Below are 487,609 nucleotides of genomic sequence, written 5' to 3'. Positions count from 1 at the left end.
TTTTCTTTAATTATTCTCTCGCAACTGCGATGACCAATAATTGAGTCAAACATTTCACAGATTTGTTATTTTACGCACTTATAATTGGGATACACCCAGTGAGAATAATGGCCTTTGACAATTACTATATTTGTCCAGTGTCTTTAGCTAGGTACAAGTTAACCGACTCACCCTGCACATCACAGATGTGCATAAAACTTACACGGTCTAATGATGACGATAGTAGAAAACATCCCTTGAAATATTATTATTTCTGTATGAAATTTCATATTTGATGAGAAATAAATAATCTAATTTCGCGTTCGCTCAGTGAGCGTTTTATTAAATTTTTTTTGGCATTGATGCAATGCAAAATTTGTAATCGGTTTATCACTATTCTCTCGTGACCCAGATGGCCGATCGATCTCGAACTTGTACACGTTTGTCAGTTTATGTGTATGGTGGATTACATAAACTGCCAGCAACCTTTCTGCTAGCAAAACCAATTCTGTAATATTTAAAAGACAAATCTTATCAAAGTCTTCTCAAAACCCCAGGTTGTGACGAATTCTCATTATAACACAATCCATAAAATGCATGATCCCAACAAAAGTACCTGTCAAAAGTAACTATGGGAAGGTACACCTTTGGTAATTACTCAAAACAACTAGGCCTATTATTAACTTAAAAACTGACTTTGATAACGAGCAGTGGAGAGCTGCTGATAGTAAACAACATTGTGGGAAACGACTCCCTCTGAAGTAACGTAGTTTTTGAGAAAGAGGTAATGTCCTACTAAAGTAATAAAAGACTTGTATAATCTATAGCAAGAAGTTTTTTATTTCTATCTGAAAGCACACACATTCGTCCAACAAGTGTTTTTTTTTCATCGTTTTCTCTAAACTTCGATGACCAATTGAGCCCAACTTTTCACAGGCTTGTTATTTTATGGTTATGATGGGATACATTAAGTGAGAACACTGGTCTTTGACAATTACCAAACGTGTACAGTGCCTTTAAATAAACGATGATGAAACGCAATGACAGACTCAAGTGCAATCATACTTCTTACAATCAACGTTATTCTAATTCTGAATAGCTGTTTTATTTGTCACCTTTCTTCTCTCTATAGAAGAAAGCAGAATCTACTTAAACAAGCCACACTACAGTGTTTTACGTTTGTTAAAAATCCAGCAGCACCACTTAAATACCTTAAAAAGAAAAAATAATAGTTACAATCCAAAATTAACAACTCTACTTTGATAAATAAGTATACGTGATATGCATTATTTGCTTTAGTTTTTGTTTTGTTTTACAATTATAAGATGCACAAGTTATTCTAGTTATTTTTTTTACAATAATTAACACTACGAATTCAAAAAAAATCAAGAACTTTGAAGCTGAAACACTTTGGGCAAATCGTGTTTTGTGAATACATTTTTTTCTGCTAAAAATGAGATATAAACCAGATGGAATCTAACTGGTATATTTTGGAAGAAAATTACGCCATTAAGCATGGTGAGGTTCCATTTTGTTCCTTCATGTTCTTTAAACAAATCTACAAAAATCTATACTCTAAAAACAATGTTTAGAATTTCAACACATTTCTTAGCATAAGTTTTGTATCCACTTTTTTACATGTATAACCTTTATGCTTAGATTCTTGTGTGTGTTTGAAAGCTACAAATTATTTGAGGCGTCAAAATGACGAGCATGTTAATCATTTAAACATGTTTAAAAACTGGGTACAATTTACTGTGTTTGAACGCCAGCATTTTTTTGTTTGTTTTTTGTTTTACATGTGATTCTAAAATGATTGATATAAATATTTAAACATTAAATATTCAAAATGGTTTATCTTAACCCAGTTTCATATAATTATAAACAAAATAATCAGAGACTTACTGTCATTTCAGTATAATTAAATTAAAATGGAGTTTACATTTGTTTTATAAACTACTGAAAAATAAAATCCACAATATTTCTAAAACGTTGGGTAAAAAACATGGAAGAAGTTAGCTTTGTTATAATACAACATTTTTAAAATCACAAAGAGGAAGGGAGAAACACAAACGATGGTACGACTTGAATGAAAAGAAAAAAGAAACATTCAAGTGTTAATTTGCTTTGGTTAAACTGAAATTCTAAATGAAATTTTGCTAATTGAAAGAAGAAAGACACTCTTGCAGTTAACATTAATTATTTTCAAAATAAATTAAAATGAAACAATTGATTTTTTTCCTTTTACCTTTTTTTTTTACAAGAAAAACTTTTAGGGTTGACAAATCATGGTTAGTGATATGTAAAATAAATACACAAAAAGGTTGGAAAGTCTCAACGGTTCAAATATAGAAACAGAAAGAGACAATGAAATTCTATTTTAAAAAGGCCTCCTCTGACAGTCAAAGTTATTATTATGAAAGTGAAGTTCCTGAGGCTGTGAAAAAAAAATCAATTTCGTACTCTAATATAGTTTGATTGATGTGTGAGTATAGAGAAACTTGATCCCTCTGGACAAAATAATATTTTTTTGTTTTCTGTCTTCAGGCATGGAGCAAACAAAAGTGTTTTACAAGCCTCTTGCGTATGGCTTTCTTGAATTTGCCACAATCAGAAAACATAACAGAAGACAAAGGGGAAACATGAAAACAGAATATTCATCGAATATTCCCAAAGAAGTGCCGAGAAATTTCAACCTGTTTTCAGGTTATAAAACAGGAAAAACTCAATCAAACCGATTTAGTTTGATTAAAAACCATAAAATTAATCATGTTGATTAAGGCACATGATTTAAATGTATTGCTCATTTATTTGTTTTTTATTCTACATAAAAATACATATTTTTGGTAAAATTTGTTCAGTGGTTATCAAAATTACTTGTCACTTTACCAAGCATACAAAATGTGACCCTATGATAGCTTGACCCTACAGCAAAACAAAAACATATTAATGTTTGGGAGGGAAAACTAGTTCCACCAGAGCATCGAGTCTGACAAAACATCAATCCCAACAATAGAGGGGGCTATACACATTTGTGTTATTTATGTTGAGTTCTGATGATAAGTCTGTATTAAAATTGGCATCAATGGCTATGGCTGTTGCCAATTACGTCATATACTACAGTGCATGATGACCTGGAGGTCAAGCCGTAGCCAATTCAGATATTAAGCTGTCTAAAATTGGTGGCTGCATCTGTAGCTAAGGCTGTTGCTAAGGGCAACCTATGCAACATGTTGAAGACTTTGACATGTGATCAAGCAGTAGCCATAGTTGTTTATACACAAACTTCACTTTACCTTCAACAAAAATGTATCAAGCGCAATCAGTTTGGATGCTTTTTAAAAATGACTCACAAATTTGAACCCCTTTATCGCTCTAGTGGTACATTTTCAATAAATCTACAAATTTAGTTTAATAATTACACTACTAAGCTACTTTTAAACTGCATATCAGAGCGCCGACTAAATCAAAGGCTTCCCTGGGCCAAATTTCATAAAGCCTCAAGGCACACAAATTTGCAAAGCATGACATTTCTTCCTTGATAAAAACAGGATTATCAACCAAATTTCCATGGTTGCACATTGCTTGTTCCTGGTATTCAGCTGTTGCTTGCTTATCCTGAAAATCACATGGAAATTTGGTTGGTAATCCTGTTTTTATCAAGGAAGAAATTTCATGCAAAGCACATTTTTGTGCTTACAGGCTTTATTAAATTGGGCCCTGGTGATAAACATGGCAGATAATGGAATACAAATCACTGGAGATAAAGGGGGAAACATAAATAAATACAAATTCAGAAGTCTAGGTACAAGACGATCTGTTGCAGTAAAGTACAGACATCATGAAAACAGATTTAAATTCTTTCCGCAAATTGTTTCAAGAGGAAGGTACAGCATTAATCTTAAACCAACGATCAACTTATGAAAATGTGTGTTAGTTAATACAGCTATGTCTAAAAACTGGTGAAGATCAGGATTTTTAATGGCGATGGGTACAGAAAAAACTGTTTTTTTTGTAGATAAAAATTTGTTTTTGATTTGTAGTAAAAGTTTGGATTTGACCATTCTGTTGACCATACAATTTACAAACTTCATTCTTTCACCTGAACATTGTCGCTCTACTACAACAACACAAAATCTTCTTTGTATAACTCACTCACTCTAACAATCCCAAAACTTCTGTGAAAAATATAGCTATATAATGTTGTTAGTGTTGCATTTTGTTTATACAATTATAGAAAAACCCTAAAAGTTAAATTTTTAAAAAATGTATCTTTTTATAACTCGAAACACACACTGCAGATCATGTCTTGAAATGGAAAGCACAGTCAAGAGTGACTCGTCATCTGTTGCTTGTACCAAAAATCACAGAAGGAAAGAGGGTTTCAGCAAAATTTATCTTTCTTGGAAGGTTCTCAAAGACTCATATTCATAATGTTGTCTGTTTTTACTGGACATTCATTTAAGGTTTGCAGACAACATTGGAAGACCAGTATCTGCACCTAGTGTGACTCCACACATACAGTGCATGAAATAACAAACCTGCGAGTCAAAAAGTGAAGAGAAAAAAACCTGGTATGTTTTATCTTTAATGTATTCAAACATCGACCCGTTGTTTTGGGGGTCTTTAATAGGCCATTTCTCAATTTAGACAGAAATATATTTCTCTGGAGGATTGGTACTGATGTGCAAGGAGATTCTGTCCCCCAATTCGAAGAACTGTGTACAAACTTTTTGTGATAGCGCCCTCTTTTGAATTATTCTCCTAAAGCATTTCCCATGGGGGACAGGATCTCTGGAACAGATTTCCCTAAGACACCTTCTAGAACTTTTTAATCAGTTTTCTTTCAGATTTGTTTTTTAAAGGGAAGGTACACGATTGGTAATTACTCAAAACAAATGTTAACTTGACTAGGTAACAAGCATTGGAGAGCTGTTGAAAGTATAAAACGTTGTGAGAAACGGCTCCCTCTAAGGTAGTGTAGATTTTGAGAAAGAGGTAATTTCTCATTAAAATATTAAAAGACTTCTATATCTTATCTCCACCATGCAAAGTTTCAAATCCTACTTAAAAGACTTCTAGCCAGAAGTCTTTTATTCCTATCTGAAAGCACACAAGTTCATCCAACAAGGGTGTTTTTTCTTTCATCATTTTCTCGCAAATTCGACGACCAATTGAGCTCAAATTTTCACAGGCTTGTTATTTTAATGCTTATGTTGGGATACACCAAGTGAGAAGACTGGTCTTTGACAATTACCAAACGTGTACAGTGCCTTTAACCATTCCTGTAATTTGTCTTTCAAATAAAACATGGTATTTAAATGTCCAGTTTAAACTTTTGTATGTTTTTATCAATAAGTCAAGTTGTTTCATTCAGTATTTAAACAGAAAACAAATCTGAAGAATTGGTTTTAGAATTCAGTCACTGCATCCGCTGGTCTTTGGTAGAAGCAACAAATTTGAGGATTTCTATATATTTATGTTTTTTTTTAATGAATAAAAGTGATATAAGTTAACTCTAAGATTTAATAAGTATTAAACATCAAATGTGCACCTAAGTTATCCAACGAAATGCAAACCCATAACTGTTTTAAGTGTCTTGCTTCGTCATCTTAAAGGGACCCTTTTGGATGAAGACACAAGACGGCACATCACTCTCATAGCCCGCCAAATCCGAACTACACCTTAAAATTGGCATACCATAATTAGTGACTACATGTGCGTTATGTATGCAACCTAGAGTGGACAAAAAATCTCCTCTTTAATTTTTGTGCTGTGAAAATTCACAGGGGTGGGTGTCGGAGGGAGGATAAAATTCAAAATGAGTGATGTCGTGTTTGTTTCAGAGAACCATAAAGTCACAATGACTGAGACAGGGTTCGGACCTGTCGCTCTTCCAAACAAGCTTTCTCGTTTAATGAGTGAGACTTTACCAAACACTTTACCACAAAATGTTCATCTAGTGAATGAGATTTCAAACAAAACTCAAATCCTCCAGCCATTTTATAGTTCTCAAGCTAGTGATAGATATTTCAGATATTTTTGGTGTTTGTTCGTGTTTTTGGGGGTTTTTTTTTGTGAAGCTCAAAAAAGTTCTACAAAAATAAAAACCATGCAGATGCACAGAAGGATTTTTTTGTAAACAATTGGAAGTGGTTAAGGCTTTATGGGATGTATCAATCAGTACGTTAAGTAACCAATGGCAAACAAAGTTGCTTCCAAAAACGGGAACAAGTTTCTTGTAAAACCTGGTGGTTTTTATGTAATATAAGGGGGTCACAATCATGGGAGAACAGCGACTATGATCCAGAACAATAATTTAGGTGTACCTGTGTGGCAGGAGATTCTGTCCAATCGAAGGTACTATCCCCATACGGAAAACTGTGTACAAACGCCTTCTGATAGCGCCCTCTTTTGAATCTTCCTCCTTCAGCCCATCTCCGGGTGACAGATTTCCCTTTGACACTGGGACTAGTGCATTCTATTGTGACACCTTACCACTTGGAGACTTTCCAACACTAGGTGGCAGCAGACTTACCGGGTAAATTTCCATTGTTTACGTCGTTCTGAGCATGCGCATAATTCTGAGAACAATGGCTTTACCCGGTAAGTCTGCTGCCACCTATCGTCCCAGAAAGTCTCCTATAGGAAACGGTACCTTACACTCTGTTTGCTCTGAAGGAAACTTTGAGATTCTTGGAGAGGAGGACCCAGCAGTAGGAAGTGACTGAATCTACTAGAGACGAACTGCTGCTGTCTTGACCACTGTTAAAGCTTGATCTATTTACATCAATTTGTTTGTTCCTGAAAAAAAAGGGAAAAAGAAGAAGAAAACAGTCAATAATGAGGTGTGTTTATCAGCATAAATAATCAAAATTAAGAGGGTGGTCTAAGCCTATGATAGAAAGTTGTTAACTTTTTAGTGTTTTAACCTCTGCCACTTTTAAATTCAGTGTTTATTGTTCATAAGCTGTTATAGATTTTTAAATTTCTATTAATTTATATGTACATTTTTATGAATGTGTGTGTGTCCACTGGAATTGAAGGCCTTCGGACCACAGTTTTTAAGTAAACTTTATAAATTTTGGGCAATAAATGATGTACATGTAGGTTTTCCCAGCCAATTTCAGCAAAAATTTCACACGTTTGCATTAACCCGCATCGATATTCACGCAATTTCACCTAATCCACTCAAACTAGGCTTTCGTTTTAGCTATGAATGCATTCGATTTCGTTTTTGTGCAGACATGATTTTGTTCTTCTCATTCAGATTCAGATTTCTTCTCATTCACATTCAGATTTCAGTCTTTATGTAGCATTTATAAGCATTCAAGACTACACTTTGACTATACTACATGTAAGTTGAATTTCCACAACCTATTTACACTTTATGAAATTAAATGGTTGCTGCTATTTTTTGCGAAATTGAATGAGTCTTATGGCCAAATGAAATTGAAAGATCTCATTTTACCAGTGAATGCTCAACTGGTGAAAATGATTAACTCGCAGGGTGTTAAAATGAAAGGGATTTTTTGTTGAAATTGACCGAGACAACCTTTAATAAAACAATACAAATGGTTGATTGCAAGCTGCAAGTTTCATATAACCAGATAATAACAGACGTTTATTAAAATAAAGTGATCGTTCTGTCACAAAGAGCCGTTTCATCAACGCTACCGGAAACAAACGACATCAGACGTGAATAACGATAGTGATTAGTCTGGTATCCTTCAGGACTAATAAACGTGACATTATCTATGAGGACTCAAACCAGACTCTAGAATGACTCCTGCATACTTCTGCTCCCGACGTCACTCACTTATTAATCTCCTTAGTCTTAGGGTTGAGATGGTCAATTTATCCAACTGTTCAGTCCCAGACGAAGCTCATAAAACAAAAATGCTGATTATCTCATCCATGATGGGGTAAGTAAATGGGGGAAAATGGCGAGTTGCCAGGAAGGGTCACAATATCAAATTTATAATTGGTATTGAATGTTCACCTAACCTCTAGAAAATATCCTCATTATTCTGTGCTGCACATTTCAACATGGCATAATTTTATAGAGCTGCTTAAGCAAAAAACGTAGCTGAGCACAACACAATTATGCTTACTAGAATAAGATAACCAAGCAAAACATCCATGTACAAACTGTGACTGTATCCTGTTTTAGTGTTGCTTAGCGGCAAATGTTTAAGCAATATTTTCTGCTTAAGCAGCTTTATTGAGTTAGGCCATGTTGCACTGTAAATCACTGTCAAATAAGGATGGGTTCTGAAAGTAAGGTAAACATGAATACAAATTATAATTTTGATATTGTGACCCTTCCACAAAAATGTTCACAGGTTTATTTCATGTTTATGGTTGATCACACAAAATATGAACACTGTCTGCGACTATTTCATCAGCTCTACAAATTCTGTCCAATATCTACATAGGATCTTTTAACATCTTTAAAATTGCGGTACCCACTGGTAAGGATTCAAACTGCCTCTATCCATCAGGCTAGCTTGATGGTCTAGTGGTAATACATCTGCTCTAGCAATGCAAAGGTTGTGGGTTCGAATCCCACCCAAGTGATTTACCTGTGGTTTTTTTCACAGACCTCAGGAAAGTACTGAGTATAAAGTGCACAGTACACATTGGTGTAAGGGTGAAACCAGACCTCATTCTTTATCTCCAATACAAAAATTAACATCAATTAGGTAGAATTTGAAATTTTGAATGGTGCGAGTATAATAAGGTGTGGTTTGTGGTAGCACCATTTGTAAATCTCTTTTAAACAGTATAAGTTCGGATACCAACAGTTCTTTTCAGAACCAACACTATACTCAAAAAGAGATTTACACATGTTGCTACCACAAAACCTCACCTAACATCTATCAAACACAATCTGACCTGCGTGCCTTCTAGTCATTGCCTTGGTGCCCTTAAAATGCTCCCGTAGAAATTTAAAATTCCCTCATAGGGTGCCCTTTACCAAGGAGAAAATGCCTTGGTGCCCTTGCCCTTTCAAAAATTAAGCATACAGGCCTGCACACTTCTGTGTTTTTTTTGTGTTCACTATACAAAAAAACACAGAGACAATTTGACACAGAATCTGCAGGAGTACAAACCTATTAAGTGCTGAAGTTTTCTAGAGGATGAATTAACTTCGTAGGTTAGACATTGCCTTGTTTAATGCACGGTTATCTTCCCTTGATCTGTCCAGCTCTTCATCTACCGTCTTCAGATCCTAAAAAAAGAAAAAGCAAATTAAAAATGTTCAGTAACTTTACCAAACGACAGCTGTTGAGCAAATGTTTCCATGACAAGAAAGATCCATCAATAAAAGATCGGGGGGGGGGGGGGGGGGGGTGCCTCCAAAACCTTTCAGAGAAAGACATATTCTTTAAAGGGAGGGTAATGACCACAAAAACTTACTTTATAAAAAGCACTGCAGCTGTTGATAATGTATAACATTTTGAGATAGGATTCCCTTTAAAGGAATGTGGTTTTAGTGAAAGGGATTCAAACAAATTTCAATCTGAGAAACGGTTCTCACAAAAACTTTTCTCGGATTGTGTACTTGGATCATTCTTCCTGCGTGGACATAACTGCTCCAGATTTTCAGCAATATCTCAAAAACGCTACCACCTTTTGAAATGAAGTTTTCACAGCTTAGCTTTTATTTATTTATATTTCTACATTTGTATAAGGATAAAACAATCAAGCATTTCAAAAAACCAAAGGATAGGTCTACTTGCCTTTAACATTTGACAGTAATTTTACTAGTTAAGAGATGAATGGGGAACATTAAATTGATCGGACGACAACGAAAAGAGAAAAAAAACCTTCAAGAACTAAATTAGATACGATTGTGGTAAATGTATGACGTCTTGCACAACATTCAATTAACTGCACATACACGATAGCCTCTCATTTGATCTTTGAACTATGACCCAAAACATGTTGGAATGTAGTGAGTGCCGTCTTATCCACGCGTTTGGGCAAAGGTTCAGACTTCTAATCTAAACATGATCAAACCGAACCCTTAAAGGCATGGTATACTTTTGGAAATAACTTGGCATTAAACTCGAAGAGCGTAAATGATCATGAGATGGAGATCCATTTGAAATGCCACACCGTTTAAGAAATTTTAGAATGAATCAACCTATTCCCATTTCTTGCCAGAAAAAAAACAAAATAAACAAGGTGACTGAGTGTGACAATTTAATGACAATTTGATACAAATTTCAGAATCTTTTTCAATCAACTACAATTTCAAAGTTGAACTTTTAAGATGTCTTTTTTTTTCACACTAGACATTTTTTAGTTCACGAACGGACTCTTTAACAGCAGTTCTTCTCTTCAGCTCAGAAAAAAACTCATCCCTACTGTCCTTTTAACGACACAAACAAATGTAGTCCATACAAACTACCGGCATCGGTCCGTGAACATTCTTAACAGCTGGTAATGCTATAGAGTAATAAATGCTGATGTCAAAGCAAAGGTTTGTGACGCTGGAAGGTAAACCGAACTTTGTCCGAGTGGAAAGTGGAATCATGCCATGTAGCATTAGACAGAGGTATACAAGCAATGTGTTGCGTGGGCTCATTAACCATAACCTTATTTGATTCACCGAGAGGGTAGAAACGACTGGCACTAATTGATGTCAACTCACCATCATTGACACTTGGTGTTGACACCAAATGCCTCCAATACTTTGTTATTCTAATCGAATTGAATGAACCCGCATAAATGGTCATGTACCAAACTGTAGTGGGAACTGAACCGTTATCACACAGGGAATCAAAAGCAGTTCAGCCCGCGAAACGCTTCCGAAAAAATTCTCATCACGGATCATTCTTCCTGCCTGGACCATACACTACCAGTTTTTTGGGCGATATCTCAAAAAGTAATATCATACCTTCTGAAACAAAATTTTTGGCAGGTTAGTTTTATTAGAATTAAAAACATCTAACAATTCCAAAAACCAATGGTAGTCTTTGCCTTTAAACCTGTAACTGTGATCCACTCATTTCATCATTAAATGTGCAAATATCCATTTTGAAAACACGACTTTCTGACCTTTGACATCAAAACATTGACTTCTTGTTAAACAAATACTGGTTATAGGAAACAAATATTCAAAGTTGGAATGCATGTTTGTTTAAAGTATATGTTTTTGTTGAGACACAGTGCACTCGCATTCAACAATACATGCCGTTAACTCAAAACGACAAACTAACATTTTCAAACTTTTTAGGGTGACTTGAATTAAGACTAGGGTTTATACTCAAGCAAGTTAGTACTATGTACTTCAGTCAATATCTGGATTTCATCCTCCAATCGAGCTGCTTTCTCCTCGGCCTCGTGTAGTCTCCTCGTCAGCCGCCGATTCTCCCTGTGTTCCCGGTCATACATCTATTTAGAAAAAAAGCACACACCACAAGTGGAGCACACCATGCAATGCATGCACAGAATGGGAATAAAACAAGAACACACAAAAAAGAGTTAGCAGACTGTTAACGGGAACACTGCGGGTAGCTTTGATGATATAAAACAACGTCTTATGGGGTATGTTCCACCACATGAAAGTATGTGAAGACAGAGTGGGAGACATTTTAGGAGACTTTTCAGGAGGATTAACTCTACATTTCTAACATCAGTGTGGGATCATTGAGGATGCTAACTGCTTGTCTCTTTGGGTTATATCACACGGAGTGTGACTGAAGAAACAGAGAAGGAAACATAGCTTCTCAAACCGACCAATTCATCATACACTTTTTTGTATAACCTGAATAGTATTCTGAGTTGTATCATCAATCAAAGGTATTTGCACGAATCTGGACAAATCAAGGGTGTAAATTTGTGGGAAAAATTCAAAATTTTTGTATCTAAATTGTTCACAACATGTCAATGCTCCAGGATGGCCAAAAGGCACATAGACACCCATCCAAAACTGGCTGAAATCAAAATGTATTGAAGGTTGAAACTTTGCTGATTTTGTAACATTAATATTTTCTATTTTGTCATTACTCAAAACACAAACTCAAGCATTCATACCGATCTAAATTTTCAAGAAGGTTACAAAGCTATTTTGCCCTGTCTCAGGCTCTCATTAAATGTTTTCCATGAATGAATTTGACCTTGGAGCCAGCCCCTCTTTAACAATATTTGTTGGTGTTTATCGTACCCTCTTCCATTCCTCTGCCGTCCTCCCTTCGACCTCTCTTCGTAGTATTGACCTAGGTGAAGACGGACTGCCTGTATTCAAGGGTGTATCCAGGCTCTCTCTACCTTGCCTCCTGTTAGAAAGAGAAACAAACAACGAGGATGTCAGATGAAGCTGGGCCTACTATCTAGCCCTAATCCAAAAGACCATCGTTTTGTTGAATCTTGCAGCTATCCATCAAAACACACACATGTCTTTTGCATTATCCAAATTCAGGTTTCCTCCAACATTAAAGCACATGCTCACCAGTACTAATACTATTTGAACCTAGAGAGAAGTAGAACAGTCTCATTGAGGACAGGTAATGACCTGCAGTACATGGGTCAGGCTTTGAAAGAGTTTTTAGGTTAATTAATAACAAATCTTTCTAACCCTAACCCTAACCCTTGCAGCTCCAAAAAAAAAAAATGGCCTAACCCTAACCCCCACGGATTGTGGCTTACGGCTATCAGCTCTAAATAAAGTTAATTTATTTTTCACAGGTAATACGAAAGCTAGAAATAGAAATAGGAGGTAAAGAGAAGAAAAAGAAAGAAAAAAAGAAAAAAAAGAGAGAGAAATCGGATAACAAAATGTGGAAGACTATCACAACTGATATATACATTTACACTGTATAGGGAGTATGTTTACATTAAAGGAACACGTTGCCTTGGATCGGACGAATGGGCCTATAAAAAGCGTTTGTAACCGTTTGTTATAAAATGCATATGGTTGGAAAGATGTTTTAAAAGTAGAATATAATTATCCACACAAGTTTGCCTCAAAATTGCGTGGTTTTCATTTTACTGTGCGAACTAACACGGCCGGCAATTTAAGGGAGTCAAAATTTTGACTCCCATAAATGGTCGACCGTGTTAGTCGACGAGGTAAAAGGAAAAACCATGCAATTTCGAGGCATGTTTATGTGGATCATTGTATTCTACTTTTACAACATCTTTCTACCCATATGCATTTTATAACAAACGGTTACAAACGCTTTTCAAAGACCAACTCGACCGATCCAAGGCAACGTGTTCCTTTAATGGTTCTGGAAAATAACGGGAAAGTGTAATTAACTTAGGTATTAAGTGCCAAGTATTAACTTTATGCAAGCCATGGTTGTGCCCAAGGGCAGGTTGTGCCCAAGGGCAGGTTGAGCCTTTTGGCTATTAAACTGTTCCCCTTCAGCCTCACCACATCTTGTCTGTATCCTTGCACAATCCTTGAGTTAACCAAGGGCACCCATAGTGATTGCTGTGATGCCCTGTGCTTTTGCTGTGGTGCCCTTTGCAAGGTTCCAACACAAACTTAGTTTAAATTTTTGGTACATAATTATGCCTCTGAAGAAGGTCCTGTTTGGATCGAAAGCTAAGGCCATCTACCCTACTCATTATAATGATAGTGTTTATACCTTTAAATAAGCTTGACATCACCCGTTTAACTTGTATTTCTTGTGTAAATTAAATTAAAAAATCATAAATTTTTCCATTAGTATACATATAAACGCAAAACAAGATTCACAATGACGTCTATTCAATAGTATTTTGCCGAGATTAAAAAAAAAATCACCACAAAACACAAGCCCACAGTACATGACCCCCACGCAAATTTCTGGATCTTTAGCAAATATCCAAAGTCCATGGCTTGCAGTTGTGTGTTTAGCCAAATCGGCAGCCATTTATCGGCCAGATAAAAACCACTGTTGAGGGCTTCTTTATTCTACTGGATCAAAAGCTTTCATTTTGTTTCTGAATTGGGATGCGTCTATTGTGGGTGCTCTGATAATATTGGAGTCAGTGTGATATGGAACCAACTGATCATGTCTGCAGATTGAACACACACAAAAACGATGTGTTTTTTATATTTAGTAAAATCAAAGTTTGGATTTTGACGAATGTACAAAACGTGTTGCCCTTTTTGTTCTTCTTCTACACAGCATGTAAAAAAAAAAATTAAAAAGATCTGGGTTTCCTTAAATTATGCGACACAACTTTGGTTTGTGTTGTATTATCCTATAAAGGAAAAGTTTTACACTTAAAGACACTGGACACTATTGGTAACTGTCAACGAGCAGTCTTCTCACTTGGTGTATCTCAACATATGAATAAAATAATAAACCTGTGAAAATTTGAGTTCAATCGGTCGTCCCAGTAGCGAGATAATAATAAAAGAAAAAACACCCTTGTCACACGAAGTTGTGTGCTTTCAGATGCTTGATTTCGAGACCTCAAATTCTAAAATCTGCGGTCTCAAAATCAAATTCGCGGAAAATTACTTTCTCGTAAACTACATCACTTCAGAGGGAGCCGTTTCTCACAATGTTTTATACTATCAACCTCTCCCAAGCACTCGTAAACAAGTAAGGTTTTATGCGAATAAGTATTTTGAGTAATTACCAATAGTGTCCACTGCCTTTAAATCTTGTTAAATAGCAGAAATAGGCTGCCAGCAACAACAGTCTGCCATGTAAATGGTTTATGTCTGCTTAGCACATAAACGTCATGTTGTGATTTGTACAAAATTGCTTTATTGCTGTGAATACACACATTATCACACACACTTTATTCTATCATGGCCTACATAATAATAATGTGCTAGTGTATGTTTCTAAATTGTTAAAACAAATCAGGGCTTGCCTGTAGCTTTTTTAAGTGACTTGCCAGGGGGACCAGTTAGTTGTTATTTTAACTAGTCCACCAGCTTTCTCACTGGTCCAAAGTTGATATAGCGATGCTTTTCTTCACTGAACTACAGCCAGCTGCACCACCTAGGAACAGTTTTGAGAATGCTGCAAATGATGTACAACTTATTTGTGCAATAAGTAGGCCTACAAATATTAGTTGCCCTGGTCTCGGCATTGGTGACCTGGGCTTAGCCTCTTACGGTTGCCCTCTGGTCTTATACTTAGATCTTAACCTAATCTGAGCACCCTATAGGAATCCACCATTATTTTCTTAGCCCTGGTGCCCCTTTACCTTCAAAAATTATCTCTAAACTTAGATTTTACAATAGAAGTGCCATTTAGCTAATGAGAATGGCCTTGCCCTCTAAAAGATTAAATTCCAGGCTTAACTACATAATGCAACTCTACTTGGTATATGAATGCACATCACATGAGTTCTAAAACGACAAAAACAAGAATGTTTTCCAAGTTGACATCAACTTGATGGAAACGCATTCCCCATCTGTTGTGTGCCGATCACATGAAAAGAAAAGTTTAACCTGCAAACTTCTTGATTCGGACAAACCTAAATGATCTTCTTATTATTAACGGTATTTGCTATATAATTTATATGTGGCGGCAAAGGGCTTTCATCATCTTGCAAGCTAGGGTCATGTCACACAAGGCAATTTACTGGCAACTGGTTCCAGACAAGAGAGTGAAAAAAAACACCTTTCTTTTAGTCACACAAGGCAATTTACTGGCAACTGGTTCCAGACAAGAGAGTGAAAAAAAACACCTTTCTTTTACCGTGTAACGTGTGCATTGCGTGCCGATATATGTAAATTTTTGCCAATACCCTACACTAAATTTAGCGGTATCTCCTGTGTATCTTTTCATGTCGGCAAAGGGTTTTCCTCATTTTGCAAGTTAGGGTCATTTCACGGGAGGCAATTTACTTGCAACTGGTTCCAGACAAGAATGGAAAAAAAAAGGTTCCTATTTTAAGGTTCTCCTGATGCACAAGCTAGCGTGTGAAATATTGCGTGCTGATAAATGCAAATTTTTTCCAATACCCTACACTTAAGTTAGCAGTATGTGCTGTGAACCTTTTGCATATCGTCAAAGGGTTTTCCTCATCTTGCAAGTTAGGGTCACAGGGCAATTTTCTGGCAACTGGCTCCAGACAAGAAACAACAAAAAAATCATACTTCAGGGTTCTCCCGATGTACAAGCTAGTGTGGGATAGGTGCGTGAATATGCATAATTGTGGCCAACACCCTACACTAAAACAAACATGTAAAACCCGGTTCATACTTCCCGCGAATGCGACCGCAATACGAATTTTGAAGTCACAAATTCGCAACAAATAATTCTTAACTGTTGAGCTGTGTTCAACTTCTGCGAAACATTTGCTGCGAAAACAGCCATGTGACGTCAAAATTTGATTCGCATTCGCAGGAAGTATGAACCTGGCAAGAGTGTTGTGACCTAAATTAGTCAAATTGTTTCCATTAAGTACACGATCATGGAAATGGAGTCCCAAGTGTGTCTACTTGAGAACCATTAGCGATCATTTACAATCATGCAAACTGAACAACTTACAGTGTATGCTAACGACAACATGACATCAGCATTTATGAAATGACAAGTTAAGGAAGTCATTTACCGCACAGGTATGATATTTCTAAGCAACATTTCATACTGATATATACTTTTCTAGACTAAAGCTCGGATTAAGACGTCACAGGGCTGTTTTTGCAGTGAATGTTCACAGGAGTTCAGCACAGGGCAACTGATGTGAATTATTCATTGTGAATTTGTGACGTCAAAATTCCTATCGCATGAAGTATGAACCCGGCTTAACTCTTATAAAATGGCTGATGCAAAATAAGTTGTTGTTTGACTGTTGTGTTCTTGCTTTTGATGGGGGTGGCGGTGGTGGGAAGTTTTTGGTTGTTTTGCTTGATTGTTTCTGGTTAGGCCAAACAAATCATCTTGGCACTATTCTTTCGACAATGATTAAATTGACCCATATTTTAGACTTCTAAGTTCCACAAAGCTAGCAAATTTTTACCAGCATACAATTTTCAAATCTAACAAGCAGGGTTGTAGCTAGACCAATTTTAGTGGTGGGCAATATGTCCAATTATGTTGGAAGTCTACAAAGGGCAAGGGGATTAACAAAATTATTCATGTTTAATTATGGGGCCATTATTGCCGTAGTGGGGCCATGTTCTCAAGCTGTTCGCGTTATGGGGCCATGCAATAAGTTGAATGGCCTTTTGATCGTGTTCTTTCTCTGTGACATTTGATTCTCCTCATCATTAGCTGTGTCTCAGATCAATGCAAAGTGGACAATATTTGAAATCTGTGCTGGGCAGCATAATGTATTTTTGTCAGAGTGCTGGGCAAAAATTGTGAGTCCTGGGCAGGCCCTCCCACCACCGCCCACCGTGGCTACAACACCGCTAACAAGCAAATGGCTTATTGGGAGACCTGTGGTAAACATAATTTAGACAAATTCTGAGTTACGCAATCACCTCCTTGCACGTATTCTTGAGCTGTCTCCGCTGCCATTGGCTGATTCATCATCTCTGATGGGCGTGGCTTGTCTTCTTTGAGTAGGGGTCTATAAGGAAGAACAAAAGAAAGACAAAATTCATGAGATTTTGTGCAGCGAGTTGTGTTCTTGTTGCTTTTCATAGACTTGAAGTTTTGATCAACCATCATGTAGGCTTAACACTTTTGTTTTATGAGCGAAGCCACACCTTTAACCTGTGGACTAGTATGCCAATATATTCACACGAACGGAATGCATGTAAAACTGCTCTCAAACTTTTCTAACATGGTATACATAAACTCTGAAAGGTTCAAAAGCCACAGAACCAAAACAAATGCTGTGTGTATATGGGTTAGCACACTCAGTTCCTACAAAAAGAAAAATACCCCAAAACTTGGGGCTAAGATCTAAGAACATGGGGTGTATTGGTCAATGATTTCTATTTCTATGGGGCTTTGAAGTTAATGGTGACTATATAGGTCGAAAGCTCACCCCAAGCTAAATCTGCTGGTTATAAGGTTTTTTTTACCATACTGTTAATGAGTAGACACAATTTGTTTGCCATGGTACAGTTGCTGACTGTGCAATAGCTCAATGTTGGGCCATGTCAAATTTACAGAAAACCAGCTAGTAGAAGCTTACACAGAGGTAGAAAAAACAAAACCAATTGAATTGATGCCTCGTAAGTGAACTTAATCATTGTAGCTCGCAAGCCTGAGGAAACCTGTAAGAAATGTTCAGTCTCCTGACGATGACTAGAGCAAGCTAGTCGAAACGTTGAGACCAATTTAATAACTGACACTGCGGTAGTACAGTTAATCACGGTCCTATAAGCTAAAGTAATAGTCCCAGCCTATTTTCTATACCATTCACCCGGGTAATAGTTTAAAAAGCAGGATAGTTCTTTTCAGAACTGAGAAGTCTCCCAAACCCCCGAACATCTACTGCGCGGTAATAGAATAAAGCAAGAAAGTTCTCTAAGAACAAACTCTACCTGGCACGTAGATATACACATGGTGTTACCGCAAACCAAATATACAACAATGTGCTTGCTAACCAGAAACAAGGGGGTTAACCCACAGTATTCCATAATAAGTGTTCTGGGTTCTTTTACATGCATTACAAATGCTAGTGTACAGGACCTATGCCTTAATGTCACATCCACAGGATAATGCAATTATGGTAAACGACACAAGTGCCACAATCGTGACTTGAACCAAAACACTTCTGATCAGAAACACCAGAGCTTGAGTTTGGCGCTCTTAACCACTCGACCACGACATGCCAAGGGAGAATGATGGTGCCCTCTACTAAGGCAAAACTGCCTAGCCTTGACAGGAGTATCAGGACAGCACAAGAGTAAAACAAATCCTGGGTTCAATTGTACCGGTTGCCGCGTGTCGTGGCCGAGCGGAGAAGAACATCAGACTCAAGCTCTAGTGTATCTGTTTAGTACAGTGTGGGTTCGAATCCCAGGCATGACACTTGTGTCCTTGAGCAAGTCACTTAAAGGGAAGGTACATGTTTGATAATTACTCAAAACAAATATTAACTTAAAAACTGACTTGGTAACAAGCATTGGAGAGCTGTTGATAGTATAAAACATTGAGAGATTTTGAAATAGAGGTAATTTCTCACTAAAATATTAAAAGACTTCTAGCTAGAAGTCTTTTATTCCTACTGAAAGCACACAAATTCGTCCAACAGGGGTGTTTTTTCTTTCATCATTTTCTCCCAACTCCGATGACCAATTGAGCTCAAATTTTCACAGGTTTGTTATTTTATGCATATGTTGAGATACACCAAGTGAGAACACTGGCCTTTGACAATTACCAATAGTGTACCTTCCCTTTAACCATTAGCGTCCTTCAGATGGGATGTAAATCTGTTGGTCATGTGTATTATATAATGCATGTAAAAGAACCCAGTGCATGTAAAAGAACCCAGTGTTCCTGGTTTGATTGCTGGATATTATGTCACAGTACCTTGCTATGTAAAGGAAGTTGTCTCATACTTCCAAAAAACGTCCAGCCACAATACCTTGCAGAATACTGAATGTTGAAGTGCCTTGAACGTTACTGAGTGACGGATATGAGCGGATATGAGCGCTCTATAAGAAGCCGTTAGTATTGTTATTAAATCATTTCCAGATTTGTTTTCCCGCAGTGACTCAATCTACACACAATCTTTGACAGCTGAGTTTCAGGTCATTCAGGAAGTACTTATTAGACACAGGAGCCGCAGAACAGGAACATAAAAGGAATTTCCTGCAAACCAGTTCACTACCATTTCCAGGGTCTATTCATTTTATATTCAACGATTTCCAACAGTAACTCAAGTCAGTCTTTTAATAGGCTGGTTTGGCAAAGAATTCCCCCGCTTTTGCTTTTGGAATAGACCTTATGCATTGACGTCATCCAGCCGCCTTAGAGGAAAAACGGTGACGAAACAATCGAAACGCATAGATTTGTACGCGCGGCACACAGTATTGGCCAATCAACAACCTCCTTTTGACCTCTAGGTGAGGGCGCCCTACTGAAATGACGTCATGTGCATAAGGTCTATACTCTAAAGTTGATCCAATTCCTAGTTTAGATGGATCAGGAATGGATAATTTTCTACCACCTTATCCCCCTGCAACTAAAATTCAGTTTCCCCTGAATATATCAAAATAAGTCAGTGGATTTTCAAAGCGTCTCCCTTTGAAAAGATAGTAGTTTTTGGTAAAAACATTTAAGTTCTCACAAATTTCCCAAACGGTTAAGGAGGGTCGGTAGGTAGGAATAAACTTTTATTTCAGGAAAAAAGTGCATATGAAAAATAAATTGTTGACATTTTTTACTTGCAAATTAAGGGAATTTCTTCATTGTAATTCAATTGAACATTTACCCTAATAAATGTGACTGCTACATAGTACATTTTATTTGCTATCATAGTGTACACAAACAATATCTTTTCTTTTCTTTTTAGGAAAAAATTATCACAATACACACAGTCTCAACTTCTATCTAACCACAGAGATAGAATTACATTTTCATTCTGTCTCGGGAACTGAGACAAGAAATTCCTGACATCTTGTGGTCGGGTAATTTGTGATGGCAAAATACTCAGACAGGTCATTTCATTTGTAGACTGCTTTAAAGATAAACTACATTTATTTTAACGTTTTTTTTTCATTTAGTGGTAATAAAATATTAATTGATTGATCATCCTGGACTTCCTACAGGCATGATTTGCACACAGCTAAATGGAAGAAAACATTGGATCTTATATTTTATAGCAAAAATATCGTCTGTATTTTATCAACTTGAATTTATGTGGAAATTATGACACAAAATGTACAATGTCCAATGAATCCAGTGTACACTCGCCTGCCAGAAAGGTGCTGGAATGTACATGGTCTATAGTTTTCAATGCACGACACCACCAAACCAACCTGTGAACATTTCACCGATTTAGATGTTCCTGTTTCAGTCAGCAACGACAACAAAAACAACCTCCAGTTTTGCGAAGTATTTCATGCATGTATTGTATACCCGTTGAATACCACAATCAAAATAACTAAGGCCGAGTAAAAAAAGAAACATGTTTAGCGTCCAGGTTTCTTAAAAAAGGAAGGAGGAGGGGCTTTTTATTTTTTATTTCAAGATGGCCGCCATTTTTTTAAAATGTCAAATATCCATTGTTTTTTCTACTGCTCAAACACACAATACATAAATGAAACATTTTGGTCAAGACATTCAGACAAGACAATCAGATTGTTTTAGCTGAGATCGTTTAAAATATCCCTTTTTTCATATAAAAAAACACAAAAAAACAAAAACAAATGTGCATAAAAAAATTAAATAAAAAATAAAATAAAAAAGGAGGCGGTCTGTAAAGCGGGCCAGGGACGCTAAAGATGATTCTTTTTTTACTTGCTTAATACTGTAATTTTCTTCAATGGTATTTTCTTATTATTGACAGCATATATTAAGAGGCTTGGAAGTTAACCTGTGAGAGGGCAATGCAATTTCCAATCCATTTTACAAATTGAAAATCGTTCAGTCTATTGGAAATATTTAAAAGGGCACCAAGGCCAAGATCAGGGCAACCAGAGGCCATGGCCTACATGTAATTCCAGGGATGTTATAGCTGAAAATATTTCTTTGCAGTATTGGTACTGACTACTGAAATGAATGACTTTGTCCCCTGACACTGCACTTTGCAAAACACACTCACAAAATTCTTGTACCTTTTACCGAATGAAAATTTGCACCAAATTGCATCAATTTGAAGCATATGACCTCAGGGCATAACGGGATTAGTCAAAAAGTCAAAAATTTCTAAAGAACTGACCACAAACAAACCCAAAGAAAATGTCTAAGGCTAAGGTGAGGAGTAATTGCCGGATTTTGGAATCCAAAGTCATTCACACATGACACTGCCGCTGGTCATTTCATTGTTTGTCATTTATCACGCCAGGAGCCGTTAAAACCAATTAAATTTTTGTTATACAAACAAACTTTAGCCCCTGGGGAATTTAAGATCTGTTGTAGATTACTACCTGGAAAAATAGTACATCAGAAGATTTATCCGTATTGTAAATATTCCCCACCCTCCATGGAAGATATGGAGCTCATGATAAATTCGGTGGATGTCTTTTTTTTTCTTTTTTTTTTCGAAAAAGGTCAACAGCCCCGTGGTCATTCAACTTATGGGAACTTCAACTTGGGTAAACCCGGCCTCTGTTTACAGCAAATTGTGTACAATAATACATTCATGTAAGAGTTGTTTAAATGCTGAAAGGCAAATGTGTCAAGATCCGTGTAACTTGAAGGCATGTATGTAACGATAGATGTATAACTGAATAGTTGAGAGCTATGTGTACATTGTGTGGTATACAGAATGCTTTAGTCAGAGAAATTTCATTGGTAGTTTTGTAAACATTGGCTTTTGGATGTGAGGTTGGCAGCTAGACAACCTGCAGCCGATTTCATGAAACGCTAGGATTAATCCTATCTCGAGTTAGGACGAGTAACCCGTCCTAACTTAGGATGGGTTAAATGAGACCTAACGTCTTTGGATACGGAATTTAACTCATACTAAGATTAATCCTAAGTTAAGTAGAATTTGAAACTTTGCATGGTGGAAATAAGATATAGGAGAGTTTGCGGTAACACCATGTAATAACAATCTCTAAATGAGTTGAGGTTAATCCTAAGTTTTGTGAAATTGACGGCTGGCCCTAATGAAGGGGACACTAACAATATAAAACCATGGATCTAACCCAGTCATTTGAATCCTTTAATTACAAATGCAAAGTAAGTAAGAGACAATGCATGCATGTCGTGGCTGAGCGGTTAAGCGCCGGACTGAAGTTCTGGGTTTTCTGATCAGAAAAGTAGATGCACCATAAAATCATCATCATTTAGCGGTCGCAACTGAGATTTCATTCACAATGTCACGCCAGAGGTGTTTATCTATCATCATGTTTGGAAGGTCCACAATGTAAAATACAAATCTCTATAAAAAAAAAGGTGTCTACATGTACTTTATTGAACTATTACCGTCATACAGCATAGCAACAATTAGTTCAAAACAAATTAATACCTATTTAATAACCAACAGAAACAAATAATGAATGTTCAAAAAATTATAGAGAAAATTAATATGAATAAATCAGAATTTGTTTTTAAAGTTTGATCTGATTCACTTTCTGATTCACTTTTTTTCTGTAGATTATGTTCAGAATTTACTCGAATAAAAAATATATTTAAGTACATTGCATCTTTAGGCTGGCTATTATAATGTTATGGTGTGATTGAACAATGATTGTTGAACTAAGTTGACCTTTGCCCTTCTCCCATGCATAGCTTGAAAGCTAAGATGCAATCTATATCGCTTTACATGGTATAGCTTGGTTTGGGTTTCTATAGTCTGGTCTTTAGTGGAGTGGGACTGTACCATGAAGGCCACGTATTAAAGGATTAATATTACATCATTGGTTAGTCCAATGAATCAAGTTAGCCTCTAATTGTTCCCACAAACACGCCATGTAATCATGCTCTGGAAAGTCACCGAAATAGGTCATCATAACAACAACATATTAGTTTTGTCTTGGAATTGGATAATGTGCTTGTTTATATTGGGCCAACGAACAATGTATTTTGATGGTGGGAGTTGAAATAAGCAACATTACTTGTGGGTCTTCAACACCAACTCAATTTTTTTCTCTGTCAGAGGATTGCTATTGGTATGAATTTAATAATCGGTGAACTTTCGGACTGAAACTAATTAATTTGGTTTTGAATAACTATCAGAGCTGGAAAATTCTCTGTGAACGTTGTTTTGAGTCACCTTTTTTTAATTCAAAATACTTGAGCGAAGACTGAAAATATTTCAGACAGAAAAATTTCTCCTGGGGATTGGTATTGGTATGAACTTTATAATCAGTGAGCTTTCATCAGATTTAAACTAATTAACTTTGTTTTCAATAGCTACCAAAGCTGTAGTTCGTCTTGTCTGCAAACATTGGTTTGAGCACATTTTTTTCATTCAAAATACCATCATACCTAAAACTTAAACAGGTACTTGAGTGAATTCTGTTAATGGGAATGCTAATTTAACTGTTTATAATGTGTTTGCATATTATTTAAATAAAATGTTGATGTTTGTACACTTTTTATTTTGCACTAATCGATCCAAAAGAATTAGGACTAAACAACAGAGTTTTGAAGAACTGCTTAAAACACTTCTACCATTGAGATCTGCATGTGTCACTTTGATTTAATTTGTGGGATGTTGCAACAAAGTCGCTACACAAAATGGAGCTCCCACATGTGAAGTAAAGTGACTGATGACATAACAGGGCTTTTGGTGAATCTTTCTGAAAAGCACTGGAGAAGGGTATTCAAAATGATTGATATCATTTTAATTTCAGCAAAGATCACTTGTTGTCGTTTTCGTGCAAGTAGCTGTTGAATAGAGGCGACAGAGGCAAATGTCCCCATCATAAGATTGTAAAGGTTGGCTTTTCTCTTGACATTGCCTTGGTACCCCTTGAAATATTCCATGTCTACTTTAAATTTCCCTAAAATATAAATGCCCTAATCAATAAAAAAACTGCCTTGCCCTAAAAAAAATCTCAGGTTAAAGGGTCTATGTAACTTTTGTAGGACAAGAAACACAATGCCCACAGATTTACACTAAACTTACACAGTTTGAAGATAATGATAGTAGAAAGCTTCCCTGAAAATATTATGTGCTGAGATGCTGTAGTTTTTGGAAAATGAGTAAAACAATGTCATGAAAATAATTTTCGTCTCATGAGACGAAAATTATTTTAATCATTTACAAACATATTAATGACATTGTTTTACTCATTTCTCAAAAACTACAGCACCTCAGTAAGTAATATTTGAAGGGAAGCTTTCCACTATCATTATCTTCTAACCCTGTAAGTTTAATGTTAATCTATGGACATTTTGAAAAAGTACCCAAATCCTTTAAGGAAAATATTCTTTATTTATTCTAGATTCCCATCTTTAAAATCTTTCTGAGTGTTAAGAGTGAGACTGGCTATCTTGCTAGTCTGATAACGTCTTTTTTCATGTTTTCTATATTTACATGTCATCGATATCTCCACAAAGTACAGTGTTCTTAAATACACAACCAAGTTCAACCAGGCAGATTGTCTTGTAGACATAATATCATCTTAACAGAAGTATCTCCTGGGACTGGTCCTAACTCTTTGTGGAATTGACCCCTGATATAATTGTTAATTTATTTTTCTGTAACTTGAACTAATGTTTTTATAGTGCATTTGCAAAACTTTTTAAATTTCGTCGTGTGTGGTTTTCATTAATGGCTGGTCCATTTTTGTAGCTTGAATTTCTAGAAATCTTTTATGCTCTTTGGTTAGTTCTGCCTCTTTTTGAGGTATTTTAATGTGTACAGCGCCTTGGGGTCCCAGTCATGGATGTAAGGCGCATTACAAGTTTTCGCTATTATTATTATTACGATTATTACTACTGTAAGTGCAGAGAACATATAAATATTTTCACCCTATTAAAAGTAATAATCCTTTTTCAATATTCAGCGGAAAATATTATAGGAGCCGCAAAAAGTCCAACTGGTCATTCACAAATATACCACATACATAGACTATCTACATTTAAATGGCACACACCAAACTTCTGCTTATCCCATTCTATTCTAGCAAAACACAGACAAGGGCCCAATTTCATTGCTGCTAAGCAAATATGCGCCGGATACCAATCACAGATTGTACATGTGACATGGTAGTTTAGGTGGTAACCATGTTCTGGTAAGCATAATTTTGTTGTGCTTAGCTACTTCTTCCAAGTAGCTCTATGAAACTGGGCCAAAATCTTCCTCTGCACTTTTTTTCTCAAACATTTTCAAGAAACTACTGAGCACATACCTGAGCATTATTTTTTAGAGGGGAATTAAGACATCAGAAGAAGAAACAATGTCACGTCCAATTTTCAAGATTACTTGCCACACAGCTTCAGACTATGGCCAATGATTTATGGCTATGACAACCTTGTTTGTTATGTCAATGCATAGACAATATTTCACCGTCTAGTGCCAGGGCAAATTATTTATAATCGGCCCAAACCTGCTGAATGTATAGGAGTGTGTTTAAAACGAAATGGCACCAGCAACAGCCATCTTCCAAGTTTAATGGAGACGTTATTTGTTGATTTAACCAGCCCCAGCTGCATCTAAAATCTGGCTGGAGGCATCAACTGCAGACAAGTAGCTATCACTTACCAGTGAAATTACAACACCATTTATCTACTCTTTACCATTAAACGACCCTTACAACTGTCTCCTGGATTGACCCAAAGCCGACCCTGGATGACCCCTGCTGACGCACTCCGCATCAGGGGGGTCGCGACCTGGCCTAAGACGCTCCTGAAGGGATCCCTTTGATTTAAGGATAAATTGATTCAGTGACAAGCCCTTATAAGGGAAGCAAGGACCTAACCATCTGAGAGCACAGTGCTGTAGTTGGATAGCGTGGATACATAGTGTACACATGCGCCTGTAGCTAGCTGGGGATGACAGAATATCTACTAGAACCTGGTACAGTAATGCATGGTATGCCTGGTCAGTAAGAGATTATGTTGATAGAGTCTTGGAGATATTAAAGGTGCTCCGAGCCGCTTGTTGAACCGTAGAGAAATGACAAGACAGAAAATAACTGGCTTTACACATCCTGGGGAAGAAATTTTAGTCCAAACTGAAGCTGACAAAACTGAGCTCTTAGACAAAAACTATTATTTGAAATATTAACTGGTTCCAGTAGTACAACAGAAAAGTGCACCTCATGAGCTGCCTAAATAAGCCCCTCCACGAAACAACTGCTCCGTCACTAGCTCACATGGCTTATATAGGCTCCATCCGCATGTTTGAACGGAAAGTGTTAATTTTCAAAATTACTGATGGAGCCCAAGCCTGATCCCAAGCTGGAGCATTACCTAAGTCATGTTTTGAAAAGGGCCAACAACCTTAGAAAGTCTGGAACATTTTCAAACTTTTTTTAAAGAGAAGGTATACGATTGGTAATACAAATATTTGGGTTACCACAGACATTACTGTGCTCTGTGTAAGAAAAAAATTATAATGTTCGGATCATGCAGAATGTGTTTCCGCCAAATCTATCAATTTCAGTGCTCACAACCTCCTTCAATGGCTTGCCAAATCTTCTAAAACGGTCTTTGCAACTGTGCAACTACAGACTTTGACCTCCTACTGTATGTTTCTAAATTATTCCTCCATGGTTTGATGGTCAATCCTGTTTGATGGTCAAACCTGTCATCGGCCACCTGACTGTCATAACTGACCATCGTCATGATTGAGAACTCAAAGCCACAGTAATCTTCTCAATCAAGTTTTTTATTTCCCCTTAGGCGATGGTTCTGACTGCTCTCATCATGACTAGGAAAGTAAGATGTTAATACTGGCAAGTACTTGCCATGATAAAATGCCATGATATAAAAAACAGAAATTGGGTAGAATAATTAATTTATTTTCCGCATTGAAACTGATTTTCGTTTGTTCTTTAACTCTATTACAAATGTATCTTTTAGAGCCAATAACAGGGTGAAGAAAGTTCCAGTTAGTGAAAATTCCAGTGGATCACAATGTCTACTTATTGAGACAAAAGCACAAAACTGTCATATTTTTACCTCAAAACACTGAATATGAATATTTGTGACAGTGACTATACCAACCGCATCTCTGGCCGTATTGAGGGCAGCCTTTAAACGAACACCACAGAAATGAAAAAAGTCACAGGCAATCTTTGGAGATTCAAATTTTTAGACATACTTTCCTTGAGTTCTAATTAACAGGGGTATTTTAGTCAAAACAATTTTGCAGGATGCTTAGACCATTACCCTCTTTATTACAAATAAACTTTCGTTAATTATACGACTTCTTTTTGTGGTCACTACCAACGTATTACCCTACATGAACTTTTAATTAAAGGTTTGAAAATAGGGTAATGTCTTAATGGACTTCTGTGGCATGATCATTTTAAACAGCTCTTTGCATTAAGATTGGCATCTTTATGATCATACGATTCTCTGGCAGACATTATTCCAGAATGCGTGTGTGTGTGTGTGGGGGGGGGGGGGGTGTGGTGGTTTATTCAAAACATGTGAGTGAGTACACATGGTGTACTGCAGGATACCTATTTAAAACGTCTAATTGCAAGTTTGAAATTAGACTAAAGTATACTTAGAGAAATTGGGTCTTCAATGTAAATTGTTAAGGAATTACTTGTAAAACTGATTGTCTATGTTGAGGAAGCAGCCATGATATCTGGTTCTTGGCGTTTATAATGTCTGCATATTATTTTAGGATGATATTGGATGAGCAAGAGTTTATGGGTGAAAGGAAGCAGAAAGTCTGATTTCATGCTCAAACTTTGATGAAATACAAAGACGCTTGATGACGTCATTGACAATTGAACCTGCGGTTTTCATGAGCAGCATTTAGCCTTAACACAGTGGTCCACTGGCCAAATGCAAGTTAAACACATAAAGACCAGTCAAAAGTGGTCCAGCTGGCTAGTTCAGTCTTAAAAAGCATCCCTATTTCTTGAAAGGTGGACTAGTGAAAAATGTGATGGACAAGTGAAATGACAAGCCAACTGGTCCTTCTGGACAGTCACTTAAAGATTTAAGGACAAACCCATGGTATTAAGGACTTAATCTATTGTGCAAAGAGTGCATCACAAAACCAAGTTTAACCTTGGAGCCCCTGTTAAAGAGGATGGGAAAAGTACAGTTACGTGTAGATCTGACCAGCATGCTCTTTTGAACTGGCGTCAGAGGGGGCATTCTCTACTGCTACCATCCTCACGGACGCATCCAACCTCTGCATCCAACCCGCATCTAAGAAGCTTTGATACGCAGATCTTGGTTGGAGATTTTTGGAGGCAGGTGACATCACCATGGTTACGGAGACAGCTGTTTGACTCCATTACCACCGATCAGTCTCAGATGAAGTAATGGGTTAAACATTTACTGGATCGGTGAGAAGGTGGGGAAGGGGGGGGGGGGTTCAAGCCATGGTGGATCCCATTGCATGAATGATTATAATTAAGGCAGTTGGCTGGAGTTATTTCTTGTGACAGTCTTGTGGTTAATCTGATAATCATTAATGCATCTGTAGGTGTTACAAGAGGTGCTAATTTTATACCAACTGTGCACAACATGAAGTTCAGCAATGTGAAGGGCACTAAAGCCCCTTTCACACGAGAGCAATATTTAGCAAGGGTCCCTCGCTAAATTGTAGTATGGTTGTATCATTTTACAAAGTGTACCTTGTGTGCTTTCCAAGGTCTCTGGTGTAAAATTGTCAAACAATATTGCTACATTTTACAACCATGCTACATTGTAAATTGCTGAAGTGTGAATAGCACTTTTGATTAAAATTTAGGTAACCTTTAAAAAATATACAGGCCTGATACTGACACTTTTCATGACGGCAGTGTTGTACCAGGGCCCAATCTCATAGAGCGGCCAAGGGGGAAAAAATTGCTTAGCATTTAATTTCTTCCTTGATAAAAACAAGATTACCAACCAAATTTGCAAGTGATTTTCAGAATAAGCATACAATAGCTGAATACAAGTAACAAGCGATATGCAACAAATGGAAATTTGGTTGGTAATCCTGTTTTTATCAAGGAAGAAATTTCATGCTTAGCAAACTTGTGTGCTTAGCAGCTCTATGAAATTGGGCACTGGTCATTGCCTTTATGACCCTTGAATGTTCCAATAGAAATTTATAATTTCCCTACTGGAGGTGCCCTTTGTCACAGAGAAAAACGCATTGGTGATAACTATAAGTAAGTTATGGGAACTGACTTTGCAAAATGCAAAATAAAACTGGGAATATCTCTGACTTTTGAAAGAGGTTAATACTGTACTAACGACAAAAACATAATTGACGTCAATGTCACATGAGGCAAATTACAGGCAAACAGTTCCAGACAATCTCAAATATTCAAACACATTTCAATTATCAATCATTTTTCTGGGATGGTGAGTGACAGCTATTAATAAATTGTGTTCTTTGTGTGACATGCAGTGCAGTTGGTTGCCTCAAAGTTGACTTAAAAATTGCCCTGTGTGACACGGCATTAAGAGGCAACCAACTGGAGTGCATGCTACAGGACAACTTTGGTAGCACATGAGTATTTTTCAAACATCGCTTACAATTCCCAAGCATAGTGTGAACATTCAATTGTGAATGGATTATATCTTTTTTGCCTGGAACTGGTTGCTTGTAAATTGCCTCTTTTGACATGACCCTTAATCCAAATTCCTGTATCCAATCATCCAATGGCCAAATGAAAGGATTCAAAATGAGTTGGGCAAGTAGGTCCATGGGCTCATCTTACGTTCACATGTAAAGGCACACCGTGAAGGAAAGAAGCAAGTAACCCAGTTATCATGAGACCTTCACGGCTTAATTTACCGACTTGAAACATTGCAATCTGAACTCTAACACTCAAGCCAATGGCCTGAGGCCCTTCATGACACAGGACCTTCTTGACTTGGAAGATTCACTTTACAACAGATGTGCGATTTAACAACTACTATGACATCATCTTCGTCTTCTATATCATGTTGGGATCACCCGATACATTTGGGCCGTGGTATTAAGGAATATCCAGGGCATGGCTTGATGCCTGGTTGCTGCAGTGCTTTCAGACCACGGTTAATAGACGACATATTGTGCGCGGTATATTAGGATCAGCGGCAGTTGGAGATAACATCTAGCCTACATGTACATGTAGCATGACATTACAACACAACAGGTCACCATAACGTGTGTATAAACCGTAGAATTATATGGCCTACCGTTAAGTCAATGCAAAAACGTTGCATCTCCTAAAGTAGCAATTACGTTACGAGTTTGAAAGTTTTAAAACGTACTGTGGTCTCTTGTTAAAAATAACACAGGTGTACAATATGTACACAAACATACTGATCTATACAACATTTTTACAAGGAGCATTTTCAATGCGAGACGCCAATGTTCCACAATAAAATACAACTTCTTTGCAAAGACTCAAAGAATTAAGAACTAGAGGGCATTCAAAACCGTGCAACAACATGGTCCGTTAAGAAGCATTTTGCTCATGGAGATAAAGATGCTGCCCCATCGTACTACACTGGTACCTCATCAGTCCACACAGCAACCATTTCCCAAGCGGACAGTCACAGAAAATTTACCAATTTGTGCCAATGGCAGATTAGCGAAGTTAAAGTGTGCTCCCCTCTTTCTGTTTTCATGACTTTAAGGTGTAACCGTAAAAATAGTGTTTTCCCAATACTGAAGAACTCATATTACCTATAATTTCAATCAAGTCAAACACCCAACTGGGTTCCAATAAAATGAGCACAAATTTAGAGTGAACATTTGTGACACACAGTGGTGTAACAAAGTATCTTTAGTAGAGAAGGAGGGCATGGCAGGAGCAAATACATAATTTTCGGGGAGGACAGATATTTTTGTATGACCCTTTCATTTGTGCCATTTTTGGTATTTGGGGGCAACAGGAGGGGTAAGGGTTCAGAGCAGGAGGACTCAGGCTCCCAACCTCCCCTCCCACCTTTGGTTTGCCACTGGTGACGCAACCATCAACTACACGTTGTACCTTACCTCATATGAATTTGTTGTTCCGTTACCGTGGTGGTCAGCTTCAGCGTCAGCTTTCTTAGTGATTTCTTCATTGTAATCAGTGGTGGCCTTGACACTCGCTGTGGCATTGGCTGTATCATCATCCTGAACAAAATAATTGTAAAAATATATTATTTTACAGAAATAAAATTGGCACCGTTTTGGCCTAAAATATTACATGGTATTTACTATCACTATGTCTAGTTCCCCGCACCAATTGAGTTCCTGTTGTCTTGTCGTCAACATGTTCAGTTTACCAACCTTTGCCGAGTTACCAATGTAAACAAAAATACGAATTTGATGCTGGCATAGGTAGCAGCTTTTCTGTGCTTGTAATAATGTATATATGAAAAATTTAAAATGATGGCATTCCCTGGCCAAGCGGTCAAGCGCACTGGCTTCAAGCTCTGATGTTTCTGATCAGCAGAGTGTAGGTTCGAGTCCTGGTCTTGACACTTTTGTTCTAAAGCAAGACACTTGGATTGGACGGAAAGCCGAAGGTCCCATTGTGTTGTGTAATGCATAAAGTACCCAGTGCATTTATGAGAAGGGGCTTGCCCTGTGTTTCTGGCATGGTCTGGCAGCAATTTGTGGCACCTTACCTTGTAATCCCCATTCAAGGTGTTTAATATGGTTGCTTATTCTTATAAAACATATACAATTCTTTATAAGCTCCGCCTGATTTGATAACTTGGCCAGGAGTGTCATATATGACAGAAATTATAATTGTACACTATTGTTTCAAGGATATATCTCCAGTTGATAACATTCACAGGACAATTATAATGCAAGATGATCAAATTTCCCATGCCCAAGATAGTTGTTATTTCACATTTTGCTTGGCAGATAAGACGCTCAGGTCTCACTTTGTGGACTGTCTAATATAATAGATGTTATATTTGCTTTGGGATAAAAAAAACAAGCAATGTATACTCAGTACTTTCCAGAGTTCTGTGAACAAAACCCATGCAGGCAAATCACTTGGGTGGGATTCAAACCCACGACCTTTGCATTGCTACTAGAGCACCTGTCTTACCACTAGGGCCTGCTAGCTAGCCCGGTGGCTAGAGGCAGTTTGAGTCCTATGTGTTAACAGTGGGTACCCAATGATAATAGATGTTATATTTGCATTGGGATCAAGATATATCCTCCATGCGCATCTTAAGGTGATTCTTTGGACTTTGTAGAAAAAAGGTTGACGACCCTTCAATATCATCATTTAGAAGAAAGTGGGTTAAATCCAATCCGAGTTTACGAGACACTTTGAGAGATGAAGACCACCGTGTCCTCAAAGACTCCTCAGCCCACAGCCTCCCCCCCCCATGGGTCAATAAACATTTTAGATAATGTTATCCCAAGCTATCTTCCAATAATAAGAATCCTGTACTCAGAGGTGACTGACCCTAATGTCTCCAGAATGTTTATTCTCGCATGGAGGAAGGGTTCATGCCCGACCCTCAGGGTGTCTGGTTATTAAGCTAGGGATGCAAACCAGTAGAGGTTTGCACTTGACAAGAAGGTTGCATCAAATACCTTTGGTTTTAGGAACTGTTTGGTTGTTTTTGTCCTAATTATGTACAATAAAACCAACCTGTGAAAATTTAATTTCAAATAATGTTATGTTTTTTAGATCTCAGAAAATCGGAAGTGTTATGTCCAAGCTGGAAGAATAACCCTTACACAATCTGTGAAACTTATCTGGTAGTTAAATCGTTTCTCAGATTCAAATTGTAATGGACAAAAAAATTGTATCTTTTTACCAAAACACGTGTCATTCTTTCAAAGTGAAATATTTCTCAAATTGCTTTATAGTGTTGAGAGCTTGTAGGCCTACCTCTAAACAAGTAAGGTTTTATGCCGGTTATTTTAAGAGTGATTACCAAACATTAATGCGTTCCCTTTAAAGGCAGTGGACACTATTGGTAATTACTCAAAATAATTATTATCATAAAACCTTTTTTGGTGACGAGTAATGGGGAGAGGTTGATGGTATAAAACATTGTGAGAAACGGCTCCCTCTGAAGTGCCATAGTTTTTGAGAAATAAGTAATTTTCCAAGAATTTGATTTCGAGACCTCATATTTAGAACTTGAGGTCTCGAAATCAACCATCTCAACGTACACAACTTCGTGTGACAAGGGTGTTTTTTCTTTCATTATTATCTCGCAACTTCGATGGCTGATTGAGCTCAAATTTTCACCAATCGAACGGTGTAAACCTTATTAGTTTACAAAAAACACACCATACAATAAACCTGTTTTATTGACACAAGGAATGGTTGGCTTCTTGGCAAGAAATTTTGCATATAATCTGTGTTCATTACTTATTTTGATATTTTGATAGCAGCAATCAAAATATGAGATAAAGTGGTTTATCTGGACTTCAAAAGTATTTTCAAAATAAACAATTGATTATTTTATCTCGAAGAGTGTTTCAGCTGGAAATATTTTTCTGTTGGGCTCGTACTGAGTACTATGAAATGGTTGGCCTTTAGCCTAATCTGTGAGCTTTCAAATTGTCATTTTTATTATCAATTACTTAAAATTCTGTAACTCTGAAACAAGTGCACCCCAGTTGATGTCCTTGTGCCCTGAGCCCCCTCCCCCCCCCCCCCAACTTTGGAATCTGGACATTCAGATTAAAAAAATACCAGAATAAAATGCAACAATAATATTATCAGCTAATTAAAAAAGCAGTAATTTCAATGTTTTTTAAAAATGATTTTTCTATTATACAATGCAGACAGTGTATAGGTTTTAACCCCACAAAGGATTATCTCACATATAAAGCAGTAAATGGCTTTTTTTTTTTAAAAGGGTGTCGAAATGGGCTAGTTCAATTGGCCATAAGTACCCCTAGAAGAAATGGTGCCCTTCTTTGTACCCCCGTAAATGTTACCCTAGTTTTCCCACTGGCTTCAAAGCTTTGCATAATAAGACATCTTCATATGGAGGTTACCAGGTACCATACCAGAGGAATAAGGGTGACTGAAAACTGGTGGAGTGTACAGTAAGTGAATTAAAAAATTGCATCAACTGAAGTTTCTATAGCACCATTACAAAAACACCACTTGAGCATGCTCTAAAATCTAGGGCCATGCAAATGAGAGCAAGCAATGAAATGAACAAAACAGGAGAAGGGTGGCCTCTGCACTGGAGTATTAATCCTAAAACTTTTCAAGCTGGTATGAACTGCGTCCATTGTTACAGAGGGGGGGGAGGGGTTACAATGTATCCGTAACAGTATGCCCATTTCAAGGCCTTTATCTTTTGTGAGGGCATTGAGGTTCTGTTTATTCAAAGCAGTCCATAGGCTGCTGTGGCGATGAACTGGCATTCCCTGTGTAAGAACTTAATAAACAGAAAAACTAAAGGAAAAAATTTGTCTGCACTTTGTAACAATACACTCTTGGCATGCTGGTATACAGTCAGCACAGAAAAGAGGCGTTGGAAAACAAAGTGTGTATTAGGCTGGTCATCTTAAATTCTGATGATAGATTGTGGTCATGTTTTCAAATGACAACAACAATTTTATGCATACATTGGGCGTACACTATACAATTATTTGGGTTGTGCAATATTTTCAGTGTTTATTGGTCAATGAACCCATTTGAAAATGTTTTAATATTTATAAAGATTGTCACCAAATTAATCATTCAAAAATGCAACTGTATGACATTAAGTTTACACATATGTTTATGTTCTTCATTTATTTTGTGGCACTAGCCTACTGCAGGCCTGTCAATTTTGTCTTGAGTGTGGAATTGTGGTAAACAACAAAATGTAATGAACAGCAGAATTCTGTCACATTGGACATCCCCATATTCAAGAGTCGCAAGTGAAATAAAGCTTAGATAGAGCTGCTAAGCACGACAATTTGCTTAGCATGAAATTTATATATATTGCTTGTTACTGGTATTCAGCTGTTGTTTGCTTCATCCCGAAAATCACATAGAAATTTGGTCGGGTAATCCTGTTTTTATCAAGGCAAAATTTCATGCTAAGCAAATTTTTGTGCTAAGCAGCTCTATGAAATTAGGCAAGAGTATGACAGACAAGTCAAAGCCTTTTTTAATTTGAAAAAGACTCGGTCGAAGCATCAGGCCATTAAATATACTTTGCATTTATACAGTAGGTCCTTTTGGTTGGTAAGCAGTTTGCCAAGTCAAAAATTAGCAAGCTATATGAGGTCGTTCATAAACAGCACTAAAGTAGGTTTTAAGGCAGTTTTAAAACTCATTCAGGTTTATGTGTCTGAACGCTCTGAAAACCTAACCAAACCGGGTTGGACACGAATGAGTCTATAATAACTGCTGTCTGGAAATGACCATCATAGTGAAACTAAGTTGAGTTTACATGAAAATATAACATTATCAAGAGATTGGAAGAGCTACTCCAAATATTTGTAGGGAAGTCAAATGTTCGGCCTACTGTCCCTAGGTCTGCAGATCAGGTCACTCCAATACTTACTAAGAGACAAATTACACCATGTTCAGTGTTACACTGCACTACACACATAAAGCCATGTACTGTAAAATACTTGATGAATGACGGAATGCAAGGTATGGCCTCGTCAACCTTTTATGATGACTCCAGCTTCCTATCAACATGGCCAAGTCACTTCATGTAGTCTTTACAAATGTTTTGTCCGTCGCTTAACAATGGGGTTGGAAACACACTGGCGATGGGGAACACACTGTAGTATTACCAGGTGCAACTTTAACGGGCTGGAGACATATTTGTTAGGTCTCCTGTCTGTAATTGCAACCAACCAATACTGATTCAAATAATGAAATGAGTGCCAGACTATACATCTCTTTAAAGTCTCAGTTTGGAAACATAATTGATCATTTGTTGGAGTGCAGTAACTATTCTGATCAGCAAAACTGCAAATTGTCGGAAGCTGTCAAAATTATTATTGTCTGGGATTATACTAAAAAAAACTACAATGTCTCTTGAATATTGAATGAGCTTTTTAAAAAGTCTGTGCTGTGTGGTCTTAAAAAAAACATGTTTATTTTCTTTGAGCTGTTGCAAACTACTTACCAACTGAAAGAGTATATATAGGGCTAATTATAAATGCAAAACAATTTGCTCATGGCCTGACATTTTGACCCTTGCAGAGTTTTCCTCAACCTCAAGGCTAACATTCTCTGTTAAATCCAATAATATTTCATACTTCAAAAAGGATCACACTTCATATGTTGCCTTCAATTATTGTATTTGAATGAAAGAAAAAAACAAATAGCGAACAAATGGTGATAAAGATGGAATCTGACAAGTTTGAGTCAGCATGGTGTTAGCCAGAGGGGGTGTCTGCACTGTCTGGACATCCCAGCAATTCCCAGCAAACTTGGACACCCTAGTAATACCAAACTCTGGCCTAAACCTTGAGGCGCATGGAACTTTGTTGAGGTGGTTGCAGGGCCTATATGCTTCGTTTTTAAAAGGGCTTGGGAACCAGAGCATTTTCTCCTTGGTAAAGGGCACCCTATGAGGGAAATTGTAAATTTCTAATGTTCAACATTTGAAGGGCACCAAGGCAGTGGCTAGGGGCATGGAGGCAATCACCATCGTTGCCTTCGTGAAGTATCAGGCCTGTCAGGTTGGAACTGTTGAACCCAAAGTGGTCACCCCCTACTTCTAGAAACTATAAGGCTCCCCCGTGAGCTCACGGGGAGCCTTATAGTTTCTAGAAGTGGTCACCCCCTGCCGTCAGTGAATGTACCATTGGATGTCACCCTCAGTCAGTAAACCTTGCACTGATGACTCACAATCAGGAAGTAGAAAAACAACTTCCAAAACATTCTTCCTCTAAACCGCTTAAAGAGAGGAAGACCAGGATCAATGTGACCTTCCTTTAATGCCAACATCACAAGGGAGTCAAATATCTTGCAATGTTACCTCTCCAGACATCCCCCAGCGCCCCCACCCCTCCCCCCCCCCCCACAACTAGCGCCCCCCTTGCATGTGGGAGCTTTGCTGAGTTCCCTTGACAGGAAGATCATCTAAATGGCACCGTAACAGCACCAAGACCCGAAATAAATGCAAGTTAGACAGATGGGTTACTGTGTGTCACTTGACACACTGTTTTGATTCTTGAATTAAAATAACCTGCTTCAATTGGGGGGGGGGGGGGGAGGGGGGCTTGGAAATCATGACACCATGTTTCAGAGCAGATTTGGACATGCTCATGTTTGTTCCTGGTTTTAAAATGAGACTAAAACATCCCGCTGTCATCACTAAAAATTAATTAACAAAATTGTAATGTCATCAAATATCAAGTAACAATTAAACCTCAAGCAGAGTTGATGGGGTGGGTGGGGGGGGGGGGGCTACAGGAATCATTTAAACACAGGTGATTAATAGAGTATACAAAATTATAGTTTTCTAGAGATTGAACAAAAGTTGTTCAATCGTACCATGATTGATTGATAGCATTATCCTATAGGCTATTTAAACCCTTAGTGGCAGCTTACTTTTGTCCTACTAAGGGAAAGCATTTATAAAACAATTCAACAAGCTGTATGCATGGTAAGTAAGTAAAATACTGAATTCTACTCCAAATTAGGATTACCAAGTTTTGTAATTGATGTAAGAATATTATTTTATCACATTTAATTTGATATCTATTTCATAGTTAAATTTTATCATATTTTCCGGGTGTAATTATACTAATACTATTATTATTTAATTAATTAGTAATTTTATTCACTTGTTATTTATTTATTATTTGTACTTATTTACTCTACTTCACTAATTAATTGTTTTTAGACCTACCTCAAGAACAACAACTCCAGTTCCTCGTCTCTTTTCCCTCATTTTTCTGTGAGCAAACCTTCCCCCTTTCGCCGAGTCCGTGCCTTTTTTGTCTTTAGCTTTACGGCTGCTGGACCCACCGGAGGCTCCGCGGCTTTCGTCCCCATCGCCAGCCGAGTCTGAAGCGGCGGCTGCCCGCTCCCTCTCCCTCCGTCTTGCCGCAACACGACTCTCCCCTGGAATATCCAGCTTGGAAGGTGTTCCAGAAGAGTCTAAACTATCTGCCTCTCCGTTGTTGTCGCCAGGACTGAGTCTACCTCTGTCCCGATGATCACGCCTTCTTGCCTTGTAATCCGCCATTTTGTCCTAAAGTTTGTGGCAGCAAACCGCACAGAGTTCTAAAGTTGCAGCGTTACTACTGCGTACAACGTACACGTACTACGTACACAATGTATACACACACAGCAAGACCAATGACTGTACCGCCACCCACAGTATACATTCGGTAGTCAAGTTTCCACGGGGCGCTAAGTCCTCGCCCACCCGATATCACCCATCGATTTTACCCCAAAAATGAAAAATTAAAAATCACTATTTTCTTTAAAAGATTTAAGGTGATTTATCATCAGCGAATGTCCGGGGTACAAACTTGGAGATTACTCAGTGTTCATAACAGGAAATTACGGTAGTCTTGTGGGGGAAAAGTGTCCTCGCCTGGAACATTTTCAGACACACATTATCTACCAAGTTTATTGTATTATTTGCATGCCGTGTGACTGCGCATAGTGCATGCTGTTCGGTCTTAGTTTTTCCACTTCGGTGCGCCCATGTAAAACCGTATGTTAATCCCTGGGAAGTTACCTGAAAATCTTCTGAAAATAAGTGTCATTATTTGTATTTTTTCCACAGTTGCCATGCCAAAGAACGATATCAGCATGATGTTTTGATTACCTTTTGAAAATTCCATTTTATAAAAAAAAATATTCAATTTTGCAGCGCGGGTCTAATTGCATACCAAATTTGAATGGAATGTGGACTCTTTTGTTGCAATGTTTACTTTTTCGGCACAATACTCGCACATTCCTAGATGACGGTTCAACAAGAATGCAGAATTCAATGATGCAATTTGTTCATTCACTGACATTCATTTCGTCAAAATTCTCCCATAATATAATACATCCGGCTAGGCGTTGTCCTTGTTGTAAACAAGGGTTTTTTTAATGACTTTTGTTGTACTTTTGCCTTTCCTTGGACGGCCTCTGCTTGTTATAATTATTGTATTGTTCAAATAATTAAAATAACAAATAAAAATTGGGATCTTACTAAGGATGGCAAGGCCTACTTGTTTGTAATGCAATTTTTTACTAGATTTTTGCTTCTTTTTTTTTTTTACTGTTGTGCGCTTTTAAACCATTGCTATTTTTCTGCTCATGTTTTTATCCTGCGTTATTTCGTTACCAAACAATGCATTAGCAATTTTGTCCCCTCAAAGTTTTACTGCGGTTTGGAAATTAGGTAATCTTTTGCTTTCGTTTTTGTCAAACAAACATAAGTGTTTAATACTTATTGACTCCGTGTTTGAAAACCCACATGTCACATCATTTTTTGTAGCCTTATCTGTCAAACAATAAATAATAGGCCTGAATGCCCTAGGTCTTAAAAGGTAATATAGTCAAAAAATACTTTGTGGTTGTTTTTCAAGTCTTAAAATAGAACCAATGTCACATAAATAGCTTGCCTTTAATCACAGTGGGGTGTCAATCAACACTTTATTGCATGGCACAACACTGACATCATCAACATTGGTCTTAAAATAAAAACCCTGGTTCACTTTGACGTCACATTGCACATGAGTTTGACACCCCCCCCCCACCACCAATTTAACCTGATGTGAAGATGGTAATATCAGGTCAACAAACTGTCCCTTCTTTTCTGTAACTCCAGATGTCTAATAATAAATAATCAATGTGTGAATTCTATTTTGTAGTTTATTTCGTCAATCGACAAAAAGGGGAGTAAGATGTTTGCTTTGTTTTCATACTTTTATGTTTTCGTCTTATTTGAAGAAAGATGGGCAGTTTATTAAAACAGCACTGCATTTTACTGATAAATCAAAAGTTGGAAAGTAATTTATTCAAACGTTATCATTATTGATCTATCACTAGGGATAGGTTTTCGGTGTTGTTTTCCCCCTTCGCTTTGTTAATAACCATCTGTCCCATCCCATACAAATTAATTGTCTGTCTTGCACTTGACACTATTTGGTAATTAATAAGTGTTATCATAAAAACTTACTTGATGACAGCAATGGAGTGCTCTTGATTGTATAAAACAATGAGAAACGGCTCCATCTAAGCTAACGTAGTTTTTGAGACAGGGGTATAGTTTCTCACTAAAATATTAAAAGACTTCATGCCTGCAGCCTTTTATTGGGCATTGTGAAAGCACACAAGTTTGTGCAACACATTGGTGTTTATTCTTGGTGTAACTTCGATGACCAGTTCAGTTTATCACATACTTCTTTATTGTACGCATCAAAAATATTTGAGATACACCAAGTGAGAATACTGGTCTTTGACAATGTTACCAAAGGTGTTCAATGCCTTTAATGCACAGTAATATTCTTTCCGATACAACTGAATGACGTGTGTTCTGACGATGCAATAATTCATTATCCAGTCAGTCATTTTCTCTGCTCAGCCTCCCCTCTCGTGCACCCCTCATTCATCTCGCTGCCCCAAGTTCAAGGAGAAATCTAAGACGTTTCTTGTCGACGATGCGGAATGTGGTAGATGACCTTCCAACGTGTATAGAGATGAGGACACAGTGTGGGTTTATCAGCGAAGAAAACATCAGGTTTATCTTAATGTCAATTAAAGGCAGTGGACACTATTGGTAATTACTCAAAATAATTATTAGCATTAAACCTTTCTTGGTGACGAGTAATGGGGAGAGGTTGATGGTATAAAACGGCTCCCTCTGAAGTGCCATAGTTTTCGAGAAAGAAGTAATTTTACACGAATTTGATTTCGAGACCTCAAGTTTAGAACTTGAGGTCTCGAAATCAACCATCTAAACGCCCACAACTTCATGTGACAAGGGTGTTTTTTTCTTTCATTATTATCTCGCAACTTCGACGACCGATTGAGCTCAAATTTTCACATGTTTGTTGTTTTATGCATATGTTGAGATACACCAACTGTGAAGGCTAGTCTTTGACAATTACCAATAGTGTCCACTGCCTTTAATGTCAATTAACATTGGTGATAAAGAAACAAATAAGTGTCTGGCTGTCGCAGTGGAAGAATGTAACTATTTAGAGATGTTGATGCAGTGTCCAGTATGGAGGAACCCATTTGAGCATTCATTTGCAGAATGAGCACACTCTTCAAGCACAATATAACTGGTTTCTTTTAGTTATGTTGCGTCTTTCGTGAAAGCATTCATAAGGCTTTTTATCATTGAATGTAGAGGTTTTTGATGCTGCGGCTTTCGTCAGCGAGCAGCTTGCAGCAACAACATCGGTGGGCAGACATTTTTAATACTGCCAGCGGATTCAGACAGTATACACACACTTGACACTAGTTTCAAAATTCAGAGTGTGTTATTCTGGGAACAATGTGAACCAGGATTGTGAACAAAGGGGAGTTTTGAAAAAATAAACAAAGTCCAATAATTATGTCCCTTTTTTTTCAAGCGGATAAAGACGGAGCAACGAAAAGCCCGATGGGACTGGGTTCGGACCCCAATCGTGTTTGTACCATTATAGCTGGCTTCGAACTCCCCATTTCAGTGAAATATATCGGTCATGATGTTCACAAAATAACAATGTTTGAAAAATTTGAAACATTAACTAGAATCAGCGAGACCGTCGAGTTTCAGCCGCACTTTCAGCTTTGTAAGTGAGCAAAGTCTCGACAAAGTCAACGAAACTCCTTAACACGTGGTGTTCAATATATTTATCACTTAGTGTGCATGTGTCGACTCTAGACCTAAACTTGTTGAGAATTATTGAAAAAGGTTCATTCATGTAAAACCACGAGTCATTCTGAACAGAACAAAAAATTAAAAGTTCACAGATTTACACAAATAACTTACAGAAGGTAATGGTGAAAGACTTCCCTTGAAATATTATTCCATGACATGCTTTACTTTTTGAGAAAACATTAAAGCAATTATCAATTCTCGATATCGAGAATAACGGATTTATTTAAAACACAATGTCATGACACGGCGAAACGTGCGAAAACAAGGGTGGGTTTTCCCGTTATTTTCTCCCGACTCCGATGACCGATTGAGCCTAAATTTTCACAGGTTTGGTATTTTATATATAAGTTGTGATACAAGAAGTGTGGGCCTTTGGACAATACTGTTTAACGATGTTGTGCGATTGCTTTAAATTTTAGTTAAATGACCCAATAAATGTTGCTTTAGAGTTATATGATTCTAATATCGAGACTATAATGTAACAACAAAGAATTTACTCTAAATTTTACAACGCAAATTGAATGCATTAAACTGATCCACCACACTTGGTATAAATGTAACGCACCCTGATAGATTAAAACGGCATTTTTGCGCTTTTCAGCTTTTAATATCCCTTTTGCCCGCACTCTTCACGTTCTGAAATATTGTCTTCTTGCCCGGTAAAAACTTTAAAAAGTTTATTTTCAAAACAGAGGGCGCTATAGCAAGTTACCGGTGCGTGTGGTCTCGAGGGTGTTTTCGAAACGGTTATTACTCCCCGGCTTTGAATGGAATCATCGAGTCTCATTCGAACAACCCCTGCCCTACAAACTAATTAGGCTTCACATGCCATCGGGAAGGCAATTAACACCAACGATTGTCAAGAGTCAGCTAAAAACATTGACTTATAGCGTTTTAAACCAAAGAGAAATTTACACGCAAGTCTGTAATCAACTTGCATGCACACTTCTTAATTTACTTTTAAGTGCCCTTTTTCTTGATCTGCCTACAATTACGCTGTACTTATGGTATTTGACATATTTTGACATCTGTATGACCATGTAACTTCCACTTCGTGAGGCATTACCTCCACTGACATAAATCAACATCTTGTCAATAATATGACTTCCAATGGCCTGTCATGTGTACTTAGTTGACGAATTTATAGACAACATCACTTTGTTTACAGAGAATGACCTTGTGCATTCTAGAGTACCAGGTAAATAATTGTTATCACAATACTCAGCTTACGTAAAGTATTGTCAACAAAAACATAATAGCTGAACCAAATTAGTTTAGTGCCTCTCTCTTCAACAAAACAAACAAGAAAAGGTTGACTACAAAACAAAACATTAAAAACGTAAGCTGCAAACCATAAAATAAAAGACTTTGCTTTCTTTTCCACTAAACTGTGTACAAACCGTACCCGCAGGCAGAAAGCCCAGGCTCTGTGACTTCTTTTGTCAACATGATGTCATTTGACAAGTGATGTACAGCTGGTTAAGCAGAAAATATTGCTTAACAAATTTCTGCTAAGCAACAAATTTAGCAGGATACCAGTTGCAAACTGTGCATGTGGCATGTAAATTTTATTCTGGTTAGCATTGTTATGCTTAGCTGTTTTGTGCTTAAAGCACCTCTATGAAATTAGGTCTCATTATGTAGGACAAGTTATGTTGTTAATTTCCTACGACATCCCTATGTCAAGAAACAAGTTCTGGATGCAAGTACATAATACTAACCTCTGAGACCTGGTAATTAATTTTTTTTTATCCATCACCATGTTAAGAAACAGGTCCTGGAGGTTAGTACATAAGTATACTAACCTCTGAGACCACGGGTGGATTTCACAAAGAGTTAAAGGAACACGCCGCTTGGATCGGACGAGTTGGTCTATTAAAAGCGTTTGAAACCGTTTGTTATGAAATGCGTATGGTTAGAAAGATGTTTTAAAAGTAGAATATAGTGATCCACACAAGTATCACTCGAAACTGCACGGTTTTCCTTTTACGTCGCGAACTATCACGGTCGGCCATTTATGGGAGTCAAAATGTTGACTCCCATAAATGGCCGACCGTGTTAGTCGACAGGGTAAAAAGAAAACCACGCAATTTCGAGGCATATTTGTGTAGATCATTGTATTCTACTTTTACAATATCTTTCTAACCATATACATTTTACAACAAACGGTTACAGAACGATTATCAAAGACAACTCGACCGATCCAAGGCAACGTGTTCCTTTAAGACTAGTCTTATCTCGAGTTATTATGAGTTACTCTTCCTAACTTAGGACTTGCCATACGTTTTTAATATCTCTTAGGACCAGTCCTAACGGTCCTAACTCTTTGTGAAATCGACCCCGGGTAAATAAAATTAAAAAAATCATGCCTAATACAAGTTCTGTTTTCAAATTCCTAAATCCATCTCCGTGTCAAGAAACTTGTCTCAGAGGTTAGTACATTAATGACCTCTAAGCTGGTAATTTGTCTTTCACATTATTTAGATGCAAGTGAATACAAGTATCTTTCCTCTACCACGACACTACAGAGACTGGAGTTTGAAGTCAATGAAATATCCCTGCAGAATTGAGGGCTCACTAGTATAGTCTTGAATGCGCATTTCTGAGCGATCCAGTGTTTCTAAGAAAAGTCAAAAGTAGTCAAGCACAACATTTTGCTTAGCAGAACATGGGTACCAGCCAAAGTGCCATGTCGCATATGCCATCTGTGACTGGTTTCCTGCTCATTTTTGATTATTCGAAAATTGCTAAGCAGCATTTTCTGCTTAAAGAGAAATAATATATATTTGTGACAGGTCCTCCAGTTAACCTGAAAACAACAGAAATGCGGACAAATTGTGAACACAGAAAAGACTAAAAATAACTCTATTTTTTTTTCTCGTATTACAAACATTTTATTTTTAAGCTGCAAATTTCCTTATCTCATCTACCTATAATGTTATTAATATTTTTCCTCTATAAGGAAACAACATACATGATTGATAAACGTTTCATACAATTTATTTTATGTAAGAAACAAACATTTTTTTTGTTTAGTAACAACAGTCAGAGGATCAGTGTATGTGCTGGTACAGTATTTTATCCCCGCACAAAGTTTTTAAAACGCCACTTGTCAAAAATGAAAAAATCCCAGGAGAACAACAAGCAGACTCTCTAGGGGGGTTAAAGGTTAAAGGTTATGCAAGAATACTATGTGCACTGGATCAGCCACGAATGCTTTCTGCATTAGCTAATTAGAATATTCAGAATTAATTCACCGCTCTAGTCCAATCACAGTAGTCAGTGCTCCCTCAAACAGCTAATTAATATTAATTAGGCAAGATTGAAGTGTTGGTTAAAACAGTCCAGGGGCTGACCACAGCCAGGTCGGAACAATGAAAACCGCTATTTTTAAATAAATTAATACACATCAGTAAAATGTTTAATGTTTAGATTGAATACTTGTAGCCCAATTTACAGAATTACCTTTTCTTTTCCCCAGCAGTTAAAAAAAAAATCAATAATGCCTGTTAGGAAATACCATGAGTGTTGGCATGAAAAACTTTGAGTGTGAAAAACAATTTTTGGTTGTCTCTGATCAAAACAGTTCCAAGATTGTTTGTTTCCATCTTGTTAGACCCAACTCTATCCCATGCATTCCACTTTGTAATTCACAGAAATCAAGCAAATCAGAACCGTGGTATTCCTTAAGAACCCAAGTACAGCCCACAATCAGCCTAGCACACCAGAACTGTGGCATAGATAAGCCAGGTATAGTTCTCAATCAATCTAGCACATATTTATAGGAACTGTGGCATAGTTGAGAATTGAAGTATAGTTTGTAATCAAACTAGCACATAACAGCTATGGCATAGTTCAGAAACGAAGTATAGTTCCTAATCAAACTAGCACATTAGAACTGTGGTATAGTTAAGAACCCAAGTAAAGATCCCAATCACACTAGCACATAAGAACTGTGGCATAGTTAAGAACCCAAATATAGTTCCTAACTAAGGCTGTCTTGGCCAACTTTCTGCAAAGTTTCTTTTCAATTCCTTTCTAAAGACATCAGAGTGCAGTGGTAGCAAACTCTTCAGCACCTTAATAAAATATTTCCATAGTTAATTATAATTTAACAAACAAAAGTTCCAAGTATTTTATCGTTCACTGTCTGGTTCTAGGCGGTATATTATTCAACAAGGGCAATTAAAATGCAGTAAACCTCAGCAGATACCAGTCCCGAACAAGAGTTTGAATCACAAATGAAAGCAATTTATAGAAATATTCCTTTATGTTGTAATGTACTACGCAATGGTTGATAACGTAATACTGGTTTTTCGCAAAGATTTGACACATTTTTACGAAAAGCGTTCAAGATTCAAGGGATGCAAACTGCAATCAATAATTGGTATTTCATGTTGGAGGTATAAATAAAAGATATCCAAGAAAACACAGCTCAGGGAATTGTTCACACCCAACCTTCCCAAATGGGAGACATTCCAAATGGCAACCTTTTTGAAACTGGAACCTGTTTCATACAGCTTTTACATAATTTCTACCCAGGTTTTTACCAAGTTCCATACGGCTTTACCATAGGTAGAGGCTTGTCCATCGAAAAATAGATCTGCATATGAGTGTGGTGTTTTGTCAGGTCACTTAGCATGGAACAGATGTAGTTTGCAAGGTTTTGTGCTTATAGTTGCTGAATGAAATAGGGCCCAAATAGAAACAGTTCCCAATTGAGAATCCTTCGGGTGACTGAGCCGACTACCATAGTATGGTTTGTATAACCACATGTTACCGTTAACCTGCCATGCACTAGTTGGATAATATAGGCCTAACAACACAAATCATTGAGCAATAACATAATATACTTTTATCATGCCGCCACCATCTTGGTCATGTTCCCTGTATCCAATTACAGTAATGTACGGAAAAAGTCATTGTAAAAAAAAAAAAAGGAACCAGACTATTTTTCCTTCCAGCCTCAATCTGGTTACATTGATTTGAATGAAAGAAAACCAAGATGGTCGCACTATGATAAAGGTCTTTACATATAACCCTTGTCCCCAGAGTGACCTAAACCCAATAACAGTAATAAGTTAACTCATTGGGTTGATGCCAAAAACCAATAGGGTAAAATGTCTATGAACTTCAGTCCAGTTTTATTGACATTATTCCTTTCTTCAATTCCTTAGTTGCGATTTGTTAAGGATTTGTGGACAAGTGATCATGTTGCAGCCATCTTGGTCAAGTTCCTGCAGGCAAACAGACTCCCCACCTTTGATTTGATAGGTGGCACCAGACTATTTGTTGCTCTCTCCTGCCCAAGTTTAGTTATAGGAGTTTGCATTGAAAAGCAACACAAGAAATTATAATAAGATGGCTGCCACATGGTACTGGCCTGTTGAAGGAAATTCCAGGGGTGTGTTTTTGCGGCTGTAACCAATAACTGTTTTGGTCTTTGACCAATGATTAACCAATGGCCAATTCAACTGAAACAGTTGGTTACGACCGCGAAAACACAGCCCAACTTCATCAATTAAAATAAGGCACAATAATAATTTCCCAACAAACCAAGCCAGAAGTCACCACCATCAGAATCCGGTATAATTTCTCAAAAACAAAAAAACACATGTGGTCAGGCTTTTAAATTTAAGTAAAGAACACAGTTGAGTATGCTGGTTGTAAAAACCTGTGAAACGAAGTTGTACGATCAACTGATCCAAGAAAAAATACTGGAATGGCTAATTTTAACCGATTCAGTTATTTAAGTAAATGCTCAAACAGTGGAAGCTACTTTTTTTGTTTACGTGTCAACACACTAACCTCTGTATTTAACACCAATCGTTATATTATTAGCTCACATCACAGCAGGAATATTGTTGTAAGTTTATTTAAAGCACTACTACCCAGTAAGGTCACACATCAAACAGCCGTCTGCGTCACCAAAAGTCAAATAGTGAGAAGATACAGTTGGCTGTTCAGAGTGCCCTTACTTTTTATATGAAGAAAAAAAAAATTCATCCCAAAGTTTTTCAGAATCATCTAACGATAATTAACACTCTGATTTGACAATCCAAAGTTCATCAAAGGAAGAAAAGTTCATCTCCAAAATGCCTATATAGTATTAACAATGATACAGAAGATCCTTTCATAAATAAGCACACGAAAGGACTAAAATCAGTCTAACTTAACTTGTAATGTATAAATGGTAGAGTTGTTTTCAGTCGATCATTATTTATCTGAAGTTGTAAGTTTGTTATTCCGGTCTACAATAAATAAATACGGTAAAAATACAGAAACTTAATTTACATGGTAAAGTTATTTTTTTTTTAGATTATTTTTTTTTCTTTTTTTAAATTCACTTATTTAACAAGATTTTGTTTGTTTGCATGCAAGTCAACGTTTTCAGAGATTTGAATTTTGGGTTGGAAGACAACATGAGAGTGACTGTAAAAACTAAGTCAAAAAATTCTCGCTTTTCATAAAAGAAACAAAAATGGCGGTGCCTACTATTTTACTGTGCGTCATTCACTTCTTTGCTTTTTTATGAAAGGTTGCATTTTGTAAGTTCCTCAGTGCAAGTTGCTATCTTCTAAAGCTTGGGGTGGGTGCTTCTGAAGTTCCTACACAGCCACTACACAGCCGTTGCGTTTAGATTGGCCTTATGAAAGACGTGATATCTCTAGTTGGCCGTAATGAAAACAAAACAAGCAGGGGTCGATTTCACAAAGATAGTCCTAGGACTATTTAGGACTAGTTCTAGGAGTTATCAAAAAGGCTAGAGAGATAAGACTAGTCTTAACTTGAGTTTAAGACTAGTCTTAACTCTCAGTGAAACCCACCCCAGAGTATAAAGAGTATAAAGCTGAAACTTAACCCTTGTAAATAAAACACTAAGTTTCAATAGTTAACTTGAGTCAATTAATGCTCACTCAGCAAAACTAAGAAAACCTTGCATTTCTTAACACCCCCCTTCTTCCTCCCATTACTTGATTGAATACTTTTATCAACAACAAAAACCACCCCATAATATTTGCTACAACTTTACAAATTAGTGACTCAAATTCTTCAAGACCGCTAGGGATAGGAACTGTAACTCGTACATATTCAGTTAACAACTACCCTTTGGAATTATCAAATTTGAAGTCAAGGGTTAAGAAATGAGTTTAATAACGTCTAAATATCAAACAGAAACAGACGCTTCAAGTACTAGAACTCGAGGAAACGGTAAAACGGATCAAGAAACTTTCGTTTTAACATTCCCTTTTTTTTTCTTTTTTTTTAAGTTGGTGACATTGGCTCAAGCACTCGACCAATACTACAATATTACCCAACCCAAAAGATACCCCCTACATGAACTGGGCATAGAGTTAACACACTGACAGTGTTTTGTTTTCTTCTCGCCCTTAATCTGAAAACCTCTTCATTTTATGCAAACCCCTTCAAAATCAACGCAAAGAGGGAAAAACTATGAATAACACAAGCTATAAGGCAACCATACAAGCATAAAAGTAAAAAAAAAAAGAAGAAAAAGATATAATGATAGTTTAAGAGGGCGACTGAAATTTGTTACTTCTATTAAAATACAATCTATATAGTTTGTATACAAATATACAAAAATACAAAAAAAGGCAAGGACCAGGGGGGTCAGTACATACAGGTGGAGTCTCAAATGAAATACATGTATGCAAGATTGGCCGATCTAGTTTTCACTCCCCCCTCAAAACATTTCAAAAGGAGATTCCCCCATTTAGAGAAAGAACAGGCCAATTTAGTTGCTGTTACATTCTGACACCAAAAGAGAAAAACAACCGTCATAACAACTGGGCAAATTCCATATAGATACTAATTACATGTACACCTAAAGTTGCAGGCAATGATATTTTTTGTTTAGCAAATAGTACGCGACTGTGTCTCCAGAATTTTGCTCTTTTGGGGGGGAAAGAAAATTAAAGTGTTTTTGTTTACTGAGAGTCTATGAAAGTGGGCTCAGCGGAAAACTCTAAGTTACAACAGAATAACTGGTTCAGATGCTACATCAGACTCCTCATAAGATTCATCCTTTCTTCCCCAGGATGAATTAATAAGTGGATCTTCGACCGCTTGCTTGCATCTACTTGTCGCAAGACCTCAATTCTGGCCTGAGAAATGGTCGGTGTTTTACACACAGAGGACGTTGCTTCAGGAAATGACAGCTCGCTGAAATGTTTTTTTTTCGTTAATCACCGAGAAGTTTTGGTGTTTTATCATCGAGCTTCCACAGCATTACTATTTGCAACATGAGAGTTGGATACCAGTTAAATAAGAGAACCAGCTACAAGAAATCAAACAGCGCACAGCAACCATTGAAGTCAAGTTCCTGAAAGGCATTATAACCACCACTACAAGGAACATGTCCACATCACAGGCACCAGTCTAATGGTGGGATTCATAGACTTGTGCGTGCCATCTCTAAGAAAGGCTCCTGATGGGTGTTCAAGACCTACTTCACTAAAGAGGTTAATTCATCAAGATCCTACCTACGTTTTTCTACAAAAAAATATGAAAACTTACTGTATCATGGTGACATATGGATAACAACTACAATAAATAGATCTATGTTTTGTTAACAAAGTGTTCCAGATGCCATATATTGCACACATGCTAAATACGGTATGTCCCTTACAAAAAAAACGATCGCCCACTGCAATAATGCAAACTCAATGACGAGAAAATTTGTACAAAGTGCGAGACTTTCTTGGCGAGGGGGGAAAGGAAGAGTAAATTCAGGGCAGAATCTGGTGATAATAATAGTATTTTCAATTGTTCTTCAAACAAGCTCATATTTCCAGATTTTGTATACCTGCAGTCTGGGCAACACATCAAAGCATTTAGGGGGCTTTCCTGCATAATGTGTGTATCCCACTTCTGCAACCAATTTCATCCGTCCACGATATTCCTCAAGCTCTGCACCATGGAAGACATAGAACCAAAGAACCAAAGATGTCTGGTCACTATCAAGGTTATATTTCTTAAAAACCCCGAATAGAGATTTGAATATCGTGGGTGGGACTCCAAACTTGATCTGCATTTCCCCCCGAACAAGAAAGCTGCCACTTGCGTTTCTTCTCCCTCATAATAGTACAATACAACGCCTAACAGTATTAGTCTACTTGCAATAATGGTGTCACCTGAGGTCTTCACATGTTACTCTCCCCTGCCTACAAAAAATGCTAAACATATTTTTTTCTGTACACTTTACAAATAAACAGTTGAAAGTTCTTCTGTCAAAGTTTCCTTTTAACAATTGTTTTTTTCTTCCTTTTTATAATTTTTTTTTTGCTCATGTTTTTCATTGGTTTTTGGTTTTTCACTCGGACATGATTTTTCACTTGCTATGTACACATTATGTCGCTACCGAAAAAAAGAAAACATCTTCTATCATAAAATGAAACTTTCACACCACAGTCAGGTTGATTAATAGATCAGAGGGAAAGAAATGGAAGGGGAAGGGGGGCTGGACTGGTGGACAGTTACTTTGAACTACTAATGAAAATGGCCTCTTCTGTAACACACTGTCTCACATGCCAAAAAACGGCTGATAACTATTCAATATTCAAGTTCCTCATCATAATTTGGTAGAAATGCTCAGAAATATTTGTGGATGTTACTCTTGACAAGTGGATGTCATCAGGTGACTTTCAGAGTAGAGTGATACCTGCTGGCAAAACAACAGCCACATACAGGGACCAAAGCAATTCCCGGGAATGCACCAACTAACCAGCTGGAAAAATAAGAGCCTAGAATACAAAGTCATTTAGTTGAAACATAATTATTTTGTTCCTATTGTCTCACTGCCACCAGGGGGATCAGATACTAGGTACTAACTTCAGTTCATAATGCTTATATTTTAAAATGGAAAACAAACGGACATTTAACCAACTTAAAGGATATAGCGGATAGGGGCAAATGCTGAGAGGTAGGAGGTATTCAACGGCCGCCATTTTTAGGTGATCTGTTGTGAACGCTTCATGTTCCTTGCCAACGTCAATGGTCCAAACCATCACGGACATTAATTGCCCATAGCTACTTTCCAAAAGCAGCTTCTGCAAACGATAACGACAATTTAGCACTCCTTAAAACGCCAGCCTTCGCTAGCATACTTCAAACAGGTCAAATACAAAGTTTCTAAAAAAAAATGTAAAAAAACTTTCTTGGACGCACACAGCGACGAACTGATTGCGTATTTTAAAGTCACGAGTTGTTGCGAACCCACATTGAACCCTAGCACCAAGGAATTGCCAACCCTCCGTGACCTCCATTAATCAAAGTTCATTCCATTATAACATGTCATCCGATCAATACATTGTTTTTCTTTTTTTTGCAGATTTTCAAATGCACAGCAAGAACTTGGACGGTTTTAAAACGAAAAAAACTCCTTTTTTGTATCCAACGTTAATGCGTCAATATTCGGCTCAAACCAAGCCAATCCCAACTACCTAGGTCCGAACACACAAGCACGGCATCAACTCAATTAGCCCTTTATTAAATATAGTCCCGTTTTGGAAGCAATGACGTCAAACATTGAACACACTAGAAGACACTACTGCATGGGCGTCATCATTTGGATAGTTTGCTTATGACACGTACTAAGGCACCATTCTCATCTTTGAGTCGCTGGTTGTCGGCTTTTAATTGCTCCATTGCCTACGAAAGAGAAAGAACACCATTAAAGAAAAGTATAGAAGCCTACAACAGCTTCCGATAGTGTAAAGCATTTTGAGAAACATAATCGAAGTAACTCGTTGATTTTGGTAATTTTCTCGATAATATTCTTACAAATTGATCAGGAAGCAGGAGCGAGGTAGCCTTAACGTTTAGATGAGAAATAGAATCTTTAAAGGTGGAAATACAGAATTGTACGTTTTAAGTTGTTGAGTTGTCAGACCCCCTTTTTTCGTACATCTTGTTCACTCAGTTGCCATATTGTAACAAAACAAGTTCTCTTTCCCTTTTATTCATTCATTCATTAATTTCTTATATTTTTACCACACACCAAGAAAAGTGATATAATTTACATTATATTACAATGACTAACGAAAACATAAGTACAATAGGATTTTGTGTGAGGATGGAGGTCTCCAAGAAGCATCAGCTTGTTGAGTAGAGACCCCACTCATACAATAACAAAACAAAGAACAATACAAAAATATGAACACACTATTACAACTAAAATGGAATTCTGATTAAAATCAACAATGAAATAAACAAAGGTTAAATCATTTTGGCCAAGAACAAGAAGAGTGGTTCTTTTTCGTCCACTGTCCTGAAATGTCGTCATAGTCAAAGCAGTCATTTCTACTTCGCACATTTTTTATTTTGAGGAAGTTTTTAACCGACTCAGAAAAACACATAAAACAACAACACATGAAGCAATGTTTTTGTAAATTGTTGTAAAGTAAGGCTATGTTAGAAATAAGCTTAAGTAACCAGAAAAGGTTGAGCCTTCAAGAAAGACTCTGCTAGGGTCGAAACTTCAGGCCATTAAATATTGTTTACATTTATGAAATAAGCAGTTTGCAAAAAGTAGTTTTATTTTCTCTGAAAAGGTTCCCTCAAAGAAATCCTTTTGGAAAAGGACATAATATAATTTATTCTTACCTTCAGTTCTTCTTCAAGTTCTGATAGCCTTCTTTCTAATGCCCTTTTTTCCTGAAAAATAAACAAACAACGGTTGCTTTCAGAGTGGTTTATAAACTGCCTATTTACTTTTTCCTGATAATCTACAAGATTTGAAAAACTAAAAATGCAGAAACTCTTAAGCTCGGTTAATACTTCCTGCGAAGCAAATATTGATGTCACAGCTCTGTTTTTGCAGCGAATATTTCGCAGAAGTTGAGCAAATTTCAACTGATGCGAACTATTCTTTGCAAAGTATGAACCAGGCTTTAATCCAATGTGCAAGGAGCTCGTTCTTACCCTCTTTTCATTGTCGACTGACTTTGTGTCAAATCGATCAGACTTCTGCTGAGACTTCTCCACCTGCATCTTCAGCTCGGCGACCTCAAGGTCACGCTCTTTGACCTGGTCCTGAAGCTTGGTGACCTGCGCCACCTTTTCATCATAAATCTACGTAAAGAAACACCCCAAAAATTGTTATAAAAGTTGGCTCAAAAACAAGTGCAAATCCACCCATGTAATATGCCTGTGATTTTTTCACAGCGCTCGGGAAAGTACTAAGTATGCAGTGATAACACAAGTCAGTGTATATGGGTAAAACCAAAATTAATATTCTTTATCCCTGATGCAAATTTCCATTTGTTAAATTGTTGCGGTATCCGCTGCTAAAATATAGGATTTGAACTGCCTCTAGCTACCGGGCAATCTATGTGGTCTAGTTCGTGAGACACTGCTTTAGAATCGGGGGGATCGAATTTTAAAAGCTTAAGTCGTAGTCCTAGCCGATGTTCTACCTTTTGTTAAAAAGCAAGAGAACTGAGAAGTCTACTGAATTCCAAAATCTACTATGCGGAAGTAGAATACATAGCAAGACAGTTTTCAAAAGAACAAACTCAACCTGTCAAACCAAATATAGATTTGATAAACATTGCTTTGTACCTTTTTGCAACTTGTACAGGGTGTCCCGGTCGCCTTGTCGGTGTCACGATCTCGATCCCTATCTCTGTCCCGGTAAGTAGAACCTGATCCTGAGCGACTTGCATAGCGATCCGAAGGTGAGGACGTTGTAGAAGTATCACCGTATCGGCTATAATAGAGAAAATGGAAATCAGTTTGCCTTCATCCTAGTGATCCCTTGCATGAACGTCACCTGCGGCGACTGATGCCACACTCACCATTTTGGTGGGCAATAGGTTTACGTGTAAACGCCGTGTCACCTAAAATGCGCGCTTCACTGCATAACGCACAGTGACATTGCCCACCAAATGGCGCATCCAAGATTACTCTGATGAAGACGTCAGGTGAATTGGGTCAATTTAAAATTATAATTATTAAACATACAAGGCCCAGTTTCATAGAGCTGCTCAAAGCATAAAATGTAGCTAAGTACAACCAAATTATGCTTACCAGAAATGTCACGAGTACAATTTGTCAATGGTATCCTGCTCATTTCTGCTTAGAAGGCAATTGTTGAGCAATATTTTCTGCTTAAGCAGCTCTATGAAATAAAGCTGTTTAAAAGCAGAACATTCTGCTTGAAAAATGTCAAATGTCAATTGCTATGTTTTACTTAGCAAAAATTTAAAGGGATCACCTTAAGGGGACGCCATTTCCAGGAAGTTCCGCTTTAGAGGGAAACAGACTCCCTAATTAATTTCAAATAGAAATCTAAAGGTTTGCTAAATAACAATGGTCCAGTCTTTCATTACTGTGATGGCAATTGCGCCTCTTTCATAAAAATCTGACGGCACAGGATATAAAAGAAACATCCGTAAATCGTGACATAACACAAGCCTGAAGGAGAGGCAGAGGTGGGTGCAGGAACAAGTCACTATGAGGTACAATAGAAGAAAGCATTCTTACCTTGATATAGAACTAGTTGAGAGAGGTCTACTGTAACGATCTGAAGGCTACAAGAAACAAAGGAAAAATAAACAGATATATTTAATGACAATAAATGAGGGAAAAATATAAAACCAACTGATTGTTTTTAAAACCCCCAGTAATTTCAGTTACTGGCTGTCCACAAACTTGTTCTGCATATCCAATTATGACAACAAAAATGAGTCATATTAATTGTGTTTTACCCACACACCAAAGGCATCCACTCTAGAAATGGCGAAGGTTGTGGGTTCAAATTCCACATGAGTAAAATGCCTATGTTTTTTTTCGTAGGATTTGAGAAACTACTGAACATTCAGTGCTTAACACAAACTAGTGTATGGGTAAATCACAATATTCATTAAATCCCGATATAAATTAAAAAATCCATTAAAAACTAAGAGGCAACAATTTGACGGACTGGAATGAACCCAAATAACCAATTCCTAACAGAGTACCAGTTCACATCTGCCACACTCATCACACTGCCACCAGTCACAAACGAAGAAATATGTCAAAATGAGCGTCAACAACGTCTCAATGATCTTATCATCACAGATTGACGGGATTTCATTACAAGATTGGTTTCAAATTAATTAAATTACACCTGCTAAGTGAATTGTCTGTAAAGGTTACCTCTCAGGAACAACGAAAAATAACTTTTTAGTAAAACAAGGAATAAATTTTCATCGATGGACACAGAACTGTTTTTTTCAAAAGTGAAGAAAAACAGGATGAGAACAAACCTATACAAATTTGGGTTAATACATTGTGCGAAAAATCGATTAAATTTTCAGAAAGAAAACACAGGAAACGCCAAAAGTCTAAATTTTTAATTGACTACACTATGTCGGTGCACCAGATCAGACGTTCAGCTTACTATTTTCATTTACTGTTTATAATCTTTTTCTGCCTGTTTTCAAAATTCACAAAAAAGATCTGGATATGTTATAAGATATTCTACATGTAGGTCATCTTCAATGAGGGACCAATCTGCCAAAAATGGTTTTAAATTTATAGTTGCAAATATGACTAAGCTAGTTTATCTGCTTATAGATTTGAAATGAAGCAATCGTTCAGTGCATTGAGTGGAAATCCAATTTAACTGTGCTGCATTAATTATTGCCTACTATGAATTTGTCTATTTTGTTACTTTGGGATCTTGAAATTGCATGCGATTTTTTTTAGAGCTCAAACTTCTAAGCGCAGAATGAAATTGTTCATACAGAATGAGTTACCAGCTCAAAAAAAGATGCAACGTACATTGTTCGTTACCTAGTCCCAGCTTTATTGAAATCAGGCCTGGGTCTTTAGGTATGTGGCCTGCTTGAAATCCACGCATCCATGGTATGCCAAGGATTACGCTCCCAATCTTACTCAACACGTCCGAGAAAGCCATCTCCAAAATTCACAATAAAACCTGACGAACCTTTCATCCTGGGTCTCGTTATACTCCCACGTTTAGTTTTGTGTCCCTGTTTAATTCATTGACAACAACTGGCTGTCATTTCTTGACAGGTTTTAATGTATAGAGTAACCTCATGTAATATTTGATATCTCACACCACACCACTGCACTCCATATTACCTTCTCACCATTATACAATTATAATTACAAGCATGCAAGAAACCCAGTAAACCATTATCCAGTATCAGTACCCCCCCCCCCAATCCTCAAAACTGCTCCATCTTGCAACCATCTTACATAAAAATGGCGACACGACTATTATATGCTTAAATCGTACATTTCATCATCTACGAACACGTACATTAACACACTGTAGGAACACAGCACACTACACTCTTTCTATTTACCCGTCCGTACATGATTGCGGCAGCCAACTTTTCCTATTCGCACTGTCTCAAAAAAATGACTCATAAAAAGCACCCTGGTGTAACCGCCGGTGCACCCCTATACAGACTATCCAGGGTTCTCTGTTTACAGTTGGTACAGGATCGCAACGACCAAAAAATGCAGAGCGTGAGGTTTTTTTGGTGTGCATAAATTTACTCTTCTTCGACCGACAGAAGGAACAGAATAATAAAATGTCACGGTCAGAGCATTCCTTAGATGCTTCGGGGATCGAATTCTTCAATGGTCTGGCTTCCGGCCTACTATATTTCTTGTAGGGTTTACATTCGTGTAGACTGGTGGCTGAGCGGCGATGCTCTACGGGGGTCATTGTTAATGCACTCTCAAAGACTATCCTCCAATGTTGATTTATGCTTGTGTAATATCTGATGAATATTATCAGTTACAAGTATCTTATCTTCTTGAAAATAATTTAATATCAAGATGGGTTTTGAAATCAGTGAATAAGTTCACCATAAAAAAACTAAATGCTAAGACTATTATATTTATCTTATTACTAATGATTATTATCAGTTATGGAAAGCATATTAGCTTCTTGAAAATGAATTATTATCAAGATGGGTTTTGAATAAGTTCTCTATAATAATCCAAAGGCTAAGACTATTATATTATTTACAAAACCTTTCAAAGCTTGTTTAAGGCAAAGTATACCTTTGGTTTTTAAAACCATTCGATTGCTTTAATTCTATAATAGAATGTTGATGTATACAATAAAACTAACATGTGAAAATTTCATTTTAAATGGTGGTTGCATATAGTCCATATTCTAAACATTCATCGCAAAAGAATGCAGCTTGTCAATAACTAGGAAAAATGTTTGGCCGTCTGAAAAAAACACCCCAGAACAACAAATTTAATCGAGTTCAAGAACTGACCTACATGTGGTTTCTACACCTACCTTTATAGACCATTTCAGGCTATTGATAACAAAAAATTTCATTTTGTTTTAGGGCAACCTCTCCTCTCTTGTGATTTTCATTGTTCAGTACATGCTTCATTCTTTTTTTAACACCTCAAATAACTGAATTGAATACTTGCCTAAGGCCTTAAATTTGGAAAGTTAAATTTGAGACTTTTTAATAGTTTTCAGGATCCTCAGAAACCCTGTCAAGGTAGGGAGAAAATAATCTTTTAAATTCTTCAATTTTCTGAACTCTGAATTATTACCTGAATAATTACAATCTGAAGGAAAAAAAAGTAAAAATAATAACACTTCTTTACCTAAATTAAAAAAGAGAAACGTAATTTTTTCTCTTTAAGATACAGGGTTGTTATGGCAGCAAAGATGATGATAGTAGAGTGACTGCCTTGTATGGTATGTGGAATGTTCATCAATCACACACTGCATCTTAAGATTGTCCTCTCTATGTATACAAGACGAACACAAGGAGAGCACAAGGACCCTGATGGCTTTCTTGGTTTATCCTTGGATATCTTAAGAGGATGTGCTTGCGCTGTTTTTCTCACACTGCTGTCGTAATTTTGTCGTTTTTATGACAGGAAACAAAATAAAGTATACCACTCTGCATTAGTCACATAAGCCTGTTTTAAAATTTGATTGGTAGGCTTTTGAGTCACAACGGTTACGTTCACTTTTATTAATCCTGGGGTCGATTTCACATATTAAAAACTTAAAGCTAGTCCTAAGTTAGGGCGAGAAACTCATCCTAACTCTAAGACTAGTCTTAATTATTTGTGAAATCCACCACTGGCCTTCTTACAATGGATAATTTGTCCTGTCTGATTTCTTAGGTTGTTTTTTTTGTTTAAATTACCGACCACAACAATTTCTTTTGCTTAGCACAGAATACATTTCTATCAAATCAATTGGGAACCAGCCACAAGATGAGCAATTTACATTACATTGTGTTCTGCCTGGTATCCTGTAAGCATGATTTGAAGTCAACATTACAATTTGAAAGTTTAATGTAGTATGCAAACTCTAACCCCCTCTTTAAAATCATAAACTCAAATTTGAAAATCCATACAAGGACATCTTGAACGGAACAACTCCAGGGTTCTAAATTTAGATAAAAATGTCTACGTTGCATCCCGAGCTACCTGCAGCTGTACAAATTGAACGCACGTGTTTACAATCGCAATTTGCCAATTTGTGCAACTTATGCTGTTATGCTTCAATTGGATTAACTGTGACACCTAAAATGCACCAGGACACAATGGCGCTTGACACCGCGCACCCCTACTGGTGACACCGTGCACCCCTACTGGGTCTAATTTCATAGAGCTGCTTTGAAATAGAAAATATGGCTTAACATTTTTCTGCTAAGGGATTATAAGCAGGATACCAGTCACAAATTGTTAATGTGACATGGTATTTTGGCAGGTAACCTTAGTCTGGTAAGCATAATTTTGTTGTCCTGAGCAGCTCTATGAAATTGGGCCCTCATGACACCATGAATAGGGTTAAAGTTTGTGGTGGAAAAAAACTCAATAAAACTCAGACAGTTTTTGTGAAACGTATAAAAAAAAACTGGCCCCCTACCTCTATAAGAACCTTGGCTCTATTATTCATTTGTGTTAATCTGAGATCAGGTCGACTCTAAACCCAGTGGCCATATTAATCACACTTCCAAAGCTTTTAACAACAACTCTCTGGTTTTTATAGTGTTGGATTGAGATTTAATCGGACATGTTTAAGTATTTTTTTGGGTCGGGTACGATATGGGTGACTGCAAGCAGGATTTTTGTTCTGAGTAGCAGCCTAATTAGTTTTGAGTTAGAGACAGGTAAAAAATAAAGGTCAAACTTATATTATATCCAAACGGAATTTTGAACTGTTTATCTTATACATAAAGTCAACTAAATTGCTTTTTAGGGTTTTAGGTATTACTTTTAAAACTACCATTGCATTAAAATTTGAAACAATATAAAGAAAAAAATCTCTCACTGATCAACTTAAAGCCAAGGAAGAAGATTTCTAAGGACAAATTAAGAATTGTTTCTCAAAATTTGCCCCTTTAAAAAAAATGCAATATGGTCTCAGTAACATAATCCCCAAATCGTTGATCAAAGGGAAGTGGACTATAATACAGAACAGAATATAGAACAGGGCAGAGCAGAGTCCGCATGTGGTCATTACATATAATATGCAACTGATTTCATGGAACCCATGGTCAAAACAACTTTAAGGTGTAATGGCTGCCCGAAAATTCATTTAAGGTTCTCCATAACCAAATAAGGACATAAATATGAATATATTATAAGTGTGAATAGTCAGTATCTTAAAGGTTGGGTCATACTGTATTGTTGATGTACTTAGGATGAATTCATGATGTAATTTTGTACCTTTTGAAAAAAAATTCTGCTACTGTCGTCTGCCTAAACAGGACAGTTCTTTTCAGAGCTAAGTTGTCTCCTGAATTCTAAAATCTACTCCGACGCAGTAGAATAAACAGCGAGACGAGTTCTCAAAGAACAAAATTTACACAGCAAAGTAAATTTACAAATGGTGTTATCGCAAACCAACAAAAATTTAATAAAGAAAAAAATACAAATAAAAAAATAGGAAAGATCAAGTCAACATCATTATCTAGGCTTTTGAGGCTCTGCATCAGACAGGCAACACTCCAAAACAGAGACAAGAAACGAAAGATTAAACAAGGTCCAAGCATTAAGTGAAAAAACCACAACGACAACAACAACAAAATACATGGGTTCCTAAACAAACACGATTGTCCTGCTTTTATCTCCGACGTTTGCGTTGGCTGATGATTAGATTACAGAATCAATGTCAATCAATCGTATCTCGAGATGACTATCTGAATATGGAGTAGCCTCACCGCGAAACAGAACAAAAGTTGCTACGCAGAAACTCAAGAACTGCCTGGCAAGGGCAGAGCGCCGGGCAACTGCGGGGGTCACATAACATTGGTGCCTGACACACAATGGGTACCAACACTACCTGTCTCACACACTCAACACAAAAGATCACATGACAATGACTTTGACCTCCGTGACCTGCACCTACCGAACTAAACTGAAGATTGCATTGTATGCTTATTGGCGGCCGAGTGTCAATCATTTATTATTCTCCATGAAATTTTTGCTTTTTGTTTTTTTAAAACCGTTAATGAAACTTGGAGAAGTTGCTGAAGCGTAACCACAGCCACGGCCACAACTATTATTTGTTTACCCGAGTCATTTTTTGGAAGTGGGGAAAACATTGTTTTAATTCTTCCACTGATGTGTGATTTGTTGAAGCTGAAATATATCCACAACTACTATTTTCTTGACAAATTTTTAGGGGGGGGGGGGGGGGGGACTTAAATGTTATTGATGAATCTTTTATTTGTGCAATACCTATACAACAAAATATCAAGGGGGGAATGGTATTGTTCCACAGTACTGAACTTAAAAATCTGTATATATCAATCGGGCTAAAAAGCAAAAAAAAAAAAAAAATACAAAATACAATTCCTCCAATTATCAGTTTTAAATTGCGACCTTACATTTGGTTGAAATGTCGGTTAAATACAGGATGAATTTAGCCAAATCCACTTGAAATCTGTGAACAGTTTATAGAAATTTGCAATAACGCTTTACTATGAGGTATACTTTCGTAACTTGGACGTCTGATCAATATGCAAATTAGGTTTCAAATGTTTACCGAGTGCGCTGGATAGGACTTATTCCTAGTTGGGTGGGGGGGGGGGGGTAGGGGAACACGATGGGTGTCAAGTTCATGGCTAAAGGTAAGATACCTCTTTGCATTTCCATACTCCTAAAGTTACACAATAGACCTTGAGCATGGTGCAGCCATCTTGAATTTTTCCCATTGACATCAATGTAACCAAACCGAGGCTGGAAAAACAAAGTAGTCTGGTTCCTATTTGCAAAATGATTATTAGCATTCATTATTGCTATTCGATACGCGATACATGACCAAGATGGAGACAGCATGATAAAGGATACAAGTTTACTATTATTCTCTTTAGGTATTCAGGGACGAGAATCATTGCCGACAAAAAAGGTCGGAAACAAGGATAACAATTTTGGTGAAATTTTCACCTTAGAGTTATAGATTTCAAGAAGGTTACCATCCAAAATACCCATGTTGGCAGACTTTCACATATAGAAGAGGGGCCAGACTATTATTGGCGAGCAGATTCATTTTTTTGTCATGTGTGATCTATTAATGAAGAAATGGTTTACTTTTTTAACTGTACCTCCATGGTTTCACACAACATACATTTACAGTCATTCGGGTGTTCTCAAAAGTATAACCACTGAAAATCCATCAACTAGCAGAGTTCTCCCTTAACGAGGTCCCCTGGTCAAAACAGGACCAGTCACAATACACTCCAAGTGGTTGGGGCTGGATAGTTCAGTGTTGACAAGCTTCCCTATTTAATTTGAATTATGGATGAACAAAAAAACTGACTGACCAGTGACATGAGAAGCTCTCTGGTCCTGCTGCCCAGTCACTAAAACAGTAGAGGGCAAACCCATCCGAGTCATTACTTCAAGTCAACTTTCAATAAAATGACATATGAAAATACAATTGTACAAAACATGCCCCCCAAAAAAGGTCAAACTGACCATCTTTATGAGGATTAAAAACAAGCAGGGCCCCTTCTTACACTATAACTTCCTGATCCAAGTCCGGAACTTCCGGTAGATCCTAACCGACCTCCAGCGCCTCCATACCTGGAACTTGAGTAAGGACTGGATGCAGAGTAGCTCGGCGTACTCCCATATCGTCCGTAAGATCCGTAAGACATTTTTGGTCCACTTATAAGTTTTTTTTATCCTTCACAGAAGAAACAAAATCCTCGCTCTTTGGTTGAAATGTGCCGGTGGCGCAGAGCCTCGGCTTAATAATCCGGTTGTGTTAATCCTCGTTAACGTTGGAGTAAGCTAATCCAGGTCAAAGGTCATTCCAGCTGCCGATACTAATTTGCGCGTTTGCAGAGCTAATGAGAAGTCAGAAGGCCTCAACGTTCATCCCTTGTTTGCCCTGTCAATATCTGCCGCCTTGTGATGTCCGACCTACTCATACAGACATTCCTCAAATATTTCTCGGCATATTTTGTTCGCAGCATTCAGGGGTTTGCAATCACATCTGCCTCACTTCATACACAGGAGGAGAGAAAAAATCAGACTGATAAAGAGAGACGACGTATAAAAAAAAATCTTGACAGATGCTTCCACTCCGTTTATCCAAAGTCAAGGAAAGTTTAATCTTGTGATTTCAGTGACCAGTCCAAATTCCCATAGTGCTTAGTGTCACCAGTATGAGCAATGGCTTGTTGTTGAACTTTCAACAAAAGACAGATGAAGAATGGATGGATGCACTGGTCATGGACAAATTCTCTTTTATCAACAAAGCAAGAATCACAAACGTTTATCTTGTCGACAATAACAAACTAGCACAAGTCCACTGGTCATTCCACAGTCGTAGAGCTAAAAATCGAAATACTGCTCACGGTCTCCACAAACAAAAACACTGGCAGCACTTAAAACAATAGATGCCTGTTGAGTATAATTACAGCCTTCGTCAAGAGATGTACAACCGGGTACGCCGTTAGAAGAACCTCTGGGCCCCACACAGCGCATGGACAAGAATTCCTTTACAGTAACAATCGGCCGTGGAAATGCTCGACTCTCAACATATGTCATCTACAGCTTGCCAAATAGTGTTGTCATAGTAAAAGCCCTACACAGCGTTGTTGTTCACGGAGGGAGCATGCACAGTGCTATATTTAGCACTTGATGTAATGTTAATGGGTGCCCATATAGGTCCTTGGATGCTGCAACACAATACAGTCTGGCTGAGAAAGCTGTGCGTTTGATTAGCATATGAATCCAAAAGTTGGTTTCAAGTTGGAGGCCGGCCTTATATTTATCTGGGTTTCTCCCCCCTTTTATTGTCTGGGCTCCTGCGACTGAAAGAGATCCATGTATGGGCAGGTGTTGCGTTGGATCAATGCGAAAAGCCCAGACAGAGGTAAATTGGCCAAGCAGAAATAAAATCATGTTTCTAAGTTTGCAATATACCGATTCTAAGTGCTCATGTCAAAATATGAATAATCATGAAAAAAAGGAGTTTTGTAAATTTGATATTTGTTTTTGTTTGCCTTATCCTTTCTTATCTTGGTATATTTGTTTGTTTTATATTTTAAATAAATTTGTGAGAATAATTAACTGTAGGTGTTTCCTTGGACTACGTTTACAATAGATCATGCGACCTGTGACATCACATGTTTACAGAGAGCCACATAGCCTGGACTTCCTACAGGCAAGATTTGTACACAGCTCAATAAAAAGTTATATTTTATTGAGATTGTCAGAAAGGGGGCTTATTCTATTATTTTGGGAGCCAGTGAAGGGCAGCGTCCATTCCATATCAATTTGGCTGGTGACCTACATCTGCCAAGCAGATTCAACTGACCTCAGTATTAAGTTAATTTGATTAGCAGCTTTTAGAGTTTTTAACGGGATTCAGAAGGTCAAGTTGTTAAACTAGGGTGAAACAATGTATTAGTCATTGAATACAGTCATATGCATGAGTAAATTCCTGGTGCATAAGCAGCATTTTCTTTCTAAGTCATCAAAGAATATTTCAAGAGAAATATGTTATTATAATTATTTTGCAATATTTCTGCTAATGAAACCTAGTATGCCTCACAAGTGAACTTAATCACTGTAGCTTGCAAGCCTGAGGAAACCTATAAACAAGGGTGCTTGCTATGTGAACCAGAAACACTGGGGTTAACCCCTACTCTTTCACTGTAGCTTGCAAGCCTGAGGAAACCTGTAAACAAGGGTGCTTGCTATGTGAACCAGAAACACTGGGGTTAACCCCTACCCTTACACTGTATCTAGCAAGCCTGAGGAAACCTATAAACAAGGCTGCTTGCTACGTGAACCAGAAACACCGAGGTTAACCCCTACTCTTCCATGATAAGTATTCTTTTCTGTGCGCTACTAATCCTAGTACACAGGGATGGTTTAAAGGAACACGTTGCCTTAGATCGGGCGAGTTGGTCTTTGAAAAGCGTTTGCAACCGTTTGTTATAAAATGCATAATTAGAAAGATATTTTAAAAGTAGAATATAATGATCCACACAAGTATCACTCAAAATTGCGTGGTTTTCCTTTTATCTCTACGACTAACACGGTCGGCCATTTATGGGAGTCAAATTTTTGACTCCCATAAATGGCCGACCGTGTTAGTTCGCAAAGTAACAGGAAAACCACGCAATGTCAAGGCAAATTTGTGTGGATCATTATTCTACTTTTAAAACATCTTTCTGGTCATATGCATTCTATAACAAATGGTTACAAACGCTTTTCAAAGACCAACTCGACCGATCTAAGGCAACAAGTTCCTTTAATGTCTACCTCTACTAGGACCCTGGTTCAAATCCCGCCAGGGGCAATAGATGGATCGGGTTTTCAGTCCCTACCTGATTGCACAAGTTTTCTCACTAATAATTCTCTGTGGTTTTTCTCCCACATCTCAAATCGAAACTTCCTTTCTTGTCTTTAAGTTCGCATTTCTGAGAATTCTTGGCTTCACAACCATAATTTCAAAACAAAATCAATGAAAATCATTTACACCGATCACAGGTATCACAAATTTATGCACTTTGGGACTTGACTCATTGAAATGTGTTCACATAATCACTACCAAAACATCACCATCTTTCAGTAAACAAGATTTTGAAATTGTGGTCAACATGTGAGTACCCCTCAAAATTACACCCTTGAGGAATAAGTAGTCAGTGCTGTGTTTGCGCAACAAACTCAGGTTTCATGTGTCTCTAAACAGTGCCCCGAGGGTGCTCCATGGAAATGCGAACATTCTGCCCCATGAAGAAAATATTGTGATAAGGAAATGTGAGAAAGCTCTGGAGTTATTTATTGAGTGAGTCAAGAGAGAAAATAAGGATTTGACGCCACAAGGTAATTCCATCACAACACTGGCTTCCCATCATAAATCGTAACAACTTGATAATTGTGCCTAGGAACTGAAACAACACATGCTAATTTATTAAACCCTGTCAAAACAGAGAGAACGTTTAGTAAAACATGGCCCATGGAACCAGAGATGAACAGAAAATGTTAGCTACTGCGATCTGAGGCAGAATTCTAAAGTGAGGTGTACGAAGATAACAGGCAGGATAAGATGGCTCCAAGGCAACCTGATGTCCTCTCTGGTTTCTGGGTCTTTTTGATGTTGGAAACACTGTACGAAGTGGCAACTGCTCCAAAATACTGTGTCCAAATAAAAGCAGGAGCCCAAAAAGAAGCAGGAGCCCAAGTAGAGGCAGGAGCCCAAGTAGAAGCAGGAGACCAAGTAGAGGCAGGAGCCCAAGTAGAAGCTGGAGCCCATTGAGAAGCAGGAGCCCAAGTAAAAGCAAAGCCCCAGTAGAAGCAGGAGCCCAAGTAGCAGCCCAAGAAGCAGGAGCCCAGAGCCCAAGCACAAGCCCAATGAGAAGCATGAGCCCCAGTACAAGCAGGAGTCCAAATACAAGTGTGAGCCCAAGTAAAACCTGGAGCCCAAGTATGAGCCCAAGTAAAAGCTGGAGCCCAAGTAGAAGCTGGAGCTATCACATACAGAGCCCAAGCTGCAGCTGGAGCCTAAGAAGGAGACCAAGTAGAAGTCAGAGACCAAGGTTTTGAAAAAAAAATTTAGTATCAGTAGCATCTCTTCGTAGCCAAGTTTGAAAGTGGAAGTAAAACTAACAGAGAAGGTGACAAAATAAAAAAAATCCTTGAAAACAAAATCAATTTCAAATCATTTGTTTGCTGAATCCAAGAAAATTTCAAAGTGTTAGGTATACAATGTGCTTATTGAAACTACACAGGTCGAAAAACTATATACCTTTCCAAGAACCAATGAAGTGGAACCAAATGTGATTTCATTTTGTAATTACTTGTAAGAAAGACCTTTACCCTCACATCACTCCCTAATAAAAGTACACAAATGAAAACAGATTATCTCAAGGTTGTGGGACTTCTAAAAGAAATTGCCCGTAACTTCAATTGCGTTCGTGTTTGTCATTGAAACCAACCAGGGGTTAAGGTTCATTGCTGACAAAAAAGGTCTGAAACTACGATCCAAATAAAAGAACATTTGTTGAAATTATGACATTTCTAAAATTTTGTGACCCCTGAAGTTTCCAAACAATTTAAAGGGCTTTTGTGAACCGGATCCTCAGCGCTAGAGAAGCAGATCAATAAGCAAGATTTCTGTCAATTTAGAGACAATAATAAAAGTTCTGCGCTCCATTTCACAATGAGTTAAGATTGTTCTTTGTGTTGAATCAATCTTAATTGTTAAGCAAAGTGTTAAGCCATAACACAAATGACTATGGTAATACTGACAACTCATCTTAAAATGAATCTTATTTGTGAAATCCACTCCTGAACTCAGATGCAAGTCTTTAATTCCTCCCACTTGCTAAAATTTCACCCCAAGTCCAAATTCTCAGAAGAATGAGTAAGAGGGAAATCAAACTACGAAACACCGTCTGTGACACTGCACAGCATCGGGATGCCCGGCCGACAACACATCACAAGATAGTCGGCATACCATCCAGCTGACATCACTCGTTGCTATAGCAACACTAAGCCAGGTGTTCTCAGATGCTCATGGTTAGTATAATGAAACCTTCCTTTACACTTTTCTTACTATTCATAAACACAAACTGACATAATTGACACTTGACTGCCAAAGCTATAAAACCCAAGCTCTCTTTTTTCCACTCCTCTCTTTCACTTAAAGGCACTGGACACTATTGGTAATTACTCAAAATAATTGTTCGCATAAAAACTTACTTGGCAACGAGCGATGGAGAGCTGTTGTAAAACATTGTGAGAAACGGCTCCCTCTGAAGTAACGTAGTTTTTGAGAAAAAGTTACTTTCTCAATCAAAATGATAAAATACTTCAGGCCTGAAACCTTTTATTAAGCACTTGAAAGCACACAAATTTGTGCAACAAGGGTGTTTTTTTTCCTTCCATTATTCTCTTGCAACTTTGATGACCAATTGAGTCAAAATTTTCACTGATTTTTAATTTTATGCATTTGTTGGGATACATCAAGTGAGAGTACTGTTCTTTGACAACTACCAAACTTGTCCAGCGTCTATAACACTTGACGGTCAAAGCTATAAAACCAAAGCTCTAGTTTTGTCTTTCTTCTCTCTTTCACTAAATAAATTATAGGTGCCAGACTAAACAAAAATCATTTTGACCGGTCTTGAATTAAATTTGCCATCCTTGACAGATTTCCGCCATGTTGCTTTGCTCGTCAATCCTTATTCAATGCACATATTTGGATACATTTGAGGTAAACAGGATTTACAACTTTCAATGTAAGAAATTAGATTGGGGGGGGGGGGGCTGTGGTAACATCACAAATATAAAGCTGTGACGACTCTGAAAATAGTTGTGTAACAACTCAATGTTTCGACTAGTATGCTCTGATTGGCAGTGTCAGATAAACCAGCTTTTTGAAGAAGAAAAGAAAATACATAAATAAATCACCCGGGTCCGATTTTATAGAGCTGCTTAAACAGACAATGTTGTTGAACAATTCTCTGCTTAGCACACGACATGGTAATTTGGCACGGGGACTGCTCTTTTCGATAAAGTGATTTAGTTAGCTTTGGGCGATTCATAGGCTGCTGTTTGTTTTGCATTTCTACATATTCCTCCTTTTTTCGTAATTCTTGGTCTGATTGTTTTTCTAAGTCTTCTGTACATTATACTGTAATGTTTTTTTTAAACCTGAATGAATAAATAAATAAATAAGATCTGGCATCTTTGAAACTTAAAAACTTACTAATTAATCTAAAAAATGTAGTGTTAACAAAATAGTGTTTTCACCACCACAGCACATAACAAGGTTGCTTACAATAAAACAAAATATCTGCAAATCTCTTACAACTGAAAATATTACTGCATACAATATTAATGCATACATTACAAAATTTTCTTAAACTGTTGTAAACTTTGCAGCACAATTACATTACATGAACATTATTCCTTACTGAACCTGTACATGTATTTATCAACAGAGGGCAGCACAGCACTTTAATGGTGAACTCTAAGTGACACAGTCATTCAGTGATGCATGTAAATAAGAGACAGTTCCTGATGTAACAATTATTGCATGACAAACTGTATACAACGATTGTTCTTACACGAGTAGTTCATCTTTCAGTCGGCTTTCGTGATGAAATATACAACTGTTATACAATATACAAATTTGTTTGACAAGTACTATAAAACATATAGACCAATCCGACGAAACAAAATTGGTAGCGCCCTCTATTGAAAATAACCAACTGCGGTGTCTTTTTGTTCAATCTAGGCATTGAAGACAACGCAGCAAATGGAGCGCAGTGCTCAACACTTGCACGCCCGGTGCGCGTCGGATTGGTCTATATGCCAAACCAAAATTTTTCCCCTCACTTATGGAACTTGTTAACAAAATCAGCCCTAAAAAAAAAAGTATAAAAAAAACCCACTTCATTAAGTAAATCTCACAGTAGCCCAAAATACATGAGTTACTGAAAGTAGTACTCAATGACAACCCACTCACAGCACTTAACGAGTAACAGCACCCAATGAGTAACAACCCTCTCACAGGACTCCTTGAGTAATAGACCTCTTCCGCCAATCAGTGAGTAACTCCATGTGTAATGCACTCAAAGGACGGTTTATTAACAGCCCTCAATGACTAAACAGCCCAGCCCTCTTGCAGTACTCAGTGAGTGATAGCCCTTTCACAGGACTAGACGAGTAACAGCCCTCTTCCAGCACTCGGTGAGTAACAACGAATGAGTGAACAGCCCTCTCAATGCACTCAGTGAGTGACAGCCCTCTCAGACTACTCTATCTTCTCTCTCTCAATAGTACTCAACTAGGAACAGCACTCTCACATCACACAGTAAGGAACAGTACTCAATGAGTAACATCCCTCTAGATGCACTCAATGAGTAACAGTCCTTTTCTAGCACTCAGTGAGTAACAGCACATTGGCACTCTCACATCCCAAATATCAAATTCTCACCTCATACACTGACTGTTCATTCTCCAAAAAAAACTTAAGAAGGATGCGTCTACCACTTCCATCATTTTGGGAGTCAATTGCTTTGTGCACATTTTGACGAGTCCCAAAGGTGCAAGTAGGTGTAGTGTGGGTTGTTCAAGGGGGTCTATCAAAAACTTTTAAAGCGACGCCAAGCCAAGACCAGAGGCAATGGAGTGACCTCCGGCTGCCCTGTAATTCAAAGCCTGGTAAAAATTCCCGCGACAAAATGTAAATTCTTACCTTTTCTTCAGGTTTGGATTTCTCTTTATCTTCTAATGGAGAATCTTCAGATCCATCTTCATTCTGGACAGGAACAAAAGACGACGAGAAATATTAAAACCAATTCAAAACCAACAACAAACAAACAAAACAAAAACGTACAGGCTTGATTATGGCAAGAAAGCAGAACGGTGTTGCTAGCAAAACAATCAGAAAATGAAATGACAAGCGAGTGAAAATGACTTGAAGCCATTTCACACAAGAGCAATTTAGTAAGGCTACCTTGCAAATAGATTGCATAGTTGTAAAATTTTACAAAATGTTCCTCAGGTGAAAGGACAATAATTTCTGTACTGTCCAAGATCCCTTGTAAAATCTTCTCAAACATTGGTACACTTAAGCAAAGGACCCATACTACATTGCTCTCGTGTGAAAGGGGGCTAAAGATGATCTTGAGACAATGACTTCAGTGTTTTACTCATGATTTTTATTTTTATATATACAGCATAGTTGAATTTGTATATCAAAGTCAATAAACAAAGAAATACAGTACACAGCTAAAGGTTTGGCATTGATTTTTTTATTCACAGAAATAACAAAAAATTACTCTAAAATAATTTCATATTTACAATAGTTTTTCCTACACTGACAATCACTGGGTGCTTAAAGAAACCCACTTTGTGCTACAAGACAAAATCTCCTCCAATTGACCATATCCAAAACCACCCATCATTTACATATAAAGACATCCATTGCTTTATTTTCCTTAAAAAGTAGCTCATCAACATTCAACAAAATTCTTCAGTTTTACTTTCGCATTTTTAAACCCATTTACAACAGTCGTTTCTTTTGGAATGTTAGTATAAACCAGAAGCTGTAATGTAAGCCAAGGCTGTATATCTGTGACTTGCACAAAATACTTGTTTTTATCCAAAATGTTTCTGACAGACCAATCTATATACACAGTCGCATTGGTTAATACAGGTATGATATTTGGCCCTTGGAAACAAGTTAGAAAATGTTGCATTAAGTATAATTTGTTGTTCATTTTACTTTGTACAGCGCACTGATACCCACCTTTGTGTGATATAGAAGTTCTTATTAATAACAGTATTAGTAGGATAGGACCAAGTGTACTCTTCCCTAAACGAACGCAGTTCAATCCCTCCGTTATGGGTGGTCTTATATTCTTCTTTTAGCCTTCGAGAAAGGCTTTACGAGGGTCGAAACGTCAGGCTATTAACTATTTCTTGCGTTTAATAATGAACAAATAATATTTAACATTTTTAGTGCGCCAAGTCTGTCAATGATGACACTCCTGATTGAAAAACAAGAACTTTGCTATAATGTATTCATGAAGACAAAGACAATATGTTCCATAGGTCCTTTTGGTTGGTAAGCAGTTTACAACGGCTAATTATATTTTCTCAAACATTTAAGTCCTCCAATATTTGCTTATAGAAGTCAAACTACCTGAACGAAGAAAACCTTTCCATTCAGTGAGCAACATACCTCTTCATCAACATAAATTACCCCAGTAGCTCGTCTCCTTTCTCTAGGTCGACGACGGGAGATGGTCGAGAGCTTCTTAGCCGCTTGCTTCTCATCGTCTTCCTTTTCCTTCTCTTTCTCACGCTCTCGTTCTTTCTGCCGTTCTTTCTGCCGATCCTTCTCACGATCTTGCTCCCGCTCCTTCCTCAGATTATCCCGTCGCTCCTTGGCTTTGGCTTCATCTGTATCTGATAAAAAAAGATGGAGAGGACGAGGTTAATTACAACAAATGTTTGGTCAGAAATTTTGAAAAGGGAAATCAAATTTATTGTTTCTTTGATTTGGAGAAAACAACTAATAGACTTGAAAACAATTTTAAAAACTTCATAAATACCATTGCAAATAGTGCTTTTAATGGTTTTGTTCTTCTTAGTCGTCATGTTTCAAAATTTCAATTTACTTTTTAAAGGAATATTTCTCAAGACTCTACACTTACAAAGTGTTAAAACTCATTCTAAGAATGATTTCCTTCAAGAAAGATTTTGTTTTAGTTACCTTGGGACGGGAGTCTGGCTGAGCGTATAGAGCTTGGTGTATCAGCAGGAGTAGAACCACCACGCCCTGGTCTGGCGGTAAAGGTGGCCGTTGAGCTAGCTTTATTATCATCATTCAAACGAGCGGATCTCTGCGATGGTGGAGGCTCAGATTCCTTCAAAAAAAAAAGAATAACGAAAAAAAGAAAAACAATTAACAAATTTGCTGAGTACACAATTCAAACATTTTTTACGAGACAAGAGTAAGCTATGTTAAGTGTGAAGCTCACGGCAATAACAATATATAAATGTTAGTAATGATTTGGATTAATTAGCGATATATGGGATTAACGAATAAATGAATTAAAAAGGTTAGTCATGCATAAAGTATTCCTCACCCTCTATACAAAATTTCATTTTGTGCAACGTTAAAGAAAAGCATAATGTTAACTATGAATTAAACGGCTGTGCTTCCCAAATAGGCATTCATGAAAAAGTTGAATAGATCCTGCTTAAAACAATGTCACCCCTTCCAAAATTAACAACCCCACCCCCCAAGAAAATATGACAAAATAATCAATTATTTTCAGCTTGTTTAGTATCCCAAAATCTAACATTAATAAAAAATGTTGTGATAAAAAAACAAAAAAACAAGAGTGATTTGATGGTGTACTGACCTAGAGTTAAAGCAGGCATCTCTTCCGTCAGTGTTAGCGGACAGTGTAAAAGCCGGCCGGCCTGTTAGTTGTCTGTGATTCCACGCCTGAAGCTCTTTACTTCAACGGAAAAAAAAATTGCAAGCATCCCCCAACTCTCCGATTCGGCAAACATTTTTTACGTCTTAAAAAAAGGAACAAGGTTGAAGCCTAAACTCAGTGTAGCAAGTCATTTAAACCTTGTCTGCTTGAAAACGTAGAATCCAAATTAAGACAACTTCAGCAACACTTAGAAGCAGGAAATGTTTAACCAACATGTTGCAACACCCAATTTGTTTTTGAGTAACTTGCGGACACTTGCTTGAGCTATTGGAGGGTTTGAGCTCCCAAAGGAGAATTTATATTTTACGGAATTTATATTTTCTCTGGGTCAAATTTTTCATCATGACCATCGTTATTAAACTTCATGAAATCTGGGATTTAATGTACTTTTCCACACACCTCATTTGATTCATGCATTTTGCAAACCATCGCCAAAATATAGGAGAATGACAGTCAAATCATGCATATGTACTGTTTTCAAAAAAGAAAAGAAAATGTTGAGATATAATATAGCACAACTTAAACAGTCACTCCATTCCACATATCCTGCAGAATTTCTATTCCTAGACTTCAGCTTTTTTAATTTTCGTCAATTTTTTCAAAATATTCAAAGCTAGTCGATCAAACATTTATTGTTCACCAAGTTTAAATGACTGTTGTTAATTGAGATCTGTCAGTTTAATACAGTTGTTTAACACACAAAAGTCTGGGTGAAGGTTTAGCTTTTTAACAAGACTAACATTGTCACCTCGGTAAACAGGGATGGATTTGGCAATCTTGTGAAAATACTGCGACAGTTTTTTGCTGTTTTCTCAGCACGCAGACTACTTTTTCAGCTGAAACTCTCACATGTGGTTATTGTTTGTTTCATTGTAATTTTACCTATCAATCAGAAATTTTGTTGACAAAACCCAATCTTTGACCCTTCCTAGGCTGAAACAAGGCTAACGTGTATGTTTCATTTCATGTAAAAAGTAAAATCAAAAGGTTGTGATTGTACAAAAATAAACAATTCTGAAAGTAGGATAAGGTCTTTTCTTCAAGTCAAAACCGCTTGACCTTTCAAGTTGTCACATTTTAGAGAACATAATAAAAATAATAACCAGTTTTTATATAGCGTTTTTCACGCCCGAGGGGTTTCTCAAAGCGCTTCCGACATTATTACCCCTTGTCACTGGGCCTTAATTCATTCCTTAAATCATCTCAGCTCCCTGGGGAGTATACAGCCTGTGCGACAATTATATGCGCTACTCGGCTAAACCAATCACAAGAACCATCTCTGCCCTCACAGTTACCAATTTACCCCTGGGTGGAGAGAAGCAATTATAGTTAAGTATCTTGCTCAGGGACACAAGTGTCACAACCGGGATTCGAACCCACACTCTGCTGAACAGAAGCATCAGAACTTGAGTTCGGTGCTCTTATCCACTCGGCCACGACACCCCAAGAATCACATCAACAGCAATGGGAAAACTTTAGGTTTGAGCAAGATACTTTATAGGTCTTTGCCTCTCCTCCCTTTCAGGCATGAAATTTGGTCCTAGGAAAATAAATAGGAACGCTTTATGAAGTACAAGGGCTCGCCTACATGTACACCGAATTCAAACTCAAATTCAAAGGTGTTTCTGATCAGCAGAGTGTGGGTTCGAACCCCCAGCCGTGACACCTGTGTCCTTAAGCACGACACTTAACCATTGGTTCGTCCTGCGGATGGGACGTAAAGCCATTGGTCCCATGTGTTGTGTAACGCATGTAAAAGAACCCAGTGCACTTATCGAAAAAAGAAGGGGTTCGCCCCGGTGTTCCTGGCTGTGGCTGCTGTATGCACCGTAGCACTTTGTAAACCCTTATAAAGTGCTAAATAATTGGGTCTCCTAATTCATTACTGCAATTAACCTATCTTTCTGAGAGTTTGTATAAACTCAGCGCCTTGAGTACCTTGTTTGGTAGATATGTGTGCTATATAAGACTTCGATATTATTATTATTATTATGATGCTGGCTCGAGAAGACTTTTCAGGCTATTTCATCACATTTTAATCACAATCACAAGGGGAAAAAAAATTTAAAATCAGATTTAAGTAGGAAGAACATCATGCCTGCTCATGGTTTTAAGGCAAACAGAAAGCCATTCAAATATTTTTAATTCAGAAATAAATTCCGACAAACTCCAGGACTGCACAGCTGCTTTGACACTTAATTCTTTACCAAGTTAAGAACACCCTCGCAGGTTCAACTGCACCTTTAAAGCACTCAGTTTCAACAACAAGACAAATATGCTGGGGGTTTCAACTCCAAATTTCCACCAGGAGTAACGACATTTTGCATTTTGATTTGATGACCAGACCAGATCCGTGTCAACGATTTCCACAATAAATGGCCTAATTTGACAAACTGACCCAGATACGAGAAAACCTATGAACCAGACGAGATTTGTTCGGGGTGATAACATCGTCTAACTCGTCCCCTCCGGCAGCCTTAAACTCTTTCTCAGCAACCTATTCTATTATTCTCAAGAACTTGACACTGCTAATGTCTGTCAGACCAGCCAGAACTTCTTATTTGTTAGGTCTAAGGGGGGGGGGGTTGGCTTGTGAGACTTTATAGACTGGTCTTTCATTTGACGGAATGATTGGAATCTCACATGCTGAGGGCTAACTAGACAAGCGGCGGTTTTAAGTACTCTAAGATAGCGACCGTGAGGAGGTGTAAGATGACGAGAAAGATGAAGTCGAGACTTGAGATAGCTTCAAGATGATGATGACGATGATGATGATAAGGATGACGATGATGATTGAGACATAGTAGGGGAGATGGGGGGGTACTTAGAGGTGGTCCAGGAGATGAAAAAGGAGGGGAAGGAAGAGGATTTAAGAGGGAAGGGGGTGCAGAGCAGAAACATAAGATGATTTATATCTCTGAAGATACTTTTAAGATGATTTTAATTGTTAGAAGGGTCAGACCTTGAATTCGCTCCTGAAGGGGCCAAGCAATTGCCCTCTGATAAGGGGCACTATGAGAAAAAATTTCATTTGGATTGTAATTTTGCAATAGGCACCACAGCAAAAGCGCAGGGCACCATCGCAATCGCTGTTGGTGCAGTTGGTTAATTTGAGGCCTCGAGGGTGTTGATTGTTAAATGGACGGTGTTGAAAGGTAGGAAGTGACGCAGCAGCAGGTGGGAGGGAGGAGGGTAGTGGGCAGATGAAGGAAAGACAAGGCTTTTGAGACTGAGTGAGATGAAAAAAACAAGATATTCAGACTCTTTGAAGAGACACTTGCCTCTCATTTCTAACTTGCCTAGATTTACTCAAACTTAAATAACTTTTGTTCGATTTCTTGGAATGTGACCAGAAATGTTTTTGTTGCTGTCTAAGTTGCACTCTGTTGTCATCGCAAATCACCTGGCCTATGACAAAGCTCGCCGTTTAAGGTGTAGGCAAGCACAGCAACCCACAGGAAAGTGGATACTGGCAACTGACATCAACACCTTAACGGCATAACAACGTGGTTTATCATTGAACATCACTTGCAAAAAAACACCCCCCCCCCCCAAAAAAAAAAAAAAAAAGAGTTGCGAACAATGTCTGCGATAATTCATTGGAGATGTCTCTGTTGAAAATGAGTACTTAAACAAAAGGGATCTGAGGTGTTTTGAGGACGACATCGCTTCGCTTTCCTGTGCAAAACCAAAAGGGACATTGCTAAAAGAAAATAATAAAGTCCAAACAATGGGAGAACAAAGAGAAGACCTTGATTGATGAAGTGAACAAAGATGCATGTTCATGTTTGCCTTTTCATGCGACTTAAATTTAAGTAGAAATTTTACTCAAAACTTTAATGTGTATCAAATTCTTCATTTTTTTTGTTAAAAATAAAATAAAAAATCAAGTTTTTAAATTTTTGGCTTTCATCTTAAATAAAATTAATTGCCAGCTTTGAAACGCTTCAGCTATCCCTAAAAAGTGCAACACATTGCAGCGGACATGAGCCTCATTTACATAATGATCATTAATATTCAACCAATCAGAGCTGTCGGAGGCACCGTGGGAAAATGTCCTGAGAGGCATCCGGGGTATGTGCGGTATGCGAGGCAGCCTGCGCGTCATGCGGAGAGAAGAAGGGAAAGATGTTCCTTGTCTAATTAAACATCAACTGTCGACAAGACAAGTAGACAACACCTTAAAGGGGCAAGCTGTCTTAAAAGGGGCAACCCTGGTCTGTCAAGCCGTTCTGTTTGAGTATTTCAAAATGTCACAATTTTGTAACGCAATGACATTCACAACATTAAGCAAAAATTAAAAATACTTCAAAAAAAATTCTGCCTTTTCAATAAATTTTAAACACTCGAGGGCCATTTCACAACATTAAACTTTTTTTTTTAAATACTTCAATAAATTTACTCTTTTTAAATTTAACTTTAAACACTTGTGACCAGTAAGAGGAATATAGATAAAGATTTTGCTTGCAACTACTTAAGGAAAGACAATGTGAAACGGCGGTCTTTCGTTTCTTATTAAAAATTCAAAATTTACATCAATGTCCTTAGGGTGTAGTGCATCATTCCAGGGCGCTCACATTACCATTAATGCAGAGACTAAAACGACTGTTTTGTTTCCACGAGTGGCACAATAAACAAGTCACATTTTTCGGAATCCATCCCAATCGTGCACAAGGACATTTGTGTCTGGTTAAGACACATGACAGGGGTAGGTTGTGAATTAGTTCATATGTTAACACCATCTGTGGTGCATCAGGGAATAAATGGCACCCTGGTACACAGATGGGATTGGAGTTATGAATGACCCTCTCTCTACACTAAGCCATAAATTGCTGCTGTGTGTTTGTGGTGGCTTGTACTGATCAATTTCTAACAGGGTAATAAAAGCATTGTCAGCGACCCTGGATGTAATAACTAGTCTTAAAGAGTTCTTTAATTGTTTACAGTGTGACAACGCAGATTTGTTTATGCAGGAAAACAAACAATAAATAAAAATCCGTCCCTCAATCTGTTGTTTTCTTTCTTTGTTTTAACAGACACTGCAAAAACATTTTCAGGAATTCGACAATGAGTTAAAATTTGCAGATACTCATAAATATTCATGATGCAAGATGGGATTTTGAGTTAGCAAAGTAAGCTCTAAGTTAGCAAAGTGAGGTATTGAGGTGGCAAAATCCAGTTAGCAAAGATATTGAGAAGGCGGAATCTAGTTCGCCAAGACAGATATTAAAAAGGCAAAATTTAGTATCAGCAAAAGAGAGATATTGTGAAAGCAAATTCTAGTAAGCAAAGACAGTTATTGTCAAAGCAAATTCTAGTAAGCAAAGACAGTTATTGAGAAAACAAAATCTAGTTAGCAAGGGAGAAATATCGAGAAGGCAAAAACAAGTTGCAAAACAGCTATTGAGATGTCAAAATCTAGTTAGCAAAGACAGCTATGAGAAACCAAAACCTAGTTAGCAAAGACAGATTAAAAGAGGATCCACGTTATGTTGAGTTTAAAAAGAGACACAGTAGTAATTACAGCAATGAGATTTGACAAATGTGAAATTCCTGAAAAGTAGCTCATGAACCTTGGTTCTTTCTCATAGACCCAGAACCTCTCAGATGTTACAAATCAAGATGTTTACAAATTCTGTGCGTCATCAGAAATGCAAAACTACAGATTTTGACACATTGTGGACTATTTGTCTCCTTCTGGTGGTTGGTTTACTTCTTTCAAGAAGACTTAAGATTAGGGAGAGTCCTAAAATCAGGAAAAACCCTGAGACACCAACTGCCTACATGAATATCTAGTCAATCTAACGAGAGATGATTAAGCAAGAAAGTGATACTTATAGTACACAACTCAAGAACAAGGTTGAGGAAATAATGTCATTTCAATATCAAGAATTAAATAAAGCCAATTGAATGTAGTGTAACAGTGTAATGTTACATCAATGTACAAATTTCTTTTTCACCATTGGTGATGAGAGTAAGTGTTTTTATTTTGTGCTAAGCGCCTTGAGACCTGGCATAAGGCGCTATATAAATCCTCTTTTATTATTATTACTATTATTATTAACTGAAAAAAGAAAAGAACGAAAAAAACAAACATTCGGAGTTCTTGGTCCGGTTTTGTCATTAAAACGAATCCATGATTCAGACACTTGTCAGGCTTCTACCGGCCGACCAAAACGGCAAGCGCAAATGAGACGAGCGGAGTACCAGATTTACCCTCGGACCTGTCGTAACGACGACATCGCGCGTCACAACTTTGTAAACAATCAAATACACATATACAAACTCTGCATCTCTTACAGGGTACTTAACAAAGCTTCCATCTATATCAGTTCACAGATATTTGTACAAACTAAACTTGAAATGATTTGTTTCCATCTAGACATTTTGAGGTCAACATGAAACAGGCAAAATCCACACATTTATTTGTTTGAAAGTTACACATCCTTCATGCCATTTTGTTTTTGCGTCTAGCATGCAAGTTTACATGAGCCTTTCTCCTTACTCCAGAGGAAACACACATTCTGTAAAAAGTACCTTACAGATTTGTCGTTTATTTTGGGAATTTTTTTTTAAAGATTTGATGATTTGGTGATTTGATGATAAAGCGGATGTAAAAGAAAGAAAACAAATCATCATAGAGCTGCTTACGCTGGACATTTTGCTTCTTTATTTATGTGATGGATTTTAAACTGTGCAACTTTTGGCGAGTAAAGGAGTTTAACCCTCTGGTGCACAAGGCAGTCGCTAGCAACACGTCAAATTGGACTTTGATAAACAGTCATAACTTAAAAACCACAACACCCATAAATAGCGCCCTCATTTGGTTCTTTAGAGCGATTGTTAAGCTTTCGTGTTTGTTTTTTTTAAATTAATCTGTGCACCAAAGGGTTAAGTATTCACAGTTACGGTGGTGATCTGGCGAAGAAAATGAGCAAGGATGTCACTGAAAGTAGTGAGAAGGGATTCTCTAGGGTTTCACTTCCCCAGGGAATAGATCTGTAGTGTGAACAAGAGAATGCACAATTTACTTCACAAACATGCAGACTATCAATACGACACACAGCAGGTGGGTTACAGGCCAATTTTACACGTACACAACAAAGTGACTAAATCAAGCAACAATTTCAGCTGGACGCCAACACATCGACATGCCACGTTTGGAAAGGAAGCACAAGAAGCGCAACACAATCGGGCCTACGCTTAATTTCTTTTTTCACAACCCAAGTAAAATAGGATCACAACTGGGGGTTGGTTTCACAAAGATAGTCTTAACTTAGGACTAGTCCAAGGACTCTTTAGGAGTTATTAAAAACTTAAGGCTTGTCCTAAGTTAGGATGAGTAACTTGCCCTAACTCGAGATAAGACTAGTCTTAGTGAAATCCATCCCTGGTCACATTCTACCAAATGACAAAGTCACTTTTTGATTCAGCCTCAAATACAAAGCGTATCTGAGTAGACAAAATATTTGCATATGAAAGTCGCGTATGTGTAAAACTGGTCTTAAGATAGGGTGCAAATCTTCCAAAGTTTGCCAAAGGCTGCCGTGCAGAGTTACGGTTGTAAATTATTTTCTTAAAAGCGATAAAAATCCTGCGAGTGGATTATGATGGTAAGGTTTGGTTTGCCCTCCACCATTTCAGTTATATGCAAACGCTTTTGAAGGATAGTTGGAATATCTCTGCAGATGCCTTAGGTTGGATTCGAACCAACACTCTGCAAAAGTCTCAAGCAGCTTACAAGAATAACTATACAAATCATTACTCGCAACTGAGAAGCTGAACTTCCAAGGATGTGCCTGCAACGTGGTTAAGCAGCAGCCATGCAAGGGTGCCTTTGGCCACAGATCACAAAGCCAGAGTTTGACACATTTGATTTTTCGGGAGGAAAAACCAGAGAGCCTCAAGGAAAGCCGCTTTGGCATAGGAGAGAACCAACGCACAACTCTACTTACACATGGCCCTAGCTGGGATTCAAACCAGGGCCACAGTGGTGAGAGGCGAGTGCTTTACCCACACCCAAGCCACAAAATGTCTCAACCAAAAAAGCTTGTACAAGATGTTAAATTTGTATCGGGGATAAAGAATATTAATTTGGTTTTTACCCATACACCGATGTGTGTTAGCACTGTATACTCAGTACTTCCCCCGAGTCCAGTGAAAAAACATCACAGGCATATTACTCGGGTGGGATTCGCACCCAAGACCCTTGCAATTCTAGAGCAGTGTCTTACCAACTAGACTACCGAGATTGCCCGGTAGCTAGAGGCCGTTCGAATCCTATGTTTGGCAGCGGGTACCGCAACGATATAATAGATGTTTAAAAAAGCTTGCTTTAACACATTCAGCTTGTCACCTACAACCATGGCTGGAATTACAAGGAGGCAAGGGGCTCTGTTGCCCTGGTCTTGGCCTTTAAGATTTTGCAATGGAAGTGTCCTTTGCAAAACGAAAATGGCCTTGCCCTCTCAAAAATGAAATGCCAGCCCAGCACAACATACTTGTTTAATTTGGTTGAATGTGAGCATCCTGTTGTTTCATAATCGATTTCAAGCAATCAAATTGGTAGCAGAAGAAAATGCTACATGAACAAAAAAGCAGCAAATTTATGTTTTCCTTAGCGAAGAGCATAGCGCACATCGTAGCAAAGCTTTCTAAAGCACAGCAAAGCTTGCATACAACTATGACAAATGAGGGTACAAATGGAGGTGGTACAGGGGAGACTACGAAGGGAGGGGGAGAGGAATGATTGTGAGGGGGAAGGGGAGTAAATGAAGACCCAGGACAAACATACCTCCTCATTCCTAAATGAAACACGTCCCACTCGCCGTAGAGGTCTTGTTGGTTCTTCTTCTTTCTTATTGTCCTACGAAGTCATAAATGTGTGTATCGTAAGGCTTCCCAGCATCAAATACCACCCCAAACTTTTGAAATGTGAATGAATTCTCAATCATTGAATGGTTTGCTCACCCTCCCCCCCCCCAAATGCAGAAAACACCAAGTGTTTTCATGATACACCGATGCATGTACCACATCCCACAGGTTTTCTTTCTTATTGTCCCACAAAGTCATAAACGTGTGTTTCATAAGGCTTCCCAGCATCAAATACAACCCCAACTTTTAAAATGTGGATGAATTCTCAAGCATTGAATGGCCCTCCCCCCCCACCCCCCAAAAAAGAAGAAAATCTGAAAATTTCATATCCCATCAGGAAACAAATGTTTTGACGAGCACACCAATACATGAACCACACCCCATAGAACCAAAACATTCCACATTTCACCAATGATAAAACATGTGCTACAGCACAAGTAACAACATATAATACAAACAATTATTGCAGGTTGTAAAAGCGTTTTTTTTTTCTTTACCATCTTCTAGGCGTGTAAGCGGCTCCCTTTAGGCAAGCGCCCTCATTGACAGCTTTTTAAAAATTTTTAAATCAGCAACCTCCTGGTTAGGCTTCCCCCGCAACATCAGTTACCCTAGCAACCGTAGGAAAAGCTGAAAGATGTCCAGCTTACCTTTTGGAGTTCATTCTTAGTCTCCTTGTCTTCTTTGTCGACCTTCTTTTCCCGGATGGCCGTCTTAGCACCTTCTAAATCTTCTGCCGTCACTCCCTGTCATCCAAAAAAAACCAAACACAAACAACAGAAAGATAGAGATTAAATAATTTAAAAAATAATACTGGGTTATTATAGAGTGATTTATCACTCCGCATATCAAAGTTCTCATTATTTTATCCTGCAAGGTATGCGAAGCGAAGGTACATTTTTTGAAGAATGAGTTCTATTCTTTCATAGTTTTACAAGGTGCCGAGGCGCAATTTGCTGCCAGTCAAACTGCGAACACCGGTTTGCACAGATAAGTGCTCTGGCTTCAGAACTCAAGAAACCCATGGATTTACGTCACATCCAAAGGATGCAGCAATAATGGTTAAGCGTGTAGCTCAAGTCCTGACCGGGACTCGAACCCACACTCTGCTTATCAGATTAAATTGTGCTTCTTCTTCTACCCAAATACAAGGCTTCAACTCCAGGTGCAAGCAGGTGGTTGGAAGGCACTGCTGAGTATACTATCAAAAATCCAAAATACCGCTGCCCGCATTGTGACACCGTCTAGGAAATCCTGTTCTATCACCCCCCATTCTGAAACAACTACACTCGCTCCCTATCTCTCAACGAATCATCTTCAAGCTGATGCTCATTGTCCACAAAGCTCTTAATGGCAAGGCTCCCCACTATATTTCTGAACTTCTTCAAGTTTACACTCCATCAAGAAATCTTCGATCAAGTTCCATGCTTCTCCTCGTTGAACCCAAGTCTCAACACTCATGGGGTGACAGGTTTTTTCTTCAGCTGCGCCACGCATCTGGAACTCTCTACCACTTAATCTTAGATCTTGTCTTTGTACCACAACATTCAAATCTCTCCTCAAAACTTATCTTATGTCACAGGTTTTCAAGAACTTATTTTGTTTGTTTTCTTTGTTTTGTTTGTTTTTGGTTTTTACTGCGCCTTGAACACCCAGCAGGGTGGATACGTGCGCATTACAAGTCTTATTTGTATTATTTTATTTATTTATTATCCCAGATACTTCTGTTTTTAATCTTGCATGCATGATATTCGGTTCTTGAAAAAAAAGCAGGATTATTTTCAGGAATTATCAGGAAACCCCCATGGCTTGTGTACTTTGGACTTTTGTGGCAGGGGCTAGTTTGGAAGGAGAGTTTACCAAAAGTAGTAGGGCTATTGTATCCTCTCATTCCCAAAGTCTTCTCAGATAACGTCACCATCTTATCCATTCATTCCTAGTTTTGCATGATTACACCGTCTTTCCTATTGCCACCTACAAAGGGTCAAGGGTCAATGCTACAAGGGTCATCGGTTCAAGCCCTATGGGGTTCTTGATGGCCCTCCGCTGAATTTTGAATTTTCTTCAATGCCATTGCTTTATGACTTATTGTTTACTTGAGTGGAAATTAATAAACAAACAAGCGATTTGTAACTTTGTTTTAACCTACCTGAGTTGACCTTCTAGATGACCTTTCCCGCTTGGCTCTGGCCCTGCGTTGCGTTTCCGACTCATCATCCTTTGCAGGTGTCATATATGACCTATAATCGTACACAATCAATTAACTCTCGGTTCAAATTGGAACGAAAATGACATCAGTTACGATAACAACTGTTAACGGAATACCCGCTGTTACTCAGGAGGTGTTATTATTATTAATTATCGTAAAAACGTCACGATGGAGGGATGTGGGAAAGATTTTGTGGATGAAACCATTTTTTCCAGAAATCACACCACGCATGATCATGAACCAGTTATAAAGGAAATTAACCACTTCAAAAAATGATATCACATTGGAGACTTGTTAATAATAACTTGTTCAAAAATTCATTTCAAGAGACAAAAAAAGGGAAACGTCAACAAGTTTGTTAAATTTGGTTTAGAATGGTGAAAGGGTTTTGCACACAGAAAGGAAATATCAGTCAGTTTGTTGGTCACGATTTGGTAAGGATCAGTTTAGATATTAAATTTATTACTTTATAACTTTTGTCATTGATATTTGTTTGATCATAGTCAAGGACACTGCTGGTTACTTTTGTGTGATGACTATTTTGGAAAACTAATTCTCCAAAAGAGCCTCTCTGATAAATTGTACTTAATTTTTGTTAACCCATGCTTCATTTATTTTGCAGTTCGGGGATAAACAAACTGAAAAAAATTGCACAACTCCCAGCACAAAAATCTAAATCGTGAATTTTTTCATGGAATGAATTTGAGACAAGCCAGTGCATCCCTGACAACTTAAGTCAAGTGTAACCAGGCTTCTGAACAAACTTTGTGCGGTCAATATCTTTCCTTTGGTGATGTTAAAAACCAAACAATTGGATAATTAAACAAGTATTTAGAATAGATGCAGATAAGGAGTGGAAGTGACGTGACAAATTCCAAAAATAAGGAAACACATTTAAAGAAGCAAGCACAGAAACACAGAGTGATTGACCTACAAATCTGCATATGCACAGAGAGGACCCGGCCCTTAAAAAGAGATCAAATTTTGAGAACTGCCGGGCTTGTAGCCCAAAAATTGTTTCACCATTCCACAATCCGCTCATTATATTTCCTGCCTATCTCTTGAAAAAAAAAAAATTCTGCACTTATCTTTTTTTCTTTTCTCAATTAGAAATGCTGTTTCGGGCCTGATACTTTACGGAAGCAATTGCCTTCATTGCCTTGGTGCCCTTCAAATGGTCCAGTAGAAATTTACAATTTCCTCCTTTTTACCAAGGAGAAAATGCCTTGGTGCCCTTGCCTTTTCAAAAACGAAGCATACATGCCTGGATGCTTTCAACTTTGCAAATTCAGGTCGGAACAGTCGAAGAGATATATACATTCAGGTCTTGAGCTTTGCTCTTGAAGGAGCACAGCAATTTTCCTCTATAAGGGCACCACAACCACTGCTGTTGGTGCTGTGGGTTATTTCAAGGCCTGTACATGTCAAGTTATGATGGACAGGGGGAAGGAAACTTGACAGTTACAAGGTACTGTACGATAAACAGACAGCTAGATAATGAGATAAACAAACAGATGTGTTGATAGTCTTAGTGAGATAAAGAGTAAGAAAGAGAGACATTGTAAGAGGAAGAGAGATAGGTTGAGAAAAAGTGCGATGGATTTAATTTAAATTATTATTTTGTTTTTGAAAGAGGAGAGCAGTAGCTTCTTTGAAGCTTACGCCCTGGTTCGCCCGCCCTCTCGCCCCACCCACGGATTACCTTCTCCCGGTGGTGGTAGTGGGCACGGTCGTTGTTGCCGTGGTTACCGGAGGGGTGGTGGAGGTCGTTATGGTGGCCGTAATGGTCGTGTTGCGATCGGCGTCTCTGCCTTTGTCCTGATCGGTTGTTACATCGGCAATGATGCGGCGCCTCGTGAACGACCCACCTCGCGAGGAAAGTCCAGCCTCCCTGCGAGGGGTGTTAAAATGAGTGAGGAAGGGGGTAGGGGAGGGGACAAAAATGGAGGGAAGGGATGGGGGTAACACACAGAGATAAACACTTGGTATTGTGTGACCCACCATTACCCAAGACACTTTGGTACACTCTTGATAACGAAACTGCCAAGTCAAGTCAGAGTTTGAAAAAAAGCGCAAGCTCTGAATCACCAGCAGAACCTCATCCTACAGGAACAGTCATCAGCATTCACCAACCAAAACATTTTACCTCAATTTGTTCTTAAACTTTGGTAAGAAAGTAAACATGTACCAAAGCTTACAGTGTCTTGGCTAACAGTAGGTCATGGCAGAAGTCACATGCAAAACTTTTAATTCACAGTTTTGGGGGAGCAATGGGGGGAGGGGCATGCACTTAAAAGAGGTGTTGGAAGCAAGTTTAATAATGTGGGATCAGAAGTCAGAGAAACAAAATCATGCATTTGTCAACGGGGATAAGAAGCGACAATAACGCTTATCCTTGGAGAGTATCAAGGATTCTGGATTAATGACCGGCTGAAGTGTTTACATTGAAACTGCTCTTTGCAAATGTTTACACACAATAAGAATTGCTATTTTTCAAAACAAAGAAAATATTGATTGCGTGTTTTCTGTTCTTTTACCATTCTTCTTTCATGTTCTCAATTTGCTTTTCATACATAAACTCAAAAAATCTCAATGTTAGCAGTACAAACATCTCAAAAGGTAAGGGCCCAATTTAATAGACCTTTATCACGCTGTCACCATCTTGGTCATGTTCCCTGTTTCCAATAACAGAAATGAATGCCAACATTCATTGCGCATGGCACCAGACTATTATTTCGTCCAGCCTCAGTTTGGTACAACGAGTTGGAATGGAGTAAAATCAAGATGGCCAAACCGTGATAAAGGTCTATAGAGCTGTTTAAGCACAAAAAGGAGCTGAGCACAACAATATTATGCTTACCAGAACAGGGTTACCAGCCAAACAACCATGTCACACATACAATTTGTGACTGGTATCCTGCTCATTTTTGCTAAGCAGAAAATTGTTAGGCAAGCAGCTCTATGAAATTGAGGCCCAGGTCTCTAGGACACTTTTCAAAAAATGTTTCCTTCAGGTCATGATCCAGCTCGGAACGAAAGCGTTTTTGTCCCTTTTCATAAAAGATTAGCAGAACAAACTACAAGAAAACTACAAAACAGATCGACAATAAATTCATCATGATGAAGATCAGAGAAAAATATTACAAGAGAGGTGGGTATTAAAGTCACCTGCATAATTCTGTTGAATACATTATTAGCCTTAGAAAAATATTGTGGCCAAAATTTGTACAGCCATTTTTATATGTTTATATTTTTTAGTAAAGAAAAATTCTTGTGACCAAGTCAAATTTCAGCCAATCCAATTTTAAAAGATTTTCTGAACAGACATCGCACATGCCCACTTTTGCATCCCTTGGGAGACTTTGATTCTTCTGTCCTTTGTCCCTGTACTTTACATTATCCTTTAGACTTTGTACACACAATTATTTGTGGGACATCCCTCTCTTTAGAACTCCACTGTGGAGACTTTTCGTTTGAATTTATCTTCGGTTTCTTAGGTAGCAAATTTTGGGGATCACTGTGCGTAGCAAAAACTGACTACAAGCCAAAATGTCGCTTGTGACTGGTAACTTGTCAAATTTACCTTCACAAACAAAAATGCTTCAGCAGTACATTCCGCTCTTTTCACAAAATGTGTAGCCAATAGAAATAGCCAAAAAACACCACCTGATATTCACAGGGCCAATCAGCAACGAGTGCGTCAGGCCTGGAATTTTTATCTTTGAAAGGGCAAGGCCATTTTCATTTTGCAAATTGTAAAATCTTAGTCAATGGAATTTTTTTTGTAGGGGCACCAAGGCCAAGACCAGGGGCAACAGAGGCAATGGCCGCCGTGGCCTGTGTGTAATTCTAGGCCCGGTGCGTGATGTAAACTTACCTGCCGGTTTTATCCTCTGGTTTTGGTTCCGGTGTCTTAGCCGTCACTCTGGAGTCCACCGTTCTTCCTTCCGTTAGCCGCCCTAGCCGGTCCTGCCGTTCGCTAGCTGATTGCTGTATGGAAAATGTACGAGTAGTCACTTGATGAATTTGGGCCAAAATACTTCTTAGTAATACATTGATATTCTACAGGTCTAAGGCTTGCAGAGAATGCATAGTAAAATTGATAAGTCAACAACGTTCACAGGTATACACATCATAGAACATGTATTAATTTTGGTTTTAACCCGTACACCGATGTGTTAGCACTGATACTCAGTAATTTCCCCCGAGTCCTGTGAAAACATATCACAGGCATGTTACTCGGGTGGGATTCGGGTGGGATTCGAACCCACGACCCTTGCAATTCTAGAGTAGTGTCTTACCAACAGGACTACCGAGGTTGCCCGGTAGCTAGAGGCAGTACGAATTCTATGTTTTTGGCAGCAGGTACCGCAGCAGTACAGTACATGTAGCTGAAAAACCCATGCTGCCAGTTCCCACATTGTATCACTAATTTCAGTATTGCCAAACAAACAAAAAGCTCAACAAAATAAGGTTACGCTCCCAAATACCATTTCACATGTACCAATCGGTGACTAGTATCCTGCTCATAATTTCTGCTTACTAAGCAGCTCTTTAAGATTGGACCAGGCCCTAATTGTACAGAGCAGCTTAAGCACACAAAGCAGCTAAGCAGAACAAACATCTGCTTACCAGAAAAAAAGGTTACCAGCTAAAATACCATTTCATATAAACAATCTGTGACTGGTTCCCTGCTCATTTTTGCTAAGCAGAAAATTGCTAGTGCTGGCGCAGCTCTATGGAACTAGGCCCAGCTGTTGGATGAGGAATTACCTTGGCTCGCTCTTCGGTTGTTGTCAGTTTGGGACTGGACGCAGACCTTGGTATTTTCTCAGGCTCCTTCTCTGGTTTGAGTTTGGCTTCTGGGACTGTGCTGGCACTGCCAGACTTGCGTAGACCCTGTCGCCATGCTGGGGTGTCTTCTTTGGAGTCTTGCCTCTGGGGCTGGAGGGGCTTCGGAGAAAAACTGGGAACCTATGGCACCAGAGAAGCAGAGTGTGGTTAATGAATAGCATCCTGGTTTTCCAAGTTGTTGAATTCAAACTGGATCTCTGGCCTATAGACCGTGCAAGTCTTGCGTGTATTCAAACATTGGGACCTGTCAAAGTGCCTGAGTTTGTTTGCTTCACAACATGTGAAAGCAATGTCTGTGGGTCAAAAGTGGTTCCAAAAATGTTTGAATATGCGCGGGACTTGCATGGTCTATTTTTAAAAAAAAAAATCTCTCAAAAGGGATTCGCATGATAGAAACCCAAACAAGTTTGGAAAATAACCGTGAAAAACCTGTAATAAATGACTATTGTTTGAAGTAAGTTTTGGAAATTTGAATGGTGAAAGTATATCTGAGAAAGGTTTGCGGCAACACCCTGTGAGCATCTCTTTTGAATAGTGTTGGTTCTAAAAAGAACCGGTGGTTAACGACTAAACTTTCAGAGCCTTTTTAGAACAAACACAACTCAAAAGAGATTTTCACATGGCTTTACCGCAAACTTCTTTTCGTGATTTTTATTTTGTATGTACATGCTAAGCAGGCGCTAAAGTTACAAGGTAGGACCTGCTGAAGAAGCTTCAGACCTACCTCTTTCTTTGATGGTGTAGATGGAGTGACAGGCTGTTGGGGTAGGTTCATGGATCTATTAGCTTGCCTGGTGTTAACCTCAGCTGGCTTGTTATGGTTCATGTTGCCGCGGTTCTTGGTTGGCCGGTTCTTGCTGTCATCCTCGGAACTCTCGCTGTCACTCTCGCTCGAGCTGGACGACTGCATCGTCTTCTTTTCCTGTTGCCGAGGGAGGGATGAGGAGACGGGGATAGAAGATGGAGTGAAGAAAGAGGATGAAGTATTAGTGTGAGAAAGGAATCACTTGACGAGGGGGAAGCCATCATTTCAATGAGCTGCTTAAAGTTACTTAAATAAAATTGTAAAATATATGCAGAGAAAATGCCCGCTTTCATCCTGACCATTTTTAGGCTATGGTTACTAAATATACTGGCATTGAGCAAGTTCGGATGAGTGACTAGACTTGACCAGAAACTGTGACCTAGCTCTCAAATTCTATATAGTCAATCTCCCTGTGCTCTATGGTTTCTGGTTAGTCTAGTCGGTCTTTTCAAGTCTGGTCACCATCCAAACTTGCTTATAGCCGTATGCTTTCTAGCAACTGGCTTCAGCCGTATGCTCTCTAGCCACAGCCATTTGAAAAGCCATATCCGACATTGCCGCAGCGTTTTCTGTCAGTTGTCAGGTGTTAGCTGGTTACCAAGGAAATTTGCTTTGCAGGTTTTATCGCAGCTCATGAAAATGGGTACCGGTGCAGACTTGCCTTTAAACCAACATGTGCAACAGTGGGTTTATTGCATGCAGGTCAGGTACCAGACTACATTATAACTTTGGGGTTTGAATACAGAAGCTAAGTGATGGGGTACCAACAGATTTTACTGGGGATATTGTTGGTTCGCTGGACAGGGTTCTTTACTTTCATGCTTCGTTGGGCGGGTCTAGTACAACACTGATACAAAGGACTCCAAGTGGGCGAGACAATTTCTCTACCCAATGTTAATTAATCTTCACCTATCTTTGGATTACATTTTCTCTGCCTATCAACACCAAATTCCCAATAATCGTATTAGTGCACAAAACTGTCTGAAATTGTCCTTGGTACCAGCAGGTTTCTGTCGAGTTCTCTTAACTGGTACCATACTTACTTACTTAATTGCTTAGCAGTTTTAATTTTTTTTAACAAAACACTATTCCCATATCTAAGCAGCTCTACCCACTGATCTTCATAGTTGTGTTGTACCGTTTTAGGGAACAATCAAATTTACTATAAAGAATACGGTAGCACCTAATGAAAGATCTATAGACCCTTTGCACAACGTGGAACGCACCTCCTAAAGCAACTTTCCGTTCGCCATGACAGGGGCCAAAGTAACACTTGTGGGGGTGCTACACACACGTATTTTGCATGACTGTGTAAACAACGAGTGACCTTTGGTGAAACTTTCTGATCAATTGGAGGCGCTCGTCATAGGTGCATCGTCATAAGTGTCATATGTGAAAACTTGTTCAGAAAAGTGCAGTGCTGTGGTATTTTCAAAAGCATCATGTTGAGAATGTTTACAATCATAATTGACGCCCAAAACATCATTTGCATATAGCGTAAGACATCTGGTGGTTTGACAACAACTTCATTTGCATAATTTAAACAGTTAGAGCAATTTAAAATGCGACATTTATGATATTGAAATTGACTGAAAATTGACAGCAGGGAAAGTTGTGTAAAAGGCCGGAAAAATATTGTAATCGTCTTTACACTATCCACCCCAACTGATTAGAAATATTGCTGGTTGCTTCATTTTCGAGTACCTCACCATGTTGAAAGCCAAACTAGCCATGTTTTACAATGAGACAAGGACTTGAAACTTACAAAATCTAAAAGTATTTGGGTTTATGATTCCCACAAACCAAAGATGGGATTAGTTTTTCAATTATCGACCTCAACATTTCGTTATAATAAAACAAAAAACCTTATTTAGTTTTGGCCTCCTTTGAAATGACTGCAAAAATCCTGCCCCTTGTCAAATATCATTAAAGAACCCCACCCCTTTAACATACCATCATTGTCACATCTGTTGATCTAAAAACTTGCATATTTGAATTAACTTGCACAAACCGTTATTTGACAAAAACATACAATGCGCCACACATAGAAACAAAGCAGGAGAACGCTGAGCTACGTATCTTGTGCGAATAGCGTAACAATGTCCTAGGGCTTTTCCAAACCTCAGAAAAAAACATACAAAATATTCGCTGTTCCCAAATTGATGTTGGAGCCCAAGCCAGAGCCCACTCTGAGGTTTGGAAAATGCCCCAGATTAATTTGGATGCGCATTTTTGGGCTACCTTATTATGGGTCGATTGACGAGACATTTGCATTACTATCAAATCAACCGACCAATGAGGATGCATATAGTATGCAGGTAAGGTCTTTTGATCATTCCACAAAAGTCCTATTCCACAAAGGTTCACCATCAAGCTATACAAGAGTTGCCAACTTTTGTAATCAGGGAGATTTTGTACAACAATACGAGGGACAAGTTTCCAGGGAAAATTTTCAATTTCATTCATCAGAACAAGGACAGCTTTTTTATTCAGGGACATTTCTGCGGAATCAGGGAAGGTTGGCAGCTCTTGGTTATGGGGGCACTCAGCGATCTCCTGGGTATGGTTCTACACGGCCTAGCAACCTCCACCATACTGTACAATAAGCCACTTGCGCTTATGTATTTTCAGCGTCTGTCCTCACAAGATTCTTTTTTTGTTTTGAGCTGATTCTTTATGCTTCACACATGATTCATGAATGAAAATTTTGTACAAGAAGATGAATTTTGAGGGAATGCAGTATCACACATGTGCATGTAAAATGGAAATACTTAAAAAGTTAAATGGTCCTACAATGGTTCGATCGAATGTCAAAACTCCTCTTCCCAAGGTCAGAACTTTGATCACCGTTTATACCCAACCTCGCTTTTCCATATGTTTTTGTTATTACATTCATGCGCTTATATAGAAACTATTGGTCAGAAAACTCTGCAGAGTGTGCAATTTGCATGTTTCATGAAAACAGTCTATTGCATTTCAAAATGGCCGCATACAACCATGGGTATCATAGACTGTTTGTGTTCTGGTGTATTTTCAGAAGCAAAAGCACATACATATTGCTCTTTATAATTAGTATTTTGGTAAACATGCAATGACAGGCTGCCAGGAAAGCAGCTTTGCAATAGATTCTGCTGACTGGAATTGGTTCTGTGTTTCCCAAGTTCGAGTGAAATGTCTCTACATTACGGCTTGGAAAGGGAAGAATAGGTGTTGCAGAGAATATTGACCTATCAAAGTGGGACTTAGACTGCACCTGGTAAATATCTTCATCTAAGCCTAAGACTTGAAGTCTGAACAGGCAATCAACTAAAAACATCCAAACAGTGATTTTACAAACATTCGTGTGGGTGTGTGTCTAGAGGAAGGGGAACTGTGCTCAACATCATCAAGCTGTTAAGCACACAAAAATGCTTAGCTCAGAAAAATACCGCTTAGCAGAAATAGGTTACCAGCCTGTTAATTTTTACTGACAAATTCGCTTAGCACTATCTGCTCAGTATCACTGACTGCTAAGTAGACAGTAGCGCTTACACAAATTTATCTGCTAAGCAAAAATATTTGCAGGAGACTAGCCAGAGACAATACACAATACATGCGTTTTGGCTGGTAACATGTTTAATGCTTAGTGTTTTTCATGCTTAGCAGTCTTGTGTGCTTAGTGGCTCCACTGAAAAAGCTCATCTGCAACAGTGACGATAATAGTATCATAGAAGTGTGCACATCATCAACACCAAACAGCTACATGTACTTTACAATACATGTATGCCTACCTACAAAGTCAATATACTGTTTTTACCAAACTATAGAATTCACGCATTGCAATACTTTGCCACTGTGTTTAATTTTGCCTTTCATTGATTGGATTTTAAAACCACATCCGCAGGTATGAACAGCTCAGGTGGGATTGGAACCTACTGTTTCTTAATGAATTTATACTGCACATAAAAACATCTACTTTTTATGTTTTCGTTCTACTTTTTGAGCTACCAATATTGACAAGTCTTGAGAAATAAACTAAAGTGAAAAATAAAAAGCCCCTAAAACCTCTAGACTATATTTGATGTTTGCTTGTGATGCTTATGAGAATGCAACTCTACATGAACGATTGATTGGACTCGGTGAAATTGCTGATGTACATGTCCCTAATGCAAGTCATTGCTAAAACATACCCCTTTAAAATGATACAACATTTTTATGCTTTTCTGACTGATGCTTCATGATTTTTTGGAATTTTTGTTAAACAATGGCACGAGCAAGCTTCTCAATGAATCGTACCTTAGTTTGTCTGCCCCCCCCCCTCCAGATTTTTTCATCTATGGTTTTACGTACATGTAGTCCTTAACTAAATCTTTTTAATAACAGTGCCATTTCAAACAGTGGAATTCAGGAATGTGGAATATGTGCATCGAGTGCAAAAGTTGAAATCTGAAAAAAATGATCAAACTCAAGAACTTGCAGCCAATGTAATGAAACGTTCACAGGTCATTTTCTTCATCGACACATGTTGATATTCTTTTGGATTAATCACTGAACGATATCTTAAGGACAGTGCAAGAAGGTAAACAACTGGACTGTAATTATTCCACCCCCCCCCCTACAAAAACACATTAAGAATGCGAAACCAATGACTTGCTCAGCAAACTATCGCAACATGAGTTCATCTCTATGATTACTACATGATACTGACTCATGATATTTGGAAAGGCTTGAGAAAACAAAAACGCTAACTCTTACTTAATCACACACAAAGTTAAATTCCAGACACCAAGTTTTGCTTCTTCTTTTTTTTTGCTTGCACACGCAGCCCCTGAAAGCTTCAGCTTGAGCTGAGATCTCTACCTACCGAGGAGGTTCCCTGAAAGTCAGGGAATATAGGCCGCTGAGCGACCCATGGGGTTATCTTCCGCTTGGCAATGCCTGCTTGCTGTAAATAGCAATCAATTATAATGGACAAACAAAAAAACAAGTTTTTAAAAAGTGAAAAAAACAAACTTCACCTTTATCGTCGAGGAAACTGAACGACTTTAACAGTCGTAACATTTACCTGGTTCGAGGTTAACATGTTTTCTTGTAATTCCGTTTTAATTATATTGCGTCTTCTCTTCGATTTGAACTTTGGGACAGGAATTTGAACGAGGGATGCGGAAATGATGAATACATCAAAGGGAACTGAAGAGTTCAGGGATGGTTTGATAGACCAAGCAAGCAGCTGGACCTCTATCATTCAATCGCCATCATGGCCCTTTTCCTTATAGTCAATGCTCATCTCAGAGTGACTAGGGGTACGTTTTGGCGGTCATACCGAATAGATGGATTGCACATAGCGACATCAACCGCCATATTTGATGATAATCAATGGAAAAGTGCGTAAGCACTGCGCACAACTCTCAGCCAATGATAGCCTTTCACGCCTGCACTTTTCATCAAAGATTCTGGTCAATGAAGTCATGTGCAATCCATCTATAACTGTGTCGGTTGAATTGGCCGTCGGTTTATCAATGGCCGATGTCCAAAAAAGTTATTGGTTACGACCCCCGAAACCCACTCCAGAATAAGGCTGGCAGGACAAAATTTAGTCTGGGCCTCTTTTTTGTTGGTAGTAAAACAGTGAGCTTGACAAAGACAGACTGCAATATATGATAGAGGTCTGGAGCAAGGATTAAGAATGCAATCAACAGAGGGCGCTTTCCAGAGAAGAAAGATGGAAGCTTCTTGTATTTGGTCTTGATAACATTAAAAGGCAATCAAGTAGATATAATGCAAGTGAGTGGTTAACCATTATTTGAACGCAAGGAAATGTAACTGTAAGGTCACCCCTCCCCCCCAATATTTAACTAAATTTACTAAACAAACAAAAAAATCATTCACAATAAAAGATAACAATTCTTTGTTTACAACACAAAAAGTATGTGTAACTGGTCCACACTGTGCATATTAAATTAAAGAAAACAAAAAAGTGTTCAAAATTAGAATGGCTTGCATTAAAAGCTTGTCCATACTTGATGTCAAATGGTAGCGTCAAATATTTTAATTGCTCGATGAAAATAATAATAATAATAAATAAATTTTCTTTACCACTAACAACGAGTATGAACAAGCCTTTGGCCAAAAACCTTCATTGGATTTTTAACGCTAGAATACAATCTACCAAACAAAAAATGTACATGAAACAACCCTCAAAAACCACAAAAAAGGTCATCTTTGGAAATGAATTTTCTTTAAACAAAGCCAATTACTGAGGTGTTTATAGGAAATTCGTTTACAAAGTTGATAATTTACCAGCCTGATGAACTTTTTTTCATGATATTCTTCAAAATGATACCATCAAAAACAAAAATACTTTGGATAGAACAACCTCCCCCCTCCCCCCAACAAAAAAGAAAGAAAGAAGAAAATGTCAAAGATCACCACCAGGCAGGTATAGTTAGGGGATATTCAGGAATAGAAATAAAGGTAAGCTCTTTGTTTCAAGTGGAAAGGATGCTTTCTTGCGAAGCAACTTCAAAGCCACTCTGTTTTGTTGTATTTACTTTTCTTTTTAAAGCAAAGTTTTAGTGCCCATTTTTATTGACCCAAAGTGTGCATTAACAAACATAATGTACTATCCAAGAACACACAGAAAGACACTCAGTTCTAAATATTACAATACATCTGAAAAATAAAGGGAAACAGTGCGTGATGTGACCAACTTGGAAATATATTTTTAAAAACGAAACCTACCGATGGTCCCCGATTTGGACCAGAAGGGGTCTTCTGTTTGCTTACACCCGCAGACTGTAAGAGGTTAGTCAAGTCAAAAGAGGTTTCAAGTCAAAAGAGGTTAAGGTGGAGGGAAGTTGGGGGAAGGGAGCGAGGAGATGAGAGAAGAAAACAGATCCATCAAACGAAACGAAAACCACTTGAGGCGGTGGATTAATGGGGGAAAATGGGTATGGTGGTGGTGTCAGGAGGAGTAGAGGCGGGGGGGGGGGGGGGGGGGGGGTCATGGGTTGGAGCTTAGAAATGCAGATCAGTGAGACTGCTTTGGGGTGAGATATGTATCGAGGGGAAATTTAGGGTTCTCCTCAGAAGTCACCCATTTTCAGCCCCAACCACTACATTGTGAGATTGAATTTTCCAAATATTTTTAGGGGATTAAAAACACATGCAACATTACCCGAATGCAAAACTATCTCAACTTGCTTCGACATACATTATTGGTTGGTTGCAATGAGGTTTTAATTCTCCCATGTGAAGACGTCTTACAAGGGATGTTGAAGGACAAGGCCAGATATGTTTGCCTCAATGATGTGTGGAAAGAGTTTCATTGATGAAAAGGGGGTGGGAGGTACTGGAAGAGGGTTTGGTTTTTAAGAAGGATGAGGTTATAAAGGAGGACAGAAGGGAGATGACACCTCAAAGGAACAGGATTGACTCATAATAATTAAACAAAATTAAAAAATTCAAAATCTTCTTTAAAAAGAAATTATAATCACACAAGGAAAATCCCTTCCTCCTACTCTTTCTTCTTACCTTGTCCTTTTCACTCTCCTTGCCGTGGATCTTGAGTTCCAGCTCCCTCCTCTCCTTGCACATGTCTTGGTGGAGCAGCATGTTGCGATCAGGAACACTAATGCGTGTAACGGAAGACCTGCCAGTCAGCGCCAAAAGGGGGGAGATACAGGGGTACGTGGGACAGGTTCGGGGGACAGATAACGCAAGATACGGGACGCACACACAAGAAAAAGATGGAGTTGGGGGAATAAAAGAAGCAAAAAACATTTATGCAAAAAAGAGCCAGAAAGGTCAGCCATGTGTCCATCTCCCTTTGTGTTTTTTCACCTTTTCTTTTTAATTCTAAAACTCTCCGTTTGGTTGTGAAGTAATCTCATGCTTTTGTTTGGTCAGTTCATTACATGCGGGGTTTTTTTTCTCGTTTTTTTTTTCTATCTCATCCGCACAACATGGAAGATTTCTTTATGTCAAGTTTCAGTTCATTATTGCATTCAATGTGTTAATATCTATTTAATGAAGTGACGGTATTAATAAACTAAAGCATGGGATGGGGAGTGTTCTTTGCAAAACAAATTGAGTGTAAGTTTGAAATATTTCCATTTTGTAACTGTTATGTAACTTTTCTTTTGTACCTTACGCAAACAACTTCTTATGTTACAAAAAACAGTTTGTTTATCCCTCATTATTTCTACACTGTCATCAACATTTGAAATCGATTGGAAACATTTTCTGTCTTGTTCATGAAAACCTTACCAAGTAAACATATTCCTTACGAAAGTAATGTGTCGCAAAATAATATTAAAAGAATTCACACACAACTGAAATGTTTTTTTTTTTTTTCAGACAAGTTTCAATCAAAAGAAAAAAGTAGTACTCAAAGTATAGTCTTAAATGCAGGAGAGAGAAAAAAAACTTGAGGAAATAGATTAGGTGATGAATGGAACAGAACTGATTTGCCATGCAAAGGATGTTCAATATGGATTAGTCTGTCATGAGGAAGGTTAATCTGAAACCGTAATGTGAACTTTCCGCAAATTGAATCTTGCCAGATGAGTAGCCAGAAACACAGCAGAGGAAAATCTCTAACCCTTCGCAAAATAAATAAACTAAAAAAAAAAATCAAATCAACAACCAGCAACGTATCTTGGGGACTGAAAGCATGTTTTTAATTATCTGACTGTTTAATTAGAAGAAGAAAAAAATACTTAAAGAATTCTCCATGTTGTGAAGGTATTGGAGAGCAAAGATTTCAGAGGATATCCTTGAAATTAGAAGAGAAAATCCAAGAACAATTTTGGGGTGTTTTTTTTTCTTAAAAGGAATTGTTTCATTCAGGGTGTTGTGCATACCCAGTTACTTATTGGTGTACCCAGTTACTTATTGGTGTAAGTTATCATGGCTAACCCAAGTGGCTAAGCGTGTGGTGAGCATTTGCAAAACTATGGTTTCTAACATTTTGAGTGGTCTCTAATAACAAAAATTAAAAATAATGAGCCATGAAAAAAAAGCAGCCTGATGAACTTGAATACATCAGGTGGGGGAAGAAAAAACAAAGTAAAAAAAAAATGCTTGCAAAAACTTAATGCATGTTTGACACGGGGCTCTATTTGCGAGTTTCGACTCAAAAAGATTTGTGCTGCTCTACGATTGGTGGTTAATGGAGTAACTACATGTACATGACATTCAATTAAGCTGATCCCCAGCTACAGGTTAATGTACAGTACATGTCGTTTTGATTCGTTGCATGGGTTCTATTGCTAAGAAGGTGGCATGTTCATTCAATGCAAAACTACAAGCAGAAAGAATGCACAAGGATTTCTCACCAAAGAAGGGAGAAAGAGGAAGAGCGTCTTGACAAAGTGTGTTGAGACAATGAGGGCAGTGTATATTGTCGGGACAGACATACGTCGACATTCCGTTTTTGGGGTATATATGATCAAACACCATTGATATTAAAGGCAGTGGACACTATTGGTAATTGCTCAAAATAATTATTAGCATAAAAAATGACTTTTGGTAACAAGCAATGGAGAGCTGTTGATAGTATAAAACATTAAAAAAACGGCTTCCACTGAAGCAACGTAGTTTTCGAGAAAGAAGTAATTTTCCAGAAACTTGATTTTGAGACCCCATACATCTTGAGGTCTCGAAATCACGCATCTGAAAGGGTGTTTCTTCTTTTATTATTATCTTGAAACTTTGACAACCAATTGAGCTCAAATTTTGACAGGTTCGTTATTTTATGCATATGTTGAGAAACACCAAGTGAGAAGACTGGTCTTTGACAATTACCAATAGTGTCCAGTGTCTTTAAACAGTAACGACCAATCAAATGGCCATCTGATTCCCTCCTCTAACACAATGGTACTATTCAATTTTACCTCATGGTCATTCCCTCATACAAAAAAACACAAGCAGACAGGAGTATAGGGTCGGCCTAAACAAGCCTGTATGCTTCATTTTTGAAAGGGCGATGGCACCATGGCATTTTCTTGTTGAGGAAATTGTAAAATTGTACTTCAGCATTTCAAGGGCACCAATGCAAGTATCAGGCCTGGGCCTACATTGCAGTGTTTCTTACCACCCCAGTAGAAGCAGAGACCATGGTCGTTAAGATTAATCAGCACAAAATGTTAGCAGCCCCTTTTGCTCAGCGCCCAACATGTTGATACATCCAGTGGCATGGGAACAGACAAGGAGGGATGGGCTGGATAAACTTTTTACATCATAGACCTTATCGCAAATACTTGGTACGCGCGCGTTAGGCGTTGAATGAGGTGCATGCTGGTCTAGCCTAGACCAGCATGCACCTCATTGAACGGTTGGCGTTTGCGCAATGGGTATTTGCGAAAAAGGTCTATGATGTATTAAAATATTTAAATGTCCTCCAATCACATTGGATTTACGAGTACACCGGATTTGTTCCACATGAGTAATTTCTCCCAAGCATTGAACGTGGATTGGGTAGAGTTAAACCCTACCCTACTTGACCAGCAATCAGAACATCATGAAATATGCATTAGACACTTAAATTGGAGTAGGTTCAAAAAGCCTGGTTCATACTTCCTGCAATTGCAAATGCAAATACATATTTTGACATTACAAATTTGCAACACACAGTTCGCAACAGTTGAACTGTGTACAACTCCTGCGAAACATTGGCTGCGAAAACACATGTGACGTCAAAATTTGTACGGTATTTGCATTCGCAGGAAGTATGAACTGGGCTTTAGTGTCTAGATTTTGAGTTAAAGATGCAAGAATATATACTCAATCATCTTAAGGTGGGTGTGGGATGGGGTGGAGTGCAGGGTGGGGTCAAGAGATTGGGAGGGTCAAGGGGCGACTTGGATTCATATGCAATTCAGAACAGCAAATCAGGGCATACAGTATCAATAAAACACTGAAAGGGATGGGGATCAAATTGTAATTTTCCAACAGTCTAGTTTTCAACAGCTTTGATTACTACCACAAGGTGTACAGATTTTAAGCGATCAAAAGGATTTTTTTGAAGTGTAAAAAACGGAACATGCTTTCAGGAGTGAAAAAAAGGGCCTCGGTACATTAAAAGAACTTATACGTTGTACAACGGCACTGGGTACAATACCTCTACTAGGTGGGGTGGGGTGAGACTATCATGGGGGAGGGGGGGGGGAGGGGGGGGGGAGGGGGGGAGGGGGGGGAGGGGGGGAGGGGCACTAGGTGTCACTGGATGTATCTACAGATCTACATGTAAGACACTGGTATGAATGTGCCATACCAGCTAAGCACTCGTTTCTAAAGTAGCTTGGCCACAATTAGCTAGTTTTGTCAGTAAGCCGTTGTCACTTGCCCCAGCATGGAGACTGATTACATTGTCAAGGTAATAGACTGTGCAAGTCTTGCGCATATATTAAAACTTCTGGGACTAAGGCAGTCCCAACTACATTGAGTTTGACGTGTGCGCGATTCTGTTTCTTCAAATATTTTAGTTTGAATTTATTTTTACTTTTTTATGGCTCTGAAAAATATATCATTTCGTTCGAAAATAAAAATATATGAGAGTAAATTAAATAAACAAATCAAAAAAGAAAACGTGTGAGTAAGACTTGAACCCCTGGTTGCGGTTACTAGAGAATGGTCACACAAACTCGGGTGTAATTGGCAAATGTGGTTTCCATAATATAAGCATCCTCTCCCCAAGTTTTAATTGTGTTTCAAATTTGTTTTAACAAACAATTTGTTTTAAACAAAAATCAAGTAATAAACCACAAGCAAAACCGACGGGGTGAATTTCTAATAATTTAGGTTTGTTCAAACCAAAATTATTGTATAAATGGTGAAATTGCATTTTTAATGAATTGCTATACATTTTTATGTTAGATATATTTTGTAAAAGAATTTTGTATAAATAAAAATTCAATTTCAAAGAATACTATCACTGTCATTCAAGTTAGTTTTTTCCTATTTTCGATATACGCGCAAGACTTTGCACAGTCAATACAAGAACTTCAGGTTGTCATTTTCTTGCAAGATCATAACTCTATAAGGCTCTGTACAGCTGCATGTGCAGAGAACACACATATCCCTTTAGCAGTAGGAATGTCTTGTTATCTCACAGGCACAGCAGATAAACAGAGAGTAGCAATCATGAGAAAACCGCTGCAGCGAACCTCGTCGGCACTTAGGCCTGCTATGACGTAATTACGTCACAGACCAGACGCTACCAGACACATGTCATCAGCCAGGCTCCAAATGCAGTCAGCTGTTTCTCTTCCAACCATGAGACATTTCAAAACCCCTTAGTCCCCTGTGGGTGTTTTAACCAGCGTGTAGGTTTCTTGAAGAAGTCATTTTCTTTGACGGCCTTTGCTGGTGTGGGGGGGGGGTGGTGGTTCAAAGCTGGGTTGACTTAGTCATCTCTTGGAAAAGATGGGAACCCCTTGCGAGTGTAGGTAAGATTCAAGTTCAAACTGACTTGGTATTTCAAACCTCACATACTGAAATATCATCATGTGAAACCCCTATAGAGCAATCACAATCTGTGATGATCCCCTTAAACAGACCCCGGGATTTAAAAAAGCCTGGGCAGACAAAAACTTGCTAAGCACAGACAAATCTTGCTTAGCAGAAACAGGTTACCAGCAAACATTCCATAAGGTTTCTAATGGTGCAACTGGTATCCTATTTGATTTTTGATTAGGAAAAAAAATTGCTAAGCAGTATTTTCTGCTAAGCAGCTTTATGACATTTGGGGTCAGTTCCTGTATTGTATTTTAAAATGTACAAAAAGCTGGAGTTAAAACTTGCAAGAATGATGGTCTAGCATTACAGCCAACACAGAAGGCATTCCCAACCTTAAGTTGTTGACTTTATAGTAAAAGGCAACGCTTTGGCATTTTAAAGACATATTGGTCAATCCCTTTGGATTTCCTACAACACACACAACTGACACGTGTCTGTGGCCACACTACTTTTCATCTACAAGCGCCGTCTTACTGACATATAAGCTACCGCAAACTAAAAAAGCTTAGCCCACCCGCATCCTACGGATGACATCGACCCATTTAAAAGCAAGCAGAAAAAAAGGAAACCAAAGAAATCCCAGCCGCCTTTGGCAGGGTGGTTTCACTTGAAAGAATGAAGGAATTTTAAAATATAATATATACCAGTTTGGCTCGGGACGATTTTTGAGACTACTTGGCAATCTAAACCAACCGCGGTTTAGAAGCAAAGACAGTGAAGATGGCAGTAGCAGATAAATAAAATAAAAAAGTGGAAGGAAAGGAAAGATATTACTCTACGTAAACACTAGAATAAAATGTGGAATTCCTACAATGGAAAGTGTAACAGTTAACTGTGTATAAAGAAGTTGTGCAATTTTTTTAGTAATTGACTCATTTAAAAGTTGACTGCTGTTTTGGGGAGTATTCTTTTTTGTAAGTGAACTGTGGCTGAAATGTTAACTCGGAGCGAATGTATTAAGCTGATTAAATTCGAACAATTAACAAAATTTCCAACATGCAGTTTTATTTCTTGCTTGTTATAAGTTACAGCCAACTACATGAACAGAGTTATTGGTTTCCTGTAGTGGGGACGTTTTAGCACTACGTTATTTAACAAACACGCAAGAACAAAGAAATCTTGCAGGAAACTTTCACGATGTCTCAGTGAATGCTTAATAATTCGTTGTGAAGATCAGCAAAACATGAAAGGCGTGCACAATGTCATCGAGTTACATGTACAGCAAAGAGACAATCCAAAGCATTGAAATGCAATGACAGGGTGATGGCAACATCTATAATGTATGAACACAGAGTTACGTATAGAAAAGCAACATAAGATTCACAGAATAAATCTCTCCATTTCTCTGACGTGTTATGAGGCACGGGTTTGTACACCAAAGTCTGCCATGTTAAAACAATACCTGAAGGGTGCCATTCAACATTCTGGGGGCCAACCATTTTTTAAGTATGCACCACAGTTGACTGCAATCCAGTTCAAAAGTGGCCCATAAAGTGGTCCACAAAGTGGCCAGCAAAGTGGTCCACAAAGTGGCCAGCAAAGTGGTCCACAAAGTGGCCAGCAAAGTGGTCCACAAAGTGGCCAGCAAAGTGGCCCCCAAAGTGGCCAGCAAAGTGGCCCCCAAAATGGAGTGTTGGCGTGCAGTGCATCTTGCTGGTGCAAGGTGTTTAAATGATGCTGCTTGCTTGATAAGTGAGGGGAGTGCAAACAAATTTTATGCTTCGGGTTTGAAGGACAATGTGGCAGGCTTTGATGTACAAAACTGCACAATTTAAATCAGCACAACCTTTTCAGCTTTCAGATCAAAAAGGCTTGCATTTAGAAAGTGATTTCGGCAAACGATTTTGTGTTTCTCAAAAGTTTTGGTTCGATAAGAATTGCACAGAAATGGAGAGATTAAGTCCACTTAAAATAATAATCACGCGTCCGTTAAAACTTATTAAAAGCTTTTCAAAGAAATGGGAAAAGATCTTTTTAAAAACTCAAGCAAAATGTAAAGAGATGTGAACCCCAAAACAAAAGGCTACGCCATCATGAAACAAATTCAAATGATGATTTTGAATAGAAATGAAAAGAACAGCAAAGTATAACTGTACACAATTTTTTTTTATGACAGTTGATTTTTAAGGTAAAAATATTTTTTGAAATATAAGGTTCTTCCAGACTTTGTTTAGTGACAACAATTTCTGCAGTCAGGTGATATGAAAACTAGACAAAATTATATTTCAAATTTGTCATAAATTTGTCACAGTGCAGTAGTTTTTTTTTGTATCGATGCAAATAATTGTTCGGCAGTGGCTATGGCCAAATCGTTACTGCCGAAGTAGCCAATAGCCATAGACATAGCCGCTTGATTGGCATGTGGCCCTTGTGCCAGTGTTGGGAGCCACAGCAACAAACAGCTTGGCTCCTTTTCATATTCTATGCTGGAAACTGTTACTAGATTGAGGGAATCGGACCAGGATGGCCAGAGCATGGTCAAGTGTGTGACTACAGAAAGAGATGTGGTATGAGTTGATTTTATTCAGGGAGAAAACAGTGGCGTACCTTCTCTTGAATGGAGGGGGGTTCTTGGCCTCGATTCTTGGTGTGTGTTTCTCTTCCTTCTTCATCTGCAGTCAAGTTACATGTAGGGGGAGAGAAACAAGGGAAAAGAGGTGAGAAACGGGAGGGGGGGGGGGTGGGGGGGACAAGTGGAGGAAGATGACAGAGCAGAAAGAAAAAGGAGAATTGTAAAGGGTGTGGATAAAGCTACCATTCAATAATGACTTTCTGGAACAAGACACAAAAAGATATTTAAGACTATTTTTTTATATTGTAATTAACCACACGGGAAACTGACTTTGTAAATTTTAAATAATTTAGTTCGAACAAGGAAAGATTGACTGGAGCGGGACTCGAACCATTGACCTCCGGATTACTGTATCAACGCACTACCAACTGAGCTTTCCAGCCCTATGTTGCTTGTGTCCCCATTAGTCAATATCTTTGTACGGGGGTGCCAGTCAAAAGCTATACAACCTGTGACTGCCATAGATCACACCCTAGTTTAGGATACAACCTGGGAAGCAGCAGCCAGTGGATCACCACATAATAACACTTTATAAATGATAAGATTGAATCTCTGGTAAAATTAAGGGAGGGTGAGGGAGATGCTAAAAACCTACATTGCTCATCTTAGACATATAAGAGGAAAGTGTGGTTTACTTACAGAGGCTTGCTTCTTCTTGAGTTCTTCTAACCATCTTAACATTTCATCATCGGCGAGGTCGAATGCTGTTTGACCCTGCAAGACAATAATAACAAAACAACACTTGATAAGTTCAGTTCTGTCGGCAGAAAATGAAAATTTCACAAAAACTCTTCCTAACTTAGGATAAATCTTATGACTTAGGACGAGTCCCAACCCTGCACTGTAGCATGCAGACCTTAAGATTAATCCTAAGTTAAGACCAGTTACTTTTCCTAACTCAAGATAAGACGAGTCTTAACTCTTTGTGAAATCGACAGTTGATGCTTGGTCTTTCAAAGTGCAAGGGCACCAATGTGTTTTCTCTTTGGTAAAGGACACCTCTAAAAGGAATTGTAAATTTCAATTGGGACATTTCAAGGCGGCACCTGAGTGTGTGGCTGTGGGCTTCTATGCATGATATTTCGAACATGGCTTATCAAAAGAAAGTCGTTCCAAGAGGCAGGTTGGCGATGAAAATGAAATGAGATGTGTATTGCTGTCAACTGGTTCCCTGCTAGTCTATGCTTACAACAATTGAGCGTCTAGCACCTCAACAAAACCTGATGCAAGGGCAATTTTTATAAAAAGCTGCTAAGCTCATTTGCTAAGACAATAGTAAGCCAAGCTACAATAGATAGTTCGCACTTGATGTCACACAGCGTAAAGTCAGCAATCTATACAGGCAATGAAAGACATTTTCTGAACCCACAACTTTGCATTATGTGTAAATACCAAGTGCGGCATGAAGAAGTTTGATCAAACTCCTTTTATGATTAGTTGGTCAACCACTGTGCTGCCTAGAATAATTTGAGAACAGGACGCGACACAAAACCAAAACCCAAGTTGCCTATAAAGACAGTATTCATCAGGACCAATCCATACAAGACAAGAGTGTCAAGTACCGACTATTACTTCACCTACCAATTTGTTTTTATGGCTCATCTCGCACATGTTCTCGACTAGAATTTCTACGGCTTCTTTCTGGCCCCAGTGAGATGCAGCATGGAGTGACGTCCAGCCGTCATTGTCTACGGAGTCGACGTTTGCACCAGCTTGTATAAGAATACTGTAGGAAGGAAAACAGTTATACTTTTTACAATTATATAAGAAACAACAACAACAACAGCGTGTCATGGCCGAGTGGCCTAGTTCACCGAACCCAAGCTCCGGTGTTGTCAGAGTTTTGGTTCAAATCCACAGATTGAAATGTCTTTGAATCCCTGTCTCTAAAACCACATTCCTTTCAAGGAGTTGTTTCTCAAAAAAAATATCAATAGTTAATAATAGTTGATAGTTAACTTACCAAGTTACTTTTTATGGTCATAAAGTATTGGATTGGTTACCAAAGGTATACCCACCTTTTAAGTCCTTAAATTTTGATAGTTCAATTTAAGACTTTTTAAGGATACGCAGAAACCCCGAACAAGTTATCTTGAGCATTAGACTGATTCAAAATTTTGAATTTTGAAACATTTTGTGCCACAACTCATAATCATATCATTCATTCATTCATTCATTCATAGCTTTATATTGGAACTCTGAAAAACGAGATGCACTCGATGGACGGTTAGAAAGCACACCCACTAGTCAAATAAAACTATTGTTCAATCAGAAGAAATTGAGTATTGAACCTTATCCAATCATCTCACCTCATAACTTTAATATAACCTTTGGCAGCGGCAACATGGAGGGACGTGGCGCCAGACTTCGGGTGCTTCCTTTCTTTGATGTTTTTCGTGTTGAGCCACTGGTTGGCATCCGTCAGCATTCTTTGCTCTTCCTCGTTTCTTGCATTTTCAACATCCAATCCTGACCACAAAAATAAAAATCAAACAAAATGTTATGCTTGTTCCCCGAGTGTACAAACGTCGTTAGTATCGATTCTTGTTCCACCAAAATGCAGTTATTTGATTTGAATCCTTGATAACAAAATGATGGATGCACTTTTGACACAACCCTCTTACTCCTAACCACAATGAATGTACAGGAACGCCCAGGTGTACCCACAGCAAACATGCCATACAAACCGACTTAAAGACACTGGACACTATTGGTAATTGTCAAAGACCAGTCTTCTCACTTGATGTATCTCAACATATGCATAAAATAACAAACCTGTGAAAATTTGAGCTCAATCGGTCATCAAGTTGCGAGATATTAATGAAAGAAAAAAACACCCGTGTCGCACCATGGTCACGCGAAGTTGTGTGCTTTCACATGCTTGATTTTGAGACCTCAAATTCTAAATCTTAGGCATCGAAATCAAATTTGTGGAAACTACTTCTTCTCGAAAAGTACATGTACGTCACTTTAGAGGGAGCTGTTTCTCACAATGTTTTATACCATCAACCTCTCCCCATTACTCGTAATCAAGAAAGGTTTTATGATAATAATTATTTTGAGTAATTACCAATAGTGTCCACTGCCTTTAACCCAGTGGCACCCAGAGTTGATCCTTACCCTTCTTTTCAATGACTTCCTGCAGGAATTCTTCCATGTCCTCCTCTTCAGCCAGGTCCAGAGGGATCTCTCCCTCGTTATTGACAGCAGCAACATTACCCCTATTGTCGATCAGGAACCTGTAAAAAAGATATAAAAAAGACAATCAATTTTTGAAAACATTTCATCAATATTTAGTATTCATTTTAAGGATTAAAACCTAGAAGAACAACAAATACAGCTGTAACAGCAAAGAAAATGTTACTAGAAACTTTGATCAAGTATGCAACAAAGAAACCATTGGTCCTTTCAAGCATTTGCGAAAAGATTAGAGTGTTCACGAAATTAGGGTTTGAGGGAGAACATTGAATGGGTGTGATTTGCTAGTTGTGATGTGTCGTGGGCAATCAGTGAATCATTGGACTGTGGGTTCGAATCCCAGTTATACATTTATGTCTTTGAGCATAATTTCTTTTCTTAACACAGGTGTATAAATGAGACCCTGAGAGGGCATTGGTTGGAATAACCCCCATTGGAGCAGCTTGTAGTTGTATGGTCCCCAGGGAGTTGAGAAAGTTAGAAGAATAGTCTAAAAATGTGCCCGATGAACAGGGAAACTAATGTTGTAAAGTGCCTTGACCTACAGAACTAGGTATTACTATGTTATGTTGGAAAATATATCAAGTTTCAAGATTTAACAGTAACCCAATATGACACAGCCAAACTACATACATAACATTTGTCATTCTGGATACTTAACTACACTTGACAAATTACGTGTTATAAGCCCCTATGCCTAAATGTGTATAGCTTCAGGCATCTGGAGACTTCCCCTCCATTTTAAATATAATTTATTTAAGACCATAATGGGTTGTGTTTAAAGTCATTCTGAACTGGCGCTGCCAACCTCAAGCCTAGCCCAGTCTCCCTGGAGTATCGTGCATATTTCACGTCCAATCAACTCTCGACTGGTTTGTAAGTGAATGAAAACACCCAGGGGCCAAAAAATGTATTTAAAAATCAAAACAGGGTTCTGGGCTGTATAGGAAGTAAAAAATATGTTCCCATTGTCATGATGTTGTAAACTAAAATGCAGCAGGTCTGTACTTCGTGCCCTTGCCCTCTCAAAAAGAAGCATACAGTGTATGCTTCGTTTTTGATAGGGCAAGGGCACCAAGGCATTTTCTCCTTGGTATAGGGGATCCTTTGAGGAAATTGTAAATTTCTACTAGAGCATTTGAAGGGCACCAAGGGGCATGTGAGGCAATCGTCTTTGTTGCCTCCGTGAAGTATCAGGCCTAGAAAAAAAAAAATGGATTTAGCACCCAATGTTTGGGGGTAAATCCACCAGACCGCTGGGCTTATAAAGCTTTAAAATATTTACTAGACCCGACATTTATTTTACAAAATAATGCAGATTCAAAATGAGAAATGTTTTCATATGAACAAGAACCAAGCAGCTTAGACATGTACAGTAAGAGAAGATTTATCTAGTTTGTCTTAGCAAGCTTAAACGCCGAGTTATGGTCGGTCGCGCGATGGTCGGGCGATGGAAATCTTGACGAGCGATCATAAAAGTACACGGTTTTTAGGCCACAATCTCAGGATTGCGCGCGGATTTCCATTGCGCGACCACCGCATGACCGACTATAAACCGGCCTTAATGATTATACAACATCCTAACAACTGTGAAGGTAATAACTTTTTTTCAGCCCCAGGAGTAGGTGGTAATATGCCCCTGGTGATAGTTGGGTAGACAGCCCAAATCAGTTAAAGAAGTGGCCGTCCGGCAGTATGATGTAAGCAATTTCTCATTAAAATAATATTCTAAAAAACTGGTAAAATTAAACTCAACTCAAATTCTCCACTGATGACATTTCAGTTGGCTTTAAAATAAATTGTCAACCCATGTGGTAATCTGTTTATAAAATTTTAATCTCAGGACAAAGTTCAGCATCGTAAATAAAAATAGCACAAATAAAAAACTTTTTTTTTTAAAAGGCCACCACTGAGTCTGAATGGACCCGTCCTTATCCATAAAGCCAAAGAAACATATTCACACGCTCAGTAATAACAATAAAGCTAATTTTCACACTGTTTACCCATGATTATTCACACAAAGCATGGAATAGCACAGGTAGGACAAGGTACAGATCATTCTACTTTAAAAGAAGAAAACAAAAACGAACTCGAAGTTGGCGCTGGGTAGCAGGTCAATGCTATATGTTCTCTGTGCATAGGAAAGCTAGCTGTCAAGATTATTTCTTGGGCAGTAGTTGCAGTATTAAAAGCTAAAGAGGATCCCTAGTAAAACTTTTTTTACATTGACCAAAATATTGGTTTCTTGGGTTTTTTGGAAAGCTTAAAGTTGTGAGACATTACCTTGGATCAAATTTGTGGGGAAAATTCACAAGACTGCAGGAGCTGAAAACGTTAACTGGGCCCAAATTTGTTTTAAATGTTCAAGCCGAGAAGTAAAATGAGAAAACAAACTTCTACACAGTTTAACAAAGGCTTATCTCCTTTGTCTTCATTAAAATTACACACAACCCAACATATGATCATTATTTGTCTTTGATTGGAAGTCGACCCACACTCATCCCAGGTAACATCAAACACCTTGCTGAAACCAAGTGTAAAACATCCCAACAGTTTTTACAGTATATTGCATGCATCGTTTCATTATCCCCCCACCCCCCCCCCCCCCACCAAACCGAAAAATACATTGATCACAAATCTTCATTTTAAATTAAACAAACACCCAGTAAAAATAACAAACATGCAGCCTGAAACACCTTTCAAAGTTTGTGCACCTATACCTTCTTTGTCACAGATCTTTCCTACCATGGATTTGTGTTTCTTGAAAACTTTCCAAAAATGGATGATGCAATAACCATTCTCAGCAGTTCAAGGTGAAAATAAACAAACTTCAGTAAACATTAATTGTATGATAATGTTTCAGATAAATGCACCTTTAGAACTCCATTCTAATTCCTATGACCTATCTAAGTCAACCAGCTCTATAGTAATCCAACACACATCACTGGGGTCTATCAATTAAGCGATATTGAGCTGCAGCATAAACCAGACAGCTTATGTGTTTAGGGCTCCATGCTCTCAGCAGACACTTCAAGCCAGTCAGAATTCCAGCCAAGACTTCTAACATTGGTTGCGTTCGTTTAGCTAAGCTTCCCTGGGTCGACCCCGGTGTGCTCATCCAAGTGGCATATTTCATTTTTTCCAGGACGAACGTGGGCTTTGATAATTACCTCACCTTCGTCCTGGAAAAGTCGCCTATTTTTTCTTCAGGACGAACGTGTGCAGATATTTACCCACGTTCCACCTTGAAAAAAAATACGCATCATATCGTGACCTTTCTTGTGGTGACGTCAAAGCACCTCTGACCAGCCCCAAGTGACCCGCTTTTGGATAGGGTAACTTGGGGCTGGTCGACCCAGGGAAGCTAAACGAACGTAACTATAATCCCTTCCAGTGTCAGTTCCAGAGAGATTTTGGTAGACATCCATTTTGTTTTTTGGATTCCCTGCATGACCTCAGGCCTGGGAGGACATGACCTCTCTGCTCTGTTGTCACTGTTGCCCCTGATCTTGGCCTTGGAGCTCCTTCCAAATTTTTCTCAGAGACTTAAAGATTTTCAAATTGAATTGCCCATAGCAACAAGAAAATGGCCAAACCCTCTCAAAGATGAAGTTCCAGACCTGTGACCTACTATTTATAAAAGAGCATAACTTCAAAATAACTTATTTTCAGGACACACTGTTCTTGTATTATCCACAAAATAAAAAAAAATTCTCCCATCATGTTTGTACAGCAAAAAATACATGTCAAGAAAGTGGGGTGTACATGTACACAGGGAAATCATTACTATAGATCTGTGTATCTCTTTCTAATACCTTGGTCTTGTCTGTGATACATAAGGCCAAGTAAAAAATAATACCAGTTAATCGTCCTCTCCTACATCCTTTTTGGAGGCCGCATCCTTTTTTTTATTTTATTTTTTTATTTTCAATCTTTTAAAAAAAGACAAATTGTCTGTGTATTTCTCATTTAACTTACTTATCTTTAAAGAACTTGTAATACCATTAAGTAAGTGGTGACTTTAAACTGAAGAATGGTGGCCAATTTGAATTAAAATGCTTGGCACCCACCTTGAAAATAAATAAAAAATAAAAAATAAATAGGCCCTCATCCTCCTCTTTTTTGAAACACCCGGACGATAAACTGGTATTTTTTTACTTGGCCTAACAGTGGATCTTAACTCCCAAATCGTGCCCATGCTGATAATAACAGATACCAGTATTTGTACAACTATGCTTAATCTATACATGCACACACCTCTACTATGTAGTGAATGCCAGGGCCAACTCTCATAGCTCTGCTTGCCGCAAGGCTTGCGCACAAATTTATGCTTAATGATATCAGAAAAATCTACGCTTTATATAAGCATATTTCACAAATGTATAGCAAAGAATTTGTGTATATATTTGGTTTGCAGTAACACCATGTGTGTGCTTTGTGACATTATTACATTTGTAATACTCTAAGCATTTTTTTGCATAACACAAGCACAGAATTTGTGGGCTAACTCAGCAAGCAGAAAATGGTGACAAACTCCAGAGAAAATGGAGCCTCGAAATTGGTCCTAACTTCTGTGTCCCTTTTTAATTTTTTAAAGGGAATTGTATGATTGCTTTTTTTGTGTACATGTACCAGTTCATGTGTATTCAGTTTTAATCTAAGCAGATACAATAAATCATCTAACAGCCCAATCCATTAAATCGTGTCATTAAAACTATAGACTGGTCACAGAAGCAATTAAAAGTCTGAAAATAGCTGACATGCTAAAATCCCATTACAAAATGTTGACAAGCTTGCCGACATTTGGATAGCTGCATTGCGCGTCTTGGGTGTCGCCAAATGCACTTGCTCAATGAGCAAGGGGCGGGGGGACAATTAAAGACAGATTTAAGGGTGTTCGTGCAGTGCTTCTAAAGCGTGTTAATGGGGGGTTTTCTCTTTCTTTTTACACATTGCCAAAGATACTGTATATTGAACAAATGTTTTTTGTCACACAAAAGACCTTCTGTTTTTCAGCATAGAGAACTAAATATAAAGTTTGTAAATCAACTTTAAAGGCAGTGGAAACTATTGGTAATTACTGAAAATAATTATTAGCATAAAACCTTACTTGGTAACGAGTAATGGGGAGAGGTTGATAGTATAAAACATTGTGACAAACGGCTCGGCTCTGAAGTAATGTAGTTTTCAAGAAAGAAGTAATTTTCCACGAATTTGATTTTGAGACCTCAGAATTAGATTTGAGGTCTTGAAGTCAAGCATCTGAAAGCACACAACTTTGTGTGACAGGGGTGTTTTTTTCTTTCCATTAGCCTATTATCTCGCAACTTTGACGAACAATTGAGCTCAAATTTTCACAGGTTTGTTATTTTATGCATTTGTTGAGATACACCAAGTGAGAAGACTGGTCTTTGACAATTACCAATAGTGTCCAGTGTCTTGAAACAGGTCCATGTTTTTTTTTTGTGCTGACCCTTCTTGTGACACTTACAACACTTCCACATTTCACAAAAATAATCAGATTTGTCGTTCAATAGTTGTGGTCAGTGCGGTTTACCCAAAACCATGTGCAAATCACAACATTGATGTTGCATGCCAGACCCGCTACCAGTGTAATAATACAGGAGGGAAGGGTGCCCCCTTGTGGCCAGTATGTGTCAGGCATTAGGTAACTGGCATCTAAGGCATGTCAAGCATTCCATCCAGCCCAACCAATGAGTCATGGCTCACAATGTATACAGCTCTTAGCACTAGGATGTCATCCAAAGAGTCAACCTACATGGATGTAGATGGTGCCTGATGTACATAATGTCATAAGTTCATCATGAAAAATGTGAATGCGATAATATATAACTGACCTAGTCCATGAGAACTCTATGGTAAAGACATCCATGCTAGAGTCGCGCATTCATATGATCAGCTTGTATGGTAACATGTGTAACGCAGTTACCATGCAAAGCTGAACAAATAATGATGGGTACAGGCTATGGGAATAATTAACCAGCTTGTACACAAGTACCACAACTGTAAATACTACACTATTCTGTTTGTGTGTTTTCACTCTTGGAAAATTTCGCTGTTTCTTTGTATGTTTGAAGATCACTATCGTCATTTTCACCTCAGTGTTTTCAAAGTAGTTGACCTCTAGAAAGGTTAGGGTCAAAGTTTAGTTCAGCTAGCCTGGGCTCTCAGTCATATAATCAGAGTTTCGGATGGCTCAGAAAACATGAATTGATTGAAGTGCAGAACAGGCTTTGCCCTTCACTTCAGGTTTCTTTTTAACACTGAACTGGCCAGCCAGATCACTTGGAGATAGTTTTGGCTGGTCCTCGGGTAAAATTAGCTGGGGAAAACTACCTTTTGTAGAAATCCAAATGCATTTTTAGATCAAGCGGCTCTGGCTACGGCTATGCCCCATTAGCAACAGTGATAGCATTATAGAATAGGCCTTCTCAGTGATTCAGTCAGAGCCGCTATCGAATCCATCAAGTCAGACCCTAGAGCAGTTCCTTGCTCTATGGTCTGAGACAGCGGAGAACTAGAACAGTCAGAGCCCTTCATCTAGCCACGCTTAGTTTGTTATTAATGCATACAGGGAACCTTACAAATGGTATTGTATTGTACTTAAAAGATAAAATACCATCCAGGGCTAGGCTCCTCTCCCCCCAGCACAGATAAAAACTACAAGTTCAAAAACAGTTTAGGGGTATTACTTGAATATAAAAACAGCACTTCAATTACAGTACATTCACCTGTTTGTGGTTGAACTTCCATACAGCTAAATACATACAAGATACTCAAAGTTTGTATTTTCTTCAGTTTTTGTTTTTGTTTAAGACATTTTCACTTTTATTGAACAGGCCTGGAATTTTACGGAAGCCACAGCCTTTTTTGCCCTGGTCTTGGCCTTGGTGCCCCTTCAAAAGTTCCCCACATAGACTTTAAGATTTTCCAACGAAAGTGCCCTTTTCAAAATTGCCCTATCATAGATGAAATTCCAGGCCTAATGGAGATTATAGGAGTTTTTAAAACTTCCCTTGATGTACATGTTTCTGATCCTTACTTGTTGTGACACAATATAATTTACATTTGCAAAGGCTATTAGTTAAGATTTGATAACATTGCATGGCAGACATACAATGTAAGAACTGGAAACTGTACCATAGTTGCATACATGTAGTACACTGTAACTTTTTTTAGAACCGTACAAATACTTTTCAGAACTGAACGTTTATCACAAATGTATGTATGTCATAGGACAAGAAGTTCCATGATCCATACCATCGCAACTGAACACCAAAGTAGCTGCCTGCATGAGTGCATTTATGTCATGTACATCCATGGTACGTACGTATAGAAGCTTCAGATTGTGTTTTCGGTCAGACAGTTTAGGAATTTGAGATGGATGAAGGGTTACTGCACTACAAGGGAACGGCACACTGTCTAAATGATAGATTGAAAGGCTTGATTTCAAATGCAGGTTAACTGCAGTCAATTAATAGGGAAGCAAGCTCTTAAGGGAAGATCCAGCCAGGGTTTGGTTTTGAGGGGAACCCCCTACTGGGTCTGGAATCTCATCCTTGATGAGGTTTCCTACTGAGATGGTTTTTAAGACACTTAAGAGATTGTCAAAAGGGCAAGACAATATAAAATGTACAGACTGACCTCAGATATCCAAACATACACTGTTGGTTTTAAAATGATCGACTTACTACCAGAAAGATGTTTGATATGTTTGAGGGGCGGTTAGGTTGGCATGGCGATATCTTTCCTCGCCTTCCACCTACGATGGGACCCCAGTTCGAATCCCACTGGGTGGTTTACCTTACCGGTTGTTACTACATGTAAGTGGATTGGGTTTTCAGTCCCTACCTGATTGCTTGGTTTTTCACAGGAATAATTCTCTGTGGATTTTCCTCCCACATCTAAAACATAAACGTCTGTCCTCATCTTCTCCCCATTGGATTCTGGGCTACGGATTAGTTTGTAAGTTTGCTTTTCTGAGAGTCCTTTAGTTTTTACTTCTTAATCAGAATTAGAAATACACGTACAGTGATTGCTCAAGTACTACTTTTTTTTTTTGGGGGGGGGGTGGGTGTCCTCAAAAGTAGTACACCGTGTACGACCTGGAATTTCTTTTTGAAACTTTGGATGGTCTTTTAGTAGTGGTGCACTAGTTTTATAATGGTCTATGTACACGTAACCCAGTCATATCCTCTTCGTTTGTCCATGTACATGTAGTTCTTTTTGTGTATACTTTGAACTTGGTTAGTTATCCATAAACACTACCGCAGACCACAGCATTCTAGGATCCAAAAGTCAATTGGTAATCCAACTGGGCAGACTTCTATTGATAACAAACACCAACCAACACTAACCAGACTTGAATTCCAAGTTGCTGCACTATTAGTCAGCTTTCATGGAACTAGGGAACCATTGGCGCTGTTTATGTCATCTGCTTTGGAAGGCAGAGAGAAAGGGTCATTGTGCGGGTGACGTAGCCGAGCGATTAAGAGCACCGGATTCAAGCTCTGATGTTTGATCTTCAGAGTGTGGGTTCGAATCCCGGTCATGACACTTGTGTCCTTGAGCAAGACACTTAACCATATAAGCTTCTCTCCACCATGGGGTAAATGGGTACCTGTGAGGGCAGAGATGGTTCTTATGATTGATTTAGCCGAGTAGCGCGGTTGTTGCACAAGGCTGTATACTCCCCAGGGAGCTGAGATGGTTTAAGGAATGATTTAAGGCCCAGTGACCAGGGGTAACAATGTAAAGTGCTTTGAGACGCCCTTCAGGCGTGAAAAGCGCTATATATAAAAACCAACTTTGTCTTGTAATAATTCCATGAACAACAATCCCTTTCTGTATTGGACCATTGCGGCACTTGCATTGATAGTTTCTTTCTTAAACAGATTTAAAGATTTTTTTACCATGAACTTGGGTGTGATCCTTGGTTATACAATGTACATGTATGACAGTTACAGGTTGACAAAGATAGGGAGACGGCCAACATCCATGTAAACATGGCTGTGATTAAACGAGTGATTTGACTTTGACCATGGCTAGGTCACCGAGTCAAACTTTCCTACACTACTAGAAGTCATGAGCTATTTGAACTCACACAGATCATTGTCTGTAATATCCATCTTGTTAATTTCTCCTAGTGTACATGACTTTTCAACCCCAAGTGTTATGTACACCAAGCTTTTCTCGCAACTGACCTGGGAACAATTTCATAGAACTGCTTAAAAGCAGAAAATATTGCTAAAACAATTTCTGCTTAGCAGAAATAAGGCGGATACCAGCCACAGATAATTCCTGTTTTAGCTGGAAACCTTATTCTGATAAGCATATTTATTGTGCTTAGCTACTTCTTGTACTGACCATAGTGTGAACATTATCAAATAAACCGCATTCCGCCTCAAAATGGCCGCCTCTTATAAGAGGCTCATACTTTATGACTAGGGGCTTGTGGAAGACACATCTTTTGATGACAGTTTTTAAACTGTTGTACTTCCCTGGACTACTCCTGGTCAAGATGTTTTCTTGTCCGAGGATTTAAAATCAATAAATACTTACTGTGCAATATCCATGAATCCACAAGAAGCAGCAGCGTGGAGAGCAGTCCAGCCTTCATTGTCTTGTGCCTCAATGTCGGCCCCGTTTTCAACCAGGAATTCCACCATTTCCAACTTCTCATCGATGACAGCCTGGGTAAATGACAAATCAAATTGACAAAATTATTAGTTACTGTACATCAGTGAGGTGGTTTCTTCAAACCCAAGAGAAATTGCCTCAAAACACTTCCCAGGCTTTGCCCGAGTTTGATGGATTCAGTACTGTCTTTCACCTCTGTCGAACCGCAGTTCAAATCCCATCTTGGATGGAGCCATGTGAAAAGGGTTTTCAGAAACCAAATTTATAAATAATGCTGCTTGAAAGCAGACAATATTGTATAAACATAATATATAAAACAAAAGGACTAATAAAAAAGTCCATTATACAGTAAGGACTGGTGAAAAAGCTAATAGATTAGTGGAATGACAAGCTATGTGTATTCTGGTCACATGCTGGAAAGTCACTGAAAAAGTTATGGGCAAACCCTGTGACTTTACAAGATTGCAGTACAGTTTCAGAGTTTTGTTTAATTATTGCGCCATTAAAAAACAAATACATTATTTTTTAAAGTACTGCAGTCTCATTGGCTGCTACGCCAAGGCAATTCTCCCAATAACGTTCAGCAACCAATGTGGATCCACCTATGTTCACCCAGAGTCATTATTTAAATCACGGTCACTCAGAGTTCAATGTGTAAAGGGGTCATTAAACATAAAAACAAACCCCACACAGACATGAAATATGACAGCAGACAATAGTATTTAATGAATACCATGGACAAAATTCTCCCTGAACATCAATAACAGTGCATAGTGTCTACATCCAGGTTTGAAGTTCAGGGTGCACAAAGTGGACTATTGCCAGAGTCCAAGTTTGTTCAGTGCGTTTCAACTGACGGCCATTACTTTCTTCTCTCCTTGATTTACAGATGACACAAACTATACTATCAAGTCTTTTTTTTTTTTACTTAAAAAGTTACATTGTAAGTAACTGCAATTTAGCTAACATAATGTAGCTTAGTGGTTTCTACTTGACTTTCACCAATGTGGTTCACAAATGCTGTTTCAGATGGTACTTTTTGTTGCACGCATTTTTTAATATCAATATAAACCACAAGGGAAACTGACTGGGTAAATTTTAAAAAGATTTTGAGGGTTGAACAAAGAATTGACTAGAGTGGGATTCAAACCAACGACCTCTGGTTCTCTTTGCAGAACGGCCACAACTTATAGAAAGATATTTCATGTTCATGGTGTTTTTATACTCACCGTACTGCAAATCCTCAAATTATTTTACTGACTGTAATTTTGGACTACAAGTATAAGCACCGGCACACTAATCCGGAGGTCGTTGGTTCGAATCCCACTCTAGTAAATTCTTTGTTCAACCCCGAAAAATACTTTTTTTAAGGGATAAATCTTGATTTTTCAATCCACATTTCAGTGTTTTCACTGACATTGTTATTATGTAATTCTACTCTAAATAAACTGTGTGCAATTTACATACATGTAGTACATGTACCAACATTTTCAGAATTATATATGCAAGCAGCCTAGTGGAATATAGGTCATGAAGAACTTTGACTGCCTGACTGTCATCATAAACCATAGCTTATACATGTAGTCCAAAATTACAGTAAGTAACATAATTTGAGAATTTGCAGCGCGGTGGGTATAAAAACACCATGAACATGAAATATCTTTCTATAAGTTGTGGCCATTCTGCAAAGAGAACCGAGGTGTAACAATTCATCAAGACGCATTTCATGTACAAGGTGTTACCGCAAACCTAACCCCAATGTTAACTGTATATCGTAACCCAATGCAATGTACATCATGTGTACAACATGGGCCATCATGTACTACAAGCACAACAATTGAATACTTCAGACACAGAGCTGCAATCTACAATGATATTCAATCACTATTCTTCACTTTCAATCCATGGTATGCGCTGCTATTGTTGGAACCTTGAGCAGGGGATAAAGTAGAATTTACATGTAAGTTCTGAATGAACACCACCGAACCAACACACACACACAGATTGCCATATCACCAACCCCTGTCATGCCTGTATGGTATTATAATAGATTAGCATCGGAGAGTCCCTACTGAAGTGGTGCTGGTGTCTGTAGTATACATCATCAGTACACAGAACATGTTCACTGTATTAAGTTAGAGTGTGGTCTGCAATTTAGTAGCGAATGTTTCAGTTGCCATTTTCAAAAGGACCTGTTATTCTTACCACAAACAAAATAAACTGTACTGAAGTGGTGCCTGCACTGGACATCATCAGTACACTGAACATGTCCCTGCTGTATCTTATAGAGTGTGGTCTGTAACTTACATGTGTAGGCCCTACTATCAAATAATTTAGTTGCTTGCACACCATTTTCAGAAGGACCTGTTATTCTTACCCCAAAAAAGTAAACAAAAACTGCCAACTATTTTGTGAATGCGCCATGGTGTACATGTTACAGACATTATGAGTTGTAAGAGTTTGGTGGTTCCCTATTATCGTACCCATATAGTGAATAGTTTATACACAATCTAAACTGTCAGGGTTTTTTTTGCAGTGCATTGATGATCGTTTGTCTGTTTGTTTTATTTCCATTTGTACAACAACAAAAGCACAGGAATATTGGTCATATCGCACTCATGTAGTTGAAAGGTTCTAACCAGGATTTGGTAAGAGGGTGTCGAAATTTGCTGGAAATTTACAAAAACTTAGTGTCCAAATTGTTCACTTACAATTCACTTACAATTTCACTTACAATTTACTGGTATAGGCCTAAATGACAGATAAAGCATTGTGTCCAAATTTTAAAAATGGTGTCTAAAGAACACTATGTGTGGTTAGATAGAGTTATTTATTACAATCTGAACTGTTTTTATTTTAACCACATACCCTGTGCATCATTTTATTGAAATTGGTTCACCACTACCTCTGCGCCTAATGCAGTACGCTCATACACAGTCTACCATGACATCGGTAATGCACATGTTTTGGTCCTGAATACAATGTAGTCTCTACTTGTTAAATCACTGTTATGATCCCCTCACCTTGAGCAAAATGACATGAATATTTTATGAGCTTCTGTGTAACCTTGGGTTTTTATTTGTCTGTTTGTGGGGAGTGCATGAATGCAGTACATTATGGCTGGAGGCTGGCATATCTTTGGGATTCCTTGGTGTATGTTTTACCAGTATCCTTAGGCCACGCCAGAGAGTGATACACATACTTCATTCTTATAGGCAAGACAGTTTTTCATTAGTAAAATACACCTCTTTTGAGAAGATTAAATGTTCATATTTTCCCCACAAAATTAACAGTGTTTCCCATTTTTGTATTATACAACAAAAAGCATCCCATCCCAACTGGTATTTTATTCAAAGAATTGACTAACTAGTAACAGGTCTGGCATTTCACTGATGCCATGGAGTCCTCCGTTGCCCGTGGTCTTGGCATTGGTGCCCCCTTCAAAAGTTTCTCGCAGACTTTAAGATTTTCCAAAGGTTTATCGCGATTCAGAACCGCAATGCATTGTGGGTAGGCAGATGGGGCAGTTTGCTATGCGGTGTATGTTGTCATGCACTGCTCGCGCAAGCATCGCCTATATCTTTGTGTGGGTTCAACAGCGCCCTCTCTTGATATTTTGCTATTCGCGATAAACCTCATGGAAGCGGCCTTTGCAGATTGAGAATGAAAATGGCCTCGCACTCTCAAAGATGAAATTCCAGGCCTGCCTGCAGTAAAATGACAAGCTAACTGATCCTGCTGGAAAGTCACTACAAAAGTTGAGCACAAACCCTGATCCAAACTGAAATGAACATTGATTGGTTCAACTTCCCAAGGAATTTCCTGGGGTTAGATTTACCGAGTAGGTCTGAAAAGGATTTAAGTTACACGTAAGCAGGACTCCTGCTAATGGTGCTGTGTTGTGTTGTTTTCCAGTTCAAGGAAAAACCAAATAAAGCCTCCAAACCACTTAACAAAAATTCCTTTTGAAGAATATTTCCACAATAAATATTTAGGTGTATTCATCCTCGTAAACCGTTTTATTCAGAACGCTGAATAGGATCGCAGGAAGCCACATTATACTCAGGGTGAATAGACGCACAAAACGAAGGGTGTTAGCCGATTGTTAAAATAGAATCCTGCAGCAGCTTACCATAGAGCACTGAGCTATGCACGCCTCTCACTCTCACTGTATTTTGGTGTGCACTCAAAGGGGGGACTAAAATTTTAAGAGAAAATTATGCCTAGCTGTTCCAAACTGCTATCAAACCAACATGTATAAATGGCATGCAAAAGATAGTTAATGGCCTGACGTTTGTACTCTAGCAGAGTTTTCTTCTAGAAAGACTCTGCAAGGATTGAGACGTCACACCATTAACTTTGTTTTTTAATTTATTTTTTTCTTCTTCAAAGAGATGGAAGAGTTACACCAGGGTTCAACATTATGTCTGCCACTTCATTCTTGAAAGGGCAATGAGTTTTGCCCTCTTGGTAAGGGGCAGTTCTCTGAAGGGAAATGTCAATTTGTACTTCCAGAACATTTCAAAGGGCACCAAGCACCACGGCACTGATCAGGGGCATGGGGGGAAATCAGAAATGTGAAGTAATCACGCCTCCCAATTGAGTATTGGGTTGGGTTGGAGTTAAACTACATGTGCAATGGAACATGTTGACACCATTTGTTTCTGGGAATAGATTGCCGTGTGCCCAGAAGAAGGGCGTAAGGCTCTACATCCTTCTTCTAGGCACACAAAGTGCTTCTGTCCCAGCATGGAGGAAACTCCATGATCCCAGTAACATAAATTCGCGGGCCATAAAATGATATTCATAAAAGAACATGACATAAATGTTTTCACATTCCCATGCCGAATTTAACCTTCCGATAATGACCTACATATATACATGTACAAGTATGTACGTGTATGAATGGCAGAAAATTGATCAAACTTTCACACTGATTTTTCTTGGAACACAATTTTGCACATAGCTTATAACACCGTTGAAACACGTACATGTCTGCCCTTCTTTCAGTAACACAACAAACTCACTCGTCTATTGCATCACCGTGTTTTCAAGTAAGCAACAGTACAATGTGCATGCATCTGTACATTTGTAAAGCATCCACACAAATTCTCAATAATTATCCAAAACTGTCACTGGTGTGGAAGGTGTTTTAATTTAGACACACGACTTTATCGCCCACAAGACTACAGAATGAAAAACGACTATAGAACAAAACATGACTCCAGAATATTCTCACATTTACATGTATTACAGATTGGTTGTATGAAAAACATATTGTAGAGCAGAAGATAAGAATGATCCACACACGGATGCCAATCTTCCATACCAGGGAACAGCCCCAAAGTTTCTCAATACCATACCGATCATCATTTAAAACACAGTCTCCGATCCAGCAGTCGATCGTTCATATCTAATTACCAATTACAATGCTAGTCATCCCTGTTTCAATTTGGCCATACTCTACACTTGACAATACACAGGTCAATGAACCCTCCCGACCTGACCCCCAGATGGTAGCACCTTACTGTCATTAAGTCCCATTGTTGTCATATGGCTGTGTAATGCGGAAAGGACTCAAGATGGGATTTAAGAAGCATCTAATTATTTTATTAATGTGTCAGAAATAAGAAATAAATTAAGAACATCTTGTCTAGGAGAAATATTGCTTAAAAGTTCAATGTATTGTACAGTTGTTTGGCAAGGATAAACACATGTTCATTGTTTAATCGCATAATTGTATTCTGAAAATTATGAGTAATTTCTTTTCTATTTCATCCCAAACGAGCTGCAACTAGTAACACTAAAAAATTCTACATAAAGAGTCATCTTTCTAAAGATTTAGGCCTACTTCTTTTTACTTTAAAATCCAAAGATTCAACAAAATATTTATGAAAACAAATTTCTAAAACTATAACACATTCAACAACTTGTGAAATGGTTTCTGAGATCACCCAATTGAAATGTTATCAGCTTACTTACAAATCTAACCCAAACAATCCAAAACCCTCCCACAAAATAAAGGAACCTGCGACACACAGGAAGAAAAATAGCACTTGGGCCCCGCCCCCCCCCCCCTCCCCCATCTGTTAGTAGTCAGTGAGACTTTTAGTTCAGCAAGAACCTTGATTTATTTGAAAGTTATAAATGTTTATATAACATCCTGCAATGTTTGTCAGTCAAGAAATCTGACTTGTCTATCTTGCAGAGATCTTCCGTGAGTGACAAAATGCTGTCCCTGTACGTTATTCATAGTTGACATACCAGACAGGTCAGGCGGTTTCGTGCACATAACATAAGAGGGAGGGTTCATCTTCATACATAACTATCCAGGGTCCATCTTCAAAATAGTCAAGTTCCCGTTTGTATGACTACTGGTTCTAAATAATTTTTAAAAGGGGTACCAGACTAGTTTCCAATAAAGCCTCGCTTTGGTAACACTGTTTTGTATGGGAGCAAAACAAAATGGTCGTACAGTACCATAAATATGTGTGACAGAAATTGAATCAGTGAAACATGATATTGACCCAACTAACACAAATCCCCATACTTTTGTTCTCGCATTTCAGTCATGCAATCTGGGCCAAGTTATTGAGATTACGGATTTCCCTCATTTAAACATTTTAAACTAAACACTCAGTCGTCTACAAACAGACACATATTTCATTACAATTTGATTCCACTAGCACTTTTTACTATTTATTGTTTTAAAAAAACGGATGCGACTGAAAATATAGAAATCACACCCCACAATGGAGTTAACAGAAGGGGGCATCATTTAAAAGGGTGGCTAGATACATCGTACAGTGTATGAAAAGTGAAATATTGCCGCCGCCTTGAAATTATCTTCTGTGCCCCATCTTATTTTACTGGTCTTGCTGGCACGTCACTATAAAAGTTTAGGGCAACGCTGAAATAGAAAAGGAAAATGCCAGACAAAATGTAGCATCACCATTTGAGGGCTCAAATTGCCCAAGGCCAGTGATATTAGCATTGGGCAAGTAAACTTACGACCAAACAATTGTACAAGTCCAGCAGTCTTGTATTTTGGAATAATAACACCTCACTGCATTTTTATTTTAAACTGATAAATACAAATATCTTTCAATTTCGTGGAGTACTGAAGTACTACCCATAAGAAAAATTTAATAAATTGATTGCTTGACCAAAAGCCACACTTCGAAAAACAAATGTTGAAGCATCTAAAATCTAATGAGGATCTGGAAAGGTTTGCGGTAACACCATGTAATGACTATCTCTAATGAGTTGGGGTGGTTCTGAAAAGAACCGTTGGTTTCAACTCGACGTTTCAAATCCTACTAATTAGGATCGTACTGGCATCTTCAAATGTTAGCCTAAGTCATTCCATACAGTAAAACTGAATCAGCTTTACACATGTAAATAAATAACCCAAAGTAACACAGTACCCAAGCTCATAAGCGTCAAGTAATCTTCTTGATTCCCCCAGTATAACTGACCAGCTGGTCCCTTTACATTTTAACGCATCTGTCCAGGCTTTCGTTTCAGTTGAGGGTGTGAAGAATCCTTGATACTTAGAGTTTAGTCAAGAGCTCAGTGGCCAAATTCCAGCACAGCAAAATGCTACACAAAATGCATCCGTTACTACTCAAATACACCAACAATTATTTACTTAGCATGTGTATTCAGTTCGCACAAAACATGGTGCACTCTAAATATTCTGCACAAATTTGCTGGATGAAAGCATTTCTTGGTCATGCAGCTCTGCATTTTGTTTAAAAAAGACAGAAAACCCCCAAAACAACAACAACAACGAGAAAAGTTCTTCGCACAGCACAGCACAAGAGACTTTACTTTACAATTTCCAAAGGTACAGCTGAGAAAAACAAAGAAAAATCAGTAATCTGCCGAGTTCTGATCAACTACAACGACTAGAGTCAGACATGCAAATGCCCCCAAAAAGAGAAAACTTTCTGGCGGCAAGAACACAAAACTTTGTACAGTGTTTTGTTCAGTGCTATACGAGGGAAATAATTCTTTGTCACACCTACATGTACATCTACCTGTGTCTCCAAGCCTTCATTATTTTCTAAAAGAACAAATTTGTTGAAGAATATGAGAACAATTTCTTTCTTTCTCAGAAGGATTAGTAAGGGCATCAGTGTAAACTCTGCACCTTAGACACATGGTCTGCCATTTTTTGGAATTCAAGTTTGATTTTGTGATGAAGTCAGGCGAATTGGGTCATTAGCCAATGGGAGTTTCTGAAAACTGAAATTTAAACTACAGAAAATCTTGAAATAACTCTTTTTAGTGTACCATGTTGCAACAATCTCAACCTCGTTCCCATGGATGATCGATCTTACTGTTGCCATTTTTGCTAAGTGCTTGCTCACCCATAACGCTAAATTTAAAAGTGCAAATATAGGGTCTATGGCACAATTCAATTATCGAATCACTCGAAGCGCTTGCTCAAGCGTGCTAGCTCACATTTACATGTAACAGATATCAAGTCATAGAGTAACGAGGCCCCTCTCATTTTTTTTGATTCTGTAACATGATTGACAACGATGCAGGTTAGGATGACCGTTTAAATCATAGTTTATTCAAATGGGATTGCGCCAAAATACTTGCATTTTCACACGCACAAAGTCGTACTTAGAACCAATAATTGTCCCAAAAGCACTTGAGAGGTGTTAGTCTCAAAGTAGTCACCTTTTTGGAGGCTAACAGCATTGTTTGTCAGTGCTTTCTTGTCATGGGTTAATGACGAGGATAAATACAGCGCAGCCCATGGTAGCGAGGCTGGTTACCCTAGCTTGCTTTTATGAGTATAAGGCCTTAGAGGGGCACAGCAATTTCCCTCTGGTAAAGGGGCACCTCTATGACTGAGGAAAATGTAAGTTTGTATCGTAGAGTTATATATAAGAACTAGAGGGCGCACTGGCCTATATACGCACCCCAGCATGCGCACAGGCAGCCATTTTCTAAGTTGACAAAACAGCCATCTCACAGTGTGTGTTTGTGCGGCCATTTTGTAAGTTGAACAAACAGCATCACGTGAGCGTTAAATAAATAAAATCTCAAACGTGTATTTCATATTAAACGTGCGTACAGAATGGCGCGCTTGTCATCTTGCGGTCCCGTCGCGTTTGTGCAAGCAGCATCACCAGTGCACCCTCTAGTTCTTATATATAACTCTATGGTTTGTATTGGAACTTTGCAAAGGGCACCACAGCAAAGGCACAGGGCACCACGGCAATTGCTGTGGGTGCCATGGGTTATTTCGAGGACTGGAGTACATAACATGTATTATACACAAATCATCACTGCTGATTGTTATACACATTTGAAGTAAAAGGGACCAAACTAATTCCACTTCCTGAGTTGTATTTCTTGACCTTGATGGATTAAAAGCAAGATGGTGGTTTGAAAGGCTAACCTATGAACTCCGACCCTGGACAACAATGAATTAACCCTGTCAGACACCAACAATTAACACCCTCCCCCCAAAAAAATTAAAAAGTATGGCAAACCAACCGCCACCTCGTTTATAAAAAGATGAGGATATTGCCAACACTGGGTAAATTTGACAAAACGCTATAAAAAATATGGCAGATCGTATAGCGACATCTTTGAGATTTGCATGAGTTGCTTATTGAATAACGTATTAAAATGCAGCAATTTTTTTTTACCAGTACTGCGTAGCCCAGAAGAATTGCTCCCACTTATCAACCAAAACACACAAAATAAATCGTAGGTTATTGCGAACCAGCGTTACATGTAGCACACCAGTTTGGTTTCTCCAACATGCAACTTTGGTAACCAATGGTCGGTATGCTGCATGCAATGCCGGTCTACAATAACCAGCCATGTTTTCAAAAAGCAATTTGTTGAGGATTCTGAATGACGGTAACAATTTGTTGTTCTTTACAATTTTTGGTTGCAGAGTTCACTGAGAATACACAGAACACATCAAGCTTTCTTTTGGCAAGGTCATGTATCAAAACAAAAGCTCTAGGTCATTTAAGTGCATAAATAAAACATGACATTACTGACAGGCAAAAAGTTTTGAATACAACTTACAAGTATAAGACTTTATACATGACCTATCTATATGACTGAGCATAGTCTCCATAGAGAAAGGACAGAAGTTCCTGGAAATGATAGCGGGACAAACCACCACATATCGTATTTATTCAAACCAATTTAATGTTGAGGAAAACCACGGAGGTAGAAAGGTTATTAACTAAAATTTAAAAAAACTAAAACTAAATAAAAAATAAAAGCCCAACCCCTCAAGAAATAAACAATCAATCAAATTCAATCAATCATCCAAAAATCAAAACAGACTTCACTTTATTTTAAGTTTTGATTTCAATTAATTAAAAAAAAACATGCAAGGAATACAGCTCACTAGATTTACAAAACCCTTCATGTCCAAACACTACCCCTTGCCCTTCAATAGTGTACCAACCAGGACCAGATTTTCAAAATACACCAACTATGCACAAACAAATGTACACGAACTGACAGGCGGCCATTTTGAATATTCAAATGAGACAGAGGTCAAGCAATATCTACTTTCCATAACTGTCATACGGAGCAATCATGGACCCTATCACTGCAAATTCCGATCAGACCGCTAATGCATACCTGGGGGAGACCCTTCAGGTAGTCTACCAAGGTCTCACATAGTATTACGCTAAGTTAAGTGCATTTACTTACTTGGTGGAGAGCGGTCAACCCGTCGACATTTGCATAATTTATGTCAGCTCCCTTTGCTAACATTTTCTTCACATCGCTCGTGTCGCCGCTGGCACAAGCCGCTAGAAACACACATCCTTGAGCAAATTTCACTTTTATTCTCTTAGGATCAATGTAATTTTTTTCCTTATCGAGTTCTGAGCCTTTCCAGCGTTGCAATTGTTCATGTCGCCTCATTAACGCCGATTTCGGCCGAGAACCGACGGCAGTATCATCTTCGGTGTCCGCCATCTTTGCTACTCTTCACCTACCCATGATGCAACGCGACACTTCGTCCCAATCACTCAAAAATTTCCTCGGCACGTGGGGTTCTAGTTGCCTGGACAACGGATGACGTAGGCCTTTTATTTTGAGCGTTTCCAGTGACGGCCGTTCCTCCCCGAAGGCTGGCAAAGATTATGAAATTGTATCCACAAACTAGACGTCCAAGTCTCACGGTGTCTACTCGGTAAAAGAGCTAGCAACAACAGATCACGATCAGATCTGCCTGGCCACTGATAGAAAGTCAACCACGACTGTGCGTTTCTCGCCGTCTGCTGTGTACGGATTGGGGTTTGGCATGCCCCCTTACGTCAACAAAAGTTTATGCGCAAAGAACAATAATACACACGAGTATGTGCACTGGGAGACTGCATACCCTCTCGGATTGCATATCTCTGCTGATTAAGTATACGCAATCGATTAAAGTAAATAAAGACAAATAAGAGAAACATAGTTGATTTAGTGACTTATTTATCGAATAGCGATCGATAAATTCATAGTCAGTCAATCGGTTGATTGATTTATTTATTTATTGATTTTAATCATTGATTAAGTAAATAAAGAAAAATAAGAGAAACAGTTAGTTGATTTAGTGACTTATTTATCAAATTGCGATCGATAAATTCATAGTCAGTCAATCGGTTGATTGATTTATTGATTGATTTTAATTATTGATAAGTTGACTTTTTAAATAGATGTAATAAAACAAATTATTGATTGGTTTGTTGATCTGGTGATTGGATGGACGATATTGATTAGTTGGTCGATTATTCGATCAATATTGATCGATTGATCGATTGATTTAATCCATTATTAATGTTTCCTCCATAAGAATTTGAAAAGTATGAAAAATAAATTAAAATATACGCTGCAGCCGTTATTGTTCCCGCCAGAAATTATTAAACTCGATGCAGATGCAAAATAAATGACGTCACTGCAGCAGTAACCAAAAACAGCATCAAACCTCAACATCAAAAGAGACGACTGATTGAATCAAGGCGGCTCGGACTGAGGACCTATTTTTGATGCCGACCGGGCCCCGGCTCTTGGTGTGGTCCGGTTTTTCAAGAGAGGTATTCTGGGCCAGCTCGCGTTCGATTGCTTGCCCTATAAGTAGAACTATCCCCATGAGAGGGTATTCCCTCAGATGACGACGGGCCTGGGGTTATATTTAGATTTCTGTAATAAGTGGTAAGTTCAGGTGTGATGTTTTTACCAGATGTTGCGAGTGAATCCCTCATACACCTTGACACCTGTGATAAAAACCAAGAGAATTTGATATTTTCAGCTGTCTGTGATTAAGCCACGACTGACAGGGTGTAGCCTAGTGGCTACATACTTGTGTTACCTGTGTCTGGGACCAGTGTAAGGCCGACAGTAACCATTTTTAGTTGCATACTTTTTGATATATTATGAATGTATTTATGATAATCTATTTTATTGAGAAAAAAAAGTTTGTGGAAGATTTAATATTGACTGCAGGCTCCTAGGAACGGTTTCCGTAAAATGATGCCGGGGTTGATCACGAGCGAGCTGGAGGCAGCTTAGGACGCTCATTGGAGAACTGGGGGAGGAAGTCCAAGACATAGAAAAGCCTCTCATCCTCATTACCATCGGCCATATTTGGACAGCCCAGTTGGAGAGATACACAGCTGTTCCAGCTACTGTATCAGACACTGATCAGAGCGACGGGGCCTGCCTCCCAATTCCATTCCCATATATAGTGAAGATATTCCGCAGCCTGACGTCATGTCGTAGAGTGTGCGGCCCAACGCAGAGGGCGGGATACCGCAGAGTGGAAGGGCATTTTGCTATAGAGGGCGCTATATCAGTTCGCCGCTCTGCCTGAATCGAGCGACTTCCCGGCTCACGGCCGCCTGTGGCTTATTCAGCAGGCGCAGCGATGAGCAGCAGGGGCTTTTAACTACCCTGCCAGAGCTAAAGCTTGTTTGTAGCTGGATGGATCATCACATGTGATGTGCTGCACTTAATAACACCCTAAGCGATAGCCACAGCCGTGAGCCACAGCCGCCAAATTGGATGTCCTTAATTCAAGGGGGCTCCCGTCTTCAAGCAATCAATTATTTACTGTAATTAATTTAATCGTCACTTTTCCTTCTCAGACCAATGTTATCGTAATTTCTTCCTGCTGATCTCTGTATCTTAATTGGCATTTTTTTTATTTCACCGGCCGTCAAATAATTTGCTCACATTACTTTGATTACCTGTCTTCACAAACCAATGGAGAAAGGAAATTAAAAAATACTGTATATAATCCAAAGAACCTGACATCATCCAATTATTGTGTTTGTGATTCTTGCCGACCCCGTTGTTAATATTAATTAAGAAAAAAGGGCAAGCGCAACTATCCTTACTGATCGGGGCCCAATATCATGGCTCTGCTTACCGTAAGCACAGAATCGGCGCTTACGGAAGCATGGAATTATGTGCTTACGGCAAGCGTATTTCACGGGTTAGCGGCGAATTTGGGCTTCTGCGCGTGCGTACTCCCCGTTACTAGGCATTCTAGGCTTACAAGGCTAGCACAGAAATTCGGCGCTTGCACGTAAGCGGGGAATCGTGATTGTAAGCGCAGAATTCGGCGGGTAAGCAGAGCCATGAAATTGGTCCCTGGTGGTACTTCCATTGTTGTGTAGTCCCGTTTTCTGAAGAAAAAAAACCTGAGGGGTAGTAGGCCTATACCACAGGAGCAAGGAAGACCTTGTGGGGGTCAGCTGTTCTCTGTTGTTATCGTGCGCGGCCCCGTAAGTTTGTGAACACTGGGGCACCATCGCAAGACTGGGTGTGTGCTCATATTATTATTTTTATCCATAAAGACAGTGGACACTATTGGTAATTTTCAAAGACCAGTCTTCTCACCTGCTCTCAACATATGCATAAATTAACAAACCTGTGAAAATTTTAGCTCAATTGGTCGTCGGAGTTGCAAGATAATTATGAAAGAAAAAAAACACCCATGTCACACGATGTTGTGTGCTTTCAGATGCTTGATTTTGAGACCTCAAATTCTAAACTTGAGGTCTCGAAATCAAATTCGTGGAAAAATTACTTCTTTCTCGAAAACTCTGTCACTTCAGAGGGAGCCGTTTCTCACAATGTTTTATACTATCAACAGCTCCCCATTACTCATTACCAAAATGAGGTTTTAGGCTGGTAATTATTTTGAGTAATTACTAATAGCGTCCACTGCCTTTAACTTGCAAATTTAAAGGCGAAGCCGACATGGATCGTATACAAAAAAAAATCGGTCTTCGAAATCAATGATGCTAAATTAAGAAGTGACGATAAAGAAGAATGGATTTTTAAGTCAGTCAAAAACTTGAAGACATTACAATAATAATGGTTTAGTTCACAGTTAATAATTGTTTTCATTTGTGTCCTTGTGTGTGAACGGGAGACGTGGGGGACTTTACGGTTTAGTTATATATTAAAGGAACACGTTGCCTTGGATCGGTCGAGTTGGTTCTTTGAAAAGCGTTTGTATTCATTTGTTATAAAATGCATATGATTAGAAAGATATTTTAAAAGTAGAATATAATGATCCACACATGCATCACTCGAAATTGCACGGTTTTCTTTTTACCTCGTCGACTAACACGATCGGCCATTTACGGGAGTCAGATTTTTGACTCCCATAAATGGCCGACCGTGTTAGTTCGCAAGGTAAAAGGAAAACCACGCAATTTCGAGGCAAATGTGTGTGGATCATTGTATTCTACTTTTAAAACATCTTTCTAACCATATGCATTTTATAACAAACAGTTACAAGCGCTTTTCGAAGACCAACTCGACCGATCCAAGGCAACGTGTTCCTTTAATTGACATCGATCTCCATGACTTCACACGCCTAATAATACTGATGGGAATAACGCCGCGTCCCATCAGGGAATTCTGTCCATCGGAGATTCGGTCCCCCAGTGGTATGAGGAGGATGATTCAAAAGAGGGCGCTTTCAGAAGAAGTTTGTACACAGTTTGCCATATGGAGGGATTCGCTCGTTCCCAGCGCCTGGCTGGAAAGACTGAATCTCCGGGGGGGGGGGGGGGGGGGGCAGAATCTCACGCCACACCTGAAGAACAACTACAAAAAACGAGGGCGCTGTTCTGATTATTGTGAAACGATTTATTGGCAACATTTTTAAGCTGGGTGTAAATAATTTTGTCCACTCTAACTTTCGAGTCAGACGCTTGTCCCGCCGTCGGATCTGAGGGTCAGGATATTTCGGGATCTGTGTCAGCATGACGCAGCATCCAAGTAAAAATTCAATTTTTTTTTAAAACCACTTCCCTCGGGTCAGCTCGACCCAGTGGAATGAAGCAGACCCCCAATTCGATTACTAACATTCATTATTGTTATTCGATACAAGGAACATACCATGATAAAGGTTTATGTGGGCATGGCACCATTTAAAATCCATGTCCTCAATTTATTGCGCTAATAAACAGAAGAGTGCATGCACCACACTTTCGTGACAATGTTTGAAAGCCATGGCTTTGTTTTAGTGACTTGTGAAAACTTGTACTCTAGAGGTTATTGGCGTTCAACCTGGGGCCTCGGGCAGGCACTGAAAAAAGTCCCCCTTTCTAGTTTCTCGTAGACTGGACTCAAGTCCCAATCCCGTGCCATCGCCAGAAAACTATTGGTTTTTTTTTATGCTCTGCATCGAGCGCGCACTGCTTCACGGATTGTTTGCTAGTTGGCGCGATATGCTTAGGGGACCTCTCCCACGAGAACGGGCCTTGAATCAAGTCTAAACCTCTCGTGCCTTTCATATCCAAGATCTGGTTTACTCACTCAGGTATTTTCATAACCGAACTGAGAAAAGAAGTTTAGATGTCAGCATAGTATTTTGAATTTTTGATTTTATTTTAAAGAAAGTGTGAGGCTTTTAAATATTTGTTTGAGAACATTGTGATTAAGCCCATGAATTCACCCCTGCATGCACCAGCCGCACGACCATGGGAAGTGGACGGTTGTTGTTGCGTCCCGGGCAGTACATAGTACGACGATTGACAGTGTCCGCGATAATGCAACCTGAAACTTGCCCGCTAAATAGAAACAGCGCCCTCTGTTGACACACCCAGCCTATTACATTATTAACACGGGGTCTATGATTCACTGGTTCCCGACTTTTCGGCACACAATTTACCCACGATCAACTCCTGTTTACCAGGTTAGTTTAAGGTCATGTTTATAAACTGAACAATGTCTGGCTAGTTTGGTGTGACCAAGGTTGGTTGCGGAAGGGAACAATAAAGTAACAAAATTCAACACAATCAGCTGAGAACAGACTGTCGTCATCAACATGCTTATAGTTTTGGGTCCAGGAGTACAGGCTGTTTCTTTGTTATCCTGGGCCGGTTCGGATATGGATGGGAAATTGTCCATATTTTTGTTGTTGTGGTAAGCCTTGAATTATTTTGTAACACTTTTTGTCAACTAACTACAGTATTGTTGTTTTTAATGTATTAACTATTATTGTTTTGCAGGCCATTTTCACCGTTTCTATTATGATTATGAAGCAGGTGGTATTATAAAAACATATCTTGCTTTATAAATTTGTCTGCACACGACTCCACTGTTTTGGTTGTATTTTATATTTGCATCGTGTTTACATTCAGACAATACAAGTGGTTCTTGATTCTTTTTGATTAAAATTGTTGTAGTTTTCTATTAATTTATCAGTATCACACTTCAATTCAAGGTTATCACGAATAGCAAAATATCGAGAGGGCGTTGTTAAACCCACACAGAGATATTGCCATGCGTGCGTGCGTCGTGAATGCCCCCTCTACTTACCCATAACGCATTGCGGTTCTGAATCGCGATAAACCTCCATCCATGTGTTTCACAGGCTGCGATAATCGTGACGTAACTATTGGTTGGTCCCTGTCTACCTCAATGTTATTGTTAGACCTTGTAATAAGACCAAGAGTTAGAAATATGACGAACCATCAATTAACAGGCTGGATGGATCATGTGTTAAAATTTAACAGCTATTTTTGGCAAAAGTTGCAGTCAGATTATGGAAATGTTTCCCAGGTTAGGGAAAATGTATTTTTCTTGGTAAAGATGTGTTTTGGAGTCTAAAACCACTTGTTTTTAGTTCCTTGTGTCCTTTTAAGGAAGTCGCTTAGCTATTGCTTCGTCTTTCAGATGGGACGTGTTTTGTTATAATAACTATCAATGCACGTAAAAGACTCAGTACACACTTGTCACCAAAAGAAGGGGTTCGTCCCAGTGTGTCTGGCATTGCATTTATCATCAACATAATCTGAAGTCACCTAAAAGAAAGAAGAAGCGACAATTGGAAATTATACAGCCAATGTGAATGCTTTTCCTTTTTAAAAACATTGTCAACACATTCAAGATCAGCCCCATTAGAAATTTAAGATTGTTTGGCCTGCTAAAAATAATTTAAAGATTCACTGTTGTGGTCAGTTACTCCCCCCCCCCTCCCTGTCTTCCATTTTCCATGCAGGGGTAAACTTTTACATTGGACCACGTGCCCCAAGGCCATAAATTCTGTAATCTCAAACAAGTACCTCACTGTGTAGTGTCTTCAACAGAAACATAATTCTATTTCGTGATAAATACCTCAACAGACGCATTAAGATAAACTTTCTTCACAGATGTCTTAGTGCATACCTGTCTCCTTGTGCAATGCATTTGTTAGGACTTGTAATTTTCTTTCATTTTTACATTCTACCAGACAATTCTGGTCGAGTGAACATTTTGAGCTACAAGCCAGGCTATAGTCCTATAGATTTTTCTCCCAAAGTGCCTAGTATCCTTTGGCAGTTGGCAATGTTACTATCTTAAAGGATAGTTTTTTCCATCTCTTTAAACATAACAAGAGTTAAAGGGCAGTACATAATGTAATGTTGCCAGAACATTCACTTTGTTACGGGGGAAGGTCTATATATTTTTGTTTTAATAATAAATTACACATTGATCAATGTGTAAATTATGTAATACTATTGCCAGTGCTTTAGTCATAACAGTTTCAAGATCATAAATGCCAGAGCATGCTGTGTACATGTACACGTTTATGTAGAGGTTTATGCATTTTTACACAGCCAAGCTTGACCGAGAGTGCATGTACATCACCAGGGCAACAGAATTTATTCAACAATGAAAACCAGCAGCACCTTAATTAGGCTTGATTAAGAAGAATTGTACAAACAATTTCACACATCATTTCAAGCTAAAAGTAATGATATTTCATCGAGTAGTAAAGGAACAAACCACCTATTCCCCGTACAATGTAAATTGTTTTGGATAAAAAAAAATTTAAAAAATGGGGGGGGGGGGTTACTATATTGATGGTCTTTGTGTTATATTCTAGGACAGTATGAAAAGGTCAACTCGTCAACATGTGGTACATTGCTATAATAACAATAACAACAAATTCTTTTATAGCCATTTCACAATAATCGTATCAATGCGCTTTACATTAGTGCCCTTGTCATAGGGCCAATAACATCCCTTTGATGTTTCTCAGCTCCCTTTTCATACACAATATCAACCTATACCCCTGGGTGAAGAGAAGCAATTATAGTAAAGTATCTTGCTGAATATAATTCATTTAATTTTCCAGAAAATCGTTTTGTAGATTTGAGGAGAATTGTTATTGAAATAAAATAAGGAAACAAAATTATATGTGATTTTCAGGACAAGCAAACAACAGCTGAATGCCAGTAACAAGCAGTATGCAACAAATTAAAATTTGGTTGGTAATCTTGTTTTTATCAAGGAAGAAATTTCATGCTAAGCAAATTTTTGTGCTTAAAGGCTTTCTGAAATTGGGCCCAGGTCATTGCCTTGGTGCCCTTGAAATGCTATAGTAGAAATTTCCTCAAAGGGTGCCCTTTACCAAGGAGAAAATGCCTTGGTGCCCTTGCCCTTGCAACAGTGAAGCATACAGGCCTTTAAGTACATGTGTGTATAATAAATGATTTAAATTGTTGGTACACCTTTAAATTGTCAGGTAATTACATCACATTAAACTGCTGGTAGTTACAGACATTTTTAATGGTACAATAATAATTGCACTTCACAAACTCAACCCTTGGCATTGACAATAATAATGACTGCCAATCAAAGCAGAGGAACTATTAGCCATTGGGACGTACTCAAGGTAAATACGGCTTGGACAATTTCATTTGCAAATTGCCTCCTCGATTATTTATAATCATCCGGTTTGGAATTAGCAATAAGCCACGCATGTCAGTCTTGACTAGTCTCTGTAGGTTTGTGAATTGATTAAATAAGGTGGGTTTAAAGTAAGACTTTGTGGTTTTTAAGTTAATCTTACTGACATGTAGGTGCTGAAGGTTTAAGTAACAAAACCCTTGGCTTACATGTCATTTGGTTAGTCAGAGTCTAATAGCCTGATTCTTCACAGAGGCAATGGATGCTCCTGGTTTTGCTTAGACTTGTGGACAAGTCTTTAATGTTGGTTGCGAAGAAAGTGTTCTGACTCTCCTCGCTATTCTTGTGACACTGGTGATGTTCTAGCGAGACTACAAGCCCCTGCGAGACTACTGGTCTCGTGCGAGACTACTGGTCTCGCGACTATAGTCTCATTTAACGGAGAGTAGCAGTCCGGGAGCCAGACGCCTGACGCAAGAGCAGTAATCTCGCGAGAGAGAGAGCAGTCTTCAATCACGGAGAGCCTACATTGTATGAGTGTATTACGCTATCACAACATTTAACGACTTGTCCACAAGTCTGTTGTAGGTTTTGCCTTGGTGCCTCTTAAAACGTTCCAATAGAAATTTACAATACAATTTCTTCATAGAAGTGTTCTTCAGGAGAAAACGCCATGGGTCCTTGCCCTTTCAACTTAAAGAATTAAGCATCAGGCATGCATAGGACAGGTGTAATAAACTTGTCCATGAATCAAGCGACTTTGGCTATTCTACTTGGCAGGCATTTCAGCTAGAAATTCATGTTTAAAGGCAGGCATGGCTTCTGGATTACAAATTTTAAATTCAGCATGCTTGGGCCAGACCTCCAAACATTTGTGTCCAGAATGACCCACAGTTTTAAAACAATCCTGGGGTGAGTCCTGGACATTTTGAGCTGAATTGAAGGGGGTGTTTCTTTCATTCAGCCAAATACATCAAAGATGTACTGCACAATGATTAAGTATTTTATCATAGTGAATTAGCATATTACTCAGTACTTTCTATGCAAATTGACATTAAACAGAACATGTGACATACACAAATCAGGATTCAGTGAGACTAGTGCTAAACATACTTGCTGTAATTGCATAAATCCTGGTCCGTTTGATCAGCCCGCTGATATTCTAAATGAGGTTGCGCAACATTGAAATTTGGCAAAAAGGGTAGCCTATTGTCTAGTATTCAAAAAGACATCATAAGACATTCAACATTCCTCAGCAGGCCTGGAATTACACGGAGGCCATGGCCCTGTCTCTGTTGACCCCCCCCCCCCCCCGGTCCTTGCCTCGGTGCCCTTCAAAACTTTCCCATAAATTTAAAGATAGTTCAGTGGTTGCAAAATGAAAATGGCCTTGCCCTCGCAAAATTTCACGCCTGTATTTTTGTGTTTTTAATACTTGATACTTCAGGCATTATGTACATTATTGAAACCTAAAAAAAGCAATATTAAGCGTTAAGCAGCTCTATGAAATTAGGAATAAGTAGGATTTGAAACTTTGCATTGTGGAAGTATTTAATTAAGAGAGGTTTGCGTTAACACCATGTGAATATCTCTTTTGAGTGGTGTTGGTTCTGAAAAGAACCAGGGGTTTAACTACGCTAAAGAGATATTCACAGGGTGTTCTTAGAAATTAGGAATATAAACAATGGAATGGTTTTTCGAAAAGAAAACTGAAGCATCCCTTTAAAATGGAAAATCTGTTGGTTGTTTTGCCAAGGTACAGGGCACTCACGACTCAGAGCCCTCTAGTACAGACAAGTGCTAATCGAGTGCGAATCCATGCTTTAAAAGTCAAACGGTTTGAGGCGCAGAATAACTCCAAAGGTGTGTGCGTTAGAAGAAGAAAAAAACATTATTTATGTAAAGCCGACCACTGGCCGCCGACCTTCAAAGTGCTATTTTTGTTGTGTCTGTTTTTCTTTGTTTTGTTTTTGTTTTTTGTTTTGTTTTGCTTGTTGTTGGTTTTACTGTGCCTTGAACACCCAGTAGGGTGGATACGTGCGCATTACAAGTCTTATTATTATTATTATTATTATTATTATTATATTATTGTTATTATTAAAAAACTGCTTGCCTTGTTATGTTGGTGTATTTTGTGGTCCTCTGTTCTCTGCTCATTTTGTATAGCCTTGTGTTAAATGTATTTTTAATGAATCATGGAATAAGGAAAATCAAACAGCAGGGTGAAGGAATTATCGAGAATGTTAAATGCATTTTGTATCTCTCTCATCCTTTCTTCGCGTTTTAATTTATAGATGTCATGTGAATATTAGATTTCATATTTTGGTTGAACGCTGTCTTTGAAAAGTGTATGTGTGTGTTTGTCACACTATTCAAACATTAAACAAGGTGTTTTTACAGAGCTTGCATGTATATGGCACTTTTCGAAGTGTAAAAGTACCTTCAGGCTTCAGACTTTTGTATTTTGATTTTAAAATATTTTTAAAGGTATATTTGTGATGTCAGTCCACATCAATGTGGGCGGGTTGGATGAATGATCAAATTGAAGAGATTCAGTGTGGGGCCAGGGCTTGAATTTTTGACACAGGCCCAAGGTCACTGATTTTGGCAAAAGTCCTGGTAAACTCATGACCAGACTCAAGTCCAGTGGTCATGTGCTTGTCCTCAAATGTTGACTTTCTGGTCTGATGAATAATAGTTCCATTAATTATTGAAGAATACTCCATAATACATGTATGAGATAAATCGTCTCTTGGAGCTTTTTTTTCAAACAGTTCATTTTTAAAAACCGTGTCAGGCCTTTTTGTTGTCATTTAAGTTCTGGTACTGCTGTAGACAAAATTTGGGTTCGGTAAATATATGCATTCTTGTGTACCTTCCCCCTAAAGGTCGGTTTATAGTCGGTCGCGCGATGGAAATCTTGACGCGCGACACAGTTTATAGTCATTGCTGATGCCTAAAAACTTTGTCTTTTTATGATCGCGCGTCAAGACTTCCATCGCTCGACCATCACGCGACTGACTATAGACTGGCCTTTTTCAAGCTATGGGGGGCATGGTGTAAGCGGGATTGGGTGTGAGCTTGAAGACCCGAAACTTCATGTTGCTTCTATGGCCATGATCATTTCATCAGTGTTCCTTGTAGCTGCAAGTTCCAATACAAATTGTCAGATTCCTCATACAAAGTAGAGCGTCTTTAAATGCCGTTTATTGTGATTATTGTTATTAAAGGTGCCTTTTCTTAAAGACAGCCCGTGCCCCTCACAAGACTGAAGTACCAGGTTACCTTAAATTATTGGAGAACCATCTCCAAGATAGTAACCTGAAGATCGTTGTTGCTCATAGCCGAGTTGCCAGGTCGGCATTCTTGAAAAGGACAAGGTCTTCTTTACTGACAGTTCTATCAATAGAAAATCAGAACGTCTGGCTTGCATTAGCCATATTTTAAAAGAAGCTGCCAGGCTTGATTTTTCGTTTTTTGAAAATGGCAAGGGCACCTAGGCGTTTTCTCCCTGGTAAAGGGCACCTCTTTGGGGAAATTGTAAATTTTTATTTGGAACATTTCAAGGGGCACCAAGGCAATGACCAGGGGGCAAAGGAGGCACTTGCCACTGTTGCCTTCGTGAAGTACAATATATGGCCAATAACAGTTCAACTAGAGTCATGAATTTTTTTTAATAGTTTCTGATTGATCGTTGTCCAAGAGTTGATTCCCCCCCACAAAAAAAAAAAACAAATAAAGAAAATCTATTTTTAAAGTTAATTTCTAACTAATTTGTCATGATTGTCCCAGTTTCTTGTTGAACGGAACACACGGTTTTAATGATTTGCCATATTTTTCATTCTACATAGTACGAGATAATCAGATGAAACTAACATGTATGGTTGTCATGGATACCAATATTATGATCACTACAAATTACACACTGCATGTGGCTTATAAATTGCCTTCCGAAGCATTTTCTTTTTTTTTAAAACAAACATTCTGCGATGAGATTCTTCATAATGTGGTTTCTTGGTGGCTTTTAACACAATTGGATTCAACGGCTGACATTGAAATTGTGACTTAATGCCCAAGGGCAAGGGGGAGCTTTAGTTCCCAGGTTTTATCGTAAACTTGGGTGTGATCCCTAGCAACATCGTTGTTATGGTTTCTCATTGGCGCCCCGAACAGCGATATTGACAAAATAGGGAGACTGCCAACATAGGGCTAGATACATGTACAAAGAAAAAAATGTTAGTTCGGAGGTCTTTGGCTCAAATCCCGCTCCAGTAAATTTGTCTTTTTCAACCCGAAATCTCAGTTAACTTTATTGTGTTTCCTGTCAAATGCTAGTTTCTCAACTTTGAGACAGTTTCAGACAGACAAATTCTTCTGGAGGACTCTAGATTGGAATGTAATTTTTGTTGATGTACATGTATTACAATTCCTATTTTTGTTGTACTTTAGAGCGGTCCAATTCCATTATGATTATTTGTGTTTATCTTTTGATGACAATCTCAATGATCACAGTGATTAAAATTCCCCAAACCTTATACCTGCCTTTATCATTGACTCATAGTTACATACCTCATTATGTTGGGATTTTCTACTCAACTTATTCCTGGAAATCAGGGTCAGGTTTCCACTTCCGTGTAGGCCTTCAAGTACAAAAATGAGTAGGCCTACTAAACATTGTACGTATGTATCCATCGTCTGGTTTTGTAATAGTTTCTGATATATGGTATTGTTCTTTTGTGTCTTTTGTTTGTTTTTCTTCTGTGGTTGTCTTTTCAGTTCACTTTACATGTACTTGGTTGGAGGCATCTGTCTCCTGAAAAGATCAAAACGTTACCGATGCCAGCAGGGATAGACCAATGTGATAAGTAACTGTTTATAGTTCCTGGAAGTGGCGTGAGAGTCGGCCATTATGCTCCCGAGGTCGGAATCGTGTTGAGATTTGCCCATTCTTGTCTATCCCTCATTGAAGTACCCTGATGCCCCTAGCAACTAAATCTGTATAAAAATAGCTAAACTTCTGTCTTCCCATTTACCTCCTTCCATGTTTCGGTGACCAGTGATAAGCTGAGAGACAGGTTCTTTGATGTTTCTGTATATAATAAGTGCCCTGCTAGTCTTAGATGATGCTGTATTTTAGTCGATAGTTTGGGTTCATTGCCATACACTTCTGTATTTGTCACATGTTCCTTGACTCCAGTGTACATTGAATAATAATAATAATAATAATAATAGTAAAAATTTATATAGCGCCATATCCATCGAAAACAATGCTCCATGGCGCTAATACAGAGAAACATTAAAATCTTTAGATAATCAGCAAAAACAACAAGAAGCATTGAAGCATTTCCGCAGAAGTTTTGTGCAGCCCCCCATCCAGTATACATGTAAATGCTATCACTGCGACAAACATTTAACACCGACTTGTCCACATGTCTAGAGGAATTATAGTTTCAGTATTATTTGAAATATGAAATTTTGTAATTCTCTAACTATCTTATTATCGTGCAAGTCTAGTCGTAATTCTAAATTATGAAATATACCATACAGTACATGTACAATGTATGTAAAAGATTATGTATTCCCATCAATGTTATTTTAAGGAGTTTTTTTCCTCCCTTTAATTTAATGCATTTCCCTACTGACTACATTTGTGTACTCAGACAAAAGAAATATCTGGGCACCATGATACAAAGGCTTACACTGTCAGGACAGCTTTGTGCCCTTCTTGTTCCTTTGTTCTGCTGTATCCACTCAGTTGACGATACCATAACTGCATACTATAAAGAATGCGCAGCTAGCTCATGTAATGTTTGCATTCGCATTTTTCATAGTTTGAGAATTTACTGTTTAAATAGGGGAATAAAAGGGTAGCGACGAGTTTTTACATGGCCGCTTAAAGCCGGCAGGGTCGAATTGTCGTGTGATAAAGGCCCGAACCGAAGGGGAGGGCTTTTAGCGTACGGCAACCACCCTGCAAGGTTTTAAACGGGCGTTTAAGACTGAGTCGCTACTCTTTTATTCCCATTCATAAATGCCCCTTTGTTAAAAAACGTTTACAGTTGAAAATTTGAGGTTTGAAATATTGTTTTCAAAAACTTTGTGAAGCGTCTGTTGCGCGTGGGTGCGCGCGTGCTTAGAAATAGATTATGTGCGCGCGCTTAGAAGTAGATTGCGCGCTGTTACTAATAGCTATGAATTGCGTTCTGCGTGATAATCTTGCGCGCCTGACACGCAGAAGCCAGCCGGTTATAAACACTGGTCATTATCAACCGTTTAAACGTGACACGATCTCCACCAATGGGAGTAGAGAAACTGTCTGGGGTATTTATGAATGATGATTTGTAATATGCCGTTCTTGTAGCCCTTTCCATACCTAATGGGCACCTCAAAGCACCCAATAATTTGTACAGGTATTTGAAGTTACATTATGTTTGGAATTATTAAGTACACGATCAGTAACTTGGTGTCAGGGGATAAGGTTGGCTCAATGTTTCTTTCTCTGCCTTTAACCTCTGTGGACCCCAGTTCGAATCCCACCTCAATCCCGAGCCTTGCGTGGGGATTGGGTTTTCAGTCCTAGGGTTATCCACAGGTTTAAAATTGCGCAAATAATTCATGCACTATCTGCATACTGCGCACACTATTCCTGCACTATCGGCAAATTACGCAAACTATTCATGCACAATAGCTAAGCCGATTGCACAAATCATTCCTGCATGATCGGCAATTGCATTAACTATTCCTGCAAGATCGACTGATTCTGCAAACATTTTTGTGCAAATCATTTCAGCACGAACAAACCACTGATCCTGAACTAAAAATCCACTTTGTGCACGATCGCTCGAAAAAAATGTGAGTTTCAGATTTGCGTCCGGGTATTTTTTGATCTCTGATCGGTCTCCTTATACCACTTAGACTTGATTTCAAGTCTGAGACTGTGGTTATTTCTCTGCATCAGCCACGCAGAATTCCCCTGTAGTCAGGATGCCCTGCGACACAGAGAAAAATGCCTGCGAAATGTTGTTGCGAAATAGCTGACTTCTTTGTACCAGTCGCTGCACACTAATACAAAAAGAACGATCTACTAGCGCATTAAAAGGGTAGTTTGTGTTCGTCGTGAAGTATTTTTCGAAATTTTTTGCCCGGGCGCACAACGATTTTGTCTGGGCACTACATTTTTTGTCCGGGCGCATTTGGTATTTTGAGAATTTTGTCCGGGCTCAGTGCCCGGACAAAACCGTGTGGAGAACCCTTAGTCCCTACCTGATTGCATGGGTTTTCCCCCGTTAAGGTTTTCCTCTCGCATTTAAATCTAAGGATCCTAGTAAGGTTTACGGTAACACCATGTAATGATAACCTCTTAATTAGTTGGGGTGGTTCACCGTAGGTTTCAACTCGATGTTTTGATCAGTATGCTCTGATGAAGACTATTAGAGCATACTGATCGAAATGTCGAGTTGCAACTTCAGAGCATACATTAAAGTACTTGTCAAAACAAACGATTCTTTTTCAGAACCACCCCAACTCATTTAGAGATTAGCATTACATGGTGTTACCGCAAACCTACTATAAGGCCTATCTTATTTCCACCATGCAAAGTTTTAAATCCTACTGAGGATTCCTACTCATTGCTTGTTTGGTGTAGATTGACATCAAGAGAAGTGGATAGGGTAGGATTGAGGCTTCATGCTTAGCCAAACTGACCTCTTTACCTGTAGGGTTTTTGGTATTATTATGAGATTGAATGCAGGCTATCATACAAGATGCAGAGATTAGTACATTAGTCGCATTCATGACTCATGCTTATTGATCAATCAATGTCAACTGTATACATATCAATGTTAATAACACGTGCATGACCTGCTTATCGTTTAGCTGTATTTTTATGGACTATAAATGAGCTATTCAAAATCTCTAAATGTGAAGCGTTAGGGGGCCTACTTTTGCAGTCATAATTTGCAAACATGAATTATTTTATGAGCAACCAAAAATTGTCAAATTCACAAGGTGTTAATGCAGTCATATTTTGCATTGTATAGTATCCAAAATGTCTGAAGTACATGTATGCAAAGTGTTTTAAGAATGCAGTCATTTCTCACTATACTTGCATGTACATGAATTATAAATAAGCAATCCAAATTGTCTAAAAAGTATGCAAAGTGTTTTGTATGCAGTAATTTCTCACCGATTTGCATACATGAATTATTAATGAGCAATCCACTTATCCAAAACATGCAAAGTGTTTAATAAATGTACAATAATTTAATACATTTATTTCTAAGGTACATGCATCAGTAATTTATGTGTAATCAACTGTATGTAAAATTGTAATAATATTGCTACTTCTGATCCCAATCCTCTTTCCAATTATCCAGCATATAATTGGAAAGACACCGTGAATAAATTCTATTCTGTTTATGCCATCACATAAAATGATTGGCCATGAACTACGCAAGTCTAATAAACATACTCAAGCTGTAAAGTTCGGTCACATCATCTGCATTTGTTAATCCTTGATGTATTATAGGAATTGTTTTGTATCCTTTGAAACCGACGTGCTTTTAGTTGTTAATTGGACACACATTGACAATGACTATACCAGTATCTTATTTAGCCGTTTGTGTAGACATTTTACAACCATGCAAGTCAAATGCAGACTAAGATACAGACTAGTAAGCAGTGGTGAGGGTACATGTACTTTTCAATATTTTACAACACGAATAGCTCAAAAATTGTTACAGGGATTAATTTGAGATGTTCATGTTACTGACATGGAGCTTTTCTCAAAATCATTATAATAGAAATTGTAAAAAATGTAAAAAATTTTGGGAGCTCTATAATTTTCACAATATACTAAAACTTCACCCTTGTCATATTTTTGTTTTGCTGGAGTGAGTCACATGCATGCATGATGTCACCAACTCAAAATACTACCCTCGTTGGTGCGTGTCACATGCTTGCGAGATGTCATAAACTCAAAACACCGCCCTCGTTGGTGCGTGTCACATGCTTGCGAGATGTCATAAACTCAAAACACCGCCCTCGTTGCCAATCAATGGCTCACATTTGTATTGTTTGACCTCACCGATGGAGACCTACATGTACAATACAAGAGGTTTATATTCTTTCTTTTTCCTACTAGTGTCTGCTATAAAGAGGATACTTTGATGGAAAGATGTTAATTTCCTAAATTTATTAGTCATACTCATAGCACCTCTAGGTTTCAGTTGTACAACATGACTGGATTTTTATCTTTGGGAGGGCAACGGCCATTTTCATTTTGTTCAGGGCACTGCCATTGGTAAACCTTAAAGTCTCATGGAAATCTTTTGATGAGGCATCATTATCATCCTGCTGCAGAACAGTTGACTACAAGTGTCCTCCAAGTAGGGTGATTTGGGGCAAGTGTTGTGTTTCCTCCAACTAGGGTGATTTGGGGCAAGTGTTGTGTTTCCTCCAAGTAGAGTGTTTTGGGACAAGTGTTGTGTTTCCTCCAAGTAGGGTGATTTGGGGCAAGTGTTGTGTTTCCTCCAAGTAGGGTGATTTGGGGCAAGTGTTGTGTTTCCTCCAAGTAGGGTGATTTGGGGCAAGTGTTGTGTTTCCTCCAACTAGGGTGATTTGGGGCAAGTGTTGTGTTTCCTCCAACTAGGGTGATTTGGGGCAAGTGTTGTGTTTCCTCCAACTCGGGTGATTTGGGGCAAGTGTTGTGTTTCCTCCAAGTAGGGTGATTTGGGGCAAGTGTTGTGTTTCCTCCAACTCGGGTGATTTGGGGCAAGTGTTGTGTTTCCTCCAACTCGGGTGATTTGGGGCAAGTGTTGTGTTTCCTCCAAGTAGGGTGATTTGGGGCAAGTGTTGTGTTTCCTCCAACTAGGGTGATTTGGGGCAAGTGTTGTGTTTCCTCCAACTAGGGTGATTTGGGGCAAGTGTTGTGTTTCCTCCAAGTAGGGTGATTTGGGGAAAGTGTTGTGTTTCCTCCAACTAGGGTGATTTGGGGCAAGTGTTGTGTTTCCTCCAACTCGGGTGATTTGGGGCAAGTGGTGTGTTTCCTCCAACTAGGGTGATTTGGGGCAAGTGTTGTGTTTCCTCCAACCAGGGTGATTTGGGGCAAGTGTTGTGTTTCCTCCAACTAGGGTGATTTGGGTCAAGTGTTGTGTTTCCTCCAAGTAGGGTGATTTGGGGCAAGTGTTGTGTTTCCTCCAAGTAGGGTGATTTGGGGAAAGTGTTGTGTTTCCTCCAACTAGGGTGATTTGGGGCAAGTGTTGTGTTTCCTCCAACTCGGGTGATTTGGGGCAAGTGGTGTGTTTCCTCCAACTAGGGTGATTTGGGGCAAGTGTTGTGTTTCCTCCAACCAGGGTGATTTGGGGCAAGTGTTGTGTTTCCTCCAACTAGGGTGATTTGGGTCAAGTGTTGTGTTTCCTCCAAGTAGGGTGATTTGGGGCAAGTGTTGTGTTTCCTCCAACTCGGGTGATTTGGGGCAAGTGTTGTGATTCAGTCTTGTCACAGCATGTCTTCACTTTTGAAAGGACACCAAGGCCAAGACCAGGGCAACACAGGTCATGGCCGAGTAGCTCCTGGTGCAACCAAACTGGAACAGTTCATTTTGATTGAAATGTTTTGGTGTAGATTTTAATTGGCTTTTTGAGGAATGTTGTTAGCATTGATCAGTATGCATGAATACAGAAATTTTCATGACCACTTTAATGCATGCAGACACATATTATTTCCAACGGTCGGTGTTTACTGTCTGTAGTCTGGGCATTAATACTTTAATCAAATGAAAAAAAGCTGTATAGAAACTGATACTAATTCTATGTCAATATTTTCATGTTATGACTCTCTTTGATCTTTGTACCCTGGACGGAAGAGAGTTTGGTGGTTTGAATGTTTTCTAATCTAAAAATACAACTGAAGTACTAGAGAAACTTAACCGCTGCTTTACTTGGGTTCGATATCAGGGTTAACGTTTTAAAATGGATGCTTTGTACAAATTTATAGTATGAACTGTTTTTTATAGAAAGGATTTCTGAGGGTTGGTGTCCAGTCGCTAATGTTGCGGCCAGAGCAGAGTCGGTCCCGCTGTCACCTCGTGGATGGCCTTGACGTTGGTGTGAAACACTGTCACATTTTTTTTTTTTTTTTTTTTTTCACACATTTTCTTAGCAAGTAGACTCTGTACACATCTGAAACTTTCAAATCAATCTATGACCCTACATGTACATTAGTACCTTCAAACAATCCATCACAGCAGATTGTAATATTAATCACATCTGGCCTCAAGATGTAGAACACACAGTACAAATAAACACGGGTCACGATCTCAATCAATTTCTCACTTCTTGGAACCGGTTGGTTTTGTGCAAAGGTTTTCTATTAACTCTGGGTATTAGTCATGCTGAGTGCTGAGGATGTGAACTGCAGGTAGTTTTTCCGAGTTGGGGGGGGGGGGAGGGTTTCAACATGAATCTTTTTGATAGTATCTCAACTTGGAAACCATGAGTTGATGATTCATAAATGTTTGCTGTGCGTGGGCACGACAATGATTCTGTTTCACTCGTTTTAGAAGCTAGGCTTCTCTGTTGCTATTTGAGAAGATTCTCTTGTCAAAATATGAAAAAAGATCTCATACCCTGCAGGAAAAACACTGGATATTTAAGCAAAATTCTTTCTATTCATTTCTCAACTTGGACACCATGAGTTGATGATTCATGAATGTTTGCTGTACATTGGCACGAGGATTTTGTTTCGCTCGGTTTAGGGAGCTAAGCTTCTCTGTTGCTATTTCAGATGATTCTCTTGTCAAAATATGAAAAAGGTGTCATACCTTACAGGGAAATTACTGGATAATGAAGCATGATTCTTGCTATTCATGTCTCAACTTGGACGCCATGAGTTGATGATTCATGAATGTTTTGCTATACATGGGCATGAGGATTCTGTTTCACTCGCCTTAGAAGCTGGCTTAGAAGCCAAGCTTCTCTGTTGCTTTTTCAGAAGATTATGGAAAAGGTTTCATACACTTCAAAAAACTTAGCTCAACCAACATATCTTGAAGGAAAAGTACTGAATATTGAAGTGCCACGAGCATCACTGTGTGATGGATTCGAGCGCTATATAAAAAGTCGCTATTATTATTATTAATGCATGTGCCCTTCATTCTAAGTATCATCTAAGGAGAGTGCACGTACACATGCTAGAACTGGGTAACAGGCCTTCATTGATGATGATGAAGACACTTTCCTGTAAATCTTTATTTTATCTGTATCTTTAGAAAGGAAAATAAACGAGCACATTATCAAAGAAATGATATTGCACTGCATGTCCTTGGTCATTGTCTTGATGCCTGTTGAAAATGTTCCCAGTACAATTTTTAATTTTTCCCCAGCGGTGCCCCTTTATTAAGAAAAAACAACCTTGCCCTTCCATGGTGAATTAATCATGCCTTATATGAAACATAGGTTAGTAGTGAGTTAGGGAATAACAGTGCGAGGACCCGGTCTTCACTGCGTGGTAATGACCGGGTAGGTGGCTGGGCGCTGTTAACGGAACACTGTTATTCCCTTTAATAAATACCTTTTTAACGTGTGGGAAGATGAGTTCATGTTTTCTTACTCTGTCTATCTTGTCTTATTGTTGGATCGGTCTGATAAAATTGGCAGTTGTTAGTCACACAGGGTTAATTTGCTTGTTTTTATGGGGTCATGTCTTAACAAAAACCATGAACACACTTTTCCCAACTGGTACAATTGAAAGACACTGGACACTATTGGTAATTGTCAAAGACCAGCCTTCTCACTTGCTGTATCTCAATATATGCATAAAATAACAAACCTGTGAAAATTTGAGCTCAATCGGTCATCGAAGTTGTGAGATAATAATGAAAGAAAAAACACCCTTGTCACACGAAGTTGTGTGCTTTCAGATGCTTGACTTCGAGACCTCAAATTCTAAATCTGTGGTCTCGAAATCATATTCGTAGAAAATTATTTCTTTCTCGAAAACTACTCCACTTCAGAGGGACAGGGGTCGAAATTGCCACTAGCCCGCTAGCCCGGGACTACCACATTTACAGCCGGGCTACTGATTTTTCCAGTTTGATAGCCCGACGGGCTAGTGGAAAAATAATGCAAAAATCATCATCACAAACAATAAAGAACTATGTTATTGGTGTATTGTAAAGTTTGAGCCGTGACGCGAGACATAATGTGTCTTTCGGGCTACCAAAATCTAATCAGGACTACTAAAAATTATTGGTCACTAGCCCTGCTGACTACCATGGAAATACACTTAATTTCGACCCCTGGAGGGAGCTGTTTCTCACAATGTTTTATACTACCAACCTTTCCCCATTACTCGTTACCAAGTGGGTTTTTATGCTAAAAATTATTTTGAGTAATTACCAATAGTGTGCACTGCCTTTAAGGGGACCAATGTACCTTTGGATAATGTTCATTTTATAGTACAGGTACATTTGCAGGTAGCTTTTAGGGAGCTTTTAAATGAAGTTATTTTTATCTTTGCTGATTGAAAAAAAAAATAAAAATCTACAAACTTTGCTTTAACAATGACAGTATTCCCTTGATGGAGAAGAACACATGTTCACCATGTACATGTAGTGTATGTTGTGTGACAATGTGTGAAAGTACTTAAGTTTAAAACAGCAAGAAATTGTTTTGACAACTGCAAGCAACATTTGAAACTCAACACTCTGATTTTTATGTACACATGCGCATTCTTTATAGCTTGTCATTTGCCAACTGGGCCCAATTGCATAGTGCTGCTCTAAACACAAACAGAATAAGGTTACCAGCCAAAGTACCATGTCACATGCACCATTTCTGACTGGTATCCTTCTAATTTTTGAAAGCACAAATATTGTAAGCAAAATATTTGTGCTTTTAAGCAGTTCTATGAAAATGGACCATGGTACACATAGAACGATGAGTGAGCAGTGTGTGTCCGGGCCCAAACTAGAGGGCTTGTTTTACAATTGACCAGATTTAAATGCTGTGGACACTATTGGTAATTACTCAAAATAATTATTAGCATAAAACCTTTCTTGATTACGAGTAATGGGGAGAGGTTGATAGTATAAAACATTGTGAGAAATAGCTCCCTCTGAAGTGACGTAGTTTTCAAGAAAGAAGTAATTTTCTACGACTTTGATTTCGAGACCTCAGATTTAGAATTAGAGGTCTCGAAATCAAGCATTGAAAGCACTGAACTTCGTGTGACCATGGTGTGACAAGGGTGTTTTTTTTCTTTCATTAATATCTCGCAACTTTGATGACTGATTGAGCTCAAATTTTCACAGGTTTGTTATTTTATGCATATGTTGAGATACACCAACTGTGAAGACTAATCTTTGACATTTACCAATAATGTCCAGCGTCTTTAAAAAGAGTTGAACAAGCACTATGAAAGAAGAACCATCTGAATTGTCATGCTACTTCGATACTCAACAGAATTGAAATATATATCAGATTCATTGTCAACATTTTCCACAGAGATGCTACACAATGAGGTAATAATATAATTACAATGTATTAGTAATACCCATCTTTTTAATGCGGCATTTTCGTGGGTTTTATGGTTTTGTTCTTTTGTGTTTTTCTTCTATGGTTGCCTTGCCAGTTAGTTTAGATTCTTTACATAGGTAGGGTTAGAGGTGCCTGTCTCCTGAAAAGATCAATTTATTACCGATGCCAGCAGGGCTACGTAGCTATTAGTTCTCCGTTGGAAGGAATAAAGATCCCCACACTGTGGTTTGGGCACTGGCCTAGTGATCAGTCTTTTTGCTAAATTTGTTTCTTCCATACTGTGCATTTTAACTTGTGCGCTTTTGATCAATTTGTATGGAAGGAACACAATATGAATTTTAATTATTAAAATTAGTCATGTGAAATACACAAGACCGCCTGTCTTGTCCAGTCATGCTTTTACTGGCCTAATGCTAAAAGTACTGGTCTCGGTTCTGCGATCCAGCGTTAATTACATTACCTGTACAAAGGTTGTGGGTTCGAATCCCACCCGAGTAATATGCATTGATTTTTTTTTCACAGAGCTCGGGGAAAGTACTGAGTATCACATCGTTGTATATGGGTTGTACGTGTACTTGCCGTTGTTTGAACCCACACATCATAAATACATTTGGCTTTTTTTCTCCCACACCCATCGCAGCCATAAATCATAATTCAAAACGCAGGTGGTCCACAGGTTGGGGGAGAAAATTATGGTTGGCTTGGCTACAACCCTTAAACGACGAACAGAGCAAAGGGAGATAATGGGTTTCAAGTGATTAAATGGCAGACACACATTGGTTACAGCAATAGGCCCTACCTAATGTACATGTTACCTCAGAACGCTTTGTAATTAATTGGTTGTAATTTTCTCCTTGCTGCTTTTTACAAACTGAAATCATTCTGTTTTTTTGAACGGCTTTGTCTTTGCAGGCGTTCCCGGTAATGTGTGGTTTAAAACTGTGAGATCTATTTGTTTCTTAGATTTTGTTTAGGGTGTACAAGAAATATTTGTTTTAAATCTGCCAAAGTCTCCAGAGTTGTTGGAATGAACCATGAGCTTTAGAACATGGGGCATGTTTCTTTTTAGAAAATAAAGCTTTGCAGGTTTTCTGAGAGATATGAAATAATATTACATGCTACATGTACACTGTCCATGTAAAGTGAATGGAATGAATTACAATTAGCCTATCCTGATATTTAATTGCAGTGACATTTTAAAACTTTCTGAACATGTAAACAATATTCTGATAAAGTGATTCATACCTGACAACAAACCGGATGAATTTTTTATTTGGATTTGAGTTGGAACAGTTCAATATGAGACCTTTGTTCGATTTTACATAGAGATAAGGTTGATCCTAACTGCAACTCAATTTTAAGTGTGATGATGTCACAATAGAAATCACTATGGTGATATTGACAATTCATCTTAAGATAAATCTTAGTGCTTTGTGGAATTGGCTCTTGTTATCACAAAATGAGCCTCAGGTCATAATATGCTATAAGCAGGAGACAACAAAGTAAAGGTAATAACACATAAACTTATTAAAATGAGAAATTTCTTCAGGTTTTATTTTTCGTGATATTTCATGTATTGCAACCTCAAGTGTTGGATAGTGTTGGAAAGCTTATTTCTTACTGAATTCAGAAAGGATATCATCTACATTTTTCAAAGTAATAAGTTTATGCTCATTTTGTTGATAACAGGTCACATTTTAAGAGCTTGATTTTGCGATCATTGATGTCTGAAGGTTTAACTTTGAGTTTTGAATTGATTATCTCCTCTGTGCAGATTGTACCCAAAGTGAACACAACATCTCGGATTCGAGTAGACTGATCAAATTGAGGCCTACAGGGTGCTTCCTCGGTAGGCATCATGGGTAGCACATCCTCCAAGTTCCGCAAAGCGCTACAAGTCGGGGACGAGAAAGTCGCGGAGGAGCTGTACCACGGGAGTGTGGAGTTCCAGAAAGCGTTTGATCCAAACTCCTCCTACGGGGAGAATTACGATCACAACACACCGCTTCATTATGCAAGTAGATATGGAATGCATCGGCTAGTCAGGTGGGTCTAAATGGCAGAAATAGATCCTGGAAAATGTAGATGTGTATGGCCTTGTCACACGAGGTATTTTTTTCTGGCAACTTGGAGGCAACCAACTGCAGTGAATGCTATAGGACCACTTTGGTAGTGCTTTGTTTAATTTTTCAAATGATGCCCTACAGTCCCCAAGAAAAATATTTGAACATTAAAATGTGAATGCCTTTCTTTGAGATTTCCTGGAACTGGTTGCCTGTAAATTGCCTGGTGTGACAAGGCCCTTAGATCACCGTCGTATTGTCCCCCTATGGGCTTTGTTTGGACTGCCATTACCACACAGCATGCCCAGATGTATGGCAGACATGCACCTGACACTTTGCATGTGGTTAAGTTGACCAGATAGGACTGCAGGGAATGCTTAAATGCACCATTTACACACACTTTTAATAGAGTGTAAACAAATTTCTTTTGTTCTGCAGGCAGCATTTGAGGGACAGCTACATGTAGATCAACTATGGTTAAGTCTAGTCCACTCTAGTCACCCGCCCGAACTTGCTCTTGGCCGCTGCAATTCTTAGAAAAAAAACTTCCCAGATGTTTTGCCGGACCCATACCAGAGCTTGAATTTGGGAGGAAATCCACAAGACTGCCGGGCTTATTTATTGTTTATAGCTCAACATTTTTACTGGACCAGCTTTTTTGGGGGGGTGTCGTGGCCGAGCGGATAAGAGCACCGAACTCAAGCTCTGATGCTTCTGTTCAGCAGAGTGTGGGTTCGAATCCCGGTCGTGACACTTGTGTCCCTGAGCAAGACACTTAACTATAATTGCTTCTCTCCACCCAGGGGTAAATGGGTACCTGTGAGGGCAGAGATGGTTCTTGTGATTGATTTAGCCGAGTATCGCATATTAATGTTGCACAGGCTGCATACTCCCTACCAGGGAGCTGAGATGGTTTAAGGAGTGAATTAAGGCCCAGTGACCAGGGGTAATAATGTGAAGCGCTTTGGGATGTGAAAAGCGCCAGAGTCAAAATGAGTTACGCAAGTACTAAGAAAATATTTACCTCACTTGTCATGTTACTTTAATGCATCACAGAATTGAAGATTTTATATATCAGATTCATTGTCAAATCTTCTCAAAAACACAAAGACCACCAGGCTTGTCTGTTCGTTATTTTACTGGCCTAATGCTAAGAGTATTGGCCTCAGGTCTATAGTCAATTTTTTTTAGCCCTGCGTATGTTATACAAACCAATTTACAACACCTTTTTACAACAACTAATTCTTGGCTAATGAATGTGTAGTGTCATGCATAGTCAATATCGTCCAAACCCAAAGAGTCCTATGTATTGAGTTACCCAATTAGCAATTTTATAGTCACTCTAGTTACATTTATCATCAAGTGTCAGAATCCGGTTTCCTAAATGGTTAGCATGACTTGATATGTTCAGAATTGTCTTCAATTACAAAATTCAAGCCACACAAATCGTTCAGGAAACTTAGGGGCTGGTTTCGCCAAGAGCTAAGATTGATTTTTAAAGGCACATATAGGGTCATAGATTATACTAAAAAAATTGAATGGCCATCAAAAAAACTTACTTGGTAAGAAGCATTGCGGGTGTTGATGGTATACTATACTATGGTTTGGATAATTTTTCACCTAAAGCATTTAATCTGAAAAACGATGCATGCATGAATTCTTTCTTAGATTTCTATGAGTTGGTGCTCTGTTGTGAATGCTGTGGCCAGAGATGCAGTTGGATGTCACCACACATTAACATGGATGGTTTCTTGATAAAGAACACAGTGGCAGTTGTTTGCTGTTTTCTCAACAAGTTGACACTGTATTCAGCTGAAATCCTTTCTTGTGAATTTTCCTTGATAATTTTGTCTTAAATATGTGTATCAGCATCATTACTTTGACAAAAACCAATCTATGACCATACCTTTAACTGTGAATAAATCTAAATTGCTTAATAAAGTGATCATCTTTCCTAAACTCATTGTTACTAACTGCTTCATTTCATTGCAGGATTTTTATACAGAGGCACAATGCGAACCCCAACAAACGCAACGGTGGCAACCAGACTGCCCTGCACTGTATATGCATGGCGGAACAGATCCGAGCACCTTCCTCAACCTACAGCTATTCACAATACTACTATTCACAACCGCCGGAGAAGAAACGACTCGAGTGCGCAAGAATCGTTCTCGGATGGAAAGGTATCGCGTTGGGTCCGGGGGAACGAGAGCAGATTCACATCGATGCAGAAGACGAGGTAACTTTGTTTATTCGCTAGAAGTCTGCAATCTTCGCATAAATCCCTTCTGGCTCCCCTAGTTATCAAAACCAATTTGTATGGTTCCTGCTCTTTCCAATATGCAGCAGTTCAGTTATGAAACAGTCTTCCAGAAGTTGTTAAATAGGCTGAGACATCAGAACAATTCAAAATCATTGAAAACATATGTTTACTTTGTACAATTGTTGATTTTTCCTGCACAGCGCTTGCCTTAGGGACCTCACGGTGATATGCGCTATATAATAATGGTTTATTATTGTTATTATTTGGTTTGTGATAACACCATGTGGTAGGGTTGTCGTAGTGGTATCTTTCCTTGCCTTTCACCTCTACGACTTTGGTTCCAATCAGGGCACTATGTGGAATGGGTTTTCAGTCCCTACCTGACTGTGTGGGTTTTCGCTGGAATAAATCTCTTGCGTATTCCTCCCACATCAAAACTGAGGGGATTTCTCTTTTCATTGGACCTAGTAGTCAAAGCAGACTGTGGTGATACATTGATCTATGAACTCTCATCCAGTTAATACGTCTGCGCACTCTCCATAGATTAATACGGAGGGAGGACACGCCTTTAGTAATTGAATGAGAGTCTATCATTCTATGTCATCCACAGGCCTGCTTTGATCATGATGACTCAGCCCCTTTATGTGTATTTTTCTTATTTTTTTATAATTTCTTCTTGATACTACATGCATTGAGCCCTGACATAAATTTGATGACAGATTTCAACAAATCCATTGAAACTCATATTTGTTCTGTTTTTCTACGCAGGATGGGAATACAGCCTTGCACTATTCAGCACAGTCTGGTTACCTGTCTATAGTAGAGGTAAATGTTTGTTTTATCATCTGGTTACCTGTCTAGTATAGTACAGAATACCTGCCTATAGTAGAAGTAAATCACACTTGTTAGGGGTCTGGTTACCTGTCCCATTAAATGATAGAAGGTGTTTATTTGAGACTGGTAACCTGTCTCTAGTACCAGAAGTTAGTCTAGTTTCGTTTTAGTCATAGAGTTATATATAAGAACTAGAGGGCGCACTGATGATGCTTCTTGCACAAACGCAACGGGACTGCAACGAGATACACGCGTCATTATGTACGCGAGTTGAATACGAAGTACACGTTGGAGTTTGTGTTTATTAAACGCTGACGCGATGCTGTTTTGTCAACTTACAAAATGGCCGCACAAACACATGCTAAGCAATGCCTGTTTGTTCAGCTAAGAAAATGGCCGCCTGCGCGCATGCCGGGGCCATATATAGGCCACCGAACAGTAAGTTTTAATTTGTTTTTTGCCCATACACCATTGTACACTGATGTGTATTAGGCAGGTTTTCTCAGTACTTTGTTGCTAAGGAGTTTGCTAAGGAAGTCCTATTATGAAATGATTCAAATTTGACTAAAAACAACATGAAAGTCTGTCCCCAAGATAGACCAGGTTGGCAGCTTCACAATAAATTATTGAAAGTGTACGATAAATATTTGTTTTTTTGTGTCTCTGGCCAAGTGTGTGCGTATTCAATATCCTGAAAGTTGATATGATATTATGGATGTGTTATGACATCACTTCACAAGGTCACACTGGAGTGGTTTTACCATGCTTGGCCGATCGTATTGATTGAAAGATACCCGCATATCTGTGTTTTGTACTCTCTGTAGTCTAGTCATGGCTTGAACTTTGTGTAAATTCCCACATGACTGCAGGGCTTCAAGCTCAAAATGTGAACTGGACCAGAATAAATTCTACAACACAAAAAAACTTAATGAGAAAGAACTTTCTACAGAGTTTTACGTGTAAACTGTTTGTATTTATCTCATTTGTCGTATTGATTTCGACAGAATTGAAAGACAATCACTAGACTCAACTTAAAGTCAACATTTGTTCTCTATTAAAGGGGTATCAGACAGCTTAACCACCAGAATTAATAGTAAATAAACTAGGGCTAGATAGCTCAGTTGGTAGAGCACTGGCAAGAAAAACGGGTGTCGCGTGTTCATGTTATAATAGTTCTGGTAGGAAGTCAACTTTCTCTCTGTTCTGTATCTGTATCTGTATGCGACTGTGGAAACTCCAATCTGGTGGATATCCAGCACAGTAGACTATTGGAACTTAGTTGATGTTTTAGGATGTCTACGGTGGGTGATTGTCTGATTAATGCTGGGAGAGAGTTCCACTGTGCCCCTGCCTTCCAACCATGTGGTCCTCGGATCAAATATTTGTTGTACTTGTAGATCAGAGTGCTACATACTTGCTAGATATTAGGTGTAGATGACTGATTGTTTCTGTTTTATTTACAGATGTTACTTGAGCATGCAGCGTCCATGTTTGTGGAGAACATGGATAAAGATACTCCATGCGACTGTGCGGAGAGGCACCAGCATGTTGACATCGCTCAGCTGCTGGAATCCAAAATGGTCTTCTCTGTGAGTTTCCTGGTTGGAATTTTAAACTGAAGTTTTCAACAATGCAATTTTAAAAATGGTTTTTATTTCAATATTTCTGGGAATGAGACTATGGGATCCTGTATAGATGCATTGATTATACTGTATCATATTGCAGGCTGGCATAGTTCATCATTCAAGACACCAGTGGATAATATTGAATGATCAGATAGTAGGAGGGTTGACTGAGTACTGTGTAGATGCATCCACCACATGGTGTAAATCATGTGGATCACAGTGTCTGGTCAGACAGTTGGAGGGTTAACGGATGACTGTAGATACATTCAAAACAATGTACCACATTGCAGGCTGGCATAGTTAGTAATTAAAAAAACACAATACATGATGTTTACTTGTCAGACAGTAGGAGGGTTGACTATGTGGTGTACATGTGGATACATTCACCACACAATATCATTAAAGGCAGTGGACACTATTGGTAATTGTCAAAGACTAGCCTTCACAGTTGGTGTATCTCAACATATGCATAAAATAACAAACCTGTGAAAATTTGAGCTCAATCGGTCACCGAACTTGCGAGATAATAATGAAAGAAAGAAAAAATCTTGTCACACGAAGTTGTGTGCGATTAGATGGTTGATTTCGGGACCTCAAGTTCTAAATCTGAGGTCTCAAAATCAAATTCGTGGAAAATTACTTCTTTCTCGAAAACTTCGACACTTTAGAGGTAGCCGTTTGTCACAATGTTTTATACCATCAACCTCTCCCCATTACTCGTCATCAAGAAAGGTTTTATGCTAATAATTATTTTGAGTAATTACCAATAGTGTCCACTGCCTTTAAGGACCACTTTGAATTAGGTTAAATGGTCATACTGTAGGAGGATTAAACACTCGTTTCTTTTGGAGAAATTAAGGAATATCTCAAAATTGTATTTTGTTTGAAAGATTGTCTTGGTCTAGTTGTTAAGAATCATTCTTTCCTTTCAGCCGAACAAAGAAGAAGAAGAGGCTTCTGAAGAAGTTGGTGCAATTCAATATGAAGAGGTAAGTTCATATTGATAGAAAGATGATGGAACATCAAGCATCTCAAAGAAAGAAAGGTCTTCACTTTTACTTTAGGAAAGTATTAAGTTTCTCTGCAAGGAGAATATTGTATTAATATTTAAAAAAGGTTTGAAGTTTCAGAGTTTAATTTTTTGTTTCTGTTGAAAAAAGATGGCTGTTAACTTCCTGCTCTTAGATTGACTTCTCTAACTGTTCCAAGAAGCTTCTTAAAATCTGTAACTCGAGAGGCTAGTAGGCCTCTATCCTTCTCGAAAGGCAATGGAGTTATGAAAAGGGGGACACTGATTAGCTTGGGTAGTTAGTGGCACTTGCATCTGTGACTTGCAAGGCCTAGCTAGGAGTCACTGTCATGACGGCAGTTAGGACAGATGATCACGACAAAGCAGCAGTTTGTAGCTGCTTCCTTTGACAGCATTTCTCGTTGTGGTCTTCTTTACATCTGACGTTACTTGAGGAGCTGGTACATTGTAAAAGGTCAAACTGACATCATTTCAAAATGCCGCTGGATTCTGGTTTCAAACCTTTTTGCCAGCAATGACTCTCGCCCTTGAACTTAATAATAATAGTAACAGAAAAGTTATATGGAGCACAGTGTCTGGAGGACCATTGAAAGGTGCCGGCCGCTAGCAAATCACTGTGGTTCAAATGAAAGTAAGAAACGATGAGTCTTAAGATGATGTTTGAATGATGACATATCACTTGTTTAAAGACTCTTTTCGTTTTTTTGTTTTCCTAGACGTACTCTGGTCTAAGGTTACAGGAGCTTCAAGAAGCTAAGGATCTGGTGGTCGTAGAGACAGCGGATATGCTGAGAGTTCCTCTATTCACAGCAGAAGCGCTACTAAGAAACTATGGTACGTTTCTAGAATGACATTTGACAATGAAAATTGTTATTAAAGGAACACAGTGCCTTGGATTGGTCGAGTTGGTCTTTAAAAAGCGTTTGTAACTGTTTGTTAAAAAATGCATATGGGTAGGAAGATGTTGTAAAAGTAGAATACAATGGTCCACACAAACATGCCTCGAAATTGCACGGTTTTCCTTTTACCTCGTCGACTAACACGGTTGTCCATTCTCCCATAAATGGCCGACCGTGTTAGTTCGCAAAGTAAAAGGAAAACAACGCAATTTCGAGGCAAATCTGTGCGGATTATTGTAGTGTACTTTTAAAACATCTTGCATGCATTTTTTTAACAAACGGTTACAAACGGTTTTTATAGACCAACTCGACCGATCCAAGGCACTGTGTTCCTGTAAAAGACATTTTGTGTAAAAATTGCATGGGCGAATACAGGATACCTGCCCATTTGGTTGTGCTGCATGTGGACCAAAAATCAGGCCTCAAAATAACCCACGGTACCAACAGAAATTGCAATTGTTTATTGTGCCCTGTGCTTTTTCTGTGGTGCCCGTCTGCAAAGTTCCTTATACAAATTTACATTTTCCTCATAGAAGTGACCAGAGGAAAACTGCAGTGTCCCTTCATGAAAGAAGTTAAAGGCCTGGAAAATGAACCCAGTGCACTTATCGAAAAGAGAAGGGGTTCGCCCCGGTGTTCCTGGCTAGATTGGCAGCAAATTGCGCCACAGTACCTTGTAAACCATTACATGGTGCTAAAGATTAGGTCTTATATCTCAAACTTCGTCCCTTTCCTTGCAGTTATAATACCTGGCGCTTTGTATCCTTTAGCAAAAGGCGCGTTATAAATACGGTTATTATTATTATTATTAAAATGGTGGGCAGCATCTACGACACCTAGAAAACTAGTCACTCCATGCTGCAACTCTCTTAATACACAGCACTGTTTCAACCATATTGTTTGAGAATTTTCAAAGATTTTGATTTATCTATTTAAAGGAACATTGCAGAGTTGGTTTTGCTAGCAAAACAGTTGCTGGCAGTGTAAGCACTTTATGTTATCCACCACATACATAAACTGACAAATCTGTAGAAGTTTGAGATCGATCGGCCATCTGGGTCACGAGAGAATAGTGAAAAACCGATTACAAGTTTTGCATTGCATCGATGCCAAAACAAAAATGAATAAAAAGCTCACTGAGCAATAAACTCCAAACGCGAATTTAGATTATTTATTTCTCATCAAATATGATATTTCAGACAAAAATATTTCAAGGGATGTTTTCTAATATCGTCATCATTAGACCGTGTAAGTTTTATGTAAATCTGTGATCTTCACGATTTTTGTTTCTTACCAATTCTGTAACGTTCCTTTAATTGAATATTCCCCTTGTTTATTTGGCAGAGTGGTCGAGGGAAGCATTATTAGAATCCTGGATTCAGAATCCAACAGAATGTTGTGAGAAGTGTGGCGTTAAACCTCCAGAGAACCTCGACAGCTTCGCTGAGGAACATAAACTCACTTCACTAGTACCTAAACAGATCACACCTCAAGAAGAGCAGATTGTGGTATGTACTTTTTTTAGTAGAACGCTTAGTGTGGAAAGTTCACCAAGGCATTCAAACTAATGTATTTGAACAGAACAACTAAAGCAAAAGTTGCGTTTCCATTGTTATTATTATTTATGTGCCCATTGAAAACAACACACAGGCCGTCAATATTAGATAAAACTGTATACTATGATGCAAGGAAGCTCACCATTAAAAGTGTCCTCATTTGGTTCCATGTACTGTCATTTAAATGTAGTGGACACTATTGGTAATTGTCAAAGACTAGTCTTCACAGATGGTGTATCTCAACATATGCATCAAATAACAAACCTGTGAAAATTTGAGCTCAATCGGTCGTCGAAGTTGCGAGATAATAATGAAAGAAAAAACACCCTTGTCACACGAAGTTGTGTGCTTTCAGATGCTTGATTTCGAGACCTCAAGTTCTAAACTTGAGGTCTCGTAATCAAATTCGTGAAAAATGACTTCTTTCTGGAAAACTACGTCACTTCAGAGGGAGCTGTTTCTCACAATGTTTTTTACTATCAACCTCTCTCCATTACTCGTAATCAAGAAAGGTTTTATGATGATAATTATTTTGAGTAATTACCAATAGTGTCTACTGCCTTTAAGGATATTACAATTTTCTTAAAAAAGAAATTAAAAAAATGGTTAATGGCCTGACGTTTTGACTGAGTGTTTCTCAAAGGCAAAATGACAACACAACACAACACAACATACATCAACTGGTACAAAGTGTAACAGAAGCAGTCGAGGGCAAATACATGAATAGAGGGTTGGAGAGAAGGGGCTGGTTTTACCTCAAGAAGTAGGAAACACAAATACAAAAACAAAGGTGGGAAGAGGGAGAAAAGGTTAATAATCGGTGAGTAAGGCAGACTAAAAAGGAGGATATCTGTTGGGAAAAGGAGAAGCCTAAGACAAAAGGTTATTATTAGTAATTTCCTGCTCGGATATTCAGACCATCTTAAGAACATTGACAATCAACGTCTTATTTCTATGTTTGTTTTTCAGTGTGATATATGTACATCTACTGTATCAGTAGAGGAAATCAGTAGTGATACTCCATGTGATCATCAATTCTGTAGAGAGTGCTGGGAAAGGTAATGTAGATATCTCATAAAATTCATCATCTCAAATCATTTAAGTTTCTACCCTAGGGTTTGTTTGATTTAGATGTACTCAATTCTGTACAGCTAATCATCATACCGTACCTACCATGGGGCTTGGCATTATCAAACTGAGGAGAGAACATGTATGTAGCCCTATTCACACCAATAGACTGTCTATTGTGATTTGAACAAGAAAATGCAGTGAACGATTTCCTTTGTAAAGCAGTTCAAAATGCTACACTAAATGTAATGGTTGCTACTCACAAATCACCATTTGCTACTTGGCATATTATATCAAACTCTGTAGAGTGTGTAGCCCTATTCACACCAATAGACTGTCTATTGTGATTTGAACAAGAAAATGCAGTGAGTGATTTCCCTTGTAAAGCAGAGCAAAATGCTACACAAAATGTATCAGTTGCTACTCAAAAATCATCATTTACTACTCAATATTGGCATTCAGTGTGCAAAATAAATTCCATTAATTATTTTGCTATGCAAAATTGCTGGATAAAATCGTTCTCTGATAACAAACCTTTTTCTGAAATCAAATCTTTGTTTGAGTTATATCTATGAAAAAAATATCATGAACAATAAAAGTACTTGTTAAAATTTTATAAAATTAGTTTTAGATTTTTTCATAGGTACAATTTGAAACAAAAGATTTTATTTCAGACAAGAAGTACTTTGCCTGATGTGTTTTCTCATTCCTATACGCGCTGATCCTCCAATCAGATTTGCAGAATGGAGTGGTGATATAAACTTATATTGATTGGCTAATATCACTACCTGCATCTTGTGTGTTCTATGTCACGCGCCAAGTTTGCTTGAAAATATGAAGGGTAGGGGACACAGAAGCGCTACATTTTTCCGTAGTCCACTCGTGCTTGTGAGATAACTTATATAGCCACATAAGTGGCCTACTCTCACAATCACTGAAATGTCTTTCCTTTTCAGGAATTTTTGCTATAAAGCCAGTTTTCTTTTGTGCAGCTACATGTAAATAAATGCTCTGTTGAATTCCACAGAATGGCATTACTCACCTCAAAGGCTAATTGAAAGAACAAAACATAATCTCACAAACAAAAAAGTCAAAATATTCAAGCTCAAATTTTGCTGGTACCTAAATTCAATAAATACAAAAAATTCTTTTGAATGTTTGAATTTATAGTAGAAATACCATCTGTCAGTAACTACTTAAAATTATATCTAAGTTATAAAAATGGATTGTAAGCTCATAAATAAAAGTTTATGGCTCTGTGTTGCAAAAGTGAAATATTTCCATCCATTTTTCAAATGGATTAGAATAGTTAAATGGTTGTGATAACATTTATTTAGCACCTCAGACAGCCTTTTTTATGAACTTCACCACATATTGATAATACATTATTAGAATTTACGAGAGCCTATTTTTCATTTGAAACAGATGTAGTCTAAGTCATTATTTTTGGTTGAACAAAGTCAAATTTACAGGAAAAGGATTTGAGCCTGCAACCTCTGGATTAAGTGTTCAGCGCTCTACGAACTGAGCTATCTTGTTGGCTGTATTTCTTCTATGTCAATATCTTTAGAAGCCAAACTTATAAAATACTTGGTCAGTTTCCCTTGTGGTTCAATGACTTGATATCTTAATTATTATTATTGTATATGTTTTTTTATATAGATATTTGAGTGGTAAAATAAAGGAGGGAAATGCCCACAATATAGTGTGTCCAGCGTATGACTGTGACCGGCTGGTACCCGCTGAGGCTATAGAGAGACTGGTATCCTGCGAGATGGCTCGCCGGTACCTGCAGTTCGACATCAATGTGAGTATGATCCATAGAGTTATAAGGAAGATGGTAGTAGCACCTAAAGACTAACTGATTACGTACAAACTGCATGAGATTTCGTAGCAACAACTACTTCATCAGATCTTTGTAGTTGAATTTGTTGTTGCTACGAAAGCTTTCTATTGTTGTCTATCATGGAGTTAATATAATAGAACAAGTAAAGGGGATTACAAAACCATGTTACATGACCCCAAAAGAAGCAGTTATGGCCATGACAAAAATCCCTACTCATTGTGAATGAAGATGTGTGTAATATAATTTACCAGTAGAAGCTTTAGCTTCTTGAAAATCACAGAGCAATGTTTTCAGGAGAGTCGCGCAAATTTGCTGTACATACTAAAATAGTTTTTGTCCCACTGAGACTAAAATTGTCATTCATTATTCAATATTACTTATCTGCAGTACATCAGCAAGTAATATTTTATAAGAGGATTCTGCCATCATTATCTTTAAATTATGCAAGTTTAATGTAAATCTGTGGACTTTTGTGTTTTGTGTCGCACAAACCCTTAAAGCCATTGGACACTTTCGGTAAACAGTATTGTCCAAAGGCCCACACTTCGTGTATCACAACTTATATAAAAAATAACAAACCTGTGAAAATTAAGGCTCAATCGGTCATCGGAGTCGGGAGAAAATAACTGAAAATCGTGACATGTGTTTAAAATAAATCCTTAATTCTTGATATGGAGAATTGATAATTGTTTCTATGTTTTCTCAAAAAGTAAAGCATTTTATGGAATAATATTTCAAGAGAAGTCTTTCACCATTACCTTCTGTAAACCCTGTATGTTATTTGAGAATAAGGTTTTCAGAATAGGAAAATGTGATCTTTTGCAATATTCAAATGCAGCTGGCGAGGGTTAAATGTTTCTGTAACTTCCCACAGGATTAAGAATTTCCATTAAGTTAATTTCCTCTTGCCGGTTTATTTTGTCTTTAGTTTTAAATGTGCAGCCAGAAATGTCTTTCCTGTTACATTTCCTAATCCAACTGTCACATTAAGTTTTTCCCAGAAAATGAAGAATGTTTTGTAAGCAACTGCTGATGAGTCAGTCTCATGAAGAATGATTTGACTAAAGAGGGGCATAAGGTCGAATTCAGATTAGTGAGCCACTCATTTGCAAATAGATAGAGTCATTATGAAGGGGGGGGGCAAAATTGCAAGTCTCTGGTAAGGTTAAACTAGCGTTAAATATTTGATACTCTTTCTGAGCGAGATTTGAAACATTACGTCATTGGAAGTATCTGACCTCACATTAAAACGATGTTAAATGCCATTTTTGAAACCCTTCAAGTGCAATTTTGGTCAAAATCAAAAACCAAAAATCGAATCAAATTATATGGTTTACATTTTTGTACAGAGAATTTTTAGTTTATCATCAATGACTCTCACCCCTGAATGTAGAAACACCATGAGCGTCAATGAGTGACAGGTTAGAGCGTTATGTAAGAGGCCACAGTTGTTTCCCGCAGTCCCGTACTATATTTTGACATTGGTACTTCCATGTTGAAGCACCATGAGTATCACTGGGTGATGGATTTGAGGCCTCTGGAAAAAGCAAAAAGTGATACTATTGTTGAGACCCGGCACTATTATTTCAGTATAAAAATGTTGACAGTGATACGTCAGAGGGAGAAGACTAATGACTGAAACGATTTCTCATTTTACAGGCATTTGTGGAGAGTAATCCAAAGTTAAAGTGGTGCCCAGTTGCAGGCTGCGGTCGAGCAGTGCAGATGCCTCAAGTAGAGTCTCCCACAACAAGTAGTAATAGACCTAGTGGGGCTAGTAGCCCCTCATCCCCGCCCTCTATATCACACGCTGTGGACTGTGGTCAGGGTCATATCTTCTGTTGGTGAGTTAACACTCCGGAAGGAGGTGGTCGAAGGATGGGGCTTTGTAACCGTTCAATTGTTTCAATCCTTTATAAATGAAGGTATACACAATAAAACTAACCTGTGAAAATTTCATTTCAAAAGGTAATAGCATTTTTGAGATGTCGCCAAAAATTTCCGGAGCAGCTTAAATTCAAATTTTGTGGCTTAAAACTTTTATCTTTTTCCATTATCACATTACTTCAAAGTGAAATGATTCTCAAAATATTTTATACTATGGAGAGTTGCTGCACTTTTTAAATGTCATTATTTTTAGGGGTGGTTACCAATGTATTCATTCCCTTTAAACATCAGTTGATTTGGGGTTCTTCTGGGGAGTGGTTAAACTTCTGTTTTTGTTTAAAAAAAAATCTTTTTATTGTACTGTTGTGATGGGAAGGGACTTGTCATGTTTTTATGTGAAAATTGGAAATGAATGCTGGCGTGATGAATATAAAGAATTGAATTGAATAGAATTGTTGTAGTTTAGTTCAACTTGTTAGTGCATTTGCAGTTTTTAAAAACTATTTTAGAAGATGTTTTAACTTTTGTTGAGACTTTATTGACCCTCTCTTCGTCTTGTTTTGAACCCCAGGGATTGCAGCGGTGATGCCCACGAGCCGTGTAGCTGTGAGAATTGGAAGAAATGGCTGGACAAGATTGCCGAGATCAAACCTGAAGAATGTAAGATAATAATAATAATATAAATAATAATGAAAGCATTTATATAGCGCCCCACAAAGAACGGAGCGCTTTACAATATACAAAGAAACAAACTTGCCTCTTCCTAAACACCAAATGTAACATGGCCTAGGCTGGTATGGTTGGCATCCGTCTTTCTCTAGAGACAATGATTGCGCTGTCAAGATTGCGCTGTCATATTATTGGTCAATCTATTTTAGTCCATATCAAGCTCGGTTTGATTGCATTGATTTTGAATGAAAGAAAGTTCAACATGGCCACACCATAATCAAGGTTCTATATACAAGGCCAAATTTCATGGCTCTGCTTACCACCGAATTCTGTGCATTCTCCACTTGCAGGCAAGCGCCGATTTTCTGTGCTAGCTGTGTAAGCAAAGAATGCCTGTAAACGTGGAGTATGCACCTGCACAAGCCAAAAATCCCTGTAATCTGTTAAATACGCTTGACGTAAGCACAGAATTCCCTTCTTCCGGAAGTGCTGATTCTTTGCTTACGGTAAGCAGAGCCATGAAATTTGGCCCTGATGGCCTGGTCAACAGGAACGATCAAAGGATCACTTTCACAAAGAAGAAACAGTGTAAACAATTTTTTTGGGGGACCTTCAAATTGTGGAAACCAAGGAAATAATACACCTAACTCAAGGCCTTGTGGAGGGTGCTTGTCAATGCTCCGGCCTAGTCCAATTAATGACAATAAAGAAAAATCTAATCACAAGTAAAATTGTTGGATTAAATTGTTTACATTTTTTATGAAGTGGCAAGCACTGATACAGAAACTGAGGTTGCCGCTAACTGTCTATGGCTGGTAACCAACTCCAAGCCTTGCCCGAAGTGTATGGCTCCAATTCAGAAGAATGATGGGTGCAATCACATGAAATGTACAAAGGTAAGAAGATTCCTTCTCTCTAACCAGTCAATAACATTCTTTCCTCCTAGTATCTGACCAGTCAATAACATACTTATCTCAACTACTGTCAGACCAGTCAATATAATGCTCTTTCATCTTTCTTTCTGAACAGACAATATCATCTCTATCCCTCCTATTGTCTGACCAGTCAATAACTTTCTTATTCTTCGTACTTTCTGACCAGACCAACATCCTTGTCACTCCTACCGTCTGTCCAGTCAAATAAACATCTTCCACCCTTTAGTCTGACCATTCAATATCATTCCTATTCTTTTTACTATCTGACATGTGGGACCAGACATTATTTTCCTTCCTACTGTCTGACTAGTCACTATCATTTTTATTCTTCGTACGTCTGACCGGTCAATATCATCCCTATCCCTCCTGCTGTCTGACCAGTCAATAACATTCTCGTGCATCCTTCAGCCTGACCAATGTTATTTTTATTCTTTGTACTGTCTGATCAGTCAATATTATTATCCATATCTCTCCTGCTGTCTGACCAGTCACTATCATTCTTATCCCTCCTGTCTGACCAGTCAAAATCATCCTTACCTCTTTTACTGTCTGACCAGTCAATATCATCCCTATTCATCCTGCTGTCTGACCAGTCTATAAAATCCCAGTCAATAACATCATCATCTCTCCTACTTTCAGACCAGCCAAGTTTTCCCTATTTCTACTACTGTCTAACCAGTCAATTTCATCCTAATCTCTGCTTATGTTGGGACCAGTCAATATGATTCTCTACCATCCTACTTTCTGACCAGTCAATATCATCTCTCCTTCTGTCTGACCAGTCAATATAATTCTCATCCTTCCTACCATCTGACTAGTCAATACCATACACATGATTTTGAACGCTAGATAAACTTTACCAGCCTGCACATACTAAAATCTCCATCTTGTGTTACAGTGCAAACATGACTTTTGCTGGGTATGCCAAGAAGCTTGGAGCAAGCACAGCTCCGAGACGGGAGGATACTTCAGATGCAATCGGTTTGAGGTCGTCACCAAAGTGGAAGAGAAAGCAGAGAATCTTCTAACCGACGTAAGCGACAAGAAAACAAATTTTCAAAAATGTGTTAATCCATTTATTTTATGAAGATTCAGGCACACCACTACGCTAAGCACACTTCAATTATGCTAAGAAGAAACGGGTTACCAGTAAAAGTACCCTGTAAAGTATATTTTGGGGGACTGGTTTTTCGGCTATTGTTTGCTGACTAGATGAATTCACCAATGAATTACAAGGTGCTGTGGCTCAATATGCAGCAAATCAACCAGGAACACAGGGATGAACCCTTTCTCTTTACGTTAAGTGCATTAGGTTATTTTATGTGCATAACACAACACTCGGGCTCAACCGCTTTTCGTCCCATCTGAAGGATGTAGCAGAAATGGTTAAGTGTCCAGCAGTCGATTTCACGAAATGCTAGGATTAATCCTAACTCGAGTTAGGACGAGTAACCCGTCCTAACTTAGGATGGGTTCAATTTTTCCTATGTATTTGGATACGGAACTGAACCTGTCCTAAGTCCTAAGATGTATCCTAAGTAAGGAAGAGTTTGGTGAAATCGACGGCAGGGGTCGATTTCACAAAGAGTTAGGACTAGTCCCAACTTAGGACTAGTCCTAGGAGATATTAAGAACGTATGGCTAGTCCTTAGTTAGGACGAGTAACTTGCCCTAACTCAAGATAAGACTAGTCTTTACTCTTTGTGAAATCCACCCCAGATCAAGGACACAAGTGTCTCGACCAGGACTCAAACCCACACTTTGCTGATCAGAAATACCAGAGTTGAATTCCGGTGTTCTTAACCTATTGGCCACAGTCCACTACTAGCTATTGCTGAGGCATTGGTAACTAGACATTGAAGATGCTTGCAATGAAAAGAATTTGGCAATTATCATTGCATGTTCGACTATGTGAATGCGCTTTTTACCGATAATTTAGAAAGGTTTTTATTTTATTTTTTGTCCAGGCGGAGAAGAAGCACAGAGACATGCAGGAGCTGAATCGATTCATTCATTTCTACACTCGGTTCAAGAATCACGGACACAGCCACAGTCTAGAAGAACCTTTACTCCGGAAGGCACCCATTAAAATGAAGAAGCTTGCGTCCCGCTCTGGGCCTACAGGTAAAAACTGCGGCCATGTTCATTTAAAGGATTTGGGTACTTTTTGTAACACAAAACACAAAGTCCACAGATTTACATTAAACTTGCACTGTTTGAAGATAATGATAGTAGAAAGCGTTCCTTAAAATATTAGTTGCTTAGGTGCTATAGTTTTTGAGAAATGAGTAAAACAATGTCATGAAACTGTGTTTTTACAGGCTAAAATAATTTTCGTCTCACGATCACTGAGACGAAAATTATTTTCTTGACATTGTTTTACTAATTTCTCAAAAACTACTGCACCTCGGCAAGTAATATTTTTAGAGAAGCTTTCTACCATCAGTATCTTCAAACGGTGTAAGTTTAATGTAAATCTGTGGACATTGTGTTTTTTTCTACAAAAAGTACGAAGACCCTTTAATGCTATTAAGAGGCATAATATTCTTCTGATTTCCAATTTAAGTTTTGCTTCATAAAATATAAATAATATTTTTTATTAAATAGGCTATACCAAATTTACAGGTTGGTCGATAAAATCGTGTCTACATTTTTTGCATAAAATTGGAGTTGTGTCAGACGGCTTGGCTTCAACCCCGTTGTGATTCCCTCAGTTAAATCAAAAGAAATTAATATCAAAGAGACGTACATTAGCTTGAGCCCCAATGTGGTCCATTGGTTAGACTGCAGGACTTGCAATTACAAGGTTTTGACTGTGAATCCCCCAAGCTAGTCGCTGATTTCAGTGTTTTCGTCTTGTTACTGATTCAAAATTTCTTGATTTGTGCAATTTATAATCATAGACGTTAAACCAATGCTTGTTTGAGAGAGTTTTGCTGTTGCCAACTTTGTGTTTGTATCCTCTTGCGGGAGTTTGCCGAGTTCACTAGATGGGGAGATCATCTTAACACTGGATATATTCAAACGCCTTATCAAAACTCACTTGTTAAACTCTAACTAGTTTTGTTTCTTTTTCTATTTTGACTTTGTACAGCGCATTGGACTCGGTGTGTAATGCGCTTTATAAGAACGGTTTATTAGTATTATTATTATTATTAACAAACAAACAAACAAACACCCCAATAAACAAACAAACAAACACAGTTGATGACACATCTGTTTGTGATCTTCCATTGCTCCAATACACAGGTTCGGAGTCCACCAAGTTTATCGAGGAGTCTATTCTTGAGCTACTCGGAGCTCGGCGGATTCTAAGATTCTCCTATCCCTATGGATACTACCTCCAAGATAGGGGCGGAAGCAAACAGATATTTGAATTCATGCAGGTACGTGCAATTATTTCTTTACTTAGTTTTTCGGTTTGTATATTTGATGAATGATTCATAGATGATTCATAGATGTAACCAGTAATCAAGTATGGTAATTCCTGGAGACCACATAGGATTGTGTGATTATATCACAGACCAACATCTAATCCCAATAAGTACACATGTCTAGTCAAAAGAAATATAAATATATTACATTTAAGCTGGTAATTTTAGGGGGTGTCTCAAAAGTGGGACATAATCTACATGTAGGCGCATAAGAACGTTCATGTGGGACACGCCCAAAATTCCTCGCCATCCCATTGGGGGCACTCTGTGGATTAGGTTTTCAGTTCCTACTTGAATGCTTGGGTTTTCCCCGGAATAAATCTCTGGGGTTTTCCTCCCACATCTAAAACTGAAATTTCTTCATCATCTTCTCTTCTCGTTTCGTTTAGCTCTTATTAGAGCGTTAAAAATATTTATCCAGATTGAGAACAGTTAGCTAGACCGCATCTTTGTGCCGCAGTACAGGACAAATCCCACACAAGTGAATTAGTATTTTGAAGGTCCCAATTGGACTGGAATGGTCCAGAGCATGCACTGGAATAAAGCGTTCCTACTGTTCTCAGTCATGCAACTGCTCCTCGTATCAGCTGATTTCCTCTTTTTTAAATCTCAGTTTTACCATTCGAAATTTGAAAATACTGTACAAAATCATTTGAATTTTGTAATTTCCTCTTTTTTGGTGGTTGCAGTTGTATTGTATTGTATTGTATTTGCACACATTTGTTGTTATTGCTGCCCTACATTTGCACATTTACACTATGTTCTGGCTTTTTTTGATACTTCATTAGCAAAATGGTTCGTGGCCAAGCAAATTTGAGAGGAATTTGGCTCTTGATTTAATAATGAAGTGGATTTTCTAACAGACTGCAAAAAATGTACCGGTTGTGAAGAATTTGAATTACTTGAACTTTATTATCCAAAGATTGCAAGGAACGTAAACGTCCTTCCACAAGCCCATAGGATGTGATTAGGCGAACATTTTTTGGCAGATTGAACACCTTGCTGGAATAATTGCATTGTAGTGTGTCATGGTCGAGTGGTTTAGAACATCAAATTTGTGGTTGAGTCATCGGAGTATGGGTTCTAATCCCCGTCATGACACTTGTGTTCTTCACCCAGGGGTACCATGGGTACTTGCAAGGGTAGAGGTGGATTTTTGTGTATGTAAAAGTCTCAAGAGTGCCATGGCAGCCCAGGGCTGTATACTTTCTAGGGGCTGAGAAAGATTAAAGGAATGTTATTGGCCCAGAGGACCAGCCGTCGATTTCACCAAACTCTTCCTAAGTTACGATTAATCTTAGGACTTGGGATTGGTTCAGTTCCGTATCCAAATACGTTGGACGCATTGAACTTGTCTTCAGTTAGGACGGGTTATTTGGATGGGACGTAAAGCAATAGGACTTCCGTGTTGTGAATGCACGTAAAAGAACTCAGTGCACCTGTCATTAAAGGCAGTGGACACTATCGGTAATTACACAAAATAATTTTTAGTATAAAACCTTAATTGGAGGAGTAATGGAGAGCTGTTGATAGTATAAAACATTGTGAGAAATGGACCCCTCTAAATTAACGTAGTTTTTGAGAAAGAAGCAGTTCTCCACGAATTTGATTTCGAGACCTCAGAATTAGATTTTTAGGTCTTGAAATCAAGCATCTGAAAGCACACAGCTTCGTGTGACAAGGGTGTTTTTTCGTTATTATGAAAATTGAGCTCAAATTTTCACAGGCTTGTTATTTTGTGCATTTGTTGAGATACAGCAAGTGAGAATACTGGTCTTTGACAATTACCGATGTGGCGATAGTGTCCAGTGTCTTTAAGAGAAGGGGTTCGCTCTGATGTTCCTGGTTTGATTGGCAGCAAATTGCGCCACAGCACCTTGTAAACCATCACATGGTGCTGGGTAAAGGAATAGGTCTCATACTTCAACACGTAGCAACACATAATACCTTGTAGAAAAATCTTGCCAGCGCATAGGGACATTTCGGTGATATGCACTATATATGAATAAGGGAATCAATGCGTGGTGAAGACGGTTTTCAACTAGTTGTTCAAATTCGCGCCGAGGCCTGGACTTGATAATTTTTCCAAGACGAAGTCGAGGTAAATTATAAAGAACCAGGCCTCGGCGGGTTTAAACCACTAGTTGAAAACAGATTCAACACACTTTGATTCCCATTCATAAATACCTTTTCGGTCAAAAAACATCAACACTTCTTGGTAAAATAAATGCAAAAATAAGAATTCTTCAATGATTTCTTTCAACACAACACCCCTCCAGCTATGAAATGGTAAACCCTCGGGTAAACAACTCCTTATAAGGAGATGATGTGCGCGTCGTGCGTATCGCGTGATGTTGCACAACTGTTTCAGCCATTCTTCTCGACCAATAGGAATGAAGAAACTGTCTTATAAGCACAGGTGCAAACTCACGTGTCACGCCCATGTTTCAACACTTTTTACTGGTGTTATATCATCTGTTCAAACTACCCCACAGGATGCACTCTCGACCAATCAGAATGGATAAACTGTCTTAGGTATTTATGAATGGTTTATTATAATGCACTTTATGAGAACTAGTTATTATTATTATTATTTTTATTATTATTATATATCTTTTTTTAGAATGAGCTTGAGGAGGCCACAGAAACTCTCTCCCAGATGGTGGCTCGTCACTACCTCCGCACCCCGCGCCATAAAATAGTCCAAGCTGCTCAGCTGGTGCTACGTAAGCGTCATGAGTTCCTCTCTGCCGTCAGTAAAGGTCTTCTACCCCCGGACACGCCCCCTCGGCCACCTCGACGGCCGTCAAACCACCACCAGTCAAGCTGGGATAGTGACTCGGATGAAGAGGTTTGATAATTTTTAGAAAATAAAATAAAAGCTCTTGAGGTGTTTTCTTTTATTGATCAGTCCTTGGTTGGTTTTCTTAACTTCATGAATGAAGTTCTTACACCAGTTTGCCTCTGCAAATGTAGTTGTATTCGAATCAGCGGCTACGGCTACAGCTGTTGCCAAGGATGTCCTATACTTCACTTTTGGTGACGTGGAAATCTAGCCGTGGCTGAAGCCACCAATTTAGACATGGACTTCTGTTTGTAAACTATTTAAGTTGCCCCTCTCTTGATGAGCTGCATAAACAGTGTCACTAACTTGCTTAACCCCATGGAGTATACATGGCTAGGGCTATTGCAATTTATTTTAAACCATGGCTTATTCTTTGGCTCTGGCATGTCTGGCTAAGGCTTCGGGTTAGGCTGCCTGTTTGAAGTTGCCTTTTGAAAGTGTACCTTCTAAAAACTGCTGACGGAGCTCAAGCTTGACTGGGTCTTTCTTGGTCTTAAAGGTCCTTTCTGCTCCGAGCCGACTGGGTTTTTCTACATGTAGGGCTTATAAAATTTTTTCTGCTCTGAGATGACTTGGTTTTCCTAAATATTACAAGTGCTTTCTACTCTGACCTGATGGGTGATCATTTTCCTGCAACCCTAATATCTCCTCCTCTCTACTCTTAGGATGAGGCTTTACGGCAGGCCATCGAAGCATCTTTAGAGGATGCTTTAGCTCAGGCTGAATCTACCACTGAGCAGCAAGAAACTCCGCTGTCATTCCTAGACCTACACCTTAAACCTCGCAGTAAGAGGCACCACTCCGGCAACAGAGGTATGCTGACGTTTTGTTCTTTATATCAAATCGTAAACCACAACTGAAACTGACTGTAATTTTGTGTATAGTTTGGGGTTCTCTAGTAGAACTGTAGGTCCCGTGTGTTGTTAGAACCTAGTGTACTTAACGAAAAGAGAAGGGGTTCGCCCCGGTGTTCCTGCTATGATTGGCATCATATTGTGCCACAGCACCTTGTTAACCATTACACGGTACTACGTAAAAGGAGTAGATCTCATAACTCAAAATAGAGCTCCACAAACCTTGCAGGAAAAAATGTATGTTAAAACGCCTTGAGCGTCACTGAGTGACGGATATGGGCACTATATAAGAAGCCACTTTTATTATTGTTATTATATTAGTATTATAGGCATTTGCCTGTGATCTCCTCAAATTGTACCATGCTTAAATCATTGCTACCGCTCCCACTTCTGTCTATCTTTTCAAGTTTAGGTTGAACAAAGAAAAATTGACTAGAGCGAGACTTCAACCAAGATTAACATGTTGGCACTCTACCAACTGAGCTATCCAGCCCTAATGTTGGCAGTATTCCTAGTGCCAGTCAGAAGCCATTCAACTTTGCCAACAACTTTGCCATTCTAGAGCAGAGCAGTCTTGCCACTAGACCTTTAAGATTGCCTGATAGCTACGGGCAGTTCGAATCCTATATTATATCAGCAGGTAGTGAGTCAATTCTTGTAGAACGAGAAACTTTGCTCGTTTCGATTAATCTCTTCTCATCACAATATCATAATACTTATGAATTTTCAGATCCAGGGAGCATGACGGAGGGACTTCTACGAGCTCTGGAGATGTCACAGCTTCTTCTAATGCAGCAGACGGAGCAGCTGCAACCTCATGACGCTAACACTAGCACGACAACAACCAGCAGCAGTACAAGCAACAGCAGCACGGCGTTGGCGTCTAGCAGCAGCGGATCATCTGCAGGGTGAGTTTTCAGTTCAGAAAAATAATCATATAATAATAATAACTGGATTTATATAGCGCCAAATTATTGTGACAACCAGCTACAGATTTGAGAACAGTTGAGTCTTAAGCTACATAATTGGTTCTCGGAATTCATCTCTTCAATAAGAACCTACCTTTCTGAAAGTTTGTATATACACAATTTCAGGCACGCAAGTGCTGGGCGCCGCGCGCCACTACTGCGGTGTACTTGATTTTGTGCACAAAGACACAAAATCGTTTCCCTTTTCACTTTGTATGGAAATTTAATGTCTTCCTCGACAATCTATGCCATTTCTCTGACATGGGGCATGATATGCAATTTACTACATTTTTTATAATTTTTGTACAACTAAGCACAGAGTAAAATACTGAAATTCTGACAAAATACTCCGCCGATGTAACGCATTTTAGCGACTGTTATGCATTTTTCGCGTCTTTTTCCCCTAATTCACCTTAGACAAGCACCGTTTTCAAGATGATTCGGTTTCTTTTTAGTTGCAAATATTTGTGGCCAGTGATCTGCATTAGTATATCATGATGTCCTGGCAAGGAAATTGTGATAGTCGTTGAGGAAAACATGTAATTTCCATAAAGGGTGAAAAGAAACATGTTTTCCTCATGTATCTGTGCACAAAACTAGGCACATGTTACACCTCAGCCTTGGCGCGCGGTGCTCAACACTTGCGCGCCCGGTGCGCATCGAATTGGTCTATACTCAGCGCCTTGAGTACCTTGTTTGGTAGATCCGTGCGCTACATAAGACTTTGATATTATTATAAGACCCTTTTTGAAGGACAGAGGAGTCTGATAGTTTCATAGGTGGAAGGCAGCAATAGAAAAATCTTTCTCACCAGGGCCCAATTTCATAGAGCTGCTAAGCACAAAAATTTGCTTAGCATGGATTTCTGCCTCGATAAAAACAGGATGACCAACCAAATTTCCACATGATTTTCAGGATTCAGCAAACATAAGCTGAATACCAGTAACAAGCAATATGCAACAAATGGAAATTTTGTTGGTAATCCTGTTTTTATCAAGGAAGAAATGTCATGCTAAGCAAATTTTTGTGCTTAGCAGCTCTATGAAAATGGGCCCTGATAGTTTGCAGTATAATGACCAGGGTTTGATGTAGATTTGGTTTGCGGCAAGACAATGTGTATATCTACTTGTTCTCGCCGTACATTCTACTATCGCAAAGTAAATGTTTTGTATTATCGTTTAGCCTTCCCGAAAGACTCTGCTTAGGTCAAAACATTAGGCCGTTAACTATTTATTTATTTTACTTTTAATGATCTCCCTTTGCCTTAAATTCAAAATGTTATGAAAATTTGTGAATTGGGTTAGGGAAGTGGTATCTTCCCTCTCCTTCCACCTCTAGGACCCTGGTTCAAATCACGTAGGGGGGCACCATGTGGATTGGGTTTTCAGTCCCTACCTGACTGCGTTGGTTTTTCCCTGGAATAATTCTCCAAAGTTTTCCTCCCACATCTAAAACTGAAACTTCCTTCTGTTTCTTCTCTCCATGGGGTTCTTTGACTTAACAACCAGAGTAAATGAAATGAAATCTAATTCAAAAAGCAATGTTTTGTTAGAATTATTTACACAGTCTGAAAAGTTTTTAGCTTATCTCTGCATATGGTGTTTGTTATTTCCTTCACATTCTTTTTGTCCCCATTTTCCTTTTTCTTTGGCCTTCAAATTTGAGGAATTAAGCCAAAGATTCTTGACTTAATCAAAACTGCTCTTCAATCTGATTGGTTTTTTTTCTGTCTGACTGATCAATCAAGATTTGTAATAAAAAAAAATAATTACATTTTTTCTCTCAAGAGTCTCTCCTGTCGTAAATCCTTTCAGAAATGTGTATTTAATGTTTTCTTTGCCTTTAATCCTCACTTCATGGTCACATTGGAAGTGGGGAGGGGATTTTACTGCGATGACTGATTGTGTTTTGTTGTCAAACAAAACCATTGTTGATTTTTAAATTGTATTATTGTTGCTGCCAGTGCTCTTTGTCGTTTTCTGTTATTTTTTTAGTCTTTTTTTCTTGGCTTCAAATTCTACCCCAATTGTACCCCAACATGGACAGCCAAATTGTATTAAACAAAAATGGTATTAAGAATACAAAATGCGCTTAAAATTACAGCAGATGTTAAAAGAAAAAGAAGCACAGTATTAAAACATGAAAGTACTTTTGCAAAAACAGGCACCAAATCGGACAAAACAGGCCTGGAATTTCATCCTTGAGAGGGCAAAACTAATTTCATTTTTGTAAAGGGCACTTTAAGGGGGCTCCAAGGCAAAGATAAGGGGCAAAAAGGTGGCCTCAGTGTAATTTCAGGCCTGGAAAGTGCACTTGGATGTTAAGGGTTGGGTTTAACAAAACCCAAAGGACATAGTTTACACCACACAAAACAGGATCTGCTGCACATAATTAAAGACACTGGACACGTTTGGTAATTGTCAAAGACCAGTCTTCTCACTTGGTGTATCTCAACATATGCATAAAAACAAACCTCTGAAAATTTGAGCTCAATTGGTCGTCGAAGTTGCGAGATAATAATGGAGGAAAAACACCCTTGTCACACGAAGTTGTGTGCTTTCAGATGCTTGATTTTGAGACCTCAAAATCTAATTCTGAGGTTGCAAAATAAAATTTGTGGAAAATAACTTCTTTCTCGAAAACTACGTTACTTCAGAGGGAGCCGTTTCTCACAATGTTGTATACTATCAACCTCTCCCCATTACTCGTTACCAAGTATTAAAGGTTTTATGCTAATAATTATTTTGAGTAATTACCAATAGTGTCCACTGCCTTTAATAAAACAAACCAAACCACAATAAAATAAAATAAAGCTTAAAACAATGACTGCTTTTCCATCACCAACAGTAAGGATTGCAATCTATTTGTTTTCTCTCCCATCATTAATACTAACAGGCAAAACAATTTATGACCAACATGAAAACACAAATCTTCAAGTCTATTTTTTGACCAACATGAAGGCCATTAGATCTTGCCATTTTGCACCATTATGCTTCCACTTTACGTTAAATTCATGTTAGGATTGCAACCTATTATGGTTTTCCATCATACCAACTAATGGTCGAAACCATTTTTTAACCAACATGAAACACTAATGTTCAAAACCTTTTTGTGACCAACATGAAACCACACAACACACTCACTTAAGTAAAGGGAGGGTCACATTGTTTTTTTTGTCAACGTAATACTGGTTTATAGGAAGTTTACTTCCTGAGCAAAAAAACAACATGGTATTTTCACAAATACCCATTCTTGGAGTACTTACCAACATATGACTCGATCTTTAAGATGTGGCACCATAAAAAAACTGTGTAGAAAACTACATACACCTACTGACAATTTCATCCAGTTCATTGATTGTTTTTTTTTAATCAGGCAACATTGAAATGAAAAATGAATAATGCCCCTGACAGTGAAAGTCAAAACAAAGAACAAAGTTTTTGTATTAATATTTTTAGTGGAAATTGCTCAACACAGGGCCAAAAGTCACTTTTAAAGGAAGTAAAATAATCAGGTATTATGGAGAGTGAAGAAATCTATTTTTTCCTGTGACTGTATGAGGGAAAGCAATTTTTATTGTATTTTATTTGTTTCAAGTTTGATATGAAAAAACTCCTTAACCACACATTTAGATTTTTACAGTCTATACATCATTGGAAAAGTAGGTTAACAACTTAACAAATGCTAAAAAGAGTGTGACCCCTTTTGACAATGACTTCTGGTTTAAACCAGAAGGTGAAATTTTAAAAGGAGGGAAGAAATCTATTCCTCACCATGAAGAACAATGTAGTAAACTTAAAGAGCGGGAAGGAATCTTTTCACATTTCAAGACCAGGACCTGAAACCACATTGTGCTGATCAGAAACACTAGAGTCCGGTATACTTGACCCCCTCGGCTATGATACACTGAGAATATCTTACTCTAAAGCCCCTTTCACATGAGGGCAATTTAGCGAGGGTCCTTTTTTTCTGTATTGTAGCATGGCCGTAAAAAAGTCAAACATTGCTACATTTTACAACCATGCTAAATTTAAGCAAGGGACCCCAGTTAAATTGCTGTCATGTGAATAGCACTGAACAGAGCTGCCAAATCTCCTTGATTCTGCATGAGTTCTTTAAAAATAAACCAATCTTACCATGTTCTGATGAACAAATTTTAAAATCTCCAAGATAATGGAAACCTTTTCTCTAGTGAATGTAATTCTAAATACCTCCCTGATTGCAAGATGCAAGTATAGGCAGCTATGGGATGCTCACGATTTTTGGTTACTTGAAGATGTTTGAAGTGGTCTTGAGCAGGATAAAGTAATTCAATGATGTACATGTTCTTAAGAACAAATATGAAATTCTCCTTGATTATGGAAACACTTCCCCATTATGTTGAATGTAATTCTTAGTATCTACGTGATTTTTGTACAAAATCTTCCTGATTGCAAGATGCAAGCTTTGGGATGCTGCCCTTTTGTAGTTACTTGAAGATGTTTAAAGTGGCCCTCAGCAGTTCATAGTAACTCCATGATGTACATGTTCTGATGAACAAATATGAAATTCTCCTTGATTATGGAAACACTTCCCCTATTATGTTGAATGTAATTCTTAGTATCTACGTAGTTCTTGTGGAAAATCTCCCTGTCTGCGTGACGCAAATGTTGGCAACTCTGCTGTACTGGCCTTCAGTATAGATACAGTGATGTATCTATTTGAGAAAATTTGGTTAATCTCAATTGCCAGAGACACAGAAACAAAAATAGTAATTTCCCCTTCTGCCCCCTACCCCTTTAAGTATCAATAAAGGTGTTTGGCTCTCCAACTTCAGATTGCAATGGGCAGGGCTTGTAATTAACACTGGACAACATGCCAGTGGTAAGGTTGGCGATATCACGATATTATTGAATATCGCGATATTAATTTGGAAACGATTTCGATATCGGATGGATTTGGTTTTAATCGAAATTCGCACCATCGATTAAATATCGCGATGTATTTGCTAGCTGAGACATCTTGCACCCCATAGGTTTGGAGTAAAACCAGAAGAATAGTTCATTAGAACACCTCTCTTATGCTATGACTGTCTCCTCTACAACTTTCACTTGGAGTTTGAAGACTGATGATGTCAAATTTCATTAATCACGATTATATCGAATATCGCGATATATTTTAGGCGATATATCTTGAATAAAATAAATCGATATCGCCCAAGCATAGCCGGTGGACATGAACTTTTAGTATGGGCCAGTAAAATCACGACTGACTAAGCCCAGTGGTCTTGGGTTTTCCTATTGAATATTAACAGGCTACCTCATTGTGTTTTGTGACGAAATGTTGATGAAAATGTCTGATGAATATCTTTCAATTCTTTTCAGTATACAAGTAATACACAGATTATCTCTTCCTAGTCTTGTCAAATAAACTCTGGTCCAGTAAAAATGTTGAGTTACAAACGATGACCGCTTCATGTATTTGTAGGTCAGGTATAACAATTGTATGTATTATAATGAGATATGTAGAAATATAACCAAGTTATCAACAGGAACTGTGGCTAGTCGAAACATAATTTGACATGGAAGATTTAAGGTTGCATCTTAATTTTGTGGGGCATTTTTACACATTCGCCATAGTATCAGAGCAATAAAAGGAATGCCGACCTACAGACCCTATTTCAAAATGGCATGTTACTCTCTTGTTCTTTGTTGGCCTTATTTAAAGGGTCGGCCTTATTTAAAGGGTCTTGGTACCTTTTGTGGATAAAGCTTTTGGCTATGACACAAACCTCTACTCACTGTGGATGAAGATGTTTTTAATACAATTTACCCTTGGAAATTTAAGCCTCATAAGACGTCAAGTTGTTGAGAAAAAAAAAGGTGAAAATCTCAGAGCAATGCTTCAGAGTGTCGTGTAACATGTTGTACATGCTAAAATAATTATTAACTATAACTATAACTAACTATTTTTGGTTTGAAGATAATGGTGCTAGAAATCTTCCCTTAAAATATTACTTGCTGAGGTGCTATAGTTTCTGAGAATTGAGTAAAACAATTTCACAAACATTATTTAAGCATTTTTCAACGGATTAACACGACTCTCCTTAAAAAAAAAAATTGCTCTATGATTTTCACTTATTTTCTCAAAAACGTAACGAAAAATGAATCTGAAACTTTTCCTACAGGAAAATTTTAATAGACACATCTTCACTGAAACTTCTACAGGAAAATTATATGACATTCATCTCTATTCACAGTGAGTAGAGATTCATGCTTTGGCCCGGAAACTTGATCAACAAAAGGTACATGTACCCAATCCCTTTAATGGGTTTTTCATGATCTTTTCATGGAGAAACATCTCACAATGAGAAATGTCAAGTAGAAAAGATATAACAACAGACGTGGAAATGAAGCATCCTTGCGGCTTGAAATGGTCACGGATACACGTATAAAGAAAACAAATGCATATGATCCTTGGTCCAACCTTCTCACCTATTGTTCCAGTTTCATCCGAGACGACAAGAAAGAATCAAGGAGATCAATTAGCCTTGTTTCATGTTTTGAAAATGAGAATCAGATCTTTTATGTCATTGTCTCGACCTCGCAAAGAAGGCAGGGGTTGAAATTACGTGTATTTTCATGGTAGACAGCAGAGCTAGATTTTTTTAGTAACCCTTATCAGATTTTGGTAGCCAGAAAAACACACTCTACTCACGGCACAAATTAGTCACAGAGAGATTTCATTTTACAATAACATCAGCACAGTTTATTTTTGTGGATGTTGATTTATTTTCCCTCTAGCCCGCCAGGCTATCAAACTGGAAAAATGAGTAGCCCGGCTGTCTGCTGGGCTAGCCGGCTGTAAGTCTGCCGGGCTAGCAGACCATGCCATGGTCAAGCTTTATTGATGCTTGTTCAGTTAACCCCATCCCGTTATCTGACCATTCAATACCAACCTCTGTGATTTCGAATGAGGGAATCAAACCCCTGTGAAGAGGTTTTCAACTAGGCCTTAAAGGGTCTATGCACTTTTTGTAGGACAAAAAAACACAATGTACACAGATTTACACTAAACTTACACAGTTTGAAGATAATGACAGTAGAAAGCTTCCCTGAAAATATTACGTGCTGAGGTGCTGTAGTTTTTGGGAAATGAGTAAAACAATGTCATGAAAACTATTTTAATCATTTACAAACTTATTTTCATGACATTGTTTTACTCATTTCTCAAAAACTACAGCACCTCGGTAAGTAATATTTGAAGGGAAGCTTTCCACTATCATTATCTTCAAACCCTGTAAGTTTAATGTAAATCTATGGACATTTTGGAAAGGTACCCAAATCCTTTAAGCCCGGTTCGTACTTCCTGCGAATGTGGTAGGAATTTCGATGTCACTAATTCGCAACGAATAACAGTTGAATAACGCTCAACTCTTGCGAAACATTTGCAGCGCAAACAGGGTTGTGACGTCAAAATTTGTATCGCATTCGCATTGGCAGGAAGTATGAATCGAGCTTTAGTTTAACCCATCCTGCTACCTGACCATCCTGTGTGCTTTTGAATGAGGGAATCGAAGTGTGGTGGTGAGGTTTTCAACTACATGTAGGCCTATAAGTGATCCATTGAGTTTATTATGCATTGGTTTGTAATTTGTACAAAACTTTTTTTTCCCCCATTTTTACAAAGTGACATATGTGTTTAGGAATTATTAATTACTAATCAAATTAGTTGCAAAAATGAAAACACATTGACAGTTCTGCATGAATAAAGTAGTCAGCTTTCTTTTTGTCTTTAAAAGGAAAACAAAATATAGTAAGCAGACCCCGCAACAGCAGTTTGAAAAATTGTACTCTGAGCACTTTTTTTTCTTTTTTCGAGCGACAATATCTCAACCATTCTTCTTGTACTTCCAATTTGCTAAATTGGGAAGAAACCTTTCAATAGAATTCTCACTAGAAGAGTTCAGGATGCGTCTGGCAGTGTAATCTACTTTCAGATATTGTCTATAGGAAGAAAAATCAATGCTCCTGTTTAATAAGTTCAACCAGTTGTTGTGTTTGCAGGAAAACCTGCGCGGGGGTTTGAGCCTGGTGTTTTTGTTTGAGTTGTCTGTTGTTCCAAGTCTGCTGTTTAATCTCTCTTCTTCTTGTACTTCCAATTTTCTAAATTGGAAAGAAATCTTCAATAGAATTCCCAAGTGTCATAGCAGAGTTCACGACGACAAAAAACTCCAATGTATGTTGCAAACAGTAATCATCTTTGTGTTTTTTATCAAAATTTACTTGAGATTGAGCACAATGCTTTTGTTGGAGATGTCTGTTGTTCGAACTCTACTAAATCTATTGAGGTCAAATCAATTGCTGGAGACACTGTCAGAAGGTTGCCTCCAAAAGGATCCATCCCGATGGTTTGATCAATTCACAAAATGTAATTTTGTAAAGTGCCTTTTTATTGGGCTTTTCTGATGGGAAACCTGACCTTTGTTTTGTTGCACCGCCCAGGGGACTCTTTTGGGATGTCATGTTGCCAAATGGTAATGTAATTGAGAACTGATTGTATCAAGAGGGATGGCTTGAATGTTCCGGCAACTTTCACGGCGGCATATGTAAATAAGTAGAAGACAAATTCAAAACAAAGTGGGTATTTAAGAATCAAATTTGGTTTGCAAAGAAGGTCTTATCTGTTTTGGGGTAGGGCAATGACCCCAGAAGATTTGTGTATTTTTTATCTGAAACCTACGTTCTTATAAAGATGTTAATAATAATAATAATAATAATAATAATAATAATAATAATAATAATAATAATAATAATAATAATAATAATAATAATAATAATAATAATAATAATAATAATAATAATAATAATAACAACGACAACGACAACGACAACGACAGCGACAGCGACAGCGACAGCGGCAGCGGCAGCGGCAGCGGCAGCGGCAGCGGCAGCGGCAGCGGCAGCGGCAGCGGCAGCGGCAGCGGCAGCGGCAGCGGCAGCGGCAGCGGCAGCGGCAGCGGCAGCGGCAGCGGCAGCGGCAGCGGCAGCGGCAGCGGCAGCGGCAGCGGCAGCGGCAGCGGCAGCGGCAGCGGCAGCGGCAGCGGCAGCGGCAGCGGCAGCGGCAGCGGCAGCGGCAGCGGCAGCGGCAGCGGCAGCGGCAGCGGCAGCGGCAGCGGCAGCGGCAGCGGCAGCGGCAGCGGCAGCGGCAGCGGCAGCGGCAGCGGCAGCGGCAGCGGCAGCGGCAGCGGCAGCGGCAGCGGCAGCGGCAGCGGCAATAGTAATAGTAGTAATAGTAGTAATAGTAGTAATAGTAGTAATAGTAGTAATAGTAGTAATAGTAGTAATAGTAGTAATAGTAGTAATAGTAGTAATAGTAGTAATAGTAGTAATAGTAGTAATAGTAGTAATAGTAGTAATAGTAATAGCAATAGCAATAGAGATTGACATGTTTGAGCCTTCAAAGTTAACAGACACAGAAACAGATAATGATAGTAAGCATCCTGAAATCCATTTTTCTGAAGAGCACCAGTTGATTAGAAATCAACAAAGGTCCAGAGACAAGTTTGATTATCCAAAGATCGCTTCAAGGTGACTCTTTTTAGATTACAAATTTTGTGGTGTCCGTTTGTGATGATGTGGTTGTTACCATCTATCACCTTACTTGAAGGGAAGGTACACGTTTGGTAATTACTCAAAACAAATATTAACTTAAAAACTGACTTGGTAACGAGCATTGGAGAGCTGTTGATAATATAAAACATTGTGAGTAAAGACTCCCTCTGAAGTAGCATAGATTTTGAGAAAGGGGTAATTTCTCACTAAAATAATAAAAGACTTCTAGCCAGAAGTCTTATTCCTGAATCCTAGCTGAAACCACACAACATCGTCAACAAGGGTGTTTTTTTTTTCTCATTTTCTCGCAACTTCGATGACCAACTGAGCTCAAATTTTCACAGGTTTGTTATTTTATGCATGTTGAGATACACCAAGTGAGAAGACTGGTCTTTGACAATTACCAAACGAGTACCTTCCCTTTAACAGAGATGGTTACAATCCCTGCGAGCAGTGTCGCTAATCTGTATAAAAATCATTACAACAATTTTTCATCAACTGCAGCAGTGGTTGGGGAGGGGTATTTTATATCACCGAAAAAGCATCATGTTCTGGCGATCTGTGTACGCCTACCTGTAGCATAAGAATTCCACTTTTGTGTGTATTCATGTCCAACATGAAGAAAACATAATATCAAATTTTGGTGTAAGAAACCAAAATCATATTCTGTATCCCTGTGGAATGAAAATCTGTCAGAATCTAAAGCAGCTGCAGCTGCAGTCGTAGCTTGATTGTCACGTGTTGAAGCATTATGAAGCCCTTAGCAACACCGTTAGCAATAGCAGTTGCCGTGAGATCTTAGTCTGGATCAAGTTTTTTCAAAATGCCATGATCGATGAATCTTTGAAGATGTTTTGGCACCGTAATCTTTCACACAAGTGTAGGTTTTTCCCAAGGGTTTCTCGTTTTATATGTTTCTCGCGTATGTTTCATGGATCATTACATTTTAGTGATGGGTCTGACTGAGCCGAATCGGTTTGTTGTTCCTGACAACATGATTGATTGTTTGCTTACTTATCAAAAGATTCCAGTACCCATCGCCGAAGGCAAACATGCATTTATTTTCGTATCCAGTTCTAACGAGTGGCGTCCAGGGATAATTGGCTGTTTTTGAGCAAAGTCAAATCCTTGCCGCTAATCAGAATTTCATTTCCGTTTTGTTCGCCAAAAAAAAAAAAGAAAAAAAAAAAAAAGACTAGACAATCTATTGGCCAGCTGTGTATGGTAGCATTCGCTGAACTGTACTAAAAATAGAGTAAATTGAAACTGCCAATTCCAGTCTTCGGTGAAGGTTTCAAAGAATGATTTGCCTTGGACCTGAGAGAACTTTGTTGCTAGATTTGAAGACTCAATTCAATTCAATTCGACTTGAGTTTGTATCCATACTTTGCAAAAAGAACAGGTAATTCTAAAGATGGTTTATTGAACAAAGAGGTATAAAGAATTGCTCGAAAAATCATTTCTGGATTTGAGGAAAATTACTTCTTTCTGGAAAACTACGTTATTACATGTACAGAGGGAGCCGTTTCTCACAATGTTTTATACCATCAACCCATTACTCGAGGCACTAGGAAACCGCAGATAAGATTCTTCATCTGAGTAGGGAGAAACTGTGGAGAAGGCGTCTCCAGACCATTCAACCCCATGGTCCCAACATCTAAGAAGGAAATGACTAATTAGGGCTGTATACTTCGTTTTTGAAAGGGCAAGGGCACCAAGGCATTTTATCCTTGGTAAAGGGCAACCTATGAGAAAATTGTTAATTTCTACTGGGTTTTTCAAGGACACCTAGGAAAAATGACCAGGGGCATGGAGGCAATCGCCTTCGTTGCCTCCGTGAAGTATCAGGCCTGACTAATTTTGTCTTTGCCTTCTCCTTTTTACCACAGATATCCCCCTTTAGTCTGCCCGTTCACTAACTAATTACTTTTCTCTCTCACTTCCCATGATTGATTTTATCTTTTGTGTTCCTTACCTCCTGCTGTCAAACAATCAATTCATTTCGACACCTGGCTTGTTTGATTTGGGGTTTATTGCTCCGTTGAATCAGCATTCAACAGTCACTAGGAGTAATTCAGTTTCACCAATTGAGCATTCACTGGTCAAATAAGATCTTTCAATTTCACTAGGCCGGTAAGACTCATTCAACTACGTAAAAGCCAGCAGCAAGAGCTGGTCAACCATTCAATTGCATCAAGTATAAATAACTAGTATATATTCAACTTAAAAATGGTCAAAGTGTAGTCTTGAATGCCTATAATTAAAAATAGAATGACTGAAACGAAACTGAATGAGGAAAAAAACCCATGTGTGCGCGAAATCAAAATTAAATCCCTCAGTTTTAGTGGATTGGGGGGTGGGGGGGGGGGGGTGGGATGGGGGAACGCCTGAATTTGAATGCGCATTAATGAAAGGGAATGAATTTGCGGAAATAGGCTGTGAAGTTCTGGAATAATAGTAACAAAATTTTATGAAAGCACACAATTCCACCAATAACCGCTAAACTCACAGGTACCCATTTAATACTGGGTGATGAGATGCAATTGGGTGTCTTGCTGAAGGACCCAGGGGTAATGACCGGGATTCAAACCCACAATCCGGTGACTTAGGTACCAGAACTTGAACACTGCACACTTAAATGTAGAGTGTCATGGCCGAGTGGTTAAGAGCATCGAATTCAAGTTCTGGTGCGTTTTCACCGGAGTGTGGGTTCGAATCCCGGTCGTGACACTTGTGTCCTTGAGCAAGATACTTTACTATAATTGCTTCTCTTCACCCAGGGGAATAAATGGGTACCTGCGAGGGTAGAGGTTGATATTGTGAATGAAAAAGCCTTTGGAGCGATATAAACTGTTGCCCAGGTTGTATACTCCCAAGGGAGCTGAGAAACATTAAAAAGGGATGTTATTGGCCCTATGACCAGGGCACTAATGTAAAGCGCTTAGAGAATTAAGTGTTAGTTATTAGGCGCTATATAAATCGAAAGTTATTAAGTTAAGTTATTATTATTAATCAAGTATTAAATAGGTAGTCCTATCAGTTATTGGAAATATTTGCTTTTCCAACATTTATTTGCTTTAATTTGAGATTGATTAAAGAAAAGTTTATTAGAGCGGGATTTGAACCAATAACCTCCAGAAACGTGCTGCGCTCTAAGTTGTTCAACGTAAAAACATTTAAATTTTACCCAGTCAGGTTCCCTTGTGGTTTATTACTTGAGATGTATTTGCCTTGGCAATGAGGAGGAGACCAGTCACAGCATCATTGTATTTTTAGCTGGTACCCTCACTACGCTGTCCCTACTACTAGAGTCAGTGAAATATAATAATAAATATGGCTCCTGGTGTTTTTAATTGCGCCAACTTTAAACTTCTCAAGGTTTGTGTTTATTGCAGTTTGCAGATACACTGGAGCGTGTTTTGAATGTCGAACACAATTACTAGTACAAATGAAACACACAGATTGTTTATAATTGTCTCAAGTTGACTCCAGACTCATTACTTCGGTCCTTCTTTGTCCCGAAGCTGACGTCTTCTGACAAAGAAATGAAAAGAAATCACTGTTAATTACGAGCTCGAACCATCTGGCCCTTGGGCAGAATGCTTCGTGATTTTATTCAGTGTGATTGATTATTTGACGTGTCAGTTTAGATTAAAGAGCCTTTCATCATGCTATTAAACGCTACTAATGAGAAATGTCTGACAGACTGGAGGAAGTCATGTATGGACATGTCCGAAATTGGCAGCTTGCTTCTATTGGCTGCTAACTGCTAAGCAGCTATAGGTAGTTAGCTTATAAGTAGCTATAACTAGCCCCCATAGTAATCATAAAAATAATAATAGTAATAATACTAATATAGACTATTTGTAATGCAAACAAGTTTATGTTTAATTTGTTAATTCAATTTTGTGTGTGTTTATGTATGGTTTGGAAATTTTTATGAAGTATGGAAATAAATGTGAGAAGAGGGGGAAAGAGTAATTAATTAGTGAATGAGGTAGGCTAAAAAGGAGGATATCTGTGGGGACAAGGAGAAGGCAAACACAAAAGTTTAATAGTCAGTTCCTTCTTGGATGTTCAGACCATGGAGTTTAATGGTCTAAAGGCGCTTTATCCATAGTTTCTCCCAACTCAGACGAACAGTCTCTCTGTGGTTACCTTGTGTCTCAATGCCCTGTAAATTCATGTCAGAAATGGAGTAATTAAGAGGATAAAAATGTACAGTATATTTGGTTTCAGTAACACCTTGTGTGTATCTACTTGCCAGGTAGATTATGTTCTTTTGAGAACTTGTCCTGCTTTGTATTCTACTACCGCGGAGTAGATTTTAGGAATTCGGGAGACTTCTCAGTTCTGAAAAGAACTGCCCTGCTTATTAACCACTACTTGGGTGGATGGTAGAAAAATCGGCCGGGACTACTACTTTAGCTTTAGTGGATCAAGGGATCAAGGGGACTTCTCGTAATAAACTTCACTACTGCAGCGTAGCTTGCTTTAGTCATCACCAGGATAACAATCGTAATAATATTTTTAAAATTTTGTTACAGGCCAAGTGGTGGCTCTTCTACCCAGGTGACTAGCAGTAAGAAGCTTCATGTTGGAGAGCAAAGTAAACGAGGCCATTCAACTCAATCTGGTGAGTTTAGTCTCGTAAAACAGACGCCGTCTTCTGTGGTATCACATGCTTGCAGAGCCTGGACTTCTTGCAGGCACAAATTGTACACAGCTCAATGGAAGGGAAAAATAAACTCGTTCGTATGGAGACAATTGTGGGCTGAACGAAGAAAAATTGACTAGAGGGACTTTGTGGCGTGTCGTGGCCTAGCGGTTAAGAGCACCGGATTCAAGCTCTGATGTTTGATCAGCAGAGTGTGAGTTCGAATCCCGGTCGTGACACTTGCTACATAAAGTTGGGGAGGTAGTGCTTTCTACCGGCAGGGCATTCTGATTGATGATACCCAAGCCTTCATCCGTATGGACTGTAAAGGGGATAACCCTGTTTCAGTCCTTGGAAGAACGGCCCCTGGAAGAACAAAAAATGTAGCCCTACACCTTGAAGTGGCCTTCAGGCCTTGTGTGTCTGGCGAAATGCATAAAAAAAATGAATTTTTTTGATTAACTCATTACCATATTGCCCGCGAAAGACGAGACCCCATTGGTCAGTGGGGGAAGTCATGTTTACATCACACCACCACCACGGACGCTCAGCGAGCATGGAAGGGTCCAAAGGTCAAGATAAGGGAAGTGCGTGATTGGACGTCAAAATGAATAATTAATTTGCTTCACATTCTATGTTGTCTTATATAGGTCTATCGAAAGATATACATACTTATGAGCTGCATACAAGCATATCCGAGACCCCCCCCCCCCATTTTTTTCCAATATTGGAATTTTTTTTTATGAAACACATTAAACCCGGATGTTACAGACCCAACAAGGCTGTCGAGTATGGATGACTTGGTGGTACGAGTGCGGATGACTTGTGCACAGTAGTCGTACGGTGTGCGTTGAGCGATGTTACAGTGTATACGGTTGGGTCGTGCGGTGTGAATACACACAGTAAGCACAGTGTATACGGGCGGGTTTACAGCAGCGTTTTTTTTTCGGAGTGAATAATGCGACTGCCTTGAGCAAGGCTAGTTTCCCTTATGGTTTATTACTTGATATTTAAAATGGAGATTACAGCATATCTTAAAAGCAGTGGACTCTATTGGTAATTGTCAAAGACTAGCCTTCACAGTTGGTGTATCTCAACATATGCATAAAATAACAAACCTGTGAAAATTTTAGCTCAATCGGTCATCGAACTTGCGAGATAATAATAAAAGAAAAAACACCCTTGTCACACGAAGTTGTGTGCGTTTAGATGGTTGATTTCGACCTCAAGTTCTAAATCTGAGGTCTCGAAATCATATTCGTGGAAAATTACTTCTTTCTCGAAAACTATGGCACTTCAGACGGAGCCGTTTCTCACAATGTTTTATACCATCAACCTCTCCCCATTACTCATCACCAAGAAAGGTTTTATGCTAATAATTATTTTGAGTAATTACCAATAGTGTCCACTGCCTTTAATGATCAACTTTTGATGCAAGTGAATGAAAGGGAAACGTATCAAAATGAAACAGTTCTTGTGATTTTATGTTATGATGGTAATACAAAATGTGAAATTTCTCAAATTCTCTTTGTGATCTGCGCAGTTTCTTGCTTGCCTGGACAAACCATGGAATGCACTAGGTCACGATTTAGTAAACAAGACGAAAATGACTAAGCATTATTAATCCACTAGAGCTTAACCAAGCATAAAATACTTCTCTTTAATGTTGGTTCTAGACTTTACTCAGTCCCATGTGTACAATTACCGTTTCTTGGTATTCTATTTTTGTCATAATCCTGCTTTGTTTATGCTCTGTGTGCTTGTTTTTATGTGAACTGCATATTTTTGTTTTGGACAAGTTTTTGTTAAAGGGTTTGGGTACTATTTTAGAACACAAAACGCATCAACCACCGATTTACATTAAACGTACACAGTTTCAAGATAATGATAGTAGAAAGCTTCCCTGAAAAATTACTTGCTGAGGTGCTGTAGTTTTTGAGAGATAAGTAAAACATTGAACGGAAATCTGTTGACTTTGTGTTTTGTGTTACAGACCCATGATAGTACACCTTTGTTTTTTACTCAAAACATTAATGAGCATGAAAAGTTACTTGGTAAAAAGCACTGCAGGTGTGAGTTAAAGGAACACGTTGCCTTGGATCGGACGAGTTGGTCAAAGCAAAAGCGTTTGTAACCGTTTTTTATACAATGCACATGGTTGGAAAGATGTTTTAAAAGTAGCATACAATGGTCCACACAAGTTTGCCTCGAAATTGCGTGGTTTTCCTTCTACTGTGCGAACTATCACCGTCGGGCCATTTATGGGAGTCAAAATTTTGACCCCCATAAATGGCCGACGTGTTAGTCGACGACGTAAAAGGAAAACTACGCAATTTCGAGGCATGTTTGTGTGGATTATTGTATTCTACTTTTACAACATCTTTCTACCCATATGCATCCGGTTACAAACGTTTTTCAAAGACCAACTCGACCGATCCAAGGCAACGTGTTCCTTTAATGATAATGTAATAATAATAAAAATTGAAGAAAAAAAAATATTTATAAAGCGTCAAATAATTGCCAAAAAGGCCTCAAAGCGCTAGATACAAAGGTTAAAAGCAATTTACAAAATACAACATTACAATGTATAACAAGGATTTTGGTAGTAGAGAGGGGAATTTAAACAAAATGTCAATTTGAGGAACTTTTCACGCATGAAACGTTTCTCGGGTTGTGTATTCCAATTTGAACCATTCTTCCTGCATGGACATACATTGTAACCACTCCAAATTGTTGGCGATGTTTAAAATACGCTACCACCTTTTGGAATGAAATTTTCACAGTTTAGTTTCATATATTTTATATTTGTAAAGGGTTTAAACGATTAAAACGGTTCCTGGTAAAGCAGAAGGTATACTTTGCCTTGAAAACTGATTGAATTAAGTTCTGGTCTTTATGTTTACCACTGTGCCATTTCGATATATTATATGTTTTTAATAATGTCAAACAAACAAATGAGTCTGTTTGCATAGATTTGCTTGTAGTGTACACATCGTGTCTTCAGCTAACTAACCACAACATGTACAATAAATATGTACAAACAAGAGAAAGACTTGTTTTTGTCGCCACACTTTCCCAGCGCCGGAATATATTAATGGGCTGGCTAAATTGCCACTAGTCTTCTTACTCCAGTCTGAGTTGTGAGGTAATTAACCCAGGTTGCGACACTAAATCTTTGAATCCAACACGCTTCCTGACAATTAAGTTTGTGGGCGAGTAACGTTAAGGGACGAAACACTCCAATCAACAGCTGTGCCTAATTGCAAAGTGTGTAATGTGTTCCCGGCTAAATCGTTTGATTTCTTAATCCCCATGGGGATTTTCAGGCTCGTGAAAACTTGGTCCGGAGTAAATCCCTACTGCTCCCTCCCCCACAAAAAATAAGAATTAATTCATGATTTCACAAGGGGGTTTTGAAAGCATTCCCGTGAGATATCCCTGTCTGAAGTGCTGGAAAATTGAACCAGGTTTTCAGGATGGTTGAACGTCCTTCTTAACATTATTTTAGCAAATGCAAATCCCTAAATATTGACCAAAAAAGGCTATCTAATAGTGGCTTGCCATTAAACGAAAAAATTAATTGTAAAACATACTACATGTAGAATGGTTTTCGCTTGTTCTTGTTTTTGTTCTTGTCTTTTGTAGCTAAAGTAATAAAAAATAATAATAGTAATTGATGTATTGCTTTCTGCTATTTTTGTATTTTCAATGTTAATGAAAAACAATTTTAATCCACATTTATGATTCGCCATGTCTGGTGTTCGAAATATCAAATTTGGTTGAAATTGTATCAAATTTGGATAGTAATTGATGTATTTCTTTCTGCTATTTTTGTATTTTCAATGTTAATGAAAAACAATTTTAATCCACATTTATGATTCGCCATGTCTGGCGTTCGAAATATCAAATTTGGTTGAAATTGTATCAAATTTGGTTGAGATTGTTAAAGGAACGTTACAGAGTTGGTAAGAAACAAAAATCGTGAAGGTCACAGATTTACATAAAACTTACACGGTCTAGTGATGTTGATAGTCAAAACATCCCTTGAAATATTTCTATCTAAAATGTCATATTTGATGAGAAATAAATAAATAATCTAACTTCGCGTTTGGAGTTCATCGCTCAGTAAGCGTTTTATTAATTTTTTGTAATCGATGTCATGCAAAATGTTTAATCAATTTTCACTATTCTCTCGTGACCCAGATGGCCGATCAATCTGTAAACTTCTACAGGTTTGTGGTGGATTACATAAAGTGCTTACACTGCCAGCAACTGTTTTATTAGCAAAAACCAAGTCTGTAATGTTCTTTAAAGAATGATTTTCTGAGAAGAAGCAACTATAAAGTTGATGTGGTGCACTTTGCTGCCAGGCCATGCCAGAAACGCAGGGACATGCTCTTTCTCTTTACAATAAGTGTAATAGTAGGGTTCTTTCACCTGCATTTAACAACACTACCAGCCCGATGGCTATAGGTCCCATCCAAATGTCTTGCTGTAAAGAACACAAGTTTCAAGACTGGGAGTCGAACCCACACTCTACTGATCAGAAATACCGGTGCTCCCCCCCCCCACACACACACAAAAAAGAAAAAAAATTAAAATGGGGAAATATTCATTCATGCAGAAATTGCCTTCTTCGTTTTGTCTTCACTTTCTTGTTTTTATTCGTATCTTTAGGCTATTAATCAGGCTTGAGATTCTCACTGCTTTGGTCCGATTTTTTTTTTGCCCGTAAAAAAAATTCAGAAAACCTTATTTAAATAGCTTTAAAAAACCAATCGTAAATACCTCTGACAGTTTCGCTATTCCTATTGGTGGAGAGCGCCTCACGTGGGTGTGTATAAACCTTTGTTTATGACCAATAAATAGTGTTATTAATTCATGGGCGTGACACGCGACCTTGCACCTGTTCTTATAAGACAATTTATTCATTCCTATTGGTCGAGAGCAACGGCTGAAACAATTGTGCCACATCACGCGATACGCGCAACGCGCACAGCATTCCCTTATAAGGAGTTGTTTACCCAAGGGCAGCAGAGGGCTTTACCATTTTATAGCTGGAGGGGTGTTGTGTTGAAAGAAATGATTTAACAGTTATAATTTTTGCATTTATTTTACTTTTTGACCAAAAAGTGATGATTTTTTTGACCGAAAAGGTATTTATGAATGGGAATCAAAGTGTGTTGAATCGGTTTTAAACCCGCCTAGGCCTGGTTCTTTATAATTTACCTCGACTTCGTCTCGGTAAAATTATCAAGAACCAGGCCTCGGCGGGATTAAACCACTAGTTGAAAACCTCTTCACCAAACATTGATTCCCTTATTTGAGCCTACAATATGTGTTCAAGTACTCAATAATTGTTTTCTACTTTTTTGTCTGGGGACCAAATATCATGCCTATAATTAATAAATGAATGAAAAGAGGAATGAAGAGTGGGTTTATAGTTATGTTCCCACTTGAAATCAATATTTCATTAATTCTTGAAATCAATATTTCATTAATTCTTTTGTTATCAATTCTTAGGTGATGGTGATATATTGACTACGTACGATGACGACTTTCGAAAGGCCATTCATTTGTCACTTCAAGAATTGGAATCCAGTGGAGGTATGTTTTAACCAAATTATCTTGTCTTGAAAATTAAAAAAGGGATATCATTTTTATGTGTTTTTAAATGGATGTTAAATTTGCATTGGGGATAAAGCATATTAATTTTGTTTTATCCCTACACTAATGTGTGTTAGCACTGTATAAGTAGTACTTTCCTGAGTTCTTTGGAAAAAAACTATGAAAAAAACTTGGATGGGATTCAATTTCACGACCTTTGCAAAGTAATTAATACCTGTTTTTGTTTTTGTGAATTCTCTGTGTAATCTACAGCTTTCTTAAAACCTGTTATGAGTTTGAAGTTTTTAATATTTGGTTTCACTTCACTGTGTAATCCTATCACCCAATCCAACCATGCTATGGACAGATTTCATCAGTCAATCCTATGCCGTGTCCGAATGGACCCTTCCCATGAAATATGCTAATCACATTCACGCATGCGCGCAGACCCTGTTGGTTGGCAAACACCATAGAGTTGTGCACTAAGCAGATGCGCAATCGCGTCTGCGTCATGCACCCATTAGCCGTGTACAAAACAGCACGATGTTCCCTCATTTTGCCAACCAAAACATTAGTGTCCACGCGCTATGTGCAATTTACATATTTCATGGGAGGGGTCTATTAGTAGCTATGACTAGATTTCCACGTCACCATGCGTTGAGGTAAAGGAAGACCTATTAGCAACACACTTTTAGAAGCAGTTCTAGCCGTAGCTGTAGAAGACACTTCGGATATGACCCTAGACTTCAAAGTTCAAATTAATCAAGTATTTCAGCCCACCCCCTCGCCTGTCTATAGTCATCCTAGTCTTGATTAGTCTGGGTCCAATGTAGTTCTAATTTAATTGTACTGCTTTTATTTGTCGTTTTGCCTTGTTCCTTTCAGCCTCGCGGGTTTTTTTACGTGGGAAAAAAAAAAAAAAAAAACTGTAAACGAGTAGGCAACTTACTAAAATGAGTGTGTAGATTAGTTTGTTTATATACTTATAGCTGACAGTTCATTGTTGAACATAAACAAATTCCCAAGAAAACCTAACAAAAGTGTAAAAACTATTATCAACAAAGACTTTTTTTATCAGGGAAGTTGCAACTTGCGTAATAGAAAAACCCTGAACACCAACTAAACACGATGCCGGATTTGCACAGTTGCTGTTCTATTTGTTCATCATGGTTGCCATTGGCAACGCAGAGTTGGTAAACTTACACAAGGAGTCAAAAACGGGAAATGGTCGTTGGCCCAACAGCTGCTTGCTTGGAGCTGGGAGCTACTGTGAAGTAAATATGTCAGTATTGAAGTATTTAGGTTTCCTGAGGTCCTCATTTGGTCATTATTAGTTCAGTCGGTAAATGATGCTGGTATTCCTGCCAGGAGAAACCATTGTCTCACCCTCCTACCTCCCATAGCCCTATAAAGGCACTGGACACTATTGGTAATTACTCAAAATAATTGTTAGCATAAAACCTTACTTGGTAACAAGCAATGGAGAGCTGTTAAAATCTCTTGGAACAGTTTAAGTCTAATTTAAAGACGCATCTTTTTGTTAAATAACTTGTGTTTTTCATTGTTGTTTTTTTTTCATTTTGTAGTTCTTTCTGTATTTTCTGTAATTTTTGTATTCAATAGTCCTGGTTTCACTCTTTCACTTTTCAAAAGCGCTTTGAGACTTAATTTTAATTTTGCGCTATATAAAAACTGTTCAAATGTTATTATTTATTATTATTTAAAGCAGTGTGAGAAACTGCTCCCTCTGAAGTAACATAGCTTTTAAGAAAGAGGTAATTTCTCAATCAAATGATGAAATACTTCAGCTGAAGCCTTTGACTATGCATCTGACACACAAAGTAATTGTCCTGCCAGTAAATGAGGAATGACATTTGTGCAAAAGGGAAACCACGGAACAGGCATGCAGGCCCACTTATATGGGGGACTCTTGATCACACATCGGAATAAAACCAAGAAACAAAGACAAGAGCAAAAGGGCAAAAACAGCAGTAGAAGACATTGGTTTAAAGTAGAAATGTTTATAAAACAAAAACACATAATAAGCAAATCTTAAAGGTCTAATGACTCTTAAAATACTATGTTTAATACATATATTTCAAATTTGTTTGCCATCTTGCACGTGCAAAAATTATTGAGTAAGACAGTTAAGAAAAATCACCCACCACCAAATTGCATGTCACTAGTGGGGGGTGTTCATGAAAGCCAGATTTAGATTGAGAATTAACTTGCAAATATCTGACGTCAGAGGGAATTTGGTCCAGCAGTTATAAAATGCGGTTAAATAAATGTTGCCTAAAAATGCCAGTTTATCAATTATTGGTTAAAAGGGTAGGAGAATCCAAAGTTCTCAAATTGTGGAGATCAGTGTTACGAAAACTGATATTATTATTATTATTATTTGAAATTGATTATAATAATAGTAATAATATAGTAGGAGATTTGAGGGATTGCATGGTTCAGGTATTAATATATAATTGTTTGTGGTAACACCATGTGTGCATCTACTTGCCAGGTAGATTATGCTCTAATGAGGTTCTGTCTTGCTTTATAGTCTGCTACCGTGGAGTGGAGTTTCCTGACGATGACTAGAGCAAGGTAGTTGAAACATTGAGACCAATTAAGAACTCACTCCACAGTATTGAATTAATACGAGCCCTCGATCCACTAAAGCCTTTTTTTATTTTATATATGTATAGTCCCGCTCGATTTGTTGCCTTTCGCCCAGTAGTTAAAAAAGCAGGACAGCTGTTTTCAGAACTGAGAAGTCTCCCAAATTCCGAAAATCGTAGAATAATCATAAAGCAACACAAGTTCTCAAAAGAATATATTCTACCTGGCAAGTAGATACACACATGGTGTTACGGCAAACCGAATATATATTGATACCTCACCATGCAATGCCTTAATTCCCATAATAATAATAAAGTAGTGAACATTTCTAACACGCCACGTCTGTCAGACTTGACACTCGTGGCGTGATTTAGAGCTAGGCCAAAATTAGTCTTGATTGCGCTGTAAGCTTTCTTGAATGTTCCTTCTTCATAAACATCTTGAGCAGCAGATCAGCATCATCAGTCATCATCATTGGGCATTGACTTGGCATCTGTGGCTGCCTCATCCTTGGGTTGTAAAAGTGTCTCCGCAATCACCTGTTCTCTTTCAATAGCTGACTTATCTCAGCCCTGCCTCTTGCACACTTCCGTCGCTCAATTTCATTTACTAATTCTGAAGTCATACAAAGCGCACGTATCTACCAACAAGGTACTCAAGGGTGCTAAGTATATATATATTTTTTTTCTCAGAAAGATACTTGTAGGTTATTGAAGTTATGAACTCTGAGACCCAATTATGTAGCACCTGATGAGGGTTTACAAGGTGCTACGGCGCATTCAGCAGCCACTGCCAGGAACACCTGGGCGGATCCCTTCTTTAAGTGTTAGCGATAAGCGTTGCTGGGATCTTTTCCGTGCATTACACAGCACACGGGACTAACGTCTTTACGTCCCATCCAAAGGAAGAAACTTTCATCACATTGTCTACCCAGCGCAGCGCTGTTACAAGAGGCAATTTACAGGCAGCCTCCTAGAACATGTAGTAGAAAGAGCATTCACATTTTAATGTTCACATATTTTTCTTGGGGATCGTAAGACCTTGCTCGAAGAATGACTAGTACGTAAGACATGTTTGGAAAATTACTCATGTGCTACACTCTTGCACACTTCTGTCACTCGACTTTGTAACATTTTCTATTCAGTGCAACTAAGGTCAATGTCACTTGAGGCAATTTACATGCAATCTCCAAGAGAGAAGAGCTTTCACATTTGAATGATCACATATTTTTATTTGGGATCCAACACATGTTTGGACAATGTTCAGGCGATAGTGCTGTAGGCACTATCAAAGAGGAAAAAACATTCACACTATGGTTTTCACATTTGTCTTTGGATAGAGTAAGATGCAATTGCAGCATGGCCCGCAGCACTTGTGTGTGAGGTCTACATATAATCTATCCATAGGGTTCCAAGTAACAAACCACAATAACAAGGGCTCTCAATAAGTACATGGGTATGACTTCAAAGCAAAATATAATTAATGGCCTGATGTTTCGATCCTAGCAGAGTCTTTCTCAAAGGCTAAAAAATGTAAAATGTGTGGTGTTACCTGAGGGGTCCTGTAGCATGTACCGCAGTTGATTGCCTGTAAAAAATGCCTAGTGTGACATGACCATTAGGGGGAGCTTTCACACGACTAAACCCATGGACAGACTGTCTATGTATATTGGAGCGAGTAACAATAAACTTATTGAACCACAGCTGGAGGTATAGGGAGGTCAGGTTGAAGTGTGTGTAGATTCTGCCTCTCACATGACAGTAATACCTATGATAATAGTGTTTTGTTATATAACTTCTAGAGAAGGCCACCCTCGAGTTAATATCGTAATTAGCCTCAACATTTTCAAAGTTGGTTTTCACAACCAGGTTTAAAAACTGAGAATTAGAATGGTTGTTTAACAGGGTTTCGTCTTACGACATCACAATAAGTTTTGAGGCACTGAGAAGTGAATTGCAAAAAATGTGTCCTCTTTGTGTATTCTGTCATGATAAGACGCTATCAATATTCTTGTTTGATAATACTTGTTATCTTCAAGTACGCGCTAATCCTCCAATCAGCTTGGCAGAATGGAGTGGTGATAAAAACCTATATTGCACGGCTAATATCACTACCATGCGTCTTGTGTGTTCTATGTCACGCGCCAAGTTTGCTTGAAGATAAATACGTTATCACACGCGCGCTTTGGAAATACGGAAAATATAGCGCGTCTGCGTCCCATATCCAACTCGGCCTTCGGCCTCGTTGGATATGGGACGCAGAAGCGCTATATTTTTCCGTATTCCACTCGCGCTTGTGTGATAACTTATATTATATATCTCTCTATTAGACAAATTCTACAAAAGGCCACCTTCGAGTTACTACTGTGATTAGCCTGAATTGTTTTCAAAGTTGACTTACAAAACCAGGTTAAACCTTTGTGTGGGATTGTTGTTTAACAGGGTTTCATCTAACAACATCACAATAAGTTCTGACGAGGCACTTGACTATGATAAAAAAGTGAATGGGCAAAAAAAAATTCCTCGTACAAAGACATTGTGTCTTCTGTCATGCTGTGAAGGGCACGTGCCCATTCAAAAACATACTTTCAAAACACGTTTCAAAACAAATTTTGATCCTAGCCTCAAAACTCTTACGTATAACAAGACTTTGTTTGTGGAGACGTAAACAAATGAATATTTGAGATTTATTTTGGGGGTCAAACCTTAGAGTACTAATAGACTGTGCAAGTCTCGCACGTAGCGAAAACGAGAACTTAATTCGAAAAAAAGTATATTTTTGTACAAAACCAAATTGTATTGAAATTGTTATTTGTTAAAAAATTCTTAAAGATTGTTATTTTTAAAAGACTTTTTGTATAATTATTATTTTAATTCGTGTACATAATAATTGTTTTGTTTAAATTAACGTAAAAATTATACATTTATCGGGATGAGGATCGCTGTTCGACATCGACCTGGATGGTTTTTCTAATACACCCCGTTTGTGAATCACGTCCAATTGGTGCGATCATCACATAGGTTCAGCGATAATGGGAACGTCAATTGGGTAATATTCTTAATTGTTTAGAGTAAACCGGAAACTGGAGGTCAAGTTTTTTTCTTTAGTTTTCTTCGTTAATTTGTTGAATTGATTTTACTTTTCTGTTTTTAATTACTTATTTTTTACATTCCCAAGAACATATTCACTTTTTAGAGTCATAACTTATGTTAAACTAAAATTATTGGCAGAACAAAATCTCCCCAACGTAAAACTCCATTAGGTTGGGACCACAATGGTCCCGGAAGTTCAATTTCTCGCGAGACTTGCACAGTCTATTGGCAACCTTATTAGTGGTCATGTAAAAATACACGAGATGTGGTTTTATGTCATTTTAAGTGATAATAATATTTTTGTGTAACTGCGCCTAGAGACTGCGTAACAAAGGGACCTTATTTAACATCAAAAGACTAGCTTGTGTAACCATCCTACATTTCAGGGTTTTCTCTAAATTTCCTGGAGCCTTTACTTTTTCGCGAATGAACTAATGCAGTCACCAAAGGGAGGACATAATCCACATTGTGTTCAAACCCGTAGCTTTTTATTATATTAAAGTAATTGTCGTTGTGACGCACACCGTCGACGGCAAGAGTTATAGCTAGTGCTTGAAACCTTTAGGTTTGGGTCAAATTGTTTGATTGACAATTCTGAAAATTTTCAGAAGTGTTAAAATGTTGAAGTTACAATTAAATGATTAACACATTATTAATCAATCAGTCAATTTAGAAAACATTTATTTAGCACCAAAATCAAGAAAATTGTTCAAAGGTGCAAAATACAAGTTTAAAAAACATTTCCATTGATCCTTTTTCGCTCAAGTAGCTGTTTAAGAAAACACAGCCACACCTTTTCGATTGCTATGGAATGCAAGTCGGAGGTGAACGGACCATTTCAAAGTCCATGGTCTACTAGACAATCATCCAGTAATTATAGTGAAGATGAGGGAAAACTACTTAAGATAGTCCCTATATACTTAAAGAAGAGCAAACAGCGGGACAGACAGGTACTTGACATGCAGAACACCTAAATCAAACACTTACGAGTCTGTCAGCATGACAGCGGCTTGTCGAACTCCCGAACAACACTTGTTAAACCAATATGCTTTAAATCAGCAAGCTATGAATGTGTTTGGCTTTGCTTTACAACGTCCTCTTTCTTACCTGCCTTTCGAGACACCTTCCAGCTCTTCAAGACTCAACATGTACTCCAAGAAGAGCTATTAGTGCTAGCATTTGTTCATGTTGTTGTTGTTGTTGTTGTTGTTGTTGTTTTTAACAAGTGTTGACCAAAACCAAGCGCGCAAGTGCTGTATGCCGCACCACCATTGCTGGGATGCCAGCAGCCAAAGGTTTTGTACATAAAGACATTGAAAAAACGTCATCGCCTTTTAAAACTTTTGATGCGAATTAGGTGTCTTTCTCAATGATTGACAGTAATAATGTAAAACGTCCCCTTTCCAATCTGCCACTCGAAATACCTTCCAGCTCTTCAAGACTCAACATGTACTTCAAGACCAAGCTGTTAGTGCTAAGGTTTGTTCTTGTTGTCATTGTTTTGTTTTTTTTGTTTTTTTTTACAAGTAAAGACCAATGCATTCACGCAAGTGCTGCCATTAACGGAACACTGGCAGTGCAAGGTTTTGTACACATAGACAAGGAAACTCTCGCCTTCTAAAACTTTGTAAGTGAATTAGGTGTCTTTCTCAACAATTTACAGAATCCTTAACAGAGCAGCATACATAACGATGTATTAAACACTGATCATGGATATTTGTAACTAAACAAACACTTAATCCTAAAAACAGCGCCGACAATACACAAGTTTTAGTGTGATTACACAGAACTTTACTGTCTGTAAAGCTGACCTGGCAAAGAAATTGTGTAAATCGAAGAGACTGGCACTTAATTCACCTACAAAGTTTAAAGGACCACAGTTTTTCAATGTCTTTGTGTACAAATCTTTCGCTGCCAGGGTCTGAGCGATTGCAGCATTGCCCGCAGCACTTGCGCGTGAGGACTATATATAATCCATATGGATAATATGGTTTCAAGTAATAAACCACAATAACAAGGGCTTCAAACAACATGTGTATGGCTTCAATGCGACATATAGTATACTTAATTGCCTGATGTTTCGACCATAGCATAAGCTAAACAGTATCTGAAGTACATGGTTTCATCCAAATAAAGTTGCCTAGACATTTTGTTTTGATCATCTGCTCTATTGTTCACCTCTAAACTTCCAGAGTCAGTTGCGCTTGACGGCTCCGCCATGACACAGCAACAAACTACCTATTTGAGTTTGAATTTAATATTTGCATGGATGAGTGAATATCTAATGTAAAAAACATAATGTAAAAATGTATGAAATCTGCCTGGAAGGATAGAAGTTGAGTACAAATTTAAGAAATCTTTTGCAAGTTGGAAAAAGGCCCCAAGGCTTTGTCACTCACGCTGTGCTCTCCGACTCCATTTGCTTTGTGACTGTAAAGCTGTTTTCGCCACGAACGCCTTGATGAAAGGCTAGAGTCGGCTCAGCCATGACGCACTTACAAATTAATGTACTTTTTCTAACACAAAACACAATGTCCACAGATTTACATTAAACTTACACAGTTTGAAGATTATGATAGTAGAAAGCTTCCCTTGAAATTTTACTCACTGAGGTGCTGTAGTTTTTGAGAAATGAGATTAAAAAAAAATTCGTTCCAGTTTTAGCATGTAAAAACATATTAACCAGTTCTGCTATGACTATGGTATAACACCATAACTGGTTAATGGGATTTTACATGCTAAAATAATTTTCATTTTGTGACTTGTTTTACTAATTTCTAAAAACCTACAGAACCTCAGTTAGTAATATTTGTATGGAAGCTTTCCACTATCATTATCTTCAAACACTGTAAGTTTAATGTAAATCTGTGACATTTTAAAAAAGTACCCAAATCCTTTAACATCGCCTTCAAATTACCTATTTGAATTTAATATTTGCATGGATGAGTAAATATCTAATGTAAAAAACATAATGTAAAAATGGATGAAATCTGCCTGGAAGGGTAGAAGTTGAGTACAAATTTAAGAAATCTTTTGCAAGTGGGAATAAGGCCCCAAGGCTTTGTCACTCACGCTGTGCTCTCCGACTCCATTTGCTTTGTGACTGTAAAGCTGTTTTCGCCACGAACGCCTTGATGAAAGGCTATTTCAAGGAAGTGTTCAATGAATGATCAAAAATTTGTTTGATTTAAAATTAAATAAATGAATCTGATACACAATTTAAAAACAGCAACCTGAATAACAATAATAATAATTGTTATAAAAATAACTATTTATAGGGTATACATGTGTATTTATAGGGCGCACATATCCATAAAGAAATGCTCCAGGTGCCTGATAAAATTTTGTATTAAAAGAAACTAATTAAAAAGCTATATGGCCATCAGATGTGTTTTCAGTTGGATGGGATTCTGTTTGATTCCTGTCAGGTGTCCTTTGTCGATATCCAGCCGTTATTTTCCACGGAATAGCAGGTGTTTTGACAATTCATGGGGGATACGCAATTAGGCTGACCAGCATTGATTTCTACTTGGTTAATGCTCGTGACTGCGTGCGATAAAGTAATAATACTCAACAATATTGAATCTTCTAAAGCTTTGTTCGTGATTCTGTTTATGATTAATGGAAGGTGGCTGAAAAAGGATGGGACAGAGTTTTTTAATTTTATCTGAGTTGTTGTTTAGATCATTCGTTTAAAGGTTCAGGGTCACCATTTTGTTTTTGTCACTATAATGCTTTTCGTTTTAGTTGTTTTAGTCACATATAAAAGTTTCAGTTCAATTCAGTGTCTCCTTGTTGAGAAAACGGGGAAAAACATTTTCATTCCATTTTATTTTTTTGAGATTCAAATTTTGTTTATATACTTCTATAAACTGTTATTACACACCCCTTGTTCTGTATTCTGGTTGGCTGGAACACGGTCACGTGGAATGAACTAATATAGTCTAGTGATCGCGCGCGCGCGTTTTGCGGGAACTAGTTCGAGCGGGCACTAGTCTTTAAAAATAGTGCCCGGTTACAGCGCCCTCTCTTGACTTGAACCGTGAACAGCAGCTAAAAAACTTCCTTTCTTTTCCAGATTTCTGTTCTTATTTTACATTTAAGACTGAGCTATGTTATAAAACACATATTGACTGGCATAATTCGGTAACTAGTGTACGTATATTCCCCCTCAGGCCTGTGAGTGACCAGAAGAGGGGCCTATTTCCCTCGGTCTTCGGCCTCGGGAAATAGGTCGCTCTTCTGGTCACTCAAAGTCCCTCGGGGGAATAGACGTACACTTGTTACCTCATTGCCAGTCAATATGTGTACAATATTCAATTGGGGAACTTCAGAGGAAATAGTTCCGCAGTATGCTTGCTACCATCTTTATTAAAAAGTAGGCTTTCATGTAAAAATTACACACATTTTTTCAGGGTCATTACCAAAGTAAGACCCTACCTTTAACACATGTGAGCATCATTATTGTCAAAAGACCAGTTTCCACACTTTTATGACCCGACATATATGTGAAATAACAAAAGCTCTGAAAGTGTAAGCACAATCGGTCGTCAGAGTTTTTATTTTCTTCAAACTATCACCAAAATATTCCTTCGAATGTAGTTTACATCTTTTTGAAAATTTCTTACTTTAATCAAAATCAATAAATATTTGAACAAGGAAACGGTCAAATCCTTAAAGGGACACGTTGCCTTGGATCGGTCGAGTTGGTCTCTGAAAAGCGTTAGTAACTGTTTGTTATAAAATGCATATATGGTTAGAAAGATGATTTAATAGTAGAACACGATGATCCACACAAATTTGCCTCGAAGTTGCATGTTTTTTTTCCTTTTACTTTGCGAACTAACACGGTCGGCCATGGCCGACCGTGTTAGTCGATGAGGTAAAAGGAAAACCACGCAATTTCGAGTGATACTTGTGTGGATCATTATATTCTACTTTTAAAATATCTTTCTAATCATATGCATTTTATAACAAATGGTTACAAACGCTTTTCAAAGACCAACTCGACCGATCCAAAGCAACGTGTTCCTTTAAGCACCTTTCTGTTTCCTGATGTTAGAAACAGTTGTAAACATAAATGCTTACAGCCATTGGACACTATTGGTAATTGTCAAAGACCAGTTTTCTCACTTGGTGTATCTCAACATATGCATAAAGTAACAAACTTGTGAAAATTTGAGCTCAATTGGTCGTTGAAGTTGCGAGATGATAATGAAAGAAAAAACACCAGATGCTTGATTTCGAGACCTCAAATTCTAAATCTGAGATCTTGAAATCAAATTCATGTAAAATTAATTCTTTCCCGAAAACTGCTTCTCTTCAGAGGGAGCTGTTTCCACAATGTTTTATACTATTAACCTCGCCCCATTACTCATCACCAAGTGAGGTTTTATGCTAATAAATATTTTGAGTAATTACCAATAGTGTCCACTGCCTTTAAGACGACTGACCTTTTATCTAAGCCTTGTATAAAATCCCAATTTATATCCAACCTCCTATTGTCTTTTCATCATCAACTCTTTATCTTGTATCCTTCTTAAATACAAACAACACCACGACCTTTGCTCAGTAATCGGTCAAAGTAATTCACTGAATTATTCACCACTGCCTAACAGAGCAGTCGAGCATTTATGGAGGAGTATCTTTAATTCATGTTTTAAACTGATTTACAATTGGAATTATCCTCATGTGATTTCAACCACTATTTGATATTTCCGTGATCACATAATTTGTTTTTGTTCTAATAATGATTATGGAGGGGTGAAGTTTTTCATGAATACAGCATGTTGTCACTCGCCCCTGTTCTTTGAACTCTTTGGCTGGAGCACTTAGTAGATTCATTTCTTTTTTAACACATAGAGAAATAAAAGACCCTGTTGCAACTGGTGCCCACTCATTTTTTTGCTCAGCAAAATAACTTGCTAAGCAGTATTTTGTTGATAAATATTTGGTTATTTGTAACACCATGTGTGTATCTACTTCCCAAGTAGATTATATTCTTTTGAGAACTTGTCTTGCTTTAATTCATTCATTCATTTGTTTTTTATTCCAACTTGGAACACACCTCTTTACCCGGGGAGGGTTACATCAACATTTTAAACCTGAATTATTTTAATATACATTGGCAGGAGAAAAATAAAGTCAACAGAGGTAATAAGACGTTTTTCTTTTAAGTTCATAAATAAAAAGACGAATTTGGCAACACATTTAATAATAGATTCATCTGTAGAACTCATAAGAAATTCAAATTTGTCACTTTTAGTAAACAGCTGAATATTTAATATTGTACTACCGCGGAGTAGATTTTCGAAATTCTGGAGACGTCTCAGTTCCCAAAAGAACGGTCCTGCTTTTTAACTACTACCTGGGCGGAGAGTAGAAAATACTCTTGGACTACTGCTTTAGCTTTCTTTTTTAGGGACTTCTTGTTATAATTTTCACTACCACAGAGGGAGTTTGTAATTGGTCTCAATGTTTCAACTAACTTGCTCTAGCCATCATTAGTATTTGTTTTATTTATAAAACGCCTTTTTGAAAATGCACCCAGGAAGCCATCCCAAAGGATGATTGTCCAGTCCCAAAACCCAATGTTGAACATCATCTCACCTTTTTTCACAATTTTAGCGAATCTTGTTTATTTATCTGGCTGGCAGTCTAGACTGTGTACACTTGCGTTTGTATTAAAGAGAAATAACCCTGTGCTGATCACAGGATCTTGTCTGACTTGTTTGACATTTTGAGAAATGATTAAAGGTACTAAACCTTCTCTAGTGTCACGTTTAATAATTTGTGGACGTAGAAAGAGGTATAGTGGCCTGTCCACTATAGAACAGGACCCAAGCTCTGGTTTTTCTGAACAGCGGAGGGTGAGTTCTAGTCCCGCTGATGACACTTATATCCTTGAGCAAGATACTTTACCTTAATTGGTTTGTCCTTCAGGTGGGACATACATGTAGCTACGGGTCCGGTGTACAAGTATTGGTAGTGCCCGTAAAAAAACCAAGAACGCTTGGAAGAGCAGGGGTTAACCCTGTGTTTCTGGTTCACATAGCAACCAACCTTGTTAGACCCAGGCTTGCAAGCTTATCATAATAATTTAGGGGGGCTAATCGTCCTTCCTCGCAGCTAGAGCTGAACTGCGAAGGACGCGGCTACAACGTGTTCGAGAAGCAGGCATGCAAGGGCGCATTCAGCTGCCAGCCACATCAACCCATTATGACCACGGAGCACAGCCAAGATCGAAAGTGTTTGATTTTTTCCTGAGGGAGGAAAACCGGATAGTCTAGAAAACCCTCGTGGCACAGCAGAGAACAAACGCACAACTCAACTCACATATGGCCCTGACCGGGAATCGAACCGGGGTCACCTATGTGATTAAGTTACCCTATGAAACAACTTTGGTTTCATTACCAGAAATATAAAATAATATCTTCGGTGGTATTACATTAAATACATTAACAACGCGACATCCTAATGGCTGATATTTAATCCTTCCCACATTACAAACTCCAACAAAACATGATATATAGTCTTCGCAGCATTAGCTTAATTAAAAAGAATGCCTGACACTATCCAGCTTTAAACAATAAACTATGACATTTTGACGATAACGTAAACGACTCATCCGGAAAAAGGGTCTCAAAGGATGAATTACATCATTATCCCCCAGTCGGACATAGATGAAATAATGTTGGCAGAGAGTCGTTTACAGTGTACATTACCGGGACAGTTCGCTTCTGTTTTTTCCTGTAATCGTGATTTATACTGATGAGAATAAACAGGACATAAAAGCACTTTATCTTTGGATTAAGAAATTCTTCTTCGCTGAAAACTAAAAAACATTTTATTTATCAAGCTCGTGTTAGCATGCTTACATAAAGGTCATCTTTGTAAGAGGACTATAGTTATTAGAAATGTTTCTTAATGATTTTAGCTTTGTTGTTTTGTGCCATACCGGAAGAGAAAAGGTCAATTGTTGTAGGAGTTAAAGTAAGATTTTTTAACTTAATTTGGGACAGTGATTATGTGATGCAGAAAAACAGAACAAACAATGGTTAAAGGAACACGTACGTTGCCTTGGATCGGTCAAGTTGGTCTTTGAAAAGCGTTTGTAACCAATTACTATAAAATGCATATGGTTAGAAAGATGATTTAAAAGTAGGATACAATGATCCACACAAATTTGCTTCGAAATTGCGTGGTTTTCCTTTTACTTTGCGAACTAACAGGGTCGGCCATTTATGGGAGTCAAAAATTTGACTCCCATAAATGGCCGACCGTGTTAGTCGACGAGGTAAAGGAAAACCGTGCAATTTCGAGTGATACTTGTGTGGATCATTATATTCTACTTTTAAAACTTCTTTCTAATCATATGCATTTTATAACAAACGGTTACAAATGCTTTTCAAAGACCAACTCGACCGATCCAAGGCAACGTGTTCCTTGAATACAATGTTGATGGATGTACTTTCTATGGCAGCCAACTTTTAAATTTGAACATGTGCTAGCCAAAAAAAGTGATGATTATATCTTTCGACTAGCTTCTTCTCATTTTCATCCTTTTCCTTTTAGAGTTTCTAGTTATGTTTTACCCTCTTGTTCCGTCCTAGCTCGTTAAAGGCAGTGGACACTATTGGTAATTGTCCTAGACTAGCCTTCACAGTTGGTGTATCTCAACATATGCATAAAATAACAAACCTGTGAAAATTTGAGCTCAATCGGTCATCGAACTTGCGAGATATGAATGAAAGAAAAAAACACCCTTGTCACACGAAGGTGTGTGCGTTTAGATGGTTGATTTCGAGACCTCAAGTTCTAAATCTGAGGTCTCGAAATCAAATTCTTGGAAAATTACTTCTTTTTCGAAAACTATGGCACTTCAGAGGGTGCCGTTTCTCACAATGTTTTATACCATCAACCTCTCCCTATTACTCGTCACCAAGTAAGGTTTTATGCTAATAATTATTTTGAGAAATTACCAATAGTGTCCACTGCCTTTAAGTAGCTTTTTCTTTGTTTGTTTGTCCCGTCTCGTCCTTTTCTCTTGTTCTGTTTTAACTTAAGTTCTGTTCTAAGATCTTATTTTTTGTTTATAAAGCATATTCTATACATTTGTCTTTGAATATGCCTCCATATTTGCCCTGTTTTCATTGTGTCTCATTTAATTATTATTCTAGCGGTTCTTTGTACCTCTTTGTTCAATAGACCACCTACAGAATTACCGTGATGTTCATTTTGCAATGGAAATAATATTTGAATTTAATTTAATTGATACTGATTTGTTTGTGTAATTAAACCAAAAGTATACCTTTGGATTTAGAACAGTTTCATTGTTTTAATCCTATACAAATTGAGATATAGAAAATAAAATTAGCAAACTTGTGAATATTTCATTTCAAAAGGTGTTGCGAAAAATCTGGAGCGGTAATATCCATGCAGGAAGATTGATCCATAATTGGAATACACAATCTGAAAAATGCACATACAAAACGATTTCTCAGATTTGAATGATTTTGAATCCCTCCAAGGAGTTGTTCTCATAATGTTACACATTATCAACAGCTGTAGTGCCTCTTACAAAAAGCCATTGGACCCTTTTGGTACAGAAAAAAAAAAAAAAGTTCACAGATTTACAAATAACTTACAGGGTTTACAGAAGGTAGTGGTGAAATACTTCTCTTGAAATATTATTCCATGAAATGCTTTACTTTTTGAGAAAACAGTAAAACAATTATAAATTCTCGATATCGAGAATTACGGATTTATTTTAAACACATGTCATGACACGGCGAAACGTGCGGAAACAAGGGTGGGTTTCCCGTTATTTTCTCCCAACTCCGATGACCGATTGAGCCCAAATTTTCACAGGTTTGTTATTTGATATAGAAGTTGTGATACACGAAGTGTGGGCCTTGGACAATACTGTTTACGGAAAGTGTATAATGGCTTTAAGCTTTTATGGTAATTAATTTTTGAAGTAACTACCAAAGGTATACCCTCCATTTAAATAGTTATTTTAAAATTGGTAGCTTGAAAATTCAGATATTTTGTAGCAAAAGGAGCTCCCTGCATTAGTCTCCATCATTTTAACTGTTTTTGTTAGTCAAACAATTAATATTTTGTATGAGAAATCGACAACACTTCAAGGTGAGGGCTAAACACTTCACTGATTTTAAACTGTCACCAGGGACACATTGCCTTGTACTCCTGGGGCTGAAACATGGATATCCCACTTCAAAGGCCGTAATGATGTAAGGCCTGGGTATCATCCACTAGGAGCCTGGGTGGTAGAGCAGAATGCCCTACCTTCCAAACTTTGTATGAAGCAATTATAGTGAAGTGCCTTGCTCAAAAGCACAAGAGTGTCATTACAATGATTTTTTTTTTACTTTACAGAAACTGAGGCAAGCCCAAGTAGCTCACAGTCCAGAAGGATGAAGAACGACCCCTCAGTGTCCTCTAAGAGTGCCTCTAGTAAGAACCGTCGCAAGAAGCTCATCTCTGCCCGGGACGCCAAGGGTTACCCTCGAAGCTATAAGACAGGTTCCTCAAGCAGGACATCCACATCAGGCGGTGACTTACCGACAGGGGGATTGCTTGATCTCTCGCAAGAGCTGGAATCGGAGTTTGAGCGTATCAAGCGGGAGACGCTGTCGCCAGAAGAGGATCTCCAGGCCGGGGAGGAGGAGGCGGTGAAGACTCCCTGGGAGAGGAGGATCGACGAGAAGAAGAGAACCCTGCCAAAGACGCTTTTATTACAGTATCCGTATAAAACTTCCATGTCGAGTGCCAAGAGGAACTCTGGGTCTCAGCCCAACAGGAATCCCCTCTTCTCAACCAACGTTGGGAGGATTCCACATGATTCACAGGGTACCTCTAAGAAGGAAGGCAGTGCAATATCGTTGGATAGTGGAGATGCCGTTAGGGCTGTCAGGGCGTCAAGCGACCCGTATGCCCCAGCTATTAAGAGTATTCTCACTCACCTGGAATCTCAGAGAGCTCTATCAGCGGAGCATGTTAGTAAAGAGAAATCACAGCTGTCGACATCAAAGACTTCTGTCAGTTCCTCTAGCTCCGCTTCTCCTCTTGTCGATAAATCTCTTGGTGTGAGAGGAGGCCTAGATGCCAAAAAGTCATACGGTAAGACAACGGCAGTTGGTGCTTCTAAACCAGTATGGCTAGAAGGCCCCCTGCTCGCAAAGTCCAAAACAAAAAAGGTTTTAGATGAGACATCAAAGCTTTCTGTAAGAAGCACCTCACCCAAAAAAGCCAGCAACACCACAAGTACTGGAAAGTCTAGCTTGAATATAGAACTGTACATGTCGAGGAAGGCTACGCCAGAAGAAGAACTGAAGCGAGAACGAGCGGCAAGTAACTCGCTGTTCATTAAAACGGACTTCGGAACTCCAAAAGTGGAAGTCTCCCCTGCTGACGGTTCAGACACAGAGTGCGCTGTTGGGGTCTCTGTTGAAGAACGGTCGGACACCGGGAAAGTGGGTGCTTCTGTTATGAAAGGTTCTCTCGCGAAAAAATCTGACATTTTGCAATCTGATTCCGCAGTCCATATAAGATATGAACCAGGACAAACAAAAACCAAACTGACCCTAACGGAACCCTTGTCCATAGAGGAACCTTCTCTCCTTGAGGGAAATAGAAAGGAAACCTCAGAGAATAAAAAGCTTGATTTGCCTGTTTCTAGTGGGCAGGACTCAGAATCTCAAGAATGTGATCCAAAGCCCATTGAAAAAACTGATGGAAACAAAACCCAGCCGGAGGATCTTGAGGGTGTATCATCGACAAGGCAGAAAGCTCCCTCGAAGGACGTTCCCAAAATAGCTACAAGAGAGTCACCATGGGTACTGTCGCTAGGTCAAAACCTGGAAAAAGAAAACAAATCAAGCTGTGAGAGTCGTGAGGAGGATAAACACAGCTCGGTAGCCTCAGGGGACAAACCAGTTTGGGAACGGCAGGAAACAAGAAACCATTCCACACCTGCGTCTTCTGGGACGGCTGCAACCGTTACTGGAAGTGGTGATGCAAGCAGTGCTTCAACAGCGACCGCTGGTGCCATCGATGATAAATCACCTTCATTAGCAGAATCCCCAGTTTCTAGACAGGTGTCCACAGATAAACCGGATTCAGCTAGCTGTAGTGAAGTGAAACTGGCCAGAACCGGATCTGCTGGTATTGAGGCAGGTGGCTCTGGAGACAATGGGAAGTCGGAGGGTGACGGTGAGGACAGTGAAACAAAGGTGTGGCAAATGTTTATATAGAACACTGTTTATAACGCTAGGCCTTGTTCTCAAGAAAATGCTCTGTTTAGGGTCCAATTTCTTAGAACTGCTGACCACCTAAGACCTCGGTAATAATGTGCTGGCGCTCTACCAGCTGAACAATATCTTTGTTCATACATGCATCAAATATTGCTTGACAAGTTTACCTGTTGAGCATGTATTGGCTGGGAACCAACTCCTAATTGTACACTTCAGTGGCATTTTGCTAGGTGATCTGTTTGTGCTGAGCATAATTTTTAACAAGCTAAGCATGTTTGTACTCTCAGCAGCTCCATGAAATTTGACCTCTTCTCGTTCCAAGCTTTGTACTTCACTCAATATTTAAGCAGAAAGCCAGTAACTCTCAATGTAATCTAACACACACAGTGTCGGTTGGTTAAAATGTGCCCAATTCTAAGTTGCCTAGCAGAGCGGCAGATCTGCTTAGCAAAAGTATGCATGCTCAGCGACTTTCGATGCAGTTCAAATGTTACACAGAACCCAGTGGAAGACAATGCTGTAAATTACTTCCCGCATTTAGAACATCGCAGAGATACAATGAAAACCCAGTTTTCAGGGGTTTTTTGGTAAATGAATTAATGTCCCCTTCAGTATTTGGTCAATGCATATGGATGTATTTTTAAAAAGCATTTCTTAAAACTACAAGTTTCTCTTTTTCAGTTATTGATTACAAATTAATGAGCAATGAAATAAAACTAATCAATTTATCATTATTAAGCTTTTTATCCAAAAAATGGCACACAACTTAATGAGACTTGGATTAGTCTCAAATTTTATTCATGAACTGGTGTCACTAGGTACATTCAAAAATTAACGACTATAATGAAAAAATCCCTGAAATTAAATTGTTGTGATACCCACTTTTAATGAATTGTTGGGATGCTGGAAGACATGCTAACAAATCTTACTGTGAAATAAATAATATAATTGGTATCTTGTTCATATGAGTCTTTAACAAGAAACTAAATTACTTGGGGGCGGTCTGAGATAGCGATTGTAATACACCCTAGTTACGCAGACACAACAAAATGTATTTTTGATTTCTTATGTAGTTGTACTCAGAAATGCATGCAATATTATAAGTTATCACACAAGCGCGAGTGGAATACGGAAAAATATAGCGCTTCTGCGTCCCATATCCAACGAGGCCCAAGGCCGAGTTGGATATGGGACGCAGATGCGCTATATTTTCCGTATTTCCACGAGCGTGCGTGTGATAACATATTTATCTCCAAGCAAATTTAGCGCGTGACATAGAACACACAGTCAGATGGTAGTGATATTAGCCATGCAATATAGGTTTTTATCACCACTCCATTCTGCAAATCTGATTGGAGGATCAGCGCGTACTTGAAGATAAATTTATTTGTTGTTAATGTCACTTTATTAAAACCTGTGCAAAGAAAATAAACCAGAAGCTGTTCAACTTTTATTCCAATGCAAAAGCTGTGTGTGACGAATAAATGCAAAAACTGTATTCGTATCTGTTTGTAATAAAAGGTGGTTAACGGTGAGGCAGGTTTTGTTCAAGGTTTTCCCCCTGCCTCGGGAGGAGGGGGATGGGGGGGGGGCGATAACAATTTTTTTTATTTCAATAGCAGGACTGGAGGAAATTTGTTAAGTTCCCCTTTTTGACTATAAGATTGAGTTGTCATAGTGATAGTGGTGTTTTTCCCCACCTTACACGTCTAGGACCCGGTTCGAATCCAGCCAGGATGAGATATGTAGATTAGGTTTTCAGTCCCTGCCTGACTGTGTGGGTTTTTCCCTGGAATAATTCTCTGGGGTTTTCCTCCCAAATCTAAAACCGTAACTTCCTTCCTTGTCTTCTCCCCATTGGGTTATTGGCTAGTATTAGCGGTCAAGCTCGCTTTCCTGAGAATCATTGCCTTCATAACCAGAATTAATAAATGAAATGTGTGCATTCAAAAGCCTCCTCTACTTAGGGAGACAAAGTCGCGTACTTTAAAGGCAGTGGACACTATTGGTAATTACTCAAAATAATTATTATCATAAAACTTTACTTGTGGACGAGTAACGGGGAGAGGTTGATAGTATAAACATTGTGAGAAACGGCTCCCTCTGAAGTGACATAGTTTTCAAGAAAGAAGTAATTTTCCGCGAATTTGATTTCGAGACCTCAGGTTTAGAATTTGAGGTCTCGAAATCAAGCATCTGAAAGCACACAACTTCGTGTGACAAGTGTGTTTTTCTTTGATTATTATCTCAATACTTGCGATTGAGCTCAGATTTCCACAAGTTTGTTATTTTATGCATATGTTGAGATACACCAAGTGAGACGTCTGGTCGTTGGCAATTACCAATAGTGTCCACCGTCTTTAAATGGGCCATGTCTTGTATTTTCTCGCGAGATTTTAACAGCCTTTTCAGACGTCACTCAGCTGTTAGCTAAAAGCACAGAAAAGTTCACTGGAAGAAAATACTTTATAATGCACCATTTAACAGCATAAAATATATTCTGCTTGAGTCTTCTGCTAGTAGAATCTGGGTTTTGTACCAAGTCTACGTAGCATGCTCATTTAATATTTACCAAATGCCAAATGTCAGTAATGTTGACTTTAAATAGTCATCGTTCGGACTACATCCCCGTTCCCAGGTTTCGTGTCCTTATGGTCCACAAGCCGATTTTGTAGGCGGGGTCCGAGATTGTGGGCTTGAATCCTACAAAGCTGATTTCACATTGACTACAACAAGTATTGAATAGTTACTGAATCACAATTACCTGATTTAAACTAGCTATCATTATTTTATGGCCATGGTCTTGGTTTTTGCCTGGTTACTTAGAAAGTATTAATACTATGAGATAATGCTATTATACCAGCATGCAAACCAAAGTAAGTGCATTTGTTACATGTTTCCGCTCATGCATTTATGTATGGTATGGGATTATCCCTTATTGTTTTCATATATAGTCGGGACATAATTGAGCTCCGTAAGCTTTCCCTCAAAGTACAATTGTTGTCATGGTCATGATCATGATTTTTCCTGCTTACTTGGAAGGTATTAATAACATGGAATGCTAATGATGTTATCCATATTATGCTATGCAATGCATAATAAAGTAAGTTCGTTTGTTACATGTTGTTGCTCTTATTACATTATGGATATTGTGGGAAATCTAAATCCTTTAAGAATTGTTTTTCGTAGTCGGGACACGTAATAGTTTCAAGAAATGGTTCACAGTCCCGAGCCCCTAATTGCTCACGAAGGAAAACAAATGTTGTTTATTTGTTTCCCGGAAGTTTTTTGTGACATAAACGATGTGTTTTTCGGTGATTGTCAAAACCCATACGGTTGGCAACATAAGGGGAAATAGTTATAAACTTTGAAAAAATCAAACATTCCGACGTGTTTTGCGTAAAATTTATAATGTGTAAAAGGGTCGCCATACGTTCTGCTTCTCCCACTTTTGCGGGAGGGAAGTGCCTTACAATTGTTTTGAAACTGTACTTATTACTTTATATCAACATGGCCTGATTGCATGAAGCTGTTCTTTGCGATAGAAGTGAACAAAAAATGTGGTGGGATATTTTTCTTTTTTAGTACAGGAGTAAGTTAACCTATTTTGCACTCAATTCCATGCTTAAAGGCAGTGGACACTATTGGTAATTGCCAAAGACTAGCCTTCACAGTTGGTGTATCTCAACATATGCATAAAATAACAAACCTGTGAAAATTTGAGCTAAATCGGTCATCGAAGTTGCGAGATAATAATGAAAGAAAAAAAACACCCTTGTCACACGAAGTTGTGTGCGTTTAGATGGTTGATTTCGAGACCTCAAGTTCTAAATTTGAGGTCTCGAAATCAAATTGGTGCAAAATTACTTCTTTCTCGAAAACTATGGCACTTCAGAGGGAGCCGTTTCTCACAATGTTTTATACCATCAGCCTCTCCCCATTACTCGTCACCAAGTAAGGTTTTATGCTAATAGTTATTTTAGGTAATTACCAATAGTGTCCACTGCCTTTAAAGGGGCCGGACGCTATTTGGTAATTACTCAAAATAATTGTTTGCTTGAAAACTTATTTGGTAACAAGCAATGGAGAGCTGTAGATAGTGTACACCATTGTGAGAAAAGGCTCCCTCTGAAGTGACGTAGTTTCCGAGAAAGAAGTTATTTTCCACGAATTTGATTTCGAGACCTCAGAATTAGATTTTGAGGTCCCGAAATCAAGCATTAAAGCACACAACTTCGTGCAACAAGGGTGCCTTTTTCTTCCATCATTATCTCGCAACTTTGACGACCAATTGAGTTATAATTTTCACAGGTTTGTTATATGTTGAGACGCACCAAGTGAGAAGACCGGTCTTTGACAATATTACCAAATGCGTCCAGTGTCTTTAAGCACAAAAAGGTAATGTAGACATACAAAAGAAACACAGACAAATGTCAAAAACAACGTTGTTTGAGTTCAGCGTGAATGCTTACTGATTATGCAGTTCATAGACATCTATTTTATGTGAAAATATTCCCTCTGAATTGAAGTAATATTCGATAAACCTGTACACATGTATCTGAAACCTAAAAAAGGAAGTGCAACAGCTGGTTTAGGTTGTTAAAATCAAAATGAAGGACGATGTGTTTACGTAAAATGCTGTAAATTTTGCGTGGTTTTTCTCTTTTTCCCTCGTGACTCACGCAGCAGATTAAAGGCACTGTACTGGTAATTACCCTCAAAATAATTGTTAGCACACAAAACTTACTTGGTAACAAGCAACGGAGAGCTGTTGATAGTATAACACATTGTGGGTAACGGCTCCCTCTATAAGTACGTAGTTTGGAGAAAGAGGTAATTTCTCTCTCAAATACTAAAATACTTCAGGCCTGAAGGCTTTTATTATTATCCCATGGAATGAAGGAGTGTTGCCTCTGACGAATACCGTCATTGTTACCTCGACGTTTCGAACATACTCTATTTGTGTTTTGTCATTGTTCTTGACGTTTCGAACCTTCTCGACAAAGGTTACTTAAGACTAATCGTACCTGTGGTTGTCATCAGAACCGCCTCTTTCCGGTCAGTCTCGATGAACTACAGTGGTTGTTTGAAACGGACGGTCCCATGACACCTCAAATGTCGTGTAAATGTCAATTGCTTCGTTAGGGAATAATTTGACTATTCATCGGGCTCCCCACAAATCCCTCGCAATTTATCCTGCATACCGTTCGAATATTCCACAGATCACGACAATAATGGCACTGCAGGATTGCTCATAATCCCCTAAAAACCTCGCATAATTTTCTTGATTGTTCATTTTCTCCTGGATTGTACTTTCTAAAACTCTCGTTGCGAATTCTTTACTCATACATTCCCAAGTAACCTCGCATTGGGAATCTGCAGCTCACTATAATAGGCATAGTTTACATGCTTACCGAAATTAAAAATGCCACAAGAATTCATGTTGTTAGAGGTTTTTACCATGATATTAGAAACTTCAGACTTTTATATGAATTCAGACTTCTAAGACCTTTCCTTGGAAGCCAACAAAAAAATAATTATTAGTATTCTCAAAAATAAATAAATAAATAATAATGTTTTTCTAGCTCTGATGATAAGCATAACGGCAGAGGTTATAAAAAAGGTGGAAATGCTATTATGTCAATGTACCACCTGAGATTTGGGTTCCAGTTTCAGACGTTTTGTTAAAGCTGTGACTCTTAACCCTGTTAGTGTTAACTAAACACTTTTTCGTTTGTTGCTGGTTTTTAGGGGGGTTGTGAATGTAAAGGATGGGAAAGCATACAGCCATTAATAATCATGTCCGACTGTAAAACACAAATCCAATCATGTCTCTCTAAATTTGCAAGCATGTAATGTTTGGCCTGACAGGGTACATGGGGGGGGGGGGGTAGTTTCTTATACTCCCTGCCTCGGTTTCGTCACTTTTATTTAAGTGGTTGGAAAAAAGCTGGCTGCTCGAGCATGACCGTTTGTCGTGCGTTGTGGTACTTAATGATTATGTTTGCTTCATTTACAAATCAAAGTATTATCAATCTGGAGGTCGTTGGTTCATGTCCAGCTCCAGTCATTATTTCTTTGTTCAAATCTAAACTACATTTCCTATATTGTGAGGCTTTTGTTTTTACGTGTTCTTTCTTTGTTTTTTTCTTTTTGGTCGTTAGATAATTGTTGTTTACTGTTTATTCAGCCGGAGGTGCAGTTGTTTTCTTTTAAATTTTACAAATCTGATTAACTATTTGCTTGTTTTTATTAATTTATGAATTATTATGTTTTGAGTTTTTTTACTTATTAATTTATTATCGTTAATGATACATTTTTTATGTTTGAATTGTTCTATTCTGCAGTTTTATACTTGGTAATAAAACAACGCACAAAATGTTCCTTTTGTTCTTTATGGCAAGTATTTTAAAGGCAGTGGACACTATTGGTAATTACTCAAAATAATTATTAGCACACAACCTTTCTTGGTAACGAGTAATGGGGAGAGGTTGATAGTATAAAACATTGTGAGAAACGGCTCCCTCTGTAGTGAAGTCGTTCCCGAGAAATAATAAATTTTTTGAGACCTCAGATTTAGAATTTGAAGTCTCGAAATCAAGCATCTGAAAGCACACAACTTCGTGTGACAAGGGTGTTTTTTCGTTCATTATTATCTCGCAACTTCGACGACCGATTGAGCTCAAATTTTCAAAGGTTTGTTATTTTATGCATAATGTTGAGACACCCCAACTGTGAAGGCTAGTCTTTGACAATTAACAATAGTGTCCATTTTCTTTTTTAAACAGAATAACATTCAAACGGTGCAAAATAAATGTTTTTCTTTCAAAAAACAACAATGGCAAGTGCTTTAAAAGGAAAATTTTGAAGTTCCTGATGCACAAAACAGTCAAATTAAATAACTACTGTTTTTTTATATGAAAAAACGCACTGTAAAATTTGGAGTGTTAAAATTGACACCATGTGTGTTGTCTTATTATTTACACCATGTGTGTTGAAATAACACTATAGTTTCTGCCAACATTTGTGTTATTTCAACACTCTTTTGATGTTAATTTATCTTTTGGGTATCTATATGAGATAACACCCATGGTGTAATTTTAACACCCATCAGTTTGTGCAGTGTAATGAAACAAAATATCTATATATATACTATATTTTTTAAATGCTCATAATGCTTATCCCGAAACTCTAAATAACAACGACTTTAAAGTGTTTTTCTGTTCAAATTATTCCTCTATTTTGTTTCGAGTACATGTTTTTATAAATGCATGTAGTTGCGGCCGCCCTTAAAGATTGAAAATAATTATCTCGTGCACAAACACAATTTAATAGAAGTTCTCAAGTCAACAGTTCAAAGTGCCATGTTGTTTCGGTTAGAAAATCTCATTTGAAAATATGTCTAGAACAATCCGAAACTATAAAAACCTGTAAAATTTGTTTCTTTTCTTGTTATCAAAGCTATAGATGTGCGATGACTTTTAAGGATTAGTCGTAGGCGAAAACATTCATTTTAAGCACGGGCTTATGTCAAAACAAATTACCCGACTGCATGTAACGTCAGGGCACCAGATTACACAATATAATAACTTATCCACGTTGCTAAATAACACAGTGTGTCTTAAAGAATGTCATAACAACAATGGTAATTATAATAAAAAGTAATGATAATTGGCCCATATTTGTGAGTGCTGGTCTATGAGAAATTCAAGTTGTAAATGTACGTCTTAATTTAAAGAAACAAAATTATATCAATAGTAATATGAATGAATTCATAACTAACAATGCCTATCACTGTAAGGAACGTCTGCGTTTTATGACAAATAAACAAGTTGAAGACTGTATGATTATTTGATACCCAGAATGAAATGTTTTTCTTTTGTATGATGTATTTTTTGTTCTTTTGTTTGTTGGGCCTCTCTGGGCAGTCAGGTTGGTGTAGCGGTGTCTTGCCTCACCTTCCAGCTCTGTGATCCCGGTTCGAATCCCACCGAGGGTACTAGGATGTGGATTGGGTTTTCAGTCCCTACTTGACTGCGTGGGTTTTCCCTGGAATGATTCTCTGTGGTTTTCCTCCCACATCTAAAACTGAATTGTTTTAACTTCTTCTCTTCGCGTTTGGCTCTAATTCGTGCATTGAGAATGTATATCCAGATCTTCTGTCTGGCAGTACCCCCCCCCCCCCGTCCCCTATCATTTAGGGTGCGTTCGTTTAGCTTCCCTGGGTCGACCCCGGTGTGTGGTGGTTTTTTTCTCCAGGACGAACGTGTGCAGATAATTACCCACGTTCGTCCTGGTGAAAAAAACCGCCACACACCGGGGTCGACCCAGGGAAGCTAAACGAACGCATCGTTAGAAAGACTGCTCTGGCTTGATGTTGCGTTCCCTGGAGGTGGTAATGATAGCCTTTACTAGGTAAGAGACATCGTCCTTTGTAATCATAATGGACATCCTGTTTTAGTTGTTGTGTCTTTATTTTTCCATATTTTCTGCATACATCCGAAAGCAATGCAAATTTTATAGTTTGTGGTCTGTCATTGTATTTACTTAATGACAGTTGACAACTACAGAGCACATGTATAATAATTAGCAACGTTAAAGGCACTGGACATATTTTGGTAATTGTCAAAGACCAGTCTTCTCACTTGGTGTATCCCAACATATGCATAAATTAACAAATCTGAGACAATTTTGACACAATTGGTCATTGAAGTTGCAAGAGAATAATGAAAGAACAAAACACCCTTGTTGCACAATGATGTTGTGTGCTTTCAGATGCCTGTGAGAATTATATCTTTCTCAAAATTATGTTACTTCAGAGAGAGCCGTTTCTAACAACGTTTTATACTACCAACAGCTCTCCATTGCTCGTTACCAAGTAAGTTTTTATGCTCACAAATATTTTGAGTAATTACCACTAGTGTGCAGTGCCTTTGTAGCATGGATAGTGTAATGTCACGTCGTCCACGGCAGTATATTTACTTTAATAAAAAACGTAGCTCGCTATTGTTTGATAATCGTAAAAAAAAAATTGGATACACGTTTTAAGCCTGTTAAATTTGATACCCAAAACCTTGCCTTCCGTCAGTTTGAGTTGTCAATGTCACGTCCCGTTCTGTCTTCCCTTCAAATAATTTTAAGAGATACGCTGTTTTGTTGGATTGACGTTGTTCGTTGTTATTTTTTTCTGCAGTCAACAACCTGGTCTTGAGTGTTATCTTTGCCCGTGTCTATCTGCATCAGACTCAATGATACAGTTGATTGATCGTCATGGCAAATCTGATTAGTTGACCTTCGTAAAAGATTTAAAAAACAAAAAACAACAAAACAAATCCGGTGTTTGTTTTAATAACTGCAGCAAACAAATATTTTCCTTCTTGTCGTTTATTCATACTGTGTTCTCCGTCGAGCCAAGATGAATCAACGTAGCAAGGAGAACATCAACCTGAATATCTGTCTGTTTTTGTGCTAGAAAAAATCCTTCTTTTCGGAGTCATTTGATTTTATTTACTTTACCTTGTTAAATGGAAGGTACACGTTTGGAAATTGTCAAAGACCAGTCTTCTCACTTGGTGTATCCCATCATATGCATAACATAACAAGCCTGTGAAAATTTAGGCTCAATCGGTCATCGGAGTTGCGAGAAAATGATGACAGAAAAGACACCCTCGGTGGACGAATTTGTGTGCTTTCAGATAAGAATAAAATACTTCTAGCTAGAAGTCTTTTATTATTTTAGTGAGAAATTACCTCTTTCTCAAAATCTACATTACTTCAGAGGGAGTCGTTTCCCACAATGTTTTATACTATCAAGAGCTCTCCAATGCTCGTTACCAAGTCAGTTTTTAAGTTAATATTGTTTTGAGTAATTACCAAACGTGTAGCGTCCCTTTAAAGGAACTGTACACCATTTTATTGTCAAAGACCAGTAGTCTCACCTTGTGTACCCCAACATGAACATTTTGACTCAATTGGTCATCGAAGTTGAAAGAGAATAATGAGAGAAAAACACCCATGTTGCACAAATAGAGTGATGTTGGCGATGTGACCTGTGACGTCACACGTTTACAAAAGAGCCACAACAAGCCTGGACTTCCTGCAGGCACGATTTGTACACAGCCCAATGGAAGACAACATCAAATCTTATATGGAGATAATTGTTATCAACTTTTGATATAGAAAGAGGTTACATCTCAAAACTTGTTAATCTGTTACTTGTATAACTCTTAGGTTTATGTTGAAATCATGACACAAAATGCAAACTTTCCCATGTGACCAGTACAGTGTCTTGCCTGGTCAGAAAGGCCCAAGCATGTACAAGGTCACATTTATGGTAAACTACCTTTGTTGTTGTAGTCGAACTCAACTCGACTAGCAACAAAGTCGTCTTGAGGTCCATTCTCGATACTCGGCCGAATAAAAAAAGTATATACTCGGTAGTCGACTACTGAAATGTACTCACATTCTGATTTTCAAAATACTGCTTTCCTTTCCGCTTTCATAGCATGCGTTGATGCAAGGAATAGGAACAAGGCTCTTGAAAGAAGTCAAATTCTTATTGTCTTAGATGATGTTTTAAAGGCAGCTATGGTATTATTTGTCTTTAATTGGCTAAGACCAGTATCCTCAATTTATAAGTGAAAAACATGCATAAAATAACAAACCTGTGAACTTTTTGGGCTCATTTGGTCACAAAAATAATGTAAGAAACAGTTATTATATGAACTTTTTTTTTTTTTTTTTGCATGAAGTGCCCGTACACTGTACTCGTACCCAGAGATCCACACAGCTGTTGGACTTAGCTCAGATATCGAATACTCGGTACTCTGACCCTTTTACCCGTACTCGATGGCCCAAGTACCCATTCTTGAGTACCGTACTCGGTCATCCGTAGTACTCGGGTACTACTCAGCCATCCTAGTACGTGAGTACAACTCGAACACCCTTAGTGCTCGAGTACTACTCAGCCATCCTTAGTACTCGAGTACAACTCGGCCATTCTTAGTACTAGAGTACTACTCGGACACCCTCTCGAGTACTACTCGGACCCCCTTAGTACTCGAGTACTACTTGGCCATCCTTAGTACTCGAGTACTACTAGGCCATCCTTAGTACTTGAGTACTACTCAACCATCCTTAGTTCTCGAGTACAACTCGGCCATTCTTAGTACTAGAGTACTACTCGAACACCCTCTCGAGTACTACTCGGACCCCCTCAGTACTCGAGTACTGCTTGGCCATCCTAAGTACTCTAGTACTTCTCGGCCATCTCTAGTACTCAGTACTCGAGTATATTTCGGCCATCCTTTAGTACTCGAGTATTTCGGCCAATCTTAGTTCTTGTTACTACTCTGGCATCCTTAGTACTCGAGTACTACTTGGTCACCCTTAGTACTTGACTATGCTGCTAAGAATTCATATCCAGGTTACAAGTTCAAGTGTTCAGAATGCGTAAAAAATGTGGCGACATAACTTCTAATCCATGCGATGTGACAAAGCTCACAAATATTTTATTACCCACCTTGCCCACCCTAGGGGCATCCATCGTGTTGAATCACTTTCATGAAAAACTCGTTTAAACTGAAAAAATCACCCAGGCTTTCGCTTCTGGGAAAACAAAGGGGCTATATGTGATGAAGCAGTGACGCACAATACATGACACGATATGTAAGACCGGTAACCTTTCCTTCTATTGTCAGCAAAAAAAGGTTTGTGCTGAACTTTAAGCTCTCATTGAATTATGGTGATTCAAAATCCTGACGCTAATTTCACTGAAATGCTCTAACGCTTGTAGTGCAAACGTCATTTAGGTTGTTAAATTGTGACTTTCCGTGCGACCTAAATCCCCACTGCGAGCATTTGTATGACTCAAGGGGCATGTCCATTAGAAGAGTGCGAAAGGACATCAATAATAATATCCCGATCCCGTGGACAGATACCTTCACTTATCTCCATGGTAACCACGAGTTTACCCGCCAGCTTCATCACTCTGTCAGGAATACTTGGTATTATTTAATCTAAATACCACGATTCGTGATTGTGATCGCGATTATGTGTCCTGTTGGAGGGGGGGGGGGCAGAAAAGAGGGGGGACCCCTAAGTATCGTGGAACTTCAATGATGGACATTTTCAACGTCGCCGAAAGGTCGAGTGGTTGATGAGTTATGCTGACCAATATATTCTACGTCTTGTCCTGAGGACCTGTTAAATGGCCGACCACGTCAATGGACGTTGAATGGGCCCTTTCGAAGCAGTACCGAGTCCGATTCCAGTGGCTTCGGCTAGAGCTATGGCTGTTGGCAGTGTTGGGGAATAGGCATTTTCAGAGATCAAGCCATAGTCACTGCGGAATGCCGTAATTTAAAACACGGCCTGGGGGTTTCTACCTGGTGTTAAGTGAACAACATATTGATCCACTTTCCATGTCCAACAAAACCAATGCATCGCGTTTCGACCTCTAAAATAAGACTTAATGTACAAAATGAACTTCACATCAAGCGATCAAATTAAGCGATCTCCACAATATGTTAAGCCCTAGATCCGTCAAAGTACCCCCCCCCCCCCTCCCCCTTAAGAAATTATTATAGCTTTGTCGGTGTACGCTCTAAATAATTTCGTACACTCGAAATAATTTCGAGCTCACGGAACCATTTCGTGCGCTCGAAGTCCATTAATGTGCTCCTCGAAATCATTTCGAGGACCCGAACACATTTATGTAGACAATCTCTCCAGAAAACAAGTCCATACGGCAGTGATAAACCCTCCGGTTATGTCGACTTTTTAAAGAGGTTCCCACCTTTATCTCCCCCGAGTTCTTTTCTCATTAAAGATGCTATGTAAGATTTTTGGCCCCAAACATTAAAAAATAGATTTTTTTGAGTGAATGATGTTTCAAAGAGTATCACCCGCTCTAACGAAAAAAAGTTGAACTTTTACTTTTAATGGTCAGGAACCATGACAAAAATTTAAAACGTTTCTTATAAAACACATAAGAGTTGGTCACGTGATATTGTCGGGATCCCGACAAAAACTAATTTTGAGCACTTTATTTCACTGCTACTAATAATTGGCGGACTTTTTCGAGCAATGGCTCAAATGAAAGCTTGTAACTTTCTCGACCCCCATCGAAATACCTTTTGTTTTTTCAATCAAAAATGTGGGGTCAAATCGGCAAAAAAATCTCTGACATATAGCATCTTTAAGTAAGTTTCATTCTTGTAGCCCCCATATACCAAGAAAAGTGTGATCGATCTTCTTTTTCACCTCTTTGTTTTTTTGCCACGAGAATGACAAACTACATCAGCACATTCTAATAAACCGTGCACTTTTTGCATGACACTGTTGTTGAACCTCTTTCTGTAGTTTTGGAAACCCGCTTCGACATTATTGTCTAACCCTGAATATAAAACACCATGTGCCTATTAACTCACCACTGTAATTTCTTTTATGTTCACTGATTTCCGAAGGTAAGAAACCTTTTCAACAAATAAGTTGAATCAGAATTTTGTTTCCCAACCCGAGTTTTATTTCCGTCTACATTAAGTTAGTTTCTCGTAGAGTGAAAGCACACCAACAGTGGACACTATTGGTAAATACTAAAATATTGTTATCATCATAAAACCTTCCTTGGTTACGAGTAATGGGGAGAGGTTGATAGTATAAAACATTGTGAGAAACAGCTCCCTCTGAAGTAACGTAGTTTTCGAGAAAGAAGTAATTTTCCACGAATTTGATTTCGAGACCTCAAGTTTAGAACTGAGGTCTCGAAATTCAGCATAAGAAAGTACACAACTTCGTGTGACAAGGGTGTTTTTTCTTTCATTACTCGCAACTTCGACGACCAAATGAGCTCAATTTTTGTGCATATGTTGAGATACACCAACTGTGAAGAGTAGTCTTTGACAATTACCAAAAGTGTCCACTGTCTTTAAAAAAGAACTACACTACAGATGCGTTTCTACAGCCACAGATCCATAATCAACACCCAGAAGCTGGATATTCATATGACATCACTTCAGTGTTGTTCCACATGACTCCATTTCTGACACGACAATGGAGCACTACATGCTGCATGTAACCAAAGAGAGATTTTTCGTCTGAGTAGGGAGAAACTGTGATTATAGGTGCCTTAATACCATTCAACCCTATTGTCTGAGCATCCAAGAAAGAAATGACTAATAACCTTCCCCCTTTAATCGCCTTTTCTTTTTTAATCTCCCTCTTCTAACATTGACTGAGTCTTTTGTGTTTCTAACCTCTTGTGGAAACCTCCTTTTCTCATTCATCGTTCGTCTCTTGCTCTTCTTTGTGCTTTCTGCCTTTCTCTCTCTATCTATCTACTTGACTCCCTCTGATATAAAACCTGTTTAAGATGCTTTGTGTTGTCAATAGCTTCACAGAAAGACCTGATTGGGTCGAAAAGTCGGGCCATTAAAGACAGTGGACACTATTGGTAATTGTCAAAGACCAGTCTTCTCACTCGGTGTACCTCAACAAATGCATAAAATATCAAACCTGTGAAAACTTGAGCTCAATTGGTCGTCGAAGTTGCGAGATAATAATGAAAGAAAAAACACCATTTTCACACGAAGTTGTGTGCTTTCAGATGCTTGATTTCGTGACCTCAAATTCTAAATCTGAGGTCTCGAAATCAAATTCGTGGAAAATTACTTCTTTCTCGAAAACTACGTAACTCCAGAGGGAACCGTTTCTCACAATGTTTTATACTATCATTCTCTCCCCATTACTAGTTACCAAGTGAGATTTATGCTAATAATTATTTTGAGTAATTACCAATAATGTACACTGCCTTTAACTTGTGTTTGGATTCCCAACCAAATTTATAACCATAATGATAATTTGGTTCGTGCTCGCCTTCGGCGCTCTATCTTTGGTTTTGCTAGCAGCCATGTTTAAAAGCAGGAGGGAAAACTAGGCCATTAAAAGTGCACAGTCCGCCCGGAATGAACGTTTAATAAATTAGCCGGATTGAAATGCTCGTCGTGAATAAAGTCTTATCTGTGCACTGTACACTGCATGTACTCATGTCGTGACATTTTGCAAATCGTTAACTGACTGAAATTGTCAAAACATGTTTATACTGAGTTAACTGAGGGCCGAACTTTTTTAATTTACAGCTGAAAATTGTCGCTACCGAAACATGATTTTAAAGCAACCTATTTTTCTTTTACCAATTTGAAGAAAAAAACATGTTCCAGATTTCACGAATCAATCTAATTTTTCTAGGCCAATATTTCAAAAATCGATGTATTGAGTAAACATTTTTACACATTTGCCATTTTATGCATAATATTGGGATATGAGAATACTGGTTTTTGACAATTATAAAGGTGAACATGCCTTTAAGTCCACCTTCTTAATAACAGTATTAATTGAACACTGTATGTACTGCCAACCCACAAACTTGGTGCTGTTTTTAACACAGGTGTGCAAAATCCAATCAGCTTACACAGTTTTCACACGAAGAATAATTTAAAGCACGTCACATTGGTCGCACAAAAAGATACCATAATATTTGGCAGAAACTGCCGGGACTGCGCAAGTCTAATGCTTTGCGTGTAGGGGGAGTATACCTCTCCATGTCGTACATCATACGTGCATTCGTTGCACTGGCACAGCACAAGGAGCATCTCTCTCGGACCTTACTCTAACATTTTGCATCAACCCTGGATGGTATTCTACCGGGAACATTGGGTGCAGATGATGTTCACAAACAATGTATTGGTGGAATGTTTCCTCAGTGGGGGTGGAAGCACCATGCTTCTCACTCCCTCTGTACCCGCCAGGACGCCCACTGGTGACTGTTGATTCAAAGCCATGTTTCCCGGTCTTAGACGAGACGTTGGAATTGATATTCTACTTCATGGGCTGCATTCTGAACCTCATCATTATAAGCCTTATTTTGAGAGGTGCAAAACGTTCGAAACCCAGCGGTGGAGAGAGTGTACCTCGATTGTTAGTCTTGGTGCTTTGTGTGACCGAGTTAATATTTCTCGTCCTAGGGGAGACGTCTTGGGTAGTGAGCTTCATAGCCGGGAAGTGGACCGGGGACATCCCAGTTTACCTGTTCGCAGCCTCGGCAGTGGTTGCCTGCAGTAGGCTGTCAAAATGCATCGTCGTGGTGATGGGGATCGAACGCTATCTGAGCATCAAGAAACCATTCTTCTATGATAACTCGGTCACACCCCGCCGTATTGGAGTCGTAATCCTCGGCATCATTTTCTACTCCGTCTCTCTCGCGGGTTTCTTCATTGCCGGTGTGACCAAGCGGACTTGGGAGGCTTGCCCCGCGAGTGCGTCAAAAGACCATTGTTTTAAATTAATTGATTCCGACTCCAACCTTTATGACAATCAAACCAAGTACCTCTACCTTAACTCTGCCGTGGAAAACGCTTACGAATATTTCACTTTACTTGAGGGTGTTGTGATGACTGTGGTTCTTATATCATGCAATGTGGTGGTCATTCGATGTATGCAAAGATTGAAAGCCCACTTGGAAGTTGCATGTCCGAGGAACAGAGAAGAGTATATGAAACAAGTGGATATGATTCGGGGCGCACCGGCGGATTTCTCTCGTCTGATGGTGGCGATTGCAGTGGTCTTTGTTGTATGCATATTACCATACGAGGTAAGTATTTCTACTAACGTACTCCTTGAACAATGTTATTTGTAATTATTTTTATATATAGTAAAAAAAATATATAAAAAAAGGTACTAGCTGGTAAAATGTAATTATATTTTAAAGGGGCTGTGTCGTCGTGAGCAAATTTCATTTAAAAATAGTAAGCACATCACATAATATTATGCTCACCAGAGATGCTCACCAGAATAAGGTTATCAACCATAAAGAAAATACCACGTCACTTGCACCATTTCTCGGACTGGTGCTGTTAATTCTTGTTAAAAACAATTTGTAAGTAAAATTTTCTGCTAAGCAGTTATATGAAATCGGGCTCTGTAGCGTTACTTTCACTTCCTGGAGTAGGCCTAAGCACTACAGTAACTTTGTGGACATGTGACAGTCAATATTTCATGTATAGCCACAGGTCTTCTTTGATCGTGATAACAGTGACATCCCCTTTAAGTGAATCATTTTGAACATTTTTTTTCAAAAAAAAAGTTGCGAAGTGTTTCAACAGAAAGCCTAACCAGGTTTTGATAATGGCTAGAGACATACATTTCTAAATTGAATTTCACATTTTGTTGTTGAATAAGTAACTGATGCGTGGTTCACTATTCAGTTCTTTATTCAGGGACCCCCACGCCAGACCCCGCCCCAATACATGAGCGCTTCCGCTCTCTCATTCTGTTACTTTTTATCCGGCACTCAGAAAAATTGAAAATGTAATTCCAATGTTGGTTTTAAAAGATTACAGGATCTAAACTCGGTGCCTGTTTCTGCCTGAGTTGGGCTAGCGCTTTCTGACAGCATGATGCGATCTGTCAGATTATTTTACAGTTATCCAATCGCTTTCATACTTCAGTGAAGTTTCTTGGCAAACTAAGTGAATACTGTTATTGGGAACTCAAGTTAAAACGTAAAAGTGAAATTTCTTGACTTCCTGCCAATACGACGGTTCGTTCGTCATACTTTAAACTAAACAGTAAAAACGTCAGTCCTTTTATTGACTAAATAAACAACTATCAATTTAATAAATCAATAAATAAACTGACCCATCATTTCACATTACAACGAGCGTCAACCCCTGCTTTAACAATTCCAAAGTACCAGACAAATTTGTAAGTTGTACCCGAGCGTCGAACTAAATTAGTTTCGCTATCCATCCAATCTGGATGTATTGACAGCCCGTATAAGAAAGCTACCCCGAGTTCCAATTTAAGTTTAATACGAATGCATATAATATGCAACTGTCACAAGTGTTTTAGGAGCGGAAGTGTAAGAAGTGCCTGGTCCATCAGTCAGTGGTTAATAACTGCACGAGTTGCACGTCGTCGCTAAATCCATTTAACTGGAATGGATATTAAAATTAAGTGCCCCTGCAATTTAGCATTGTCTGAGATATACAGCTTCAACTTGGGACGCTTCGATGGCGGTGAAAAAGGGAAGTCCGCATGCCTTTATTATGGTTGACAGCCCTGGTGCTAAAATTAGTACTTTATATTTATTACAGCTGAACTCTCTTTGCCGTGCAATGAACTTACAGAGCAGACGGAATCGTCATAAGAAGTTATTCTTACCTTATTAGAAAATATCGATGTTGGAATAAAGAAAGCTAATGGACGAATTTGTATTCTTTGTAGAACACCCTTCAAAAGCACGGTGGCGAAAAAAAATTCAATTTAGAACAAATAAATTGCCGACTGTAAATCGGACATGGAATAAAGAAAACCATGGATGAAATTGTATTGTTTTTTTGTGTAGAACACCATTCAAAGGCACGATGGCGAAATATACAGGTAAACTACAATTTTGAACAGATAAATGAAATGTTTATGATGCAAACTATTTTCTTCAAATACCCCAGCTCCGACCGTAAGGTATTTGTGACTGAGCTTGACAATTACACCAGAGTGTTAAATAAACCAAATCACATGCCGCAAGGGATTTATTTTCGAGCTAACAGATCCGTTGGTTCCTCGACTCAGCTCGACCCAAATCAATTTATTTTTTATGGTGCAATGTCTTTTCTTAAAACACCCTATGCGCCGACCGTGAGACAATGTTTAACTGTGACTGAGCACAACCATTGCATCAGAGAGTTCAAGTAAATAACCAAATCACAAGCCGCAAGGGACGTGGTTTACAAAAGTTTCAAACTTAGTTTCTCCCGCCAATTTGTTTTACAGATCCGTTGGTTCTCGAATCAGCTCGACGTATGGTACTCCGAAACCCTAGACTACATCGCCGTTCGTCTCTACCTCAGCACGTGCGTTATCAACCCGCTAATGTACGGAATATTCCGCAGGAACGTTCGCCGTAAGATCATGGCGAACACACGAAAACTGCTTCGTAAATGCTGCTGTTGTTGTAAGGCTTCAAATAAGGTGCGCCCTCAGAGGACAGAGGCGGAAAGATGGCGGACTCCATCGACCATTTCCGGATCGTTGGCGAACTCTCGTGCTACGTGATTCGAATGGAGCGTCCTTATTGGACACTTTTTATGCGTGTGGACCGCCGTCTTGGATAGTTTGGATGCAATGTTGGTGTCCGAGTTTTTTTATACAAAACACAAGGCCTAAGTTGCAAAAAAAAAAAACTATTCTAAAAATGTCAGCAGAATTTTCTTCTTGGTGACTATTTCAAATTTGTTTATTTGATCTATCATAGAATGAGGTTTTACTATTCTCATCGCTGGAACGCAATCAGAGAGATTTATACCAATGTGTCAGAACTGAAGCCTTCAGAAGCAGCAACCGTCCACTATTCCTAGCTAACTAATAACAATAGAACCTAAGGGAACTCGTCCACCAACACTTTGAAAATTATAAAACTTCGTGGATGACTCCATATATGACAAAGCCTTGCCTCGTTCGGATGAACGGACGGGCGGGGAACTATTATTTTGGAAAAGACGCTGCAAAATGCCACAAGCGTCTTATATTTATCAATATAGGACTCATACATTACATTTTGGAGAGTCGGTACTTAAAATATAGTATGACACGTGAATGAAAAGGATGTATTCGGTTCATTGTGGCCTGATTAAAGACTAGCTTTCAACACTCAGGAAGCGACAATGGAGGGCGCTGGCGACACCATTACCACTCCAGTCCAGAGCAGTTTTCCAATGTCAACTGCGCCAATAAAGTATCTAAACACTTACAAATGGTCAGATTTATCGGAACCTGAAATAGTATACAATAAAATAATTGTTCATTTCTATTCACCGTTAACTTCTGCACATTTTGACACATCTTGTGTTGCGCCACGATGTTGTTGGGTGGATTTATGGGCACTTGAGTGGCTTAAGGTCGAATTTCAAAAGTTGCAAAAGCCCCTATTCACCCCAATTCCAGAAGGGAACTCGCACAAGCACCACACACAGACAAAATCAAGACAAAAGAAAACTTGTTTCGTTTACTTGACCATGAAATTTATTGCCGTGTATTTAACTCTAAAACTGCTGATAACCTGTCCTCAGTTCTTAGTGTGTCCTCCATCACTGTCCTGAACGCCAAGGAGTCGTCTTCTCATACTCCCAATGAGACCTCTGATCTGTTTCTGGTCAATCCCCTGCCATTTCCTGACCAGGATGCGTCGCAATCCCTCGAGAGTGGTGTCAGGCTTTATGGACTTGTTCACTTTCTTCTGCTGCAGAAGTCACCCTCGGACGGACACTCCTTGACAGGTCGTCCCCATTTCCCTGAGCTTGGTCGTCATTTCATCATTTACTGACCGTCGCTGGTGACGTTGTAACCATGAGCTGCAGCTCGCATCGACGTACCGGCTTCTATCAAACCAACGATCCGTCCTCTTTCCTGTTTGGTCATTTGAGCCATCTTTCCTGTTATCTTGAACCACCTTTCCCTCTCTCATCATAATCAGGGATTCTGACTCTTAACCCATATTGTTGTATGCCTCCCATCTTTGACCCCTTTGCTTGGTTTCTGACAATTATTGCTGATGTTCATCACAACCGATTTATCAAACAAGCGACAAAAAAATCGTTTATAAAAGGTGGGCAAAAGAAACGCTGATCTTACTCGTCACAATACAACGATTTAGCTTGAATAGGGGCTTTTACAACTTTTGAAATTCGACCTTAAGCCACTCAAGTGTCCATAAATCCACTAAACAACATCGTAGCGCAACACAAGATGTGTCAAAATGTGCAGAAATTAACGGTGACTCGAAATGAATAATTTTTTTTTGGCATACTATTTCAGGTTCCGATATATCTGACAATTTGTAAGTGTTTAGATACTTTATTGGTGCAGTTTATTTTTCCTTGTTTGTTTTGTTGGCACCGTGGTAACAGATTACGTCACGCAGTTACAATGTTGAAGATCTGTGGATTTTGTTGATGTAAAGTTATTATATATATTTCTATTTAAAGAGAGCAACAAATTAATTTTGTAAAGTGCAATTTATGCAAATATTGACACAAGTTCGTAAACTGCGCCAATGTGGGCATGTCATGTAATGTCGTAAATAAAAAGCACATCATTGTGTTATAGACGATTAAAGGGAAGGTACACGTTTGGTAATTGTCAAAGACCAGTGTTCTCACTTGGTGTATCCCATCATAAGCATAAATTAACAAGCCTGTGAAAATTTGTGCTCAATTGGTCATCGAAGTTGCGAGAAAATGATGAAAGAAAAAGCACCCTTGTTGGACGAATTTGTGTGCGATCAGATAAGAATAAAAGACTTCTATAGCTGGAAGTCTTTTATTATTTTTGTGAGAAATTACCTCTTTCTCAAAAACTACGTTACTTCAGAGGTAGTCGTTTCCCACAATGTTGTAAACCATCAACAGCTCTCCAATGCTTATTACCAAGTCAGTTTCTAAGTTAATATTTGTTTTGAGTATGTACCAAACGTGTACCTTCCCTTTAAATTAATTCCCATATATAAACACACCAACCAATCACTACTCAAAGACAGTGGACACTATTGGTAATTGTCAAAGACCAGTCTTCTCACTTGGTGTATCTAAACATATGCATAAAATAACAAACCTGTGAAATTTTGAGCTCAATTGGTCGTCGAAGTTGCGAGATATGAATGAAATAAAAAAACACCCTTGTCACACGAAGTTGTGTGCTTTCAGATGCTTGATTTCAAGACCTCAAGTTCTAAACTTGAGGTCTCGAAATCAAATTCGTGGAAAATTACTTCTGTCTCAAAAACTACGTCACTTCAGAGGGAGCCGGTTCTCACAATGTTTTATATCAACAGCTCTCCATTACTTGTTACCAAGTGAGGTTTTATGCTGATAATTATTTTGAGTAATTACCAAGTGTCCACTGCCTTTAAAATTAGTTTTGATTTTAAATGAGGTCGCGTTTAAGTGACAACAAAAAATTACGGTAAATGTTTTGTCGGGAATTTTGAGAACATTTCACATCTGGTTTGTTTTTATCATCAATAAGCATCTGTAATTTGAAAGTATTCTCGATTTCAGACGAATAATATTTCTCTTGAGATTGGAAAAAAAATCATTCTTTAAATATGGGGTCATAGATTGGTAAATGGGCTTACTCCAAAAGAACATTGACTATGAAAAATTACTCGGTGATGAGAAGTACTGAGCTGCTGATAGTATTGCAGAAATTGAATCTGGCAAACGATTTTATTGACGAATAGATTTCCGAGGGTTGGTGTCCGTTACAGAAGACTGCGGTCAAAGATGCGGTTGGTACCCGCTGTCACCTCGCCACACGTGGATGGATTTGATGTTCTTGTGAAAATACTGTGACACAGCTTTTGCTTCCTCAGCAAGCAGACACTGTGTGCATCCAAACTTTATATCTTTTATTTATAACTGTGCCTCTAAATATATGATTTAAGCTGACAACTAACAATCTATGACCCATCTATGACATTAAGCCAAATCCTGTTGTATGCTGTGTCTTGGTGCAATGCATAAAATAAATAATAATTTAATTTTAATACATTTGCCTAAAGCCATTTCTTAAAGTAAATGGATATCGATGTTCACTTGTGATGTTACTGCTGGTTGGTATTGTCACACGAAGCCTTACGTTTTGTATTTTGGACGTAAGTCAGTAACGAAACACAGACATGTTAAATGTGATGTTCGAAAGTTGTTTATTTTTCTATGTGTAACTCATAATGTATGTATATACATGTTCAACGGACGAGACGAAGATTGGGAAACTATTTATATACATTTCAATATAAACAATGATCTTGATGGTTGATAAACTTAACTCATTTTGTGTCTAAATGTTTTTTTAATTTAAAGTTTCTTAATAATGTTATATATAAAGGTCTTAAATCAGGTGTGCACTAAGAGCTTTGCAAACAGCCAATGACCTCTTTCTTCCGCATGAACCAATGACCGACTGTATTTTTGATAAGTAGGATTTTAAACTTCGCCCGGTGGAGATTTTATTAGGTGAAGTTTGCAATAGCACAATTATGTGCAAATCGATTATACGAATCGTGGTTCTGAAAAGAAACCGGTGGTTGACAACTCTCAACTCTGGAGTTGTCATTCACCGGTTCTTCTCAGCACCACCGATACTCGAAAGAGATTTACACATGGTGCTACCGCAAACCTCGCCTAATTATGTTTGATGCGAATTTATACATGATATTAATGGTCATCAAACACCAGACGAAACGTTCACATAATTCTGACGCTGTGTCTCCAAGCACACAAGCCGACTACGTCATCATTCCTAGCGGTAGTAAGTGACGTTTCGCCCGGGCCATATTTGTTAGAACCATTGCAGCTACCAGCTCCTTCCTATACGTATCATTGCCTTCCATTCTGAAACAAAATTATCAATAGTAAATAAATTCAGTGAAAGTGTCATTATTGATGTCCCCGAAAACAAATCAACGTTATGGTGGAAGCCATTATAAACGCTGCCATTAGAACGGCTACGGCTGTGGGTGTTGCTAATGACGTCATATGCGGGATGTGCCTTTCTAGCTGGTCTCACGACCAAATTAATAGTCTAGGCGGATTTCTGAAAAAGAGGTCTAATTAAGGTGATTGGGACATTTGGAGTAAAAGCAGGGAACCAGACTTTTTAATACATTTCAGGCGTGCTGATTCCGAAAAAAAAATGGTTCCCAAGCGAAATTTTGAGTTTTTGAATGTTGAGGTTTTGAATTTTGCATAATCATATTTTTGACCTTTTTGAACCATTTTAAGCAAATCTCTGTAACATGACAATCAAAACTGACAAGTGATGCGTCAGTACCTAGATGTTGAAGGTCACAGAGTAGGATTAAAACATTTCAGAAGTAATTAGTGCTAATTAATACTCATGAATATGCAAATTAGTGGCCGCCATTACAAAAACATGATTTCTCTTCAAAGTAGCTAGGCAAGCAAACATGATAAACGAAGTATTTTTCCTATGTTCTGAGGCTGAACCAATGTGATCAATGATACGCAAGATGCTTTTTATGCAAACGAGCGAGTAAAATAGCTTAAAATGCTTATTTATGCAAATCAGCTAGTATGACTACCAATGAATTTCATAACAATTCATGAATGAATGCTTAATGTTAAGGCCCCTTAACTTTACACCGAAATACTACTTGATGCTAATACAGGCCGAAAGAGCAATTGGTGTCACTCACCAGTCCCTCATATTAAGTTGGGTATAGCATGAACTGCTGTTGCCTAGGAACATGTAGCCATACAGCGAGTTTCATCACCAATCTGTTGCTGAAATGCACACATTGCTGTGCATTGAAACCCTTGCTTCTGGCATGAACACAAAGTATCTTCCAGCAGGTAACTTTTAGGGATTTGACTCATTGACATCAGTATGGGCTGTGGTTCTGAGTCACCATGTATCCCATCCATTGTACATGGGCTCATGAAGCTCAGGTATGGAGCAGTGAACATTTTACCAAATAATGATTGATAGGAAGTACGCATCAAATTGAAACCGGGAGCATCAATCTTTCATAGTTCACACCTTGAATCAAATCAAAGAGGTACAGACTCAACTGAAGCCACAAAAAGAAATATATTGGTGTTGTTGGTCAGACCAGATCTCTTCCACACACACTCGCCAATGCCATAATGAAGGGCCTTCCATTCCAAAGAGTTCCTCACTTGTATGTCGCTCAATCCATCCTACGAGGGCACCAAGTTACTTGAACTTCTCAATGACGGAAGCGCCATTTAGTCCTTACCGTCTTTCGAGATGAATGCCATCGCCTTGGTCTTCCTTAAGTTTAACTGAAGTCATATTTAACATCTTAACTTCTCTTATATGAAGTACTCTGCTAAATTGGAGCTGCAGGTAATTCTCGTGCCAAGTCCACCATGTAGAAGAACATGCCATCAGTGCACAGTCGAGGTCAGTGATACCCATTGCTGGCACTCTCCGACTTAAGCAATTTGTTTTGCTCATTGACATATTCCAGGAGGACATTTTGGTAGGTTCAGCAAAGTTTGTCTTGGTTAGATCATCTCCTTATTCAAACTTTTCAGCAAGTGAAGTGGACTTGGCAGAAGCCCATGCTTTAGAACAACCGGCAAGTGAACTGGACGACCTGCTCTCTATCATCATGTCGCGGGCAGTCGGGATCTCCGGCGGCGTCTCTCAGCCTCCCTGTCCTTCATGCAGGCCAACTCTTCTGTGCTCTCTGCCTCAGCATCTCTCATCAGGACAATGACAAAGCTCAACCTCTAATGTGGTCAGGGGTGCATGGTAATCACCTGTCTTTCTAGCATTGAGTGGAAGTTCTTGTGCCTGGGCTGTGGTGTTAAAGAAGAGACTGATGTCATCAGCAAAGTCAAGGTCGGGCATGGCTACTACGGGATAGAGGCTCGATCTCCTTGGCATCAATGTGATTCCAAGATCCACCTTGTGTCTGCCGATAGCACGTCTGAGGGCGAAGTCACTGATGAAAATGAATTGAGGGGAGGGTATCCCCTTCATGACTCCTGCCAAGATCACTGCACAATGGTCCTCTCTCTGACCCTGACATCCTTCCTCACTGTGTTTGTTGAAGGTAGCCATAATGAGCGGCCTCCTGTATCGCAGATCGCATTGGACTTTGGGCTGTCGTCGGATGGCCTCCTCCGGGAAGGGGGGGGGGGCAATGCCATTCTGTCAGGCCAAGACCTGGCCAGCACACCTGTCCGCAGCATCGATCCTGTCCACTCTCGGGACTTGAAGTAAATGCTTTGCCATAAGATTTACCATTAGCTTCCTTTAAAGGCTAAAGACGGGGGGGGGGGGGGCACCACTCCTCTCAGGACTACCCTGGTTGCTGCCCTCGTCCGCACTAGGATGTGGACGTACGTAACGAGCTCTACCTGCAAACCGGAGTTTGCAGTCAGAGAGGTCCTTCTCCTAGGTATACTACCAATCTAGGCTGAGGAGTTCTACCTACCCGGAATGGTGATCAGAGAGGTCCTTATCCTAGGTATACTACCAATCTAGGCTTAGGAGTTCTACCTGCCCAGGATGGTGGTCAGAGTGGTCCTTCTCCTAGGTAGCAATCTAGGCTTACGTGTTCTACCTACCCTGGATGGTGATCAGAGAGGTCCTTCTCCTAGGTAGATTACCAATCTAGGGTAGGAATTCTACCTACCCGGAACGGTGGTCAAAGGGGTCTTTCTCCTAGGTATACTACCAACCTAGGCTTACGAGTTCTACCTATATCCGGAAGTGTGATCAGAGTTTTTCTTCTCCTAGGTGGCCTGTCTACTATAGATGACGAGCCTAACCTGCTCGGAATGATCTGGTTTTTCGGCAACATTTAAAATTGCCTTTTAGTTTTACACTTCTGCCAATCAGTTTAAAACAGGGTTTGGCGCATCAAACCAAGCAGTACGAGTCTGTTTAGAAGAGGATAGTTCTCCTGGGTTTGTCTTTACTGTCGTTGCTAAAACTGCATCAGAGATGCAAATGTTTTGCAAAAACTCTATTGTAGGGATGCATCGATTGAGCAAAAGCTGCATCAGAGATTTAAATGTTTTGCAAACTCTGTTGTAGGGATGCATCGATTGAGCAAAAACTGCATCAGAGATTTAAATGTTTTGCAAAACGCTATTGTAGGTATGCATCGATTGAACAAAAAATGATGAATGGTGAAATTTATTGGTAGTCAGACTAGCTGATTTGCATAAATAAGCACGTGTAGCTATACCAACTCATTTGCATAAGCATCTGGCATGCCAATGAACACACTACATGCATTGCCTGACCCTCAGAACATAGATAAAAACATTTCTTTATCATGGTTATTTGCCTAGTTTCAGAGATATTGGAGAAAGCTCATTTTTCTGCTATGGCTGCCACTAATTTGCATATATTTTGTTAAAATTACTTACAACTAATAATAACTTCATAAAATGTGTAATCGTTTTATGAGACCTTCAAAACACGGGTGTAGCACTTCAATTGCCATCTTTGCTTTCCTAGTTACCGAGATATTGAAGAAAAATAATTTTTCTGTAATGGCAGCACTAATTTGCATATTTATGATTATTAATTACCACTTATTACTTTGGAAATGTTTCAATCCTATTCTGTGACCTTTAACATCTAGGTACAGACTCATCGCTCGTCATTTTTGCTTGCCTGGTTACAGGGGTTTGCTTAAAATGGTTCAAAAAGGTCAAATTATGATTATGCAAATTAGATGGTCAAAAACTCAAAAATTCGCTTGGGAACCATTTTTTCTGATTCAGCACACCAAAAATGTGTTAAAAAGTGTGGTTCCACACTTTTACCCCAAAATGCCTCAATCAGTCACTTTTTCCAGAAATCCGCCTAGACTATAATCTGAAACGTCTACTTTAGTCCTGCGGACCCACAATAGGCTTACATCTAAATCAATGAACCAGATTTCTCTGTAAAACTCACGTTGCTTCTTCGCTTTGAGACATCTGACACACTGACATACCCTGGAAGTCAATATCTGGAGCAAACAAATATCAACATAAATCAGTATTAAACTTTCTCGTTGACAAACAAAAACATCGAATTATAAAACGCAATATCTCTTTCCCGTGTTTAAGATTCGATAAATTTGCATCTCACTTCAAATAAGGGAATCAATGAGTAATGAAGAGGTTTTCAACTAGTGGTTTAATCCCAACGAGGCCTGGTTCTTGATAATTTTACCGAGACGAAGTCGAGGTAAATTATCAAGAACCAGGCCTCGGCAGTTTAAACCACTAGTTGAAAACCGATTCAACACACTTTGATTCCCATTCATAATACCTTTTCGATAAAAAAACATCAACACTTTTAGGTCAAAAAGTAAAATAAATGCAAAAATTATAATTGTTCAATGATTTCTTTCAACACAACACCCCTCCAGCTATGAATTGGTAAGGCCCCACGGCCCGATCGGGTAAACAACTCCTTATAGGGGAATGTTGTGCGCGTCGCGCGTATCGCGTGATGTGGCACAACTGTTTCAGCCGTTGCTCTCGACCAATAGAAACTGTCTTATAAGAACAAGTGCAAGCTCGCGTGTCACGCCCATGTTCCAACACATTTTACTGGTTATAAACAAAGATTTATTCACACCCACGTGATGCGCTCTCCACCAATAGGAATAGCGAAACTGTCTGATGTGTTTATGAATGCATCTTTCAGACTTTTGATAGAGGCAAATTAATCATTCGCTGTACATGTTGTTTACACTTGCCCAGTTGAAAATATATTGTATTCACTGCATGCGTACCGTAAGGTGAACGCCCATCTTGAAATATTGACTGATTGCCGTCACTTCCTGTACTGTTAGGTGAAGTACTCGATACATCCTCGAAATCACCCGTCGAGCCTATCGAGTCTCTGTTGTTAAACACACGGACCGTTGAGGGCGTCCTTGTTCCTGACTGGAGAGCGCCATATTGGAAACGTTGGTGCTGGACCGAATCATGGAGGTACCGATGCAGAATGTTTTGCTTGAATTTATGCAGATGCGCTGATTCGGTTGTGATCACCTCGAGCTGGGATGAGGCTGGAGATCGGGGAAAAAACTCGGGATCTACTCTAATCACCGTAGAGGGCGCAGTGAACGCCTGTGATTGGTTGTTGCTAGGTGAGCTCGATGTATCTGTGTTGAGAGGACTTAAAGCAGGCATTTCTGTAACAACAACAAATAAGTTGCTCCAAGGTTAACACAAAACTCTATTAAATTGCAAACTGGCCTGCATAAATTTCACCTTTCACAGAAGTGTTCAAGGTTGCTAAATCACTTCCTAAAATAACAAACCTGTGAAAATTTCAGCTCAATATTGGTCGTCGAAATTGCGAGAGAATAATGGAAGAAAAACGCCCCTGTTGCACAAGTTGTGTGCTTTCAGATGCTTGATTTCGAGACCTCAAAATCTAATTATGAGGTCTCGAAATCAACAAATTCAAACAATTTAGTGGAAAATGTACTCCTTTCTCGCGAAAACTATGTTACTTCAGAGGGAGCTGTTTCTCACAATGTTTTGTATTATCAACAGCTCTCCATTGCTTGTTACCAAGTAACGTTTTATGCTAATAATTATTTTGAGTAATTACCGATAGTGTCCAGTGCCTTTAAATACCTACCACCTTCAGCTGTGAAATCAGCTTCAGTTTCACCCGACCATGAGCTTGCAAGGCTGACTTGATCTGCATTTCCCCGGGCTTGTTTATTGTAAAGTTTAATTCTGTTCTTCCAAGTGAGACCCGATTGCCCAACGGTGTTCTTGAGGCGGCGTCTGGCGTTGGCAAACCAGTTGGACACCTGAAGTTAAATACATTGTACAATTTGAACAGATCGTTTAATTAAAAAGCATTAACTTGGTTTTTAAACCGTTCCATTGTGTACAATGAAACTAACATGTAAACATTTTGGTCGCGTTTTTTAGACGTCGCTGGAAAACCAGAGCGACTTATGTGCACACAGGAAGAACAGTCTATTTAGGAATCACACCCTGAGAAGCGTTACTTAGGTGACATACCTAGTATATTACACTACATCGAAAGCTTCTGTAGATTTCGAACCAAAGTTTTTTTTATTGCCACTAATTTTAAGAGTGATTACCAGCCAGATCTTCCGAGAACGTGTGTCGTTTTGAAAAAACGCGGTTCACGAACAAAAACCGCGCCAATCTCAGGCCCAAAAGCAAAACAAAGGTGATAGCGACAACTGCGTGTTATGACCACTTCACCTTGTTTACATGCTGGGAGTATATTATGTGAAGGCATTTTAATAAGGTACATCCCCCCATTGCACCCCGTACGTTTGCGTTTGGCAGTGGTTGTCAACATTCTGACGTCATGAAGCTACGTCATCGCCAGGCTCTACACAAGCTCAGACGGGGACAAAAAACAAATCAGGCAAGATGGCCTGTCACTGTCAATTTGTCTATTTTAATTGGTCGAAAATTGAATTGTACATATAATTTAAATGGATCTCGATTTGTTCTACCATGTTTGCTCCCGGGGTAATCCATGCGTGTTTGTTATATCGCATATAGGAGCAAAACAACTGAAGGATACATACTAAGGGCAACGCAACTGAAGGAAAATAGTGTTTTGTTTTCCGAGAAGGCAAGATAACAAACAGCAATCAATTTGAGATAAAAACAATCATTTGATTTAGAGAGATGCATACTTAAATTAATATTCACACAATGGTTTTCTTTGACAACGACAGGGCTGCCGCAAAAACAGACTGTTTGGTTGCGTAATAATTAATCAAGTGAGGTTTGTGGGGACCATGACTCTCTTTTACGGTGGTTTGACTACTCGACAATTTGACCGTGTTTGGGAGAAAGTTATTCTTTCATTTCTCCTGACGACAATCACAGCATACTGATTGAAATGTTGAGTTGTCAAACCACCCGTCTCTAAGCCATCATTTGCCTACCAAACTCACACCGTGCCTAACGATTAACAATATTAACTATCAATACTTGAAACCTTTTAAATTATGCAAGTCAAGCCTTAAAAATAACTTCTTGCAAAAAAAACAACAACATGTTATTCACAGCTAAACTGGGTTATTTCAACAGTTGTTAACGCAATATTGGCCAGTATTCCGATCTTAAGATACAGGTAAGCTCACCCGATTTTTTTTCTATTTCTTTTTTTACAGCAACAAAACATTTCGCCTCAACGGGTCCTATCCAAACAGCTTTGATCGTTCCGGCTAAACAAGCTTATGATATCACTCCGGTCCATATTATAGGCCCGTGAATGTCCTTCAAAAATGACTAAGTCCTGATCTCTGTAGTCCGACTATGACCGTGCGGTTATAGAAAGGAAAGGCATCCGCTTCCTCGGATTATATAGATTCCGGAAATCCTTGGAGTTGAATCCAACAAAATTCGAAGCTATTGATTAAGTGAAACGCATTGAGGCTTACCTGTATTAAGGTCATCTCAGAAGATTCGGACAAGGTTTGTTTATCATTCTTCGTTGGATAGGGGTTGTCTTTGTGGTCGTAGAGCCAAGATTTGAGAGGTTTCGTCATGTCGTTTACGGAACGTCTTCTGTGAGTTGGACGGTCTCCTATTAACGTGTTATGGCGCCTGGTGAAGATAAAACAAAACATAAAACGGTTAAACCCCTAAGTGTTGTTTGAAGCTACCGGGCAATCTCGATGGTCTAGTTGGTAAGACTTCTAGAATGGCAAAGGTTGCAGGTTCGAATCCCACCCGAGTTATGCTTGTGATTTGTTTTCACAGAACTAGGGAAATTAGTTTATCTTACACACATCAGCGTAATGGTTACACCCCCATGTCCCAACATCCCTATGTTCCGACACTCCTACGTATATATTTTAGGGAGGATTAAAGGGATTATTTAAGGATGATTAGAGTTGTTTTTAATTGAATTGAATTGAATTGAATTGAATTGAATTGAATTGAATTGAATTGAATTGAATTGAATTGAATTGAATTGAATTGAATTGAATTTCTAATCTTAATTATCTAACCCTAGGATGTAAATCATCGGGGTTTTTCTGAACATAGGGGTGTCGAATTAAGCGCAGTCACTCCAAAAAACTACAAGATATGGGTTTGTAAAAGGAAGGTTTTAAGGAAGACAGAAGAAGACAGACAAGTGAGTTGACGTTGAATGTGCCTTTGAATATACAAATTTATTACATAACTTCAGCAATTAGCCTTTTTGAGGTATGGTGGACACTATAATAATAGTAACAACTGCATTTCTATAGCGCCCAACACCTCCAAAAGAAAAGTTCTACTGCCTAAAGCGCTCGGAGGAACAAAATAATAAATATGTATACGATGAATTGAACAGAAATGTTTTGAGACGAGTCTTAAAGGCAGTGGACACTATTGGTAATTGTGGAAGACTAGCCTTCACAGTTAGTGTATCTCTACATATGCAAAACATAACAAACCTGTGAAAATTTGAGTTCATTGGAGTTGGGAGATAATAATGAAAGAAAAAAACACCCTTGTCACACGAAGTTGTGTGTTAACATGGTTGATTTCGAGACCTCAAGTTCTAAATCTGAGGTCTTGAAATCAACATCGTGGAAAATTACTTCTTTCTCGAAAACTATGGCACTTCAGAGGGAGCCGTTTCTCACAATGTTTTATACCATCAACCTCTCCCCATTACTCTTTACCAAGTAAGGTTGTATGCTAATAATTATTTTGAGTAATTACCAATAGTGTCCACTGCCTTTAAAACTTGAGATTAGTGGTAGCTTGTTTGATGTGCAGAGGGAGATTGTTCCCTAAATTAGATGCAGCAAATTGAAATCTCTAAAGGAGTACACTCTTTGGTTTTGGGTGTCGACAAACAATTTACCCGAACCAAATAGTTCCCTATGTAGAAATGTGCCCACCATAATCTCAAAAACCTCCATGCATTAGCCAAGTGCACATAAATCACCGTGACCATGCATACAGGGAGCGTGAAACCAAACATAAATGTGGGCCGGGTGAACGTCATCACATTATAGATTCGCTTTTGCACTGCTCAATGTTTTCCCCGCTCTTTCCCTTGTTTTGCTAGTGCCTCCTTATTATATTACTGGGGGACGACTAAGGGTGCGGACTGAGCCATGCATTTTACTGACGCTGTAAATGTTGCAAAAGCTAAGAAGAGAGATGTGGCATCAGCGCCATTACACTTTTGACTGATTGGAAAATGATTTTTAACAGATTATGCAAGTGTGGTCGTTCATGGGTTGAAAGGGATTCGAACCCGTGCCCTTTGCCATTCAGAGCTACAACTGGGGCAGTTCGAATGTTTTAGCAGCGGGAATGGCCATTATGTTATGTAAATTTGCATCGAGTATGAAGAATTTTGGTTTTACCCTTATACACCGATGTGTGTAAGTTCTCCATACTCTGAACCTTCCCGAGTTCAGTGTTTTGTTCCCAACGTGCGGGAAAGTGCCGAGTAGCCTATACAGTGCTTACACCATAGAGCTATATTATTGTATATGGCTTACACACACTTTGTAAGGCTAACAAGATACTATGCTTTATCCCCGATTTAAATTTAACATCGATCAACATGAATAGCAATGAATGTTGTTATTGCTCTTTACAATCGATATCGTCACCGCAAATATTCCATTCTTCCTAGAATTAGGAAAAAGCGGCGGATTAGTTCCGTCTTTATGCCATTGTTGTTATAGGAGACTAACCATTCATGACGTCACAGCCATTATTTTGCCATTTTTCCCAACATTACGCAAAACTCCATTGGGAGATAAATTCAATTAAAATATCTTAAGGCATTAAGTAAAATGATCATAATATTCTTTGCATTTTGGTTTGGATGAAAGATGTTGGTTTTTATTTCACGTTATTGTAAAGACACCCCGGTGATTTATTAAAAGACCAGTCCCAAGAGTCGATGGATCAAACCGGCTCAGCTTTAAGACGCTTGTCTGGCAAATTATCCGTTAAAAGGTTCCTATTAGGCTTAGGCCTATAATTGATTTGCATTCAATTTATTATTCAATCAGTAATATTATTGAAGCTGAATTATAAAAAGTTTTCATATACAATATCAAGGCTTGTTTCCCTTTGTATAAAGGCCTATCAATCAATTTGCTGCCCTAAACACAAGGCATCATAAAGCCATCCAGTGGCGCAACTGTAGGATTAGGTGCAAAAGGATCAGGGAGGGGCGGGGACCGGGGGGGGGGCAGGGGAAAGTCCCCCCCCCCCCATTTTAAATATCTCGACTTCGGGGATTGAACGTTTCCAGATTCAATGTGATAATCTCAATGTTTTTTAAATCTATATTTCGCAGGCAATGAATAGTAAATAACATTGAAACAAAATAGTAGCTTACACCTTTTTAAAGGAACACGTTGCCTTGGATCGGACGAGTTGGTCAAAACAAAAGCGTTTGTAACCGTTTTTTATAAAATGCATATGGGTAGAAAGATGTTGTAAAAGTAGAATACAATGATCCACACAAGTTTGCCTCGAAATTGCGTGGTTTTCCTTCTACTGTGCGAACTAACACGGTCGGCCATTTATGGGAGTCAAAATTTTGACCCCCATAAATGGCCGACGTGTTAGTCGACGAGGTAAAAGGAAAACCACGCAATTTCGAGGCATGTTTGTGTGGATCATTGTATTCTACTTTTACAACATCTTTCTACCCATATGCATTTTATAAAAAACGGTTACAAACGCTTTTCAAAGACCAACTCGACCGATCCAAGGCAACGTGTTCCTTTAAGGGCCAACCGGAAACCTGGCCGCAGTGCTATCAAAAAAGCAAATGGCGCATCCCCTTGTACACCCCATATATTTACATCCACTTATAGTGTATTATTGTATACTTAAACATGTGTTTGGTAATTACTCAAAACAAAAATTAACTTAAAAACTGAGTTGGTAACAAGCATTGGAGAGCTGTTGATAGTATAAAACATTGTGGGAAACGACTCCCTCTGAAGTAACGAATAGTTTTTGAGAAAGATGTAATTTCTCACTAAGATATTAAAAGACTTCTAGTTAGAACCTTTTAATCCCATCTGAAAGCACACAAAATTCGTCCAACTAGGGTGTTTTTCTGTCATAATGTTCTCGCAACTTCGATGACCGATTGAGCCCAAATTCACAGGCCTGTTATTGTATGCATATCATGGATGGGATACACCAAGTGAGAATACTGGTCTTTGACAATTATACCAAACGTGTACAGTGCATTTAAAGAATTAAAGAAATTCGAGCGTAGAATTGAGTTGATCAGATGTTTTTACCACAACATTTAAATTATTCATGACGTAATTGATGCTGAAACCTATGCGCCTTTGACAACCAATCATGTTTATCCCTGGTGTAACTTAAAACCACCAATAACTTTTAAAATATTTTAAATTTGTTGTGTTATGATGATTTGCAGCTCAAACTATTTTTTTCTATTGGGGTTGCATCATAGGTCATTGGTTGCATCATGAAGCCGCAAATAGCAACGCAAGGACGGATGGAAAACCATGGCTCGTGCGCTTTTGAGGCACGACCTGATTCGTATAAATCCCCCAAGGGTGAAAATCGCAGCTTGAACATAATTTCAAATCTGGCAATTTGAACATGCAATTTCAGCGGTGTTAGATTACCTGTGATGGATTTGCAGCGATACGAGTGTGGCTTTTCTCATTTATTTTGAGGCCATTTCGTCCGGTGTTACAGCACAGATTTAGCGCTGATGATTTATAAAACTGTACAGTGCTATCACATTGACATAATATTGCTTGGAAAACATGTGTCCATAGGCCTAATAAATAAAATAAACAATGGCACAACGTGTTTGTTTATGTTGGAGTTTTGGAAAAGTAAACACTGAACATGTATTGAAGTAACTCAGCTGTCATTTTGATTGAAAAATTGAAGTAAAATTGCCTTTACACGACCAGTAGCCGTTACCTAAATAGTGACCGTTATATTCTATAGGGCCTTTATGGCAGGCAAGATATACTTGGTGACACTAGCATAATGGGACATGGACATACAGTGTCGCAAATGGCATGTCTACATAAATCCAAACATGCAACTGGTTTGCGAGGCAAAGTACACTGACTAAAATAACTCGACGTTTTGATCAGTATGTTCTGATGGTCTTCAGTAAAAACCTATAATTATATATTTTGGGGCAATCTCGTTGGGTGTTCAGCAGGAGGCAGCGCTTACTCATAAAATGCCCTGTCCGGTGATAATCACATGACATAATTTGTTTTGCGAGGCATATAGAACACAGACTAAAACAACTCGACGTTTCGATCAGTATGTTCTGATCGTCTTCAGTAAAACAAAAATGGCCTAAAGTGGCAACCTGTACCTGCTCCGCGTACTCCTCGATCCTTGCTCCTTAATCGGCAATCCGTGGTTCGAGCAGCTCAAATTACGCTCACCACTAGAGACCCCACAGTCATCAAGTCTAGTTTCTGTTGACATGCCATCCTGTTGCGTTTGTTGTCCTCCTGGCAAGTCAGAGGTGTCTAAACTATCACTCCTTACATCTTCCGCCAGGCCCATGTTCCAAGAATTGTCAGAGTTTACCAGATTCATCACGAATGTGTCGGGATCTTCCAAAACATGCCGTTCATTTTGTGTCACGTAAGTGACTCGATTCGCCATAGTGTCGACTTTTAAACTTCCAACAGAGTTACAATACTTGATTATAACAACTTTCTCCGTTAAAAAAACCGAGTTTGAAGATGCAGATTGTAAACTACTTTACCGATGTAAGCCTGCTCTAATGATGTAACATCAATATGTTTTATCGTCAATGGTGTGTGAGGCTTGAAGTTTTGACATGACAAAGAACTGTAGCTGGCCACGCAACACTCACAACAACATAAGAACATGTTCTCTGTTTGCAAACAAGTTTACATAGGTTTTGTTCACACAGTGGGTACATTGGTTTCAACGCATTTGCCACTGGTACTGGTGAAATGCATTTACCGTTCCAAAAGGGGCATAACAAAGACATTATTATGGAATGAGTCAACTACCGATAGCTCAACCCTAGCCTTTTCTCAAGGCCTTCGTGGTCTGAACAGCTTCATAGCCTCTATTTCTAGCGACTGGAAGGGGAGACTACCCAGCCACTCGGTGCGTGGTGTCTTCTCAAGTCGCTTGGGAAAGCGGCTCTATGAAGCTGTCCAGTCAACGAAGGCCTTGACAGAAGGCTAACTCACCCTATAAACACAAACCGCTATGCGCTGAGGTAACTGTCAACAAGCACGTTGTAACCCGACCCTTTTGTAAGAACCGCAGGTATTTCTTGTTTTCGTCCTGGACACACTACTGTCTGGACAAGGGGTGTATTTATTACGCACTCCATGGGTTATACCTCCATGGGCTTGTTGTTGGGTTACAATAGAGTGTATGTTTTTATGATGTGCTGGTGTACTGTAGACGTCTGCTATGTAAAAAGTTAATAGTGGAGAGGGAAATTTTAAGTCAGTGGAAATTAGAGTCACAGTTTTAAAAGAATGAAAATGAAAGAAAAAAACTTCTGCTCTTATTTAAGCTTCCTCGATGGTCTTATTCAGGGGTGGTGAGTGTGTGTGTGTGTGTGGGGGGGGGGGGGGGGGGGTAGGAACCCGAGTGTCAAAATGATGATATAATAATATGACAATAATCAGTGTAGTGGTGTTATAATAATGCTTGTTTAGAAATTATGCATAATAATGATGATTTATAAATATTAATGGTTATTTATAAATAATGATCATGCACAAAGCATGATTATTTTAAACATTGTAAATGATGATGATTTATAAATAATAAAGAAATGGCCGTGTATAAATAATTACAGTGGTTTCCCATTTAATTGTTTAATCATCGGTAGCATGATGAAGAATCCACAACGTGTGCCAGCCCGCAACAATAAAACAAGGCCCTCTGTCGGCGGATTATTTTATTATTTTAGCAATGAACCACTTGAGGTCGCTGTTTATTTTAGCCAACAGTGTGATTATCATCGACCCGCAATGAAAACATTGGCAATCTATCATCACACACCACACACGATATTCTTGACAGTGGCGAAGGACGACTCAAAGTCAAACACAACACACTGTCCTAACATCTTGCTTCTGTTGTGATTTAACGTGAATCTACACTTTGCAGGGAGTCTACAATATTTCCCCCAAACTTTGGAGCTAGCTGAGTGAGCAATTCCATCAACAGGTTTCAACGTGCTGTAAAAAAGGTTTGTGTAGTTTTTGTTGAACCGTTTTTATTGCGTGTTTTGTGGGCGGGTCCAAAAATATTGGTTTGGATTGTGAATGATGGTTTCTTGAATTCTGAAACATTACATTGATTGAAGAATGCATTGCCCTTCCTCAATCCTCAACACGTGTAAACAAAAAGCTGATTTCCTGCAGAGCTAGTGTGAAAGCGAAGCTGTTTGTATCCGTGTTGAAATTTTACTGAACCAACCAACACTGACCCTATCCGATCCGGATAAGGTTCGACACGGATTGCTGCGTGAATTGTTTGCTTACGGTTGTGTTGCTGAGATTTTGAGTATCCTTTTCAGAAGGGTCGCACTAAATACCGACAACTCACGACCTCTCACAACAACTCACGACAACAATTTTTAAATGCACTTTAACAGAACATTTGAACATAAGTTGACCGATAAATGTATGCATAAGAGTCCTATGCACCCAAATAATTTTCAAACTGTTGAACAAATTATGTTTTTATTTGAAAAAAAAGGTGTTTTTTACCCGAATTTAGTAACGAACGGTATGATCCGCCATGTTGTCTTTCGACACACTTGGACGATTGTATTATACCGCAGGGGTGATACAATATGCAAGATGACTATAACCATTTTTTTTATGTATCTCATTGGAGTTTAAAACAATATTATATTTAAGTTTCCCCTTTTAACATCGAATTCCAGAGTGGCAGCTTAGTTACTAACAAGAAAGAAAAAATCAGCAGCTAAAACCAAAACGAAAAAATAAAACTCAGTCCTCAGAAATAACCTTGCCCCCTGCGGTGTAATAGAATCGTCCAAGTACGTTGAAAGACAAAATGGCGAATATTTCCGTTCGTTACTAAATTCATGGTAAAAAACACGGTCCTTTTTACAGTTCAAAATACAGTTTTTTCAACAGTTTGAAAGTGATTTAGATGCGGTGTGCACATATTGAACGGTTGTATTATGTTAAAATGTTCTGTTTAATTGCATTTAAAAATTGTTGTCGTGAGTTGTCGTGAGGGGTCGTGAGTTGTCGGTATTTAGTGCGACTGTTTCAGAATAATTGTGACGATGTGGCAGCTGGTAGTTGAGTTCACAGAGAACATGGATGGCCCAGCGTCGATCACAGAGATTGACCGTGAGTTGACCTTTGGGGTTGACGAGTAGCCGTTCATTATCAGTTGAGTAGTCCAGCTAACTTGGAGACTCGAATAGAGACACAGCAAAACAATCGGCGTACTTGCGCTTGCAATTTGGTGGCTAAATTTCCTAATGCAAAGTGGATGGCTCCTGCGAGGAAGACACTCGGGAAGACATGATTTATTATAAGAGATTTTAAACGGCCCCGTTTATTAAGGATAACAAGAAGAACTGTATTTTCCACTATATAATTAGAAAGTGAGTTACCCAGGAGGCATTAAAGAAGATTGCCCAGGGGCAATTTAAGAGTTCAGAACTGTGTTATAGTCACATTATTTATGTTCTCCCAACCCCAGTAAAAATATATTCAACCCTGCTCCAGTGCAACAGACAAACAGTAACCGATCGGGCGGTAGATTTCCACCAAACGAGCCTGCATCCTTAGCCCGAGACTGCTCAAAGTATTCCCCGGGTCTTAGGTATGATTTGGATTCGGGATAAGGGGACTTTCAACCAAGAGGTTGGACTTCTCCCGGGATTTGAATTAGTCTCGCAGGAAACTTGCCACAGTACAGTAAAAATTCAGTGTGAAATACACTGGCATTTTTAGTTTAGATTCAATAATCAGAGGTCATTGAATCAGAGGTCATTGAATCAGAGGAGCATCGTAGCATTCTAAGTATAAAAAAAAAAGTTGGGATGACTTCCAGTCTCAAACCTTGAAATTGTTTTATCATAAATTATTAATTTTTGTAATCTTGTTTGTCTGCAGCTGCAACGATGATCACCAGGATGCCAAGAGCTGAAAATACCTAAGGACTTCCTGATTCAGACTATGATAGATCGTAAGATATCAGTGGTGAGTTTGTATTCACTCAACTTTTATCGAAAATCCAGGGCCTAATGTAATGAACCTGTTAAGCAGTAAAACAAGCAAAAAATAAGAATTAGCAATTTTCCTCCAAAATTTTGAGTTGTACATCTGACCATGTTGAAAAATTCGGTCGGCCATTTATGGGAGTAATTCATGACTCCCATAAATGGCTGACTGTGTTAGTTTGCAAGGAAAATAGAAAACCACGCAATTTCGAGGGAAATTTGTGTGGATCATTGTATTTTTTTTTATCAGGATATTGGCGTCCCTGATATTACAAACTGAAACATGGAAATGGCCATAATAGAATTTGATAATACTATGAAAGATCAGCAAATCCCCAAGGATTATACTCTTTTATAACACACCTCTTGCTTTTTCTGTATTCTGGTTGGCTGCAACACGGTCACGTGGGATGAACTAATATAGGCTAGTCATCGCGCGCGCGTGTTTTGCGGGAATAGTACCAGAGCGGGCACTAGTCTTTGCAAATAGTGCCCGCGGTAAAACCGCCCTCTCTTGACTTGAACCGTGAACAAACTACAAAATTCCTTTTCTGTTCTTATTTGACATTTTAAGACTGAGCTGTGTTATAAAACACATATTGACTGGCATAATTTGGTAACTAGTGTACGACTATTCCCCCTCGAGCCTGTGAGTGACCAGAAGAGGGGCCTACATGTATTTCCCTCGGTCTTCGGCCTCGGGAAATAGGTCGCTCTTCTGGTCACTCAAAGTCCCTCGTGGGAATAGACGTATACTAGTTGCCTCATTGCCAGTCAATATGTGTATAATAAATTGCCTTGAATAACAGCTGGAAGTTACTTTTGGTATCGTAAATCAAGTAACTATAATGTTTACAAGTCAGTCATTTAGTATGCATTGCTGTTAAATAGAAAACAAACAAATTGAAATTAATATTTTCAGGAAACAAAACTTACTTGAGACAGACATAACAATGTACTGAAGGATTAGTAATTATCTGGAAAATGAAATAGAAATTGATTAGGTTAAATCTGTAGAGCATACGTGATTGTGAAGAGCATAGGCCTACGTTAAAGGCAGTGGACACTATTGGTATACTCAAAATAATTATTAGCATAAAACCTTACTTGGTACTGATCAATAGAGAGCTGTTGATAATATAAAACATTGTGAAGTAACGGACGTAGCTTTCGAGAAAGAAGTAATTTTCCACGAATTTGATTTAAAGATCTCTAGATTTTGAGGTCTCGAAATCAAGCATCTGAAAGCACACAAATTTGTGTGACAAGGACTTTTTTCTTTCATTTTTATCTGGCAACTTCGACAACCAATTCAAGAGTTCAAATTTTCACAGGTTTGTTATTTTATGCATATTGAGATACGCCAAGTGAGAAGACTGGTCTTTGACAAATTACCAAAAGCTTCAGTCACAATTTTGAAATATTTTCAGGGAAAACTCTGATTACAATGTAGGCCTATAGTAGGACAGTTTCTTTTAAAACCAGCTGACATTCCGTCTTTTTGCTGTGTAGAGTCTTCATTATTCATGCGGTTCATGCATCAAATGATTTTGAATCCCTCTTTCTACAACCAGATTTCTTTGAAAGGAAGTGTTTCTCAATCTTCATAATATTCATGCGGCTCATGGGAGGGCCTACTGTTTGTTTATTCTGTATTGTGGCAGAATAATTTTATTTATGAGGCTCCCCTCCCAGTCCCACCCATATTGCCATTAGGATCCATTAGTCTATTTGTATTGAACTGATGATCTAGGTTATATAAACTAAGATTTCAATTAATGTCATGAACTGTCCTTGCTTTGTGACGTGACTGAGCGTGATGAACATTAAGTAAATAAGTAGGATTTGAAACTTTGCATGGTGGAGATAAGATATAGAAGAGTTTGCGGTAACACCATGTAATAACAATCTCTAAATGAGTTGGGTGGTTCTGAAAAGAACCGTTGGGTTAACTCGACGTTTCGATCAGTATGCTCTGATCGTCTTCTGGAGAATGCTGGACTCTGATTAAGTAAATAGTTTCATGCACATCAAAAATGAGGAAATAGGTCGAACGAGCGGAGGAAGATTTTTTTTATTTTATGAAATTTCATTTCGAAAGGTGGTTGCATTAAAGTTTTGAGATATTGTCGAAAATCTGAAGTAGTTATGTCCACACAGAATGAAAAGTTCGTATTTGATTTTGAATCCCTCTCTCTAAAACCACATTCCTTTAAAGGGAATTATTTATAAAATGATTATAAACAATTAGGGCCTACTGCTGTGCCTCTAATCAAATAACTTTTATTAGTCATTCATTTGTAGAGTAATAGCCAAAGGTATATCCTCCATTTAATCCATTTGTACAAAATTACCATAAAAAAATATATACCCAAACATTAGAGTATATGTTAATCAAACAATAAAATAATTTTTTGAGTAATTGTTTGTAATGATTTATATATGTTTAAAAAATAGATAAAAATGTTTGGGGGGTTACTCCGCCTACCCCTTTTGTGACGTCAATCGAGGCAGACTTTGCCTCGATCGAACATTATCGAACACACGTATGCAAGTACATTCAAGTCCTAGTCGTGAGTTTGTACGTTTCGAAAAAAGGTTTATTTCTTGCATTTTTCCGGCAAGGTCAAACAGTGTATTGCTGCTGGTGTATTGCTGCTGGAGGCAGCAATACAACTAAAAATTGGGTCAGTTTGCAAAGTGGTCCGGTCTGACATCTTTTCCAGTGCTGTGCAGCAAACACTTCGAGTCGTGGTGCTTCAAATATCGCGCCTCGATTGACGTCACGAACAGCGCCCCCTCGGGTCGGGCCTTCTTTTAAATTTGTTAATAAAATGGAAACTAAATTTTTAGAACCTTATTCATATTCTACTCATCAAAACACATAAGTGACAAAAGCTTTATTTTGACAAAATTCCACTTCCAGGTGACTTTAATACAATTTGGGTCCAGAACGCCCCACAGTTTAAACAATCCTGGGAAGAACCCTGCTGTTACAAAGATAGAATTACACAAAGTAAATTGTAGATTTATGCAAATTTAGGAATACAAAAAGTTAGTGTAAAATTACATTATAAATCTGATGACTGAGAAAAAAACAAATATAAAAACACACAATTTACTTTGGACTTTTGATGCAAAATCTGTGCACCCTTGATGCATTCTGCTGAACTCACAATTATAGGTTTTGTTTGGTTTCAGAATAATTAAAAAAATGTTAAACAAAACCAGTCATTGAATGAAAACAACAACAGTAGAACCAAGTTGATGGTGGAACCAGTCTTCAAGTATTTCACAAAAACAGCAACAAAGTTGATTTTAAAAATGTAATGTTCCAACAATTGGAATCAATCAGTGGTCTATCAGAAAAAGAAAGAAAAAGAAAAAAAAACACACGTTACAATTCAACCGATCTCACTCCTTTAAAAAAGGCCAGGGCTATATTTCTTTTAAGTAATCTGGGTTTTTTCCTGTCTGCCTCCCCGATTATTCTGGTTTTCTCTTCATTCCCTTTCAGCGCTTTGCATTCTCTTGGTAAAAGGCGCTTTATAAATGTCCTGTTTATTATTTTGTATGCAGAGAGTTTACTTTGGAACCTTGGTTAGACACATGTACAGATTGTTCGTGGCACACCTGTGCAAAGGTAGTCAGAATATAGGCGTGTGCCTCAGACCTTCACCTTGAACCAAATCAATACCTAGGAAATCAAATCTTTGGTGACACACGATTGTAAAGAAATGTAAACAAAGTAACTGTTTTGTTAGTAATATTTTTGCGTTGGTGGTGTTCCCACCGTTCAAAGTCACAACTTTTACCAGAGTTACATACTTCTCTGGTCTGACTGCATTGTGCTATTACACAATTAAAAATCTCTAATGGAAGAAATATGAGCAATTTTTAACAAGTTTTAGTAGCATACAGTGCGGACTGAGAACTGGAGTGTCCAGCCTTTAGCATTTTTCACTGGACAATTTCAGGGCAACTAGTGTTAATATAAAGAAGGAATGTCTACTAGTACATTTGGGCACTTCATAAGGGCACAAAGGCACTGACTAGGGGCTTGGGGGCAATCACCTATAGATATTATCGCCTTCTTGAAGTATCAGACCCTGTAATTTTGGAAGTTCATTTGCAGAGATGAGAAATTTGAGTCTTTTATCTCAATTCCTTTTTTTTTTTTTAAATGTCCGTCAATTATTTTCTTGAAATGAAATAAATCATGCTCTTTGATGTACCCCTCAAGTGCTGAGGATACTGTTCAGAAACTCCTTTAAAAAATGTACAACTCTTGCTACAGAGGTACTTTTACAATGTACTTCAGAGGAAATGTCATCATTTCAACAGGCCTTCTAAAATTTGAATCCTGGTTACTGACCTTTTTCAGCAAAAACTCTCACCCATGTTAAAGGCAGTGGACACTATTGGTAATTACTCAAAATAATTATTGGCCTAAAACCTTTCTTGGTGACGAGTAATGGGGAGAGGTTGATGGCATAAAACATGGTGAGAAACGGCTCCCTCTGAAGTGCCATAGTTTTCGAGAAAGAAGTAATTTTCCACGAATTTGATTTCGAGACCTCAGATTTAGAATTTGAGGTCTCGAAATCAACCATCTAAACGCACTCAACTTCGTGTGACAGGGGTTAGTTTTCTTTCATCATTATCTCGCAACTTCGAAGATCGAAAATTTTCACAGGTTTGTTATTTTATGCATGTTGAGATACACCAACTGTGAAGGCTAGTCTTTGACAATTACCAATAGTGTCCACTGCCTTTAAAGACGAAGGCCCAATTCAAAATCATCAGTCATGTTCAGCTGGTGGTTTTAAAGTGTATGCTTTATTTACATGGGTAGAGTGCTTGTCAGGCAAGTTGAAACGTTTTTTACTTAAATTGCTTTAGTGCTCATCAGCTTTTACTTAACAGTGTACTTAGATTCCCGCCAAGTTCTAAGGTTGATTCCATTAACTCTTATCCTGGTGTCAACCGTCCAAACTCATTTATCTTCATCTCAAGATCTGTTTCTTCACAAAAAGTTGTCACCAGGCGATCTGCATCAGTTGATCTTTCGTCATGGCGACTGATGTACGTATCTTGATCAAAATAGAGTTCAATGTCAGTTCAATCGGACAAAGGGTTTAGTGTTATGTCAATTTGTTATTTAGTAAATAAATGGAAGCAGTGACAAACATGTAAAGTTCAAATAATGTTCTCCAGGCTCTTTCCAAATAATTGTTTTAGCAATTTGAAATTAGAAATTTGAGACTTTTATCTCAATTCATTTTTTTTAATGTCTGTCAGTTATTTTCTTGAGAGCTTAAAAAAAAAAAGATTGGAAAAAAAGGATTAAGGAAGCTTGACTTGCACACTGTGCTCTCTTTGTATTGATGTGGAAGATAATATTGCTTCAAGGTTTTTCAAAGATTCATTTTCCTGATTTCTTTTTGGTGCAAATTTATGGCAAGTAGAATTTGGAACTTGGCATGGTGGGAGTACAATCTGATGAAGTTTGCAGAGACACCGTGTACACAAACAGAAGAACAGGCTGTGACAGTAACAACTCACTGTTTCAACCCTGACAATTCACAGAGTGTTTTATGTACATGGTGTCTTCACAAACCTCACTAAACAAATTTATGGCATGGTATTCTGGATGGGAGTGGATGTCACTGGTTCAAGTCTTGATCTAGTCAATTTTTTTTTGTTCAACCCAAAATTTGTGAACTTATAGCAACAATACAAATTGATTTATTTTAATATTATGTTAATCGTTATTTTAAAACATTTTCATTTTGTGGAAGTTACCAGCTTCCATTTGGGCCATATTGAAAACAGATGGGTCTGTCCACACTAATGGGACCATTTGATGTGACTTTTTTTTATAAATGGGTGACAAAAATAAACAAGAAGAGTTTTGTCAAGCTTGTTTCCCATGCACATTCCAAATCACTTCAAGGTTTTTGTTTGCAAAGAGCAAGACACATTTATCTGTATTTTAGCAATAACTGGGGATCATCTTCAAGATGATTATGTTTGTAACAGGGGAATGTTGGACAGACATTTCGTACATAAATGGTGAGAAAGGCATAATAATATAAACAGATTGCCAAAAATGTTGTCCCCTACAATGCTGTCCCTGCAAAGAATGTTTCCAGGCAAAACCAAGACATCTGCGTGGGAATTATCTTGAAGAAGAGGTTTGTAACATGGACAGATATTTGTCACAATATGTCTGTCCATGTTAAAAACAAACATTCATACCAGCTGAAAAACCTCAAGGTACTCTTGGTTTATACAGATAACCATAAAAATAGGGGCAATGGGTCTAACTTAATTAACCTTTGAGTAAATCGATTAATTAATTATTTGTGTCATCCATTTCTAGTCAATTCCAATACAAAATGTCTGTCCTCGTTACAAACAATGTGTCTTAAAGAAAACTGCGTAACTTCTTAAATAATAAGACATTTGTTATACTGTTTGGTAAGCACACTCACTATCAGCAGAGAATTGTACAAAACAAAATACAGGGGAAAATGTTGTATTTTGTGTACCCTCCCAGTCACAGTCCCAAAAGTTATATTTTGGAACCAAAAAGACCCATTAGTGTGGACAGACCCAGATCTTAAAACTGTCTGGGAAACTTTTGAATGGTCACCGAAGCCAAATCCATGGCAACAGACAGAGGCCATGACATCGGTGCACTGTTTGTAATTCCTTAATGGAGTGTGCCACTGTTGAAAATTGTAATATTAGTGAAATTAATGAGGTGCATTTGTAAATTAAACAGATGAGCAGCTAGGGATTTGAAGAAAGAGCTTTGACAATTGATGCTCTTTCACAATTACGATATCAGTTGGGGGGGGGGGGGAGGGTCAAAGACGTAGATCCGCTGGACTAAGACTGGTTACGATGAATACAATGGAACGGAAATCAGAGATGACAAGAAATCCATCCGTTTTGGAGCAAAGAGCCTGGCTTCCTGTTGTTAAGGCGGAGTTTATCTTTAGCAGACTCTGAGCTCCATTGTTGTAAATTGTGTACAATGAGGCACTTCTTTCTGTGCATGGCACTTTACTGCATCGTCAGAAGCTGTAGGTGCAAGAGGCATACGAAGCATAAAAACTAAAAATATAAATACAAATTGTAAATATTATAACAACGTGCTGGTACCTGCTAAACTTGATGCTAATTAAAGAAACATGTTGCCTTGGATCGATAGAGTTGGTCTTTGAAAAGCAGTTGTAACCGTTTGTTATAAAATGCATGGTTGGAAAGATGTTTTAAAAGTAGAATACAATGATCCACACAAACATGCCTCGAAATTGCACGGTTTTCCCTTTACCTCGTCGACGAACATGGTCGGCCATTTATGGGAGTCAAATTTTTGACTCCCATAAATGGCCGACCGTGTCAGTAAAATGATTACTCTAGTAAAAGTGTATGTTTGGTGACATCATCGGTAATATTTATTTTAATCAGACCTTTGCCAGACTTGTATGCTGTGATGGTAAAGCATCAAAGGATGTATATTTCAACCTAAAAGGCAATAAACAACGCCCTTTCAAATCATTTCACAGGCACTTCTGGTTTAAACAGGTCAAATGGTCAACGAAAGTTCACCAACATATCCATTTCTGTAAAGTACGTAAAGCCCTTTTATATGATGTATAGATTGTCAAAATAGCTTATGTAGTTTAGGAAATATGAACTTAGGAAATATTGACGACTGTAGAAAAGACTGTAAGGGGCATGTATGTTTAAACCGCCTGGAACGAAGACTATTCTTCATGAAGCTTTTTCGCGCTCTATGGATGATCACTGGAGCGTGACTCTGCTGCACCGCTGTACACTACACGTTGTGTGTATGCCTACGTGCAATGTTTATGCACATACCAATGGGGATTTACGTTGTTCTTTAGACGTGAATTTTGAAATTTTCAACCTCTTTTTTGAGCCAGAAGACAACATCGAAATGGGGTCATGTCTGTGGGGCGTTTACGGAGTTTTCAATGACAATTCCAATGATGTTTCGATTGTAAGAATCCCTCATGTAGATCAAAAGTTATGATTTTTTGATTTAATAAGCTTTGAATATTCATAACTCAAGAATGGATGACGTCATCATGACGTAACTCATGTGGTTTCTTCTCCTAATAAATATCTAACTATGTGTGAAGTTTCAAGTTCATACGATGTTTGGAAAGATTTTTCTGTTAGGGGACAAGGGACGTACAGAAGAAGAAGAAGAAGAAGAAGAAGAAGAAGAAGTATCAATAAAAATAAAAAAAACGAACAAAAATAAGAGGTGTTCCGGGCTGTTGGCCCGAACACCTAAAAAATTAATAACCAGAATTTATTTCACAAGACCAGAATCAAAATAAGTTCCACGAGAATTGAGAGAAGATCAATTGATCTCATTTGTTTTATTGGTAACGGAGTACTTAGAAATGTAGTCAACCGATATTGAAAGATATTTATATAAGTTCAGTCAATATTTTTTTACACAAAGATATTCATACACAGTGAGGTATTAATTCAATATTCAATTTAAAACAGAAGACTATTTGGCTTGTTCAGTCTTCAGTTTACTGGCCAACACTAAAATCACTGGCCACAGGCCTGCAGTGTCCAATGCTTACTTTGAGCCATGTTGTTCTCTGGCTTGTTCAGTCCGAGACAGTTTACTGGCCTAAAACTAATATTCACTAGTGTTGAATATCATTTAGTTCCATGTAAAGATGCTATTTACTTTAATAATAATAATGGTGGAGAGCGTGTCATGTGGGTGTGTTTAAACGGTTGATAAAGACACATCTGTTGCTGTTTAAGACCGGCTGGCTTCACGTGTTGGGTGCGCAAGCTCATGTACGCCAATGTAAATTACGCGGAACGCAATTCATAGCTATTAGTAAAAGCGCGTAATATGTGTGTAAACGCACGTACACACCGACCGACGTGCACAAAACATTTTTACAAAAGTTTTTGAAAAATTCGCAAAAGAAACAGTGTCACAGAAACAGTGAGATTATTTCGCTTTTTAACATAAGGGCATTTATGAATGAGAATAAAAGAGTAGTGACTTTTTCTTAAAGGGCTGTTTAAAACCTTACAGGGTCGTGGCCGTGCAATAAAGGCCCTCGCCTTCGGCTTGGGCCTTTATCACACAGCAACAACCCTGCCAGTTTTAAACGGCCGTTTAAGAACTCGTCGCCTACTCTTTTATTCCCTCATAAAAAAACCATTTATATAACACCTTATGCAAGGCCTGAAAGTCTTCACAAAAATACAAAAATCAGCAACTACATATACTACAGATAGAAAAAAATAATCTTATTATAGGTAGTTATAAAGCAATACAATACATACCAATAAAATGTAGGAATATAAAAAGAGTTGATAAAATCACAAGATTTTTAAACCAAATTACTTGGCATGTAAGAATTTGTAGAAAGTTGTAAATTGTGTTTCTTCCAAAACTCAAGGACAGTAACTGCCGGAGCTGAAGCTGGGGCCGGAATAGAAAGACAGGATTTAAAGCTGAAAGAAATTCAATAAAAAAAAATTCAATCGCTGATGTCTCTCAAGTTGAAAAGGACAATATAAATCCAGTTTGTTTTTCCAGCAGTCACGCATCAGGACTTGTAAAGAAATTTGAATCAAATTTCAGTGGCTTTCGTGTTCCTGTCTGAAGTGACAATACAGAGTCTTTTTGTGGTTTGTTACGCCTACTTTTTATAATTGCTTGGGATTTGTATTCCATTGATGGCAAAATCTAATTACTCTGCTCAGCAGGATGTGAAAAAAATGGGGAAAAAATAGACAAATAAAATAAACGAAAAACGGAGGGAACAATGTTGGTGAAAATTACAACAAGCAAGTGACAGTTGCAACACTCCGGCCTTGGGGCCTTGTCACCTGGGGCTACATGTGTACATAACATGTTACATGTACTTCATGTAAAAGCCATGTCACTACATGAGGCAATTTACAGCCAACCAGTTCCAGCTGGCAATCTTTACCAAGAAAACTCAATCCTATCTTATTTTTCTTATTATTTTCCTGCATGCTGTGGATAGTGGGTTTAACAGCTAAATAGGGTCTCTTGTGCTGCCGAGGTGTTCCTTAGGCATGCTGTGCATTTGTTTGTCTCAAAGTTTTCTGTAAATATTGCCCTGTCTGACACGGCCTTAAAGACATTGGACACTATTGGTAATTGTCAAAGACCAGTCTTCTCACTTGGTGTATCTCAACATATGCATGAAATAACAAACCTGTGAAAATTTGAGCTCAATTGGTCGTCGAAGTTGCGAGATAATAATGAAAGAAAAAACACCCTTGTCACACGAAGTTGTGTGCGTTTAGATGGTTGATTTCGAGACCTCAAGTTCTAAACTTGAGGTCTCGAAATCAAATTCGTTGAAAATTACTTCTTTCTCGAAAACTAGGTCACTTCAGAGGGAGCCGTTTCTCACAATGTTTTATAATATCAACCTCTCCCCATTACTCGTTACCAAGTGAGGTTTTATGCTGATAATTATTTTGAGTAATTACCAACAGTGTCCACTGCCCTTAAAGGGCAAGGCAGTTTTTGCCTAAGAGCACTATGAGAAACACTTCAATTTCCACAGGAACATTTCGAGGGGACACCAAGGGGCATGGAGGTGATTGCCTCAGTTGACTCTGCGAAGTATCAATTTAACTGTTTCTGTATGTATCTTTACCAAGGCCTGACATTAAAAAGAGCCGCAGTGAAGCAGATATTCTTCCTATAGTATTGTATTATCATCACAAAAATTATGTGAAAATATAAATGGGAATGATTTCGTTTTGGAGATTTCCTGGAACCGGTTGCCTGCAAAGTCTCTGACGTCAGACGTAGGATCTATTGGTTTGTTTGCACACCTGTTCTGGCCTGTACAATTATGTTAATGCCGATACATCTACAAGAGCTTGGTTTTTGTTCTGACTGATGTTGCAATGATTTCTGATTCTCAAGACATATGTTTGAGCACGGCCGCACAGTCAGCGCTGATAATTGAAGATAACTGAGGTGAAGCATGAAGAGTTTTCGAAGGACATAAACAAGTGATTGGAAATGTCTTCATGGATAGCGTTATTGCTCCCCGGATGGTTAATTGTACCTGCACATTGTTCAGAAGTTGCTGCATTATAGGCTTTGTATCGTAAAACTAAAGACTTGTACAAATCAGTCCCTACTTGATTGCTTGGGTTTTCCCTGGAATAATTCTCTGGGGTTTTCCTCCCACATCTAAAATTGGAATTTCTTTATTGTCTTAGCTCTTCTCGTTTTGCTCTAACAAGAATATATAACCAGACCCAGAAACCTATAGGCCCCCTTGCACATGATGTCACAAGCTCAAACAGCGCCCTCACTGAGGTCAAGAAGACCTATCATTGGCAGAGAGTTGCGCGTGACGCGTATAGACACTCGTATTTCCATGGCCGGACATCAGCTATGCAAGGGGTCCGTTAGTTGTCCAATTCTATTTGGTCTCTGATGTCATTCTTGAATTGGTCACCAGGGATGAAATGTACCCTGGGTCTTAGACTGGTGGTTTTGATAGCACGACACAATTCAAAATGTTGACACTGTTATAATGGGAGTCTTTTGAGATGCTGATGGCAGCAGACTAAGATTTTCTGAAGTAGCCGGCAGCAAAGGACCGAGTAGCCGGCAAAATCGCCAGCAGCCGGCGCTTCTGCACAACACTGCTTAACAGCTGCAGAGTGTCTTGAAACCAAGACTACATGTACATGTAATCATGCTTTAGCAAGCTTTTATGCTTCATAATAACCAGGAATAACTACCTGATGTGGCGTGTGAAAATGTAATGGAGTGTAATGACATTCAGGCTTCTGTGATGTGTTCACTTTTGCATAAAAATAAAAGCCTTGCAAACACTGCACCAATTTCGTTGTCATGGTGTTGAAAATTGGTAGACAGTGAATGTTGACAGTATGTGTGCTTAAGTGCCAGTGGGATCTTAAAGGCACTGGACACGTTTGATAATATTGTCAAAGACCAGTATTCTCGCTTGGTGTTTCCCATTATATGCATAAACACAAGTCTGTGAAAATGTTGACTCAATTTGGTCATGGAAGTTGCAAGAGAATAATAATGAAAAATTGTTGCACAAATTGTTAAGTGTTTTCAGATGCCTAAAAAAGGCTTCAGGCCTGAAGTCTTTGAATATTTGAGTGAGAAATGATATCTTAAAACAAAAAACTATGTTACTTCAGAGGGAGTCATTTCTCACAATAATGTTTTGTACTATCAACATATCCCCATTGCTTGTTACCAAGTAAGTTTTCATGCTGAGACAATTATTTTTAGTAATTACTTATAGTATCTATGTCTAGTGCCTTTAAAATGTTTGCTGTACATTAATGATGCATAGACCACCCATGGCGTCACATGTTTACGAGGGCCAACAGAGCTTGGGATTTATGAAGGCACAATGTGTACACAGCTCAGTAGAGGAAAGCATAAAAGTAATTAGGACCGCAGTGTGTGATTTATTTTAAAGGAACACGTTGCCTTGGATCGGCCTTGGTCTATAAAAAGCGTTTGTAAAATGCATATGGTTGGAAAGATGTTTTAAAAGTAGAATACAATAATCCACACAAGTTTGCCTCGAAATTGCGCGGTTTTCCTTTTACTTTGCGAACTAACACGGTCGGCCATTTATGGGAGTCAAAAGTTTGACTCCCATAAATGGCCGACCGTGTTAGTCGACGAGGTAAAAGGAAAATCGTGCAATTTCGAGGCATGTTTGTGTGGATCATTGTATTCTACTTTTACAACATCTTTCTACCCATATGCATTTTATAAAAAACGGTTACAGAACGCTTTTCAAAGACCAACTCGACCGATCCAAGGCAACGTGTTCCTTTAATGAGCTATTGATATGAGGAACTTGTGCACTAGTAACATTTTGGTAAACATTCATTTTAATTGTGGTAGGCCTAATTGATGCTTTATATAAAATATTCTCCTGTGGTCAGTTAAGTATTTTACTTGTCTTGCCTGCCAAGAAATGCACAGGATGATGTGCAAGGTCACTCTTTTAACCTTGTTGGCTTACCCAACTTTTCTAAGCGCTCTTGAGCGGGTGTCCTTGAAGACTACAGTAAAACCAGGGCAACAGCACCACAATACAAAGATACAAATTTACAAAATGGTGAATGTAACTTGGCTGAATAAAAAAAAAAAATCCAATTTACCCCCATAAAAATAGAAATATAAATTCTATGCTTTGTGCCTAATTACACATACCGTATGTACATATTTAGTTAAATTAATCGTCAATATTTGCATTAAAATAAAATGCTCAGAAAAGGTAGTTTATCATCAACCAATATAACATGTTTTATAACTGGGTAAAAGGTATTTCGCTTCTCAAAAACAAAATGTCCTGCCGACATTTATTAACATACTCTGACTGTACCCTTGTCATTCGTTAATTAAACTAATGGTGTGATGTTCTGTAAGATAGAGCAGTGGTTCATGATTACCTGGGTTATAGTTGAAGAAGCCGTATCAAGCAAGAAATTAATGCCCGATTAATAAAGATTTCAATGAAGCACCTTTAAGCGCTACATGAGAATATGACATTATTTGTCCTGTTTTTGAAATTAGTAAGCAAAGCATAATCAGCTCTGCGATTTTGCAGTTTTTTTAGACCCTGTGAGGAAATGTGTGAACTTAGTTTAAACACAGGGATACTGTGTGATTTCTCTGTTTTTAACCGGAAATCTGATTTTTTTTAAAACCCCAAACCTCCCAAAATATTTGTAAAAAATTTGTGCAAGCTTTCACGCTTAGCGCTTGCAAGCTCTCAGGCTTTGCACTTGCAAGCTAACACGCTTTGCGCTCAAAGTTCAGTTTTTTTTCTCAACAGCCCTGTTTAAAAAATAAAAAAAAAATAAAATTGTTAGTCTGGTTGGTTATTATCATTTTATTTGGCCATTGATACAAAAAAACACACCAATACAGCCAGCCAAAAAAAGATCAAACTGTAGTACCAATTGTGATGCAAGGAAAGCACCAGTGATGAAAGCACCCTTATGCGGTCGAAAATATGTTAAATTGGGTGCCGAGATGGACAGGTGAGGGCCAGTCCCATTAATGATTTTCTGCATAATGAATACGCTGTTAATTATAAGCTGCTCATCAAGTGAGCTTGTCAAACCTCTCAAATCTTGAAGAATCAAGAAAACCATCCAGCTGGAGCTAACTCGTCCAGAAATCTTCTGTATAAATATACCACAGCTCAATGTCATATTCATCTCTTTACCAGTAAAGCGAGTTTTTCTGCCATCGATTGCGGAAAAACATGCACAGGAGCTTGAGTAGTTTCATAAATGATCATGAAGTTTTTGAGTCCCGCGTTCACTTAATATTTTGCTTTGTTTGCCGGCTCGATCCAAGCGTGCATAATGTACAGCTTTACTAATGGTACGCTGTGGTAGGAAACAGCACTCAGTTTTATTGATGGAGTGGTGAAGGGTGATGTAAGTAGTGTTTCGTCCTCCACCGTAGAACTTGAGAACTGGCTAGGATCATCGACTGACTTGATTTTACCGAGAACGAGAGACGCATAGTATGTGCAAAAACATTCTAGATTGTATAGAAGAGTTTGCGGTAACACCATGTAATAACAATCTATAAATGAGTTGGGGTGGTTCTGAAAAGAACCGTTCGATTAACTCGACGTTTCGCTCAGTATGCTCTGATCGTCTTCTGGAGAATGCACCATGCAAAGTTTCAAATCCTACTTATTCTAGATTGTGTTTGAGAAAAAAGAAGAGTTAGCTTACTGCTTACCAACCAAGAGCTGCCAACCATTGTATTTTGCAATCAGGGAGATTTTCTTCAACAGTCAAGGAGAATATTTAGAATTACATTCAACGTAATTGGGAAAAGTTATCAGGAAGATTTTCAAATTCAGGAAGATTTTCAAATTCGTGCATCAGAACATGGCAAGATTGGTTTATTTTCAGGGAACTCTCTGCAGAATCAGGGAGAGTAGACAGCTCTGACAAAAGGACCTACGGTGAATGGCATGACGTTGCAACCCTAGCAGAGTCGGAGTCTCGAAGGCTAAATTTATTTGTGTTTGAAAATATCTATCATGATGTGCTTATATTTCTGTAAATTTGCAGGAATCGGCGACTAGCTCAATGGCAGCCAGGCTTCAGGAGTTTTATGAGACCCTTGCGAGCCCTACAGATCACTGGGAGCTTCTTGAGGCCATCGGGGAGGGTACATATGGGGGTGTCTTTAAGGTGCGCAACCTGGAGACTGGAGAGTATGCCGCTGCCAAACGTGAGTAGTAAAGAAATACTTTGACATTTACTTTGGATATTTGTGTGTGTACATGTAACTTAATCTCCTGAGGTATTGCACTTAAATTAATATGAATATTTATAATGCGTTAGTATCCATCACAAAAATTCTCATATAAACCAGAAAAATTAAGATCCACCTAAGAACTATAAGGCTTGGGAACTAAAAATAATGTTTTGAGTGAACCAAAAGTATACCCTGCCTTAACAAGTTTGTTTGTTTAAGGTTTGTTTGTTTGTTTGTTTGTTGCTCCCTTAAGTTATGGACAGCAGTTTGAAACCACTGATGCAGCAGTTATATAATTGTTATTTATAAATCAATTAACAATTGCTGTGTCAATGATGAATACAAAGTGCTTGAGTTTGTTGAATACAAGATCTGCAAAGAGTTACTCAATATTTAAATGTTGTTCATTTGGTTTCAATAAGTTTACGCATGATTGTGGCTAGATGCAGATAATTAACCTGATATTTGTACCCTAATTAATGGTTTGTTTTTGTTGTTTTTTCTCCCAAAGTTATGGACGCTGTGACAGAAATGGAGGAGGAGATAGAGTCGGAGTACCAGATCTTAAAGAATTGTTGCAATCATCACAACTTGCCGCAATTCTATGGAGCGTATTACAAGGTCATGCCGGGTACCAAGCACAATCAGATTTGGCTGGTGATCGAGGTAGATATTGACTTTTCCACTGGTATAGCCAAGTACACCAGTTTGTGACTCTCTGTGGTTTGAGGCGATGTATTGTGGAGTATACTTTATCCAATGTGGCGACTACAGCTACCACTACGACTTTTGCTAAGAGTGTTGCCAAGGGCGTACTGTATTTCAACGCATGATGATGCGGAGGTAGACGACGCTTTGTGCGGAAATACAATACTTGTTGTGCAAGGGTTCGAAAGTTCTACTGACGGCAGATACACAGAATAAAGATCAAAACAGCAAAGTTGACATTGTAACTCTGAAAACAATCTCATTATTTTAGATTTGACTCCTAGTAGAGTAGTGTTTTATATTAAAAGCCGAAATAGCCAACCAATATTGAAACACTCCTTTCACAGGATTCTACCTGCCTCCAAGCTCGATTGTCTAGTGGTAAGACATCTGCTCTTGCAATGCAAAGGTCGTGGGTTCGAATCCCACCCCAGTGATTTGCCTAGTGGATTTTTTTCACAGAAATCGGGAAAGTACCAATTATACAGTGCTTAATAAACATCGGTGTATGGGTAAAAACAAACTTTACTCTTATTCCTGGTGCAAAAATCGATTACTTCTTTCTTTGGTTGAAATTTTAAACAGCTTTGTGAGGCTGGTGCTGTGACAGATCTCATTCGTGGAATGCTTGAAGGACATGAGAAACCAGACGAGACTTTCATTGCTTATATACTCAGGGAAACATTACAGGTAAGTAATAAATACAGGACTTTTGAAACTTAAACTACCACAATTGGAGGAACATTTGACCTGGATTGGGTTATTGGAACTAGTCGGGGTATAAATGGTTGCCCCAAAAGCAGGGCTCAATGTTGGGGGGGGGGGGATTCAACAAAACTGCAGGGCTAATTTGTAGCTTAAAGTCATCTGGAAATATAATATTTTTTTTCTTCAAACATTAAAGTATATGTTTCTGAACAATAAAATAATTTTTTGAGTAATTGTTTTGACAAAAGCTTTATTTTGACAAAATACCACTTCCAGGTGACTTTAAAATGTTTACTGGACAAACAGTTTTTTTTAAAGGTCGTAAGTGCAGTTTGTATGGATTTCATAAATGTGCTTTTTTAATATTTTTAAGTCCCTGGTAGATGGAGTTTATAATATCAATATCAAGTAATTGTTGGCAAATAGAAACATTCAGTTGTTAAGAAAAACATTCACTTGTGAATTTTCTTTTTCCTTTGAATTGATACACATTTTTCACTTAGTAGCCTTTTGAATATTACGGGAATAAAGTTACCAAACATGGGATGACAGAAAAATCAAATGACCCTTAGAGAATTAAACTGTAATTTATGGCCTTGTCGCAGTGAGCCAACTATTTGTAAATCTAAAAAATGAAATAAAAATAATAGTGGTAGCTCTTGCATAACGCTCAAATCTGTTACCCAGTGATGCTTAGACGCTTGATCATAATTACCAAGGTCACATGTCCATTTAATTCATTCAGCTCGATTACCGTCTCGGCCCCTAGGGAGTATAAAACCTGCGCTACCAAGTATCGTAGTGCACTAAAGGACACAAGTGTACAAGAAGACAAGTAATAAATAGTGGCTTCTTATATAGTCTAGGTCCGTACGCTCATGGCGCTTCGACATGAGTGACCCCTGGTCACCGGGCCATTTTATTTCATTCCTTAAAGACACTGGACACTATTGGTAATTGTCAAAGACTAGTCTTCACAGTTGGTGTATCTCAACATGCACAAAATAACAAACCTGTGAAAATTTGAGCTCCTTGGTCGTCGAAGTTGCGAGATAACTATGAAAGAAAGAACTATGTCACACGAAGTTGTGTGCTTTCTGAGCTCTCGAAATCAAATTTGTGGAAAATTACTTCTTTCTCGAAAACTACTATACTTCAGAGGGAGCCATTTCTCACAATATTTTTACTATCAACCTCTCCCCATTACTCGTTACCAAGTAAGGTTTTATGCTAATAATTATTTTTAGTATACCAATAGTGTCCACTGCCTTTAAAGCAGCTCAGCTCTCTTGAGGAGTGTACAGCCTGTGCTGCCAAATGAACAAGAACCATCTCTGCCCTCACAGGTACCCATTCATCCCTCGGGTAAAGAGAAGCAATTATAGTGAAGCATCTTGCTCAGGGACACAAGTGCCATGACCGGGATTCGAACCCACAAACTGTTGACTCAGAACTTGAATCTTTAGTACTAACTGACTGCTCAACTTCGCCAACATTTCAAAACTGAAAATAGAAACGTTAAATCAAAGGTTGTTGGTTCAAATCCCACTTAAGTCAAATTTTCTTTTTTCAACCCCAAATTATTTCAAAAAGAGACTAGATAAATGAATTGTTCAAAGATACCTCAGGAGGATTAATGTGTATTGTGAATCCATGGTTTAAAGGCAGTGGACACTATTGGTAATTACTCAAAATAATTATTAGCATTAAACCTTACTTGGTAACGAGTAATGGGGAGAGGTCGGTAGGATAAAACATTGTGAGAAACGGCTTCCTCTGAAGTGGAGTATTTTTTTAGATAAGAAGTAACTTCACGAATTTGATTTCGAGACCTCCGATTTAGAATTTGAGGTCTCGAAATCAAGCATCTGAAAGCACACAACTCTGTGTGAAAAGGGTGTTTTTTCTTTCATTATTATCTCGCAACTTTGACGACCGATTGAGCTCAAATTTTCACAGGTTTTATATTTTATGCATATGTTAAGATAAAGCACTGTAAGTGAGAAGACTGGTCTTTGACAATTATCAATAGTGTCCAGTGTCTTCAAGTGTTTTAAGACAAACTACAAGAAACATATTGCCTGGTTTAAAGAATAAATAAATAAATAAAGAGACCACAACTTTCTTTGGTTCGACAATTTTTCTTTCTACGAGTCGAACAATAACACTAAATAGTGGATGCATGCAACTTTTCCTCGGATTAGCTAAAAGAAAATTATATTCTTAATTGTGCCATTCAAACTTGAAAAAAACACTGTACAAAACCATTGGAATTTTGTAATTTCCTCTTTTTTGGTGAAGTTACATTTGCATGCCTAAAGTGTCAACGTCCGACAATTACCCAAATCAGTTGGTTTTGATGATATAACATTTACTTTGAATACACAAAGACCAAGTATGTCTCTTCCTTTCAAATGATATCAACACTCTTATATATGACAATAAGCCCTAGATTGCCACAATTCTGTTTGGATTTGAGAATCTTGAGGGGTATTTCCTCTGAAATCTAATTACACATGTCCCTCCTCTTATGTGATCCCTATCATTTTATCCTTTCATGGTCGCGTATCGGCGCCTCTTTCCCCGGCGCCTCTTTCCCCAACGCTGATAGCTGCCATTATCGGCCGTATTCATGTCGGTAAATAAGCGACTAGACACCTGCTGTTATTTCTCTATCCTTCCCCCACCCGTCGCGACTGTATAGACGTTGCCATGGTGATGAGTGCCACTTCCTTCAGAAGGGAGTGAGTGTGTGTACATGGTTGTCAGGTAGTCTGGTAACTACTTCGTTACGTGTTAGTAAACCAAATGATTATCACGTTAGTTGGGGATTATGCATTGGGGGACATTAGCAAAAACCCAGCATAAAGTGACTGATACATGAAAAGATTGTATTCGCGTTTTGAAAATTATTATTATTATTACTATTTATTTTTATTATTAATGATATTATTTCTACTATTAACCATGATTAATTTTTGTGTGTCTCAGGCTTAAAAACTGTTTTGGGCAGTTGGTAAAATCAGCAAAAAATTAAAATGGCATTCTTGTTCTTCCTACTCTCCTGATTTCCTGGGTTTGTGTTTTGTTCTTGCACTTGGTAAAATCACCAAATATTGAAATGACTTGTTTTAAAGACATTGGACACCATTGGTAATTGTCAAAGACCAGTCTTCTCACTTGGTGTATCTCAAAATATGCATAAAATAACAAACCTGTGACAATTTGAGCTCAATTGGTCATTGAAGTTGTGAGATAATAATGAAAAAAAACACACCATTGTCACACGAAGTTGTGTGCTTTCAGATGCTTGATTTCGGACCTCAAATTCTAAATCTGAGGTCTCAAAATCGAATTCGTGCAAAATTACTTCTTTCTCAAAAACTATGTTTCGAGGGAGCCGTTTCTCACAATGTTTTATACTATCAACCTCTCCCCATTACTCGTTACCAAGTAAGGTTTTATGCTAACAGTTATTTTGAGTAATTACCAATATGAACATACGAACATGTAGATCAGCCTATGCAGTATAAAAAAAAGTCCTACATTTTAACATTTGAGAAATATCATGCCTGTTTTTTTACTGATTTGATGTGTGTATTTCATGTTCTCTCAACAGGCCCTCAGTCATCTGCATGGTCATCATGTCATGCATCGAGATGTCAAAGGTCATAATGTTCTCATGACCTCAGATGCACGTATTAAGCTGATTGACTTTGGTAAATATACCCTTGACACTGCAGCTGAATATTAGCACTGTATACTCAGTACTTTCCCAAGTCCTGTGAAAAAATATCACAGGCATGTTACTCGGGTGGGATTCGAACCCACGACCCTTACAATTCTAGAGCAGTGTCTTACCAACTAGACTACCGAGGTTGCCCGGTAGCTAGAGGCAGTTCGAATCCTATGTTTTGGCAGCAGGTACCGCAACTATGTTAAATGCCTGTGATATTTTTTCACGGGACTCGGGAAAGTACTGAGTATACAGTGTTAACACACATCGGTGTATGGGTAAAAAAAAAAAAAAAAAATTAATAATAATAATATTCTGTGTAGAATTGTTACATTTTTTTTTACTTGCAGAGTGTGTGATGGCCAAGTTCCTTTGTTTATTTTGTGTTTATTGTGAAATAAATTCAAATGACAAGAAGATCTTTGATGTGTTTGATGAATAAAACAAATATTAAATGCATTTTGTTAATGCATTGTCGCAGAATATAATCATTCAGTCAAATATGGCTATTCCAATTCAGTTGACTTTGCCTCACGAAATTGAATAATACAGATTTCACCTTGTAATTATACTATATATTAAGAATACACTGACATGAGTAAAAGCCTCAGTTTTGAAATTAGTTTTTAAATACATTTTTGGATTGTGTGTCTTGTTTCTTTCAGGAGTGTCTGCAGTATTAAAGGGACGTAGTAAGCGGAACACATCGGTTGGTACCCCGTACTGGATGGCGCCCGAGGTGATTGCTTGTGGCCAGCAACTTGAATGCTACTACGGAATCAAGTAAATAGTCAAATTCTACAAAATACATTTCTTTCAAAAGATTTCATTCTACTCAATTCATCAATTAATTTAAGGGTGTCATGGCCGATTGGTTTACAGCATTTTGTGTTCTTAAGCAAGATGCTTGACAATAATTGCTTCTCTCCCCAAAGGGTACCCTGCGAGAGTAGAGATTTATATTGTGGTGTACACCATTTTTTACACCATTTTCTCATGAGGTTAGAGACTTTTTTCCCCTCACTTTCATGAGTACTCACTCTTTCTACTGGAAAAATTAGTAGATCATACTAACTGAATGTGACCTCTGAGCTCCTCTTTAAACCATTGAGAATACCAGGTTTTTATTGTGCAGGAGAATTTGCCCATATGGTGATTAACCATAATGTTATGCCAAAATGCACTACTCATTTACTACATGTACACAGATGTTGGCAAGTGTGCGTGCAGATCAACCCCTATAAGCCGTGTTAGTAGTAAAAGTGAGCAGTTCCAATGCGTCAACAGTGGTCCGTAACACCGCAATTATGACCCCCGAATCTCCACCTCTTTTGTGTACTTTTTTTTCTGAGAGGTGTGTGCATTTTTCACCATGCTTCAACTCTAAGGAGCCTACAACAAGTAGCTGTTGAGTGGTGTTTGACAAATACTTTTTTTCTGCTTAAGCTACTCTAAAAAATACTGTGTATGCAAAAAAAGTTTTGACCCTAGCAGAGTCTTTCTCGAAAGCTAAATTGGAGGCTAAAGACTAGGGTTGAAATATCCGCCCATTAACTATGTTTACATTTATACCATAGGTCCTTCTGTTTGGTAAGCAGTGTGCTACAGCTAGTAATATTTTCTCAAATAACGGTTGTTCATGTCATTTTCATTTTGTTTTTTTCCCTGACTGTTAGGAGTGACATTTGGTCCCTTGGCATCACTGCAATAGAATTGGCTGAAGGTGAGCCACCGCTGAAAAATCTTCATCCAATGAGAGCTCTTATGAAAATACCAAGGTACGCCAATTTTATAAAAAAAAATTCTACAAAACATATACGCTCATGAAAAAAGGTTTTCTATTTCTAGTGAAACTCGTTTAATTGACTTTAACTAAAGTAAACCAAACAACGCATAGATTTAAGATGAATTTAAACAAAACGTAACAAGAATTTAGAAATATTTGTTGTTTGAGGCATATAGACATATTTGCATAAAAGATACTTTCTTGGTTAATTTTTCAGACTCTTATTTAACATTAGGAGACATTTCGAATTGCCAATAATTAAAAATGTTAATCCATTTTGCGATCCACATGTATGCTCCTGAAAAAAAGGGTTTCTCTATTTTCATGCAAGAAAAGTCCAACAGTGTTGGTATTTAGTCACTTTATCACTGATATTAGTCACTGTATCACTGATTGCAAACATTTATTTATTTTATTTTATTTTATTTATTTCTTGTTTATCCTGGGAAATCCATTCAGTAAGAAAAACTCACTGATCTCCCATGGATCCCAGCTAATAACAAACTACAGAAATGAACTTAAGATAAAAATATTACAAATTTACACAGAAAAACAAATATCATTTGAAGAAGCTTTATCAAAGAAAATCTTTAAAATAGATGTTAAAAGAAAATCCTAAATGAAAAAACTGTAAGGTACAATTGCAGCCTGTTAGTTACAATAGTTTTTTTTAAACTACAGCATGTTATTGCTTAGACACTAGTTTTTGTTTGGACAAAGGTTTTGTTTGTGAAATTCCATTTATAAACGAATGATTATTGACTCTCATTATTCAGGAACAAGCCACCAACATTACAACACCCCTCTGAATGGTCACCAGAGTACAATGACTTTGTTGCAAGGTAAGATCATGTCCAAATTGGCGGCTACAGCTACGGCTCTGGCTACATTCCTACGTCATCATGCATTAAAGTGTAGTACGACCTTAGCAACACCCTTAGCAACAGTTGTAGCCGAAGCTGTAACCACTGATTCAGTAACATTGTACTTCAGAGGGAGCCGTTTCTCACAATATTTTATACTATGAACAGCTCTTCATTGCTCGTTACCAAGTAAGTTTTTATTCTAAGAGTTATTTCGAGTAATTACCAATAGTGTCCACTGCCTTTAATTGGTGGGTGTTTTCTTCTCCAGGTGTCTTGTCAAGGATAGCGAGCAACGAGCAGACACCGTGGAGCTTCTTGCCCATCGGTTCCTTGCCAAGGTGCCAACTGATGTCTCCATAGTTAGATCTCAACTCACCAGTCTCATTGGAATGTACACAGAGATAGACGGCCCTTCACATGTAGCGGAAGTCACAACAAAGTAAATTAAAGGGTTTGGGTAGTTTTTGTACAACAAAACACAGACTTCCATAGATATACATTACACTTACACAGTTTCAAGATAGTGGTAGTAGAAAACTTCCCTTAAAATATTACTTGCTGAGGTGCTTTAGTTTTGAGAAATGAGTAAAAACAATTAAAAAATAAATATTTTAGCACAAACAGCGGAATCACGCAACACTCCTGAACACATTGCTTTGTGATTTTCAATGGGCTTATTTAAAATTTGGGTTCTCTCTTATCAGGGTATCCATGGCATTGCCCCTGTTTATCTTTAAAGTTTAAAACAGCTAGAAATCTGCGATCTTTACATAAATCTCTTCTGACTCCCCCAGTTTTCAAAACCAAGTCGTATGGTTCCCGCTCTTTCCAACATGCACCAGTTCAGCTACGGACTAGTTTCTTGGGAATTCATTTCAGAAATTTTAGCGGTTTACCAACTCATTGATAATTATGCCATTGATTGTGTTAACCTGAACCTAATTCTCAAATCAATACCACAAGTTTGTTAAATGTATTTTGTTTTTTCCTTTTTCACAGGCATGGTAAACTAAACCCTGTCCGGACACGTGGCCTTCACAAATCGAGTCGGAAAACACCGGACATGGTGAACGACCTGGCTCAGCTGGAAAATCTTACGCAGGTAAAATATTTATACAAAATACACGGTGCTTCAAAATTGATGATGGAACCCAGAGCCAATCTCTGATTCTGAGGAACGTGTACAGAAATCATTGTACACGAAAGAGAGAGATCTTGGAGAAGACCAAAGTTTTATATCTTTTAAGATTGTTTTCATCTTGTTTTTTTCCCTTTTTTTTCAGGACTTTATTGTGCAGCACCTGTACAGTAGATTCATGAAGGGACAGATCTATACTTTCATTGGAGACATCTTGATCGCTGTGAATCCATATACTCAGCTCGCCATTTATGATCAAAGTGTACGTATTAAATAGGGTATTGACAAAGTGTCTTTAAAGCAATCGCACAACATCGGTAAACAGTATTGTCCAAAGACCCACACTTCGTGTATCACAACTTATGTAACGTAACAAACCTGTGAAAATTTAGGCTCAATCGTTCATCGGAGTCTGGAGAAAATAACGGGAAAACCCAACCTTGTTTCCGCACGTTTCGCCGGGTCATGACATGTGTTTAAAATAAATCTGTTGTTCTCGATATCGAGAATTGATAATTGTTTTAATGTTTTCTCAAAAAGTAAAGCATTTCATGGAATAATATTTCAAAGGAAGTCATTCACCATTACCTTCTGTAAACCCTGTAAGTTATTTGTAAATCTGTGAACTTTTAATTTTTGTTCTGTTCAGAAAGTGCCCAATGGCTTTAAATGCTGATTATTATTATTATCAATTCGGTGATCAAAAATCCTGCTCTAGTGATTTGACAATTATCCAGTCAGTTACCCTTGTGGTTATACTTGTTAAAGTATTGTTGAAATGTAAAACATTTTAATGATCCCAACACCTAAAAGCCTTTCTAACCAATTTCAACTTCAGGAAATACTATATGTGGGTCTTTCTCTCTATAAACCTAGATTTTCCTCTCTGATGCAAGGCTCATTTCATTGTGCCAAGGGCATTTCTATTGCAAATGTCTGAGGTCTGCTCGGACATTTTGAAGGGGCGCCAAGGCCAAAATAAGGGGCAGCAGTGTCTTAGATGAGGAGCTATTGAGATTAAGGCCCGGTGGCTTCAAGGCCTGGGTCTTAGAATTGTAAATTACTGTTTTGAGTTTATAGGATTTGAGGCATTGCACGGTGAGGTATGAATATACATTTGGTTGGCGGTTTATCTACTTGCCAGGTAGAGTTTGTTCTTAGAGAACTGTTTTGCTTTATTCTACTACTGCGGAGTAGATTGCTCGGGTGTTCGGGAGACTTCTCAGTTCTAAAAAGAACTGTCCTGCTTGTTACTATAACCCAGGCGGATGGTATAGGCTGGGACTACTACTTTAGCTGGGACTACTGCTTTAGCTTATAGGATCAAGATCAACGTTTCGACTAGCTTGCTCTAGTCATCGTCAGGAGTTTACCTTTTGAGTCACTCATTGTTTTGAGTTTGCTTTTTTTTTCTTGATTAGTTTTCCGAGCTGTACCGGCATGCATCCAAGCAAGCCAACCCTCCTCATATCTTTGGCATGGCTGATAGTACCTACCAAGCTCTTCTGTTTCACAACCATAATCAGGTAAGATGTACACACGTACATGTGTGGGTCATCATCGCGCTAATCGTGCACATTCACGTATTGCTTAAACGCCTGCGTGTTGCTCAGTGACCACATGTTATTTATTTGTTTCCATTGTATGCCATTCTGGACTGCTTGGTGAGTGACTGGATACTGCAAAACAAAAAACCTCTGTTTTATGGCAATATTACTGCTAAAAAAAACCTCTGTTTCAAGGCAATATTAAAAAAAGCAACAATCATTTGGTTGATTTTGATGGCATTTCATAATGATATTTTTGTATCAAAGTTCAAGAAAGACTCTGCCAGGGTCAAAACACCATTGTTTGGCATGTGGGCTGCTTGGTGTGAGTGACTCACAATACGAAGTCTTTATTAAACTGGATACTGCAAAAGCAAAAAAGCTTGTTTTATGGCAATATTACTGCTAAAAAAAAACTCTGTTTCAAGGCAATATTAGAAAAAGCAACAATCATTTGGTTGATTTTGATGGCATTTCATAATGATATTTTTGTATCAAGGTTCAAGAAAGACTCTGCTAGGGTCAAAACATCAGGCCGTTAACTATTTTTTGAAATGCTCAATTTTGAATTTGTCGTTTATTGACAGTGTTTGATTGTGAGTGGAGAGAGTGGGGCTGGTAAGACTGAGAGTGCCAACTTACTGGTTCAACAGCTGACGAAACTTGGGAAGGTATGTAACCATTATCAATTTGTATGATGTCTAGCATCAGGTAGTAGCCATCCACTGTTTGTTCTCAAATCTGGCCTAGCTGGTGTCCCATTTCAGGATGTCTATCTTCTCCTCTTATTAATTTTAGGATTTGAGCTGCCTCTAGCTACCAGGCAATCTCGATGGTCTAGTTGGTATGACACTGCTCTTGATGTAAAGGTTGAGTGTTCGAATCCCACCCTAATAATATGCCTGTGATTTTTTTCACAGAGCTCAGGAGTACACAATACTAACACGAATCGATGTATATAGGGTAAACCAAAGTTAATGATCTTAATTTTGAAGCCAAAAATAAAATTAGTTTCTGAGGGGGGTGTTTCTCAAACAGTATTTCTGTCACAAATATTGAAGATGGAATTCACCCAAGCTCTGAGTGTACCTGAGTGTACATTCGGCCTTGTGAAGTGATTTGACCTCTTACTGTATAGAGATTGTAAGAGCGATTCTCTAACCTTTGACCTCTTTTTGACCTGACAGGCAATCAACAGGTCACTAGAGCAGCGTGTCTTACAGGTCAACCCGTTACTGGAGGCATTCGGCAATGCTCAGACCGTCATCAACAACAACTCCAGTCGCTTCGGCAAGTTTCTGGAGTTGAAATACACGGCTAAAGGACACGTCATGGGAGCCGAGATCTCGCAATACTTGCTGGAGAAGTCACGGGTTATTCAGCAAGCAAAGTAAGTTAAGTTGGGTACCTGATGAGGTTATATGTGATGCGATCCAGCAAATTGAGTCGTTTGTTGACCTAGGTCATTTAACAAAAGTTTATACATTTGAAAGGATCCTAACCTATACTTTAATACTGTTAAAATCCTACGTTTATACTACCTTCAAAAGTTGTGAAAGTAGAAATACCAAGATATGAGAGAGAATGAAACGGGCACAGAGGTTTTAAAGTCTAGTTTTTTATTGACCTTGTAAGCGAAGAGTGGTGATCGAAAGCACTGAATTTGGCGGTAAGCAGATCCATGAATTTAGACCCTGTAGGCAAAAAGGACTAGGGAGTAAGGGTATTGATGTATGCAATAATGCCTTTTCATTTTTAGAGGAGAGCGGAACTTCCACATCTTCTATTACATTCTGGCTGGTTTAGCTCAAAGTAACAAAAGCATCACTTACCATCTACAACTGGACAAGAGTTATCGGTAAGATATGTTCTCTCGTTTACTTGCATGTGTTTACAAACAACTTTGTGAGAGAGAGGTTGCCACAATGAAACCAGTATACAAACATCATTCCGTCAGCTTAATAATAATTATAAAAAAGACTTGTAATGCGCACATATAAAAAAAAACAGACACAAAAAAATTAGTCCTTGAAAACCTGTGATATAAGATAAGTTTTGAGAAGAGATTTGAATTTTGTGGTACAAAGACAAGATCTAAGATTAAGTGTTAGAGAGTTCCAGATGCAATGCACAGCTGAAGAAAAAGTCCTGTCACCCAATGAATTTGTCTAATATTGTTCTATGATTAATTCTTTTCTAAACATAATGGAAATAAAAATATTGCATCCTCTTAAGGTGATCCCTCTGCTGCCACTTTCCAGGTTGTATACAAAATTTGTGTGTGATCCCTGGCTGCATGGCAGTTGAACAAATATATAAAAAATTCTCTGTTATTGCAGTTATCTCCATTTAGGTGACCCTACGGCTACTGGTTCAGAAGCACTCCCTGAGCTCAGACGTAGATTTGATGACATCAATAACTGTCTTCAGACCATTGGATTCACTGATGTGGTAAGATCATTGCTACCTTACCCCTTGCACTGCCATCACACATGGACCTACTGCTGCCATGCTAGCCATTGTGCTCAATCAAGTTGTCCATCTTTTGTCTAAGGGCCAAGTTTCATGGCTTGTTAGGGAAACCACAGGTTGGGTCACCATTGAAAATATGTGACTTGCAAAGCCCAGTTCATACTTCCTGCGAATGCGAATGCAAAGCGAATGTGACGTGAATTTGACGTCGCAACCCTCCTTTCGCACCGATATTCGCAAGTGAGTTGAACAGAGTTTAACTGCTGCGAATTATTCGTTGCGAATTTGTGACGTCAACATGAAATTACAATTTTCCAAGTCGGTAAGTTTATTTGTTCATGAATATGGTGTAATTTGGATAAATGAATAGATCATTCCATTTAAGCACATACTCTCAAATGCAGCACTTGTGTGTTTGGAATGGTCTGCTGAGAAAAAACTATTAATGTCTTAAAAAGTGAACATAAATGCCAAGTGATGTTTGCTTTTCTGTTTTTATAGGAGATTGGATCGGTGTACAGCATCTTGGCTGGCATCGTTCATCTTGGAGAGGTAACCTTTGAGGAGGCGGAGCAATCCCACAGTGTCGACAAGAGTGTCATCACCAACACCACTGAAGTACTAAAGAGTAAGACTAAGACCAAGAATTTATCTTGTTTAGCCCCGATGTAGTTATGGCATCGATAAGAGATTGGGAAGTCTAAGCAGCGTCTTACTAATTTATGTCTCCAGACCTGTAAGCTAATTGAAAATTTACAAAGCAGGTTAAAGGCAGTGGACACTATTGGTAATTACTCAAAATAATTATTAGCATAAAACCTTACTTGAACGAGTAATGGGGAGAGGTTGATAGTATAAAACATTGTGAGAAACGGCTCCCTCTGAAGTGGAATAGTTTTCGAGAAAGAAGTAATTTTCCACGAATTTGATTAAGAGACCCCAGATTTAGAATCTGAAGGCACACAATTTCGTGTGACAAGGGTGTTTTTTCTTTCATTATTATCTCGCAACTTTGAAGACCGATTGAGCTCAAATTTTCACAGGTTTGTTATTTTATGCGTATGTTGAGATACAGCAAGTGAGAAGACTGGTCTTTGACAATAACCAATAGCGTCCAGTGTCTTTAAACAATTAGTAAGCAGATTTGTACTTATTTATGTCTTCAGGTAGTGAGCTTCTAGGCATTGAACAGGATGACCTTTCTGAGGCCATCACATCAAGCAGTGTAGTAGCCTGCGGTGAGACCATCGTCAGGCAGAACACCAAGTACCAAGCAGAGGACATCAGGGATGCTTTGTCCAAAGCTCTCTATGGCAGACTCTTCAACTGGATTGTCAATAAGATCAACACGCTGCTCAAACCCACGGAACAAGCAGGGTGAGTCATACCCAGAGGTCATACACAGAGGTCGTACCTTGAGGTTTTACTCATAGTTTATAATGTAAGGTAAAACCAAGGGGCCATACCCAGAGGTCACACCCAGAAGTCATATATAGAAGTCATATCTAGAAGTAACATCCAGGGGTCATACCCAGGGATCATACTAAGGGGTCATGCTCAGAGATCAAACCATGAGGTCATACCAAGGGGTCTTACATAGAAGGTTGTGCCTAGGGGTCATACCTTGACCTAGGGTGAGGCCACACAACTAAAAGTTTGATAGAACAATAAAAATCACAAAACTGAAGTCAATTTCAACATGGGAAAAGTTGAAATTGAAACTAAACTAACTAAATCATGACATTTAACCCCATTTTCCCTCCACTACCATTAATAATTTTTAACCTATCTACATTTTAACTTAGTTAATAGATGAGTTGATTTACCATCAAAACTTTACTACTAATATTTGTCAGTCGTTAAACAAACACGATATTATGTTAACTGCACAAGGTAGATTCATTCACAAATAACATGTTCCTCATACTGATTAATAAGCAAAGTTTTCCATGAGTTATTTTCAAATTATTATGTAGAAAAATAAACAACTATTTTCCATCTAGCTTGAAAGCTTTTTGAGAATGGGCCCACTGGTTGCCTGGAAACCACTGATTTGATTGACTGTTGAGTAGGATTGTTTTGATCAAGAGAACAAATGCACGCACTTCTCAAAATGACATTTTTCTTTAAGAAGCGATCATTTGTATTCATGTCCTTGGCTAGATATGGCTATGTCATTGCAGCCAACAGCCTTAGCCGTAGCCAAAGGCATTTGATTCAGACTTTTCTTATTACATCCTATTATTGTGAGACAAAAATGCTATGAGATTATGAACCATACTGAATGTGCATGAAGAAACTACTGATGCATTTGACTATAAGAACATACTAAAGAGAGTCTTGTCCATACAGTTTAGTTGTGAATTTTTGAAAATGTTTTCTTTCTAACTTTGTTATCTAATAAGCCATTCGCCTTATTCGTGAGTTTGCTGCCATCCTAGGTCCTAACCCTCAAAGGATGCAGAGTGTTTTTGGCACATGCATTCTCATCAAAGTAGTAAGACTGTTTTCTGCGTGCAGGGGAATCCTCATTTTCAATAGGAGACTTTCTGAGACGATAGGTGACAGCAGACTTACCGGGTAAAGCCATTGTTCTCAGAATTATGCGCATGTTCAGAACTACGTAAACAATGGAAATTTACCCAGTAAGTCTGCTGCCACCTAGCGGTGGAAAGTCTCCCATTGTTAAAGCTTTTTTGATGAATTCAAAACAGTTATAAACCGCAAGGGAAACTGACTGGGTAAATTTTGATACTTTGGGGGTTGAACAAACATTTTCCAGTTTAACGTGCAGGCGCTCAACCAACAGAGCTTTCTAGTGGTCTCCCTACCATGTCAATATCTTTGTTCGAAGGCACCAAAGCATACAAAAAAGCAAGAACGGAGTCTAGCTGTTAGTTGTGTAGCCAAACAATTTAAAAAAAATTAACTTCCAAAATGGCGAGCATGACAGACACAGTTTGTTAGACACATGGCATCCATTTGAATCCAGCGCGAATAAGGCGAATCATATTTCCACTTAACAATTCATGAACTAACCATCGGTGGCATGGCATGTTGGGGTTTCATCTCCTTCTAACCCCCTTCTCACCCAGGGAGGACGGTCAAAGGTCAATCTCCATCCTCGACATCTTCGGTTTTGAGAACTTCTCCGTCAACTCCTTTGAGCAGCTCTGTATTAACATCGCCAATGAGCAGATTCAGTTCTATTTCAACCAGCATATATTTGCTATGGAACAGGTGATGAGTTTGTAGCACTGTGAAAAGTCAAAGTCTCTCTGAATGAATATTTTTTTAAAGAAACACAGACTAATGAAAGAATAAAATAGCAGTTTGGGTTCTTTGCTTTTGAGAAGGAAAATTTGTTGGTGCAAGTGGTGCTGAGATGATTGATTATTATCTCCCTTGCACCAAGTGCTTGCAAAGCGATGTCTAAAAGTGCAATTTGAGAATACAGACTAAGTCAGTGTCCTGTCCACCTGGGCCCAATTGCACGGCTCTGCTTACCGCCGAATTCTGCGCTTACGATCACGATTCCCCGCTCACGTGCAAGCGCCAAATTTCTGCGCTAGCCTTGTAAGCGTATAGACTGCCTGGTAACGTGGAGTACACACGCGTAGAAGCCCAAATTTGCCGCTGACCAGTGAAATACGCTTGCCGTAAGCACAGAATTCCCTGCTTCCGTAAGCACAGAATTCCCTGCTTCCGTAAGCGCCGCTTCTGTGCTTACGGTAAGCAGAGCCGTGAAATCGGGCCCTGGTCTTTGGCCAGTGTTCTTCTGGCCACCAGGGCCCTATATTCATGGCTCCTGCTTACTGCCGAAGTCTGCGCTTACGATCAACATTCTCCACTTACTGTGCAATCGCCCAATTTCTGCACTAGCTTTGTATACATGAAGAATGCCTAGTAAAGTGGAATATGCAGGAGCACAAGCAAAACTTCCCTGCTAACCCGTGAAATACGCTTGATGTAAGCGCGGAATTCCCTGCTTCTGTAAGCGCAAATTTTTTGCTTACGGTAAGCAGAGCCATGAAATTGGGCCCTGGGGTAGATTTCACAAAGGTAGTCCTAACTTAGGACTAGTCCTAGGCAATGCTAAGAGATAGCACTGGTCCTAAGTTAGGACCAGTAACTCATCCTAACTGAGGACTGGTCCTATCTCTTAGCATTGCCTAGGACAAGTCCTAAGTTAGGACTACCTTTGTGAAATCCACCTCTGGTCTGTGGCCAATTGCCCATCTGTGGAGGGCAATGTTGAGTGACCACTAGGAGGGGCAAGAAGGCACCTACAGGGGAAATTACTTACAAGGAGTCAATGATTCTTTATAGTTAAAATCACATTTGAATTTTCCCTTAAACAAATCCTAACCCTTTTGCCATTTTGGCTAGAAACCTTTTTCACATGTCACTTGATCTGTTGTCATTTTCTCACTAAATAAACCATTATGTTTTGCAGTATTTACCAAAGATATACCCTCCCTTTAACACTTTGAAGTTGATTAAATAATTAACTTGATTGTTTCTTGCATCGTGATATAATTTTTATAATCGGGGAGGGAATAGTTTAGTTTGCCCAGCAATTATTCTGTTTGACAAACTTGCATGGAATTCTTGTCTCATACTTTGGCAATTATTGTCAATGTATAGCTGTCATGGCTGTTGCAAACTGTTGACCAACCAAAATAAATTTTAAAAATATTTAATGGTCTGACATTTCGACCCTAAGCAGAGAATTTCTCGAAGGCTTAAAGACTCTTCTAGCGTCAAAACGTCAGGCCATAAACTATTATTGTCAAACAAATCCGAAAACTCCAAATCAGCATGCACATTTGTTATACATGTATATGATCTTTGATACAGCATGAAGTTGTTAATGAGAAATCTTCTTCTGCATTGTGTGATATAAAAAAAAAAATGATGTTGTGACTTTTTAAAAAGCTTTATAACTAGAAGTCCCCTCGATCCTCTAAAGCTAAAGTGGCAGTCTCGGCCGATTTCCTACCTTCCACCCAAGTAATAGTTAATAAGCAGGACAGTTCTTTTCAGAACTGAGAAGTCTCCCAAATTCCGAAAGTCAACTCCGCAAGCCAAGTTCTCAAAAGAACATAATCTACCTGGCAATGAGGTACACTCATGGTGTTACCGCAAACCAAATATATAAGACCTTATGCATTGACGTCATCCAGCACCATCTTAGAGGAAAAACATTGACAAAACAATCAAGACGCACGGATTTGTACGTGCGGCGCACAGTATTGGCCAGTGAACAACCTCCTTTTGACCTCTAGGTGAGGGCGCCCTTCTGAAATGACGCCCTGTGCATAAGGTGATTGATACCTCACCATGCAATGCCTCAAGTCCCATATGTTTAATAACTTTTGTCCCATAACTTTTCTCAGGAGGAATACATTACTGAAGGTATTGATGCTGCGGTGATCAGTTACCAAGACAACCAGCCGTTGCTGGATCTCTTTCTGCAAAGACCTCTGGGAATGCTCCATCTACTCGATGAAGAAAGCTGGTTCCCACAGGCTACCGACCAAACACTTGTTGGTGAGTAACTGTCTCTGTGCTTAAAGTGGTGTTTGAAGCTTTGCATGGTGTGGAAAATAAAATAAAATTAACTAAGTATGTAGTAAACTTGCGGGTACCACCATATGTAAAATTTCCTCCAAAAGAGATTTTATACATGTATCTTTCAAGGTTGCTATTTATAGTCAATTCTTGTCTTGTCTCTGTGCTGTTCTGTTCGACAGCAAAACATTTTTTTTAAGGGATTGAACAAGAAAAATATTGACTTGTGTGGGATTTGAACCTGTGACCGTTTATGAGTCAGCGCTCTACCAACTGGGTCATAGCTCTGATGTTGGGGTTGGGTCGGGGTTGAACAAAGACAAATTTACAAGAGCAGAATTTGAACCAACAACCTCCGGATTAACGTGCCAGCGCTCTCCCATCTGAGCTATCTAGCCCCAAGTTTGGGGTCTCCCTATTTTGTAAATTTTTGTTTGGTGCCAGTCACAAGCCATACAACCAGTAACTGCCGTGTAGCCAGGATCCCACCCAAGTTTACGATACAACCTGGAAAGTGGCAGCAGAGGGATCACCTTAAGGGGATGCAACTTTTTATTTCCAATATGATAAAAAATAATTAAAATATAGAACCAACTGAGCTATCTAGCCCTATTTTTGCGATCTCTCTACATGTATTTTGTTAATAACTTTGTTTGGGAGTGCCATTTAGAAACCTTTATTTATAAATAATCTAATAAAATAAATCATATGTTTTCTTGCTTCATGTGAACAGAGAAATTCAATCAGAATATCAACGGAGCTTACTACTGTCGTTCCCCTCATGCCGGGGGATTAGATTTCGGGATACAACACTATGCTGGCAAGGTGAGGAAGCTATTAGGATTATTAACAATATTAATGGATTAACTAATCCTCTATAAGGATTGGCAAATCACAACTATATCTACATGCCCCAACTTTTTGCAAAAATAAATCATGGCAACAAATTTAATCTTAAAGTTTGTTTTGTTTTTGTGGTCGATGTTTCTACAATCAGGTGATGTATTGCGCAGACGGTTTTCTGGCTAAGAATAGAGACACTCTGGTCATGGATATCGTCTACCTCCTTCGCTCCTCCAAGATGCCACTAGCAAGACTTCTCTTTGAGCAACATCTCAACAAGACGGGTATGACCTTCTTCATTGTTTCTTTCTTAAAGTTTTGTGAAGTTGGTGCCGACACCTTGTAAACATGAGATTTGAGTGACGTCTTGAAGTGTTGTATTGTAGGTGATTGTCCGATGTTGTAAGTAGGGCTGTTTCATACCATGGGGCAGAAACAGAAAAGGCGCGGTCACCCCAACTGTGTTTGCTTCTAGGAATGAATAATGCAGATCTGTTGAAATTGAATGTACAAGTTGTTTTTTAATATGGAATGTCAGTAGGTGTGGTCAGGTATTCTGGACCTTGTCAGGTATTCTGGACCTATAGAAATGGATACACGAGCAGCATGATCTTGTATTGAATTCATGTCTCAATTGGTAGCCAGTGCAAGTCCAACATTTTAACTTTTTGGGGTTAAACTCGATTCGGTCTATCTTTAGAACTGTTCAGACACACAGAGTTGAACTCAATTGGGTTGAATCATGAGTTAAACCATTTTTAGTACTGTGTCTGAAAGACTAGTTAAAAATCGTTGATGCTGCAGGTAATTTGGCAAGTACGATGGGTCCCGTACAACGCAAGGCTCTCCATATGAAAGAGAAACAGCTCTGTCGTGCTAAGACATATGCACAAATATTCAAGGAGGTAAGTTGAAAGCCAGAAAATGAACGGGGAATATGTTATTGAAATGTTTGTTGACAACTTCTTTTTTTTGGGGGGGGGGGGGGAGGATAATGAAGTCCACGAGTAGAATTTACAAATCAATTTGATGACTGGTAATCATAAATAGTGTTTTCTGTTTTGGATATTCAAGTCATACATTTATAAAAACATTTTGGCCTCAACCTCAAGGTTTTGAAAAACTAGCTACACTTCTGCTGTTGACGCCGCCGTGCGTCCAATGACAATATTTTGTTGTCATTTGATATCTTTTGTGGGAGGTTGCTTTGTTATACCTCCATGTTGCAACAAAGTGTCTAAGCAAAACGTACCTCCCGCATAAGACCTGATGATGTAAAGTTGCTTTTCACAAATCTTTTTGAAAAGCACTTGAGAAGGTTATTCAAACGATTGGTGTTTTTTACAATTAAAAACTGTTTAATCTCATGTGAACTTCCATATCAGCAAAGATCACTTTGCCATTTTCGTTTAAGCTGCTCTTCAAGGGGAAGATTTCCGAGCTGTTTTTATTGACATCTAACACGTTTTGAAATAATCACTGTTTTCTTTGTAGGATTTTACATTCGCAGGCCACGGAACTGAGGTAGGACAAATAGATACCAACACAACGCTTAAAAACTTTGTTAGAATTTAGCCCCAAAAACTTTGTTTTCTTGCAAACGCTTCTCTTGTATGAGTTGTGGAATATTCTTGTTTCGGGGCAGCTGCTGATGCTTTAAATATGTTTACCTTCATACATGACATTGTTCTGGGTGATGAGTCTTTCTCAATCTTGTGTCTTGCTTAATTTTCTTCTTGTCCTGCTAATCTTGTTGATCTCTATGCATTCTGTTCTGCTTTTGTAGCATAATGACGATTCTACACCCAAGGTAAAAGATGCCATGCTGTATTCCTATAACTCTAGTACGGTATGCACTAATGCACTGTCCAGTCTTTTGAAATTGCCACGTTTGAATTGATGGCTATCGCTACAGCTGTGGCTATGGAAGAGGCTACGGCTTAGAGTAGATCACTTCTTCTGCCTTATTTACACAGTTTACATAAACGTTTTATAGATGTTAGTTTTTGCATCAAGGATAAAAATAACTTTTTTTACCCTTACACGATACGAATTAAGCACTGTATACTCGGTACATTCCCGAGTTTTGTGGAAAGATAATCCACAGGCAAATCACTTGGGTAGGATTCGAACCCTTGACCTTTGCAATGCTATAGCAGATGTCTTGCGCTGCGGTAGCCGCTGCTAACACATAAGATTTTTAGCCATCGAGATAGCTCGGTGGTCTAGTGGTTAGTCATCTGCTCTAGCAATGCAAAGGTCGCAGGCTCGAATCCCATGTGAGTGATTTGCTTGCGGTAAAACAAATTGTATCAATATTGTATTTTCATTCAAAAGCCTAAGCTGTAGCAAAAGTCGTTCAACTTGGACATGGCAGTTTCTGGCTAGGAGGGGAAAGTTTGGGGGGATGTTTTTGTACTTCACAAATAACGTTTTTTCGGTTATTTATTGCTATCTGTTAAACGTGCTTGAATTTCAGTTTGAAAGCAAGATGGTTGTTTTCCATTAATTTTGTGGTTACTTAATTTTTAAAATTTCTATGCAGCTTTTAAATATTATATTTTGCTTCATAAGCAGTTTCCATATAAGCAAAATAGCGTTAATGGACGACTAGTTCTCATCATTAGAGCAACTCAAAATTATGTTTTGTTTTTTCAATGTTAATTTTTCATTTTGTGAATCATTTCTCTTGCTTTCTTTGTTTTAAATCTTCACTCATTGCACATTTATTTGAACCATTGTTATATTTTGCGAAAATATTACCCCATACTAACTTTGAAAAAAAATAAAAATAAAAATAAATCATTTTTTGTTCAGAAAGATCAGTCTTTTTATCTTAGATTTTGGTTTTGTTTTATCAATAAGTTACCATACCTATAATTGTGGTCACATTTTACAAAAATCCAAAAGTAAAACAAAATTAATCTGTTTTCTCAGAACATGGAAAAAAGGAACATAAATACCTGTACTTATTGGACGATTGGAGATCTTGATTCTCCGCAATCCATAATGTGACCAAATATTAAGATAATTTGTTTTTACCCAATTTCCAATTTAGGCTACGAGCGGGAACATGGCTAAGAACAGGCAGACTGTGGCATCCTATTTTAGGGTATGTATTACCATAGTTACTTGTTTTGTATACATTTTTTTCATATACTAGTTTTGTGCACAATTTAAGAAAGTATTTAACTTTCAAAAGTGAATTTGAGCAGATTTGTGATATTCTTTTAAAAAGTCTGATATTCAAAGTTTGTTTTGCCCTTATAAACTATTATTCTAAATTGTTTGTTAAAGACACTGGACATGTTTGGTAATTGTCAAAGACCAGTCTTCTCACTTGGTGTATCTCAACATATGTATAAAATAACCAACCTGTGAAAATTTGAGCTTGATTGGTCGTCTAAGTTGCGAGATAATAATGAAGGAAAAAACACCCTTGTCACACGAAGTTGTGAGCTTTCAGATGCTTGATTTCGAGACCTCAAATTCCAAATCTAAGGTCTCGAAATCAAATTCGTGGAAAATAACTTCTTTCTCGAAAACTACGTCACTTCAGAGGGAGCTGTTTCTCACAATGTTTTATACTATCAACCTCGCCCCATTACTCATCACCAAGTGAGGTTTTATGCTGATAATTATTTGGAGTAATTACCAATAGTGTCCACTGCCTTTAAAGCCAGTGCCACGTGTACATGTAGGTCAGCCCTTGTTCTCAAGAAAATGTCACCACTTTTTTCCATGGACCAAACATGCATCATTTGAGGAATTTTTTTGGGTAACTTGAATCTAAGCGAAGCAGGGAGGCTGTTTAATCTGGTGCCGTTTGGTAATTTGAGAAGAATGAGGCCATTTTGAATTAGCGGCTGCAGCTGTGGCTCCTGCTCTCATCTCGCTAATGATGTGGATGGGTCTAACATTCTACTGAAAGAACTGTGACAGTTTTTTTTGCTGTTTTCTCAGCAACTACACACCGTATTCAGCTAAAACTTTTACATGTAGATGTGAAATTGATTGTATCTTTCTTAAAAACATTGCCTATAAATCAGAAATGCGTTGAGAAAACACAATCGCTAACCCTAACTTTAATCGCTGTTACAGTATTCCCTTCGAGAGCTCTTGTTCAAGATGATATCCAGCCAGCCCCACTTTGTCCGATGTATCAAACCCAACAATGACAGGGTACCAGGCCAGTTTGACGAGGAGAAGGTACTAACGCAGCTTAATTACACCGGTGTCCTTGAGACTACTCGCATAAGGAGGCAGGGTTACTCGCATCGAATCCCCTTCCAGGAGTTTGCCAAGAGGTTTGTTTAAAAAAAAAAAAAAATTAAATATTACAAGGTTAATTTTGTTATAATTTGGTGTTACCCTTAAAGAGATGTACTGCATACTCAGTACTTTCCCGAGTTCCGTGAAAAAAATTCACTGGCATATCACTCGTGAACGGGGATCGAACCCACACTCTGATGACTCGACCATAAGAACTTGGGTTTTGATTTATAACTTGAACTTCTTCAAATCTATTAATCCTTGTTGCAGTACCCGCTGCTATCACATGTAGTTCAAATTCCCTCCAGACACAGGGTTAGCTCGTGGTCTAGCAGTAAGACATCTGCTCTAGCAATGCAAAGGTCATGGGTTCGAATCCCACCCATTTGCCTGTGGATTATTTTTTAATAATAATATTTAAAAAATCCATAATGCAATCTTTTTGTATTCAAAGTACTTTATTTGCACTCCATGATTTTGTCTCCAGGTACAAGCAGGTAGCCTTCCCGATGACCAATGAGGTGGAGTTGACCTCAAGTACATGTGAGGTCATACTCAAATCATGTGACCTCACTGACTGGTTGCTAGGCAACACTAAGGTAAGGTTGCTAGGCAACAATAAGTAATAAGTAAAATACAAAATGTGAATCTTGTCTGGTACAATGACTTGTTTAGTAACAAGTTACCGCTTAAATGTGAATCCCTCAGACTATAGGGATGGTTGCTACATCAAATTCGGTGCAAGCTTTCGTAGACATGTAGTTAAGGAAATACCCGTAAACAAATTTTGACTCAATTGGTCGTTGAAATTGCACGAGAATAATGAAAGAAAAAACATCCTTGTTGCACAAATTTGTGTGCTTTCAGATTAAAAATAAAAAGGCTTCAGACCTGAAGGCTTTTTGAGTGAGAAAATACCCCTTTCTCAAAAACTATGTTACTTCAGAGAGAGCCGACTCTCAAAATCATTCATACTGTCAACAGCTCTCCATTGCTTGTTACCATGTAAGTTTTTGTGCCACAATTATTTGAGTAATTATCAATAGTGTCCAGTGCCTTAAAGCCATTGGACCCTTTCGGTACAAAAAAAAAAAAAAAGTTCACAGGTTTACAAATAACTTACAGGGTTTACAGAAGGTAGTGGTGAAAGACTTTTCTTGAAATGTCATTCCATGAAATGCTTTACTTTTTGAGAAAACAGTAAAACAATATCAATTCACGTTGTCGAGAATTACGGATTTATTTTAAACACATGTCATGACACGGCGAAACGCGCGGATACGAGGGTGGGTTTTCCCGTTATTTTCTCCCGACTCCGATGACTGATTAAGCCCAAATTTTCACAGGTTTGTTTTTTGATATAGAAGTTGTGATACACGTTGTGTGGGCCTTGGACAATACTGTTTACCGAAAGGGTCCAATGGCGTTAATACACCTTCGTGTAAGAGTAAAGACCAGTTGTATAATCTTTCTTTTTGTCCTGTGTAGGTATTCTTGAAGTATTATCACATCGAGTCACTGGATCGACTCCTTGAGAAACACCACCAGTTGGCGAACCTCGTTCAGGCCATCATCAAAGGCTGGCTAGCCAAGGCCAGATACAAAAAGCTGCTGGCACAGAGAAGGAATGGTGCTATTGTCATTCAAAAAAGTAAGAAGCAGATAGTTTTATTATCTTTAAAATGTTGGTTGGGTGATGGGAAGTTTTGGGAGATAGGAAGAAGAAAGTTCTGTGTTTGTGACAGTTGCCATCAAATTTAATTACTGGTGGTTAATTCATCAGAGTGTGGGTCTGGGTCACGGTGGTGACACTTGTGTCCTTGAGCAAGATACTTGAGGTTGATGTGTATGAAAAAGCCTTCGGTTGCCCAAGTTGTATACTCCCAGGGAGCTGAGAAAGATTAAAGGAATGTTATTGGCACAAAGACCAGGGCACTAATGTTCAGTGCATTGATAAGGTTATTGTGAAATGCGCTATATAAGAACTTGTTATTATTACTATTATTATTATTAGATATACTAAATAATGAATAGGGTAGATGGCCTTAGCTTTCGATCCAAACCGGACCTTCTTCAGAGGCATAAAATAAGTACAAACAAATACATATCCATTTATAGAAAAAGAGAGGGGAAAGGGATTAAGGGAAATTGCGTTACTGCAAAACGAATATACATAGTTTAGTTTTTATGAACATTCTGATGGAATTTGTTCTCCCAATTATGCAGGGGTACGAGGCTGGGTTGCCAAGAAGAAATACAATGAGGTCAAGCTGAGACGATTAAAGGCAGCCATCATGCTACAGAGAGGTAAATATATCAGGCTTTTTGAGGATGAGGATAGCTGAGAATGAGGAGGGGCAAAGCAAGGGAGAAGATGGAAGGGGGGGGGGGCAATGCATGTCATGTATGAGAGTATTCTGAAAGGTGTGTATCTTTAAGGCCTGTCTACAGAGGAGTAAGCCAAGGAATTGATCTTAATTGTCAAGTAAAACAAAACTAGGTGCAAATTAAAGGATTTTCGTTTTAAATTTCAAGAAATAGCCAGTGGCCCGGAATTTCTACCCTAGCAGCCTCTTTCTTGCGAAAGCGAAATGGTGAAAAAAAAAAAAAAAACATGTCTGAATTGGCCGCTACATTTACGGCTACGGCAACACCCTTAGCAATAGTCAAAGCCAATGCTGTAGCCGCACTTTCAAAAGTTTTTTTGTTTTTAAACCTCTTGAGAGACCAGTCTTCTCAAAGTATCTCAAAATATGCATAAAATAACAAACCTGTGAAAATTTGAGCTCAATTGGTCATTGAAGTTGTGGGATAATAATGAAAGAAAAACACCCTTGTCACACGAAGTTGTGTGCTTTCAGATGCTTGATTTCGAGGCCTCAAAATCTAATTCTGAGGTCTAGAAACCAAATTTGTAGAAAATTACTTCTTTCTCAAACTACGAAAACTACGTCATTTCAGAGGGAGCCGTTTCTCACAATGTTTTATGTTATCAACATCTCCCCATTACTCCTTACCAAGTAAGGTTTTGTGCTAATAATTATTTTGAGTAATTACCAATAGTGTCCACTGGCTAAGACCAGTTTAAAACCCAAAAGGTAAAACAACCATAACAGGAAAGGTGATACTTTTTTCATTAAAAATACCCAGGCAGATAAGATGAGATGTTTGAGTTCTGCTCTTATTCCGTTCCTCTCAAGGTTTAAGGAGGCACTTGAGACGTGTGAGGAAACGGAAGGAGCTCGCTGAGAAACGAGAGAAGTCGGCAGTTTCCATCCAGGCTTGGTACCGAGGCGGCAAGACGAGACAGAAACTAGGAGAGGAGAGGAAGTACATGACGAATGTTGTGAGATCACAAGCAGGTTAGTGTTTTCATAGAGGTAGAATTCGAACCACCATCAAAACCTTGGGCCCCAACTTCACAGAGCTGCTTAAGCAGAAAATATTGGTTAATAAGTGTCTGCTAAGCAGAATTAAGCAGGGTTCCAGTCACAAATTGTATATGTGACATGGTAGTTTGGCTGGTAACATTATTACGGTAAGCATAATGTTGTGCTTGGCTACTTTTTGTGCTTAATTAAGCAGCTTTGTGAAATTGGTCCCAGGTTTGAATCTAATTGAGGTAGTCTTTGATTTAGTATGATGAGATAATTTTTAAGAAATGTTTTTTTTTCTGGAATGGTTGTTTCTGCATGAGGGCGAATGAATGCAAGAGTTAAGTGGCTTAATCCCTCTGAATCCCTCTGAATCTCCCTTAATCCCTTTTAATCCCAGTCCCTGATAAACCATCTTTACATCGATCTTTCGTTCACTCTTCCACAAGCAACAGGAGATTAAGAAATGAAATGTTTTTAGTCCCCTTTGTTGGATGAAGTTGTAGCCAGATAGCCCATCGTCTCTTGGTGTTTTTAAGACCAGAACGGACCCTCAGATTGTAAACTCATCCATGATATTCTTCCTACTTTAGTCTTGTTTCCAATCTTTTTGCCGAAAAAATTATATTAAAACATGCAGAACCTGTCAAAAAATTGATCCTACTTGTTTCCAAAATTTGACAATCTACATTATTTCTGATTTATGAGCAAAAGTACATGAAGTAAGTTTTTAGGGACCTTGTATTTAAACTTTATAGCTGCTCACTTTTCCCCCAGATTCTGGTTAATTCCATGAATAATGACCCATACAGACGAAGATACATTTCCTTCCCTCTGTTTTCACAAGTCATGTACAGAATACCAAACTTATTTTCTAGAAACTGGGACGGGTCAAAAACATAATTGTTCTCCTTTCGAAGCTAACCATTTTATGCCTATGGTGATTGACTTTCATCTATTTTAAAATTGTGTTTATTAAGAGTTGACATCAATGTAAGGATGGTGCATATTGATACTTATTAATATCAAGGTCAAAGTTCATGAAGCTAGTAAGCATAACAAAATTTGCTAAGCATATTTCTCATCTAGCTAGAATTAACAGGGCACCGGTCACAATGATGTAAACTTCATTGCATTTGAGCTGTTAACCTGCTGAGCAACATTTTGTGTGCTTTAGCAATTGGTTTGTGCTTACATGCTTTTTTATGAACTTTGGTCTTGGTTTGCATGACAAGATTTGATTTCTGTTTTAGTTTAGTCTGCTCATTTGAAGCCATACTATATGTATGAAGAAGTCAGGGAATACTGTTGACTTCTAATAACATATATATCACATATATCTTCAGTTTGGGATTTAACAAAGCACTCACAGATCTTATGTCAAGTTATTGATTTCATTATAGTTACTTATATTGTGACATTAGGATTAATAAACTTTGGGATTATATTTTAGCTCTTTGTGGAATCAATCCCTCGGAAATCACTATAAGATGTGTGATTCTGAAAACTATTATTTTTTGGCACATATTCTTGCCAAAAGTATTTTTCTGTAAATGTACAATATATCAATAGCTGAACAGCATTCTTTAAGATTCTTACACGCAGTAGGATTGGAGCTGGTATAAAATTCTTTTACTAGCTCCTAAGAGTTGAATTGTCAAAATCGGTGTGTGTATTTTTTCCTTTTTTCAGACATGAGTATTGATTGTAACTAGCATTTGCTATAAAATATAAGCCATGGTCACTGGTTTTGGATATGGTGTAGAAGTGACAGTATAGACCTTTATCACGGTGTGGCCATCTTGATTTTACTCCATTCCAACTCATTGTAACCAAACTGAGGCTGGACGAAATATTAGTCTGGTGCCATGCGCAATGAATGTTAGCATACATTAATGTTATGGAAACAGGGAACATGACCAAGATGGTGACAGAGTGATAAGGTCTATAGTAACCCATAAGTCAGACTTGTTCATCATACAGAGACAGCAGTATCATTTTCATCAATGCTGCCCTCGCTTGACATTTTTTATTTAGTTGAATGAAGATTTGAGGCTCTTGACAAGATAATAGCAGGCAGATATACCAAGTAAACATTACAGTTCACTGAGAGAACAGGTGGATTTGACAACAAAATAATATTTCTTAATGCTTTCGTCGTCCAGCACCAACTTTAGACAATCAAGCTTTGGAATGAAATTTTTGACTTATTACTATTATTTTTTTATATAATAATCTAATTGAATGTGACTTTTATTTCCATTGGTGCAAACAAAAGAAGAGTAAACAAATACAGAACAAGTATGTAAATGAAAGATAATCAAAAACCGATTCAGAAAACCCCAAAATATTAATAAAGAAATTTAATAACAGCCAATCAGTTTTGGTGCAAAAGGAGGCTTGTATTGAAGTGCCTATAAACCAACACAAGTTACAGCAAAAGTAGAAACAAAAGTCGTACGAAAATATGTTAAAAAATGTTCAACCCAAAATGTTCATAACCCAGTCTGTTTTCCTTGTGGTTTAATTTTGTAAAAAAAAAAAAAAAACGTTTAACAAAACAGTAAAAAGTATTTACTGGAACTACATCACATCTTTAAAGGAACACGTTGCCTTTGATTGGTCGTGTTGGTCTCTGAAAAGTGTTTTACACTGTTTGTTATAAAATGTATATGGTTAGAAAGATGATTTAAAAGTAGAATACAATGATCCACACAAATTTGCCTCGAAACTGCGTGGTTTTCCTTTTACTTTGCGAACTAACACGGTCGGCCATTTATGGGAATTTGACTCCCATAAATGGCCGACCGTGTTAGTCAACGAGGTAAAAGGAAAACCACGCAATTTTGAGTGATACTTGTGTGTGTCATTATATTCTACTTTTAAAATATCTTTCTAACCATATGCATTTTATAACAAACGGTTACAAACGCTTTTCAAAGACCAACTCGACCGATCCAAGGCAACATATTCCTTTAATATCTGAATCCTTATAATTAGACCAACATGTCTCAAACTCTTCAGTCTCCTGACGATGACTAGAGGAAGCTAGTCGAAAACTTGAGACCAAATAAGAACTCACTCCATGGCAGTAACGTTAAAAACAAGAAGTCCCCTGGATCCACTGAGCAAAAGTAGTTAGTAGTCCTGGTCGATGTCCTACCTTCCACCCAGTAATTAAAAAGCAAAACATTTCTTTTCAGAACTAAAAAGTCTCCTGAATTCCGAAATCTACTTCCCGGCAGTAGAATAAAAAGCAAAACATAATTCCCAAAGAACAAAATCTACACAGCCATGGAAATATACACATGGTGTTATCGCAAACACATCTCAAAGATCTGTTTATACACAAGGCCGCTGGTTTATCCTTCAGCATTACTGTGGATAATACATATAAATTCAAGATTTTCCAGGAAGTGTTAAAGGGAAGGTATTCGTTGTGTACTTGGTTAGAAATACAGCAGCTAATAAGTAGCTTTGGATAGTATAAAGCATTTTGTGATTCATTTTACTTCAAAGTACTGTGGTTGCGGAAAAAGGTGATAATTTTTTTATCCCCATAAACTTGGATCTGAGAAACATTAACATCAGAAATGTGTCTCAGATTGTGTATTCCAATTACAAATTATTCTTCCGGCATGGACTTAGCCACTCTAGATTTTTGGCAATATCTCAAAACGTTACCACCCTTCGAAATGAAATGTTCACAGGTTAGATTCATGGTATAAATATCTACATTTACATGGGACTGAAACAACCAAATGGTTCCAAAAAAAAACAACGGTATAGACCTTTATCACACTGTCACCATCTTGGTCATGTTCCCTGTTGCCAATAACAGTAATGAATGCTAACATTCATTGCGCATGGCACCAGACTATTATTTCATCCAGCCTCAGTTTGGTCACATTGAGTTGGAATGGAGTAAGATCAAGATGACCACACCGTGATAAAGGTCTATACATTCCCTTTAAAGGCTCAGTTCGCCGGAACTGACGGGTCACTTTAATCCAGATGGACATAAATTGTTTTAGAGACCGTCGTTTCATTAAATCAACTCTGTGCACTGACCATGGCCTTAAAATAAATTCACCAACCTGGTGATCCCACATACAAACACACACACACAGCCACAATATTGATTTATTTTATTTTATGCAATCTCTGGAAATGTTTCCTGGCATCTTGGCCCATTACTGGATGGATGCAGAGCGACTGAAATGAAGTGAATATTATCCAAGGATTTGTCTGACCCTAAAAAATGCATTAGATTTTATTTATGGTTAGGGGAGTTGATGTGCGTTTTGTTTAATGTTCTTGAGTCATCTGTTGCAATCCTTGGATGAAAATAAAAATTAAAGGGACCATTCAGAATGATTAATGGTAAAGTATACCTAAGATTAAATGTAGATGTACACAATCAAACCAACCTCTGAACATTTCATTTCAAAACGTTTTTTTTAAAGATATCGCCAAAAATCTGGAGCGATTATTCTTTCCAGGCAGGAAGAATAATTCCTTATATAGGTATGAACAATCTGAGAAGCAGGGTCAATGACGCTTTTGGGGCATAAAAACTCATCTATTTTTTTCTTCAAATTACCTTAATTGTAACTTTGAAGTGCAATGTTTCTCAAACTGCCTTGTACTACAGGTTTTTGTTACTATAGGTAATTACCTAAAATAGTTATTAGCATAAAACCTTACTTGGTAACAAGTAATGGGGAGAGGTTGATAGCATAAAACATTGTGAGAAACGGCTCCCTCTGAAATTACCTTGTTTTCGAGAAAGAAGTGTTTTTCCACGAATTTGATTTTGAGACCTCAGAATTAGATTTTGAGGTCTCGAAATCAAGCATGTGAAAGCACACAACTTTGCGTGACAAGGGTGTTTTTTCTTTCATTATTATCTTGCAACTTCGACGACCGATTGAGCTAAAATTTTCACAGGTTTGTTATTTTATGTATATGTTGAGATACACCAAGTTAAACTTAGTGAAGGAACTTGTGAAGGAACAAAAATGTCATACTTTAAATGACCCCTGCTATTGGAATATGTGTGAGGCTTGTATGGTGTGTTTACCTAGATATCTCTTATGACCAGCAGATAGATGATTGCAAGTTAAAGGCCATTGCATACATTAAAGTGTATTGTTTTATAATGCTGATCGAAAAACAGCCATTATTGCAGGTAGGGAGAGCTGTTAGTTAAAGTCATTCTTGTGATCAGTAGTTTTGGAAAGGTTTGTGGTAACACTATGTAATGACTATCTTTAATGAGTTGGGGTGGTTCTGAAAAGAACCATTGGTTTCAACTCAATGTTTCGATAATAGTATGCTCTGATTGTCTTCTGGAGAAAGTGTTGTTATTCAGTACAAGTATTCCGATAAATGCTATGGTGTAAAGTAATCAAATTATGTTTAGAGAAGTAAGTGTAATGCATTTATTGGATTTATGAAAAAATGCTCTCAGTGAAGGAAAATCGGTTAGGGGGCTTTTAATTGTAAATGTAAAGCCGATTTGTGAAGTTTCAGCTGTTCTGTACTTTCCTAAATTGATGAAGATTTGTTGACGACATCGTCGGATGCACTTAGAAATACACTGGAGACATCTGGAGATGCTGTGACCTTGAAGACAGATACAAGAGCAACCTCCTCAGGAGACGACAGGACAAGAGGGGAAGCTTCTTCCGATGTCCCAGAGGTATCGGGCAAGAGTACGGATTCATCGTCGTCCCTGCGCCGTGAAATCGGTGAGCATCCTGCGTTGAATTGTCCAACGGTCGTTGATGAGGAGACTCCCGACAGAGACTCCTCAGAGATCTTAATGGCCGCTGCTGATGGAACGGATAAGAGACACTCAGAGATGCCCAGTCAGACGCAGGGTTCCCCAGGGGGCAGTGCTGGGTCCTCTAAACACGATTCAATGGGGAATAATGTGCACTTGGATGCCCACTCACAAGGCGATTTAGAAGAGAATAGACACCGCAAGAGGGAGGTACTTTCCGCTGAGCAGAGTGCGGTCAAGATCCAAGCAGGTTTGACCGATATTGTGGTGTTGTTGTTTGGTAACATAATAGATGGTTCTTCTTGTCGACATTTGTAGGATGTAGAGGTTTTTAATTTTTGCATGTTCATTGTCATGTGACTGTGGCATGGTTTGATGTAGTAGTGTCGTATAGATTCCTTTTTAAGTTGTGTAATGCGTGTCACACATCATTGTACCGTACTGTGCTCGTGGGTATCAAAGCATGTTGATGTATTCCTTTATAACGTACCAATATTTATGTAAATTATTAAGTATTCATTTTCATTGTGAACTTTTGACTTAACTCCTTCAATCTCTAGCCATGTTTTATTAGCATCGAAGCCTTGAACATCTTATTGCACACACTACATCTTAGGGAATAGGTTGTGTGGATAATGATTACTAGGGCACCATATATGTAGTACACAAACATTAAATCATAGTTGTTAATGCAGTAAGCAAGTTTAAATTTGGTTGTCTTGAAACTATGGGGCAGCATTTGGGGGGGGGGGGGTGATTATGCGTTGCAGTGATTAATGATTAATCAACTTTTGGATTGAAGCAAGGGCTTGATTAGGCTATGGCTTCATTTGGTTGTGGCTTTTTGGCTTCCAGTTGCCCAATGCATTAAATTCTGTACACAGGTCCACACATATAAATCCCTCAATCACTGTGCCTCGGATTATCTCTCCTCTCTCCTTTCACTCCAGACATCCTCTTACTCTCTTTGCTCTTCTACTGGTAAATCCCTTTCAGTTCACAAAACCCATAAACTTGCAAGTGGCAGGGCATTTTCAATTGCTGCTCCCTGGCTATGGAACTCCTTACCTACCCTAACCAGAAGCCTAAACAGTGTCACAGCCTTCAAACGTGCTCTCCAAACACACCTTTTTCCCTCTTCATAGCTACAGTTATTCGTCTTTATCTTTGATCTGTCTTTTTCCCCTTCTCTCTCGGTGCCTTCGTTTGGCAATTTGGCGCTTTATAAATACTATTATTATTATTGTTATTATTTGTTGCCTTTAGTCAATATAAATATACAGACACTGCCTGACAAGGGCTTAAGAGGTAATTTACAAGTGATGTAGCGCCTAGTCATAGGACCACTCTGAATCCTGACTTTATGTATGGCCTCGCCCTTGGCCTCCCCGGTCTAAATTCCAGTTGAACCTAGTTAACTTGGGTCAACTGGTTCAACTGGATAGTGATCAAACTCGTCCATTTTCCATATTAACGAACTGGTTTGGACTAGGTTTAACTGTGTTCAACTAGGTTGAAATTATAAACCAGTTGGTCTCAGTTCATTTTCCATATTTAACCAACTGGTTTTAACTGTGTTTAACTAGTTTACCAACTGGTTTCAACTAGTTCCAGTTAAACCCAGTTTAACTAGGTTCAACTGGAATTTCGACCTGGGTCATCCAACTCTATGGAGCTCCATGCCAAAATGAGCAAACTTCTGAATTAACGGCTTTGGGATTGGCTTTGACAGGGTCGCTGATAAGGCCTTTTCATCAGCGGTGTCACGGCAGCCAATTGCCATAAAGCGAAAGCTACTTTATCCACAAACAGCCTGAGCAAGTGGGTAATAAAAGCCCATTGACAATAATGCGTGATACTTCACAATGGTTGCTTAATGTAATGTGTAATATCCCTTCTGACCCCCCCCCCTTCCCCCGCCACAAGGCTAAGCTGTTTAACAAACAAAAACAATGAGTTTGGGGACAAGACTTTGGATTGTAGTCTCATATTCACAATTAAAAGTGTGGTGCTCTGTGGTGACAACCAGGAGCACACTATACCTAACAATATTACTACTGCTAATAATAATAGTAATAATAATAATAATAATAATAATTTTGGAGGCTTGTCATTATTAAGGGCAAGGATGCGTCTAAAATGTGTTTCAGCCGCGCGCTCGCCTAGGTGCTTTTGGCAGCCATCCACGTGACCTTAATGCATGACAATGAAGCACAGCCTGAGATCATTGTTTGATTTTTATCTGGAGCGAGGAAACCCATAGGACCTGAAGAAAAAATACCTTGTAGCAATACCTATAGAGGGATCCAATGCACAACTCTATTTACATTTGGCACTAGCTGGGAATCGAACCAGGAGCCATAGTGGTGAAAAGCGAGCGCTCTACACACAAGCCAGCAATGCCACCCATAATTTAATCTTTGTATCAAAACCCATTTATCTATTTTTCCAAAGTGTATGTGTTTTGAAATGATGGAGCTGGGGAGCTGGGGTTGCTAATGTGAATAATTGACTATAAAGGTCATTAATTTTAACTTGTTTTTGCAAATGGTGACCCCCCCCCCCAAAAAAGAAAAAAAACCAATAGCACCCTCAAACGTCCCTGTTCCCATTATAACAACTGTGTGTGCGAATTTTTATTTTTCTCAGTTTTGAAGGGATTTAAACTAGTCCCTCGCGACCTATCTGCGCATGTAAGAGTTGAGCACCTTGTATGGCCATTTGGTTGGTGGGGCTGCATACTCCTAAGGAGTTGAGATGATTTAAGTAGTTTTAAGTCCATATACATAAGGCTTTGATGCTTGGTAAAGGGCGCCAATCCAATCTCTATTTTATAATCCAAATTCCTATTTTAACTGTTTTTTTTAAGCTAGCAGATTGGAATGGCTGCATTTCTTCAAAACCCAAATAGAGAAACAGTTCTTTAAAAAAACATTCTAAGGGTCGGCAGACTTCATTATGATTAGATCACTGGAACAGAAAACCCCCCAAATAAAACCCTCAACAGGTTTTAAAGGAGGAGTCATTGACACTGATATCTCATTATCCAGTGGATGAAATGGTACAGGTTCTTTTCAATTACCAGCTGTAATTCCCTTTAATCTTAGCGCTTGTGGCACAAACAAATAAATGACACTGTAGCACTGAGCTGGAGGTTGCCAACTGAATCAAGAAGACAAAACAGAAAAACAAACTGAAGAAACTCTTCCTGTCGGCCCTTAGCCTTGACCATTCATCCAACCATAATTCCATGAGCCCAACTTTGCGGCGAACCGTTTGTAGTCCAATCACAATTGTTTGCTCGATCGTATTCGGCATTTTGTCACGAAAGCCGAAAAAAGAAAAAAAATCCAATTAAAAGATTCCACTGTCTGTTGCTCAGGAAGGACAGTTAACTTTCCCCGAGTTCAATAGGAAAGTTTTTCCGCCTGTGTGCCCCCCCAAGCCAGGGGGCGATCCGATGCAATGCGCCTGCCACGCTCCAGCAAGTTCTCCCCTTTCAACAGAAGTGATGTGTGAAAAATTTGCCATAAATTGATATTTAATTCAAAACCAAAGGGCGTAAAAACCGGCACACAACAGGCAGTGAGGTTTCTTAAGCCTTCCTCCAACATTATAGGATGCTATTTTTTTAAACAAGATAAAAGATTTATAGACATTATACAGAGAGAAAGAGAAAAAAAAGAACAGCAGCAATTTGAAAGGGCCGCGGTTTGCATGGATACAACCCCTTTGTCCACGCAAGCATTACATCGTTTTGGAGCAGTGAGCATGAATAAAGGTGATTTCATTACACTGCATAGTGTAAGGTTTTAAACGTCGACAACAAAACCAAGCGGACAGCAGGGGTGAATCAAGCTTTTGTTAAATCCAAAACCAGAGAGTTAAACAAAAAATAACCCAGTCGTCGTCTCCGACTCACATCTTACAATACAATCCCATTTGTGAGCATCCTGTATTTTCGCGAGAGTATAACTGTTAGGAAGTCATGTAAATTGATTTTCCATTGGGCAGGAGCGAGAAAAGAGAAGCCAAAGAAAAGACAGGCAGTCATTCCAAATTGATATTTGATTAACAGGAAGTGCATTAATCACTCTGTATAGAGCTAAACACGGTAGATTTACCAAGGAGAGCGTTCCGATTTCACGCCCCAACGATGCCTCATTAAGGGTTGGAGCTACCGTAGCTGGCAAGTGTGACACAATACAAAATATACACCATGCATAAGGCAGTACACTAGATCTTTAATCTCGACCAAGTCGTTGTCCGGTTTGTGTTTGATTAACGACCATTTTGAATACATGAGTGCAGTTTTCGCCTCGCTAATCGTCAATGAAAAATTGGTGCTGTTTTTTTTTTGGATGGAGCCGAAACCCTATTGCTGTGGTTTTGTGCTAGGGTTTCAAAGATATTCTCAAGGATTTATGTTTTATTCATGAAACTTCCATACGAAATTCTTTTTTATTGAATGACAATGAAATAAAAAAAAGGTTGGTATGTTTTTGTTTTTTTAAAGGGTTTAACATAAGATTAAAATATTTGGCAGGGGATGACTTGCATTTGAAACTGGGTCGAAGTTTCCGGATGATTAGTCTCATAAATTCTTTTCAAAAGATCCAAAAAGCTTTTCTGCAAGCACAAAATCAAAGCTTAACAGAAAATATTTATTTTTTTTGTTATGAGAGGTTGCCTCATATCACAAGGCCGGACGGTCATTTCAAAGCGAGGGCTTCACTTTTAACTGATTTGGGCTATCGACCTAAATCAACTGTCACCAGGGGCACGTTTCCGCCTACAACTGGGGCTCAAACAGGGTACCCCCTTCACAGTCCTTGTAAGGATATAGGCATGGGGTATCATCCTCTAGGAGCCTGGCTGATAGAGCAGGTGCACTACTTTCTTAACTTTTTATGAAGCAATGAAGAGCATTAATGTCATGACCGGGTATCAAACCCACACTCTGCTGCTGACAACACCAGAACTTGAGTTCAGTGAACTAGAGCCCTTGTGGGAGTGTCGTGGCCGAGCGGTTAAGAGCACCGAATTCAAACTCTGGTGTTTCTAATCAGCAGAGTGTGGGTTCGAATCCCCAGCCGTGACACTTGTGTCCTTAAGCAAGACACATAAACCATTGCTTCGTCCTTCGGATGGGAGGTTAAGCCGTTGGTCCCATGTGTTGTGTAAACGCATGTAAAAGAACCCAGTGCACTTATCGAAAAGAGAAGGGGTTCGCCCCGGTGTTCCTGGCTGGATTGGCAGCATATATTGTGCCACAGCACCTTGTAAACCATTACATGGTGCTTAAGTATTAGGTCTTATATCTCCAACTTCGTACCACTCCTTGCAGTAATAATACATGGCGCTTTGTATCCTTTGGCAAAAGGTGCGTTATAAATACGGTTATTATTATTATTATTATTATTATTATTATTATTATTATTATCATTATCATTATCATTATCATTATCATTATCATTATCATTATCATTATCATTATCATTATCATTATCATTATCATTATCATTATCATTATCATTATCATTATCATTATCATTATCATTATCATTATCATTATCATTATCATTATCATTATCATTATCATTATCATTATCATTATCATTATCATTATCATTATCATTATCATTATCATTATCATTATCATTATCATTATCATTATCATTATCATTATCATTATCATTATCATTATCATTATCATTATCATTATCATTATCATTATCATTATCATTATCATTATCATTATCATTATCATTATCATTATCATTATCATTATCATTATCATTATCATTATCATTATCATTATCATTATCATTATCATTATCATTATCATTATCATTATCATTATCATTATCATTATCATTATCATTATCATTATCATTATCATTATCATTATCATTATCATTATCATTATCATTATCATTATCATTATCATTATCATTATCATTATCATTATCATTATCATTATCATTATCATTATCATTATCATTATCATTATCATTATCATTATCATTATCATTATCATTATCATTATCATTATCATTATCATTATCATTATCATTATCATTATCATTATCATTATCATTATCATTATCATTATCATTATCATTATCATTATCATTATCATTATCATTATCATTATCATTATCATTATCATTATCATTATCATTATCATTATCATTATCATTATCATTATCATTATCATTATCATTATCATTATCATTATCATTATCATTATCATTATCATTATCATTATCATTATCATTATCATTATCATTATCATTATCATTATCATTATCATTATCATTATTATTATTATTATCGACACATAATATCTTAAATATGTTTATTCCTATTTGTTTTATCACCAGTCACTCTGAACAGCACTTTTTGTTGCACTCTTTCCGCTTGGATAGCAACGTCAAATCATTATCACTTTCTGTTTATAGGCTCCGTTTTATATTCCATTTATTTCATTGTAAAATTTGACAACACTTCTTAAACACTCTACATCATGCAAAATACAAATTTTTTGTATAATGTGGAAATATTTCAGTGTGGATGGAAATAGGGCCTAAGGCTCTACACCCTTCTTCCAGGCTCACAAAGTACTTTTTACCAGTAACTAAAAAGGCTTTATTCCTGATGCAAATTTAACATCTATTATATCATTGCGGTACCCGCTGCCAAAGCGTAGGATTTTAACTGTCTCTATAGCTACCGGGCAATCTCGGTGGTTCGTGGGTTCGAATTCCACCCGAGTAATATGCCTGTGTTATTTTTTCACAATACTCGGGGAAAGTACTGGAGTATACAGTGCTAACACACATCGGTGTATGGGTAAAAACCAAAATTAATATTCTTTATCCCCAATGCAACATCAAGTCTGTAAGCAATAAAATGGCTCGTAACAAACAAAGAATTACGCCAAAGAGATGTTTGTTCATTCCCATGCAGAACTTAACCCTCCTATGATGACTAATGAATCGCAGAAATCAAACTTTCACATTACACATTTATTGCCTACACAGTTTCTCCGGTAACTTTTTGTGTACGTTCTTCTTCCATGCAAAGAGCGATATTATTTGTTAAATTTCTCTCTTGTTATTGAGGTGTCATTAGAGTTATATAGATCATGATGTTTCCATTCATATTATTCTACTAGATCATTACATTATGGTAACACTTTGTTTGCAGGAAAAGTTCATGTTGTTTCTCTCGTTTAGTTTCTTTTATTTATTTATTTTTAATTTTTTTTGGGGGGAACCAAATCCATATAATCAAATTATTATATTTTGAATTGTTATAACTTGTTAATGAATTGTTCAAGTGGTGTGCCTTCTGTGTATAAACTAACAAAGATTTAAAACACTTAAATTTTGTTTAAAGGGCTTTGTCGTCATGATCAGGGGCTGTACATGGGATTATCCCCCTCCCAGTTCCTTCATGTGCAAGCACTCTGCCTCTCCACAAATTTTATATGGAGAGAGGGAACGCGCATGCAGTAATTGGAGTTCATAGTTCAGTGTATAGCCACAGGCCTGCTTTGAGCATGATGACATGCCCCTTTAAGCCACAAGGGTTGTCCAAAATTGGCAACATTTTTAAGGTTCTACAAAGAGTAGGGCCTACTATTTTATAGGACCCCCCTCCCCCCTCCACGTAATTTAATACTTGCCAACTTACCAAATTTAATATTCATCATATTCATTTCTTGCAGTGGCAAGAGGTTTCCTTGCGCGGCGAGAATTCAAACGGACCAATGAGCAGCGACAATGGAGAGCGGCGCTTCTTATCCAACGATGGCTTCAAATGTGGAAGAAGCGCTCGCTGTACAGGAAGCTCCAAGGTTTCATCTCACAACAAGAGACTTGGAGGATATACTTCTTGCTTCAAGTAAGAATATAGTTTTAAAAAAAGAAGATGGAACACCTTGAGGAAAACAATTTACCAAAATAAGCCTATTGACATGCAACTGTTAACTACCTTGTAGCAAGGGGTCACACCAAAGTTCAGGATAACACCTGGGAAGCGGCAGCAGAGGGATTACCTTAATAAGGGGATGCAACATTTTAATTCAGATATCAAATGAGGAGAAGTGACTGGGAAGATTTTAAACGATTTTGGCTTGAAGAAAGAAAAATGTACAAGAGCAGCTAGGATTGGAACCAATGACCTCCAGATTAACATACTGACGTTTGACCGACTGAGCTATCCAGCCCTATGTTGGCGGTCTTTCTATGTTTTCATATCTATGTTTGGGGTGCTAGTCAGAAGCCATGCAACTGTTAACTGCCGTGTAGCCTTAGATTACACCCAAGTTCACCATACAATCTGGGAAATGGCAGCCAGGGATCACCTTAAGGGGATGCTACTTTTTTATTGCAGGTTTCAAATAATAAACCACAAGGAAAACTTACTGGGACAATTTTGGGGTTGAACAAAGACAAATTTATTAGAGCGGGATTTCAACCAACAACCTCTGTGCCGGTGCTCTACCAACTGAGCTATCTAGCCCTTTGTTGGCAGTCTCCATATTTTGTCAATATTTTTTAGCAAACAGTATTTAATTTACTCTTCCATTTGGCCATCGAAGTTGCGAGATAATAAAAGAAAAAACACCCTTGTCACACGAAGTTGTGTGCTTTTAGATGGTTGATTTTGATACCTCAAGTTCTAAATCTAAGGTCCCGAAATCAAATTGGTGGAAAACTACATGTACTTCTGTCTCGAAAACTATGTCACTTCAGAGGAAGCCGTTCCTCATGTTTTATACTATCAACAGCTCCCCACTACTCGTTACCAAGTAAGGTTTTTTGCTAATAATTATTTTGAGTACATGTAATTACCAATAGTGTCCACTGCCTTTAAATCGCGTTTAACTCTTGTTGTAGATGGAAAACTACGGGGCCGGGTTCCATCAGCTGGCAGAGAGGACCAACACTCCTATACCCCTGGCTGATATTAAGTTCCAAACAGCCGTTAGGACCGGCCAAACGGAGCTCTCGGAAAGACGTCTTAAACATATACAAAGGTCACATGATATTAAGACGCCGTACTCACCGGAAGATGAGGCTTACTACGACGGCTTCGGAGATGGGAGACTAGATCAGAAGGTGTACCGGCGGAGTGGCACACAGTCTGGGTGAGTATCCCTCCAGTGGTAAAAAAGGGCAAGTTTTAAAGGAGAATTACAAATAGTCTTTATCTGTTAGAATAAACAAAGGTCTTACAAACTCATTGGATAGACATACATGCAATGACGCATAACTACTAGGGGTGCATTTTGGCGGTCATAACCAGGGCCCAATTTCATTGCTCTGCTTACCGCCGAATTCTGCGCTTACGATCACGATTCCTTCCTTTAGGTGCAAGCGCCGAATTCCTGCGCTAGCCTTGTAAGCGTAGAATGCCTAGTAACTTGGAGTACGCACGTGCAGAAGCCAAAATTCGTCGCTAACCCGTGAAATAGGCTTGCCGTAAGCACAGAATTCCCTGCTTCCGTAAGCGCCGATTCCTTGCTTACGGTAAGCAGAGCCATGAAATTGGGCCCATGCCATAACCAATTACTGTTTCGGTCAATGGCCAGTGATCAACCAATGGCAAGTTCAATAGTCACAGTTATTGGTTACGACCGCAAAAACACATCCCCTGACAGATATAGTCATACTACTGCATACTAGTGTAGTGTACAAACAGCATACAGGTACATCTGTCAAGAAACTGGCTGGTTCTAAATAAGCCAGTACCTCATGCGCCTCGAAGTGTTACTTCAGATGTATAGGCTAAGTTGCAAACAGACTCTTGAAGAGGAGACTAGTCTTTAAAACTTGCCTGTGAACTTTGACCCATATGCATCCTGCTCTCTATCAAATTAGTTATCTAGAAAATGAAAATAAGCCACAGTATATCAAATGAACAAGCAAGAAATAATCTTGAAACACAGAAATCATTCTGAATTGTTGTGTTTGTCAACTTTTTTAAAGCAAGACAAGTTCTCAAAAGAACATACCTGGCAAGTAGATACACACATGGTGCTACTGAAACCAAATATTAATACATCACCATGCAATGCCTCAAATCCAATGAAACTTTTTTATCACTTGACAGAGAGTTGAAGGAAATCAGTTCATCCAATGACAGCGAATATTACAACAGAATAGCCTCTGGTGTGGACTGTGATTCGCCCATTGCCGAGGTCAAGCAAGAATCACCGAGCAGAAGGTCGTCCCGAAATACTGAAAATCATGAAAGGTAGGTCCTTTTAAGCTCCTTCCATTCCATTCGGCTCTGATAGACGCACATTGAGGCACCCTTGAGCTTCGGGGCAAATCAATCTTTTCAGCCATGTTCAAAAGTTCTGCTGTTTTGAATCATGGATTTGCCTAGTCAGGATCTTTCTGCTCTTAAATTAGACACTTCAGCACAATTACATTGACTGCTGGATGGGAAAATCAAATAAAGTCAACGGTCCCGTATGAATACCCCGGTCACATATCCTTGAAGAGTAGGGTTTTGTCTTCGATTTTTCATAGGTTCCCAATTTCCTGTCCTACCATTTTAGGCCAGGATTATTATTTGTATTCTCGGGGTCTGTTGAGGTTCAACTAGAAACCTTGCAAACAAGGAGGTGTAACCTCATGCTTAAAGCCATTGGACACTTTCGGTAAACAGTATTGTCCAAGGCCCACACTTCGTGTATCACAACTTTTAATATGTATAAAATAACAAACCTGTGAAAATTTAGGCTCAATCGGTCATCGGAGTCGGGAGAAAATAACAGGAAAACCCACCCTTGTATCCGTACGTTTCGTCGTGTCATGACATGTGTTTAAAATAAATCCGTAAATATTATTTAGCTATTTGTAAATCTGTGATTTTTTTTTCCTGTACTGAAAGGGTCCAATGGCTTTAAGTTTGGGACAAACTTGTTAAATCTGACAAATTCCGTCATGCTTCCTTTTTGCAAAGACAATGTGGATACAAACTTAATTCAGGAAACAAACCAGAGGTTGTCACACCCAAGTGTAAAACACAACGCTACAAAAGATCTGAAATTCCTTCACTTTTTTTTAAGTTTTAAAGTGGCTTTATATGTGATGTTTATGTTTTTATGTTTTTTGCTCCTTTTGCCCATTTTTATTTTGATCATCACTTTTAATATTTGGTAATTTGATTGCATTTAGCATTTTTTGTAAATTTGAATTCGTATCGGCTTCCAGGCTGCTTTAATTCGCATAAAACCACAAGAAGTTACTTTTACTTTTCCTTTTTTTTGTTTACAGTGACTCCCCTGCACGGGGTTTCCTCCACGGGTTCGGTTACCACGACACAGATGAGATTGTGGTAGATAGTCCGCCACATGAAGCGTCTCACCGACAATGGAAACAGGTAGGAGAAGGTGCTACGTGATTAAGAGATGAGATTTCATTCCGCATCAGCGGTAATCACAGAAAATGATCGGCAACACTTGATGGGGTTTTTGCTTGGGTGTCATGCCTTAGGGGTAGTTTCACAGAATTTCTTTAGGCAATCAAAATTGCGTAGAGCAGAAGAATTCTGCTAAGCAGAAAATTTCAGTATGACACTTTGTGATGGGTGTCTAATGATGGGGAACACTTGATGTTTTTTTTTGCTTTGGTGTTGTTTTTGTTGTGCTTTTTTTTGGGGGGGGGTCACAGAACTGCTATAGGTGGCCAAAATTGCTTAGAGCAGAATAATTCTGCTGAGCTGGATATTTCAGTTTGACACGTGATGTATACTGATTTTTTGATTGATTTACTACTAAATGTTACTAGCAGTGTGCTAAGCAAAATGCTAGTACTTGCTTTTTTTAACACTACTCTATTCCCCTCTAAACCCACTTTACCAAGAGCAATTTTAGAAGTCCATACAAACTGACCTTATAGTACTGAGCAGAAGAATTGTAGTTATGTGTTTTAAACTGACAATTATTTGCAAACTATTGATTTAAACCCAATAATACGCAACTGAGGTCTGATTCTTGAGTGGATTTTGTACAATGGAATATACTTTTATTTTTGTTATTTTGCTACTGATTGTTTATCTTCAAATTGAGCCTGGTTATATGCTCTTATAGGGGAATTTTAAATGAAATATTTTCCATTGTTGTGTGTTTTTTCTTATCAGTCAGCAAGTACATAACTGTCATATTTTATAATGGTGTATATTTATGTGTTTTGATTGTTAATGTTACTCTCTTGTTTTGTCTTGGATTTGCCATTTTTACCACTTTAAAATCGTTTAATATGTACCATTTGATGAAATGTTTAGTCAGGCAATAAGTTTGATTTATAATAATCCATTAAAAATAGTAAAATACTCATCACTATGTAAAGCAAGGGTTATTCTTCGAACTTACAGTTGATGTAAGTTGGATATTAAATACTTGATTTTACAAACAGTAGTTTTCTCATAGAAGATATATTTGAAGACTCGTCCAACATTTCCTTTTTACTTTTTCGTTGGCAGCATTCACCAAGGCATGGAGCATCAAATCATGTAGATATGAATGCAAATCCAACAGACAGGGTGAAGTTTCCATCATCCCAACAATCCATTGGTGGAGATTCCCTAAGCACTGGCAGTGAACACAGAACGTTTGGTCATCAAAGTGGCGACACAGAGCACCACAATGATGATGAACATGTGAGGTCAGTAAAGCAGGATCAGCCACAGCAGCAGGAGGAGAAGTCTAGTATCCAGCATCACGCATATCCTGCCCAGCACAGACAATCACCCCAGAAACCTCCTACTAACATGCACCCGCTCTTACATGCTAAAGAGAAAGAGTTGAGTAAGCACCCTCGGTATAACCCACAGCAGCCACAGGCACAGCAGCAACCAGCGCAGCAGCAACCAGCGCACCAGCAACCAGCGCACCAGCAACCAGCGCACCAGCAACCAGCGCACCAGCAACCAGCGCATTGGCGACCAGTGCATTGGCAACCAATGCAGCTACCAAACCCAGCACAGCGGCAACCAGCGCAGCAATTTCCAAACCTAACACAGCAGCAATTAGCGCAGCAGCCAAAAGAAGCACAGCAGCAACCGGTGCAACAGCAACCAGTGCAACAGCAACCAGTGCAGCAGTTACCGAACCTAGAAAACCTTGTGCAGCTACCAAACCCATTGCAGCAACAACCAGTGCAGCAGCTAGCGCAGCAGCAACCAGCGCAGCAACTTCCAAACCCAGCACAGCAGCAATTAGCACAGCAGCCAAAACCAATGCAACAGCAACCGGTGCAACAGCAACCAGCGCAACAGCAACCAGTGCAGCAGTTACCAAACCTAGCAAACCCTGTGCAGCCGCCTAATCCAGCGCACCAGCAACCAGCGCAGCAGCATCCAGCGCAGCAGCAACTTCCAAACCCAGCACAGCAGCAATTAGCGCAGCAGCCAAAACCAGTGCAGCAGTTACCAAACCTAGCAAACCCTGCGAAGCCGCCAAAACCAGCGCAGCAGCAAACTGCCCGGCAGCAACCAGCGCTGCAGCAACCCAACCCATCACAGCAGCAACTGACTAACACACACCAGCAGGAGAACCAAATAGACACCAAGCTACTGCAGCAAAAACAGCAACAACAACTGCAGGAGAAAACACAAGTGACTGATAGTGCACAACCAGTCTTTATCAATGGTAACGCCAGCAATAACACAGTCAGTGACCCTAAGAATTCCTCGGTAAACAGCCAAAATTCCCTGAGGACTAAACTTGTGTCATTTGCCCAGGATGAAGACAAAAGCAGCGACAAGGACCAGAAAAACAAAATGTAAATATATGTATATATTTTTTTTCAAACGCGTCTTTTTATAGAGGTTGAGAAAATAGACATAGCTGTTGCAAACTGCTTGCCAACTAAAAAGGAACTATGATATAAATACTGACAATACATGTAGGTAATGGCCGGATGTTTTGACTATTATTATTATTATTAAGAACAATAGCAATACCTGTAATTGCAAATAAGATTATAGTAATAGGAAAAAAAGTTTAAAAAGTATGTATGAGCAGAACTACATAAAGGCATACGTGCTAAATAATGGCAACTAAAGCACTGGTCCTGAATGATGATGACTGACATAAAGGTTTGGATACAACAAGAAACATGTGAAGAATAGATGAGAGAGTAGGGTAGATTGGGAGAGGACAGGGAAAACAGGGTGTGAGAGGGAAGAGCAGGGAACTAGGGACAGAGACAACCCATTTCAAGCTGACCAAGATTAACAAAAGAGTATTTAAAAGAGTATTAAAGAGTATTAGCAGAGTCTTTCTCAAAGGCTAAATAGCAACACAACAATCATAAACAGGTATACTGGGTTTTATTTGGCTTCTGTGCCCTTTCTGCCAAAATCTTGTCGCTGTCAGGGTTTTATTTTATATAATGTGAGAACCCCAAATGGAAGCTGTGCTGAATGGGTCACCCAACTTAAAGACCCGAGACACTATTGGTAATTCTCAAAAACTGGTCTTCTCACTTGGTGTATCTCAACATATGCATAAAATAACAAAACTGTGAAAATTTGAGCTCAATTGGTCGTCGGAGTTGCGAGATATCAATGAAAGAAAAAACACCCTTGTCACACGAAGATTTCGGGACCTCAAATTCTAAATCTGAGGTCTTGAAATCAAATTTGTGGAAAATTACTTCTTTCTCGAAAACTACGTCACTTCAGAGGGAGCTGTTTCTCACAATGTTTTATCCTATCAACCTCTCCCCATTACTTGTAATCAAGAAAGGTTTTATGATAATAATTATTTTGAGTAATTACCAATAGTGTCCCCTGCCTTTAAACGTTTTTTTTTTTTAAATAAATTGATTAAATTTGTGCCATACACAATTCACTTGAATCAGCTTAACGTTGACACCAAACTTCACAAAAAGTCCTTTCTGATACAAAACAGGGAGTCTATTCCCGCCAAAATCATTAATATTTCCTCGGTGACATAGTTAAATTGATTATATCTGCTCAAAATTATTCCACAATAGAAGTATTGTAACATAAGTACAAGACCTCTGTGCTACAGAATTTTGCAGGTCACTTTTTCGCATCAGTAATTTTTTTTTGTTTTTTTGGCCATGAAGAATGAAGCATGTTGACACTTTATTACATCATCTTAACCAGTCATCTGTGTTGATATTCAGAATACGCCTCACAACAATCCAGAGAGTGAATGGATAATCAACTATCTGTTCTCTGAAGCGAATACTACACCCCCGCCCCCCCCCCAAGGCTCTTCGTTAAGACAAAAAGATATCGCAAAACAAAGAACCCGGCGATTTCTGATTTGCAGTGGAATCATAACATGGTCGGCTGATCAGAGATTTGGCTATTGCCTGGAGCGGGATGAGGGTGCCTGAGTCAATGCACTGTGACACTATGTCATGACATGGCCCTACAACAAGTCAAACGGAAATTAGTAGTAAGAAGATACTAACCAAAAATTGTAAATTTGTGGGTACAACTTTGTATTAAATCTCTTTTGTGGGAGTGTTGGGTCTGAAAAGAGGCGATTTGGTCTCTAAAGGAAACTAATAGTGTTTGTCCGTATTACACTACAAAAATTGTTGTCTTTTTACACGAGGTACATTTTGTAAAATTTTGCAACCTTGCTATAATTTAGCGAGGGACCCTTGCTAAACTGCTCTCGGGTGAAAGAGGTTCAAGATGAAGTATAGGATTGTTAACTGCCCCATCCCCCAACCCCCAGCTCACTGATCTTAAAAATCATACTAGCACCAATCCTGTAGGAAAATATTTTCATCTGAACGGGGAAGAGAAATTTCAGACTTTTATCTGAACGCAGACTTCTTTCAGGTCTGCCTGGTAAACAGGCAGGCTTTTCGTGATCTACTTTTTTTAGCATTGAAGGTACTTTTCCAAAAGTCCTTTTGACACTTATTTCAGTGGTTATCAAGGGCGAAAATGCAATCATTTCATTGTACCCCCTAAGATCTAGATCCTCGTTTCAGACGTGTTTTTTTCATCAATGACTCTTGCTCCTGGAAGTACAATTTTATCATACTCTTTGTTTGTTTTTTGTTTGTTTTCCTCAGGACTTCAGCGGGACAGAGCAAACGTAAGGAAATCCTTGTGTCCAATGATGGCACATTTGATGTCAAAGTGCTGCTCCGGAAGTCAACCCAGAGAGCTATCCTGATGTCTTGAAATCCTTCAAACGGGAAAGGAGCATCGATATCTGTCGATTTCTTTGAACCCATAACCAGTCGGGATTCGAGCCCACAACCTTTGGGATTTGAACCCACAGACTTGGAGGAATTAAAGCAGCAATCAGTGGGATTCAAACCTACAGCTTATTGGATTTTGACCCACAGTCTTTTCGGATTCAATTACAACCTTTTGGAATATGTAACAGCAATCTTCAGGGATTCGAACCCACAGTCGTTGGGATTCGAACCCACAGGCTTTGAGGATTTAAAACTGCAATCTGTGGGATTCGAACCTACAGCTGAAAGGATTTTGACCCACAACCCTTGATGATTCAATCACAACTTTTTGGAATATGTAACAGCAATCTTTAGGGATTCGGACCCATAGCCGTTGGGATTTGAACCCACAGGCTTTGAGGATTTAAAACTGCAACCTGTGGGATTTGAACCCACAGCCGTTGGGATTCGAACTCACAGGCTTTGAGGATTTAAAACTGCAATCAATGGGATTCAAACCTACAGCTTATTGGATTTTGACCCACAGTCTTTTCAGGGACAATTACAACCTTTTGGAATATGAAACAACAATCTTTAGGGATTTGAACCCACAACCGTTGGGATCCGAAACCACAGGCTTTGAGGATTTGAAACTGCAATCAGTGGGATTCGAACCTACAGCTGAAAGGATTTTGACCCACCTTAGGGATTCGAACCCACAGGCTTTGAAGATGTGAACCAGCAACTTATAGGGAATCGAGCCAACAAACTTAAAACAGCAGTCGTTGTGATGTGAACCTAGAGCTTAATGATTTGAACCCTCAACCTTAAAGGCGACGATTCAGCAACATATTTTGGATTCGAACCCAAAACTTTTGAGAAATCAAACCCACAACATTTAGGGGTATTAACCAGCAATATTTATGGATTCAAACCCACAACTTTTGTGAGATAGGATCCAGCACATTCTAGGGATTCGAACCTAAAACCTTCGAGAATTAAGAGAGCACTGGCTAATGACCTTGCTTCACCCATTGAGACACAACCTGTCATCAGAAATATGTAATTTAATAATGGTTTATGGATTATTGAAGTTGTTAAGAGTCTCTGCAATAACTTGGCTTGTTTTCTATCAAATCGCCTTTGACTCAAGCAATACAATACTCAAGTGTCAAACCTATGTCTCCTTCAAAAGGAGGCATGTTATATTTTACAATTCGAAAGTCATGAATGGTGTTTGTATTTATCGAGGAAGCTCACAAAGTTTGCGATACCCGATTTGTGAAGATTTTCATACTTGGGAGCATTTTATTACCATTTGGCTTTGTTTTAACCATGATGATTCTGCTTGGAATTAAGTGGCATTATTAACTTTTTACGAGTTGGGACCACAATTTTGTAAATATTGTAAAGAAATTCGTCATGATAAACTCGTCATGAAAATTATTCACAACAAATTCTTTGTTAATGTCACTCCATAGTTTTATTTGTGCACTTTACAAATCTATTTATTCACAGTTTGTTCACTGCTTTTTCGGCACATATAAAAACAAACGTGGGCTTTGATAGTCAATGATTGACTTTACAGTATTCCAAATCTATCGTTAACATAAACCGACTTATGCAAAACTAGTGTACCCTTCGATAATTCGTATAAAGACACTGGACACGTTTGGTAATTGTCAAAGACCAGTATTTTCACTTGGTGTATCCCAACATGTGCATAAAGTAACAAACTTGAGTGTGAATATGTGGGCTCAATTGATCATTCCATCCAAGTTGCCAGTTAGAAAATAAAGACAGAAAACACCCTTGTTGCACAAAGTTGTGTGCTTTCAGATACCTGATTCTTAGATTGAAATATTTGAGTGAGAAATTACTTCTTTCTCGAAAAACTACGTTACTTTAGAGGGAGCCGTTTCTCGCAATGTGTTATACTATCAAATGCTCTCCATTGCTTGTTACCATGTAAGTTGTTATGCTAATACATGTATTTATATTGAGTAATTACGAAACGTGTCCAGTGTCTTTAACAAAATACTGTCTTTGTTCTTGTTATAGAACCTGTTGTATTGGGGATAGGTAATTAATCTATTTTCTTTCACTTTAACTAAACATATACTAATTTTGTAGTTAATTTTGTATCAGTGTTTTGTGCACTGCGTGTATATATAAATTCCAAATATATTTTTTAGTTCAGTTGCAAAAAGTGTCTTCAATATTGCAGTTTACAGATTCCAGATAATTTGAATCGAATTTATGCACTTTTGGATTTTTTTTTCGTTTGTTTCTTTTGAAGAAAATAATATATGTAAGATGTATTTATTATATTTAAATATAGATTTTATTTCTAATCAAATGAATTTTCCTAGCAAGTGAGCATTTAAGATGAAGATCAGGTACCTATTACACGACAATTCTTAATTTGTAGTAAAAAAAACACACAACATTTTGCCAATTAAAATTCTTAGGTAAATAAATGTTTGAAAATGCTAAACATGGTAAATGATTTTCAGAGACAGGGTACCAGTCTTAGTATTGTGTACTTTAAAGTAACAGGCTGGTTCTCTGTTACATGTAGGTTCTGCTTACACACTAAAACTTCTGGGTCAGATTGCTACCGAATTCCGGATCCTGTTGGGCTTGACCCATTTCCGAGTCAGATGGGTCAAGCCCCTTGATTCCGGTCCGGAAGTTTTTGGAAATAAAAGTATTTGCTACACACATCCGTATAGACTTGTGGACAAGTCGTTAAATCGGCCCATGCGCTGATATAGTGCTCTCGCAAGATCACTGCTTTCGCGCGAACTGATGGCTCCCCGATTTCGACTCAGTATCCACAAGTCTAACATCCGTAGCAAAGTGTACAAAAGGCGCCCTTTTATCGTGCTATCCAAACCACAAGCGTTTTTGCGCACTTGACCATTTTGCTCACCATAAAAAAAGGTTCAGGGTAAACAAAACCTGTCACGTAAACTATCTAAAGCTTGTAAGCAACTTGCTAAGCACAGAATAGTATCGCTTGGCAAAACAGGTTACCAGCCAAAATCACGTTGTTGTGGCTGGTGGCCCGCTCAATTGCTGCTTAGCAAAGAAATTAGTCGAGCAGTATTTTCTGCTGACAGCTTTATGAAGTGGCCCAGGATGGAGCCGTATTGGGTGCGTTCGATTAGCAAATTATTGAGGTACCAGTGCAACAAACATTACTCCTATTAGTATGTGATTTGAACGGTAGCATCTCACTTTCAGGCTTGGAACTTTTCAGCTGATCAGCTGCTTTTTCTTTTCAAAAACACAGTGCCATAGAAAGCTGAAAAACACTTAAACAGGTTCGGCCATTTCCACTTTTTTTGCAGTTGCATGTCTGATTATTAGCGAGGCTTCTTTTGACCATAGCACTTGACCTAAGGAAATCTAAGACTATTATTTCGCCAGTGTGATATCGACAATTACCATTTTGTATTTAGAGAGATTTAAATTTTGCATAATATCTTTTAAACCTTCACATTGTCTGCTTTTAATTAAATCACAATTTGAATGAAGACTAGAAGAAAAAATTGTGGTCGACCTGAGCCTTTTCTAATTAAATGTCGATTTGTTCTGGTCCAGTGCCCACCATGGATTAGATTAACGTGTTTCCTATTATGGAACAATACGGCATAAATGCACACAAAGGGTGATTTGTAAAAGACTATTTTTGCGTCCTTTTTGATAACTTGAAGGAATTGTATATAAAATTGTTAATTTGGAACTCTTTGTGTGTTTCAATCTTGTAGATACCATAACACTAACCCGATGACATAAATTCAAAAGGGATAGCGTTTTTGAGAAGTTGCCGAAAATCTGGAGAGGTTATTGTCCACGCAGGAAGAATAATCTGCAATTGGAATCCGCAAACGGAGAAACGTTACTATATCAGTACAAAAAAAGTAAACTGAAATCAAGACGCTGATTTTTGTGTTGAAATATCAAGCCCGAGTTTGTGCGACCATTACATAGATCTAACTGTAATGACAACACGAACGGCAGTTGGGCAACATTCTTAATTAGGCTACCGGAAACAGAGTATTTTTTGGGGCGCCAAAGAAATGTTCAGTATGGTTTTAGTTATGGGATGAAAAAAACAAATAGATAAAACCCACCAGCTATATAACAAGCCTCTCAAAATATTTTGCTTGATTCTGCCATTCTTCGTAATTTTACACAGTGAACAGTTTTATGTATTAGCCAAAAAGCTACTGTGGTAATGTTTTAATGGGCTAGATATGTTTTAATAGTTTATCTCTTTAACAAGGATGGGTGACCTGGTTACTTGTACCTCCGTCTGAAATATGAGGACAGGAACCAGGATACTAGACCCCCCCCCCCTTTGTGACGCTTCATCTAGAGTCGAAATCCCAAGTTCAGATGGTTGGTGGGCTATCAAATCATGGATTTTGTTATACAACGAGTAGACTTTTAGATCAGTGCTCACTTCCGCCAATGTTGATCACGGTGCTTTGACATTACACCAAACTGAGCTCGTTTAAAGGCAGTGGACACTATTGGTAATTGTCAAAGACTAGTCTTCACAGTTGGTGTATGTCAACATATGCATCAAATAACAAACCTGTGAAAATTTGAGCTCAATCGGTCGTCACATTTGCGAGAAAATAATGAAAGAAAAAAGAACTTGTGTCACGAAGTCGTGTGCTTTCTAATGCTTGATTTCGAGACCTCAAATTCTAAACTTGAGGTCTCGAAATCAAATTCGTGGAAAATTACTTCTTTCTCGAAAACAACGTCACTTCAGAGGGAACTGTCTACGTCACTTCAGAGGGAACTGTTTCTCACAATGATTCATACCATCAACCTCTCCCCATTACTCGTTACCAAGTAAGGTTTTATGATGATAATTATTTTGAGTAATTACCAATAGTGTCCACTGCCTTTAAGCCACCGTCACAATTTGTCGATGAAACCTGGAATAAATAATGACTAAAATGTCTTAAAGCCACTGGGCACGTTTTAATTGTTTTCAAAGACCAGTGTATCTCAACAAATCTATATGCATACACATTAACAAATATGTTATTTTGGCTCAGTTGTTCATCGAATTTGCAAGCAAATATAAAAGAAGAAAAAAATCAACTTTCTTGCTCAATTTTGTGTGCTTTCATGCCTGAGAAATGCTTTAGACCTGAAGTCTCTCCCATTATTCAAATATTTGAGTGAGAAATTGCCTCTTTCTCAAAAACTATGTTACTTCACAGGGAGCCGTTTCTCAAAATGTTTTATACTATCAACAGCTTTCCGTTACCCAATACCAAGTCAGTTTTTATGCTAACAATTTGTTTGAGTTGTTACTAATAGTGTCCAGTGCCTTTAACACTCATGTTTCGAATTCTATGGAAGTATAGGCCTAGTATTTTCAAATGATAATTAAGAAGAAACAATACACTAATTCCATTAGTCCGTCTCCAATTACGAGCTAAAATTCTGCCGGTAAAAACTCGTCAGTGGCCTTGCCGCAGAAATTGCCTCTGACATTGGCAGAGGTTTTATTTTGGCAAGTATGAAGGCCAAACGATAAGTACATCCTGAACATATTGTGATCATTGATGGAAGTGGGCCATATATTAAGTACCGCCACCGGTCGCACGCGGCAATTCCATTTCGAGCGGCAAAAACTGAATTAACAAGAAATGGACCAAAGAACAATCGTTTTTTTTTTTTTTTTTTTTTAACTGAGCCAAAACGAGTATAGGGCTATCGCGAGCACTTAAATGGTTTGAGATTAATCCTTTACTATGAAATAACTCGTGTAACATGAAACATAATTTCTTGGAGACTGTTGGGCACGTACAGCATTGTTTTGTAAAATGCCATAAAAAGCTTACAATCGGGTTTTAGGAAGAGAGTCAGTCCAACTTCCCAGTTTTCGAAAAGCACGTTCACCGACTTGGCGGTATTTCACTAAACATTGGTTGTCGTGTTTCAGCGTTTGTTTTTGTTTGTCTGTCTGTGTTGTATTTTCTGCGCGATATTTTCCAAACAGAGAAAAATAAGAACTGAGGTAAATGTACTTTAAAACAATACTGTTATGGTATAATGACCAAAGTATTTTTTAAACTTAAACTGAATTCGAAGGGATTAATTTTTACCGAAACAAACCCCGAATTGTGACATTTCAAAGTACATTTACCCGTACATTTAACAGAAACAAATTAAAAGTTCACAGATTTACAAATAACTTACAAAGTTTATGGTGAAAGACTTCTCTTGAAATATTGTTCCATGAAATGCTTTACTTTTTGAGAAAAGATGAAAACAATATCGACTCTCGATGTCGAGAATTACGGATTTATTTTAGACACATGTCATGACACTGCGAAACGTGCGGCAACAAGGGTGGGTTTTCCCGTTATTTTCTCCCGACTCCGATGACTGATTGAGCCTAAATTTGCACAGGTTTGTTATTTTATATATGAGTTTTTATACACGAAGTGTGGGCCTTGGACAATAATTACCGAAAGTGTCCAAAGGCTTTTAACGGATAACAAACAGTCAGGGTGCAGTTTCACAAGCTGCTAATCACCACAAATAATGCTTACTATCTTAATGTAAAAGAGTGAAACAGCACTCTTTGAAGAGCCATATGAGGGACAACTCTTTTTTGAGTGGTCTTCCACTCTTTTAGATTGAAGTTTGCATCTTTTTGAGTGATTTTTCACTCTGTCCTGGAGTGAAACCCCTCTAAGACTGAATATACCATTATTCTTTTTGAAGAGCCATAATAAATGAGCGATAGCTCGAAATGTATATTAAGAGTGGTATTTTTCACTATTTTACATTTAGAGAGTAGACAGGTTACCAGACGGTGTCAAGTCTACAGTCTCTGACTTGGATTATATATGTTCACTTTTGCTGAACACTGCAAAAACTGGGTTTCAAAATTGACGCCATGGTTTTTGCAGTGCACCTGCAGTTTGATACGCAATAGTTCATGCTGAAGCAGCTCTAGATAAAATTGGGCGCGGGAATACCCTTTCGGTACTTTTCGTTTAGAATTATCTTTTGTAAAAATTTACAAAATGGAAGCCTGGAAAATGGAAAATTTACAAAATGGTACGTGGTATTCAACCGTTGCAAGAAATAGGTCAACATTTCGTCAAAACTGAACTCATTTATGTGTCATTTTGTCTTAAAAAGCACAGAAACCCGAAGTGCACATGCAATTTTCATTGTCGAATTCCTCACACCTCATTCACACAATCAAATTTGCATGTGACAAAAAAAAAAAAAAAAAAAAAATTGCATTGTCGTTTTATCAGGTAATGTTAATAATGTATAGCTTGTTTGGATCGTACCGACGTCGGTTCCGAGTGCACATTGCGCTCTCATCGTCTCCAGAATTCTCGACCGTTGGATTTCCACTTTAGAGCCCGCCGCTCGCGTGCCGAAACTCATGCCGCTCGGGTAGTTTAACTGTCGCTGTCAAAGCCTGTTTTTAAAATAAATTGCTAATAAAGTACGTTTGTGTGCTCTTTTTGGAGAAAAAGTCTACCACAAAAGGCAATGGACACCTTCGCTAATTGTCAAAGACCAGTATTCTCACATGTATCCCAACATGCGTCAAATAACAAATCTGTGACAATTTTTGACTTAATTGATCAGCGAAGTTGCAAGAGAATAATGAAAGAAAAAGCCAGTGTTGCACAAATTAATTTGTGTGCTTTCAGATGCCTAAAAAGGCATCAGGCCTGAAGTATTTTTTTATTTGAGTGAGAAAAAACCTCTTTCTTAAAAACTACATTACTTCAGAGGGAGCCGTTTCTCACATTGTTGTAAACTATCAAAAGCTCTCCGCTGCTAGTTACCGAGTAAGTTTTTATGCTAACAATTATAATAATTGTAGTATTAATCACCAATAGTGTCCAGTGTCTTTGAGTATGTTTGTGTGTCCTTGATGGATTAAATTTAACCACCCACTCTTTAAAACTACATGAAACCAGCCCTCCAGGATTGCACAATATCGTGGTTGAAATGTGAACATGTTGACGGCGTGTTGTGAATGGAATTAGCGTGACCTAAAAACCCAAACCAATAAAGACGAGTCTCAACAACACATCGCATCAAATTCACTTTTATTTGTTACACAAACAAGCCCTGAACGCCTTGTCTAGTTTCTTAATTCGAGTGAATCTTTTGCGGATTTGTTCTATCGTGCATTGAGAAAAAGAAGAAGAGAGAAGGGGGAAAAACCGCAGTAGCATTTTTGCCGCCCCTTAATGGAATTTCACGCCGTAACCCATTTCTACTGAATGGACAGAAGAACACGCGCGATTGTTAAACACGGCACGTGGCACAGACTACTCGGTCAATTGGGCCCGACCCTATTTTCAGGCCATTTTCAAACTCTTTTAATTGTCATTTTCGTCCATCTGAGTGTTATAGTTGGCCTGGTTTGAACTAAACCCTTAACCACTTATTTCTAGGGACAATGAATGAATTGTACAATTGGGGTGAAGCTGTGTTTGTTAAGTGCGCTGAAAGGAATCAGTGGTCAACGGGGGAAAACAAACCATACCAATCTGTCGGGGTAATTATTTCACGTGGAGCATGGTTTAGGGTGCTGCTACCCCCACCCTATTGTGTCTACTTGTGCTTGGAATATCAGGGTTATAGAGGGGGATACTTCAGGGAAACAGTGTATTCAAGGATATGGGATATTTTGGGGATGCCCTGTGTCTCATATCGGGCTTCATGCTCTTTTTTAAAAATTTTTTTTACTGCAGACACGCCCTTATGCGTCAGTGTTATTCTGCGTATATCATGGGATATCCCACCAGCAAAATGCTATGTCAAGCTTGCCTATATTTATTTCCAGCTATGATGGGTAAATTTATTTTTGCCTCTGTCGTCAAACATACCAAAACTTGTCATACAAATTTACAACTTGGTTTCGTTCGAAATGGAGGGAACCTATCCGTACTGGTGGTTTGTCATCGGTTGAGCGCGGTGACGATACTGTTCAGACTAACCGGAAACTGACTTGTCGAGTCGGTTGGGCTTTGGTTGGGGTCGCCAAAACGCACTCCTAGGGTTCCATGGGAACTGAGGAAAAACAATAAAACATTGCACCAGGCTAATAAAGTTCATGCGCAAGGGTCTTGAGCGGGAATTTATGCACTTTACTATAATGTCCAACATTAAAACTGTCGCCGTATTTGACCACTGTATTGTAATTATAAGAGACTCACTTGTGTTTAAAAAATCGGCAAGAAATACTATATTGCAGTTCAAAGTCCAAGTTTTCACAAGTTTGAGTATGCCGAGTGGAGATATGTTTAAATCGTTTTAATTACGAGACATTAAATATAGCGCGTAATGCAGGGGCCTCTCACGTGCGCAGCACAAAAATAAAGTGACACAAGTTCATTATTAACTTTCGTCAGTTTTTGTTTCTCTTGTGGTTTCAATAAACTCGACCCTTTTTGAGAATTTTGCACCATGGGCTCATCCGGTTATGATCAGGTTATTGATAAAAACAACTGGTTTACTTCCCATAAACCGGTTAACATATGTGTCATAAAGTTTACATATAGGGCTACACTGTTTATCAAACTTGTTTTATCCTACGAGTATTTTGGAACAAAGTTACGTCAATGTTAATATTTCATATGTTGTTTTCCATCGGTCACGGATGATCGGTCGACATAGGGTCTTGTGAAAGGGACTTTTTATAACTTGTACGTGCTCGCATTTCATGCGTTCCAGTTCTACATGGGCACTATTTTTAAAAGTGTTTACAAATGGTATTCAGTTTCATATTGGGTGCGTTCGTTTAGCCTCCCTGGGTCGACTCCGGTGTGTGGCGTTTTTTCCACAGGACGAATGTGTGCAGATAATTACCCACGTTCGTCCTAGAAAGAAAAAAACGCCACACACCGGGGTCGACCCAGCTCAGGGGAGCTATACGAACGCACCCGTAATACCCAGGCAGAGGTTAAAATTCAATCTCACAGGAAGTGAACAAGGTTGGGGGTCAAACATGCAAGGTTCTTCACCCTGGTTTCCATATGTTATACGGTGTGTCTTTCCACACGTAGGCCTCCACGGATATGCTATTGTAAAATACAACACCACTCCCATTGGGTTTGTGATTACACTTTTACATTCCACTGCACTGGAAGGTAACAAAAGGGAATTCGGGGGTTGACTTACGCATGAGATTCTGACGTTCGGTTTGCAGACGTTCTGAGACGTAGGTAAGTGTAAACTTAAGACATGGTACCCGCCCATGGTTCTTTCTTGCTCCATTGAGATACCAACAATGTAATCGCAGCTTGCTGTATACTCAATGGGTTTCTCTGCACAAAGTTGCTTAAATAATGTTAGTGACCTTTGCATCTTTATTGAACTAAATTAACGACATCCAGACAGACATACACAATTGGTAGGCATAAATACAGACATGACACGGTACTAGTTTTGTTGGCCGATGTCTGGGGTGGGGGGGGGGGGGGGGGCGACTCAAGCCCCTTAGTGCTGAGTTTATACAGGTTGGAATTGGTAAGTTCAACTTTGCCACAGGAAAGTATTATACCGTTTACGAGTCACTTTACAGGCATAAACTTGATAGTTTTAAAAAGGCTTATTTTTTTTTTACAATTCCCCATTATGTTTTAGTGCAGAAGTACACCACTAGTAATGGTATGGTAGGCCTACACACTCTAGGATTAAACTTGACAGGATCCCATGTCCGGGGAACTGATATCTGGGTCAGGCTTAGCCAAGAATTAATTTGTTAAATTGGATCTTAACTCGGAGAACAACAACGACGACAACAAAAACAACAACAGCGTGCAGCAACAATAACTGCAGCAGCAGGAACAACAACAACAACGACAACAACACACCAACAACACCAACAACGACAACAACAACAACAACAGCAGCAGCAACAACAACAAGAGTTCCAACAACAACTAAAACAACAATATAGCAACATAAACAACAACAGCAGCTACAAAGACAAAACGACGACAACAACAGCAGCAACAACAGCAGCAGCAAAAAGAGCTACAACAGCAACAACATCAACAACAGCAGCAGCGACAACAACACCACCAACAAAAACAACAACAACACACAAACACTCAAAACATAATATTGTTTAGTTGTCTGATTTAACTGAAATTTACATGTGTCATTTCGTTTTGATCTTATATTAATTTGAATTGTTAGAGATTGGACGCAACACGGGACACCATGGGAGAGGGAACTGCTGGTAAGATCCTATGCTGCATTGTGACTGTTGGGCTTTCCATCGCAGCACTCACTACGTTACTCGTAGTTACGGCCTATGAAGGCGTGGAGTTCTATGAGGTACCGTATATTCCAGTCTCCTTGCGATGACTAGAGAAAGCTAGTCGAAACAGTGAGACCAATATTTAGAACTCACTCGGCGGTAGTGAAGTAAATAACGATCCAATATGTAGAATCAAAGATTATATTTCACGTTCCAACAATAGATAAAGCTTCAGTTCCGCATCTTGCGGCGCTCTATAATCTTTGGTAGAAGTCCCGGCCGATTATCTACCATCCACCCAGGTAGATAGTTTAAGGAAAACAGTTCTCCAAAGAACAAACTCTACCTGCAAGTAGACATACACGCTGTGTTACTGCAGACCAGATTTATATTGATACCTCACCATGCATTGCCTGAAATTGTTCAACCAAAAATACTTGTGAATTTCATGACATTTCCTAACAGGCAAAACCTTCACTGTTAAAGAAGTTTTACTGCGTATATTACAAAGGTGTTCTAGCATTGAAGACGTAACAGCTAAGCAAGTTTTTTTTTCAAGCTGTACCCCTAGATTTTTAAAACAAAATATGAAGAAAACAAAATCATATTTAGTGGGAAATTGCCTCTTTCTCAAAAACTATGTTGTTCAGAGGGAGCCGTTTCTCACAATATTGCATACACTATCACACAGCCCCCCATTGCTAGTTACCAAACGCATAAAAACTTTTTTGGGAACAAGCAGTGGAGAGCTGTTGGTAGTATAAAACATTGTACGAAATGGCTCCGTATGAAGTATCGTAGTTTTCGAGAAGGAAGTAATCTTCCACTATTTTTTTTTTTTTAATAATTATGAGAAATTTGAATTCGATTTCGAGACCTCCGAATTCAATTTTGAGGTCCCGAAATCAACAACATGTGTCATTTCGAGGTATCGTAGTTTTCGAGGAAGTAATCTTCCACTAATTTGTTTTTTTAAATAATTATGAAAAATTTGAATTCGATTTCGAGACCTCCGCATTCAACTTTGAGGTCCCGAAATCAAGCATCGAAAGCACACAATTTCGAGTGACAATTGTGTTTGTCTTCCAATATTATCTCGCAACTTCAAATTTTCACCGGTTTGTTATTTTGTGCATATGTTGAGATACACCAAGTGAGAAGACTGGTCGTTGACAACTACCAATAGTATACAAATATTGACTGCTTCGGGTGCTATGGTTAAACCTATGACTCCCGAGGTTATCCCCGGAGCGTTCTATTTTCCCGAGGCGAAGTCGAGGGAAAATAGAACGCTGCGGGGATCACCGAAGGAGTCATACTTTTTAACCATTGCACGAGTAAAAGCAGTCAATATTTGTTTTATAACACCCCAAACATTTCTAAATATTGGACTATTATTATTAAAGGAACACGTTGCCTTGGATTGGACGAGTTGGTCAAAACAAAAGCGTTTGTAACCGTTTTGTATATAATGCATATGGTTGGAAAGATGTTTTAAAAGTAGAATACAATGATCCACACAAGTTTGCCTCGAAATTGCGTGGTTTTCCTTCTACTGTGCGGACTAACACGGTCGGCCATTTATGGGAGTCAAAATTTTGACCCCCATAAATGGCCGACGTGTTAGTCGACGAGGTAAAAGGAAAACCACGCAATTTCGAGGCATGTTTGTGTGGATCATTGTATTCTACTTTTACAACATCTTTCTACCCATATGCATTTTATAAAAAACGGTTACAAACGCTTTTCAAAGACCAACTCGACCGATCCAAGGCAACGTGTTCCTTTAAGTTACAGACCTGAATGCCACAGTTCACGGACGACGCGAATACAGATTGCAAACACTTTTACTAACTGTAGTGTCGTGCTATCCGAAATGGTTACGGACGTCTGGGTACTGCACGCCGTGTGCTAGTCTTCGGACTAGCGCGTGGCAAACCGACGCACTATCACACGGCCGTCGTCTAGCAAAACTAAGACTGGTCATGTGACGCGCTCTAAACCAATGAGCAGGCAGAATACTTACAAGGGGTTTTATAATGTCCATTGTCAGGTGCCTTTAGATGAAATATTTAATATTTTCTTGTTTGCTTTTCCTTGTTTGGCAGTATGGGTTCATCAGACGGAAGTCAACCAGTGAGGTCTTTACGGATATTGTTTTCCAATCTGGGTTCGATTACATTGGAATAGACTACGAGTTCAAAATCTTCAAAGCTGATGCTCACATTGTAGATCTCGATGGAGTTTCCGTGTTCACTGGAGACAGGCTCGAGGTAAAGATTTCATGTACGGTGTCCCGAAAGCAACATTAATTAACTTCAGAATTTTGCTTGTGTGTTTTTTTTATCTGTATCATTGCTTGGGTTTTTTTGTATCGTAAACTTTCTGTCAGCTTTTGTAAAGCACTCCGATCTTTGCGGGCGATATACAACACCCAGTTTTTGCAGGTTTTTTTCTCGAAACGCCAAGTGAGTAGTATATGATTTGTTTGATGACTGCTCTACCGACACCCCATGTTCCGACAACTCTGTGCTCCGAAAACCCCTGATAATACAGGGTGCGTTCGTTTAGCTTCCCGGGGCGACCCCGGTGTGTGGCGGGTTTTTTCCCCCAGATCGAACGTGTGCAGATAATTACCCACAATCGTCATGGAAAAAGAAACCGCCACACATCCGGGTCGACCCAGGGAAGCTAAACGAACGCACCCAATATCTTGGGTAACGGTAATGGTTAGGGTAAGGGCTATGGTATAGTGTTAGAGTTGGGGAAAATACACTAGGGGTATCGGAACATAGGGATGTCGGAAATAGGGGCGTTGGAACACGTGTTTCGGAAAAAGGGTTGAGAAATTGCACAAAATAGTTAAAGGCCTGACGTTTTGACCCCCTAGCAGAGTCCTTGGTCATTTCGACTTCGAGAAAGACTCTGCTAGGGTCGAAACGTCAGGCTATTAACTATTTCGGGGAATATAAAGTTGTAGCATTTTGTTTTTGTTTGCAGGTGGAACTTGACTGTACAATGCAATATTTCCTCCGGCCGGAGGACTTAGCATACCTTCATGACACATACGATCTCCAATACAATGAGACCATACGTAACAGTGCCATAGACGCCCTCAAGGGTGTGACGTCTGATTTCACAACGAGGCAGTTTGGGGAGAACCGGGCAATGGTGGAAGAGTCGCTGTTTCGGGCCGTCAGGAAGAGGCTGGGTGGGACATGCTGCAAGTTGGGATGTGCCAACCTGCCCAAAGGTTGGTTGTTGTGGTTTGACAACAACAATAAAACTCATTCATAATTTATTTGAAAGTGGGCTGCCGTCGACGAGGGACAGTTTCTGGGGAAGAACAACATCAAAGCTTCAAAAGCCATCAATGTCACCGAATGTACATTCCATGGCAGCATCTATTTTTGTTTGTTTTTTTGACGCCATGATACACTTTCGGAATAGAACAAAAAGTCCACAGGTTTACAAATAACTTACAGGGTTTCCAGAAGGTAATGGTGAACGACTTCTCTTAAAATATTACTCCATGATATGCATTACTCTTTGAGAAAACATTAAAACAATATAAGTTCTCGATATCGAGAATTACGAATTTTTTTTAAACCCATGTCATGACACGGCGAAACGTGCGGAAACAAGGGTGGGTTTTCCCGTTAATTTCTCCCGACTCCGATGACCGATTGAGTCTAAATTTCCACAGATTTGTTTTTTATAAGTTATGATACACGAAGTGTGGGCCTTTGACAATACTGTTTAAAGGAACACGTTGCCTTGGGTCGGACGAGTTGGTCAAAACAAAAGCGTTTGTAACCGTTTTTTATAACATGCATATGGTTGGAAAGATGTTTTAAAAGTAGAATACAATGATCCACACAAGTTTGCCTCGAAATTGCGTGGTTTTCCTTCTACTGTGCGAACTAACATGGTCGGCCATTTATGGGAGTCAAAATTTTGACCCCCATAAAATTAATGGCCGACGTGTTAGTCGACGAGGTAAAAGGAAAACCACGCAATTTCGAGGCATGTTTGTGTGGATCATTGTATTCTACTTTTACAACATCTTTCTACCAATATGCATTTTATAAAAAAACGGTTACAAACGCTTTTCAAAGACCAACTTGACCGATCCAAGGCAACGTGTTCCTTTAACGAAAGTGCCAGATGGCTTTAACCGTCATCGTGAAATCATGCAGCCGTCGATTTCATACTGACCCAGAAATGGTTCCGGCCCCATCTTCCCGGGTTCCGGTCAATTCTGACCGCGCAGTTTCTGTGAAGCTGACGAAAGTCTCCGACGTCACACGGAGTTTATTTGACATTTAGCGTTGTATGTGAACTCATGACAAGGGAGGCCTGTTAATTTGCTCTCGTATGAATCATGAAAACGTGTAACTTCTGTTGTAGGATGTGAACCAGGATGCAAACCGCGAGAGGACTGCACACAGGAAGACCTAGGTTTCTACGTGGATGTCCGATATTTCCAGCTCCGCTTTGTAGAAATTCCGGACATAGTACTTGATCGGAATATCCAGGCGCTCACACAGCTTGAAGATGGCGTCCGGGAGACCTACATACAACAGGCTGTGCTTGTAAGGAAACTTACAGAGGAAAGGGTAAGTGTACCAAAACAGTTTGGTTCTGTAGTATAGAACTGTCATCCTAAATTGTTTTACATTTTTAAAGGATTCCCTTTTTTAATCGATTTAGAAAAAAATTACTCCCCGTTATAAAAAGCACTTCGGCAGTGGCAACTTTGATGTACAGACACAAATGTGCATACCATTAGCTACTAGAAGTTAGTATAGGCCCTACTTGTTTGGTGAAATAAACCTTAAAGTATTGAGATCACGTTATAACTTTAAGATGGTATTTCCTTTCATTTCATTTATTCTGGTTGTGAAGCCATGGCGAACTTAGTCACTGTATATAGACAATAACTCAAATGAGAGAAAGCCAGGAAGGAAGTTTAAATTTAAGGTGTGGGAGGAAACTCATGGAGATTTATTCCAGGGAAAAATCCACGTTTGTATAGGGACTGAAAGCCCAATCCATATTGTGTGCCCCAGCATGAGTCGAACTGGGGTCTTAGAGGTGGAAGGCGAGGGAAGACTCTACGCCAACCTGACCACGTGGAGTTAAACAAAATACAGTTTTTGCATGTCCGATTCGGACCGTTTGTGGCAATTGGACTATTGTAGGCTTTATAAAAAGCAAAGCTGTTGTTTTTGTTTCTTGTCTTTTAAGGTCTATATGGTTCAAAACTCCGCTGAGGAAATCACCCAGAATGCAACAACATTCGCATCTCTGATTGGCTCACAGGCCCGGGCCGACGCGCGTGCGCGCGTTGAGACTTCGCACAATCGGGGCTTGGCGAAGATCTACAACGATTTGAACATCACTTCGCAGGATCACAAAGCATCGTTGAATTACATCCGGACGCTTCGAGATCATGAAACAGTCGTTATGTCCGTTAATTTCAACTCATTAGTAACGGGCCCGATCAATGGTGGGAATTGAAATGTTGGTTTGGAATACGGTCGAGTTGAACCCGTCAAAAGAACGCAATATGCCTTTTGCGGGTTGGGGAATGGCGTATAGGAAGCTCGAGTAAAACACAACATTCTATTTGTTTCTCACAATTTCGTTTGATTATTTCATCCACCAAGCCTCGTTCTGGTCCAACTGCTTCAATTGGAACATAACAAAATGGTTTCCTACCAACGCCAATGGAGGATGATCTGCCACAAGTCTTCAAACAGCTAGCTATGATTTTAAAATAGCTCTAATCATTTTCTATTTCTTTATTGGAAACTTGAAGTTGAAGGATGACTAAGATTGATGAGAAATAGACGAATCCTCGACCCACATTATTACAAAGCCTCACTGGGGATGCTACTAGTATTAATTAAACACCAAATTTCCCCCACAAAAACCAATCAAGTCTTCACTGACTTAGTCAATAAAATGATTAAATAATCAATATAAGATAATGACAAGAGTCACTTTTTCTGCATGTCACCAGCCTCAGTGTTTAAAAACCACCGCTAAATCCAAGAAGCACTAGTATCTCTATCCTTGAGGGAAATATACTTCAGATTTTCTCCCTTTTTCCCCCTTTGGCTCGACTTGACAATGTACTCAAAACCAATACTCCATAATCTGCTTTCAAAAATGACAAACGCCTGCCGACAATTTTTTTCCCTCTTCCTTTTTTTCTATTTTGTATTTCAGAGGTAGAGAGTCCGGATTACCTAACTTTCCGCATCACTGGCCGTTAAAAGTGGGAAATTTACGCGGCGCTGCGCTCCCTTTGACTACCCTTACTTCTCCCCGTCCGTGCCGCCTCTTTTCCGAGGCGCTTAGAGTTGTCTCTTCCCCCGGCCGCCGAGTTGATTGTTGACTGCCGGCCGCCTTGTTAGGCTCAGTCTTAAGCCAGGAGTCTCCGCCTGGGATTCGTTGGGTCAAGCCACTTGTGCTCAGATTTTCTCCTCGCTAAAGGTTTTGCTACTCTAGGCAGATCCAAGAATTGTTTTGCTTTTAAAAATGACTTTGAAAAGAAGACAACAAATATACATAGTTTATACAATTTAAATTACTAACTGACATTATCCATAACTGATATAATCAATAACTAACCTTGTCGTGTGAGCTAAATCATAAAAAAATTAGCTGAAGAATGAATAAATAAATAACAAAATTCAAGAATATTTGAACTTCTTCTGGGCGACACAACGTAAATATTTAATTCATATTAAATTCAAATACATCCATATCTGGTATTATCCAAAACTGACTTAATTCATATAACTAACGTTTTTGTGTTTTAAAATGAGTTAAATCATGACAACATTAACTGGAGAGTAAATAAATAAATAAATTCAAGGATATTTGAAAATTCTTCCGGACGACACGCGGCACTACATAAATATATAAATCGTATTTCAGATGATCCATATCTGACACTATCCATAACATAATGTAATCAATCGTTATTGTTTTTGTTATTGGGCTAAATTGTAAAAATACTAGCTGAAGAGTAAATAAATAAATAAATAATTATGTGGACTTCTCTGTTAGCGACACGCGTCAAATAAATATTTAATTTAATATCAAAGGGGGCGCTCTTGATGAGTCAACGGATATCTCAACCTTGCATTTACTCTCCATAATTACAAATGTATAAAATGGTAAAATCGTGATGGAATATCAAATGAATCAATTACAACAATGCCGTCTCGACTGAGTAAGGAACACGTTCCTGCCTCCCTCTTCGACTCGAGAAAGAAGAATCCCCCACTCGTAGTCTTAATTTTAAGAAGAAAAAAAGAAAGCATCGTCTAGGTTTCTTATATCTATCCCCCATGGGTTTATGTTGTGTGAGTTGGAACACGATGATTCAACGCCGCGATGTTAGTCCTTAACCCGTGGTATTGGCAGTGAAGCGGCGAACCTTTGATCTCCCCCTGCTCTTTGCTGATTTTGCCTGCCTCTCCTTTTGTATCGTGCCAGAGCGTGATGGATCCTGAACAATAACCACCCTGCATGTCCACAGCCATGGCGAAACTTAACCGCTTTCCGTCCCCCACAAAAGCCTCAGTGATGGATGAAGCGAAAATAGCCCCGAAAATGAAATAAAATAAAATAAAAACGACAGCGCGATATGAATTCACTCTGATGTCGCCGATTGTCAGCTTATTATATTGGATTTTTTATTTTTTTTTGTCAAGACGGTATTTTTTAATTTTTATTTGCGGCATTTTTTTCTGTCTTTCTCCTGAGGCACCGGGATAACTAGATTGTTAGCCGGATAGCCAATGTTGTGCGGTGCGTGTGGTGCTGGTTCTATTCCATTCACTAAAGAACTGGTTGATAATGTCTACCATTCCAATGGCCTGCGTCCAGGAAGAAGTAATGTATAATTCGGGACAAGAAAAACAGAGTTGTTGACGAAAGACGGAAGAACAAACTCATTGATTACATATTCATGCGTGTGGTGCTGGTTCTATTCCATTCACTAAAGAGCTGGTTGATAATGTCTACCATTCCAATGGCATGCAACCAGGAAGAAGTAATGTATAATTCGGGAAAAGAAACACAGAGTTGTTGACGGAAGGCGGAAGAACAAACTAAGTTTTACAAATTCATCAAAGACTCTGATTAAAGAATGGTTATGGCGGCAACAATGCGAGAAGTAGAACGCCGTGGTTGCAGTGCGTGGTCGAAACACAAGACGTTTTGGGCCAAGACTCGTGTCGACATTGGGTGTCATCTATGTTGCTGTAAGAATCCGCAATTAATGACGAATTATTAGTCCCGTCAATGAGTTTTAGAAGCAAATTATTTCGTCAACAAACGCAATTCAATGTGTGAACCCAATGTGACCTTGACTTCCGGTTTAAACCGGAAGTTGAAATGTTATTTTGGGAACAAAATGTAATCTTGAACTGGACATCGGATTGACAAGGTGAAGGGTCGTCACCATTGCGCTCAATCATAATTTGATGACGTAACATTGCTCATAAACACTTTTATTTTATTTTATATATAACAAACCGTTAACAATGTATCATTCCTCGTTATATGTACCGTCCGTACCAGTTAAAATATTTTTGTGTGAATAATTTAAAGAGAAACCGACCAAACTCGTTTTCAAGGATAGGGCTAACACAAATGCAAAACCAACTTTTCAACTTCATTAAACACAGTAAAGTACTAAAGTTGTTTCGAGCTTTAAAGGTATTGAACGTGATTTGATTTTTGTTTCTGGAATGAAAACAAAAATAGAAGCTTAATCAGCTGGCTTCAGAAACTTTCTCAGCAATTTGTACCGACAAAAAGGCAAAAAATGGCAGTTCATTTCTTTATAATGGTTCAATAAGCTTTAAGATAAAATCTTAATGCGAATTGATGCAAGGTGAGTTTGACACAAAACAACACCGGCCAATTTCAGTGAACTTGGAAACCCAAGTTGTAGAGGACACGTGGTCTTGTTTGAATGTTGTTGCATCATTTGCAGACATGAACAAATGTACTTATTCCAAGTAAAACAACATGTATTCCCAAGTAACCAGTGAAATCGTTTCGCCATAAACAGGCGTTTATTTTCTTCCAAAGGAAATGAAATTGTGTGTTATTTTGAAGCGATTGTCGGTCGAAGTCGTGAGTTTTAATACAATAAGTTCTGTCTGAAGTTAAAATCACCATTTTCCCCTCGTTTTTTCTTGGCATAGCAGTCACGGACCGACAGACGAATGTACACAGGAAAGTAGAGTGACAATTCATATGAAATCCTACCACACCAATCTACATTTTTCGCACAAAAAAATACAACAATGACCAAGAAAAACGCAAACTTTTATGCCATTAGTTTTGGACAAACAAAAAGACAGAAATAGGGCAAATTTATGATTGTGAAACAAACAATGAATGGGATGGAAATAGGGCACAAGGAGATAAAAACGTAAGTGGCTAAAACACTGAGTGTTTAAATGCTTTAGACTGGACGCCGAGAAACGGTCAAGCGTAAAACTGGATTAGGGTCATTTTGGTTATTTTTCTTCCTCCCTACGTTTTATCAATTGCAAAGGCACTGGACGCTCAAAATGAGCTGTTGAAAGTATACAACATTATGAGAAACAACTCCCATTGAGTAACGTAGGTTTTTTTTTAGAAAGGGGTAATTTTAGAATAAGAATACTGGTCTTTGACAATTACCCAACGAGTCCAGTGCCTATCCGCAATCACTTATACAAATCATACTTGTGAGTTCTTGAAGAAAGGATATATGAAATACAGGTCTGTGGGAGCACAACACACACAAGAATACGAATAATGTTTCAACTTGTGATTTTGCGTTTAAAGATTTTAAGTACCGTTGGTTTGTGTAAATTTCATTGTATTTGTTTACTTGCCGTTTATGTTTTACTTTTAATCAAAATTTTCTGTATAATGATCTTATGAATTTGAAGTACTGTTGGTTTATGATATTTTAAAATAGCCATTTGGTTACTTGCCATCTAAGTTTTACCCTTTCTACGTTTTACCCAACTTAAATTTAAATTTTAGGGCACATTACAGTATTGGGATTTGTTGACCATCCCTGGACAGCCTCTGCTGTATATGTATTGTTTTTCTAAGAGAATTAAATGCATATTTCAAATGTTTCAGAAAAGCTTTCATCCGTAGTCAGTTTCTTAGAGTCTCCAAACACAAAGCACTGATTTTACAGATTTATTTTTCAATGACAGTGCATCACGGTCGTCGTCATGCTCTTCTTTTTTCAATACACGCTTCTGCGTTTGAGCCAAGTGTGAAATCTGAGGATAATCAAACATGAAAGCAAAGAATAATTGTGAACATCTGCTCTCGCAGTTCGCAATCACGAGCCGCGCGTGTCCACACAAGGAGCAAGATTTTAAACAAGAATGAGAAAAGAAGCCCGCACAGCCGCTCTTCAGTCCAGGGTGTGATGCCGTCCACAGGGCGGTGACACGCGGGCTTGACACCGACCCAACACCTGAGCATCCGTAGGGGTAGTCGTGGTCGGGGAGTGAGCGATAGAAAAAGAAGGTGGGGGAGGGATAGGGTGTGATTGCGGCCCGGCCCCAGAACGCCCCGAACTGTCCGTGCCAATACCATCGGCTGGCGGCACGAACACCCTTACACGCCGGGGTGGGAATCTATGTCTTTTGTCATCGCGTGTTTCTATCATGTGTGTGTCTCTATTCACCGATTATCTTTGAACGCGTTTGCACAGATTTGTTTAAACTACCTTTTTTGTGTGAGTTATACACTGAATAAGACAACAATTTCAGACCGGACCTTCGTCAAAGGCAACTTATATAAAATCATTAAACAATAAATTGGAAGAGAACAATGTTTTTTTTAAACAAATTTCTTCAATTTAGTAATGCTATGGATTATGATTATTGTTATTGTATGAATAATTTCATACATGTTGTCATCATTTTATATTAACACATTTTGATAACCAAGGTGTGAAAATGTTGAACAACTTTGAGTTGGCCCACGGTTCATATTTTGTGTTTATTTGTGCATTTGGTGGTATGACAATGGTTGGTACTGTCGGCTTACCATGTACAAAGTTATAGTGCTAACCATTTATAAAACATGTTCAGTTGACCATAGAAATGTTGTTAGAAGTCACATGGGGAAACTGGGTTTGCAGATCTCTTGATTGATAGTTTATTTACGGATCAGAATCTGTAAATTGGGTGAACTTTATAGATGTTGTTAATAGAATTACATTAAGCAAAATAGTTAAACAATAACAGTTAAATTATAATACTTAAAAAATAATTACAAATGTATTAAATGGAAAATAAATAAAATTAAATCCCGGTCGCTATCTTGACGAACCACATACCTCATGTTTACCAAAACATGTTCACCGACAATACATCACAATTCTTGTTTTTTAGAACAGTTCCGTTAATTTTGCTTTAATTACATAAACATAATTTAGAAATACAATAAAACTAACCTGACCCTTTTTTAATTTCAAAGGGTTATAGCGTTTTTGAGACATCGCCGAAAATGAGAAACATTTCTGACAGTAACGTTTCTCAACATAACACTCTGGGGGATAAAAACGTGTGTCTTTTTCCCATAACCACATTACTTCGAAGTGATTAATGGTTCTCAAAGAATGCTTGTTACTACCGAAAGCTGTTGATATTAACACATTGGTAGAAACCACACCCTTTGAAGTCACGTAGTTTTTTGGGAAAGTAGTAATTTCTGTGGATCTATAAGGAAGCATCATTTTCCCATTCAGGCTTCTGAAAACACACACAATTCTATTCTATGGGTTTCTTGTTCATTATTTCTGAGCAATTGAGCCCAAGTTTACTTCAATCACCGCTTTTCCTAAAATAGCGCTATATATGACGTCAACTCGTATATCAGTTCAAAGAACAAACATCTAGTTCAGACAACAGCGTTTAAAATATTAATGTAAACATGGTTGATATGAATCAACTATGACTCATATAACCAAGAGCTAAATAAAAAATGTATTAAATAAATAAATAAATAAATAAATAAATAACGAGGTCACCTAAAAAAAATAAAAATAAAACAGCTAACAAAAGACTCAACACCTAGTTAAGACAAGGGAAATATTTGTTAGAACACGGTGGTTTTGTGTGTTTAAAGGAGTAAAATCGTTGGACATTTGAAGAGAGTCACCTCGAAGGCAAAAGACCACGTTACAGAGCACGATAGTTGGCAATATGAGCCAATACTGCCCTCTATTGACAAGTGTGTGAAACATTAATATCACAAGTCTAACTGCATGCACTTGGAACAAACTATAGGCTATAAAATTCGAAGGCACAAACACGCCGAATCAGTTTTGATACGTGAGTTTATGATAAATCCAGTTTGAAAGCATTCAACAAAGAAAGTCCACAGGAGAGTTTTCACGAGGCGTCGGGGCTCCCCCGATGACCGGGAAACTGGTCTCTGATGCCGGCGGAGTCCCAGGCATTAACCTATGATAATGGTGGCTGTCACCATGATGCGTGTCATCCCATGCTTTGCTCCCAACAAATCAAGTTTGACCATTGTTTTCTCCCATTTTATCTACTGAAATTACAACACAAAAATGACTCTAAGATCAAGAGGCGATAGTATATGAACAATAGAGTGAGTTATACATCGTCTGCTCAGGTCATTATGGCAATGTTTCACGAAACACTTACAAATTGTACACAAATCATCTTATAATTCTGAGCAGACGATCCTTAGATAGATATCATATGATATTTAATAGTCTTGCTGAAAAGGTCATCTGTTTCATGCGACATTGGGTTAACTGTAATTGAAAACCCACACATCAAAGCCGTTTGTTCTATTGCAACAAATTGAATGTCTACAAAACACTGATATTGAGTGTGCGGCCGCGGGACAAACTTCGGAAGTGAGAGGTCTAAGGCCCCCCCCCCCCAAACACCCTGGGCTTAAATGTGATTCTTAATGAAGCTGGAGGAGGGGGGAAGAAGTTGGGAAGATGATCGTTGCGGGATCAGGCATTAAAGCCCAGGCTTGAGTCTTCGCCTGTGCCCAATTTCATAGGGCTGCTAAAGCAGAAAACGATCAGAGCATACTGATCGAAACGTCGAGTTGAAACCAACAGTCATTCTGAACCACCCCAACTCATTAAGGGATTATCAGTACAGGGTGTTACCGCAAACCTTTACTACATCAGAAAATACTGCTTGACACATCTCTGCTAAGCAGAAATGAGCAGGCTGTACAAACTGTACTCAGACATGGTAGTTAACCTTATCCTTTTAATGCGCTTAGCTGCTTTTTTATAACTATGGAAATGGGCCCATGGTGTAGCATCGTCCCCTCCTCCCTCACTGCGACCGCCAATCGATCGGCGTATTATCGCGAGATCTCGCGGCAGTTTGAGCGTGATCACCCTACACCTTACGGGGCGAACATTACCGTATCTATGGGGGAAGATGAATATCTAGATGTGCTATCACAAGAAAGTGCCGACCAGAGAGTACAGGAATAGAACTTGTCCACTGACCACCAGAATTATGTATTCTTGTAAAGTGATTTACTTCAGGGGTGGTGAACAGTTACTTTGATTTTACGGGATAATTGCATCTCTTCATACAATTTGAACAATACAGCGTGAATTTCAATGCAACGTGGTAATTGCATTTGAATTTTTTAAAACGGTTGAAAATCTTGCGTGTGACACAAGTCCAGAAAATTGAAACTGTGAATATTTTTCATTCTTGAAGAATGTAAAAACAGAAGCTTCCTTTTGACAGCCCATTTTATTTCATAAACCGTGTATTATTCTTGAACCTTTTCACACAAAAAATTCCCCGAGCCTGACAATAAAGCAACTGTTTGTAGAATGAATTTGGTAGCAGATCTTCAATGATTAATATGATCAATAAATTTGACTGTGGCAAGTTTTTTGTGAAAAGAAATCCCCAAAATGTTTAAATTACTTTCGCTTTTCAACCCTCTTTATAAAGAGAAAGACAAAAGAGGTTTTGGTTATAGAGTAGATTCTCATTTTATCATTTCTATGTTTAGTGTTTCTTTGTTTAGCATAACATAAAGATTAAATGTTGTCCAGGTCCAGAGCTTGTTGTAACAAGAGTCGACCTGTAAGTAGAATTATAATTTTTCACTCAACTTGAAGACCTATTACATGTAGTGGGTATCTCAAACTGACCTAACTGATTACGAAACTATCCGAATTCAAACGAGTTTCCATACTTTTTTGTAGCGCATTGAAATAAATACGAGAGACCTCGATACCTTTTGTCAATGTATTTTGAACAACTCCAGCGTGTCCAGTGCCTTTAAAAAAGATTGTTATGGTCTTAATTGGTTTGCACGAATGTTCCATTCAAATAACGTACACAAAAAACACATTGTTCTAAAGAATTATGGCGTACTTGTTAAAAAGCATAGATAAAGAAATGAGTATCGAGTTTATGTAGACCATAAGTCACAGGAGAGCTCATAATTGCGGTTCGGGATGGCGAGTCCTAAATTTGTTTAGTACATTGCAGTCAGTCAATGGTTCTGGTCTTCAAGCTTTCAATATTTTGGCAAGTCCTAGTAAAGTAGACATGACCATTCAATTGCAAGTCTCTCAATTGGGTGTCGAATTTACCACATCCATTTCTATACTGCAATTTGAATATCATGTTCGTCATTAGAGACAAAAATCATTTTCTTGACTTCTCAAAAACTACAGCACCAAGTCATAGCTTTCTACATGTACCACCATTATTTTCAAATTGTGAGTTTTAATATAAATTGTTTTGTATTGCTAAAAAAATACCTAGACTCTTCAACTAAGATGTGGTATTGGTTTAAAAACAAAATTCAAGTTCTCATGAATTCGGCAAACTACGCAATCCCTCCGATCCTAAATGATTTGAAAATGTGTGAATAGCTGCGCATGTACATGTAGTCCTAAAACAAAACCATGGGTTGATTTTTTGAGAAACAAAACTCCTGTTGTATAAGCTCATTTCTAAAACCGTATGAATTTCCAACCTTAGTACTGCATTATAAATAAACCTAAGATCAGAACAAAAAATACAATGTAACAACCAAGTTTTCTTTCGATGACATTACTCTATAATAATTTAATTTATTCAAAATATTCCACAGGAAAATTAACAATATAAACATAAAACTCATTGCATTTTCTTTAAAACGGTTGAAAATCTTGTGTGCGACACATAGTCCAGAAAATTGAAACTGTGAATATTTTTCATTCTTGAAGAATGTAAAAAAAAAACATGGGCATCCTTTTGACAGCCCATTTTGTTTTATAAACAGTGCATTACTCTTGAACCTTTTAACAAAAAAATTCTCCCGAACATGACAATAAAGCAACTGTTTGTAGAATGAATCAACTGAATTGGGTAGCAGATAACTTCAAAGATTGATAGTTTTGGCAATGAAATATGATTTGGCAACAAACAAAAACTGAGTTGAATTCAAATAAACTTAATACAATGCAACATCCTTTAGATTGTCAATAAATTCAGCCTTTCTAGTTATTGTTCCAAGTTCATGAAGTTACATCCAAGATCTCATCTTGAAGATCTTCGTCCTCCTCTTCATCAATGAGTTTAGAGTTCTCTGTCTTCTTCAAGGAATGGGTCTTAAGATGTTTGGCAAGGTGATCACTCCTCATGAAACGCTTTCCACAGTCCGGGCAGATGAAGCGCTTCTCCCCAGTGTGTGTACGGAGATGCCTCTGCAGCTCGTCCGACCGGGTGAAACTCTTCCCGCAGAAAAGCCAGTTACAGACGAAGGGTCGTTCCCCCGAGTGCCACCGGAGATGAGCTTTCAGATGTGATGTCTTGCCGTACACCTTACCACACCCCGGGATGTGGCAGATGTGTTCCTTTCTTTTGGTTCTCTCCCCGGAGTTACTGGCGTTCTGACAGTTGGGACACCTGCATCTTCGGCATCGTCTGGCTGTAAGCTTTGCAAGGGATGACTTATGTTCAAAGAGTCCGGTGTATTGGTAAGGGGAATAGCCGCTAGAGTGTTGGTGATAAATTGGGCCGGCATAGTTGCATAGTCCGGGAGATGGGGGTGTCAGAGGCGATGAGGGCACCGGGTGACTAGGGCTGGATACACTCCACCATGGAATCTCCTCGGTGGCTGGTTGAACTGACAGAGGAACATGAAGAGCATGATGTGGCGGTGATAGCATCCCCGGGGTTGGGAGATACGATAATTGTTCTAATCCGTGGCAATGACTTGTAGTTAGTCCAGCAGAAAACTGTGGCAATGCCATGTGGCACGTTGAAGCTGGCGGGTGAAAAGCGTTGAAGTAGGCTGCAGCTGCGGCGACTGAGTGGGGACAGACCGTCGTTGCACCTGCCGGGTAGTGCGGCAGCACAGTCGGCATACAGCCCGGAAACGGCTCGGCTGGTGGGGTAGGGGGAAGTTCACACCTCGCTGGTTGTGTTGGGTTGAGACCGTGACGGGGTGATGGGATGACCGTAGAGCCGAGGACCGGCGGTGACGGGTGTGCCTGGTGGTAGTAACCCGGGACTCTCTCGGCCTGGAGCAGCGGTCGGGGTGCCGTCTGCTGGACCGGCACAGCGGGCTTGGAAACGCCAGGGTCGGGCCCGCCGATCTTGTTACACGTCGCAGCAAGAAGAGCCAGTGGGCTGGGCTTGTTGAAATCGCCTGGACATTTTTCCGGTAACTGGAGAAAGAAAGAAAAACAGGGGAAACAAAATTAATAATCGTTTACGATATAAATGGGAAATAAAACGACAATAACAATATGCTGGACAGAGAACTTTTACTTCACATCGGAGTTGTGACCACTTGCCGATGCAGCAGTTGTTAATTTCCTTCAACATGCATGGCCGCTAGACTAAAAAAGAAAGCCAGGGATTTTGCTCCTAATAGCAACGTTCATGTTTACAATTTGCCTGTAAACATTTTGAAAATAAGATTCACCCAGGCCAATGGCCATTATTTATACGATAATACTAAAAATGTATGACCGAGACAAGCGCAGCATTTATTATATATTGAGCAGCGATATCATGTTTATGAATTGTAAACACACACACGTTTTTATTCGAACACTTCTTTTTAAAATAGATTGTTTAATTAAAACACCAACCTGCAAGAATTGCGAGGAACACTCCACTTCAGGCATGTTGAATCACTAAAAGTCTCCAAGACAAAACGGAGAACGAGTGGAATATTACGAGAGAAATAAGTTCAGTAGTACACACGAAGCCAGCTAGCGATATAATAGTGTGCATCCACCAAAGTCTAGTCAACGACTATAACCCACGGCACACTACGCTTGTCGTATTTGTACAGCGCGTGTGAATGAGCGCACAGCCACATACGATCGTTGAGTGTTTCTTTCATCTACCGCCGGCCAATCAGCTGTCAACTCGCCACCCTTTGATATATACCGACAGCCAATCAGCGTGCGCAGCGGCCGTCCTGAAAGGAAACCAGACCCATTAGCCTCTGACAACGATCCTGCTGGGTATTTGTTGACACGAAAAATAATGTTGATTATGAGTAGGGACGGTAGGGGCGGGACAAAAGGCGGTGAAGTTAACCAAGTAATAGGTCCGCACCACTTTTGTGTAAACAAATAATTGGATTGCTGAAAATCAAAGGAAGTGGTGCCGACAATGGAGGGTTCTGATTGGTCGGGAGTATTCAGGCTGACTGCCAGCCCATAATGAGATGCTTGTGTGACGACATAGAAGAGCAATAATTAGATGTAGTTTTGCTGTCACAAGAAAGGTGCATAATTCTAATAGGACCGGCGTCTTGTACTCACGAGTACGCGTAATAATGATTTTAAATTATCTCACTGTCTGGCCAATTAAGAGCCTGTATTTTCAACTGGTCGATTCTGCTATACTTTATTCTACCCAACAACAAACTCATCATCGAGTAAATATGGCCGTACTAGTAGGGGTCAGTGACCGGGGCTTCAGGGGTATCACTCCCTCACTAATTCTCTATGATACTCTACAACTATTTCACCCACTGACACACATTCATCAGTTGTAACCTTACAATCTCTCTAATCATTTTTCTCTCTGTTTTTTATCTAAACGAGAATTTTGATCACAGATAAAAACACTGATCCGAATGTCATTGGGACGGTCTCCGTGTATTGAGGTTTTGAACCCCAGTGGGTCAGTCAAACGCAGAAGTTTGAAATTATTTTTCTCAACCAATTTCTTTCTGCTTTCTTGTGAGACAGGAAATGTATTTTTGGGGGTGAATTCGATCGGCTTATCGGTGTGGTCGTACCAAGGCCGTGGTTTAATCCCAGGATTTGGTCTGTTTGGCGGGCAGCTCTCCCCCCGTCGAGCCGTCGTCTGGACCCCGCTTTTGAGTCGCGCGGGACCGCTAGGGTGTCGACCTCCATTCTGAAATAACCATGAATGTTATTTGTGAATAGTATTATATATGATATTAGCAATGATGTATAATTCACACGGTACATGACATTTTTACTGTATATGCAGAGAACGATTTCGTCAAGCAATTTGCATAGCGACACATTTAGACTGAAAGGCTTGTGTAATACTGAATGCCCGGCCGTATTAAGTCGCAAATGATTATTTTTTTAGTAGCAACTGATAGTTTTTGTGTGCATTTTGTTATGTATACATTGAACGTATCCACATCTACAGTAGATAGAGTATTACCAATACAACTTTATTTCACTGTAATAGAGTTCATTGCTCTTTGGTAATACAATACAACTTATTAAAATATAAATGGTCTTCTTGTTTGCCTGGGGGTTATTCCTCTTCGGCTTCGCAGACAAGGACGATGCACCAGCCAAAATAGATGATGAAATCTAAATTATTATTTTGCGACATGCAAAACATCCTGACTGTTTTCCCTTCCCCCTCGCCGTCTCGACAAAAGCTTAAAGTTCCGTATCCAACGGTTTCCGAAAGTCAGCGGGTCCATTCACAGTCCCCATGCCCAGCTTGGAACCCGTCGTCCCGGGGGCTGTGGGTGTGTGTAGCCAACAAAGGGTTCTAGCTCAGTGGGTTGGTGCAGCAAACCCACGTCTATTGTCCCGTATAACAAGCCTAGTTATCAAGTGACAATTGGGGGCCTGGCTGTCGGCGTCCTCAAAGGGTACATGTAGAGACTCCAAACCCCCCTGTCTGTTGAGCGGCGGTGTCCTGTGTGGTACCCGCCCGTGAATGGTTCGCAGAGTAATTGACAGCTATGGAACCAGTGTACATTATCACCCCTTATTGTCCATTAGATTGAACTGGGTCTACTTGTGCTGTTGAATGGACTTCGGTTTTTAAAAGCCACTGTGACGAGTACAAATTTTACCCCGTAAAACTTTGCTGTTTAAAAACAGCAGTGGAAGTTGTCTTAAAATGACTCAGTCGAGCTTGAAATTATTTCATTTTTTCCCCAAAAGCATTCTTTGCTTTCTTTTATGAATGCTGAGTTTATCGTTAGTTTATAGCATCGTATAACCAGAAACATTGGTTTTACACACACACGGTACAAATTAACCATGTTCGGTTGATGTTGCCTATTCTGTATTATGACCTCTAGTTAAAATTTAGAAAAAGGAACTTTTGTGTCTCACATTTAAATATATTTCTTGGTTAATAGCCACTCAATAAAAATGTGGCAAAGTATATCACATTGTTTTTTTGTCAGAAAAAAAACCCATAAACGGTGTCTTTTCCGGTTGACTGTGTGAACCAAACGCATACAATTCCAGAAGGAAACATTCTGAAGTGGACTTGAACTTATTGTTTTTCCCCACAATCATAGAATGCAACAGAGGTAGCTCAGTGCAACTTCCCGTCCAAACTTGGGCAAACCAATGTGCGCGATTTCGGGCAAATAAACCCCTCTGCATTAAACTTGTAATCAACAAGACATAATATCCATATTACATTTGTCTTCTTTCTGGTTTTTCCCTTAATCCCTTTCCCCTCTCTTTTTCTATAAATGGATATGTATTTGTCTGTACTTGTTTTATGCCTCTGAAGAAGGTCCGGTTTGGATCGAAAGCTAAGGCCATCTACCCCACTCATTATATATTACATTTGTCTGATTTTAATTTGTAACATCACCAAGTGTAACCTTCCCCCGATTTATTTAGATTAAGATAAAAAGTATTTATTTTCATCATAACAAGAAAAAAACATAAAAATTTGTGTTCCCTGTGTAAAGGAGATGACATTACACACATGAAAGGCATGGCAACAACATGCAACAAGAATAGAAATTACAATTTACAGATTTACAAATATACAGATTTGATAGCATGTAAGAGCATGTATCAAATTCTTGAAAGGGTCACACCTCCAAGTAAGACTCGTTTAGGCTTGTTTAAAGCTATGAGTTTTGGTATTCCACTGATCTCTTATTGTCCTTGTTCTATGATTACATTGTTACCACCTTGCTGAAATCATCGCATCGCAGGTTTTTTTTATTCAGTACCGGGACCAGTTTGAGCAACAAATATTTCAAAAAAATGTTCACTGCTCACTCACCGGAACATTGTTGGTTAAAGTCGGATCAAACTATAGTAACACGAAGATTTGGACACCGGACTCAACTGGTTAAGACCGGTCCGAATTAAATAGTTTATTTAGCACAGGCCAGTGAAATGTGGGCTTTCTAGTGATCCTACGAAGACAAATATGCCCTACTTAACATCTTTTGAAAAAACATCCATGAAGGTTTGAAAAAAAACCTTGCACCATGCATGCATGGTGAACCCAGACCAGTTCAGATCTATAGTTCAACTATTCGAACCATAAGGAACTCAAGGACCACCGAAGTAAAGACTGCCATTGGTCCGTCTACTTCTCTCTCCAACATGTCATCTTTACACAATACCATAATCTCGCCACTGACTTTGTTATTAATCCCACGGTCAACCCAATTTAGTAAGGGTGTGCTAATTACCACCCGGCTGTCAATTAGCTGCTTGAGCGTCTTGACAGGATTATAAGATCCGCGGACTCAAACAGACACCGCCTTGTGAAAAACTTCCAAGATCACCACAGAGGACTTTTTGCCGACAGGTTCATCAGGGGCTGGCTTCTTTAATTACTGAGTTGAAAGGAAGGATGGACTGGGGAGGGAAAGGAAGAGTAAACTGGTCTTAACCAAACAATGCAAGGTGTTCTGCGACGTAACGTTGATAGGATCATTACAGTCATCTTGGGATGAATAGACCGAGGACAAGAGAGCGAACAAGGGGAAGGCGGGAACTTGTTGCTGCTCGATTGGCACCCCGTTGGGGGCTACGGTCACTCACTGTCTGGTCATGGGTCTGATGGACTCAACTTACGGCCAGACAACCGCGTACCCAAGACACTCTCCTCGGACCCAAGTCGTCTTGGCTCTTTTGGTTTTAATGTAAACTCTGTAAATCTGTTCCACGTACAATGTATCTACCATGGTTGAAACAGGGTTTAGAATCGGGTTATGAATACCGACAAACCTAAAAGAAGTATTTCATTTTTTAGTTCTATATGCATAATTGCAATCATGGGTTGTGTCAGTTGCCGTGAAGTTAAAAATAAAAATAATTTTACACAAATAACTTAGAATCAAAAATATTAATATTAACCTTTAAGTAAAATTCACCCAGAAATTCACGTCATTTTATATGCATTTCGCTTAATATTTTAGGGGGGCCTATTAACCAGCACAGACCTGCTCAACTATGTTCACGTAACCAAAATAACTTACAACACCAACAAGTTATTTAATTTGGCATTTCTAACAAGTATACAAATGAGTAAATATATATTAAACAACTGTAGCAAAATGCTTACCAGCCTAGAGGACCGGGCGTTGGTGCATTACTAAATGCAAACAAGTGGGTAATGGCATGACGTTTCTACCATAATATAGCAGTCTTCCTCGAAGGCTAAAATGACAACACAACACACATAAACACAAAATGTGTGGTGTGTTATCATTTAGCTTTCAAGATATGCTAGGGTCATTGACTCTTTTTTTAATATGAGTTCAAATTGTTATCGCAGGTATTACCGTTTATTATACTTTGCTCTTACCAATAAATTAAAACTAGGAATGCGTATAGATCTGTATGTCTTGGAGTAATTATCAGATACTCAATTTGGGTAATGTCGTTCTTTAATTGGCATCGGAGGGTGAGTACCCGATTTCTTCTTCAATTAGGCACAGAACTAATTATATCAAAATTAAAACCAGACCCTGTGCCCCAAGGAGCCGCACATGAACGGACATGAGTAAAGGTCATTGGATTCGTTTGCCTAGGCCGAAAGGCTTCAGCAGCTGCTCCTATACCTTAATGAGGTTTTAAATTGTCCGGTAAATTATAGGAGTTTTACCAAGAAGTATACTTGTACAAGATTCATTACTTTTCTCAACGAATTACGAGTTTTGATTTAGGAGCTAAAAGGATGAGTAAAACGTCCTCTGTTCATTGAGGGCGCATCGAGACCTCTCCCTCCGTGGTGACAACTGGACCATCGGGTCACCAGTTACGCAGAGCCTGGCGTTCCTCGCCACAACAGTTTTCAACATTTTACAACATTTTGAAGAAAAATCAACAACCAAAAACGCTCGTCCAACTTACTTGTGCTTTTAAATTCATGGATGAAACGGTTAAAATGGTAAACAACTTTCAGTGTGTGTGGTTTTTCAAAATGACTCATTCTGAAACGATCAAGCTGATTCTGGAACCAACAAAACCAAACAAGGTTACCCCAGTGCTCCACCCCTAAACATACAGATAAGTTTTCGACTGCTTTATAAATTAAGTCTTTCATTAAACCCCATGAATACTTGTCATTTAGGGGCTCATTTATAGCTAGTAACTCCATCAAGTAGGCAAACACACAGACGGTTACCGCCCGTGAAAAACTCCGATCTTAATGTGTCTACTTAGTGCCCTTTGCGTAGGCCGCCTGTCCAGCCTTGCATTGTACCCCTTCGTGAAGGAGGTAATTACGGCTGACAATAGGTGTCACTGCCCGTAACAAGGTGTAAAATGCACCCACAATAGACCGGGGTAAATTCCCCTTCACTGTGCATGGACTGATGGGTCGCACCACGGGTAAATGCTCACCCGTGAAGTGGGTGATTCTATGACCAACGCTATGACCATTTTTTACCTTCGTGCTTTGATGACTAACATGGACGTTCGGCTACATAATATGGGAAAAATTATTACGTCACGAATAGGTTGAATACGAGGGGGAGGGTGGGGGGGGGGGGCGGCTGATGCAGCTATTTTCTTTTTCTCGAACGTTACTAGAGAAATCAGGAATATTGAAACATAAATCATTTAAACAAAGTGAAAGACACTGGACACTATTGGTAATTGTCAAAGACCAGTCTTCTCACTTGGTGTATCTCAACATATGCATAAAATAACAAACCTGTGAAGATTTGAGCTCAATTGGTCGTCAAAGTTGCAAGATTCAAACAAAAAACACCATTGTCATACGAAGTTGCGTGCATTCTGAGGTCTCGAAATAAAATTCGTGGAAAATTACTCCTTTCTCGAAAACTACGTTACTTCAGAGGGAGCCGTTTCTCACAATGTTTTAAACTCTCAACAGCTCCCCGTTACTCGTCACCAAGTAATGTTTTATGCTAATAAGTGTTTTAGTAATTACCAATGTGTCCACTGCCTTTCAGTGCTAGTGATTTAAAGGTGTGTTCAGGGCCGATGGGACCCATAGTTCTTTCTCTTGAATATAGCTCAATTTTAAGGAAAATGACACCAATGCTAGTTTAATGGTGTGATCTGGGCTGGGCAGTGTTGGGGGTGGGGGGGGGGGGGTAGCTTTAAAAAGCGTCCGGCCTCACACCTCTGATGAAAAAGTTCAGTTGGTTTAGCTTCCGTCCTAGACCGGCCTTATACATGGCATGGATTGAACAAACTCCAACTATAATATGTCACACTTAATTTCAGCATATAGGCATGTGTTACTTGTTTATGCAACAAAACAAACTTAAAACTTAAGTTGCGCAGGACAGCTGCCATAAAAATAAAGCCACTGCACAAATCCATACTTGTATTTCAAAATCAATATGGCAATCACCATTATGAAAACTCAAGGTGTCCCGAAATCTTTCCCCACCAAAAAATGCTTCTCCCCCGGAAAAAGAAGAAGATATTTCCCTTTCCCCGTTGCAATTACGACCAGCCAGAATTTAAAGATCCCTCTACATTCCCCAGTCGCGGGAGACCATAAGCTTTTTGCCGCTGATAGGGGGGCCGGTGCATTTCTAATTGCCGGTGGCAATTACCCGATTGTGCGCATACCGACTTCGGAAATTAATTTCGGCTTGGCGATTGCAGAACTAGCGCCCGAGCGGATCAATTCCTTCCTGGGCCATCGCTCCCCCCCCCCCAACAATCCGGGTGGGTTGACGAGTTATTTCGGCTTATTAATAATCATATTCCATGTGTGTTAATGCAGTCGTTGTTATATCAGACAGGACAACCCAAATATTATCTAGCTGGTGTGATGATGCTGCTCTGAGATGCGTGCTGTACATATTTATAAAATTAAATTTTGGTTTAATAGTCATGGACTCTTCCACCCACAAAATATAAATCAGTCGCTTGTATTTTAAGATCGTTGCTTGAGAAAATAAGCCATCCGCACGGACTGTGTTCATTTTGTGAGTGTAATGTGATAAGAAACGATTCAGTGCCTGGGAGAAGTGAATCACTGCTCATGAAAGAGACGTTTGGTTTGAAGCCTTGTGGTCGTAGAGCGAGAGAGGGAGGGGAGGGGGAGGGGAGGGGGTCTTTGTTGTAGTTTTCTCCATGGTTTTAGAGGAACCCGAAGCCTAAAGGATATGTGACGTCCGTGTAGAAGAGCAGTTGTTGTGTATTAGTTTTTTAAAGATCAGTCTACATTAATAATTCGTCCCGTCTGCAAGCCGCACCGACAAATTCAAGCGAGGAACACAAGCCAAAATAAATGGACATAGAGATTGTAAAAGAAAAAATTTAAAAAATCTTGACCCATTCCAATTTGACCCCGCACTGATTGCGTAATTTAAAGAAATTACACAAGAAAACCAGATAATGCAATTTTTTAAACAAATTATAAACCTAACCTTTTTGAAACAGAAGTAAAAAAGAAAAACATAAAAAAAAACGAGCTCTCTTATTACTTTACCAAGGCTGTTTTATGTTTGTTGACGACAATTTGAGCTCAAAAGTCGCCTTGAGAACAAGTGACATAATACATGCAGTGACTCACAGACCATCACTTTTAATTGTTGAACAATATCAGTCTAGGTACTCCACCACAGTGGATTACACCTCATCAGGATGTTAACTCCAATTGTACCTGTTTTGTTACGTTTTTCTTGTCTATTATTACTGTTGATGTTTTAAGTATGTTTTCAAGTTGTGCAAATGGAAATAAACCAAACAAACAAACAAACAAACAAATAAACACACAAACAAACAAACTTTAGTAATTTCAAAACACAAATGAAGGCTGGAGTGGTGAGGTACTAAAGATTTGTTGATCCAATAGATTTTAACATTTTGGCCAAGTGACAAAAACTACCAGTTGATCGTCCGGGTTTTTTGAAAAAGAGGAGGATGAAGGCCTTTTTTAATTGTTTATTTGTTCAAAGGTGGCAGCCAAGCATTTTGTATTAAAACTGGCTACAAATTCTTTACGTTAAAGTCACCACATACTTTATGTATAGTTACACGTTCTTTTTAGATAAATAAGTTAAATAGGAAATGCAGAAATTGTTCTCTTTGGACGATCAACTGAATGGTATTTTTTGTTTTGCCTTATATTGTTGGATTGTTACGAGCATTTAATATTTTTTGTATCTTGTTGTCTACATGGCCAGACTGGGTGTATGTGGATTTAATTCTTAAATCTTTGTGCAATGTTTCTTGTGCAATACTTGTATCTACCTGTTGTAATTTTTAATAATTGTGGTGCTTTTAAAGGCAGTGGACACTATTGGTGATTACTCAAAATAATTATTAGCACAAAACCTTTCTTTGTAACGAGTAATGGGGAGAGGTTGATAGTATAAAACATTGTGAGAAACGGCTCCCTCTTAAAGCCATTGGACACTTTCGGAACAGAACAAAAAATAAAAGTTCACAGATTTACAAATAATTTACAGGGTTTACAGAAGGTAAAGACTTCTCTTAAAATATTATTCCATGAAATGCTTTACTTTTTGAGAAAACATTAACACAATTATCAACTCTCGATATCGAGAATTACGGACTTTTTTAAACCCATGTCATGACACGGCGAAACGTGCGAAAACAAAGGTGGTAGGGTTTTCCCGTTATTTTCTCCCGACTATGACCGATTGAGCCTAAATTTTCACAGGTTTGTTATTTAATATATAAGTTGTGATACACGAAGTGTGGGCCTTTGGACAACACTGTTTACCGAAAGTGTCCAATGGCTTTAAGTGAAGTAGTTTTTGAGAAAGAAGTAATTTTCCACGAATTTGATTTCGAGACCTCAGATTTAGAATTTTTTGAGGTCTCGAAATCAAGCATCTGAAAGCACACAACTTCGCGTTACAGAAGGGTGTATTTTCTCTTATCTCGCAACTTCGACGACCGATTGAGATCAAATTTTCCACAGGTTTGTTATTTTATGCATATGTTGAGATACCCCACTGTGAAGGCTAGTCTTTGACAATCACTAATACTATTAGTGATTGTCAAAGACTAGCCTTCACAGTTGGGGTATCTCAACATATGTATAAAATATAGAAAAATAGCATAGCTCGCACACTGGTTTAAAGAAACTGGACACTATTAGTAATAGTGTCCAGTTTCTTTAAACCAGTGTGCGAGCTATGCTATTTTTCTATATTTTTTTTTATAGAGTAATACTGTTTCCTATGTCTTATTATAACGAATGGTTGAAGTGTGCAGTCATGGCCCCATTACCAGTCCTGTTTTCGTGGTCCTTTCTCACAACCCATCTAAAGACCAATTAAAACTGGTCTCACCCCCATGCTCCAAGAACCCATTTGCCCCATATTTCGATAGTTATCCCTCCCATTTGACGGTTCTTTTCCCCTCTATCATTTCCTTGTTAACGTTTCATTTTGTTAAAAGCCAAGTCATCAATTCACACCCTTTTGTCAAGCTCCAAAGCTCTCTAATCCAAAAGAAGGAACGAATGTGCGGGGCAGCTCAACCAAGTATAGTGTTCACTTATCCAGGGCCTGGCAGCCAGCCACCACGATTTGGGGATCCTACGGGTTGCATTTCATCAACTCCTGCTGCGGACAAAAGCGATTTCTTTGCCGTGAATCCCCCCAAAGCATGTTGAGCCATAGCACGGCGAACATCAGAGGCAGGGGCTAAGTCAACAATTGTCGAGTTGCTCCACCCGCGTATCAGTTGCCACCTGCACACAGACAGGTTGTCAATCAACGACGTTTAGGGCGGGGGTGCTCTTTGACAGGCGAGTCAATAAGGTGTGAACGCACTGGCCAATCAACGCCATCGTTACAACAGTCATGGCTATACAGCGGTCAGCCATTCGTCAACTGTCAGAGACTACTTTTCAGTGAATGGCTGTTGAAGTTTCGGGGTCGTTTGTGGGGCATGAGGTGGGTTACGTGTAGTGTATGATTGACGTGCAGAGTGTAATTAGGTGCAAATTGTTGTCCAGGAGTACAATGGAAACTTCAACCTAGTGATTGCTTAAGATAACACCTAATGAGAAGGCCCTATATCGCACACCGTGATCAAGCCATATAAACTTTAACTTGATGCAACTACAGAGGTAGAAATATAGCTATCTCCATGATAGTACCGTGTTGGAACCTAAAAACTGTGTACTGAAAGCTTGGAGGCCAGCCCGAGCCATTATTTGAGCAAAGGTCTTTGTGTTTTAAAGGCACTGGACACTTTTGGTAATTAGTCAAAATAATTGTTAGCGTAAAAACTTACTTCGCAACGAGCAATGGAGAGCTGTTGATGGGAAAACATTGTGAGAAACGGCTCCCTCTGAATAGTTTTTGAGAAAGATGTATTTTTTCTCACTAAAATAAAAAAAAAAGACTTTGGATCTGAAGCCTTTTAGTATGCACCTGAAATCAAACACAGTTTGTGAAACAAGTTTTTTTTATCTGTCTTCTTCCATTATTTTCCTGCTACTTCGATAACCAATCGAGCCAACACTTTCACAGGTTTGTTATTTTATGCATGTTATGTTGAAAAACAAAAGGTGTCTTGTGCCTTTAAAAGGTCGCCATCAGGCTTTGTACACTTTTACGCCGATGCTGGTTGTCAACATTACCCACAGTCGCCTACCAATTAATAAAGCATAAAAAACATTAGTGAGAACGACGACTGAGCACACACACGCAGTCGGCTCTGGATTGCCAACGTCGTATGCATGATGACCATTGATTTGTCTCTCATTTCATGTTTATGTAACTTATGTTGACTAGGCCCTGGTGCCCATACCAAATATTTGTGTTTGAGTTGTAGTAAATAATAGTATAAAGGATATACATCTTTTTGCACTGATTGACGGCTTGATTACTACATGGTTACTGAGTGCGAGACCCTCACCCTTGCCACACTACAACCTATCTATGGTTCACAATCAAGATAGAGAGAGTGTCACTCAGTTGAAGTTCAGCTCATGAGAGACTTCATTTATAGAGCTCTTTATATTTATCTCGATACATTTTTGGGGTTGAACAAAGAATTGACTAGAGTGGGATTCGAACCAACGACCGTTGGTTCGAATCCTAGAGTGGGATTCGAATCAACGACCGTTGGTTCGAATCCCACTCTAGTCAATTCTTTGTTCAACCCCAAAAATCATTTCAAAATTTACCCAGTCAGTTTCCCTTGTGGTTTATATCGATACATTTTCGTGAGCATGGTTGTACTCTGTGGATGAGTGTTCACTTATTTTTGTTCATTCAATACCGAATGTAGCATGATTGACCACATTCACCTAATAAACTGCATCGTACTTGAATACAAGACGGTCTATATACCATAGAACAATTGATCAAGTTTTAAACAATATTCATAAATACCTCAGGCAGTTTTGCTCTCCTATTGGTGGAGAGCGCGTCACGTGGGTGTGTATAAACCTTTGTTTATGACCAGTAAAAAGTGTTGAAACATGGGTGTGACACCTGTTCTTATAAGGCAGTTTCTTCATTCTTATTGGTCGAGAGCAACGGCTGAAACAATTGTGCCACATCACGCGATACGCGCGACGCGCACAGCAATCTCTTTATAAGTTGTTTACTCGAGGGCCTTACCACTTCATAGCTGGAGGGGTGTTGTGTTGAAATGAATCATTGAACAATTATAATTTTTGCATTTATTTTACTTTTTGACTAAAAAGTGTTGATGTCTTTGACCGAAAAGGTATTTATGAATGGGAATCAAAGTGTGTATGAATCGGTTTCAACTAGTGGTTTAAACCCGCCGAGGCCTGGCTATTGATAATTTACCTCGACTTCGTCTCGGTAAATCTATCAAGAACCCCAGCCTCATTGGGATTAAACCACTAGTTGAAAACCTCTTCACCAGCCATTAATTCCCTTAGTAGTAATATCAAAGTCTTATATAACGCACGTATCTGCGAACAAGGTACTCAATGCGCTTAGTATAAAAACAAAAAATACATTAAGAGAGGTTATTGAAAGTTTTGAATTCCGAGACCCATGTAGCACCTTATAATAAGGGTTTAAGTGGTTTTAGTATGTACATGTCTTCTAATGTTTTTAAAAGTTTGTACAAGTCATGTTATTCAGCCTAGTGGCGATGAGCTGGATTTTTATTTCAATAAACCATTTCACATCAAAACAGATTGATCGACAAATCCAAACGATACAAAATTGCAACCTTGGGAGTGGATATCAAGGGCGCCCTCAAGTTACATCAGATGTATACTAGTTGTTGTTGCACATTCAAAACCGGGCACGCCCCGTCTCCTGGGAGTTAACCGGATCAGATCGCGATGTTACTTGGGCCAAACTCTCTTAGAAAAGAAACCCCCAAATAGATCACCCTATTAAAACATCGAATAGGTTGACATCCAAACTATATTGCAGGACAGCAGTGCCAAAGTATAGCCAAGGCTTAATTCTGGGTCGCAGTAATTGCGGGGCAGGACCCGTGGTAATTATCCTTAACTGTACGCTGGCCCGCGTAATTGCGTTTGTGGATCAAAGCCAGCCGCTTCCCGTCTGTAGATATCAGCTATACCGCTAGTCTTTACAGCTCGCCCCACATCCGTTCCATGGCCGTGCACGGACTTGAGTTGCACAATGATAGAAAATAAGTCAGGTTGATTTCGATTTTATATGGCAGATTTTTTCTGTTCTTTCGCCAAAAAAAAAAAAAAAAAAAAACCCGACCAGGACCGTTTGCCCGATTAAACATGTATTTTTTTCAGCCGACATCGAATGTGAATGTGACATTCGTCATCGCGTTCAAGGTATGGGAATTAATCGTGTGTGAAGTGTGTTAAGAACCTTCAATAAGAGGAGACTTTAGACTTGGTGATCTTGGTCTTTAAAAACATGCCAAGAACGCACATTAGGCGGTGCTCTTTGATAAAAAAGGGTTTGGTACACGAAACGTGGGTAGGTCTACATTTTCAGTTACAAACGCACACAGAAAGGGCGATAACTCAGTGTGGTAATGAGACAGGCAATTGATGTGTTTGATTGCGCAGAATAAACGAGGACCGCCGAAACGTACGTGTTACATTCGTTGCTTAGATACAAACTAAACCTGTTAACTTGACCAATTAATGTTAATAATTATTGTAATGAGTTCTTTACCCCCTGATGTATTTGTTGTCCCACCCGAATGTTCAAACTAATATCATAGAAGAAGAAGTAGGTCTACTCTCTGTAAGGATAGGATAATAAATGTTGGTGCTGTCCCGTCCAGTGACGTTGTATCTGTTGACTTATTGTAAATTGAAGAGTGTGGTGTGTTAATACGATTCGAATTATAGTAACTGTGCTGTACTATTTCCACTGTTGTTATTATAAACAGAGTGGTGTTGGAAAATAGTTGAACCCCGAAATAAATGACCCTTTAAATAAGACCAAGTTGGTCTGTATAGTGAACGTAATATTTGCAAGATCAAGGATATTTTTGCAGATCCTTGGTAACATCATTTAAAATAACACAAATGCAATTGTATTTATAGACCTTTTTAGCACCTTGTGGCATCTCTCTGTCAACATCTACCACCAGAAGTCACGTAATCTTTTTACATCGACATTTTTTATTGTTATGATGTACTGGGATAAAATGCTAGTAAAAATGCTTACAAATTCTAGCATACCTCCTTTTCAAATCATTTTGATTTTTACACTATTCCCATTTTGTAAACCCAAGGAGTAATTGAGGTAAGTAAGTGTCCTAGTCTTGTCGTCTTGTCTAAGATCTTACTTGCCTCTGCGATTGAATGATCATTGTATCGAACTTGACGCCTAAAACATTTTGACAAATTCAACTCTCCTCCATTGCATTTCCATTCTACTCTAATAAACAATGAGTCTGAAAATGGGCTATAACCTCGAATTCAATTATAACTGTTCGCATTCTCCGAAATAAATAACAATCTATGATTAAGTTCACACTAATAAACCACGCATAAACAAACCCACAGCCAAAACCCCACTCCGAGGAAAAACCGAAAAAACATCGCAAGGCCTCGTGTGCCGCGGGTCGGTTCTCTAGACCCAGTTGCGCAAACATCTCCACCCCGTGTTGTGTACCGTACGTATCCGGTAAAGCGAACCGACAAGCCCGCAGGGCCTCATGACGCGGCCTGATCCAAAGCACCGCAAAGCAGCCAAAAAGACCGCCCAAGCGTGGCGGTGCCTTTGATCTCCATCGGCTCATCGACCGGCCCCCTTTGATCCCCTAAGACCTTGATTATGAAGGAAACAACAGGATCTTAATGACGTTTTAGCCTGACGAGTCACCACCACTTCACGCTACTTTGCCAATCATATTTAGATTTTTTGTTGGGATTGTATTGAAGGGGGTTTATCGCGGAATCGCAATCGGCTGGAGAAAAAAGTAATCATTCAAGCTAGCAGGGCCTTATAGCCGACTCAGTAGCAAAACCCAACACCATTTCAAAGCTTCTAGTTCTCTAAACACGGCAGTCATCCGCACCGAAAGTCACCCCAATTAACATGGTCCAATAACAAAGGATACCGTACACTCCGAACATGACTTTAACAAGAAATAGGCGATATCAAAGCGAAAAAAATAATAGTAATAATAATAATGAAAAAATAAAATGAAATAGCTCACCGGTACTTTATTTATTCATTGGGCGTTACGATTTATATGCTGAAAACATGTAACTAAAAGTGAAAAATGTTTTTTAATGTTTTTTTTAAAGAATGTTAAAACAAAGCAACAATTATGTTTATGATGAGTAAGGCCCATCTATTTATTTATTTCATTCAGTTGGGGTGATCCAAATCAGTTACAAAACTGACTTTTTACAAATTCAAAATGCCTGTTATAAAGTTAAAAATGCGTGTTACAAATTCAAAATGAAAACTCCAAACAAAAATAAATTATACTTTATTAACAAAAAAACTATTAAACAAATTAAACAGAACAAAAGAAATATAAACAAACAAGCAAGCAAAGGAACTTTGGAAATAGGCCTCCATTATTTGTTAACCCCAAAATGTTTAGATATTTTTTTCCACCACGTGTCCTATCCTATCATGTTGACTTCCCTCAGCAATTGTAGCAAACAAAAGAGGGCGCACTCTTCGTTTATCGCTTATCAACTCGTCGAATTACAACCGGACACAATAATAACTGAAAGTGAAGTGTACTCTAAAATTTAAATTTGGGCAACAAGGGTGGTGTGTTCTGAATGGGGCCACGCCGCTCTGGTTGAGTGACTTCCCGTGATTCCCCTTACACCCCCTTCCCCCCAAAAAAATTTAAACAGAAATTGTTGTACATTGAGTTTATGACAAGTAACTTTTGAGGAGACTTAAATAAACGGCTTTGGTGTTGGTTCTACTTGGCAGCACAATGTCCGTAAGGAAAAATAAATTTCGGGTGGTGTTACTTTCTGGGGTAAATTAGCAAAACATAAATTTCAAAAAACTGACCTGCCAAAATATCAAAAGAAATCTGAAGGTTGGTGATCCAAAAACATATCTGAGAGTTTTCAAGGCTTTTTAAGTATTTTTGCGGATTTTGTTTACGTTATTGGCTGTTCTACTGCTGCATGCTAGCTTCGGGGAGTTTAATTTATTTGTGGCGCGCCACATAGCCCCCTCTGCAGTTGAAATAAAGTCATTTATCTAATTAGTTATTCATATAAAAAAATATGCACCTTCTGTGTATTGCCCTCAGCACGTGACTTTTTATTGCACCATACTGGGTGCGTTCGTTTAGCTTCCCAGGCCAGGGTCGACCCTGGTCTGCCCCGATACGTTCGAATAGCTTCGACGGGGCTCACCCGGGTAAGCCCCCAGTGCCCTGCTTGTGGAGTGGGTCACTTGGGGTGACCTGAGGTGCATGCCGTCACCACGAGAGGGCGAGTGTGATCGTTTGATTACCTCTTGTCAGGGGCTCAACCTAGCCCTGGCGGCCTTACACTTTCGTGTTGTACTACAGTGACGTTCTCTGGACATCAGGGTACATTTCTGGGGCGGAAAATTTTCACAGCTTCATAACTCAAATCTTACCTGCAAGAAAGCACCAATTTCAACAGATTCACATTCCATGGCAGCATATGTTTTTCTGCGGTGGGTTTTGATCGTCATATATTCTTCACAAATCCGTAATTTTCATGAAATAATGCAGCTCCCAACGTTAAGGACTTCCCACTTTTGTTCGTGCTCTCACAGTCTGCTAAAGGCGCTTCGCGGCTCCGCCGCTCGCGCTGGTCTTTTTTCGTGCGTGATACTTGCGGTCGTGCTTGACCTTCTGGGGGTACCGCGTGCGCCTTGACTAAAGGCTAGGGAGGGATGTGCTGATAAACAACGCTGATTGGCTCAGGAAATTGGTTTGCATTAGATGTCAAGTGCGAGCGCGCGTAGTCTTATAGATGCTATGTCAGATTTTTGGCCGATTTGACCCAAACAATTTGATTTAAAATTCAATAGGTATTTTGATGGGGGTCGAGATAGTTACAAGCTTTCATTTGAGCCATTGCTCGAAAAAGTCCGCCAATTATTAGTAGCAGTGAAATAAGCGCTAAAAATTAGATAATAGGGTTACGATCGAGCAAGGCATGCTGGGAAAAAATGGCGCGGCGAGATCGGTCACCCTTGGGAACGAGGTTGTACTGCACTTGACAGACTTTGCACAATCTCTATGGGCGCGTTCGTTTAGCTTCCCTGGGTCGACCCCGCAGTGCTCACTCGGGTGAGCCCCTGACAAGAGCTAATCGAACGATCACACTCGCCCTCTCGTGCATGCAGTGGGCATGCACCTCAGGGGTGGATTTCACAAAGGTAGTCCTAACTTAGGACTAGTCCTAGATAGGACTGGTCCTAATTTAGGACCAGTAACTCATCCTAACTTAGGACTGGTCCTATCTCTTAGCATTGCCTAGGACCAGTCCTAATGGTTAGGACTACCTTTGTGAAATCCACCCAGGTCATCCCTAAAGTGACCCACTCCACAAGCAGGGCACTGGCCCGGGGGCTGAACCGGATGAGCCCCTGGAATGACGTCAAAGCTATTCGAACGTACTGGGCCTATGGGGCAGACCGGGGTCGACCCAGGGAAACTAAACGAACGCACCCTATATTACACTGCACAAACCCATGACTGTATACTGTGAGCAAAGAGTCGCTCATACGGCCGGGACGCCGTGCGAGAGCTACCAATCTGCGCCAGAATCTCGAGATTGAGCAAAAAGCCAGAACGCGCGTTAAACACTTCCGTATGTACTGTGTGTGTGCGGTGTGTGCACACATCAACACAGTGCATGCAATGTGTGTCGCGTAGCCTATCTAGTTTTAGTAGTGTATTAGCATAGAGCTAATGTCAGACACTCGTTCACAAAATTGTATTTCGTTTGTGTCTTTTGTTTTGATATTAAGCCCATCGTGTCACCTAGGACAACAAAAACCCGATTCTGGGATCCCGATTTTGCACTAAAACGTCATTATTGTCGTTCACGGGTAAGTTTACCAACAATTGAATTTGTTGCGACAACGTAACCTTCCTACCGACGGCGAAGCCGGAGCCGTCGGGAGGGGGGTTACGTTTTCGCTGCAACTAAACAAAAGTGAAACAATTGAATGGAATTGATGATTATGCAGGTTTCGTCATGTTCGATCTTTTTTTTAGTCTTTCCTCTTGCTCTTGTCTTGTCATCCAGGGCAGAGGTCTAACATTTTATCATTAACAATTTCAACATAGTTTTGAATTCAATCTGATTTTGGTGGGGTTTTTTTGGGGGGGCGGGGCGGGGTGGGGGTACTCCTAGACCTAGAACTATTACGGTTTCGTCCGCTCTCATAGGTTACATCTCTCACGACAATACATATGGACACGCGTCTGGGAACCACTCTTCGTAGTTCCCAGATGCGTGTCCATATGTTTTGTACACAAAGCGCGGATTGGGTATTTTTTCTTTCCAGGATTAACGTGTGCAGATAATTCTCCACGTTTGTCCTGAATATGCTCACGGTCAGGGACAATCGGCATTTTTAGTGCATTGGTAAAACGGAGTGGTTGGGGACTGAATTACGGTAAGAATTTATCATTTTTAACAATTTTTTAGAGTGCGGAGTGGCGAGATTTAAAAAAAAAATTGTTATTGTGGTGTGAGAGATGTAACCCTATGAGGTTACGGGAGACGATAGCGGACGAAACCAAAATAGTTCTAGGAGGGGAGGGGGGGGGGGAGACCTGGAAGTAAAGGCTGTAGCATTTCATGTCTGAACACCCCCCTTCCCGCAGCCCATGTTGGACTTCTCAGTGCAACAGTGCACCAAACACTATGATGATGCCCTCTACTGTGTACCACTACAGTACCAGTAACCAGGGTTACCTCTCCTGCTATTGTCTGCACGTGGAACGATAGTTCTAGGACTAGGAGTACGCTGACCCTTCCCACCTTTGAAAGATGGACAGTTCAGTTTTTGCTCCATATTGATCGTTAGCTCTTGCCAGGGGCTCACCCGACTGAGCACCACGGGGTTGACACAGGGAGTTATTATTATTATTATTATTATTATTATTTATTCAACCTCAACAGTACAAGTACAGAAAGTACAAAACAAGGCAACAAGCTAATCGAAAGCACCCAATAACTCAACAAGGTTGGCGGGGGCTACCACCACCCACCCAAACTTGCTCATAATACATACCTTGACATGGTTGTAGGTGGAACCAGTTACTGTGGCGCTGTACTAATTTCTGAGAAAAAATTGTCATCGGTCATACTACCAATAATGACAAATTTTGAAGAAAAAAAGAGTGAGGCACCCCAGTAACTGGGTCTAAGTAGATGTATTTTGGTTTTTGGGTTGTTTTAAGTGATTTTTAAACAAGTTTTACATTTTCTTTTACAGGTTCTCTTTCCAGTAGAATTTTTAAGATGGAGAAACCCAAACCGCCAAAAGGTATTAAAGTGTGTGCTGTCTGTGGAGCGAAAAACGTTCGAGTAATGCACATAAATGGTGACATAGGCAGGGCCAAGAATCTCGCCGGCCTCGTCCAGAAATATGGTGAAATAACTGTTTTCGGTGTAATGTGTTTGAAGTGTGTACGAAGAGTGCTTATCATACATAAGCATGCAACGAGATTTCACGATTTGTGTCATAAGAAAGGCATTGATAACAATGGGGACGTCTTGTCTCGAGGCTGTCAACTTCCTGTGAATGACGGGACAGACACCTTAGACTTGGCTTATTGTTTACAGTCACTGCAACAAATGCAGTCTCGGTCACCGGTGATACATCTACCCCAAGCAAACATTGGTTTGAAACATTTAACTCTGAAGTCAATTGACATGCCATTGTCTGTGCTGAGACCTATCGCTCCTAAGCCACCCCAGAGTGATATGCGCATACCTGGCAACGATTCTCTTGTTGATGGGACGCCTACTTCTATTTTGGATCTTGGGTCTCGGACTAACTCACAGGAGCTCCAAGTTAACCAAAGTGTTTCCACTCAACTCTACGAGTCTGTTATCACAAGTTTAATTGAGGGTGCTTTAGATCCCGATGCAGGCAGCCCACCTCCTCCCAAAAAGCCGAAGCTACACAAGCATCATGACGATTGGGACTCAAAACCCTTTGGTGATCATACATACGGCAAAGCGTTAACTGCAGAAGAAATTCTGAAAAAGCATGCTGATGAGTGGATAGATTTACTATCGGCTGATCTTCTCCGCCAAAAGTCCCAAGAAATGATAAGTCCAGACAATCAAAATATCCTTTTAATCAAAGCATCTGAAGGTAAATTGAGCAAGATTGCGGAAGCCGTCTTAAAAATGCCAAAACTCAGAGCACAAATCATGGCTTGCTTGATGTCGGACGTAAGTAACGCTCTAACTCGCATCTCAAATCGGAAACGTGGGAACTTAAGTTGCCTGAAACCGAAAGGTTTTGAAGATAATATGAACTTTGACTGGAACAGTGTTATCCGAGAAATGGATGTGGTTTCGCCAGAGTTGCTGAAGCTCTGTATGGCTATGCTCTTCAAGCCGGATAAAACCCAGCTGAACTCGGTCAGAATGGCTAAGGAGACCATACCAAAGATCGGAGTTGTCTTTGCCGTTCTTGTCCAAGGTCGATTCAGAGAGTTGACCAAAGTGCAGCGCATTATTAGTCTGGTGCTTCGTAGAAATGGTTGCAACGGAAAGGTGAATGTTGTCCTTGAATGGTTTAAAAGAAGGGCTCAAAGGTCAATTCTAATTTTGTGATGTTATATTTCATATTCCAATAGATCAAGAAATCGATGGGGAAAAATTTGTAAGTCTCTACTCACTGTGTAAAATACCACTGTTGAATTTGACCTTTTGTCTGGTGGAATTTAAAGACCCATTTGTGTTAGATGTTTGGAAACACCATGTTACAAATTTCGCTCAGAACGAGTATCTCATAAAATGATATTTCACACCAATTCAACTTGAGGTTCGAGTCTAGTATTTTCCCCCTCCACTTTTATGAGTACTCTATCCATTGGAACATAATTGCATCTCAAAATTTCAAACTTGACTTTGGGGCCCCTCTTTAAGTAATTTTCCTTAGTGTATTGTACTTTCGTTTTTTTTTTTTTTTTCGTAATTCTTACTATGATAATATGACAGATGAGTTTTAAGAAGGTTGTTTGCCATAAATTATTATTATTGTAGTATTTCTGGTATGAAACTGAGGATGCCTCATACATGTTGGTGAACTTAATCACGCATAGCTCGCAAGCCTGAGAAAACCTGTTGGCAAGAATCTTGCTGTGTGAGCCAGAAACGCTGGGGTTAACCCCCTACTCGTCTGCGATAAGTGTTCTGCCGTCGATTTCACAAAGAGTTAGGACTCGTCTTATCTCGAGTTAGGACGAGTAACTTTTCCTAACTTAGGATTAATCTTACGGTCTGCATGCTACAGAGTGGGGTTGGGACTCGTCCTAAGTCATAAGATTAATTCTTAGTAGTTAGGAAGAGTTTTGTGAAATCTACGGCTGGGTTCTTTTTCATGTGCTACCAATCTTAGTAAATGGGACCAACGGAAAAGCATCTTGCTCACGGACACAAGTGCCACGACCAGGACGTGAACCCACATTCTGCTGATTAGAAACACCAGGGCCCAATTTCATAAAGCTACTGCTTGAGAAATTTTCTTTGTTGAAAAAAAATTGAGTTTGGTATCAGATCAGCCACAACAATGCAAACTTAATGTCATTTGGGCTGGTAACCTTTTCTGCTGAGCAAGTTTTTGTGCTTACAGGCTTTATGAAATTGGGCCCAGAGCTCACCCCGGTGCGCTTAAAACAACTTAGCCACAACATTTACTTGTAAGATGTTATGGAAAGGAGGAAGGGTTGATGCAGTGAAGTGTGATTTACTATAAAACCTACAATTGTCATAACAAATTCCTTGTTCATTATATTTGAATATTTCCAGGCTGTATGGCAGAAGATGAACCCACTGGGTCTGTGTCTCTCCTACACAAGTATGATCACTTTGGAGCATGGACTATGTGCCAACCAAACTACCTCCCAAAGTTGCAAGATCACTGCTGATGGTACTCAAGAAGATAGCGCAACAGTACTCGCCCAAGAAGCCAAAAAGGGAACCACATTCGAGAGCAAGAAAACACCAGCTAAGAAACCTATCCTTAAAATAATTCGAAAAACTGTCACTTCTGACCAAGGATCAGGTACTACAAACAACATCCCTGACTACTCTAGTGGTGAGTTTTCCAACAGAGGACCTGGCACTGGAACCGATGAAGCTGTCCCTGTGCCTTCTGTAGCCACCACAAATACAAATGCTATTGAGCATGCAGCATCACGAATGAGTATGGGAGCAGTAATTGCCCAAGAAGCCAAAAGGAGAACCACACCCAAGAGCAAGGAAACACCAGCTAAGAAACCTATCCTTAAAATAATTCAAAAAACTGTCACTTTCGACCAAGGATCAGGTACTACAAACAACATCCTGGACTGCTCAAGTGGTGAGTTTTCCAACGAAGGACGTGGCACTGGAACCGATGAAACTGTCCCTGTGCCTGCTGCAGCCACCACAAATACAATGGCTATTGAGAATGCAGCATCAAAAATGAGTACTAATGCCTCGGAGCTGAATACTCAAAACTACTCATCAGAACTCAAACGTCTTGCAACGCAAGTATCTGACACCCAACAGGACGATTTGTCGGATAGTGATTTTGTTTTTCAAGGAATGACTTTTTAAAATCATAATTTGGGCCAAATTTTGTGGAGATGGTTCATGCACAGGGAAATCCTGCTAAGCAAATGCAGGCTCTCAACCAAAATGCAAAGGGGGATTTTGTCGTTCTCCAACTGCTTTCTGCTGAACAAATGAGCTCATTTGTAAGGACCATTGACTTATCTGAGCCCAATTTCATAAAGCTGTTAAGCAGAAAATACTGCCTAGCAGATTATTTTCCTATTAAGCAAAAAAACGTGGGGCACCAGTTTGCAACATTGCCAACTTTATGGAATTTTGGCTGGTAACCAGCTTCTTTTGAACAAAATTTATCTGCTTTGAGCAAGTTTTTATGCCCACATGCTTTATGAAGTTGGGCATCATGGGCCCCATTTCATAGCTCTGCTTGGTGCTTTTGGAAGCAGTGAATTCCGTAGTTTTCTCAAGCGTATTTTTTACAGATTATCAGGGAATGTTTGCTTGTGTGTGTACAATGTCCACCATACTAGGTAGACATTCTTCACGTACACAGCTAGCGCAGAAAATACGCGCTTGCCGTGTAAGCGAAGAATGATGTTCGTAAGCGCAGAATTTTGTGGTAAAGCAGAGCGATGATATTGCTCTTAAAGGAACACGTTGCCTTGGATCGGTCGAGTTGGTCTTTGAAAAGTGTTTGTAACTGTTATAAAATGCATATAATGATTAGAAAGATATTTTAAAAGTAGAATACAAGGATCCACACAAGTATCACTCGAAACTGCATGGTTTTCCTTTTACCGGCCTCGGCCACTAACACGGTCGGCCATTTATGGGAGTCAAATTTTTGACTCCCATAAATGGCCGACCGTGTTAGTTCGCCAAGTAAAAGGAAAACCATGCAATTTCGAGGCAAATTTGTGTGGATCATTGTATTCTACTTTTAAATCATCTTTCTAACCATATGCATTTCAAAGACCAACTCGACCGATCCAAGGCAACATGTTACCTTTAAAGAGGGAGTTGCTAGGTTTTGTTTTACCTGAGGGTGCTAGGTGTGTTTATAAAGAATACATTAATTTTGGTTTTCCCCTAATACCGATGTGTGTTGGCACTGTATAATCTGTACTTTCTTGAGTTCTGTGAAACAATGCACTGGCATATAACTCGGGTGGGATTTGAACCCACGACCCTTGCAATTCTAGAGCAGTGTCTTACCAACTAGACTACCAAGATTGCCCGGTAGCTACACGTAGAGGCAGTTTGAATTCTTTATTTTAGCAGCAGGTACCACAATACATGTATAGGGTAAAAGGGTGTAACGGTAAAACCAACATTAATATTCTTTATCCCTGATGCAAATTTAAAATACTGTTCATACAGAAGTCATGACAATGTCCATAAAGTGGTTTTTGCTTCATGTTTTAAAGGCAGTGGACACTATTGGTAATTACTCAAAATAATTATTAGCATAAAACCTTACTTGGTAACGAGTAATGGGGAGCTGTTGAAAATATAAATCATTGTGAGCAATGGATCCCTCTGAAGTGACATAGTTTTCAAGAAAGAAGTAATTTTCCACAAATTTGATTTCGAGACCTCAGATTTAGAATTTGAGGTCTTGAAATCAACCATCTAAACGCACACAACTTCGTGTGACAAGGGTGTTTTTTCTTTCATTATTATCTTGCAACTTCGACGACCAATTAAGCTCAAATTTTCACAGGTTTGTTATTTTATGCATATGTTGAGATACACCAAGTTAAAAGACTGGTCTTTGACAATTACCAACAGTGTCCAGTGTCTTTAAGACAAAGACTTGGTGTTAAGGTTTTCAGATGAGATTGCTATTCATAAACAGCTATAGATGGTAGCGATTATTCAAATGAAAATAAATTTCAACCTGAATTGATGTAATCTTATATATGATTCGAGGCATTGCATGGTGAGGTATCAATAAATATTTGATTTGTGGTAACGCCATGTGTGTATTACTTGCCATGTAGAGTTTGTACTTGGAGAACTGTCTTTCTTTATTCTACTACCGCGGAGTAGATTATCGGGTGTTCGGGAGACTTCTCAGTTCTTCTCAGTTCTGGAAGGTAGAAAATGTGAAAACAAGCTGATTAAAGGCAGTGGACACTATTGTTAATTACTCAAAATAATTATTAGCATAAAACCTCACTTGGTAACGAGTAATGGGGAGAGGTTGATAGTATAAAACATTGTGTGAGAAACGGCTCCCTCTGAAGTGACGTAGTTTTCGAGAAAAAGTAATTTTCCATGAATTTGATTTCCAGACCTCGAGTTTAGAATTTGAGGTCTCAAAATCAAGCCTCTAAAAGCACACAACTTCGTGTGACAAGGGTGTTTTTTATTTCATTCATATCTCGCAACTTCAACGCCCAATTGAACTCAAATTTTCACAGGTTTGTTATTTTATGCATATGTTTAGATACACCAAGTGAGAAGACTGGTCTTTGACAATTACCAATAGTGTCCACTGTCTTTAATACCTGTTGTATTATTCAATGTTGTATACAGCTTGGGTCCAACTTCATTGTTTGTTGGTGAGGAGGTGTCGAGTAGTCGGGGGTGGGGGTGCTGTACAAGTCCCACTGTTATGTTGAGTTAGCAGTGGAAATATTCCCTGCTAACTTTTGGGGTTAGCAGAGAAGTTAGTAGCAAAGTTAAGTATTTGTTTGCGTTCACACATTCAACAATTTTCACTGTTAGCTAGCAGCAAAGTTAGTTACTTGTGTGAAAATACCCAACTTAGGAACCTAAATCAGAGTTGTATTTTGGATAGGGTGGCTGACAACACCTGGGCCCAACTTCATGGCTCTGCTTACCGCCGAATTCTGCGCTTACGAAGACGATTCCCCGCTTACGTGCAAGCGCTGAATTACTGCGCTAGCCTTGTAAGCGTAGAATGCCTAGTAACTTGGAGTACGCACGCGCAGAAGCCCAAATTCGCAGCTAACCCGTGAAATACGCTTGCCGTAAGCACAGAATTCCCTGCTTCCGTAAGCGCCGATTCTGTGCTTACGGTAAGCAGAGCCATGAAATTGGGCCTTGTAACCTACTACTCCCCTGAATTTGGGGCGGGGCAGCAGTCAGTTTGTGGGGAAGTGCATGATGAGGGTGGATTGGAACTCCAAGCTGGGAAGGGTGGAGGTAGATTTCGAAATAAATGCTTTACATCAACTTGTATTACTCCAAATCTGTAAGGTTACGCTGTTTGGGATTGGTGGTGGCTTATTAACGCCTTTCACCCCTGATTATATGGAGTTATGGACTGTAGTAACACTTCTCGACACAAGACTAGTCAATTGTGGTAAAAATGAGGGCGCTATTTTCGCTCAACGCGCGCCCACTACCTACTCTTTAGAAACAAAATGGCTGATAGCAGTGTGCGAAGACGACGTCGAGACGATAGTGAAACGGTAGGAAGTGGGGGAGAAGAGGGTAGCATCTCTGGTGGAGAATCTCAGTCAGGACATGTTAGTCATCTTAGTATAAATTTAATGAAAGATCGTGTTGTACTGTTTACAAAAATGACATTCTTGAATGTGGTGCCCAGTATCCGGTCAACTTTGTAAGCTCAACGCGTGTGACCCGCCGTTGTTGTAGTGCTCATGCATGGCCGATTGTTTGTGTGTGTTTTCGACTGTTGTATTTTTTTTAAGCACTATTAATATTTGAATGATATTAATCATATCGATATCACTTTGTTATATTAGAAGATGGAATGGTCTTATTAAGGTCTAGCAATGTTTTTTTATTTATGCCCATAAAATAACCGCAAAACCGCATAAATAAATTTGTAAATAAATGGTGTCTAAAAAATTCAAAATTATTATTTGAATTGATTGATGCCTGGTTTATAACACAATCAAACTAGGTGGGGCCATCATTTGATTTGTGTCAAGGTAATGCTGTTTTAAAGGCAAGTTCAATGAAAGTTAGCTGTACATTTTTCAGCTGAAACAAGTGAAAGTGAAATACACAAAACAGTGTCCACTGGATGACTGGCACTTGTTAAGGAAAAAGAAGAAAAAAAAACTGTTACTGCATTTTCACATCATGAGCATAGTCATGGTAGACCGAGTTCATCAATATGTTAACCTTACCATATAACTCCACAATTTAGTTGGAGGGGGTTCAACGACCATCTGCCAGATTTATTTTTTAAAAATAACAGGAAAGATAGTGTCAGCAATCTGATTTCTGAACTTGAATGGGAAGAACTAGAACATCGGAGGGCCATCCAACATTTGTGACCAGACCAAAGTGTACAGGGATAGGGTTGGAACTAGACAACAGGCTGCAACGCCAACAGAACAAAACAAGTAAAAATGTATGTTTTAATGAACACTTTGCTCTGCAGGAAAGTGATACCATTTTGGACAGGGAAGATGAAGACACTGATGATTATGAGAGCGCTGAGGAAAATCAAAAAGAGGTAAAAAGATATCTTAATCTTGGGCATTTCTCAAACCTTGACTTGGGCTCTAGCTCCCTGGGTCATCTGCTTTTCTGACCACCAAGCTGCGTGCATGCTGCTCCAAAAAGTTCAGGCCTGAAGGTCGCTGCCTTTACACTGTATACGCAGCGCGCAGAGCCCAAGCCAGAGTCAGAGACGAAGCCTTTTTAAAAACAATTTTTTTTATGCAAGTCGCCAGACACACAAGGCCTGAAAGCCACTTCAAGGTGTGGGCTACAATTATTTTTGTCCAGAGGTCGTTGCCACCTACTCCTAGGGCTGAAACAGGGTTACCCCTTTTACAGTCCATACGGATGTAGGCTTGGGTATTGAAGCCTGGCCGGTAGAGCAGAAAGCACTACCTCCTCAATTTTATGTAAAAAGGGTCACGACCGGGATTCGAACCCACACGCTGCTGATCAAACACCAGAGCTTGAATCCGGTGCTCTTAACCTCTCGGCCATGACACGCCACACGCTGGGGTTTGAGAAAGGCCCTTGGAGTTCCATTTTCACATCAAGAGCACCAAGCTTTTCCTGTCATGGAAACCAGTTTGGTGTTTCTGAGAAGGACTGATAGACTCAACATTTCAGACAGTTTACTCTGTATGTTGTTAGGAGACTGCTGGAGACCAACTGCGCTTTAAAGGCAGTGGACACTATTGGTAATTGTCAAAGACTAGCCTTCACAGTTGGTGTATCTCAACATATGCATAAAATAACTAACCTGTGAAAATTTGAGCTCAATCGGTCTCTGAAGTTGCGAGATAATAATGAAAGAAAAACACCCTTGTCACACGAAGTTGAGTGCATTTAGATGGCTGATTTTGAGACCTCAAGTTCTAAATATGAGGTCTCGAAATCAAATTCTTGGAAAATTACTTATTTCTCAAAAACTATGGCACTTCGCAGAGGGAGCCGTTTCTCACAATGTTTTTTACCATCAACCTCTCCCCATTACTCGTCACCAGGAAAGGTTTTATGCTAACAATTATTTTTAGTAATTACCAATAGTGTCCACTGCCTTTAAGAATCTAGCAATCTCCCGATCAAGCCTGATTTGAATATCAAAGGCACTGGACACCTTTGGTAACTGTCAAAGACCAGTATTCTTACTCAATGTATTCAAACAATATATGCAAAATAACAAATCTGTGAAAATTCTGACTCAATTTGTCATCGAATTTGCAACGGAATAATGAAAGAAAACAACACCCATGTTGCACAAATTGTGTACTTTCAGATGCCTTAAAAAGGCTTCAGGTCTGAAGTCTTTTAATATTTGATTTGAGAAATTACTTCTTTCTCAAAAACAACATTATTTCAGAGGGAGCTGTTTCTCACAATGTTTTCTATCAACAGCTCTCCGTTGCTCGTTACCAAGTAAGTTTTTAAGTTAAAAATTATTTTGAGTAATTCCCAATAGTGTCCAGTGTCTTGAAGATATTCATCTTACTCGAATTCCACTGAATAGCAGGTCGCAGCTCAAGATGGCGCTGACCACATGAAGGATGGAGATAGTGAGATTGAAGATGGTGAGATTGTAGGAGACAGTGAGGATGACAGCCAAAATGATGCAGAGGAAGATGGTGAAGAAGATGCTGATGAAGAAAGGAAGGAAGAGGTGAGACAAGATGTGCTGAGGTGACAAAATATTAAGCTTGCGCGAGTAGTGCAACTAGTGGTTTAGTCGTGACTTGGTAAATCGTGCAGCCACGACTGCTGCAAAGTTAGTTGCGACTACTACAAAAATAGTCACGGCCACCTGTTTGATGAAACAGTTGTGTCTCTTACACCTATTCACGACAACATAATTTATTAGAAAATGTTTACTAGTCTCAACTACCGTTTTTCAACTACTAGGTTAATCCTGCAGGCACGACTACTACAAGATAAATTGTGACTACAAAAAAAAAGTCTCGACCACCTGTTTTGTGAAAAAATTGTGTCGCTCACGACTATTCACAACAACATAACTTACTAGCAAAACGTAATCAGACAGCAGTGACAATCCTTTCAGCGTGAATTTTACTATCTTGCGCCTGAGGCAAACTTTATCCCGCAATGCATCTTGGGAGGTAAAAATTAGTCGCGACTTATGTCGAAGCCGCACTTTTTGAGGTGCGACTAGATGAGTAATAAAGTTCACTAGTCGCTCTGGCCTACAAAATATTAAATCATTTTTAAAGGGAAGGTTTACATTTGGTAATCACTCTTAAAATTAATGGCAAAAAAACCTAATATTTAGAAGCCTTTAGTAGCTTTCGATATTACATGTATAGAGCATTGTGAGAAAAACATTTCACTCCAAGGTAATGAGGTTTATAAAAAAGATTTTTGTTTTTATGCCCCTAAATTTGAATCTGAGAAGCGTTACTGAGGTAACACTATAAATGGCTAATTCTGCACCATCCATAATCTTATCTTAAAGTTTTGAATAGGTTACTTAATAGTGATACTAAAAGTATGTTTGATTTCTTTAAAGACACTGGGCACTATTGGTAACTGTCAAAGACCAGTCTTCTCACTAGGTGTATCTCAACATATGCACAAAATAACAACCCTGTGATAATTTGAACTCAATTGGTTGTTGAAGTTGCGTGATAAGAATGGAATAAAAAAAACCGTCACACGAAGTTGTGTGCTTTCAGATGCTTGATTTCGGGACCTCGCAGTCTAATTCTGAGGTTTTGAAATCAAATTTGTGGAAAATTACTTCTTTCTCGAAAACTTGTTACTTCAGAGGGAGCCATTTCTAACAAAGTTCTATTCTACCATCAGCTCTCCATTGCTCGTTACCAAGTAATTTTTTATGCTAACAATTATTTTGAGTAATTCCCAATAGTGTCCTCTGCCTTTAAGAAGTATAACTTATTTCTCGTTGTTTTGACTCCAAGAAGGATTTAGAAGATGAGGAGAGCAAGAAGAACCTGGATGCGGACCAGGACCTGAAGAATCCAGCCTACATCCCAAGAAGTGGCCCGTTCTATATGCATGATGTCAGGTCCATGGTAACCAAGGATGATGAGGAAGAACAGAAGTAAGGAACCAAACAGTAAATCACCCTCAACCTCACCATTGACACTAGCCTGGCAACAGGGTTGTTGCTAATAATAATGTTTAATCTTTTATCTTAAGTGCACTTCTGTAGATTGTTATTAGCTGGGATCCATGGGAGATCAGTGAGTTTTTCTTACTGAATGGGTTTCCAACGATAAACAAGAAATAAATAAATAAATAAATAAATAATAATAATAATAATAATAACAACCAGTTTTTCGATCACAACCACAAGAACCATCTCTGCCCTCACAGGTACCCATTTACTACTGGTTAGAGAGAAGCAATTGGGACTAGGATGCATAAGTTTACTCTAAAAATTTTACTTTTTAAGGAGTTTACTCCCAACTTTCTCAATCTTCAATGTTTTATTTCTCTGTTCTCAAGACCGAAGGATAAGAAACAGTTGTGGAAGGATGACAACAGATGGCTCCATGACAAGTTTGATATGCTTGATCAAGCACCAAAGTCAAGAACGGAAATGGTAAATGTGTATGGCTATGATGTACGCAGCTCTAACGACTTACCTACGTCTGGATTCTCCAATCAACACAGGTGGGTCTGAAATTATATTACACTTTCCCTCTGTTCTGTATCTGTTAGCTACTGTGCAAACTCCATCTGGTGGATATCCAGCACAGGGTGCTGACGAGAAGCAGGCAGCAAGCATTTTAGTGAAGAGCCCCCCCCCCACCTGGTAGGTTCAAGTAGACCACTAGAACTTAATTGATGCTTTCAGGCCAGGTCACACTGCAGCGATAACGATAACGATCATGCAGCAAAGAGAACGCATACTATTGGTTGAAATGCTCCATGCAGAATACGCCCACGCTCATTCAACCAATCGAGGGCGTGCATTGTTAACATTCTCGTGTGTGACCGGGCCTTTAGGTTGTCTACGGTGGGTGATTGTCTAATTAATGCTGGGAGAGAATTGATTGTACAGTTGTTCTGGGGAGAAAGGAAAACTTGAAGCAGTCCTTATGGGTGGGTAGTTTCCTGTATGAGGAGGATGATGTTTGTCTGATTGTAGGGCGATGATGTCTGGCTTCTTTGTTGGTGGTCAATTTACTTAATGTCAATGGCTGCGGATTGGGTGGCTGCTTTGTAGAATAGAGTCAATAGTGCTCTAAGCCGTCTCTCCTGTAACAGATCCCATTCCAGGCTCTTTTTCATTGCGGTCACGCTGCTTTTCTTGCTGTAGTCACCCGATGCAAATCTGGCAGCTCGGATTTGCACAGCTTCAATACGATCAGCTGATGTTTCGTGATATGGGTCCCAAGGCCTGTATGCTTCGTTTTTGACCAGGGGGCATGGAGGCAATCGCTTTTGTTCCCTCCATGAAGTAGCAGGCATGTTTTCATTCAGCCCTAATACAATTGACATTTAACAACTTTACAATGGTACTTTTGAAAAGATTTTTTTGCAGCGTGGAATCCTTTTATTTTCATTTTTAGCTTCTTGAGTAATCGCTTCCCTTTGAAAATATCGTTGCCTCAATGAAACCCTTGACAAAGAGAGGAAACAAAGGTTCGCATAATTAGTTTTGGATTTGAAATTGTCATGCAAAAAAAATAGAATACGCATTCACTGTGATTGGCAGAACCTGGGTCATCTTCCATGGCCGATAATCTGCTATTGTTTGCTGAAATCTTGGAATGCTCGGACTTGCCCGCCGTAAGTCTGTCCAAAATTAATTTGTGCCTACAGACATCATCCATACATGAAGTGTTGAAGAGAAAAATAGTACTTTCCATGCAAGAGGATAAAGAAATGCCTTGTCTTTCATTTATAAAAGTCTGAAACGGTTTGAGATAATTTTGGTCTGTGTCAAGAGGTTCTGGTGACTTTCATTTATGCATGTCTGAAACAGTTTGAGATAATTTTTTACTTAATTTTTTTTTTCCGTTCAGAAAACCGTCCAGAGGTCGCCGCGGTGGAGATGGAGGACAGCGGGGAGGCGACAGAGGTTCACGTGGAGGAGATAGAGGCCCCCGAGGAGACAGGGGGCGTCCGAGGTACAACCAACAAGACCGTTACGAGAGGCGCAACGGGAGAGACAACAACTATGACCAGTCAGAGAGGACCAGTCCCCCTCAATATGAAAGAAACACCAGAAGTAGGCAGCAACCAGCGTATGAAAACAAACGACAAACAGAGGAGTCAATTAGCCATAACGATAGCCCAGAAACGAACAATGGCGATGATAAAAGCCCAAATTACACGCGCAGTGATCATCCCTGGTCTGGGAGGTCACGAGGTCGTGGAAGAGGTCGCGGTAGAGGCAGAGGTCAAGGGCGAGATAACCTTGACCATAGCGGCCCGAATACTGATGAAAATGCAGCTATACCACATAAAAGTGAATGGATTAACAGTAACTCAAACCGTCGGGATCGTCAGCATGACGGGATGAATACACGAGGTAGAGACAATGAAAGAGGGAACCGGCAAACGATTACAGAGGATTTCCCCCCACTAGGCGCCGATCCCCGGAAACAGGAAACAAGACAGCCCAGATCCTACCAGCGGGATCGCCGCCAGCCGGCCCAGCAAGAACAAACCGGGAACGGAGGAGGAGGTAGCTGGGCTGGGGTGGTGACACGCCAGAATATTAAGTCCGAACCCAAAGACACCACAACAGGGTGGTCTGATGGAGGTTCACAACCCAGTGCTTTGACAAAACAAGAACCTAGTAAACCTAGGTCGTATCAACGGGATCGTCGTCAGCGGGTTAAGCAAGAACCAGATGATCAAGAGGAAGAGTGGTCAGGGGACGTAACGACCCAGATGGGTAAGATGAACATAGATGACAACAAACAAGATGAGTCACGTCAAATTGAAGGCCAACGCACCAAGGCACAAGGACTGCTTCCAACTCCAGAACCAACTGGTAAATATTCTTCTTACAATGACAGACTTTTGAGACGCTGGTGGCAGCAGACTTTAAGGTCCTTTTTTTCGGCTCTGAGCGTGCGCGCACATGCTCAGCATTGCTCCCGTAGGTCTGAGCACGCGCACTACTGGCGACAACTGTAGAAAAGGACCGTACAAAAGTTACCCATTTAACAGGGCTTGAGATAAAACAGGACTGCAGGCTCGAGGCCAGTAAACTTAGCGCCGGGCCAGTAAACTTTCAACTGGGAAAAGTCCGTGGGTCTTGTGTTTTTCAGACCTTGAGTCTGTCTGTGACAAATATCTTCCAATTATTTTGGGTGTGGAAACATGTTTTGTATGAAAACAAACCTACCCTTAAAAAATAAGATCAGTTGTCTCTTAGTGTTTTTTCAACTAAAACAGTAGGCCTATATTTGTTAAAACCAAGTTGATCTATGTAGAGAGTGTTTTTCATTTAGATTCTGAGCTTGTAAGAAGAGTTACTGGCTTAGTAAATATTTTGAGCTGCAAGATATTTTTTGAGTTCTTATTAAAACTCAAGAGAAATATAACAATATAGAACGCTGATGTTATCTTTTATTTTAATTTTGTCTCAGATCAAGTGGAATCACCTCAGGATGGTGGAGACAAAAGAGAGGTACGTCAATTGAAACTGTGCTTATTACTCTATGGTATTTAATTAACTATTATTTTGTTAACAGATTGAATCGTTTACTGTATGTTGTTGTGATTTCCTGTACAGCGTCTTAAGTAAAATTCTTTGTGAAGAATAAATTATTTTTGTTATTATTATTAAATAGCCGCCCAGACCGAAGCGTTACTCCTCCCAGCGTCAGCGTCAACCGGCCGATGCGGCACCCATCACCCAACCCCAAGCCGTCTTAAACACTCCGCAGTTCTACCAAGCCACTCCCAAGGCACCCCAACCAGGGTACCAGCGGCAAGGCAACACGCCACCAGTGACAAGCTCCCCGCAGCACACCCTGGGGAACACGGCCCCGCCCGTGCGTGGAGGGGCCACACCCCCCGGGATGGGTGTGGTCGTTCAGCCATCGGTCTTACCGGGGGCAGTGATGCAGCAGGGGATTATTCTGCAAGGAGATGTGCCGATTCACCCACGTAAGTTCTCGTTAACTTCAAATCAGTTTGTAAAATATGGAAGCATGCATGCTACCTAACCCTCCCACAGTTGAAATGAGTTTGATGGATTTGGTACATAAGCAAACAGACACCAACCCTCAGAAATCTGATTCATGCAGGAATCACTTCTAAGATTCAAATTTGTTTTGGTGAAAAATTATCTAAACCATATTACTTCGATGGGAAGCCTGTCTCAAAGTAGTTTAAACTATCAACAGCTGCAATGCTTCTCACCAAGTAAGTAGATATGATCATTAAATTTTGGAGTACTTGACTCTACCCTTTAAATTGAAAACTTTCATAGGCGTTGCAACTTTTTGTTTCACTTTTAAATTATTCCATGGTTCATTTGTTTTTCCTCAATGTAGGTATGCAGCATCCTTCTCCCACTCACATGGCAAACCCGTCAATTATCCATCCCCTTAGACAGCAACCTCCCCATCAACAGGGGGCGTTCCCCTCGCCCCCTTCTCATTTTGTCGTCAACTACGGCGGCCCACCTGGACAGCAGTACCAGCTGAATAGCCCGGTACCCATACAACCGTTCCCTCAGGGTACTGTACCAGTGAGCATACCAGTGAGTATAAACTGTATTTGTCGTCTCTTAGCGAGTATTTTAGATAAATCCTCCCATCCCTCACCTCCCTCCAAACTAAGAACTTTTACAAAATAAATGGTTAAATTTTCATTTATTGTGATATAAGTTTTTGGTTTTTACCCATACACCGATGTGTGTTAGCACTGTATACTCAGTACTTTCCTGAGTCCTGTGAAAAAATATCACAGGCATGTTACTCGGGTGGGATTTGAACCCACGACCCTTGCAATTCTAGAGCAGTGTCTTACCAACTAGACTACCTAGGTTGCCTGGCAGCTAGAGGCAGTTCGAATCCTATGTTTTGGCAGCGGGTACCGCAACGATATAAGAGATGTTTAAAAATGAAACATCTCGAACCCATGACCTTTGCAATGCTAGAGAAGATGTTTTGACACTAGACCTCTGAGCAAATCTAATGGCTAGAGCAAGTTGGCCCGGTGCCAGTTTGCATCCTTTGTATTTGCAGCTGGTACTGCAACAATTTAATAGATGTTATTTTGAAGAAAAAAACCCAATTATGTTCCTTATCTCTGATTAAAAATCTCTGAAATTGTTGCGGTAACCGCTGCTAAAATTTTCAAGCTGACTTTAGCCACTAGGCTAGCTTGGTGGTATAGTGGCAAGGTAATTTCTCTGGTAATGCAAAGGTCGAATCCCATCCCATCTGGGAAAGAAACCGGGAAAGAGTATCGGTGTAAGAGAACAAATTAAGAAGAATATTGTATTAATAGTTCTGGTTGAAATGAAATCAGAGCCATATTCATTATTTTGTTTTACATTTAATCAGTTTTAAAAAACTTGGTAACATTTTCCGTTCTATTTTCAGAACATGCCACCTCCTCGCTCACAACCCCACCCCATTCCACCACACCCCTTACCCCAACCTACCCAACCCCTTCCCATACAAGTCCAGCCGATAATCAACCAGCAGACACCGCCCGTTCAACCTCTACCCCAAGGAGTTCAACCTCTACCCCCAGGGGCTCCATCCCAAACGTTCGGGGGAGTGACGTATTACTCCCCCGAGCAACAGCAGCTGGCGGGGAAGAGAGTACAACCAAAGAGAACTGCTAACCCTATACGAATAGAAGAACCACCTGAGGTAAGACTAGTCTTTAAGTGTGCATGTACTTGTGTAATGAAAGGTTTGGAGATAGTTAGTCTTCCCTCAAGCCGTTTTGTCAGTTTACATAATTTTTTTAAAGCAGTCTTCCAAACAACGTGGTGGTGTGAGGTACGACTAGTCCTTTAAGTATGCATATGTAATGAAAGGTAGGTAGTTAGTCTTTACTCAAGCCCCTTTGTTAGTTTAATTAAAAAAAGTCTACATGGTATTAAGTGATCTTTTACACATGGGCCATTTCCTCCTGAACTCCTGAACTACATTTCAAGACTACATTTCAGCGTGTTAATACTAGGTTATGCACTATGAGAGAAAGGGTTTTTTCTGCTATTGCCCTCAAAATGTGGAATAACATGGATGTATCTATTCGAGAAGTGGAGACGGTAAATCATTTTATACTGGTTTCATTTTAAATACTTTTCTGTTGTGGATCTTATAATTTGTTCATGATTTTATTTTCATTTTACATGGTTTCTACTGTTGTGATTGATTGCTTATATATCTGCATACTTTTTCCTTTATTTTTTTAATGATCACATTTGTGGATCTTAAATTTGACATTTTCATGACTACTTTTCGTGGTTAAATGTTATAGGTTTTCTTATGTTTTTTTTTTAATGGATTTGCCGCTATATAAATGTTTTTTAATAATAATTCTATTATTAAGAGTAAACTTAAAACACTTTTTTAAAAGAAAGCTTTTGAGCAATCTCAGGTTTTAACTGTATCTATTTGTGTGCATAATCTGTTGGATTGTGTTTTCAGTAAGAATTTATTGTCATTTAATTTTAAATGTGTTTTTATTCCTGTGTACCTTTCTATGCTTAAATAAATCATCATTTGTGTTGCGCTTTAGAGCATTTCATGAAAATAGATTAGGCGCTATATGAATGTATTATTATTATTAAGCAGGATTTGAAACTTTGCATGGCGGAAATATGAAACAGTAAGGTTTGCTGTAACAGCATTTAATGATAATTCTCTAATTGAGTAGTGATAGTTCTGACAAGAACCGTTGGTTTCAACTCATGTTTCGATCAGTATGCTTTGATCGTCTTCTGCACTGATCAAAATGTCGAGTTGAAACCACCAACAGTTCTTTTCAGAAGTGCACCCCAACTCATTTGGAGATTATCATTACACGGTGCTACCGTAAACCATACAAGATATCATATTATTATTATTGTTATTATTATTATAAAATTTTGTCAAGCTGTCTCCTAAACAACACAGTGGTGTATTTGTCATACCTTTTCCTTCATATTTTTGTATGCAGCGTCCAAAGCGACTTTCAGACCAGTCTCAAGAAAGTCCGGAAGATTTAGCACAGCAGCAATTGTATATGCAGCACCAACAACAACTGCAGCAGCAGCAGCAACAGCAGCAGCAACAGCCGCAACAGCAACAGCAACAGCAGCAACAGCCGCAACGGCAACAGCAACAGCAGCAGCAACAGCCGCAACAGCAACAAGTATTTGAAGGTGGGACTACATAGTACATATCAAATTAGTAGGATTTTATACTTTGGAGTGAAGTAGATCTCTTTGATTCAGTAGTTTGTTAATTTTAATGTGAAACATATTGATGGGACTCCCTGCGAATAGAAGGTTGTTCTGGAAAAGTGGTATAAAGAGTTGAAATCTGCTGCAAACAGGGCCCAATTTCATAGAGCTGCTAAGCGTAAAAATTTGCTTAAACATGAAATTTCTTCCTTGATAAAAACGGGATTACCAACCAAATTTCCACCTAATTTTCAGGATTAGCAAACAACAGCTGAATACCTGTAGCAAGCAATGTGCAACATATGGAAATTTGGTTGGGTAATCTTGTTTTTATCAAGGAAGAAATTTCATGCTAAGCAAATTTTTGTGCTTATTAGCTCTATAAAATTGGGCCCAGGTTAATAGGGAAGGTTTATGTTGAAGGCCAAGGGATCGTCCCAAATGATTAAACCAAAATGTTTGCGTTTGACAAAGAGTAAGGCAGTGGAGGGGGGTTGAATACCACATAGGACTTTAAACAGATGTGTAAAAAGTTGATAGATAAATAGCCTGAGTCAGCTTCAAGTACTTCTTGGGGTTGGGAAGGGGGTCTGCCGACGATTTCACAAAACTCTTCCTAACTTAAGACTAATCTTAAGACTTAGGACGAGTCCCAACCCTGCACTGTAGCATGCACACCTTAAGATTGATGCTAAGTTAGGACGAGTTACTCGTCCTAACTCGAGATGAGACAAGTCCTAACTCTTTGTGAAATCGACCCCTGATCACTTAAAGCAATGCTCTCTGTACGAGCTGGAAACTGTTGATAACTTTGGATGGTCCAACATAGAACATTCATTTCACTCTTTCAGTGCACGCTTTTTGTTTTGCATTTTGAACCTAAAATGCCTAGAATTGTTTTTCTTTTTGAAATTCTGTTTTGGAAGATAATAAAAAAATCTTTCTAGCCAAACAATAAAATCTTGCTGATTTTTGTTACCGTGGTACAATTAAAAAGTCAATATTATTATGCATTAGAGTGATTGCCCTCGCAAGATAACTGTCTGTTATTGGTCACTTAAGATATTGGTTACAGGTTGGATTGATGGCACTTTTTGAGAACATAAAATATGGCACTTTCGGAATACTTATCTTAATATAGATCATACATGTACGATAATGTTGTTATGGAATACTTTCAGGAGATCATACAGGTTCAATAATGGCGCATTCGGAATACTTATAATAAAACCGTACATGTTCGACCTTGGCACTGAAAGATTTAGGTACTGAAGCTAGGCATACCTGGAAATTAAATTAGTTAAAATATGTTCACAAAAACTTGTCTTCAGTTTGATTTTACTTTTTAATTTATACACTAAGATTCAGAGTTTGACTTTTTTAAAGTTCTTTAAAATCAAATTGTTTTTGTTTGTTTTCTTTTTTTATCAGAGATTGTTTTTACTTATCCTTGAATTTTCACAAAGAAGTGAATTTATAATTAACATTAAATCATTTGAATCGGAAAGATATCTGAACAATTTGGTTTTTTAAAACCATTTATCACTTCATTTGTTGCAAACAAAAAACTTTGATAGTGCCTGTAGTCTATCTGTCCATCTGTCTGTTTGTCTATCTGTCTGGTTTTCTGTTATTTTTTTCAAGTCTATTGTTCTTCATGCCAATTCAAACCAGACAGATGCTCCCCCCCCCACGCCAATGTTTTTTGTTTTCTTTTTTTAACACCTTTGAAACAAATTCAGATCATAATTCTCCCACAATAAAGTAAACTTTTTTGACACATTATTTGCAAACAAAATATTCTGGATATCCAAAACACTTGAGAATATTCATTTATTGAAATTATTTGCATAAAGTTATTTCCAATAGTAGAAAAGGTACATTAATAAATAGCCAGGTAGATCATAGAAAACATTTTAGCCAACGACAGTAGTATCCCAATAAATAATAAAACACGGTAAAAACATTCTCAAATATATGCATCCATATTTACAGTTGAAAGAATAACTGGTATAATTTTAAACAAATGTGAACATTAAAATTAACATAATCCTTTTTTTGCATGTATTTTATTTAACTTGTAAACGGGGTGGGTTTTTCCTTGCATTTCTGTAGCTGATTAAATTTACATGTTAAAGGAAACTATACCTTAGGTTTATGGAACCGTTTTATTATTTTAAACTTATATAAATATAGACATCTACAACCAAACTAACCTGTGAAAATTCATTTCAAAATCTTGTATCTTTTTTTTGAGATATCGCAGACTATCTGGAGAGGTTATGTCCACACATGAAGAATAATCCATTATTGGAATACACAACCTGAGAAACATTTCAGGCCGAATCCTTTTTTTTTTTCTAGATTGAAATAGTTTTGAATCCCTCTGTAAAACTGCATTTCTTAGAAGGGAATCGTTTCTGAAGATGTTATACAATATTAACAGCTTCAGTGCGTCTTATCAAGTAAGTTTTTATGGTAATTAACTTTGGGAGTTATTACCAAAAATGGTATATTCCCTTTAAAGAGAAGACAAACGGATTGAGCTATTAATTGTTTGTTCAACAAATGTTTTTCCCAAAAAATTCTTAATTATTAAAAAATTATGACAAGAAAAAGACTTATATTGCACTTTTCTTTTGTTATCAATGCATCCATCATTTAGTTATGATTTTTATTTTGTGTTGAGCAATCTTCCTCAAACCGGGCCCGATATCATGGCTCTGACTTACCCTTGAATTCTGCGCTTACATCCCTTAGAATTATGTGCTTAGTGCTTTATACGGGGTTCAGTAAGCGCAAAATTTGTGGTCAGTAGGGTCATGAAATACGACCAAGTTCTATGGTTAATTTTACCCTCTTATACATGTAAATCTTTCTTAACACAATTCAATTAGACAAACTATGAGTAAGTCATTCCAGTGTAGATTTTAAAACGGCAAACTTTCCTCTTTTGTTTTAAAATTTTATTTTTTGCAGAGCCATGTACAAAACGTCACTGCTTTTGTTTAACTTGTTTCAATACCCACAAAAGATAACAAGCGAGAGAAAATAATATCGCCTATAGTTGGGTAATTGGTTTATGGAACAGCGCCCTCTATCTTGAAGTAGGGTGCCATTGAAAAGAAATCCAAAACCCCATGTAATGTTGTAGTGCTGCTATTGGTGGTCATGTTTCCTGTCTAACACCACATCAATCCGGCATGATGTCATGTTTACAAAGGGCCAGACTATTTATTTCTTCTTTGGGTCGAGCCATGTTGGTTTTGGCATGTTTATCTGAGTGGTTGTACGAGGGCAATGTGTCACGAGAAGTCTGCAGAAATCTTCTGTGAGAGACACAGGAAAAAACATTTCTTTGAGGTTAGACACGAGTAACACTCGATTCTTGATTAGGACTCCCAACTTTTTTTCACGGATTTTGTGTTGGTCAAACTCCATCCTATAGTTGTGGGGTCTTTTTCCTTGCATTTCCATAGGAAAAAGGGTAAAACATAGTATGAACACAAAATATTGTGTATTTTTAGTTTCAATGGTCTTTAACAATCGGAATGAACTTGAAGGGTTGCCATGTTAAATTTGGTGGCTACGGTTGTGGCTGTTGCTAAGGGTGTTGCCACGGACCTCATGTTCTTCAATACATGTCCCCATGACGATCAAGCCACAGTGGATGGCTTCGGCTCCAAGTCACTCAATTCATTCAAACACAGCCATAGTGTGTTTTAATTGTGTGTGTGAGAGAAACTCATGTGGACAATGGACATGATTTAACTTTAAACCGGTCATTACAATGCATATAATAATGTTTGTTTGCTCCTTTTCTGTTGTAAACGGTAGCGGTACTTCAATTTACAAAAACAAAATAATGAGAAGACTAAAAGAAAGACTTGTTCCTGATAAAGCTTATATACAAATAATTAACGAATCGTTTGACAAACCATACCGAGTTTACCCGAGTTTACCCGTAAGAAATGTTTTGTACAATAATTAATTGGTAACATTGCAGAATTGGTTTTTGCTAACAAAACAGTTGCTTGCAGAGTAAGCACTTAATGTAATCCACCATGACCATTCACATATACTGACAAACCTGTAGAGGTTTGAGATCGATCAGCCATTTTGGGTCATGAGAAAATAGTGAAAAACCTATGACTCATCTATATCTCATCAAATATGACATTTCTGACAGAAATATTTCAAGGGATGTTTTCTACTATCATCATAATTAGACCGTGTACATTTTATGTAAATCTGTGATCTTAGACGAGTTTTTGTTTTACCAATTCTGTAAAATTGCAAACCAAGTTTTTAGAAAATGCCACATGTTAGTTTTTTTCTTTCTAAGAGATCGATGTGTACAATGTCAATGATGATGACTTGGGAAATACTTGGTGCCCAAAACCATCTTTTCCCTCTCGATCTGTTCCTTCTCTTGTTTTTCTCTCTCAGTCATCTTCTTCATTTTCATCCTTCTATTCTGGTACCAAATCTTGACCTGTAGAAGGGTTAGGTGAGGAAGGGGAGATGTGGAAATATAGAAGAGGCAAGATGGGAAAATTGAGGTTTATTTGATGTAATTTATCGGAAAGTGAGTACACTGTTGGTTTTCCGTTTACAAGTATCTTTTAGAGAAGTTGGTCACACTTCAGATGCATTAAGTATCGCCCGCTATATAGGCTCTGGTTTCTTTTAGTAGAAATTTTGCATTGTACACTGAAAAATCCTAATTTCTGATAGCAGAAAATGATACTTTCGAAAAAGGACTTTATTTGAACGTGGATAATGTTTTTACCCTACCAGATTTTGGGAGAATGGGTTGTCCATCCTTTTTGTTCAGATATGTAAAATGGTGGAAATGTGCACGTTTAAGTACGTGTCACGTGCAACTCTCAAGTACGTGTCACGTGCAACTCTCAGCCAATGATAGTCTTCACGGTGACGTCATAAGGGGCCTACTTGTTGAACAAATTTGCGGTGAAAATGCTAGGCATGTTTTGTGTGATGTTATATATGCGGGAACTGAACCCCGCCCCACCGATCGACCGATCGGTGTACAATCACTGGGCTACGAAACACCGTTGCCACAGTTTACATTTTCAGAAAAAAAAAGAGTAGGCTAGGGTCGAAACGTCGGGCCATTAACTGTTTTTTGCAGTTTACATTTTGCAAAAAAATTCCTGCTTTGTTTTTGAACGTCATTTAAATTTAATTGAGCCCTTAACCTGTTTACAGCCAAATAGACGACAGGGCAGAAGAAGACAAAGGAAATGCCTATAGACAAGAATGAAGTACAGGTTATGCATTTAGACCGGGCAAAAATCGTAGTTAATTGATAAATTTATTTGATAAATTTAAGAGATTTAATAAATCACTTAATACCTGTCGCTCGGATAAGTTTAAAACTTCCGCCAACCTCGATCTCCGGTCTCGTGTCAAGTACATGTTATCCTGAAACTTTTTCTCCAATTCAATGATCTGCAGCTTGGAGTACGGTCTTCGTTTCGCCCTCCTTGGGGTCGAGGTTACAGCCGACACCCATACGGAAGACGGCGTGGACGAACCTATGAAAGATAAAATTGTTTATTGTTAGTGTTTAAAAGTACAAAAAAGACATCTCACAAAAGATTTAATTGCGTCAAAATTAACATGGACAAAAGAAATTGCTTGTGATAGACCTTTCCAACAATACTTATAAACAAACCGAGCTGGTTGGCATGGGATTCCGAATGTTAGTAATAAAAAAATAACCCATTTGCGTTAAACAAATTCAAAATTTTCTACAAACTTTCAGTTAAATAAAACACCTCTATCCAATGATTGGTTGTTTTGTTTCCAATTAATTCAATATTATGTCTGAAAAATTGTGTAGCAATGATACAAACATAGCTGTCTGGTGTTTTTTCCCCATTTTTTTTGTTTCCATTTTAGGGCTTTCCATAGTTTTCCAACTTTAAAGTTGGTAAAACTTTGGGCTGTTAGACCTTTCTATTGCAACGTCACAGCCCGAGTTTTGTCAACCGAGGTTGTTAAACTATAGAAGGCCATAAATGCAAAGGAAAAACCCACAATTTGTTGTAATGTTTCACAAACATTCAGAAATAGTGTTGAATTTGTTGGAAATAAAGCAACAAACCAGTTGACGTATTTTTTTGTTATTGGAAGTAAAAAAAAAAGAAAAAAAGTCAACCATGACCATTTTTGGGTATGTTGGACGCCATTTTGGACGCGATTTGTATCCCGTTTATGCATAAACGGGTACCAGCCAAAACATGTATTGACTAGGAGCGGACACCAGCTGTCAAATTTAAAAACAAATGTGTGTCCTGTTATCTGCAGAGGCTGAATTAAACCGGACACAGTGAATAAAGGCCTGTTTTGTGGACCCCACATTGTGGCATTTTTTATGGAAAGACCATAGATGAAAGAGATCAAAGCGTACAGAGGAAACAGGGAGTGGACAAAGAGGAGGGTACAATATGAGGGTTCTGGGGCTTGCTGGAATAAATTGATCTAAAAATTCAGTTGAGATTAAATTATTATTCATTTAGATAATATTGATAATAAGGGAGTCGGAAAACACCATGTAAAAACAATAAGTTTCTAAACTACAACGTGTACGATAATTCAAACGGTCACGAGAATCTGTGTCGGACCTAAAACAAAGTTGACTGCACTAGACGGTCGTTAAAAACTACTTCAATAATGTTGTTTGGTCATAAAAGATTGTTTTCAAGTCTAGTGTAATGAAGCTATAGATAAGATAGGATAAAAACTTTCTTATTCTAAACTGGCGAAACTAAAAAAGTAGGTCAGAATCAGTATATAAATATAACACTTGTTTAAAGTGATTCGCACCAAATTATTATTAGCGTAATTTCAGTGCATTTCCATGCAATCTAGTGTTAGTCGTGTTACGCAAACGATTATGTTTTAAGTCACTGGACACTATTGGTAACTACTCAAAATAATTGCTAGTATAGTTTTTGAGAAAGAGGTAATTTCTCTCTTAAATAATAATGCTTTAGTTGAAATCTTGTATTATACATCTGAAAGCACAGTCACAAAGTAACGCAACAAGGGTGTTTTTTCTTTCATAATTCTCTTGCAAATTTGATGACCATTTGAGCCAATTCACAGGTTTGTTATTTTATGCATGTTGGGAACAGTGAGTGAGAATACTGGTCTTTGACAACTACCAAATTATATAAGGCCTTATCATGCATTCACAAATGGAAGCAGTTGAACCCAGTTCTTACCTTCGAATACACGCTTAAAGGCAGGGAACACTATTGGTAATTACTAAAAATAATTAATAGCATAAAACCTTGCTTGGCGACGAGTAATGGGGGAGGTTGATGGTATAAAACATTGTGAGAAACGGCTCACTCTGAAGTGCCATAGTTTTTGAGAAAGAAGTAATTTTCCACGAATTCGATTTCGAGACCTCTGGTTTAGAACTTGAGGTCTCGAAATCAACCATCTTAACGCACACAACTTCGTGTGACAGGTGTTTTTTTTTTTTTTTTTTTTTTTTTTTTTTTTCGTTCGATGACCGATTGAGCTCAAATTTTCACAGGTTTGTTATTTTATGCATATGTTGAGATACACCAACTGTGAAGGCTAGTCTTTGACAATTACCAATAGTGTCCACTGCCTTTAAAATGTTTGTAAAGGTCCCAACGAGAACAAAACCCCACACAGCTAAACATAATTTTCAGTTTGTCAATGTGTTTCTTTTCATCTTCTGTGGTCTTACAGCAATAAAACATCAAAGTTGTACAGCTGTGTTGCCTACCATCCGTGCCTGCCATAATGATTCAGCAAGCGTGTGATTAGCCAACCGTGTCGTGGCATCTTCAAAACGTGTGGTACCCGTATATTTTAGCTTCATTGTTCCACTGAGTGGTTTTAACGCACTGCGCAAACAATAATACAAATCAGCCAATGCCTGAATATTTAATCAGTTCAGAAACTTGTTAGATATTCGATATATGCACAATTAGAAACAAATACATAAAAATAAAATACAAATTGGAACAAATTCTGCCAATATTAAAGTATCATAATAATTTCAGCATGCCATAAACGGAAGAAGAACCCTCGAAATCTATTGTGTTTACAGATAATGCGTTGTAGCTGTTTCATCCTTTAACTGAATCCATTTTAAAAACTGATAATTCAACTGTAGTTGGTGTCGTCCACGCTGGTAGATTGTAAATGCGTTTTCCGTAGTGGGGTTAGGGCCACGCCTGTTTTGGCGTAAATAAACTATGTAGGCATAAGGCTAACTCATAGTAACAACCTTAAAGCTCCGACTTAATTCACAAATAAGGTTGGCCTCGAACAATGCTAAAAGCCACTATTTGTAAAGGGCTGTACAAGAAGAGAACATTTAAAGACACTGGACACTATTGGTAATTGTCAAAGACCAGTCTTCTCACTTGGTGTATCTCAACATACGCATAAAATAACGAACCTGTGAAAATTTGAGCTCAATCGGTCGTCGAGTTTGCGAGATAATAATGGAAGAAAAAACACCCTTGTCACACGAAGTTGTGTGCTTTCTGATGCTTGATTTCGAGACCTCAAATTCTAAACTTGAGGTCTCGAAATCAAATTCGTGAAAAAATACTTCTTTCTCGAAAACTACGTCACTTCAGAGGGAGCTGTAATGTTTTATACCATCAACCTCTCCCTATTACTCGTTATCAAGAAAGGTTTTATGCTAATTATTTTGAGTAATTACCAATAGTGTCCACTGCCTTTAAAGTGAAAATAACTCAGGGGAGCTGAAAGTAGGAATTACCGGCCTTCATAAAACAAACTGTATAGATTGAGGGAAACGTGCACCAGGCAAGGGGTTCCAAAGAGATGTGTCTGGTCTACGTGGAATAACGTTGTTGGAATGGCCCAGTGTTCTACTTTAGAGCAGGATAGTGGATGTGTGATGTTGAGAAGAAGCTAGCCTGGTGTCACGTTCATCCACCAGCCCAATAGCGACTAATATTAGGAGGAAAACTTGTAATTATCCGAAGGTTATTAATAACCGTTGAATGTCATTATACAAAAATAATTAGTACGCCACGCTGTTGCTAATTCCATTTTTTTTCCATTGTCTAATTGCTTTCGTACAGGCTCGTAATGTTGCGGGTTGTGGGTGAATAATGACCCCCATACCTCCTCGTACAATATGCTTAATCTTTTCTTACAAATCCACCCGCTTTTTCAAGTTGTCTGAACATCCACGACTAAATAAAACTGTGTAGATTTTTAGTTGGCTAAGACTTTCTAGGTGCAGCCTATACCCCACTGATGATTGGGAATACATGCGTGCAAAGTTCATCGCTCGAGATTTTAAAAACTGGGCGAAGCAAACATTTTTAATAAGTTCTGTACATTTTCAACTGATTAGCCAAAATCCGTTTTATTCAATTTTATCTTGTAGGAATGATGTGCCACATAACAAATAAATATAACTTTATGTTAAAGGAAACCATAACACACTAATAGATATTAGTACGTTTTGATTTTAAAGACACAGTTACCAAAGACACTCTACTAGCTAGTTAAACAAACACCCTTATAGTGTCTTTTGTGATTGACACATTTTAAGTTGAACGAAGAAATTTACTAGAGTGGGATTTTAACCTGCGATTTGTTGATGACCGTACCGGTCTCTGGGATTTTGTCGCTGGTGTAATGCGCCCCCCCCCTCCATTGTAAAAAAAAAACTTGGTTCAAAAGAGGGCGCTACCAGAGAAAATGTCTACACATTTCGCAACGGGGAACAGTCTCCGAGGGAAGGGGTGGGAGGGGGGTACAGAATCTCCTGCCACATCAAATAGTTCACACGTACTACGGTCTGTTATCAACCTTTTCCATTGACTATCAAGTGTACACAATTATTATCTGACATAAATTATTATAGTGAGGCCATCAATTAAAATTATTACAATCACCACTCAGCCAACTAAAACAATAAAAAGTGAACAGCACTCCTAAGTTATATAGTCTTAATTTATAACGATTATAAAGTTAAATTGAATTGTAAACAAAAATCTTAAGTGTGTAAAATAATACCTCTGACATAAAATATAATGAGAATTGGAAAGGCAAACACACACGTTTTATGTTAAAGTGATTAAAGGTGATTGAGGGCGTAAAATTTTTATGGATTATTTTTTGCATGGTACCGGTGTGATATCGTTTACAATCGTGTGTATCTTCCAGTGTGAACCTTCAGAGCGACTTTTGTTTGACCGGGGACAATGTCCATTTCTTTTTTTGACTGGCCTTGTGTGAAATCTGAACAGTGTTTCTAAATCTGGGAGTTTTTGATTTTAGTCAACCAAGGCCCAAAAAACCCACTAGAATCTTATTGTTTAGCGTCCTGCCTTGTTGGAAAAAGGAAGGAGTTTATTTATAAATATATTTTTCTTTAAATGGCCGCCCGAAACATTTTTTTAGACAACTGTGCTATTTTTCACAAATAGCTTTTGTTTAAGTCAACCAAGGCCAAAAAAAAACAGTATAACCTTATGTTCAGCTCCCTGCCTTGTTGGAAAAAGGAAGAAGTTTATTTTTTTAAATTTTTTATTTTTTTAAATGGCCGCCCGAAACATTTGCTATTTTTCTAAAAATTTGGGTTTTTTTTCGTCAGAGTTGGTTTCAACACGTTTTTTTTTTAGTATATATTTGTTTACTTTTTGGCCTAAAGTTTTTCTGGTTAATTTCTTGTTGAAATAGAATGTCAACTTCATTGATCACAAACGTTTCGCTAAACACTGAAGGCCTACAACCATGACAGAGATGTACATGGTTTGGGGTTAAAGGCAGAGGACACTGTTGGTAATTGTCAAAGACTAGCCTTCACAGTTGGTCAGGGTCTCAACATATGCATAAAATAACAAACCTGTGAAAATTTGAGCTCAATCGGTCTTGGAACTTGCGAGATATGAATGAAAGAAAAAAACATTCTTGTCACACGAAGGTGTGTGCGTTTAGATGGTTGATTTCGAGACCTCAAGTTCTAAATCTGAGGTCTCGAAATCAAATTCTTGGAAAATTACTGATTTCTCGAAAACTATGGCACTTCAGAGGATGCTGTTTCTCACAATGTTTTATACCATCAACCTCTCCCTATTACTCATCACCAAGAAAGGTTTTATGCTAATAATTATTTTGAGTAATTACCAATAGTGTCCACTGCCTTTAAATTCATTTTAGCCATCGGGGTAGAAAGTGAGGTGGGGATTGGGAGGATTGCAGGCTTGGCAAATTGGGAGGCGGGTCTACAATGAATGGGCCTGGGGCATCCCCGAACTATTGTAACTTCGCATCTGCCCACATATGTATTTATTAGCATGTAACAAAGACCACTCCGTCCCTACACAACCTCCAAGCCACTACGGGCCGACCGGCAGCAGCCTTGGGCCCGCTAGCTCTCAGCGATAGCCGTTGTTATTCAAAGCAAGTTTGACGGGCGAAATTATTGGCGATCAACACTGCTTCCCTACCCGTATAATTTCCTAATTCGTCGTTGAACGTTTCAATAAAACAACAAAATACATGGCTCTTGAAAAAGCCAAGCCATTTATCCAAACTTTATTCTAGGTTCTGTGAGAATGCTGTTGTTTTCGTTTGTACTTACATTGGGTCGCCCGGTTTCATTGAAAGCTATGTTTTATGCTAAAACGTGAATAACCACAAACAAAACAATTTAAAGTCACGTATGATTTATGTCCACACCAGCCCCCATTAGAGATGTCCTTTTCTAACTTATGCCGATATGTTGGTCTGCGAAAAAAAAAAAAAAAAATTTAATTGTGTAAGATTGTCTTTGGTTAAAATAATTTATTATGATGTGAGTTCTCTTATGAGCAAGAGTTGCCACTGCCACATCAAGTATAATATTAGGCCTAACTGTTCAAACATAAAGTTTAAATCACAATGAAATATTCAATGGAAAGCACGTAGTTGTTTAAAACGAACATTAACAGTGACAATGAAATCTCCTTTACTGTCATCTTTATCACCCACTTTTAGATTTTATTATCATCCTATGATGTAATTTAGATTGAAGTTTATTGAAGTAAAAAATAATGTTATTAACAGTGTTTGGTTGTGTGTTTTATATATTGATTGTGTTTATCGGTGCTGCTGTACATGAACCGCATGCGGTCCTGAGGTTCATGTAGTTGTTCCTGATCATGCTGCTGCTGTTGTTGCTTTTGCTGTTACGGGTGCTGATGATGATGTTGTTGTTGTTTTTGGTTGTGCTAGTGTTGCTGCTGCTGTTTATATTTTTGTGGTAATGATGATGTTGTTGTTGTTGTTGTTGTTGTTGTTGTTGTTGTTGTTGTTGTTGTTGTTGTTGTTAAAGGTGATGATGATTCGCCCTGGTATTGGATCATTTGCATATCAAAATTTTTGGGATACGTATGCAAATTAATATAGTCTGGCTACTTTTCGAAATTCACATCTTTGTCATTATCTCATAGTAGGGTACCAGATTTAATAGCTTGTTTGTACATTGTTGGTTGCCGGCGGCTGGCTGTACTATGAATATGAAACATATTCTAATATTGTAAAGTCATCGTCCAATCAGGGTCCAAGTAAGGAGTTTCCATCCCAGGGTTTACTATTGTAAACATGGTTGAAAGTAAAGTAAACCACGGGGACGAGGTTGGTGTTTAAAGCACTTGAACAAAAACAGCAATTTGAAAGTCTTATATAGCGCACGTGTCTACCAACAAGGTACTCAAGGCGCTGAGTATATACAAACTTTAAGAAATAATATATGTTATTGAAGCATGAAGGTATAGAACATGAATTCTAAAACCCAATTATGTAGCACCTTATAATGGTTTACAAGGTGCTACGGCGCATTCAGCAGCCACAGCCAGGATCAAATTTAAAGAGGTTTTAAGTTTTTGTTTATGAGTAATGATTAGGTTTTTTTTGCGGCGCACTCGGCAGCCAATGCCAGAAACACCGGGGCAAACCATTTCTCTTAACGATAAGTGACTGCATTAACACACGGGACTAACGCCTTTACGAAGGAGGAATGAAGATTGGCTTAGTGTCTTGCTCAAGCAAACAGGTATCATACGACTCAATTTCAAACCCTGCTGAACAAAACAGTTTGACTTCTCATAATGGTTATTCTTAAACCACATTACTTTCACGGTGAAAAAGTGCGTAATATTTCTGTTTAAAACAATATTGAATGGTTCCATTGTATATCTTGTTATGACAAAGGTGAACTTACTGCTTTCAGCTTTGCAGTTAAAGCCATTGGACACTTACGGTAAACAGTATTGTCCAAGGCCCACACTTCGTGTATCACAACTTATATATAAAATAACAAACCAGTGAAAATTCAGGCTCAATCGGTCATCGGAGTAGGGAGGAAATAACGGGGAGAACCACCCTTGTTTCCGCACGTTTCGCCGTGTCATGACATGGTGTTTAAAATAAATCCGTAATTCTCGATATCGAGAATTGATCATTGTTTTAATGTTTTCTCAAAAAGTAAAGCATTTCATGGAATAATATTTCAAGAGAAATCTTTCACCATTACCTTCTGTAAACCCTGTAAGTTATTTGTAAATCTGTGAACTTTAGTTTTTTTTCTGTTCTGAAAGTGTCCAATGGCTTTAAGAGCCAGGGTCCAATTTCATGGAGCTGCTTGAGCACAAACACAAGCCAAACACAACCAGATGCTTACCAGAATGAGGTTACGAGCCAAAATACCGTCTCTTTATGTACTATCTCTGGCTGTTTCCTGCTTATATTTTCTAAGCAGAAATTGTTTAAGCAGGAGGCCTATATTCTGCTCAAGCAGCTCTATGAAACTGGGCCCTAGAGCTTGCAGCCAGCCCAACCCGAGGAGCTCGCATGGGGCGAAACCTCACTGGAGAGGTTCTCTCCTTCGTGGACTGCCGAAACGGGACTTCGGCTTCGGCTACGTCGGTGTGCTACGTCTTGCATGCTAGATCGGGTCACCATGACCAATATCACTGGGCAGACTCGAGATGTCGTATGACCTCGTCTTATTTAATAATACGGATTGCTGAAAATATTACTTTAATCGTTTGTTATTTACCTGGTACGGAGAAAGGGTAACTATTGCTCCGATGGCCTGCCGACGAATACACAGAACTTGGTGTCGACACTGCTGCCGTGGTGTAGTTGTCTCTTGGGTTCTGATGGCTCGACCCTGCCGCAATAGCTGCCGCTGCAACCGCCGCTGCGGCCGGGTTGATAGGGGTCGGTGCAGCCGGAGTAGTGAACGGGTTGTGGTATCTCTGGTGTGGGTTGGCCGTACCGAAGTCGAAGCTATTCCATGCTGAGAAATCATCACCGTAAGGGGAGATACCAGTCAGGGAGGATGAAGCCCCAGGATCAAGGTTGTTGTAATACGGGTATCGACACGCTATCGGGATGGGTTGATGGGTCGATGGTGAAGAGATGGTATCCCCACTCTTGGTGTAAGCGCTGCTTATCCCACCCCGGGTGGAAAACAGTTGAGACCCGGTAGTCTCTGCCGTGGTGGTCGCCGACCAAGTATCAGAGTTCCACTGCATTATTATTATTATCACCTAATAACAACTATAATATATACGCACCCCAAACACAAACAAAACAAACCCCAAAATTAGCTACCAAGGTTTATAGTGCAATAAACTGTAAACCCCAAGTATATACTTTAGTGTCTGCGATCAAAAGTTATAGCCCGTAATTCGATCGCAAACACATCACGAAATAACCGGTGCAAAGCAGAGTGAATCCCATTTGTACTTGGTTTTAAAACTGCCCGTATAATTCTCTAGAATTCATCATTCCTGTTTAGCTCCCTGAGCACGTGATCCCCCTACCACAATGTGTTGCTTGATATGGCCTGTACTATGCATGGAGCCTCCAGCCCCTAGACTACCAGCATTTCAAAAAAGTTTGCATTCGTCAGGGAAAATTCAGACGTGACTGTATAATAGAATTATAATGAGTATTTTTTTTTAATGTAGCTTATAGTACGAGTATTACTATTCATGGTGCCAACTTGGCTGTTAGATTGCCCGTAGATTTTCGGGTCCAACCTAATCATTATGCAGTTCTTTTTTCCTTTGCACGCTCAAATCTACCACAAATTTGGCCCAGTTGTTATTATTTTGTTCCATTTTTCTATCTTCTGCAAATAAGAATAACGTTGTCTTTTCATCAAAGCTCGATAAATGTCATTATTTGTGTAAGACATTCAAAGGGACTGGATAATATTTACTCAATTTGTCAGCTTAGAAACTTACTTGGTAACGAGCATTGGAGAGCTGTTGTCAATAATTATAACACATTGTGAGAAACGGCTCCCTCTAAAAGTAATGAAGTTTTGAAAAGGTAATTTCTCACTCAAACAAATAATAAAAGATTTCAGACCTGAAACATCTTAGGCATCAGCTAAAATCACTAAATTTGTGAAACAATAGAGTTTTTTTCATTGTTCTGTTGCAACTTCGACGTCCAATTAAGTCAAGTTTGGGCCTTTAATTATAACATCCCAGCAGTTTTTACGAGAACAATGTTTTGCAGTTACTCACCATTATAATTTGCTACATCACAACCGCGAGTTTTGCCGAAATGTTGCTTTATAAAAGTCCTGTATAGCCTTCACTGACAAAAACACAAACATTTCTCTTCATTAATTTTCTTTTTTTCAAATGGCCATGGCCATTAAACAAAAAAATTAATGAAGAGTAATTTTTGTGTTTTTTGTTAGTGATGGCCATACAGGACTTACAAATGTTGTTTAAAAATTGATGCACCGTCAGCATTCAATAATTTATTTTTCAACTATTTAGCATTCACTGGTCAAATTCATTAGGTTGCAAAGATCTTTCATTTTCGTAAGAGTATTATTAGCAAGAGTTCCATTCTCTTATTATTAGCAAAAGTTCCAAGGCATTGTCAACCATTCTAAAAAAAAAACCCGTTACTATCCTATCCGCCATGCACAGTTTTCAAATCCTACTCACAAAACTCGTTAAATGTCAAACAAATCCTCTATTAACCAGTGAATTGTTGTTTCATCATGTGCAACGGGGCAAAGCATCAGGGAGAAGAGCAAAGGCGGCGTGGTTCATCTTGCCTGTCTTTTGTAACAATTAATTATTTAATTTAGTTCAATCCTGATTCAATTCAGTTTGGTGGTCCTTACTACCAGGGAGGAACACTAATTTGCAAACATGCAATACACAGTAAAATATAACTACACACAATCATAAATAATTTTACTGAAAAATAAAGTAGATCAATTAAACACTAGGCATATTCAACCGCAATGGAATCAATTAACCAACATAAAAAAAATGAGCAGTTTTTAATTAAATGGTATTAGGATAGTTAAAGTCTTCTAGCTGTGAGCATTACAGGTGAACAAAAACGAGATTTTTTTATTACACATTTTTACCATAGACATGGAACCGTAATCAGAACAAAGGGTTGCTTCTTGACACGCGTGGCCGAGGATCTCTGCAGGATGCAGACATTTCTCATTTCATCAAATCTCGTTTTGTGAAGTTTGACATCAACTTGAGAGATATTATCATCCCATGAGACGCTTCCAAGCCAGAGTCTGGTGAGTGAGTGGCTGGAGATTCTGCCCCCCCCCATATGGCGGACCAATGGTATGAACTACTTCTGATAGCGCAAACTTTTGAATCACCCTCCTTCAGTCCATATTTTCCTGCCCCCCCCCCCACCCCATTATGGGGGGACACAGGCTCTGAGCACTCGCCTCGTGACTGTGAGGGGAGGGAGTCCATTGTTTACGTTGGCGTTTGAAGTCAGAGAGAGGGCGCCCTACAAAATTATGACAATTAGAATTCAAAATGGCGACTACCGTGGTGAGTAATGTAAAGAAACTGTGGCTGTGATAACTGTCAATTATTGCGAGATGATTTCTTTGTTTGTGTTAACATTTTGTAACACTGATACGTCTTATAATGACAATAACTGGAACCCAATAACTTCCCCTTAGTTGAATTGTAAATGGTACTCTGGTGATATAGTGTTTACATTTATTTTAATTTACAATTTTCTGAAGTGAATTGAATTGAATCAGAATGTGCTTTGGGGTTGGGTTGTCCGTTGTGTGGTGAACGGCTAGGCTGGTTCCAGCATGGCCTGACGCTTAATGGCTTCACATTTTTTGAACTTGAAGGAGACTCTTACTAGTGACAGTCTTACTTTTAGGGAGCGTTCGTTTAGCTTCCCTGGGTCGACCCCGGTGTGTGGCGTTTTTTTTTCCAGGACGAACGTGGGTAATTATCTGCACACGTTTGTATTGTCCTGGAAAATAAACCCGCCACACACTGGGGTTGACTTGGGGAAGCTAAACGAACGCACACATAGTCTTACAGTCTTGGTCCTGGACCTAACCTAAGCCTTACAAAAAGAGTGCTATGATTGGGCTAAAAATATGCACTGCAATTTTTCAATTTTTTTTTACTAGGGCTTTAGTTTAGTAGGGCAAGTAAAATAAATATTATAACATGTTGCTCGTTCAGACTTTTTGAAAAGTTGGAGAGGGAGGTCCTTGTTTATAAGATAAATTATTTGATCATGATGACTCGGATTTTTGCATACTTTTCACATTTTTATTTGTTTTTCCTTTGTGCTCCAGGATGCATCAGTGAAGAGGAGGAGTCTGCCACCTCTTCGTGCCAGCGATGGAGGTACATAAACAACAATTTGCTCCATCCCAGTGTCTGAACCACATGCGCTGTGATGAGCTGATTTTGCATCTGGCATGCTCAATTCATTGGACCATTCTCTTATAACCCATATTCATCCCATGGTTATTTACGAAAGATTCAACCTCTTTATCAATAATATTGTTGTAGCTCTACGGTTAGTTGCGATAATTTGTAATTCTACATCCTCCGGATGGTCGCAGAACGGAGGGTATCCGATTGAGCCATTTTTACCATTTTTGCCAGACTAGTCACCAGATTTGCCAAATTTGTACTACTTTAAAAAATCATGACGTGCCCATTCTAAGAACAGGGATTTAAAGGCAGTGGACACTATTGGTAATTACTCATAATAATTATTGCCATAAAACCTTTCTTGGTGACGAGTAATGGGGAGAGGTTGATGGTATAAAACATTGTGAGAAATGGCTCCTTCTGAAGTGCCATAGTTTTTGAGAAAGAAGTAATTTTCCACAACTTGATTTCGAGACCTCAAGTTTAGAATTTGAGGTCTCGAAATCAAGCATCTGAAAGCACACAACTTCGTATGACCATGGTGCGACATGGTTATTTTTTCTTTCATTAATATCTCGCAACTTCGATGACCGATTGAGCTCAAACTTTCACAGGTTTGTTATTTTATGCATATTTTGAGATACACCAACTGTGAACACTAGTTTTTGACAATAACCAATAGTGTCCACTGCCTTTAATCTTCAATGTGTCAATAGTCCATTTTTGTGGAGTGACATAGCAGAAGAGGATGGGGAGGATTAAGGCCATATGATCGCAAAGAATTCCTTATCTGTTAGGGCTTTAAAGACACTGGACACTATTGGTAATTTTCAAAGACCAGTCGTCTCACTTGGTTTATCACAACATAATTATGCATAAAATAACAAACCTGTGCAAATTTGAGCTCAATCGGTCAACGAAGTTGCGAGATAATAATGAAAGAAAAAACACCCTTGTCACATGGAGTTGTGTGCTTTCAGATGCTTGATTTCGAGACCTCAAATTCTAAATCTGAGTCTTGAAATCAAATTCTTTGAAAATTACGTCGTTTCTCACAATGTTTTATACTATCAACCTCTCCCCATTACTCGTTACAGAGTAAGGTTTTATGCTAATAATATTTTGAGTAATTACCAATAGTGTCCACTGCCTTTAATGCCTGAATCATGAGCCTTCAGAAAGAGAAGGAAAAAATAACTAATTAAAGAAAAACAAATTCCTGCTTACTCTACCCTATGTTATGAAGCTGTTTTGCTCATCTTCATTGACTTGAAAGAACCACCTCTTTAATATGTGTTTTTCTTATTAAATACTTAACAATGATAGATTTGTCTGCAAGTCGAGCTCAGCGACCAAAGAAGAAAAAGAAAAAAACAGTTGAAGGTAAGACTATTCTTGAATTGAATTCTCAGGGCTCAATTTTGGGTAGAAGTTTGTGCTCAAAATATTTTCCAGACCAGAATTTACTTTTACACAAGACGAGAATTGAAATCAGTTCAATAAGGATTAAGAGAAGATCTAGACTGTTGTCGGATGCATCAATTCCTACCTTCAGCTCCCTTAAAGCCATTGGACCCTTTCGGTACAGAAAAAAAAAAAAAAGTTCACAGATTTACAAATAACTTACAGGGTTTACAGAAGGTAGTGGTGAAAGCCTTCTCTTGAAATATTATTTCATGAAATGCTTTACTTTTCGAGAAAACGGTAAAACAATATCAATTCTCGATAACGAGAATTACGGATTTATTTTAAACACATGTCATGACACGGCGAAACGGCGGATACAAGGGTGGGTTTTCCCGTTATTTTCTCCCGACTCCGATGACCGATTGAGCCTAAATTTTCACAGGTTTGTTATTTGATATAGAAGTTGTGATACATGAAGTGTGGGCCTTGGACAATACTGTTTACCGAAAGGGTCCAATGGCTTTAAAATAACGTTTATCTTAAATGTTTTCTTTGTGTAGCCCCTTACGGATAGTGGGTTCTTTGTTTGGAGCAAACTTGTAAAAAAAAAATTTTTTTAAAGGACTTTCTCAGTCTAGTTGTAAAGACACTGTTCTAGAATTGCAAAGGTCATGGGTGCGAATCCCAACCGAGTAATATGCCTGTGATATTTGTTCACAGAGCTCGAGAAAGAATTGAGTAAACAGTGCTTTCACACATCGGTGTATACTGGTAAAACCAGAATTAATATTCTCTATCCCCGATGCAAATTTCCATCTATTTTGTTGTTATTGCCTTGTAGATGTTAGCGATTCACAGCATTCGGCATCCAGCAAGCCACTGCCGTCCAACTCGGAGAACAAAGTTGAATCTCCAGCGATGGGAAGCAGAGAGAATCTTGTCCAGAATGGTACGAGTCCTGTCAAAAGACCAAAACGAAAGAAGAAAATTACACATGGCTATGACTTTGAGAGCGGCGCTGATGGTAAGATCATAAAGTTTCAATTCTGATTATAGAAACAAGTGGAGTTCTTCCATTTGTGGCTGTTTTTTCTTCTTCACAATTTATTTATTTCCACTATGATATATCAGGGCCATGTCCCACGAGGCAATGGACCGTTCCGGCTTGCCACTAAGCTCCGCCCACAGCGCTCGTGAGCAAGACACGTGTACGAGCACTCCCAATGACATTCTGCACGATTCTGCCGCGCGTGCCAAATATACGCGCACGCATGACCGAGTTTGTCCGACCACAATCATTGCTGTGATTGGTTAAATGGGTGAACGCGCACAGTTTGATTGACAGGTCGGATCGGTCCATTAACAGGCAACCAGTTCTTGGTATCTTAAGGGAGAAAAGCCATTCACCAGTGATTGTTCATATTTCGCCAAACACATAAGGCCTGAAGGTCACTTCAAGGTGTGGGCTACAATCATTTTATTCCAGAGGCTTTTGCCACCTACTCCTAGGGCTGAAACAGGGTTACCCCTTCTACAGTCCATGCGGATGTAGGCTTGGTTATCATCAGTCGGAAGCCTTGCCAGTAGAGCAGAAAGCACTACCTCCCCAAGTTTACATAGCAAGTGCCACAACCGAGATTCAAACCCACACTCTGCTGATCAAACACCAGAGCTTGAATCCGTTGCTCTTAACTGCTCGGCCATGACACGCTAAATAGCTTTGGAAAAACAGTTTTCCAGAAGACAGTTGATCGCACTGACCAAATCTCTGAGCAGAACAAACCGGCTGCTCTCAGACCCACTACTCACAAAGAAATGTTTACATGGTGTCACCACAAATCTTACTGAGTAGAATATAGATATCTTTTGACAGCCACCAGCATTTATTTTTGACCTCAGATGCAGTAGATGGGAACATGTCCGCCAGTACACCAGCCATCAATCACCTTAAGATGTCTCCCGGCTCATCAAGGAGGAAAAAAGGTATCTTCGAATTTCAACTCAACGTCTTAATTTGGGTCAACACGTTTTTGTCCTCATCTTCTGTTAGAGGCCGAGTGGTCAAAGTGTGTGTCACGTTTTGAGGGTCTCTTGTAATATCGTGGTTTCATTAACGCAAAGGTAAAATAATTGCATCCCAATGGAATGTTTATCATCAAAAAGTGTTGTAGCCATAGTGGGCAGTGCACTCACTGCAGTGAGCAAATTATACCGTGCCGCCCAGTACATATTCAAAATATTGTCCAATGAGCATTGATCTGAGACACAGCTAGTGATAATAAGTATCAAATGTCGCGGAGAAAGAGCACAGTCAAACTGCCATTCAACATATTGCATTGCCCCATAACATGCCCCACTTCAGCAATAACGGCTCAAAAATTAAACATTAATAACTTTGTTGATCTGCTCGCCCTTGGTGGACTTCAACAACAAAACAACAGAGAAACATCATTCTGTACATATTGTATTCATGGTTGGAATCTACTCATTTGATGATGTTTGTGTTTTATTTTGTCCAGAAAACAGACAGTCTCGACTCCCACGTTCCGTCAGTGATGAGGTGCTGAGAGATAATGGGACGTCAGCATCCGCAATGAAGAAGAAGATACGACGACCTCAATCCAAACACTATGCAGGTACAAGGAATAGTATAAAATGTGCATGTGGATTGGGTTTTCAGTTCCTGCCTCATTGCGGGTTTTCCTCCCCACTTTTCAAACTGAACATTTTTTTGTTTTTCCTATTCATCTTTGTGGCGTGTCGTGGCTGAGCGGTTAAGAGCACTGGACTCGAGCTCTGGTTTTTCTGACCAGCAGAGTGTGGGTTCGGTCATGACATTTGTGTCTTTTACCATAATTAATGAGACTTTGGATGGGATATTAATCCGTATTTCCCATGTACCAGGATTGGTAGTGCACGTAAATGAACCCAGAACACTTTTAATTTTTTTTTTTATGCAAGTCACTAGACGCACAAGGCCTGAAGGCCACTTCAAGGTGTGGGCTACAACTATTTTTGTCCAGAGGCCGTTGCCACCTACTCCTAGGGCTGAAACAGGGTTACCCCTTTTACAGTCCATACGGATGTAGGCTCGGGTATCATCAGTCCGAAGCCTGGCCGGTAGAGCAGAAAGCACTACCTCCCCAATTTTATGTAGCAAGTGTCACGACCGGGATTCGAACCCACACTCTGCTGATCAAACAGCAGAGCTTGAATCCGTTGCTCTTAATCGCTCGGCCATGACACGCTTATCCTGAAAGAGTAGCTAGGGGGTTGACCCCGGTGTTTCTGATTCACATACCAAGCAGCCTTGTTAACAGGTTTCCTCTGAGCTTCAGTCAGTTAAGATCACTTATGAGGCATCTTTGGTTTCATTACCAGAAATATATAATAGATGTTAGTTTTGCATTGGGATCAAGAGTATAATTTGTTTTTACTCTAACACCGATGTGTATAAAGCACTGTATACTCGGTACTTTCCCGATTTCTGTGAAAAAAAACCCAACATATATAAATAGTAATTATAATCTTATAATATGAATGAATGAATGAATCTTGTTATCAGCAAATACTGCTAGTTGATGTGTAAGAAGATAAATATAGAAATTAATTGTATTATTTTTCTGTATCTTATTTCCATCCATCTTAAGATGACAGTGCTGATGATGAGGATGATGGAGGTACATCTAAATCCCACGGTAGACCTCCCCCTCCAAATAAAGCTAAGAAAAAGAGAAAGGCGAGGTAAGATGCTAGTGCCTCCTTTATTCAAATATTTATGTGCTCTTCATGGTTGCTAGAACTTTGTGGTTGTTAAAGTGTAGACAACATTGGTTTTTGTTGTATGGTTTTTAAAGGAACGTTACAGAATTGGTAAGAAACAAAAATCGTGAAGATCACAGATTTACATAAAACTTACACGGTCTAGTGATGATGATAATAGAAAACATTCAAATATTTATGTGCTCTTCATGGTTGCTAGAACTTTGTGGTTGTTAAAGTGTAGACAACATTGGTTTTTGTTGTATGGTTTTTAAAGGAACGTTACAGAATTGGTAAGAAACAAAAATCGTGAAGATCACAGATTTACATAAAACATACACGGTCTAGTGATGATGATAATAGAAAACATCCTTTGAAATATTTCTGTCTGAAATTTCATATTTGATGAGAAATAAATAATCTAAGTTCGCGTTTGGAGTTTATCGCTCAGTGAGCGTTTAACAGGTTTGTCAGTCCATGTATATGGTGGATTACATAAAGTGCTTACAATGACAGCAACTATTTTGCTAGCAAAACCAATTCTGTAATGTTCCTTTAAGAGAGGATTGTGGTTACACCATGCGATTATTTCTTTTTAGTAATGTTGGTTTTGAAAAGAACCAGTGGTTAACGACTCAATGTTTCGATCAGTATGCTGATTGGCATACTGATCAGCATACTGATCGAAATGTTGAGTCGTTAACCACTGGTTCTTTTCAAAACCAACACTACTAAAAAAAAAAAAAAGGATATTTACATGATGTTTCAGTGGTTTTTACATGTCTTCTAGTGTGACTATAAACTTGATTATAGACCGATTTGTATGTGTGTATTGGTTTGCCTGAATCTAACTGTTTTGATGGTAACTTTCTTATTTCTTTTGCTTAACTGCAGTGTGATGGTGTCATCCTTAGTGCATGTAAAGTTTGATTTGCTTTGCTCACAATGTATTTTGGATGTACCCTGGTTTAGAGATGTGTTTTACATATTTGTAATTTTGCGTCCAACGATGAAATTTGTTGTTTTTGTTTTACACTCAGTTTTCTGTTTTTAGATTCATGGTTTTACTTTTCACTGATAAGGCACGATATAAATACTGTTTATTATTATTATTATAGGCCTATTTTTTTAGCGGCATACATCTCAATACTTCATAATGTTATACTTCATGAAGTCCTCTTTGCAGTTCAGATTTTCTGACAGCTTTTTGATTTCTGTTTTCAGACCTCCCACCTCAGTAGATGAAAACTACCATGCGGATGGTGAAGGTATGTCTTTATTAACGACAATTTTTATTGTTGTAAAAATAATATTTTCAAAAAGCAGCACCTTACGATAACATCAAAAAGTATTACTAAAGTTAAATATCCAAACAATTTTGTACCTTGAAGTTAAGTAGGATTTGAAACTTTGCATGGTGGAAATACGATATAGAAAGGTTTGCGGTAACACCATGTAATGACTATCTCTAATGAGTTGGGGTGGTTCTGAAAAGAACTGTTGGTTTCAACTTTGAAGTTGAAGTTAAATGTAATCCAAATTTAAACCAAAATACTAATTATGAAATAACAATTGTTTTTTAGTCAATGAATTTTTTGCTTTTTACTTAATGTTTCCAATGTAAAAAAATACAAAACCAAAAATGTGGCCTAAGCATTTTGGCTGTAATTGTAGAAAAGCAAAGTTGGTGGGTCCGAATTCAAAATGATTATTATGCTTGTGGGTTTTGTTCCCCGAACTCGTGGGAAGTACGGAGTATACAGTGCTTGCCACACATCGGTGTAAGGTTAAAAACGCTAATAATACCTTGATTTTCCTTGTTATTCTAGCCATGTCGTTGGACTTTATGATAGCTGCTGAAGATGTTGTTGCTGCAGATAAACAAACAACAGAAGATCAACAACAACAACAACCTTCCCACACCACCATCCTACCGAGCCAACCCGTATCTCGCCTCTTCATGCAGAGAAAAAGTTAGTAGATTTATAGTCCGGGTTTGTGGTAGACAGGAAACATAAGGTGTATTATAACACACCTCTTGCTTGTTCTGTATTCTGGTTGGCTGAAACAAGGTCACTTGGAATAAACTAATATAGTCTAGTGATCGCCCGTGCGTGTTTTGTGGGAACTCATTCTCGAGTGGGCACTAGTCTTTGAAAATAGTGCCCAGTTACAGCGCCCTCTCTTGACTTGAACCGTGAACAGCAATTACAAAACTTCCTTTCTTTTCCAGATTTCTGTTCTTATTTCTCATTTAAAGGAACACGTTGCCTTGGATCGGTCGAGTTGGTCTTTGAAAAGCGTTTGTAACCGTTTGTTATAAAATGCATATGGTTAGAAAGATGTTTAAAAAGTAGAATACAATGGTCCACACATATTTGCCTCGAAACTGCGTGGTTTTCCCTTTACTTTGCGAACTAACACGGTTGGCCATTTATGGGAGTCAAAAATTTGACTCCCATAAATGGCCGACAGTGTTTGCCGACAAGGTAAAAGGAAAACCACGCAATTTCGATAGATACTTGTGTGGATCATTATATTCTACTTTTAAAATATTTTTCTAATCATATGCATTCTATAACAAACGGTTACATACGCTTTTCAAAGACCAACTCGACCGATCCAAGGCAACGTGTTCCTTTAAGACCGAGCTGTGTTATAAAACACGTATTGACTGGTATTATTTGGTAGCTAGTGTACGTCTATTCCCCCTCGGGCCTGTGAGTGACCAGAAGAGGGGCCTATTTCCCTCGGCCTCGGGAAATAGGTCGCTCTTCTGGTCACTCAAAGTCCCTCAGGGGAATAGAAGTTCAATAGTTACCTTATTGCCAGTCAATATGTGTATAAAAGTTAGCAGACAAGGAAAACAGCAGCATCTCAAATTGCACCATCACATGAACTAGTCTACGTCTCAAGTCACTTAATTCTTGTTGTCTTGATTACACTTTGCAGGTGGCTTTAAGAGTGAAGATAGAGGGAGACTAGCAAGGCAGAGAGAGAGGGATCTGAACAATCAACAAGTCCAGACTGAAACACAGACTACAACTACACAGGTTGCTCTAGTAAGCAGGGATTTGATTTCTCTGTTTTGACGCCCCCCCCCCCCCCCCCCCAACCGTGAAATACACTTATTATTATTATTATTATTTATTCAGCCATTTCAACAATACATGAGAATACAAAAATACTTCAACATGGGCTTGGAGAAACAAAAGCAAAATAATTACTGTGGTCCATAGACCTGCCTCCCCACATCGCTTGGCATAAGTGCGGAAATCTCTGCTTCCATAAGCGCTGATTGTTTGCTTACGATAAGCAGAGCCATGAAATTAGGCCCTGATGCTTTCATCAAGATTTCATCAATTTTTGAGCCGTGTTCATACTGACGTTCAAATGCATGATAACTTTCATGTTTCAATGTACAAATGAATAGCTCCAATCAACACATTATTTAGCCCACCCCACCCCCGTTATGTTTTGTTGCAGGCAACCCATCGAGCATCGTTGACCTTTGCCCTGTTCTGCCACGGTCTCCTCGCCGGCTTTGCTGTCTGGCAGTGTGTCATGGTGTACATGCTGCAGAGACAGGTTCCATCGTCTTCTAAATCGGGCAAGATACAATTCTTGGAGCATTATAGTCGCGTAGCCCAGCCAGCTTCAGCTGCATACTACTTTCTTTTGACTGTCTCGACGGTGTCTGTATTCGATAGGTAAGTAGGGATGGTGGTGTGGAGTTGGGTACAGCGGTGGATTCAGAGGGTGCGGTAAACAGTGTTGTAGCCACAGTGGGCAGTGCTGGGCGAGCCTACCCAGAACTAAAGCCCGGTTCATACTTCCTGCGGATGCGAATGCGAAGCGAATCTTGACGTCACAAATTCGCAACGAACAATTCGCAGCAGTTGCCCTCTGCTCTACTCTCTTGTTAATAATCGCTGTGAAAGGAGGGTGTGACGTCCCATTCACGTCAAATTCGCTTCGCATTCGTATTCGCATGAAGTATGAACCGGGCTTAACACATTTGACCCAGCACTCTCAGCAAAATACACTGTGCTGCCAAGCACACATTTCCCCCAGATTGCACTTCAGCAATGATGGCCTCATATCCAAGCGTCAATAATTTTATAAGAGTTAAATTTGCATCGGGTATAAAGAAAATTAGTTTTGGTTTTTACCCATACACCGATGTGTGTTAGCACTGTATACTCAGTACTTTCCCGAGTCCTGTGAAAAAATACGACAGGCATGTTACTGTGATAATATAATAATAAAAATAATAATAATAACTTTCGATTTATAACTAACACTTAATTCTCTAAGCGCTTTACATTAGTGCCCTGGTAATAGGGCCAATAACATCCCATTTTAATGTTTCTCAGCTCCCTTAGGAGTATACAACCTGGGCAACAGTTTATATCGCTCCAAAGGCTTTTTCATTCACAATATCAACCTCTACCCTCGCAGGTACCCATTTATTCCCCTGGGTGAAGAGAAGCAATTATAGTAAAGTATCTTGCTCAAGGACACAAGTGTCATGACCAGGATTCGAACCCACACTCCGGTGAAAACGCACCAGAACTTGAATTCGATGCTCTTAACCACTCGGCCATGACACTCTACAACTGATAAAAACTGCTGCCAAATCATTAGGATACCAACTGCCTCTAGCTACCGGGCAACCTCGGTAGTCTAGTTGGTAAGACACTGCTCTAGAATTGCAAGGGTCGTGGGTTCGAATCCCACCCGAGTAACATGCCTGTGATATTTTTTCACAGGACTCGGGGAAAGTACAGTGTTCAGTGCTAACACACATCGGTGTATGGGTAAAAGTCAATAGTTTTTGTTGAAGGTCACCTGCTCTTTGTTGGACTTAATTGGGTTTTGAGCTTACCACTGAAATTGGTGTAGCTACAATACTGGGGTAAACTTTGCTATGGTCAGGAAATTTAGTTTGAATGGCTTCTGACTGGCACCTCTGAACAAAGATATTGACAAAATAGGTAGACGGGCAAACATTAGGGCTACAATCCCGACCAAATGACAATAAACACACCCTACCCCATTCTCCTGCTCAATGTTGTTAAACCCAGCTGGACCACAGACCGCGCAATCAGAGCCAACGTTAAAGGGGGGGCTGGTGTGGGGGCCCAACGAGATAGGGCCGGGATTGAAGATGGCTCAATAGACCGATCCAGTAGGCTCCACACACGACGCACGTGTGAGCAAGAACACGTGGGGAACTCCACTGCCTTTCTGCACAACTCTGCCGCGCGCGCCAAGATACGCGCACGCATGTCGGACCTTATTTGTCGGACCTTCGTTGCGTTGTAATTGGTCAATACGCAATGGGGCGGAGCTTAGTGGATCGGTCTATTGGTAGAGCACCTGCGCTAACCTGCAGGCTTATCTGTAGGTCGCAGGTTAAAATTCCATTCTAGTAAATTGGTCTGTTTACCCCGAAAGTGAACTAAAATTTACCCATTTATTTTCCCTTGAAGGTTGTTACATAATAATATTGAGCAATCTTTTGATCAAGATGTAATCTGGTTGGGATTTTCTTGTTTTGTTTTTGTCTTTGAAGGTTTGACATTGGTCGTCCGGACAAACAGTTTTTTCGTGGACTTATAACATTTCAATCTGGTGCAATTTCCATTTTAAGTAAGTGTGTTTTTATTTGTTTGGTCTCATTGTCTTGTTTACAATCTTGCCCATTTTTATTTCTTCTTTGTTGTATTTTGTTGTTGATTTTTGTTGTTGATATTATAACCCAAATGTTCATTACCAATGGTATTTGCGTCACTGGGTTTGAAGTAAGTGTGTTTATATTTGTACAATCTCATTGTCTTGCCTGTAGTTGGGCAAATTTTTTTTTATTTTCCATTGTATTTTATTATAGTTTTTGTGGTTGTTGAATTTATCACCCAAATTGTTCATGATCATTGCATCATTGGTGTTGAATAGAGCTGTTACATATGAAGTTAAAATCTTTTAACAATTTCCATGTTAAGTAAGTGTGTTTATATTTGTACCATCTCATTGTCGGTTCTGCAATCAGGTACATATTTTTTTCCATTTCATATTTCGTAGTTGATTTTTGTTGATGAACTTGTTACCCAAGTTTTTCATGATCAATGATATCTGTGTCAAATGTGGTTGAATAGAATCATTGCGTATGAAGTCATAAACAGTGTCCTCAAAGTTGATAATTCACCAGCCTTTTGGCGGGTAATCCAAGTTATTCTGGTCAGCATAATTTTGTTGTGCTTTTAAAGGCAGTGGACACTATTGGTAATTGTCAAAGACTAGCCTTCACAGTTGGTGTATCTCAACATATGCATAAAATAACAAACCTGTGAAAATTTGAGCTCAATCGGTCATCGAAGTTGCGAGATATTAATGAAAGAAAAAAAACGCCCTTGTCACACGAAGTTGTGTGCGTTCAGATGGTCGATTTCGAGACCTCAAGTTCTAAATATGAGGTCTCGAAATTAAATGCGTGGAAAATTACTTCTTTCTCGAAAACTATGGCACTTCAGAGGGAGCTGTTTCTCACAATGTTTTATACCATCAACCTCTCCCCATTACTCGTAATCAAGAAAGGTTTTATGCTAATACTTATTTTGAGTAATTACCAGTAGTGTCCACTGCCTTTAAGCAGTTGTATGTAATTGGGCTCTGTTATCAGAAGGCTGTTCTATTGCCTGATTTCTATCTGTCGCTTATATATCTTATAATTTTCTCATTCATTTTGTCTCCTACCAGTTTACTTAATTTCACTCATCTTATCAGTAAGCATAGCGGCCATTGATGACAGAATAAGTCTATTCTTTAAGACAACTCCACCATACTGGTAAGTAATTTAATATTTACTGATGGAACCGTAAAGTGTTCTGAACACATTTAAGACCTAAAGAGCGTGTCAAATGTCGGGCGCAGTCTTGGTGCAAAAGAACGTTCCTGTTGGCACATGCCTACAATCATTTATGGACTGTTATAGCCCCAGGAGTAGGTGGCAGTGTGTTTTTGTTGACAGTTGATTTGGGTAGACAGCGTTACTCAGTCAAGTGTAGCCCTCACCTTTAAGTGGCTGCGTGTTGTTAGGCAATTTCTCATAACAAAATAAGAAAGAAAAACAAGAAAAAAACAAAAACAAAAACTCAATATATACATGATAACCTACAAATAATTCACCTCTTTTTTTTCCCCCCAGTGGTGTTGTTTGTCCAGACAGTGGATCTTTATGGTAAGAGTAGATTTTTGTCTGTTATTCATTAATTTAATTTAATTTTCATTCATTTATTATTCTTCATCATGAAAAACCCCATAATACTCCATATACAAAGTTTTAAAAAACAAGACATCAATATAAACATGACATCGTGTTGACAAACTTTTTTGTATTGGGGGGAGGGGGTCTTGCCTCCCCAAAGTAAAATACCTGATTAAGCCAGTGATGAACACACTTACTCAAATTAAAATTTGATGTTGATTTTTATTGACTCCTTTAACAGGGACAGTGAGGAGGCCACGACACAACTCAATATCTGGATGATAGTCAACTTAATCCGTGCCATAGCTGCTTGTTTAGGCTGGTTTGTTGTCTCGCTCACACCAACTACAGACTACACCTCAGGTAATAACCCATACACCTTAATCCGAGCCATAGCCGCTTGTTTAGGATGATTTGTTGTCTCGCTCACACCAACTACAGACTACACCTCAGGTAATAACCCATACACCTTAATCCGAGCCATAGCCGCTTGTTTAGGATGGTTTGTTGTCTCGCTCACACCAACTACAGACTACACCTCAGGTAATAACCCATACACCTTAATCTGAGCCATAGCCGCTTGTTTAGGATGGTTTGTTGTCTCGCTCACTCCAACTACAGACTACACCTCAGGTAATAACCCATACACCTTAATCCGAGCCATAGCCGCTTGTTTAGGATGGTTTGTTGTCCCGCTCACACCAACTACAGACTACACCTCAGGTAATAACCCATACACCTTAATCCGAGCCATAGCCGCTTGTTTAGGATGGTTTGTTGTCCCGCTCACACCAACTACAGACTACACCTCAGGTAATAACCCATACACCTATCCGTACTTCCATTCCACTTTGCTTCCCTGTTGAATGGAAATATTCTCACCATAGTCCTGCGAATGGGATGTAAAGTCGTTGGTCCCGTGTGTTGTGTAATGCCTGTAAAAGAACCCAGTGCACTTATGGAAAAGAGAAGGGGTTCGTCTTGGTGTTTCCGGCACCATTATTACACCACAGCACCTGTAAACCATTACATGGTGCTCAAAATGAATGGGTCTCGCACTTTAAAATACAGCTCCACGTACCTTGCAGGACAAAATACTGAGTGCTTTGATATGCCCCTTATGGTGTGAGAAAACGCTATGTACGAACCTAGTATCATTATATCATCACCACTCATAAGTATTCATTTATTATATATACTATTCTGTGGAGTAGCAACACAAATAACTAGTTTCATTGTAGCGCCTTTTCTGTGGGCGTCACAAAGCGCTTATCATCATTTATTTCTAGACAAGTTTTTGAAGGTTTTGAATGAAGGGACTAATTATTTTAACACATTGTAAGTATTTAGCAGCTACTACACTGCACCAGGCGAACCCTTTCTCTTTATGTAACTAGGTTCCCTTTACTTGCACTGTACTACACACGGGACCAACAATGCTTGACGTCACATCCGAAGGACGAAGCAATAATGGTAATAAGTGTGTAGGGAGCCCAAGTGTGCCCTTAGTGTTGAAGTGTCAATAATACAATAATAAATATTAATTGATTCTGATATTGCACTTTTTACACCTGAAGGGCTTCTCAAAATTGCTCCAACATAATTACCCCCGGGTCACTGGGCCATTCAAGTAATACCTTAAACCATCTCAGCTCCCTGGGGAGTATACTGCCTGTGCTACAAATATGCACTACTATAAAAGCTCAATCAATCACAAGAACCATCTCTGTCCTCACAGATACCCATTTAACCCTGGGTGGAGAGAAGCAATTATAGATAAGTGTCTTGCTCAATGACACAAGTGTCACGATTCAATTTGTAATTTATAGCATAATTACACTAAAAAGTGAAGTTTTTGTCCGCAACCTTTGGACCCGCTCTCTTTTCCATTTCAGCTTTGTTCAAGATAATACATATATTATTTTGTGTGTGTAATTGTGGATATCCCTATAGGAAGCATAGGGAGCATGGCTCTGGCCATGTTTCAAACACTGTTTACTTGGGAGGGATAATGTCCTTTGGTTATCTGTGGGTGTTGGTTTGTGTTTACATACATTATCTTTTTATCACAGTAATATTACAATTTTAATGAAAGGGTATAGTTACATCTTGTATTGTAGAGTTGTTTGTTTGTAGCCAGATTTGTGTTTACACTTTTCCCATCACATTAGTGATTTTTGTGCTATTTGTATAGTGTTCTATTGATTGGATTGAGGTGCGGGAGATCATGTTATATTTTATATGTCCTTGTGTGAATTTTGCTGTAAGATTTCAGTGAATGTTGTCCTTTTTAGTTAGAAGGTCAGCCTTTTTGCAGTGCTTCCCCAAAAATATATTCATAAATACCTCAGACAGTTCCGCTATTCCTATTGGTGGAGAGCACGTCATGTGGGGGTGTTTAAACCGTTGATTATGACCAGTGTTTATAACCGATTGTGAGCGGAGACTCTGCGCTAGTCTTGATGCAAGACGTTTCTTGTTACGGGCGATGCAGGCGCTGTCGGTGAGTTGGTCGCGCTGTGTGTGAAAGGAAAACCCGCGAATATGCACCAAGACTATACGCGCATGCGCAAGAACGAAACCGGAAAACACACTTATTCGGACGTCGTACATGTGCATGTAACATGAACATACCATAGAGGTTGAAACATACAGAGCTCAAGCACTCGGAAACGGATAAGTTTTACAGAGTTTCTTACTTTTTTACGCCTTTTAACCAAAAAGGTATTTATGAATGGGAATCAAAGTGTGTTGCATCGGTTTTCAACTAGTGGTTTAAACCCGCCGAGGCCTGGTTCTTGATAATTCGTCTCGGTTAAATTATCAAGAACCAGGCCTCTTTGGGATTAAACCATTAGTCGAAAACCTCTTCACCACACATTGATTCCCTTATTTATACCTTTGTGACCGAGAAATATATTTCTGAGATGCTTTGTTTCACCGTTGCAACTGTTTGTCTTTTTGTTTTCTAGACCATCTTCATGATGCGGAGGAGCCTCTTTGGGATGAAACAATAGACATAGAGCTCAACAACATTCACAGTGCTTGATGGATGGACCACACCCACCATTCACAGTGCTTAATGGATGGACCACACCCACCATTCACAGTGCTTGATGGATGGACCACACCCACCATTCACAGTGCTGATGGATGGACCACACCCACCATTCACAGTGCTTGATGGATGGACCACACCCACCATTCACAGTGCTGATGGATGGACCACACCCATCATTCACAGTGCTTGATGGACAGACCACACCCATCATTCATAGTGCTTGATGGATGGACCACATCCATCATTCACAGTGCTTGATGGATGGACCACACCCACAATTCACAGTGCCTGATGGACAGACCACACCCATAATCCATATATGCAGTAGTCAAGAGCTCAACAACATTCACTTTGCCTGATGATCTGACCACACCCATATTATGTATTTATTAGTCAACATTCAGCTCAGCAACATTTACAGTAATTGATGCACAGTTCACACCCATCAATGCAACTTCATTAGTCAAACTCACAACATTTACAGTAATTGATGGACAGACCACACGCTATAATGCTTATTCATCAGTCAAGGGTTCACATCATCCACTCTGATTGGTTGACAGATGACACCCATTAGTGCATATTCATTAATCTAGAGCTCAACAACAACCACTGGGCATGAAAGACAGACCATACCAACCATGCATATTCATCAGTCAGGGGCTCCACCCATACACTTAAGTTAATGGACAGACAATTCATATTCATTAGTCTAGACCATAATAAGCGTTCACTGCAACGATGGAAAGACCACTCCCACAATGCTGCATATTTATTAGTCAGGGGCTCCATGTCACACTCTAATTGATGGACAGACCACGCCCACAAAGTATTTTCATTAGTATAGAGCTCAACAAAAACTAGTGGGCGTGATGGACAGACCACACCCCTCATGCATATTCATTTAAATTATGATATCTCAATTGCAAGATAAAGGTGTCAAGGCACAGAGTGTAGAGAAAAGTGCCATCTAGTGAAATAGGTTTAGCAAAACAAACTGTTCCCACCTTGATAACTAAGTTTTCAGTTGTATATAAACTCAAGTAAAGACCCGGTCACACAGGCCCCGATAACGAGAACGATAACGAGAACGATAAAAATGCACGCCCTCGATTGGTTGAATGAGCGTTGGTGTATTCTGCTTGGAGCATTTCAACCAATCGAGGGCTTGCATTTTTATCGTTCTCGTTATCGTAAACGTTCTCGTTATCGGGGCCTGTGTGACCGGGCCTTAAGAATGCTAATGTATTCTAAACAGATTTACGGTAATGTCATATTATCGTTTGTTAGAATTTGTTCCTTGATATGACACCCAAGTGAATTTTTATGTGTAAATATTTGTAAGTAGTTTTCATATAAGGATTGTAATGTTAACTTATTTGTACTAAATCTGTTTGTTTTTCTATATATGCAAGAATACATGAGCTTTTGTTGTTAACAATATGTAGTCTAACAGTACTGTTGGTTTTGCAATAATAAATAAGGTATTTAGAATGAATACTTATGTTTGTCCATTTTGTCTGAAAAAAAAGAAGTTTCTCCCGGAAAGAAATGGGTTTTTAAAATTGCCCAGGAATAAAGGATAGAATATTGCTAGGGTTAAAGTTCAATTATAGATTCTTGACTTTTGATTTGGGTTAAATATTTATGCGTTGGATATTGGTTTGAAGGTCCAGGCAGGCAGTGGCTTAAAGACACTTGACACTTTTGGTAATTGTCAAAGACCAGTCTCCTCACTTGGTGTATCTCAACATATGCATACAATAACAAACCTGTGAAAATTTGAGCTCAATTGGTCATCGAAGTTGCAAGAGAATAATGAAAGAAAACCACCCTTATTAGACAAACTTGTGTGCATGGGCTTCAGGCCTGAAGTCTTTGTAATATAATTGAGTGAGAATTATTTTTTTTTTTTTCAAAGACTACGTTACTACTTCAGGGAGAGCCGTGTCTCACAATGTTTTATACTATCAACAGCTCTCCATTGCTGGTTACTAAGTAAGTCTTTAAGCTAACAATTATTTTGAGTAAATTACCAATAGTGCCAGGCCTGCACTAAGAAATTTCCCCATAGACTTTATGTACACAAATTTCCTTGTGGAGCACCCCGTCTTCAGAATTCCCCCTATATATGTAGTTTTTGGTATTTCCCTTGTTCATTGTGTCATTGGTTTCCATAAGGTATCATAATGCGCACAAATCTCTACACTAAGTGGACTTCTTTTGTTCTCAGGCCCACACTGCGTTTGTTGTTAAACACAAACACATATTCTAATGTTTACATCTTTGTGGAGGCATCTTTTGTTCTTTCCTTTGTCCCTGTAGTTAAGAACCTCACATAGAATTTGTACACAAAATAATTCGTTGTGTAGCACCCAAGTATTTTGGGATTCCCCAACAAGGAGACCCGCTGTGTGTTTCCTTTTTTCTGTCTTGTACTCGGTTTACATAACAGTCTAGACCAGATTTCCAAAAAGGGCTCTAGTTAAGGAAGTGAGCGGCATTTTTGAGTAAAAGTTGGTAACATACCTGATTTAACTAATTTGGGGTGCTGAATCCGAAACTGGTGGATACCACGGCTAATTTTTAGTCCTTCACCATGAAAATCAAATTTAAAACAATACAGAAAACCTAGCAGACGACGGACTTCTCACATGAAAAATAGTCAGGATCTGCTGTTGTTCCATACTGATGTTGTCAGGATACCCGGGTGCAGGTCAGGTATCTGTAACCAACTTTTGATTGTACTGGATGTATATACAACCAAATTGCACTTTCAGAGGGACCAACAGGTGCTTTCAATGTCAATTTGAAAGTATTTGAGTTGGTGTTTTTTCTAATAAAGAGTTATTTATAATTTGAACATAATTTCTCTGTTGTTAAAAGCACAAACCGTTGATTATTTTCTCTAATAATGTAGGCCTACACTACTTAAACAGGTAGGCCTACCAGGTGTAGTCTAGACTCAACAATGATACAGAAAATTGTATTGGATATCAACTTTTCAGTGCTCCCTGTTTTTGAATAGGTTAGCTTTTAGTGTTCAAACTCATGGCTTGGAATTATCTTACCAGTCAAAAAATTTGATTTTAGAGGATTTTAAAGTAACTCCTTTTTCGATATTCTCCCCCGTTTTAGAAAGTATTCTCCATAGTTGACGAACCAATTTAACTGTTGTAGGCTAACCATTGAAAAAATAAATTCCAGTTTGTTTGTTTGTTGGCAGTATAACGCATTGTTAGTCGTGTTTGTACACACGGACAAATTTCACACAAGAAGACGATAGTAAGATTCCGAAACAAAGGACAACAAAATATGTATCCCCTCCATTGATAAAACAATTCACCCCTCTCTTCAGCTGGGTGTGAGAAACAAGGAAAAAACAAATGTCTCTTTATTCATTATTACCGCTCAATCCACAAGTATAGACTCCTACTTTATTTTTGTATGTCAGCTAGGACGGTTCCCAGCAATGAATCATTCATGAAAGGTGTGCGTATCTTCGATATTAGCAATCATAGTTTGGAGTACAAACTGTGGCAAATTGTTTTGCTAAACAAAAAACTGGACTTCTTTGCAATGTGATAGTATATGATTTTTGATTTAGATGACTCTGTACATAAGTGGATGCTGGAAAGGACGACATACACTGAAAAGAGGATGCCTCCTTGCACCAAGCTGTTGTATGAGTTTCAGTGTTGTTTCAGTACTACAAGGATACCTTCTCCGGTATACTTCTATCATAACATAACATAAAATCAGGTTAATTTTAGGAAAAACACTATTGGATTTTGGGAAATATCAGCTTGAATGGAATGCTTTGATGCGTCGATTCCAAAGAGACATTTTTGTAATGTCATGTAACTGTATCTCCCCAAGGGAAATTTACATGTTTACACAATTATATGTTTGCTTATCAGTTTCCTGAATGATAGTTCGTCTGCATGATGTATTGTGTTTTTTCGCAAGTCGTTGTTCAATCGAATTGCAATGTGTTGTGTACTATTAATTCTTTATTTTCTTATCGAAATGTCTCTGTAAGGACAGGGATGGGAGCCCAAATACTACAAAACATTTGCTAATAATTTATATACATTGGGTTATTTATTGGACATAATATTAAGTGACATCAAACTGAAACACTTCAAATATCGCTTGATTTTCGCACTCTAGGTATCTTGAACTATTCTGACCAATAAAAGCTGACATACACAAATAAAGTAGGAATCTATACTTGTGGATTGAGCGGTAATAATAGATAAAGAGATTTTTTTTCCCCTTGTTTCTCACACCCAGCTGAAAAGAGAGGGGTGGATTATTTTATCAATGGAGAGGATACATATTTTGTTGTCCTTTGTTTCGGAATCTTACTCTCGTCTTCTTGTGTGAAGTTTGTCCGTGTGTACAAACACGACTAACAATGCGTTATACTGCCAACAAACAAACAAACAAACTGGAATTTATTTTTTCAATTGTTAGCCTACAACAGTTAAATTGGTTCGTCAACTATGGAGAATACTTTTTAAAACGAGGGAGCATTGTAATAGAAAAATTAGTTACTTTAAAATCCTATAAAATCAATTTGTTTTTGACTGGTAAGATAATTTCAAGCCATGAAGTATCATTGTTGAATCAAGACTACACCTGGTAGGCCTACCTGTTTAAGAAGTGTATATAGGCCTACATTATAAGAGAAAATAATCAACGGTTTGTGCTTTTAACAACAGAGAAATTATGTTCAAATAATAAATAACTCTTTATTAGAAAAAACACTAACTCAAATACTTTCAAAATGACATTGAAAGCACCTGTTGGTCCCTCTGAAAGTGCAATTCGGTTGTAGATCTATCCAGTACACCCAAAAGTTTGTTACGGATACCTGACCTGCACCCGGGTACCTGACCCGTATGGTATCCTGACAACATCAATATGGAACCACAGCAGAACCTGACTATTTTTCACAAGAGAAGTCCGTCGTCTCCTAGGTTTTCTGTATTGTTTTAAATTTGGTTTTTCAGGGACAAGGACTAAAAATTAGCCTTGGTATCCATCATTTTCGGATTCAGCACCCCCAAATTAGTTAAATCAGGTATGTTACCAACTTTTACTCAAAAATGCCGCTCGAAGTTGGGTTTTTTGAAATCTGGTCTAGACTAATAAAGGCGCACGCTCGCTCTGTTCTTTTTGTGCGTGATATCTTGGGTCGTGCTTTACATCTGGGGGTGCCGCTTGCGCCTTGATTAAAGGCTACATAAGGTAGTGAACAATTATGAAACAACCTTCTGTGATTTTGCATCACTGGGGATACATCTTGTGTTCTTTCTTTTGTCCCTGTCAGTTTCGAACCTTCCATAAACATTCCTTGTGGAGCACCCCTTGGAATTCCCCTACATAGACCCTGTGTGTTCTTTTTTCTGTTTTGTTGTCGGTCTCAAGGCATTTTAAATAAGAAATCAATGCTTAGAATAAAGCCACCTCCCAGTGTTCCTTTTCCAACATGACACAACACAGTACTTATGAAGCATCAGAGTCCAGCTTTCTCCAGAAGACGATCAGAGCAACGTCGAGTTGAAACCAATGTTCTTTTCAGAAACACCCAACTCATTTAGAGATAGTCATTACATGGTGTTACCACAAATTAATTTCCATATCGTAGTTCCACGGTTCCACTATATGCAAAGTTTCAAATCCTACTAATGACAAAACAATGTGCGTTACACTGGGCGGTAACTTTAGGCACAATGGCATACCCTTAACTATTAACCATCCAATTAATAATTAATTTGGGTTTCCCCCACCATCGTCAAACAAGCGTAAACATTACACCATGACGTCATGCATGCATCGGTGTGTAACTATTAACTGCTCACTTTGACATTTGCGTGTGAAGGAAGAGTATATAGCCATAAAATCGACAATTGAACAACGAAACGAATACTCACGCACGGCATTATTTTTGATTGCTGTCCCAGGCCGTTGGAAATTCAGTGGAAGTCACTCATCTCCATACATGAAGAGGTCGTCCCGGGAATAAGTCTTTTGAAAACAAGATTTTGTTTAATATTAAGGAACAGACGAATTATATTGAGAAACAATGGCGCGATATTATAAGGCTTGTCTGATGGTGTATAAAGCTGTTGTGATATTGATGGTGTGCCACTTGAACACCGTATTGGCTGATGGATCAGGTAAGATTTTTTCCGTCTTTTTTTAAACATTCACGGTTTAAGTTTGTGCAAATTAGTATTTGTTATAGAATGGTATTTGTTGTGCAGTTATGATGTCTTTGGGATTGAAGGAACTCGATGATCCGAATAAAATAAAAATAAAAATTCTTGTGAAGCCTTTGCAAAAGAAAATGTACATTTAAAAAAAAAAATCAATTGATGAAACATTCAGTACTTGATCGTGTCCAATTGCCGGTAGTTGGACTGTTTAAAAAAGAGAGCCATTGCACCTCAACAAGGAAGGAGGGCTAGATTGCCGGCTGTGGGTGTGACCCGTTGCTGCTCGATATGTGCCATGGTGTATCCCCTCCTATTATGTCCTCATTGTGTTCTGGGAGTCTCAGGATTTCTTAAGGCCTCGATGATTTTAGAGTAGGGGTAAATCTGTACAAGAGAAAAAGAGTGTAATCAGGCATGGTGTTTATATTTATTTTATTTATTTATTAATTTTAAATTATGTTGATTGGGCAACCTTTACCACATATTATTTTGGACACGTTATAGATTTGGCTTGGTGGTTTCGTAAATTTTAGCACATAGCCGATTATATAGCCAATAGCAATATTGAAAACCGTGGGCCTCTATTTCAGATACGGCTACCAGAACAGAACGATCCTACTTCTTGGGGTCAGCACGACCCCATTTCCCTGACGTTGACATGGCCCCAGTCTTGGTCAAAGTGTTTTAAAGATTTATTATTATGACTGTTAACTCAGATATAAGGATGCCAGGTTCAAAAAGTGATCTGACTCGACAAGGAATTGTATAATATGATATTTGATAACGAGTTCAAACATAATATTATTTGAATGTTTATATTTGTGTGAAATTGGATATACTACGGTCCTCAAACTTGCGATCAACATTTTTATCCAGATGACATTTTTAATGTTGGACATTTTGTAGACATGTTGTACTTATGGCATAGGCCTTATGTGTGCTAATCATTTAGCTCCAACTAATAAGCCTTTAATCAACTAAAAAGTTAATTGGCACGTAGCATTAATTTGACATCCGTCAAATCTGACATTAAGCTTATAGCATAAGCTTATGTATTTACTGAAGCACTTAGCAGAATATTGACCTCGCTGTACAGCATAGCTATTACAGCTTTTAGTACGGGACCTTCCGTTAAAATTCCCCTTTTAAATAAATATATTTCGAAACTAAAACCAAGTATTGACAGTTTTAGATTCACTAGTGTTAAACAATGGTAACTGTTTGTCACCCTGGAACTGTTTGTCACCCTGGAACTGGTTGTATATTGGTATAGTGCGAAACAAAAACATGTTTTCAGCCTACTAACCCAAAGCTTGTTTCCAAACCTTCAGTTATAAAAGCTTTCATTTCTCCATCCTCTGAGCTTGTTTCAAAGAAGAATTGTTTGGTGTTGTAAAGTCGGTATTACATTCAGAAGAATTTGCCTTTTTTTCTATAGGTTCATTAAAAGGAAGTTGGTTATAAAATAAATATTACCCCACCCATCTGAAGAGGGCACGTAATAAGTTATCTGTGGCACATTGTAAAATATAATACACTAACTTTAGCTTGCGGTATCGATTCGTACTAATACAAAAATAAAGAGGTCAGTTTGTTTTACTACATTGTCTCTACTCCTTGTTTTGTAGGCTTTGTGCTTAAATCCAACTGGTTCCATTTACTTTAAAGGCACTGGACACCTTTGGTAAATGTCAAAGACCAGTGTTCTCACTTGTTGTATCCCAACATTCAAAAAATCTCCAGTCTGTGAAAATTTTGACTCAATTGGTCATCGAAGTCACACAAGCTCTCATTGGTCATCGAAGTTGCACAAATGTGTGTAATTTGGGGCTTAATAAAAGGCTTCAGGCCTGAAGTCATTTATAATTTGAGTGAGAAATTAGCTGTTTCTAAAATGGTCATCGAATTTGCAAAAAAAAAAAAAAACAATGAAAGAAAAACACCTTTGTTGCATGAATTTATGTGCTTTTTGGGATGCATAATAAAAGGCTTCAGCGAAGTTTCATATTATTTGAGTGTGAAATTACCTCTTTCTCAAAAACTACATTACTTCAAATAGAGCTTTTTCTCACAGTGTTTTATATTATCATCCGCTTTCCATTGCTCATGTATAAGTTTACTAACAATAAATTATTTTGAGTACACTAAATGGGCCCACGCCTTTAACTCTAACCCTGGCTAGAATCCGGGCTCTTTTATTAATTTTGCTGGTTGAAATGCGATTACATGACACGCCCCCAGCTGATCTCGTTTTCTATATACTGTACTCTCTTGTCTGTTGCAATAGAAACTACCATTACTATATTACTGAAACCAATTACTCGGCATTTTTAACTTCCTGAATGCATGTTGTACCGGTATACAATTGCATTTTATAGCTACTTATGCATATGTGTGCGGTCTTCGCTAAATCATGTTGGAACGATATTCATCCTAATAATATTTGACATGCTAAATTGACGTCAGAAACAATGCAGTCTGGCTCATATCGTACAGGATATCACAAAATCAATCCAAAACATCGTCGCATAGCTAAAGCCATGCCAATGGTAAATCCATTAGAACATTTTTGAAAACGGTTATTTTGTGGAGCTCTGGGCCCAATTCATTACAGCTGCTTAAGCACAAAAAAACTTGTAGCTAAGCACAACCAAATTGTGCTTACCAGAATAAGGTTACCAGCCAAAATATCATTCCACATGTACCATGTTGTCTGGTGTCCTGCTAAATAAGCAGAAAGCTTTCAAGCAATATTCCTGCTGAAGCGACTCTGTGAAATATTGCCCTGGTCTTTATGTTACAATAAAAGCGAATTGCTTCCTAGTTTCAACAAGAAGGGCATAACATTATGCCTACTTCAGCTGTGCTCTATATCGCTTGTTCGTGTAGCCACTTCCCGCTCGATCGTAGGTACTTCAAACATAATAATCGCATTAATAGATATCATTAATATATTTCAAATCACTAGATTATATTATCATGAGCAATTTCAGTACCGATTGTAATCACTAACTAGTCTGAAAGATGTGGACATCGAAAATGTTGTCCTGATGAAAAAGCTATGACAATATTGCAAGATACTCCAAAATGTCGTTTCCTTTTTATGAAGTTCAAGTGATCTGTTTCGTATTAAAGCCAACACTTTCGAACAGAAAAAAAGTTCACAAATTTGCAAATAACTTACAGGGTTTATAGAAGGTAAAGGTAAAAGACTTCTCTTGAAATATTATTCCATGAAATGCTTTATTTTTTTGAGAAAACATTGAACTAATTATCAATTCTCGACAACGAGAATTACAGATTTATAGTAAACACATGCCATGACACGGCGAAACGTGCGGAAACAAGGGTGGGTTTCCCGTTATTTTCTCTCGACTCCGATGACTGATTGAGCCTAAATTTTCACAGGTTTGTTATTTTATATATTAGTTGTGATACACGAAGTGGGCCTTTGGACAATACTGTTTACCGAAAGTGTCCAATGGCTTTAACAGAACTCCAAATTGGTTTGCGGTAACAACATGTGTGAATCTGCTTGCCAGGTAGATTATGTTCTTTTAATAATTGTCTTGCTTTATATTCTCTTAGCCTACCACGGAGTAGAATTCCATTAGAATCCCCTCCCCCACAATTTTGCATCAGTTGGTTTGTTTGGCGTTTACTCAAAGTGTTGCTTCTAGCACCATGCCAACGACATGCCGCACATGGGAAAGGCAACCGAAATACAAAAGCGGTTTATGACTCTTTTAAGAGCATTGCCGCAAAATTATGTGTCAATGCCAACACCAGAAGTTGTCAAGCATTCTTGTTTTACTACCCATCCCGCCAAAACCGTAATCAATAAATTATTAATAGACAACAAAACCTCACCGGAATTGTTGGTCAAGGGTGGGTCCTTAAAATGTTTGGAATAACTCGGTGGTCATAGTGTGGGTTAGTATGTGACGAAATGACATTGGAACGTCCAAGCCTTTTTATTTGATCTGATCTCACCATTTTCTTTTACATTTTTAAGTGGTTTGGCTAAGAACTTTACGTCTGGTAAATCGGAAGCTCAAAGGTCAAAAAGGAGCTTATCTCGTCCCGACGAAAGACTATTCTCGTCTGTTTACACCACTGGGCGGTGAATTGAATGGTGGCGGTTTCTAACAATACGGCTCGAGCCACAGGTGGAAAGACAGGAGCTCAAGTGTTCATTTTACCAAATAATCAAATTCTAAAGTCCCTAAGATAGTGTTGATTCCCGCCTAATAACCACCGAGCTTTCTGTTCACGTGGATTTTGGACAACAATGTAGGGGCGATGGTGGCGGTTTTGTGAAGGCTCGGTCTTTTCCGAGGCAAACAAGTTCAACACGCTAGTGTTTAACCAAATTTAGTGTTTTGTCCCACAATTTCACCAAGCTTGTAAGCACACAAAACTTTCGGAGGGGAAACATTTTGCTTAACAGAAAAAGATCAACGGCCAAAATTCCATTTACATTTTTACCACTGGTCCCCCATTTTAATTTATTAGCAGCAATTTCCTGTTTATGAAACTTAATCTTGAGGTGATGTGTATAGGAGCATAAGCTATTATGTTCTTAAAGAGCATTAGACTCAAGCTGTGTTGTTTCTGATCAGCAGAGTGTGGGTTCAAGTCCCGGTCGTGTCACCTGCCTCATTGAACTTAGGGTCCGTTCGTTTAGCTTCCTATGGGTCGACCCCGGTGTGTGGCGTTTTTTTTCAGGACGAACGTGGGAATTTATCTGCACACGTTCGTCCTGGAAAAACAGAACGCCACACACCGGAGTCGACCCAGGGAAGCTAAACGAACGCACCCAATATGCTTTATTTAAAGTGCTTTGTCTTTCGAGTTGGACATTACAGTCATGGGTCACAGGATTGGCATTTGGGGCTCGATGAGGGCACTGTGTAGTGGGGGGGGGGGGGGGAGCTGCCTTATTGTATCCCCATTGTGCTTTGGCATCTCAGGAATCCTTTAGAGGGTTCTAGGAGCGCGGGGGGGGGGGGCTACATCTGCACAAGAGGAAAACAGTGTGTTAAAGTATAGCGCCATGGGGGGGGGGGCGTGGATAGCCGTAAACTCCATGTTAGCCATTGTATACATGATCGGTAGTGCACGTAAAAGAACCCAGAACACTTATCGTGGAAGAGTAAAGAGGTTCAACCTGGTGCTGCTGGTTCACATTATAGCAAGCAGTCTTATTTACAGGTTTCCTCATCAGACGAGTGATGTAATCTCACTTGTGAAGCCTCCTTGGTTATATGACAAGAAATACTTAAGAATAATCAAGATGTTAACCAGGACGAGAAGAAGATTTAATTGCTATCCTTTTTTGTGATTGCTGTTTCCAGAAATTATCAGGACAACATTCGCTACACCAGAGAGCTCATTGAACCCAACGAGTGAGCCGTCTAGCAGCTCTGAACAACCCCTCAGTATCTCGCTAACAGCAACACCAACGGGCAACTTCTCAACACCAACACAGGTGTCTGAAACAGCAACACCAATTGGCAACTTCTCAACACCAACACAGGTGTCTGAAACAGCAACACCAATGGGCAACTTCTCAACACCAACACAGGTGTCTGAAACAGCAACACCAATGGGCAACTTCTCAACACCAACACAGGTGTCTGAAACAGCAACACCAATGGGCAACTTCTCAACACCAACACAGGTGTCTGAAACAGCAACACCAATGGGCAACTTCTCAACACCAACACAGGTGTCTGAAACAGCAACACCAATGGGCAACTTCTCAACACCAACACAGGTGTCTGAAACAGCAACACCAATGGGCAACTTCTCAACACCAACACAGGTGTCTGAAACAGCAACACCAATGGGCAACTTCTCAACACCAACACAGGTGTCTGAAACAGCAACACCAATGGGCAACTTCTCAACACCAACACAGGTGTCTGAAACAGCAACACCAATGGGCAACTTCTCAACACCAACACAGGTGTCTGAAACAGCAACTGACGTAACGACAGTCTGGTTTACAACTCCAACAGAGCCGATCGAGAACTCCACGGAACTTGGCATCTCGACTATTTTTCTTACGGAAATAGTAGAAGACGGCACTACAGAAAAACCTGACACTTCCACCGTTATATCAAACACCACAAATACACCATACATTAGCATTGTAACACCGACGGAAACACTTGAAAACGCCACAACAGAGCAACCTGACACTTCCACCGTCATATCAAACACCACATATACACAATTTAGTACACTCGAAACACCAACAGAAACATCTGACAACTTCACAACTGAGCAAACTGACATTACCACTTCTATACCAAACACTACAAATACACCATTCAGTAGCCCTGTAACGCCTACAGAACAACCAGACAATTCTACCTTCGATTCGAACACCACAACACCCTTTAGTAGCCCTGTGACACCAACAGGTCAAACTGAAAATTCCACATCTATATCAAACACCACAAATACACCATTCAGTAGCCCTGTAACGCCTACAGAACAACCAGACAATTCTACCTTCGAATCGGACACCACAACACCCTTTAGTAGCCCTGTGACACCAACAGGTCAAACTGAAAATTCCACATCTATATCAAACACCACAAATACACCATTCAGTAGCCCTGTAACGCCTACAGAACAACCAGACAATTCTACCTTCGAATCGAACACCACAACACCCTTTAGTAGCCCTGTGACACCAACAGGTCAAACTGAAAGTTCCACATCTATACCACACACCACAAATACACCATTCAGTAGCCCTGTTACACCTACAGAAACATTCAACAACCTCACAACTGTTCAACCTGACAATACCACTTTTACACCAAACACCACAAATACACCATCAATTAACTTTACAACTTCAGAAATTGAAACCTCCACAACTGATCAAGAAGTCACCGTGACGTTCTCCACTGTGAATGGAAATGAAATGACCACGGATATTAGATCATTATCATCATCTGCACCCCCTCAAGAGACTACGTATGGTCCGACGGAGACACCTAACGTACCAAGTGATCGACCGCCAGTTTTTAAAAGTAAGCGACTTTCTTCTTTTCAAAATTTTGTTAGGGTTGCCCGTCCAAAGGAAAGTTGGTTTCTCTTAAAAGCTCGTGGGAAATTTTTGTTTTTATCACAGACCATCCATTTTGTGAGTACATGATATAATAGAAAAAAAAATCAAGTTAGCCCAATTGGTCATTAGAGTCACAAGACAATAGTGGAAAACCCGTCATTATGTTTGTTTGCATTAGGTTATGGATTCACGAGATCCGAGCTAAGTTTGTCTACCGTTACAACCTGTTTACAATGCGAGTTGTGTACACTGCACAAAACTGTTAAAGAGTTAAAGCCATTGGACACTTTCGGAACAGGAAAAAAAAGTCCACAGATTTACAAATAACCTACAGGGTTTACAGAAGGTAATGGTGAAAGACTTCTCTTGAAATATTATTCCATGAAATGCTTTACTTTAAAAAAAAAAAAAAAAAAAACAATGATCAATTCTCGATATCGAGAATTACGGATTTATTTTAAACACATCTCATGACACTGCGAAACGTGCGGAAAACAAGGGTGGGGTGTCCCGTTATTTTCTCCCGACTCACAGGTTTGTTATTTTATATATAAGTTGTGATATACGAAGTGTGGGCCTTTGGACAATACTGTTTACCGAAAGTGTATAATGGCTTTAACATCGATATGAGGGTTGTGTCACATACGGATAGTAAAACAAAAGTTTTAAAATTTATAACAGCGTATTAAAGAAACGTTATGTTACCACACCAATGGTGTTAAATTTAACACCCCAGTTTTTGAAGTAAACTAATCTTGCTTTATAAAGTTAAACCTTACCAATGATTTGCACACCCTTAAATGTTAAACATGTAAATTATTGAAGTTATTTCTGTTAGTGTTGTTTGATTGCCCTCTTGTCTGTCCGTATGTCTGTAAATGTGTTTTTATTTTGTGTCCGTTGTTTGTCTTGTCCTGTATGGCATCCCTAAATCAAGCAAACGCTCACCGGGGATTGCCACCATTTCACTTATATACTCTGTCCTTTTCTTCCTATTATTATTTAGTATAATTAGCTGTTTTAATGTCTTTATTTTGTATGATACCTGTAATATTGATTGTGAAATGGCAATAAATGTTGTTGAATTGTACCCACCAGCTGCTGGGTCCAATATTATAAAGCATATAAGCACACACAAACTTGTTTAGCACAGAAAACTCTTGCGTAGCTAAACATAGGTTACCGCTCCAAATACCGTTCATTACATTGCTTTGACTGGTACCCCACTCGTTTCTTACTTAGAAATAGGAATTTGCTTAGCAGAGTTTTCACCAGCTTATAAAATTATGATTTATTTTATTTTATTATCTGAGCAGATAATCCTGAGAAGACAATCCTTATAGAGTTAGCGATTTCAGAGGAGTCGACGTTGTGTCGACCCGAAATGAATTCATCGTCGACACAGTGTGAGGAATTGATCATCAAATATAAGGCTGGGGTAAGTGACATTTGTTTGTGTCGTTATTTTGGGGCGCTGAGTCCGAAAATAGTGAATACTTAGGCTAATTTTTAGTCCTTCAGCCCTGAAAAATTAAATTTAAAAAAATACAGAAAACCTAGCAGACGACGGACTTCTCACGTGAAAAATAGTCAGGTTCTGCTGTGGTTCCACATTGATGTTGTCAGGATACCATACAGGGCAGGTACCACGGTGCAGGTCAGGTATCCGTGACATTTTTTTGATTGTACTGGATGTATATACAACCAAATTGCACTTTCAGAGGGACCAACAGGTGCTTTCAATGTAAATTTAAAAGTATTTGAGTTGGTGTTTTTTTTTCTAATAAAGAGTTATTTATTATTTGAACATAATTTCTCTGTTGTTAAAAACACCAGTTGATTATTTTCTCTTATAATGTAGGCCTAGACTACTTAAACAGGTAGGCCTACCAGGTGTAGTCTAGACTCAACAATCATACAGACAATTGTATTGTATATCAACTTTTCAGTGCTCCCTGTTTTTGAATAGGTTACCTTTTAGGTCCACACTCATGGCTTGAAATTATCTTACCAGTCAAAAAATTTGATTTTATGGAATTTTAAAGTAACTCATTTTTCGATTACAATTCACCCCGTTTTAGAAAGTATTCTCCCCGTTTTAGAAAGTATTCTCCACAGTTGACGAACCAATCTAACTGTTGAAGGCTTACAATTAAAGAATAAATTCCAGTTGTTTGTTTGTTGGCAGTACAACACATTGTTAGTCGTGTTTTCACACGTACACGTTTCACGCACGACAGTAAGATTCCGAAACAAAGGACAACAAAATATGTATCCCCTTCATTGCTAAAACAATTCACCCCTCTCTTCAGCTGGGTGTGAGAAACAAGGAAAAAAACAAATATCTCTTAATTCATTATTACCGCTCAATCCACAAGTATAGACTCCTATAATTTATTTTTGTATGTCAGCTAGGACGCAGCAATGTCATTCATGAAAGGTGTGCGTATCTTCGATATTAGCAATCAGAGTTTGGAGTACAAACTGTGGCAAATTGTTTTGCTAAACAAAAAAGTGGACTTCTTTGCAATGTGATAGTATATGATTTTTGATTTAGATGACTCTGTACATAAGTGGATGCTGTAAAGGATGACATACACTGAAAAGAAGATGCCTCCTTGCACCAAGCTGCTGTACATGTATCTGTGTCAGTGTTGTTTCAGTACTACACGGATACCTTCTCCGGTATAATTATATCATATATCATAACATAAAATCAGGTTAATTTTATGAAAAACACTATTGGATTTTGGGAAATATCAGCTTGAATGGAATGCTATGCGTCGACTCCATAGAGGCATTTTTGTATTGTCATGTAACTGTATCTCCCGAAAGGAAATTTACATGTTTACAAAATTGTATGTTTGATTATCAGTTTCCTGAATGATAGTCCATCTGCATGATGATTTGTGTTTTTTCGCAAGTCATTATTCAATTGAATTGCTATGTGTTGTGTACTATTAATTCTGTTTTTTTCTTTTATAGAAACGTTTCTGTAAGGACAGGGATGGGAGCCCAAATACTACAACACATTTGTTTATAATTTATGTACATTGAGTTATTTATTGGACATTATATAAAGTGACATCAAACTGAAACACTTCAAAATGTTGCTTGATATTTGCACTCTATATCTTGAACTATTCTGAAAAAAAACCCTGTCATACAAAAACAATAGGAGTGTATACTTGTGGATTGAGTGGTAATAATAGATAAAGAGATTTGTTTTTCTTGTTCTTCACACCCAACTTAAAAGGGAGAGGTGGATTGTTTTATCAATGGAGGGGACATATATTATTTTGTTGTCCTTTGTTTCTGAATCTTATGATCATCTTCTTGTGTGAAATTTGTCCGTGTGTACAAACACCACTAACAATGCGTTATACTGCCAGCAACACACAAACTGGATTTTTTTCTCGTCTGCTAGGTTTTCTGTATTGTTTAAAAATAAAATTCACGGTGAAGGACTCAAAATTAGCCTCGGTATTCAGGTTAAATCAGGTCTGTTACCAACTTTTACTCACAAATGCCGCTCGAAGTTGTTTTTTTTTTAAATCTGGTATAGACTATATTGAAAAACACTCGTTTTGAATGGGTTACCGTATATCAATTAAGTCTCAATGCATAAATAAATGTTAACAAATCCTCCTTTAAAGTGTACAAATTATTTAAATAATCTTTATTTTATGCTGAATTGACATTTTGATCATAACATTGCACAATTTTTATATTTGTTTGTCGAATTGCTTTAAATTTATATTGTGTTCATCCAGTGCAGGGCGAAGCCCTCCTCATGCAAATACCACCGTTAATTGATTATCGTTTTATACAGTTTTCCTGCTGGTTAACGATCAAGAAATGACAATGAAAATTAATCAAAATGGGACATAAATTGATTTCTGACAGATGCTCTCAACCAAATTGACAGAATGAGCGCAATTAGTGCCGAATCAAGGGAATGCTGTCGCTAAGGGAAAGGTCGCTACCCATTAACTCCCATTGGTAATTTATTGTCAAAGACCAGTCTTCTCTCTTGGTGTACAACATATGCACAAAATAACAAACCTGTGACATTTGAGCTCAATTGGGCATCGAAGTTGCGAGATAATAATGAAAGAAAAAACACCCTTGTCACACGAAGTTGTGTGCTTTCAGCTGGATGCTTGATTTCGAGACCTCAAAATCTAATTCAAGGTCTCGAAATCAAATTCGTGGAAAGTTACTTCTTTCTCGAAAACTACGTTACTTCAGAGGGAGCCGTTTCTCACAATATTTTATATCATCAGCTCCCATTACTCGTTTCTAAGTAAGGCTTTATAACAATAATTATTTTGAGTAATTACCATTAGTGTCCACTTTAACAATGAAAACGGAGCGTGAACGCTTGTTTGCCATTCATAAGTTATTATATATAGGAAGGTAAAGTTCTACAATTTTAGCAACAACAAGCAACAATTATATTGCAGGCCTAGTACTACTACATATATTTATGTCTAGAGCCATTTTATTGTTTTCGACCTTTTGTCGCACACTTTGCCTGGAAGAAGCGTAAAGCATAATACTTATTTTATAATTGATTACCATCTGATGAAGTATAGATCTGGGAAGGTTCATGCAGCTATTATTTAGTCAAATGTTATTAGGCATTACTTAATTGCCACGTCACTCCTTGTTCTATCTACCCTAGACTAACACAGCTTTTTGTATTATTATGCTATTACCATGTAGGCATAATGTTTGGTTTTGGACTTACTGCCAATCCGTGCTTGAATTTATGATGAATGAAGTAAATAATTATGTATTTTAACACAACTCTATCAATTCCTACTCCCTTAGGTCGAGGCTCTATACAGCCGTATCGATGGATTTTTACGAGTTGAAATACTTCAACTAAGGTGAGGGGAAACAAATAGTTTCATTTACATTCCTAAAAACCACTTGAGTTCACGAAACATAATCATTAAATGCCATTGTTGGGTTAATGCATTCGCTAGTCCCTATTATGGTAATACAATGTGCGTCATTGTTCAATGCACTTAACTCTTGACGCGCAATACTGACAGTAGTTAAAGGTAATGTCCCTAACAGTTGAGCTTAATCTTATTGAAAATACCAAACTGGTATACTTAAAAAAAAAAGGGTAGTTAAAGCCATTCTTAAGACAGACATTAAGAACATTGTCAACAATATCAAATCGGTCAAAATATTTAAAAGGTTGCCGGCCTGAAGCCAAATATTGTGAAAGTAAAAGTAGGATATAAAGCAAGACAAGTTATCAACAGAACATAATCTATGTAAGTAGATACACACAAGTAACACCAAATATAATATATTGATATCTAACGATGCAATACCTCCAATCCCATACTACACAAGTTGTCACCAACACCAAATCGGTCACCACCGTGGTGTTGTCACATCATATAATAATATTATGTAACGAAAGCGAAATATCACAATTTACACCACAGGGTGTTAAAATAACATTTATTTTTGCCAACATTATTACATTGGTGTTATTTTGCTATCCTATGATGTCAACTTAATTCTCTAGTGGTTCAATCACGTGGCTTTCTTGTGTTGAATCACGATGACAGTTCATTTTTATGGCTGTTTGAGCGATGTTTGTTAAGTGGTTTTGACATTTTTAAACAGGTTAAACATTAGCTTATCTAAATTAATAATATAAAACACACCTCCTTTAAGTACAACTATAACCTTTGAATAGCATCACATTGTGAAATTCTTTAAAATTATCCTGCATTGTACATAACTATTTTATATAAGTAGTGCGTGATGATTGCAAGTGTTGTATCAGTGGTTAAACGCCTACGTTTTTGATATTGTGACATATTGTACTATATATGTTTACAGTGACTTTTTTTTTGTTGTTTATAGTCTGTTTTTTTCTACTGTATTTTTTCTGCAATTATGACCCTTGACCGCAATGGACATCCTAATTAAACAAATTCAATTTAATTCAACTCAATTTAAATCAATTCAGTTAACCGTTTCAGTTAATAAATCCAATAGTAAGATCTTTATAAAAGGAATTAAAACCCACCCAAATATTGGGGATGTTTACGGAGGATTATAATGATTAAAATGACCAACATTGTTTTATCTCAATTTTCTTGTAAACAGGAAAGGTAGTGTTATCATTAGGCAAAATGCTGTGTACAACTTCACCACCATGAGACCGGAAGATCAAAGCCTGACAGGACAGCAGGTGTTTGACCTTACAGTGGCTCAAGCCGTTACTGACGGAGAGCTTGGAAACTTAACGGTGGTGGAATGCACAAACTGCAATCCCCCAGAAGGTAACACAGTTATTGTTTGTGTTGGTTAAAAGGTGAAGTTACCCTTGGTTTTTTGGAACCGTTCAAAAGTTTATCAATCAAAAGGTGGTTGCGTTGTTTAGATATCGCCGAGCATCCGGAGTGAATATTATGTCCAAGCAGGAATAAAAATCCCTACCAGGAATACACACAATCTGTTGATAATGTATATCATGTTGAGGGACATTCCCAAAGGAACGTGTTTTTAATAATAACAATTCTTATATAGCGCATTTCACAATAACCGTTTCAATGCGCTTTAAGTGCCCTGTAGCCGATTTCACGAACTTTACGCAACTGCGTAAGTCCACTTGCGCAACGTTTATGGCGCAAGTTGCTCCATAAGGGCAAATAACATCTTTTTTTTGTTTAATGTTTCTCAGCTCCCTTTGAAGTACACAACCTGGGCAACAGTTTATATCGCCCCAAAGGCTTTTCATTCACAATATCAACCTCTACCCTCGCAGGTACCCATTTATACCCCTGGGTGAAGAGAAGCAATTATAGTAAAGTATCTTGCTCAAGGACACAAGTGTCACGACCGGGATTCGAACCCACACTCTGGTGACTTAGCACCAGAACTTGAATTCGATGCTCTTAACCACTCGGCCATGATACCCTAGAAAGAAATATATTAAAAAACATTCTCAATCTGTTCGGGATTATTTGTCCTTTGTGGACATAATCGCCCCAGATTTTCGGCAATATCTCAAATCGCTAACCACCGTTTTTGCGCTTTGAATTAGGCCTTTACATTTCTTGTTATTTTGTGAGTTCTCAAAAACACTATTCCCTCTTTTGGCCAAGCAATTCACCGAAGCATAAAAGCGACTGGATTACTGTGAGTTCTGACAGATCGCATAAATCATGTGGAAGATGCTAGCCCAACTCAGACAGAAACACACTGAGTTTAAATTCTGTAATCTTTTAGATCCAAGTGGTCTTCCAGTCTTTGCATGCGTCGAATGACCACCACATTTAAAATGTAGTTTTAAATTTACTGAATATAATAAAAAAAATCTACATTTATAGAGGGTTTAAAATAATTGAACGGTCCCATATAAGCCAGAGGTATTATGTCTATAGATAGGCATACCAATCACATGTTGTGAGACATTTAAAATGTCGTCACTCCAGTTCAAAATAACGTACAATGCACTTTTTCTTTTTGCTGTCCATTTCGTTTAAAAATGTTATGGTTATCTCAGGATTACATTATGCCTAATGTAAAAGATAACCTTTTCAAGTTTGTGATTTCTAATAGAACAAAGAGTACAGTAATTATTGGGGATTTTATTGCCTTAAATGCAGCCCTCTCTGCTAGAAGCTTGTTTTGTTGACTGGTGACCTTTACATCAACAACAACAAACCACTGGCAGATAAATATTCAACAATTACTTGTTTAAAGGAACACGTTGCCTTGAATCGTACGAGTTGGTCTATAAAAAGCGTTTGTAACCGTTTTTTTAATAAAATTCATATGGTTGGAAAGATGTTTTAAAAGTAGAATATAATGATCCACACAAGTTTGCCTCGAAACTGCGTGGTTTTCCTTTTACTGTGCGAACTAACACGGTCGGCCATTTATGGGAGTCAAAAATTTGACTCCCATAAATGGCCGACCGTGTTAGTCGACGAGGTAAAAGGAAAACCACGCAATTTCGAGGCATGTTTGTGTGGATCATTGTATTCTACTTTTACAACATCTTTCTACCCATATGCATTTTATAAAAAACGGTTACAAACGCTTTTCAAAGACCAACTCGACCGATCCAAGGCAACGTGTTCCTTTAAACTGTAACTCGTGTATAAGCAATTGATTACTGCTCGTCTTTGAATACCTGTTTTGTGTGTGTGTTTGAATATGTAATTTCTTGTTTTTTTCTTCTGTAGGCCTACTGTTAGTTTATATACAATTAACATTATACTGACTTTCAAAAGGTTAAATAAATAACAGCGTATAATGTTGCCCTTTTGTAGTCATGAATACGCTAGATAGTTCGTATGACACTGCTTTAAAAAGGTCGTGGGTTCGAATCCTAACCAGGCATATGCCTGTGATTTTTTACCACAGAACTCGGGAAAATACTGTATACAGTGCTAGCACACATCTGTGTACATTGGTAAAACCAAAATGAATATATTTTATATCCCCGATGCAAATGAACATCTGTTAATATTTAATTGTTAAAATTTTTGTTTGTTTTTATGGCAGATTTATCAGACTTTTGCTCGTTAATAAATCAAGCAACCTGTGATGACTTCCTCGAGCCACAGTGTGTCAATGGTTACGTCATATGTAGATCTCCATGTAAAGGCACACCAGACTACTGCAATCAGCGTGGAGTCTGCAGCCAGGCATCCAATGCGGAGCCAGTCTGTCAGTGTACGGATAATGCCGAGGCGTGGATTAGCGGAGGGAGATGCGAGGTGTTCGTCAGTAAAATATGGGTCCTCGTTGGGGTTTGTTTCGGTGCTGGTTTTCTGATCATCGTGGTTGCTGTTGTGTTGTATCTATGCTGCAGGAGATGTCAAAACAGGTACGAAGAACAGCTACATATTTTTTTTCTTTATTTTGTTCTCTTATTTCCTCAAAACCTCCCAAAACGGAGAAGATAAAAAGATTTATAAAAGTTACATCACACTATACAGTATAAGGGACGACAACACGTAAATAAAGAAACATGATAATCCAGACACTCTCAGACGACCCCCAGACCATATTGAAAAAGTATGAAACAAAAGGACATAACATTATATCTCAATTTAATTTTACTGTATTTTATATAAATTAATATGCATTCAATCAAATAATATTATAACAAACGAAGGCAAGAGTGATATTGTAATCTATAATAACACATCGGATTCCATAATCTGACACTTCTAAAACGAAAGCGAATAAGTAAATAAAGCAACAATACATAAAATAGTACACTATTTACAAGAATAGCACCCCCACTGGTAATTTATACTGCAAAACCGGGGTATTTAAATTGATATACTTGGTGTTTTCATCATAAAGACACGGAAGAAAGAATTTAAGTTTATGTAAGCTGTATGTAACCTTTTGAAGTTTAGCTGGTGATTATTCAATTGCTGTTTTTAGTTTTCCATAAAATTGAAATAAATGACGAATTAATAAAATGATTGAGAGAAAAATATCGTGTAAAGAACTGTCTCGCATAGTATTTTTTAATAATTCATTAAAATTTAACTATTGAAATTAACCTTCATGAATCATGGCCATCGTTTAATAATTTTTGTTTACTTTTTAAACAGCTTCAGCTACAACTTGTAAATATAGTATCATTATTGTTTAAAGTTTATGTGATTTTGGGGGGTAACTTTTAACCTATATTTATATAGAATCCAACCCTAATATGGTTACAAATGAATTATCATTACCTCACCTAATTGTTTGTTTCCCCTCGCAGGAACTTAACAGGGGCTCGAAAAAAAAGTTTTCTCACTGGGGACGACTTCGACGGGGAAGTGTACATGCTGAACTCCCATGCACTTGACGATAGTCTGGTGCCTGGACGGAGCGGTCCGTCAAACCATGTCACGGTAGGCTAATAAACAAGTACCATGGTATACTTTTTTATTGCTGGTACATCATTAATATGATATCTTTCACATATTTATTTGAAGTTTAGTCTATTATAAAATTCAGGGATGGAAGGGAATCTTTAAAAAAATATGAAATAAAAATATTAAAAAAACACTATATTAACATGTAGTTTTTAGGTTTTTGGTTTTACCCTTACACCAATGTGTGTGGAATCACTGCTAACTGTACTTTCCTGAGTTCTATGAAAAAAATCAAAGACATTACTCGGGTGGGATTCGAACCCATGACTCTTGCCAATCTAGAGCAGTGTCTTAACAACCAGACTACCGAGAATGCCCGGTAGCTATAGAGGCAGTTCGAATCCTCTCTTTTAGCAGGTATATCGCCTACCGCAACGATATAATGATGTTAACATGTAGTTTTTAATCGAGGATTTAAAAAGAAACCGTCAACGTTTTCGATTGATTTTGATTAATTTAAGGGCGCTCTTTTCCTCTAATTATCCCCAGGCTTTCTCAGGAGGTCTTGACGGTCCAGCAAGTACATTCGGCAAACAAGACGAAGGAGAAAATGAATATATTGATATCATTGACGAAAGACGCCCTCAGCCAAGGGTAAGTCCTCCCCCGATCTCCGTTAAAAAAGTCTTATACTCTGTCTTTATAAACTGGTCCCCTGTCTTTATCCGCAATGGTAAAGACAGGTAATTGCTTTTCAGAACCAGCGATTTCATTGGATACAATAATTTCATTGGATAAACGTGCAGTGACGTAAGCTTTCTATATCTGTGTTTTGATTGGTCCAAGGTGATGTTTTACAGCTGCACTTTCGGTTGACTGCATAATATGAATGTAGGTGAAAGGTGATTATGGACGGGGATATGACTTAAAGGCAGTGGACACTATTGGTAATTGTCAAAGACTAGCCTTCACAGTTGGTGTATCTCAACATATGCATAAAATAACAAACCTGTAAAAAATTGAGCTCAATCGGTCATCAAAGTTGCGAGATAACAATGACAGAAAAATAACCCTTGTCACAGCATAGTTGTGTGCGTGTAGATGGGTGATCTGAGGTCTCGAAATCAAATTCGTGGAAAATTACTTCTTCCTCGAAAACTATGGCACTTCAGAGGGAGCCGTTTCTCACAATGTTTTATACCATCAACCTCTCCCCATTACCCGTCACCAAGAACAGTTGTATGCCAATAATTATTTTGAGTAGTTACCAATAGTGTCCACTGTCTTTAAGGTAGAGGCCACTCTGACGTTATCCACGAGTTTCGAAGTCTTACGTGGTCGATACACTGCAGAGTGAAGGCCTCAGCATGATGCCTCCAAATATATTTAGTTTCGTGCTTGTTTATGTAGGGACACGGCAAGGAGGCTGGCCTCATTATTATTTATTTTTTTAAGTACGAGACTTCACACCAAAATGTTCATTTTGGATTTTACCCATACACACCGATGTGTACTAGCACTGTACTTTCCCGAGTCCTGTGAACAGATATCACAGGCATATAACTCGGGCAGTATTCGAACCCATGACATTTGCAATTGTAGTGTAGCGTCATACCAACCACCGAGATTGCCCGGTAGCTAGAGGCAGAAATCAAAAAATATTTTTTTTTAAAATGCAGGCTTTCCTCAATAAAAAAAATTAAAAAAACGAAATTGCTCGTCGTAAACACGATTGATTAATGTCTCAATAGATTACGGGTAAACCGATCAGAGGATCCTCGCGAAAACATGATAAATAGATAATTCACCGATACGAAGAGTTTGATGATTTTGTATAAAATATTAACAAGATGTTTTGTTATCGTGTGGATAACATATTAAATTTTGAGTGTTTTAATAAGATAGCAATGAAAGACAAGGGTAGATAGTTCTTTCTATTGTCATTAAAACACGAAACTGAAACGTGTTTTACATTTGATGCGAATGAAGGAACGTTTGTGATTAAAGGGACTGCATGGACCTCAAAATAATTGATAGCATAAACACTTACTTTGAAACAAGTAACGGAGAGCTGCAATTAACATTGTGAGAAACGGCTCCCTCTAGCGACGCAGTTTTTGAGAAAGAGGTAATTTCTCACTCAAATAAAAGACTTCAGCTGATGCACTTTATTATGTATCTAAAAGCACACAAAGTTCTGGAACAAGGGTGTTTTTTCTTTCATTATTCTCCTGCAACTTCGATGACCAGTTGAGAGTCAAAATTGTGACAGTTTTGTTATTTTATGCATTCGTCGGGATACACCAAGTGATTATACTGGTCTTTGACAATTACCAAACTTGTTCAGTGCCTTTAAAACACGAATTTGAATTGTTTTACATCTGACGCAAATGCGAATGAGCGGAACGTTTTGCAATGGTTAAAGTCACCTGGAAACAGAATCTTTATTTTTCCAAACATAATAAGAGTATAATTATGTTTATTAACAATAAAACAATTTTTTTAGTAATTGTTTGTAACGATTTATATGTTTAAAAAATATATAAAGTTGTTTGGGGGTTGACTCCGCCTACCCCTTGTGTGACCTCAATCGAGGCAGACTTTGCCTTGATGCGTAGAGTAAACACACGTGCAAAGTACATGCAAATCCAAGTCGTGAGTTTGTACGTTTCGAAAAAAGTTTTTTTCTTGCATTTTTCCGGCAATGGCGACCAAATGTATTGCTGCTGGATGCAGCAAACCAACTAAATATGGGGTCAGTCTGCATGGCTGGTCAGGCTCACAAGAGCAATAGTGCCTAGTGCCGGTCCGACGTCTTTTTTTCAGCGCTGTGCAGCATTTTCTCTTCAAATATCGCGCCTCGATTGACGTCATAAACAGCGCCCTGAACTGTTTATTCACATTCCACTCATCAAAAAACATATATAGTGATAAAAGCTTTATTTTGACAAAATAACACTTCCAGGCGACTTTAAACCGCTGCTTATGTGAGCGTGAATTCCCGCCAGTTTCTCAATAATATGTACGTTCAATATCCAATGTCCAATATCGATAAACAAGGTAGACATTCACTGTACAAACCTACTGGAATATTCAATACTGATGTACCGGTTAGACATTCACTGTGCAAACATATTGGAATGTACAATATCCAATATCGATGTACAAGGTAGACATTCACTGTATAAACCTACTGGAATGACCAATATCCAATATTGATGTACACGGTAGACAGTCACTGTACTTACCCACGGGAATGTCCAATATCCAATATCGATGTACAGGGTAGACATTCACTGTACAAACCTATGGGAATTACCAATATCCAATATCAATGTTCAGGGTAGACATTCACCGTACAAACCTATGCGAATGTCTAATGTCCAATATCAAACTAACTTTACTGTTATATACCTCACGATCGCGTTGGCGTGATATGGATGAGAAATATTATTGGTAAATTGGCCTTTTGTTTTTATATTATGTCATTAGATAACTAGCTATTGCCAGGATGTCCCTGTAGTGAAGCTATGTATGGATGATGGTTCCCAGGCTACCCCTGGTGTATCAGATGCTGCTGCTGTTGAAAAGGACATCGGTGAACCTCCAACGCCCCAGGCAATGGTGAGATAAACCAATTTTAATTCCTAGTTTTACTTTTTATTTTATTTGGCTACACATCCAAACCACAGCAGCTAGCGAGTAATTATTAGGGTGAATAGGAAACAAGAACAAATGTTCAGTTTTGAAATCCCGTCCAATGGGAAGACACACACATCCAGGTATGGACTGAAAAGTCAATCCACGTGTAAGTCTTAAATCTGAGGTGGGATTCGAGAACCGGGGTCCACAAGAGGTGAAATTCAAGACAAGAGTCCACCGAGCCAACCAAAATATAGCAGGTTATACCAAATGGGGGAAGAAGAAACGGATAAAAGGGTAACGTAAATAAATAATTAAATATGAATAATTAACAAATAAATAATTAAATAAATGAGTACATTAAACAAACAAAAAACCAACAAACACAAACATTTAAAACATTGTATAGAACAATAAATACAATGATAAATAAACAAAAGGAGTACAGAGTATGAAGGGGTGGGGGAGTTTGGCGGGAAAAAACACTTAAGATAACAAAAACGTGTTGTCGCTCTGCATATTTTGAAGATTTCTATGAAAAAACCTTAGACGTTACTCATTATTATGTATCTCATACCTTATCGAAACCTACATTTCAACAGCTTAGCTAATAATTAAATCATAGTTAGTTGGTATCACTAATACAACTATAATGTAATGAAAGATTAGGTTATCGTGTTGACTTGAACTCTATTTCAAAAGCAAAATGTTTGTTATTTCAGGAGAATATTTATTTCTAATTGAATCAACATGGACATTGGATGAGCTACCAGTGATTGTGAACCAACCTTTGCCTCCAAGCGGTCGGTTTGTGGTTTTAGTCTTTGATGACTTTTCTACAGTCAGTGAACTTCAGTGCAGCCCAAATTGGATTAATGATTGTATGAATTGGACATTTATTTGTTGATCTAATCACAATTTCCAAGAAGTATGTTGCAACGTTAAGGCCATGTTACTGAGGCAATTATTGTATACTATGTTAATATGTGACAGAGGGTCCTCCAAATTGTTAAATTTTAAAGGCAGTGGACACTATTGGTAATTACTCAAAATAATGATTAGCTTAAAAACTTTATTTTGAAACGAGCACGATGGAGAGCTGTTGGTAGTATAAAACATTGTGAGAAACGGCTCCCTCGGAAGTAACGTAGTTTTTGAGAAAGAAGTAATTTCTCACTAAATTAATTATTTGAATTGAATTCGAGACATCAGCCGGGGCTTCTTAAAGCACACAACTTGTGAGACAAGGGTGTTTTTTGTTTTCTTTCAATATTCTCTCGGAACTCGACGACCAATTGAGCTCAACATTTCACAGGTTTGTTATTTTGTTGCATAGGTTGGGAATCAATAGTGTGCAGTGCCTTTAACTTACTCTTTTATTTTTGTACATAAGTACCCTCTTCTGAGATGTCCCCATGTCCAACAACTCGATGCACTGTCCCTTTCCTTTCTTATACATAATTTTAAACCAAATTGTACAAATAAATATGTATCCATTAAATCATTTTATAGACGCAAAAATCATAAAAAGTGTTGCTGTTTAAAACTTATAAATACAGAAGATACAATAATAATGATTAGTTCTATTATCGTTGTTCAGAAGATAAATAATGAGCTTAAAGTCAATTTTCAAAAGTAAAGAAATCAAAATAGTAGTAAAATAAGAAAACTGAAATAAATACAAAAATAAATAAATAATACAAACAATAATGCTAGTAATAATAGTTGTTTTTAATCCACCGTATATTTATATATTGATTTAATTTATAAACTAAAAAATTGAAGGTGAGGTTTGAGCACAAATTGACGTGTCAATCTCTTTCTAGAGTGTTGTTCTGTAGTGATCGTCTTCAGAAAGATGTTTAAACCTAAAACTGTTTTTAACTAAAACTAAATCTTTTCTTAAAAATACAGTGTAAATAATGTAGCTTGTTTTGTACTTTTTATAGTTGCTAATGGTATTTTGGTCAGTACTATTTTTTAAAAGGCTGGTCCTGTTCAAAACACAATAGAGGTTCATGCTCGAGTAGACGCTTTACACTATACACGTTTTCTGAGTAATATTTTAAGAAGAAAAATATACATGAAACAAAGGCAAAACAAAAAATAAAACTAGAATAAAACGAAATACAATACAAATAACACGTTTAGCGTCCTGCATTTTTGAAAATGAGAAGTGGGAATCTTTTTCTTTCTTTTTAAAATGGCCGCCAAACACAATTTTAAAGACAACCGGCTTGGCTATTTTTTACAATTCGTCTTTATTATTATTATTATTATTATTATTATTTTATTTGCCATAACAGTACAAAACAAAACACAAGACAATATACCCCGAGATGGGCTAGGGACAACAAAAGCAAATACATACTATGATCAGTAGATCTGTTGCCCCACATCTGGGGTAAACAATAAAATTAATATAGATTTAACATAATATACATGTAGTACACAAAGCATTAAAAAACAAAAAATTATACAACCAATAGCAAATAATAAATATATATAATATATAATAAGAATACAAAATAAATTTAGAATAAATAAGTAGAAATAACGATAAGGTAAGGATCAACAATAGACTGTGCAAGTCTCGCACGTAGCGAAAACGAGAACTTAATTCGAAAAAAAAGTATATTTTTGTACAAAACCAAATTGTATTGAAATTGTTATTTGTTAAAAAATTCTTAAAGATTATTATTTTTAACGTACTTTTTGTATAATTATTATTTTAATTCGTGTACATAATAATTGTTTTGTTTAAATTAACGTAAATATTATACATTTAATATGTATTATTAAATATTATTATTTATAGACGAGGATCGCTGTTCGACATCGACCTGGATGGTTTTTCTAACAAACCCCATTTGTGAATCACGTCCAATTGGTGCGATCATTACATAGGTTCAGCGATAATGGGAACGTCAATTGGGTAATATTCTTAATTGTTTAGAGTAAACCGGAAACTGGAGGTCAAGTTTTTTCTTTAGTTTTCTTCGTTAATTTGTTGAATTGATTTTACTTTTCTGTTTTTAATCACTTATTTTTACATTCCCAAGAACATATTCACTTTTTAGAGTCATAACTTATGTTAAACTAAAATTATTGACAGAACAAAATCTCCCCAACGTAAAACTCCTTTAGGTTGGGACCACAATGGTCCCGGAAGTTCAATTTCTCGCGAGACTTGCACAGTCTATAAAAGGAAATAAATAAATAAATAAAAAGTAGACTTGTAGATAAATTAAACAACTTAAAATATTGCACAAGTAATTCAGCTAAAGGTACTATATAATAGATTCATGAGCTTGGCAGACAGAAAATCTAAGTGATTTAAGAAAGCTGTGGAAGGGCAAGAGCAGTAGTGAATTGCGAATGTTTTCAGGCAAACTAGACCAAAGTCTGGGGAACAGATGAGGAGCTGATAAATGCAAAGCATCGGTTCTAGCATACAGGTGTTTGAAGGTGAGAACATTAGAACATCTATGGTTGACAGAAATGATGTCTGCCACGTCACAATGAATAAGGTTAAACTTACACTTAATGGTAAAATACAAAACAGAAAAATTACGACGAATTGACAGAGACGACCAGTTGAGGGACTTGAGATCGTTAAAATGTATTTTATTGATTTTAAATCTTTAGACATACACAATATTAAAAGTTGGATGGGGGCTGTCAAGGTTAACACAAAAGTATAAAAACTGTCATCAAGAGATGTGTAAAACCATACCCCTGCAAACGATAAAAATATAAGTTATTTAATATACAAAGGAGATGTTGTTCCGTTAGAAAGAGGGGAAAGAGGCGGGAAGGGAGAAGCAGCCGTTCAAAAAGGGGAAGGAGGTGGCCTCTAAAAAGGATACTTTCGGGGACATTGTAGGCATGTTTTTGTTTGGCCCAACACTGCGAAGTAAAACGCTGTGGTGTCACCACTTCTTGCGACAACACCATGGTATTAACACAAGTATTTTGTTTCCACTATGCTCGGTCTCAAGTTTCATTAACAAATTTAACATTTTGTCATTTTTCTCGTTGTGAAAGAATGTTTTGCTGTAAAAATTATATTGTGAAAGAATGTTTTGCTGTAAAAATTATATTTTCACAATGATATTTAGGCGGAAAGCAGTTTGAACGATTGATACTTTTGCATAGTTAGCGTGTTACAAAGTGACAATGAACATGGTAATTTTTTTTTTTTTTATCTACGCAGTAAAATTCTTTCTAGCTTTTTGTATTATGTATTATTTATTAAGTAAGGTTACTGTCAAAATCGGGGATGCTAAAATTTACACAATGGGTTTAGTCACATAGATACACAAGAGAGAATCAAAATAAACATCATGGTGTTTAAATATTAAAACACCAATGTAAATGTGCTGGCTGAAATTTGTGTTATTTCATCACCTATCGTTGTAAAAGTCTATTATCTTTAGTGTGGCAATATCATTGTGTCAATGTTAACACCCCAGTTTTTGTTGTAGTGTTATGTGTAATCATGAAAAGTGAAATTGACTACATTTTCGGTTTGTTTCTATAGAGTTAAAATACGTAAACAGAAGTCAAACTCAGATGTATATATTTTGTATAAACGTCCAGCTTTTTAAAAGATATGTACAAACTAAATTCTGCAAATTTCAATAAAATGAAACAAATCATGTTCTAATACACATGGAATCACGGAATAATATAATATGTAAATTGTTAACTTCAAGGACGGGGCACGATACTGGTAATTGCTCAAAATTATGTTTGGCATCAAAACTTACTTGGTATAAAATGAGCAATGGAGAGCTTTTGATAAAGGTTTTCTCGGTCAAATTCAATGGGGTAATATGCGTGTGCCCACAGGGGTGTCTAAAAATAAACAGCAAAATGTGAAAACGGCGCGACGACTTTACTTATCAAACTATGATTAATCGCTGAATTACCATCTGTATTGTGTCTCTCAAAAGTAACGGCATTAACCTAGTGTGAAGTTTTGCGTATTAGGCCCTACACCGAAAAAATGGATTGTTATATTTTACACCATAGGTATTGTCACATACCACCAATGTGACATATGGTGTAAATCCGCAGGGTACTTGCTTGTCGGAACCAGTGTCATTGGCTACATTGATTGCATTGGATAATGTGCAGTGACGTAAGCATTCTGTATCTACGTTTTGATTGGTCCGAGGTAACGTTTGGCAGCAGCTGCACTTTCTCCATGTAAAACCATGGAGGTAGAAATAACGAATGTAGGTGAAAGGTGATTGGATTGACCTTAGGCTCGAGGTCACTCTCTGGCGTATTTCATGAGCCTCAAAGTGTGACGTCAGATGTTCAAGTTATGTAGGGCCCAAATAACTGCATAAATACAAAATGTGAAACTTTTGCGACGAGAGTGGGCGTCCCACTCACCGGTCTTTTTCCATTGACCGTGTTATGCGTGGAATGAGGTGCATGCTGGTCTAGCGCGATCAGGATTCGAACCGAGGATAGGTTCCACTTATTACAAAACATCGACATACATAATGACTGACAATAATACCACTGGACAACTAGTTATTTAAAAATTGAACTCAATATTAATGATACTATTTAAAATTTGAACACAAAGGGACTCGTTCCGGAAGTGTTCGGAATCGGATTCGGACCGGATTCGAACAAATGGCAAATAAATCATACTCATATAAGGCCTTTTATTTATTCTACATATTTATAGGATTAAAATAAAAGAATATCCTTTAACTAGCCCTAAGAATTACAATATTATTTTTTAAAAGATGTTAAAAAAAAAAAAAAAAAACAGTACTCAAGGCACATCAGAGACATATCTTCCCCAGTAGCAGGTTTAAAACACTTTTCAAGAACAATGAGCTTCTCTTGCTCAAATCTTAAAGGCAGTGGACACTATTGGTAATTGTCAAAGACTAGCCTTCACAGTTAGTGTATCTCAACATCCGATAAAATCACAAACCTGTGAAAATTTGTGCAATAGTGTCCACTGCCTTTAAAAGGAAAAAAAAGGTATTTGCTAAAAATCGTGATCCCAAAACATAACTTGTTAATACAATAAATAATACAAAATACAAAGTTGGATATAACACCCTTAACTACTGAGGGCGCACTAGGGTTCCCTATTACAATACTATGCAACCATTCGCCAAGATCGATCTTTTCAATCTCTTTCGCCAAGTATTCAATCTTTTCACGAGGTCGTTCTCAATCTCATCTTAACTTGGCTCGATTGTCGAAGCTTAAATTGATAATATCACTCCCGAAACGGAATAACCCCAACTTTGATTTGTTTGCACAACACGTCCTCTTGCGTTTGTTTAACGCATACCTCATACAGATAGTTCCCTTTTCAATCCTATAAACAGAGCACTATGTGTAATACGATTACCTGTAATAGTTATAAAACACATAAAGATAAGATTTGCTGTTTATTGCAAAATATCACCGATAATAAAAGGTGAATGAAGCATGCAATGTGAATTGACGGTTCTGAATTCGTATGTTGATGATGAGATAAGTCCGGGTCTCGTTCACCTCGTGTCCAAAATGGCTGCAAGTTTCAGAACTATTGTTTCCCTTATGTTTTTTGCGGTGATGTTGGGTTCTTTTGAATCTACACAGCTGGAAGAAGTCGGACTAAATATGGGTGAGTAACAATGCAATTAATTATAAATTAAATATTATAATACTTAAAGTTATTTGAACCGTGTGAGCAACTTTGTGCGTTTCCACTATACAATTTACTCATTCCTTAAACAGTGATTGTCTGTGCTTGAAATTCTTGAAACACGACCCTTTTCGTCAATTTGCATCATGTACTTAAGTTTTCTTTTGTTCACGAATGGTTTACTTGTCATGAACTGGTTAACATTATCCAATAAAATGCGTCTAGGACTATTGTTTGTAACCTACACATCACAGGGTTTTGGAAACAAAATTGCAGTAACATTTCGATTTTGTTTTCAATTGGTCAACGGTGACAGATTTTTACATTAATTTATTTGGTCGATGTTGCTATAACTCAAAAGTCTCCAGTATCTTATATTTTTCTACTTTTTTATATTAACTTTTTGGCCATTTATCTTCTGATTATGTTGCACCGGTATTGTCAAATATTGTATTGTGGCCAACGAAGTATACGGATATGACAGACTTTATAGTCTAGTCAATCTAGGGTTTGACCAAGACAAAATTGCAACAGAAATGTTTTTTTCGCAAGTGTCTTCTGAAACCCTCTAAAACAGCATAATATAGGTTTTATCGGTTAATTTCCTAAAAAGAGCAGCCAATTTAACCAACAATCTATTGTATTTCGTGCGAAATCGAATGCTACTGACAAGGGTAATTCGTTTTCGTTTTATGATTAGTCAAATGTAATGTTGCGTCATTCGATTTAACAATTAATAATCATTCAATTTAGCAATTCATCAAAGCAGCATTCAAAATCGTAGACGCTTCTTGAAGCGTGTGTGTCACGAGAAAGAATGTTGATACGCTAATAAACTGAACAGAGTGCTAAAGGAATTTGACTCGACTCAAAACGAAACCGAATTGCCGAATTCTGAATTTGAAACGCAGTAACAACTGAAGAGGCAAAACAGGTTTAATTCGAACGCATGACAATGAAATTGACTGCTAAATTGCCGAATTTGACCGAGACAACCTATAGGTTGTATAGATACATAAAGTATAAAAAAGTATTTAGGGGGAAATATTTTTTTTATGCATAATTTGCGTTAATTAAAAATTACAATTTCCCCCCTAAAATACGTATGAATTGTCACCGCATTGTTTCTTAACATAATGAGTGCATATAAATTCAAGATGACGGCCAATATTCCCCATCAAAATCGATTTAAGGTTTTTAAATTTCAAATTTTCCAAATTCTAAATCTAAGGTCTCGAAATCAAATTTGGTTGAAAATTACTTCTTTCTCGAAAACTACATCACTTCAGAGGGAGCCGTTTCTCACACGATTTTATACTATCAACCTCTCCCCATTACTTGTAACCAATTAAGGTTTTATGCCAATAATTATTTTGAGTGTTATTACCAATAGTGTACACGTCCATAGGAAAACAATTTCGTGTCATTTCCACATTATGACCGTTACTTGTTTTAACAGTCGTCTACATGTAAACACCGGGTATAGAATTTAACTTTAAAGGCAGAGGATACTATTGGTAATTGTCAAAGACCAGCCTTCACAGTTGGTGTATCTCAAAACATGCATAAAATAACTAACCTGTGAAAATTTGAGCTCAATCGGTCACCGAAGTTGCGAGGTAATAATGAAAGAAAATAAACCCTTGTCACACGAAGTTGTGTGCGTTTAGATGGTTGATTTCGAGACCTCAAGTTCTAAATCTGAGGTCTCGAAATCAAATTCGTGGAAAATTACTTCTTTCTCGCAAACTATGGCACTTCAGAGGGAGCCGTTTCTCACAATGTTTTATACCATCAACCTCTCCCCATTACTCGTCACCACGAATGTGTACGTCTCGATAAGTCAAGTTTGTAGGTAGGAGAAATTCAACTTCCGAATGGTCAAAGTGTAGACTTGAATGCCTTCAAATGAAATAGAAAGACTTATGACTAGTATACAATGCGAATAACTAAATGAGAATAACAAATTTTGACTCGTATTCTGGGTCAAACTTACCTGAAAGAAGGGTCAAGTTCATAGAGCTTTATTTTTATATAGCTATATGGTCAATACCAATGTAGCCAATTCGGGTCAATTCTTTACCGGACTTCTTTATAGTTCCTTTCGCCATAACTCAGACATAATACCGTGCAGAGCATTTACATTTACTATTGTATTGCAGTTTGACCCAGTTCCGGGTCACTTGACACGTATTCCGGGTCAAACTGACCCAGAAGATGGGACAGGTCAAATTAGTACAGGACGTTGGTAGTCGAGAACATTTTGGTATAACCCAAAGGTACACCACAGAACAGTTACTCGTTGCTTCGGTAGTCAACGCCCAAGGTTGATCGCATTAAACCCATTCTCTGATCATTTAGTTCAATAAAACAAGGGTTATCTCGCACTCTGTTTGACTGGTTTATCAGCTTTGGAAATACCTACGGTTCCGATGAGATAAAACTGAAACCACGGATTGCGAGCCAATAACGGGGCCTCCCCTGTTCCAACTCCATAATCCATATGAATAAAAAACAAATAACTATAAGCCTATTATTCATTGCGAGTTTTAAAGTATTAGACAAATCAAACGGAATTACTTTTGGGCGTTGCAGAATCGTAAAGGGATAGGGGGAAAAAAAACGCTAGTGTTTTTAACTAATATTTATATTGTTTGAGGGAAGATAATACGTTTGGTATTTACTGTGAAATATAATGGCAATAAAAGCTTACTTGGTTGAGAGTGAACCACTTGACTTGGAAGTAATGCGGTTATGGAAAAAGATACAATTTTTTATCCCCCCAAAATGTAATATGAAAACCATTACTGGTAAAGACGTTTCTTCCTATGTGTTCAATTATATTCTCTCCTCATTTTTTGGTGATATCTCTAATTAAATAACATGACAAAAGACAATACTGGTCAATATTGCAACTCTCTAAATACAAAGCTAAGACCACGAGCAGCAATCTTTTCGTTTAACATCGCTTTACCTGGAGATCGCCAGATGGTGTAGAAATATAAAGTTGATATTATATATGCCCAATAAGGGTTAAACATTTGAAGCGTTGTTTACTATTTGATTAAACTTGTATATGACGACAGCATTTTACTACTGTCTTTCATGAAATGCATGATCTTATTATTGATCAGCGAATGGTAAACTGGTGAACTTGAATTTTACTTTTGACTGTTGATACAACGGAGAATTCAGTTTCAAAACGAACGTGATTGCGCAGGGTTTTCAAATGAAATATTTGTTGTTTAAATTAACCATGAAACCCTATACATCTATAATTATAGTTATTTTTTCATCACTCTTCATAATTCAACAAACAATTCTACAAAACTGACTAAGCCACAAGGAAGACATAAATGAGTGCATGTGGGAAAACGTTCAGTCGAATCAGCCGGTATAACTTTCCCCTTCAAACATTAGAGCGGCCACGAATGACCGCATAGTTTTGCTCAAATAAGAGGGCCAAAAAAAAAAAGATATGGACCAAGATGACAATAATTTTGTCCAGACGTTCCCATGGAAACAGAGAATCTACAGCTTTAGAACAAAACTATTTGTTTCTGGTTTTTATAATTTTCCTGAATTTGTTCCTGATTTTTTTTCTCCAGAAAATAACGGTGCAAAAAAGCTACACTATTAGCAATGTCTGAGTGTTAAAATGAGTGATCTCTTAAATATACTGGATACTGTTGGTAATGATATTGTCAAAGAAGTCTTTTCACTTGGTGTACCTCAACATATGCACCACATAACAAACCTGCGAAAATTTGAACTCAAAATGGTCGTCAAAGTTGCAAGATAATAATAGGTGCTTGATTTCGGGACCTCAGTCAAATTCAAGAATTTAGTGGAAAATTACTTCTTTCTCTTAAACTATACGTTACTTCAGAGGGAGCCGTTTCTCACAATGTTTTATATTTTCAACAGCTCTCCATTGCTTGTTACCAAGTAAAGTTTTTTGCTAATAATTATTTTGAGTAATTACCAATAGTGTACAACCTACAACATAGGTGGACTTTAGTCAACTACACCAGTCTAGAGAATGCTTGCTGTTATTACATAGAATATACTGCGTTAGGATCTCGTGAATGTAATTCAGACCACATCATGATTGATTTGGTGAAGGTGGGCGTGTCACATTTAAAGAGGTCCAAAGTTCAGCCTCTGTTCCAATTTCTCATCGAAACAAATTTTGCGATGAGAAATATGTGTTGAACACAAAAGGATGGTTCCATTTATTAGGAATTGCAATCAACTACAAAATAAATAATATTAAATTTGATATCTTTATGAAAGGTCACCCGTTAGTTTTGTCCTGATGTTGAGGACACATAATTTATGTTGTTGGTAAGAATTTGAGAAGCCAGATTAGATTAAAGGCAGTGGACACTATTAGTAATTACTCAAAATAATTATCAGTATAAAACTTTATTTGGTAACGTGTAATGGGGAGAGGTTTGTAGTATAACACATTGTGAGATACGGCTCCCTCTGAAGTGTATTTTATGCAGCTTATTCGGGAGCCATATTAACTCATGTTTATAATCACACACCTAACGAAATGCATGCCTCAAAAAGCAATACATTCATGTGTAATTCGTTTATCTTAATTTGATTCCATCACTTTTAAACTTATTCCCTGCCGAAATTCGCCGGCAAACCTGTAATACAAGTTGTGTTTTTGTGCAGAGTAATAATGTGCGAAAAAGTTGTCGGAGCATATGGGTGTCGGAACATAGGGGTGTCGGGATAAAGGGGTGTCGGAACATAGGGGTGTCGGAATATAGGGGTGTCGGAACATAGGGGTGTCGGAATATAGGGGTGTCGGACTATAGGTGTGTAACCGCCAGAGTCAGCTCTTTAAAGTCACCTGGAAGTGGTATTTTTTCAAAATAAAGATTGTGTCACTAATATATGTGTTTTGATGAGTGGAATGTGAATAAACAGTTAACTAAGGTTTTAAAAAATCAGTTCTTATGTTATTTACAAATTTAAGAGTAGACCCCGACCCGAGAGGGCGCTGTTCGTGACGTCAATCGAGGCAGACTTTGCCTGTAATGCGTAGAGTAAACACAATTGCAAAGTACATGTACGGACCAAGTCGTGAGTTTGTACATTTAAAAAAAAAGAAAAAAAAAATTTTTCCGGCAATGCCGACCAGGTGTATTGCTGCTGAATGCAGAAAAACACTTTTTGAAATGTACCAACTCACGACTTGGACGTACATGTACTTTGCACGTGTGTTTACTATACGCATTGCAGGCAAAGTCTGCCTCGACTGACGTCACAAAAGGGGTAGGCGGAGTCAGCCCCCCAAACAACTTTATATATTTTTTAAACATATAAATCGTGACAAACAATTACTTAAAAAGTTGTTTTATTGTTCGTAAGCATATACTCTTATGTTTGAAAGAAAAAAAATTATATTTCCAGGTGACTTTAATTAAAATGGGCTTTTGTTAACCCTTGGTAAAACCGCACTACGATTTAAGGGTAAAACCTATTAGAATTATTCAACCCCGATGCAAACTTAACATCTATTTAATCGGTGCAGTACCCGCTGCTAAACTAAGATTCAATCTCGGCAGGTAAGGCACCTGCTACAGATTGGCAAAGGTCGTGGGTTCGAATCCCACTGAGTAATATTATGCCTGTGATTGTTTTCACAAACTCGGGAAAGTACTGAGTATACAGTGTTTGTACACATCGGTGTAAGGGTTCAACCAAATAGTATTCTCTAATGCAAATTTAACATCTATTAAGATATTTGTTTCTTATTATTTCTAGGAAACAACGTGATAATGCCGTCCTTGATTTTCAATGACAGTTTGACTGAGGAAGAGTTTACTGCCACGCCTGAAATAATTACAGTAAGCCAAACACAAACTCTTTTCTTCTGAATAATCCTTCACAATGCCAACCACAAGAGGGCCTCCTTGCGTGGACTGCGACGACCTTTTCGCAAATACCGTTTGCGCTGGTCTATCTAGCGATCAAACTTGATAGCTATAGATAGACCAGCATGCACCTCATTCCACGCCTAAGAGCAAATCCGATTGTGCACAATGGTTAACTAAAGATTGACCATTTTGACTCGAACCCAGGCTGGCCAACTATTAGTTGACTACTGTGGTCGACCATTTGCAACCAGCCTCGAGCCCATGGTTGGTTACCTCACTGGTCTCACTGCGCACGAACGTTGCTGGTTGATAGTTAGCCACGGGTTGACTTATGTGCCCAATAGAACTTGCTGAGTGTTTACTAAAATGTTTATGGGGAACCCTTACTATCTATGAAGTGACCTCACTCCTACAATATAATTCTATTCTATGACACCCACACCAACTTATAATGACTTTTGAATGCCTGACCATGGTCAGTAGGAATAATATGCAAATTCTTATTTGGGCACGACACCCGTATCCCTTCTATAATAATTCACTTAGGCAAAGATGGGTTAATAATGCCAGAGAATTGGTGTAAATTTTACCTTTGATAGGAAAGTTATTCAATTGTAGTTTATAAATAAACCCCAAAGCAACATGTCCTGTTTTGAAACAGCAAAATGTACGAAAATGTCATTTCTTGGCACGATTGTATGCCGAATTCAACTTTTTTTAGCCTGAAGAAATTGCGCCCTCGTGCGGTTTCAAAGTCTAACATACCTCAAGAAAGGCTACACTAATAATAATAACAACAACAACAACAACAACAACAACAACAACAACAACAACAACAACAACAACAACAACAACAACAACAACAACAACAACAACAACAACAACAACAACAACAACAACAACAACAACAACAACAACAACAACAACAACAACAACAACAACAACAACAACAACAACAACAACAACAACAACAACAACAACAACAACAACAACAACAACAACAACAACAACAACAACAACAACAACAACAACAACAACAACAACAACAACAACAACAACAACAACAACAACAACAACAACAACAACAACAACAACAACAACAACAACAACAACAACAACAACAACAACAACAGCAACAGCAACAGCAACAGCAACAGCAACAGCAACAGCAACAGCAACAGCAATAATAACAATAACGATGACGATGACGATGACGATGACGATGACGATGACGGTGACGGTGACGGTGACGGTGACGGTGACGGTGACGGTGACGGTGACGGTGACGGTGACGGTGACGGTGACGGTGACGGTGACGGTGACGGTGACGGTGACGGTGACGGTGACGGTGACGGTGACGGTGACGGTGACGGTGACGGTGACGGTGATAATAATAATAACTGAATTCTTAAAACTAAGAATATATCGTAGATTATACAGCAACAGCAACAGCAACAGCAACAGCAACAGCAGCAGCAACAGCAACAGCAACAGCAACAGCAACAGCAACAGCAATAATAATAATAATAATAATAACAATAATAATAATAATAATAATAATAATAATAATGACTGAATTCTTAAAACTAAGAATAATATCGTAGATTATACAATTATTTACAAACCGGAATTTAATAAATTGAAGGCAACCTCATGAAGATCACAGTAAATCAAATTGTAGAATTAGACAACTGTTCAAAATTACTTGAGATTAATAAATACAAAAAAGGCTTCCGCTGTTCCGCTCATAGAACATGTACACCGAGAAATTAATCACAAACCCTCTATTTTGTGTTACAGGACTGGAAAACTATAATATCTACCTCTGAGAATAATTCACCGACAGAATACACCTCAATTGACACATCAACGACAGACGGTTTGCTTATTGACTCATCGACAGCAGAATCTTCGACAGGAGCTGTCCTCAAAACAGCAACAAAAACAACAACAACAACAACATTTCCAACAGTAAGACAAACTGAAATGTCTACAACCGAACACTCGACATCAGATGTTTCTACAACTGAAAATTCAACAACTGAAAGTTCTACACCAAAAGTGTATACAACTGAAAGCACTAGAACTGAACAGTCTACAACTAAAGTATCGTTAACCGAAAGCTCTACACCAACAGTATTAATCACTACAAGCACTGCAAGTAATCTCTCCACGACTGAAGTTTCTTCAACCGAAAACTCAACAGCTGAATGGTTTACACCAGAAGTTTCTACAGCTGAAAGCTCTACCTCTGAAAGCTTTACGACCGAAGTTTCTTCAACCGGAAGCTCTTCAACTCAACTCTCTACCACTGAAGTTTCGTCAACTGAAAGCCCAATTGAAAGTTCTACACCACATGTTTTTACAACTCAAAGCTCTTCCACTGAAAGCTTAACGCCTGAAGGTTCTTCAACCGAAAGCTTTTCAACTGAACTCTCTACCACTGAAGTCTCGTCAACCAAAGGATCAACTGAAAGTTCTACACCAGACGTTTCTACAACTGAAAGCTCTTCCACTGAAAGCCTTACGACCGAAGTTTCTTCAACCGAAAGCATTTCAACTGAACTCTCTACCACTGAAGTCTCCTCAACCGAGAGCCCATCTGAAAGTTCTACATCGGAAGTGTCTACAACTGAAAGCTCTTCCACTGGAAGCTTTATGACTGAAGTTTCTTCAACCGAAAGCTCTTCAACTGAACTCTTTACAACCGAAGTCTCGTCAACCGAGAGCCCATCTGAAAGTTCTACACCAGAAGTGTCTACAACTGAAAGCTCTTCCACTGGAAGCCTTATGACTGAAGTTTCGTCAACCGAAAGCTCTTTAACTGAACTCTCTACCACTGAAGTCTCGTCAACCGAGAGCCCAATTGAAAGTTCTACATCAGACGTTTCTACAACTGAAAGCTCTTCCACCGAAACCTTTACGACTGAAGTTTCTTCAACCGAAAGCTCTTCAACTGAACTCTCTACCACTGAAGTCTCGTCAACCGAGAGCCCAATTGAAAGTTCTACACCAGACGTTTCTACAACTGAAAGATCTTCCACTGAAAGCTTCACAACTGAAGTTTCGTCAACCGAAAGCTCTTTAACTGAACTCTCTACCACTAAAGTCTTGTCAACCGAGAGCCCATCTGAAAGTTCTACACCAGACGTTTCTACAACTGAAAGCTCTTCCACCGAAACCTTTACGACTGAAGTTTCTACAACTGAAAGCTCTTCAACCGAACTCTCTTCCACTGAAGTCTCGTCAAACGAGAGCCCAACTGAAAGTTTTACACCGGAAGTTTCCACAACTGAAAGCTCTTCAACCGAAATCTCAACGACTGAAGTTTTATCAACCGAAAGTTCTTCAACTGAACTCTCTACAACCGAAGTCTCGTCAACCGAGAGCCCAATTGAAAGTTCTACACCAGAAAGGTCTACGTTTGAAAGCTCTTCCACCGAAACCTTTACGACTGAAGTTTCTTCAACCGAAAGCTCTTCAACTGAACTCTCTACAACCGAAGTCTCGTCAACCGACAGCTCTATTGAAAGTTCTACACCGGACGTTTCTACAACTGAAAGATCTTCCACTGAAAGCTTCACAACTGAAGTTTCGTCAACCGAAAGTTCTTCAACTGACCTCTCTACAACCGAAGTCTCGTCAACCGAGAGCCCAATTGAAATTTCTACACCAGAAGTGTCTACGTTTGAAAGCTCTTCCACCGAAACCTTTACGACTGAAGTTTCTTCAACCGAAAGCTCTTCAACTGAACTCTCTACAACCGAAGTCTCGTCAACCGACAGCCCTATTGAAAGTTCTACACTGGACATTTCTACAACTGAAAGCTCTTCAACCGAAAGCTCTTCAACTGAACTCTTTACAACCGAAGTCTCGTCAACCGAGAGCCCATCTGAAAGTTCTACACCAGAAGTGTCTACAACTGAAAGCTTTTCCACTGGAAGCCTTATGACTGAAGTTTCGTCAACCGAAAGCTCTTCAACTGAACTCTCTACCACTAAAGTTTCGTCAACCGAGAGCCCATCAACTGAAAGTTCCACACCAAAAGTTTCAACAACTGTAAGCTCTTCAACCGAAAGCTCTTCAACTGAACTCTTTACAACCGAAGTCTCGTCAACCGAGAGCCCATCTGAAAGTTCGACACCAGAAGTGTCTACATCTGAAAGCTCTTCCACTGGAAGCCTTATGACTGAAGTTTCTTCAACCGAAAGCTCTTCAACTGAACTCTTTACAACCGAAGTCTCGTCAACCGAGAGCCCATCTGAAAGTTCGACACCAGAAGTGTCTACAACTGAAAGCTCTTCCACTGGAAGCCTTATGACTGAAGTTTCTTCAACCGAAAGCTCTTCAACTGAACTCTTTACAACCGAAGTCTCGTCAACCGAGAGCCCATCTGAAAGTTCGACACCAGAAGTGTCTACATCTGAAAGCTCTTCCACTGAAAGCTGTACGACTGAAATTTCTTCAACTGGACTCTTTACCACTGAAGTCTCGTCAACCGAGAGCCCAACTGAAAGTTTTACACTGGAAGTTTCCACAACTGAAAGCTCTTCAACCGAAAGCTCAACGACTGAAGTTTCTTCAACCGAGAGCTCTTCCACTGAACTCTCTACCACTGAAGTCTCGTCAACCGAGAGCCCAATTGAAAGTTCTACACCAGACGTGTCTACAACTGAAAGCTCTTCCACCGAAACCTTTACGACTGAAGTTTCTTCAACCGAAAGCTCTTCAACTGAACTCTCTACCACTGAAGTCTCGTCAACCGAGAGCCCAATTGAAAGTTCTACACCAGACGTTTCTACAACTGAAAGATCTTCCACTGAAAGCTTCACAACTGAAGTTTCTTCAACTGAAAGCTCTTCAACTGAACTCTCTACAACCGAAGTCTCGTCAACCGAGAGCCCAATTGAAAGTTCTACACCAGAAGTGTCTACGTTTGAAAGCTCTTCCACCGAAACCTTTACGACTGAAGTTTCTTCAACTGAAAGCCCTTCAACTAAACTCTCTACAACCGAAGTCTCGTCAACCGACAGCCCTATTGAAAGTTCTACACCGGACGTTTCTACAACTGAAAGATCTTCCACCGAAACCTTTACGACTGAAGTTTCTTCAACTGAAAGCTCTTCAACTGAACTCTCTACCACTGAAGTCTCGTCAACCGAGAGCCCAATTGAAAGTTCTACACCAGACGTTTCTACAACTGAAAGATCTTCCACTGAAAGCTTCACAACTGAAGTTTCTTCAACCGAAAGCTTCACAACTGAAGTTTCTACCACTGAAGTCTCGTCAACCAAGAGCCCAATTGAAAGTTCTACACCAGACGTGTCTACAACTGAAAGCTCTTCCACCGAAACCTTTACGACTGAAGTTTCTTCAACCGAAAGCTCTTCAACTGAACTCTCTACCACTGAAGTCTCGTCAACCGAGAGCCCAATTGAAAGTTCTACACCAGACGTGTCTACAACTGAAAGCTCTTCCATCGAAACCTTTACGACTGAAGTTTCTTCAACCGAAAGCTCTTCAACTGAACTCTCTACCACTGAAGTCTCGTCAACCGAGAGCCCAATTGAAAGTTCTACACCAGACGTGTCTACAACTGAAAGCTCTTCCACCGAAACCTTTACGACTGAAGTTTCTTCAACCGAAAGCTCTTCAACTGAACTCTCTACCACTGAAGTCTCGTCAACCGAGAGCCCAATTGAAAGTTCTACACCAGACGTTTCTACAACTGAAAGATCTTCCACCGAAACCTTTACGACTGAAGTTTCTTCAACCGAAAGCTTCACAACTGAAGTTTCTACCACTAAAGTCTCGTCAACCAAGAGCCCAATTGAAAGTTCTACACCAGACGTGTCTACAACTGAAAGCTCTTCCACCGAAACCTTTACGACTGAAGTTTCTTCAACCGAAAGCTCTTCAACTGAACTCTCTACCACTGAAGTCTCGTCAACCGAGAGCCCAATTGAAAGTTCTACACCAGACGTGTCTACAACTGAAAGCTCTTCCACCGAAACCTTTACGACTGAAGTTTCTTCAACCGAAAGCTCTTCAACTGAACTCTCTACCACTGAAGTCTCGTCAACCGAGAGCCCAATTGAAAGTTCTACACCAGACGTGTCTACAACTGAAAGCTCTTCCACCGAAACCTTTACGACTGAAGTTTCTTCAACCGAAAGCTCTTCAACTGAACTATCTTCCACTGAAGTCTCGTCAACGGAGAGCCCATCTGAAAGTTCTACACCAGAAGTGTCTACGTTTGAAAGCTCTTCCACCGACGGATTTACGACTGAAGTTTCTTCAACCAAAAGCTCTTCAACTGAATTCTTTACAACCGAAGTCTCGTCAACCGAGAGCCCAATTGAAAGTTCTACACCAGACGTTTCTACAACTGAAAGATCTTCCACTGAAAGCTTCACAACTGAAGTTTCTTCAACCGAAAGCTTCACAACTGAAGTTTCTACCACTGAAGTCTCGTCAACCAAGAGCCCAATTGAAAGTTCTACACCAGACGTGTCTACAACTGAAAGCTCTTCCACCGAAACCTTTACGACTGAAGTTTCTTCAACCGAAAGCTCTTCAACTGAACTCTCTACCACTGAAGTCTCGTCAACCGAGAGCCCAATTGAAAGTTCTACACCAGACGTGTCTACAACTGAAAGCTCTTCCATCGAAACCTTTACGACTGAAGTTTCTTCAACCGAAAGCTCTTCAACTGAACTCTCTACCACTGAAGTCTCGTCAACCGAGAGCCCAATTGAAAGTTCTACACCAGACGTGTCTACAACTGAAAGCTCTTCCACCGAAACCTTTACGACTGAAGTTTCTTCAACCGAAAGCTCTTCAACTGAACTCTCTACCACTGAAGTCTCGTCAACCGAGAGCCCAATTGAAAGTTCTACACCAGACGTTTCTACAACTGAAAGATCTTCCACCGAAACCTTTACGACTGAAGTTTCTTCAACCGAAAGCTTCACAACTGAAGTTTCTACCACTGAAGTCTCGTCAACCAAGAGCCCAATTGAAAGTTCTACACCAGACGTGTCTACAACTGAAAGCTCTTCCACCGAAACCTTTACGACTGAAGTTTCTTCAACCGAAAGCTCTTCAACTGAACTCTCTACCACTGAAGTCTCGTCAACCGAGAGCCCAATTGAAAGTTCTACACCAGACGTGTCTACAACTGAAAGCTCTTCCACCGAAACCTTTACGACTGAAGTTTCTTCAACCGAAAGCTCTTCAACTGAACTCTCTACCACTGAAGTCTCGTCAACCGAGAGCCCAATTGAAAGTTCTACACCAGACGTGTCTACAACTGAAAGCTCTTCCACCGAAACCTTTACGACTGAAGTTTCTTCAACCGAAAGCTCTTCACCTGAACTCTCTACCACTGAAGTCTCGTCAACCGAGAGCCCAATTGAAAGTTCTACACCAGACGTGTCTACAACTGAAAGCTCTTCCACCGAAACCTTTACGACTGAAGTTTCTTCAACCGAAAGCTCTTCAACTGACCTCTTTACCACTGAAGTTTCGTCAACCGAGAGCCCAATTGAAAGTTCTACACCAGACGTGTCTACAACTGAAAGCTCTTCCACCGAAACCTTTACGACTGAAGTTTCTTCAACCGAAAGCTCTTCAACTGAACTCTCTACCACTGAAGTCTCGTCAACCGAGAGCCCAATTGAAAGTTCTACACCAGACGTGTCTACAACTGAAAGCTCTTTCACCGAAACCTTTACGACTGAAGTTTCTTCAACCGAAAGCTCTTCAACTGAACTCTCTACCACTGAAGTCTCGTCAACCGAGAGCCCAATTGAAAGTTCTACACCAGAAGTGTCTACATCTGAAGGCTCTTCCACCGAAAGCTTTATGACTGAAGTTTCTTCAACCGAAAGCTCAACAACTGAAAGTTCCACACCAGAAGTTTCTACTACTGAGAGCTCTACCACAGAAAGTTCCAAGACTGAAGTTGCTCCAACTGAAACGTTTACCACTGTAAGTTATACGCCATACTTTACAACTGAACGCTATTTTACTGAAGTTTCTTCAACTGAAAGCTCAACCACTGAAAGTTCCACACCAAAAGATTCTCCAACTAAAGCCTCCACTGATCGCTACACGACCGAAGTATCTACAACTGATGGTTTTACAACTGATAGTTTTTCATCAAACATTACAACCGAAATCCCAACAACTGAAAGCAGTACGACTGAAGTTTCTTCAACTGAAAGCTCTACAACCGATCGCCCAACAACCGGCGTGTCTTCAACTGAGAGCTCTACCATTGAAAATTCTACACCAGACTTTACAACTGAAAGTTCTACACCAGAATATTCCACGACGGAAGCCTCTACAACTGATCGGTCTACAACTGAATTGTCTTCAACTGACAGCTCTACCACAGAACGCTCTACAACTGAACGCTCTACAACTGACAGCTCCACCACAGAACGCTCTACAACTGAACGCTCTACAACTGACAGCTCTACCACAGAACGCTCTACAACTGAACGCTCTACAACTGACAGCTCTACCACAGAACGCTCTACAACTGAACGCTCTACAACTGACAGCTCTACCACAGAACGCTCTACAACTGAACGCTCTACAACTGACAGCTCTACCACAGAACGCTCTACAACTGAAACTTTAACAGAACTACCGAGTTCAACATTAAACAATGGCTTCTCCTCGAGTTCTCAAAGTTATTCCACCTGGACGACAAGCGACCTTCCTGAAGTCTCCAAAACCTCACCAAGTGGAACGTCTAGAGTAACAACAGAGCTCTCGCCTACGGATTCTTCTTTACCAGCTGACAAACCTCCACTATTTGATGTTCCCGATGGGGGTAAGTTTATTTAAAGGGGAGACTTTCGGGACGCTTGGTGGCAAAAGAATAACCGGGTAAAACCCATTGTTTTCGGGAACGTGCACATGCTCAGAACTACGTAAACATTTGCAATTTACCTGTTAAGTCTGCTGCCACCTAAAGTCTCCCATTGTTCAATTTTGATTCGAAATTCACCTCTTTTTAAAGAACTTTATGTTAACCAATCAAAATCTATACTCCTTACAGTAACCGATGTTTTCCGTACAGTCTTTAAGCACTGGATTATATTTAACTTCTCAACACATTTTGTATTCGTTGGTGATAACAGCTTAGATCTTTGCTTCCAAATGATAAACTTTTAAACGCTAGGTGGCAGTAGACTTAACATAATACATTTCCATTGTTAACGTTGTTCTGAGCATGGGCATATACCGAGACGATGGATTTACCTGTGCCCAATTTCATAGAGCTGCTTAAGCAGAAAATATTGCTGAATAATTGTCTGCTTAGCAAAAAAAAAATGAAAAAAAAATGAGCAGAACAGTCACAAATTGTACATGAGACATGGCGTTGTGGCTGGAAACCTTATTCTTAGCATACTTTTGTTGTGCTTAGCTATACTGTTATGTGCTTGAAAGCATCTCTATGAAATTTGGCCCGGTATGTCTGCAGCCACCGAGCGTACCACAAGTGTCTTTCATCGATGAAATCTATCTCTGTTTTTTTCACAACTGCAATGAACCAATGGTGAACTTCAAGTAAACTTTTGACACGTCAGAAATTTGACACTTTTAACACTTTTGATGATTCAGAAACTGCAGAAAGAATATTGAAGGTTGAGATAGCGGTACCGGAGACCGAGACCGACTGTAGACCTGAAGAAACCGAAGAGTCAGATCCTTGCAAGGAACTGAAGAGTTTGTTCCTTAATGAGGTGAGTGTGTGTTCATAAGTTTAAAATATCATGCAGTGGCAAACTATCCTTCATTAGATATTTTGAGGTTAAAAGGTTACAATACTAAGGTAATATAGACTGACAACGTCATCACTACTAATAATTGACTGTTGACGCAGCAGGTAATGTAGGCCAACCTGTTTTTACCTCCATGTTATCGTTTTTTGTTAAATACCTCCCTTTGACAAAAAACATATTTCAGCAGCTCATGATAAAACCTCTTGTGTTTCTTTCTCCTCAGGCGTCACCAATCTACGGCGAGGTTGACGGATTCATGAGGGTTGAAATTCTCAAGTTAAGGTAATTTTACAATCGCACTAATTTGGCTGATTTGGGTCTGATGACTAAATGGCTACAGCCAACACAAAGCTGTCCCATCACTTTCAGGTTCCTTCGTAGACACCTGGCATAAGGGAAGCAATTATGTTCAAGTGCATCGATCATAAATACGCAGGATTCGAACATTATATTCAGTCAAAATGTTCTTCAATGTGGCTAAACTATCTTTTGTAATAATAACCTATTCAGGAATTGTCCACAGCTTAACAATTTTATAAGACATCGTCTAGGAATATTTATAAGTCGTACCCAAGTCCTTCTGGTGGCTTTCTTGAAAAATCATTTGAACAATAATGTCATCTGTACTCAACACTAACCCTGTACGCAACACTCTCCGTCATGATTTCTTCTCCCCACCTAGGAAAGGAAGCGTCATCATTGAACATATTGCTGTGTATGATGTCAGTCGTATGACCCCGTCCGACCTAGAGATGACAGCCGTTCAGTTGTACGAGAAGACGGTAGGACCGGCCGTAACGAGTGGGTCAATCGGTAGCTTGGGCGTAGAGGAGTGTACCTCATGTATGCCTCCAACGGGTAGGTTTTTAGAAGTACAGCAGCTTTTGACACCCTGAAGTAATGTGGTTATAGAAAAATATAATTATAAGCCCCCCCCACACATCTCCTATAAGAGGTTCTTCTTCCTTCGTGGACAAAAATTTGCTCCGGATTTTCGGCGGTATCTAAAAAACTTTTTGAAATGGCATACATACCCTGTAAGCTATAGAGGGGTAAAAGGGGTAACCCCGTTTCAGCCCTAGGAGTAGGTCCCTCTGGACAAAAAAAGTTGTAGTCCACACCTTGAAGTGGCCTTCAGGCTTTGTGTGTCTGGCGATTTGTAGTAATTTTCTTCTCTTCAATGAAATAATGAAAATGTTTCCATTCTTTTAAAAGATCTAATAGATGTATGCACATACATCGAAGAAGGTTTTGCAGTCTGTGAAAATCCAACCTTAGACCCTCAGTGCGTCAACAATAACATCCTCTGCCGGTCACCATGCAAACAGGCAGCCGACTACTGCAACAGCCACGGTCTGTGTAGCCAGGCAGAAGGCGAGGTACCAGTCTGTGATTGTCAGGATACCAACGAGGCTTGGTATCCTGGAACAAGGTGCGAGGGTTACGTCAGCAAGCTCGGTCTTTTGGTTGGTCTGTCTGTCAGTTTGTTTGTCTTTCTCCTGGTTGGTATTGGGATCATGGCGGTACTTCTCAAGAAAACGTACTCGAAGGGGATGCGGAAGGAAAGTTACAGCTTCTCACAAAGGTAAGATGGATAGGACAAATAGATGGGTAGCAATTTTAAATGCTGATGGGATATCTTTGGCAATTGTCAAAGTCGTATTCTCACTTGGTGTATCCCACTATGCTTTAAACAATAAATCTGTAAAAATTTAGACTCATATGGTCATCGAAGTTGCAAGAGGATAATGCAAGCGAAAAATATACCCTTGTTGCACAAATGTTCCACAAAATGTGTGCTTTCAGATGCCGAAAAGGCTTGACGTTTTTTTCTTTTTTTTTCCTTCAGATTTTGAGTGAGAAATTACCTCTTTCTCAAAAACTAAGTTTCTTCAGAGGGAGCCATTTCTCACAATGTTTTACACTATCAACAGCTCTCGATTGCTTATTACCATGCAATTTTCTATGCGCACAATTACTTTGAGTAATTACCAATAGTGTCCAGTGCCTTTAAGGGGTTGGGCAACAGAGGGCCTAAAACATTACACCACTGATTTACAATTTACTAGCTTTTAAACCCTGATGCTGGAATACATTTAAAGCCATTATACACTTTCGGTAAACAGTATTGTCCAAGTCCCACACTTCGTGTATCACAACTTATATATAAAATAACAAACCTGTGAAAATTTAGGCGCAATCGGTCATTGGAGTCGGGAGAAAATAACGGGAAAACCCACTCTTGTTTCCGCACGTGTCGCCGTGTCATGACATGTGTTTAAAATAAACCCGTAATTCTCTCGAGAACTAATATTATTTTAATGTTTTCTCAAAAAGTAAAGCATTTCATGGAACAATATTTCAAGAGAAGTCTTTTACCATTACCTTCTGTAAACCCTGTAAATTATTTGTAAATCTGTGAACTTTTTTTCTGTACCGAAAGTGTATAATGGCTTTAACAATCAATTTGTAAATAAGTTTTATATTTCCATTTTTATCACAGTTATTATACTTATTTTATTTCAGTCGAGATGCTGTCTTTAAAATGGACGAGTTATCGGACGAGGGAAAGGTAAATGAATTTGATTGATCGATCGATTGATTGGTTGATTGATTGATTGATTATATTTATATATTTATTGATAACCAAACCTGGTTAACCGCCACTAACAGGTATCCTGAAAAAAGAAACAAGAAAGCAATGAAAGCATTCAATAAGATACATTCTTAAATATCTAAGAAAAACATTGATTAATTAATTGATTACATGGAGAGATGGATAGATAGATAGATGTATTTGTTGGTTTAATTGAGTGATTGATTGATCGATTGGTTTATTATAAAACGTATTGAATATTTCCGATTAGAAGCTGTTACACTATGGTCCTGTTAAAAATTGAAAAGTGAAAACTGTCAAATTTGTACCAGAAAAAAACTATCAGGTTCTACAAAGGAAAAAACATAACACGTTAAAATAAGTAGTTTCTTGTGAGCTAGTAGTGTATGGAGGAAACTTGTTCCATTCCTTTCCAGCAAAGATCGCAAGTGTTTTCTCTAACGATTTATCTTCACACCTGGTCTTGATAGTTCTCGAGGCAAGAGTCATTAAATAACAACGGGGGAATCGACGCACCGTCTCGGGTCTTGGATCTTGAAGAACCAGCATCAGCCTCGGTCTTAAACATCCTGGAAACATCGGTAAGTAAAACAATTTATCATCGTTGTCGTGGGTTCGAATCCCACCCGAGTAATATGTCTGTGATTTTTTTCCCCGCTGAGCTCGGGAAAGTACTGAGTATACAGTGCCAACATAGATCGGTGTAAATGGGTAAAAACCAAAATGGATATTCTTCATCCCCGATGCAAATTTAACATCTGTTTTAATAAGACACTGGACACCTTTGGTAATTGTCAAAGACCAGTCTTCTCACTTGGTGTATCTCAACATAATGCACAAAATAACAAACCTATGAACATTTGAAATCAATTGCGTCGAAATTGCGAGATGCTAATGGACGAAAAAACACCTTTGTCACACGAAGTTGTGTACTTTCAGATGCTTGATTTTGGGACCTCAAAATCTAATTCTGAGGTCTTGGAAACCAAATTCAAATATTATAGTGGAAAATGACTTCTTTCTCTAAAACTACGTTAACTTACTTAAGAGGGAGCTGTTGTTCACAATGTTTTATACTATCAACAGTTCTCCATTGCTTGTTACCAAGTAAGTTCGTACGCTTATAACAGTTATTGTGAGTATTTACCAGTAATGTTCAGTGCCTTTATTTCTATTTAAAAACTCCCTGGATCAGAATAGACCCGGAATCCTCGTCCCATGGAGTCTGGTTCATATCTTGGTCAGTTAATCTGGAAACTGGTTTAAGAAATATGGTGTACTCGGATACTGCGTAAATTTTGTCGTTTTCTGTGTCATCTTGACACGGATTCCGGACCATACTGACCCATAAATGCGGGTCAGGCCCACAGGACCCGGAATTAGGGTTAATTCTGACCCGGTAGTGTAGCTTCACATGGTGCAGAAACATTTGTATACCTAAAATTATGTTCCGTACAGCGTCAACATTTGTAAAGTTAAAGACACATTACAGAATTGGTTTTTGCTCGCAGTGTATAATCACTTGATGTATGCCTAATCCACCATATCAAAAGACTGACAAACCTGTAGAAGTTTGAGACCAATCGGCCATCTGGGTCAGGAGAAAATAATGAAAAACCGATGACACATTTTGTATGGCATGACAACGATTCAAAAAGAAAAATGAACAAAACACTCACTGAGCGTTACACCCCAAACGGGAAATTAGTTTTATTTATTTCTCATCAAATAATATGACATTTCAGACAGAAATTTTTCAAGGGATGCTTTCTGGTATCATCTTTATTAGATCGTGTCAGTTTTATGTAAAACTGTGATCTGTGATTTAAGTGTTGTTCTTATAAAATATGTAATGATCCTTTATTAATAATTGTTTAATACTCGTTTCAGATGGATAGATCGATGGGAACTTCTTCGTCACCAAGGTTGGTCTTAGAGGATGAACGTAGCTCAATTGATTGTTAAAGGCAGTGGACACCATTGGCAATTACTCAAAATAATTATTAGCATAAAACCTTACTTGGTAACGAGTAATGGGGAGGGGTTGATAGTGTAGTGAATTCCATTAACAGCTGCCAAGCATGTGTTAGCTTTTAGTGCTCGCACTGGAGACTTTTACCATTCCCCTATTGTATATGACCATCTGGGAATGTCAGCTGTAAATGGTGAACAATGAACTCCAAAACCCCCAGTGTAGTATAAAAGCCTATTGTAAGTTCCTTTGTTTACGCCTATTGAGCAGGCCCTAATCTTTTTCCTTAGTGTACATAGCCATAGAAAAGCAAATGCAGACAATAAACCACCCTCACTCTTCTCCAGCTTTTGGTACAGAAAGGTTGTATCTCTCTAACTTATATAGTCGTAGTATTTAGGTTCATTTATTGTGGTTGTCCAAAGGCTGACTGGAAACTGAATTGGTAGTACACTACTCCTATACAGCAACCTTTCAGCTGGAGGACACCATTAGGGTATAAAGTAATATCTCTTAATAGTTAAATATAAATAGTAGTTAAGTAATTGTATTTGTGAGATCTTATTAATTTGAATGAAGTCAAAGCTGACCAGCGCCGCCAAAATGAAGCTTAATTCTGCCCAGACTCAGAAATAGGGTAAGTGTATATAATTGTAACCAAATACCCTATAACTGGTGACCCCGACGTGATTCGAACACGCAACCTTCTGAAAAAACGTCACTCCTGAATTCAGACGTAACATTTTTGATTCGATACATAATCTATCTCATCCAGGTATTAGAGCAACACAACGCCTAATAACTCACAGATTCGTATGGCCGTCAATTAACAAAGATGTCAGACTCTGGACCAAACATTGTATCCAGTGTCAACGTGCCAAGGTACATCGTCACACAGTGACTCCGATAGGTACCTTTGCAACACCTGACGCTAGATTTAGCCATGTTCACATTGACATTGTTGGTCCTCTACCCCCATCCAACGGTTGTTGCTACTTACTCACATGTATAGACCGATTTACAAGGTGGCCTGAAGCAATACCCATTGCTAACATTACAGCTGAAACTGTAGCAAAAGCATTTACTGAAAGATGGGTAGCTACATTCGGTGTTCCCGCAATAATAACCACAGATAGAGGTAGACAGTTCGAATCAAACTTGTTCCAACAACTATCCCAATTAATAGGCAGCAAACACATTCGCACTACTGCGTACCATCCAGCAGCAAATGGATTAGTGGAACGTTTCCATCGGCAACTTAAATCTGCTTTCAAAACGCAGAGCGAGCCTAACAGATGGACTGAATCACTACCACTTATTTTACTAAGTATCCGCTCATCATTAAAAGTGGATATTGGTTGTAGCGTTGCTGAGTTAGTGTTTGGATCCACTCTGAGATTACCTGGTGAACTCTTAGTCCCGGTCAGTAATTTTGATAGTCTAGACCCAGCCGTGTACGTTGACCGTTTGCGCCGACACATGTCTGAATTAAAACCAGAGTCTACAAGACCTAATCAACGCAAAAGTCACATTCATACCGATTTACATTCATGTTCCCATGTGTTTGTACGTGTAGATTCGGTAAAGAAACCATTACAACCACCTTATCAAGGCCCGTACCGAGTCATCGACAGAAAGAGTAAATTCTTTATAATCGAAAAAAATGGCAAACAAGATTCAGTTAGCATTGATAGATTAAAGGTTGCTCACATTGACTCAGAGACAAAATCTATAACAACACATGTTGTTGAAAAACCAACACCAGCCAGTGCCCCTGAACAGAAGTCGGAAAGAATTACTCGTTCTGGACGTCATGTACGGTGGCCAAGTAGATATGTACATACCGTAGTAATAGATAGATGAAATTTTGTAAATAACTTTTGTATATTATTATCGATCACTTCCTTGTGAAGTTGTGATCTTGGAGGGGGCTAGATGTAGTGAATTCCATTAACAGCTGCCAAGCATGTGTTAGCTTTTAGTGCTCGCACTGGAGACTTTTACCATTCCCCTATTGTATATGACCATCTGGGAATGTCAGCTGTAAATGGTGAACAATGAACTCCAAAACCCCCAGTGTAGTATAAAAGCCTATTGTAAGTTCCTTTGTTTACGCCTATTGAGCAGGCCCTAATCTTTTTCCTTAGTGTACATAGCCATATAAAAGCAAATGCAGACAATAAACCACCCTCACTCTTCTCCAGCTTTTGGTACAGAAAGGTTGTATCTCTCTAACTTATATAGTCGTAGTATTTAGGTTCATTTATTGTGGTTGTCCAAAGGCTGACTGGAAACTGAATTGGTAGTACACTACTCCTATACAGCAACCTTTCAGCTGGAGGACACCATTAGGGTATAAAGTAATATCTCTTAATAGTTAAATATAAATAGTAGTTAAGTAATTGTATTTGTGAGATCTTATTAATTTGAATGAAGTCAAAGCTGACCAGCGCCGCCAAAATGAAGCTTAATTCTGCCCAGACTCAGAAATAGGGTAAGTGTATATAATTGTAACCAAATACCCTATAATAGTATAAAACATTGTGAGAAACGGCTCCCTCTGAAGTGACATAGTTTTCGAGAAAGAGGTAACTTTACACAAATTTAATTTTCTACACCTCAGATTTAGAACTTGGAGGTCTCGAAATCAAGCATATGAAAGCACATGACTTCGTGTGACAAGGGTGTTTTTTCTTTCATTTTTCTTTCTTTTTTCTTTTATTATCTCGCCACTTCGACGACTATATTGAGCTCACATTTTCACAGGTTTGTTATTTTTTTGCATATGATGAGATACACTTAGTGATAAGACTGGTCTTTGACAATTACCAATAGTGTCCATTGTCTTTAACTCTTTGAGATTGTCAACAAATATTTTTGAAGGGCAGCTTGTATTAAAGGAACACATTGCCTTGGATCGGTCGAGTTGGTGTTTGAAAAGCGTTTGTAACCGTTTTTTATAAAATGCATATGGGTAGAAAGATGTTGTAAAAGTAGAATACAATGATCCACACAAACATGCCTCGAAGTTGCGTGGTTTTCCTTTTACCTCGTCGACTAACACGTCGGCCATTTATGGGGGTCAAAATTTTGACTCCCATAAATGGCCGACCATGTTAGTTCGCACAGTAGAAGGAAAAACACGCAATTTCGAGGCAAACTTGTGTGGATCATTGTATTCTACTTTTAAAACATCTTTCCAACCATATGCATTTTATAAAAAACGGTTACAAACGCTTTTGTTTTGACCAACTCGTCCGATCCAAGGCAACGTGTTCCTTTAACGTTTTTGTTTCATACAATACCGAGGTGTGAAAAGGTCTAAAATATAGCTCTTCTTAACCAATACCATTCTTTGTTTGTATATAATGCATTTATATTTTTAAGTATGTAAATATAAATATACATTTTTAAGGATTTATAAATTGAAAGTGCACTTGAAAGAGAGGCTTTCATTGGTGTTTTCCAATTATTCTAAATATGATGATTGTTATGGTAAGCCATGGAGCCTAAAAATATACAGGGAGACAAAGTTATTACACTAGACTTTGAAATTACAAAATTATTTCTTTATAAACAACACAACTGTAATAATTAACTTATAAAGAAATGTTAAGAATACAGATGAGCAATTGTAAACATTTAAAGGATTGGAAAGCATAGATATATATCGGTTTAATTTTTAGTCTGAAAGCTTGCTGATTGTGAATTTTATACTTCTAGAATAATTTTTTTCTGTTAAATATTCACACTGAAATGAAGTCATGTTTCAGAAAACTGTACCTCAAGAACACCTAAGGATTTTGGTTATTTACAGTCAAAAAGAACAGTGTGTTTACATACTGAAGATGGAGCATGGCTTTACACCTTCTTCTCCTGACTCCCTTTCGAATTAGAAGCAATTATAACTCTGTATTGTTACTTTCATCAAAATAGATATATAAATACAATGAGACAATACAAATTAAGCGTAAAGTCGAGTGTCTACACATCGACTGCGGATCCGCGCAGGTAGCGAATGCTCCTTTAAAATATGTAGGAGAAAGTGTAGATTCGTGGAATGTATGATCCTAAGGTGAGTACACTGTAGGTCACGAATCTACACTTTATGGTATAAAAGACTGCCATCATTTCATATTTAACTAATTAACGTTAATAATAATGCCAAAGTAACCTCAGTTTGTTATTGATTAGTTTATCTGTTTAAAAGGCTTCCACCGATTATGGGACACGAAGGAAAAAACTCTTGTTGTTAATGGAACAATTACAATAACCGAAACCGGGATTCGAACCCGCACGACAACCCAAGTGCAATTGGAATTTGGGATCACATTGTGGACTGAACAGCACATTCCTCAACCTTTTCATGAAACAAGTCCATTGTTCATCATACATTTCTATATGCACACCTCTTTTCTACATGGTTCTTCCGCCTGCTTGTTTCTTCCCATATCTTCGTGCGCCTGAAAAAGGGGCATAAACAGAGTTAGCCCTGGTAGGGCGTCAGTGTCGCGTTGTATGCAACATGAAGGCGTCCAACCTGGGCTAAAACTAACAGTGTCCTTTCCGAGACGTATACAGTTGTCGATTTCACCACACCCTTCCGAACTTAGGATTAATCTTAGGACTTAGGACGAGTTAAACTCCGTATCCAAATTCGTAAAGGAGGTGGGGGAGGGGGTTACTCGTCAAAACTCGAGATTATCATAATTTATCGGCTGCAGGTCCCCTACTCATGTGCTATTCTTGACAGTGTAAGGACTCCATTGTGCATCTGGTGGCATGTTCGGACTGTTTTTCAACTGTATATACCACGCAAGACATTGAACAGAGCAGGATTGGGGCTGCGGACATGACAAAAAAATACAAAGTCTCGCACATTATGGAGGGATGATACGAAACACTGTATGTAAAACCAAGATACTATTGGGGATGGCGTTTGCTGCAGTGAATCTGACATGAATAACATCAACTGAATAATGTTTAATATGAAAGGTAGGGCCTACAACTTACTCAGAATGGAGCCTCGAAAGTTTGAATAATATTCACCACAAAGCATAGAAAGGACTAAACATGGTAAGTTTCTCTTTTCCGTAGAATTACAATTATATTACACATGTGTTTTGAGGCATTGTATGGTGGTGTATCAATACAGTCAATCTACGGTAACACCATGTGTGTATCTTGCCACAGGGTAGATTAAGCTACGTCTGAAGTCTTGGCCCAGACACTAACCCAAACTCTGATGCCTTAAACTATTTCTTTGACGTCACTCTATTGTTGAAAGTGAACGAATCTACACTAAACGATTCGTAGATTCGTTAAGTGTAGATTCGTAACATAATCTACAGCTGAGTGTAGATATAGTTCAACTTGAAATTTCTTTCCAAACTGAAAGATAGGATGACGTGCAACAAAACATCGGCTATAGCTGAATATTTGTCATCTTTCAGTTTACAAAACTGACGTTGTACTCGATAATGTTGCAAGCACTGAAGTGTGTCTATATGTTGTAAAATATTTATAAAATGTGACCAACCATTGTTTGTTAACGCATACGAAATTAGATAGACTAGTGTTGTTACCATTGAGAAACCCAATTAATTGAATCTGTTATAAACCAATGGGGGAAATAGTTTAAGTCAGAGAATAGACTCTCAAGTGCAGATTCGTGAATACAATTTACTCGCCTTGGGCTCGTACATTCTATTCACGAATCTACACTTTATCGTCCATTCTCCTCAACAGAATATCTGAGTAATCCATTTAGTCGTCCAGAGTCATCCACTGTAAGGGAATAATAATAATATCAAAGTCTTATATAGCGCACGTATCCACCAAACAAGGTGCTCAAGGCGCTGAGTATATACAAACTCTGCTGATTAGAAACACCAGAGTTTGAATTCGGTGCTCTTAACCGCTCGGCCACGACACTTCCACTGGAATGTTCTGTCTTCTCCGCTAGTCCCATATTAACATCGATTGCACACTGTACAAATAGGTACATCAAATTATGTATAGTAATGTTGTATTTGTTGGTGCCATAGTCCTAGGGAAATCTGTGCACCGGAGATTATGTCCCCATATCGGAATTTAACATGATCTAAAGGAGGATGATTCAAAAGAGGGCGCTATATAGGAAGAAGTTTTTACGAAGTCCACCGTAGTGGAGGGTACAGAATCTCCTGCGATGTGGCAGATGATTGGACCGTAAAGTGATTTCCTACCATAAATTTCTTACCAAAAATATAGAACTATACAAGCAGTTAAAACTATAAAAGCACTAATGGGCATTAAAAATACAAAATCGTTAAAAGAGAGATTCTAGTTAATTATGCAAAAGGCACTATAAATTTGAGAAATAAAAAACAGCAACAAGGTATTTGAATGGGCAAGGCAACTAGAAAGTTAAACTGTTTTGGTCAAGGGGACCTCCTCGCCAGGGACTAATAAATGATTCCTGAGGGAATTTGTGAAGGAGGATAAACTATGGATAATTGTATCTGTAATGCAGGCCGGTAGTTCGTCCCATAATCTAGGGAATCTGTGAAAAAGAGAATGATGGGCAGCATTGGAACGAGCCAGATGATGGACAAATTTAACAGATTCGATATGTCTACAATTAATGGGAATTAGAGTGTCCGTGTCAATGTCAAATTTGTTATATAAACATTTAAATAACAAACGTAATTGAAAGGAAATGTCAGAATATTCAATTTCATTTACAGAATCAATTAAAACCCTTCTCGGCAGACCCAAACAAAAGCGTGTGAATTGCCTCTGTACCTTCTCTAGCGTTTTTTTGGGTATATAATTATTTTAATCGAGACACATTTTGTTTTCTGGCTGGTAAAGTATTTGGGTACTTTGTGTAACACAAAGTCCACAAATTTACATTAAACTTACACCGTTTGAAGATAATGATAGTAGAAAACCTACCTTAAAATATTAGATTCTGAGGTGCTGTAGTTTTTGAGAAACGAGTAAAACAATGTCATGAAAATACGTTTTTACATGCTATAATATTTTTTTTCATGACATTGTTTTACTCATTTCTCAGAAACTACAGCACCACAGCAAGTAATATTTTCAGGAAAGCTTTCTACCATCATTATCTTCAAACTGTGTAAGTTTAGTGTAGATCTGTGGACATTGTGTTTCTTGTCCTACAGAAAGTACATAGATGAGTAGACTTCAGGAAAGTTTCCACTAAGCTGCCTGTTAGTCTGTTGGGATAATGTAAAGAGTCGCGATTCTAATAAATTATGAGGTTACAGAAGTCTTTACGTGATCGAGGTCATGCTTGGTGCTTTTTAAAAATCAATAATGGTCAGTTATCTCGTTTGAGAAACCAGTCTGGCACGCCATCTTTTCTGTCAAAATGCAACGAAGTGAACACGTGTGTAATATGCGTGTCCGGCTTATTTTTATCCCGTCAATTTTTAATGTTCTGTTCGCTTCGCATGAACACTTAAAGACAACTTATGTATCAAAATGAAGAGGGTTCATGAATGAGTTAGTTGTTCAAGGATGTTATCTATAAATCATAATGAAAACGGCTGAAACAAACTTGCACTGCACTTGCCATTTGTATGTGTCATACATGTATCATTACAACATCAAGCCTCTTGACCCATACGTCTTGAACCAAGTGCCGTCTTGAACCAAATCTTTTTGACCCAAGAAGCGTCTTGACCCAAGTAACGTCTTGACCCAAGTAACGCCTTGAATCAAGTAACGTCTTGAACTAAGTGACGTCTTGACCTAACTAACGTTTCGAACCAAGTAACGTCTCGAACCAAGTATGGTCTTGCGTCTTGACCTAAGTGGCGTTTTGACCCAAGTAGTATTTAGCCCCAAGTAGCCTCCTGACACAAGAAGCTTCTTCTAGCACAAGTTGTGTTTTGACCCAAGTGGCGTATTGGCCAACAAACAGATTGAAAGTTTGTAAGAAACCTAATTACACTTGTCCGTATGTTTTCGCTTCGTTTATAAATATCACACCATATCTCCTCCAGCTTAAAATGTGATTAAGGCACTAGACACTATATTGGTAATAACACAAAATAATTGTTGCCAAAACAAGTTTACTTGGTAACGAGCAATGGAGAGGTGTTGATATGATAAAACATTGTGAGAAACAAGTTCTACTGAACATAGTTTTTGAGAAAGAGTTAATTTCTCTCAAATAATGTATTAGTATGCATCTGAAAGCACACAAAGTTGTGCAACGTTTTTTTTTTCTTCATTCATTATTTTCTCATGCAACATCGATGACCAATTGAGCCCAATTTTTCTCATATGTTTTTTATATTTTATGCATATGTTGGGAAAAAAACAAATAAGAAGACTGGTCTTTGATAATCACAAAATTTGTCCAGTATCTTTATTACTATGTTGGGATAATTTAGTAAGAAGACTGGTCTTTGACAATCACAAAACGTGTCCGGTATCTTTATTATTACAATGTAGCACTATCAACATAATACAAACTAAACGTATTTTGCCTTATAATGTACACAATGGGAATTAACATTAGCGCATCGAATGGGGACATCTGTGATAGATCATCACCGTAAGTTATTTCCTTCGGAACAGCGGAGGTACTGATTCGACCCAAAAGGGTAACATATTTTTTTTACATGCTCTCTAAATGCAAAATAGTGAAAAGGCAGTCTTTGAAGAGCCATATGAGGGTCAACTCTTTTTCGAGTGGTCTTCCACTATTTTAGATTGAAGTTTGCATCTTTTTTTTAGTGGTTTTTCACTCTGTCCTGGAGTGAAACCCCTCTAAAAGAATGAAATAACCACCACTCTTCTTGAAGAGCCATATGAGGGACAACTCGAAATGTAAAGAGTGGTGTTTTTCACTCTTGTACATTTAGAGAGTGGTAAAACACAACAGTCAGCAATATTATTAGACATTACACGTTACGCCAGCATCTTCACTATGAACACAGTTGTGAGTCGAAATGTAAGAACAATCCCAAAGACTCGTTTCATCCCCAGTACATACTACATCGTCGAGAAGTATGCTTCCCACTCCCCAGCCGAAGTGAGCAAAACTCCAGGCCGCAGAAGCGGACGGATAGCCGAGTTGTTTGCAGGCAACGTGTCCCTCATTTATTCCCCAGGAATCGTCGCAAACTGTGCCCCATTCCGAATTATAATACACCTCTACGCGGCCTTCATTTGGGCTGCCGCCATTGACCAGACGAATGAGATCTTGGCAAAGAACGGACAAACGGAAATAAAATAAATTCATGATAATAATATTCAATTCAATTCAATTCAATTCAATTCGAAGAAACATTTATTTCCACATTGACATTTGTAATTAGAGGATACACTGATATACATATAATGCGGAGGCATGTTCCGAAAAGGCAGGGCTTGTCAAGGAACAGCATTAAGACGGAAAACAACTAAAAACAAACAACATCTAGACAAAGGTAACCAAACAATGTGTTAATGCGTGTATACAAGGTTATACAAAACAACAAGAATACTAGAAATTGAATAGTTCATGAGAGACCAACAATAGAAAACTTCTGTTTAAAAAGTGCAACAGAATGTCAAAGCAGAAAGCGGCTTAATTAAAAACGATACATGTTTGTCCGCAACATTATTAATGACTACCCAATGACATTTTATACAACCCCTTACCTTTGTACTAGAAATTGAATAGTTAATGAGAGAACAACAATAGAAAACGTTTAAGCTTCTGTTTGAAAAGTGCAACAGAATGTCAAATTAGAAAGCGGCATAATTAAAAACGATACATGTTTGTCAGCAACATATAATGACCACCCAATGGCATTTTGTTATACAACCCCCTTGTATCCTTTGACAAGAGTGCCGTTCATTTAAAGGCAGTGGACGCTATTGGTAATTACTCAAAATATTTATCAGCATATAACCTCCGTTGGTAACGAGTAATGGGGAGAGGTTGATAGTATAAAACAGTGTGAGAAACGGCTCTCTCTGAAGTGATATAGTTTTCGAGATAGAAGTAATTTTCCACGAATTTGATTTCGAGACCTCAAGTTTAGAGTTTGAGGTCTCGAAATCAAACATCTGAAAGCACACAACTTCGTGTGACAAGGGTGTTTTTGTCTTTCATAGTTATCTCGCAACTCGACCAATCGAGCTCAAATTTTCACAGGTTTGTTATTTTATGCATATGTTGAGATACACCAAGTGAGAAGACTGGTCTTTGACAATTACCAACAGTGTCCACTGTCTTTAAGTGTACCACCCTGCCGCTTGGGGCAATTTGTAAGGGCTGCCATTTTCAGCTGGATGGCAACTATTGGCTTTCTCACTGCTAATAATCTGGTACATTTCCATACAGTAGTACAGGTCCGACCTTCTTCCGGGCCGCAATTTTTTTATTTTGTAGTTTAGAATTGCCATCCTCAAAAAATGTCCTGGTATTTTTTAAGAAACCCCCCCCCCCAAAAAAAAAAAAAAAAAAAAAACAATTGAAAAAACTACGAACTACGACTGGCAAATGATGTTGTACATAAAACAAACCTCTGGGCGGGCACCGGGCAAGACCCCTACTATTACCGGGAAGCCGGGCCATTTCTGGCCTGGGAGTTTTAAATGTGTATTTTTATTTACCATTTCAACTAGGCACTAGACACTATTGGTTGTTACTCAAAATAATTGTTAGCATAAAAAACTTGCTTGGTAAACGAGCAATGGAGAGCTGTTGATGGTAAAAAAAACTAAAAAAACAACAACATTGTGTGAAACGACCCCTATGAAGTTACGTAGTTTTTGAGAAAGGGTTAAATTTTTCACTCAAATATTTAAGACTTCAGCTCAAGCCTTTCATCATGCATCTGAGAGCACACAAAGTAATTCAACAATGTTTTTTTTCTTCACTATTCTCTTGCAAATTCGATGACCAATATTGAGCCCAATTTTCACAGTTTTGTTTATGCATTATGTTAGGCTACACCAAGTGAGAGTACTGGTCTTTGACAATTATACCAAACATGTCGAGTGACTTTAAGTCGTTGCAAATCCAAGCCTATATTATTTTCATTATTTTAAAAATGGTTATTGAATTGGGAAATTGATTGTGGATATCAATCATGTATATTTGGTTTGCGATAACACCATGAGTGTATCTACTTGCCAGGTAGAGTTTGTTCTTTAGAGAACTGTCTTTCTTTATTCTACTACCGCGGAGTAGATTTATCGGATGTTCGGGAGACTTCTCACGTTCTGAAAAGAACTGACCTGCTTTTTAACTATTACCATGCAGGGCGGATGGTATAGAAATAGGCTGGAACTACTACTTTAGTTTATATGATCGTGATTAACTGTCCTGCCGCGGAGTCAGTTCTTAAAATTGGTCTCAACGTTTCGACTGGCTTGCTCTAGTCATGATATCAATCATGTTTTAATGAATACTCACTTGTTTGGCACGAAACCCCGTAGTATCCTTGCACACACGTACATGTGAAGCTGTTCACTCCATCAGTACACGTTCCGCCATTCATACATGGGTTTGAGCTGCACTCGTTGACATCTATTTTCCATGGAAAGACAAGAACTCACATGAGAAAACAGATCAGTGAGTTAAGGTCAAGTTTTTAATTGGGTCAAAATTTTAATTGGGCCAAGTTCAAGTTTTTAATTTGGTCGAAACACTACTTGGGACAACATGTTACTTGGGTTGTGATGCTATTTGGGTCAAGAATACATAACTTTCATAAAATGTGACTTAACTCTATAAGTTAACCGTTTATACGCACCCGTTTCACAAGCAGGTCCATTGTAGCCGTCAACACACGTACATGTGAAGCTGTTCACTCCATCAGTACACGTTCCTCCATTCGTACATGGGTTTGAACTACACTCGTTGATATCTATATTTTCAATGGAAAGACAAAGAACGCAAAACATAAGTAAACAGATCACTAATTTAGGTCAAAAGTTTAATTGGGTCGAAACACTACTTGGGACAACATGCTACCTGGGTCGTGATGTTGTTTTGGGCCAAGACGCTATCTTGCCGCTATGTAGTTGGGTCGGGTCAAAATGCATTGAATGTTTTTAAATTTACCTATTTAGAAAGTCATTTCTCAAAAAAGGCATAAATTGTCTAAATAGACACAGAATTTGTTTGTTTTTACTTTATAGTATACCTACTTACATACGATTAATGCGAGAAATTGTTTAGGCTTATGCCTTTGTGACCCCATATCCTATCATTGGTTCCTTCCAAAAGGCATCAAGCTCTTTCTTGAATGTTGACACTGTTTTGATATGTACTACTTTGAGTGGGAGACTGTTCCAATCTTTAAAGTCACCTGGAAGTGGTATTTTTTCAAAATAAAGCTTTTGTCACTAATATATGTGTTTTGATGAGTGGAATGTGAATAAATAGTTAACTAAGGTTTTAAAAAATCAGTTCTTATGTTATTTACACATTTAAGAGTAGACCCCGACCCGAGAGGGCGCAGTTCGTGACGTAAATCGAGGCAGACTTTGCCTGTAATGCGTAGAGTAAACACAATTGAAAAGTACATGTACGGACCAAGTCGTGAGTTTGTACGTTTCAAAAAAATAAAAAATATTTTTTTCCGGCAATGCCGATCAGGTGTATTGCTGCTGAATGCAGCAAAAACACTTTTTGAAATGTACCAACTCACGACTTGGACGAACATGTACTTCGCACGAGTGTTTACTGTACGCATTGCAGGCAAAGTCTGCCTCGATTGACGTCAAAAAAGGGGTAGGCGGAGTCAGCCCCCCAAACAACTTTATGTATTTTTTAAACATATAAATCGTGACAAACAATTACTAAAAAATTTTTTTTATTGTTCGTAAGCATATACTCTTATGTTTGAAAGAAAAAAAATTCTATTTCCAGGTGACTTTAATAATTCGCTTTGAAAAGAAGTTCCTTTTTGTTGAGAGTAGGCTTGTCAGTTTAAAAGGGTTTGTTTGTTTGTTTGTTTGTTTGTTTGTTTGTTTGTTTGATTGTTTCTTTGCTTGTTTCTTTGCTTGTTTGACCGAGGGTTAGAGCGAGGGGCATTTGACAAGTCTATGGTATTGATAATGTATAGATTGAATCATTGATCTATTTTATGTATTTTGTATGGATAAATGGATGGGTTGCATCATGTTGCGTCATCGACCGCCATTTGATGATAACAAAATGGAAAGGTGCAAGGGGGAGCTGCTCAAAACTCTCAGCCGCTAATAGCCTTTCACGCGTGCAAATTTCATCCAAGATGGCGGTCACGTCGTGTGTGCGGTTCATCTTTGCTTACATTTTAAACGATAAAATTTCACCCGATATTGTTGTTTCCACTGAAGTTTTCTTGCATTTAGACAAAACACTTACTCTGAAAACTGTTTTAAAACCATTACTCAACTACATTTCGGTTGGGACTAAAATAAATAATTTCTGAAGAGATGGTGTAGGAGAGAATACATTATTTTCATAGAGTAATGTTAAAATAGCACAACCAAAAAGGTGACTTGACTCTAGTTAACCGTTTCAACGCACCCGTTTCACAAGCAGGTCCAATGTAGCCGTCAACACACGTACATGTGAAGCTGTTCACTCCATCAGTACACGTTCCGCCATTCATACATGGGTTGGAGCTGCACTCGTTGACATCTATTTTCAATGGAAGGACAAAGCACGCAAAATAAACAGATTACTGATTCCAGTCAAATTGAATGTTTAATTGGGTCGAAACACTACTTAGGACAACATGCTTCTTGGGCCGTGATGCTACTTGGGTCAATAATACATTGTTTTCCTTAAAGGTGTCTTGACTCTAGTTGACCGTTTATTACTCACCCGTTTTACAAGCAAGTCCAATGTAGCCGTCAACACACGTACATGTGAAGCTGTTCACTCCATCAGTACACGTTCCGCCATTCGTACATGGGTTTGAGCTGCACTCGTTAATATCTATTTTCATTGAAAGACAAAGAACGCAAAACATGAGTTAACATATCACTGATTTAGGACAAATGTTTAATTGGGTCGAAACACTACTTGGGTCGTGATGCCTATTGTGTCAAGAATATATTATTTCCCTAAAAGGTGTCTTGACTCTAGTTAAAAATTTCAACGCACCCGTTTCACAAGCAGGTCCAGTGTAGCCGTCAACACACGTGCATGTGAAGCTGTAATTTCCATCAATGCAAGATGCTCCGTTCAGACACGGGGCTGCTAAACAGTCATCAATATCTAAATCAATAAAAACATATTCAATCAAACTTTCTTAAACAGAAATCCCAGTCAGAGTGTTTGAACGTAAAATTATAAACTAGGAATTTTAAACCACTGGACACCTTTATTTTGGTAGTTGTTAAATTATTTGTTGTATCCCAAAATATGCAAAAAAACAAAACAAAATAATCTGTGAAAACTTGGACTCAATTGGTCACCGAAGTTGCAAGAGATCATTGAAAGAAAAAAAACCTTCTTTGCCTCAATGAATTATTATGCTTTCGGATGTCTACCAGGTACTTTAATATTTGGGAGAGAAACTACCCAAAACAACTATTAATAGCTCTCCATTGCTCGTTACCAAGTTTTTATGCTAACAATTATTTTGAGTAAACATTGCTAATAGTGTCCAGTGCCTTTAATAGATGTTTATTTTTTACAAATCTTTCTCTGGAACATACATCATTATACTCAGCCGATATCAATGTACTACATTGCCTCATGATGGCGATGTTGACCGCCATCGCGACGTGCTATATGAAACAAGGGACTAAAACCCTAGCAACCGATTTACTATCCCCCACGGCTGTTACCTATGTTCTGTTTCTGCATGGTCCTGGTGAATTACTGCACAGTCTCCACATATCGGGATATACACGTGAATTAAGGTGACTGAGCAGCAATGATTTACATGATGTGAGCCGCCCCCCCCCCCCCCCCGGTGATGGTACCCATATCAATAGCATGAAGTTTACCTTTAAAAATACTAAATTTGCTATTCGTATAATTTGTTTTGTAACTTTGTGTTTATATTATGTGAAATTTCCAAATAGATAATAATAACATTGACAGTAGTTGGTACTTTGCGAATATCTTTTGGTAGTTTGTTCCATTTAAAATTACCTTGAGAGAAAGGGAAATTTTTAACAGTCTTTTGTTTGCAAGAGGCTTGATGAAGGCAGTTGACTAGTATTAATACCTATGGCAAGGACGGCTTTTGTTTAATAAGACTCAACACAATCGCGACTGTTTTTGTGTGTTTAACTAAGCATCATGCTATGGTTTATCCTTGGATGATCCCGGAGCGGTCTATTTTCGCCTCGGGAATAAAGAACGCACCGAGGCGCGGCCGTTTTTGATTGACCTTTTCATACGAGACGGCCACGTAGTGGTTGCTAGAAAACAATATTGTACAATTTTTACGATGATTGGTTTTTCTCAAAATGACACGAAAGGTAATTGTTTTGCATTCATGCG

General features: G+C 38.5%; 15 protein-coding genes across 40 annotated transcripts; 9 read left to right on the top strand and 6 right to left on the bottom strand.

The window, feature by feature from the left end:
- Positions 1-1,059: 1,059 nt before the first annotated feature.
- Positions 1,060-39,095, bottom strand: LOC139939508 (uncharacterized). 3 transcript variants are annotated; one of them, XM_071935473.1, is made up of 7 exons: positions 38,388-39,094; positions 31,591-31,713; positions 17,381-17,469; positions 12,158-12,269; positions 11,281-11,385; positions 9,096-9,214; positions 1,060-6,783 (listed from the first exon to the last, which is right to left on the bottom strand). In XM_071935473.1, the coding sequence occupies exons 1-6, from the start codon at positions 38,724-38,726 to the stop codon at positions 9,128-9,130; spliced, it is 855 nt and encodes a 284-aa protein (XP_071791574.1). In that variant the 5' UTR covers positions 38,727-39,094; the 3' UTR covers positions 1,060-6,783; positions 9,096-9,127. The 3 variants fall into 3 exon arrangements, with proteins under 3 accessions (XP_071791574.1, XP_071791576.1, XP_071791575.1); XM_071935475.1 differs by lacking the exon at positions 11,281-11,385 and having other exon boundaries at positions 38,388-39,095; XM_071935474.1 differs by lacking the exon at positions 1,060-6,783 and having other exon boundaries at positions 9,095-9,214; positions 38,388-39,095.
- LOC139939507 (homeobox protein Mohawk-like) lies at positions 14,481-251,336 on the bottom strand. 2 transcript variants are annotated; one of them, XR_011786321.1, is made up of 7 exons: positions 250,756-251,336; positions 245,834-245,999; positions 244,030-244,207; positions 243,170-243,574; positions 242,341-242,395; positions 236,703-238,265; positions 14,481-14,511 (listed from the first exon to the last, which is right to left on the bottom strand). XR_011786321.1 is itself a non-coding variant. In XM_071935472.1 (6 exons), the coding sequence occupies exons 1-6, from the start codon at positions 251,052-251,054 to the stop codon at positions 238,160-238,162; spliced, it is 1,209 nt and encodes a 402-aa protein (XP_071791573.1). In that variant the 5' UTR covers positions 251,055-251,336; the 3' UTR covers positions 236,315-238,159. The 2 variants fall into 2 exon arrangements, 1 of the variants encoding a protein (XP_071791573.1); XM_071935472.1 differs by lacking the exon at positions 14,481-14,511 and having other exon boundaries at positions 236,315-238,265.
- Positions 46,454-129,708, bottom strand: LOC139939983 (protein phosphatase 1 regulatory subunit 12A-like). 13 transcript variants are annotated; one of them, XM_071936160.1, is made up of 25 exons: positions 129,197-129,708; positions 118,412-118,542; positions 108,752-108,870; positions 107,941-108,100; positions 107,213-107,357; positions 106,271-106,345; positions 105,607-105,671; positions 103,704-103,742; positions 98,074-98,170; positions 95,405-95,485; positions 90,481-90,678; positions 89,676-89,876; positions 88,780-88,892; positions 86,605-86,793; positions 84,843-84,933; positions 83,344-83,439; positions 82,614-82,685; positions 73,084-73,237; positions 72,550-72,776; positions 71,059-71,121; positions 55,860-55,906; positions 54,936-55,083; positions 54,297-54,446; positions 53,979-54,029; positions 46,454-53,024 (listed from the first exon to the last, which is right to left on the bottom strand). In XM_071936160.1, the coding sequence occupies exons 1-25, from the start codon at positions 129,464-129,466 to the stop codon at positions 52,938-52,940; spliced, it is 3,069 nt and encodes a 1,022-aa protein (XP_071792261.1). In that variant the 5' UTR covers positions 129,467-129,708; the 3' UTR covers positions 46,454-52,937. The 13 variants fall into 13 exon arrangements, with proteins under 13 accessions (XP_071792261.1, XP_071792262.1, XP_071792264.1 ...); XM_071936161.1 differs by having other exon boundaries at positions 72,550-72,770; XM_071936163.1 differs by lacking the exon at positions 95,405-95,485 and adding an exon at positions 97,282-97,335 and having other exon boundaries at positions 129,197-129,707.
- LOC139939701 (uncharacterized) lies at positions 134,727-218,677 on the top strand. The gene is made up of 22 exons (XM_071935777.1): positions 134,727-134,920; positions 153,983-154,254; positions 156,264-156,510; positions 157,303-157,359; positions 158,832-158,957; positions 159,926-159,982; positions 160,740-160,857; positions 162,267-162,430; positions 163,448-163,536; positions 165,209-165,353; positions 167,052-167,236; positions 167,851-167,939; positions 168,714-168,844; positions 169,782-169,916; positions 170,851-171,007; positions 172,133-172,269; positions 174,941-175,168; positions 175,828-175,975; positions 176,747-176,924; positions 191,125-191,213; positions 196,758-196,841; positions 212,945-218,677. Exons 2-22 carry the CDS (start codon positions 154,067-154,069, stop codon positions 214,819-214,821), a joined length of 4,629 nt encoding a protein of 1,542 aa, XP_071791878.1. The 5' UTR covers positions 134,727-134,920; positions 153,983-154,066; the 3' UTR covers positions 214,822-218,677.
- LOC139940113 (prostaglandin E2 receptor EP4 subtype-like) lies at positions 230,534-233,931 on the top strand. The gene is made up of 2 exons (XM_071936359.1): positions 230,534-231,469; positions 233,650-233,931. The coding sequence occupies exons 1-2, from the start codon at positions 230,558-230,560 to the stop codon at positions 233,929-233,931; spliced, it is 1,194 nt and encodes a 397-aa protein (XP_071792460.1). The 5' UTR covers positions 230,534-230,557.
- A 1,117-nt stretch (positions 251,337-252,453) lies between the features above and the next one.
- On the top strand, positions 252,454-323,921 carry LOC139939443 (myosin-IIIb-like). Of its 4 annotated transcripts, none has more exons than XM_071935365.1 (38): positions 252,454-252,636; positions 254,552-254,638; positions 269,848-270,010; positions 270,549-270,703; positions 271,331-271,435; positions 275,073-275,172; positions 275,855-275,972; positions 276,866-276,967; positions 277,752-277,817; positions 278,110-278,280; positions 278,841-278,943; positions 279,125-279,241; positions 280,401-280,505; positions 281,114-281,197; positions 281,714-281,916; positions 282,286-282,384; positions 282,866-282,977; positions 283,500-283,626; positions 284,165-284,375; positions 286,094-286,238; positions 288,398-288,551; positions 289,306-289,397; positions 289,570-289,699; positions 290,220-290,320; positions 291,202-291,225; positions 292,474-292,527; positions 293,517-293,722; positions 294,175-294,286; positions 295,176-295,338; positions 295,914-295,994; positions 296,888-297,049; positions 302,626-303,099; positions 310,585-310,760; positions 311,759-312,009; positions 312,975-313,118; positions 314,150-314,255; positions 315,357-316,657; positions 318,944-323,921. In XM_071935365.1, exons 2-38 carry the CDS (start codon positions 254,615-254,617, stop codon positions 319,053-319,055), a joined length of 6,153 nt encoding a protein of 2,050 aa, XP_071791466.1. In that variant the 5' UTR covers positions 252,454-252,636; positions 254,552-254,614; the 3' UTR covers positions 319,056-323,921. The 4 variants fall into 4 exon arrangements, with proteins under 4 accessions (XP_071791466.1, XP_071791464.1, XP_071791465.1 ...); XM_071935363.1 differs by having other exon boundaries at positions 291,202-291,264; XM_071935364.1 differs by lacking the exon at positions 291,202-291,225 and adding an exon at positions 290,910-290,939.
- A 5,198-nt stretch (positions 323,922-329,119) lies between these two features.
- Positions 329,120-341,699, top strand: LOC139939868 (uncharacterized). Its single transcript, XM_071936021.1, has 6 exons — positions 329,120-329,304; positions 330,284-330,424; positions 332,456-332,620; positions 333,348-333,600; positions 334,758-334,966; positions 335,598-341,699. Exons 2-6 carry the CDS (start codon positions 330,308-330,310, stop codon positions 335,868-335,870), a joined length of 1,017 nt encoding a protein of 338 aa, XP_071792122.1. The 5' UTR covers positions 329,120-329,304; positions 330,284-330,307; the 3' UTR covers positions 335,871-341,699.
- A 3,991-nt stretch (positions 341,700-345,690) lies between these two features.
- Positions 345,691-347,679, bottom strand: LOC139939346 (transcription factor Sp5-like). The gene is made up of 2 exons (XM_071935148.1): positions 347,527-347,679; positions 345,691-347,097 (listed from the first exon to the last, which is right to left on the bottom strand). Exons 1-2 carry the CDS (start codon positions 347,560-347,562, stop codon positions 345,943-345,945), a joined length of 1,191 nt encoding a protein of 396 aa, XP_071791249.1. The 5' UTR covers positions 347,563-347,679; the 3' UTR covers positions 345,691-345,942.
- Positions 347,680-365,028: 17,349 nt separating this feature from the next.
- Positions 365,029-372,303, top strand: LOC139939345 (uncharacterized). Of its 2 annotated transcripts, none has more exons than XM_071935146.1 (3): positions 365,029-365,591; positions 366,990-368,284; positions 369,542-372,303. In XM_071935146.1, the coding sequence occupies exons 2-3, from the start codon at positions 367,016-367,018 to the stop codon at positions 370,331-370,333; spliced, it is 2,061 nt and encodes a 686-aa protein (XP_071791247.1). In that variant the 5' UTR covers positions 365,029-365,591; positions 366,990-367,015; the 3' UTR covers positions 370,334-372,303. The 2 variants fall into 2 exon arrangements, with proteins under 2 accessions (XP_071791247.1, XP_071791248.1); XM_071935147.1 differs by lacking the exon at positions 365,029-365,591 and adding an exon at positions 366,096-366,164.
- Positions 372,304-373,599: 1,296 nt separating this feature from the next.
- Positions 373,600-389,377, top strand: LOC139939344 (uncharacterized). Of its 5 annotated transcripts, none has more exons than XM_071935143.1 (11): positions 373,600-373,788; positions 374,676-374,750; positions 376,248-376,394; positions 377,668-377,810; positions 378,218-378,385; positions 379,744-380,720; positions 381,322-381,362; positions 381,526-381,844; positions 382,234-382,442; positions 383,290-383,565; positions 384,863-389,375. In XM_071935143.1, the coding sequence occupies exons 1-11, from the start codon at positions 373,684-373,686 to the stop codon at positions 385,079-385,081; spliced, it is 2,679 nt and encodes an 892-aa protein (XP_071791244.1). In that variant the 5' UTR covers positions 373,600-373,683; the 3' UTR covers positions 385,082-389,375. The 5 variants fall into 5 exon arrangements, with proteins under 5 accessions (XP_071791244.1, XP_071791243.1, XP_071791241.1 ...); XM_071935142.1 differs by having other exon boundaries at positions 373,601-373,788; positions 376,245-376,394; positions 377,671-377,810; positions 384,863-389,373; XM_071935140.1 differs by having other exon boundaries at positions 373,602-373,788; positions 376,245-376,394; positions 384,863-389,373.
- A 59-nt stretch (positions 389,378-389,436) lies between these two features.
- LOC139939347 (uncharacterized) lies at positions 389,437-399,847 on the bottom strand. The gene is made up of 3 exons (XM_071935149.1): positions 399,196-399,847; positions 390,468-390,649; positions 389,437-389,583 (listed from the first exon to the last, which is right to left on the bottom strand). Exons 1-3 carry the CDS (start codon positions 399,674-399,676, stop codon positions 389,452-389,454), a joined length of 795 nt encoding a protein of 264 aa, XP_071791250.1. The 5' UTR covers positions 399,677-399,847; the 3' UTR covers positions 389,437-389,451.
- A 2,124-nt stretch (positions 399,848-401,971) lies between these two features.
- LOC139939444 (uncharacterized) lies at positions 401,972-421,134 on the top strand. Of its 3 annotated transcripts, none has more exons than XM_071935367.1 (16): positions 401,972-401,986; positions 402,766-402,817; positions 404,177-404,233; positions 405,099-405,281; positions 406,157-406,240; positions 406,777-406,893; positions 407,908-408,001; positions 409,244-409,287; positions 409,849-409,992; positions 410,972-411,081; positions 411,506-411,729; positions 413,598-413,674; positions 414,779-414,866; positions 415,227-415,259; positions 415,528-415,649; positions 418,259-421,134. In XM_071935367.1, the coding sequence occupies exons 1-16, from the start codon at positions 401,972-401,974 to the stop codon at positions 418,333-418,335; spliced, it is 1,521 nt and encodes a 506-aa protein (XP_071791468.1). In that variant the 3' UTR covers positions 418,336-421,134. The 3 variants fall into 3 exon arrangements, with proteins under 3 accessions (XP_071791468.1, XP_071791469.1, XP_071791470.1); XM_071935368.1 differs by lacking the exon at positions 401,972-401,986 and adding an exon at positions 402,115-402,134; XM_071935369.1 differs by lacking the exons at positions 401,972-401,986; positions 404,177-404,233 and adding an exon at positions 402,117-402,134.
- A 3,108-nt stretch (positions 421,135-424,242) lies between these two features.
- LOC139939871 (uncharacterized) lies at positions 424,243-446,525 on the top strand. Its single transcript, XM_071936025.1, has 10 exons — positions 424,243-424,535; positions 429,932-431,626; positions 432,981-433,102; positions 436,501-436,559; positions 437,809-437,984; positions 440,218-440,542; positions 441,440-441,572; positions 442,086-442,190; positions 445,029-445,160; positions 445,901-446,525. Exons 1-10 carry the CDS (start codon positions 424,442-424,444, stop codon positions 445,916-445,918), a joined length of 2,859 nt encoding a protein of 952 aa, XP_071792126.1. The 5' UTR covers positions 424,243-424,441; the 3' UTR covers positions 445,919-446,525.
- A 5,301-nt stretch (positions 446,526-451,826) lies between these two features.
- Positions 451,827-472,210, top strand: LOC139939597 (uncharacterized). Its single transcript, XM_071935615.1, has 10 exons — positions 451,827-451,830; positions 457,639-457,721; positions 459,552-466,596; positions 467,391-467,512; positions 467,775-467,833; positions 468,234-468,409; positions 468,767-469,136; positions 470,078-470,123; positions 470,639-470,749; positions 472,059-472,210. The coding sequence occupies exons 1-10, from the start codon at positions 451,827-451,829 to the stop codon at positions 472,131-472,133; spliced, it is 8,091 nt and encodes a 2,696-aa protein (XP_071791716.1). The 3' UTR covers positions 472,134-472,210.
- An 8,847-nt stretch (positions 472,211-481,057) lies between these two features.
- Positions 481,058-486,876, bottom strand: LOC139939596 (uncharacterized). The gene is made up of 7 exons (XM_071935614.1): positions 486,846-486,876; positions 486,257-486,370; positions 485,975-486,088; positions 485,675-485,788; positions 483,912-484,025; positions 483,572-483,685; positions 481,058-481,365 (listed from the first exon to the last, which is right to left on the bottom strand). The coding sequence occupies exons 1-7, from the start codon at positions 486,874-486,876 to the stop codon at positions 481,058-481,060; spliced, it is 909 nt and encodes a 302-aa protein (XP_071791715.1).
- Between the last annotated feature and the right edge of the window lie 733 nt (positions 486,877-487,609).

The sequence above is a fragment of the Asterias amurensis genome, chromosome 7 (genome assembly GCF_032118995.1).
Source record: "Asterias amurensis chromosome 7, ASM3211899v1".
In the NCBI taxonomy this organism is placed as follows: domain Eukaryota; kingdom Metazoa; phylum Echinodermata; class Asteroidea; order Forcipulatida; family Asteriidae; genus Asterias; species Asterias amurensis.
The sequence above is the reverse complement of the archived record's forward strand: the minus strand, read 5'-3'. Positions and strand labels throughout refer to the sequence as shown.

What these genes read in the sequence shown, in the direction of transcription:
- LOC139939508 (XM_071935474.1), bottom strand. Translation starts at nt 38,726, where the DNA reads ATGGCGGATTACAAGGCAAGAAGGCGTGATCATCGGGACAGAGGTAGA. An exon ending in CTGGAGTTGTTGTTCTTGAG is followed by an intron (nt 31,714 to 38,387) that starts GTAGGTCTAAAA and finishes TATTTTGTTCAG; the next exon opens with GATGATGATACAGCCAATGC. An exon ending in GAACAACAAATTCATATGAG is followed by an intron (nt 17,470 to 31,590) that starts GTAAGGTACAAC and finishes TCTTCCTTATAG; the next exon opens with ACCCCTACTCAAAGAAGACA.
- LOC139939983 (XM_071936160.1), bottom strand. Translation starts at nt 129,466, where the DNA reads ATGGCGGACACCGAAGATGATACTGCCGTCGGTTCTCGGCCGAAATCG. An exon ending in GGTTATATTAAAGTTATGAG is followed by an intron (nt 107,358 to 107,940) that starts GTGAGATGATTG and finishes TCCTTCCTACAG; the next exon opens with TATTCTTATACAAGCTGGTG. An exon ending in AGGAGAGTGAAAAGGACAAG is followed by an intron (nt 95,486 to 98,073) that starts GTAAGAAGAAAG and finishes TGCTATTTACAG; the next exon opens with CAAGCAGGCATTGCCAAGCG.
- LOC139939701 (XM_071935777.1), top strand. Translation starts at nt 154,067, where the DNA reads ATGGGTAGCACATCCTCCAAGTTCCGCAAAGCGCTACAAGTCGGGGAC. An exon ending in AGGCCATTCAACTCAATCTG is followed by an intron (nt 191,214 to 196,757) that starts GTGAGTTTAGTC and finishes ATCAATTCTTAG; the next exon opens with GTGATGGTGATATATTGACT. An exon ending in AGAATTGGAATCCAGTGGAG is followed by an intron (nt 196,842 to 212,944) that starts GTATGTTTTAAC and finishes TTTACTTTACAG; the next exon opens with AAACTGAGGCAAGCCCAAGT.
- LOC139940113 (XM_071936359.1), top strand. Translation starts at nt 230,558, where the DNA reads ATGTATTGGTGGAATGTTTCCTCAGTGGGGGTGGAAGCACCATGCTTC. An exon ending in TATGCATATTACCATACGAG is followed by an intron (nt 231,470 to 233,649) that starts GTAAGTATTTCT and finishes TTTGTTTTACAG; the next exon opens with ATCCGTTGGTTCTCGAATCA.
- LOC139939507 (XM_071935472.1), bottom strand. Translation starts at nt 251,054, where the DNA reads ATGGCGAATCGAGTCACTTACGTGACACAAAATGAACGGCATGTTTTG. An exon ending in TCGAGGAGTACGCGGAGCAG is followed by an intron (nt 246,000 to 250,755) that starts GTACAGGTTGCC and finishes TATCTTCACCAG; the next exon opens with GCGCCATAACACGTTAATAG. An exon ending in TCTCAAAGCGAAGAAGCAAC is followed by an intron (nt 238,266 to 242,340) that starts GTGAGTTTTACA and finishes ATTTTGTTTCAG; the next exon opens with AATGGAAGGCAATGATACGT.
- LOC139939443 (XM_071935363.1), top strand. Translation starts at nt 254,615, where the DNA reads ATGATAGATCGTAAGATATCAGTG. An exon ending in CGGGTTATTCAGCAAGCAAA is followed by an intron (nt 281,917 to 282,285) that starts GTAAGTTAAGTT and finishes TTTCATTTTTAG; the next exon opens with AGGAGAGCGGAACTTCCACA. An exon ending in AGCCATCATGCTACAGAGAG is followed by an intron (nt 295,995 to 296,887) that starts GTAAATATATCA and finishes GTTCCTCTCAAG; the next exon opens with GTTTAAGGAGGCACTTGAGA.
- LOC139939868 (XM_071936021.1), top strand. Translation starts at nt 330,308, where the DNA reads ATGGGAGAGGGAACTGCTGGTAAGATCCTATGCTGCATTGTGACTGTT. An exon ending in TCACTGGAGACAGGCTCGAG is followed by an intron (nt 332,621 to 333,347) that starts GTAAAGATTTCA and finishes TTTTGTTTGCAG; the next exon opens with GTGGAACTTGACTGTACAAT. An exon ending in ATGTGCCAACCTGCCCAAAG is followed by an intron (nt 333,601 to 334,757) that starts GTTGGTTGTTGT and finishes CTTCTGTTGTAG; the next exon opens with GATGTGAACCAGGATGCAAA.
- LOC139939346 (XM_071935148.1), bottom strand. Translation starts at nt 347,562, where the DNA reads ATGCCTGAAGTGGAGTGTTCCTCGCAATTCTTGCAG. An exon ending in GTTCCTCGCAATTCTTGCAG is followed by an intron (nt 347,098 to 347,526) that starts GTTGGTGTTTTA and finishes TTCTTTCTCCAG; the next exon opens with TTACCGGAAAAATGTCCAGG.
- LOC139939345 (XM_071935146.1), top strand. Translation starts at nt 367,016, where the DNA reads ATGGAGAAACCCAAACCGCCAAAAGGTATTAAAGTGTGTGCTGTCTGT. An exon ending in GAAATGGTTGCAACGGAAAG is followed by an intron (nt 368,285 to 369,541) that starts GTGAATGTTGTC and finishes GAATATTTCCAG; the next exon opens with GCTGTATGGCAGAAGATGAA.
- LOC139939344 (XM_071935140.1), top strand. Translation starts at nt 373,684, where the DNA reads ATGGCTGATAGCAGTGTGCGAAGACGACGTCGAGACGATAGTGAAACG. An exon ending in ATGAAGAAAGGAAGGAAGAG is followed by an intron (nt 376,395 to 377,667) that starts GTGAGACAAGAT and finishes TTTGACTCCAAG; the next exon opens with AAGGATTTAGAAGATGAGGA. An exon ending in TCCAACTCCAGAACCAACTG is followed by an intron (nt 380,721 to 381,321) that starts GTAAATATTCTT and finishes ATTTTGTCTCAG; the next exon opens with ATCAAGTGGAATCACCTCAG.
- LOC139939347 (XM_071935149.1), bottom strand. Translation starts at nt 399,676, where the DNA reads ATGCAGTGGAACTCTGATACTTGGTCGGCGACCACCACGGCAGAGACT. An exon ending in TTACCCTTTCTCCGTACCAG is followed by an intron (nt 390,650 to 399,195) that starts GTAAATAACAAA and finishes TATCTTTCATAG; the next exon opens with GTTCGTCCACGCCGTCTTCC. An exon ending in TAAACTTATCCGAGCGACAG is followed by an intron (nt 389,584 to 390,467) that starts GTATTAAGTGAT and finishes ACCCTTCTACAG; the next exon opens with GTCAAGATTTGGTACCAGAA.
- LOC139939444 (XM_071935367.1), top strand. An exon ending in ACGGTGTCTGTATTCGATAG is followed by an intron (nt 411,730 to 413,597) that starts GTAAGTAGGGAT and finishes TTGTCTTTGAAG; the next exon opens with GTTTGACATTGGTCGTCCGG. An exon ending in CCAGACAGTGGATCTTTATG is followed by an intron (nt 415,260 to 415,527) that starts GTAAGAGTAGAT and finishes CTCCTTTAACAG; the next exon opens with GGACAGTGAGGAGGCCACGA.
- LOC139939871 (XM_071936025.1), top strand. Translation starts at nt 424,442, where the DNA reads ATGGCGCGATATTATAAGGCTTGTCTGATGGTGTATAAAGCTGTTGTG. An exon ending in CGTATTGGCTGATGGATCAG is followed by an intron (nt 424,536 to 429,931) that starts GTAAGATTTTTT and finishes TGCTGTTTCCAG; the next exon opens with AAATTATCAGGACAACATTC. An exon ending in GTCCGTCAAACCATGTCACG is followed by an intron (nt 441,573 to 442,085) that starts GTAGGCTAATAA and finishes AATTATCCCCAG; the next exon opens with GCTTTCTCAGGAGGTCTTGA.
- LOC139939597 (XM_071935615.1), top strand. An exon ending in CCACGCCTGAAATAATTACA is followed by an intron (nt 457,722 to 459,551) that starts GTAAGCCAAACA and finishes TTTGTGTTACAG; the next exon opens with GACTGGAAAACTATAATATC. An exon ending in TAAACATCCTGGAAACATCG is followed by an intron (nt 470,750 to 472,058) that starts GTAAGTAAAACA and finishes TACTCGTTTCAG; the next exon opens with ATGGATAGATCGATGGGAAC.
- LOC139939596 (XM_071935614.1), bottom strand. Translation starts at nt 486,876, where the DNA reads ATGGCGGTCAACATCGCCATCATGAGGCAAT. An exon ending in CATCGCCATCATGAGGCAAT is followed by an intron (nt 486,371 to 486,845) that starts GTAGTACATTGA and finishes TTATTGATTTAG; the next exon opens with ATATTGATGACTGTTTAGCA. An exon ending in TGGACCTGCTTGTGAAACGG is followed by an intron (nt 483,686 to 483,911) that starts GTGCGTATAAAC and finishes CATGGAAAATAG; the next exon opens with ATGTCAACGAGTGCAGCTCA.